This window comes from Manacus candei, unplaced genomic scaffold, assembly GCF_025592945.1.
Source record: "Manacus candei isolate 608988 ecotype Guabito, Panama unplaced genomic scaffold, ASM2559294v1 h1tg000049l, whole genome shotgun sequence".
Lineage (NCBI taxonomy): Eukaryota > Metazoa > Chordata > Aves > Passeriformes > Pipridae > Manacus > Manacus candei.
Genome location: NW_026138097.1, coordinates 26,986,516 through 27,553,128, shown reverse-complemented (window position 1 = coordinate 27,553,128; position 566,613 = coordinate 26,986,516). Strand labels below are relative to the sequence as shown.

The window sequence follows — 566,613 nt, the reverse complement described above, 5'->3', positions numbered from 1 at the left end:
GATATTTTGGATTTAAACCTGCAGTTTAAACCACAATTTAACTGGTATCCAGTATCTCTTAGTACATGGAAGTTGCATTGAGTCTTAACAGAAGGTTGCTTGATGCCACAAGGTACTGGAAATTGGGATCTTGGCTATCCAGCTTGCTTGACATTCTTAAACAAAGCTAAGCAACTGATGCTTTCATAGAAGTAGGATTAATTAGATTATGGAGGTAAATTAGTAGATTAATATTTTACCATTTTTGGTTGTTTAGAACATTGGTACAAAGTAACTTTGAGATTTTTTTATTAGAAAATGAATGGGGAAAAAGAGTTTGGAATGGGCTGCCCAGGGAAGTAGTGGATTCTCCGTCCCTGGAGATTTTTAAGATGAGACTGGATGTGGCACTTAGTGCCATGGTCTAGTAACTGCAGCGGTAGTGGATCAAGGGTTGGACTTGATCTTGGAGGTCCCTTCTAACCCAGTTGATTCTATGATTCTATGATATCTCAGTTGCTGCACACATTCCATATATATGTCATCACCTCCTAGGTGACACATGTCCGGATTTAGCAGTGCCTAGTCTTTTCACATACTGGTAAACACGCCACTTGGCTTGCCTGGGTGAGCTCTTCCGGGTGGGATTGGATGAAAAATGTAATCCCAGAACCTGGGGCCAGAATGGGAATCCATGACATTCATTTCAGGCCTGTTGAATCAAGAGAGCAAATGCCACTCTAGCTCATTCTACAGACCTGAGCTAAGAAAACATCCTGTGCATGTTACGGGATTATGACAATTAGTGAATAAAGGGGGTTTCCATCCAGAAATGCCTCCTTTGTCAGACAGGAAAGCACCTAGCTCAGAGTTCACCACCTATTCAAACTATTCTCTTCCTCTCATTTCATTCTTAGTGTGTTAAAATTCACTGGTCTTTGAGTTGTGAGGTTTAAAGTTTAAGAATGGACATTGTATAATTTTATTCTAGTTCAAAGATGAGCATATTTTTCAGGAAAGGTATTACATTTAATCTTTAAATCATTCAGTGAGCTAATCCACCAATGAATTACCTGTACTTTTAAAAGCATATGCCTTTTTTCAGCTGTCTGGCTACACCTTCCTGTCAGTGAATTCTGATACGCCTTTCTCCGTTTCACTAAACCACCAAATAGCAAGTATGGATTTTCCTAACAGAATGTGATCAAATTCCACCTTAACCTTTTTCCTGGTTAAACTTAACAGATACCACTCATTCTAAGATTCATCTTCTATCTTCTAATCTCTCCCTTAATGCAATTACGAATTCCTCCTTCATGTATTCCGAATATTAGCACAGGGTTTAGCACTTGAATCAGTCTTGCAAGAGCACTGTGTAAAGAGAAAATAATAGAAAAACTTCATTTGTGTCTGGGATTCCTCTGTCTCTACACCCAACAACTGTAACAAGATCTATCCGTTTATTCCCCAAAGTCCTCGTTTTTAGCTGAAATGTAAATGAACATTTTCCATACTCTGAGGCAGAATCTATCCCTAAGTGCAAGGCTGGTCTGAGATGCAGAAGACTGACTTGCCAGCCAGTGTTGTCAGGCTGGTAAGATGGCTGGGGAGCACTGAAAACCGACAGTATTTTAGGTCTGGGATACCACAAAGCCTCTGGCCAGTTCTCTATGCACATGTTCAGCTGCAAACCGTTGAGGACTGAGAGAATTTACTGCATCCTAAGGCTGGGACTATGGCTGTTTTTAAGCCTGACAGCAGTACATATACAGCTTATGTACTTGGTGTGGTTTGTGTCTCCAGATGATGTGTGTTACCACAGGACCTTTCATGTGAATCTGCAGAAGTCTGAACTGGGTAAATTAAAGTCAGCTAAACAGAACCTTGTCCTTGGTGTGATAATGTAAATCAGGACCATAAATGCTATTTAGCTTATTCTATAATCTGAGAAAGGGAATCACACTGTAGGTTTGGGTTTGGGGTTTTTTGATTGATTGATTCAAATAAAGATACAAATAAGCCTCATATAGAAAAATTATCTGGCACTGGTGGTCAAAAAAACAAATACTCTAAAAGTCAGAGACAAATCAAGAATCCAGAAAAAAAACAAACAACAACCAACAGCAACAAAGACAAAGAATGCAAAAACAACAGCAAAAGATTACTTATTTCTAGAATGGAGAATCAACACAGAGGACTAGTTTTCTCAAAGGCAAAGAGAAGTCCAGTATTACTGTGCCAATCATCCTAGGCATAAAAAATGTGCAGTGAGGAGGGATGGAAAGGATTTGCTCCAATGCTACAGAATTACTAGCATTTTTTATGTCTTTGCACTCCCTACACTTTGCAGGCTCCTGGACAGCTACACTGTTCAGGCTCATTCTGGTGAATTAATCTCAAATAACAAGACAGCATTTTCAGTACTGTCATGCTCTTTTTTTATACTCAGTAATGTGAGCTATAGGTACCTTAATTTTTTTGGAATGGCATGGCAAATTGTATTCAGCTGACTTGACTTGACCAGGAAACGCAAAAGTAGGTGGTGTTACTCGAGGGAGGAGACAGATGCAAATAAACCACAGTCATCAACTAGCTGTTTCTTTGCTACAGTCTAGCTGTAAGATTTGTTCAGAAGTTTTTTAAAAGCCAACTATTCCAGCATCAAGTAAGAAATTCACTGGAGATATTTTTGAGGTTTGGGTGGGGTTTTTTTTTAGGTGGGGTTTTTTTGTTTGTTTGTTTTTTATTTGAAACAGCAGGTACAGTTACATGTCCTAATAAAGGAAGGTATTTGGAAAACATTAAATATAGGTAAATACTATTTAACAATGGTGGTGGCAAGTCGAAATACATATGTATAAATTATAAATAATACATAAGACTATATAAATCTAAATAATCTAAATGCATATAATTTTCAATGTGAGATATGCAGTAAAGAAATCCAAAACTCAAAAAACCTACTTAAATAAAGAATAAACAAAGTTAAGCTGTCAGAATTTTGGATGAACTATTTATTAGCTATAAAGGATGTTATGGTAATTACATGTATGTGAGGTAAAATATGCAATTGCTTTTCTTTAAGAATGTTCTTGCTAGGTTTCTTGTGTCAGCAATGCTAAACATTAACTAGTCTTATCTCACTCACTTTCTCTTTTCTACACTGCTTATGGAAATGGTTTGGAAACTATCCAGCAATAAGAGGTTCCTGTTCTGACCAGAGGGTTTTTTTAGGGGGAAGTTGTTTGTTTTTTCCTGCTGCTGTCACATAGGTTAATCCGGTTTATTTGTTTAATTTAGTTGTGGATGTCACTGTTGCTTACTGTAAAATAGGTTTTTTCATGTTTCTGGTATAGCTCTTGTTTTGCTATTTCTCATTTTTTTCCCCCTAAGGAATTGAGCTGCTGCACAGAGACTTAATCCTACTATTACAACCTCCCAAAGAATCTCTATTTCAGGGGTCTCTCTACTCTGTTCTATTTCAATATATATTATGGATCAGTTCAACCCTCCTACTGAGAAATTTTTTTTTATTAACTGAAAATTTTCCATATGTTTTGAGAAGATTTAAGAACAGTACCACAGTAAAGAGTTTATGCTGTTGCTGAGACTTAAGATCTACTTCTTGATGGAAGCCAGTGTACGTCGCCAGCTGCACCGAGAAGAATGCTTATGCCATCCACAAAAACAATTCTAGTATCACAGCTGGAAGAGGGGTAATGGATGTGAGCTTCAGTAGCCCTGATCTTCCTTGTTGAGGGAGGCTAATGCAAGGTCAGGCCAGGAATAGAGAGCTGCTTCTTGCCAGGGAGCATGGACCAAAGGCAGATGCCAGGAGCTAGCATCAACAAGTGGGAATCTGAGGAGCTGATCAGCTGGAGAACAGTTGCACAGCAGGCATAAATACATTCCTTGGTTCAATCAAGTATGTGCAAGGGCAGCCACATCTAAGCAACTCCAAAGGCTTGTTCATTAGGTAGACTTATGATCATCAGCTGAGAGGGATTTGTTCCAAATGAATGGATTGAGTTCACTTGATCAATGAACTGAAAAGATCCTGAGGCTGATTTGTTAACTCATTAGAGAAAATATGGCCTTTTTTTTTCCTTTTGGAAAACAGTAAAGGGGACAATTGAATTTGAGTGCTGTAATAAAATCCCCTTAGCTTCTTGATTTTTTATACTTAAACACACGTTTTATCATACTCTTGCATACTCTGGGATATTCTTTGGGATGTTTTATTAATTCAGTAACCCAGCTTAACGTTGCTTCTCTCACAGTCTTGACCTTACACACAACCTCACAAAGTACATCTGACTACAAAAGACACCTCTCACTAGATTTTAAGCTAGGCTTGCCATCTGTATAGCTGACAAGGGTGGTCTCTCTGTTCTCCTTGGTGATTGCACAGATGAGCTTTTATCACATCACCTAGCAAATGTGAGGGATGCAGACATGTCAGACTCCCCAGGCAGAACGTTACAACTCATCACTTGATTTCATCTTGATCACTTTTCCCAGACAACGCCATATGGTGGTTTTGATTTTACTGTTGGTCTTTTATCTGCTTTATTACTCTCAGGAGGTTGTGCAGATTCATGACCGTGCTCACTAAAGAGGAGATCACAGCATTTCAAAGGAGAAGCTAGTGGCCCTGTCACCAACTGCATGGTTCTCAATGGAGAACTGTGTCTGCTATTACTACCGGTAGAATTTTTTCCCTGAAAAAACTAGCCTGATGTTGCAGGCCAGAGTCAGTTTTAGTAGCAGCAGCAACCATGCTGTTTTACACATGCAAAATGCTACTTTTTTCTGGTATCTTATGAAAACACCACCCACTCATTTTCTTCATTACAGTATAATAAAAATGCAAACACCTTTTGCAGATTTAATGTAAAAACGGGAGCAGCAACTCTTTATGCTGAAAATGAATATTCAACCAATCAATAAAGGAAATACATGCTTGATACTATGGGTGGAGAAGATGGGCCAACTCACACATGTATGTTTCATAAATTTGTGTCTCATGAAACTGCTAGAATTTTGCATTTAGTATCACTACTTGGCTTCTATAGACCTATATATCCTCTCTCTCTCTCTCTTTTTTTTTGTTTGTTTTGTTTTGTTTTAGTATGGAAACTGGAAAGTCTAAAAAGGCATGAAATATACAAAATGTTATGGCAGGTTTAGTTAATTAATTGAGCCACTAAGTATGTTCTTGGTCTGGCCAACCGTCAGCAGGACATATTGCTCGTTTATTCTGACATATTAATTGATGAGAATGTTGGTTTACTGACAGCACTCTAAAAAAAAATTTTCTATAGAGGGGGACATGATGTCCTCTTTGTTTAATAATGAAAAAAATTAGCTACATCATACTGTAACTTCTTTTAATAAATATTTTTATCAGATTAATAGACAATATATTTATTCATTTTAATAATGCATTTTCAAGCTTGTTCAGAAAAATGTGAAGTAGGTTTTTAAAGGTGCCTTTGTTTTTTTTCTTTTTGTGAAGACTTGTGACTTAAGTTGTTTAGACTGGTGCACAACGAAAAAATAATGACAGTTTTTAAATCTGCAAACAGCCATAATTTTTACCAATGATGTATAGGTTATACTGATATGACTCACACATACTCCATTTTCTGTTCAGGGGACTGAAAAAAACCCCACCCACTGCACCAAAGCCACAACCTACATATTTTTCTCAGTTGTTTAAAAAAGGAACACAGGGTGCTGGAACTGCCTTTTTGCTTGATGGACAACAGCATGCCAATTTAGAGCTCACTCTAGGAAAAATACAAACCTAAAAACTGTACAAGTGGAAAGCCATTCTTTATGTACCAGGGAGGAGACATATCTTTTTAAGAATACATCTCTAAAAACTCAAATGAATTCAGGGATGCTGGAGGAAAAAAGCACTCATGGGTAATATGTAATTACAGAAGTATATAACAGATACTGTATTGCCCATTTGACTTTTACTGGTGGGTTTTTCCCATCTGTTTTTCTTCTGAACTATATTCTCCAATAGTCACCTGAAGAACTGATCACCCAGAGGTTTCTAATCATACTCTTGAAAACTTCAGAGCCATTTTCAAGTAGTGCACTCTAATTAGTACAGCAAAGAAGATAACAACTGTTGGCAAGCACCAAGATGCATTAAATAAGGTAAAAAGAATCAAATATTTTTTCATGGTGTTTGGTGGGTTCTTTTTGTATCAAAACCTCATCTGCTAGTGTCCTTTACCAGAAAGTAACAAGTACCAAAATATTTCAGACCTACAAAATATATCTTGTTTTGCACTGAATATCTTTGTTGTGTATATTCACTAACTTTTTAAAGGACGCTAAAGTTGCTTCAGCTAAAAATGAGTAAAAATTTAATCCACTTCGACTGTATGTAAGAAACAGTTCTTTGTTGTAAACTTATATTTAAAAAGGCAACATTCTAAGAAATCCTGAACACTCCACCTCCTCCTTATAAACAGTAACAATAAAAAAGAGCAAAGCCTTTTGGAAGAGAATAATGTGTATATCAGCCAGGAATCAAGGTTCAGTTTCCTATACAAAGCTGTAAGCAATGAACACTGATGCATTTTATGACTCTGTAAGTCTGTAAGGCTGTCAGAGTCTTCCAGGTAAAAAGGTTTTGCTTTGCAAAGGTCCTTAACTCTCCTGAGTTGAGAAAGTCAGAAACCCAAAATACCGCGTGGTGCTGCTGCTTCACTGAGTGTTTTGTAATCCTTTCAGTATGTCAGCCTGGGGAAAAAAATAGTTAAGGAATTCTAAGCAGTTTGGGCAAAAGTATATTAAGCTGCAATATTTTCTTCAGTTTTGGTATATACTAATACATTTTTGTTGTGGGTTTTTTGTGTTAAGTTTTTTTAAATAATCTTTATTGGGATATATACTCTTATTTGTACTGGCAAAGTGCAATAGTTGTACCTTACACTTATCAAAGGATATGAAGAACTTACAGTAATAAGTAAACTCTGCTGAACTCATTCCAGTGGAATCAGTAAGCCAGAGATACGTTCTTGGAAAACTATAACACAGAACTGCATTACTCTGGAAGTAGTGCTTGCTGATTTTCTTCACTCACATTCACTTGATTGTGACATTTACTTTGGTACCTCAGGGTTGAGAACTGAAATATCAATTTTATTTTCAGCTAGGAGGTTGAATCTCACTTCTTCCATTGGTATAGGAGCTACTCGGGCTTCCCACTGGAAATTATGACAATAGGAGAACTAGAATTCTAAGTGAAATAGATCTGTTAATAGATCACATGCAGGACAACTGGCATGACTTTCGGTTTTTACTGTAGACTTTAGTGATACTTAGTTGTCTGCCTCCTTTGCTGATGGAAGTTTGAATATACAAGTTTTAAGTGTTCTGGAAGTAATACAAAGATCTTGGGTTTACATGTCTAAATTCTGCTTAAGCCACATTCTTAAAAAATAGTCTTAAAGAGTAACATGACTATTTTAATATCTTCCACAACAGCAAACAGCTGTTCCCTTTTTTTTTCTGCATAGATACATCTACCTTGCTTGATCTTCATATATAGTGACTTTTCTATGAATATGTCAACATTGTTCTTTCAAACTGACTTCAGTAATTCAACAGAATCCTATACACATTCTTCTTTCGGTATTTTTGTAATTTGTTCACACACATATATTATTTACCAATACTGAAAAGATGCTACCTCTGCCCTGAAGACTTTGAAAAGGGCAACTGGCCTCTGTTGGAAAATACAGCATTTATCATTGTATATGAGTGATCTTGTATGGCCCAAGCTCTAAATGAAGTATATATGACTAACATTTTATTCTTCCATCATCCATGCAAAATATCTATAGCAGTAGTGTGAAAAAAAAAAGTAAACACTGAATGGCTGTTTTATCCAGTGCACTTAATAGTTTATGTTAACCTGTTGCTCAGAAATGTTACATAATTTGAGCAAATGAGACTTTTTTTAAATTACACTTATCTATTTCAATATGGAATTGAGTATACAAATCACAAAGGGGTCTCTTTGTTTTGAGGGGTCTATTTGTTTAAAAATAGATCATCTTGAAAACAATGAAGAGCTCATCACTTTCACAGTCTTTAGAAAGCAAACTTCAAGACGCTATGCCCAAGTCCCTTTGTCTTTTCAACTTGGTAGTACTTGAAAAAAAAAAAGAAAGACATTTTTCTTTATTTACTCTGCATTATTCTAGACATATTTGTATACATTCTTACTGAACTTTTGTTATCCTTGTTTCTTTTTTCTTTAATGTTAAATTAGCTAGCATTGTTGCATGTTAATTGACAGCTACTGCCTTCTGTCGTTAAGACACTGAGTTTTATTTGCAAGGTAAAACTCTTCTTGGAATTTCTGCAACCTGGAAGGCAATGACTAATACACAACTCTTTTGCCACACTTGATCTTGTGAAATGCGTCATGGAACTTATCAATTATTTCCAGATACTATATATCTGGAATATACACATCAACACTAAACATAAAAATACCCCTTGCTAAGAAAATAAGTGTCACATATGCTTGCAACGTATTGTTTACAGGAGGCAGAGAGAAATCTTATTTCAAGTAATGCAAACACAAAGTTTTATCAGGAAAATCTCTCCTTTGAGTATTTAGTTTTGGTCTTTTTGTGGTGAAGAGAAAAAAACATTTAATCATGTGATTGACATAAGCCCTGTCTGTAAGCAGCTAAATACCAGCTGACAGAGACTGCACCCATTCTGGCAAGCTCACATGGCATGGCACACACTACTGTAATGCAGCCTGAAATATGGCACCATACCATGGTTTTATCTCATAATTCTTGAGAAATGAAATACAATTTGCTGTTCAGGAACTTTATGTTACAAGGAAACAGTGCCAAATAGAGCCTGCATAGAATTTACAAATTTAGTTTCATAACTGGGTAGAGTTTATCTATTTTTCAGTGTCATTTTATAACACGCTATTTTGCCCATCATGATGATATAGGTCTAGGTTTCTATTTCACCTATGGAATTTTTCTGCTCTGTACTCTTCTGAGGGGTTGTGAAATGGTCAGTCAAAACATCTCTCTCATGAAGTCGCTGAGAGAATAGCAAAAGCAGGTAACTAACAAACAAACAAAGTACGGAATCTTAAAAAGGAGGCAACTGTAATGATTCTTAAATGTTACACAATCTAAATTATTTAAATGATGGGAACATAGGAAACAGTTTGGGGTATATTTCAAGTGGACTAGCTGTTTGAGCACAAGTAATTCTGAAATGGCCAATGTGAAACAAGAATGCATTTTGAGACAAACCTGTCAGACAGTTGTTCTAAAGGAGATGTCATTGTCAAGAGCAATCCAACACAAATTTGATCAAAAAAAAGAGCAGTGATTAAGAAAAACCCCTAAGTAATGGGTTTTTTTCTTTTCTTCAAACATTCATGATACTCATGTTCAGAGTGTACCCTGGGAAACAGCCCTTGAAAACAAAGGGGTCCAGGAGGGATGGACGTACTTCAAGAAGCAAGTTTTGAAAGCACAGGAGCAGGCTGTCCCACTGTGCCGAAAGGCGAGCCGGCAGGGAAGACAACCGGTCTGGCTGAACAGGGAGATTTTGAAAGAAATTAGGGTAAAGAAGAGAGCCTACCGATTATGGAAAAAAGGGCTTACTACTCAGGAAGAATTTAGGAATATAGTTAGGTCATGTAGAAAGAAAATTAGAGGGACGAAGGCACAACTTGAACTGAATCTCACCACCTATGTGAAGGATAACAAAAAGTCCTTCTACAGATACATCAGTAGCAAAAGGAGGGGCAAGGAAAACCTCCATTCTTTACTGGACATGGGCGGGAATATAGTTATCAAAGATGAGGAAAAGGCTGAGGTATTTAACACCTTCTTTGTCTCAGTTTTCAACAGTAAGACAGGTTGTCCTGAGGACAGCTGGCTTCTGGAGCTTGTAGAAAGAGACAAGAATCTGAACAGCCTCCCTGTAATCCAGAAGGAAACAGTTAGTGACCTACTGAGCTGCTTGGATCCCCACAAGTCTATGGGACCAGATGGGATTCTCCCAAGGGTGATGAGGGAGCTGGCGGAAAAGCTCGCCAAGCCTCTCTCCATCATCTATCAACAGTCCTGGCTCACTGGGGGAGGTCCCAGATGATTGGAAGCTGGCAAATGTCACGCCAATTCACAGAAAGGGCCGGAAGGAGGACCCTCCAAAACGCTCGAAGTGCAGTGGACTTTTTACTGTTCTTTCTTTTTTTTTTTTTTTTTTTTTTTTTTTTTTTTTTTTTTTGGTACTATCGGGCATGTTTGAGTGACGTAATTTTGAAAGGTTTATATACTCTCTGTGTAGGTTTCTTTTCTGCCTGGAGTTTAATACAGGCGTATGAGAACTTGGTGATGCATTTTCTGGTCCGGGACGCGAGATTTCCAGCCTCTGACAAGCCCCCTACGATGGCTGCCACATGCACCTGCATCCTTAACAGCACCTGGGCTTCCTCGCTAGTAATTTCCTACGGAGCATCTGACAACCGGAAGGCAACTCGTTTCTGCCCTCTCCTATTTATTGTCTTCGACCTTGGGGGTTGTCATTTAACTCCTTTTATCTCACGCGGGTTCAGGTCGGTGAGTCTGCACTGCCCTGGCAGCCCGAGGAGCAATCAATAACCTTCCCCTCTGCCGCCGCGCCGGAGCTCGGCACCCGCGGCGCTCCGCCGCTGCCTGGCGGATCCGGCAGGGGGAGAGGCGGGCTGGTGCGGCCGCCCTTTCCGGCGGGATGACGCGGGCGCAGGATGCCGGCGGCCGGCGCCCCGGAAGCGCCTGCGGAGCCGCGCAGGAGCCGGGCGGGCACTCGCTGGGTGGGTGGGAGCCAGGGCTGGCGCTGCCGGGCCCTGCCCGGGGCCCCTCCGGCATGAGCGGGCAGCGGCGGCGGGCGGGCCGGGCGGCGGCGGGCGGAGCGCTGCGCTCCCACGTCGGGCCCGAGCGGTGCCGGGCGGGACAGAGCGCGGCGGAAAGGTGAGGCCTCCCCCTCGGCTGTGCGGGCGCGGGCACAGGTAGCCGTGTGCTGCGCTAAGCCTGGGTCGTCCTTCCCTGAGGAGCAGGGATGGGAAAAGTCGGAACGCGGGGTGCCACTCCGCGTGTAAAGCAGCGTGGCCAGCGGGTCGAGCTGCGGTGATGCTGCCCCTTTCTAACTCTGCTGCATCCAGCTGCGGGGTCCCCAGCGCAGGAAGGACATGGACTTGCTGGAGCGAGTCCAGAGGAGAGCCAACAAGTTGATTAGAGGGCTGGAGCACCTCTTCTGTAAGGAAAGACTAAGAGAATTGGGTTTGTTCAGCCTGGAGAAGAGTTTGGGGTGATCTAATTGCGACCTTCCAGTAGCTGAAGGGAGCCTACAAAAAAGATGGAGAGAGACTTTTTAAGGCATATAGTGACAGGACAAGGGGCAGTGATTTCAAACTGAAAGAGGGGAGGTGAGGCACTAGAACAGGTTGTCCACAGAAGCTGTAGATGCCCCATCCTTGGTGTTCAAGGCCAGATTGGAAGGAGCTCTGAGCAACTTGGTCTACTGGAAGGTGTCCCTGCCCACAGAAGGGGGATTGCAACTAGGTGATATTTAAAGTCCCTTCCAACCCAGGCCATTCTGTTGTTCCATGAACTCTAGTCCTGAGCTGTGCTATGGGACTGCTTGGTACACAGCACGGCTTGTGTGCCAAAGGGCAGTAATGTCTGTTGTTTACAGATGTTGCAACAAAGGTTTGTTGCAGATGGGTGGCTTTAACCTGGAGATGGAAATATGTTGTTCAGTTTTAAGGTGTACAGAGTGGATATTAAGATTCTGAGTTTGGAGGTGACCAGCTGAGGTAGCAATGAAGTGTCTAGAACATGAATGTAGCAACTGCAAAGCAACCCATAATTTTGGGGGAGGTTTATGTGTCAGTTTAAGATAAATATCTCTGAAAATCTGCTATGTGGTCACATCCAAAACCTTTGGAGAGCTTGCTAGAATGGGTCATAGAAATCCTGTCTTGATACCTTGGGCATCATATTGGATATGATATGGATTCCAATGCATATTGGAAGGCATAAAGATTGGAAACTTTTGCACTAAGCATAATCCTGATGCAATGGAAGTTTCACATTGCAGCAGGTGCATTTGTAAAAATCCTTGTCTTGCAGGACTGAAACTTGTTTCATTGGGATTTGTTTTAATCCTCAGGTTTTTAGATGATAACGCACCTTAAGTGCAGCAGGTGTTCAGTCAGTGCACTAATTCTAGTGCGAGTTGTGTTTGAGAAGCTGGCACAGCTTAGCCTTGGTAATAAGCAGAACTGACTTGCCAGTAGGATGAGTTTGAAAATAGCTTGGGAGCTGTCCTATTTTACTGAACTGTTCTGAATTTAGTTGTTGGTTTTGAAAAATCTGTGTAGGCTCTGAATCCTTAGAATTACTCCTTAGAATTACTATTAAAATATTGTAGTTTTCTTAAAACATGTGCTTTTGTTCTTCTGTGAGAGCTGCTCTTCATATATTTCTCCATTCTTCAAAGACAGGATAATTTTCAAGGGTGGATGACAGAACCAACCGGCCTTTCTGCAGCTGCAGAGCAGAGTGTTCCCACACAGCTGATGAAGCATAAAAAGGAAGTTGGTGTTGCTTCTGAGGAACTTGGTTCGGCAAATGCGGCTACAGACCAGAAAGAGCAAACTACATCAGAAATAAGTAAAGACTATGTATACAGAAGTAGTGGGAGACCTGAGAAGACAGAAATTATTAAATCGCTTGTGACAGATCAGGATGAAGCTAGAAACTGTGAACTGTATCTACCTGCATCTAGCCACTGTTCAGCAGTGGAGTCACCTGAGGAAAGGTGAGGATTTTTTTTTTAATATATTAATAGTTTTTCTGTAGAAAGGGAGGGGTACTCTCAGTTCATGAAGGTAAATTTCTTGGGAAAATTAGTTAATGGTTTAGTGAGATAGGTCTAAATGTCACATCTTAAAATTTGAAGGCCACCTTCACCCTTTAGATAATTTTTTGTTTATTTTTGTAGTTTATTAGTGGCTTCTTTCTCCATCTAATGGAATAACTGTGGAGTAGTGTGTTTAGTATCTCCCATCTCTGTTGTTTCTCTTTTAATTGATAATTATTTAGTATTGTTACAGAAGAGATTTCAAGCAGTTACTTGAGCACTTGAGTAAAAACTAAACTGTGGTTTGATATGACAGCATAGTAGATGAGTTTCCTGCTATTAACCGATATTGGTCTTTATACTAAACGCTTTTTTTTCTTCTCATGGGAAATATATGCAAATTATTTGAGTAAGCTGGTTTGGATATAAAGAAACAGAAATACAGTGCCATCATTTAGCAGTGTATCCAGCTTTCTGCATTAAACCCTTTCTTGCAGTCTTCCTCTCTTAGTAGTGTAAGGGGGTGGGGCAGGGTCACTGCCTTAATTTCTTCCTGGTCTTTTACAAGCACACTGTATTTGAGGTTTCTGAGTAGTAGAGTAGAAGCTACTGGTAGTGGTGGGCAATAAATAAAAACCCGATAGCTTTTTCTGCACATGTGCTTTCTTCAAAATACAGACTTTAAGTGTAAGTTTTTTTAGTGATAAACCTAAATGATACTAATAAGTTTGGTGGTGTATGTTTTTTTGAAGTATTTTAACTGCGAGACTGATTATTTTTTGAAAGTTTATTTGCTAGGTGTAATTATATGATAAATGACACTTAGAATCATGTTTAAAGATTCATGTTTTTGAATGTGCAATTTACAGTCAGTTTTTTGAACATTGCATGGGCCTCATTTTTCTCAGTAACGTTCACATCCAAGCTGTGAGATCTCTTTGTGTTAATGCTAAGCTGTACGTAGAAACAATAGTCTTGTAGCCCACCATTTCCTCCCTGATGGTCATAATTTGGCTTCAGAATGTCTGTAGGCTCAAATGGAGATATTTGATTCTTAAGACAACGTACCTTCAAATGTTTGTCTGGATTTCAGCTAGCCTGTATGCTGCAGTTTGGATCATGTTAGAACTTCTTTGACTTAGTAACATTCAAACCAGCTGCAGATAGTTCATTACTTTTCATCATACTCTGTCATGTTCTGCTCACTACTGGGCAGGTTGCTCAGTCCCAGTGGTGTGTAGATACAAAGCTCTGTTGAGTAATGGGTTCTTAGTTGCATGCATAGGTGGTGTTACTCATATATGCAACAAAAAGGCATGTTGGCTTGTGTCTTTTGCAAATTCATTTGAGAGCTAATGTTGCTTCTATGAAAATGTGTAAGATGGAAAGCAAATTCAGTTAAAAAAATAATTTTAGAAAGACTGCAGTACTTGCCTGAGTTGTAAAAAGGTTGAAAAAGAGTGTAAGATTTGTGCTGTTACATGAGGTATGTGTTAATTTTTATTGCAGTGAGGAGGACATGTATCGTGATGCAGAAGAAATAGAGAGAGAGAAAATACTACTTCGTGAGGCAAACTCTTCAGGTACAATTGAACTTTGTGTGAAGTGCTACAGTTCACTGTAGCACTAATTTGTGATGTTTTGACACCCTCATTTCCAAGGACTTCTGTGCACAGATGTCTGTGTGCAATAGAAGTTACTTATCATGACTGAGTACATTGTACAGTTTAATACACAAAAAGATCAATTTAATGTAAAATTAGTTGGTCTTAGTGTATTATTTCTGTGTTTATGTAGTTACTTGACCAGAGAATGTTAATTCTTTGAAAAGCAGTCACAGCCTATATTACAAGTAAATGTTGTGCTTGAAAATTACCGGTTCAATAGTCGTCATAGCAGCATCTGTTGCTTTGATGCCTTGTTAACCTCAGTGCTATATGTTTTGAAATGAAAGCTGTTGGGACTCCGAGACAAAACTGTATTTCTTCTTTCTACTGTTGTCACTGACTTATTGAGAAAGATCTGTCATCTTTTTCCCTGATAGTTTGGCTGCTTTCTGAAGAGAGAAAGTTTTGTGAAATATTTTTCTGCTTGCTAAGAAAATGAAGAGTACTTCACTAATTTCTACAGTATTTGCGGAAGAGAGGACCAGAGTGTTCTGTTTTGTTGGAGGCAAAAAAATTGTTTTTCTTCACATGTAATTTTCAGAGCAAGCTGGTTTTTTCCCCTCCCATGCTAATAATTAGTTGCTGTAAGTTGTTCTGCCAGTTTTGTTTGGCACTAAGATTATTTTAAAGTGATAGTGTATTTAGAAATTTGACACACTTTCTACCTTGTTCTGTTTTTTGTATAATGTTACGTCTTCTATTTTGACAGAATATAAACTAAGTGTTTCACCTGAAATGGACATCATGGAGTATTGTAGAAAAGAATGGAGAGGAAACACACCAGTAGCAAAAAGGATGAGAAAGGTAGCAGTTCTATTTTTGTTGAATTTCATTAGGCTTTTTTTTCATTTGTATGTTTGTTAGGTGATTTCCTATGGGATCAATCTTTAGGACAGGAAATGCAGTAGCAGTGTTTTACATCGCCAGGTCTTAGAAGTGGCTGATAACTGGAAGATGCTTTTTGCACTCACTCCAAATGTGTTTTTAGTAAGGCTACTTGCTGATAGTGTAGGGATTTGATTAATACTGTTCTTCTTTACTGTTTTCAATTGAAGTTTTATGTTTTGTTTATTGTCATGAAATGCTAATTTTGTGGACTGTTGAAATGCAGAGCGGATTACCAAATTTTTGGACAGAAAGCAAATAACCAAAGTTGATGAATTGCATGATTTTTAAGGTGGGGAGCTTTAATGAGTAGGCATGGGTTTTCTTAAAATTTCCTGAAATTTTTTCTTCCAGTTTTTGAACTAGTGTTCTTATATTAATCTTGAACTAGAGTAGTAGAAAATAAAGCAAAATTGTTTTGTTGCTGTTTGAAAATTTATTATATGTATGAGTAAACATAATAAATAAATAAATAAAAAGATGCCACCTTCAAGAGATTACTAAGAAATACAGACAACACAGAGTATTGGCTCTTGCTAGGTTAGCTGGGGAGACATGTTGAGCTTTGGAAGTTTCATTTCAACATTGTGGCTTCTGCTAAAACTGTGTGTATGGGAACAGCAGGGAGGGAACAAATGGGCTGAGGCAAGTGTCAAGATATTTCAGTGTAAACACAAATGTTCCCTGAGGCAGAAGCAAGCTACATGTGACATGTGTTGGGTAAGTAGCATTAACTATTTCTGATACTTCTTGTAAACATGATAGGTAGCCTTGTGTGTGTGTTTATATGGGTTTTTTTTGGAAACCTAGGTGAGTTAGCTACCCATATTTCAATGATGTTCATATTCTGTCATCAAACAAATACCTCAACCAATTATCTACTTAGATTTCTTTGGTTTCTTGTTTGTTTTTCAGCAGAACTAGGGAAGTGGTTTTTTTTCCGAAGCATAATTTGTGACATAAAAGCATTTGAACTTCCAAAATGAGTGGTGGGTCAAATTTTTTTTTTTTTTTTTTGAAAATAGCATTAGTTATTTGGGTGCTAATATTCCAATATTTTTTACGCTACAAAGTGTGACCTTAAAGTGTTTTATTAATACTTTCACATTATTTGGGTTTTGTGTTTTTTAGGGATATGAAGCAGTTGCTCAGAAGTTTGCATCTATACGAAGAATACGAGGTGATAACTATTGTGCTTTCAGAGCAACTCTTTTCCAGGCCTTAAGCCAAGCTACCCAGTTACCAGGCTGGCTGCAGAGTGAGGATTTGACTATGGTATGTCTCAAACTCTGATCTTCTTCCAGTAGAGGAATATTTGTTCTCACCTATTTGGTAATTTTAATCTCATTTCTCTGTTATGCTCACTTTTCAATATCCTTTGAATTGAGAAGTTTTAGTGTCCAATATTGTTTGTGCACAATGATTCTTTCACCTTGGAATTGAGTCCAGCTGCCCTTAGTTTCCAATTTGTAATGTATATAAATGTTACTGTAGTGGTGACTGTAACGTAACTTGTCTGTCTTCATCTTGCTCTCTTGGTTTCTTCTTACTGCATAATATGGCAGTAAGAGATTTTCCACAAGATAGCTGGTAATAACAAAAAATATAGACAATTATTGTAACACTTGAGAAATCCCTGTCTTCAAAATTATCATGGGTGCCATACATGGTTTTTCTAGGAAGTGGAATAGTAAATTGGGTGCTGTAGGCTTTTCAGAATGCATGTAATTACCTGTGTCTTAAATGTTACTTAAAATAAGCTTAAGAGCAACTCCACCCTGACATGAAGAACAGTTCTTATGGAGCACTGATGTGCAAGCAAAGAAAGGTGTCTTCCTAAGAGCAGAAGAAGAATATTGCAGAATTTGTCTTGTGTCAACAAAGTCTGTTTGATGGTATTGGTGAACATGGAAGAAACATGTGAGAAGCTGCCTACACAAGAGTGACACACCTCAGAAGAGTAAGGTTCCACTTGTCAGGATGCTGCTGGGAGTGTAAATGGTGAATGCCTGATGCAGACTCTGTGTGTAGCAGTCCAGGTAGAATCACACTGCTCTCGCTATTTTTCTGTATAACTTTAGAGACCATTTTAAAATTTCTCATTGTGGTCTCTGTCATTGTTAATTAAACATCTCCTGATATGTTTTTGTAATTACTGATAAAAATAGTTCTATGAATGTTTTACTGTAGCAGTAAGTACATTGCAAAATGGTTTCTTTTTTATAAAAAACACATTTCTCAGTTGACAACCATTTCCACATTATCACATTAAAGAACATAGTTTCCCAGTGCTCTCTTAAAGAGTGTGCAAACTTTTTTAAAAAATGGCGTACTTTACAGTTTTTAATGATATTCATCTTTTTTTCTTCCTGCTGGTTCATAGAGGAAAATGTGTCATATGATAATTAACATTTTTTAAAAAAGGCACAACTACAAACCCAGCTGACTGAAATGGTAAAGTACTATGCAGCAAAGCAGAAGGCATGTAGGATAAATGCGTGTAGTGACAAGTACAGTATTGCCAGCATATAGCTGGTAGGACAAATTTGTCAGTTTTTTGGTGTTTTGTTGTTTTTAATTTTAAATGGTGTTTACATGCACATTTCTAGTTGTAAAAGTTACTGGCACGTAATTTTTGATTACTTTGTTTTATGTGTCCTGTTAGCATAGGATGCCAGGCTGGAGGGGGAAGATCTGTGTGTATCTGGCACATATTTGGTTGCCACATAATTGTAATCCTGATAAAATGAAAACTGGCTGGTAGTGGCTGATGGCATGTGTGTCGCTCTAGCCAAATATTTAATTCATTGTGAGATGCAAGGTGGTCTTCCAGTTCTAGTGGTAAAAGGGGTTAATAGATGAGGATAAAAAACAGGACGTGCAATTTACACTCCTTAAAGAGAAGTGTAAAAGCTCTTAACAGGTGTAGCTCATGAGCAGTAAAAGAGGCAGTTCTGAGGCTAAAACATGATCTGGTGCATCAACTAATTCCGAGGTTGTTTTCTTCTTTAATAAAAAACCTGTCATAGAGTGCTTGAATTATGCTCTCTGAAAAGGAAATGTAATTTGTGTGTCCTGGACAAAGTAGTTTGCAGTCCACCAAGACTTCTGGATTATGTGGTGGACGTCGTCGTCTCTTCTGCTGGTTTAGGGACACTTTGAAACACAGTTGCTGTCATCTATCTCCTGGTGGGAGGTTGTTTTAATTAAAAAAAAATAAAAAAAGGCAGGAGTAACTTGGTGATTAATTTTTCCAGTGCTTAGGTGTTTTGTTGATCTGTAAATAGTAATAGACCAATATTCTGACTGTTACCCAAAAAATATAGAGACAGTTGTGTTTGGTTATGATCATCTTACTGTGACATCTGTTCAAAAGAACATATAAGGGATTGTTTTAAGGTGCAAAATTTTAGAAAAAAAGTAAAATATGCAAGTTAGTGGCTTTCCCTTTCCAGACTTTTGACTTAAGCTCCCTTCCCTCAACTTCCAGCTTCCTGAAAACTTGCTGAACAAGTATGACTGGATCAAGCAGTGGCAGCTAAAACAGAAACTGGGCAAGAAGATGGGAGAAATAAGTGATGAAATTAAAGAATATTTAATACTTCTAAGGAAAAAGGTTGGAAAAGTATTTTTTTTATTCTTGGTCATTTACAAATAAAAAAAATGTCAAAGATTTTTGAATGTGGTGAATTTAGCATAAGGATGCTTTCAGGAGTGAAAGTCACTTTTCTGTATGTATACTGCAAAAGAGTCAAGTAAAGAATGTCTGTTCAGATATGTGAGAGATGTGTGATCTTTCACTGCTTGCGATAGCCCAGTGCTGGAAATAATGTGCAAGCAGCTCTGCAGAAAACTGTTAGACAGGTTTCAATGAAGAAATCAATGTATCAGAGTAACTTTTTGCCTCTATTATTTCTTGTATTTATTTGAAGGAATGATATATACTATGGATAAATCCTGTTGCTATCTAGAACAGGTCAAGGAAAGAAAAATACAGAACAAAACTGAAGTAATATCAAAGGAGTAGGTTTTCTTCCATTTTTATATGCTTTTATTCTAGGTTAGCGTCACAGGAACATGGCTGTGCCCTTTCAGTGTTGATTCTGTATTACCTAGCCCCATGCCTTCTCCCTCTAGGAACTCTGGAACCTATTGAAAAAGCTTAAGCTGTTCCTGTCTTACTGTGAATGCATATTGTCTTTTTATGAAGGTTTTTAAGAGTATTTTAAAGGCTGCATTCAAGCAGTTTGAAGGCTGGACTGAAATACGTATTCTGAGTAACAGAAATATAAAGAATATTAATTATGTATGATTTATGGTACAGAAACAAAAAGACCATTATCTTACTGCTTATTGTCCCATGACAGTATTTTTTCTGCCATCTTGCAACAATTTCCAGCATACCCTCCTTTTACTTTGCTTAAGGACCAATTAAAACAAAATCAGACTAACTGAGCCTGACCTTGATAAGGCTACAATTGTGGAAGTATTCTTGTTTGTTTCTAAAAAGGCACAAAGCCCTTTGTAAATTAAATTCTGAGTGCCTGTACTGAGCATCTGACAAATCACAAGTGTTTTTTGCAGCTCTTGCACGGTGACGGCTATTAATTTGTTGTGTGATGGTTTGTTGTTTTTTTTTTAGTGGAGGAATATAAGTGAAATCAAGGATCCCATTGAAAAACAAGAAGCTTGTGATAAATTGTTTAAAAATGAAGAGGAGGAATACAGTCTCTATGAAGCACTGAAGTTTTTGATGCTTAATACTGCAATTGAATTATACAACGATGATAAAAATGGAAGGAGAGTGCCTGTCTTCTCCTGGTTACTGTTTGCTCGGGATACATCTAGCAACCCTTGTCAGCTAATGCATAATCACTTGAATCATATTGGTCACACTGGAGGCCTTGAACAAGTAAGGAGAGATTGTTCTCATAGTGTTATTTTCCTGTTTCGAACATTTTAGTTTCAAGTGGTTTAAGAAATCATCCAGCTTTTGTTGGGCTGACTAAATGGAATGGTGTAGTGTCTGGTCTTTTGGTGGGAACAGTATATTAGAACTGCTTGCTTGTAGTGAGGGTTGGTAAAGACCCTCCTTTTAAATGCTGGATTTTGTCTGGCAGGTGACAGGTACCATTCTTTGGAAATAGGGTTTTCTGTTAATAGAACACTTGTATGAATCTCTTAACTGTTAGCTTTTTAAAAAATATCATCATAAAAGCTGATACTCAAATTATGAAGAGAAGATCACATGTAGCACATATATGTGGTGAATTCTGATAAGCTAATGACAATTGGTATTATATGTGGCATAAATGGTACACATATCACAAAAAAAACCCAAACCAAAGTCCAGTAGTTAATAAGCTGAATAGTCTGAAAGATTTTAGAAACATCCATTTTAAAAAAATCCCATTGAATACTTTGCAAGTGGGATACTGCACTTAAATTCACTACTTAATTATAGACAGTAGAAGCATGGAAGTATTATGTTTTGTTTCTGTTTATTGTCTTAAAAATCTGACAGCTATAGTATAGATGAGACAGTTTGCTGCTACTCTTAAATTAAGTGATTCATTGGTGACTTTTTTGCTGCTCGGTTTATTCAAGAAGTTATATCACCTATTTTTGTGCTGACTTGATTTGTTTATTTCAGCAATATTCTTTGTAAATTATTATTTAGAACAGGGTATGCTTGCCACTGTAGTAGACAAGATAGAAGATTTTTTTCAGCTTCTTTCTCTGCATTCCTTCTCCTGTCAACAAGTTGTAAGGGCTTTCCATTTACTTTTTATTTGGCTGGAGAGTTCAGAGTATCCTCTAAGAGTGAAATGATCATTGCTTGAAACCTGCTGTTCCCTGGTTTAGTGAATTAACAGGATGAATACTGATACAAGAGAACGTCTTTCCTGCTTGTTTGTGGTGGAAGGGAAGTTCGGATTCTCTGTGTAAAGTAGCTTTCTTTAGGATTAATATCCTACTATACCACTGTGGGTCTGAAGAGCTTCGTGTTAAGTGCATGTTATCATAGAGATATATGATTGAGATACTGAAGTAGAGATGTTCATGTGAATGCATTCTCACTTCATAATTTTTTCTTTGAAAAATTACATCTGATAGGTATTACTTTTGTAGTTTTATGAGAAAAATCTTGTAAAAAGAATGTTTAATTTTACACATATATTTGTTTTTTTGCAATGTAGGTGGAAATGTTTCTTCTTGCTTATGCTCTGCAGTATACCATCCAAGTGTATCGGCTCTATAAATATAGCACTGATGAATTCATCACACTTTATCCCAATGACCCGGAGGAGGATTGGCCTGTGGTGACTCTCATAACTGAAGATGACAGACATTATAATATTCCAGTCAGAATGTGCCAAGAGACAATGCTATAAACAAGTGATTTTTGGCAGACAAATATGTGCTGCTTATTGAGGTTTCCAGGGCTGTTTTGAAATGGGACAGTGACAAAATCCACACTATTAAATCTACAACAACTTGAAATCTGTGTTTTGGAAGTTGACATCTGAAAAGAAATATCAAATAGGTATTATCTTAAATAGTAAATGTTTCGCAAGCATGGCTTTTATTGTCCATTTAGAAAGGAAAAAGGAAAAGTAACTTCTGTAGTCTTTTTTTTTTTTTTGAGGGCTTACTCTGAAAAAACTATAGATTTATTTCTTTTAAGAAGGATAGTGAGGCTCTGGGGTAAGAAAGTAAGGAGGTAATGTCCTGGCTGGTATTTTTAATGGTGCTTAGAAGCAATTATAGAAATCTTGGATCTTGGGAAGGAATATAATTCTTTTGCAGTTGGAATTTAATGCCTGCCACGATTTATGCTATAAGAGAGATGTTACTTAAAGTTTTCTAATGCTTTGGGTTTATTTTTTCTACATGAGCATCTCATATTTGGAAGCCAGTTGTCTGTTACACTCATTTTCAGTGTAACAGACAACCCCTGGAGAGGAACATGGCAAATGTAATAAAGGAGTATAAAAGTTTAATAGTGGGTCACAGAATTCCTGCTCAAGTTGTGATAGCTGATAAGAGATACCCACATGCCTGTCAACTTCCATGTCTGTTCACATTATTGTTCCAGTAATGTTAAACCTCACTGGCAGCTGCTGTGGAGATCATGAGGATTTTAATTTGTCCAGGGAGTGCAGTAGATGGAAATAAACTTCTGGTGCAGCTTACTCCTCCCAAGAGTGGAGATGTGGGAGGTTCTCTTTCTGCTTACAATTATTCATTATGCTCTAAACTGAAAGAATACAGCATGTATCAGATGCTGGGAGTGCTAAAAAAACCTTTAAAAATCATTAAATAATGAAGCATTCAGCTTTTAGGTTAAAGGGGAAATATGCCCTACAGAGGACTCTTGAAACAAGAGAGTGAAAGCTGATTTAACTGAAATGCTGGTCATAGGCAGTTCACTTGGCTTCTCTTAGAAAGCCGCCTTATATAAACAGGATAAGATGATAAAAAGTATTCATTTGAATATTCTGGAGGAGATGGTGTGCAAAAGTTTTCTGCTTTGTTCTACGTGAAATTAATTTAATTATTATTGTGAAAGGTAATTACACAATGAGAAGATGTATTCACTATGTTCTAAAATGTGTTTTATACACAAGTTAATGAGGTTTATCATGTACTCAGTGTTATATTTGTCATGTTGTCTTTGCCTTTTAAAACAACTAGTTTGTTACTGAACATTTCTGGGAGCTACAAGGGAATAGAAATAAACGTAATAAATTAATCTGGCAGTATTTTGTTTCTTGTTTTATGGCCTGTTCTCTGTCTTGCTTTATATTTTTGATGTTTTCATTTTGAAATCCATGTTAAAAAGTTAGTTTATTCTTGAACACTGCAAAGCATACTAACCTATGTAAAAGAAGTAATTATTGGCCTTGCTGCTTGTACATGGGCAGCAAAAGCAAATAATTCCCTGAATTGCTGTTGTCCAAGAAAAACTGAAGAGGAAAGAAAAATAAATCAGCTTTTGCAACTCACTTAACCCTGATAAAAAAGTTGAAGTTATTTAAATAACTGAAATTATCTAATTGTGATATATTCTTGAGATTAAAATTTAACACCTCTTTGAAAAAGGCCATGTTGTCACACATTTAGGGCAGTGACTCTGAAAGTATGACAAAAGCTCCAAAGCAGAGGCTTTTTAGAGGCCAAGTTTGCAGCCATTAGGTATGAAAACAATTCACATAACTGACTTGTATCTTGAACTTGGAAGGCAGGATGGGGTGCAAGATACTTAAGTCACATATAGTGTGTATTTTTCACTAAAAACTGTTGCTGTCTACACAGAGCTTTTATTTTGTCTTTATTCTGTTTCTTAGTAAGAAGCATGTTATCAAGTTAATGGATACTTATCCTTCAGCTTCCTTTCCTTTGGTGGAAGAGTACAGCAGAAGTTCTTTGTGTGAAGGAAAGGAGAAGTTGCATTGCTGTACCATGTGGGAATATTTGGCTGTCGGCAGAGAGATGTGCTGAAGTGGTGCTGCAGCAGCAATTTAGCAAAGCTCAGACTGAGTAAGGCTCTGGGAAGCCTGATATGGTGTTTTGTGGGAGCTCACTCCAGGACCTGGTGTATTCGGTTCAGGACTGTGACTTTATTCAGATAGTTGAGTCAAAGCTTGACCAAATCTTGGCCAAGTTTCTTTTCGTGTGGCAGCAACAGCCCTCTCATCAAAAACTAGTGAATGAGAGTGGAGAGCAAAGTGAGAACTTCTATCTCATACAAATGGTGGACATGGTCATACATCCCTTTGTAGGTGTTAAGTGAAGGGGTGATAAGGAGCTCTTTGCACAACAAGTGCAGGGCTCAATTTGTCATCTCACGTCCCCCGTATGTAATAGTGTCGGTTGTGTAGCCCCTGCATCTTGTTTTCTTCTGGACATAATTGCCATTTGTTTTCCCAGTACACTAGCTGGCAGGATAGGCCCAAGAATGTCTGAAGAGGGCCAAATGTACTTCATGAATGCTCCCTTTTTTGGTAATGGTGGAAGATGACGGGTGGCATGTTCTGGAAGCTTCCTGCAATGAATATTTTTGCTGTGACATTGACTAACGTGCTTCAAGCCAGATAGATTCAAAGAATACGTCCATTTATAAATTTTTTGAGGAGAACTTTAAGCTCTCAGAAATGGAAATGTTGTTAATGCCACAGAGCTGAAAGCGAAGCAGGGAAGGCTCAGCATGGTACAGGCCTCTCAAGGAAGGTGGCTCTCTAGTCCCTTTTCCCCAGAGCACTCATTTCTGGATAGGTGCTGATGAGTTCTTTTACTTCTATTAATAGCTTCTATTTAAGTCAAGGGGATGGCAAAAAACCACCCCGAAATGTACTGAGCCATCAAAGAACTAGTCAGTACTGACTAACAATTGTTTTGTCAGGGATGTTGGTAGAATGCTGTGGCATGCTGGGAAGGAGTGGCGTACTGAATGTGATCACCAGCTGACTCCTGCAGAGGATTCTTTGCCCAGTTTCCCCCTTTTTGGAATTGTGGGGTTTGGGGTGGTGATTTTAGACACCTGTGCACCAGGTCTTTGACATGGTATATTGCCTTTGGGCTATTGCAGCAGTGGCTGCTGCAGGTGTTGGAGTAGCTGGCCTCTCTGCACATGCTCTTCAGTGTCAAGCTTTCAGTCTAACAAATACAATTTTTTTTAATTGAAAAAAATTCATTTTATTGAAATTATGTTATTACATAGGCTGAACAGAGTAGGTACTTCCCCCCCCCCCCCCCCCCCCATCTCTTTTACCTTTCTAGAATCAGATGATTCTTCAAGTGTTTGTGGCTTGCCAGGATGGGACAGAATTCAGACACTGCCCTTGTTAGATCTGTTGTGCACGCACATAAATTCAAAAAAAAAAAAAAAAAAAGAGCTACATTAATGATGAAACTAGTGCTGTCCTTCTGAAACAGTCTTGTGGCATTTCGCAGACCATTCGCTGAAAGCGTTCTCTTTTAGCCTACACCTGGCCCCGGTCTCTGAGTGGCTCTGCAAAGGAGCCCTGGAGGCCCCCTGACCCCGCGGGGGGAGCTCGCCCTCCCCTCCTCTCCCTGTGTGCCGCCAGGTGTCACCGCAGGCCAGGGGACAGCTCAGACTCCCTGCTGCCCAGCTGGTGGCATCCGGAGCCCTTCCTTCCCTCCCTTCCCAGGGCATAGCGAGGGCATCTGCTGACTTGCCGTTTCACCTTGGTGCTCCAGCAAACGCAAGGCGCAGTGACGGTACATAAATACCGATCGTGCTTAGGAAGTACGGCGTGGCTAAAATGCTTTTTGCCTTGTGATCTAGTCATCTCAGAAGACCACGGTTTAGCAGCATCAGCTTTACCTTTATAGACCTGCATGACACAATATATTAGTTAAAATTAATAATGCATAGGTAGAAGAAAGACGTTTTAAAAACGTGTGGAACACTGTGAAATTAAGTGGTAAGAAATTTGAGAATTTTCATTCCTTTACATGTTCATCTTTTTGAATATCAAGAAGTTCATCTGTTTTATACCTTGAATAAGAATCTGCTGGTAGGGATTGAGATTTGTAGCAAGTCCTCTCTTTGGTTGCTGAAGTATCTGGTCTTGGTTCATCACCAAATCTTCAGGTGATGTATTGAAGCATTTGAGTCTTCACAGCCAGAATAATTCTGTAAAAGTTAGAATCTGAGACATGCTCATGAATTCTGAGCAGTGTTTCTAGGATAATTTACTCTCTCTTCAAAAACACAAGGCTATGTAGTGTCAAAAATGATGTATGGTGAGAAGTGGTGAGGTTGGATTGTCAGATTGTCCAAGAGTAAATAACTTTCAAAATTTATAAACCTGTTGGTTTCCAGACATTTACAGGTGCACAAAGCATATTCTATTTTTACTGTCCTTATTATAGAGTGGAAAAAACCAATTCCAACCATAGGTGTTTATAAAGATTTAGTGTACCTAAAAAAACCAGAATAAACATGATAATAACCTTCATTGCTGCCCTATACTATTGTTACTGAATTGCTGAGATGAAAAAAATTATTTCTAGCTGAAAGATGTATTCAGTGTAAAACAGTGCATCAGTAGACTACAGGATGTAACTATAATAGGCTATATATTTAGAGATGGACCACTTGCTGGACTGTTACTGTTTCATGTTTCTGAATGTTTTCTGCATCGTAAGATTTTTTTGGCTTTGCATGAAATGTAAGAGAAATGATAAATTATGTTGAGCAAGAAGCATGTACAGAATGGGCCATAAACCTGTGAAGTGTGGCCATTTCACTCAAACTCTTTCCAGAGCCCCCTTCTTTGAACAAACTGGTTGGGTTTTTTTCAGTATTGCAAACATTTTGGCCTTTGTTTTAAAGCAGAAGATCTGGGTGTTTTGCTTAAAGAGCGGAAAGTAAGAACCTGAGTGAGAGCCTGCTTCTTGCCCCTTCTAGGCAGGTTTCTCTCTTGCTGCCAAGGTTCAGCTGCTGTGTCAGGGTGTAATGAACTGCATTGTGAGTGCACTTGCATTTTGGAGGATTGTATTCCCTTCAGGAAACCAGCAAGCAACAGTTAAGAGAAGTTTCTATCACCTGAGTATCTCTTTTGAATTTATGGTGTTGAGGGGTGGAGGTGGGCAGAAGAATCAATAAAATTTCTTCTCTGGGCTCTTGTTATGCTGCTTGGCTAATAGGGTTGAAAACAAAGAGGGAAGGGGGGGGGGTTACAACTAAACCAGCAGGAAACCTACCAAACTTCAGGGAGTTAACAGTTTATTTCCCTTGTGTTAAATAGCACGTACACAGTGGCAGGCCAAGCTGCCTCCTTCTGTGAGCCTCAGACCCTCATCTTCCATTCAGGCCCCTAAGATCATCCCCAGCAAACACCCAGCTGGAGCATCACTGGCCTCCTGCACCTCCTGCAGGTATTACCACAGGGGACTGGCACATGGCACTTATGTACTAGCTTTTAGTATCTAATATTAATGCTACTTTTAGACAATCAAGTGGTTCCATGGTGTTCATTTACTGATGAGCCCTCTTTAGAGCTCTCTTCACTCAGATGTTCTGGGTTTTGTCTCATCAAACCATGTTACAAACATAAAACGTCTTTCAATTACAAAAAATATTTTTAGAGGTAGTAGGTGAAAAAGAAAAATAAGTTGAAGCAATGCTTAGGGCTGTTTAAAGCAAATCTGTGATTGTTCCCACAATCAACCAGTTTGTAAGACTCCCAGATGAAAGATCCAGGTCCCCCCATCACCCCGTCCCATGGATGCTCATTCTGATGTGTCTGACTTCCCAAAGAGAAGATGTAAAACAACAACATGGAAAATGTGAAGGAAATAACGATGTGAAATTTCCTTTGAGGAGCCAGGATAGAAGGTGTAAGATCTGCAGTTGTGAAGGCAGTTCTGGTGCACTGCAGGGACTGTGTTAACCTTGGTGGGGCTTGCCACCAAAACACCTGATTCTTCAAAGAGATACTGCACTGGATGATGCATGAATTAAGTACTTATTCATGGTAGGTGAGCTGAGCACAGAGCAATCTATTTTGGCTGTAGTTTTGGGAGCATGGCTCCAGCTGCCAGGAAAATGTTTCTCTGCTCATGAGACACAGGAAGATTCTTCACCTTTTATGTCACCTAGAGGAGGCCCATTTTTCACAGCTACAGAACAGCCTGTGTAGAGAGTTAATAATTACTGCTTGACTTTCTCCTGGGTTGTATCTTCCTCAGCAGCCACTCCTAGGCCTTGGTTTTCCTCCCTGCATGTCACAAGGACTGGGAGAGTATTCACTGTGATCATCCGACACCTTGCTCAGAAGTGTCATTTACAGACAAGCCCCGCCACAAGGCAACAGCAGGGCTTCTGCTCTCTTAGTGCCATACCTCAGTTAGTGTCAGTATTTTTTTACCTGTCTGTGATAAAGAGCCCTTTTCTGTTCCTTGGCATGGAACAGATCTTCCCCCACCAGTATGGATGCTATAAACCTCCAGCATAGCCATGTTCCCCCACTTTGTCAATGATTATTGGACACAAAAGCAAATGCTATGAAGCACCACCACCCACAAACGGGAGAGTTTCTGTGTGGGATTGGGCACTCTCTCATCTAAGGTTTTTGCATGCCCTCTGGGGAAATAAACTGGATTATATTTCACTATATGTTGTTGATGGAAGAGCTAATTGTCATCATTACTGATGGAGGAAAAGTCAGAGGAGGGGCTGCTGATGGGAGGGAGGGAGACTTTCAAGACTACGGGTTAAGAAGGTGAATTAATAATGCTATTTGACATCATACTGCATGTATTACTTCTTACCTGCTTTGGATCAGACCCTTTCTTGCTTAGGAAGAGCAAAGTAAAGACTACAAGGTAGTTTAAGAGAAGTCAAAATCACTGCCACGTGACTGTTTGCATCGTTTGGCCTTGCTCAGTCTGCTCAAAACAAAGCAGTGCAGCAGAAATTCTCAAACCTGTTTCCAAACAGGCTCTGGCTTTCTAAACCATGGGGATGTTGGCTTCCTTGGCCCTGCCCTCATAAGCAGGCACAAAGGCAGTATCTTTTTCTGAGCCCTAACAGAACCTCTTTTTTTTTTTCTTTCCATTTTTTTTTTAGCATGGCCTCCTGCCAGGCCAGTGCTCTGGGCATGGAGAGCTTGGACAAGGTCAGGGCACACTCTGTGCAAGCGGCCATGGGACAGCAGTGGCGGGTGCCAGCAGCTAATGAGTGTGTGCCTGTGGGCGGTGAAGGGAGTTATCGTCTGCTGGTGTAGATGACCTAATTATATTCCCTGCCCCACTCAGCATTCCCAGTCTCGGGCAGGAATGTGATCCTTTCTCTAGCCGTGGCTGGAGATTGAGAAGGGGGAGCTGGACATGGCAAGAGCCACAGCCAGTTCAAGTTCTCTGAAAGGTCCCCTGGACAGCCCTGCACCGAAGTCCAGGAGAAACAGAGCTCCTGTTCCCAACGCTATCAAAGGGAAGATGGGACACACCCTGCAGAGGCCAGGAAACTGCCAACCCCTGCACTGTACTGGGGATGTGGCCACAGATGCCAGTGGGATGGGAAGGTGGTCATGGAGCCCCAAGGAAAGGAGACAAGAGGAAACAGGAAGGAATTGATGGGCTGACAAGAGGTGGGGAATCCTAAGGCTGCCTGAAACTGAAAGCAGTATGAGAGGAGGTCATTTTGTGGGCTGGAGAAGTTGGGCTTCTCTCTGAGAGCACAGTCTGTGCTGTGGGCCAGCATGAGGAGAGCTGAGGCAGCAGGGTCCCAGGGGGGTCATGAGGAAAATATGAGCAAAGCCCAACCATCGTACCTCTCCAAGGCCATTTTAAAAACAGTGGCTGCTCAAGTGTCAAATCAGGAGAGACATTAAAAGCTGTGATCCCATAGTCAGTCTTCTTGCTAGCCCTGGGTGGCTCAGATTTGGTCATTTGGGAGAACATGTTCAAAATAATACGTTTTTGATTAGGAATGTTTTTGCAGCTTCATAAGAACAGCTTTGGTGACTTGCCAGATGGATGGATAAAGCATCTTCTCATGACATTGCTTTGGCCTGGTGAGAATAATGCTCTCCTTTTAATACTAAGTATTTATTTAACAGGAATTATAAAAGTATTTGATTTAGTATGGAAAAAGTATTCTGACCATGGTATTTCCATATCAACGACACTTGGAAGTTTTGTAGAAATAAAGAGCTTGTCTTGTATCATTTTATGGATACTTTTGGATTTCATTAACTTCAGGTTAAGACCTTGGAGTTGGCAGCATCATGCTCATAGTTCAAAAACAATTTGCGTGTTGGATTAATTTCTCACCAGGAAGTATATTTTGCTTGTTCCAAATGAAAAGAGCATTTTAGACCATGTCAGATTATCAGAATTAATAAAACAGAAGCAATCAGAATCATTAATCATATGCAAACTGTTAGAACTTTAATTAAAGTAATTAGAATATGAAAGCTATTGGACAATATTGGAGCACAGATCCCCCTCAAAGAAAGCATAGATCATTCTTTTTAACAATGCAAAAACATACATCTCTGCTAAATACATAAAGAGCACTCAATTTTAATGTGACACATACTTTTATACTTCTGACCTTAGCAGTGATTTAAAAAATGTACAAAGTTGTAACCTTCATTGGTTTCTTTAGAGTTTAAAGAAAACCCACATGTTTAAAGCAAAGCTTTAAATGGTCAGTAAAAAAATGGTCAGTAAAAAAAAAACCCAAACCAGTAGCTATAGCGTGTGTACAAATTACAGAAAGCAACATTTATTTTGACAGAAATCAACTGGAATTCTACAAGTATGACAGAAGATGATGCATGAGGTAACATTTCATTTAAAATCTAGGATCCCTGTACTGTAGTTCCAAACGGTGCTCTGGCTTGACACCTACAGTCCTTGCAAAATTGACTTGTTTAAGTAGTTGAGGATGGCTATTAGGCACACTGCTTTGCATAAAAACAGCTTTATCCTACTAAAAGAATTTGAATCTAATGCTGAAAGATATTCTGAAAGACATGAAAACCAAGTGATACCTCTCAGGTGAAATATGCATTTCCCTAGTTCTCAGATTACCTTCAAATTATAGAAGCAAACTGAAAAATGGGGCCTTTTCTGTAGAGAATTTTTCTATAGAGAATTGACCTTAATCCCAATGCAACTTCAGCAAAGTGTGGTCAGTTACTGCTCTTGCCTCTTTCAGCATTGTAAGCCTGCTGAGAACAACATGTTGTCCTGCAGAATAATCCATGGTCAGAGGGCCATGTCAGGAAAAGATAAGGCTCCCAAACTTCCTTTCCCCTCTTTACTGAGCAAGAGTCTTCAGATTTTGGGCTGCTTTTTTTTAGGATCTTGCTTCCAGACACTACTCCTCGCTCCCAATTATAAAAGTATTTCCATAAAACTAAAAACAAGTCAATTTTAGAGAACCCAAAGGCACAATTAGAACATGCAAATATTCTAATTTTTAGGCATTTCTGTGACACTGTTCCCTGTATTATCCAAGCATCCGTCACCAGCATTAGTGAATGTTATCCTTATAGCACCCCTCTGAGATTGGAGAACCCTCTAGTCTTATGTTATTAATGGTGGAGTCTGACCTTGCATGATGTGGTCAAAGCTATCTTTGTTCAGAAACTCCATCTCTTTTAAGAGACTTCCTAGGAGTTATATCTACACAGTTTGGTTCTCCTCCATGATAATTTCCTGCTGTGAAGACAAAATAGTCCTCATCTGCTGCTCTGCACTTTAGGTTTTGCTCAACCTTTGTAGTTTCCTTCTGGAGTGACCTTGTGGCAGGCCCTGCTCAAGTATGAAAGACGGAGAGAGCAGGGTGTGTGATACTGGCTGCTCCATTGCAAAAGCTGAGACAGTTTGCACGGTAAAGTTTGTCTTTATCTAGTAACTAGTATCTAGTAAGACTGCCTGATAACCTCTCACTAAAGTGAACCTTTCACTAAAGATGATAATAGAATGGGCTTATGGTTCTCTCTGCCTACCAGTGTGGTCCTTGCAGGGTAACATAGCGCAGGGTGCTTGCAAAAGATGCTTCAACTCATTCATTTGCAGCCGTCTGTCTCTCTCCCCATACACACACTCACTCCTCTACACTCACATGTGCTTCTCCTTAGGCACTCCCAGAAGTTTTCTGTCCCATATAGACCAAACAAGGCTTTCTCAAGCTTGGGAATGCTGCTAGGCTGTGCTGCCAAAGCACCAGGATTTGAGCTTGCTTGCCTTTGTGATGGTGGGGGCCATTTCTGCCCAGTTTGAAAACACAGGTTGAGTTTCGCATCTTGTGCGTTTGCTTTTTAAAAATATACTAGATACTGCAGGTATTTTTATTAAACCTTAAGTAAGTGAAGTGAAAAACTTGTTGATGGTAATAAGTAAGGGTATGTCATCTACAAAAATAGGTCCCTTTAACTTTTATGGAGTTTTTGCTTTTGCAATGTTGTGGTGCTTGCGAAGTCTGAAGATAAAATCAGTTGGTCTAAGTAACCAGTAAATTTGCTGCCTGTAGCCTTCCAGTTGTTTTGTTATAGCTCAGGAGGGATTTTTTTTGTTCATCAAAACAGCACACAAAAGCAGAGTAACATTAGTGCTGCTTTGGAGAGCAAACTACAAAGTTGAGTAATGAACATTAGTTCCAGGCTCTGCTGTTTTCTGCATGTGTACATATACCTTACTTTCCACCCAGGCAGTATTCTCATTAAAAGTTAATACAATTAATTTTCTTTTTTTCAGTTCTGCAATTTTTTCTTTGCATTTCTGTTGTGAGTTTTTTTGCTGAATTATGGATAAAGCTGCTGTTCCAATTTTGAAATACATCCTTTCCTAAGAGAGGATTTATATGCTCTCATTTGCAGATAGGCCAAGCCATTTTATTACATAAATATAAGTATTGACTTTACATTACCTTGATTACAGAAAGGAGTTACGAGAAAGGGTAGCTTTTTTTTAAGCACTGAATGATGTACAGAAAGAGAGATGGGCGGAAGCAGGTAATAGGTGCAATTGCTTGCTGTTTTCAGGTGGTTTTGCTTAGAGAGTTAATGGGAAAAGTGCTGAACTGTACTCAAATACTTCATCTGCAGATACAATAACTTATTTTTGCTTTGTCCTTGTTGTGGGCTCCCAGAGGGTGGGAGGGTAATGTACAGCTGGTTCTGCAATATGAACATTTTGTCATCAGCAAAAGAATCTGTGCAGCTCAGATGTTTGCTCACATGTCTACATTGTAGACCCCTATTAGGCACTATCTCCCAACCCTGAACCTAAAACCTAAAAAACAGGCAAGCAATCTTAAGTCCTTTAAGATGAAGGGACCCTTCTATGTTCCTAGTTGAATCAGAGAACAATTTAGGCAGGAAGGGGATTGCAGCCAGTTATCTTGTTAAGTCCTCCTCTGCTCAAAGCAGGGCCACTTTCGACATTGGACCAGGCTGCTCTTGTCCAGATGGATTTTAAACAAAATGGACTGCCCCTGTTGATCAGGCTCTCAAACCCATTGTTATACATTCAGTTGTGAAATATATGAAGCCTACATACTTCAAACTATTCTGTGCTGCTCTGGGGATGCAGTGCTAACTTTGCTGTAAAAGTTTGGGTCATGGTCTCACAGATCACTAGAAAGTAACAAAGTGGCTGGAGTTAAGAAATGAACTTAAATTAACTCAATTAATTCTTGATTTTAAATAAAGACACTCCCCAATTCCTTCTACGTTTTGACTCTCCTTTTCAGCTTAGCAAATGAGAAGTAAAAAACACTCCATCAAAGAAGAGTTTTGTTGTAAGCTACTTTTTAATCACAACGTTACTTGACGTTCAGTCAGCATGACGATTACATTTTCCTTCTCAAAATGCCAACAGACAAAATGAGCCTAGCAGGAGCCTTCAGAAGAAAATAAGGAAATGTCTGAAGACACTGAACTAGGAATAATAGAAAATAACGAGATAAAACCAATAAATTGATTTGAGCAGTGACAAGGCTTGCAATACTAAGGAAAACTTTCCCCTCAGGATTACAGGCAAAAGACGACCTAGAAATATACTGCCATTCTTTGTTTTACTAAGATAGAGTGTATACTGTGACTATGAAATGCTGAGACTGAAGCCCACTAACTGTACAATTAATTTCCACGATCTGTGGCCAAAATGCCCTTCTGTGCAAGTCCACGCTCCAAGCTGAGCTTAAAGCTCTGCCCTCATATTTGTCTTTAGCCTTTTTGTTCAGAAGGTGCCAATTACTGAGAAGTCTGGCAATGGTTTTGCTGAGGATTGCATCTATGCACTGACAATTGAACTTGGCTCTCCAAAGAAAATCCACACAGGCTGTCTGAGCCTGAGCTCGGAGCCAGGGCTACCCTGCATCCCATGGCCTTCTGCTGCTCTGCAGGGCTGCCACAGCTTGCGACCACACTTGGACCAAGTTTGCTGCTAAGCTGACAATTCTGCCTTGTTTCATGATGCTGTCAGGCTGCTATACAGTGTGTTGCAGAGCACAGAATAAATCGGGAGCTCTTCATTCCACCTGGGACTCTGCCACAAGCCCCCACAGCCTGCTCTGCGCTGCATCCCCTCCACAGGAGCTTGCTCCCTCAAAAAAAGATGGCTTGCTGCACTTGAATTCTAGTAAAAAACCAAACATGAATGGGGAAGGGAATCCTAACATATTATGGTTTAGCTGGTATTTGAGAAATGCCAATTTGATACCAAAATTGGGATAATTTTGTCTTGTGTTTAATTAATATTTATGTGATGTTTCCTTAATTCAAACCTGCCAGTTACTCAGAAACAGGAAACTATGTAGTGCCTCCTTGCTACACATTATAAAACCTGCATGCTGGTTTATTTCTGCTTGAATCATCTTAAGATGTTTCATACTCTTCACTCTGAAGAGTCTTTCACTTGGAAACCAAAATACTTAGAAGTGGTGTTTCATGGACACACTTCCTCATCCTTCAGTCCCTCTATAGGACAGCTGAAAGGGAAATGGCAGCAGCCACAGCTCTGGTGTTTTCTGCCCTTTAATTCCCTCATATCCACACCATGCTGTTGTATTCAGGATGGGTATACATTACCATAAGATTTTCAACATGTCCTCTTTCTCTCCCATTCCAGCTTACTGATCTAAATCATGCTTTAACTTACTGGTATAGGTCTGCTGTTTTATTTACTCTTTTATGTAGCTTTAAACTGCAGTTTTTAAAAATGGCTTAGTACTAGTCCCACATTAAAATCATGTTTAGACTTGTTTGTGTTTAGACTTCCTTGTTCCAATGAACTATACAGAGGTTGTAATAAAAATGCCTGTGCAACACTCTCGTATACACACTTATATACATATGCATGGCCTTCCAGTAGACTAATCCTGCAATTATCCTCAGGTAACAACCAGCTGCACTCAGCCCTGTGCCAACCATGCCACAATGACAAAACCTCAGTGAGAGACAGAGCCAATACTGCTGCCACGCCATTCTCTACACTGTCCCACACTTCACTGAGGATGCTGGCAGTGGGGTTGGGATGCTCGAGCTGCAGGATGCTTGATTCCCGTTGCCACCTTGCAGCCCAACACGAAAGTATGCCTGACAATTCTGGTGCCTGGGCCTGAAAGCATCCTTTCTCCCATCTTTTTAAGCATGAGGCGCCATCCCACAAAAGCAGGCACTCCTGCCTTCAAAAGGTTTCTGTTCATGTGCTGTGGCTGCCCTGAATCAGCTGCATTCATCAGCTAACCCTCTGTCTCAGGCTGCTCCTCTCTGGCTGCAGATTTGGCGAAACACTAAGCAAGAGCCAGATATAAATCTCCTGCTCAAAAGAAATATTTAGCAGCAAAATGAGTAGAAAACAAAAGACTTCTCTGTTACTTACCCAATCCTCTCACTCAGGGTGGCTCTATCTAACAAGCAGGGAACTGAACCCTCCTGCCTGGAATGGCTGCGCCAGGGGGATGGGGAGCAGGACTGCTCCATGCCTTGGGAACCCGCTGGTGCACCCAAATGGCCTCAGGCACTGGCTGAGAAATGCAGAGCTTTGTGCATCGAGTCCATAGCTTGGTAAGCGTGAGAGCCTGCTTAAAGCAGTGAGGGAAAAACCTGGAGTGTTTCCTGTTAATTCTGAAAAAGGAAAGCTCAAGACAAGTTAACACAATTTTGCAAATGTATTAAAAGCCGAGGAACATTAATCCACAGCTTATCAGTGTTCTGCTCTTATTTCCCACTGTGCAAATTGTTCTGCAACATGAGATGTAGGATGAAGATCAACATTTTTCCTCTTTTTATTGTAACTTCGATTGTATAATTCAGTCTGGAAAGGCCAAGTCTCCACATGAATTCATTGAGATGACTGCGCTCCAGCTCTCTGACACAGAAACGTAACATGTTTCTATTGTAAAATAATTACCACAGAGATAGATAGCCATTTCATAAGCAACAGCACAAGACAGAGACAGCTAAGCCATTATGCTAGAACTCAGGGAAGTCCTTTTCGAAAGGAAAAGGTGCAGAACAGAGTATGTACCAGCATCTGCCTGAGATACTCGAATCAGTAATGCTCTGACTGGGGCTTTGGCCATAGAGGATGGCTGCCCACTCCCAGCCTGTAACTCATCAGACTGGCTGTTTCACCAGTCCAGCTAATTTGCCACTGACTGGGAGCTGGAGCAGCAACGTTTCAAGTGGTCACTGAAGCTCCTGCCAACAGTACCCAGAAGCATAACCAGTGCCTGCAAGGGACAGAGGAATAGCAACCTGGACATATCTCTTCCTGCTGAGAACTCTGCCTGTCCCCCAGCGAGCACTTGAACCAGCATGAGGGGCTGGCTTGGAATCACTCACTGCAGAAACGTCATCACATTTTGTTAATCCGGCAGAGCAATGAAAAGAAATACATGACCTGCAGGAAGCAGAAAGCGATGCAATGCACGTGTCTTTATGTCACTGCTTGAATTCTCACACAAATCCCACCACTCCTGTGCTCATTCAGTATCTTGCAAAATAAAGGACTAGTAAGTATTACCCACACAATTGAAAATTTATCTTTTACAATACCATTAGTTTATCTCTGTGTGACCAATAATTCAACTTTTGTGTTTGTTCAACTTTTATGTAAAGCACAAGCCTCCATGTTTTCCTTTAATTTGTTTTCAATTTTTTACTTTTTGGTGCAATTACTATCTTGAAACCTACATTGGTAATGCTCAACATTTTTCAAAAATACTGCTGTTTGAATTTTAGTCATGTACCAAAGAAATATTACACAAAAATATTTTCTTGCTTCATCTCTACAGTTCCTGAAAAACTGTATCTTGTGGACTTGAATACAAATGTACTGGAGAAACCAAAACTATGTGAATAGAGGAGACCTCAAATGGCCACTGTGATCTGTAACAGTCTATATACACATTATATACATACGATTGTTTGAGAACCTGTATTCATGAATGTGCACAGACTACATACTGCACACATAACTTTGTCTGAGGGTTTTTTTTTAAATTTTGTTTTAAACTACTGTCAAAACCAGGATTTACCCCATGGTGGCACAGAAAAACGTGGTAAATGGATTTAGTCTTACCATCCTAGGGCCACTGCTCATTAACTGAGAAGTGATGTTGCAAATCTGTTAGTTAACACAGTAATTTCTACCTTTTTTTCTTATTGCATTTGCACATGTAACAAATTGGTACAAATGTTTCCGATAAAATGTAAATTTCATTGATACAATGCCTTTCATGATGGCCATAACTGGTTACTAGTCAACTCTGTAGTTTTGTAGAGACATTTTTTGCTGAACTTGGAAAAATAGGAAACATATTGTAGTTTAAAATAAATGTACATAATATACAATATATATATATTTATACACGTGTATGTCTACATACACATATATTGATAAAACATTTAAAGTAATGTTTAGTTTTGATCAGTTCTCTGAGTGCTGGGACTACCTGGCAAATAAATCTAGGAATTTGTCCACAATTAAATAATAATTTCCACAACTTAGAAAAATATACTTTTACTAAATAAGGTTTAAATTAACTGGTTTATGGATATAGGATGGAGGATAATGGTTTCCAGACTCTGACGTGATTAAATCTGAAAGAACCCAAGGTACTACAGACCGGTAGTGAACGCTGCCCTGCAGCCAAACACAGAAGAGCACAGAAATACAAGCTGCTGCCGCAGCCATCATCAGTGGCACCCAAACCTCCCTGGTCATCTCTTACACAGGCTTCATTTCCACCCGACTTGAATCACCCACCCCACCTCACGCTCCGTTATTTAACCCACTTCAGCCACAGCCACACGGCGCCCGCCGCCTGCTCCATGCACAGCACTGGAGGACTGGTGTGAGCAGCTCCCAGCTCCCACATAATGCTTGCCTTGAGAGCAAACATATAAACAAAGTCCCTAATTATCAACTTGGAGGACCACCACCAGTACTTGAGATTCACCATACGGATTTTGACCTACTGCATAGGTAAATATATTATAGCAAAACATACATATGAGTGTGTGTGCCATGTGTATATAAGTATATATACATATACACACACGTGATTATGTGTATCTCTCTATAAAAAATTTCATCGAGCTATGTGTAGTAACGTGATATACCATGGTATCCTGCATATGTTATGTTTGTTTTTTTTTTAATATAGAGGCACCAGAAATAAGTATATAGAGCAAATCAACCTTTAAAAATTAAAGTTAGATCAGTGGACAAGAACTTTGGTAAAGCTTATCAATATTTATTTTTGTTTAATTTAAATACAGTTGTAGTTTATCAGTTGCCATCACCCTCTTCAGAAGAGGATAGTGCCTGCTTTTTTTCCCTAAAGAAAATTATATGTAAGGTGGGGCTTAATGATTCAAGAAAATTCTGCATTAAATGTTTACATTTTTCAAAAGATTATTATCTCTCTGCTGGAATGAAAGCTAAATAGAGTTCTTGTCCTGTGTGTACTTTATTTATACATACATACATATATAAATATATATGTATGTATGTCTCTGTTTATGTACCTGTGTGTGTATATATACATCCACACACTTTTAATATGAGAGAGGAACCTGTTTTTCTCCACGTTGTATGTGGAGACTTACATGTTCCTCCCTGTCTTTTACCCTGTGCAGTATAAGCTCTAGTGACGAGGCCAAACAAAAAGATATAGTTCACCATAGTATATTAGTTTATGTAGCAAAGTCATTTTCAAGCAAGTAAAATAAAGCTCTGTATTCCAACTTCTTTTCCTTTACATTTCTCATGAAGAAAAGGAAGGAAAAGGAAAGAGGGGAGGGAGAAGGATTATGGCAGTAGCATTGAGCCAGTGGCACGTGCCAGTGTGCACGTGTGAGCGTGCAAGTGCATGCCCATACACACGCACACACACACATGCACAGAGAGCAGGGCTTTGGTTGACAAATGCAGATTGTCCAGAGAAGGTAGATGCATAAGTAAGGAAGACTCTACAGTGATGCAATTGTATCTTTTATGTTTGCATGGAGTGAGAAAACAAATTCAATTGGAAAAAAAAAATAAAGAAGCAAAGACCTCTTTTTAGGTCCCTCATCAGTGAGAGCATACTCAGTATGCTAGAGAATTTATCTGAAACCTTTTAAATCAAGGCCTCTTTATTACAAAAATAAAAATGAACAAACGAAAAAGTATGAGAGACGACAAGATGCTGAAGTGTCACTCCAATCGTCCCTGCAGAGAACAATTGCATCCCATTTATTATTCATTCTCTTCTCTCATTTCTACGATGTCTGTCATTTCCTCCGTGTGAGGCATGTCGGTCATTGCAGAGTCTTCACCTTCTACAGCTGTCTCATTCTCATTCCTCTTCTTTTTCTAGATTGAAACAAGCATTCAGACACCTATCAGTAAGTTGTGCATGAACACACTCCAATGAACTTTCTGCACCTGGGAGTAGTGAGGTGGGAACCTGGTTTGTTTAGAGTATTTTAGTAAAAACTAGAATATTTGTGTCATATTTGTGGCTTGTCACTAATAACTTGGATTAACTCAGAAGATTTTCATAACCTTTCTGGGGCTCAGCTTTTTCCTTTCTAACATAAATGCAATCATAGAGGCTTTCTTATGCTAAGCAACATCCAAGACAGGCTTCAGCCATGACTGGAGGGAAGAGAGCATCTGGAATCTTTTACATCACAGACTTTTTATTAAAAAACCAAAAACAAAACAAAAAAACCCCAAAACAAAACAAAAAAACCCAACAAACAAAAACCCCCACAAACAAACAAACAAACAAAAAACCCAAGTCAACAAAATATGGGAGAACAAAAGCTGCTCTAGGGAATGAAACAGAGGTGGCAACCTAATTTCTCAAATGTCAAACTTCAGGCATTTTACAAGATGCGAACATTCTGGTTTTTCTTGGTACTGCCAGTCCACTGTGATCCTCCACCCAACCAAGGCCAAGCAATATTACAGTATTTTTGGCTAGCAGGAGCAAGAGGTCATTCAAGAGTCCTATGATTCATCCAGGATGTCCTGGATTAGTAAAGCTAAGAAGCATTCAACCCCCTACAAAACAAGTTGAAGCATCTGTTCCTTATTACCCATTTCTCAGCAGGCTGACTAGTATTACAGAAAACAATTGGACAGCTGACAAAATATCCCCCCCACAGGTATTATTGATTCAGCTGAGCTGGACATATCAGAATTTCAAAATTTCAGAGGTGCCTACAAAACACTTGATTTGCAGCTCTCAAACTGTAGGTGAAAGCAACTTGGTGCATAGAGCTACCGGTTGGCTCTGCCACTGTCACACTGAATAAAGAATAAATTAGGTTGGCACAGTTATTACTACTACTACCTGCACTCACCACTGCAAAAAATGAAGCACCTGGCCAGAAACACTCTATGAGCTATGACTGCAACAAACAAGCAATGAGGACATTAGTCCAATTTTGTGAAACCACAGGCCAAGAACAGGCCATTTCAGAGTCTACAGGTTTTACTCTTTGGTTCTCAAGAAAAACATGACAGACTAATCATGACAGAGATCATGATTCTTCTACTGTCTTATGAACGTTGACATTTTGATCTGCTGCCATGGCCTGCACTGTTAATACATATCAAAACTGATTTTACGTTGTTCCAATATAAGGCTTTTAGATATTCCATCTTCTGTGCTTTTTTCCAAAAACAGGAGAGGTGGATATCTCCATTTGGCACTTCATAAGATGTCTAATTAAAAAAGAAACATTCACTGCATAGATTACATTTTCTGCTTCCACCCACAGAGGTGTACTATGGAATGATGTACACAACCATGCTGTTTCTGCCCAGAGTCAGACCTGGTGCCCTACACAGTGCCTTGAATATGTAAGTGGAAGGACACAACATGCAGGCACTGTGATGTACCCAGTCACCCAGACAATATTTATCCTGCGTTTGAACGTAATTTAGTGGAATATTCTTTGAAATCCATGTATCACTACTACTCTGTACATGCAGGGTTGTAGTGTGTGAAAAATATAAAAATATGCCAGGGAGAAAACCTCCCCTGTTTAATTATTTGTAAGCTGTTATTATCAACTGCTGCAGTTGATAATAATATCTTGTTTTAAACCACTTCTCTAGATGGTAAAATTACATAAGCAACTGTACTTTTTGTCCATTTTCAGCAGAGCTGTTTTTATAATGAAATAGAAGTACACATAGAGATATATACAGCACGTAACACATCCCATGGCAGGGGAGTAAGAACTAGTTGGAACTTTAAGGTCCCTTCCAACCCAAAGCATTCTATCATTCTGTGATTCTGTGATTCTATGATTATATATATATATATATATATATATACACATATACAATAAGAAGCTTGGACGAGTAGTTTCCATGTCTACATAAAAATGCTATGTTGTACTGTAGTAGTAGATATACAGTGCAACACAGGTGGTGGTAAGGACATGCTACCCATGATACATGTGTTTTGAGGAACAAGAGGATCACATCAGACCAGCATGTCCCATGGCCTCAATGATCACTAGCAGCTGGAGGGCACCTTTTGGTTTTATTTCAACTCAAAGAATTTCCAAGTTGCACACTCCTGAGACCAAACAGGGAAGCAAACCAAGTTCAGTAAGTGGGGATGCCAGTGAGTTACATTTCAAAAGTGTACTCCTAATCTAAACTAAAATCCACTATATTCATCAACTGCTTTCACCAGATCCTATAGAGCCAAATTCTTACCTGTTTCCGATAGACATAACAGGCTGCTATTGCAACCATGGTGGATTCTCCTACAAAACCAGCTAGAAGGGATCCTACTCCAAGAGTGGCTCCATGAACTCTGTAGGTGGCATAAAAAGAAAGCAGTCATGGTAGTGTTAGAATACATGATTTGTAATTATATTTTCACTGGCATATAGAACCAGTCTGTTGTTAGAAATGTTTTCTTCAAAGATATAATACATTGGCAAAGAGAATAACCGGCATTTTAAAGGACTTGTTTGTTTCTTAATGGTTGCACTGTTTAGTACTAGAAGCACACTGAATCTAATTATGGACTAAGAATTTAAGTCTTGTACAGAGTGCTGTAGAATAGATTATTTAACTTATAAACAAGATATTCCTCCATTACTTTTCTTAACAATGCATTTAACAACATGGAAATAAATTCCCCTTAGGATACATTTTTGCCTCTGATATTTGCGTATATTTTTCAAATGGGACATAAGTACTGCGCCGTCACAATTGTATATTTGTAAAGCTTCTTTTTTCAGAAATTGACACTTTAGCCTTTATATCATGGTTAGTACTTGGGGAAAAAAGTCTGAGCTATGCAAATTCAGCTATAAAGTGACAGGGAACAGGAATGAAGAGGAACACAAACCCATCAGTTTTGTGAAAAATAATGATTTACCCTAAGTAAGGCAGTACGATGAGACTAGTGATGAGGACGATAATCCGCAGCACTGAGCTGGGTGCCAACACAAATGTCTTCTTCAGAGTCATCAGCCAACCAGTCAAGTGTGCTCTGACAGTCACTGTTCAGAAACAGGGGAAGGGGAGGAGGTGAGGAGAAAAGGAGGCAAGAGTAGTAAAAAAAAAAAAGTCAGTCATCTCATATGCACCTCTTTCATGCAGAGAGCATGAAAATTCAAATCAGAAATAATCACTGTGAAACTTGTTGTTGGTAACTTTGCATACTGGGAAACCCTATTAGAAAGGAAGTAGATCTTGTATCCAAATTGCTTTAATATACTGATTTGGGGAAAACAAAGAAACAAACAAAAAAGGCACTTATGGACAGCAATCCAAGAGCTGCTCTCTTATAATCCATTTAATAGATGGTCCATTCTTTTTCTTCATTTAAAAAAAAACTATCCCCTTCCCTAAAGAGAAGTCACATCAAAGAAAATTTTCCATCTGTTGTGGTACATGGTGTAACAGTCAGGCACGAAAAAAGACATCTATATGTACCTATTCTTATATTTGTAGCTTACCTTTATTACAAAACGGTCTTGTCATATAAGCAGAAAACAACACATGATGTCGCATTTAATTAGCTAGAAATTTTTTGAGGAGAAACATTTCAATTATTGCTGTCAAGCTTCTTTTGCTCTTTGATAAGAGTATTAACTTTTACTATATATTGTTTATGCTCTGTATCTGAAAAAGCCACTGGGTCTGGCAGCAGAAGTGGAGACTAATGGAGATGATGTTAATGTGGAGGTGGTCCTAGATGCTATTCCAAACAGTTACTCTCAGTCTTGGCTCTCATGTATCACTACTGCCATTCACGTGTTTGTTCCTGGTCAACTACAATAAAAAGAATTCAAGCTTTACTTTTGACAGTCAGAAATCTGTCCAATAACTGATGCTCTTACTGCAAGATTTGTATCTTGACTACTAATGTAAATAGGCTAGGTCTCCACCACCTTCAATACAAACAGCTTCGATACTTATGCTAGGCATGCATTTAGCCACACTTGTATGTATAGCCATGCCAAATTCTATAACCATACCTCACTGTTGGTTTGGTTTCGAGGTTACAAAATTTTTTTTTTTTTTTGTTTTTTTACCTGGAACTGGAAAGAAGGAGAAGATGCGCAAAGGAACGACACACAGCTCTGCAAAAGCGAAGTCTACTCCAATTATGTCAACTAAAATCTTCTCTGACACATTTGGCGTCCAAAACATCACAAAACAGAGCTAGGAAAAATTAAATTAAGAAATGTTTATGTTTCTGAAGGGAAGCACAGCAAAAGATAGTTCCTCCTGGACTAACTTACTGATGAGTAGATAACTCTACTAATGATAAATATACAAACTGTATATTTATATTTAGCTTGTATTCAAATACAGATATATGTAAGAGAGAGACATGTTAACTTCAGAAGCAATTCCTACCCTTCATGTTCCTCACATGAGACTGATGCATATAGAAAGAATTTTTATGATTCCTGCAAACAGTTGTACTTGAATGGTCTAATTGTTATAAAAACAGTAAGAAACTTGATTTTTACAGCATTTGCTCTGGTTAAGACATTCCTATTCCTAAACAGATTATCAAATGTTTTAGTAACTAAAGATTTGAAGTCCTGAAAGACCCAGAAATCTGATCTAAATCTAGGACTAGGGGTTTAAATGTGCTGCTGATGCCCGCACTCTCAATATGCAATATGCAAAAGTGTTAGCACAGTCCTGCAGACACAGTGCCCTCAGGCCACAAATCCATGAAGTCTTGTTATTTTCATTGAAGAGTGTGCTGTTTAGTCCACACATGAATGGAAAACTTCCATGAAAAACCCATTACAAATGGTACAGCAGTAGCACATACTGTTTAATTTTTTTCGTCAATACTGAGGCAGGACTTCTGAGCTGAGGGGGCTGTTGGCGGCTGGCAGGTCTGGCTTCAGTTCACTCACTGAAGAACAGTGCTGACAGCCCTTACAGGACTTTCCCCATAAGAAGGGGTACCTGGCATCCCTTCAAGTATAACTACTTTGTTATTTAATTTGGTTTTCTGATTTTAAAATTATTTCTTCCTGTTATTCTTGTAGTAAAGTGGATGTTAAGGAAGCGAGCTGACTGAATGGTGTAAAACTTGGGACCTTAAATGCCCTGGTACTCTTCTTGTCAAGTTACAAACCAGTGTACCAGGAAAAATACACACATTGGCTGTACAACACAGTCTGTAAAACTCAGTAACCACTCTGTTATAATTCAGCCTACAACCTAGTATCCTAGTATCTAGCTCTTCTCTTTTTATCCAGTTGTCACACGCCTATGTGTTCAGATGGCTTTTAAACCTAGTCTTTGAAGTCCTACCACCTCCAAGACAGCTGGGATTTTACTCTCATTCTTTGGTTATGTGCCAGAAATTGTCCTTTCTGTTCAGCCTACAAGCACCCAGACCGCATTAGTTTCCCAAAGCCTGTCACCAAGTGGCCTGTGGGAGGTCTTGCATTCTGACCACTTGTGTGGTGAACAAAACATTTCACCTTCCCGCAAAAAGGCTCATCTTCAGTTTTTCCACTTCTTAGGGTATGAACCACTATTTATTTTCCAAAATTGAATGTTTTACTTGACTAAACTGATGCTGTCTTGCAGTCTATCTTCATTACCTATACAGAGAACAGTAAGTGGAGGAAGGTAAGAGCAGAAGACGAACTGAGCACTGCTCTCTCCCTACCAACCTACTTGTACAGGGTACAATTGAAGCAGAGGGGACAATGCAGAGCAGAGGAGGCTGTGTGCTTGAGAATTCGGTTATTAAAAAGTAACTGTACAACAACAGAGTGAATTCTTTCATTGTTTGAAGCACCATTAGGCAGACTGCAGATGACCTGTAAAGCAGTAGTACAGGGAATATTTCTTCAAAGTCCAATAAACAAAATAAGATACAAAGATGTCCACTCTTCAACTATAATTTGCTCTTTTCATGAAAGCAAAGACCCTTATACTGCTTAATCGTACTGCGTAATGCCATTAGTGTCCTACTGAGTGATATAGTTACTGGTACTGGGAGATTCCATACGTGTATGCTACCAGCAGTCTGCCCACTGCTAGCAAAAGGCAAATAAAGCAGCCTTTCCTTCTTCAACAGCTGCTTGAAAGAGTATTGAACATGGTTAGACAGGCAAGCAAATAAGTGACCAAAGGAATTGTCCTTTATCCTGCTCTCTCTGAAGTTAAGGTTTGCTTCTGGCCTTAATAAGAACAGAGTTAATCTCCACCCAGCTCCCCTGGGAGGAAGGTCAGTTAGCCAGCGAGAGGTAATGACTTATACCTAGGTGGTATGTGGTCATTCCTCCTCTGCTGTTGCTGCAGTATTCCCCACCCACTCCCCCAGTCAGCACAGAGTTGGTGCTGATAAATGACTTCAAAGAGCACTTCTTAAATAGCAGCTGGTAGAAAAAGACAGCAGTGACTGCTAAGCTCAAGAATAAGCAGTTTGAGGAGGTGAGGCATAGCAGCATAAGGACCTTCTATTTCTGTCTCACCGTGCTCCCACCTTTTAGTTGCAAAAGTGATAACTGGTTTCATTTTGTTCAGAGATTCCTCCATGTCCTCTTATGAGCAGCTACTCACAGGAAGCCTCAGGAAAACAAATTAATGCTTTGCATCATACAAACCCTCTGCAATTTAAATCCTAGATGCCTGCAACTTGGGAAGCTTCCATACTATTTCAAAGACAAATTTAAAATGTAGTGGAAAAAAACCAGGCTCTACTTCAGGAAAAGAGTAACACTAAACATGTAAAGGAGGGAAGGTATTTCAGCTGCTGATTTTATTACAGATGAGATTTATTGAAAGTAGGATGAAGTCAGCTTTTTTGTGATTCTGAGTGGTCTATATGATGTTTGGCATTACCTTGGTAAAAGGTGAAGCCTGATACGAGACCAGAGAAGATGGTAACAGATGAAATAATGCAAGCAGTCCAGGAAAACTGGGACTGTGGCACAGACAATTAGAGATACATTCTGCTAACTTCCTGCGACTCAGATCAGGAAAGATTTAAAGAAATAGATTTACATATGGCACGCTTCCTATCTTTTAATTCAACACTGTTTTCTCCTCCCCCTTGTGTTTCTCTGCATGTCTGCAAGGTTAAAAATAGAATAAATGGCTTGGGTAGGGTTGCAGCTGTACTTTCATTTAATATAATCAAGAGATGAAGCCTAAGCAGTGAAAGCTTCTGCAGAAGCCAGCAACGTGCATGCACAGTGGCACTGCAGCTCCAGGCTGCAACTGCAGTTAGCTGTTGAGTATTGTACCTGGTAATGCTGCTGAGGCTGAAGCATGTTGATGCTTTGGGAGTAAGAAATTATCTTGTGGAGTTCTAGCAACAGAGTTGATTGAATTCCTGTTTTATGGTATGAGTGCAGCATGATATTAAAGGATAGTTTTGTTAAAGCCTTTGATCATTTAACCAGAACTTCAACTGAACAGTGATGAGTACTTTAAAAATACAGGAAAAAATGAGGGTATAAACTGGAGAGTGGAATGCTACCGAGAATAAGCAGGCCTGTAAAAAGACAGTAGTATTTATTATAGTGATGTTATCTCTGTATCAACAACAAGCTAAGAATTTCTGAAGGTCTTTTAATAATTTGAACTGATCTTAAGTATTATGATATTGGTAATTGTTCTACACTAGTAAAATTTGAAAAAATTTACTAAATATGTCAATAATTCACAGCACCGTAAGAAAACCAGTACAGCTGTACTAGAGCAGATCAAAGCTCCAGCTAGATTAGTACTGTCTCCCTGCTAAATGTCATTGGGAATTGCTGAAGGGAAGGGCACAAAAAGTGTAGCATGAGATGCCTTTTCTCTGTCTGCGTGGATTGAGCTCCTGGCAGTTATGCCTTCAGGATTTCAGTAATTGTGATGCACCTTCATCCCATGCAGCACTATGTTGTACATGCAACATATCTAATATTAGTGGTTTTTTCCATCCAGCTGTGCATTAAAGTAAGTAAAAAACCCTCTCACTTGTGCCTTAGATATTATCCTCAAGGAGCTGTGCTTACTTTTATGTGGAACCTGGCTATTCTCAGCTAACAAGTTCAGTATCTAAGCATATTAAAAAGCCAAAATTAAAAACTTCTGCTGGCGCCAAGCCTGAGAGAATGAACCAAACCTTTGTTTCAGTATGGAAAGTATGGAACTGCTAGTGCTCAGTTTAACTTCTCTTTAATCTCTTAAGTACACTTGAGGCATTTGATTTCCACAAATGATTGTGATGAAAGATTGTTCATGAGATTTTTGTTTCAGAGGCTGCATGTATGAGTTTGAATGCTTCTAGTTTTTGAAAACTAAGTCTTTTCATAGGCCTTGCATCTCCTGGAAGCTATTTCCATTTATTCTGGTTGCTGACAGGGATTACTAAACCTCAGAGACTCACTATATAATGTATTATAGCACATTATGCTAATAAAGGCTATTGTCATGTGTATAGTAACCTGCAGTGTGCTAGACTGATTTGCTTTTTGGCACTTTTGGAAAGTTGCTTGTCTTTTGGGACATTCATTGATAAATATAAGGCACAAAAGAGTATTCCAGTGAGCTATGAACAACAGTACAGATTTTCTAGACTTCAGTGCAGTCTTCAGTTAGAAGAAAAATTGTCAGAGATACGGTGTGGCTCTATGTTCCTCAGAAAGAAGCTATGAAATCCAAAATGGATGTTTTTAAAAACAGGTTAGACATGGACTCATGGAATGAGTCTCAAATAATAGATTTTACCATGGAAAATGGTTAACCTGTTTAAAGTTATTCTGTGATGAAATGCAGTTCATATTTTGCTCCTGCAAAAAAAATTCTCAGCAGATATTTCATATAATTTGTTGAATTTATTATATTTGCAGAAGTATGGCTGTACAAGAGAGGTGTTTTACCTTCAAAACATTGTTCTATGTATGTACTGAGGATTATATTTTAACTAATTTAATGTACGCCTTGTTCATGACCTCTCTATTCTCATTTATGCTACATTGTGCCCATGAGGCCAGAGGAAATCTATTTTACATCTTATTACACATCTCAGGTTTGAATTGCACCTCATATCTTTGAGATAGTATCAGTTAAGTTTATCACTCCTATTAATATGATTTTGCCTTTTGAACTGTGCAATAAACAAATCAAAAAGTAGCCTGAGTCTCATACAGTCAGATCTCCCGATTTGCCAAATATCTCCCTTCTTTCTCACACAGACAGAACTTCCATAATTCTGTCTCCTTTCAGAGCTTGTATCACACAATATAAACTGATCTCAAAGATACATTTCTGAAGTCAAGAGAACAGCTTGTTCTAACTTGCATCAGTGTAAAATGATGAATTTGCCTCCTCGGTACAAAACACCTTGTTTTGCAAGATGCTGGAAAAAATTGTTTAATAGTTAGTGCTGTTTTATGGCTATTTCAAATCCATACCTTCATAGACCTTGAAAATTTAGTTCTTTAAATGACTATGTAGTACTGGGGCTTGTCACTCCAAAACTTTCTCCAGCAACTTACTGTTGGAGGAAACTGCACTTTGCATGTTTATGAAGAATAGAAGTAACAATGATTTTTACCTGTTAACTACTTACTAGTACTGAAACAACAGAAATAGTTAATAGTTAAGCCCCTTTTCAGACTACGGTTGAGATGTGTTTCTGTGTTGAATTTAGGTGTGCAACAGAACACAAAGTCCTAATACCTCCTGAAGCAAGCGTGCCACTATGGAGTCTCTTAGGTAGTTGAACAATACGTAAAGTGTTCAGCAGGGTTCTTATGAAGGAAGGCAATGCAGCTACTCATCAATTTACACAAATAAAGGATTGGTGTGTTATTGCGGACCAAGAAATCAAAAAGTCTAGGTTTTATCATAAAGGCATTATTCCCTGTTGACAGGAAATCAGTTTACCACGAAAATAACCAATTAAAAAACTTTTTGCCTTTAAAGACTCAAGGAAGACTCATGTAGAATCATATGATATCTTTACTGTAAATCATGTCAGAGAGCAGTCTTTGCAAAGCAATCTTAGTTTTGGCACTTTTGAGGAATTTTTGATGCACAGCAAAAAACCTAAATTCATCATCCCAAATTGTTTGAGGCTTTGAGGTTAAAGGTTGCTGCAGTGTGATGCTCTGTTGAGATACATTATGAGGTGTGCTCATGTTCCCTGTAACTCAGAAGAAGGTCCTTTTCTTGTATTGGAAATGTAAGGTTTTCAGGAACAGACTGTCCAAAGCCCCAGGGAACATGTCCTGACCTCACAATGAACAGTGCTTTGAGCCAAAGGCTGGACCTGATAAACTCCTGAGGCCTTTCCAACCTGAACAATTCTGTGATCCCATGACGCAAAAAGCCTCGGATCTGAGAGCAGTAAAAATGTCAGACCACAGACGTATTTGAAAGTGATTTAGCATAATACTGATGACTTGAATCACAAGGACATTCTCTTATAATGATTATCCCTCAGGCACATGCAAGTCAGCATAGATTTCTGTGAACTTTGTGTTCTGTGAAAGGGGTGTAAAGCTGAAATAAGCCATCATAAAATTTATCAAGCAGAGGTGGAACAAAAGAACCAGAACCTGCCTGTGGAAACACTCCCTAACTTCTTGTCTCCTCTGGAAACAACTGGTTTACACATATCTAAGTCTCTCCCTGCCTTCCCTAACTTTCCTTATAGTTTGGAATGAATGGAGCACTATGTTTTCAGAAATAAAGCTACAGCAAGTAGCTACACAAATCACTGACACTCTAACGGTATTAACACAATGCCACATCTGCTTTCCCCCCAGCTGCTGCTGAAAGTAATTAGGTGGTATTTTTCAGGCTGGGTTGGGTCACTAAATTGTTTAAGGTAGTCATTATATCTCCCCACTGAATTTTGCTGCTTAAGTGTTTTACAGAAAGCAGGATATTTTACTGGGGACAGCTTCACTTCTAAAAAGCTTGAATAAATCAAAGCTGGCAGATTCCTGAGCCCTCTCTGAAAATTGTTGATGTAACAACTTAGTAATTTTCTTCTGTCCTGAGTTTTCTGCAGCCCTTGCTGTTTCTTATTGCGATTATGGAGTATGAGCAGAAACGTGCTGCAGTGACAATTTTTGACGCTTCCTATCCTGCTTGCTCTAGCCACTCACACAGAATAGACCCTTTGTGTGAAACCTGAACAATCACGAAGGAGACATCAGTCTCCACCTCACTGGAGCAAACAGGAAGCCCTTGTTCCAGGGACAAAGGCTCAGTGCAGTACCATGGATGGGACAAGGTCCTGATGAGGATTTCATAAAGTCTGCCTCTGGTGGTCCAGCGTCTTCCTGAGCAGGCAGGAATGGTTCCACTCATGTCTGAAATAATTTTTACTGAAGTGGGAACTAAACCTGACCTTAAAAAGGTAAAGAGCTGCTTGAGCTAATGTCTACCAACATGCTGTTTTTGAATTTTTATTTCTGTGTCAGCAGCCTGAAGATAAAAAAAAAACCAATCTAGGAGTTCAGAGATGGGCAAAATCAAAGCAGTGAACACAAATTCATCTGTCGGATGAATAGTATTATTCTAAAAGCTGTCCTTGGCATCCGTATAGTGTATGACAGTAAAATCAAAATAAAGTGGATTTAGTCTTAAAAGTTAACATTGCTTTTTTAAAATACAAATATCCAAGATAGGACTTGTGAAATCTCTTTAATACGAGGCTGTAATGAAACCATTGGTGAAATAAGATTTGAGAGTGTGGGGAAAATCTGCACCTCTTTTTTATGTTCTCTCTTTGTATACTCATAAGAGATAAGGACACTGAACTCTGTCACACAGGGAATTTCAGGTCACACAGGGAATGCATGGTCGGCAGCTGAGGTTGTGTCCTCTGAGAGGGACTAGTTTCCTGTTGTGGCATTTATTGCTGTGGATTTTACTGTCTTTAGTCAAGCCCAGTTGTAACCTTTGATAATAAAACAATGCAGAGATGCATAATAAAAACAGCCAATAAAAGACTGGAAAAAAATTAATTAACCTTGTAGACAAATCTAGCAACCTCTTCAAGGGTTTGAGCATTCAGTGACTTCTGACACTGAATGTCACAGGTATATACGGTGGCAGCAAAACATAGTTCCTGTACACATTTCCTTTCATTTATCTTTAAACTTGGGTGTAAAAACTACACAGAAGGCTAAATAATGCTATACGGTACTTCAGTTCTTAAAAAAATGCAGTTTGTACTGTTTCTTAAAGCCAATTGCTAGCCATGACTAAGCTCTTCTTTGTTATAAAAAGGTATTCCTGAAAGCAAGCAACAAATATCAGGAATGAAGATACACTGCAGTAGCTACTCTCAGCCGGAAGATCTTCGGAGGGAATTAATTATTCTCACAAGCAGAAAAGGAGACATTCAGGAAAACTTCCTGTTGAGGAGAGCCGTAAGCACGAACTTGGACAGGGGAGGATCTACTACTGCTTTAACTTGGATGAACTGGACAATATACTATATGAAGTATGATTGCTTTAAATTATGTGGAAGGGAATGAGGATAGGCAGTATTAATCTGCAATTTGATATTGTGTGATGCTTTGAAAAAATTCAATTATTATTGAAACTCTAAAGTTCCACGGTCAGACTAACTTCCTTAAAAAGCTAACAACTTCCTCCCCCCCCAAAAAAATCATATAACCTTGGTCAACTTTAGAAAACAGCAAAGGCTCAACATAGTTAATGCAGTAACACAACCTACTTTAAGAAAGTTGGCTCTTGAGTAGTCTTCCATTTATAAATTCTAGTGCAGTGGCTGGTAACTGATCTACTGGATCTACAATGCTGTGAAACTCTAGCTCATGTCCCAGACCATGTTTGTTAAAACACAAGTGTGTCAAAAACTGAAAAGCCTTATTACCATCAGAAGTCATGTTACCTTTCTGATCCAGAATTCAAATTTGTGATTTCTGCAGAGTAACTTAGTCTGCTCAGTGTTACAGTTTGAACACTGATAAACTCACAGATTTCCTCATTTACATGAAAGAAATCATCATGATGAATCCTGTTTTCCATAGTATGGCACAGCTGTTTCTTCTAGTAAGGCAGAAATGCTACAGTATACAAATCCTCACGACAGAACAGATTAATGAGGTTTATAACTGGATGTCATATTGCATTCCCCTTTTGCAGGAAAGATGTTGAGTACCTGAAATGCCAAGGAAGTTAAAGTATGGCTTGTCCTTTTCAGACCCTGATGCTATTCCCTCGACCGTGAGTCAAAAATTTGTGAAAAAATGAGGCTTTGTTAACTTCAGTCCATTTGTACCTACTTGTTCAGCTACTGTGCTCTTCTGCACCATCACTGCACAAAGACTACATCTTTGGCTCTCTCTTTAGCATTAAATACTCTCATATTTCACCACAACTCCCTCCAATACCGTTCCTTTTTCTAATTCACAATTTGGCCCTAATGGGCCATCTTCAGAATGTCTGCTATCTGTCTTCTGTGTAAGAGTTGAGATAGGCAAGTGGGAAGGTTTCAGCATTGCATGCAGGTTAGACGTAAAGCACAGAGAAGAATGCCTAAAAGGATCTCAGAAATCGCCACTTTGTTCTGATTTCAGCTTGTGAACTAAGAACCAGCTTTAGCAGCCCAGAATGCATACAGCTATCAAAGCTATACAATTTGCAATAACTGGGTGATTTTCTTTGGTAGCAACCCTCTCAATACACTGAGGAAGACTGTGGCATTAGTCACAAAGAAACAGAAACAGTTATTTTTTCATTTTTAATTGTTCACCTTTCCAGCATCTGAATCACTTGAAAACGTGGAGATAAGGGAGCAGGTTTTTGGCTAAAAGCCTTGTAAGTGAGAATGGAAAAGAAATTATGAAATAAAAGCCTCGACAGTTTCTTGTAGTGATCAGAATTGCAAACTGCTTTGCTCCACTCTGATGATCTTTACCAAACTTAATCAAATGAACACACAGAACTCTTCTCTTCTGTTTGCTCAAATGTGTGAAGGTGAAGGGATAAATTCTAGTATTTCTATGTTTTCTTGCTATCTGATGGTCTAATACTGATTTCACAGTAGTAGTGGTAACTGACCTTATTTTCTTTAGGAAACAAGAAAAACACTAACCATGTTTTTGTGAGACTATGTTCGTACTACTTGCGGCAAATCCTGTTTTAGAATATCCCTTTGTACATCCTCTGGCTACAGCAAAGCTACCTAAGACATCTTAAAATTAATCTCAGGCCCTGAATGCAATTTACTGTCTCTTGGCCTTGAAATAAGACCCTTCAGGTATTTCATCTCCAAAGTTGGAAACAAACTGAAGTGTATGATACTTCTGTAGCTATTGCAACTCAGTAAGTGCATTCATGGTGACTAAATGGCAGTCTGCATGGGACTCCTGACACCAATCAACTGACACCCAGGGATCTGCCATGCAGTTACTTCATGCTATGGACACCCCTTTTCTGCCTTCCAGAGGTTTCAGTGAAACCAGAACATGTTCCTTGGCATTTTTCAAGCCTAATTCAATATTAGCCTGAATACAAGCTAAGGATACCTACTAAGCCAGCAGTCAGTCTTGCTGAAGAGATGCAAAGAATTCTTTAACTTCTCTCCTTTAACTTCTCTCAAAAGTTGCTTTTTGTCTCGTTGTTTAGCAGACGGCGTAGTTGAAAACATCAAATACATCAGTGTCTTCTGTACGTAAGAGCTTTACACTGGATAGTTTATCATGTGGAAAATGAACTTATTTGTGAGTGCAGAGAGGAATATGAAATGGTATATTTATTAGACTAGGGACTGAATATTTGAGAGGAAATGGGCCTGTGAAAACTGTACAGTCTTTGGTGTCCCTCATGGGAAAAATCAGCTGCCAGACTGAAGGCTGGGAATGTGATTTGCTGAGTTCAACTGGAAATTAAACAACTATTGAGTATAAAATGTTTGCACAGCATGAGGAAGTAAGTCAATAAGGCAATGCTATTGCAATAATACACTGAGTTGATATGAATATTCTGTCTTCACTCATGCAAGCTCCACTTTGATCTGCCAGTGCTACATCCATTTTACTGGCTGGTGGAGCCTTGCTGATCACCTGGACAGGAGGGTCAGCAGCTGGTATACGCTTGGCAGTTCCTACTTTGGCATAACCAAATCCAAAACACAGAGCAAAAGCTTGGGCATCTGGAGCTGCCTTTTAAACAGACAGGGCTTCTCAGCCTGAATGAAACACAGCTGCTTCTCCTAGGTGCTTGATGATTAATTATAGAACATAACCATGCAGTTGATGACTGAGAATTAGAAAAATGATGGGATGGCTTGCAGTAAACTGTGAAGAAATGGAACAAAGACTTTCCTCCTCCTCTCTTCATACTGAAACTGATCCCATCACAAAGACCTAGCAAGAGAAACCCTGTGACTCTGGAGCTCTCCCTGCTGTTTTCACACTAAGATGGGGTCCATCTGTTGAATCTTGCAAGTCTATGGTTCCCAGCATCTGTCCCTTTTTTGCCCATGGGTGGGGGGAAATAAAAGATGCAGAAATGAACATGATAAATGCTGCATCTTAATACTTCTGATTTTTATAATACAGTATAAAACCCCTCATTTGGAACGGCACTCTGAATATGATTATATGCTTATCAGAAACATATATTATACATTAATATATGAGATGAATATAACTGCCAAGTGATGGTAGTTTATGCTGCTGTGCTACAAGGTAAAATCACTGGAGAGCTGACAAAATGTCAGCTGACAAAATGTTCCAGCTGCTCCTCCTAAAGGACTGATAACTTACAGCAAATGAAAGAAACAACACTTGCCAATAGTAATTCCTTTAACTGCAGATGCTCATCAGCAGGAGCCCTTAGAAATCAGCACTTTTTTTCCTCCATCAAAAGAGTAAGTTATGAATCTAAATATTACATTCTATTGACAAAAATATGTAGTGTTTTATTTATAGCATGAGAGATTACCTAACAAATAATATAGAAAATAATACTGCAAGTATTAAAAAAATTTTACAGTTATAATTAGACTCCTCAATTATAAGCAATATAATTGAGGAGTCAATAAACAAAACCTGACTGTAAGTAGGTGACATTTTGACATGTATGGACATACATAAATTCAGCTCTCAGGGTTAAGCGCATAAGCCAGTAAACTGACCAGCTGTCTGCTCCTAAGTAAACTAAATTTAAACTTAGTCACTAAGATTTAAATCTAATGCAGGTGACCTGGCATTTGAATTTGTTTACCACAACACAGTGCATATCAATCTGTTTACTTCTGAACCTTCACTTTAGTTGAAACTTCATGGCAATGTTGGGTTTTTTTAGAGGGATTTAAAGCTTTTACTAGTTTGTTTGTAACAAGTAAATCTGGATTTAGTTTCTTAAATGGTGTCCACTAATTAAATAAAAGACTGCATTCTACACATTGGCTTCTCCCCTTAATCGGTCTGTTTATTAGTGAAAACTACTACCTTCCCCATTTGTCCCTAACCATGTATTCATTTAAAAAAAACCCAAAGCAGCATTGAAATTCCTTTTAAATAGCACTTGTGCTGTTGTACTTAAACCTGGAAAGAGCTTTGAGCTGTTTCTAATAGAACACATGTTAAAAGAGAGAAGTACTGTGGAGATCTCCTGCTGTACACTAACTTGGTGACAGACAGATGAACATGGTGTGGTGTGCTCAGCATGTCACCCTGGCACCTTGAGCCTGTCTTATTGGTAAGGGAAAACCTGTTGTAATACACAGAACACTTAAGAATATGAAGATATAACTGGCCATGTGTCTTGATGACATTTTAGCTAAGAGGAAAAATGCAGCTAACAGGACCTGGTGTTTGGAAACGCATTCCAAAACCATTGTGGTCTGTCCCAGCTGAGGCTGCTTGAAGAGAAAGCTGAACCAATTTGCATAGCTCTCTAACTACTGCTGTAAGAACTGATTGCTCCTTTCCTGGTATAAACAAACAAGCAAGTACAGATTAATCTGGTTCATTTTTAGCGAAGGTCAACTAGGGAGCTTTCACAGTGGTTTCTCAGAAATTTGTGTTCTCTGATCAGCATCCTGTATGTTCCTCATGCAGTGATCTCGTGTCAGCCGCACTGAGCCAGCCATGTGTTTACCCCAGTGTTTGCACCTCATGTTAAGGAAGACATGTCTTGCCTTCTAACATGACTCTGAGACATAAAGAGATGTATATACTGCCAGTCCCCTCAGAGAGTTAAATGTCCCACTTTCCCCACTTTCCCTAGTGCTGCCTGCACAATTGATGGCTGGCTTTCAACTCAGGGCACACAACTTCATCAACCTGCACAGGGTTTGCACACAGACGTGTGCATGACATCACATGGCTGTGACCACAGAGAGTAGGCTGCAGTGGGTGCAGAGAAGAAGCTTGAGCCTTCAAAAAGGAGACCTCTATTACTTTCATATAGCAGGCACTAACAAGTGACATGAAATCAGCCTGAAAAGCATTGCAGTTTAGAGGCAGGTGACCAAATGCTAATCCTGTGGCTGCCAGCAGCTAACATTAGCGGAGGAAGAGGATCTGAACTGACTGCAACTTCCATGTCATCACATAAGACTTAAATAAGAGCTCAGTTGGAAAATGGAGAGAGAAAGGTAATTTTGCAGTACCTGTGCTGCACCACAGGCTGCCTTGGAAAACCCCTGAATTCTGCACCATGGTGTCCGAGCTCAGAGACACTACCACTATTCTAAGAAAAACCCTTGCTAAGGCACAGCCTATTTGCTATTACTCCTGCTGAGTATGGCAGGGTTCCTTTAAGTAGCTTGCTCCTAGCACAGCCTGACCCTCTACACACAGTTCATGAGTAAGGGAGTGCTCCCCCTGACAGAGCAAACCTTTGCTGCAATGGAGAAATGCAGTAGTTTAGCACCCAGACAAATTATTTTGGGATTTCTGCACTGGACTGAGGCTGACACATCCCACAACCAAAGGGATGTGTTTTATAAATGCACCACTTTTCTCTCACGAGTCTGTGTCTTCACATAGTTTACAACTGTGCAACATTATCAGGGCTGATCTGTAGGGTCATCTAAACAGGTCTAGCATTGAACCAAAATCTTTAGTTCTTCAACTAAACATTCTTCAACAAGCCTGATCCACAATGGCAGCAACACTGGCATTTGGAGCAGTATCTCTACTTACACATGGAAAGAAGCATTTTTCCCATAATGCCAATATCAGTGAAGTAACAAATAACGGCAAACAGCACTATGCACACTCTTTAAGCTGCAAGTAAATTACCAAGCATGCTTTATTTTCTAAAATCAGAACAGTCCATTAACTATATAGGGCAAAATTCTACAGCTGACTCCCTTCCCTCTGCTACACAAATTTTACATTCAGTTACACAGTCACAAAACAGGGCTGTTGGAAGGAATCACTGCTTACCTACAACCAAAACCACATCAATATGACTAATCAGATCAGCTCTCTTACATGTCGGGGATCTAATGGCTTCTACTTATAGCCTTTAAATACAACAGCTTGTCTACATAATTTTCACTCAGCAATACAACTAATTCCCATTTTTTGAAGAAGCAGCTTTAATACCCCCCTGATGCTTAAAATCCATGAGACAATACTTATGATCATACTTCACAGAACACATGTGCATGCTGCCCAGTTACTGTGGGAAGGCACAAGTGTAGCCTTTCAGATCCCATGGAGATTGAAACAAACCACAAAGTTATGTTTCTTAACAAAAATATGGGGTTTTTTCCTACTCTGACCCAACAGTGTCACCATCAGCAATGGTGAAAAAGTGCTTTCTGTTGCAGCAGTAGGTTTGCCGGCGTGACTGGTCTGTGGAAGGAGGTAGAACATTTTTCTGCCAATTCTATGAAAAAAGTATGTCTTTCATGATCAGAAGGTTTCTGAGGGTTTTACATTGGGAAGACACTTCCCTGCATGTTTGCTGCTTGTACATAAAGCTTCACTGTCATTTTTTTCCAGTTGTTAATGGACTTCCTTTACATGTTCTGGAATCCTTCTATAGATCATCCACTGGAAAATGCATTCACGTGACATGTCTAAGTACTTGATTTGGTTTGTCTTATCAGTCTGGGAGCTTGTTCCCCACTTTCTCTCTGATCTGAAAGAACAAGATGTCAAGCCACTAGTCTGACTGCCATTGGTTGAAGTAGAGCCCCTGAATAAAAACACAGCTAGCACTGATGGCCATGGGAGCTCACCTGGAAGCAACAGAGGCAAATCTGAAGTTTAGTTCCTTAGAACCTGTGGCATATACTAACTTCAGTCATACCAACACCTACTAAGTTTGTGTGCTTAAGCATTTGCAGGCTCAGGCCTTCGAATCAAACTGAATCTTTAGAGATCATGTGTCTATTTTTCCCTTCTGTCTGTTGACAAGCAATCCTAAGAATCTGTCACTAGCAGGCAAAAATAGAAACAGGACAGGAAAAGCTATGGACCTCAAAAGTGTTTCTGGAATTTCAGTGTGAATAAATCTCTCATGATGAGCTTATGAAAGAAATGCCCTTGAAAGTATTGTGGAGAACTTTTGGGAAAAAAAATCCCATAAAGACACAAACCAAAAGCTTACTGCAGTAATTAAAAATTACTCTGCAGAGGATGGTGATGGTAATGTGAAAAGCTCAGGATCTATCAGAACTCAAGCAAACTGATAAAGACCATGAGGGATTAAGAATATTGTCAGTTCAGAGAAATCTCAGAGATTTAAACAGTATTCTCAGAACAATTTATAACAAGGAAAGCTCTGCCCTTTGTGGGTCTGTAACAGCACTGACAGACTTCAAGGGAGGCTCCAACTGTAGAGAACATAAACTTGGCCTGGCACAGGACACAAGAGAAAAACTTGTCTTCAGAGAATGGCCAATTCAGTGGCAACAAACATCTGTCTTTGTTTCATGGCATAGGAAATACAAGTTAGAGCAAGAGCTGTTGGTCTCTAAGCCACATGACAGAGTTCAAGCTTAAGGAAATTAAAAGACAGAAGAGATGTCACATTGGCTCATGCAGTTCTGTCTTTGATGGTGGCCAGTTGTAGTTGTTTAGGGAAAAAGTACAAGATACAAAGAGCAGAAGAAATATAATTCAGCTACGGATGAATTGAGTCACTTCATTTTCAACTGTGAAATAAGACACAGAGTACTATATTTCACATTCCCAGGTTGTGGCAAGGGAGTGGGTTGCAAATACTTCAGGCTTGTGTACTGTAATGTTGCCTTTGACATAAATTAGTTTCTCTTCACACATAAGCTGCGTGCAACTCAGTCAAAAAGGTTCTACGCTAAAATGAAAAGGAGAGAGAAATTCTGTCACCACTCCGTTACTCAACAGTAAATATATGAATGTAGGGAGAAGGGAGTTACAAAGCAGCCAGCTACCCCATGGGAAGTATGGAACTCTGAGGATAAAGAGAAAACCTGTTTGGGATATGAACAAATTCAATTGTAAGACTCTGAGCATTGGATTCTAAAACAATTGCTGCATTTCCAAATTACTTTTCTAGTGTTACAAAGTACTTTTTCTGTTAAAAATCTGTTTTCTAGGTTCTCCTTTGTTTTTGTTCTGCTACTGCAGGTACTGAGGAGAGACGATGTCATGGCCCCAAGTGCTAATATAAATCCATCCTATCTAGAGAAACAGACATTGGATTTACCCCGGTCATCTGCTCCATTATTTGCTGTGATCCCCACCAGTTCTAACAGTTTTCTTCTAAAACTGCCTGTTTGTTGCTAAGAAGACTTGTCCAGAAACAATGTTCTTGGAGAAGATGCACTATATGTATGTGTGCAAGCTGGTAGTTTTGAAACACTGTAGGTTCAGCAAAATTTCTCCCTGAATGTCATCCCCATGCACTGCTTCCCAGTGTGGACAAGGCTTTAGATCCTTCCATCAGTGTCAGCACCATCTCTGAGACTCTCCTTTTTACTTAATTTTGAGAGCATACAGAATCAACACACATGGAAGTACCCTCACATGAAAAAACAGTGCCATGAGAGGCAGCACGGAAAAGCTTCTGCAGGTTCAACCTGTGCTGCCCTTCCTACCATTCACAGTAAATGAAGGACACCCAGGGATAGGCTGCCATCCCACTGCATGTGACACAAATGCATTCTTTTGTTTTCCTGACATGCTAGTTACCAGAACTTTTGTTCATTTAAAGAAATAAAACCAAAAGAGATGACAAGAAAAGCAGATCTCTGATATCTTCTTGCACGTGGAGGTTGATTTGAAATGAAAAGTAGTGAAAATAAAGTAAGTCCAGCCTTTTAGATATCTGGCGTGAATTAATGACAGCTGATTTTCTCAGTGCTGCAGTACTATGACCACACTCACTTCTTCAGATAAAAGCAACAGATCCTCACAAGAAAAGATAACTCACCTTTCTTGAACTGCTACTGCTTTTAGCATTAGGTAGAGGAGACAGTTTTCTGGTTGAGATGAAAATCAGAGAGTTGAACAAAGGTTTCTTACCGTTAAGGACAAAGCCATGCAAACAAAAGTGAACTTCTTGATATGTGTTGCTGTGACGATGCTGTTCGTGTTCACCAATTTATTGCTGGGGTTATTCTAGGGTAAGAGAAAGAGATAGCGAGCATTAGCTTGGCTCCAGACTACCGGGAGGCTGACAGCACCAGGGTCATGTGCTGGACCTGACTGTCTGTGCCTGTCCATGTCTGACTTTGCTTGTTTACTTTACAACCTAGAGCTTTCTGAGTACTTTGTACCACTACAGAACATTTTCTGCTTAAACTGACACCAACTGCTGTTATGGTCACTGAAGAGCTGTAATCTTTGTACTTTTCTAAAGAATAAGTCTTATGTAATAAATTTAGCTTTGAAAAGGGATGATAGCTATTTCTAAGGAAACTCCACATGCTTTTTTTTAACCTGAGTGTGAAGTTTGTAGCATGTTTTCTCAGGAAAAACAAGATTTCATTCCCTTTCACCACAAATTGGTACCAAATCACCAATGCAAGCATCCTTACTGATCCAATTAGACAAGTAGGTAATATAAACAAAGCTCCTGGAACAGTCAGCTCCGTTAATGCAGTTTAATGAACAGAACATAATTAGGACTATTAGATGTTCCACCTTGAACATGGGCTCTGTAATCACATGGCAGTGAAGTTTTATTTAAAACAACAACAGCCTTCTTCCAAATATCTAATATAGCAAATGAAGCTGAAGATTTAAAATTGCCCTTGGGGAACACATAAAAACAATCTAAGTGGTTTGTGAAAGAAGAGGATGGGATATCAAAGCGGGGTACTATTAGGAGCCCTGTAGCAAGAGGCTGTTGGGTCATCTATTGCATTTACCCTGGGGCTGTTTGAGAGACACAAGTTTGTGCACCCACTGATAAAACCTGTACCATGAGACATAGTACTACATTTATACATCCTTGATATAACTCAAGTAGAACAGCAGTATCTGTCACATGGTCAGCCTCCTTTACTGAAGTTACTTGTAAGAGAAATAGAACTGTTGCAAACACATCTTGGGAGGTGACAAACCAAATGTAAGCTCTGTGATTTCAAACACATTCAGGTTGCTGATGGAATTTTGCAATTTAAGGCTTTTGTTCTGATCAGTACAGCAACTGCACCTAGACAGCCCCACACTCCTGCCTAAATACCTGCTTGGAAGTCTGGGTGCATGAAAATGCACATAGGCAGCCCAGACCCTAAAGCAGGATGCCACTCCCACAGGTGACCTTTTTTGAGAATAGGTTAGGAAAACTCTCTGTAAACACTTTTTCACGCATCTATTCCTATTAATTGTGTTTCTGAAGAAATACTTTGCTACGGTTAGTTTTTATATATGTGAAGATAGGCCTTGCTTACATCACTCACTAGTGTTTAAAGGAACTTTCTGCTGAATGGCTTAACTTTCTAACAAGGCTAAAATGACAAAGAGGAAGGAAAACACACTCAAATCAAACCATCCAAAAGTTGTCATTCATTCCTACCTCATCGCTGCTCTCTCTGCCTTTGTCCTACTCCACCCTTTGCTCTAACTCTTGACCACATACTCTTTCTTCCTAACTCTTGCATCCTACTTAGTTCTCAGAACAAAACACTATGCAGATCCCAGAGCAAAACAATATCCATTCCCATCTAGTAATCAGACAAATAGCATTCACAAGTCTTCTCACAGTTGCTCTGAATCAGGTTGCATAGTCCATTAAGGGTAATGGCATTATCACCACATAAACCTGCATACAGAGTACAGAACTAGGATATGCCTGTTTTCTTTAAAAATATCAGTAGTAACCCTTAGTCTGAATCTAACTACTAGGCCATGAGGTTGCTCTGGACACAGTCTCACAAAAGACTGAACTAGGACTCTCTCTCTTACAAATGTGAAGAGAGGTAATGATTTCCCTGTGAAGACAATCATCTGGCTTCTCAAATAGAGCCACTGAAGAGGGGCATACTATTAGGATCCAAAATCCAAATCCCATCAGTCAGTGTGATTCTGATGGCCATCAGCATTGCCAGCTTTCTGAGTAACTGACAAAAGAAAATGGGAGTTTGAATGCATACACACTGTTTTGGCATCTGAAAATCACAATGAAGGCTTTACAGGGTCCAGAAATAAAAAGTGTTTCTGTCCAGACTCTTCTGAGAAAGCCTTAGCTTAAGGAAAAAAAGCTTTTGAAAAGCACAGTGACACACAGAATATGTGTGACTGAGGGAAAAGCAATTCTCACAGCAATCTAAAAAAACCCCAAACCACTGTGGGTTTCAGGTTTCATATTTATTATCTGAAATGTACAGTGGAGGCATTTACACACATGGTTGCAAGGATATATACTGCTGCTACCTCACTTTGCACATTTTATTCCAAATTGCTCTTAAAACATGGAACTAAAATTCCCATTATGTAGTTTTTCAGCAATTAGATGAACAATAGCCATCTGTACCCTACCCTAGCATTTTCTTCCTCACATTGTTCCACAGGAGCCCTATGAGCAACCTTTAAACTGAAATAAATGAATCGACAAATCATGGTCTAATCCTGTCACCACTACAGTTGTCAGCACATCTTCCACCAGCTAAATGAGAACTGAATTAAGGAGTCTTAATTGCTGTTACTATAGCTTGATAATAGTGCATTTGATTGTGGCTCAGATCAAATGAGGTTAGCAGCCCCTGAGTTTCCTGTCCCAAACTATTTTTATCTTGAAGTTTATTGGGTTTGCATCTGCAGTTCCTTTTCAGCAGCATGACCTCTGAGAAAGCCTGCATGAGGTATTTTTTCTGATAGGTCAATTTAGCTGTACACAGGCAGGTTAGGAGGTTATAACTGATTTGGCTTTCTTTTGGTTTTAAATTCTCCTTGGAAATACAGTGGATGATATCAAACAGGGCTTGCTCCAGTTAAACACATCAGAGCAAGCAAACATATTTTTCATGAGTATTTGGAACCAGAAAGTTCAGTTACTAATTGGTAAATAAAGGAAAGAAGAGGATCTGGCATTTGAATTCTAGAGTCACAGGACAGGACTATTCTTCATGCAACATATGGACTGGTGAGTACCAGTCCTTAATCAGAGGGAAAAAAAAGAGACTAAATAAAATCAATTTTTGTTATATATTTACTCTGTGCTCAGTTCCAGGAGCAGTCCTTGCATTCTTACATAATTACATGATATACCAACAAAAATCTTCATAGCCTTGGTCAGCTGAACCAGTGCAACTAAAAGAATGTACGTTATCTCTGTTACTGTCAGTCTATGAAACACCCTTTGCTAAATATTAACATAAGCAAATGAACCCAAACCCACTTGAGAGATACCACAAAATCTGAAGCAGCGACGTGAGCTTGCTCACTCACTGGTGTCACTTTGGGAGAAATAACTTCACTACCTAAGTACCTACATCATAGTGAGGACTTTTTTTAATCCTTAAAAATACAGCACCTATCTGTTCAAAAGGCAGCTTAATACTTTGTAACACAGAGCTAAGATTAAAATCATAAATCAGACAACAGCTTGAAGCCACCCAAACCCAATTAATTTTAACTAGGATTTTAAAAAACCCATCAGTGGAACAACAAACAGAGAGAACAAGGAGGACCACACATGCAAAACCACACAAAAGGCATTTATCACACCCCAACAGGGACACTCACCTTGTCAAAAGCAGGGTACACTGCTCTGATCTCTGTCAGCCAGCCATACGGCATGTGTCCCACAGGATATGTAGCTGTCAGAATTGCCACTGCCTACAAATGGAGACAGAGAGACATGAATCTCAAATCTTCAAACACAACAGTTAAACTAACATACAATGACATTGTCCACCAATATCACCACATTGACCTTGACACAATGAGAAACCAGACAAGTGACTGAAAGCTCTTTGTTTCAGGAAGGCCATCAGAATGGCCATCATTTGGCCTGGCATTTTAAGCTTATGAAATCTTTTGTGCCACCAAGCTATCTATCTCAGTTTTGTCATTTCACCATCACTCTGGTGCTTTGGGATAATAGTTAACTTGAGCTGTGGTGCACCCCTCAGCCAGACAAACAGCTCCTTCACACATTGCTCCTGAGTGATTTTACTTACAGATAGCTGAGTAGCAGAATGCCTTACACCTCATGGTAGCTTTGGATCATATTGCATAATTTTAATTTATATACATTTTATTTGGTATATTCTTATGTATAAAACAGCTTTAAGCAAAACAGAGAGATGACAAATCAGTGGGCCTCAGTGGCTGACTGACATCAATCTGACTACACTGGGGCAGGAAGCACTTACGAGACAAAAAATTCCACCTCTCCTAGTGAACGACAAATAAAAATAATTCCAGATAAATATTTTTATCTTGAGAAAAAACTGTCTGCCTGAAATTTAAAACTACACCCTTTTACACTTTCACAAGTACAGTCCAAGAGGTACATAAAAGACAAGCTCCCCTACATAGTAATGTATGAAAGATTTTGATGATGTTTCTGATTGCTGAAGAAAAAGTCTAAATATATGTACTTCATGTCTTTCATGTAGAAAGGGTGCTTCAGAGCTCTTCGTGAGGCTGCCTGTAAATCTACTGTCACTCCAAGTTTTCTAGTCCTCAGTGCTAAAGGATGCATCTGTACTGAGAACTGCATGAATCTCTTAATTCTTAGAAATCAAAGTGCTTGGCTGCCTTTTGACTGCAGGTTCAGGTCTGCTACCATCCACCTAAATTCTTATTCATTTTACATCTGGTAATGGTAGCTTCAGGAAAGACCTTTTTTAACTACTGCTGTCTGTTTCAGTGCTAAACTTTTGATGTACATTTTCTTGGTTATCTGAGCCCAATTTCCCATTATAAATGTAACTTCTGTCTTTGCTTGGTTAAAAGACCTATGCCAACAAATGACCATGTAGAGAGCTAATTTGTTCCCCGTGCTGTTTAAAAAGAAGGGGAAACATAGTGATATCCACAGAGAGGAAGAAAGTGTGATAGATCCTTCCCTGCTAATAATAGCTTTAATAATGTTTAATGTACCTTGAAAAAGTAATTGGTTCAAATAAAACAAACTGGAATTTTAAGACAGTACCCTTTTTAATTACACACCTTCCCATTATTGTATTTTTAGCAGAATTTCCCTCTGAAATGAAACCTAACTAGGTTAAATCAAACAAGGAATATAAAAGATATTTTGCTTGTTTTCATCATGAAGTCCTAAAAGACTGCAAAGACACAGTACCTGTAAAGAAAACAGTATTTCACTACCACATTTTGTATGCTAGATTCCACTTGGATTAAAATATTGAAGTTTTTAGCAGTGATTTTTTTCCCAGTATTTTTCCTCAGTTGGTGTGATCTCAAAATATATGCATGTAAGCTTTTCTAAATGCCTAGAACCCGTATTTGACAGGTGAAAGAGACCCCCATCAAATCCAACACCAAAGAAGTAGCCCAATAACCATAACTGTGCTGGCAGTCCAAACAAAAGCAGAGGGAGTTGGACAATGCAAGAGGATTGCAGTCCTCATGAATGTGTTACAGACTGGTCCTTCATGGGGACATCCTGCCCACACTGAAAGTTGCTGATATTATTGAACAGGGGACTTATAAAACTGTGGATACTGATGCTCCAGACACTGATGTTATCTGTATTTCCAGAACCTCCCTTTTCAGAGGCAATTATTCAGAGAAAGTCGAAATGTGACCATTACTGTTAGTGTAAAACTGCCAGCAAACCACCAGCTATGACACATATTTGGAGTCATCCTAATAGCAACAAAATGCAACTGGCTAGCCATGAAATGTGATGCACCTGAAATCAAAAGTCACCAAGAAATGCTAACCCACTCTGGCTCCCCTTGTACCAAGGCTGATATTAATGCATAGAATGATCCCTGATTTACATATGTAAAAGCGTGAAGTTTCCTAAGTTTTCTCTCCACAGCTGTTCATTTGCAGTCTGGCAACTCCTTAGAGTGAAATACACAGTATCACATATGACAAATTAGCAACAGCTCTCTGAATTTTCCTTTCCATTTAGTATCTTAGAGCTTTGCTTTTCCTGTAGAAAAAACAACATGAGAGATTTGTTAATGACTACGTGCATCTAGACATTCTCCCACTGCAACTGGCAGCAAAGGTCCCCTAGACTCCTTAATAGGTCAGCTCATGGTGAGCATTGGTGAAGGCTCTATGTTACAATCAGAAGTCTGGCTCCCAACAGGTGTATGAGACTTATTGGAGTAACCTGAAATTCCTCAAGAAAAAAAACAAACAGGGTGAATTCCATATCCGAACCAGGAGACAGATGTTTTTAAAATGTTTTCTTATGCCTCTACACTGCTCTGTGTGATGCACTGACTTCTAACAGTAGTTTCACATCAGTTTGCATAGCCATAAAATATACATGAGAGGAAAGAGCAGAACATGGGACTACTGATGACTGTCCTAAAACCTCTGGGATACGAATGCTCCAGGGCATATGTACCTTATCTGTAGAGCATGAAAACTTGGGACACAGGCACTGTTCAGTGACAAAATTCTACAGGTCTTGTTGAGGCTGAGGTCTCACTAGACCTGGCAGAAAGGCTCATGGTAAGAGTCCAAGCAGTTTTCTTTTCAAGCATAAAAAGAGCACTAAACAGAAATGTACTTGAGACAATCTTCTCTTGTCAGCATGGCTGAGAAGAGAAACACAGATCTAACACCATGTTAATGATCATTTGCAGTATGCAGAGCACTGACTTTCTTACCTCTGTGGCTGCAGAACTGCCACCTAGGTCGCGGGAGACAAAAAGATTGACAATGGGTCTACTTATTCGCTGAGTTGCCAAAATTAATGCCAAAGGCCACCAGAAACTCAGCATCTTCCTTATCGTAGCTTCTCCCTGCAAGACAGAGTAAAAAAAAAGATAGTGTGTTTGGAAAAAAATACAAAGCACAGGACCAAAAGCACAAAGAAAGGTTTTTTGCTTTTCCCACCCATTGTCAGTTTGGTACATTCATTTCAGTAATTTTCAACATGAAGAGCCTAAAATATTATCACTCATGTTATTAATACTGATTCCAAAGAAGATGTGCCATGGATCCCAATAAATAATGCATAAGGTATCTATCTGCATAATTTGTTCTGACAAAGCTACATGAAAACCAATATGACATTTGAGGAAAATGAGAAATTTTGAGATCTTCTTCCATGTGAACTAAGGTGATCACTTAGTTCATGGTGTGGTGTCCTACAGCTCAGTACAGAGGTAGTCAGTAGACAGTGCATCCATACCATGGAAGGCACTGTCTAATGTACACTGTTGCCAGAATAGTTTCTACCATGCCTCTTTAAGTGAGAATGCCTTTTCCTGCAGGACAGAGAGAAGGCCCTTCACGCACAGAAGTTTAATAGAGTATTATAACACAACCCCCCCCAAGGTCAAAATTATTGAGTTTGAAAAAGCACAAGTATTAAGACATACCCCCATTTCAGGCCCACTCCTGTCAGGAATAGCGTCATGTATGTTCCTGTAGTATCCGAGGCATAACGTGGTACATCGCACAAGTGCTCCCATGTATAACGACAAGATTGGGATCAAGAGAGGCTCCCTGCACTCCAAGTGACTGTGAAGCAAAATGGCTACAAAAACAACCTGCAGAGCAAATAAATAAATCATTAATAATTTGTCTGTGTGTTTCTTTAGGGCCAACATATCTCTTGTCTTGATTCCTAGCTAGTCCACCTGAACCAACAACCATGCATGACTACAGTATCTATCTGACTTCAAGTTTATGGTATTAAAAACTTTAATGAGGATCCCTCAGTATTTGGTCATACACATGAGAAGAACAAGAGTTAACTTCTTACTCTATTAAACAGTACTTGAAGGTTGGGCAGGTGTCACACTACGAGCCATAAATAGGAGAAGGGTAGCATGAAAGCCTGGCAAGGTCTGGCAGCAAGCATGTGGCTGAGTGTCACCCTTTCCAGGAGAATGTGCTATTCTGATAGACGCTGAGGCTGAAGACATGCTTCTACAGCCAGTTTTTAAGCCCTACTATTTTATTTTTTTTTTTTTTTGTTGGGGGAAGGCTAGTGGCAATTAAAAAGCCAGATGTTTTAACATATTCACTTCAACATTTAGGAGCAGGAAGTCTTATGTCAACCTAATTTTCTACTTTTTTGAATTAAATTTCAGTATTTCATTATTTGCTCTTCGGCTGAGTGCCACATTGATGTAAATGCAACGGAAACTTTTGGGCTAATGAACAGCTCATAAGACAGCGTCTTAAGACTGAGTGCTCAATCCATAAAATCCAAGGGAATTGATTAATATGATATTATTCTCTTTGTTAAGTACAGAGTGCTTACATGCCTGCTAAATTTCAAATGACTCTGGATGGGGAGCACAACTGGAAAGCCAACTGTGTTTGGTGCTGTGAAGAGCAGAATACCTGCTAGGACATGCTGGCATTCAATTGAATCACAAGAAATACAACACACATTATTCAGGTGCAGGTTCTCTCCTTCATGGCTAGAGCTCAAGAAGTAGTTAAATAAAAACACACTCTGCAAATATTTCTGAGGCAGGCCACAGGGCTTATGAAGGTTTGCAAAACTGCTGTTTTAAACCCTACAAAACCACCGTTTTTTCAGAAAACAGAAGCAAAGTCAGTCATGAAGAGTGTGCATATGAAGCTAACCAAGGAGAACTGGCTACTGCCTGCACACCTATTGCCTGTGTAGAGAACTGATGTAGCTGTAGAGAGTTCTGGGGTAGGGAGAGTCTCAATTTTTTGTCTTCTGGACTTGCTCTTGCTCTGTGTAATATTTTGCTGAGAGAAGATGACAGGTGTCTTACTCTTCACAACCCTGGGCACCCCACTCACCAATCGCTGTGGAAAGGGCATGGCCAAAATAAGAATTTGTTTCCATATTTAGCTGTGTATGACCTGACATGCACCTAGGGCCAACAAACTTTGTAGATCACATCAGAACAAGAGCAGACCATGAGGGTTAAGGTAATTTACAGTAATTGGTATTATCTTCAGGGATTTAGTGAAGTACTGTAGTGCGGCAGACCTGCCAAACCTGCAGTAGACATTGACTGAATAGTTCAATCTCATTTATGGTTTTCTCATATTTAGTGGGAGGAAAATGTTACGGAAAATTGAACTAAGTGCTGTTGACTTTATATTTCCTCTGATGTTGCATTGTTTCACAGTCTTTCTAATCCAGTCATTACACAATTCAGCTGGTAATGGGGCAGTACAGCAACTGTACAGGTGCTGGGACTCTCCATTTTTTAACATTTTCCTATATGCTTTCGAAAGAGGGCTGTATATTGGTTCTCAAATGCTACAATACTGGCCATCAGGAGTGTATGAATGTTGTTTTTTCAGTGTGCCTAGTACGAAGCAACAGGATAGTTAACATCTCCCTCACAAATGAAAGCTCAAAAAACATTTGGTCTTCTCTGCATCCCTCAGAGGTTATCACCACAGACCCTTTCTGCTGCCGTTGAGAGCCTTCACTTTTTGGAACAGTAACAAGAACAGTGCTGTACTGGCAACCAAAAGATGGTTTACACTATTGCATTTCACTAGATTAGAGAGCATTTGCAAAACCAATGTATGAACTGGAGAATCAAGCCTTCACCTCCCAACTCAGGAGTTCATTGCAACTGCGTGAAGGGTGAGGGAGAACATACAGGGGGAGAAATGTCTCCTTTAAAGCACTCCATCAGCCTCAGGACTGGCAGCAGCCAGCGGTCTCTTTGCCTGATCTTTCTTTTTCCCAGAGGTACACACGTATATATATAACTCTTGTTTCTCAGCCATTATGAAACAGGGTTGTGGAAGTGCTGGAGGACATAACCCTTGCCCAAACAATCCTGGTTCCCTACTCCTGATGTTGGTTTGGGACTGACTTGATTGAGTCAAATGAGACTGTCCTAAATCCCAACTGTCAGCAAACAGCCTTTATGTGATGGAGAAACAGCCACAGAATAGTATGAAAGATTACTTCTTCTGGTATCTTGCTCACAGAGGAGAGAGAAGTCACAGAGAGACTATCTGTACAACAGAGTTTCTGGTTAGGAAAGCATCTGGTTCATAATACAATGGGAACAGTGACTTCTAGGAGGAGCCTTTACCTGAGCTATGACATCTGAGATGGAGGCACATCCCACCAGGAAACTGTACTTGTGTTTCAGCAGAATCCCAGCATGGGTCCATGCCTGAAAAAAGTCAGAGAAAAGTTTGGGAACTGATTATGATGTTGTGAATGATTTCAAGTCCCAGAATACTATTTTCTGGTTGTTACATTGTACACAAGCAACCTGCAAAGCTCTTTTCCACCAGCAGTACCTGGTCTGAACCTGTGCAAACGTTAAGCCATTACTGCAGAGAAAGCACTGTTGAATTCAGTTCCTCATTGCCAGGGCTGACAGGGAGAATGGGAAAAATTTTATAGACTGTATAGAAATTTCTGAGTGATCTAATAAGAAACCACCCCTTCATAAATGAGATGCTGCATAGGATGGATTAGCATAATAAATAATCCAATGTATTCTCATTCACTGGTTGGATGCACCTCTTAAGTGTAATATTCATTGGTCCACTGAGTTATACTGTGTCCTGTCTGGAAGAGAAAATTTCATGATCCAACTTATTTTTATTGTCAGCTACTGTTTCAAGTAGATAAAGTGGTAGAGAAAGTGGTGGACGCATTGCCATGAGGTTCTCCTTTACCAGTTTTACACAGTAGAAGCATTAAAGGGGGGTGCCATGTTTTTATGTTGGCAGGCCATGAGCAGCAAGCCTGGTGATCTGGGAAGCAGCAGTGCACCCCATGTGGCTCTCTTGCCCAATCATTTGAGATATACTGAACTTAGCTGTGCTTGCAAAAACGGACAGCAAGAAATATCTTTCCAACAAATTTGTTTTGAGAAAATATTGACCTTATTCATTACAAGCTCTGCAAGTGATCTGGGAATGAATGCATGGCAACTCTAAATCTTCCACTACAAATGGGAACGAGAAGTCTTATACAGAAAACCAGTGTAGCTCATCACAAGATAACCAATGCTTTCCAACATGCACGTACAGTAGCTCTGACAAGGCAGCTGAGGTTTTTGACATCTGTCATGACCTCTGGATGTTTAAAGTCCACCCAAATGATTTTTCCGCATAGCAGGAGATGATGAGTTCGCAGATGATGAGTTCAGGTATATCCAGAGTTATGGCTTGCAAAGGACATACCTTGCTTCTGCATACCTTCAGTTTCCCATCAGGTAACAGACTTCGTGAACTAAGGCCATAAAAAATGTTACATTAATATTAAAATTCAGTTCTGAATCAGGCACTCACCATGGCATCCATAAAAGGGAAGGCAGCAAGATATAGGAAGGCCCTCCGAGTTTTACTTCCCACTGATTCATCCACATGGTGCAGCTTATTAATAATGTAATACCCCAAATCGCTATATGCTGTAGAGACACAAGAATACGAATGAAAAATAAAGATTACATATGAGCTCTGGGTGAGATATGCAGAAGTACCTGAAGGACTGTGATGCCTTGGAGCTCAGACACCCATCCACTTAGCAAACAGCTGCAAGGGCTTCAGGATATTACAGCCTCACCAGCTGCTGTTTATGACTAAGAAGTGCCCTCATGGTTCTTTTTAAAGTAACCTTTGGCAGAGGAGTGATAACAAATGGCTGGTTTGGAAGATGGGTATAGTAAGTGCCACATCTGTTTGCTAAACGAACACACTGGTACTCCAGAAAATCTACTGCTCCTTCACTAAATCAAGGCTCTTTGTTAGAAAAGCTGTTTTCACCAGGCATTGTGTATTTCATGGGATATAGTGCCTTATAAACGCTGAAACCATCTATTATCACTGCATTCTCTTGACATTACCTGTAAACCTGCTCAAAGCTGTAAAAGGATACTATGATTTGTGAAGGCATGCAACAAATCACACTCATTATGCCTCTCCTTTACTCTGTCTAATGACCACCTCTGACCTGGGACCTGTCAGGGCACTGTGTGCTTTGCTGTCCAGTCCCTGGGCAGCCTTGACCAGCTGTAATTTCTTTCCTTATCTACAGCCAACACCTCAGGAGCCACGAGCCAGAAAAGAGCATCTCTGGAAATCAGAGTTCCCACTTCTGATTGCCAGTATATTATTTCACTGTCCTATTTCAACCCAAGACAAAAACTTTTAGTGCTGGGCAACACACCTCTTTCAAGGTCTTTCTTTCCAAGAAGTGTTGGGTTGGAGATAGCACAGATGCAGGGACTTGCCACACACCTCTCTAAAGAACTGTTTACGGTTCCGTTAGCATCTATATTATCCAGCTGTTTTAATAACCTCCAAGTCCTCCCCATAGCAAGGAATAATGAAGAGCTAGCTGTGACTGGAGTCTCTCAACTATACAGACATATCTAATAGGCACAGTTAAATAATCCAAATAGTTTTTAACCTTTTATAGACTATGTTCTAGACCTGCGTATCATTACTTAATTTCCCTATACACTCGTGATAGCTGTTAAAAGAATGACTTGGCTGTAAAGTCAATCTCCCAAGACAAGTAATGGCAGAATTACTTGTGCCTGAGGAACCTTACCTCAGTTCTCTCCCACCTGTGTCTTTTCTAAGATAACTATTTCTAATGTGAACACTATCTGGTTTTTCATCTATAACAATTCTATTATCTTTGTACAGATCTTCATATAGGGTATTTCAGGAAAGTTACCCTTGTCATGCATCAGGTCTCATAATTGGATTGACAAATGCTAGCACTAGTCATCCAATTCAATCTTCTTAGCCTGTCTCTCATAACTCATAAACAGTATTTGGAAGCAATTGAGGAGTTTCAGTCATCACTGTTTTGCAACGACTTAGGGATACAGCAGTTAAATGATTAACAGAACTGAAAGGACTATTTAAGTCCAAATAAGACAGTGTAAATAACATAGTAGAATAGAAGGAGGTGGTATGATAGCATTGGGAACTGGCACAAGCCTCATTCCAGACAACCAGGCCTATATGTCTTCTGCCTGAGCAATGACTGTTACACCCACAGTCTCCGAGTTCACACAGTAAATCCCAAGTTGCTTAGCCATCTTCCTGGGGCACTCCCAGCCTTGTTTCCTTTTGAAGGAGGTTGAGGAAGAACTTTAAACCAAAACTCCAACCCTTCCTCAGTTCAGGGAGGCCAGTTTAGCTCCTTAAAGTGTTCAAGTGCTTGTTGCACTTCAGTCAAACATCAAGCACAGTCTCTTTTTATTTCCGCATGAGTACCCATGCACCAATCTTTGCTCAGTGTTTGGAAAACTCTCTGCTATGCATGGATTTTTGTGTGGTAAGTCCTTGTTGAAAACTGCTTTTATGGTAGGGCAGTACATGGCCATTTCTGAATCGACTTATTTCAGTGAAGGAGAGGAATCTGGAAGATGTGTGAGACAAGCCATATGTGAGGGTCAGATTCATTGAGCTGTCTCTTAGGTTCCATTAAGGTTGCTTTACACTTCTGCATAAAACCTTAAAAACTGCTGTAGGAAACACACCATCTTCTCCTCCACATAGGGACTGACAAAATCAGAGTCCAGGTGCTGAGGAAGCTGCTTCTGTGGAGAAGCCTCCTCCAGCACTGCCATTCTAGAAGCACAGCATGCTGCAGAAGTCATCCTCCATCCTCTCCATGAACTCTGCCTGTTTTACATGAGACTTTAGAAATGTTTAGAAAGTGAGCAATAAGTAACTTTTTTTGCTCTAAAAGCCATTGTGATGTTTAAATTTTATTTTTTTTTTAAGTTTACTATCACAGAAAACTACTTTCACTTCTAGGAACAAACAATTCACCATAGGGTTGTAGTTTATTGACAAGGCACTCTCAATGGGACTTATACCATCACAGCCCACAGCGCCACATTTTTAAAATTTCTAGGGATATCAGCACTGAGCTCTGTAAGCTTAGCTTTAGCATTTTTTTCTCCCTCCATCAAAAAAAAAGTCTAACTGCACTTTTTAATGTGAATTTGGTTTCAAAACCGTAATGGTTAAGCTTAAAATGTTATTTTCAAAATGGCCAACTATTTCATATGTCAGTGAAAGCAAACAGTTACTTTTGCTGGTGTCCATGAATGTTTCCCTCCTCAGAAAGAAGGACTCAGCAAGCTGAGTTTTACTAACAAATATACAGGCATGTGTCACTGAGCTGTGAATCAGGCAATTGCTGATGCAATTAGAACTTAACCTTGGCCAACCTTACAAACTTATTATGTAGAACAGTGCAAAATTAATAACATAGACCACAGAGCCAAAGAGTATTACATGAATCTGAAGCAGATGGCGCTTCCCATTTCTTACATAATTTCAACCAAAACAGAGAAGTCCAACTCCAAGACAAGCTGCCTGTTTGCTCTCCCCTAATACCTAATTTATTTTGCTATGTGGATCAATTTTGCTACAGAAGTTAAGCAGGAATTCTTGCTTTTGGCTTTTCCAGTTGAGTTTTAAGACCCAGAAGCTTAAGAAATGACATTGAAAACTGTATACCTAATTGGATCTCCTCTTTCCTACACCAATTTCTCTAAGAAGCCAATCATTACCACATAAACTTCAGATATTCTTAAAACAACTGAACACACTCTTAATGATGCCAGTAGTCTCAGACAAATAGTTGTACTATAGTTATTTTGGAGCTGACTACTACTGAACATGTTATACTTCAATCATAAGGAAAAAAAAAGAAACTCTCATAGGAAGTGATACCATTTTCTTCCAGGCATGGAGCTACATGTCAGTACTAGCTTTACCACAGGAAAAAAAGAATCAAAAAAATGTTTTTGGGTTAAAGCATGTTCTAGACACATTCCATTTTCATACTTTGCTGCCAGTTTTAAAAATTAAGTTGGAGACTAGAAGTAAAAAATTTATTCTGCTACTTGTCAGAAAGATGGCTCACATGGCCAAAACTGGTGCTGATCAGGAGTTTCTCAATCACAATCACAGAATATTCTGAGTTGTAAGGGACCCACAGGCACCATTGAATTCAGCTCTTAAGAGAATGGCCCATATGGGGATCAAGCCCATGACCTTGGTGGTATTAGCACCATGCTCTAACCTGAGCTAATTTGTTCAGCTAAGTGATTTGGGCAGATAGGAAAATATCAACATGAAAAAATAAAACTAAATAGCAAATCTTCATTTGGAGATGGCATAGGGTATATAGATTCCTTTATGTCTTTGATTACCCTGATCTAAAACAGAAGAAAAAGCCTGTGTCCCCCTTGTGAAAGCCCAAAGGCTTTGTGTATGGTTGGGGTTTTTTTCTGCTTATTTTTACATGAATTAGAAAAAAACCGAAACAGTTTAGGAGCATCTCAATGCAGACTGATTACTGCAATCACCTTTTTCCATGCTCAGCTCTAGTTCCAAAATTGCATTAGTTGATTTTCCCAAATCTATCAATGACAGTTGGTATCTGAAATATCTTCAGATAAGCCAGCATCTCATAAGTGTCAAAATTTGGCTGTTTTAAATAAAACACAGTCATTGTATCCCAAAGTGCTTTGGTGTTAGGCTTTCTTCCTTTGCCCCAAGCATCTTCCTGAGAAGAAACTGCCCCTGCTGTGGAAGAAGGGTTAGGGCAGGCAGGGAAGCATGTTACTGCTTTAACAATGGCCATGTGAAGATGCTGAAGCAGGACAAATTTTTAATGAATAACATTTTAATTTTATTTGGGGGAGGGAGGAAGGCAAATCTGGATTATATTCTGATTTGTGTTCCTGTCATTTTTTTCCAGGGCAAAATGTTCAGTATGAGCCAGTACAGTGGGCACATTTGAACAAGACTGATTGGAAAAAACCCCTCAGCTTGTCATAACCCACTCTGTAACTCCTAGTCTCTAGAAAATTCCAGTAGTGTTACACAGGAATTGGTGGGATTACACCTACGTCTCACTTCTTATGCAGATCTTTCATGTACATACAGTGACTATGCATGTGGGAAGTTCAAAAGGATCAGTGGGATTATCAGAAACTGCTAAATTTTCCCCTGTGCAATCTATGCTGGAGTGGCCTATGCCCACTAGCCTATTAGTAATAAATGGGCACAAAACAAATCACTCATATGTCTTGTCCATCCAATCTGCTATAGATTACTAAAGTTAATTTATACTAAAGTTTACTGGTTACTGAAGTTCCAACCATTTTCTCCTGGTGATGACCATGATCTCTCATGTAGTTTTCAATCAGGTGTAGTGGGCACCAATTAAGGATGTCTGCTTAAGCAAAGAGGATGTTTGCTCTAAATAACTTCTGCCTTGTCATTTCCAGAACCTCAGAGAGTTATTCAAGAGGAAATAAAATTTCTCAGTATACTATTTCTCAGTAAACTAGTGAAAAGTTGAACAATGCTGTTTTATTGCCAAAGAAAATGTGCATGTCCTTCATGACACTGGTGTTAAAAGGACTCAGTTTGAAGGGCTTGCCAGCAACACTAAGAAATGCATTATGTTAGCATAATGTTATATAAATTACTTTTCTCCTCTGTCAAGCTGGCAATTTAGTAAGATATCAAAAATATGCAAAGACAGGCTTAGCATCTTGAATCTCTTCTCTTACAGCCACCAAAATGCCAATCTCTGAAATAATGAGACACTTTAGACTCTGGCTAAGAGTGAACTTCCCACCAGGAAACCCTAAATGGCAGCAGTATCTACCCCCAAAATAGCTCAATGGAAGGAAGGCAGCATACTATCTTCTATTTCCAGATGACACCTGAAACAGCAAATCCAGGAATACTGTACTGACCAAGGTTTGCAGCAGCATTATAAGTGGGATGCGAATATAGTTTCAAATCCCTTCAGTCAACTTGGTTCTCAGTTCTTACTGATACCTGTACAGGGAAGTGATAGGAACTGTTGGTGAGGACTTTGCAGATGTTCATAGGAATGTGGTGGGGACCCAGAGCTTGCAACTGTGAGTTCGAGTGGTTTAGCTCAGCCAGTCACTCCCATAGAGGATTGTGTGAGGCCCAGAGGGGAAGCAGTAGTGGGGAGCTGGTGCTGAAGCAATGAAGCATGAGTCAGGTGGGTGAGACAGTCTGTTTTGATATTTTAAATGAGTAGAGGTTGCTGTTTGTGAAGAGCTGTGTGTGTAGACTGCAAATAGTCTCTATCGCAGTTGGAAATGTGGTGATTCATTGTGGTCAATGTGTTTCTACCACCACTTGTTTTCTTCCTTCTGACTTTTGGTACTCTGTATTTCATCAGGCTTTTTGTTTCCTGTTTCTTCCTGGGCTTTGACAGTCCACAGCAGACAGTCATGTCATCTTCCTTAGCCCTATATTCATGGCATGTAGAAGAAATTCAGTCCCCTGAGTGTTGTTTGTTTCTCTTTTTCATCTACCGAGCATCAGTACCCTGTATTTGTGTCTCCTGTAGATTAGCCTGTGATAGGCTTGTAGCTGCTGGGGAGTAGTTGCAGGTCCTAGGAGGCTGCCTGTCACTGAACTCCTTCTCTTCCTCCTGCTAGGCAGGCTGTGCATCTGTGGGTCAGAGCAGAATAATCAGGACTTGAAACAGGTTCAAAGGAAACTTGGAACATAAAACTTGGCAACGTCGCCCAGGCAATTGGTGCTAGAATCTGACTAACTCCATTCTCTCGGGCGCTCTGCCAGTCTCTGCTGTGGCCTTTGCATACTTTCAGGCATAGGCAAGTTGAAATACTAAAAAATATTTAGCAGTCTGTCACCATAAGCAGCTGAAAGATTGTGTGCAGCCCTTTAATTCAGGACTTTAAAGCATGGCAAGCACAGCTTCCTTTTTTTCCCCCAGTATCTGCAGAGGGCATTTCAGAAGTTCTAAACTTCCAGGCAAAGGCAAGAAACTTATCTGGCAGATTTTCCAACCGTTGTTCCAAACATCTCCTTTCAATAAGAAGTCCCACATGGAAAATCCAGTTATGTCTTTCACCTGGAAATTTGACAGTTATACTTTAAATTTTGTTAAAATCTATCCTAGCTTAAAATAAAATACTGAATGACTAGAAAATAATTTTTTATCCAGCTGGCAAAGCCAAAAATTTTGACCAGCACTGGCAGGAAAGCAAGTGAGCAACTAGAAGAGCAGCTCTGGGGGCTGAAGAAACATTCCAAGCAAAGAAACATGAGAGCCAAATGTACAAATGGCCCAAAGTTTATAATACTGACTCAATAAAGCAGTCTCAAATATCAGCATATTGAGGAAGTGACCAATCGCTTTCAGTGAATTAAATTAACTTGAATGCAGGTATTCAGCTTATAAAATTAGCATGAGCTTATCCCTGGTACAGAGTTGCCATGCCTAGTGAGCCATTATTGTAAGTGTTTATTGTGACCATAACATGGAGCAAAGGTAAATAGCACAGGGCTCTCGTATCAGTGGTGGAATAAGCGATGTGATAGTCAACAAACTGTACTGCTTGGGAGGCACATAAAGCTGGTGACTATAGCTGACAGCCTGTTAAAGGATAAGAGCAGAGGGCATTTGAATTTACCAGATTTACCTACTCAGGCAGGAACTGAAATAGTCCTATTCTAGTCTAGTCTAGTCTACTCTAGTCTAGTCTAGTCTACTCTAGTCTCTTTAACACTATAGGCTGAACAGCAACACATGTTGCTCTTGAGATACTAACAGACTGATAATGAATGGTGCCTCACTTCCAGGCCACTCTGTGATTTCACAGCAATTCAGGATATTGCCATTACACTTGCATTTCCCATTTTTCTGTGATAGAATGGCCCCCTACTGCTGGTCATCCAATTCAACACTACTGCCTGTCACCGACACGAGGCTCCATAGGCTGTCACATTACTTCCTCCCTCCCACCCCTTAGAACTCTCAGCTTTTGGGATTTTACCTGCTCAATGCAATGCCCTTTCTGCTTCTTCCTCCAGCATCTCCTGCTCCTCCTTGCTGAGGTCCAGAGATTTCGGCTCTGTAGACTGAGCCAGAAGGTGCAGAGAATCCGGTGCAGTTTTTGGAGAGGATGAAGTTAAAAGTCTTCCAAGTCACGTGACTTTTTATTGCTGTGGCTGATGCTTGAGCTGATATCCCATTTCTCCAGGCTCTCAGAAACTGGCAAATCCTGTGACTGCCTTACTTTTTACGTTCAGTTCATGTTTGCTTGTGTATTTTCTTTGTTTCAGAGTCAGAGTACACTCAGGGAGCTGGCCTCAGTTTGGTATAAAGTGCTCTTAGTAACTACTTCCTCCCTTACAGATTAATTATTCAACAGAAGTGGACGATGACTAGCAGTAGTAGAGAGTAATACCTGATATTTTAATGAGCATGCTGGCACTTACTTGCTTCGAGTTTTGTACTGTAAGTAGCAAAGGGATTGGTACAGAGGGCGTACACTGACAATGCTACCAAGAACTGACAGACAGCCCTACCAAGCACACCTTAAAACCCTGCCAAACCCATTCCAGCAGATACTGCTAGTTGATTATCATTACCTAACAGTAATACTGAGCTATCAGCTTCAGGCAACCTGTCAACCTAGCCAAAGATTTGCTCACACACCTGACTGAAAGAGATCAGCAGCATGTTCAGCTACCAGGCAGGAAAGCCCTGTGGGTGGAATCTGATCCCTAACAATTTGTTTAAAAGGTAATAAAAATCTTGGGCATGATACCAGCCCAAGAGATTTCATCTCTTTTACATCTCCTGTTGCACTTACAAATGAAATATTAAGTCTACACATTAATCAGTTTGAAGAACAGGCAAGGGAAGCAAATGAAATGACACAACTACATGTGAAGTGACCTTACCTATTAAGGTATGAAATATAGCAGCTACAGCGCCAGCCACAACCATGCACAAAACTGCTTTGGTCCTGTCTCGCTTGCTGTTCACAAACACCAGACCTACATTTTTGAAGTCACTCATTGGACCCGTGAAGAACTTCATCAGGGAGTATGCCAGCCCATAGCTGGCCAACATTTCCACAGCATCTTCCTTGACAGCAGCGATGCCCCTATTCAAGGCCTGTGGAAACACAGAAAGAGCAAATAATGTAGCACATGTGGAAGTATACCAAACACAATTTTCTGCATCTGGTTTCTGAAGTAACAAGCAAGTACAGCTGTCATTGTTTTCACCTCGAGCTGGACTTTATTTCTCTGGATTCAGCAGGAATAGCTTGTGACCTGTTACGCAGGCAAAATAATTTAATATAGACTAAATTCAAGTCAACTAGAGTTGAAGATAAGGTAAGTATCTGTCTCTAAAGTGTATAACGGAACTCTTGCTACACCAGAAGTCAGTCTCTTCTCTTTTTAGAATAATTTTATGACCTACTAATAATCACACATGATACAAGATCACTGAAATACCGCTTTGAGGCCTCAGCCCTGATTTGAACGAAGCACAGTCCTTGCAGGTCATCTTTAAAGGTAAAAACTCTGACATTATTAACTGCTCAAAGTTCAGGAGCTCAGAAGTTTTTTTCAGTGTAACAAGCTTTTCACAACAGCACATGTAATTGTTCTTAATAGCTAATATTAGTCTATGATTTTTATTATGAAATGAGGCCAAATATGCCCATGATTAAACATAACTGATATCCTTTCATCTATTTTACAAGGTTCTGATACTATATTCATTTACATCTCCTTGTAGCATATTTAGAAAGAAATACAGCACATATCTTTTAAGACATATTCAGGTACAACTAACATACTAATTCATTCTAGGTCCGTATTTAGGAAATGTCTGCCAATGAATCCGAGACAATTAGATGGATTATTTTTATAACTAAGGTGAACCGTATTAAAAATGTGTAACATTCCTTCAGATTCCATCTTGAACAAAAATGCTTCTCAATTATTGAATAAAAATGACAGAATGATAGATTTTATCTGCAGTGTGACAGCGTCAATCATCTGGTACACCCAGCAAACTGTTAAAACAAGATTAGATTCAAAAAGCATGAAGGATGAAATATGACTTGTTTTAACAAGTATTTAGCTCCTGTGGGTTACACCTGATGCATTCTGACAGGGCCATGACAATGAGACCAATCAGGAACATCTTGCCAACCCACCTCAGTCTATCCACTTACACAGCCATCCTATTACCACTTTATCTGAATGAACAAACCAGGCAGAGTATCATCACATAACTGTGGTAAAGTCCTTCCATTTCAAATGTAAGCATAGCCTTTTTATTGCAGTCTTTTGACTTTTTTTCCCTTCCAAAGACCATACAAGCAAGCAACTCCTACTGACTTCAAAAGAAACTGCATCCGTGAAGCAGAAATGAGCATTTTTCCTACTGCTCTTTTCCACTCTTCCTGTGAGACATGATTAATATTTGAAACTAAAGCTGCACTGTCAAAATAGCAAAAAAGCCGTAGAAAATACCACCTTCTCCATCCTTGATGCCTGCCAAATCTCCCTTCTGTAATATGCTCTGACCTGAATGCCTGAGGCTCCAAATGTTTTCATCTGTCTTGCTTCAGTTTGTTCCTTCCTGAAAACACCACGTGTTAGATATGGAATAACTGCAGCTCCTCTATGTAACCTCTCCTGGGATATAGATAATTCCATCTACTGCAGTGGTATCAATTCAAATTATATTTAATCTGCAGACGCCAAAACCACTAGTGGGTTCACAAAACTGCATTCAAACAATTTGTGGAAGACTGTGGCCTCTGAAGTGAATAGTCAAGTTTAGATGGATGATGTCATAATTGGTATTAAGGTGTATACAGAGTTACAATTTTTTAATTTAAACTTCCTAGAGATACTGAATCTCCCAGTTGTTGTTGCCAGTAACAGGCAAATAACCTTAGATTATGACAAATAAAAGGTTCCTTCATCATGGGTCTTCCCTTCTCTTTTCTTCTGTCAAAAGTGAAATCTTTCTGGCAGCTTCAACTTAAAGAGAAACAGCTAACCAATTTCAGGCAGTCTAATTTAAAAGCTTCTTGTCACATGTAAACAGCTGAATTATTTCCAGCACAGTTTCAAAAGCACAAGGGCTTCCTTCCTGCTTTGTACAACTACAGAATACCAGAGTCTGTGGAGGATGGTAATCCACTTCTGACAAGGCCATGGGATAAACTGGCTTTAAGAAATAACATTCTGTCAAGAGGCATGGCACTATGATGCCTGTGCAGAGAGACAAATCTTTGCCTAGCACAGACCTCATGCCAGTGAAAACAGTTCCATATGAATTTGGCCCCGGGGTAACTAAGTTTTTCCACATAAACAGGACAGACAGAAAGACTTGAGCATTCCTTTTTCTCTCCCTCTCTGGTTTTACTGGTCTTTTTTGTATGAACGAATGACAGCCAAGTAGGTAACTTCCTGAGTAATCTTCCCTGGAGACACTCTGTACCAGGTAAGGTAAACTGGCAAAACACAAAAGGGACTTCTCTAAGAGGAATGTTGCCATTAATTTATACTCCTGTGGAATGCCTGGCTGACATGATGAAATACTCTAGAGGCTAGTGCTGAAAAAGCAATCCTCCTAAGTGCTTCTATGGAAAGATCCTTAGGAAATGAACAGTCAATAGGCCTGTGTACAGATGGTTTAGCTTCTGTAGTCTTTTCCTTTTTCACTTCTAGATGACAATGTAAAAGGCTCTTCATCCTCAACTTTCAAACACTATAAGAAAACTTGTGTAGCTTTTCTACCTCATGTACCTTTGAATATTTTTGCTGCTGAAGCTGCTGATGTCATATTTAATATCCTTAAACCCACAAGAAATCCCAGATAATCGATAAAGCTGCTTTGGGGTGCAATATGAAAGATGCAGACACTTGATCTTTCATGGCATGCCACCCATGCAGTTGGTAATCTTACAGTCTAATTTCCTGTTAGATTTCCAATTAAATCTGTCATAAAGGAAGACAATATAAACTAGGGCAAGGTCTTCACTTTTTAATCTATTTTGTATGCTTTTTGTGTGAACAAAAAAATCAATAACAAAAGTTCATCACTAGCATCTGTATTCACAAGAGAGCATAACTTTACAAAGATCTGTGTAGCTTGTCAATGAAATCACACAGAACTAGGTAATAATAATACTAATGACAATATTTAATACAACCATGTAGTTTGATCATACATATTTCAAATGTCAGCCTATTTTGAGATGGCTTATTCACACCAAAATTGATGGGATAACTAGGAAATCCAGATGCTGGAAGACAGACTATTGTTGACATCACCTTCTCCTGAGTTCTTAATGAACCACTGAACATAATACAGTACTAGGTGAAAGTGTCACAGTAAAGTGCAATTCTTCAAACGTGATTAAAACCAAGCCACAGATAGTGGTGGCCCTTCTTTTAGAAATAACAGGAAAAAAACCATTGAACACTTTCAGGTACAGCACAGTCTGGTAAGCACATGGACAAGTTAGTTGAAATAAGTCATATTCCTAAAATACTTCTCAAAAAGGCAGACACCAAGATCTACAGCTACTTCTATACAATGTCTTTCTATAACACATTACATTAACACTAGAAAGATGAAATCTTTACTAGAGGACATGGTAACAACCCTTTGAGCCTTTTTTTAATGAATAATTGTGTGCGGTCTTAAATGTTCACTAAAATCAGAGAGGACTAGCATTTTTAAACTCCTATCCAAAAGATTCAAGTCAGAGGAACACCGAATAATATACTTAATGACATTCAAGTCAGTAACCACATCTTAACAATTGGGTACTGCAGCTGGCTTTATCCTCTTACAAGGAACATATGAGACCTCTATCAAATTTCTAGGACACGCACGATGGATGAATCCAACAAACTTTTGCAGGCAAAGGCAGCGATTTAAAAAGCAACAGTTGTGAGAAAAATGTCAAAGGTCTGACTTGTCCTATTTTACATGAGCTTTTAGCACTATTCACTAATGTTGGTAGAAAAGGTTTGGTTTCAATCTACGGCTACACACCTCTGTTGCCAAAAATTCAAAGTCCATCTCTTGAACTGGCTCTATAGAGTTTAACCATTACTCACATGATCCTCTCCTCCCAGAGACTACTGGATGACTGATGTTTTATTTTGTATTGGTTTAGACATATAAAAATATTTTAAAAATACACTGAGAAAGCAATACCTATTGTATAGGTTTTCTTCTGATTTTAAAACTGTTTTATATACTGCATAGAATTTCAATAGTCTATATCTGACTATAAGGGCATATTTTCTACTTCATTTGAAGTTAACTACTGACCATGCAGTTCGAAGCTGGGATCTTGGCTGAGATGTTTTCAAGTTTGCTCAGGCTATTTATTTACCCAAGAGTGACATCAAAAATCTGCTCAATTTGGCAGTATCTCGGCCAAATGTATGTTCAGTTCAGCAAACGTTTTTAATGGTTACCCTTCTTCCTACCTGCTTTCTCCCAAGAAAAATGGAAGAGTGCCAACACATCCAGGTAAAGAGCAGGCTGATGTAGAGGATAGTCTTTCCCTGTGTCAAATAATCTCTCCTGATGATTGTTGGCTGAGTTTTCATTTACTAAGTCCTGTCATGCTACAATCTTCAGCATCAAATGTACCAGCTGGCTCTGGTTGTTCTGCCTCCTGCTGTCACCACTGCCAGAAGGACACCTGACACATCTGATGCTCTGTAAGTACGGCATAATTAGACCACTGTGTAGGTGACAACCTGAGCATTATCACATCTGCATCTCTGCTTCTGGTAAAAGCATAAAGGCAGAAACCCCTGATAGGCAATTTGACATAAACAGCTAGTGCTCTGACACAGGTTTCTGTAAGACTTCTACAGACACAGGCATAGAAGTGGGAGAAAACTGGGCAAAAATAACATGCACACATTTATTCTGATCCAAGCAGACTGTCCAAACATACTATACGAAGAGAGAGCCCAGAAGGGTAGAGGGACTCAGACCTTGTATCTTGAAAATTATGACTGAGGAGTGTTCATTGTTTTAGGTCTTTTGTTTTGGGGTTTGTTTTGTTTTGTTCTGCAAGGCTTTCACCCTAATTCAGTATATCTAATTTTGGGTCAGCATCTGTTGTAGCTCATGCATCAGATGACTGAAATGCCATCTGAGGTCAATTGCTATTAGCCCACTACTAAAAACCTTTACTTCCCCCTGTTCTGTTACTAAAGCTGGCTGTGAGATAACAGCCAGTCACCCCTGCCCACAGCACTGCAAATGCTAACACTGGTTCAACCCACAGAAATAATCCCAGTCCCCAGCAAGAGACCAGAGCTCTGAACCCGCATTTGAAGGAACACAAGATGCCTGTCCTGAGAGAGGAACACCTAGACATCCCTAGGGTATACGGCCTATCTATTGAGAAGCTGTCCTTGAGCATCAGGACTGCCCCAAAAACGAGAGCTGAAGTTCTTCTGCTACTTGCTTCTTTGTAATTCAAAGTGCAGGGCAACTGCCACATTTTATCTTTAAAAAAAATTAGTCAACAAAAAACTTCAATCCAATTTACTCTCTCTGCTTAAGTAATGAGAATATAGCCCAGAAGAAAGCCCATATACAAAACAAAAAATAATTTAAAAAAAAGACAAAAGCCATGAAATGCAATCGGTGGCAATTTTTCCCCATTCACATTCCTGAGCAGCAATGAAAAACAAGAATTAATATTTTGCAAAGTTCTTACTCTAATAGAAATGCCTGTTACCCTGTGACCATGATCAGGATCTCAGTTTTACTTCTTGACACTATCCACTCACTATCCAATGTCCAGGCTATATCAAAGTATGTCTTGGGAGAAGTTTAAATAAATTCTCTAAATCCAAAATAACATAATTCTAGAGCACTTGCAGCTTTCACTTGACCTGGGATGCACTGGGGAACAGCACTTTCAAATAGGCATAGCCAGGAGGTGTAGGAATAACTAGGGCAGCAGTGGCAACAGTCACGTCAGTGAAAATGGGAAATCCTTCCCATGGCAAGAACTAAGGCAGAAGAGGACATGTTTTGGAGCTGGAGGAGCAGCTATGGCACACTGGCCCTAGGGCACCCACTGCCTTTGTGTAGATTCAAGGACAACAAACAGCACAAGGAGGCAGAGAAAAATAGAAAAGCCACAGGAGACTGATGATGATACTGGTGAAAGCCAGATGATACTGGTGCAGAACTACAGGAAAGAAACTACACTAAGTGAAGCCAAAACATGTCTCCTTTTCAAGCTAGATTTGACAAAGCTTCAAAATATTTATGACAGGGAGAAATGGTGGAGAGGTGAATCAGTTGGTGCAGATGGTTGCCTCCCTGTGGGATGTGGAGAACATAGATCTTGAAGCCAAGAGTGCTATTAGCCATGACAGTGGGAAGCCCTTCAGAACACATCTCGTGTAGTGTCTATGGAACAGGGATGCCCAACACCTGTATGAGGACAACTTAAACCACTGCCGTTTCCACTGATGTCTGTGAAGAAACATGACCCCTGAGATGAGATAACAAGCATTAACTTTTCCTGGTCTTTTTTAGGCAAGCAGTGCTTCTAGGGGAACAGGACAAAAGCAAAATCAATGTGTACGAGATATTCCTCTGCATTATGACTTTTCTGGTATCCTCTGATTGGTGATAATCAACTGTCCAAAATGTACTTGGGATGAAACATACAAAGGAATGCTTTGCTCCCAAAGCAGTGTGCAAGCTTTTCATTCAGGTTTCCCTGGAGCTCATCTACAAAGGTGAGAACCATTTGTGATTATGTTACATAAGCATGGCAAACTCCGGGCTGAGGTTGTTTTCAGATCTTCTTCATGCAGAGGCCAAAGACTCATTCTCCCCTCAAAAGCTATTTCTGTTTCTAAGTCTATGAGCATAGAAAAAAAAAATCGAGACATAAATTGAGATGCATAAAACCAGGAGAAGGTTGGTTCCCTGTCTCTGAAAAATGCCCAGTGGAATATCTATCATTTCTTCACCAAATTCCATTTTGATTACTTTAAGTGCTAGAAACCACTGGGGAGGATACGAATGCATATTATATGTATCTACCCACAAAGAATATTTGCCTTAATCACAAGTGATACAGCAGTACTCCTTTTGTTTTTAATTTCCCACAGAAATAGGCTTTGTTCTCTTCCTCACATCATACCCCCAGTGTAAAAAGTAAGCTGATTTACTATCAGTTGCACATTTCATAAAATCACATTTTCTCATGTTTATAAATTAAATCTCTGCAAGGATTGCTATAAGACTTGTTTGTATGCACACGGCAAATCTAATCTACACAGCTCCCACAGCTGTCAGTCTCTCACAACTCTGGCATATTGCCTTTTCATTAGCATTAACTCAGTCTTTGCTGAAATATTGCTAATGGCTCTCTCATCCTGAAATGGAGAGTGCCACTTTATCCATGATCACACCTCACTAGACTCCAAAGTGCAAGGACAGGTTCAGGTTGGAAGGAGCCCTTGGGAGTTAGCTTAGAGCGCTGGCCCAGGCTGAACACCTGGGATATGTTGTCAAGGACAGCCCACAGGTCTTCTAGACAACCACCCTGAGAGACCTTAACCCTCACCCTCACCCTGAACCTTAACATGTCACCAGAACTGGCATCTGAAGATCCACATCTGCCTCCCTTGCACATTAAAGCAGACTCTCCTGCCAGGGAAGACTACACTGCTAGCATCAGCCTAACTCAACTTCCCACGTTTTCCTTTCCCGGAAGATCTTTTGTTTCATGGCTCAGTACCACTTCTTCTCACTTTGACGAAAGATCTTGTCCTTCACAATAACTCACCTATGTTTTTACCTCATAGCAAGAAATTATTTAGCTCCATTTGTCTTCCAATTTTCAACCTTTCTGTTCAGCATTTTTCAGATGTTGTGTTTGTTTCTTTTGTATTTCCAAGTTCATGCACTGCATATGAAGCTTCTGCTTTCTCATGTTTTTGCATATTATAAGTAGTTCTCTGAAGTGGTATTTTTTCACATAAGGTCACCTGACACTCACAATTACAAGATCCTGTATATAGTGTAAATCCATTTTTCCCCTTAAAAAATAGGCAAATACTCAAACTGAAGAAAAAAAAATCCAAGCAAATACTTTAACATATATGCAAAACTACTTTTGCCAGCTGCAGGAATACAGGAAATTAATGAGGTTTGTCCCTGGCTTTGTAGATTTTTTTAACCATTCTCCTTAAATTTTTCAAGTTCAAAAAGATCTTAATGCATGCAGCATTTGGTGAGAATTTCTGAAATTTGGCAGAGGCTATCAAAAATCCCTTTAAACCAGACCAAAATTTGGCCAAGCACCTGCAAAGTACGTGTTGCACAGGTTCAGTGAAACTTGTTGACTACTTTAACTGCACACACATCTTGCCTGTATTTCAGTTGTGCTAAGTGTGCTTCTGGGCATCAAGCTTAGAGAAGTGAAGGTCAAGCACCACACAGCAGAGACCATATAGGTACAAGTCCTTAAGGAACCAGGAGACAGGAACACTACTTGTATTTGCTCAAAGCAAAAGGGAAAGTATTTCTCTTTCCACAGACTGAAGTTGCAGTACCCTGCTAAGAATTCTTTCTCTGGGGAATTGTGAGGTCATTTATTCTCCAATTTTGGCTCTTGGGGAAAGAACCCTGGAGTCCAGATCTGTAAAATTTACTTTTATTGCTTCAGTTCTCTTATTTCTATACACTTTCCACTCTTTGTTACTGATTAAGAGCCCATGTCCTACTACTTGGAAGACAAATAGTTGACATTTCCTATCAATTCCCTTTCCACATGGATTTTAAGTGATATAATAATTAAACTCACCAACTCTGTGAAAGCCAACAATCAAATTCAAGGCCATCAATACTGTAGCAAAGTCTTTTAGTATCATCACATGTACTATCCTACCACTTCATGGCTGCTCTCGAGATTATCCTACTGCTGCTATTGCTAAAATTACTGATTTTGCTACAGTCAGCACTAGTAGTCAGTTGGGAGAGACAGGTTACTTCACTGGAGTATGGGCATGCAAACACGTATTTTGAGGTTTGGTGTAACAAAGAAGTAGAAGCCTCCAAGATGGATGTCCTATGAGGGAACTTTCTGTTATATCAGCAGCTGATATGAGACACATAGTTCAGTGGTAGATGTTCAGCCTGTCTTCATTGCAGAAGATGGCAAAGTTCACCGACACTGTGCAGGATGGGACCAAAATGGTTTCAGATAATGGGCTCCAAGGGAAGACTGTGTAGAAATAGAATTCTTTCCTCAAATCACTCTCAGACATGACTAAAGCACAAATTCGTTACTCGAAAGTTGAATATGTGAGAATTAGGGGACACTACTCTTATCTGGTCCTTGCTCCTTCCCTCCACCAGTATAGTTCAAATTCATCAGTAGCCAGCAGGAGACCAAAGTAAGTGTAGCTCACAAACTGCGATCCCTCTGTTTTCAGTGGAGTTTCCCTAGTCATTCAGAGCTCCCTCAAAGTGTCATCATGCATGTCTGCTAGGCAAAATATGTAAAGTGATCGAGTCTGTCATTTAATGAACAATTCTTGTACATAATGAAATACTAAAGCAAACCAAAGCAAGTGTCGGCAGGTTTTGTTCATTCAGCTTCGGTAAATGTTCCCTCTCTCACTGCAGACTGGAGAAGTAAGGAGCCTGCTGAGTAAATGCAAAGAATTCTTGACTTGTCCAATGACTGGGCTTAGGAAGAAAAAAGGCAAATAACTGGAGGTTGGTCTTTCATTCTCCTCAGTACTGCACTATGTCAAAAAACCCCCAAACAATTTAAAAAACACATGTCAAAGCAACTATGATTACAAAATAATACACATAACCATCAAAAAAGGCTTCTGTGCCTGACTTCAGAAGTGGGAGCTTGACCAGCTGTCCGTGAACATGTAGGACAGCCCTACCTTTATGTGTACTTAGTGCACTATGCAATTATCTGCTGTCCATTAGCTTACTCTTAAAGCATTCATCTCCCCATGTGGCCCAGCACAGACTTGTTACTTATGTTCCAGGGCTTTGCCCAGCTTCAGCAGAGCAGAACATATTTGAGGTCTGATATTTTCATCAGCTGTTGTGTCGGGAGCAGGGAGCACGGCTGGTTAAGGTCTGTCATTAAGCAGCTGTTCCCTCCAGCATGCTGCCGGCTAGCCAAAGCACAGTTTGGGCTACACAAAGCTGAGTTTGTTAGGTGTGAGCGCCTGCGACTGCAAGTGTAGAGCTGCCAGAATAGCTCATGTCTTAGTTGCTTAGAAGTGACAAATAGAGGGCACCCAGATCACCAGCCTAAATACAAACTTGATGTTTCCGCTGCTGGAAACACCCATGTAAATTAAGTCCTCAACAAGAGTAAGAAAACTTTCCATTTGTATCTGGTTTTCTTTCTCTTCCATTCTTATTCTTTGTACCAACTTTATTGGGATGAGATTAAAGTTACTCAGTGGACCTGAAAACAAACTGTGGATAGTGGCAGTGGTTTCGTTTCTCTGAAGCTCGTGCAGAAGACACTTTGAAGTATTTCCAGTTATTACAAAACTTTCCAATACTTCAATATCTGCAGAAAGAGACAGTCTCACTAAACCAGTAATTCTGCCTCTAGAATCTGACCTAATGCATCTGTTTAAAATAAGTGAGAAGTGGGTGGTAAAGATGTGGGTGCAGAGGAAGGTAAAAAGGAGAACAGGTAGTCTTTTTCCAAAGTAAATTTTTTTCTCAGAAAATCTAACCTTCTATGTCTTCAGCCTAAGTTTTGAGAACCTTGAACTTCTCTTCTGGTTTTTGCAGGTGTTGTTGACAGGATTAGCTAACACTTCCTTTTAAAAATAGCTCGACTGGTTCTTTCAGTATCCAATGACATGAAGTCAACAAGCCAACTCACAATGAAATTATTGCACAAGGGTTTTTTCCAGACATTGGGTATATGGAACACAGGTAATCAAGAAGTTTCTTTTGAAACCATGCACTCTTTTTTAAATGCCCTGTCTTTCACAAGGAGAAGCACAGTAATATTTCTACACAAGCAAGGCTGAAAATACCCTTCTGACCCAGAAGAGTGGGATGCCATGGGACAACCTGATTACTGCTGCTTATGTTATCATCTCATGGCAGCTGGGAGCCCATTTGGTGCCATTATAATAAATGGCTTTCTGTGACAATGGAAACACAGGTGAAATATTAGTTAATTTGAAATGCAATCAGGATAGATATGCCCTGTCCTTACTGGATTCAATAAAAAAGGGGAGAACTGGAAAATGCATCAATGCTGCAAGCTTTTCCTCTGTACCTCCTGGTAACACATAAATTAGAGGAAGACAAAAAAGCATACTTTCTGAATATACTGGGACAAACGAACCCTAGAGCCAGGGGTTCACTGTAGTAACCTTTAAATGCCTGACAATAACTAATTTTGTTACATCTTCAGCAAATCGGTAGCTAGTGCTTCTACTCAGAATTCCTTAAGTAGTACCTAGGTAGCCTTCCCCTAAGGGAAGGAGAGACTTAGAAGCACCCATGGGCTTGTAGAAAGCCTTGTAACTTTTATTTCTATGTGTCTGTGGGGTGTGAGTCTTCACCAGAAGCACAATCACGAGTGCATTTTTGAGTGTTCTTGATTATGCCAAATATGTGGTATAATTTGATGCTTAATCTGATTTCAAAAGTGTCTAGCTCTAAGTTCACAAAATAAAAAAAAAAAATTAAATCTCTTCCAGCTAAAGAATCAGATCAGACACACTATGGATGGGTTCCGCCACTAACTGAGGAACTGTAAATACTGTCCCAGTAATTCTTAAATGGGTTTTGCTGAATAACAGCATTTCTACAGAGGTCTTCAGCAACAGAGTATCTATCACCCATGAGACATCTGATAAACTTAATGCTCTCTTAGCCTTGTGACTACATCAAACCTAACTCCAAGCTTAAAGCTATCTTACTGCATCCTTTCTCATTCTTCTATTCCTGATGCAATGATCCCTTCTTATTAAAAGTGATTCTTGCAAGAGCAATGAACATTTTTCTACCATTCTACTCCCTCTAATTGTTTGACCTTTTCATAAACTTTCAAAACTTAGTAACTCCTTTTCATAAGGCTGACTTTTTAAGTTCAGGAAAAACACTGAGGGATTCTCAGAACCTTAAGCGAAACTGAAGCTGAAACACCATAGTGCAACAGGCAATTTTGCCTAGTAGGTTCTCTGTCTGAGTCACTGGTTTTAAATAATGGGTCTCCTTACTCATGGATTTCAAAAGTGGTATGAAATGCAGAGAAGATAGACTATCTACCACACTTTTATAGCAGTAGTCCACATTGTGCTGGGGTTTCATTGGGAGAACAGCCTCTCATTATAGACCCCCTCACCCCTACACCAGTCTTGTTCTGCCTTCTGAGTCATTTACTATCCTATTTCCACAAAGTCAGAGGAGATGCAATCTCCTATCTTCTCTATACATGGAATTTTTTTGTCCTCTTGCTGATGAGCAGGGAAGTACAGAGGATGTAAAACATTAATTCAGAACAGCTATAATTTATCTCTTTAATATGAAAGACAAAATTGGCTTCGGATGGGGCATCCTGCCAAGATTCTTATGAAGGGAGAGAGAGTCGAGTTGAGTGTCACACTACTGCTGCTGTGGGAATTGAAAAATTTAGCTAGCTTGCTTCAATAGCATAGCATGGTCTATAAGCTATTCTTATCCAGTGAACTCTTCACTACATTTTTCTGTCTATAAGAACAATAAATTACAATTTATCCTTTGCTGAATCTTCGATGCCAAAGGACAAAATAAAATACAAGGTACAAAAACCAACCAACCAACCAAAAAAACACCAAAAAAAAATCTAACAAACCACCACCCAAAAAGAAAAACAACTCTCATTTGCAAAATCCTGAATGCACAGGCAATAAAAGGACTAACATTACTATGGACAAGCTGATGGTCTCTGTCACTAAGTGTAATTTGCCTTAACAAAACTTCAAAACTTGCAGGGGGCACACAAACCCAAACACACTATTTTTCTACGATAATCTACTCGAGTTGCTGCATTTTGTCTGCCTGTACTGAAAACTCCAGTAGGGCTTAGCAATAAAGAAGGAAAAGCACATATTTCAGCTCAGCTTCAGTTTCGGAACCTGTAAATAGATAATGTTGTGTTTTCAGGTTCTCAAAAAGTGTGGCACAAGAAACTTCGATGCCGTCATCCTTGGGGCTAAACAACAGGATTGAAAACCCTTCTTGCACACATATTCTGTCCTCTATCCTGTTTATCTAGAAGCACAGTTTTTCTACCAATAATAATATGCACAGGGGATGCTTTCTTCTTCAAACATAATAAGATGGACTTAGGGAAAGCAGTGAATACTCTGCTTATCATCATGGACTCCAGATTCGGTGCTTGTGATACTCTAGCCCTTGGGAGAGTATCAATAGCCTCTAGCTATTGGGCTTGCTTTGTCAAGGCTTGCAGGGCAGTCAGGCAAAAGCATTAAGTGGTTCCAAAACAGTTTCTGAAATGTGATGATGCTAAGGCCACCAACTTGGACTGCAATAGCATACCACCTTGGGGTAAATATAATGCTGAAGCTCTTGTAGGGGTGGTATGTAATACCAGAATACAACCACTGCAGACACATGCATGAAGCCAACAGCACACAGGGATCACGACAGAACTGTTTTTCTACTGGTATGGCAGAAATGCAATGAAATGAGAATGTGCACAGCCACTGGTAGAACATTTTTGGGAAGTAAGTGCCAGGAAGGCACTAAGACTACTGAGTCTCCAGGTGCAGGTCTTGACAAACAGATTGTTTCTGACATCAGGGAAATGAAGTCCTGGAACAGACCTTGTAGAGTGGTAGTGGGAGCAAACATCTGAAATATTTTGAAGCTGTCAGTGCTGGTTGATGTCTTGCAACAAAAGCTGAAAGGTATGTTTGCAAAGGAAATGAAGATTTCTTTGAGATAATGCCACATGATGGTTTTAATTGCTACTCCCTCTTGTCATGCTCCCGCTGATAATCTATTACATTTGTTCTAAGCAGCCTAGAAGAAACTTGTTCTTACTAATCACAGCTCTCAAAGTAAAATTTATAACTGAAGCTAAAATGAGACTATATTCTGATAGAATTCAAGTAATGATCTAGCTTAGGAACTGCAGTTTAAGAGCTGTAGAAGTATTGTGGGATGGTCCTCCAAAGCACTGTCATTTGACAATTGTGATCCTGAAGGGGCAGATGTTCAAAACCAGCTTACTAGAACTGTAAAGCATAGTTTTCTACTCCATGCATTTATAGACTTGATGCTGCACAGCACATATCTTTTCTAAACTCTCTATTTGAAACTCTTTTTTCCAAAGAGTCAAAAATATTACTGTGATAAGAGTAAAGTGAATGCAGGTGTCATGACACCTCTCTTAAATAGTCTAACTTCAAGGTTGGATGATCCAAAAAGATCCTTTCTCTCAGGTCACCCCATATTTACTGCAGGCAGTAAATTTTCTGAAATTGGTTATGCTACTGTGATGACAGCATAGGGCAGGACTCAACCCCCAGTGAGCTCTGGAGCCCAATCCCAAGGAACATACACTTCAGTGCCTGTTGCTGGTGGGTAACTTGCAAACCCCAATGGGTTTGTCCCTTGCAGTTTAATCTCACAGCAACATATTCAACCTTCTTTAAGTCATCGTGCACTTTTTCAAAGAGCAGTAGATGGCATCACAGAAAACAGCTTCTCAGTGCTGCCCACTCTCAGGTGATTTAGACTTTCACACTTTTCTCTGCTCACCCTCTCCATCCTCAGATGCATCCCTGGCATCTCTTGCTCAAGCCTGGGGCAGGTATGTACACACTCCCCATCTGCCATCTGTGCCAGAACCTGATGGGATCCAATTGTCCTTATGTCTTGGGTCTCATCATATCTTCTTTTTGGAAGACCTGACTTTATGTTTCAACTTCATTTTAGTGTTGGATACTGGAGGAAATCCTTTGTTGAGGTTACACTGGAGCAGAATTGTTGCTGTCACTGCAAATTTAAGCTAACGGTGTGACTGGTCTGTCAGCTCCAGGCAAGAGTGCCAAAGCCTTATTTTATAGCAGGAACTGAGATGCAATAATTCTCTAACTCAATTAACAATATCTCAAACAAATACAGCTCAAATCTGGGGGAAGGATTTAATTTCTTTTGTTAGCTATATGAGTTATTTCACTCTGAACAAAAGACAGGCCCATTCAACTACATATTCAAATAATGTAAATTTTTTTTTTGCAGTCCGAAATACATCTGCTGCTGTTGATCAAAAAACTTTAAGGAAAATAAGGTACTTCTTTTTATAACAGAGCTTTATGATGCCTTTCCCCCAGGAGACTATCTTGATTCATTTTAATAAAGATGCCTTTGAGGATGCAGATGCTTGTCACAGTGGTATCCAGTGGATTAAGCCTTTTCTCCTTGGAACTGGGGGGATTTATAACCTAAGAGCCTTGAATTATAGGTATTGTAAAATTAAAGGCAATTCTGTTCTGAAGCTCTGTTGCAAGCTTATCTTGAAACTCAAATAGCGTAGGACAAAGAATAGTTTGAACCTCTTTCAGTCATGGTATTTATTTCACCTCTAATTTGGGGATCAACTCTTGAGCTCCAGTTCACGCACGTACAACTGTGTTCCCCCTCTGCTTTCACACTCTGGAGAAAGACCTACAGCACTAATGGATGTACCATCAACAGCAGCTAAAACCGAAGTTTTCTGCTAAACCCCAGACGGCTGTGGCAGGATGAAGTGGCACACTCTTCATGTTTGTGTCACAAAACTCACAATGCAAACACTTAACCTAGACCATGTCTCAGCCCTGCACAAGACACTTCAGTAACAGAGGACCCCTCCTAGCAGACCACGTGGAGTGACAGCCTTTAATTTGAACTAGCAGTGAAGCTGAGGGTGCAGGAAGGTACACCCCAGTTTGCTGATTTACTGCAGCTGTCAGAATTAATTTCTCTGGAAAGGGAAGCAATAGAGCAGTTACTCATTCAGGACCATCCTTGCTGCCTGCAGTGGGAAAGCACCCACCCTTGCAGCTATCATTGGAACAGGTACCAGTGCCTTTGGGAAAGAAAGAAGGGCTATAAAGTACAAAATAAAGTGAAAAACTTAAAGGCCTCTGAAAAAGGACATTGTATTCTTTTTGTTAGAATTTCAAAAAAACATGGACCTTTTTAAGATGGGACTTCAACCAGTACTATGATAATAGCCTGAAATATAAGCCTTTTTTCAAAATCATGTTTCATGAATGGCAAGTAAATGTACTTAAAATGCTATTTAATGCAAGTAGTAGGACCTGATCCAGTAGCCTCTAAAATCAGTGCAAATCAAAAAGTGTTTTTTCCTTGAGGAATAACTTTTTTTGAGTGCTTCTGCTTTCCCAGGTATATTACCAGGAGGCATTGAAGGATGTAGCAAGTGTCAAGACCTCCCCCACTCACCTCATCCAGCTGCACAAATTTAAACAGGTGAAATTACATTAGCAATGGAAAGAAGGAATGGTACAGTTCTACATGCAGTGGCAAAACTAATCTTGGCTTTGTTGAATTTAATATTGCTTTTAATATTCCAAAGGTAATATCTGTTAAAAGGTGCTATCAACTCTCAACTCTGCTACCTGTGGTCATGAAAAAAGTCACGTCTTGTTTTGTACAATTTGAACATGTTTCTCTTACAGCTGTTAGGTGAAACAGTCTTGAAGTTTCAGTCAAGTAATACTCTGCTTTCCGTCCTAAATTCCTGTGTTGGATATTGGAGGGCACAAAATTGCTGTAATTTTGCAGGCAAGTTTACATTTCAGAGCAATACTTATTGTGGTGGTTTGGGCTAGGCCTTCCTTGGTGACCAGTTTGTAACCAAGGAAGGGTCCAGATTTACCCAGTATTCCCTACGATTTTTACGTAAGCTGGGCTATAAGAAGAAAGGAGGAGAGGCTTTCGTTCTCTTTCCTTCCGGTGGCTTGGAGGTGCAGGTTCCCTGCTGTTGAGTCTGCCGTGTTGGGGAGCGAGGCCTGGTTGGGCCTTGTCGACCTTGGGAGACAGAGGTTGCCGGCGATCGTTCCGGAGCGACCCTCGGTTGTCCCAGGAGAGTAGTGAGATATTTCTTTGCTAACTCTTTTAGTGGATAGATCTTGGGCTGCTAATTGGGATATTTATATATATAATATTTTGGTTTTGTTCCTTTTCCCTTCCCCCTTCCCTTTCCCTTATTTTTAATTGTATATAAGTGTAAATATATTTATATATCTCACTTTGGTTGTCTCTCTCTCGTTTCGGGTTTTCTTTCGTTTTTTCTCCCTCTTCTCCCTGAGGTTTGAGGGGGGGGGGGAACTCTGGTGGTAAGGTTTGGAGACTTGGCAGGGAGCCAGCTTCAAACCATATCACTTATTTACAGTATTGCACAGTTTACACTGTGCTATGATGAAAGTATTGTATACATAACATTTATTTATTTGCTAGTTTATTTCATTTTGAAAATATTGGTTCAGATTAGGATTACTGTTCTTCTCTAGAGATTGGAAGAACTAAAGTAGCTTAAAGCACCCATACAAAAAGTTTTTGTACCATATGATTGTGCGACATATGAAGCAAGCCGAAGTGCCACAGCTACAGTGAGGGGGCTGCACAGAGGCTGGTGAGCAACTCACTGTCCCTGTGACTCTGGAAGCCCTTGCCAAGGGCCTTTCCAACTTTCTGATTCCAGGCTGGGTTGTCTGCCTACAGTAAACTAATAAACTACAAAGCAAGCCTACAGTGGACCTTGACCAAAATACCAAAACCTTATTGGTACTAGAGGGCATTTCAATAATCTACTTTTAAGGAGAAGGCTTTTCTTTTTCCTGCTCCTAAAGATCCTGATGTTAATATTATACATTTGTTAGTTGCTTCAGTGCCAGCATTCTGTCATGCCATAGATTATGGTTTTCCATCCAGACAAAGTAGTTTGGAATAAATAGATTTTGAGAGAGGAAAGTGAAATCCAGGTCAGTGCCAGAACAGATATTCTGTTTTGAAGCCTTTATGTACAGTCTAAATTCTTATGCTTTTACCACCTAAGGAGTCTTTCTGCTGTGCCTTTTGCAATTGGACATGTCTATCTCGTATTGGCCTCATAAGCCACCAGCGTGCCTGTAACAAACGTGGATAGAGCCTTCCTAAATCTTCGTTCATGAAGCCTAGCCATGAAATTCTTATGCTTCACAACAATTAAAACATTTTTGGACTCTAAGGTGTATTGATTTGGTAACAGGTCAGCGAATTCTTTAGGATACTCAGCAGTGTGAATTTGGCATGCTTACTGAACTTGCCTGTACTAGAGAAAAGCAATTTGTTGCTAGCAGGAAGGTAGCAATCCATATAGAAACATACAGGCGGTCGTGCCTGCAGTGGTAGATGTGGGATGGAGGGAGAGGCCAGGTTTGGAAGATGCCATGAGAAAAGGCTTATTAGGCTTAGAGAGGAAGTGACTTGAAGACCTCAGACCAAAAAATAATTGCAAGGTAAGGCTCAGAGGGTCATTATCTTTCCCTTTTCCACTCTGGCACACATCTCCACTTGTGCATCTCCACCAACAGTAGTAATGACAGAGGAGACCATGAAGTCAGCTGGTGGAAACAAAGCTGCACGCCTATTGCAAGTGCTCTTTTGAAAAGGCTGTTCGACTGTACACACCCATTTTATTTTCAAGGCAATGGTGGATCTCATGGTGGAATGCTACCAAGTCAGTGGGAAGCAGGACTGCTGGTTTCAGCTCACAAAAAAATCTCAGTCTGCTGTGGATGCCTTTGCACAGGTCTGTGGGAGTACTGCTGGCACTGGTACTCCAGTGCATTCTGACCACGTTACATACTTTGCCCACATCAAGTAAACAACCAAGCCTGCATACTGCAGCAGTAAAAACAAAACAAACCAAAACAAAAAAAAGAATGGAGGACATCCTCAAGCAATGCTTACATGGGAGAAAAAGTAACGATGAAAACTTCAGAAAATGGTCAATGAATTAGAATATTCTCCTTCTGATTATTTGAAATGGTTCAAACTAGAGTAAACATCATCCCCAAATCCCTCTGTATTTTCAGCAAATATAATGTTGTTGAACACAGGCAAAACTGAGGACTGAAGCCATACTCAGCAAGCTTTACGTAGGGTCCAGACAGCAACAGCTAGACAGTCCACACTGCAAACCTTTTAAAGAAACAGTGCATGAAATTGCAGGGGCTTTAATTAATTTGTCATGCTTGTGTTTGTACAATCTGATTAGGTAACAGCATCTGATATGGTAGCACATAGGAGAGGATTCATCAGACTGAATAATTACATGGATTAGAAGAGGACCTCTGAAATGCTTACGGGGCTGGCTCAAAGAGAAATGCAATCAGCAATGCTGAAAGGAGATGCACAGGCCTCAAAGGAATTTACTGGTGGGGCTCCTGAAGATCAAGCTGATATTCTTGAGCATTTTCATTAATTTTTATTCACCACACCACAAACACTGTGAATATGCAGATTACACATGCTAGGGATGCAAATCTACTAAACACCACAGGCACAGATCACTTTGAGACTTATGCAATAAAACTGGGATGAAAAAAGTTGAAAATGCCAAGCCAAATACTGGAGACTAACAACAAGAATTTTTGGCACAAGCCAGGAACTTCAGTTAGACTGAGTGTACTAACACACTGCCAAATGACTGACCGGTAGGGTGATGCAGCCATGAAAAAAGGCAAATGCAATTGGAGAATCGGTCTGGTGAGGCATTTCTGGTAGACACTGAGAAATATTTTTTCCATTTTTTCTGCAATGGATCAAGGAGGCTTTCAGAGCATCCCCAATTCAGTGGAAGGTCACTAAGCTGATCCAGGGGTACAGAGAAACCTGATCAAGTGAGTGGAAACCAAAGAGGTTGTTTTCCATACCAAAGAGAAGGCTAAGAAGCTTCTCTGTTTCAACACAACCATGATGGAAAAAACAGGGAAGAAGAGTAATTTCATTCAGAAGATGGTGCTGGCACTAGAACAAATGGGTATAAACAGGACTTGTATACAATTTGGCTCGAGTTCAAAAGACAGCTCTCTAACCCCTGAAATAGAAAACCGTTTTTCTTCCACAGGTAACAAGGGCAAAAAGATGTGTGGCATAATCCTTCTCAGCAATATATTCCTTGTGCATTCCAAGGTAGGGAAATATAACCTGGAACACCAAAGGAGTGCCTACATCTTATTTTTAAATTATTATCATAGGGACTAATGTCACTTGGATCTCTTGTCCCATTTCACCCCTTCTTTCAGGACAAGATGCAGCACGAGGATGAGAAAACAACCCCAAAAGCCAGATTTCAAACAAGGAGGCCTCACCTCCTTTTGCAGAAGATGCTCTGAAGGAGAACTTCAGCAGAGGGCTCTGGCTTAAGTCCTCAAGGTCACATCTCTGAGGTGTTTCCCCCTGGTTCTCCAGCTGTTTTCTAACACCAGACAGCTCAGCCAACCTCTGAGGCAGCATGTTTCAGCGCTGCTGAGATTCTTTTATGTGTGTGCAACAGCTCGGTTACATAGCAGGAGGTTCTGGTTTTGGTTGTTGGGGGGTTTTTTTATAATCTTGCTTTTTTCACCCCACACTATGGTTACAGCTATGCCTTTGCCTCCCCATTTCCTCTTTTTCTTTAACAAGTAACAGGGCAAATGTATTGCCTTTCAAAAAAAGCCTGTAAGGGAGGGATGGGTCACAACATCATCCCTAATTTCCTGTGCTCTCGACCACTACAGCACCCAGCTCCTCTTTCTCTGTACACTGTCTTTGCATTGCAGCCTGCCAGAACTATTCAATATTGTTATATAATACTTACAGGTATGGCCTCCTCTTTTTTCTTTTAATCATGCGGGCATCAGCTTTTATTAGCCATGCCCCAAGTTATCTCCTTTAGCATCAGTTACACCAATATTTTATCAGTGTCACTGTTTTTACTTGACTACATGTGCAAAGAGAACAGATGAATATATATTAAAAGATACAATGGAGATAACTGTAGGTGCACGGCAAGCCAAGATAATGAGAAATTTGATTAAGGACTTTTAGTTGTATTTTTTAAAGTGAAATATTTTGCGGACTCTGCATTCAATGAGGTGCTCAGGCTTGGAAGGGTGCAGGGTCTGAAGTTTACTGTAGTAAGAGTGTGTGCCAGGATCTGTGTTCTTCTTCACCTGCTTAAACCTCAGAAATATTTTAATTGTGTCCAAGACAGGGAAAGGCATGAGACCTCCTACATTAGCTAGGTACAGGAGTCAGCTGCCGTGCCTTCAAATGGTTTGAGGCTTTCTCAAAATCTAGGCTAGGAACGACCCTGGTTAGTTTGGCACCTCAGTCCACTGAAAAGAAAAACTTTTTTTCCTTAACACAACCCTTTTGATTTTTTCATTACTCAGTTTTGCTTGACTTTCTTTTGTTTGCATTACACTTTTTGATCTTCAAGGGCTACAGAGCCTTCCTACATTAAACCACAGTCCTTTCCAATACATTTACCTGATGTAAAGTACAACTTTTGGAAAATGCATGTACTAGGAAAAACTTAGCCAAAATGCTCGATCATAAAAGTGGCTGCATCCACAGCAGCTGCAGATGCTTCAGAGGTGATTCCCAAGCATCCTCTCTGACTTTAGAAATCCCTTCCAAGAAGCTTCTGTTTGAAGAATACAGCAGGAAGAAGCTTCAGGAAGGATTCTTCATGTCCTTCTACTTTCTATAGGTATTTGCGTCTGGATAAACTGAAAATAAGGAAGCTTTCTCCTGAGGTTATAAGATGGAGGAGAACTGAAATGGAAAATGGAATAAATCTTTCTGTTTTGACTTGTGAGTAATAACTGCTGAAGCCAATATTTCCACACAAAATGCTCCATTGGTTTATGTGGCCAGGATGTTTTGCCACCAAAATCTAGGTGGAGTCCATTGAAATCTGTCCTGTGGGTTTTGTGGTACATTAATATGTTTTCTAAATTTAATATACTGTAGGGCAGAAGGTTTGAATTCCTGAAGATAGCAACTCATGTATTTTTTTCCTCTTTCTCTTACCAAATAGAACTAGATGGAAAGGTTTCTTACAGCTGTCTCTTCTTCCTACCACAGGCCAGTCAATGAACCAAAGTTTATTCACTTGGCCCCTTTGGGAGTGGTGTTCATCTGCACGTCTGAGAGTGAATGACTGCTAAAGTGAGGATAAACATCCTGTAAAATATCTGGAGGAAGGAGAATCAAATCGGACCTCTCCTGAGTAATTAAAATCTGAGTGTATCTCCTCCATTTTTTCAGTCATTTGAAGAAGTATATGATATGTGGTGAGCAGTTCACTGAGGAATCATGAACTTTATTCTCCTGCATTCGTTGCTGAAAAACTCATCAGCACATGAATAGTTCAAAGAATGGTACTAAAAAGTGACAACAGGAAAGGCAGAGCTATGATTTGTCTGGCGGTGAACTTCCTAATGACTAAGTACTCACAGCACATGAGTGGAAAAATCTGATACTACACTTGGAGGCCAGAGGCCATAGTCCAAAAAAACAATCTCCTCTAACAAGGAAAAGGTCATCAAGACTAAGCTTTCATTTAACCTATGAAAGTATCTTCAGTTTTTCATGGGCACAAGGGCAGTCATGACTTCAAATGCCAGACCTGAAATCCTGATACAGCCAATTTGGCAGAGGATGAATGAAAACCAACCATTCTTCTCCCCAGAGATGCAAAGCATAAACAGCTTTAGAAGATATCTGATAGAGAGAAAAGAGTATTCACTTCTTCTAAGTGAAAACAATATAATGATCTAAGCAGTCACGCGGGTTCTACAGAAAGAAATTGCTTTCCCCTTTGGCTAGAGACCTTCAGTGTTTCTTGTCTTCTGTTCAGAGGTGGCACTGTAGTGTACTAATGCCAAGAGACAAAGGATGACATTAATTAAAAAAAAATAAAATCCATCCACATGTAAGTAAAAACTCACAATTCTGTTATGGATTTTAACAACACTATCAAAGTCCTAATCTGGGAGTCAAATCAGTGGGGATTAAAACCACTACTCTGAAGTTTTGTTTACTAAGGCTGAAACTCAACTGAACAATTTGAGCTGATCTGAAATGGAAAATGAGGTGGTTTGCCTCCTTCTGCAGTGAACAAGTCCTACCTTTACAGATTTTTCTGCTAGAGGTTAACCTTTCAAACCTCTCTTCCTTATTTGCCAAAGAAGAGTGAGGATACAAGCAATTCCTTAGAAAGCTAGTAACTTTTTTCCAGATGGTGAACAGAAAATAATGCATATACACCATGTAACTCTAAGGAACTGGAAGCCAGACCACTGCCTTATTTGCAAATACTGCAGCAGCATTTTCTTCTAATCTCCTTGCTCCTCAAGAACCAGACCTCTCAGGATAGAGTGCCTCCTCTATATTTGCTTAACACCACTGCACATATTTAGTTTCAATTAAGACATTATGGTAACTGAAAATACTATTCCCAGTCTTTTCTGATGATGGAAAAGAGTGAAAATAAACTAAGGGCCATAATTCACTGACTGAAATTTCGATGCATGCCAGTGATGATCCTAGAACCAGAGATATATCTGAATAATTTTGTGTGCATCAGAAGTCCTTTTCAGGTGCTAGATTTAAAGTAGGTTCAACCCCAATCATGACTTTTTCAGCCTTTATTATTTCCCTCACCTTGAAATAGGAACAAAAAGCCCTCACGTAAAAAAAAACTGGGACACTATAGCTTTGAAAGGTATCACCATGAGTTTTTTCAAAAGAGCTTATCTGTCACTTCTCTATTATCCTCCTCCACAGTGTGTAACAGATAACCTGATGGTTCCTTAAGACAGCAGTGAACGATTGAGGTCACTTTATTTCTCCACTACTGCATGGTTAAAACAAAGAACAAATAGTTACTGTGTTTAAAGTTTAGCACACTGTGATGAAGCAGTGCTTGTGGTTTGACCTCAGCCATCAGCTAAGCCCCACACAGCTGCTCACTCACTCCCCCTCTTCACTGTGATGGGGGAGAGAATCAGAAGGGTAAAAGTGAGAAAACTCGTGGGCTGAGATAAAGACAGTTTAACAGGGAAAGCAAAAGACACACACACTAGCAAAGCAGAACAAGGAATTCATTCACCACTTCCCATGGGCAGGGGGATGTTCAGTCATTCCCAGGAAAGCAGGGCTCTGTCGTGCATAAAGGTGACTTGGGAAGACAGATACCACTACTCCAAATGTCCCCCCTTCCTTCCTCTTTCTTCAGAGTTTTGCATGCTGAGCATGATGCCATATGGTCTGGAACATCTTTTGGGTCAGCTGGGGTCAGCTGTTCCAGATTAGTCCCCTCCCAACTTCTTGTGCACCTCCAGCCCCCTGACTGGTGGGGTAAGGAGCAGAAAAGCCCTCGACTCTGTGTAAGCGCTGCTCAGCAATAACCAAAAACTCCCCTGAATTATCACCACTGTTTTCAGCAGAAATCCAAAATGTAGCCCCATAGTAGTTACTATAAAGTAATAACTCTATCCCAACCAAAACCAGCAGATGCAGATATCAAGACCTGCCATGCAAAGTACCTTAACTGAATTATCAGACACTCTGTGCCCAATGAAGAAGAGAAGGTACTTGTCAGTGAAACTACCCCTTTATTCACTGAAGGCAGAGAAAAGGGAAATGAGGATTTCTGTATTGACCAGCTCAGCCATCCATAGAAGAAATGGTTTCCTCAAGTTTTCTTTCACTTTATCTTTCAAATCCTTCAATAAGCATTACTGAAAAACTTGCCATACCCAAGTTAAAGTAAACAAGACAATTGAGCAGCCCTAGTGCTTTAGAAGTACTAAAGCAAAAAGAAAAAAGTCTACATCTGAAATAAAAATATGTTTATTAACTTAAAAAATAAAAGTTTGTATTTTTTAACCCTTCAAAGTGTATGTTTTCAATTTCGCATCCAGAGGTTTGTCAACTTTGAAAAACTTGAATCAAAATTCAGGAATTAGCATGACAAATATAATAAAATTTGATTAGACTGAATGCCCAAGCAATTTTTTATTATCTACTTGCTTGTCAATGAGCCTAAGTAAGACATATGCCTGTTTTTATTAATTTAATCAAATTACTTCACTATATTACTTCTCTGAAGGGCTGAACTCCAGAGCTAGAATAGCTGTATACCTTCTTACTGTGCAAAGACATTTCACTTCAGTATTTAATTGAACTGGCTTACTTGTTCTAAGCCAAGTCTTCTCTTTCAATCTGCACATCAAAGGAAAAAGAAAGCATGTGCTCCGATGCTGTCATTAAGTTCAGCAACTGGACACAGACCTGGAAAGGCACTTTTCTTTTTCACAGCCTTCTCATTCAGATGGCTTCTTACAGTGGTTCTCGGATGTCTAATTGATTTCAGAGGTGTCTAGCAGTGTTTACGAAATCTGATTTAGTGTGTTTTAAGCTGACTCTTTTGACATGTTTCTTAGAAATGTGTTCATCTGGGATTTCTTAGTAAGAAAATAATTACTTTTTTTTTTGTCTTCCTGCTTATAGCTTAGATGTTTGTTAGAGGCAGATCATTAATAACTAATTTGGCAGTATCAATACTTTCAGCTGCTGGCTCACTAGGTGATTCACCTATCTTACTAGAACAAGCTAAACCAAAGGCTAAAATGATGTGATGTCAATTCCCTTCAGCAAGACAGGTAAAATGTAGAGGTTGAAGGGAAGCAGCTTTGGGAAGTGGCAGCTACCCAAACAGCTACCACTGCTGCCTTTTTCAGACTTCTTTAAAACTACTGCCTTGGCAGAAGGCAGTGCCCTGAGCAATGCCTCCAAAGCTATTGTACATGCTCCACGAGGTATTGTGCAGCCTACGTCTGTATGGCGGATATAAATTTTCCTCCTGAAAGGAATAAACCTTTCACAAGTAAGGGAAAGAGAAGATATGGTTTCTAAATGAATGATTCATTGTTTGAGGGTGCAGTCTTGATTTGCTGGAGTTGCTACGATACCGCAGCAGCAATGCCAACTTATCATAGCCCTTAACGTTCTCTGGAAGCTCAGCAAGCCAAAAAGGCATTGCTGAGAGAAATTATTTATTTTTAAACAGAATGGCTGTATTTACCACAGAACTACTTTTAATCTCCCACCTTTCTCCGTAGGCTGGCTTCAAACTAGGCGTAATTTCCCCGCCTCCCCCCTCCCCCTCCCCCTCCCTGGTTCTGGGGGAGTGGAGGGCATAAACAGGAAGGCATTGTACACTGAAAAGGATGGCAGGATGCCTCAAAATGGTGATTTAAAAAACTGTCTTGCTAAGCCTGCCAAAACTTGGGTTTTGGCCTTTTTTTCATTAAAAAAAAGAATAATATAGTCAACAATTTTCTCTTGTATTGAAAGCATGTGTGGCTTTGCTGACTCATGTTTACCTAGAAAAAGTAGGAAAGCATTCAGCATATGTGAAAAAGCACAGCAGGGCTATACTAGAATAAAGTCGTAATTTCTTGGGAATGCTTGTGTTTAAAACAATAACTGTAGTAATACCAAATCAGTCTTTCACCAGCATAAAAACTGCATGTTATGGAAGCTGATACCCTAAACTGGGCTCCTGCAGCAAGTTAACAGTACAAAATCGGGAACTGGCACTAACTAAACACCAAAGCCTCCTAGACACTAACAAAAAGGGCTAGTGGAGATGGCAGTGAGAAAGAAATTAAGTATCAGCATGCAAATCTCTGATGCAGCAAACTGTGAGGAAAATGTGGAACTGAATTGCTACTGTTACTGAAGGAAACTTGGCTCCTGTTGCAGAAGAGCCCGTGACTGTCTTAGGAAGATGAAAGCTCTGGAAGAGGAAAGACACATGTCACGTCCTTCCCATGGGCTGCAGACTTTCAGAGAACGCGAAACAGCAAAATTAATTTAATAAATAATAATTCCAGCGATTTAATAAGGATTATGACGATAAAAACATGACAGCCCCTAGGTAAAGATTACCTAAGCACACACTACACTTCTGTTGCAAAATCAACTCAATTTTCTCCAAAGAGTTGTAGCGCATGCTGCCACTTCCTTTCTTTTGACATTCTCATTAGTCCTCCTAAATTCAGAAAACAAAATACTACAAAAATGGGAAGTCAGAGAGGACTGCTGTTAAAAAGTCTTCTGCTCCTATACCTTGTCCCTGCCAAGTCACAAAGTACAAATAGGGCATGCAGGATGGAAACCAAAATAGGAAAATTGCTTGTAAAGAAGAGACTAGATAAGGAAATGGACACCCAGACTCTACTACTGAAAGGAACCAAAATGATTCTTAGCTTAACTTTTTTTTTTTTCTAAATTTGAAAACTTAAAGTTTTTACTTTCATTTTAAAGAACGGACAGATTTCTTTCTGAATTAATGACTGAACTGGCATGAGAGCCATCTCTGTGTGGTTCTTGAACAAACTGAATACTTCTTGATTGGACACTTAGGAACATCACTCTTTCCTGATGAAGTCTGGTAAGTGGTGTCTGCTTTCAAAGAGGTTGTGCTCCTTGACTGAAGGTCCATCATTTTTTGCTTCCAGTGCATGCTGAGAAATAACTCAGATTGGTTTTGTAGGAGGACAAAGCTGTATTTTATTAATGCTTTTCTTAAATAAAATATTTTTCAAAATTGTCATTAAATCTCTCTTTTTTGTATCACAATTAAAAAGTCTCACCAAGTTACTACACTGGGATGAGAATGACTTACATGAGCTTATATATCAGAGGATATTTACTGATAATCTGAAATATGACTTGAGTCCTACACACAAAATATGTGCATGAAATAACTCTGTTAGCCATTCCTGAGACCTAACCATACTGTATTTTGTTCAAATAAGACTTTTCTCCCTTTATTGCTGTTGTCTACCAGTGTGTGGCTGTTCAAAAATATCTGAAGTCATACAAAATGACCCAATTACAACATACCACTGGCATTACACTGAACATATATGCTTCAAAAGATACAGCTTAAATCTAAATATATGGAACCTGACGGTGACTTCGTTTGTCATTTTGCAGTGTGGTCAAAAGGCAGAATAATCAGATGTTTCATCCTTGGGCTGAAGAAGGATATTCTTTCTAAGTCCTGTTAGTTCTCAGTTTTTGCCCCTTGGTACTATGATATCTGAAGAAACTGCTGACACTTCCTATTCCTTTGCTGCTTGATAGTAGCAGGAAAACAGGGAGGTTAAAAGAGCAATAAGGGAATTAAAAGGATTCTTAAAAGGACTTGAAAGGAAGTACAAGCAGTGTTGGGAAGAAAGCACGCTCTCTGAATGAACGCCCTGCTTCCTGACAGCATCTCCAGCCTTTGATTAGGCTCAGCCCCTGGAGACTCCTGCAAGAATCCTAAGGGCTAATTAGAAAAATGACATGAAGCAATGTTAGTATTCCCAGCTGGTCTTTATTCTTTGCTTTCCTTCTGAGGGGGGAAAAAAAGCAAAAGGAGCGAGTACTGTACACGCCAGTAACATCAGAAATTGAGCTACATTGATTATGGTGGTTATTCTATCAGATTTGTGTTGCAGTTGAAGGGATTGAGCTCCATGAAAGGAGGTCAGAGAATTAAAAAAAGGTCTTTCCTAAGAAGCCACCCCTTGGAGTATGCATGAAAGGCTATGGGAAGAAAATTACTCTCAGGCAAGACTGTGCTGTTGCTGCACCTTTTTTTAATACAGCCAGGGCTGGAAACAGCATGAATAATTCACCCAAGAGACTAGCTAGATTGAAGTGGGAGAAAAAGTGAATTTCCTTAATTTACTACCAGTATTTACAAACTGTACCTTGTTTTAGTCTTCCTTGTTGGTAATTCTTACTACTTTCTTGACTTATGAGTTTGGCACGATGTCTGAAAAACAGAGAGCAGTGCAGTGACACAGCAAAACAAAAAAGAAAAAAAAAAATCAGGAGCCAAAATTGATCTGCCTCTACCAGCAGCTCAAATAAAAATTATAATGGAAAAAACCAACAGCACCTTCCATGCAAGCTTCTCAGACTGTAGAGTTTATATGTAAAGGTAGCTCCATCTATAAATAGTGACTGATGCAACTTATTATGTTACAGCTTAGTTTAGCAGGAACAACCTTTGATGAGCGTGGAGGCAAAAATCAGTTTTCCTTGGTCCAGCATTTCTGTGCAGACAGATCATGGCTGTTGACCATCTAAGCCTCATTACTGGGTACATGACAAAGAAGAGAAAATATATGACAACAGCCATGACACAGTTGTCTTGGAGGAAAGAGCTGCACCTTTCAGCCAAGCTGAACCACTTCTGTGTACACTGTAATGGCTTAGAAACATAATGTTATATGAAACGTAATAAGATGCTAGTGGTGGCTGTCACAACTAAAAGCTTTATCATGATGTGGCCCCAGGTTAATGATCCAAATCCCAAATACCCCAAGGGGAAGCATCATATAAACCAATTAGTCCCCATGTGCAGAAGAAGAGCTCTGTATGGAAGGACTGATTTCCACCCAAAAGAGACATCTGCTTCTCTTTAATTTAAATACTATTTTTGATAAGTAAAGGACTCTCTGGCTCTTTCACTGCTGAGAAAAACCCAAGTCTCAATTAGAGGCCACAGCTAATATAGAGGTAATAGACAGAGACGTGCCTATTTGTAGGGATGTGCACATTCAGTTGTCAGTGGGAAGAAGCAAAGACTATTAAAAAGAAAGTGAGAGTACCTTTCTGAAGGATGAGCTGTTTAACAGAGAGAAAACATGGCCTGGAGTTTTTAACGTTTGAGGTCTGAAGTGAAGAAAGTAGGTCCTGTTTCTTGTCTGGCTGTCGACTTACATGACCTTCGTTATAATAGTGTCTTTGCAATGTGCATTGAGAATTTAGGTTTGTAGAAGCCACATAGTGGAAAATCCAGTAGTACTATAGGAATAAAGAATAACCCATGCTGACCTTCACTGTGTAGATTTAGATATCTGATTTCTATATATATTTTCAGAGAATGATTTGAGGTTTTTCACCCTGGCAGGATGAATACGGCACCATGACAAGAAAAGACAATTGAGAGCAGTCTACAAAAAAAAGAGGTCTGTGCTTGCCTCTGTATAATACAAGCTTAACAAAACTGGAGTTCATAAAATATCAATATATTTTTTTTAATTTTACTGAATAAAAGGAAACTTATGCTAAGCAGTATGAGAGCTTTTAAACAAATAGGATGATCTCTCTGCCACTATGGGAGCATGTGATTCCCCATGTCCACTGCAGTTTCACTTCTGAAGACAAACAAAACATCCCCAGTGGCCAAGTCATTCCACAACAGTCCCTCAGCAACAACTTCTAGCAAATGTTAGCAACTGTCAGAAGAAGTTGCTAGATTAGATGGCCATCTGAGTTGACACTGATGGACAACTAGAGGGGCACTGGCTGATCTGGTGTTAATAACATAAATTTACTTCTTATTCATATAATTTGAAATATTACTAACCTACTTCAGAGGGTATGTACTGATATCTGAGGTGTGCTTTGAGATAAGAATCTATGCATAAAATATGCACCTAAATTTATGGGAAGCAATCTGTCTTCTGGGAAGGTATTTAAAAGAAAACTGCTGGTCTGCTTGAAAACAGTGCTGACAAGAAAAATGGCAAGTCCATATCATTCAGCATTTGCAGGGTTAATTTTTTTGCTAAAAATGACATTAAGTCATGCCTTACATCTGTAAGTCTATATATACTTTCTGAGGTGGCAAACAATTTCTACTATATGCATATAGAAATTAATAAATTGACATTGACCTAATTGATGTGTTTTTAAAATGTATACTCAAGCTGACACTGGCTAATGGTTTTCCTCAGTGCAATTAGGAGAGAGATTTTGTTTCCAAAAACTCTCCCACAAATGATGCACCCAGCTGCTATCAGCTCACAGCAGCCAACAGCAGGCAGCCTAAATCCCTCAGCTGACACTGGGTCAGGGTATTTATTACCTTCCCAACCTTCTCCTTATCGCCACACTGCTGAACCCAGGCGTGGTGGGTTGTTCTGCATCAGCAGGCAGGAGCATCAAGCTTGTTTTGGTCCTTTCTAGAGAGTTAGCTTCTCACCTCAGGTGCGTTTAGTCATTCAAGAGCAGGAACCATCCCACTGTTGTTCTCCACTACCTTTCTCATCTCCTCCTTGAGCTCCCAGTGTGAATCTTAAGTGATTTCCCATGAGCAGAAGAGAAAGCACACATGCTAAAAATACTGTATGGACAAGTAGTCCTCAAAGTTCAGGGCAAGAACCTACCTGATAGGAGTAAGCTTAAAAATAAGCCAGGTCCTGAGAGAAGAAGAGACACTGCACAGTCCCTGTATCCCAACAGTGAGGCTTTTACCAAGGATTATGTTTTGCTGTGTACCCTATCAGGACAGTGTGTAACAAGAAATCTCACAGTGAAATATATGTCACGTCTTGCACAGTAGCTTTTTCTGCAAAAATGCAATACTGTACATGAACAACCACTGCTCTTTTCTTAAAAACAGAGATGAAAAATACCAATGCTGGTTGCGGAGATGCTGGAAGCTGTCTGCCAGAAGGCTGGCCTCACTGGCCACATGGCCAAAGGCACGGCAGCTGCCTGACACAGCCTCCGTCATGTCAGCCCTCCTGGCACTCCCCCTTCTCCTCCTCCTCTTCCCTGCACCCAGCCTCCACTTAAGCCAATGGAAACATTTTTTTGGCTTCAATCAATACTGGATCAGGTCCTCTATCACTGAGTGAACTTGTTTGGTTTCTTCTGGAGTGGCTTCCACATATGCAGAAAAAGTTATCCCATAAACCTAAATTCAGGTGGAAAAAATAAGCAGCAGCATGCAGGGCACTCATGCCTTGTGATGTTGTGGCTACAGGGAGCTGAGCTGCCTCCCCCAGCACCACAGGCACGGACTTGGGGGGAAACACTGGCCCTCTGCACCTCTCAACCCCCTGCAAGAGGCAGCCAAGCACAACATCCCTGCCTGTGCAGAGAAGGGAAGGAAGCAGTCTGGGACGAAACACCATAATGTGGACATCGTAATCGGTTTTCATCCAAACCGAGTCACGTGTAGGGAAGTTAAAGAGCAAGACTGGAAAAACACATTGCAGAGCACTGCTGTAAAGAATTTGTACTAAATCAAGCACCAAACTTAAGCACGCCTTAAAAATATTAATTCAAGAGGACTGATTTTGGCTTGAAAGGTCGGCATAAACACAAAAATATCTGAAAGAAGAAATGAAAAATGCTCTCAAAGGCATCCCAACAAGCTTTCTTTATTTTAAATTTGCTAATCTTTTCCTAAATTGAGTGGACATGTAGTTGGCCTATTAACATGGTTGCATATTCCTATGGCACTTCATGAAAACTTTTTTTAAAAAAAAAATCTTTTTGAATAATTTTCATTAATAGAAATGTCAGAATGTTTCAGGGGAAGTTTATGACTTGTTATTATATGCTGTTTTAATAATTTAAATGGCGGTGTAACAATCCAGGAATGGAAACAGCGTGTTCCAGGAATGTTGCAGTGAATTAGTAATCGTGATCTGCTTGTAATTGCTGATTATCCCCATGAATTCTACCCAGACTAGTAAAGTGAATGTTTTTTTACTGACAAAAAGAAACTTGGGAATAGTATTAACTTACAAAAATTCAAATCAACAGTGGCCTACTCTGTTTCCAACAAGGTTTTTGACTATCTGTATCATTCATATAAATAATTGCAGAGGTTCAGCATATTGAGCAAGAGACTCTACTCCAAGAGCAGGGCCAGGGCAGGAGTCATGTCCTTCGGTACATGTAAATAGGGTATCCTGTTACCAGGCAGTGCCATTGCAATGTCAACAGAAATACTGTCGCTAGGGGAAGGAGAACAGCCAGCGGGCTATGGAGGCAGGCAGCTGGACAGAAGACAAGGTAGCAGAGCCATGTATCATGGGCAGTTATTGCATATGCCAAGAAGTATTTGAGTGATATATGGGATACACGGCAAAATAACATATGTTCATTTGGATGTGTTGTTTTTACTGACTGTCTCACTCAGCCTTGTTTCTCTTTTGACAGTATTTGTTTCGAGGAAAAATTTTGTGGTTTGGAGGGAGTAATAAATACAGCATCAGCACAGATTTGCATGAGCAGATGCTGGGTTTCTTGTGTAGCAGGCTGAGAGGTCAGATGCACAGTCACCAGGCAGTACCAATAAGAAAGCTTATGAAAACAGGTATGATTACAAAGGAAAATGTTAAAAGAGGAGTCCAAGACAACAGATGGTTCTGATAAAGTAGAAAATGAATAAAAAGAAGATGTGATGGAGACTAACAAGGGACAGGGTATGCAGTAAGGAGCGGTGAAGTGTGACATACACTTAAGGAAAAAAGAAGGTAAGAGGAAAGCCAAGGCTTTAAACTTTGCCAGGGAGTATTTACTGTATATGATGAAATTAATTGCACTTAAAGCAAACTGATATCCATAGTGAACTCAAGAGATAATTCATGAACTGAAGACATTAGACAAGTCAGCTCTTGCAAATGAGCAGTTCAGAGCACTGACAGGCCGGCAGCTCGTTAAATAGTTGATATACAACAGTCATCAGGAAAACAGAAGAGAATCAGATGAAGGTGCTGAAGGAAGGAGAACAGAAGCACAGATGAGTAGGAAATACTGTGAAAAGGGCTGCACACTAAAAAAGAAAGATGACTTCAGTAAAAAATCATTCCAGATCATGTTGGACAAAACATGCATTTTGGTATACCAGGTTGTGACACAAGAAAGCGCTCAGCTGAGACAGCATCCCTAAACCAAGCTCAGTGATTTTTGCTATTGCATCTCTGAGCCACATTTAACACTTGATAGGTACCAAGTTTCTTCAACCGTCACCATGAAATAATTTCTTGAGGTATGCACAAAGTTCTTTTGAAGTCAGCAGAGCACTACAAGCATCTGCTCATATGCATTGTACCAGGACCAGACTGATACTGACCATGGAATACTCTGCAGACTACTTGTAAAACACTGCTCAACACATGATGCATTTTTGCTTTCTGTCTTTAAATTAACATATGACAAACCTAAAGTATTTCTGAAGGTTATGGTTATTGCATTTTGTGGAAAAAATCATGGACTTGATGGACTTGATTCTCCCTTTGGAAGCATTTATGATACTTGGGAGTTAAAGGCAGAAATTCCACACAATTTATTGTATTAGACTTTATTGGCAAAGGTTCTAGTTTAATATTGTTATATTCCTACAATTTCAAGTGGTTTTCCTCACTTGAATGGAGATGCCCAATGGTATCAAATATGCTGTTGGCTTTGAGGCAGGAAGCAAAACACCTCAAAAATGACAAAGCTTCCAGATTCTTGGAGCTGAAACTCTTAGGTTTATACTGAATGACTGAGTTTTCAGAGTCCTAAGGCAATATGTAAGATTGCATAACCTTGCCTGACAGACACTAATTTAGCTGTAGGTTGTCCAAAGAGACAAACCAGGGTCTTATGAAAATCAACTTAAGCCAAGATGGAATAAGAACTTAGGTACAATGAAAGAAATACTGTAGATAATGTCTCTATCTCCTGAAACAAAACTTCACAAGACAAAGCAGAGCAGATCATCCTTAAGTGATATTAACGTTGCATAAATTATGCCATGCTAATAATTGGTTTGTTAAGTGTTGAGAATGCCTTCTTATACAAACATGTAGGTTTACATATTAATAAATACTAACCTGAAATCTGACTCTGAAGTATCAGTCATCATTGATAACATCAACATATGAAAGAGAAAAAAAAATTAATAAACATGGTTCAAGTGTCCAATCAGAGCAATTCCTATCCCTGTCCTATCCTACATGCCTGCTTTACATACACACACATACACAACCATACTTGTTTGTTGAACCACTATACTTTCCATTTTCTGTACATTTGGTGGTTTGTAAGTGCAGCAGCAGATATGGCTGATATATAGCACAGAGATTTTGCAAGTGTTTCTATTACAGTTGCACAAGAAATAAACAGAATTCAATAAACCAAAAAATGCTGTTTGCCTTTCCCAGCTTTGGAAATTTTTCCCTTTGATCACTGTTTGCCAGGGAATCTGGGCTCTTTAAAGTATTCAGGGACCTTCACTGACATAACTTCACCTTCTGCATCTCTTCTCTTGAAAACTGCTGGCAAGATAAGTTCTTCCTGATAACCAAGGGTCATTAAAGTTTAGTGACCCTCTATGGACACCCTTGCAACATCACTGCTTGCAAATGCAGCCAAATGTGGACTGTGGAGGCAATTAAGATAGCAGAAGGAGAGACTGGGCTTACAAACAAAAGGGGAACTTGGTGTACGATAAAGATGCTTACACAGAGCTCATAATCTCCTCAATGCAACTCACAAGTTGCACTGTCCCCAAACAGCCACAAGTGAGACATGCTTTCTCCAGCCTGCAGCACATTTGCCGTGAGGAGAGCACAGAAACAGCAATGGTGCAACACCATGCTCACCAGCCACAGTCAGTGCAAAAGCTGATCTCTCCTTTGGGTGTGGTGGGGAACAGAGATATTTTAATTTCACTTATCAATTTATGAGTTTTCTCTTTAGTCTGAATGAGCCCCTCAAACAGTATCTGCAGGTGCAGGATGACAGCTTCAGAGCTACCTCGCTGTACCCGGTTTTGTGTAACAGATCTGTCGGGATCTCCACAGCTCAGATGTGCAGATTCCAGGCTCCACAGGAGACTCCACTACCCCTGACACTGTAGGACAGTCAAGACCAAGTCCCTGCTGCATTCACAGGAGGAAATCTGTTTTCAAGGTGGCACATTTTCTCATTTACTTTGTTTCTTGAGTTCAAAAACAACAACTTGAACTTTGGAAAATTTTCAGTAAAGAGTAGGAGGCTGACTGGCACAAACTAAAAAGTGAAACTTGAGGGGAAAAAGGAAGAAGCAAGACTGGTCTCCTTGGGCATATTCCAAATATTTATATTCTGCCTTTTAAAGTCCTCTTCTGTTGTCAGATACAGCCTCATTCTGCTAGCAGCAGTCAGAAACACAAAATGGCCTAGAGTTCAAAGCAGGAAAAATCAATGCACAAATTTTGGTTTACCATAAATACACAATGGTTGGCTGAATTTGCTTCTAACAGTCTGCAACCCAAGCATGGTATTCACAAACTACTTTGCATTTATTTTTGGATTGGGTAAGTACAGGGGGAGGAAACTGAGCAAAGTAGCAAGCAACTTGCATCACACAACTCCACCTATTAGATAGGACGGGCAAAGTGGTGACAGTCGCTAACAGTGAAAATAAATCTGAATGCAGCATTCTTAATTGTGACAAGTGTTCAGTAGTGAATTATAATTATCATGTTATTTGTTTACAGCACTCCTGTCCCTAATTTTTATTTCTTCAGCTGATGACCTAGAAAGTAAAACAATTATTTAAGCAAAAATAATGAGGGTTTTTTTTCTAAAAGGAAGTAGCTGCAAGAGACTGTGGTGTCACTAAGTCCTCATTTGTCACTGCTCCCCAGTCCACCAGTGCAGTTCTGCTGGGCTTAGCTGCACACTTATGCTGAAGTTGCCAGACATAGCTTTGGGACCCAGGTGAGAGCAAGACTGTCAGCACTGTAAGCAATCCCCATTGGTTCCTGGTGATGGCTGTAGAAGGGAAGAAACCAGGTGCTCTTTGAATAAGAAGTGTTGAGATCTGGCAAGGTAAGGAGGTTTTTTTGTGGAATGAAGGGAATTCCCTTAGGATTGTGAGGTTCTCTGAAGAGTGTATTTTTATCACGTTGCATCTTATAGGATATTGCCCACTGGGCTATGAATTATCCCACTGCTGACATCTAAGCTGTGAACACAGCAGCATTGCTGCTATCGGAGACATCCCAGGACAGGAAGCAGCGAATAAGTGGCCATTCAGTACAACATCAGGTCAGCTTGATATTTAGAGAATTCATTGCCTATGTTTCCAGAAGAAACATGACTCAGATACATGTGATCAAGAACATTTGCATAGAAATTGGAGGCAGATGTTTGCTGACAGGCAAAGTGCAAACTTCAGAAGCAATGAGCTCCATTGAAAAGATGGGTCTTTGGGTTTCTGGAGGAAATAATCTTTTTTGGCTACCACTGTAACAGCAAATAAGGAGTTAAAGTTGCAGTGTCATGCAAACTAGAAAGAACATTAGAAGAAAACAGAACTTTCTGTGTTTTTTTTTTTTTTAAAGGGAACATGCTGGGTGTTCAGAATACTAAGAAACTACAGTGCTGGTGAACTGGAATGAAACATGGCGTTAAAACACAGAGTGCTGTAACTGAACTATAGTAATTGTTATTTGAAACACAGAAACTGTCCTTTCTTCCAAATCTAATTCTCTGGTCACAGACACAGTAAATCAGCCAAAATACCATAATTAAAAAATCCCTTTCACTGCATAAGCACACTTAATTTTTGTCTTAAGCTTTACTCTGGTATCCATAAAGTCTGCATGTATTCCACTTAAGAGATACTGAAATTCTATAGTAAAAGGCTGAAGCATAGATTCCTAAAATGTAGATAAATCAAGTAAACTGTCTGTGGGAGATTTATCCCTTTATTTTTTTTTTTTGAGTATAACTGTACATATATGCAGGTTTATATCACCTTATCATCTTCAACTTTTTTCCTCTAATATTTTTTTTCTGAAACATAACACTACAAATGATACTCCTTGCTCTCCACAGCTGTTGCATAGCCTTCACAATTTTTAGCTGTCTGAGGCTTGTTCACTACCTGACTGTGAATTTGGCTAGATTACAGCTGTTTTCCTGCTGTTAGTTTATAAATACAACTCAGACAACATGATATTGAAACACTGGTCCTTTATCTTCAAAACAGAAAAGTGAAATGTAGTCGTAGCTTCAGAGCAGCCTATTTCATGGCCCTAACTAGCCTTCTTCCTTTATTTAACATTGTTAAGAATGGGTACAGTCAGCTGTATGTTTTGTTGTTTTTCTGTAGGTCACATAAACATTTATCAGCATAGAAAATTGTGGAAAACAGAACTATTCATGTAGAGTAGTTCTCAATTTAGAGCTTCAAAAGAAACCACGCACTTACCTGAATCACTGCCTTAAATTTTATTTTCATGGAATTAACGTTATGAGTGATCAGCTTTATCTGAGCTTTATTCCCAGAAAACATCTCACACTTCTGTATAGTGAAAATCAGCTTTTTGCTTGTTCAGGTCTGAGCTTATTCTTCTCAGCAGTAGCCGTCTAGCTCTGCCAATGGGCAAAAATTATGTCCAATGGAGTCATCGAAGACAGTACTCTTTGGGTATCCAGTGAAGGCAGACACGGTGGTTTCCTCATCTCTCCTGGGAGCTCTGCATCTTACTATAACAATGCTATTGATTTCTTCACAGAAGTACCCTTCAGTTACAAATAAAGACCAGGCTACTGGAGCATTAAAAGAAAAGAAAATTCCTTGCCTCATTTTGTTAGTTTCATGAAAATCTGTGAGATTTGGCTACTGCTTTCAAAAATTGACATCCTGCAGCCTCATTAGGATTATCTGATATTAGTTCATAAATAAAGACGCTTTTTCACACATTGTTCCTGTCTCTTTTTCTGTCAACGAGTGCCAGCTACCTTCTCCTTCATTGCTGACTTCTCAGTCTATGGCAAACAAGTCCTGGTGATACAAAACAGAGGTACTGTTGAGGTAGTAATACAATAACATTGTATTACAACTATTAGACTACTACCTTCTCCATTCTTTTCTTTCTTTCTCTTTTGAGATGTCACTACTATGCAATAAGGACTCAGCAGTGATTTCATCATTATTGGAAACAGAAATATTATATGAACAGATACCCCTCACTTTTACAACAGCACTAACTTCTGACAGAAGCTGGGGGCTCTTTAAAGTCATGGGCTTTGATGTTACAAGAGAAACTCCAAAGGCACAGACAGTGTGATTCCCTGCAGGTGAAAAACTGGTGGACCTTCATCCCAAATCCATGTTGATCTCATGGGTTAACAGGCTGCTGCTTGAAGCCTTGCATTTGGTCCTCTCTCCTGATCTGTTCTTTAATTGTCTGAGTAAAGGGAGGTTTGCTTATTGGCATATCCAAGGCCCTTGACTTTTATTCTGCTTTTTACATAATAAGTTCTTTGTCCAGAAAGCAAAGAAATGTGATGACTATAACTTTTGTTCCAACGTCTGGGCTGAGTTTTGGGCCATTAAGACTCTTTCCAATTGTAAGATCTTGTTCCCTCAGGCTTTTTTATGTAATGGGTGATAAAGGAGTTGGAAAGTAAATTTATTGCCTCTTTTTCTTAAAGGCTTTCCTTTTTCTCCTCAACAGTGCTAACAGGACCTCTACCGCTGATGCTATTGGATTTCTCCTGAGTGTCTTATTCCTCAGTGTCATTAACAAGGTAAGTTATCCTTTCCTAAATCTCCTCCTCCTACTCGCTTTCAAGGGTCGTGTTTTTGCATGGCTTCAATGTTAATGTGGAGAACGTTCCCACTGAGCATAGGGAAACTCTACAGACTGTCTTGGATCAGGAGTGCACTTATGGGTCATGGGTCTTCAGATATCTTTTCTGTGGGTATCAGATATTACGGACAGCCAAAAACTTCCAGTGAGCCCAAAAGAATTGGAGCCACTTTTATGTCATGTGATATTAGTCTTCTTTCTTTTACTCAGACTTCTGTTTCTCTATTTTCAGTTTGGAAACCCAGCATTGTGCCCGATATTCACGTCCCCAGTGAGGACTCTTTCTGATGACTCCACAGTTTCATAATGACATTGAGCAACAGCTGACTTCTGTCTGCACAGGCTGCAGCAATTTCTATTTCCAGACTGTCTTTATTCTGCTTAGTTAACAATGATACAGCAAATTTCTAACTCACTACCAAGAGTGAATGAAAAAGACCAGTCTTTTAAAAAGACTGGGGCAGAAAAAAAATCAGTTTTCTACTTTCTAAGGGCACTGTTACCTATCTGTGGCTGCAGGGATCATAATGACTATTCAAGGAGCGAAGATATGGAGGGAAATACCAAATCTAAACCCATTTTCCCATGCATTAGTCTAGCAATGAGGAGTGATCATTAGTGATGAAAAGGCCATAGCTATGCTGCAGAGAGACTTCAACCTTTCCAACTCTAGGATGCAAGTATAAAGTAAACAGATCAGCCACTTTATTTGTGGAGGAGTGAACACTGCCCTGATTAAAAAAAAACAAAAAAAGGTCAACAGTGTTCATAAATGCTAGAGGATTCACCTCTTTGCACATACAACAGTGACAGAGTGAGACAAACCTTTTGCCTACCCCTCTCCCTGGCCACCCCTCTTCAGCAGGGTAGAAGGAGGAGTGGAGCCAGATGATGGACACAGGGCAGAGCAGGTAGCACACACCTCATGGTCTGGCCCTTTGCTTCCATCTGCTGTCAGCAGAGTAACTGGACTGTGCTTCATCAGCACTCAAACACTTGCATGTATGTGGTATAACTAAAAAGAATCCAGAAGGCCCCAAATCAAATAAAAGTCCCTCTTCCCTCAACCACAACTCACCTAAAGGAAAATGCCTAATCTCTCAGACACAGAAGTAAGACTCTCATGTTTCAGCATGTGCTCTCCTTAGAGGATGCATTGTTCTAGTCACGTCATGTAAACATTTTAAAATCATATTTTTAATTTACTAGAACAACACCAATATGGCTTCTTAGTAGCCACAGTTATGCAGAGGCCAACAAATTTAATGGCCGCACTTCTAAAATGCCACATTTCTGAAAGTACTGTCTTGTAAAACTTGTAATAGATTTTTTTTCTCATTATGGTAATAATGGTTGCTTTGCTTTCTGAAGGACAAAAGCAGCATAATTCAAATGGATGGAAATACACACACTGAGATTTTCGAAGTGGCCAATGGAAGATGTCTCTTCCAGTGTTCTCAGTACAGTCTGGATGCTTCCCTCTTTAAAAGGATTTTCATATCACAACAGCAGCCTGCTATTTGGAATGCTGGGAGAAGACATAAGCAGTCAGAAAATGGGAAAGTATTTTATGTTTTGAGATTGTTTTAAATCAGAATTAATGGCAACAAGAAGATGATCAGCTTTGATTTATCATTAGCATTCAAAACAGAAAAAAATAAAAGATAAGCTGTCCTGTGAACAGGGATAAAAGGGAATTACCAAACCCTTCCAGATTTTGTTTAACGTGTTATCATTGAAAGAACTTCTTTATGAAACTGAATATACCTTGTCTTCTCTCATTATATTTTTCTCATTTGATAGAGCAACCTCCATCCCCAAGCTCATCCTTCTTCTGACCTGTTCCCCACCCCCCGCTCATTCTGCTGGAGCTGAAAATGAACAGAGCTTTGTTTGTTCGCTGGTGCCAGCAGCAGCAGCAGTAGCAGCAATGTCAGCCTTGCAGAGGAAGCCCCCTGCGTAAGTGTCCCCAGGGGAGGAGACACCTTGCATTTTTGGGGATCATTCCTCTGACAGAACAGGGTTTGTGGAGGTCTCAAGTAAGCAAGGAAGAAAGATTCAAAAACATGTATTTTAGAACCAGAGCATATTCAGAGAGATTGAGAAGTTTGCAATCTTCCTTTCACACAAGGAACAGAAACAACTTGCAGGGGTGTACGCTTATGTCCTTTGTGGTTCTCCAGGCACACATGCAATAGCATGACATTTACTAATGCAATCTTAAAAACAAGTAGTTCAGCTTTGCTGACCCTGCTCTTTCCAGAGTCTCATTGTTCTGGTGGCTGGGAACCTTCCTTATTTCCAGCTTAAAAGCACTCACTGTCTTTTCACAGTCATGTTGCTACTCAATTTCCTCTTGTTTACAGGTAGGCTAACATCTTCTCATCAGAGAATATGATCCCATCTCCCTCACACAGAACCACCTTAATCATGCTCTACCTATCTTTGCTGGACTACAGAAACCAAAACCTTTCAGTTTTGCCTCCTCAGATAGGATGATGAAAAAAATTGAGAAATTAACAGCTGGGTTTTCTTTTTCTTAATCTTTTGAACAAGCTCAAACTGAGCTGCTTTGAGTATGTATGGCCACAACTTTGCAAAGTATCCCAGGTGAAATCTCACTTAAACCATTATTATCTCTACTGGGGGATAGGTCATTAGATAAACCCTCCAAGATCTCCTATCTTCTGATCTTCATGTTATCCTCACACATTTCATGGTGTTCTTTTTTCCTCCCAGAAAACAGAAGCCCTTTGCAATGATACTTCAGGCAGCTTGCAGTGCCTAGGTAGGGAAACAGCCATCGATTAGGAGACAGCCTTGCTTCCACAAAGTTAGAGGTTTGAAATTTGAACTCTTAAGAATGCTAGGCAAGCCAAAACCTATCTGCTACTGAAGCTGTTAATTCACTGACTTGTTTATTTAGAATACTTTCTCCTAGTTACATGTTTTGATTCCTCCCAGCTGGCTTGTTGCTTTCTTACTGTCCTCCATGCTTCTGCGTTATTTTTTTCTTCATTATCAACCTCTGCAGAAACACTATCAGCAATTTCTGTAAGGTGGGGGGATTTTTGAAAGAGTCTTAGGATCAGTGTTGGCTCAGCACAAGTTTAATTTAGAACATGTGATGGGTCTGACTCACACTGTGCTATTCATGCCATCCATCTCTAATCTGGAAACCTAGTAGTTTAGTTATGACCTGGAAATGTCTGAAGACAAACTATATATAGCATTTAAAAATATTTATAATGTTAAAAAATGTTATGAACATCTCCAAAGTCCCTCAAGTGATGCACAGGTTCACAATGGACACATTTGTCTGAGGCCTACAGTGAACACTTTCACAGCACCTGGACCTCTCTGCAGAATATATTCATGCCCATATACAACTGACTAAGTTTGACATGCTTCTCCCAGGTTTCCTCCAAGGATTGTCTTTGAAAAAACACACAAAGGAGCAAGTACTCTCTAATCCAAAAGGGGCTTTGTTGAGATTAGATTCTCTCAGCACTCCAACATCTTTATCTCTGGTCACAAAGGTAAGAAAACCTTCCTGCTCAGCTACAGCAATGAGACATAGATGCGGGATGGACAGGCATGTGGGGAATGCAGGCAATGTTATTCTCGTCTGTGATCCAGAAATTGGCTTTAAGACTTAGTGAGAATAATCACTAACTGACATCACTGACTTTTGTTTGCAACTTCTTTAAAAAAAGCCGCCAATGAGGACAGCAGGCATTTACCACGTGCTATCAGACATCAGCATTCAGGGACAAAAATTTCACTGCTTCTCCTACACAGCATTGCACTGAGCAGGAATTCAAAGCAAGCCACCTGGGTGATGAGAGGGAGCCACAAGTCATTGGCAGTGGAAAAGCAGTCACAGCTGTGCCTTGCTAGTACTGTGACTTGCCTGATCCTAGAGAAAAAGAATCTGAACCAGACCGACCCAACCCGGCTCTGACATGGTGGGAAGTGAAAGGAGGAATACAGATAGCTGGGCAGCACATTGCCTGGTATCGCAACTGCATGTCTGAAGGAAGAAGAGGCAAGCACAGACCCTTTGCTAGATAAAGTCGTGCAGCTTTACAAAGCTCACATTGATCATTTGAAGCCTGGCTATCTCATACGAGATAAATACCTGTACATGAGTTTAACTCAGGCTTACATTTAAGGGCCACAAACATAAGAAAGATTTTTAATTAATCATTTGTTTTGCTGAACCAGGCCTCTCGTTTGCAAGAAAGGAATCTGTGGGGGGCAGGTAGCAAGCACCTTGCTGCCATACTTACAGTGGACTGCTTATCTGCAAACAGCAATGGGATGTGCTTTTGGAGGCAGCCTGTGGGACAGGCACAGAAAAGGAGAAGCAGAGAGGACAGAAGAAAAGATGTCTGAAGATTACAGACTACTGTGGACAAAAAAAGGGTAGCAAATGAGAGGCAAGATGACAAGGAGGAGGGACAGGAGCTGTCCAGGGCCACCAAACATGGTAGCATGTGGGAAGCCCCAGCACAGGGCTGAAAAAAAAATCCCCAGTTTTAAATAAATATGTATAAACAAAGACCAAAACCAGACAATAAAATATGAGACTGATGATGCTTGATCCAAGCTTTTCAGCTTGTCAGGCTGCAGACGCCAGACTGTTGGTTATGGTGCTGCGTCAGTGCGCTGCCATGCAGGGATTCAGTGGAAGAGAAAAAAAGGATTGAATTGTGCATAGCTCCTTATTTTTATATCCTGTTTCTCTCTTTCTCAATAGTTGTTTTCTTTCTTTCACAAAGGAATCACAAAACAAAGGGATATACACAGAAGATTTGAGGTTATAGAATCTTATCTGGTCAAAACAGAAAGAAGGAAAGTGTAGAGGTATTTGATTCTAAATGTCATGAGACTGTAGAGGCATTATTCTTTATGCAGAGCAAATGAGAGACACTCATGCTTGTAGTTGCCTTTGAAACCAACTCCCAGAAGTTGCAATAGTAACCTCTTGCAAAACAGCTACTAATCCTTTCTTGTAATAGTTCCAAGCTTGTCTGTGCATCCCGCACCCCCACACTGTGTCAACAGCAAAGTGAAACAGTGCTTAGGGTCCCTAATGCTATAAGCATGTTAAGAGTGAAAAAAACCAAAACAATAAACTCAAATATCCTTTGTTCTTCTGGCTGCAGACAGTATCACTTCCCTGTCAGCCAGTTATCTTATTTCTTGTCATGGCGCTCCCTACTTAGAGTTCTCAAAAGACAGAGCAAACTCATCTAGAAATCCCTGTATTCATATCTAATGGTTTCAGGTGCTGATACTATTCTTACCTGTTCTTGGAAAAAGGTCAAGGATATCAGTGAGTCATATTTTTTCCTCCATTTATTTTTACAGTTATACACAGGTTATCCCTTATCAACAACTGGACAAGTATTGCTTTAACATTCTTAATGGTGCTGGGGATAGAGAACCTGATGGCCTTCTCGTTAAGCTAAATTTGCACTGGCATGCCTCCTTTGTCTACTTTAGACTTCTAGCAGGATGAGAGAGGAAAAAGTATCTAGTTCATTATTCAGAAGGATATTAGTGATGAAATTATGACCCTGCAGTCACTTTGACTGCAAGCATTTCAGCCCTTCTAGTGTGGTGAAAAGCTTACATGACCCAAGACAGGCATTTGCTGGACACTGGGACTTCTGGGATGTGCTGATATTTTTGAAGCCAAAGATGCAGGCTCTTCCCTTTCAGACAGCTTCCCTCTTCATCTAAACTCCTCTCTCTTACCACTCATTTCCCCTTTCAAATCAGTGGATACACACAGAATACAGCAGACCCCATATCTGCAGATTACTGCAACGCATGACCAAACCCTTGGAGTTCAAGTCACGAACATGTAACTTCACATGAGGTTTCCTTGATGAAGTCCTGAGGCAGTGATTGTACCTTCACTAGCTATTTTCTCCTCAGTGATGCAACCACCCACAATGCGGTAAGAGCTTGCAGCTGACAAAAAAGGCATGCTGCGATTTGAAAAAGCTAGCCTACAACGATACTAGCCTCTTCTGGACAGCAATTCAAAGCTCACCAACAGGTCAAGCCTAGAATAAGAAAATGTCAAGCAGGCTACCTGCTGCGATTTGTCATAAATTTATTAAAGAGAGAAACGCTGGCCTTTGCACGGTATTAGCTGAAGGGAAATACACTACTTACATATCAGATTCAGAAGGCACTGCTGACAAAAGCTCTTCCCAAGAGCTGGAGCATGTCCTAACCAGTAGACCGTTGACTGCATCTCAGAAAGCTCATATAAGACCAAGACTGTGAATGCTGAAAGGTCGTCATGCTTTCATGCTTTGAAATAAAACACTTTGAAGCAAAATGACTGCCCACAAGTATATAAAGAACAGTGGTGCAGTGATCAGGAGTGCTCTCAAGGTCACATTTTTTAAAAGATGAAATCCATGTAGAAAACCATAGATTCAGAAAAAAACCCCAGCATTTGCACATACAACACGTAACAGAGGCAGCTCGAGCTATAAACAACACATCAAGTACATGTGCAGTTACAGCCCCTCTCATTTCCTTAACCATTTTGCCTTGCATATAAGTCAGTAAGTAATCAAGACAGTACTTTAGCACCAACCGGTGTATAATTCTCCTATAAAGTCAGTCTCCTACTCACAACAAACTATGTACATGTGCATGTGTGTATTAAAGAAGGGTGTGAAAAATGTATTTACCTGTGACAAAGAGAAAGCTTTCAGTGGATGACTATCTTTGGTGTTTTAAGGAGCTGAAAAATGTTGTGTGGTTTGGACTTTCTTTCTCTTTTCAAGGAAATGCTTAAGATTGCAAAATCATTACATCCCAACACAACCACAGGGGAAGCTGACAGTGCTGGAGCCCCACATTACCAGTTTTTATGTGCTACTGAAGTGCAGAGGAAAATGACCAGAGATGTCCCCATGACTGTACAAAACCAAGGACAATTGGAGTTATTTTGATGAGCTTCAAAAACCTATGAGCAAGAGAGGGCAAAAATTAAAATTTAATGAAGAGGATGATCCAAACACTCAGATCAGAAGATTTATTCAACACCACCACAGGCCATGCAAATGGAGAAAACCAGTTCCTTTCCAAGTACATCACCCAGTATTTTCACTTCTGCCAGGCAGAGTTCATGTCTGGTTTGAACTCATCTCCTTAGCTGGCCTCTTGGGCTCAGTGAGTTGCAAATAATTCTAACACTCAAAGTCATCTCCAAAATGCCACAGAGGGGAAGGAAGGGGGATGGACTGATGGAGTAAGTTACCAAAGCCAGTAACAGGGTGAGGGCAAAATGCATGGGCTCCCTGGTAGCAATCAAGGAAAGGAGCTGCACTGCAGCTCCAGTTGGGTGACAAAGCCACATAAGTGTCTGTGTAACTAACACACTCCAGCACTCGCAGGAGAACCAAGCAAAGGACCCTCAGAACTGAACTGGAAAGACAGTAAGGGTCAAGAAAGGGTGCAGGGCTGGGCAGGCACCATATGAGACCACAAGACCTAAAATGTCCTTGATGCTTGCCTTGATGCTAGCCAAGTTTTGTCTCCCTGTAGCTATGCCTTTAAGCCCTTCAAAAAACTCAGCAAGCCTCCAGCTAAGAAGCAGAGTTAAGATTGCCCTTACTTCTGCACTGGGGAAACCTCAACACTTCAATTCTCTCATACTGGAAAAGTCCCCCAATTTTGATTAGCTCATTTTGTTTGGATTTTTTTCCACTCAGCTCTGCCAGGGAGACCCCAACGCTGTGTATTTCTCACCTGGGTAGCAAAGGGCACACAGCTTCCAGTACACGCTTCTAAAAGGAACAAGACAGGGACTCACAGTCAACACTTCTACTAGCTAGGTAGCTCTGGTTTCTCTCTCTAGGAAGTGCTCTCTGTATCTGTATCACAGAATCTTGAAGGCAGCATGGGAAAAACAGAGTGCTGCAAGAAAACTGTATCGTGACTGCTAATCATTAATAATAGAAATTCCACACCTCTGAATTGCAGTTTTTGTTTATTTTACATTAGTAAAAGCCCAAAACCACACCGCCCTTCTAGAGCACACTGAATGCTTTGAAGAGGATGTGGTTCTCAAGCTGCTTGTCTCCTTCACCAGGAAATGTGGTCTTCAGGCTTGACCCATCACGTACAGCACTTTACAGTGATCACAGCAGTCTTTGCTTTTGGTGACTTACTGAATCTGAACCTACATAAAACAATCACCACCACTTACTCTATCACTGTTTAAAGCACAGCACTCTTTGTGCCACATTTTAGATGGAAGTAATGTGTGAGAGGGAACAACTTCTGCTTTTTAATAGGAAAATCATCTGGAAACCTTTTCAGTCTAAATTGTGTTTAACTGCCTCAGTCTTTCTCACTGCTCCTGGCCACATTCTCCTCCTCAGTAGTGACCTAGCTAACCTCATTTCCCCGTTTCCTCTCCTTTATGACCACACCACAGTTCATACAACTGCAGATGGTTATCAAATTCCCTTTTCCGTCTGAGCTATAAATGCTTCATTTCTATAGACTTTCCTCTTACATAACTGACATTTTTTCCCCTCTCACCAGTACCAAAAATGTAAGTGTCTTCCCACCCTGTGATGTTGCTAACAATTTGTTTTCTTTTCAAATGGGCTAGAGGCTTTTTAATTGGTAAGATGCTGACAGAGGAAATGGCAATGATGGACTTGTGCAAGAATCAGTCTTTCATCTGTAGGACAGCATATTTGAGATCAAAGGCTGTCAAGTTCTTGGAGCACATTAGTATGCTGTGGTAAGGAAAGCCTTTGCCATGAAGAGGGAAGCTGCCAGAGGTAGATCAGAGCTACCTCACCTTAGCTGCCCATGGCTACAGAACAGCAGCTATGATACACTAACACAGAGGTTACAAAAATAAGATACTGGCCACTGATATGCAGCGGATTGAAGAATGGGTGAGCAAGAAGTGAACAAGAAAATGAGCCAAATGAAGTCTAGACATAAAGCCTATATTTTCAGGGGCATTATATCAAACGTCACGATTAGAAAAACAGGGGAAGAACAGTGGGTGCCATGTGGTTCCATCCCTTATGCTGCACATCTGACTTGATGAAGGAAAACAATCAGTCCCAGCTGGCAGGCACCAGTGCATTCTTCAGCCAGCAGAGGTGAAAACCATGCCAGTCATGAAAGCTCACGTACAGCCTGCATCTGACTTAATTCACTAATTTAGGTACAAAACACAGGTAAGAAGGCCAGAAGACAGACCATCTCCCAGCCAAAAGCCTTTCAAATGTATTTGTTGGCAAACATACTAGCACATGCTTTGGTGCATTGAGCTTTCAGTCCCACAGAACCCTGTACTTAAGGGAACGTTTACAAGGAGTTGGAAACAGGTTACTAAAAAATAAAAATAAAAACAAATATGGTCTCAGGCTTCTATGGATGTGAATTTCCTCTGCACCTCCACTTAAGGTTTTCGGGCCTCTGAAAATTGAGAAAGGTTGGAAAAAATTGCCTTAGCAATTAAAAATGCTTTATGAAGCAAACACTTCAAAATAAGTAGTGTCTTGCAGTTTATTCACTTCCCACGCTAAAAGCTGAACTCTTGCAGAACCACTACATAAGTAAAGCAAACTGGGCATGCTGGGCAACAGTTACCACCCTTTCTGCAACTGTAACACTCCTGCCAAATTGAGAACACTGAATTTTTTGCATCATCTTAGGGACAATAATTAAATTGGCACTTGATTTTCATGCCCTTGTGGCACTTATTTTTCAATAAACTGCTCTTTACTCTCCAGTATTTTTCCTTTGTCCTTTTCTAGAATGCTCTTGAAAGGGCCATGGAAATCAACTGTGGCTTTGCAAATAACAGTGCTGTACTTCATGCCTCTTTGGAAACAAATGCATATTTACACCTGGAGTCATTCTTAGTTAATGTTTCATGCAGGCTCTTTTATTCTGCATTGCATCAAGGAAAACATATATAGGAAAACCCTAAAGCAAGGTAGTGAAGTTCCATGGACAATCTGAAAGAGGTGATACCACAGAGGAGACAGAAGATGGGAGAACTGCAGAGCTTTGCTGCTTCAGACACTAAAGTTCATGAGTCATTTAGGTCTCTTATTCTTACAGCAGTTCTTTTTTTGATTCCCCAGCAAATGGTTATCTGAAAAGGTAGTGGTGGTGCCTAAAACTGTAGCTACAGCAACATCGTGTCAGTAGAAAATCAAGCAGGCAGAAAGAAGTGTAATCTGATGATCTAATTGCATAGTAACACTCCTGTTTCCCTCACCCCAAAATCCACAGGTTCCCAAGTACAAAAAGGATAAGGTATCAACAGCTGATTAGATTAGCTTGTTAAAATCTAAGGCACTTACAAATTTTCCGTAATCTTTTTTAAGAAACACATGTTCCGATATGCCATTTAAACTGGAATTGAGCTCAGCAGTAATGTATAAAAACATCACAGATTTCTGAAAGTATCTGCAACGCAAAATCTGTTTGGAATTGCTCAGTTTTATGCACAGAGTTTTCTGCATGAGCTGGCAGATATATTTAAATTTTCTATTTATACAGCAACTTACATCCATGTTTTACAAACATGAAGAAGTAAACTTTGTAGCTGCCTTGTGAAACAAATCACAATTTTAGAACTGACAAAATTCACACAAAGAGAGATAAATGTCTTGTCTAGGATCAAGATAGGAACAGATAGAATCTGCGCTTCTGAAGCTGTATCCTTGAGCATATACCTCCTTTGCATATAAAAAGACACTTATCTTCAGTCATAAGATTGGTCATGTCATATAAGACTTTGTATACAACCAAGTTCTTCAGACAGCAGCAAAATGAGCAAAGACTACAAATAAATCAGTTCAGACCAAAACAAATGTGAAGAGAAATCAGCTTTCTCGGTTTTGGGAACAGGCAACCAAAAGAACTGAACAAGAAAACCCCCAAAATAGTTCACCTCAAAACCAAAAGCTGTATCTCAGGATTTCTCTCTATGATGCAGAATATAGCGGTTCAAACACATTTCAAAATTTCAGTTTTGAAGCCGTGTTTTAAAATAAGCCTTGGGGTATTTTCATCTCTCCTTCCTGATGCTGTCTTATTGTTCTAGATTTTCACTGGCAAAGGGAGGAGAAACAAATCTCCCTACCTCTGAAATAAGCATCAGAAGTATTTGCTTACCCCCTGAACCTTTTTCAGTGAAAATTCAGTGATATTATGACTGTAGTATCTCCAGAGAGGGCCCTCCAGCCTAGAGACTGGGAATTGGGACTGCTCAGCAAAACTGTAAGTGCTCCTTGTCTCCCACTGCATTGGTTAGTCTTCTGGCAGGGAGAATCGCTTCCACTCCACAGAACTCAAAGTTTCATTTTCCAGCAAACTGGTGGGCAAATATCATCTGAACTTACAGTTTTGAGATTAATTAAATTTCTTCATAAAGAAATTTCTCCATAAAGAAATTTATGCTAGTTGGAGAAGTCCCTAGAGCAGAGGTGACACAGCCATGGGAAGTGGGAGGCAGGAAACTGGAAGGTTTTGGGAAGGAAGGAGAGAATACGATGAAAAAAGGGAAGATACTGACAAACAAGGCATAACACAAGTCCTACCTTTAGATTATTTATTTTACACTATGGCAACATGGAGCACTGCAGGGAATGGACACCTCATTAGCAGGTTCATTCTCACAATTTCTAGTATCATCTGAAATCTCCAGTGGTGATAGCTCCACTGCTCCTCATAAGCTGTTTATTTTGTACCTTAAGTGCTATAAAATACAAATATATGTTGGTTTAGCTGACGGGAGTCTTTGACACCTTTAAGAACACTAGCACTTTGCAGAAATTTGGCTTTTATCTGCAAATGTTTTATGAGATCTCCGACTTCTTTCCCAGATCTCAGCATGCATTGCTTGCTGTGAAACACCAGCAAACGCTCTGCATGAGGGGTGAATGCAATGCCTGGTATCTAACACTCACTGCAACTAACATAGACGTAGAAGCCTAATTAATCTCTTGTGTAGTTTCAAGAACTGTCTGAGTGGTCTAGAGCCCACTTAGCACTGGTGTGAAAATCCACAGTGCTTGGTATATGACCATTTAGGAACTAAGGCTGTAGGATTCAGGCCGGTGTGCAAAAGGACATAAAGCTGCTTTGCTTAGAAGAAAGTCTCTGGAGCCAGCACTAAGGTATAAATTCTGAAAATTACTACTTTGGGTGTGTGTGGTTTCTTTTTCAATCCTTCATAGAAGGTCTCACTTGGATTTGCTAATTCTAAACTGGAAAGTTAGATGTATTTCAGTGATCATTTCTAGCTATTTCCCTGACTATTTGTCTTGTGAATTCTGCAGGAAAATAAAACAAAAAAAATTCTGTTGATAATATACTCTGTTTATGTTTGCTTCTTCACCACAATTTCATCTAAATTTAATTTAAAAGGCTGCATAGTTCACATTTATTTAAAACAAACAGGGCATTTTCATCAGCATACCCTATTAGTAATGTGGTTGTGGTAATAACATACAGTCATGTTCTACACAAATTACAAGACTTCATTAGCTTTCTTATTTATATGGTACTAAAGTCCTACACAATTTAAACAAGTCCCTGACCTCTCACAACATCAATAACAGGAGTACTTTGCACTCGTACAGCACCTTTCATCTTAGAGCTCTTCTGACACATGAATTTTCATTACATCTACATACAGGTAGGTGTCTAGGCACACTTCAAAGGCAGGGAAACTGTGCCACGGAAAGGTTACACAACTTGGCCCAAATCCCTGATGAACAGCTGGGAATGTGAACTCTCCCTTACTTGTTTTGAACGTCCAGACAATAATACTTACCCCCAAAACAAGCTTCATAAGGCATTAATCAAAATGTTTAACCCCCTACTAAGTTTGCAAATGGCATGGGCAGACAATAAGCTCACTAATTCTTTTTGATACATTATTCATGACTTGTTCTCTTTTTCTGGCAACACTTTCTTTTTTTAAGTAAAAAAAAAAAAAAACTAACCAAAAAAACCCAATCAAATACAAGAAAATAACAGTTTGTTTCAAAGCAATTACTGCAAAACAATTTGGAATCCAAAACGTTTAGCATTTCCTTTACGGCTCGCCTGTTTGATACCAATCACTACACCACGCACAACATATGGCAACTTCTCTGCAGAACCAAAGCACCCGAATGACCCCAGGAGAAAGCAGCAGCAAGGCTCTCCTTACTCGGTTTTAGTTTCCAAGGACGTGCAAACCGCTGAGCAAGGTTATGTCTGCATACGTAACAGTTATGTTGGCAAGTTAAACTGCCCAACCAACACCTAGTGACAGCAACTGCAACTAATGATCCAGGGGCTAGCTAGAAAGTTAAAAGACTCCCAAAAAAAACCAAAACCCTAGTGTTTCCCACTGATAATTAAGGGACTACTGCAGACAGGCCTTGAGATCAAAATATTGCTCTCTGCCTGGCCTTTGCCACCCCATGAGCATCCTCTGATGTTACCAGTTACCAGCCACACTTGCTAATTGTATTAAATGCTGCCTAAGGTTGATTCTGTGCTTCCAGGAACGTTAGTGAACTAATGCACACCTCAGCTTTCCCCCTCTATAATAATGCTGATGCAAATGCACACAGACATTACAAGTCAGGCCACCACTATATATGTGAGCAGCTCTGAAACTGTGTGGGTGGTGACGGATTTTGGAGCCCACAGGGTAGCGGTGCTATTATTTGCTGGGTGAGTTGTTTGAGGTTGTGTTGTGCCTCATCACATTGGATCCATTTATTTATTTATTTCCAAGCAAGTGCATCCAACAACATTTTTCAAGGGAGCCAGAATTTTTAATGCAAACCCTGCTTTCCAACAACTGAGCTCTAAATACAACTGTAATTATTGTGAATCTCAGGGTAACATACTGAGAGTTGAATGCTTTCAACAGCAGAATAAAAGTGAGCATCTCTCTTCTGATGGCGTTAAGTTCAAGACATATTTGTGTGGAGACACATATTTGTGTGGAGAAAGAACATTTAGCCAAAATACTCAAGACTATTTTCCTGAAGGCCTTTCTCTAAGAAGAGAGCTATGTAGTAGTTCATTTCATAAAAGCCATGTAGCAGTTCATTTCATAAAAGCCATGTAGCACTGTAAATAAACTGGAAATGGGCTGCAGAAGGAAATAATGAAAATAAGTTAGAAATGGTTTATCTCTCTAATATGCTGGTAATTTACCTGCTCATGCATCAGGATGACCTTTTTTAGTAGGGGCAAAAAACAGGTATTTGTCTAAGAGATTTTATGAGAAGAACAAATGAGGTCACCTCACTGGATTGCAGTAATATAGCCTTGTCCTAAGGCATTATTGGATTAGAGTCCAGAGGTCAACAGGAGGCTCTTCACTGGCTACAGCGGTTCTGGAAGTCGTTGCAGGAGCCGAGTTTATTAGTTCTTAAGCATTCTGCCAGCATTTTTACTTCCTATAAACTAAACACACTTGCCGTTGCAAACATCTTATACGGGGCAATGATGACAGCCTCAACCTATATTCTGCAAATATTCTTTAGCCTTACTGTAAATTTCTCTTAAGGTAGCAAGAAGTCTATAGAGACAGCTGCATACCAAGGGTCTGGTAATTTCCTAGTGTTATTTGCTATTGACTACAACTACCAACATCCAGAAAAGCCTCTAAAGGTAATTTAAAAAAAAAAAAAAAGGTGAGATTATGTTTGTTTCTCACTTTTCAAACTCAGGTATCTAAGTATAATAGTTTGTTAAAAAGGCTCTGCTTTGAACACTTTGCTTCCAAATATCATCCCCACTTGAGGAAGCAATGTATGAATACCACACATCAAAAGGGTTTATGACTTACAGCATTTCTTACACACCTCTTCCCTGGTCAGGCAAGGTCTATTCTCTCCCTAATTTTTTACAGTGATCTCTTACTTCTGACCTATAGTTCTTCTGTCTCCTTCACAGTATTGTTCAGAGCAGGTAATATTACTTCATGCAAACTTTTCTTCCCTTATCATTCTTAGAAATCTGTTATCTGCAGCACACATTCACAGGAGGAGGTACAGTAGCCTTTTCAGAGCTATCTATTGGCACACACGTTCTTCTATGTTGCTTCCATTCAGACCTGGCATTAAAATTATTACAAATTTGTAAAGCAGAAAGAGGACTGGCTCAGCAAGTCAATGTATTTTCAACCTCACAAGTCCAACAGTAATGTCCTACAAGTGTAAAAAACAACTTCATGTCTTATATACCAGAAAATAAAATCACTATGCTTTTGTCTGTAAGAGGAACCCTTCAGACCTGGAGTAACTTTGTCCCTGCTTAGGTTTCCTGATTTCCATGTAAGTAATGCTGGTACAAAAATTATCTTTCCAGTTTCTGCTCCTGAAAGGAACTAGATGTCTAGCAGCCTAGATTTCTCCCTTTTCAATTAATCACCTCCCCAGGTTGCCATCTGAGACAAGGGATAACTCCAACTCTGCTGGAAGGCCAATTCTATTACTTGGCTATGAAATAAAACACATTTTCTAAGATATTCTTGTTCCTAATGCTGTCAAAGTTGCTTAAATAAGTGTTCACACGTATCATCCACAAGTTAACATGCCTCCCATGTCACCACTACCTAAGCAGACAGAAAGCCCCTCACTTGTAAGATTTTTTAAATCCTGGTCCAGAGCACACTGAAGCCAAGGGGATGTTTTTTATAGACTGACATGGATCTTGAATCACGCTGACCTTGTATGAAGCAAACTGTAGCTATGCACCTGTCATACTCAGTTTGCTGAGTGAAATGCTTTCAATTTAACTTCTGCTGTATGTTATTAACGTGGCATAGTTATTAGCATTTAAATCACCTTGTCTCTTGTCACTTCTATCTTTACATTTCCGTTTTTCCCCACTGAGTATGATTTATAGAAGACTGACTCAGTAGGAAAGCATGTCGTTGTCAGACAAGGATGGAATTGTATTTTTTAGTATCACAGTTTATTTAAGAGACTAGGAATCAAAATGCAACTGACACAGTCATGACAAACATATGATTAATGTTAGTTATTTTTTTCCCCACTGTAATATTTTTCTTTTCACTTCCTCTTTACAAATGCCTGAAAGTACCCACTAATTTTCTGATATCTTTGCTCAAGGAGCACGGGAGCAAGTGCCTATTCTTCTTAGAAAACAAGAGCTTCTTAGTAAAACCGAGTGACTTAGGACAAGGATAAATCTATTTGAGATGCAATATCTAGTGTGGCTGCCCAGCTCAACACTTATGAGTAAGTGGTAGTGTATACCATCCTACTAAAAATGTAATTAGTGATATGCCCTATATAGTGCAGCCTAACACAAGACCGGGGCCTGGACTGTCATAAATACCGAAACATGAGTGCAGAGATTTCCCACACCACAGCGCAGTGGCAAACGAGCACCCTGCGGGGAAAGCTCGGGCAGAGGAGGACTGGGTACGTCAAGCATTGAACATGTTTTCAGTGCAAACGCTGCAAGCGGGGACTGGGAGGACGAAGCGGGAAGGCTGCACGTCAGGGAGATAGGTTCGGGTACCAGGGGTATCTTCTCGGTGCCTATAACAGGGGACAGCCTCAGGTCACCAACACCGCTACGGAACTGCAGCACGGCTGAGGCGCACCGAACACCGGCGGAGGCAGGGGTGCAGCCGGAGCTTCACCTGCTCGGAGACTCGCCGGGAAGTCTCCCCCTCACCGAGGGGGCGCGGAGCGGCTCCCTGCGGGATGCCGCCCTCCTCCCGCGATGCTACGGCAGGGGCTGCCGGCGCCGAGGGCCGAACCGCTGCGGCAGCAGCAGCGCGGCGGGGCGAGGGGGGTCCGCGGCGCCCTTCGGCAGCGGGCGGCGGCAGCCGGGCCGCCCTCCCCACGCCCCGCTCCAGCCGCCGCCGCCACCGGGCTGCACTGCGCTAGGGGCTGCTACACCTGAGCGGCTGTGTCAGCGGGGGCATAAACCAAAACCAGCCCCCCGGCGAATGCATTATGTAATTTGAGATTATATAATCCTGAAATACGAGGGGAAAAAAAAAATCCCCAAATCCCGCCGTCCTTCCCGTGCATCTCGCGGGGGTGCGGGGCAGCCCATGCTCTCGGGCCGCCGCCGACCGGCGATGGGGCCGCAGTCCCCGCCCGCCGCGATGAGCCGGGGCAGGACGACGGGGCACGGCTCGGCTCTGCCCGGTTCGGCTCCCCTTCCCTTCCCGGCGGAGGCGCCGAGCCCCGCCGGACCGGCGCTGCGGGCGGGAGAGGGTCGCTCCCGGGGGAGGCGCTGCCTTACCTGCTCCCCGAAGTCGATGGCGATGTTGGTGATGCCGAGAGGGACCAGGAACCGGATCAGGGGCCAGTAGTTAGTGAGCGCTGGAAATTTCACCATAGTCCCAGCTGCGCGGTGACCCGCGGCGCATCTGCCGCGGCAGGAGCCGGCGCGGGAGGACGGCGGGGGGGAAGGATGAAAGGGCACCGGAGGAGGGTGCAAGCGTGTCCCTGTGCGTGTGTGCGGGCGGGGAGAAGGGGGGGGGGAGAGATAAGGGCGAGGGAAAGGAGCAGCAGAGCCCCCTAAAAATAAAGAGCCAGGGAGCGGGCGGGGGGCCGGGCCGGTCCCTCCCTGCCCGGCGCGGCGCTGGCTGGGCGGCGGGGCGCGCTGTGCTGCCGCCTCAGCAGGAGACCCGAGAGATCAAGTCCATCCCCGCCACCCTCCTCCCACACAACAATGATCCGCCGCCGCTGCCGCCGCCGCCGCCGCCGCTGCCGGAAAAAAAAAGAGGAGGGACACCGCCGCCAGCCACTCGTGCGGGCAGCGCTGCCATCCTCGGGGCGCGGGGGCCAGGGGAAGGGCCGGGCCGGGCCCCCCCCTCGCCTGACGCTCGCCGGCGGCGGGGCGACGGCCGCGGCGCCGCGCAGGAAAACACCGCCCTCCTCCTACTTCTCCTCCTCCTTCTCCTCCCCGCCGCCGCCGCCGCGGGGACGGCGCAGGCCGCGGTGCGGTGCGGCCGCCGCCGGAGGTGGCCGTGCGGGCCGGCGCGGTGCGGTGCGGTGCGGGGCCGGCGGAGGAGCGGGGCCGGCGGTGCGGTGGGGCTCGGCCGCGGGGACCGCTCCCCGTGTGCGCGGGCTGCCGGAGCACGTGGGTTTGACACACGCTCGGCAGACGGGCCGGCGGGGGAAAGAGCGGCACCGAGCGGCTCCTCCGGACGCCAGAGCGGCCGCGCTGCGCCCCAGCGCCGGGCCAGGCACGGCACCTGTCCCGCATCCTTTGCCCCGCATCCTTTGCCCCGCTGGGTCCCGCTGGGCGCCATGGGGTCCCACCCCATCTGCGCGCCCTTCGCAGCCGGAGGCAGGGGAAGGCGTTTCCTGGCCGTGGGCTTCGGGCCTTGGGGCAGAGGCACTCGTGGGGCTGCAGGAAAGGTGGGTTTCCTGAACGTGGCGTTAACGAGGATGTCTGACCCATAGCTCTTCTTCTGGTCAAACACCTGAAATAAATAAATAAATGAATGGTGAACGTTTGCCGGTGCAACATCTTCATCTTCCAAGGTCTCTGGGCAAGAGAATGCACTTGTGGGCCAGGGGAGCTTGCAGAAGGGTCCTCGCTTCCTCGCTGGCAGGGGCACTGGCTGCCTTGAGAATTAGGGCCTTTGACAAACCTTACTCAGCCCTTACACCCAGTCATAAAGGTGGGGGAAGAAAGCAAGCTCCCTTCTGAATGCCTTGCAGAAGTTTCTCAGCATTTTCAAACTTGCAGGGGGGTTTCAAGGTTTCATTGTGATTGAGTTCCTCTGGGGCATTTAGGTTTGTGTTGTTACCTTCCCTTGCCCCCTTTGAGGTCAGTTGGCAAATATTTTGGAAAGGTGGGAACTCTGTGAGGAATCAGGTACCTGTATACAAGTATCTGATCTTCAGGGGAGCAGTGGCCAGCAGAAGAGTGCTGCAAAGCCTCCCTCTCCCAAAGACTCCTGTACTAGAATGTTCCTGTGACCAAGCACCATTCCACACATTTGGAGAGTCAGTAGGAGGTGAGCTCTGAAAATCCCTGGGAGGCAGATGACAGGCTGTGGAGTGGGGCTGGAGTGGAAAAGCCCCTGAGTCCTGAGGTGACTTGGCAAAGTCAGCCTCAGTTGGTGTTGGAGGCTTTTTCCCTCCTACAGCTGGAGTTTGTTTCACCTAGCAGTCCTTGAGCTGGTACAGCCATTGTTGTGAGCACACAAGAGCAAACTCAAGTGCTTATAAGAGAGTAGACCTTTATTCATCCCATTGGTCACTTAAAATGCCACAGGCATGATGTCCTGGAGCGGAGCAGGGCAAAGCAGGAGAGGACAATAAACTGAGAAGAAGGAAGCAGGAGTGGTTTGTGATTGCCTAAGCCTGTCTTTGGACTAACAGCACCAAATCTTCATCATCCTAAGGGAGAGCTAATCATCTCCAGATGCACCAGTGGTTGGTCCATTGGACAGCTTCTAACCATATCCACGATGGGGAACATTCAAGCTCCAGCCACCCAGACTAAACTTGGACTGAAGCAGAAACTCTTGTAGTTGCAGGGGCCTTACGGCAGCTGCCTTGTTTTATTTGTTTGCTTGTGCTGAGCTGAATTACCTCCCAAATTAGACTTAACCTGTGTGCACACTTAAGTGTAAGTTTCAGATCTGCATAGCAGGTCTTTTTCTTTGAAGCAAGTCTTGTGACTTTTGAAGTCAAGGCTGGATATATTTTGAAGCATTAATTCAATATTAAATTCTGTCTTCCTGAGAATATGTTTGGTTTCAGATAACTGTATTGCCAGTAAGTAATTTCTTCCTGTTAGGACTAGTTTTTACTGGGAGTGAGGTCATTCTTCCTTGCCATTCTTCCTTGCCATGCCGTAATTTCACTTGAAATTATGGAAGAATATTTTTTATAGGTCTATATTTTTAAATATTTTCTTGGCAAAGTGTTCTTATTTTGTTTCAGTTTAAAGGGATTCTTTTATTTAAGGGAAAGAAATGTTTAGCACTGTTCTTGAGTCAGAGAAAAGTAAAAGGGAATCCCCAAAACCACTTGTAAAGATATGATTTTAACTTGCCATTTGAAAATTTCAGATGAGCTGATATTCGAGGAGTACCTCCTCTTGTTCCTGGCAAAAACAAGTCACCCCAAAATTAAAGCTTCCTGAATCAAAATGTTTGAACACCGAATGTGTGTCTCCAAGTGCTAACTATAAAGCACACATAGTGATTATTTGTCCAAAAATTATGTTCAGTCCTGGAAATACTGAGACACCCAAGTATTTTAATGGAGTATAAGAGAGGCATATCCATCTGGGGGATGTGTTCATAAGGTAGTTGATACTTTTTAACTCCAGCAGATAATGAATCATGTCCTTTAAGTCTGTAATTAATTTCCGTCTGATTGGTCACTTGAGAGCTCGGGCTAGCTTTTTATCTTCCTGCTGCCCAAAGCAATAGTACAGTTTTATTTTAAGAGTAGTTTTACATTTTAATTCCTAACATGTACTGGAATGTCCTGGGCAAATGTTAACCTAGCTGATGGTTTCTTGAGTTCCATATATTAAAATCATTATTTAATAAACTGTTACACAATGTTTTAGGCTTGTCTGTCTGCCTCCCATTCATGTCTTCGTGGGATGACTCTAGTTCTTGTGTGCTTCTCTTTCAGCCCAGGTCATATTTGCTCCTTGAATTGATTACCAAAACAAAATTGTGTTTGGAACCAAAAAACAAGGATGGTTTCACACATCTTGAAGTCAGTAGTTTGCTCAGCTGATGAGCTGAGTAAATAGGTCATTTTAGCTGTATTGGGCAAAAACCAGTGATTAGTAATCATTTCCTTTCTAGCATATTTTCTGTTACACTACATTTCTTACTCATATACCAAACACTGTCTGTTTGTTTAATAGAGTAATAAAGACACAGAGAGGACAGCAGGAAATAATTACCCATAATCTCTCTGCTTTTTATAGAAAAATTATCTGGTCCAGGAGTATCTCAAATGTAGCCATCTCACTGGAGAAGTCATATGACTAGAGTACAGTGCTGTAACATGTTACAGTGTATAAGTGACGAAACATATTAGAAAACTCCCATGTGCCTGGTAAGGAAATGTGTTAGTAATTGCAACTTAAGCAATAGGGACAAAGTCTAAAGGTGTTCCCAGTAGCAGATCAAATCAGGGTAGTGCATGTTACTTTTACTCACACAGTCAGAAATGCAACATGCAGCTCAGCACACAAGCTTTAACATGTTAGAGTCCCAGTCCTTCCCTGAGCTTAAAGGGGGCCCCTCATCACAACTCCATAATGGGAATCTTGAGAGAACCCTGCTGTGGTATTGCCTTGCTTCAGAAAGATGCCTCTTTTTACCTTGTCGAGGCTACTACTAATTACCTGCTAGAGAAAATGGGTCTTGGGTTTGTTTTCTTAAATTACTAAGCTTGGGCTTTCCATCACTAGTTAGCTATTTAGCTGTCACCCCTTTTTTTTGCAGCTACTGGGTCTCTTCCAAACCTTTTCTTCTACAAAGGAATTTTTTTTCTTATAGTCTAGTGATTCAGAATCACTCATTGTATAAGAAATTCAAACTAGCAGATAACAAAATTTGTGACCCTGTTGTTCCATAAGAGGACAGATGAACTGGATTTCCCAGCCTGAAGAATGGCCAATGATTCTGGTCTCTGAATGGCCCTGGGCTGGGAAAGAGCAAGTGATGACTGTCTTTTCCTACGTATTCCTATCAGATAAAGTGGAAGGACATCTCCACAATCATGTTCTGCTTTTGTCTTGAGTTATTCCTCCCCTAGCAACAGCTGCCTCTTGCAGACTTAACTTTTAAGCTGGAACTGAGTCTGATGCATATTTCCATCTCTTTGCACAACAGTAATTAAAACAATAAGATTGTCATTTAAAAATGTTGTCAAATTATGACTGAATGTTACTGAAGGAATGCTCAGAATGTGAGTCTTGTGTACAAAGTGGAAAAATACTCTCCTATTTAGTGCTGAGGAATAAAAATAAAAAAATCTTCTACGCATTCATTTTTTTTAGGAGACTGGCCAGACACAAAGCTCAGTTTTAAGGAATTTTCCTGACCCAACAACTGAAGATCCCCTTTTTCCCTGGGATCCAAGTTCTGCAGAAAGCCTGTTTCTAGGAAAAATGTACGCTCAGCCTCTTCTTTTCCTGCAAAGGAGAGGGCAAAGAAGAGCTGGATGCACAACACTTTCTCTTACCATGTGTAAACTAAGCCTGAATCACTACAGTCACTGTGAGTTGTGCAGAAAGCCTTCATCTCAGAGGGTTAGTGGAACTCTCTTTGTCTCACTCATGCATCAGCCATAGGATCAAGGGGCACTATGTTCTTGGGCTGTGTGCCTGGCCATGACTTCTAGGCTCTTGCAGTTCATGACTGGAAGGACTACAGAAATGCTGCAAGAGAAGTCTGAATATTTATATAACATTTTATTCTGTGAATGGGTAGAGTTAAATTGAAAGATCAGAAAACAGCCAACGGAATCAGGTTGTCAGTCAGACAAGTGTCCAGCTAATACAGTTCTGATTTAGCTGCAGCTCTGTGTGAAGAATAAAAATGGTCTTTACAACCTATGTCCCCTCCCTAAGGCCAGTCTGCTCCGTACACAGCTGGCTTGTCAAGTTAGATGATAAGGATGGTGCCCCTGCAGTAAACCCATGTCTTTCTTTCTTTGGCTGGCACAAGTGCACTGGTACCTTCAGGCAAAATTGTTTCCCAGCTGATGAAGCAGAAGAAGTCTTCTATTAATGCTTAAAAGACCAAGATAAAAATAATGTTGGGTTTCAGTGGCACAAGGAGACCTGTGTTGCTCAGAAGTGCCTGACATTTTTCAGGTGAGAATCAAAGGCCTGTCTCTGGTCTCCTGCAGCAGAGGACTTGTTCAGAACATGCCTTCTGCCACAGGTCACCCAGGAGTGTTGGCTCCATATTCCCCATCGTCACAATGGTGTCTGCTCCATGGCTCACTTGGGCGCATGGCCTGGGGTAATCCCAGCTGTATGCATGACTTGTGGCGCTGGCCTTAATAGTGTTATTTGTTCTTTGGGCTGGTGTTCTGAGTCCAGAACTGTATCTTCTTCTGAGGCAACCTGGGGCACATGACTCTGCAGGAGCTCCAAAATGAGAGAGCTGGTGTGAGCAGCTGGTCTCAAGCTGTTGGCGGGGGATACACAGGGGTGCCCAGTTGCAGCCCTACTCACTGAGGCAACGCTGTGCCATTTCTTAGCAGGTTAATCCAAACAGCTCCTTCCTCAGTGTTGCAGTGATGTTAATGTAAATATTGCATTGCAGAAGGCTAACTGGACCAGGCGCTTCCTGGTTTAAAGATTTCTCTCTCAAGCGCTTGTAGCATGGCATCTGGGATCCTGAGGGACCAGAGTGCTGATGAACCTTGCATGCTACAGAGGGAATTGCATTGTCCTAGCACCAGGCCTGAGGCTTCAGCATTGTTTCATGATCAGAGGAAGAGAAACTTTCTCATCATCAAAGCAAACATATACAAATACTGCATTTTCTCAGCACGAGAGAAATTAAGTTTTTAAACACAGGGCAGTTTTTAGCATTTTGTGTAGTTTTTTACCTTGCCTAATTTCTAAATAACAGTTTATTTAATGATTATAACTTAGGCATTCAAACATCTTGAAAAAATGCAAGTAATAATTTAAAATATTTTCCAGAACTTATTTCTGTAAAATAAATTAAAATCTAGTTATGTGGATTTGCCTGGAATTCAGAACTCGTTTTTAAATTTACGTTTTACATATTTGCTTCAGGCATTAGGATATACCAGGACTTTCTGTAGTCTGTTTGATTCTCACTAAAACATCTACATGTAATATCACTTGTTGTGCTGTATATGAAATTTAATAGCACACAAAATCACCAGTGATTGTAAAGGTCAATCTTTATGGCTTTGTGTATCATTAAAACAATCAATACTAGATTTCAGTTGTCTGTGGAGGTTACTGATGTAGTTGAACGCCATTTAACTCAAACTTGTAGGAGGTGGTGGTGAATTTGCATTCTAAACTCATATTCTATGTTCTTTTGTGATGAGCTCAGTAGTTAGATTAATTGTTTAAATGTTTCAAGAGTACACATTTATAAGCTTGCAATACTTCACCCTCTCTGGTTTTATTTAGAAGGAGCTCACTCCATCCTAAATATGTGTCTTGCCAAATATGTGTCTTGCCAAATATGTATCTTGCCATATATGGCTTCTGTGTTGTCACAGCAAATGACAAAATAGCCTCTGTATAGAACCTACAGTAAACTATTGAATAATCAATGTATTTGTGAAAATACTGTAATATGCAAATGCATAAGCATTATTTATTAGTGCTTGTATGGCTGAAAATGCTATAGTATATGCATGCCTAAATCCAATATTTCTCAAGTGTAAATTTCAGCAGAAGATCTCTCAGTGATAAATTTTGTGTTTACCAAGTGCAATAGGACAAGGGGTAAGAGTTTTAAACTAAAAGAGGGTCAATTTGGACTAGATATAAGAAAGAAATTTTTTTACAATGAGGATGATGAAACACTGGAGCAGGTTGCCAAGAGAGGTGGTGGATGCCCCACCCTCCCCCTGGAAACACTCCTGGTCAGGCTGGATGGGGCTCTGAGGAACCTAATCTAGTTGGAGATGTCCCTGCTCATTGCAGGGAGACTGGACTACATGGTCTTTAAACGTTTCTTCCAACCCAAGCTACTCTGAGATTCTATGAATCTATGATTTAAAGATGAGCTTGAGATTTAGATAATATTCAAGTACTTTCTGGCACTTACTTTCAAGTCTGCTATGAGAGTACCAATAAACTTGCTGAAGGAGCGTAGAAATCTTCTTTTTCGTGAAGGCTGATGAATGACATAACTATTGGCATTTTTCCTTCTCCCAGCGTTTTTTCTGTCAATTTTTTCTCTAGTTTCAAACCAGTATTATGAAGAGGCAAAAGAAACAAGGCACAGTACTGGCTGTCATTTCCATGCGAACATGAAATATCTGAGGCAGGATTCTTTCAAAAGCCCCCTGCCTTCCCTTCTGGATATTTCGTTAACAGAATTCCCATTCTTCCTAGGATATGGAAAACTAAATGTTTTGAATTATGTTACCAAACTTTTTCATTGTTTTCTTATTTCTTTCGGTGCAGTGCAATGAGGTTTTTAATTCCGTCAGACTCCAGATCTATACTTATCATCTAAACAAGGTGCATTTCTATCCAAATATAGTCAAAGAACTATTTCTTGCATGTAGGTGGAACAAGACTCTTATTAGCTGAAGCACACATAGTGCTAAGATAAGCCTAAAAAAAGAACACTGTGATATACTCTTTTCTTCCTATGAGAATTCAGATTAACGTGTTATTATCTTAAATTGCAAAAAAGATCTGTAATATACAATGGAATAAAACAGAACTGATTTACTCAGTTACTACTGAAAGTAAAAATTGTGTACCGAATAGATTTCTTACTAAAACTGTCTAACAAGTGTGTTGTCTCAGTTGATCATAAACCACAAGGAATTTGGTATAGATAAGCTCCAGACCCACCAATGTATTCAGCAGTTGATGACCACATTTTCCTTTCCTTTCTAGAAAAAAAGTCTTCTGGAATTAAATAAATACTTTGAGAAGAACTGCATTAAATGTGGGTCAGTCTGGAACAAAAACTGATTTGATGAGTAAAATCCCATGGCAATAATCAGCCTCTCTCACATCTAAAACATGTTGCAGTCACTAAAGTACAACAATAAGACATAAACTCTGTGAGTCAGAGCTCCTCCCATCAGAATTAACAAGTTTGGACTGCCAAGGCCTAAACTGGAAGAGGGTGGTTCAAGTTTCCCTAAAGCCATAGGTATGAGGAAGAATGAGGGGGAGACCTGTTGTCCCATTTTGGTCATTCTCTGTTCTTTCTAATATCTCAGCATCTTTTAGCAGACTGAACAGGGCTGTAACCTGTGGAAGTGAAACACAGATTTTTCTCCATCCTCCGTCCAGCAGCTATGCTATGAATTGGTGGAAAAAGAAGGCGAGAGGAGGTAATAGAGAAACCACATATAACAGGGTGGGCTTGGTGTGTTTGAGAAACCTTTGTAGTTATGGAAGGAGCTGCGAGTGCTCCTCCCTTACAGCTTGGCAGCTGGATCAAGCTGGCCAGGTGCATCCCACCCTGAGATGCCAAAGAGTTGTACAAAGAGCAATTGCTGTGCTACTGGAGCAGGGCTTGTTGGGCTAGTGGCAATGACACCAATAACCTCACCTTCAGCCTCTGTGGGTGGAGTTTAGTGGTGAGAACAGCTTGTGCTGTGCTTTATTGCTTCTGCTGTGAATTTATAGCATGGCATCAGGGTAAATATTTGATTTTTACCAAAGGCTCTTTCCTTTACTGAATATAACGGCATTACCTCTTAGAGTCTGGAATCAGAACCTGAGTAGCTGATGAGGCTAAAGGTCTGAAACTTGGCAGGGCAGGGTAGCGGCAGCATCTCATGGGGATGTAGGGGAAAACAGCAATTTGTGGACATCTGTCCAAGAATATGTGAAAGAATCTGCAGGGAGTCAGGATTGCTTTGATGGTGGGTAATGCCTTGGTACCTTACTGTTTAAGATCAGCCCTGTTGAGAAGAACAGATGTAAATTTGCTGAAGGATGCTGTGGTGCTCACTGTAGTCTGCAGTTTAAAATGTTAGAGTTTTGGTGGTGGCGAGAAGGTTTTTTCCTTGTTTGTTAAAGGACAGGAAGAGACTTCATGTAAAAGGTTACCTGTTTTGAAATACAGATTCTCTGAGCAGGGTATCTGCCCTCAGTCTCTTGATGAAGGAGCTGTAGGACACTGAAGCCATTGCTGTAACAAACAGCCAGCAGTTAGCAAGGATTGCTGCTGATCCATACAGGCAGCAGATGTCCCAGATACTTAGGTTTAGTGCCTGAATTGTATGGAGGCCTCTCTTCCCAGATGGATTAGACAGTGCAATCCTCAAAACCAAATATCCATCTAAGGAAACAGATTTATTTCTCATTCACCTGAAATCTGCTGAGTCTGATGTTCATCAGCGTGGTCCCACCAGAAAAAGAAATCCCTTTCTATCTACTCAGTGTGAACAGCGGCAGACTAAGCTAGGACTTTTGCCAGTATACTCTGAAGGATGTCAGTCTCATCTGCTGTTATTTTTTCAGGTTTTGCCAAGTTTGTGTTTTCTCAGTAAAGTCTGGTTTTCTTTCAAGCAAGAAGCTATTTGTCATTTTTGAATGTCCGGACAATAAAATTTCATTTACAATTCCCAAATGCCTAACTGCTAATCCCTGGAGAATTTGGAAGATTTTCTGAGACTTTTTCTCCTCTGGCAAAAATTAGTTGAAGCTGGTTGAGTAGCCTAAAGAATGTCAGGCAAGGACAAATAGATGGACTGGCAAACAGCAGAGTCTCAGGCTGCCTCATGTGCCTAGGAAACAATTAATCATGTAAATATGACCTGTAACAAGTGTGCCTTCAGCCTGAAAATTTTATTGGCCAATAAAATGGAAAAAAAAAAAAGTGTCTTTCCCCCCATTTTTATCAGGTATTTTATGTCTGATTACTAACCTATGCAAAATCCATGGAAAAATTCAAGTTAGGTTTTTACAAATGTGTAATGGATCTCTGTGAGCTTTTAGTGCAGATAAAAGGCTTACAAAAAACCCCCCCATGAACATTGTTTAGTTGACATGAGGCCCTGGGAATACAAAGTTAGAATCAGTGCTATGTGCCTAAAGATTAATCTCCCTGTTAAGTTTAAGCATCCTTTGATTCACAGCATGTAAACTGCCTAAACAATTTCTTTTAATTCAGGGCTTTGTAGTGGAAGATGTTACAAGTACCATGAGGAAATTTTACAGGCTCAGGTCACTGCCATTTGATCTTCCAGCTCTGAGTTGAGCTCCTGGGGGTTCAGACATCCTTTGGACAAAGTGATGAGGTTCCAATATGTGCCCTGAGGTGAAACTTTTTGCATAGTGCCCAGTCTTTAATGTTGTAGAGTGTTGTACTTACATATTTTGACAAATATAGTTGAATCTTAATTATTTATATAGCTTCAGAATGTGAAGTGATTCATTTCTGCAAAAATAATTGCTTCTGTAGCATGAGAGCAAACACATCATAGTGCTGCCTTCAAGTCTGTGACAAATTAAGACATGTCACCAATGAGCCAGCAATTGCTGCTTGTTCCCACTGGGGGGTATCTTAGTTTTTATACTTACAAATTTTAGTATAGAAAAGTAATGCTTTTTATCTTATTTTATCATGTAATGCATGCAACATTTCAATTATTCTCTTAATAGTCACTGTACTACAGTCATCTCTGTGTGTGAGAATTTGCATGAGTGGAGGAAAGGAATTCAGTGCTGTGGGATTTCTCTGTCACTGTGTGTTCATGTTCCTCTGCTGGTGGGTTCTGTGGCATCAGTGGAAATCAGGATGAGCAGAGTGATTGTTCCTTCTGGTGCTTTTTTTGTGTGGTTTTGCTGGGCTTTGAGTTTTTCTCCTGGGCATGAAAATAAGCACTAAACTGGGCCAGAAATGTTCACCACTACGGAACGGCAGTTCCTTACTATGCTTGATAACTAATGTGACAGAAAAATCCCTCTAGTAGCTTTGTGCTGAGCTTGTAGGCTGATGAGAAGTAGTTATATGCAACATTAAGTTTGGGGCTGATCACTTGCTAATAGTGATCAGGTTCCCAAAATCTGCTTTCAGATTCTGGCTGACGATATTGTTCTATGGAGTCTAGTTTAGCTATTGTGAGGGAAATCCATAATTATCAAGTTTTGGTATTTGTGTGTGTGTATGTAATTTTCAGACAGACTTGCTGCTTGATTGCAGAATTTGACTTTAACTTTTATCATTTAATTTAGTTCTTTAAATGATTGACCCTGAACTCTCTATATACAGAACACATTATCACTGAGGTACCCTGGAGATGCAGGTGTGCCTGTGCCTGAAGGAGACTGAGTTGATATATATTTCCTAGTTTTTTGCTTCTTATAGTCCCCCTTACCACACTAAATAACTTGTTCTTTAGAAATGGATCTTTATTTTGCTATTCTATCAAGCAGTATTTTTGTAAAAAAATAAAGTGTTTAAGATTTCCTTTTCAACAGCAAATGAGTTGTAGCCGATAACCAGTTCTTTATTAACTAACTGCAAAATCTTTGTTTTGTTTTGAGTTCAGAAATATTTACTAACATATACCAAACACCTCCATCTGATTCCCACATCTTCCATGTGTGGATACAGAACTGGTTAGGTCATTCAGGGGTGCCGGACTTCATGAAAGAATCTTTACTGATGCCCCTAACTGATGACACCTGACTAAACTTTTTTGTATATTTTTCAGTAGATCTGGCACTTCCAGTCCTATCAAAATTCATTGAACAAATCTTGATATTTCTTTCTAACATCTCATTATCCCTCATGCACATCTGGACATCTCTGGAATGCAGACATAAACACATAAAACCCACAATATTTTATTTTTATTTGTACATATGTATTGAACTGGATTTCTTTGGGTACTTCTGGTATTTAAGCAATAGCACACATAAACTGTAGTTTCTGTTTAATTTTTAAATGACAAAATATAAATGAAGATGTTTGCAATTTTGCCCCCAAGGGATGCTTTTGCTTTGTCAACATAAAGGTTTTATTCTGCTGTGATCAGCAGTTACCTTGATTGTGTCTGTTTCTACAGCATAATGAGGTACGATGAATTTTAAAATGAACTCTTTTCATTATCAAATTTGTCTTATGTCTAGGAAAAACTTCATTTGTTGAAGGATAGATGCCTTTTTAGTTCAGTTTGCTAATGTAGCATATGGGAAATTTTGTGATAGCCTTTCTTGGTAGTAATCTTCCAATTTTGGTTGCAGCCATGGCTATCACTGGAGGCTTGAACTCTTGTGGCTGTCTGGACCAGAGACAGTAATCTTCCCAGGATATGGGTGAAAACAAGAGGTTTGGTGTCTCTAGTCTATGAAATTGTTTGCTTGTGCAGGAAACACCACGGGCTGTTAAAACTGCTATGAGGACATTTGACCTAGAGTTGTCCTTCAAATGCTGAAGCTGTTCCAAACTTTTCTTCCATCTAGTTGTTTCTGGCAAAATGTCAGAAAGCACTGCATTTTTTGGCTACTTTTGCAGTAAAGCAGAGGATACCTTTTGTTTAAAGGTAGTGGAGTCCAGGGGATAAAATACAGAGGTGCTCCCCCAAGGTGGGGTTCTCTCCATTTTCTGAAAATGCAGGTTCTTCTTCACAGTCACAAAAGTGATCCCCAAAACTTATGAGTTAGTGGAAACTTGTTCCCAGTGAGGTCTGTAAATGTTTTGTACTGTACAGAAAGGGTCCACTGGTTCTGTTACTCACCATTTCCCAGAGCAAGCCTGTCTTCCTTCCAGAGAGAAAAGATATGGGATTTGGGGAAGAATATACAATACCCATCTGGGGTTTAATGCAGATATGAGCAATGCAACCTCAGAAACACAGCGAAGGGACTGAAGCAGCTAAATTCGGGGTAGGTGGGTGAAACCAACTGTGTACTGAATTGATGGTTTTATTTCAGCCCAAGGCCATCCTGAATGCAGGGAACTTCAGCCAATCAGTCATAGTGTTCATCCACTGGTTGCACTTTGTGCAGTAAGCACTTTAGATTTCTTATTTGTTTTCAGAGGATATTAGGCTGCCTGTGCCCTCTTCCAGCACCTGATTCTAGTTTGGCAGATCCCTTGTTGCAAGGTAGCATTTGCCCAGAGTAACTTATTTATTTCATGTCTCAGAATAAGTGAAAAGACTAGTTTTTCCAGATGCAGTGTGAAATGTAAATACACTCATTAGTGAGGGACTGCCAGAATGGCCCTCAGCCTGGGGAGCCAAACCTCTGGGAGGGGCCCCAGCACAGGGCTCTCCCCTTGATACCACTTTATCAAAGGTAAATAAGCTGAGATTTGCTATCTGCTGAACATGCTTTGTGACTATTAATTGAATAGAGATTTAAATGTAAAAGATTTTTAATCTTTTACAAATCACTATTAATCCATCCTGTTTACACTTCCATGCTCTAAGCAGGAATAATTCTTATTAATCAATACACCCATTTACTGTTTTACTATGGCAGGAAGCAAGGATTTGCTGCCTGCATGCTTTATGCATAGGGATACCACTACTGGGATCCCATGAGTCTGCATCAGAGGGAGACTGGGAGCTAAAGGAGCCTTGCCGTTAAGCAGATTAACAGTGATTTCTTCAGTCTGACAGTAATTGCATGTAACTGATTCTGTGCTTTGCAAGATGATACTTCATCAAATAAATGCAGTGTCAAAGTTAATTAGTTACATTTTTGTTTTGCAATTTACCTCCATGATGACATCCTGCTGCTAATGAAAAGTGCTCCAAAAGAAGACCATTTGTGCTTTAGCTGGTGGATTTTATGAAAACATGAAAAGGAATATGAAGGCTTTATGTTTGATTTTACTTCATTGGTTGGTGCTGACAATATAAATGCTATTTAAACTTTTTGGAGATTTTGACCAAGCTGGCAACTTTCAGGAGTCTGTCAGCTGTCTTCACTTGATAATGTCTCCTGCTCTTGTAGTTAAGACATGAATGCATGGAAACCTCTGAACTGTGATCATTACAAGAATGACCATTGTGTCATGTATTGTTTGTGATATTCCTTTATGTTCTGTTCTTCAGGGTGCTTATCTCCTATTCTGTGAAATTATATAAAAAATTTGGGCTGAAGCAATGTCAGTGAATGAAGTTAAGTTGCTCATCTGTCTGTCAGATACCATTTCTATCAAAAAAAACCACACTGAGCATTTATTTCATAGCTGCCAAAATGCTTGGCAAGGGCTTCAGTAGAAACATCTGCATATTCACAACACTTTGGGCCATCTTTCTAGAGATGGAGACCCTATCAGCTCAAGGAATGAGATAGATAATGTCTAGGGGAAAATTCCCACCACTGAAACATGGTGATTTTTCACTTTTTGCCTGAAATACTATAGACCACATTCGTTGAAACATTTAACAACAATGCAAATATATGGCAGCAATTATAAAAAGAATTATAGCATTATAAGGATTGCACTTATATTGCTTATCTTTCAGCAACATAAAAGTGTAGAAAGGCCTTCTTTTTAGATGGAGGATGTAGTACAAATTTACTGAGACAGTATAATTGCTTCATTTTCTTCAGAAGTCTGAAAAGTAGCTTATACAAATAATCATCATCAGCTGAATTGTTGAAGAATTGTGTTGTGCTTTTATCTGCAGCTAAAATCAGATGTGCCATTTTACAGTTGCGAAATCTGTATTTTATGTGTGCTGCCAACAAAGGCTCTGATAGTGCAAGCCTGAGAGGTTATTCCTTGGCAAAACAACATCACATTGATGCAGGTCATGTCAAATGATAATAGTTTTATGGTGTCTTGTAGTTTTGTATATTTTAGTTTCTTTTCCTTTATTCTGGTGACAGGAAACACCTAGGCTAATAAATGCTTTACTAACAGAATAAGAGGAATCACTGAAAGTTGGGTTCTGAGTTTTCTCAGGATTATTTAAATATTCTAGGCAAAAAACTTCAGCATTATTGAGGCTTTTTTTTTTTTTTTTTGAAACAACACTGTTCTGGGAGGCATCTCTGCCAAAGTATCTCATGTATCCCTGGCACTCACATTCAAAAGCAATTGGGACAAGAATCTAGACAGGGCCTGGCTGTGGTGTCAATATGGTAGATCAATTTCCATTCTCCAAACTGAGAGGCATGTGTTCAGATGAAAATTGTTCTACCCTTCTCCTCAGATGGTGGAAGGAGATAAGCAGTTCAGGTAGGGACTGAATCACCTTTTTGAGGTTCATGCTTCACCCTGATTATTATCTAGAGATAAGGGAGTCTTGCCGTCTTAATTATCAAGGGTGCAGCCACACCTTTCTGTTTGTAGTAGGGTATTACACTTACATTCAAAATCTGGAGTTTCTTTTTATTTCTATTTTTAATCAGTAAGTTCTTACTGTACCATGGGAAAAAAATTAGTTGTGAAGAGGGTGAGGATGACACTGAATACCTAGAAGTTCCATGAGGGAAATAAACTGGGCTCTATGGTAAATCTCAGCAGCTTGTTGTTTGTTCTGGGAAGAATCCTCAGTCAAGTGGACAGTTTTCCACTGGTTTGTTTTTAAATGGGGTGGCCACATCCTCCCCATTTACCCCCTGCTCCCTTCACCCCTTGCAAAACTGCTTTGACAGGGTAACCCACAATTACCAGAAGCAAAGACCCATCATTATGTTTCCATCAGACTGTGCAAATACTCATTTTAAAACACAGGAAGTCCTTGTGTTGTTGCCTAACTACATTCCTTAGGGAAGAAACAAACAGGCAGGGGTTAAAATCTAGGTGACTGATGATACCATCTTGACAAGCTTGGTTTCTGTGCCAGTAAATTTTAAAATGTGGTACAACTGCATCCTCTTGCTTTTCCTGAGACAGTGAGGTAACTGTCATGAAGATCAACAATCAGCTCTCCCAAAACAAGGTGCAAATTTTGTTCTGGAGTTTCAGTATTCAAAAGAAATAAAAAGCATTTCTACATCAATTTCATTGATTATGATTGCTATCTACACATGCCGTTGATGTTCGGCACCAAAATACTGAGTCAATAGCTTCCAGCAAAAGTGAATGCTTTCTCAATGGAGTGCTTATTTCTTCACTATTTATTTTTTACAAAAGCCTTTCTTTACAGATCTGTCACTCATCAACATATGGCTATAATTAGCGTTTATGTAGCTGGAACTGATGGATGGCTTCAATCAAGCTTCAGGAATCTTCAACCTTGTAACTAGGGACAGAATCTGGATTGATATGTGACTATTACAAGATGCATACATTTGTAGAAATCTTATGGTGGATTAAACATACAAGCACAAAACATGCATGCTTCACTTTCTGTCCCACAGTGGTTAGAAACAGGAATTCCCGAAGACACTGACCTTCAAGTATTGGAATATTTAAGCTGAAAAAGCAAAGCATATGTTTTAAATGGATACTTTTCTAACAGAGGAAGTGATTTTTTTTCTTGTTGTACCTTCAATAGGGGTTATTTTAAATTAAAAATACTTAGGAATGCTATCCATCCTATCAATTCTATGTGATATTCAGCTACTGTAGTGGTTGTGGATGCATGCTCCATACCAAATTGCTCCACAACTTGCCATAGTAATAAAAGAAAAATTATATAAGGGGACTAACCAGGGGACCAGGTGGGACAGAATAGTCTTTCCTGACCTTGGCATCTGAGAAGGTTTTTTTAAAAATCATAATCATGGGCCTAAACTTACTATTGGCCTAAGCATATATGTTCTCTGAACATCAGTTAAAAAGAATTTTTTCATGGGGTTTTTTTTTCAGTGACAAATTTTCTCCAAGACTAAAAACCAGCAAGGAAAGCAATCCAGACTAGAACAATAGAAAGGTTGGAGCAGCTGGCAGAGTTCTGTTATCATAGGTACAATATTATTTTCCTTAGGGGTGTGGGTGTGGAAGAAGGGTAAACTACTTTGTTTTTCCGTTGTGATAAATTTTCGGGAAGGCCTGAGCTACTGGAACTTCTTTTTTCACAGTCACTTTTTGGGATTTATGGTAAATTTAGCAATTGGGAAGTAGAGTCATCCTTCCTGACTTATGATGATGAAGTGCAAATATCAGCTCCTTATTCTCCGGAGGTCATACGACTTGAGAATTGCTATGAATGTTGGCTTCTCAGACCAAAAAGAACAAACAGAGTGTTTTCCACTGAAAGGCCATTGGGTTCACAAGATAGTTAAGCTCAATAGAGTAAAAACTGCTGCAGTCATGTCATGTTTCTTTGCACAACTTTATGCCTCACATGGTCTCTTAATACTTTGAATGCAGATAGATTTTATCAGCTTTGAGTAGCATGACGATATTTCATTTTCTCTTACTATTATAGACATTGTAATGATTTAGTCCTTCTACTTATGTTCTGGTTAATTTTTTAGGTTCAAACTAAGTTTCTATCTTGAAATAAAATGGAGGAAGCCTGAAGCAATGATTTAGTATCCACACACTGTACGAGAGTCATGGTCAACACTGGTATACCAGTATGAAACAACCATCAAGAAGTTTTCATATATGATTACTTCAGTAGCTCCCAACATTTGGAATAAGAAATAAAGGCAGCATATCTGATAAGATCTGCTAGATAAATGTGTAGTTCCTAATGGTTACTAGCATACAGTCTACTTAAGCTCAAAACCTGTGATGTGTTTGACAGCCAAACCTCTTCTAGAAAAGAATGAAATATACAGCTCTCTTTAGTAGAGGCAGCAAAGTTCAGTGGTAACTTGATCACTGTGTAAATGTCTGGCATTTCCTTCTATTCAAGGAAAATTGCATGGTACACATTTACTCTCAAGACAATCTATCAAGAGGCCTACATAAGCCAAGAGAGTATGTTCATGTCAAATATTTCACCCACAATTCTTATTTTTCATTCTGAAGCTTGCTTAAGAGTAGCATAAAGTGGATATGTGTGGGTGTGCAGGGGAGAGGAAGGCTTTCCTAGCTGAGAGCCACACATCTGGAATTCTGTCTCCATAGTCATAAACTGGCTGAGTAAATATCCTGTGTGGGATCCTTCAGAGAAAAACTCAAAGATCTCTTCCTTTTCTCTTTATCATGGTTTCCTTATAATTGTTGTTTTATGTGGGTTTGAGGTAAGAGAAAAGGGGGACAGTACTTTGTTTTTAGAGTGCCTTTCAGGTGCCACTCTGAGTCTCCTGACATCATTATTTTTATGTTACACAGGTTGATTAGTTGGTGAAATTCTAGCTAGTAGTTACTGAGGAAAGAGAAGTTTTACAAGAAAGGTTGCTGTTAACTTTGAAGGAAACTACAATAGTCTGAACTTTCGCTATGTTTTGCATGGCCATCTCAGCAATGTCTCACATTCTGGCTCCCAGAGGATGTCTGGAGAGTGTCAGCTGGTCACATGTCATTCTCCCCTTCTGCTGACATAAACCTGGAGTCCTGTCACTGAAGTCACTGCATGTTTGTGCAATCTGTGCTGTTTAGAGTCTTTATCTAAACCCTACATTCCATGTGTATGCGTTGAATAGGAAGATAATAAGAACAAAATCTTATTCTCCTTATGTTTTCCAGTCTGTTGGGTGAACGACTTAGTTCAACTACTGACCTGAGGGTGTCTAGGTTGTTTTTCCTCTTGTGATTAAGTGGCAAGGTGAGTTTGTATTGCCAGAAGCATAGCTGCAACACAAGGAATGGACAGATTAAGAGTTTTGTTTTGCAGACAGGCCAGACTTATTTTTGGTGGCTTTGGCTTGGTCATGTTTCAGAAACCTCACTCGTAAGAGTTTTTCCTGCCTTCAAAACCTCACTTGTTTTAACAATAACAATAACAAATTATAAATGTCCCCATCTGTAAGAGAACTAACTCGATCAAATTGAAAGGCTCATGTTACCCAAGACATAGGGAACAGTGTGCTTGAGTGCTCTGCAAACATTGACCAGAGACATTGCTCTTAGGCCCTGTGAAGATTTCTAGACAGCAGAGTACCTGTGGGTGCAGAATTTCATGAAATAGCCATCTCTACGAGTAACATTAGAAGTAGGATTGATTCTAGGCTGGTTTTTAGGCTGCTGTTCTTAGTTTCCTTGCAGGTGGATAGATGGCTTACATATAAACCTAATATTTCACCTGGCACTGCAGAAAGGCTGAACAGTAGACGGTACTACCATTTATAATTTGCTTCCAAAACTGGTCTATAATTCTACAGTTCTATAGTTTCTTTCTTCTGTATTGTTATCTGTCTAGTTCCTACCAGAACCTAAGTTATATGGTATAAAGTGACTTAAGCCCTCAACAGCATAATCTCCCTGCTTTATATTAGGCTGCACTGAAACCCTATTTGCGTATGGAGCAGGAAGAGAGTTACAGACACACCCCCCCACTGCTGATTTGAGGCATGTGACTAATATACCTTAATGAACAGAACCCTTGTAGTGGCTTAAAAACAAAGGCCTCAGGCTTAAAACCTGTCAATCTGATATTCCTTTATAATGAAAAAAAAATTATTTGATTTTGCCTATGTTTGTTGTTCGATAAATACAAAAACGTATTTGGTAGGGAAGGAAGACAGATAAGATATATTTCATAATAGAATAATAATTTTAAAAATACAGCAAAAGGTACTTCAATCTGAAGCTCCGTTTTCATTGTATTTTACTGTCTAATGAATCAGAAATAAGATGTGTTATTTTATTGAAAATATAAAGTAAATCTACAAGGAGCAATATTATCCTGTTAGATTTATTCCTCTGAACACAACCAAACAGCTCACGCTGAGTAAGACTGGGGCTTCCGTTCAAACAGCAGTGGTAAGACTGTGGGAGTGGAATCTCCTGTATGAAGGGAAAATTTTAACACTAATACACATAAAGTCTGTGAAAACATAATACAATGGGCTCTTTGTGCTTTAGAAACATGCAATGATTTATTTTTTTTTTACTCTGAGAATTTTGGTGTGTTGCATTTGCAACTGCACTGAAGAATTTATATTAACTCTATCTGAAAGGGCAGCAAAATATTCACTAGAGAAAGTCGTTCACTGTCTGGGAAAAGTAATTCCACCTGAATGGGGTTTATGTTTAGCTTTTAACTTGATGAGAGTCCTCAAAGCTGGAGACATCTGTCAAAAGGAAAATGATTCCTTACTTGAAGGGGAGACTGAGATGATTGAATCTGAAGCTTCACTACATAAATTCCCCCCCATTATCTTTTACAGGCCAGACTTTCATTCTATGAGAAGATATTCACCCAGAGCCTGTTTGCAGTGACTGAACTCTTTCTGTGGCAGACCCTGGCCATAGGCCTGATACTGAGGAGTGGCTGTCTGGTTAGTCTTAATGGTACACCAGTTCTGGAAAGGAGAAATGACAAGGTCCTGCTTCTTCTGGATTTCCCATCTGGCGAAAGCACTACCATGAGTTTAAATCTTTTTGAAAATGCAGTATTTATATAAAAACAAGTTGAGCCCCATGGATTAAAGGAGGAATTTATCTATAAAAGAAGCCTCTTAGTCCTGAGCCTCTGCAAGGACCAAGTGAAAACATCTAGCATAATCCATTATTTGTAACTCTTGCTTCCTTTGACTCCTGCGATAATTTTTTTTTGTGTGTGTAAAAGTGTATGGCAGTCAAACTGTTTGAAACATTACAGTAAGTGAAGTCATTGGGGTAGGAATAGAGGTGTAGGGCAGTCTTTTCCATTCTTGTCAACAGTTTTAGTTTGGTTCCTTGATTGTGTTCATCGATGCAATCTTTATTTAGATCACCACATTCTATTTTTCATTCTGAGGTAAAATCAGCCCTTCCAAGACTGCTATAATCCCAAAGTGGCTAAATAGTGTTGTGTCTGACACAGTAATGAAAACTGCATTTATTTATCTTGTATTATTGACCAAATCATGTATTTTGTTCATGTACATTGACACATAATGTCCACAGTAAAACACTTTTCACCCAGAAAAATGCCAGTAAGTCACAAAAAAAAAATAAAAAAGAAGAAGAAAAGAAAAGAAAAGAAAAAAAAAATCCCTAATTGAGAAAAGAAGCTCCAGTAGCCAGATAAATTATGGGAAATAACACTGTAAGGTATCTAAGTGTCTTAACAGACTTTGCAAGCTCTTCTCATGCTCCTGTGAGGCCTGAGTGAGGAGCTGGCATGGTGGGCCAAGGGGAGACAACTCTGTCTCCCAGTAGCCACGAGCAGATAGGAGAGTCTTGGGCATACAGCAAGACGTTGAGGTGTGTTTGGGAAATTCAGAGCTCATATGAAGATGTTGCATAGCTGCCAGAAGTTCTCTTATTCCCATTCCCTTCATAATGCTAGACCCCATTTACAGCCTAGTGTGCAACATCTACTGGCAGGATCTTTGTGAACATTTCTTACATGTACTTTGAACAGTGTTCCATGAAAATTAATTCTTATAGATACTTGTATGAGCTGTTTGAAGGGCATTGCTGTAACTTTAAAGGTGATAATCCAAACACAGAGAAATTAAAGTCAAAGGTCTTTGGTAAGTTGAACTAAGCTCTTTGATACTTGGAATGTCTGATCTGAGATGCCTTTAAAATCTGAATGTTAAAGAGCCCATATATACTATGTGATATATTCAAAGCATGGCTCTTTCTCTACAAATTCATTTGTAGATCTGTATGTTGAGAATTTTTAAGCCAGACTGAAGGGTGTCCTGTGAGTGTCTGGAATTAACGCTTTTGAAATTTCTATCTTATGAGAATGTCCCACTTCCCATGGGGGCTGCGTCAGAGATGGGCACATCAATTCCTTTTCCAGCTCTGGTATTCAGTTTCCTGAAGCAAGATCACTCAACCTCAGCGTGATTTTCCCTGAAACTGCATCTGACTGCTCATCATTCTTATTTCCAGGGAACAAGTAGAATCACTAGATATGTCTATGAAAGGTTCACTGTACATAGTGCAGATAATATCTTTGGGGAGGTATGAGGTTTACAGTTAAGTAGTCTGCTCTGAATGCATGGATTAGGACTAGAACAAAGGTATTCTGTCTGGAATTCACAGTGATTGTGCATTCCTTTTCCTCCTGTGACTGTACTCCCATTGCAGCAGACCTCAAATCTTGCTGGAAAGCACCAACTATGATTTTAAAAAATAGTTTTCTTTTTCTGTTAAATCAGGAAGAAAGACTCTTCCTGTTTTTTAGAAATTACAGAATTGATTTTGAGTCAATATAAACTGAAAAGGTATGCAGGTCAAGGAAGAACTCAATATTGAAGATGTAGCTTAATTCTTTTTGCAGCTGAGAAAACTGTTAAAAAAGAGAGGTGCTGTCTATAGGACTAGCTACATAGCATGGCTATTTGCCTTACAGTACAAGATGAAACTTTTCTCTGTTTAGAATCTAGAAAATGGTGGAGTAAAGTCAAGAACATCAAAGGATATTTCTCATACTGTACCAGAAGTAGTATGATAAAACAGAATTAAGTGATAGCAGACAGAAGGAGGCAGAAAACTTACAGAGATCAAAATAGAATTTGAACAAGAGCTCCAGGTTTATAGTAGAGATAAGATGGATTAAGAAGTGTGTCCTAAAGTTGTGCTTCTTGCAGTTTAATTACTCTAAGTTCCTTTGGGAGTGTGATGAACATCAGTGTTTTGATGTTTAGAGACATATGGTCCTTTGTTTTTAGGTTTACAAAAAGTCTCATTCTAAGCTTACTCTAGGTCTACAAGGTGATTTGACACTGATCAGTAGCACTAGTTCTTCTACTGCTGATTCTTGCCCAAATCAAACATTTCTTACTTGACAGATTACACAAGAAACAAAAGATCACTCTCTCCTTCATTGGCAAACAGAAGCCTTGTTTCTTTCACCCAAAATTCTCTTCTCTACCCCTGTTTTTTCTCTTCACTACCTCTGTTTTTCTTGCAGTATTTAAGTGATAGGTAATTATGTTGCCCCTGTGTCCCTTACATCCCAAGAGTCTTTCTGCTGTAGTCAGGTCTTTCCTGCCTTCTTTTGGAAAACACGAGTGTGACTTCATCATATTGTGTAATCAAGTTTAAATTAGTGCAGGAAAAGACTGTACAAAATAATATTTTTTATTTCTGCAATAAGCTTCATAACCTGACGGTAAAAAGAAATAGAGGTCACTGATCTAAAAAGCAGTCTATTTACAAAACAATCTACAGAAAAAGTTTTTAGAAATTTTGTATTTTTACCTTAAAATTAAGAGTTTGGTATGTAGATTTGCTGCATATAGCTTTTTTTTTTTTGTAAATTAATGGTTTTTATCTTGTACTATAGTTCAAAGTATGTTGTGAAAATATCTAGTTTGCATGTTTCATCTGGGTAGAAATAGTTTTTGTTAGATTTTGTTGTTGTTGTTGTTGTTTGTTTCCCATAAAAAGAAGGCCTTTGTTTTAAAGTTGTAGTGAACAATAAATTGCATTTGTCCAACTCTCATGCAAGTATTGGTAATACTTTCTTAAACTGTCTAACAAGGCCCACTACAAAATCCCTAAGCAGTTAGACATTACAATCTCCCCTTAGGAAAGGGTAAACTGATTAAAAAAATTATTTTGAGTTACTTTTACATGATTGCACTGCAAGTTCTCCTCCTTCTTAAATGTAACCTGAAATGTACTTCCAAAAATTGTTTTCTTTATCTGGAATCCATTGTAGTTCTAACTGTACAAATAAGTTTTCCTTATTTTAGGAAAATAATATAGTTTTCAGATTTATGTCCCTTATATAAAACTCCCATATGGTCATTTTGTACAAGTTAAGGTCTTTTGGCAGTTGTACTAGTAAGACAGTGACTTATGATCTGACATATTATGAAAATCTTATTTCTGGTTATAACAAATGATCTTTGTGAAATGGTGTAGAAGTAACTCTCCCTTCAGTGTTTTGAAAGAAGTTGTTCACTAATTCTCCTTTAGAGTGATAAAGCTATTAACTGCATATGAGTTCTATTTATTTCCATTCTCATGATTCTCTTCTCTTCACTTGTGGGGGAAATCCCCCAGTCTATCCCCAGTTTTTTTGTGCACTTTTTCAACAACAGAAGTGAAAAGCAGCTAGTACTACAGCTTCATCTAAAATCAGCTGCACACTTATTACTTTTTTTTGGCTTCTCCAAATAAGGTTAAATTCTAGGTAATTCTCATCCACTGACTTTCTTTTCCAGTGGAGTGGTTGGTAAAATAATTTGTTTTAATTCTGGTGTAGGGCAGGAAGGTCTAATCCTAGGAATGGGTCAGCCAAAATTATGCTATGTAAGTTACAGCAAGTTACCTTTATTGCACTATAGATAATATGGTCTTGGACTAAACCAGGGTTTGAGCGTTGAACTGAACATGAATGAGTGTGATTTTTGGTGTCATGAGCTTCAGTTTATTTAGTATTTCAGATGGTTGCTGTATTCAAAAAATTAAGCTAAACCTGTATAATACACACAAAGATTAGACGTGATGAACTAGGGGAATGCTGAACTTGAATTGAAACAACAGAAACGTGCAGGCAAAGGACTCTCAGTCTTTGGGGTTTATTTTTGCTCTTCCAAAAGAGAGTATTCTGGCAGGAAATCATCTTTTGCTTGCCTTTCTAAAAGTAGGCTTTGCATCTATTGATCATCCTGTGTTGTGCACACAGACTATGCACAGATCAGGGTTGCTCCCTAAAGTGTGGGGAGATGAAAGTCAGGTGTGATCCCTGGACTAGCAGGACAGGGCCTCTCTAGTCCTGACCCATCCCTCAGTTCCCAGAAGCAGCCAAAAGCAGGACAGATCTGTAGATGGTTACAAAGTCCTACCAAGAGTTCAGATCACGAGACAATATCAAGCCATAGGCAGACTGAAGGTCAAACCAGGAAGTCAGTCCCTAGGTCTGGATTAAGGTTAGGTCCAGTGATCAGCCAGTAGGTCTGTAGCAATAAGGCTAGGCCAGGAAGCCAGCCTGCAGGTCAGGGCCTAAGTCAAGGGTCTTTCATGGCTAGCCATGGCTGTGGAGAACAGCACTCATCTGTCATAACCCAGGCAAGGAGTGGAGGCCCAGGGCTGAGCTTGAATAGACTTCTGGGCTCAACGGTGTGGGAGCAGCCTCACCTGAGGCTATTTAGGATGCATTAGTGCACTCAGGGCCCTGACAGACTGGGGCTATCCTGTAATGTGCTCCAGAATGTTTAAAGGTAATGGATTCTCGTTGTTCCTTTGTTATCCTGGTTGTCCCTTCCTCCATAATGGAACCACCAGTATATGAAAACAGCACAGGTAAGACATGCTTCTTATTTTAATATACTGAATTCTTAACAAAGCCTCTTCTCCCCATAGTCAAGTAATCGCTAAATTTCAGAGATCTTTGTGATGCCTTTTCATTAAAGTCTCCTTTCATCATGCTGCTAACATTCTCCTTAAACATCACAAGTAGAAACACAAGGGTGTTTCATTATGAGTTGAAGATGACTTATGAAAGCAAATTTCTACAATTTGCAGAGCCCTAGCTGAGCAAAGATCAAACTTCTTGTTTAGTTTGGATATTTCTTATTTCTTAAGAACCTTTTAAAATTCATTAGGGAGGTGTGTGTGCAGATGAAAAAGTAGAATTGCCATCTTACAGTAGGCTGGTGGAAGGAAGGAAAGGAAGAACCTGGACTACTATATCTGAAGATATCCTGGCATAACTAAAGGGGAGAGTGTTTTATCCTATAAAGCTAAGACACTAAATGTGACCCTGAGCTGCTGCTGCAACGTGTCACAGAGGGGATAGGAGAAACTCCTATTTCCCTTGGTAAGAAGCTGTTAGTTGAGTTGCAAGCAGCTGAAGTGGAAAAACCTGGCCTCATTGGTGGATAAACGCTCTCCATGTGTCAGGTCAAAGCCTTCTGTAAATGGGTTCACATTTCTGTAGATGTGAGCCAAGCAGTTTTGTGGATTTTTTTTGTTCTTAAAATTGCAGCTTTATAAGAAAGCCCGTGTGACGTTTTCTTATCTTTTTGCTGGCTGACCTCCTTATACTTGTGTGGTAACAGCTGGACAATGAGTTTAAAATAACGTTGGTATTTGACTGATGCACACATACTTCAATTTACACGCTACATTTAGGATGCTGTACAGTTATGACCCTGATAGATACTTGTGAGTAAGCACTCAGCAGAGAACTGGTGGAGTTGGAAAAAGATGGTGGCAAGAAGCACTGAACAGCTCTCAGGGAAGAGAAACGAATCTTACCAACTTGTCAGGAGCCGGGCATCCTATTCAGTGAGGTATTTCACTGTATATCTTGTATGATAGTTTATGTCCTTTAAAATAAAGGAGAAACTACACAAATGTCTGGATTCTTTAACCAGATGAAAGTCAAATGGCCTCTTTTCCATGCTGCCAAGTGTTAAAATACAGTGATTCATTTTTTCATCTGTGAAGTTTTGCTGGTTTGTTACTTTTATCAAGTTGACTCTACAGTTGGATTGGTACCTGATTGACAATGAGTCGTTTAGCATATCATGATCATTTTTTTTCCAACTTGTCATTTTTTTCCCTTATATTGTGAAATTCTCAAACCATGATTGTCAAAAGCAGGGATTCATTCTGAGAACACGGATTGCCAATCAAGAAACTCTCTTCAAAATGTTAAAAGATTGTCATTTATCCTCTGAACAGGAAACTTTATGGAACTTTACTCTTTTCCTGCTTAATCACCATTTTTAAGGCCCCTGTGATATTTGTTGTGCTTGTAGGGACAGCACATAACTGCTATCTCCTCACACCTTGGGTACCTTAAAAATAATGCCAGCTGTCTCATTGCAGGGTTCTGCAAGGAGATGGAAAATTGCTGTCCAGAAATAGTGCGGTAATTAGCCTGTTACCCTGTACTATCGGCAATGACTAACTGTCTGAAACTCCTTCCCTGGAAAATACTGTTCTGCTGACATGAAAAGACTCACACTATATGGGTAGTACTCATGGTGATTTCAGTCCTCCTGACTCGAGTCTAGGAGTTTCTAGAACTCCCTCAGCTGAATGGAAAAGTAATGGAAAAAACCTGCAGTGTAAACACTTGATGGGCAGGGCAGCCTCCCTGATTCTGTGAATCCTGTGCAATGTGATGAATGTGCAATGCCATTGACAGTGTACAGTTTAATGGTAGCTTATGTCTTTATGTTTCACTGGCTTGGAATGATCTGACTGGGTGCTTCTTCTCCAGAACTAAGCCATGCTTGCAGCGATGTCCTGTTTCTCATGCTACCCTCTTTTGCCGTTTTGTGTTTTAATCTGTGCCACACCCATTGTTCCTGTTGGCTCTAGGTGTCTGGCCCTGCAGGTCAGGTGGCCTTACCAGAGAGATAAAGTAACTTTTGTGTGTTGTTTGGAGCAAACAGTTTAGGAGAGTGAAGTTTCAGCTTGATGAATAGTTTCTGTAAAGGAAAGTCAAGTACTTAATATTCTCGCATCTGTTCTCCTGAAAAGCAATAATAGTTTTTGTTTGAAGTGTCACAATAAAACTCTTGAAACTAGAGGAACTGCTTTATTCTGAAAAACATACAAAGGATGAGAAGTCAAAAAAATTGGTAATCTTTACACTGGCCTACTTTTAATCTCTATTTCTTGCATTAAAAATACTGCCTAAAATAATTCTGATTGGGATTTTGAAAGCATAGTCACATTTTCTAAGTCTCCTGTCTCATTATGTACTACACAGTTTTCCACTTCATTGCAAATAGCCTAATTGTACTGGAAAATGGCAGAGGAACTCTCTTCAAATGGCCTTTGGTTTTTCTTCCTTATTCAACATTGAAAGTTGAGTGACTCTTTGCTATTTTTTAAGCTTCTTGAACAGCTTTGCATGTTTAAAAAGTTATTTGTAGGCAAATGCTGTTTTCTGCTAAGTTCTTTCTCCTTCCCTCCTAACTATTAGTTCAACTTAATTTAAAATAAGCTGTCTGTGTTCCAGTCACACTTGCTGGACTGTGAAGTGGGTACATGTAGAAGTATTCTAGCCAGGAGCCACAGAACACACAAGTATGTTTTCTTTTATACAAATTCAATGCATGTTGTTTGCATTTGTATGAAGGACTAGAACCTTATGTGTTAGTTAAAGCCTTCATTTTGTCTCCATATTGATAGTTTGGAAATATTGGTCAACCGTTGCTTACTATTGCAGAGTTAAATAACTCACTCTGGGGTTGTCTGTTTATAAAAACTCTTTCCATGTTAGGAAGCAATCCATTTTGTAGCTCTCTAGCTCTTTCATACTAGTGTTTTTCCATGTGAGTGAAACCTTTTAAACTGTTGTTCACTGAAGTTGAATGGGAATAATGAAATATAGTAAATCCCAGATGTACACATTGCTGGCTGCTTTGTGTTGAAGCACTGCCCTCCAGATTTGAACTATCTGTTACATGCAAGAATGAAAACTCTAAAAACCCTGTTCTTGGTGCACATGATCAGTAGGCACGGTAGACTTAGTATATAACATATGCCAATGCATGGCCTTACATGAGCTTGTCAGGGAGTAAAGAACATCTGTTATAGATTACTTTTTTACTGTGCTGTTAAGAGAATAATTGACATTTGGAATGGGAAACATCATTTTCTGTTGTATGATTTTAGTGTAAATATATATAACAACATCTTTCTTCTTTAAGAAGGTACAACTCTGTACATTATGAAAGGAGGTAACCTGTAAATTGTGTGTTTTTTAAAGAATTTCTTTTCCTCGAAAAACTGAAGGATGACTTCCCAGTGTAGCATTTATTCTAAGGGAATAAGTGACGATCCCTTCAGTTGCTTTAGCTTGTGAAGAAATTGGAATCTGCACAAACAATCCTTAGCACATTCACAAATTATGTTTATCAACAGTATAGCCTAAAGGAAAGCCATTTTAATTGCAATAGATGTCTAGTTCAAAATTATAAACTGCAGAAGTTTGGCTCAAAATGGTAGGTAGCTTCTTGCAGAACAAAACTCTCTCTCTGATTCATTTTCGATATTTCATTTTTTTTTTATCTTTGGGCATAGAGAAACAGGTTTTTGCTGTGTCAAACTTTATTGCACTGAACAAGACATGAGTTTCTATGGTAGCTGACTCACAGATGATGAAGTATGGGACTGTGATTTCAAGTGTGGTAACCTGATTTTTCTTCACTTGGTACTTGAACCCAGCCATCATCCCTTAAATGTGACTACAGAATAATCCACTTAATGCTACCTGCTTGATAGTATAACTGTTTTATTTTGCTTTCTTATCAACCTCTTTACACTAAAAAAATGCTACTTCACTTCAGAGGTTGCTTTAACCATATAGGCTGATACTACTGTTTAGGCTGTAAGCTAGTAGCAAGCTGTTTTGAAAAGAAAATCACTTCTTTGATAAATTGATTTCAATAGAAGTGTAGGAACCATGAAGCAGTGTTCTGCAGTCTCAGCACAGGGTGAGGAGCACTTAACTGCTTGAAAAGCTGCTTTATAATTGCAGCTGTTAAATCTGTGTAACCTTTACCTAAGCTATGCATCAATGCCTTCCTTACACATCTGTGCTCTGCATGTTGCTTGCAAGTACTTAAGTGTGTGTCCTCTCAGCACAAGCACAGGTGACCAGTAATTCAGTTCTATTTTGAAATTTCTCTAATTGAGCATTCATGGGGCAAATTGATACAACTCATCCCCCTCCATCTGTTAACATGGTGCCTCTGACCTGACAGAGATGATTGATTGCAGGAACGTGCTCTGGTCAGGTGAGTGGCAATTGAGCTGACAAAGCAGTGGTTTACCCCTGCTGACAGGGAGGCTTATTAGTCAGAATCATAATGAGCTCCACTGATAGAAGAGGATGGCAGTAAATCACAATTTCTTGTGCTGTACTTTTCTGTTTAGAGACATCTGAATACTCAGTTCACAAATAAAATAGATTCTTTGTATTAAAGCTACATTTCAGACTACCTTGACTGTTAGGGTGCTTTTCAGCATCACTAGGAGGATAATGGTGTTGATTACCTTTGTTTTTTTTCCAGGGGATTGCAAAATACTTGCATAAAAACATTTTATTTTTGTGGAATTAGTGCATGCCAGGTCCCTATTTTTTTAATGTGATGGCCCTACTTTTTGTTTATGACAGTGATGTATATTCTGTCAGTTTGGAGTAAAGTTGGGAGGCTGGTGTAGCAATCAGCAGTTGAATGATGAAAAAGAGAAATATCAGTATTTGTGACTGAAAACAGGAGTCTCTGAGTTTATCTATTTTAGCATGTATTCCAATTCTCTTTACTTATTTCCAGACTAAAAATGAATGGCAGTGGCTAATGAAATCCCTGTAAATTAAGTTTTGCAAGATTTGAACATGTACAGGCCACCTGTTTGCCTAGGAAGACCAGTCAAAGCCTTAGCTGAGACTTTAACTGCATTTAGGAATGCAAAACATGAGTTTTATAGTGCAATTGTTCTTATTTCACTCTCATGCTAGCTGCAACAGCTAAGCTGAGGGGAATCCCTAGGCAAGATAAGTGTTGGATATTTTCATGGAGTGTTCCCTCTATGCAAAACAAAGTCAGAAAGGATCAAAACATTCAAATGAACAGACTGAACCTGCATGTTTTTCAGAGCTTTTTTTGCTATCTGGAATGAAACAGCAATATGCAATACAATTTGCTATGGTTTTATTCTAATTTGTGAGAAATTAGGAAAAATAAGGAGTCAAATGCAATCCTATTACAGTTCCTGAAGTTAGGTATGCAGGAGATTAGTTTCCTTTCAGGCAGGTAGGAACCAACCCACTCTCCCTGAGAGTTCTAATTAGAGCAGCCAGTAACAGAATTAGTGCTGGATCTTTACTAAGACAGTCAAGTTGTGCTGTTGGTAAAGGCAGCAGAGTAACTTTGTCAGCTTACAAAGTGTGGGCAGGTGCCATTCAGAGAGGCTTTTCTCACCTGCCTAGCAGGTTTGAGGATGTGTGTTGAGAAATGGGGTTGCTGATGTTTTAAGCCTAGTGATTTACAGACTGGTAAGGAGTTGTACTTTGAAATATGACCAAGCATCTCCTTGCTTTGCACTTCTTCAGGACCCAGTCATGAATCTAATATTTCTTGAACTTAAAGGAGGAAAAAAACTCACCTTGAAAAACCCAGAAAAGCAACTTTGTAAATGCCATTTCTGAAGAGGGAAGGAGAGAAAACAGACAGATGCACTTCGTTGACCCTTCATTTTCTTCCCCCACGCTCTCCTCCCACAACAGCTTAGATCATTAAGCTCCTGTATAATTAAAACTTGGTCCAAGTCACACTAATTCTGTTTACTGGCCACAGTGGAGGATATAAATACCTAATCGCTTCCTTACACAGAGGCTGCTTCCTGCCAGTGGTTTGCAGTTGTGAAGGACTCTGTCCCTCAGCGAGCTCCCTGTACAGCTGCTCGTCCTGTGTGAAGGAGCCTTACTCCAAAGTGGTCCCCTGCCATGGCACATTTATTTCCACAGATTCCTCCTCCTGTTTTTTCAAAGGCAGTAGTATCACTTTCTATAAACAAACAGCATAGAAAGGCTATTGTCAATGCACATAATAACTGGAATTAAATGAAAAAGGGAAGAAAAAGCTGTCTTTTGAGGTTTTCTGAAGGGACTGCTATTCTAATGGGCAGCTGAAACCACAGCACCAAAGTCCTCACAGATGAATAGGTCCTGAATTTAAATCCACTGAAGTCATAACAATGGTTAATTTACAGCAACATCATTAATACAGAGTGTTCTCAAAGTGGAATGCAAAATGTCCATCAGTAATCCTCAGAGTGTGCAAAAGTTAAACAAAGTGCTGCCTGCAGTAATATTTCATGGGCATTTTCGATCCATCCCAAACCCTTCCCTCTCTGCAGGAAGAAATAACTGCCAGCAGGAAAGCAGAGAAGAGGGAGAACCTTCCTAATTCACGTCACCATGGTCTTGTGAAGTTGTCGTAAGTGGCAGCTTGAAATAAGTAGCTACTCTTGAGCTCTAGTAGGATAGACACAGCTCTGACTCTTTGGGGAGGGGGAGATGTACTAACAGTTGTATAACAAGCTTTGACACTGCCAGTGGAGGAATTCTCAAAATTAAATGGAGCATTTCCTCAAGACACTGAGAACCCAGAGCTGTTATTCTTGCTGGTCTTGGGCTCGGCAACTCCAAGAAATTAGTCTATGAGCTCCTGCTTCCTCTATGCAAGAAGAAAGCGCAGACTCGCAAACCAAGTGAAACTAAATAGATGCACTGCAGTCGCAGCCCTTCGCCTTTGCTGGCAGTTCCAGGAATACCCACTGTTCTACTGAGGGTTTAAAGAGAATTATTTCTGTCTTTTCTCTCTCCTCATTTCTTAAAGCTGAATGCTGCTATAATCAACTAAGGTTGGACTCTATTTTGCTGATGTTTTACTTATGCTACTGGGTAAAGTCCCAATGAAAGATACTAGTTACATGATCATGATTAAAGCTCTTTCATAAAATAATTTCCAAGTGATAGTGACTAATTCAGTGTTTAAGCTGTAACCAAAGAGTGACAAGTCAAGATGTCCAGTGCTTGTGCTTTGGTGTTTGAAGTGAGTCTGCTTTTGTTTGGTGTTTTTTTAATACTTCTCTAAGTTATATGGGGGCGAAGGCTAATAGTTGTACACTTAGTCTGTGGTATTTGATATGTACTGATGCTTCAGCTGAATCTTTTGGAGAAGCACAGGCCTTTTCTAGTTTTAGTTACATAGGATATTAATAATAAAAGTAACTTTAAAGTAGTAGCCATATTAACACCTTGAAATTTATAAAAAACTCTCTGGGATACAAGCTAAAGACAGATCTATTTGAATAAATATAAAAAAATCTCTGGGATATAAGCTAAAGACATCTATTTGGACCAAACCTGTGTGAAGTAAAAGCAATTTAACAGACACAAATTTAAAATACATGTCTGTTTTGGCTTTACTTATTCTCTGCAACAGATTGATACTTAGCTAAAAGTCCTTCTGTGTTTAATTTCTGCCTAATGTTTTGTAGTAGAATTAATGATTGAAATAATTTTATATGAATGTAGACCAGTTAGTGAGCATTCCAATTTATTTGTCTTCTATATTCTTTTCCTTTGCATGTTGCCCTGCATATCTGTTCATTACCTTCTATCAGGCCACCTAATATCTGACATGATTTTTTTTTTCTGCCCCCTTGTGGAGGCAGAAATGCAATGGATTGCCTTGCGGGTGGTTTTTTTTTTTTCCATTTATTTTTAAGTATTATATGCAGTTTTCTAGAAGAGAGAGAGCAAAGAAGTGGGGATGAGGTTTGTGTCAGATATTTATTTAATGGACTGAATGTGAGACTTTGTCTACTATACAGCCAGAACTTCCTCCTCTCTGGCCCCCTCCTTCCTTCTCCCTGAGAGATACTCATGCAGTCAGAAAGGAAGAGTAATCTACTCCAGCTGTAAGCCAGAAACTGCAGATGGCCTTTTAAAATATAGCTGCTGTGGTGTGATTATTACTTCTCCTACCTCAGCTTCAGTTTCAACCGGCCTTCCCTCGTCTTGTAATTGGTCTTCTGCAAATACTAAATCGTTGGGTGCAGTAGTAATGCTCTGTCAACAAAAAGCTCTGTGTCATCTGAGTGTTTCTAGTAAATATGTGTTATCTGGCCAATTTATCTGTGTTTAGCATTGGAAAATGCATGTTTGCAGGATGCAGTGGATCTAAGGCAGAGATACAATTCATCGCTGGTATGCTTCCATGTTGCGTGTTTGATAGGAAAACAACTTCTTAGTAGGGTATAATGATGCAGAGTGGACCAGAAGACAGAAAAAATGTGCTTTTTCCACTGTCCAACATGGAGAGAAGTTACCATTAAAAAAATCTTAAAGACGGTGAGACTTTCACACAGATCCTTTTGGTTTATCATGAAAGCAAAGCTTGCTTGTATATTACATAAATATTAAAATTTCAGGAACTTCATGTAAAAAATCCCCACTTTTGAAGCCAAATACTTGATTCAGTCTTAGGTATGGTGCCATGACTGTTATCTCCATAATTAACCACTGTCGCTGATAATGTTGGAATGGCCAAAAGGACACAGATATCAGACGTAGTCCAGGTGTAAGGTGAACAGGAAGCTGTTTATTGCTCTCAAGTGTTTCTTTTATACTCTTTGTACACTATTGTGCCACAACACAATTGGTCAAAAGTCTCAAGCATAAAAAAACTGTAGACACTGCACACACTCTTATTGGTGACACTGAAGACACTGTCCATGCTGTGACATGCTATTGGTGACACCATACACATTTTGATTGGTGACCTTTGGTCTGGGCTGCATTACGTTTGTTCCGTCCGGCATTACAGTAAATATTTCCTAAAAGTTGTTTAAATTCCTCATCACTAATTGCCAGGCTGCTGACAGGTTCTCTGTCAACCCCGACAAACCGTTGCACAACAGCTGTCTGTGTCATGAGAGTAATTAGCTTTCTTGGTGTTTTCCCTCTCATTTCAGAACTTTCAGGTTCTAAATTTAGTTGTCTTAATGTCTTATTTAGTGGAAAAAGGAGATAAAATGGCCCTATATGATTAACAAGATTTTTCAAGCTGTAAAGAATAGGAAAGGAAGAGTGAGAAATTATTTCCTGGGTATTTTTAAAAAATATTATGCTTTCACTATATTAAAGACAGCATGCAAAACGTCTAAAAATATGGGCAAATGATGTTTCTGAGGCCTTAACAGGTTCAGTATAAAATTCAGAGACTCAAAGAGAGAGATTTCCAGAGATGTGGGTATTATTAAAATGAGTCTAAAATCCCTCTTCCTCCTTTTCTTTGCTTCTGAGGTAATTTAGAAAATCTTGCATAAGTAATGCAGGTTGGAAATGAGGCCATGCTTGTAGAACTAATTTTAAAAAAACCTGATTTTGTTTTAATTATATTTCTTAGGAAAATAAGAAATTACTTCTGCAGATAAAAGAGCAAACTCAAGTCAAATATATTGTCTGGATTCTTAGCACTGGGAGCTGACTGGCACATTTCTTTGTAACTTATGAATCTGCAAACTGCATGGCTACTTCTGTTGTGCTAGTTATCTAATTGTGAGTGTCACTATTCACATGGATCAGGCTAGCATATTTATGATGTGATGCAAAGCCAGTGGCAGTCATTGCAATATTCTTTACTCCATCCTCCTTGCCAAGTCTGAATGATTTACTTCTCAGGTCAACCTATGGCTCTTGGCTAACTTTCAAGCTCAGTCTTATCTAATCTACAAATTGCTGCTGTTCCAGAGAGGTGTTTCAATCTAGGGAATAAAGAGCAGAAGTAATAGCAGCTGCATAAATAATTGATAAAGTCTTTTGTTGCTGAGACTGAGGCAAATAAGGAAGCAGTGCTTTTCCCCTCCCTCCTTGCATGGACTGTAGTGATTTATCCTTTAAGCAACTGCCCACATAACTGTGACATGAGAGGAGAAATCTCTGAAGGTGACTGCAATGGGAAAGGCAGCACTTCGCTTATCTGTCTTTTGATTCGGAGGATAAATGATGTGGACAAGTTCTGTTGCAGAGAGGAGAGTGCATATTTGCACCATATTTCCTTAGGCAAGTTGATCTCTGACCTGCATATTAGAAGTAATGTGTATTGTGGAATCAAATTCTAAGTTTTGTCTCTGCTGCAGTTTCTTGGGAAGACAGAGATGATTCATCCTGTGAGGCTGGCAGCCATCCCTATACAGCAGTTACTACTGTCAGTGTTTCTATTGCAAGATCTTCCCTAAGTTGGCCAAAATAATGATGCTAAAAAATTGCTTCAGTTCAATGTATCTTAGACTGACAGGGCAGCTACATTCTAATAAACACAGGTTTCTGAGCTGCCACTTAACTCATGCAGTTGTACATTTAAAAGCTATTGCTTTCAATTTGATTATAGGTTATTGCCTTATGCCTGACAAAGGGACTAACTTTGACTCCCTTATGTCTGGTCTCCTAAAAAAGAGGTATGAAGATGAGGTAAATTTTTTCCCATGCTCCTTGGTGTCTCCTAATGGTGTCCACATGCATTGAGATAATCTTTTGTTTCCTTGGGGTGAAAAATTTGCTGTTTGGACCCCCCAGGACACAACATTAATTTATTTAGCAGTCGTTTGTAGACATCTCTAGTGAGTGCCACAGGGCAATAACGTCACCTAAGTCACCTATAGCTACAATTGTCTTGATTCAAGTAGATAGCACCATTTTCTCCTGTTTCCTGCATACAAGGAACAGTTTTATTTGTTCAGCAAGATCTTCTGCACAGAACTCTGCTGGAGCCTTGTTTCTGCAATGATGCAATGAAACAAACCACACCTAACAGTAGACTGAAAAAACACCAGGGGAGTAAGAACTGCAGGGTACTGGCTAATAAGTGATGCAACAATAATGTGATTGTTGAGTTTCCAATGGATTATGCCCCATTTTTACGAACACCTTTTAATATGGACCATGCCAGAGCATTATTATTGGGCTCAACTTCAATTTCGCTCTTGCTGGAGTCAAAAGTAGAGTCAGAGTATGCATGAAGATGCCTTTGATACTCTATGATACTCTGCTTTTCAGAAAATACATAAGAAGACATCATCATTGTTGTAATATTTGTTGTTATTTAGCTGCAACAGATTAGGTAAAGAAGTGGTCATTCCCTGTAGTGTATATGTAGAGATGTTCATACACATCTGTCTTACACCTGAAGAAGTGTCCATGAGACAACTGCTATTAAGTTGCTTAAGAAAACCTTTTTAAAGCAATCAGTGTGTGAAAATTAAACCATTTGTCATTGGGGTAGCACTGTCTAGCAGTCAAAAAACTGCCTGCAGATTTTAGGCTTACCGCATAGCAGTGAAGGCTATGCTGGACTGAGATACAAGAACTGAATGTTTCCTATGTGAGCATTAGATAGCTTAAATCATTTCACTAATTCACAGTGTGTATCTAAAGAAGATTTTTAAGTTATCACAGCACATGTTTCAAGTGCTTTCCAAGGCTGGTTTTGTCCCAGAAGGACTCCACTGTATAGGGTGATAGCTTTGCATTTGCAGGGGGGCCATACATTCACTAGGATCTTAAACTAATCATCTTCTTTATTATTGGTTAAAAACACATTTAAAAACACATATTTAAAAAAACAGTTTTCTTGTCTCTGTCACTTTCTAAGGCAAGTCAATGTGCAGTGATCTGATAACCATAAACTAGTGAGCTTAGAAATTCATCTTGGAGTAGTTAACGTGTTAACAATCACTGTTTGTATGGCTCTATTTATACCTCAGTGATATATACAAGAGGGGGTGTTTTGATTGGAAAAAAAAAAATTAGTCAGCATCCAAAGTGCTGTCGATGTTACACCAAAAGAAAGGGGAACAAACCCTTTGAGTCAAAGCCTCTTTGTTGCTCTCGTTTTGTAGAAACTCTCAACTTTCAGCATGAACAGAAGTGGGCATAGCATTTCTTATCCTTCAGTACACTTAAATATTTAGAAGTGGTCAGGAGACCAGAGCTGTTTAATTAGGTTTCTTGTATATGTCCAGGAGTGAGCATACTTGAAGGTAAGTAGTTTGACACCCAGACTGTTGACCAGTACCAGTATTATAAAAAGCTACCCTTTTAGCTGTTTTGCTGCAGATACTATGGTATTCAGAGTGTAATAACTGAAACAGACTGTAAATAGTTGTTGAAGAACTTCGTGGTACTGAACAGTTGTTGAAATTCTTTGTAGACAGATATGAAATGATGTTCAAGGGGTAGGTGAAGGGAACAAGTCCCACCTTACACATACAGCTTTGTTTGTCCTCCCGTGTTTATGAGGAATGGTATATAGACAAGGACAGGTTGAACAGAGCTTTGAGCAACCTGGTCTAGTGAAAGGTGTCCTTGCCCATGGCAGGAGTGTTGGAACTATATCAGCTTTAAAGTCCATTTCAACCCAAGCCATTCCATGATTCTATGATTTTGTTGTAGTCACCTGTCTTACTATCAGCTCAATACACTGTAGTGGTCAGAGTCCAGAACAGACAGCACCGGAGTACTGCACAAATTCATAGTACACCTATATCTGACACATGCACCTGACACATATTGTTATGATATTGTACTCCTCTTTTCCACTTAATCCTCCTCCAAGCCTACCTCCAAAAGAGATAATAAAACTGAAGAAAAAAAGGTTGGAGTTATGGAATGACTTTTGTATGAGAAATCATCTCAATAGACTTCAACTCCTCAGGCTGGAAGGGAGAGAAGCAGATCTCGCATGTAATACTTCAAATGTCACAGACAATGTGAGTGACTTTTGATTGCTTAGTGACCCTTCTGATGCAGAAATAGGAAACATTCAATAAAACTGGCAGTTCTCAGATTCAAAGCTACTTGTTAAGCAGTAGAAGACCCTACCACAGGATGTTATTGATCTTATTTTTCAAGTACATTCAAGGGGAAACTGGACAAATTTGTGGAAGAGAACACTACCCTGTTATTAAGTATTGTTCAGGAAGTGTGTCTGAGCTGAGAGTCATTGGAGACTGCAGGCATGTTACAGGTAAGGATTGCTTTCTACTCACTTTGGTTGTACACTTTTCCCTAGGTGTGTGCCTTTTGGCCATTGTCAGTGGTAAGTACTGGGACAGGTCCAGGTTTAGCCAGGGTAACTGCCCCTGTTTTCTGAGAGGCCTCTGCACCTTAGCCTTGTGTTATCAGGTGGTCTTTCCAAAAGCAGGTGGCAGGTATTAGAGAGCCTAGGTAAGACAAACCTCTAATAACCCTAACTGATGATTTGGCACATCTGCTATTGAGTTGGCAGATGTATGTAGTATTGTGAGTTGGTTCCTGCCAGAAAAGTAACAAGTGATATAATCTTTGTCCCTGCTAATTCCCCTTTTAGCTAGAATGCAGCCTTCAAAACAAGTCATTACAGCAGATGTACAAATAATTGCTTTGTTCTTTCAGTAATTCAAACAATGCCCACTGATTTGCAGTAGACAAGGTATGCAAATATGTCCCTAGGATAGGCTGTTTTTGCTTTTTCTGTCTACCCCTTTATGTATATGAGTGTGTGTACATATACATGCATACATATATATACACACAACTTATTTACCAGAAGGCCACAGAACTGCATAGTCAAAGAATCTCAATTAAGAAGTCCTTCCTAAACCTCACAGTTTCTCATGTGCCAAGAAAATACCTTCAAATATTTTAATTCAGCCTGTTTGTCTTGCAAGCATAGTCAGGCTCATCAAGACATAAAAGCTTTTGGTGAGGTTCTAAGTTAAATTTATGCAGCCTGCTATACATGGGCATCCCTATGTCAGGATTGGTCCTCTACCCAGCACCTTAGGTATATTCTATATATATAGGTGTGTATATTTATATATATATAGGTATATACTATATTATTAGTAATAACTGTGATTTTGAATGTCAAGACTGTCCATTGCCTGAATGATGGGTATTTAGCTTCAAAGCTGAGCTCACTGCTGTAAACACTCTTCCCAAGAGGCTGCAGGAGTAGTTGTAGTCTACAGTCCACTGGCTTGGCCACACAGGGGCAAACTAATCTTTTAGCTTGGCATTAAGTTAAAAACAATGCACATAAAAGGTGCCTCAGGATTCATCAGATGGTCAAGGAATCTGACGGATTATTTTTGTTTCCAGAGAAATCTGTTATGTTTATAATGGAGATATTTTACAAATGCACCTTGTGAAGGTTTTCACATTCTCAGTAGGGAATGAGATATTAGACAGTTCAGCCCTGTCATAGAGAGGATGCACTGCACTTAAGTAACATGTGGGATGAGAGAGTTCAAATTAAATAAATTGTTGTTGAAATTAATTTGGCTCTCACACCTAAGTACCATAAATATATAGCTAGTATTTTATTATTTTTTCCCTTTAAAAATGCTTAACTCATTTTTCATTGGAATTTTGAGCAAGTTGAAAAACCCTCTGTCATATAAACAAATGCTGTTTTTCATGAGTTCTGAGTATGAAGGAGGACTTTTAATTTGCAAAGCCAAGTTTTGCATTATTATGCAAAAGTACCTAAATTCCAGTACAGGTAAAACAGTCATGAGCCATTTTTCTTTAAGTTTATAGTGCTTTTGGATTGTCATTTTCAAACCCAGTAAGTAACATCTTTTTACCTACTGTGATCAATGAATGAAGTAATCAGTGTAGAGGTTTCATTTTTTTGCTAATGGGCTTCACAAACAGTGCCATGCAGAAGCCTTGAAGGGCAAGTTCTTCATTGGTCTCAGTACGAGTTACCACAGGACAAAGAGAAGGTTAAAGAATCATTGAGTTAATACAACTAGGGTGGCAGCACTATCCTTCAAGGAGAGAGGTGTTTGGTGGTAACTACCTTCTAGTTAACCTGCCAGAGGTTTCTCTCCCATTCTCGCTTCCCGATTTTATAGGTAGTTTAAGTAAACACACATCATTACCTTTCTTCCACTCTTACTTTCACATTTTCCTGCTCCAAATAGAGCATTGGAGCCCCCATCACTTACCAAATACCTAACTTTGGTTTCAAGTGCTTTCACAGTTATCTTCATACCTTTGTTTTCTGCATAACAGTGTAGTCTTTTGCAGCCTAGGGGAGATTTCTTTACTGCCCTTCCCATCCTTTCTAGCCGGCAGGAAAAGAAAAATTACCTTTTAAGTATTTTTCCTTCTACCACATGGCTGCAGCTTTTTATAGCCTCAGCCATCACATCACCTGGGCCATTTAGTGCACTGTGTTTAGGCTGGGTCAGTGCTCTTTAACCCTTTCTTACGGAAAATCTGCCCCACTACTTTCTGTTTAAAATGTAAGAGTACTCTCCAGCTTCTGGTGTGCAAACCCAGAGTCCTTTGAAGTTTAAAGGAAGTAGTATCTTTCTGCAGAACATCACAGATAGCTTTCTTGCTGCTTCTAAGTCTCTGTGTTACAGGGTTTCTCATTGGGAAGAGACAGTAAATGCTTTCCTGGGGATCCTTTTTTTACAGCTGGTTCCTGGGGCTGGTAAGGCCAAGCATCTGCAGTCCTGAAATAGCCATGTGGTAGCAAGTGCTGTGGCTGCTGCCTTTCCATCTCGTCTGTATAAAATAGCCATAATGATTCTCTTTTCCTTACAGCTAATGTGGCAGAATACTTAGAAGCTATGATTTCTGTCTTCCTCTGGCATATCATAAACTTCCAGATTTTGAGCTGCCTGGAGGACGTTTTTCTTTGGAAAGATAAGTATAGGCTAGTCAACTCCATACAGCTGAAAAAAAATAGTGCTAAATATATATTTGATAGACAAAAAGGAGAACCAGTAATTTGGTTTAGTATCTTGATGAAAGGTAACTACTACGTACACTTAGACTGATGAAATTGGGGTGAGGCTCCTGTAACCTCCATGGTAAAGCCCCAAAACTCATCATGAAGGTATTAATTCTAAGGGCCAGACAGTTTGCTAATGAGCACTGCAAGCAGAGCAGGTGCTTGTCCAGTCTTCATGCTATCCAGTGGAAAACCAGGTGTTTGAAATTGCTCCATCCAGAGACCTATTTAATTACATACTTCTCCTACAGAAACTTCAGTGTAAGTTTGATGTTACCTCTTTGGCCTTTTTGTGAAATAAGGACGCATGAGGAGGGAGAAGAAAAGGCTCTTACTAACTTTATTCCCAGAATCTCAAAAGGAGATTTGAAAATGGCATTTATGTTATGTGCCTTTAACCTCTGAAAGAGGCTGCAGGAGGATGGTTCCTTTATTCACGAAACTTGTTTTGACTCTACAAACAGTTCTTACTGGGACCTTGGGGGTACTAATAGTCCCCAGTGGCCTTAAGCAACCTCATCTGGGGCCACCATTTGCCTATGGCCCATGAGCTCCATTTCAGTTCAACTCCGGGGCCTTATTCCTGTCTGAGCTACTCCACAAGAGTCTGTTACACCCCTGCCTGGTCATGGATGGTTCCTGACCTGTGGACTGGTGGCCTAGCCTAGCCTTAGCCCACCCCCAGGGAGACGCCTGAAGCCTAGAGCTAGGGCTGCCCACCAGCCTGCCCTGCTGCCTGGCTGGAGCTATGGGCTGGCTCTGGTGTTCTGGTCCCAAGGCAGCAGCCGGTCCTCAGTGTGCTCCAAAATGCTTATTTGTGGGTAAGGAACAAAAATGTTTGAGCCAATTAGCACTCTGATAACAGGGATGTTTGTTGGTAGCAAATCACAACCCACTTCCTCTTCCACAGGTCTAGTTGTTGCTTCATTTGTATTGATGTGTGCATGGTGAATAATGAGCAGTAAAATTAAAAAAAATAAAGCTGCACAGAATACAAGTTAATTACATACTTCAGATTCACTGTGTTTGCTTACGTATGTGTGCATGAAGATAGAAAAGCTGGAGAGAAGGTTATCATGCTCTATCATGCTCTAACAGGTGATTATAGCTATTTGGGACTTGGGCTTCTTTAAATTGTTGGTTTGATATCTGATCTGTAAAGATCACAGGAATATTCAGAGTGCAAGTCACAGGGAACACTGAAGTGAGGTTTATACCTGCCTTTCTCTGGAGTTTCAGCATGGGAGGTTAAAGCACCTGTCCTGGAATCTAGGGTCATCTTTGATTTTCAGGGCCTGCCTTCCAAAGGGATTTGAGAAGTTTGAGATCTAATTTTTTCATATTCCAGAAATTGTCCCTGCAGGTCAGAATCCAGTGTTGCATTGCCACTGCTTTGTTAAAGGTATGCTGGTGTCTGGGATCCTTCATCTTGGAGGAGGGTCTAATGTTGCACTAGAAGGCAGTCTTCAACTTTACAGCCTCTCTCCCAATACTGGATCATAAACTGAATAATCATAATCATAATAACAACAATGATAATAATTTGAAAGACCATGTGTCAGTTCATGACTGAAGGTAGAGTTTGGGGCTGGATGTTAGAAGGATCACCTCAAGATGTGAGCCGATGCCCTGAGGCAGAAGCTCTGTGTTTCGATGCATGGTTCAAATCTCTGCCTATGTGAATCTACAGCTCCTGCATTGAGAATGGTTCCCTTACAGCAGCAGAAGTTAGTATCTGTGCTCACTTGCAAGCTAGCATAGGTTTGCTTGGGCTCTCTGATTGACTTTTCCGTTAGTAGCGTTTTGCCTCGGCATGACTCTCCTGTAGGCGAAGTTAGGGTTAATTTTCTCACTGTATACTTTAAATATTTCAGCTATCTTGTTCAACTGAAGTGTCCTAGCACACCCTTCCCAAACAAAAATGAAACAAAACACTTGAGTGCCACTGAGTTTCATGTAAGGGGACAATTGGTGCCTGTCTGCTCGCTGGAGGTGCTTGTGGCATGTGGTGGGGAGCCAGGCAGGGCATAATCTCCTGCCTCGGGGCAGGGGCAGAGACTCTGGCTTCATCTGTTTACACTTGCTGGAACCAGCATGTGAGTGTCACCAAGGCCCAGGGTTTGTAAGAGCTGGGCACTTCAGCAGTTGGTCCTGGGAGTCCTGATCTGTAGGCCATAGGCCAAGGAGGTGGCAGTAGACTCTGCTCCAGCCAGCCCTGTGTGACCTTGGCCTGAGGGCACTCAGAGCTTGGCTATGCTGCTGCCTTCAGAGGGGAGGAGAGGGGAGTGGATGGTCACCCAGAGGTGTCCTGCACAAGTCTCTTAACTCTCAACATTAGCCAAGGTGTGGTAGGAAAAAAAACATTACTCTTTGTAATGATCTCTGTTTAGGGACGGGAAAAAGAGTCTAAATTCTCATTTTCTTGCATTTGTGATTTTTTAAAATTGTTTTTCTAGTATTTTACTAATCCTCTTATAAAATTTAACTGGTTTATCTTTAATTTCAGCTTTTTTCATACCTTTTTTTTAGTCCTCTGCCTTTTTTCTAGTTTGTTGAAAAACAGTTGTTTCAATTTAGTGTTACTCCACCAATTGTTAGTTTATTCTGTATGCCTGATACTGGTATTTCTATGAGTTGTTATCTCTGGCTGTCGCTGGAGTAGCTTAAAACTAAAATGCCTGATGGGCTGGTATAGCAGGTAATATTATTGTAATTTTAGTGTGCAGGTAGTTTCTCTCATTCCTCAGTCTTGCTGTATAAGATCTTTCTTGGAAGATAATCAAGAGGTGCTTGTTGGTTTTGTTGTTAGGGGTTTTTTTAAATTTTTAGTCATCTATCATTCATACGACTTAAGAAACAAGTTATTCATCTCTGCTACTTTCCAGCAGCACTGACGTGTCCTAAAATAAGCTGTAACAGTAAAACATCATCACTGAATGGGTTGCTTCCCTGGATTTGTTTTCCTCTTAAATACTGGTTTGCATTTTTTTTTCCTCTTTGAGTAACTGACTTCCAGAAAAAAAAGGTTGACTTTTGCCTTTCTCTTCCTGTTATCATCTTTTTTGGTACCTTTTTTTTTTTTTTTTGAACCTACATAAAGCACTAATTGAGCAAAAAACATTTTGAATCATAAACAGCCAGAATGACCACTGCTACTCATTTCTTGTTTTTTTCCAGAATTTTATTTGGCAAGCAGGAGGGGTGTCTGTGGGAGGAAAGAAACTGGCTTAAAGTTGGGGGAATACAGGATGGAGCTTGAAAGGGTGTGTCCTCAAAGATGTGTGCACATATGTCACACTTGCAAACTGGGTAATTACATATTTAGTTTCCTGTCTGTATACGTGTGTGGGAGCAAATGTACGGTTCATCTGCCATAAAGGAGATCCATGCACTGAAGGCATCATCATTTTCAAACTGTTTTGAACCCAGTGCACTGGAAGAACTTAGACGATGGTTTGAGCCACCACGGTGACTCAGAAATTCAGTCCCAGTCTGTCTACCAAATCCTGGTAATAATTGTGATGTTAAATATGTTTTGGATTATGCTAGTGTCAATCTTCATGCCTCAGGAGAGCTTGGCTAAAACCAGCCTTATTCCATGTGAGTTTTAAATACCAATAAATTCTTGGTACTACCTGTGTCCTTGTGGAAAAATACCCCTGCTGCTATATTTTATTTGTTGATACTGCCACTTGGCTAGCTTAACACATAGCTGGAAGCGTAGGAGCTGAATGGAGAAAGAAAGAGAGGGCACATGTGGGTCAACATTCAGTGACAGTGATGAAAGACACAGAAAGATGATGAGGTTTTCTTGTAAACAGTTTGTATGGGTAGTTAACGAAAAGAATAAATTTAATGCTGGTTTTCACGTTTCTATTCTGTATCCCCAGCCTCCCACATGGTAATGCTCATCTTCCATTTGGAGTCCTTCTGATTACAACTGTGAAAAATAAGCTATTTCTGATACACCAATAAATATGCTTGCTCACTAGTCCTGAAAAACAACTCCTTGCAATTACGATTGTGGCGACTGCACATAATGAATGACAGAGTTAGTGGTAAAAAGTTTTGCTGTCATAACCAATCTTTTAAAAATGTGAAATTTCAAAACAAGTCCCACACTGTTGGCACTTTGCATTTCAGATGCTTCAAAACATGTAATACAAGTTAAAACTTATTTCTGCCATGAAAATGCATGATATGGCCACCTAGGCATGTGTTGTCCTTCATTTTTTCTATCTGTAGTGAACATTTAGAAATGAACATTTTTATTCTAAGGTAAAAGCATCCTTCCGTGTTATTTATGGAATTAACTTAATTAAACTACAGTGTAAACACCCTGATATTCCTCTGAGGGCTGTGAAATCTTTGAAAAACTAGAGACCATACAAAACTGCAGTTATGAAATGACTGACTTCTTGGAGAGGTTTTGGCAAGCCAATAGTCTGACTCCATACTATAATTTTTAATAGAAATTAAGGATTAATTTCTTTAAAGATTGACGTAGGGTACTAGAATAGTGTACAAATAATGTATTTGTCACTAGTGCGGGTATGTCTGTTGTTGCCTGATACATGCTTGCTAGGTTTGGTATGGGCCCTGGAGGGTTTGGCATTGGGCTGGATCTCTGTTCAGACTCCGGATACCTTTCTAGGATTTGAGAGCTTAGGCCCTGCTCTTTAAGACTTAAACACATACCAGGAAAATTCTAGTCCTACAAACTGATATTTTATTTCCCATAGGAAGTAATAAGCAAGTGATAGCAAGGGGGGGACGGGGTCTCTGTTTTGGTTTGGTGTGGTTTGTTGTTTGTTGCTTTTTTTTAATAAATAACTTTAGTTTAAGCTGTTCAAGAAAGAGATAAGAAGTTACCAGGCCCAAGGCCTGGCTCTGTTGTTTTAGATTATGTTCAATTCAGAGCTCTGCCCCTTTAGTCAACTAGAACAATGATCACAGAGTCATAGAACAGTTTTCATTGGAAGGGACCTTAAAGATGATCTAGATCCAACACCCTTGCAGTGGGCAGAGACACCTTCCACTTGATCATGCTGCTCAGCACATGAGTAGCCTGCTCTTCCTGGTAAGGTAGTTCTGCAGTTCTTAGAGCCTGCCAAAACTGAAGGAAGGTGACTGCAAGAAGTGTCTGCTAGTTCTTCCTCATTCCTCTTCACAAGTTTTTTGCACTTTTCTTCTGTGAAAATGTTGTGACTTTGGTAGCAACCTAGTGGTTAAATTCGACTGGTCTGGTTCCTTTGAGCCTAAGTCCCCCTATCAGCATGGATTGATTTCCCTTTTAACCAAAAGCTCCCTGTGATATTGTCCCTGGTCATGTTGAGGCATGATGATACCCTTGTATCATGAAATGAGTGAGAAGGGAAAAGTTCCCTAAAATAATCAGTCTGCATCAACTGTATGCTGTACTCAAATTACCCCTGCATCTGTGTGAGTGTGTTGCTCTACAGAGAGGCACTATGTGAAATTCTGGATGTGTTTGGAAGAAATGGGTCTTTCTGGGCTCAAAAAGAATGTTCTTCTGGCTAGGTAATTGTGATTTTCAACTAAGCAAGAAAAAGGAGGTAAGAAGATGAGGCAGGCAGGCCTTTGCACTGAAACAATCATTCTGGGAATGAAACCCAAGGGACAGCTCTTAAGCAATGTAGGCAGTCCTAGGCACACCAGAGCTGATCTACTTCCTATGACACCTTAAATCCTTTAGGATGTGCCAGTTTCAAATGTGGGACATCTAAACCTCATCTACTCAGGTCCTATGGTTTTTGAGAAGGATACATCCTGCCTGTGCCTTGTGGAAAATGCAGCTGCTCAGTCGCATATGATGCTTCTTGCAATGTATGATACCATATTTTTCCTGGCTTGTTCCCAGGAGCAGCTAAAATGTGCTCTTCCAGTGGCTCAAAACTTTACCAAGCCTAAAGCATTGGCTACATTTTTAGTGGTCTCTATTGCAAGTCCTGAGGCTTAAAATAAGTATTTCTGAGGCAATCTTCATGCCTATGCTGTGGTTGCACTGTCCTGAGATGCAGCGATCTCTGCACTGATCGGTTCCTTCCATGGCATACCAGTCTTCTGCTGTTTCTGTTGTTTTATCCTTCAAATCAAAACACAGTCTTGCCTTGGCATATGATTCTTATTCAGACAGGTCAATACCATAGTCTTAAATTCCTGAAAAAGAAGTGGATTCCTTCAACCTAATTTTGCTTCAGCTGGATTCTTCCCACAGGTTTAGATTGTGACATTTGACTTTGTCATCCTATATAGCATTTCATCCTGAGACAACAGACTTGCAACTGCTTTCTCTCTCTCCTGGGAAGAAAAGGGCTGACTCTGAATGCCCCACAGCTTAATATTCCGAGATCTGATCCATACAGGCTTTAAATCTGTTTGCTTGGAGAACTGGCAACAGGAGAACAGACAGGCAAAGGAACACAGTAAAACTCTAATATTTAACAAGTAAAATACAAAGACCAAGATCAGCCCATTAGCACTGTTTTCCTGCAGCTGTGGAGAATCTGTTGGGCTGGAGCAGTATCACAGCATGGTTTTGGGGCCTTTTTTTTTTTTTTTTTTTTAATTTTGGAGGTATATCTAGGAGATCTAGCTCTAGCTAATGTTGGCAGTGTCGATAGTGGAACCAAATCTCTTTGCTACAAAAACAATATGTCAGGTGGGTTTTGGTTTTAATGGTGGTTTTTTGTTGTTGGGGTTTTTTTTCTCCTGTGACAGAATTTTCCATTCTGTTCCTTCTCTTTAAGCCTTTCAGTAGCTATGGAAAGTTTTCCCTAATCTCTGTTTCTTGAGCCTGATGAAAGACAGGAGGAAATCTGACCAGTGGATGAAAGAGGCAGGAGAAAAATATTTCTTACCAGAGAAGGCAAGTAGTGAGGTTTAACAAGTGTCTACTGTCTGTAGTTTGTAAGGAAGGAGTTTATCTCAGGCAATGAGGGACTCTGTGTTCAGGCCAAAAGGTTTCTTCAAAGAGAAAGCATTTAATGCAAATGAGTGGCTGGTACACATCAGGTGGCTACACTGCACACATTCTCACCATATGTCACTGAATGGAAAAATGGAAATCAAATATCTTAATTTTGCTATTGGATTTCTGAGAAGCTAGGAACTATTTTAATCTGTCAGGACTGTGACAAATATGGCTGTATGTGATTTGGAAAATATATACTAGTTACATCACTTGGAGAGGAGGTGATAATAGAAAAGCATGAGCAGAGTTGCCACTATTTAGTTTCTTCCACATTGTGTGAAGAAAGAAAACTGGGTTTGAGGTTCCTTCCTGTCTTGCTGGTGGATTTTCTTACTTGCCATGATCACTATGTGCTATCTAGGAAGTAAGAATTTACCAGCAGGGAATATTTTCTTCTTTCTTGAGTTCTGACTGAGAAGCATTTTAGTAATTAATTCTGTCCTTAGGTTAGCTAGTGTCTTGTTTTGTACTATGATTATTGGTAAAAAACTGAGGAGTTTAATTAGTTTCCTGGTGTGCAGGTTGGAAATTCTTTTTCCTGCAGTGATGGCAAAGAAAAATTTATGTAGTATGTGAAAACTTATCTGAAAACTTTATGGGACTTTTTTCTGCTTTTAGTTGGTTTTTTTGAGGTCTGTCTTCACTGTCTTGGCAAGGGTGAGGAAGAAATATGGTCATGTACAGAACCTTAACCCCTTCTGGAAAGCCCAGGCATAGCACTGCTGTGAGTGGCAGAACTGTAGTTGGTTAAAGAAGCAGTAGTTGGTCACTTGGCTGAAAGCAAGGTCAGTACTTTCTATCAGCCTTCTTGATAAGGCTATTGATAGTGGTCATCCAGGTGTTTTAGGCTCTCTGGGAATTGTTGGTGTGTTTCTCTAATAATTTACCTTATCTGATTGGTTTGCCTGAAATACAGTTAATCAAAATCCAAACCTTTTTGGGCAAAGTATTGTTTCTGCTTTTTCCTCTCGTATGTAACAAAATGTATGGCTTTTTTTTTTCACTTTTCAGTACTTTGTGTTTGAGACCAAAGCCTTCATAGTAATCCATATGGGTAGTTGCCAATTTGAAGTTTGTTGCTGTGAAAGTTTCAGATATCAATGGATTTTTTTTAACAGATACCATTAACTTATGTTGTAGTTGTTGTCTTCCTGCAAGCCTCATGGGGCATATGAGCTACAGTGGGTGTTGGTACAGAGAAGAGTGTCTAGTCCTGCATAGCCATTGAAAAAGCCAAAATTTTTCTAAGTGGTCGGTGACCTTGGGAATAGAAGCTCTTCTCGAATGTGATGTTATGGCTAGTTGTTTTTACAGAGTTATAAGAATATCTAGAATATGTAGAGAATTCTAAATATATTCTGTATGTTGAGGGGAGGAGGGGGGGCTGGGTCCAGTAGCCCAACAGAGGAGAGGCTGCTGCCACTCTGTACCCCTGGTTCCAACCAGTGGTGAGGCTGAGTGTGTATTCTCAGCGAGTGAATGTGCATGCACATACACACATGCATGCACCAACCTGCACATATAAAACACACATGTACCTGCCTGACCATGTGGATCAACACAGGCAGGCACACAAATGGCACCCGTGGCCTCATCTTGTTCCCCTCTTTGTCTGAACAAGATGAAGGTCTCCTAGTGTGAAACAATAATGTATAATTATATGTGTCTCTCTCTATCAATCTACATGTATACATACACACATCTCATTTATTAGATATTATCAATATATTAATTATATGTTGTATCATTAATGTATATTAACTACTATTAATTATAGAATTACTGCCAATAATTACCATTAATTATTAACATTATATAATTATGTGTACAAACACATATTTACCACGTGGATCTCTCCAGCAGCAGGGCTTAGGCATGCAGACTACCAGGTAGCTGCCCCTGGACCTCAGTCTTCCCAGTTTCAGGGAAGTGCCCATGGTCTTGCCATTAGACAGACACAGAACAAGATGGGGGTCTCTGATCGACCTCCAAGCCCTAGCAACTGGCTAGGATTCCACTGACCCTTCCATAGCCAGCTCCTCAAATGGTCTCACTCTTGAAATGGCAGTCTGTTGGCTCCCAGTGTGCTTCACCTACCTACCCACAAGGAAACCATCCTTGGTATTTGCTGGCAATTGCATGCTGACTTACAGACCCACTCTCCAGTTGCTGGTAGCTGGAGCCCTGCACACATACATACACATACACACACACACACACACTCTCAGAACAGAGAGGTTCCCTCCCCTCATAAAACCAGAGTTTATTGGGAAGATGGGACAGACTCTTCTAGACAGGTGCAGGACAGGGCCAGACAAGTATCCTGACAAGCCACTTGCAAGTCTACCTGTGCTTTGACTAAAACAGAAGTATTCTGGATTATCAGGGGGAAGACACAAGAAGGGTGCTATCGGGTAATCGAACATGGTTGTTTTCCTTTCCCTGCTTCTCCTTCCTTTTTGCATCTTGAAATCATTATTGTAGAATTTATGGACAAATTTTCTGAAGCCTTAAAGGAAAAGTAAATGTTGCCATAGAGTAGTGCTCTGATATCCATATGGGGCCACTTTCTAAACTGCAGTATCTCCCCAGAAAAATATCACTGGTGCTGGAATTAATGAAGTGATTGACATGGTAACAGAAGTCTTCTGTGATCAGGGCCACTGTATCAGCAGTTGTCTGATAGCAAGACATGGGCATGTTGACTTCCCACTGTAAGGTGTTAGTTAGAAGGGCGTCCTAAGACTCAGCCAGAAGAGCATTGGTTCAAGTTGATACAAGCAGCTGTGTATTGTCTTCAAGTTGGTAGAAGTCACTGCAGCTTTCTATTTCAAAAGTCATTTTACCTGTACTTTTCTCAGGGAGTAGAGACTCCACTTCTGGTCAGGCTCAAAGCCTTCTACTTCAGGCCTGTGCTCACCCCTTTGTACTTTTTTAGAATAGGATATTTGTTTCAGGGTGATTTTTTTGTACTAAACACAGGCATAGTTCATTCTGCTTCAAACCTTGTTCCTTCGTCCGTAACTTTGGTTCTTAATTCAGGCAGTTCTGAACTGATGCTACTATGCTTACCTATGATTATGAACCCTGAAAGGTCCTTCTACATCTCCTTCTGCCCCATCTGGGAACTGTTACGCTTCTTAAGCACTGATAGAACCTGCTAAACTTAAATTATCAAACATCCAAGGAGCGGTCTTCCCAGTAGAATGTGATTTATCCTGTTCAACTGGTATGAAAATTTTCAAGTGGCAAAACTATTCTCCCTAATAACCTTGGACAAATTTAGCAAACAGTAAAAGGGAAGGCTTGCATACAACTTGTTTTTCTAATTATTTTTCTTCTTTATCTAATTTCACAAGCAAATTTATAGGTGAGTGACATGCTTAAGTGCTCTCCTTTTTTCCCACTGTTTTTGGAAAACAGTATGTTGATATATAAGCAGAAGGCTATTACATTTGTTCTGTGCAGGATTATTACTGGGAAGCAGTGAAAACAGTGAAAGCAGTGGGAAGAACATATTAGAGATAAGGGTGAATTTGTCTATCAAAAATAATAAATCTGTAAGATTAATCACTAGTATTAGCAGAATCCTGTAAGGAAATCAGCCAAACTCCCCTCTCCATTGTCAAGACTTAATCCTCTCTACCGTTAAAGCAATTATTTCCAGTTATGGATGGGTACTTTACTATTGCAAAGGTGATAAACAAGTGCACCACGTGGAAAAGATTAAATTTTGAAAATCTTTGAAAGACGTGGTTGACCCTTTAATGAGAAGAAGGAATGGTGGTGGGATAAGGGTTGATGGGAAGGAAAGCAGTTGTCATTCAATGAGCACACATACTCCTGTGGCGTGGCCAACATGGTATGATATGCATCTTGTTTGCACGAGATCTGAACTACGGCGCGCAATGAAGGAAGGATAATACTGCTGGCAAAAGCAAGTGTTACACACGCCTTCGGGCTCCCTTAAGCTTATTGAAGGGGATTTGTTGCCCTCTAGTGTTTCTCCCCGCACAGCTACTGCCGCTTGGGAGTGCAGTGTGCCTGGTCAGAGGTAAAGGGGGAATGTATCCTACGTGGTCGTAGCTGGAGTATTCGGTGGCATCGGGTGTACAAGGAACAGAGAAAGTAACTTGTTTGCATTACTCTTCTTCATATAATCATGGATGGGATTGTGCAAACAGAAACAGTATAAAGAGAAATGCAAGGTGCGCCATGATTTCTGTAAGAAACAGCCCAAATGCTGGCTTACATAAATTTATTGCGGCTGAGTGTGAACTCTTAAATATAATCAATTCTTTTTACAGCAATAGCTGAGTATGTACTGAAAATGCAGAGCAAAACCATGTGGGAAAGTTTACTAAATGTACACCTAATTTAATTTGGCTTCTAGCTGGCATCAGAAGCCAAGGTAAACCAGACAATGGGTTCATTTCCCTGAAACTTTTATGTGACTGGAAAGTGTGTCTGTGGCAGGGGGTTTACAAAGCCTTTCATTCTGCAGGGCTGGTTCAGTTCAAGACGCTTGAAGTTTTTCAGTATGCTGAAGTTCAGTGATTTCTTCCGCATTTTCCTGAGTTTCCATGTCCTCCCATCAAAGAGAGGATACCATATGGAAATAGATTTGCAAAAACTTCTTACAGGGCTGAAATACCAATACACAAACTCTGAAATGTCCCCTATGCCTAGAAATTGGAATAGATCTGAGCTACTGAAGCAGATGATGAGGTTAGGCCCAGGTCATGGCTGAGAACTGAAAATGTTTTTAGGGTGTTAGCAGAAATCCTATTGTAGTGTAAATCATGTGCTTTTCTTCCACCCACAGTCAAGTATCCCTTTAACAAATCTTGCTCATTCAAAAAAATCCACGTGTGCATGTGTATGCAGGAAGTGTATTTTTGGTGTTAAGATGCTGTGCTGCACTCAGGGGATGTCTTATTCAGGCAAGTGCCATTTCTTCTCTACCCCAGTCATGCAATAGTAACCACTTACAGTGGGACCTGAGGTGTGTACTGCTGGCCAAGCAGTATTTATTTGTTGAGATGTATTTTGACTCTAAAAAAACACTGTGTTACCTTGTTGCAGATCAAATTTTGTGTATGATCAAAGAAAAACTTTTTTTATCTTGTGGTTGAGGACAGTGGGTGGGGATCATTAAGATATGTCCAAAGTTCCGGCTTAATACAAGCTGGAGGTTTAAAAGACAAGTGCATCAAATTCAGATACTTCCTGGGTTTTGATCAAATTTCACATAGGAAAAGAAAATAGAATTGGTCCCTTGAATTATCACTTCTCTTGTGTGTTTTTAAATTATGGTATTGATATATACCATCCTCCTGAGCTATTCTTTCTGTTGAGGAGGAGACTTTAAAAAAGCTAAAATCCTACTTGTGAGCCAGAGTTACTATTTATAGTGTTCAATATAAGTCTTTTGATTTCTCCAAATGGATGTTAAACTGTCTTCAAAGACATTCAGATGACAAAGATTCTTGTGCCTTAGAGAAAATGTGTTCATCAAAGAGATGTGATGGGAATCTGTGACAGTCAGTCTAGACAGTCCCTGAGCTATTGCTGTGTCAGTGACTGTGCTGATGAGGAAGCAGCAGCACCCGTAGCAGTCACATTCAGTGGTGACCTCAAGGATATTTAGCAGTAGCTGCTGACAGGAGATAGGTCTTGGGCAGCTGGGTTGATTTTTACTAAGGGTGTGATGACCCTTTTGAAATAGCAAAGAAAATGGTAAGTGTGAGAATGGACTGCCTTACCCGACCATGAAGGTTATTCTGTCTCCAAGAGACTACTCAACAGACTTTTACCAGTGCTGCTATAGCTTATAAGTTTGGTTTCTATTGAATTTATAACAGATCCAAAGTGAGGATGCAGGGATCCTATGTGCTATCAGATCTGAGTTCAGGATCTGAAGCGGGTTTATAATGTTAGGGCCATATGCACATAACCCTTTTTGTAAACTAGAAACTAGAGATGAGGTAAACTGTGAGACTTGCAGATCCCAAAGTGAGCAGAACATCAAATTCAGAAGCTGAAATGGACCCTTCCTCAAACATAGGCACTATTCCTTCCTGAATACTTTATGCTATCTTGGAAGACCTTTTCTTTTTAGCTCTTTTAACAATTTATCTGCATGGATCAGATGAGTAACTGAATCTGGACTGCATCCAGTGCTACATGTAGGCTAAGGACATCAGATTAATTTGCTTCTGTAGTAGTCAATCAAGCTGCTAATATAGAAAAGTTTGGATGAAAAGCTGAGGAAGATATTAGTGCCAGAAACATACAATTATTATTTATTTTAGTGTAATTTTTGGTGAGAAAAACCCTTGAAATAAATGAATTTGTGTCCTAGAGTCAGGCTTTTGTCACCTCTTGAGAAAGGTGTAAATACCGCATCCTTAACTCTAGCTGTAAAATGGTAATGAAATTACTTCAGTTATTCATTGACCACAGGACGTTAATGTTGAGATGTTCAGAGTGTGTGCAAAACAGACACTTAATAAAGTAATAGAATAGTAAGATCTAAGTCCTGAGATTCTAAAGATTCCTTTTTCTTGGGTGGGGGGCTTTTTCGTAATGAACTCGAGATAAATAGGATACTTGCAGATGAAGGAAATCTGTGTTTTGTGTGTCTTTTTTTTTTTTTCTTTTATATATTAAATATAAGGCATCTTTGCCTGTGACCTGGTATTTTACACAGTGTTGTGATTTGTTATCCACACCAAGGCAGAGATATCCAGACCACATCATATTTTCTGTCTCATAAGAGCTCTGGCTTTCCCAAATGTAAATGGAGAGTTTGAGGAAACACAAGACTGATGTGTATGGGGAGGCGTAACACATTTAGGCAGAATATTTTAATAAGGACAGCCTACTCTTTTTCTTTTAGAATACTGAGTCATTTCCACTTGGACTCTGCAAACATGGACCCTTGCACTGAGTGTTTAAGTCTTTGGAATAAACAAATAATGTTGTGTTCCACCTTTCACGAACCTTAAGCACAAAAAAAGAAATCACTCCTTTCTTTTCTTCTTTATTTCCCTGTGCTTGTTAGTGCCTCCTTTAGAAGAGAGCGGAGCTAGCTGAACATCCCAGTTTGAGACACAGAGTGCCAAGGGCCAGTTTGCTGAAACTCTCATCCTGTTCCCAGGGACTGATTTCTGAGCCTTCTCTGAGGCTTTCAGTTGCCATCCAGTCTCATTTGTGTACAAAGTGTAGAGCAATGAGTCATAGTAATTTCTTGCCCTTTATGAAGAAAACCTGATACCTTGTGCATAGTTGTGGTATTTCTATACGCATTTCTAACCATTCCATTTTTAGAAACACCAGCGGGCTTTGCTACAGTTTCTCTGGGAATGGTGGGTATGTGAGGAATATAGGACTGAGTGGCTACAAAATGGGGATAACCATTTAGAGCCATGAGAAGACCTTCTGGCTTCCCAGAACAGGTTAATGTGCCTCCCCATCACCCTGTTGCCTCCTGCCTTCATCCACAAATACATTCTCAGAGCTCCTCTATGGCATATGTACTCCTTAGCCTTCAGCTCTACTGGAGGAAAGCAACTGGGAGAGGGGCTCTTCCTCAGAGCTGCTGGACTGGGTGAATGGGTCTTCCTCCTGCCTTCAGGGAGCAGGGTGTGAGGCAAAGAAGAGGATGTGTCCCTGTGGGATTTCGTCTTAGAAACTTCAGTGTGGCCCAGCCAGGGAACACAGTGTGGTTCACTCTTTATAAACATCACAGTCACTGGTTTCCTTTAAGAATTAATATCGAGGAAGGAAGTGAAGTCAAAGAGAGATCATAGCGATAAATTGATCTGGTTTAATGTTTTTGCATAGACATTGGTTGTGGCAATTTTGTGGGGTACCTTCAAATGTTGTGGGAGATTTTTGAAGGCAAAAATCAGTGAGAACATCCAGCCCTCTGGTTTGGGTTTCCCCTCAACAGCTGGATGCAAGTAGCCCAGGGGCCAAAGCCAGCGTAGCCACGTTAGCCTAGTGCTGCACCTGAAGAGAGGGGCTCTTTTATTTGGTCATAGTAGGGGATGTAGGGTCATAAGGGCTCATCTCAAGGGGTTTTCCAGTCCCTTTTTCCTCCCCATGGCCAGTACAGTTATTCTTGAAGCAAGCTGTGTAATAGGCACTAGCAGACTTCCAGCAGCAGCTATCCTAACATGTCTCTATCTTATTCATATGCTCTTCCTGTTTCTTCAAGTGGACATGAAAGACAGATTGCCCCTATCCTGCCTGCAACAGCCTTTTGCACATGGGCGAAGTGTTACCATGTCCATGCCCCTCTGCTCTCCCCGTCTTACATCACACTAATGAAGCTTTGTTGAAACATCTGTCAATGTGCTCACCCAGAGTGGTCCCACTGCAGGAATTGGTACATCCCTGCTTCCTAGTCAGGCATCACGGGCATACCAAAAGTGACCTTGGTACTTAATATTCTTTTGTGACAGAATTTATGCATCTTAAACATTTCCACAAGTGTTTGGCCTATGGAAGTGCCTGTAGCCGTGCTAAGGTGTGCAGCTTATATACCTGAATCTTTTCTTCTTTATGTCAAATGAGAATGTGTTATTCCTGTCAAGAGAAGCTAAATGATGCTGAACAGATGAGGTAATATTTAAGCAATTACACAACTTCAGAGAAATTATTTGGATGCCACAGATTTTTAGGCACTAGCATCAAATTTTGTCCTTACTTTATTTGGGAGGCAGGGAGTTCAGGTGAAAGCTCCACAGGGTAGATGAGTGGTTGGAGAGCTATGAGGTGCTGTGGGATTTGCTCTTTGATATCAATGCCTTCACATACAGTTGATTGTAGAAGAGTTTTCAGAACAAACTTGAGAAATACTCAAGAAAATGAGTTTCAGAAGTTTGCATTATTCATTTAAGCTTATAGGAATAAACAATGAGATGTTGCCAGGGCTGTGTGAAACATGGATAAATTTAAGTCCCGAGCACTCTACCTCCTATCATTGCAGCTGGTTTCAATTGAAGCAGACCAGGGTCAAACCAAGAAGAAATTTAGTTTCTTAATTAAAAAACCAACCAACCAATCAACCAAAAAAACCGAACAACCTGCTTTACATCCCATTTAATTAAAACCCTGCGTGTCAGATTCTGTGGTTGTCCGTAAGAAGAAGGTAACATTGTAATAAATAATTCATTCACTGTATTTTCTTGGGTGTGGAAGACAGTGGTTTCAGATAGGTTTATAACAGCACCCTTGTCTGGCAGGTCCCGAGCACGAGAAGCCTCTGGGGATCCCAAATGATGTTTTGGGTGCCACAAGTGGAACATGAGTCTTTTCAAGTGATTTACATGTGACAAGAGTAACATGTGGCCACCGTTCCAGAGCCATGAGCTGGTTACTGGACTGTGCAGCTCAGGTGTGTTCTTCCACACCGCTCTTTTGGAGTGAGTGCATGCGTGAAACCTCTCCTGCCTAGCTCTGAGCTGCTGTACCTGCAAAAAAACCAAAAAGGGCTGTGCATGAGGCCCAAAGCAAGGTTGGTGAGGTTCCTCACTCATTTGAGGCCCAAGTATTTGTACACAGTTCTGTTAGTTTATTTATTTTAAAGCCTTTTCCCCTTCTGATGTGTGGAAGATCCACATAAGCGAGTGGCAGTGCTGATATAACCGAGGAGGTTCTTTCCCAGCCCTGGGTGTGTGCTGGCTGCTGCTATCTGGCCACATTTGAAACCATATCAAGACTTGGCTTTAGGAAAACTTGCATGCTTTTCTTTTTCACAGTAGGTAGAAGTAACTGAATCAGTGCTAGGTAAAAATAACCAAGAGCATGTTCACAGCATTCCTCTTTACACTGATTGACTGAAATAATTTTCTCCCTTCTGATTCTATTGTGATTTAGTTGCCAAGCAGCAGACTTCCAGCTATAATTGCTGCACTACTCCATTTTCCAGCTGCATGCATCTCCAAGAACTGCACAGCTTATGGTTAGACAACCCTCTGAGGAATCTCCCAGTGTGGCCTTACTTAGCTTTTGCAGTGACAACAAGACTGATGATATCAGTCATTTTCGAGACAGATAGCCCTGCCTCTGCCTCTCACGGTGCAGTTAGCCCCGACAAGCACTTCCAGTGGAGGCAGCACATCGAAGCTTTATTCCAAAGCATACACAATCTGCATACACCTGTGCTTACACACGCATGCACAGATATGCTTTTAAGGGAGGCTGGACACTTTGCTTTTATACAGTTGTGTTTTAAGTCTGTTTTTGTTATTATCCATGCAGTTTTCCTTTTTGACTTCTGTGGAAAACTTAGGGTGAAATGTAATAAGGACTGGTACAATTTCCCTGCTGTGCCTATGGGAGGGAAATTCCCCCAGCTTGAGGGAATGGTAAGAAGCTATGTCTGGGGAGGTTTAGGTTAAACATTAGGAAAAACATGCCTTATACTGTTCCTGGACTTGAGGCTTACTTCCATGCAATGGCTGTCTCACCCTCCCAAACAGGGTGTCTCTGTGCAGACTTATTATCAGGAGTGATCCCTATTCCCTGCTAACTCTTGAACTACACACGAGAGTGACTTGGGGGAGTGCTACTGGCACAGACCAAAGCTACTGCAGATGCTGTGGTAATAACATGTTATAGGTAATCAAGTTCCACTTTCTCACCGCTATTGTGCCATAGCTAAGGTAGGCACCCTCTGTTCAGGGGGAACGGAGGCAGTGAATTGGGCTGATGCATTTCCAGTCCCACCTTCTCCTGCAGGCCACAGAAGCGGAACGGCAGGTCCATGCTCACGTACCATGTGTCTTCTGCCTCTTCCCTAAATCAAGCTTCAGACCTTAGGCTGTACTCAGTGATGGAATAAAGATTTAGGCATGGAAGACTGACCATGTTTAGTGCTGACCAGTCACTTAGCTGACAGACAGACAAAGCCTTCCTTATAGTCCCAGAGGAGGGAATCGTGTTAGGAATGTACCCTGAATGATGCCTGACTCCTACTCAGGATAGCACATCGTGCTGTCACTGAGGGAAATAGAGGTGACCAGACCAGAACTACCATCATGGTATGGCTTTACACACGTGGTGGGGATACGGATCAAAACTGCAATGCTTCCCTCCCCACTGCCACTCAAAAGTGATGAGCATCAAGAAGCACAGTGGATCATCAGCACAGAAAATACATCAAGCACGTTTTGAAACATTTCAACCAACATTGGAAGTTTCCAGTTTGGTAGGCAAGTTGCCTGTTACCAGAGCTTAAGCAACTGCTGTCCTGAAAGACTGTTAAAATGAAATTGTGAATTTACATCTGTCGTTGTAGCCCTGGAGCAGAGTGACTGCCTAGGTATTTCATAACAGAGAATCTAAGTGTAGCAGTACAGGACTTACCCTGCTGAATAGTATGCAGTATTATGTACTTTAATAACATTAAACTAGAATGTTCAGATAATAATATTATTTGAAATCTGTTTATTTAATACCATTTATATTTTATATGTCAGTTGAATTTGGGGAAAAATATTTTAGAAGAACCTGAGGGGAGCACAGTAGGAAATTGTGCAATGTACTTATCTGAGACTACATCACATGGTCTTCAAAGCACAGCTTTTGCTTTCATACACATAGGCTTCACGACTCTCCCACTAGCAACAATAGTGCTCAGACTCATACTGATGTCACTGTTGAGTTATTTAATTTGACTGAACAAGATTAATGTGTTTATTTAAAATCTTGGTCAAAATGGAAAAAATCTCGGGACGATACTTCTACGTGAACATGCATGCTTTCATATCTGATGATTGTATGTTGCATTAACTTATCAGAAGCAGTTGTTTACACATGCCAATGCCCAAGAGACCTCCTCAGATAAGAAGCGTGAGCCCTTTTCCCTCTCAGTGTGGAGGAGAGACTTCACTGCTGCTGGTCCAGTGGGCTTTCATCCCAGGCTTTCCTTGCTTCCTTTTGCTGCTTTCAGGGCTGATCCACAGTGATCCCAGCACTGATTCATTTTCTACGTGAGGATGGGGTTTGGTGCTGCCAAGCAATGACAGCAGTGTGGTGGTGGATCCTCCAGAGGTCCTCACTGGGGCAGTGAGGGACAGACACCTCCGCTGCACAGGATGTCGAGATGCGGCTGGTGCTGTAGCCTCTGTGGGCTGAGCCTGCTCCTGCAAAGGCTGGAGCCTGCCTGCCTAAATTTTATCCACATTATGTTTTACAAGCAGCTTAATGTTTTTTTTCCTGTGATAAATAATTCTGAATTTACTTCATTCTCACATGTACCCTTTAAGTGTTTGGAATAGACTTTGGTTTTGACTAAGAGGCATTATTAGCTATCCAGTTATATACTCCAGGTCACTGGATTTTACAGAGCAGGGGAAAAAATCTGGAATATGAAGTTTCTCTTGGTGTGATGGGACAAGTTTGGGCAGTTCTGTGAAATAGATCATTGACTGATGAATGGCACGAGCAAGGGGCTTTCTGCTGGGCTCTGTCAAGAGCCTCTCTTGACAGTTGAGGACAAATTGTCAGACACATAGACTGATAATGTACAAATTGCATAAGCCAGAGCTCAATACCATGGTAGGTGCCTGAAGAAAGGTGGTCCTGCTCTGCCTTCCAGTTTTGTAGTCCCTCTGTGCATACTTTCATGCAGCCTCCTGTTCACTGATTCTTGGAATATTAATCTCTTGGGGAATGGCAACTACTGATGGGGTTTGTGGCATGACAAGGTGTTGCTTTTATGTTGCTTCCGTCTTCCTAGTGCAGTAGAAGGCTTTTGGGAATTTAAGGCCCTGCCCTCATCATTGCTGCTGTTGTGGAAGAAGGAAAAAAGCTTGTCATGCATCCAAGGGTGTTTTGCGTCTTAAAGGGTAATGCAGTGGGGCAGAGGGATGGGCATGGGAACAGAACAGAAGAGCTGGGAGAAAAAGGAGCTCTAGGCAATCCTTAGTCCTCAGTTGTGTAAGAGGCTCTGATGCCCAGGGCCATGTGTGCTTACTCTGCAGCATGCTCCAGAGCTGTGTGGTGCCGAGGGTTATCAGCCTATGCCAAACCTTTGGGATTGGCCTCCTGTATCAGTGTGCTGTACCTGTGCCTGCATGTTGTGCCCCCACATGTTGTGTCCTCTCGTTCCAAGACACAGTGAGTTTAACACTCCCTCCCCCCTCCCTCGGACCCTCTCTCCTCTCTTGTCCCCTCCCCCTTCCCCTCTCGCTCCTTCCGACGCTCCCTCTCCCCAACCCGCCCTCCCTCTGTCCAACCCTCCCTCCCTTCCTCAAACCCTTCCTCTGAATCTCCCTCCCTCAGACCCTTCCTCCGAACCTCCCTCCCCTCCTCCCTCTGACCCTCCCTCCCTTCAAACCCCTCCTCCCCCCAAACCCTCCTTCCCCCCACACCGCTCTCCTTCTCTCCCCTCCACCTCCTCCCATTCCCTCCCTCTCTCCCTCTCCCCCACTCACTCCTTCCCTCCAAACCTCCCTTCGGTGCAAACAGTTCCTTTTATATCACTCCAGTTTCTTTCATTAGTGTGATACTAAGTACTACAGTTTTTTATGCAGATCAAGTAGTTCGGTGTTCCAGTCAGATTAATCTTAATGCAGTAGTTGTTCTGCAAAATTGTTTGATTTTTTTCAAAGATTACACATTTCTTAGGTCAGTGACCCATGTTTTGAAGGAAAAGATGTAGTCAGTTTCCAGAACAGACTAAATCACCAAGCGGACTTCACTTCCAAAATGTTAATGGGATTTTTATGACTTCAAACCATTTCTGACACCATTTGTAGGTTCTGAAACACAAAATGGGATCAGTTCTAGAGCTATAATTTGCATATAGAGTTGAAACATACTGTTTTGGGTTTTGGTACAGTATAGATAAGATCTTAAATCCAACTTTTCTTTTTTTTTGGTCTTATGAAGAATACAGGCTCCTCCTATGATTCAGAAGCGAGAAACTGTGTTGTGATCCTAGCAAAAGTCATGATCTTGGACACTGTGTGTGTGTCTGTGTGTGTGTGTGTGTATAAATAGAGATAGATAAAGAAACATTTATCTTTGTAATTGTAGAGCAGAATTTATTGATGCAGTAGCAATCAATGTGGGCACATATCTTACAATGGCAAAGGAATCAAATCCAGAGGGTATAAAATTGCTCTCTTGTAAACTCCAAGATTCCCACTGAGATACATGGTAATTTTTCCTAGAGAATATATTTAGAAGAAAAAAAAAGTATTATTAGCCTCTTATAGGTTTCTGCATTTGGGCAAAGAGCCATGATAATATCACTCAATTTAGATAATGTAAATCAGTCCATAGTATAGTACATATCACCAGGGGATCAGGCCCAGACAGAATGGCTTTAAGAAAGGCACGTCTTGTTAGACCAACCTTCTATGACCAGGTGACCTGCCCAGTGGATGAGAGAAAGGCTGTGGATGTAGTCTACCTGGACTTCAGTAAGGCCTTCAATACTGTCATTCTCCTGGAGAAGCCGACAGCCCACAGTTTGTACAGGTACACTCTTTGCTGGGTTAAAAACTGGCTGGATGGCTGAACCCAGAGAGCAGTGGTGAGTGGTACCACTGGCTGGTCACTAGTGGTGTTCCCTAAGGCTTCCTACTGGAGCCAATCCCGTTTAATATATTCATCAATGACCTGGATGATGGAATCAAGTGCACCCTCAGTAAGTTCACAGATGGCACTAAGTTGGACGTGAGTGTTGATGTGCTAGAGGGTAGTAAGGGTGCTGGGTCCAGCACTTGGATCACAACAATGCCATGCAGCACTACTGGCTTGGGGAAGAGTGGCTGGAAAGCAGCCCAGTGGAAAAGTACCTGGGGGTGCAGTTCACAACTAACTTGAAGGAGTGGTGGGTAGCCACTCCCAAGAAGTGAGAGGTTGGAAGCTTCTGGCTCAGCAGCAGGAGAAGGTTCTTTCTTCTCTTTGATCTGGGTATTGTGCCCTAATAGCCAATGCATGAGAACAAATTCCATTAAGGCAGATATCAGAGCCAGCTGGACCTGAGCAGAGCACTGGTACCAAGAAGAAGTAATGAGTGTTAGTGGCTGGAGATTCATTTTTGCACTGGATAGAAACACACGACTGCCATTCAGACATGCTGTTACAAGAGGTTTGTAGCCTGCTGGGGCCCAGGTCCAGGGTGTTACAGAGGCCTGCTAAAATTCATTAGACCTTCAGATTGTTACCCTTTACTGATTGCCTGCAGGGCACTAATGACACCATCAAGTGACACCTAGAACTAATTAAGAGGGACTGTGAAACTCTGCAGGAAAAGGTGAAGGATGTGAGAGCTCAAGTTGTCTTGTCCTCAGTTCCATGGGTGAAGGGGAAGACTTGTGTAGGAATCATCATGGCTAGGCTTCACCAACTAAGATTTGGGAAAGGCTCTATCTTGTAACATTTGTTACAAGCGTGCTGGTGGCTAATGGGGCCAATATGAGATGGAGATGTCCAATTGCAAGCAGATGAACCTTGGGGATTAAAGGGTAGGCCCAGTTCCGCGCATGCTGTGTAGGAATGGATGCCTTGCAAATTAACAAGTAGTGGTGTGGCTGGATTTGCACAAGGCGCTTTGGCTTTTGTGACTCTATGTCCCTTTTGAAGGAATGACAGATGGGATCCATCTGACAAAATGAGATAAAACTGCCTTTACCTATGGACTTGACAACATGGTGTGAAAGGCTTTCAAGCAGATATGGGGTGACAACAGCTCTCCAACAGAAAAGGAACAGAAGTTAGGGGTGTCAAATACATGGAGCAAGGTGATGGAAGAGAGCTCTCAGGTAAGATAAAACTGGTCACAAGAGACCAACCCGAAGCACTTACACAAGTGTAAGCAACACTGGGGAACAAACAAGATGCAGGACTCGATATGTTGGTGCAGGGCTGTGATGACTTTAGAGTGATTAAGACACTGTGGAACAGATTGCATGACTGCATACAGGCTATTTTGTAGGAGTGGTTGGGAAAAAGAGTGGCAGTTCCTTTCAATGGAGTGCTCCAAAAAACATGCGTGAGATTCAGATGTGAAAGATGTGGCAGTTTGGGACACAGACTTGTATCTAGCTGCCATTGAGTACTGAGCCTTCAGAACGAAAACCAGACAAGTTTTTGTCCTTTGCTAATAACTACATGTTTTCACTGCCAAATGCAATAAAGGCAATAAGACTTGTAGACCACAGCAATAACATAGTTGCTTATAAAAACACAGAACCTCATGTGCCTCAGGTGCCACATTCAGGTTCTTAACTGTGTTGTACTTTCCATTTACATCTTGCCCACGTCTGGCTGTCTGTGATGTTGTGAGGAGAATCCAGCCATAGATTCGGGATTGAAGTGCTGTCAACAGCAACACTTCTTGTGGGTTATCTAAAATAGAGACATTCTAATTTCACACCTGTTTGGTTATGTCTTTTTGTGAAGCAGAAAAGTGTTAATTCAGCAGAGTCCTCTTGCCAAGACAATGTAGAAATTGAAATGGGATCAAAAGTCTCTAATTCCCCTCTTTTCATTCCTGCAGAGTTAGTATAGGTGAATCTGCTTTGTGACTTGGTGCTGGTTAAGTAGAGCTGGCTCTTAATGAATAGAAGTCATAGTGCCAAAAAGCCATCCTGCTTCACATTAGGTTTTTTTTTCCCCACTCTTTCTGGAAAAAAGAGAAAACTTCCAAGCAAAGAGAATATTTGCAGAATTTTTTGTAGTTTATTCTATACCTTCCTTTCTGGAATATTATAACAAATGTGTCTAGCAGGTGCAGACATTAAATCAAAAGGTAAAAATGTAAAGAAAATCTCTAGTAACTAGTAAATACGTACTTCAGTTTACTTAACACCTGCTCAAATCTCTGACAGCTGAAATCAGAATGCCTATTAGGACAAGATGTAATTTTCATGTCTGTCTCAGCTGAGGTTTGTTGTAGAAATGGGACCAACTATTCAGTCTGATTTCAATCTCATTTGCTTTTAAAGGACAGCAGCTTACTACTATAGATAGGAAAAGTAAAGCACTAGCATGAATTCTTCTGGGAAAAACCAGTCATAGAAGATTCTGATACAGGAGCTGAAGACTTTTCCAAGGAATTTTTTTTAAAATTCGTTATAGTTCTGCCATCAAAGTCGAGGTGAAAATATCTCTGAATAATTTCAGTTATTTGCATGATCTGCTAGACTGGAAAATTAGTATGTTTTATAAACAATAAAACATCAGAAAAGCATCAGCTTTTACTACGCTATTTAGTTGCAGGCTTTTCTGCTTTTATAGATTGCTGTGTATGTTTGTCTTGCCTTTGGAGTACTTTGTATGCAAAGAAAACAAATCTTCAGTAACACAAAAGCTTTAGTATTATACAACATAAATTGGCTTCTACAGCCACTGTGGCTAAGAGTTTTCAAGATCTCTTTGCTTTCTAGCTTGGTGATGTGTACTTCCAACCTGTTTATGCCTATTTAACTTTGGAATTGCACTCAAATTTCATATCCTATCACCAAAATACATTGTAAAAATAAAAAACATTCTGAATCACTTTCTAAATGAAAGGAACTGGTAAGAATTTTACAAGTTAATGAGAGCTTGGAAGTCTAGTTGATTGATAAGAATTTGCCCTACTAATTAAATCTATTTTTTCCAAAGTATGCAAACCAGTAATTTTTCTTTTGTATCTCTAATATTGTTTCTTGAGGAGTAAGAACTGCAATCTCTTGAAAATTGAAAGGTGGAAGGATGGTTTACTTTGCACATTTGTGCTAGAATCAAAACTGTTGTGTTAATAGTTGTGTTACTCTGTTGTTATCATATCATATTACATGTTACCAGCATAGGGACTACTTTATTCCACAAAGCAGATAGTAGAGAATATTTAGGCAAGACTTATAGCTGATTTTAGATAGCAAACAGACTACTTTTTTGTCTTTTTTTTTTTTTTTTTTTTTTTAATTTATGGCTTTCACAGACATTTTTTTTCAACAGTGGAAGACTTGTAAGGCAACTTTCTAAATAGCTTTCTTTTTTTCTGAAACATTTGGGTATGAAAGCAAAACTCGAGAAGTTTTGTTTCTTTGTAAGTCACAAGTCTTGTAAGTCTACTCCTTAAAAGGCACAAATATGATTCCAAGTATATCCTAAAACAGTTTTCCTACAAAAGATGTGAGAAAGACTGCTAAGAAATGATGCCAAAGTTTTACTGGTCTAACAGTGAAGAGGTAAAAGCATTGTAAAACTGAAGACTGTTTTCTTACAGTAATGATGAAGTAATTTAAAATTACAGACCTCAGTTGTTGCCATATGACTGCCATTTATTACTTGCCTTAAACAGAACTTTAGCAAACTATAAGCAAATCTTCACCATTGTTTGCATGCATACTTGGCAACTCTGTAATTTATATTATACATTACACATTACATATTTTTATAACTTCCATAATCACCATAAACTTCCATAAACTGGAGTTTACCTTTTATTTTAGAGGACATGAATACTGGTGGTAAATATGTATAGTTAATTTTATATGTATGATTTTAATTTTAAGCATATGTATTATTATTATATGTGAGTGTAGTTGATAATCCAGATCACTCAGTAATGAGATCTACCATTCAGTATGTTTTCCTGAATGCTTGTTTAGAGGTGGACTTGCTAACTGAGACACCGAGGGGCTTAGGAATCCGAACATTCACTGTTTCATTTTGTACCTTTGTAATTATGACAACAACAGATTCTTCCTGGAGGTGGTGAACAGTCAAGTGGGGAAGCTGATTTATTTTTGTCATGTGAACTGTGCAAAGAGGCTATTGAACACCGCCTTGAGGAATGGTGACCAGTGCAGCCAATTATTTTCCCAGGAAGGAACACTTAGAGGAAATTCAAGATGCTGCTTTTAAGGCCACAGACCTAAATAGCAAGCAGTTGAAGTGGATAACAGCAATGATTAAGGCAGAGTCAGATTTAATGGCCTTCCTGGTCTTCTGTCTAGGGGGGATAAGAGAGAGAGAAACCTCATGGATGGAGAATTTAGATGCTTTTCAAGTATATTCTACTGTGTTCAATAAATCTGAACTCTCTGATGTGCAGGAAAACCTAGGATAACTACTGAAGTCTGCCTCAGTGTCTCCCTGACGTAAAACTGCTGTCCAAACATCTTTGGGTTTTGGTTTGTAGGGTGTTGTGGGTTCCTGTTTGATTGGGGGGGGGGGGGGTGTTGTTGTTGGGACTTTTTTTGGTTTGGTTTGGTTTGTTGTTTTTTCTTCGCTGAAATGCTACTTTTGAAACGTTAAGTGGTGGAAAGCTGCCAAATTTTGTATTGCCCAGAGACTACCATCAGATGGCAGTGTTGCTTCTGTGCTTAGTGAGACAGGTGTTAACGTTTAGCAAAGTATCAGTCCTGCATTAAACAGAAAGGCTAATGGAGATGACTTCTTTCTTGGTAAAGCCTGGTATGTCTTAGGCTCACATATCTTTTTAGAGCAATTAAATAAAAAAAACCTCCAAACATTGAAATTATGTTGTAACTGATTTTGATGTTGGAATCAAATACATGGTATCAGGTGATACTACGCCAAGTTTGGGTTCATTTGGTATCCTTTCTACAGAAATAGCATTATACATTTATAATGGCATAATATGAGGCACGTGCCCAATTAATGAAAAATCAAACAGCTCTGCACAGTTCAGTCCATATTTCACAGGTGTAACTAGACTTCATTTTTGAATTAAATGTCCATTTTGTTTACTCTCAGTCTAAGTGTTTGTCTGGTTGTCCGGGCTGGCGCTTGATGCTGGGGTATGACTTCTAAGAATTTTGATGCCTTCAGGGCACAAGAGTCATAACCTGTTAACTGTTCATAATTTTTAATAGTCCAGTTTTTGACTGCATGTTGCAAAATTAAATATGATGTCACCTTGCCAAAGTCTAATGCAGAAGTTCCAAGAGTGAATAAAGGAAATAAAATATTACTGGCTATGCAGTTATCTTTGGACAGTCTCCAGGCTGAAGATGTTTTTTCATTGTAAACTACTAGAGGTCTCAGTGTGAGACCATTTCTTTGGACCCACCACAGGGACCCCATGAGTGCCAAACCCAGAGGGGGAGGAGAATTATTGTCAAGCACTCAAGGAAACCCAGCAAGTGTGGTCTCATCACCACATAAATCCCCACTTAAGCCAGTTTTGCTGCATGGTTTCTTTGTCAAGGCCTCTCTTTAAAGCTGCAGTGTCAAAAATTTGAAGTCAGAACAAAAATGTGTGAAGGATTGCCTTGGCCAAGTGGATTTTCAACTCTTAGTGCAAGTGCACTACATCCCTGTTCAAATGGATGAACACTTTATAATTGACTTAATTATTTTCTCATTTAAGAATAGCTGGTTTATTCCTGGTTGTTCAAAGCTTCCATGTTGTTTATCAGTAGCTACTGGCACTAAATGTCAGTGTTGCATATTAAAGCAGAAAAAGGACCAAATTATTGATAAGTGGGTTTTTTTGTATGTGCTACAAGGCTCAGAAGAACCTGTGAAACTCTGCCTGTATCTACATCATAAATGCAGAATTCCTCCCAAGAAATAGACTCTTAAAGATGATGAGTGGATGTCTTACAGTAGCCAGCAGGTGTTTACTGTCTTGTCCTAGAGAGTACCAAGAAGTGCATGCACACACATCTCCCCCTCTCCCCCCTTAAGCCCCCCACAATTCCCACCCAATTTCAGATTGGATTTTGGTATTTCTGCCTCATCTCTTAATCTGCCACCTACAACTATTCCGAAGTACTTGTTTTTTTCACCAGATTGGAGAAGCTCAAGCATATTCGCAGTTGTCCTTGCACCTTCCTCAAGGATTCCCTCGAGGAATGCTCTAAAAGGTATAGGATATGAATACATGCTTTTAGATAAAATAGCATTTTAATTTTTTTTGTACTTGTAGTATGTATTTCTGTAGTATACTCTGCCCTTAGCAAGTGTAGTTTTCTCAATATACTCTCTCTGAGATGTTCCAGGTACTGTACATACAACTAAATACAGCAATTTTTCGCTCAATCAGAGCATTACTATTGAATCTTGGGATGAAAGTGTGGATATACGAAACTCTTTACTTGGACTGTACAATTTTCTCAATTCTTCTTGCTCTCTTTAAGTCTTTCCCACTTGTCCTGGAAAATAAGAGAAAAACTGCTATGACAGCAGTGGTTAGCTTAAAAACTGTGTTTGCAAACGAGTTTGAGTGATGCCATTTGCAGATTCTGTTCTTGTACTGTTTTCAGCTATGCTTTCTCCAATGTGGTGTGGGAATGTCTTTACAGAAGCAGGAGAAAGGGGGATAATGGGTGCTATGCTGAAGTTCTTGCCAAGTATGTGATGACCTCTTCACTGGGGAGAAAGAATTCCCACCCCCTGCCCCAAATACCTCAACCTACCCCCCAAAAAAAACTAACAAAAACCCAACACCTTAGTGCAATGAGGTAGTGCTGTGAGCATAACTGCATAACTCCGTGCTTAGACTCTGCTTGTTGGTTTTGAGATAGCAATGCTGTGGCTTTCTGAGCTACAGCAAACTTTACATAACCCTGACCAGGCCCATGGAAGTTTCTTGCTGACTCTCAGATGTCTCTCGTGTATTCCTTGCTTTTCAATTGAACCCCAGGCTCCTCTGGGGAAGTCCCACCTTCTGCTTCCCTTCTCCCAAATACCCCCTTCCCTAGCAGTCTGGAAACTTCTGTTGACCAAGAGAATTGGACAATAAAATTCTCATATACAGCTCCTGGATTTAGGAAACAACCTCTGAACCTCCCGAATCTTCCTAAGTAGAGCACACCAAGTAATTACCAGCTTGTAACCAGCTGTATTCAAAGCAGCAAAATGGCTGGCAGTGACCTTTAACAAGACTTTGCTAGATCTTTAGAGAGGAGGAAATTAGTCTGATCCTGATAATCATTAGCTGGTAAATGCTGAGGATCTGCTAAAAGCCCCTGAAGGGAATGGAGAACAAGTGTTTACACATTACATAATGTTCATTGATGACTTGTACAATGCCTGGTGGAATGCTGCATCCTACTGTGCTGTGGAGTCAGTCTAAACAGACATGGCGATTCTGTGGAAGTCCTGAGGAGCTTCAGTTGCTTTTGCTCCTAAAAGCAATTAAGGGTGACTTACTAGTTAAAAATAAAGTACATGTACATAGTAGAAAAAGATACGATAGGCTGCAGCAACTGAAAACTAAAGCCATACTACTGCAGACTGAAAAGACTCTTTTAACAGTGGAAGAAATTAACCTTTGGAAAAAGTGATGAAAGGGTACTGGTGACTTTTGTACCAACAGAGCTGCTCATTCAAGACTGGATGCCTGTCTTTCAGACAGGATTTTCCTGATTTTCTAGAATTAGCTTTATGTGCCATACTTAGACGTTTTGTTGGAGCAGCCTTTTCTGGGCTTAATGCATGAACACTAATGTCTCAAGTGTCTGTTCAGTACATCAGCTTCAGTTATGCTTTTGATTCTCCTAATGTTGCTCATGGCCCCTAAGCACAGTGCAGATGGAGAAAATTGGCCTGCAATTTCTAAAATTTATGGTACTGGTTGAATTTTGAACTGACATTTGACATTCCAAAAGTGAAATTTGGAAAGATGTGCTTTTTTTCTGCAACATAGATTCTATATTTGTTGGCTTCAAACCTAACAGGAGGCAAATTACTGAAGCCAATGCTTTCTTAGTTTTTTGATGAAGAAAATGATGACAGTCATAGCGGTTGGGGTCAGGATATCATATGTTTTTTAAAGACCTCTAATGAGTAAAATGGTAAAAATGGTCTAAAAAGAGAAAGTTTGAACAGTAAAAGAATTTTTTTTTAGCAAGACCAGTGATTTAAATCAAACTATCCCTGGAAAAAAAACTTACGCGAGGGGTTAGCATGGGTTTTTGCAGCTGACAGGATGGTTTCTTTGTCCCTGTTGGAGATCTCACCTTCTTTTCCATTTCCCTCCCACTCTTCCAACTCACACACACCTTTTTTTAGTTTTACTGGCATTTATCCAGTAGCCAGTGTGTGTAATATTGTACACAAGCAGTTCTTGCAGAAGGTAGCTGAATGCGTGCCTGGTGTCATGTGCATTATTGAAGTCTCTGTTTTCAGTCTTTCTCTATTACAGCAGACATCCCTGTTATGTTAATGATGGATGGAAATAGCTCAGAAATTACATTTTTAAAATAGGTATTTTTTATGTACAAGTGACATTAATTGTCTTCTCTGGCCTCCAGCATTTCTCAAAAATTATGCAGTAGAAAAGTAGAAGTAGTCTTCTTGAAACTACTGGGTTTTAATACTTTTGGCTGAAAATCTAGAAGTGGTTTAACCTTGAAAAATAATAAAAGTTGAAAGCAGAACTGATGGAAATCAATATTAACCTTCCAGTTTTGCTAGCCTAAATTTGTAATACTAGTGAATTTTTTAATGATCAATCTTAAACTAAATGGAGCCCCTGCATTATCTGTGAATAAGTGCTTTTCTTTCTTCTGAAACATTATTTTAGATTGGGCTGAGTTGAAGTTGGCATCATTCCCTGTGCTCCCCCTGATATCAAAGTGCACCACATATTTTAACTTTTTAGTAGCTTCTGCCAATGAAAACAAAAGTTATAATTAATAGTCTCAGCAGTTTTGCTGCCAAGGGTTCCTGGCCATAATTCATAGTTTGTTTTATGCTGCAGATGCATACCTCTGAACATAGTTAACAAATTTTTTTCCTTGCCAATGATTAAAGACTACTGCTGTCCAAGGAATTACTTAAAAAAAATAAAGCATGGACATTAAAGAGTAAATTTGATCATGAGAAAATATTTTTGAGATAACAAAACAGAATCTAAGGACAAATAAGGAGCTAAGGTTCTTGTTCAGACTAAAACACCATCAAACATATCAGTCAATTAATTGTTCTAAAATAATTTTGCTTGTAGAGTTGTATTGCAGATGGGGTGTGTTCTGATGCTGACAAATGACTCTACACAATAAATGTATGGGTTAGCAGGTTGAGGTCTTATCTCTTTGCTGTCAATGTAATTAATTGCCCTAATAATCTCAGCCCTGTATGACTAGCACAATCTCTTCCATGGTGATACGGTACTTTTTAATTATTCAAGTGTATATATGTTTCTAAATATATAATCTGATTTCTGACTGTAGAGGGAGTTTGGGAAGTGCAACTCTAACACAAAACCTTTAGGGAAAGGTAATTTTTCTTGCAGAAAAAAAACCAAACAAAAACTCCAGTCCCCCTGGATTTTTTTCATTCTCTATTTGTGGTTTTAGACCACACAGTATAGTTTTATATTATTGACAACTGAAATTGGCTGATGAACTTGCTTTTGATGTATTTGATGTTAGACAAGTGTTTTCCTATCATGTAGAAATGTTCAATTTTTTTCCTCTGCTTTGCCTTCATGCTAGTCTTGCTAATGTAACATAAGCTCGATATTGGTGTGGTAAGACTGATGTCTTGTTCAGCTCTTTGCTTTTCTTCCAAAGAAGCTTTTGTTCTGCTTATATCACTTTTTGTGAGCAAGTCTCCTGTGGAAGGCTCAGTGTGGGTGGTTCAAACACTGCATCTGATCAGGTGCTGTTTACCTCGGCTGTCTGATTAATGAGCACATATCTGAGGGGGATTAATACTGTAATAAGTGCCTTGGATGGACACAAACCTAAAGAATGGATTCAGGCCATCTTCTTCTGTAGTGCTTAGTGACTGAACTGAGTGAAGTTTCAAATGCAAACCTCAGAGTTAAAAAATCTATCTGTAACTTATGTCTCTTCCAGTATTGCAATTTCTATACTTTCTCTATTTCTTTAGAACTAGAGAGCTAATTAAATCTCCTAGTTCCATTGCAGTGTTCTGTGGGTACTTGAGATATCCCAACAGGCAGTGCCTAAACATGTCTGAAATTTAGCTTTGTCTCCTTAAATGTGATTCTCCTCCCTTCTGTATTTCTTTGTTCACATGTTGATATGCTACTTTTATAGTATCTAAGTGTTCCTCATACACATTTTGTATTTATTATACTCCTCTATACTATGTCAGCTTTTCCAATAGAAGAATCTGAAATGCTCGTGTACTTTGAGAATCGCACTTGCTTTGGTCTTTTAGTAAATTTTACCATATTTTCAGCTCTTAGGAGGGCAATATTTCCTAATTTTTTAGAACAGTGCTATATTTGATGAGTCATAGGGGCTGTCATCGTAGCTATTTCTGAAAACCTTGTGTTTAAAGGGAAAAAAATATTCATAGAAATAAACTTCCTGGATTAGAGTTTGTTAGATGGTCTAAACTGAATTTCTGCTCTCAGGACAAATTTTTGTATCTTATTTGAATTTCTGAAGTAATTTTTGCTGTATCAAGGGTGTTGGTTTGAGGGCTTGGCAAGATAGCCAGAGAATCAGTGACTTGTTCTTATCACTACCATAATGCTGAATTAGAGGAGTCTCTTGTTAAGCAACCAAATGGGATATGAATTAAACAAAAGTTCCTAATTTGTTGACCTGCAATACCAAGTGGACCAGTCAACCTGCTATAACAATTCCACCAACACGACGTTCCACCTGTTCTGAGAAATAAAAAATTAGCTGTGGAACAGCTGGCCATGATATAGACAAGATTATTATTATTAGGACATGATATAGAAAAGATTATTTATCTTGGTCTGTTATGATTTGTAAAGCTTGAGGATAGTGATTGTTTGCAACTTTGCCCACTTTCTCTCCATGCTTGCACTCCCCACTGGACTTCCATCAGTAGAGAATCAAGAACTAATAAGATTAGAGGGGTTGAAGCTCTGTAAGTGCAATGTTTGACATCATATTTTAGCACAGTTGTGCTGGCTCAGGTGCAATAGCAGTAAAACTGGTAGTGTAAGACGAGTACAAGTCATCATCATCATCATGGCTAGGCTTCACGAACGAAGATTTAGGAAGGACTCTACCCACATTTGTTACAAGCATGCTGGTGGCTAATGAGGCCAATACGAGATAGACATGTCCGATTGCAAAAGGCACAGCAGAAAGACTCCTTAGGTGGTACATTCTGCAAGACATGGTTCTTTCTGCGTTGTCTTTTCTCCTCGAGAGTGATCCTGCATGTGTTCTCAAGGGCATCAGCAGTATTATAGATGGTGTGTTTCCAGGTCTCCCGATTTGAGGCCAGAGTAGACCAGTTATGTTGCTCAATGTGGCCAAGGCTGAGATGTTGTTTCAGGGAGTCCTTGTATCTTTTCTTCGGGGCTCCTCTCTTGCAGCAGCCAGTGGCAAGTTCACCATAAAGCAAGATCTTAGGGAGGCGGTGGTCCTTCATCCCTGAGACGTGTCCTGCTCAACACAGCTGTGTTCTCAGCAACATGGCCTCAGTACTTGTGACAGCTGCTTGTTCTAGAACAGATGTATTGGTCACATAATCTGACCAGTGGATGTTTAGGATTGAACCGAGACAGCGTTGATGGAAGCGTTCTAGGAGACGCAGGTGGTGGTGGTAGACGACCCATGATTTGGAACCGTATAAAGGAGCAGACAGCACTATGGCTCTGTAAACACTGATCTTGGTACTTTTCTTCAAGTGTTTATTACGCCAGACTCTTTTATGGAGTTTTCCAAAAGCACTGTATGCTTTTACCAACCTGTTGTCTATCTCCCCGTCAATCTCACCATTCAAGGAGATGAGGCTACCTAGGTAACTAAACTGCTGGACTGATTTGAGCTCTGATTGGCCAATGGTGATATGGGGATGATGGAAGACTTCCTGAGGTGCAGGTTGATAGAGTACAAGTAAGGCTGTGTAATAGAGCAAAATGTGGCAGCACCTTACTGGCAGAGCCTTCTTGAGCAAAAACTATGCCCCTATTGAATGTGTTGAATTATTTGCAAGCTCTTTCTGGAGCCAGCATATGGAAAAAATTGCAAACCTTATGTTGAAAAGCTTTTTTTCTTTCCCTTCTTGAGTATGGGATATGATTGTGAGTTTAGAAAGGCATGCATCTGACTGACTGCTGGTCTGAAAGAGGGGAGACCTCGGTGTAGAGTCTGTGTAAAGCTGCTTTTCGCATTGCCAAGTAGATGGCAGGGTGTGGTAAATATTAATTAAAAAGGCTTAGGAAATAGTTTAATCAAAGTAAGAGCTCCACTAATTATATTTGAGGCTACACAGAGGGAACCTGACACTGGATACATTTTTCAAACTGTTGGAAGAGAAAAAATTAATTACAGTCCCAGTTACAAGTTGAGGTCATTTATTTAAAGGGAAACTGTGCTATGGTGCTTCATAATTTATATGCCTGGGTATGCTTTACATAGCTGGACTTGACTGTGATATTTATTATGGTTTTAAAAGGAGACCATACTCCAAAGCCGTAAAATTCTCTTGTGGGAGGTGGTGGCACTCTACACTGAAAGCAAGTAGTCTGATTTCTTTTGCTGCTGTACATCCTGGTGGCATTTTGAAAGCTGTTCAGTTCAATAATGTGGGTGTTGCATATGAGTTCCTGATTTGGTCTAATAATGTGAAAGGCAGAGCAAAACATGGTTTGCTCAAAGTGCCATGACTTGTGGAATGGTACAGACAGAACATTGAGCTGCTCTTATTTTTGTGCAACACGGGCAAATTCCTCTTGTAATGACAGCAAGTAAAGAGTGAACCTGCCTTTACCTGTGAGCTAATGATCTTTGCCATCTTTTCTTATTTAGGTCTCGCAGTCTTGGGTTGAACTGCAACACAGATGAAGCAACCAGCCATAGTAACAGTGACCTTTCATAAAGGAAACGGCTTTTCTGAGGCAGACCATTTATTTTTGCTTGCATGTTCTGCAACTATAAAGCTTAGGCAGCACTATCAGTTTAAGTAAACTGGTGCAAAGTTTTTGGAATATAATGAAAATTGCTGGTGTGAGAATTCCTGATGGAAGGAACTACTTCAAACTCACCAGTTGTACCAGAAAGATGAATGTGTCAGGACTGTAGATTACAAAATTTGAACTGCAAGTACTACCTAGAGAAATCACGTTTGTTACTGTGATCTCAATTCCTGGAGTCACAGAACTGTCAGGACTCTATAGGGAAAGTCCATGGAAGGACAAGAACGGGGCAGGAGTATCCTGCCCACTGTCACAGCTTCCTTTCATCAATGAGCTCACAGTTAAGAATAGATGTTTGTGGCTTTGTAAAAGGGTTAGTGGATTTGGGCTATCACAAAATCTCTACTGAAGATGAGAAAGAAAAGAAGGATCCTGCAAGTAGGATATCACTTAAATAGTAGGCCTTAAATAACCATTTAGGGATGTGATGTAATGTATTTCAGGCTTGCTTTTAAGTTTCTCATCTCTTATTCTGCAACAGAGAAGTTGCTCACAGTAATAAGATTCAGTTTTTATCTGTTGTGTAATTTTGGAGGATATATGAAGAGGTTCTGACTTCTCAGCAGCTCAGAGGTGTGATTGTTTTGATAGCAATTTGCTCAGAGTGTATGATAGTGCAATGACAGAAATTGGTACATACCTTTTAGGAGTGAGATCATATTCTGTCACCTGACTTGCATGAAATTAAAATGTTAATTCACATTTTTTGGAAAAGCACAAGGAACCAAAATTGCTAGTTATGGCATCCAGAGAGAATAGTTACTGTGCTTGACTGAATCCATTCATCTGTTGGGATAGAGCTCATTGAGCGGAAAAGAGGAGAAGGTGGAGGCCAGCACAGGAACATTTCTTTTCCTCTCTGCACTTCCTCCCTCTTTTCTGTTAAAGAAGTTTGACATTTCAGTGTAGAACTGATGAAATTATTCCCAGAGTTTTAACATCTGTATCACCGAACCAGCTCATGTGATTTGAGCAAGGAGGCTGAAAAAAACCCAACAACCTAATACAACTCCATAGTGTTTATTTCACACAATCTGTTACTGGGAGACTGGGGAGAAAGATATAGCAAGCTCTGTATTTACTGTATATCTTTATTGTGAATATTGGACAATGTTCTTGGATAGAGTAAAAGACAGTAATATGAGAAGCTAATTAAAAAGTTGTTTATTGATCATTCTCTAGTGCAGTTGCTTTAAAATTACTGGGGCAAGTGTGGAGGGGAAATTGAAATTCTATTGTTTTGTTAAAAGGGATTTTTCAGTCCTTCATATTTTTATTTTTAAAGGACTTATTGCCATTCACTTTCATCATAAATAGTTAAACAAACAAATGGCTTCCTTCTGCAAAATTGAGGTGAGTTGGGCTGTCAATGATTGTTGAAAAATACATTTTACAAAAGGTAAAACACTAGACCAACTAAAAGCAGTGACATGAAGAAAAAAGCCTCAAAGCTACCAATCCTTGTATGGAGTAAATGCTCAAACTATATTATTTGAATGTTCCTGTATAAGGAATGATTTTCCTGTGGTAAAATGCAACTGCAGAAGCATATCTGGAAAACAGAGGGTAATATATACAGCCCTGTATATATTGGAATGGAAATGGAATGGAAAGATTTATTTATCACTTCATATATTTTATTTTATCTACACTTGTAACAGCTCTGTGCTGATGTATCTGGGGAACGGAAGCTCCTAATTCATCACAGGTGCTTGAGACATCCTCAACTACCATGGCAGGTATGAGACTTCAGGGAAAATAAAGCTTATTTTTCCCCCTCATTTTTTGTATACTTTAGGAAACAGAAAGCATTTCCTTTCCCTTTGATTAATCTCTTAAAATATGATAAAGTAAGCAAATGAAATCTGAAAAGGAGAAATGAACAGAGCATCAGTATAAATTCTTTGTAACTGGATGTGCAAGTTCTTAGTTTTTGTATTTTGGTTTGATTTTTTTTTCTACCACAAAACTGGACATATTATTTTAGATGTGCCCTTGGAAATAGCAAATTAAAGGGAAGAAATTATTCCATTAGCCATTATGGTATGTAGTTGCTTTTCTTTGCTGCAAGGAAGGGCACACTGCTGACCATTTTTAACTTGCTGTCTATCAACACACCTAGATTTTCTCTGCATAGATACTTTCTGGCTTATCAGCCCCTGACCTGTACTGTTGTGTGGGGTTATTCCACCCCATGTGCAGGGCTTGACACTTGCATTTGTTAAATTTCTCAAACTTCCTTGCCAACTCATTTTTCAAGCTTGTACAGGCTCCTGTGAGTAGCAGCCTTCTCCGATGTATTGGTTGCTTCCAGTTTGATATGATATACCTACTGAGAATGCACTTTGCCTCCATCCTGGTTTTAGCAATGACATCAAGTGTTATTGACCATGTCATCATTCTTTGAGGGATGTCCCTGCTACATGGCTGCCAGTTGGATTTTGTTCAATAGCCCTGTCATCGACTGAAGTTTGATTGACTGGCCTGTGGCTCTCAAGAGTCTTTTGATACCCTTCTCTAAGATGAGAACAACATTTGACTTTTACAGTATTGGGAATTTCCTCCAATCACCATGACCTTCCTTTGAGTCTCTATAATTACATCAATACAAAGGTTTTATGGTCCTCTCTGTAGAAATTTATGTCAGCTTCTGCTGCTATTACACTGCTAAAGGGCAGCAACAGATGGAGCAACTGGGTTGCCATTTCTATCAGGAAAAGATGCCTGGCAGAAGTAGAAAAGGAGAACTCTGAAGGGGTTTCTGGGTGAAAATATTAAAGCAGAAAAGTGTAACTGGCATCATGGGTAGTTACAAACACTTTGTGTGTATGCTTGTAAACAAAAATAAGAAAAACATTGCATGCTGATGAGGTTTTTGGTTGGTTGGTTTTTTTATTATTTGTTTATAAATGTTTCAGTAGTTGCAAGGGAGTGTTTAAATAAATGACTGAGCACTTAAATGCTGTTTTAGTCCTTTGCAATTGCAAGTGTGAAGCAGAGAAAGTATGTATAAGACTCTTCTCTGTGTTCCTCTGCATGTCTTGAGTGACAAAACAGAGGTGTTCTGGGTGGGTTTTGGAGAATGTGCATTGGGAAAATGTCATGCCCTGTCTTGTCTGGGAAATGTGGAACTTTTCAACTGCAGTATAAGCAACACAATCCCAATGTGTTAGAGTGTGACTTAGCTTGGTTTCTCTTAGAAGGGTGTCTGATGCAATTTGATATTCCATAAAATTTCAGTAGGAAATGCTAGCTATATTTCTCTTTGCCTTTTGATTCAGAACATGTACAAAGAGACATAACTCTGTAGATGTTGTAATGTTAAGTTTTAAAGTAGTTATTTTGGAAATGATGCTTGAACCATGCTGTAGAGGTTGTGAGGACAGAAGAAGTAATTTTTAATGTCTAATTGAATTTTACTCAAGTTGATTTTATAACAGAGGATGCCATATCATGTTCACACTGAAGTTTGAGAACTGGAAAGGCTTCCAGACGGATTTGGTTCTGCAAGATACTAGGAAAATGTGAGGGAGCCAACACAACAAGGAAAAACACAAGCAACTTGTTATTGCAGGCTATGTCACTGTGACTTACTAAAACCCTTCCTCTGAAAGGAGGTGGCTGAACTACACTAGCTGGCTGTTATGCTGGCATTTGTCAAGAAGATGCACTGATTGAGGACAAATAGCAAGTTTGTAGGCATTTTCCTAATCAGCTTAAAATATTCAGTTTGTTTTGTTTGGTTGTTTTTTCAAGGAACAACCAAAATAACCTGTCCTTGAATATGTGAATGTGGGGAATGATTCTGTCCTGAACTGCGACAAGGGATCCAGTCCATCTCTTCAATTTCTAACTTCTGTGAGAAAAGATAAGCTAAAAATGTGGCATGGAAGAGATTGAATCAACACACCGTGACATTATAATGACTTGAAAATCTGATGTCAGTCTGCTTGTAAATTCAGGCCAGCAGGAGCTGTGCATGGTTTATTGACAAATAATAAGATCATTTAGCCAAGGCATATATCATGTTACAGCATGGGACCTAGGTATTTTGTGCCAAAAGCAAAATTTACAGAGAAGCAAAGCTACAAAACTGCTGCTTCCAAAGCACATGCTGGGAAGGCTCTCTGTAAGGATTAGGTATGTAACGATGGGCTTATACTCTTCAGGACTAGGGCAAAAAAGCAGGAAGTGTACTTATCTTGAATAGAGCCAACTGGCTGCACATTTGTAGTGGGATCTGGCATGGTACTTGTCACTGCTGTTAGAAAAACTAACTGAGTCTGTGCCTCTATTCCATTTTAACACAGGTAACAGCAATGCATACAATCTTCTGCCTCTATTTATTGTTCTTCTGGTGTTGTGTTTCCTGTGCTTAATTAACAGTAGAGGTTGTGGGTCAGGCAGTCAATACAAATAACACAGAGCTATATTAAATATCTATTCAAAGACATGAGGAGCTGGCCTAAGACTCTAAGAGTCAAAGCCATTTGTCTAACCATTAGGTATAGAATATATTTCTAATATTTTTATTTGCCTTGCTAGGGAAGGCTTAAGGTATTTGTATTTTGCTTTCAGACATGTCAGGAATACTTCAGTTACTGGACTGTTTTAGTCCTGTCACATACATGTTCTCTGCTCTTTGAGAAACTGATTAGCCTTGTTGGCTGAGCTCCCACTCTTGTGTTTGAGAAAGCATGGCTTCTATTGCGGGTCCTCTTGACTCGCTTTGGTATCATTAAGATGGACAGTGCTATCAGTCATATGGTTTATTTTTAGGCAGTCTGGTGAGGAGCAGGGAGTTGGACTACCATAATCCTTATGGGTGCCTTTCAACTCGCAATACTCTATATGGTTCTAAAATTCTATTGAATTCACTAAGGATACTTAATTTTGCTGTCACCAGAGTTTTTGTGCTTACGTCTTTTGTAGAGATATACATAATTCTGACTGGTCAGAAAAGTAAATATGTCCTTGTATGCACTGTGCTCTATATAGCAATTATATGTGAAAAAACATTGCAAAACTTCTTGTATCAATATTCCCTTAACATATTTTGAAACTCTTTCTGTGTTGGGTCTCTATCTTTAAATTTTGGTGGGGCATGGGGGAAAAGTGAATTTCTCCTAGTGTTAAAAAAACAGAAAATGAATATTTTTTAGCTTTTGCAGGTTTTTGTTTCAAAAAACTTCTATAGAACTGACAGGTGGGGGCTGCCACGGGAGGCTGTCCATGTGATGGAGACGTAGCTTGCCATCCCTAAGCTCTGTGGGCATTTCTGTCACCTTTGTTAAATTCAGCATTTTGTGTTTACTGGGCATGCCCTAGCCTAGAGTTTGTCAAGAATTTTTCCTTGTGTTTGACTCCTGATGTAGCACCATAATAGTTGGCCTGTCTGTGTTTACTTCTTAATTTGATACTGCTTTAATACAGTCAAGCTTTTTTTAGAAACTGTCATTGACTCTTTGTTGCTGAAGATTCTGTGATGCTGAAAAATCCCCCAGTAAGGAAAAGCACAGGTGTTATGGTACAGAAGGGTACGTGTTGGCAGGGGGCTGGTGGGCCTGGCTGCATCTGTTCTGAGGTCTGCAGAACAAGCCAAAGGCAATGGCCTCTCAGTCCAGGGGATGCTGAGTTGTCTCACAGGTTGAATGCAGAGTTAGCTAGAAGGCCAGTGTGGGTACCAACACTGAACAGCACCTAATACTATGAGTGCTCTCAGAGCACTAGAATGGGATAATGCCATCTACCTGGTTTTGGAGGGGCTGGGCCATCTGGGATCATCAGCTTTAGCTAAGGCCCAGCTCCACTTGGATTATCCTTGTGTTGCATTCCTTCATGCTCCCATGGCAGGGAAGTTAAAGTTGTCATCCTAGAAAGCAACCTGAGGTCTGGTGGGACCAAAGCCAGTTGTATTGTTTCATCTCTAAAGATTAGTTATGAGCTGATGTGGGTAGTTGCTCACATACAGACCTGTTATTCAGCTGATGAATCTGTACACACTCAACTTGGCTTCGTAGAGCACCAGTTTTGACTGGGCAGCTTATAGGGAGAGTTGACAAGGGATGTCTGGTCACTGAGCCTCTCTGTTTCCATGGTGTTCCCTCAGGAAACAGTTGATGCTTGGCTAATTTGTGGTTTCTAAATCTGCAGTACTTAAATCACACAACTAGAACAACTAGAACTGTTGCTTCTTTCAGTCTCATGATTGCTAATTGAAGTGGTGTAGGTAACACACCATACAATGCTGTTGGGATGCATCTGAATTTTGTTTCAGTTAGAGGCTACAAAAAGTGTAATGCTAGTCATCACAACTGTTGAAAGAGTCACTGTTGGATGGAGTGATAAAGGTGAAGATATAAAACCAGAAAGGCCCCAAAGCACAAACTAACCCCTCTGGTGTTCAAAAGACTGGAAATTTTCTCCTGTGATTGTACCAAATGCAAAAAATATATGGCTCAACTTAATGATTTTCTTTGCACTTGTTGAGTGCTTACTTTGATCATCAATGAATGGAGTCAATATGCAGTTATAAGAAACTGAATGGTCCTACTGTGTTTGATTTGAGACTGTAGATGTGTCTTTTCATGTCATATGTAAAGACAAGCAACCTCTGCAGATTGCAGCCACTAAGGATTTACTTAATTGGCCACTGGATGCCAGTATTGCTCTGCAGAAACTGGCTATGGGAGGTTTATTTTTGTGACTAATACTGCAATGGCTGCTCCAGTGTCAGAAGCATTTTATCACTTGTTTTCTAAACTAGGATAAAGGGTGGGTAAAGTACTAGAATGAAACATACACTTCATTTTACTTCCTTGAGAGAATAAATAGAGGGGATGTTGATTTATATTTGACCTGTATTAAAGCACATGAGTTTTAGAATCATCCATAGCAGAATACTTTGTAATGATAATAACATCATCTTTGCAGTTGGCCCTTTTAAAATTTCATTAATCTTTTCTGGAGCTGGTCTTTGATGCTTTGAAATAGCTTGCACAAAGGAATTTTCTTTGCTAACTCAAAACACTCAAAATCAGGACTGAAAATCCTGATACTGACCAAATAAATCCATAACATCTGTGGCAATTTTGAAAGTCCTGTAGTTGTGGGAAGAATCCTAGGTTGTGTAGGATTCTGAATTTGAAGACAGTGGCTTCTGTCCTTAAGTCTAGGAGTTCATACTTGAAAACACAGTGGAGAGACAAATTTATTCATTGTTAAGCTGTTTGTCAAGGAGATGCTTCTAATCTTTGAATGGAAATCACAGGCTTAATTGAGGATTTGGATTGTTTATTGTTTTGTTGTTGTTTTGTTTGTTTGTTTTAAGAGATGTCTTGTTCTATTGAAGTCTCAGAAATTATGAAGTTGCCAACTTGGTCACTATTACCACAAAGATTAGCGTGCAGAATATTCAAAGAAGCACACTCCTCTTCATCTTATGCTATAGGTTCATTCAAGAAAGAGACACTGGATTTGGCAAATCTAACTGCCATGTTGAAACACTTGAGTAGGAAAGTATACTTTCTCTGTTTCATGTCAGTCCAACATACCATCTCATGTGCTGGAGCTAGCATGGAAAATCATTACATCCCAGAGATGCAGCCTCTGGGTAAGTAATCAGTGGATGAAGTGATAAGTGATAACAGTGGTGACTGCATTATTCAGCCTTAGCCTTGCCATGTTTTACTTTGTTCTTAGAAAAAGTAAGAGCTTTTCCCTTTAACTGTGCCTTAAAGAAAATATTAACCTGGAAGGAGCTGGGTTTAGTACTACGAGAGAGGAAAATAACTTCTTCAAAATTTTATTAGCTGATATGGAGAGATGAACAGAACTTTCTGTAAGATCCTGCTGTTGTAGAGAAAGTGAGAGGTTTTTCAATAGCAGGGTCCATTTGTTGTATTTTAAAGGAAGGTTCATAAAAAGAGGCCTGTGAGGCACTAGCCTGACTTTAATCAGGGTTACCATGCTACTTAGCTGTCCATCTTTAGATCACGGGAGGCTGGCAGGGATTTGGAGGTTGAATCATTGAATCTTAAGGGGTTGGAACTGACCTTAAAGATCATTCAATCCCAACACTTCCTGCCATTGGCAGGGACACTTCTCTCTAGATCAGGTTGCTCAAGGCTTTATCCTACCTGGCTTTGAGCACTGCCAAGGTTGGGGCATCCACAAACTCCCAGGGCAACCTGTTCCAGTGTCTAACCACCCTCAGAGAAAAAAATTTCTTCCTAATATCTAATCTAAACTTCCCCTCTTTCAATTTGTACCCATTACTCTTTGTCCTAAAATAATAATATATTATATATTATATGAACTGGATGTCTCAAACATTGTCCTGTTCATTAGCCAAGTACTCTGACTTCTGTTCTTTTTAGTCTAAAAGTGTAGTGCTCATTATAACTCAGTCTGAGGGGTCTTAAGGACCTTCCCCCTCTGGAAGGTATGGCTGCCGAGGTTCATGGCCAGATTAGGGATGGTGAGGCTGAAGACAGCCTGGATGTGATCCCATCTTCTTCTTAACTGCAGCCCTGGCAGTAGAAGCCACAAGTTCCCATCAGATGGGCTGTGATGACTGGCTCCTGCTCACAGCAAGAGGCTGAGATCTGAGCCCAGAGTTTGCAGGAGCCAGGAGTGGTACAGGCATAGTCCTGCTTGGGGCAAAGCAGTAGCAGAGGTCTGGGGACAGGATTTGAGGAGCAACATTGATTATCCTAAGATAAATTGCTTGTCAATAGAATTGGCTTGTTAAGGTTTAGGGTTTGATATGCTTCAAAGATCCCGGACCCAGAGGGAGGTTAACAAAGCTTAGGAAGAAGAGTGCTACTGTCAGTTGGGCACAAAGAATGCAGAACGTACAGACCACAAGGATGTTTGGCAAAAATTCCTGAGATAAGAAAAGCTAAGTAAACTAACTCAGCAACTGTGTTGAAATCAGTTCCAACTGGGTAAAAGGTTATTCTGGCAGGGGGAGATCACGACCACCAAAGGACCTCTCACTCAAATGAAAGACTCCTGATAATGCACAGTAACTGATAATGAATTACATAATATTTTGCACAATCAGCCTTTTTATAAGTAACCAATAGTAGAGTAGCAAACACTGAATGTTTATTAGATAGGTAGAATATATTAGATTAACAGCTTATAAATAATGATTGTCTTCTCTGCTTGGGGTGCTGGCTTTGTGGATTTACCATCTAGCACCCATCTATGCACAAATATGAAATAAACCATAACCCATTTACTGCACACCAGGTAACAAATCCTGATTTTGGGGCAGCAATTTTCTGGTGATCCAGACGGGACAAGCCTAGGAGGCCTTGCCCAGTCCAACTGTCTACCTGAAGTGAAGGGGTTCAGGTGAACGGATTCCAGCACTCCCTGACTTTTTGTCTGGGGACTCTAGATGACCTATCCCATGCACAGTGTATATCCTATAATCCCTCTAGAATGGAGCTATAAAAGGGGGGTGCTTTACCCTATGGAGCATAGAACATGGGCCCGCCATGTACAAAATACATGTCAAACTGCTGATGTTCAGAAGCATACGTTCTTCTGTAAAAGCAACATAATGATTTTCTGAAGCCATTTAAAAGTGAGACTGATTCCTAACCTGCATGAATTTGGGACAAGGAGAGTATTCTAACCAATATGTGTGTCAAAAATTTGTGGCATTTTTACAGATTTGCTTTCAAAATGAATTTTAATTAAAAGTTTTAGAAGTTTTCCTTGCTGTGTATGATTTATTTTTTTATTTTTAGAGAGCAGAACAGTTAAAAAAATCTAAAAAGTGCACAGAATGCACTGGAGAATAGACATTCTTGTTTATTTTTTCTTACTGTCATTTAAGATTTAGACAAAGCTAAACAACAGAAGGAAATATTACTTTAAACAAAATGCAGTCTTTTACTTCATGATATGTTTCTTCTTTTTCAAACAATTCCTGTTCAAATAATTCTGTTCTTGCCTGGCAATAGACAAAAATATACATTTCTGAAGTAGCAATCAAGAGTTAATCCATCCATCTCTGCTAAAACTCCCAAAAACTAGAAACCCTTCACACATGCCCCAGGTCCCTGCAGCTAGCTCACAGAAACTAAAGGCTCTGTTTGACCGTGTACCAGACTTTTTTTTTTTCTCTTTGCAAGCCACTTACCCAGAGAACCGAGGCTCTAAGCAGACATTGCTGTTTGGCATCAGGATTCTTTGACTGTGTTGATCACCACTTTAACTAAAAACTTGTTCTGGCATCAGTCAAAACCCAAATAGTAAGAAAACAAGCAATGAAAACTTTTCTTGTATAATAAAGGGTCAAATTTAATCTTTTGAAATGCAGGATGCAAAGACTGCCATATATGATCCTCTAAGCATGAGAGAGTTCAAGAAATTCTGCAACACTTCAAAGAACTTGGAGGTGCTGGACTCATGGGTAAAATGTCTTCAAGGACCAGAAGGTATTGTGGTATCATAGATATCATTGTTAGGTTTTGTGATACAAAGCTCATCCTCACACACAGAAGAGCACAGAGGAATAACGGAAACATGGGACTTCCCTCCAGAGAAGGTGACAGAGTGTGTCAAGGCCATTCCTAGTGCTGTCCCAGAGTCCTGCCAGGAAACCCATCAGGACAAGTCAGTAAGAGCTACTCTGCAGAGCACTGTTGCTATTGGTCATATACAAATTCCCAAAAGGAAGAAACCCAGGAAAGGCTTTTGACACTTTCTGAAAAGCAAACAAGAGGGGACTGTTTTGGGGAGTCTGAATGTGGCAGCTTGATAGAGGGGAGGCTGCTGCAGCTCCAAGCTGCCACGTCCTGTCAGTAGTGAGGCTTAGTGTGTGTTCCCAATAGGTACACACACACACACACACACACACACACACACACACACACACACACACACAAACACCCATATGGCACTCATATATGCATGTGCACATGCCTGGCTGCACAGATCAGCACAGGCAGACACACTCAGCACACACAAATCCACAAACACCACTAATGTCTTCATCCCACTTCCTTTGGCAGATCAGGGTAAAGGTCTGTCAGTGGGATGTGCATATGCTACAGCTGGGAAGCTCATTTGCAGCTGTTGCCCACAGCTGCCTGGGAAGATGGACCATGTGAAAGGGAGGGACGGGAAACGTGGTATGGAACAGGGCTCTCAGTGGTGCGCTTGTGAGCAAAGGGAGAAAGTCCAAGTCGCTCTGTGGAGGGACAGGAGGACTAGGCTGAGTTAGTGAACAGTTGCCATGTCCAATGTCTGACCACCAGTAAAAGCCTCAGCAGTGGCCAGTAGTGGTGATTTCCTAGTCATGGTGCTTGGCCTAAAGAAATGTATGAACATGGTACTACATTTGTCTGTGGTGAAAAAGAACAAGGAGAGCTGGGCCCGCATCTCATGTTCCACTGAAGAGGAAATGAAAACAAAATGCTGCTCTCTTTCCTTTCCTTGAAGCTTCTGCAGGGAATCCACAGAACCTGTCAGCAGGTGGGTTCCCCATTCTTGTGGCTGGTGGGTCCTGATGTCACAGAGAAGTTCTGGTAAAAGCTGCAGTAAGCAGCTGGAAGAGCAATGAAATACACAAAAAAGGCAGGAGAGGAAAAACTCCGCATAGAAAACAGACCAATGCACCTGGGATGCTGACTGGCAAAATGAGAAGGACAGTAAGTCTGACTTTAAAGTTTCCAGAAATATACATCTCATAATGCTCAGAGAAGGCCATTCAGTGGCCTCCAGTTAAGCAAAGAAAATACAAAGAAAGGAAACTTTTTTTCAGTAAATTTCCCTTTCCCATGTTTCTGTAGAACCACTTTATGTAACTATTCTTTTATTGTCCATCTGTAGTGATTAAATCTCAGCCAACACAACTTTCAATACTGTTGTTCATCCTTTCCTAACACATGATCTAGGTTTTGTTTCACCTGTGCAATAAAATAAAACAGTTTTCTTGGGAAGTTAGTTTAAATTTTCTCTGCAATCAGCTGAAATGCATGGTTTTTCTTTAGAGATTTGAGTAGCTTCCTTCTTTTTGTTCAAAGCACTATTGCTTTCAGAAATTACAGCTAACTTATATTGCATTTCAGTAGGAACACTTAGCTTCCTTTACACTTAAATGCTAAATGTTTTGTTCTTTCAAGCTTAAGAAAATTAAGTGGGCTGTATATTTGGGAGAAAACAGATGAACAGATATGTTGATAAACTGTTTTATGATTAATTCTCAGATAACATGAATGTATTGCACATATATGCTAGAAAACCTGGAATGTGTTTATAAGAATGTACCTCATTCCTCCTTTTTTTCTCAGAATACCATTTCAGCCCTTGATGTGTCTTCAGAGTAGCAATTGACAAGAGGTATACCATGATAACAATCCCAGTGGGAGAGGGGAAAAATGTTTGTCCAAGAAATAATTCTTTCTTCTTTTCTGAACTTTCTGGCCTCAGCATTTTTTTCTGTTTGGATAAATAGTGAAGATACAGAGTTTGGAGAATTTTAAATATAAATTCAAACTTGAAGAAAGAGATGATATGGCTGAAGGATGTCTTGCCCTCTTCTCATCAATCTGCTGATCCAAACTTTCGACCACTAATCACTCTATATGCTTCCGTAAAAATATACAAGCTAAAAATACATAAAATGTCATATTGCTCAAAAAGAGAAGTTTCTTTGCAGAGGATTTTTTTTTCTTTAATGTGAAATTCAGTCTTGAATAGAAGACAACTCTTTTTGTTTCCATATTTATGACATGAAGAACATGGGATTCTAAGTGTAATTTAAAATGCCTACCCTATGACTATTTATTCTATTTCTTGCAAGAAAAATGTGATCCATCTCCTGGATGGGTCTGGGACCCACACTGCAGAGAGATGTTCTCCTGGATGGAGCCCTCAAACCTGGATCATAGCTCTTCATGCAGAATTCTAGGCATAACATAGTGCACCTTCTCTGTGTTCAGTGTCACAGTGGAGTAGCAGCAAGCCCCAGGGGTCACCCTAGGAGTCCAGAAATCTTCTTCTCCCCTGATGTGGGCCAAGAGGACCTCCTTCATGGAGCATGAGCAGCAAGCACTTAGTCAAAACGGTCCTAATGAGCCCTGTCAAGGGGCCATGCTCAGTGCTGCAGAGGATGGCAAAAAAATCCTGGAGACACTTGCTAGTCCACCATTGGGAAAAAAAAGCCTCCGTCCCTGTAGCTGTAAGGCAGAAGAGCCTGTCATTGTGGTACGGGCAGTAATGTAGCCAAAATGGACCAGAGGAGCCATGCAGTGGTCGTGCTGCAGAAGAAGGCAAAAAAACTCCCTAGAGTCTAGTGTCAATCTGCCTCAGGTGAAAATTCCTTCCTGACCCCAGGGATGGCAATCACCTATTCCCTAAGCACGTGAGGAAGACCTGACTTCTCATCCCACAGCCTGCTGGTCATGCCTCCCAGGAGATGGCCAAGCCCTCAACCTGAAGCCATCTCAAGGTCTTCTGAGAGTTGCCAAATGCCCCTGGCCTGATCAATGCTGGGGGCAAGAATCCTTCCCATGCACAATGGGAAAACAGTGGGTGCTACAAAGCACTAAGACCACTGGCAATCTTTCTGCACCCCATTTCTTATGGCTGCTACTCATGGCTCCACAGAGGAGAAGGACAGCAAGCTCTACAGTGCTCCTCAAGAAAGAGCATTCAAGAAAGAACATTCAAGAAAGTATTCCCTCGGTCTTGCTGCAGCTATCCAGCTGAAAAGGCCTGATAACCCTAGGCACATCCAGGGGTTGGTGGTTCTTCTTGTCTCCTGAGGGGCTTGCATCTGTTCCCTAAGCTTGAAGCAGGATTTCCATCCATCAAATGGGCTTCGGACATGGCCCCACCAGAAGCTGGCCCTGCAGCAGAGAACCTCCAGTGGCCTCCTCCAGCCTCCAGTGTTCCTCCCTCAGCCCCCATCAAGTAATTCCACTAGCTTTGCATGGACTTCCTCTCGAATGTTTTCACACTGCCCCCTGGCCTGCTCTGGCAGCACGACATGGAAGGACACTCCTTTTTATCCTGTGCCTATGGTTTAATAAGAGCCGCATCCATTGGATCCTATTTCTTGGATACATTGATATTAATTTTTTTAGGAACAATGTCTTTCTTCTTTCCCTACATCAATTTAATTACATATGTTTTCCAGACAGTACTACTGCTAATTCAGCAAGGCAAGGCACACGTGCATGTTGCAAAAGCTCTTGTAAAAAAAAATTATTGAGATTTCACATTTCTACAGAAGGCAAACACAATAAAATCCCTGCAATTGGCCTATGTTTGCTCTCCTGATTTCAAACTATAAATGTTTTATGGAAACATTGGGATTTATATGTACATTCATCCTTTAAGAAGAATAGGTCTTAATCCACTGGGGACTCGGCTTACTAAAGATATGAGGCCTCTGGCATTTCCACTCCTGCTTCATATTGCTTTCTGCAGTATGGGACAACGCTCACACCAGAGCTCCACTGAGCTCCAATGCAGATGGGCAAATGATGCGTTATTTCTTTGTCACTAAGCAGACTGCTTAAAAATACCAAACAGTAATGCAGTTACTGAGTATGTTTCTGATTAAAAAAATGTCCATTTTGCATTCCTCATTCCAAAACCACATTTAGTAATGCCAGAAGAAGCAATGAAGTGATCTTCCTTACATAGCGAAAACACAAGAAAACCTACTAGTGTTGAGAGGTTAGTGTCCAAACTTTTGATTCATAAATACTTTTATCAGTCACCTCATTACTGAAACATTGACCTATATGTCAAAGGATCCACTGGTAAGAGTGAAATCCATGCCATCATAAGTGGTCTGATCAGATTGTGTTTTCTGGCTTGGAAATATTGCAGTGGTTTGCTTTTTGGGGAGATTGCTTCCTTTTGCTTTTTTGTCTTTTTTTTTGTTTCTCTCTTTGTTGAAAAGCTCTTGAAACAACTATTAAATAAAGGCAAACAGCTGACAGTCCTTTTCTTACATCAAAGCATAGAAAACATATCCATCTGCCTTTCTGTGAATTGGAAGGGAGGGAAAGCTATGCTAAATATCTGAGGAATGATGAAGTAACACAAGCTGCACTCTGATTTTCTGTATCAGCTGCATAACTCATCCATCACTATTACAGTTTGCAGCTAGGGATATTGCAGGGTTCTGACATGAACTACAGTGGGAGACGGAAACACCTTGGTGAGTTGTCTGGATACTGTAGTTATGAGGCCTCTGCATGTTGTAAATGCTTCTCTGTTGCTGTTAAGGAAACTAATACAGTTGTAAAGAAAAAGCCTGAGTGACTTTTGACCCTTGGAAAGGTCTAGACTGATGACCTGCAGTTCCAAATTTAGTTAGATTTGGGTTTTAAAAAGTTCTGGGGAGTAGTGTGTGCACTGCAACCTTCTTAGCCATTTTCTTCAGCCCACACACTGAGGAGAACCTGTAAATAGAGTATGAATTTTAGAAGAAAGGGATGTTGCATTATTGCTCTCCCCCACTAAAATGGTCACCAGTAGTTCAAATATTACAGCATTTTAATTTCTTCCTTGCTTTTCCCTTCCCTTCTCTTTTGCCTGTACGCACTGCTTTGATGCCTTTTTTTTTTCCTGCTGTTATTAGCCCTGGGATGTAGGAAGTGGTATGATCATAATGGAGGCAAGCCTCATCTCTCCTGGGAAAAGTAGAATGACTGAGATGTCGTGATGTCCTTCCAAGCCACTAGTGTGTTGTACTTTCATTGCAATGCAACAGCAGTGTTTAGAATATATGATGCATGGTTTTAGTAGAGAGAGATAGCCTAAATGGACAGAGTTCTTGGAAATCTTTGAAGCTGTTTTGAATTTCAGGGATTTAGAAAAGTTTATAAATTCCTTTCCTGAAATTCAGATATTTAACATTTTAGTTTCAGTTTGTATAGTATGTATTAAGTTTTGGTAGCTGAATTTTACTAAAAAACTGTTGTGCTGCCTTTTCAGGGAACTTTTCCATCTTTAAGGTGCTGCAAATAATTGCTGTCTATACCAGACTTCTCTGCTGTTTTTTCTCATGACTTTCAAAGGATTCTGAGTAGGTTTCAGAGCAGTAAATTTATGATCTATACGAGAAGTTTCTAGTGCTTTTTCCAGCATAACAGGATCTATATTAATTGCAGAACTGACATACCTTCCAGATTCCTATTTTTTTTCTTAACTTCTGGAATACTAGAGAGGATAGTTGATGTAGCTTTTGTCAATTTAAACATAGGAGGTGTCTATTGTGATGGTGTCACTGTACTAGCTCACGGAAGAGAATTTTCTTCCTGTCTTGAACATGAGGTATGTGCTGTACTAAATGAACTGTACGTGTACTGAGTGTCTTTTTATCTTTCAACCAAGCCTCCTGTTCAGTCTAGCACTTGCATTACCAAGAGTATCCACTTTCCCTTTTTCCAAGCCTTTTAGGTCAGCCACAGAACAGGCTGTTTTCCAAGGGTGTAAGTTCTTGACTTTGTCATAGCTACTAGTGATAAATTATCTTTCCCATAAAGACACAGAGGAAAGGAAGTCAGCATAATTACTTGTGCCCCATGGTTATTAGAACAGACTAAGTAGAAGGAAGGACCTGAGGGCTTAGAAGCCTCACAGAAGGTCAGGTGGCAAACTTGACTAAGAACCATGTTTTCTCTTCGCATGACAGTACTTTCCCTTGACCAGGAGAGCTCATTTCATTTTAGACATTTATTTTTCTATGTTTTCTGTCAGTGTAAGAACAATGTTCCTTTTTTAGAAAGCTTTCAGTTTTATTTTTCTTGGCTTAGATTAGAGGTTAGGTTTACAAAAACAATAAGCTGCTCAGCTTTTACAATAGTTATAAATATAGAATTGACTATTCATAAATCTAAATAAGGCTGTAAAATACAACCTGATTGTAAAATGAAGAATGGAAGGGATTTTTTAGTTTAAACATATGGACTTCGTTTTATGTGTGCTTACATCCCCTACTGCATAAAAAGGCTCAGCTTAGCCATTGTAAATGATTCAGGTCCACAATTCCACCTTTTTGCATTAGATACCCCCAGTGTGTGACACCCTGCAGAAAGCTCCCTGCTTGGCAGTTACCGGGGACCAGTGTGCTCATGAGGAAGGCCCCAGTTCTGATTAAATGACACTTGACAGAAGACATTATTAATATTTTTTAAAGTTTTCTGATAGTTAATGCATGCCAGTAGGTTAAGATGCTTACATCCTGATGCAGCTACAGTATGGGAGGTAAGAAGACTCACTGCCCTCTGGTGATGCCTCATCGTGTGACTCTGAGGGTAGGGGCTATGTCACCAATACCAAATGTTTTTGTGTTCACTCTTATGGTTTTGAATATTAAGTCTGGTACTGGTAACTTATCTATATCCCCTGGAAAGATAATTCATTGGTAATGAAGTCTAAAGGTAGGGTTTCATGCTTCTTCCATGGGCCTGAGGAGTGGGGGGTCTGTTGCCTTGTACTATACCCAAAATACAGTTTTCTGTAACAAAAATGTGAAATAATGGATTTTATTTCCTTCAACAGAATTTGGCATATGACATCTTAGGTACAGTGGCTTGCCACATCTCAAAGAAAAGATTTAATGCATTACAATGTTTTTTAATGATTTTAGAATGCCTTATATTATAGATATTAGTAGTCAGTCTAGATTTAAAGTTGCAAATTGCTTTTCTTTATCATGAAGCTCCATTTAATGGTTTTGTGCTTCTGCACTGAAATACTAGTACACTTTTAGAAATAGTCTAAACTTGCTTGATGAACTGAACCCTGATTATTTCAATAGCTGCATAAAGCAGTTTCACAGACAGGGTGAGAAGAGTCTTTCAAGCCTGCAGCACGTCTCACTAAATCCAGCTACCTCCAAAAGAAAACAGATCGGGACCAACATACCTGCTTATGTCTGTGTTTTGAGAGGCTATTACCCCAGCAATGTAAAGATTAGATTGCTAAGTTTCCATCTGTCTTCTTTTTTTATTATTTCATTCTTGTTAAAGCCCTCTTGTGATTCTGTAACAGCCCGTCCTTGGCAACAGGCCATTGTGATGAGCCTGCACTTGGCAGACAGACAGTGTTGCGTTCTCAGCTTAACACAGTGGGATGCATGCAACTAAAGTCACATCCAAGAACAACAGCGGCTTTTGTCTCAACCTTTAAAAACACCTACATCCCAAAAGAAGATTGGGTGTGGAGAGGGTGCAAACTCCTCTGGGTAAGCACAAGACAGTGGTGTTGTCCACTCTCTACAAAGATGTCTGAATGATGCTTCCTCCTGACTATGTCCCCAACCTAAATCCAACATTGTGTTTTCATATTCAGGCTCCCTCTCTCTTCCAGGCACCCTGATTCTGAGTATCTTGGATTTTCTAATGTATGGTGGAACAGTCACAAGACCACATATGAAATTTTATCTACGACCTGGTGGTCTGAGCTTTCTTTTTGTGAAAACAGATGTTGAAGTTCCCTACTTTGAACACACTGAGCTCAAGGCCTTCATCTGATGGTGGGTGCCCTATCCCCTTCATCATTTTTGTAAGACATGTTGTTGCAGGTCTTTGGCATAGAAATGGTTTTGGATGTGTGAACATATGGCATATGTGAGCAGATGACTTGGGGTTATAAGAGATTTTGCATGTAAAGGAGTCCATTAAAAATGTGAAGCAGGCTGAGCAATCCTTTGACTTCCCTTGCCCCATGCTTTTTTTGCTATGAATTTCGTTCCAAGGCATGAGAGGCATGACTGTTTTTCTGCTCTGGGATTCAGTTGCTTCAGAGACTTGATGATAGTATAGCTAATGTTCAGTCCCTCATCTTCCTCTATTTTAGATCTCAGAACTGACTATACTGGCACACTTTTCTAGTGTATACTTTGCCTCATATCCAGAAATATAACTTTCACAGAAATATGTGTTATTTGTTTGGAGATATTATCTGTATATTCCCAATCATGCTATGAAAGACTAAAGCAAATATCACTCAGTTGGAAACTCCCTAAATTTGGACAATTTTTCTTTATCTGGAAAGCACCTGCTATTTTATGTACATCTCATAAAGATGATTTTACTAACCATTAATTTACTGCTGCTATAAAACATTTAAACTTACTCCCTTTCAAGTAGATGTGTAGTTCCAGCCTTCGGTTACAGGTAAACACCAGGTTATACTTACAGTAATTGTAAATTGTCCTGGAATTGACTCTTTTACCTTTCATTGCAAAGTCACCCCCTTGTCTGCCATGCCCACCCATATATATGTTTAGGGAGCTCAGCTGCAGGAACTGGGCCAACGACTGTTTTTTTTATATACACATACACACATGGAGAGTAATGAATATTTTGGTGAAGAAATGCTGAACAGTTAAAATGTGGTTTAAATTAGGTGGTTTTCTGTTTCATATGAGTATCATTCCCATCAGAATGGGCTCTTCTATAAGCTGGTACATTCAGAGTTTGTAGTTACTGGTTTCATTTAGCTAGAAATTCTGTTGTATGGTAATAGAAAAAGATGCTGCAAATCTGCAATGATCTAAAAAGGTTGTGGTGTTGCACTCAAATGGCCGAAGATGAAGATGGTGAGAATCCCCAACCCATCACCCAAAACTGGCTCTCATCAGTACAGCTGAAACAATTTGGCAGGAAACACTTTTTTTTTCAGGTTACTTTCCAGCCTTTTGGCAGCTGTGTACTCTGCTCATCAAAACCATGAAAAAGGCATGTAATTCATTGGCAAGCTTGTTAAATCATTTACGTATGTAACTTTGAATATTTGAAAGGTTATGTTATAGACATGCCATTAGCTTAGGTGATAACATAGTGCTCAGTATTTCCCATTGTAAACTTTTTCTCTTTTATGTGCTTTTTTTGCTAATCTTAAACAATTTGAACTGAAATTTTCCATTTTAGATATCTGTCTTAAGTGGACCTGGGGGTGGGGAAATGAGCTAAAACTTCTAAGATGAAGACTAAACAATGTCAAAAAATAAAGGAGATTATACCTTCTCCTTTCTTAAAGTTGAGCAGCTTCATACTTTGAAGAAATTACTTGATATTTAATAGGAGGCTACCTTCATATTAAGTATTCTACTGCTCATCTAGGAAGGGTAAAAAAATCCCAATTTGGTTAAGATATAAGACCTTCAAGAGTACTATGAACTTTGCAACTGAATCAAGAGCGGAGACTTGCAAAATGTAAGTGGTAATGTTTCATATGTCCACAACATAGCGCACTAGACTTTGAATTACTATACTATATGAAGTACAATGAGAATAAAAGCACTGAGAGTTAACAGGTGCTTACGGTGCTGATATGGTTGTACCTTGTCTTTTCCATTGCAGGATAATTCCATTGCAGGGTATGGATGCAAACTGATTTTCATGAGCCACTTGTGTTCTAGTAATAGTAATAGTTCTAGTTCTGCTTCTATTGTCCTAGTAGCAGTATTCTGCCCTGTTATAGAAAAAAATTAAATAAACATGCTCTGCAGTAAATATGCCCAAGGCGGTGCATCAAACAGTAAGAAAGAGGCAAAATGTTAAATAACTGCTCTGTAAAGGAATACTGTTCACTCATGGCTGATCTGGTGAGCATCCTGTAGAAAACACAGTCAGTGGATGTAATGCAATGCAGTACCATATATACCTACATATATGTGTGTAGAAAAACATAGGAAAAAGCCAATTAAGATCAATTTTTCAACCACTTTGCCAAATGAAAATATTTTTGCATATGCCTATACATATATACTGCAGAAATGTAGACATATCGTTTCAAAGGGAAAAAATTCCAGGGAGAATATATTTTTTTAAAGAGACGTTAATGTTTTTTATATTTGTCTATAAAATGACTAACAGTGTTAAACTTGGAAAAACATTCAACTGCAGGTTTACTTTCTTGTGGAAATAAAACATGAACAAATTGTATAACTGCTGGTAGGATCTGAATTTCCATCAGTTGCCAACTGGTCCTAGGACAGATGCTTCTAATAGTGGTGAAGTGAGTGCTACATTAATTAAAACACACACTCGTGCCCTTAGTAGACAAGCTGTGTTCAAAACATTCCCACTGCTTTACCTTGTCATATACACATGCTGATTGCCAACGTTCATTAGCAATCTATATTAGAAGTAGGGTTCTGCTTTGGCTGTAAGAGATCTGAACTGCTTATTCCTGTAATTTATCTTTGGGTCAAGAATTATTCTAAGCCTAAATTTAATGTTTCTTTCTCTTTAAAAAAACCAAAACCACTTCATTTTAGTTTAACATCCAAACTGATAACACTAACCAAGAAGACGTCTGATTTTAGAGCTGGAGTTTTGACAACGTTTGTGCTGGAATCAAGCTTCTGTTAGTCTGATTTATGCATTACTGACATTTGTTTTTCTCTTGTGTCTGGAACATAAAGTTCATTATATGGTAAGGTTTGGGAACACCTGAGTCCTTTCAGTTTTTGAGAAAGAAGCATTTTTAGATCAAAAAGTTTTTTTATTTACACTGCTAGTAACTCATTTAGAAATTTTAGTTTTATCTTGTAGTTTCAAGTTAAATTAAGAAACATTTGTTAACGTTGCTTTGATCTTTTGGGGGAGTTATTTTTAGTAAGTAAAAGAAATTGTAAAATGTTATTATAATCTAGATGCAACAGTGCATGTTTTTCTAATTAATATTTATTTTCCTTCGTATTTTGTATGTCTTGCAATACTGCTCAACATTCATTGTTTTAGTAAAACAGCGTAACAGCAGACACAACCAGAACAGAAGTGATAAAAGCTCTAATGTACTGATTTTATTGTTTACCTACTTAAGTATGCATGCTAAATATAGCAGAACTTTTATTTATATTTTCTACAGACTTGAAAATTGGAATTCTCCGTAGGCAGTCCAACAGTCCTGATAAACACAGGATAAAGCATGGAATGTACCAGTGGGGATCTAAGTCTAGGACAGCGACAAGTTGTATGTCTCATTGTATGAAACTTTGCTGTAGTGGAAAAACTGACAGGTTCAGGTCCTAGTTGTCAACATCTTCAAAATGTTTAAATGCTACTCCACTTTCTAAATCAAACTTTTCAAATAAAGCATACTAAGTTTCATGTATCTTGTCTCCCACCTGGGCACATTTGAAACACCTGCATGTCTGATAAGGTTTTGGATAACATATCAGGGCTCTACAGTTTCTATGTAAAGAAGAGTTGAAGAACATAAGGAAAGCCTATTCTGCAACTTGGAAACTAAGCAGGTAGTTTCTTTTATAGATAAATGTTTCTTTTATAGATTTTTGTCCATATCGAAATATTTTACAGGATAATTGCACTTCAGACAAATCATTTGAGGCTGGCTTTGGTAGAGCAGAATAAGAAATAGAGATACCAAAAATCTCAAAAAACCATTTGCTATTGTGGCTGCAACTACCAGTTCCTTTACTTACTCACAGCTCTTGAATAACCCATGAAAGGAGGATAAAACCCCAAACAGAATAAGAGACGGATTTACATTATTTAAGTTCAAAGCATTTTTTTTCACTTTTTTAAATGCAGTTCTAATTGCATATGTATGTTTGTTTCTTTCTTCAAACTGCTCTTCCGATTCCTGTTTTCTATTTATCTCCCTACTCTTCTTCTTTCACTTCTTTTGTTCTCTTGCTTCACATCCAGTGGTCACAGTCACTTGCTTAACTCTTCATCATCTCTGTCTTTCTCTAATGCAGAATGTGCTCCATATAGTCCCTTCAAAAAGAAATTAAAAGTGAATTTTTATGTATTGTAGTCTATAGGATCTATTTCTTTGTTACCACGTGAAGGAGTTACACATATAAATCTGTAAATTATATTAATAATTGCTGTTATGCAATTATTATGCAATTATTATGCAGCTGTGTATATCTTGACAAGAGGACCAATTTTCCAGCCAGGTTATCCTTTATAGCCCTTGTTCAAATGACTCTTGATATGCACAGTTAAGATACTGCTCTGGTGCTTTTCTTGGCCTAAGGAAATACAGTTACATGAAACACAAAGCATTAGTCCTTTTCAGGGCCTGTGATGAGTAAGGAAGCATGAATTTTACTGCTTACTTAAATTTGAAATTCTTGTCAGTAAGTGCCCAGTCAGCTTTGATTTGTATGATTAAATGGAAGGATTCTAAGTGTGCTTCCTGGTTCATTGTTTGAACAGCCAGTGCATTTTTTGTAAAGTCATGGCAAAAATAGCTTGTCTAATCCCATCCCACGAATACAAACAAAATAAATGCTACCTTTGTCTGCTCTGCTGCCTCTGCTCAGAATTAGGTTTCTGTTGGAATTTCCTGGTTCCTGAATTCACTTTTAGGTGGCACTCTTGATGTTGAATACATTTATCTTTAAAAGCACCAGAATGTGGTGTGTCTAAAACTAATGAAGATCTGCCATCAACAGCAGTAGTGCAGATACCTTTCAAGACAGGTGTTACAGATCAGTGTGAAATGTGGGATATTTCAAGGTAGCAGAACACTGCCAACTAACTGGGTAAGAACATGGAATTTTCCATTAGGTTATTTACCTGGGACTTGCTGGGATTGGTGGAAAACAGAGATTTGAGGAGATGCACGTCCAAGATTCTGGCAAAGCCACATAGAACTGGTTAATCACAAAAGGGATGTTTTGTTCTCCACAGCAGCTGGCTGGAATTGGCATGTCTTTATGTCCTAGCTATCAGGAACAATTTTTTTCTCCTCCGTTTCACTGCTGAGGATCTGAGATTCCCATGCTGTGCTATAACCCTGCCATGAAATTTTGCAAAGCCGTAGTTCTGGTTTGGGATGTCCACAGACCTTTATTGCTCTAAAAGCTCACAAAAAATTAGTCAAGTTATAAAATGCACATCACAGATAATAGTCTACACTAGACTTAGATTTATGCCTAATCCCATCCTTACCTTTTGCTTCTGATTTTTTTGGAGTCTAATAGTCCAGGAAAAAGACATGTTAAGAGTTAAAAGTTCAGTAGGTTGTTAATGCCTTGCTTCCTGTTACTCAGTTGGGGCTTTTTGAAAATGTTGTATTTTTAATATACTTTGACAGATCTCTTTCATCTTCTTACAAACCTTATAAACAGTGATGAGAGGCTAATATCGTTTGGTATCTCCTGGGAATGTGGTCAGTATCTAAAGGAAGAAGGGAAAATTGAGAAAAGTTTCAAATAGAAGACTATTATCCACCTTGAATGCAGTCTTCTGCCCCTGTCCTATTATACATAATTTGATATTAAAAAGTGAAAAGCTAGACTGACTACAAGATATACTGAAAAAAAAATAAGTAGCTATGGGCTGAGGACATAGTACATACTTGACTTCAATGATAGGTTTCCTGCTTTTGTTGAATATTTGATTTTTTCTTTCTGAGATCAGTTTTGATTGAACTAAATCTACTATATTTAGGTCAAGAGTTAATTCCTTGTGTGCACCAAAACACATAGTCAATATTATATGTATTAACATATTCCTGTCCCATACTGTCTTAAGGGATGGACGGAAGGACAGGCACTTCTGAAAAAAGTAAGTATGGGTTAACAACATGATGCTTACTTCTTTAGGGAAAATACCTTCCAATTTAATATGTTCTGTTGTTTAATACATATGTAGGCTTTTTGTCTTTCTTTAACATAGGTAATGAGAGTGAAAGGGTCTATGTTCTCTGCTTAGCATTCATCTTGTAGTGCCTTATGCAGCATTTGCAGTGGGCTGATAGACCATGATAGTCACTTTTGGCTGATAAACTCAATTCAAATTACATTATCAAAATAAACCCCCCCCAAATTATTGAGTCATAAATATTCATAGTGATATTTGGAAGGGGAAAATTTGGGAAAGAGGAGATAGAATTAAGTGAATTTGAGAGCTTCAAAGGAATCAAATGTTTAATAGTATTGGTTAACAAGCTGTTTTCTTTCAATTTTCTTTCAATTTTTAGATGCAGTTTCTTGTCATGTGATGGTTGAATTTTCACATTTGAAAAGAAATAGAATTTATTTTTTTTCTAGTATCCATCTGTGCTATCTGAGAAGCAGTAAACCTGATGGCTGGATAGGTTTATCAGGTTTGTTGAAGCTAAGAGAAGGTTGATGGTCACTTCTGATGAGCCTGTCCAAGGTGCAGTTGGGGGTATCAGCAGCATGCCAGCAGTAACTTCTGAGGAAAGAAATGCTTAACATAGCCAAAATGGGATTTTATTACATTTCTACAGTACTGTTGAATGGTATCTTGTATCTCATGACATAGCTATAAAAAATACAACATGGGTTCAATACTGTTGCATGAAAGTGCAGCCACTGCTCTTTGCAGGGCTTACTGACTTCAGCTGTGCTCCATGCAGCCCCTCAGCCATCAGGATTGACTGGCTCATGGAAGGTATAAAAAGCACAGGTTTCCCACTTGAATCTCTTCTGAGAACCCATGAAAATTATTCAGAGGTACTCAAATACTGGCAAGATCATTATGATTTTCTTTATTCTGTGTTCTGCAGTTCTCCACAAACATCAAAGACAGGCACAAGAACGAGCACAAGGGTTCAGCAGGTTGTCAACAAATGGGTTTTGGTGCTTGTCTTAAATGATGCTGATCTCAGTATATTAAAAGAGAAATCAACTCTGTTGCTTCCTTCCAGTAAAAGGAAGAACACAGGGGGCATGCACATTCTGCATGGTTCTTCTGCTAATTAGTGGTTTGAAGGAACCGTACATGAAAAACTCCCTGCTGAGCTTATTGAATTTTATATAACAGCCCTATTATCTGCTATTAGTGTTAAATGTCCATTTTCTCTCATGTCCCCGTGCCGGTAGATGAAAACTTACTGTTTAGGCTTCTTATGTTGGCTTGATTGCACAGAGTGCTAAGGGAAGACAAAAATCCTTTCTAAATGACCTCAGAGTAAGAAGAATCTTTTCCAGTTGGAAAAGTGGTCAGGACTGTTTTGGAATGTGTTGTGGCTTTAACAATAGTTAAGTAAAACTACCATGTACATTCTAGCTGCCTATGGGACTCTTCAACAAGCAAAATGTATGATATCATCTTTCCCATCGTACCCACTGTTTTGGGGAAGCAAGGAAGGAGATATGGAGTGGAATTATGTGAACAGTCTCCAAGATACACTTTTACTTGGGTTACAGCTTGAGGATACTTGAGAGTTTCTTTGCTTTGATAAATAAGCTTTGTCTGCAATTTTTCACATGTTTTAGGTTCCCCAGATATTTGCATAGCTTTTGATGTTTATGTCTATGGAGGCGGTTGCTTTAAATATTTAAATTGTCACACAGCAGATAGCTTTCTTGAACTGTGATTTGCTAATTGAATTGTATGACCAGAATATTTAGTGTGAGGTAATGTAAATAGTGCAAGATGTGTACAGCAATATGGTAAAAAGTCTGAAAAAGCTGTTATTTGCCTTTCTTTACTTCCTCTGTATTCTTGTGGATTTTTTGGCACAAGCATTTTAGTGTAACAGAAGTTGCAAACTATATCTCATAAATTGACTGCAGAAAGCTAACTCTGATATCCTGCTGTGTTACTGGGTTGTTGGTACATTTGTAATAGAAAAGGTTAGTATTTAGACACTGCCTTTAGAGGAGAACCTGAGGAAAAGATAACTTATTCTTGTTCTGAGCCCTTGTTTTGTTTTGCTAGTACTTGCAATAGAGATGAGGGGTTTTTTACTATGGGAAAGTCAGGACCATTTTACACTGTTGAGCACTTGCTCCTTTTATTCTCAAAAATGATTACAGATTTTTGATTTACACCTAGGAGTTGCCAGCCTAGTTTGCTTGCATACCACTGGCCATGAGAGCTCATGCAGGAGAACATATGTGTTCATCCTGGCCTCATTTATTCTCTGAGCAGACACTATGATGTACCTAGTATTTTAATTGATTCATGGTGTGAGTATAAGGCTGCATGGCCTCTCTGCCCTTCCTTACAACCTGAATCAGTTCAAATCTCTTTCTTTGCTCACCTGTCAACAACCCGTGTCTTGTCAAATCACATCAGCAGGTGGCTTGTGACTGCCTATGTGTCCTGTAAAGCCAACGCTTCACACAGGCAATTTGGAGCCCTCACCTGCCAGTGTTTCACATGCCTTTTTCAGTTATGTCTGCTGATGAGTATATTTTCTGAGGGAAGTCTTAAGCCCTAATAGGCTTTTAAAGAATTTTAATTTCAATTCTAATCACTAGGAAGATTTAAATTCATTTTGAGAAGTGTCATCCATTTCTAAAATATTTTCTCCCTATGTCCCATACAATGCCTATATTGCCATCAATTGCTGTCTCTTGACATATGCACTTAGCCTCTAGGTAAAGGAATTGAGGCTATTCTTGGTAATTTTCACTATTTACCACTTCAAGCATTCTTCCAAATTTTCTCCATCTTTCTTCAAAGGCATTCCTTTAATCTCACCACTCGTAATTACTGAGTCTCTTCACCTTTTCTTTTCCTCTCTGACATTCATCCTGCTATCTGGACCTGGGTAGAATGGGCTACATTCAGCCCAGCAAATTTTTAGTTTAGAAGACAGTGTGCCTCCAGAGATTGTCTTGGATTTTATTCTTAGAAGATACTCAGTGTTACCACAGTACAAATGTACATATTAAGAATTAGAACAAGAAGATTTCCTTGTGAATAACAGTATGCTTGGGAAATGCTTTCTTTGTGCATGTTTGCAATACACCCTTCTGCTTTTTCCCTCTAATCTCTAAAATGTCTGGGAACTGGATACTGAGCAAAACGATGGGATATATGGACTGCCCTAATGGGTACTTCTACATTTAAAGGTTTTGTGGTAAACTTTTGGTGCAAAAGTATACTTACACAATGAATTTAAGCACACACTATTTTAAACAATACTTCAGAATTTGGGAAACAATTGTGGTTTTGATGATGCAGTTATGAGGTCTGAAAGGAACCAAATACAGTCCTCTGGTCCTGAGATGAATTTGCACTGCTGGTGTTTGAGAAGAAAACACTCACTACATAACCCTATCAATGAGATTCATGTTAGCCCCTTAACTTAATTACTTCTCAAAGCTGAACCACAGTTATATTATTGAAGTATGATTTATTTTTCTTCATAATGTCTGTTCCATTATATAGGAAAGCTAACTTGAATCTTACAACTAAGGTACCAAAATTGCTTGCTGTGTGCCATTTTATTTTAAAAAATGACATTTCTGTTCAAAGTGAACTTTCAGTTTCCTTTAACAGTGGAAACAACAGCATCTCATAAAAGTTAACACTTGTCAGTCTGTAAATGAAATCAAGCTTCATTGTTTCATTATCTATACCTGTGAAAGGGAAAATAATTCACTATGATTGCTTCTCTCCTACATTACCATTCCTGTGAATAAAGTCCATAAATAGTCTCCATATGGTATCATCTATTTTCACTAATGTCCTGCAATCTGTAAGTCATTTTTCTAGGTGATGTCTATTTTAAAATTATATGTAATTTTTATTACATTCATGGTATAGGTACTTCTTCAAATGAACATTTAAAAAGTAAATGGACCATAACCACTTTTATAGATCCTTTTTCTAGTGGCATGTGTGTTCACATTTGGACACTAAATAATAGTTTCTCAGACTGGTAGAGGCTTTGACCTTGTAAAATACATAGTTACAGAGTTACAATATGAAATTTTGAGACACTAATCTGAAACAGTAGTCTGAAAGCTAATGGATAAATGAGCATGCAGCTGCAGAGAGGTTTTTCCTCAGCTGTGACTATTATGTGTTCCTTAAAGCAGAAATTTCTTAGGCTTAAAATGAACACAGTGCTCTCCAGTTTCCTTCACTACTAAATTTTGGACTCGAGAAAAGATAACTTTCAGGTTTCCATTTATCTTAGGGCTTTTAAAAAACTATTTTTTTTCTGATGTTTGCCTCAAGCAAATTTTTTCCCCACATTGAAAAGTCATATGCTGTTCAATGGGAAAAACTTGCTCCCTTAGCTTTGAAGCTTTTCAAGTTTCCCCCTAATCTGCTGTAATTTAGGACTAGCAAAATGGACATTTCAGAATGCTTCATTATTTCTGTTCATTCTACTTGAATTAGAAACCATGATAATTTCCTGAGAGTGTTTTCAGAACTTGTCATGTTCTAAGATGAAGGTTAATCTTGATCCAAAAGCTGATCTGTGCTGTTTGCCTCTGTTTGCTCTCTTATTTCCCTCCTGCTTTCTTCCTGTTGCAGCAGCCTTTATGGTGCTCCTGGCAAACTGGAAATTACTAACTTAAGATGCCAGATTTCTAGAGCACGCTTAATTTTTCTTTCTTCTTAGGTGAATTGCTTCACATACAGGATGCTTGCTGTACAAATAGTTTTGTAAAATCATTCAGAGAAAGGAAAAAAATCAGTTAAACTGATAAGGTAAAGGTTGGTCAGAGCAATAGCTTAAGACAAAAACTGGAAAAAGACTGCCTTTTCCGAGTTATCCTAAATGCTGAATGAGGGCTGTACTGCTGTTGCCAAGCTTTTGGCATCTTTCAAAATTGTAATGATAAATTTAAAGCCCTATTAGTATCCTTTTGGGGGAAAACTGTTGATGAAATGTGAGCTACCAACCCAAAATAACAGTGTATTTTGAACCTGGGAGTCGAGTTAAATTAATGTCATGATTGTAAGACAAATATGATAATGTTTTCTGTTGCTCGTTTTTTCAATTTGTGATTGACTTGTATGCATAAATAGCTTTGCAGGGCTAATACATTGCTTTTTACTAAGTATCTGGACACTTTCCCGCTTAAAACTAGTTAGCCTTCTCATAGTGCCCATTTCCTCTCCCTCCTCTCCCCTCCCCCTGTGAGAAATATCTCTAATTAAAATTTCAGTGGCGGCCAAATAAAGTGAAACAAAGAACTTAATTAACATCGCTCTGAGCTAACCGAACTCGTGACTCGGTTCGAGCACATCTGAATGGGAGGGACGAGTCCTTTCAAGACCCTTCGATTAGCATAACCACTCCCTCGCTCCTCCCATGCCAGCCCTCGCCCTTTTCTTCCTCAAAAGGCGATCTTTCCTTTCTGGTGCAGTCCATTGGTTGTCCTCATCCGTCTATCAGGTTGTTTTCCTGCTCCCGGCCGCATGGTTCCCTGGCAGTGAGCCCAGGCTAGTCTCACCACCTTACATTCTTCCCGGCTCGCCTTCCCACTGTAACAGTAAGCAAACAGAACAGTAAGTAACAGTAAGCAGGCAGAACTAGAAGCAGCAGTAGACAACAATGAGCAGCAATAGGCAACCCCAAGCAGAACTGTATGTAGCAGCAGGTAGGCAGCAGCAATAAGCAACTTCAAGCAGAACCACAAGCAGTCCACCAGTCCTCGACCACAAATTGGCTCCTCAGTCTTTCAAACAAAATGACCTCCAGGTATCTCAACAAGAGGTAACCATGGAAATCCCTGCTTGTAATAAAACCGCCTTATTTCCCACACCCCCATCCACAATGCCGTAGACTGTTTTTAGAGAGGAAAGGCATCTGTATATCCACAAGCATCCAGATTAAGCACATAGCCTTGAGATTTAAAGCCCTGCAATGGTGGTGCTTGGCTGGTAAAATACGAAGCTTCCAGTTTAGTACTTCATCCCAGATTCAGGAGACATGGTTTTACGTTGTTACAGTTGTATTGCAGCTTTTAACAGCAGTGATGGAGGAGTACGAACTCTAAAGACAAACGGCATTTGCCACAGAATCGCAAAATAGTTGAGGTTGGGAGGGACCGACTACATCAACGAGCCCACCCCGCTTGCTCAAAGCAACGCCAGCAAGGCCGGGCAGGACCATGTCCAGTTTGGAATGGAGGATTTTTGAGGACAGCGACTCCTGCAGTGAAGTGACTTCATATGAGCAAGTGTGCCAGTTTCATGGCCAGCCTTTGGCGTGCTGGGAGAGAGCAGCCCCCGGGAGTGCTGGGACGGCCCCTGTATGGAGGCAGACACCGCCGGTTCCAGCGGCTCCAGCGGCCCCAGCGCAGGGCACGGCTGAGACCCTCAGCCACGGGTGGGAAGGCGAGAGCCCTGGGGAAAGCCTGGGCAAGGGAGGGCAAAACGCTGCCCGGCAGCCAGGGCTGAGGGAGGGGAACGGGGTGAGAAACAGCCCTGCGAGCCCCGAGGGCAGAGAGGGAGGAGGGCTCTGGCACGGATAGCCCTGCAGCCCCAGGAGAAATTGCCACTCCCCACCACAAGTTCCTGTCTGTATTTGGTAAAATATGGTAAATAATTAAAGTTCTGTATAAGGCCTACGTTCTCCTTAGATATGAACTCCACAGATCCTTGTTTTCTCTCTTCAGGGGGTATTCTGTCTAGAAAATGAAATATTTGGCCTAAATATAACAGCTAAGGAGTAAGCTATGCCACTTGAATAGCCATGGGCACTAATTCTCAGTCTTACCTTGTGACCTACATTCGTATGCAGAAATGCAGAGGTACCAATGTCAGTGTTGTCTGTGTTGCATCAGGCCAACCACATTGTTTCTCACTGGTTTAAAATGATGTTTGTTTACATTTTTATCATGCTGTGTAATTCTTTGCCTTTTCTAAGAAAATAGTTGAAAACTGGAAACGATTGTAACAACTAACCTGTGGAGGACAAAGGGCTTTCTGTTTACAAATAGAGAATGTAAATGTTCATTGTGATCCCAAGGTATGTTTCTGGCAGAGTAGATTAGCTCAAATGCGGTTTTGTTTTAATTTAGTAGGAGTACCTAGACATCTTAATTCTGTCCTCCATACTGTCAAGCAATATCTGGAAGAAGCCTAATGAACATGGAAATGTTTCAAACATTTTATTTTTTTGAATAACGGTGTTAATTTTAGAGAACACTTTGGGCAAACTCTGGAGTGGGCACAACTGTGAAGAAACCATCAGTATAAATTGTGTTCTGCAAGGGGAAAAGAGACATAAACAGGAATTTATTTTTTTAGTATGTGTTATATGTGTATGATTCCCATGTCATATTTAATTATTACAGATTTAAGAAAGAAGATAGCTGATAACTGCTAAAGTTCTGTGAAACAAATAACTGGTTTCACAGGGCTATATTTCCATAATTTAATTTGGCATTTTGCACTTAAATCATTGTGACAACTATGTTTTCCTCACCACCACCCCATCTTCTGAACTCTGAGCGATGAAAGCCCCATGCAAACTGAGCTGAGGCTGCCCAGCTGTGCAGGCGTGACTGTGATGTGGGAGCAGCTCCCTTTCTCCAGCTGGCTGTGGTAGGGAGCTGCAGTCAGGGGAAGCACACTGGTTGGCTCCTGAGCAATATGCCATGTTTTCTCCTGCTGCAAGGCTCAGAAATGTAGTTGGCTGGTGGACTGATCAGCTGCATTCAGCCTGTGTCTTTGAGGAGCTGAAGAGAATGTGTGCACATATTTTTTTGGGACAAAATATAACAGGTAAAGAATAATTTCTACAAAATTATTTAGTTTCTTTTTCTGGTTTTGGGCATGTCTACAGCACAAAGGATACTTCTGTATACAACTTTTACATTAAGTGGTTGAGGTCATAGTCACCTCAGTCCTGGCACAATATGAATGTATCTGAACAAACAAACTCCTAGCTTGAGATCAACTTAGTGTAGTTCCTGCAGGTCCAGCCTGTGTGCATCAGTGCAGGATTCATGATCGGAAGTCTATCTAAAGGCTCACAAGACTTCTACCCTGCATTGTGAACTGTAATAGCTACCATCTGCTCCCCACCCACAAGGCCTTAGTAAACTCAGATGTACAGCTGATAGAAAACGCTTAGTTTCAAAAATATAAATCTGCATACAATGCTGAAGGCAACAAAAACTTTCAAAACAATGTATTTCCAACCTCCTCTTCTTGGGGTGAAGTGGACATGTGAAGTCTTTGCTAGAGGGTTAGTATTTTTATCTGTCATGTCTCACACAACTTAATAGCCTCTCTCAAACAGTAAAATAGGTGTAATCTAGTAGCAAAGGTTGATTTCACTCCACTACACTCATGCCCTTGTTTTGAAGTCTGAGAAAAACTGCATGCTAAAATTCATGTCCTGCACTGCTGGTTGCTCAAGGCAAGAAACCTTATAGTCCTCCAGTTGGTCCATGTCCAGTCCAGCTGCTACGGTAAAAAAAATCAGTATCTGGGTGAAGTAAAGGTAAATGTACTTCATAGTGAAAGTCAAAGAAGATTAAATGAGAAGTTGATCCCTACAATTGTTTTGTGGTTTTTTTCTCTCCTAGGGAAGAATGTATTCTTTATTTTCCCTTAGCAAATATCTTTGTAGATTGCTTTTTCTCATTTTCTGTTTTGTGACCTTGGTTGTGCGAGAGATGCAATTTTATACTTGTCTCACTAGCATTAATTTTTGCTGACCATTATGTTTATTCAAATGTGATGATGTGTGATTACAAACAAGACAATTTCTTTCCAGTACCTGCTTTGTATCTCATGGAATCTAGTGATCTACATTGAGGTGTCTTATTTTTTGTATTGTAGAGACAGAGCACTGATCCTACCACTCTGACAGAAGTATCTTAAAACTGCATAACCTGACTTTGTGGCTCTGCTGAATCTTTTGTATTTGTTTTGCCCTTTCCTTCACTCCATTATAACATTGATGCTTTTGCCTGTGCTTCCATCTTCTTGCCTCTTTCCTCCTGCCAGTTCATTCTGGCATTGTTGTTCCATTGTTCAGACTCAGGTATTGTCCTTTTCCATAGCCCTAACTCCAATGTCAGAACTTCCTCCAGTTCCCTTTCAGCTCCTAACCATGAGCCTCACATATGTCAAATGGATTAACTCTCATCCTTTTCAGAAAAAACAAAGGCATGTTTCTTTTTACTAACATAATAATAATTAAAAAAAAAAGGCAGAAAAAAATGCCTGCTCTCCGACCAGACTACTTCTTTCTCTTGCTGTTTCCATTACTTCCATTGCTCACCCACCACAAAGATGCTGCTGTTTCTACATTTTTTCTTCCCCCTCCTTTTCCTGTGCAGGATGCCAAGCACACAGGAAGGAAGGAGAAGAAGAAATAGTAATAATAATAACTACGATCCAAACAGAATAAATGTCTGAGTAATGCTGGCACCTCTCTTCCAGTATGCTTGAGTGAGTGTGGCAAACGCTTTGCAGAAGGGATTTAAAAAAAAATCGAAGACAATTATGTACACACATCTGAGTTAACAAAATGTCTTATCATGTCTCAATTTACACCTGTAATAAGTTACACTAAAGTTACAGGAACTGTTCATATGCACAAAACTTGGATAAAGTTCACTTTCTAAATTAAGGGTCAAAGTTCTCTTCCCTATTGTATAATAGTTTTGAAGTAAAACAATACTCCTTGTAAATGATAAAATGAAAAAAACAAAGAAGGAAACTTAGCAGGAACAATAAGAACTTTATATCTCCCTCCCCTTCTCCCTTCCCTTAGATTTGGCAGGATCCTTCAGGAATGGAAAACATACCTTAACATTAACCAGCATACATGAAGGAATTTGTCAAAATTTCTTGAACCAAACTTTGAAAGGGTCTTCAACCCACTCCTGCATACAATGTTCATGTTCACCTTCCTGATGGTTATCTTTTAGTGCCTTGATGAGCCCATAGTGCAGGCAAGATGCTGCTAGGAAAAAAACCCCAGTTATATGTAAAAATGACTTGGATAACCACACAGTTGCAAAGCTTATTCTTTCTTATGTGCGGTGTGGAACTGAAGAACTTTAAAAATGTGGCCTTGAAGGATATTTTTAAAGCAGCTATTCAACTTGGATCTAGTTTTGTATGCATAATTATATACATACATGGGCTGATGGTTATCTGACACAGGTTTTATTGCCAAGGGACACATTCCATTATTTGTAATGCACACTAGAGTAAGTCTATGATGCCTACCCTTGGATTTATGTTGCTGCAGTGCTTGAGAGACCTTGTCATGGATGAGGAGTTTGTTGTGATAAACTCTGCACAAATGGAGGACAAATAGGTGTTCCCTGCTCCCAAGAGCAACCCTCCACAACCTGTTTGGATGCCTGATAGGATTTTTTTCTCTCAGCTATACCTCAGATTTGGGAAGGTTTTTCTCAAACATCAGCAAAGTATAATGGTTTCACTTCACACTGATGATAATACAGTGTTTAAGAGGGCTTTTTTGTAATGTCAATGCAAACCTTCATCTGATTAATAAAAGTCTTTCATAATATTTTAATTTCCATCCTTAAGAAAACTTGCAGGAAAATTCCAGGTGTGTAAATCAGCTAAGTGGCATTGCTGTCGTTTCTGTCAGTAGGTGTGATAGTGTTGAATGAAGTACAGAGCGAATTTGTTTTCCCGTTGTGATTAGATTGTTAGAGCTTAAACTTGATGTGTTCACAAAGCTTAAAACTGTCATAGGTAAGCATATGGATAGCTATAAAATGCTCATATTTACTGTATAGTAAAGCTGAAGAGTGAACACGCACTGATGGCAATCTGTGGAGTACCTGAGTTAAGGAAAGAAGGAAGGTGCATACAGGGACAGTAACTTACTGCTCTAAAGCAGTGAGATTGTTATCTTCACAACCTTTATAAGTAATCTGTTCCACTCCTTCAGTGTTGCCATATGCAGTTCAGAGCTCTTGTGTTTCAGTTTATGCTCACTTCTTTCCATCCTCTCATTGTGCATCACTGTGAAGAACTTGACATCTTCTCAATGACCTCCTTGTACGTATTGGAAAACCACTATGAGGTCCCTCCTGTTCTCCAGGCTGAAAAAGCCCCTGTCCTCCTTAGAGGACAATGTTCTAGCCCTCAACTACTGAACTCACTTCAGTTCATTGATGGCCATCCTGTATCAGGGGTCCAAAATTAGACAGATAATTGAAAATGGAATCTCCCAAGTTCTGAGTGGAAAGATAGAATCCCTCCCTTCCATGTTCTGGCTGCATGCCCTGTTGACACAGCCCAGGGCTGTCCCTGCAGCCAGGGCTATATGTGAAACTACAGAGATGTTACGTGTCATTCTACTGATGTTGTGCTACTTAATTAATATTGATCAATTCTTAAAATTCAGATTCAAAGCTAAAATACCCAAGTAGGAGGCAGGAAAGTGAGATAGTAAGGTGAGATTGAATGTTAGAATGCAGAATCATATTTGCAGCTGACCATATCCAAGGTCCAATGCATCTGAAAATGCAAAAATAGGTGGGATTACTTTTTTGGTCCAGGTTCTCTTTTTGCTCATGCATGAAGTTCCATGGAACCTGCTGTAGACATTAATCTAGCTTTTTCTCCTTGAAAACCTCTTACAGAGCTTTTTTCTTTATTTTTTTCCCCTTTAATCAGTCTCCAGGCCCTATTAAACAGGAACAAAAAGAGGAAGAGGAAGTACACAGTATCTGCTTTCTACAAAGCAGACTGTATTTATTTGTTTAAGTGAGACAGAATCTCAATGTCTTCAATGTTTCTTAAAAGGAGATTTAAGCAAATCATCTGGGCAGCCAGCCAGGCAGTGCATTTTTAGGCACTGACTCAAAGGCAATGTCAAGTCATATTAATCCAGATGCCTAGAAATAATATATATGAGATGTAAAAAAAGAATACTGAAAGATCATCTTGCCACAGTTGTGGCTGATTATTTGATACAAGTCAGAGAGAAATTGCTTTGTAAGTCATAAAATGGTGATGAAAAATGCTTTAAAATATTAAGCTAATACATTATCTAAGGTTAAATGTCATCTGATTGCTACTTCTCAGACACCTGAATATAGTCAACAAAGAAGCTGGTTCAAACCAACACTTTCCCAGAAAAAAAAAAAAAAAAAAGGGAGGTTTCTTAATTATTTACTTATGTTGAAAACTTGCTTAAATGATTGTATATCTCAGTAGGAGATTGTCTTACATTACCAGGCTGGAACAACTACGTTGATTTCCCCCATTATTTTTATATGTTCAACAGTACGAATTCAGCATCTCACCCACAAAATATCATTTATATAATGCATAATTGATTTTGTTCTTAACCTTGAGTGATGTGATGGGAGCAGCATTTTCCTCAGTTTTGAGAATCATAGAATCATAGAATTTTTAGGGTCGGAAGGGACCTCTGGAGATCATCTAGTCCAACCCCCCTGCCAAGGCAGGGTCACCTAGAGCAGGTTACACAGGAGCGTATCCAAGTGTGATTTAAGTATCTCCAGAGAGGGAGACTCCACAACCTCCCTGCGCAGCCTGTTCCAGTGCTCTGCCACCCTCAAGGTAAAGAAGTCCTTTCTCATGTTGAGGTAAAAATTGTTGTGTTTTAGTTTATGTCCATTGCTCCTCATCCTATTGGTAAGCACCAGTGAAAAGAGCCTGGCATCATCCTCTTGACACCCACCTTTGAGATATTTGTATATATAGATGAGATTCCCTTTCAGTCTTCTCTTCCCTAGATTGAACAGGCCAAAAGCAACAATCATAGATAAACAGTTTTCACGGCAAGATAAAATAAGTTTCCCAGTTGTCTCTAACAACATAGTAATTATACCTTTTATCTAACACACTTGACAAGGCATGCTAGGATTTACAGAGGCTCGTCTCGGTAGATGGTGCTGTTGTGTCTTAAACTAGTTCCTAGAATGGGACGCAAACACTGACAGAGGCAGTAGAGGCACAGTAAAAGTTTTGCCTCTGGGAGGATTAGAGGCAGCCCTAAATAAGTTTATTTTGTTTTGGTTTGGGGGTTTTTTTGTTGTTGTTGTTTTAATTAAGAATGGGCAGGATTGATTTGGTGAGGTTTTATGTGTCTGTAAAACCTGTACCAAAACAAAAAACCATTTGCAGTAGGTCATAGAGTTAGTGTAAGGCAAAACAAACTCTGTGGGATGAATCAACTGCACTACCGAGTCAGGAAAGAAAACTTTAGGTGTCTATTGAATTATTAGTGCTTATGGCCTTTAGTTGTCTGTAAAAGGATATAACCACACCTTATCTAATATCACACTTTTCGTCAGACTATTTGAACCACAACTCTTGCACAGGTTACATAAAAAAAGAAAGTTGCACAGAAGGGTGCTCCCAGTAAGTGCGTGAAAAGAGCATTGTGTTGGCACCGGCATGCTCTGTTGTTACTTCAGTACCTGACATTCAGAAATCAAAACAGCAGATTTTCTTTCAGGCTGGAAAAAAAAAGCCTGAAGGCATGTGTGCCTACAAACATGGGATTATTTTTTCCCCCCTTAGTTTTTCTTAGAAGCATTCCCTCACTGGGATCTCTGGATTTCAGTAGTGCAATAGACTAGCGGTACAGTCTGACAGCCACTCTGGTCATTTCTGCTGTGTTCCCCAAAGCTATTTTTGGCTTTTGCACAGTAGATAGCAATTCCTGGATCCCAGTTCTGCTGAGCCAGCTGGGTTCTTACAGCCTGTTTACAGTTGGGAGCTGTGCAGCTGAGAGACTGAGGACAGTAAAAAATATTGGCGCTCTCAGGATAGTGGGAGGTAAGGCAGCCTTAAGTCAGCAGAAAATTAGGGCAGCATTAACTTACATTCCAGGTCTGGACCAGTCTTAGCCATGTAAGTAGCCTACATTATGGATAAACTGGAGGGATTTGATCTGTTTAATGAGCAGCAGCATCTTTTTTTTAAAAAAACTATATAATTGAAGTAGCAGACTGCTGCCCCACAGTATGCTCCCAGATGGCAGCACGATCTTTAGGCTAGGGTTTCCATCTGGTTTTTTGTAGGCAATCCCTGGAGCAAAAGAAGTCGAGTTACTATGGTGACTTAATGCAGGACAGGTGGAGATCACAAATACGAAATCATCCCATTTGTCGAGTCCCTCCTGGAGACATCTTTTCCATCCTGAGGAGCTGATAAACTCTAGCTGAGCCAAGCTGTCTTGCTTTATTCCTCAAGAGCATAAAATAGCTATTTTTATGTCACATCTGTCTAGTTACCCTGTCATAAAATCTTCTCTTTGTTATATGCTATCAAGCACACTCGATCTCTCAATCAATTTTTAAGGCCAGAGAAGATGGCTGTGATTCAGAGATAACTGGATTCACTGGTACCCTCAAACTGTAAGCAGAATTTCCTGTTGCCACACATAAGAATTTACATTACAGAAATGATGACATGTGATGATATTTTGCTCTAATTACATATTTAATATATCATTGACAAGGCTTATAAAGCCACAAACAAATGTATAGATTGTGATGGGAGAAGTATGTGGACATGTAGACATGGTATTAACCTGAACACATTATTTCTTAAGTAGCTTACATTTTTTATGGAGAAAAGCTGCTTTACAACCCATTTAGATGAAGATTAACTTGTTTAATGTTTAGTTTCATTCCCGGTATAGCAATGACTGAAATCTATTTAGTCTGAGACAAATGCAAGAGCATTGTAAGTGTTTTGCTTTAATTTGGATATTGCTAAGGATAAGGGACAGAGACTCTTGAAAATGAGTCCAAACAGTTATCTGTTTACATAATACTTGAGTCACTTGATTGGACTGCCATCTTCTTATCTTTGCACACATGAGACTATTCCAGTCTTCTCAAAAGGGGTCTTAGGAGCCTGGATCACTAAGCTCTATAAAAAACTGAACAAGCCTAATTAAGTGGCTGTTGAAATGAGACTAGCCACAAGCATTTCAGAATTTATAAATAGCTGACTGAATCTGAGTCTGGTGTAGCAAATCTTAAAGCCTTAAAGTAGGTTTTGGACTGTATTACATCCACAAGGCTTATAGGAAGCCTGGTGACATAAAACACAGGTTGCAAGTAAACCAAGTTTGCAGGACATTAGAGCCATTGGTAAAGCCAGCAACCCTCATTTTTCTGGTCAGTATGTTAGTTTCCTTAAAACTCAATGCATCTCTAAAATGTCTATGACTGATCACCTCAAATAGGGAACCAGACTGTTCCACTTTTAAGCAATTATTCTTTGTGCCCAGTAGTGGCTTTCTAGAGGGATGCTTTGTTCCTTGAGTTTTTGCACGCTGTTCTAGCTTGTGCCTATGCTTCTGATTGCTCTGTTTGCCTCCCTCAGCCACAGAAACAAAAGCTGAGTAGGAAAAATTAAATAACTTGAACTAAAGTCATTTTTAAATTATTTTTTTCTGAATGTAGGATGAATTTATTGATCCCTTTAAATCTCTGCAATTCTATATTACTTCTGAAGAGTCCTTTTTTTTTTTAATAGAATCTTCCAAGTCTTATGCTGGGACCTACTCTTAAGGATCAACCCTCTCAAATATCAGATGAATGCAATCTCATCAACATCAGTTACCCTGCCTGGAGGTTGTGACCTCCAAGAGGAAGTCAGGAAGAAGCAGAAGTCTGCCTGCAGGAGGTTATGCCACTATTAGGAGCCACCAGCTTCTAGAATAGGTTTCTATTGTCAAATACTTTGTTTGCTTCATTAGGAGCCACCAGCAGCGACCGTCTGAGCTCCACTCTGAGACTTCCCATAGGATGCTTATATCTAAAAACCCGGCCCAGATGAACTATTTCTGAAAAGTCCCAACCATCCTAAGACAGATTCCTGTTTCCTACATAAGGAAAAAAAAAACAATATTGAAATAGTTTATGAATTTCTGCTGAGTTAGTTGATAACCTAGGAAACATTTCCTTGGGATGCCATGTTTGTTTGTCCACTGTGTTCAACATGTGTTGTGCTGTTGGTACTGTGATGACTGGGATGAGAAGGTGAATGTCAGTGTTCCACGTGATCACTGCACACAACACTGGAACAAGCAACTGGACCTGTACATATGATTATTTAAATGCCTAAGAATCCTCATACAAGGCAAGCAGCAGCACTGAGGTATCTTAACCCTAATTTACTTCTAAACAATTTCACTGAATTTGGTACTCTGTCTTCTTCTCAATTAATTGTTTAGGAATATTAGAGAGAACACATATGTGCTTGGTGTCCTGCAGTAACAAGTGGAGCCCCATCAATGGTTGAAAGCAATCCTCATTTGTGCTTCTGCAATGTATTTGTACAAAGATCAACAACGTCACCTCATTCAATGGAAGGTCATAGATTCTTTCCTATCTTTCCTGCCCAAAACATTCTTTTGTCCCTGTGCTGGTGTTCCGCTTATGTCCCAGTTCTGCAATTTGGTACCTGCATCTTCTTCTTTCTGCCTCCTTTACCAGAGAAGAGATGAGTAAAAGGAGAGAAAAGAGAGGAAAAGGTATTAGTGTGGCCTAAATAACTGTTCACTTCCTCTTTATCAAGGCTAATCTGCTCTGATGTCCATTTACAAAAGGAATAGCCTGGCCACTACTTTATTTTGGTTGCTAATCTTTGAAAAGAAATCTTTTGAACTAAAAAAAAAAAAGCAACAAAAAACACCATAAAAGGTGAGGGGAACAAAGCTAGGTGTCTCTTTCAAGCAGTTTGAATCTGCTGGGGCAGTGGATAAAGTCATCATTTAATTTCTGACTTCTTTTTGTGCTTACCACAGGGAAGCAGATCTTGAGCCTGCTTGGCCCTGCCATCCCTGTGGCATAAACTGACATGCTCAAGTGTGATCTTAGTCCCCAGCAGGTGATTCATTCTAGTATCTGATCCATGATGGGCTGCTGGGCAGGTGAGATGACTTAAATCCTGCTTTGAAAGGAAGGTATAACTCAGGCCATATGTCAGGGCTGTGTGTGTTCAAGTGGGTGGGAGAGAGACCATGGTAGAAGCGGAGAAATAAGCAATGAGTCAGCAGCAGAGATGATTGAAATTTATCCAAAACATATTGCCTAAGATTTTGGTAGTGCCTCTAGTATTACTAATGATGAAGCTGGGAGGTTTGGAGTTCCACTGATTGGCAGCTGGACTCTTGGAAAGGGACATGGGGAAATGTTCTTATCTGTCAAGATCTCATTCTTTGTGATGGAGTCTGACAGCTATAAGGTTACCTGTGTATAAATCAGACAGAAGAGGAATCAGACAGTAATTTTGTTTTGCGGTGGCAGAGGGGGAGAATTGTCATGCTGGGGTCTGAGCAGCACAGCCACTGCCATGTGCGGAGCAAGCATATACCATTCCCAAGACACTTCTGTCCATGCTCCTGCTGCCAGCCCTGGAACCTTCCTCCTTGGTGTTGCCCTCCTTCTCCTTCCTCTGATTACTGAAAGAGGCAGAAGCAGCCAGCAACACTTAGCTGTCCCCTTTATGAGATGCATGGAGTTGAGAGTGCAGCTGCATTTATTTCCTACATTGTCATGCTATTGCTTCCTCTCCTCCCAGTCTTTGGAAAGGCCGTGAGGAGAGGGATCACACTGGCCTCTAAAGTAGGAGTCTCAATGAAGAAGAAGAAAACTTTTTTGGAAACAAAATGAATCCCAGAAAACAAGCCCAGGCAGCACTGGAAGTTGGAGCTGGGTTACCTGGATGTCATGACAGACTCTCCTGCCAACATTTTCACTTGGGTGTCAGCTGGACTTGAAGGCAGACTTAGTTTGCTTTATGCTTGTTTAATAATAAGATATTATTAAGAAATAATATCTTATTATTAAGAATATAAGAAATAATCCAGATATGTGTCAATTTTTAAAGGGTTTTTTCTCATTCTCAGCTTGAGTGATGTGGATTCAGGTTTCTTGTTTGGAAATTCACTGTAGTGTGTTAGAGTTGCCATAAACTCTGTAGGCTTTCTGAGGTGACTGATTCAGTTTACTTATCTGGCAATATATGATACATCTTCCAGGTCTTCAACCTGGGTTTCAAAGTGTTAGTTTCTAGCCACATTATATATCCATATAATACTTTCTCAGAAATTAGGCAAGATCTGACATTCTTTTTTGAGGGATGAAAGTGATGTAGGGAAGAAGAGATGATAGAGGAAAACTATTTTGGTATCTACTGTTACCAAGCTGGGAATAGTTACTCCAAAAAGATGCTAAACCTCCCCTTCTTTAGGAGGTTTTTTATTTAAGTAATACAGAGGGTGTTGAGGGAGAAGAAATAGTCCTGATTTCTGAACCTTTCTGTAACATGGCCTTGTTGATTCCCCCTTCAGGCTGACCTAAGGTGAGGTACAGAACAGTGTGTCAATTCACTTGAAATTGTAGATCTACTTACGAAGTATCATGTTGTGATCTGTGTACAGGGTGCATGATTCTCTTATATGGGTAAATAAATAAAAAAAGCTAGAAAATTAAATGCTATCTTCAGCAACAATGCTGTAAAACATAACTTCTAGCATTCACTGTAGATAGGCATCTTAAGATGAAAACAGCAACTCTGGTTGACCACCTCAGAAGCTCTGGAGGTGCAGAAAGTATTCTGATTGGCATAAATTTACCCAGGAATAAAGAGCTTGCCACTGTTATGTATTCTCCCTCTGCCCTTACCTCTCTCCTCTTCCCTCCCTTCTCCTTCCTTCCCCTCTCCTATTTAGCAGTAATTAATCAGGGATGGTGTTCTATTTTTTTCTGCTTATAAGCCAAAAGCACTCATTTTTGCCAGCCCTGGGATTCACAAAGTGCCAGAGAAAATGTGGAGTTTACTAGTCTCTCTCCTTTTCCTTTTTTAATGCACAAAAAGTGAGAGCTTCTGTGTCTGTGCACACCTGCGCAGCCCCATTCTGTTGCTTCTGCTCGGGACATCAGGGATTTAGCCAATGGAGCTGAGACCAACAGATGTGGCATCACTTGCCCCCACATTCCTGCCTCTTCCCTGAAATTTTTATGCTTGCGGTGCTTTTCCTTGCAAATGAGGAGCCACAGATCCATTCACCATCACCTCCTCTACTAGCCTTTGTAAAAGAGGTTGAGAAGATTTCATTACAAGTGGGAAGGAGAGGCACTGGGAGAAGGAATGGTGGAGAAGCTCAGGCAGGAGAAGAGGAGCAAGGGTGGCAGGAGGTCCAGCTCTGTGTATTGGAACGGGCTGGGGTTGGTACCACGACTCTACAACTCCAGATATTGGGATGTTTTGGGATAGTTGCCCCAAGCAGGTACCATGCTCTTAGAGACCCATGATGAGGGCAGTTGTGCAAGAATCACATGCAATATGAATGCATCACTTTCCTGGGAAAAACAGCTGAGTGCTCAGCTCTCTGCCAAACCTCACTATAGCTTTGTTTCCTCCCACTCCATTATCCAAATTTCTTCAATCCTCCTTGCTACTGCATGGTGAATGGGCTGTCTCAGCACTTTGCTTGACTGGAATTCCTTACTTTTCCTAGCACCAGAAAATGTACGTGTTCTCTTCTCACTGTTTCTACTGCCCAGCATCCTGCTGCCTGGAGTCATGCACATTATGTATCCCCCCTGCCCACTTTCTCTCCTATTTTCTTTTGTAGCTCTGGTCAAAGACACAGATCTGTGAATATCATCCCTCACTCTATTCTGCTGTGGAGACATTTTCCATCTTTTCTCAGACTGAGCAGTCAAGAACACTGCTGTAGACGACCCAGATGACTGCAGAAAATGTTATTTACATCAGCTTATTCTCACTGGGAAAACCTGCAAGTTGTAAAATATATGTATAAGCTTGTTGGCTGAGGCCTAAAATGAAAATTAACCCTTTGCATTGCATTTCCTCACTTTGCCCAACTAGCAGAGGGCAGAGAAACCTAAATAAAAGAGGGGACAGGAGAGGAGAGGAGGGGAGGGGAGGGAGAGGGAGGGAGAGAAGTTTTTCTGCAAGGTCTGGCATGGAAAAGGCTTCTTATGAGTTTCCTGGGAGCCGAGAAACAAAAGCAGCTGCTGAAGAATCACCTTTAAGGGAGATTCCTGATGGAATGTATTTAGCTCTCTGTGTTATCCACACTTTCTAAAAAGCTGAAATAACAAATTGAGCAGAGTGGCAGGGAAGTTATTGCTGATTTTAGAAAGACTGGTGGATTGATGGTTGATTGGCTGAGGGAGGCAGGTAACAGGGCCCACTACAGGAAAATATCATGGCTACAGATCCTCTGAAGTGACATTGGGCCTTGCTCCTTGTCCAAAATGGCAACTAGGTGGCTTTAACATTTCTCTTCAGCATAAAAAAAAAGTAAATTGTCATTACAGTTATACTTCAGGGATTTCCTCCTTCCTCAAAGGAGGGTCAAGCCAGTATTCTTTTAAAAACTTCTTTAAATGTAAACCATATCTTGTTGCTGGCAGGAGGGACACACACACATGTAACTTTGCAATAGTGTCCAAAGATTTTACATGTCAAAACCCTCTCACCGCACAAGTGAAAGAGAGACGCTTGTGCTGCACGTTAAGTCCATAATGAGAGACGTGTGTGTGCAGAGTGGGGGGCGTATTGGAGGAAATTACAAAATATTTCTTGAGTTAAGTATGTTTAGGAAACATTTCAGTCAGGACAAGTTATACACCAGTGATTCCCAACCACATTCAACCTTTTTCATAGCACTGCATGCTGCTTTGTTGTCTCCCATCTTGACAGCAAGCCCCACAATATAGTTGCTGCCCCTGCCTTCCTCCACTGCAGTAAGTTTGAGAAGGTGCCAATGGAAAGACTTAGATAATCAGCCAAGCAAAGCGTATTAGTTTGGTCTCTCATCTCTAATGTTGGCATTCAAGCCAGAAAAGTTATTTTAATTGGGACCCAGTATTAGAGTTTTGTTTTGGTTTTTTTTTTTTTTCATGGAAAGTGATTGTGTTAAATTTGAGATTGATGGTAAGATTGATTAAATTTAATCTGGACCCACTTTTAACTTTCTATCCCTCAAAAGTGGCTTCCACAACACAGAAGAAAAAAAAAAAAAAGCAGACAGAGCATGGGATATGTCAATCTCAGCTATTCATCTTTAGGATATTACAGGAGGTGAACGTCTGTGGACAGTGAAAGGAGAGAAATGGCCTGGTTTTAGGAGTGCTGTGTTTCCCAGAGAATTCCTGGTACACTTACATTTTGGATGCTAAATCTTCCTGAGCTTCAGACCTATAGAGCGCAGAGTGCATAGACCTATAGAGCGCATCTACACTACTTGCAGTGTCGAATGAAAAAGTCTAGAGTTCCTATTCTCTCGATGATTTTTATCCCCTTTTGGTTCATTGTAAATGATTAAAACCAACTGACAATATCTCCTCTCCCTCTTTCTTTATTAATTCATTATGAATTCTGCTTTCTGGCTGACATCAGTACACTGTCATGGTTCAAAACTTTTCCAGTGCTTGGTTGGCTTGTTGCTTGCTTGATGAAAAAAAGTGTTTATATCTGAATTTTTGGAAAGAAAAAACAAAATTCGATGTTATGGAGAGGGGGAGTTATTTTGTTTTATTTCTACAGAACTTGAACTTTGAGATATTTACATTGTCTAATATGTGACTCTTACTAGGAAAAAATAATGCAAAATTTTCTGGTCTTTTTTCTATTCATTCTTTGTTATATCTTTGACAGAGTACTAATCTCTGTAGCATGTGGCATTCTGTGCACACACTGAGGTGAGATGGCTGGCAGATTTGCCCCAGGGTACAATATCTGAGAAAACTCTCAGATATTCCTGTGATACATTTTTGTTTCTCCACTTGAGTTTCATGCACATCTCATTGTTACCTGCTGCTATATGCAAGTCCTTTCTGATTATTAGGTTTGACCTTAAAGATGCCTTCTTTTAAAGTCTCTGTGCCTGAAGTAGACTCAATGTGTTGGAGTTGGATCCCATAAGTGTCCTACATAAGGAGTGAGCTCTCATCCCAGTGTGCAAATTTTGAGAATTCAAGTCTTTTGTCAAAAATCTTTGTACTGGAACAAAGATGACCTCTCTATTTTGTGAACTCCATGAAAGCATTAAAAGATTCAGAATGCAGATACACGCAAAACCAGAGACCATTGTAACTCTCATTGTAGGCAACTCTTTGCCTACAATTTGATGTTTGTTTAAAGACATCAAATATCAAACTGGTAATGGTTTTGCATGCAGATCAAGGAAATATAGTTATTGTCAGAGATAGGTGCAAAGTTTCAAGACATGAAATGATGATTTTCACTTACATACTGTTCCCAGTGCCAAAGAGGAGGTTATTCTCTACCAAAACAAAAATTGAGAAACTGCTGATTGGCAGCTTCATCTGTTAAAAGATGTTCCATCTACAGTGGTGTTTGTTTTTACTAAAAAAGTAACTGCATATATCATTAACTTACACTAATCGTGTGGAGTCTAAGAAAATTTCCAGAAAGCCAACGAAAACTGTGATTATTACGCACTAATTTGCATTTTGATCTGCTACACATCTGATCAGCTACACAAGCTGATCTGCTTGCCTAGCAAGAGATCACTTGGAGAAATGATGTTCTGAACAACATTTTAGTAAATCACAGTCTTTTTCTTCAACTCATATAAGAGTTTGGTTCCTAAAGTGAAAAAAATACAAAAATGGGGAGTCTTGCCTAGTTTATAATATGATTCTCCTTTCTGAGTATCTTCTCAAAATGCTTGAGCATCCTAACTCCCTATAGATTTGGTGGTTTTTTGGCACCTAACTAAAAGCAACTTGCCTCCTAAATAGCCAATGTAATTTAGAATGCATTAACTACAGTCAGATTATCTGCCACATCTTGAGATCAATAGGTGGCCATATGGGCAACAAGAAAATTTGGACTTTCAGGTCTTTGCACCTTCTGTTTCTGAGATGTTCCTGTAAACAACTAATTTCATTTGGGGGGTTTCAGACTGAGGGTCAAATGTACTTCATTTAATATCTATCTTTCTTCTTCTTTCTTTGCTTAACAAAATGCTAACCTTGTTTTACTTTGTCCAGCTGGCACATCCTCAGCATGCTGATTTAATTTAAAAAATCACTACCCATTGTAGAAACCAGATGTAGCTGAATAGTAGTGTTTTGCTCATAGTATTGCTCTGGTGGCTGAACTGTTCCAAGGGCCATTCCTGCAAACAGAGCAGTGAGTATTTCCAGAGTAGTAAGAGAAGGCAGGAAGTGCTGCATCTGTGATGTGCCTGTGAGTGGGACTGTGCTTTGACAAGGCAGGCATCTGTCATCCCATGGCTCTAGAATTTGAGATGATTCTTCAAATATGCTGTTACTGGAGTTCACTTAAGTTGTAGCAGATTCCAAGCTGGTAGCAAATTGAACAGGCTTGCAGGCATCCTCACTGCCCAGTCACAAACTTGCAAGTACAAATTCGTGTCTGGGGAGGGGGTACAAGGCATATGGACAGCTTCCTTTTAAAAAGTATAGAGCAGCCATCAATATTGTGAAGATTCCCATAAACTTATTTTGTAGTTCCGCACTGCAATACTATCAACTCAGACCTGATACCAAACTACAGTGAACAAAGTGCCATTTGCATTAGATGCACCACTTGATTTATGAGCACTGTTCATTTGTCCTAGGAAATGAAAGCTGAAAGGATGATTGTCACCAAATTATGGTAAACCTGACTATTAGGCTGTTATATTTATCCCTTGCCTACCCGGTCTTCCGCAAGTAGGTTGTCTGGCTGTTCTTCATACTGTTGTTTGTTTGGGAAATAAATGAGATTATATATAGATAGCTGGATACCCATAAGAAAACAACTAATAAGGGTAAAGATAAAACAGTCTCAGATAAGACTTCCACAGCAGAAACTTTGTTTTGGTATTAAATGACAAGTCATGTAGTATCTTCCATTCAGAAAAGAGCCTGTCATCTAAACAGTATAAAGGAAATAATGATTGCAGGTGAAAGTATGGGATTGATCATGAAAAGGCTTGAACTTTGTTCTTGGCTTTGGACAAGTCACTCCTCACTGTTTCAATCCCTTTTTTGCATTTTAATCATATGTAAGCATCCAGGATTGCTGCCTGTCCTGTTTAAATTTACCCATTACATTTTGAAAATGGTTATGTCTCTCTCTTCCCTGTCTAAACAATCTCATGTTCTTGATCTTTCCTCATAGGTCCTATTTTCTAACAGTTTGATTGACCTTTTTGCCTTTCTCTGGACTCCTCCAACCAGTGAACAAAACTCTGTAACTGCAGTGTCTATAACGCGCACAATGCTCAGGCTCAGGCCTTTTCTCTGAGGATGGAAGAGCACTTGATAAGGAGGCTGAAGTGTAACCACTAGGAATAAAGGAGAGACTGTGAAGGTATTCTTAAGACCTGAATATTTTCAGTACCTTCTGTGGAAGTCTTGGTCACCAGATGCTAATGGTAAATCATCAATTGTAAGCATTGCTGTCATCTCATTCAAGCCTTATTTGTCTATACACAAGCACCCTTCATAAGCTTCCTTTTGCCTTGCTGTCATCTTAATCGATGCTCTCTATATGACTTTTTTTGGAAACCCACGCTAAAACTAAATTCATAAAACTATTTTGGCTATATTAGGGTCTAATGAGATTGTATTACCTTATCTTGTACAGAAATACTGTAGGGATAGACTACTTCATCTTGTAGTGGCCTCCCATGTGACACGAGGCTCCTGGAACTTTAAGGGAACAGATACCAGCAAAAATGCTAATCAGCTGCAGTGCCAATAGCAGTGCTTGACTGCTTAAGATGCCCCATGCATACTGATTCCCTCAACACTATGAATATCACCATTCATTCTAAAAGTTATTGATGATGCACTTTTACTAGGCTGTCCTATCTCTTGTATCCCCCGTACCATATTAAGCAAATCAGGCATTAGAACCATTGGTGTTTGCTTGAGTTTCATCTTTGAGATGTTACATGTAGTTTTGCCCCTGGCAAAAAAAGAAAAATCAGGACTAGCCAAAACTTTAATCATATCTTAAAACAGAACATATGAAGAATAAACACTGCAGTACAATAAAATTATGGTGAGTTTGGTTTTGTGGTTTATTTTTTTTCAAGTGGGATCTGCCATCTCTGGAAAAGCATATACCAGGCTTGAGCTTTAGAGAAAATTGACTACTTGCTCTTAGTGGATGCTGGAGTTTTTCTGTGCTGCCTTTTTGGACTGGGTGAATCTGGGAATCTGTGTGACAAATGGCAAATTTTTCCTCTGCTCCTAGTGAGCATCCAAGCAGAACTGCCTCAAATGCTGCCAGTGAGGGACTGCAAAGAGTTTCCTGGTGCTGGAGAAGGGAGCAGGTCTGGTTCAGTGTGGTGGGCTGACCCTGGCTAGACACCAGGTGCCTACCAAAGCCACTCTATCAGTCCTCTCCTCAACTGGACAGGAGAGAGAAAATATGAGGAAAGGCTCATGTGTCAAGATAAGGGCAGGGAGAGATCTTTCTCCAATTACTGTCACAGGCAAAACAGACTCGACTTGGGGATATTAGTTTAATTTATTACCAGTCAAAGTAGAGTACGATAATGAGAAATAAACCCAAATCATAAAACACCTTCCCCTCACCTTTCCCTTCTTTCTGGTCGCAAATTCACTCCTGATTTCCAATTCCTCCTCTGCCCCAGCAGTGCAAGGGCACAGGGAATGGGGGCTGCACTTAGTTCATCACTTGTTGTCTGTGCCACTCCCTCCTCAGAAGCAGGACCCCTCACAATCTTTTCCTGCTCCTGTGTGGGGTCCCTCCCATGGGAGACAGTCCTCCATGAACTTCTCCCACATGGGTCCTTCCTACAGACTACAACTCTTCACAAACTGCACAAACAGCATGAGTCCCTTCCATGGGGTGCAGTCCTTCTGGAACAGACTGCTCCACCATGGGTCCCACACAGGGTGACAAGTCCTGCCAGCAAACCTGCTCCAATGTGGAGTCCTCTCTCCATAAGGCCACAGGTCCTGCCAGAAGTCTGCTCCAGTGCAGGCTTCCCACATGGTCACAGCCTCCTTCTGGCATGGGGTCCTCCATGGGCTGCAGGTGGATCTCTGCTCCGCCACGGACCTCCATGGGCTGTAAGGGGACAGCTGCCTCACCATGGGCTGCACCACAGGCTGCAGGGGAATCTTTGCTTGGGTGCCTGGAGCACCTCCTTCTCCTCCTTCTTTGCCAATCTTGATGTCTGCAGGGCTGTTCCTCTCACATAGTCTCACTCTCCTTTCTGGCTGCTGCTGTGCAGTGGGGTTTTTTAACTCCTTAAATACATCATCCCAGAGGTGCTACCAAGGTAGCTGATGGTCTCAACCTTGGCCAGTGGCAGCTCGATCTTGAAGATGGTTGACACTGGCTCTGTTGGACATACAGGAAGCTTCTGGCAGCTTCTCACAGAAACCACCCAACAGCCCTCCTGCTACCAAAACCTTGCTGTGCAAACTCAGTGCACTCAGAGAGCACATGGGGAGTCAGGCCTGTGGAAGGTATCATGTAGAAACACAGGCTACGGCTGAAGCAAAGGGCTGGAAGGTAGGGAGCTCTGAGGTGGGAGAAGGAACTGAAAGAAGGTTTCATAGCTGCAGCAGAGACATAGCATTAGAAAAGTGAGCACCAAAGTGCTCTTTCCTGCTCTTGTCCCTCACTTTTCCATTTTCTTAAAGCAGTCACCTGAAAACTGAATTCAATGTCAGCTGGTTTGGGTTCTGGGCAAGTGGCATCTCTGCTTTTCCCTAAGCTGCTTGGACGGATATCCTGAATTAAGTCTGTATCCTAGTGCATTAAGGGACAAAGTTTGTATATGAAGGTTGCTCTCAGTGTAAGCTTCTTTATAAATAAGCAAACTTTTCATTGCTTTGCTTTAGAAGGTTTAACAGTTACAGGGTATTTGAGTGCAGATCATACTACATCTGGTAGAAAAAAAATTTCATGCCGTGTTTCTTTTTTTTCCTCTCAGGATACTTCTTATATATATAATTTGAGTAAGATATTCTAGTCTTCAGTCCTTACTGAGAGAATCCAGAATTTCATGGTGTAAATAGGCATTGCTAACTTAAGGTTTGCATTTTCAGGCTTAGCTTTACCACAAAGTACTGTATATTCATCTTTTTGGAGTCTACATTCTTGTTCGTATATACAATATGTAGTCTCTGTTCCATAAAAATAAATCTTAACCAGTTGTGATCATGAGATAAACCCCAGCATATGAATTGCCTGACTTTGAAAATGACTAGGAGCATATTTTTTACTTGAATATATAGGTATGAGACTGGACCAATGGAATAATGAAGTTAAATGATAGACCAACTTAAAAAATGTCATTTGCTATTTTAACAGATTATCTATGTTGGGATAATGATTAGGGAATGGAGGAACTTCCTTCATCAGGGACCAGTACTGTCCAATACATCCACAGCTGGAGAGAGGCAATAGTAGGAATGCCAGTTATGATGCCTCAGAGGAGAGAGAATTGTCATTTCAGAGAGGGCAGGGCAGGAGGACATCAGCACACAACTATTCAAACAGAAAATCTATATGTTTCTGAGCACAAAGCCATTTGTAACTTTTAATATTGAGGCCACCAAATACAGTAAGAATTTAGCTGCTTCTGATGCAGCACTCAAAGGGTCAAATTCTTTCCCTGCTGCTCCAGTGTAGCTCTGTGGCAGTCTGCTGGGCTCCGCCAGTGAAACTGAAGAGGAGGATTTGGCTTGCAGCCTGGTTTTAATCTGCACGTATGGTATCAATTTTGGAAGCATTTTCTGGTTGTCCTCACAGTTATAAAAGGGTAGAAAAATATATTTCTTCCCTTCTCCAGTTAAAAACCAGGCTTTTGTTAACTCATTTGTGTTAATTCTCTACCTGAAAAATGTAATACTTAGCTTCATCTTCGGTTTTCCCACAGGATTGGCCTGTCTATTAGTAAGTACTTCTGCTGTCTATCCTAAGGGAAAGGCTGCTCTGGAGAAACCAGCTTGCCCAAGCAAATCAGAGTTCTCTCCTGCACACATAGGTGATGCTGAGTCCATTGGGACACCTATGGATCCCCCTTCTGACCATAGGTACTGGAGCGTCCTGCCCATCAGCCTTCTTCCTCCTTTTGCTTAGCATGTTTGTCCAGTTGTTTTTTGCTTAGAGATGAGGAGTTTCATGGTACATGAGATGTTGGCAACAATTGTGTACATTTTCAATGGACTGCTGAAGAGGGAATGCCTCTTCATGCTCACAGAAATCTTCAGCTGTTTTGATGAGTACAGCAGCCATCAGCCATTGATAAGTGTCTGGTCCCATTAAAAGGGCACTGACCCCCTCAGAGCTCCATCTCAAGTGCTGTTGTAACTTTCTTAATTGCTGGTTTACTATAAGGTTTTTCTGAGGTAGTCTCAGGCCACATTTCTTGATTTTGGTCCCTTTTTCAATATTTGATGTCACCCTTTTCTTTGGGGTAGACACTGCTTCTTTCTGCTTCTGAGAAAGAGCAGTCACTCTCCCCGGGGCACAGGACTGCGAGAAGCTGCCTGTAGCACGGATCTCAGCTTTCCCATGTAATTGCAGATAGTATTCATATTTTCTTCAGAATCTGAGGAAACTTACATCTGAGAAGCAATTAAGCTTTTACAGTAGTTTTTTTTTTTTTTTGCTGCTTTCTCATTTAATTCCTAATTTTTCTACCTTTGCAATTGCTTCTTCCTTTGTCTTTCTGCCCTGTTTTTGCACTCTGCTCCTTTTTTTACCTCTTTCATGTACCTTGACACTCAGTCAGCAGCCAAGATCAAAATTCCCATGTGGCTGTACAGAGTTAATATTCTTTGCTCTTTTAATAGGCCTAAAAATCTTCTTTAGCATAAACTACTTCAATAAATATCATAAGATAACCCTTTAAGAAGCAAATAAACCACAGTGGCAGGCTCCATGTCATAAACTTAGCTTTGGTTATGCAACTAGGAAATAAACTGGTGGAAAACATAGGAGGTGAGAAAACTCTGAAGTAGTGAGATGAGTCGAGGTTGTTGGGTCCAGCATCATAAGGGCAGCCCTATCATATAGCAGCCAGTAGATAACAACATGCCAACTTAAATTTCTGCTGACAGCTGTCCATGTGTGCTGATACTATTATCATAGGTTAACAAATCATTGGAAGTTCTCATTATTTCCAGCAAATTGGCACTGTAATTGCTACTAGCAATTTCCCTAGACTCCTTGACCTGTAACAGCAGTAGTTCATAATGATTAAAATAGGAAGCAAAGGAGGGAGTTCATTATGCTTTCTAGAGCACAGTGCTTCTCTGGTACTTTATACAGAATATGTATATGTGTTGTGCTGGTTTAGATTTATCTCTTATGAAAGACAGGTCTCTAATTGCTGAACTGGCTGAAATTACCTTCTAACATATTTATCATGAAAACAAGCTTTAGCACCTGCAGACCAATATGGCTGTGTCTGTGTGTCAAGAACTGAGAATGTCTGAAAGAGGTTCTCTTTTGATACAATAAAAATTGTTGGCTATCCAAAACTCATAGCTGATTACGATCATCATGGCCTTATCTTAATTTGGCTGTTTTTCATGTTGAAGATGAGAAATGTCCTATTTTGGAAATGCATTCCCAGTATTCAAAGTGACTATGAAAACAACTCGGGTTCTTTACTTTTCACCTGCAACATCAGCTTTTTTAATGACAAATCAGTCATTCAACTGAGAGAATACGGGTTTCTGTGTTTATCAGATTTGTTCTGTCTATCTACTACCAATCACATGACAGTTCTAGTGCATGTAAATCTTTTGCTTTATGCAGTAGTTTGATCATGACTGTAAGTACGAACCTGTTTACATAGTCTTTATGTTTAATTTTGAATAGTGGTAGCAACAGTGGGAAATCGTAGCTAATCAGGCCACAAGCATGTCAGACGCCTTGTGTGTCTGGGGTTTATCATTGCACCATGAGACAAGCTCTGGCCATTGTGTGCATCTCAAAGTTAGATCAGCATGACCCAAGTGACAGTAATTCTGAGTAACCCTGGAACGGGTTTATGACATGTCCAGAATCTCAGGCTGTGGTGTACAGTGTGTGTAACACACTGTCCATTTTTAAACACTGATTTGCTAGGTCTCTGCATAACTCTTGCATCACTAGTGGGTTAAACAAGGCTATTGAAAAGGTTTTCCTGAGGTTTAAGGATTTTTATGCAAGGGAAATTATGACAGCATATTTAACATTTTATCCTGCAAAAAACCTGAGTTCCAGGGCCAATTAAAATGTAAGGAAACCCATAGAAAATATACTTAGGTAATGCCTTCACACATTCAGGGCTAGATCAATCAGACAACATAATTATTTAAATGGATTTGTCCAATGAAAGCGACATTTCTGTACAGTGTACTGTGACCTCTTTTTTTCTCACACCATTGAATAGTTTATAAAAAAAGTCTGCAACTGTGCTAAACAAACACAGTTGTTTGGTTGTACCAAGTTTTTGTTCCAGCAGTGGAATTCATTAAAGCAGCATGTTCTTTATGTTGCCAGCAGGTCATCAGTGCATGCTTGAGTCAGATTCCTGACCTTTATTTTCACTTTCCAAGCCTGTTAGATTGTCTCATCTTAGGGACTGTGAAATATATCTAGCCCTATTTTTCTCATAGCTGAGAGTATCTTCACAGGAGTGCTCATTGGTTTCCTCTGGTAATAATCAACTAGTTTATTTTATATAGAGTCAGATGCTCAACTGTAAATAGCAGCTGAACAGTATGAAATAGAAATATTTTTCCCTCATATAAAGAAAATTTAAATTTAATTCAAAACCTATTTAGGATTTGAGAAAACCTTTTTCCTTCAGTGAGATGGTTGGAGGTCCTCTCAAGCAGCTACTCCGCTGTATATATTCCCAGTGAATTATGTGGACTTGTAATTTTCTAATATGATGTTCTGGTTGCTTGTACTGTCCCTAACCTCTGTGTTTAAGTGTTGTATTTCACACCCATTTTGATTTTGGCACTGACCATAAGCACCTCAGTGCATACAAGTCTATGTGTCAGGCCAACTCCTGTTAGGGTCGCTACCTAGAATCCAAAAATTATCCCCCTGCCTCCCCTGTCTACCTTGTAGATATTCTCAGAACTTTCTCAACGAGGTTGACTTAACTCTGACCTATCATCCTGCAAAGAGAGAAGGGATTTTTTTCAGTTTCCAAGTTGAAAATATTTTGCAGTTTTTTAGAGTCAGTGAGGAGGCTACAAGAACCCTACCAACAGATAAGTTCTTCTCTTTCCTATTTACAGGAAAAAAATTATTCTGTCAAGAGACAAACTTCCTTTGAAGGAATTTTGCACAAGAACGTGAGTATATGCGAGGGCCCAATGGTGAAATGCCAAGATCTCTATTAGAGTGCTAACTCCACTGTTATTACGGTAAGCAGGCTTTTACAGCATCTACATCCACAGCAATGTAAATACACACCAGACTCCCCTGAACAAAAGTGTGGTATTGATTTTGGTGTACTCTGCTGCACTGTTAGGGATCTTAACAACATACTGTTACTTCAAACAGCATGACAAAATCTTACTAAAATAATCTATTTTTCCTCTGTAATTAGAGGAAAAACAGAAGTTAGATGATCCCAAACAGTCTCTGATGAGAATTTCTTTTAATGTTCCTTTTGATCTCCAGTGCTCTTGCTCCAAATTAAATCACAGAAAAGTGTTTCTCTTCTAGACAAGATTTAAACATTTTTTTCATCATTAGAAAAGATTTTGCCACTGACTGAGACAGTGTTTCCTAGTAACCCCTACTGTCCTCTGGAACACTGGTCTAAGGTAAAAACACAATTTTGGGATTTGAAAAACGAAAGTAAGGTACCACAGCAAATATGTGGACCCATATTTCTTTTCTCCATTATCTGCCATCCTGCTTATCTGAGCCGGCAACAAAAGGAATATAAAATCTGCCTGCACTGGGTGATGCAAAGATGAAGTTGAACACTTTGGACCTGTTCTGAGCTTGGTATAAAGTTTTTATGTGTCTACCATACCTTTCTGCAGGGGGAACCTTTATGTCCAGCTCCTATGTGCATCAAAGGATAGATCTCTGTGTTGCCTTTTGAGATCCTCTTTACTGGCTACACAATGCCAGTAGTACTGCATGAGGTTGTTTTAGTGTGGACATTGTTAGCCTTGAAATGAATTTGGGAGTTTAATGTTGGGGAAGGGAATACAGAATGTTAAGTAGCAACATGTTCCTAAGAATATACAATTTAGAGGATCTAGCTTTTACTGGCATTTGTTATAGTACAATGAATGCAGTTCATTTCAGTGTGATTTCAAAAGCAGATAAGCAAGTATGTGCATTACAAGAATCACTCAAAAAAAGGTGGTTTCAGTTTTGAGACCATTCGTCTCACAAATGCCTCAAGAATGCAAAACACCACTTGGTAATTTAAACTTTGCCTTAATAAGGATCTATGACATTGGCATTTCTTAGAGATTTTTTTTTTCTTTTCATGAAAGCAAAACACCTACAATACAATTAGAAGACTCAGATCTGTCCATCACTTAGATCATGTTGTGTCCTTGAGACCTGCAGTAGAATCATAGAATCATAGATTATTTGGGGTTGGAAGGGACTTCTAAAGCACATCTAGTCCAACCCTGCTGCAATAAGCATGGGTATTTTCAGCTAGATCAGGTTGCTCAGAGCACAATCCAACCTCTCCTTGAGTGTTTGCAGGGTGATACAAGTTGAGATGAAGTTCTGTAGTGTTTCTTCACTATCCTGTTCCTTCTGCTATATGGTGTGCTTCTGTCAGCCCATCAGAGGAGTAAGGTGTAGTCTACTGCTTTCACACCTAGATTTCATAATGTTTATAGTAACTTTAGTTCGAAAGAAGACTGGGACCTTCCCTTTTTCAATGTGCTTCTGTTCTTTTCCCCTTGCCCAGTACAACTTTCCAAATAAATCTTTTTTTTATCAGTCATTTTGTAAACATTGTTCTTCCATCCCTGAGGACCCATGCACCAATGTTAATTATACACAGACATTTTCACACAGCCATATTGTAAAGTGACTAGGTAGTATGAATGTCAGGAAGTGACAGACAGTATAATCATTCAGTTACTTGCCTATACAAGGTCGTTGAAGTTACCCAGCCGTGATTAATGGTGCTAGTTACCTCATTAAAGGTAATTGAAGGAGAATCTGGTGTTACAGTGTTAAAGATCTACAGAAATACAGTTTTAATAAAAGCAATTTGAACTGCAAGTAACTTTCAAATTAAAAAAAAATTATTAAAGGTTATCTGTATGCAAAATTATTTGGTTGTTTCTTTACTGGCTAAGTAATTCATCCTACAGGTCTTTGAAATTAAATTAAGGGAACAACTTCATAAAAGTTTTAGGGGTGCAGTGACTACATTTGAGTGTTGGGCTCTAGATGTGTGTAGAGCTCCAGAAGAAACCACCCATACTGACCCCTCAGAACAGCAAATACGGGTCCTGTGGCCAGCTGAGTCAAGGAGAGTTGTGTCTGCTGGCATTGGTACAGACCTCTCATATAGCATGTCTGTGCATGTGCTCTTGTTGTGTAGAGTGAAATCTGCCATAACGAAAGTTCTGTCAGTCTGCTAAGACTTGTGTTCCTCACATGTTCTTGCTGATGAGCTGTCACTATCCTCCAAGATAGTTGTATAGTATAGTACTACAGATACGGTGGTCAGGTTTCTGTTAAAAGTACTGTGTAAAATAGCTGAGAAATGGGAAACAGATGAAAAAGTTTTAAAACAAAGATGAGATATAATGGCTGATCTCATGATAATTTCAGAAACTGATGGTGCTGTGCAGTGATGTGTTAGCCTATGGCTTTAGGAGAAAACAGAAATGCAAAAATGAGTTTTCCAGTTTTCCCTGTTTGGCTAATGAGAGCTTGACCACGGTATACGCATTTCATCTTACCGGCCTGTTATTTTCACTCATTTTGGAAAACAATTGAGATTTCGATATTTTGTATAACAGCTTTGTAACCCAGCACATACATCTACTTTAGCAACTTGTTGGACTGTTGTGTCCCTCATGGCAATGTAGTCCCTGCTATGCACAGAAACAGGCACCTGCTCCATCTCGATCTGAGTTTCCTGCTTTGGACACATCCTGTTACCTCTGCCATCGGGTCAACATTTTCTGTGCAGCATTCCCTCCAGTGAGCTGCATGGCAATGAAATTTTGTACCTCAGCTCATCTGAGATCAGCCAGTCTCTCCCCACTCCTAAGGGTAGGGACAATGGTTGTTTTACCTAAGAGGGTGACAGTAACAGAGAGTGGTTTTAGCCTCCCTGTCTTCCTCTATGTAGCCATGGGGCAGAAAGAGGACTCTAAATCTTTTGAAGTTCTAGGGTGGAGCTGTAGGCCTGCAAGAAGAGAATATGCAGCTAAAATGTGTGATTCACTGCGTTAGTGCCATCTATTCCTGGCATCATAATTTTCCCTTTCTTGTTTTACCTTCCTCCCATCTCTCCCCCTCTCAGCTGTGAACAACACAAGCAACTACTTCACAAGTTTGACTTCACCTTATTTTTGTGTGCCACACCTAAAAATGTAGCTTTTACCAAAATATCATTGCATTGCCTCATTTCTTGTGGCAAAGGCACTGAAGCCTTATTATGTCAAACGATCCGTTCAAGGTATGTGGATGCTACTTTGAATGAGTCAAGAGCAGTTATCACAAAATACTCTGCACCACATTTGACTTGCTTAAAAGTGACATAGAGGTATCCAAACCCAAGCGGGGTTGTCAGGAGGAGCATCTTAAAATGGGAGGACTATTAGTGAAAATAAAATTCTCAGCAAAATATGATTTTGAAAGTGTATCACATTCAGTAGTGGGGTTTTGCAGCTCTCTATTTTCTTGTACTGTAAGGTGTAACAAGAAATAAATATCCTAAAACACAAGCCCATCTACAGACCCAAAAAAGCAACTAATGTGAAAGAACAGTAACCCCAGCTCTGGGGGGTTTTTTGTGTTGTTTAAAGCCCTACATAAATCAAGAGGAGGCCCACAAAGGGAAGACTGGTTTCAGGGACTGGTCTTGATTTTCTGCTTTAGATAATCAAGATCAGGAATCCATCTCTAATTAAAGGCAAACAGAAAATATGTAGGATTTTCACATACATTCTTTTCATACTCATAGTTTAACGTGTTATGTAAACAGTATTCTTTTCCTTTTATTCAACTGTCTCAAATTATGTGCAGACAGCTTCAGCTGCAGGGAAAGGTGGGAGTATTTAGGATATCTAGAATTTAACTCCTTCAATCCTACAACAGAAAGACCTGTTTCTTTATCAGAGGTATTCAATAGAAATGTGATTTCTATTTTCAACAAAAACCATCAGTGATTCTGTTATGTGGGGATTTCTGGGGAGATTTTGTTTGATGGGGGGTTTTGGTGGTTTTTTGGTGGGTTGTTTTTGGTGGTTGGTTGTTTGGTTGGTTTTTGTTTTTGTTTTTGTTTTGTTTTGTTTTTAACTGAGTATATTGCAATAAAGATACTGGCCTGGTTTCTTTGAAAAAAACCCATGCTTTTAATTTTAATAAACACAGTGCTTTTTTTCTTGTCTGCTTCAGTTGTATCTCTGGTTCCTTTTGCAGTGATTTTCCATCAATATGTCATTCAAGTGAATGAAATTTAAGCAGGATGTGGGTTTTGTCGCTTTGATGGTGATGTAGTTTCCCAGATGTAAGTTTTTCATTAAGAAATTAATATTGGCAGATTGGGTATTACAGTAAACTGAACAAGCTTGAGTATGTGGTAGGACCACATAATTTTGCATGGTGATGTTCAAGTTCCCCTTTCTCCCCACACAGTGATGTCTGGGGTTGATTTACATAAATTCTTAGATTTCTAACAGCAACACCCTGTAAACTGAGCTATTCCTTATGCTTTTGGCTCCCTTTCTGAGATGTATTGCTGACACTTCCATCACTGAGTTGGTATAACCCAATGAATGTCTAGTCTGATGTCTAGTTTTTAACAGAGGGGAAGGTTTCTGATGATATATGGTGTTGTAATTAACTCTGTGACACCAAGATGAATGAAGATTAAAGTTTGGCTGAACTGGTTCTACCCTGAGATCCTCTTCACCTAATGCTTGGAGTACACTTACTGACACAACTTGATTTTGTCCGTGAAACCTGTTTTCCATAATTAGAGAAGCTAATGTTGAACTAAATGGTAAGCGCAGACACAGCCTTTTGCTAGGCCAGTTGTCCAGAATGGTTTTAAATCATAAGCTTTTAAGAAAGGTAATACTGAGGTAATTTCCAATCAATGAAAGGATTTGATACCTTCAGTAAAACAGTTTTCTCAGGAAAAAAATAATTAATAGCCAAATTCCTTGAATAAAAAAGTCAATCCTTTTCTAGCTTGATGTTAGAATAATAATAATAATAACTGTACAAGGAATACTGGAACATTCTTTTGTAATGACTATTTATTTCTGTGGGCTCTTGGTCTAGTAGTTAGAGGCTTCCTGTAAATAATTTACATTAATGTGGGTATTTTGGGGGTATGTATTTTTTGACAAGCTTGTTTAAAATAATAAAAGCAAACATGCACTTCTCACTTGGTTAATGCATCCTTGGTTCTGCCTTTTTCCTTCTCTTTTGTTCATATGCTCTTCACCATTTACTCCTGTGAAAAAAAGTGAGCAATAAGAAAAGACTGAAAGTGGAGAGCAGGCAGCTAGGTCTAAAATAATTCAAGAAGACATCACTGAAGAGTGAAGTTTAGCTTCATCAAAATGCAAGTAAATGGCCCATTCTTCCTGCAATGATATCAAATTGCATCCCCTCCACAAGACCAAGTACCTTTTGCTTTCTGACTGTTCTCAGCCCTGCAGCTGTTGCAGCACATGCCTATTCTTACTCGGATTTGCTGAGTTACTGACTCACCATGGTCTGCTTTCTCTGCTGCACTGACAGCCTGTGGGTTTTCCCTGTAGACATGACCTCACTGCAACCCTGTCTTTTTGTCTCACCATGCTCTGCTTTCTTCTGGGCACAATGGATTCCCTCTTTTCAGGGTTTGGTTGGAGGCACCAACTCCTGAAGAGGAGTGATTCCAGCTGAAGTTCAATGCTCTTCCAGCTCTGTTTTCTGCCCAAGTCCACTATATGAATGGTTTACCTTTTTGTATAGCAAGTCCTGCATTACTACAGGTCATAGCAGAGTAATATTTTAATGGTATGAGAATGACTTCATGAGTAACTCAACCCTCATGGATGGTGGGTGTCAGCAACTGCTCTTGCAGGGCCAGCCTAAGCTGTGCTTGCTTGCATGTCACAAACTTCATGGGTGTTGAGGCTAATGGAGGTGATTAAATGTGACAATAGTGTTAGTTAAAATAAATTCTAATTTTATTAGGCTTTTTTAGAGGTGCATTTTATGGCTAGTTTTTTTTACTATAGTACTCATCAATAAGAAATTAAACTGGCAAGTGGGTGAAATTGAGCTGCTCCGTAAGTTTTTCTACTTCTTAAATTTGACTTTAGGCAAGTTTCTGAATTACATACTTTGAAAAAAGAAACGTGACTTCTAACAACTAACCTGGTTTTTTTTCTATAAGGAATCCCATTAATATCTCACTTTTTACAGGTTTACCATAGTGAAAAAGTTTAATACTAAAATATTCAAGAAATCTTTTTTTTGTAACTTTAAAATTGGCAGTGAACAACCACTGTAATTTTAAAGTACCTATTTTGTATTTTGGTAAAGATTGTTGCAGCTTTGCTCTTCCAGCTGAAGAATATTTTTACTTTTTCTCTTTCCTATTTTCAAAGACTGTAGAATATTGTGAACAGTTCATTTTTTCCCTTGTTTATATATTTCAAGAAATATCTTAATTATTCAAAGAATAAATTAAAAAGAGGCCTTATGTTTTTTATAGTAGCACTTTTGCAAATATATTAATATTGTTTATTTTTTTTCTTTACTTTTTTTAGTAGTTTTTTACTCTGAGAGGTTTTTTGAGCTTCTTAAAACCATTTCTTCCATTCTTGTCCCTACCCACTGAACAATTGTCAATAATTTCCTAGAAACACTGTCCCAACGCCTTTGCTATGTCAGTTGCTGGGTTTGGGAATTTAAGGTTCAGATGTGTAAATCTAAAGTCACTTAGTATGAGACAGAACTTTTTTTTCTAGTCTTGAGTCTCCTACTGTGCATTGCTTGGTGTGGCCAATTATCTTCATAACTGAGATCCCCATTTGGTCTTGAGTAGCTGAAATCCTCATGAAATCCAAAATCAATGAGTATTTCCAAATAAGAAAGAGGTATTTATGTATAAACTGTATACACTGAGGGAATATACAGTATAAACTGAGGGAATGCATACTGGTATTTTTGAGTATGAACACACATAGGGATAAGCACTGTCCTGTACAAAGAACCCCCACTGCCTGACCTGCGCTTTTCTGAAGTCCAAGACGGAAAGAAAAGTTTGTGGAATTTAAACACCCCATGGAGTTCGAGTCTGTTGATAAAGTAAAGAAGAAATAAAAGCAAAGTCTGTGCAATTTTGAGTCATCTGCTAACTGACTATAAATCTACGGCAGTCTATTTATTACTTCCACCAAGGCTACAGTAACAGAAATGGGCAAGAGAATACAGTTGCCTGTGCCTGTATGCAGAGCCTATAGATGGGTCAAAAGCTAAACATAAATCAACAATATAGAGCTGCTGCCTAAAAGGCAAAGTTCACAATCCAAGGGAGAAATGGAGTAGTGGCTGCTTGTGAAGTAGCCCTCAGCACTGCATGGGATGGTCAGGTTCTGATAAGGTTTTAACTCGGATATTGTGCCCAGTTCTGGGTGCTGCACTTAGAGACACTTGCAGATTAAGGAGAGAAAGTCTAAGACCACTCGGGAGGATGATCAGGGTTCCTAACAACATTTTTCTCATGGAAGGACATAATGAAGCGGTTTCTTTCATCTCAGAGACAGGAAGACTGAGGGGGGAGGTATGATACCTGTGCTCATATGTGTAAGCACTTCATGTACACACAGGGTAGAACAAAATCTGGTCAGGTGGAACAAGATCAAGCTTGATATTAGGAAAAAGTTTCTCACAGCAAGCATATGGAAATACTGGAGAAATTGTCTTCATCGCAAAAGTCTCTGCAACTGGATTAGACAAACACCAGCCTGGAACAGTTTACATAGTGACTTCTGAAACTCTTACCAGCCTTGAGATTTCTGTAGGAAAATGACCTAAGTTTCCTCTTTCCTGTACCTGAATGTTTTTTTCCAAACCTTTCAGTGACACAGCCTATAAGCAATGATATCTACTTAAGCACCCAGTCTTTCTGTAATTTGTTAACAACACCAGGTTGTTTTCTTGTGAGAGCTTCTAAATTTTAAAAAAACTTTATAAATATCTAAAGATATACAATTGCCAAACTTTTAGCAACTTCTTCAGAAAGGCTTGTAGCAGGGACACCCATCCTGAATATGAAAAAATATGCCTCTAGGTGTAGTTGTAGGAAGTCCTAAGATAACTTGTAAGACCAGTTACTTTGCCTCCACCAACTCATCTGAAATAATGAAGTGCTTACAGAAAGCGCTTGGCTGTTATGTCTGATTTTTTATATTCTCTTGCCCTTTTCTGACTGTTTGAATTCAGACTTTTTCTTTTATTTTTCAAGGCAAAAGAGCACACATACTTCAAATTAATAATGATGCAATAATAAAGCTCAGTTGCACTGTTCGGACAAACATGGGGTGTGACTGTGCAGGGTTAGGAGTCCTGGGGTATTTGGGGCACTGTTTTACTAAACTGCAGGGGCCTCACTGTAGGCTGATAACTCATGGTGCCAGGTCAGTGGTGGGATATCTTCTTTAAGTGTTAGCCAGAATTTGTTGGCAGGCAGCAGGGAAGTGGATTGAGGCCTCAAAGGTCAGATGTTGTTCCAAGTTTGTCACAAATACACATTAGGGAACAGCAATGTGGGGGTGGACAGGGCTGAGCACTAGATTTAAGCAGGAGACTGGTGCCTGACTCCACCATCATTGCAGACAGGAGTGTGGATAAAAGAACACAAAACTACACTGCTGTTTTTCTTCAGACTTTTTAAATAATGAAATAATTGCAGAGCTGCCCATCATATCAATGTTAACGCAGCTCTATCCAGTACAGAAAACACAACTGCATACTTCATTAGTTTTGCGGCATGTCTGCTGAATTTCACACAGGCTTCTGATGCAGTTGCAAGCAGGACAGATTTTCACTGCCTAAGAAGAAGGATGTTAATTCTCTAAATGCTCTATAAATTCAGACCAGCTATGTTGCCCAGTACACTTCCTATCCAGCAGCATGGATTACCGTGTTTGCTATTTAGTGAGACTGTGCAACCTTAGTCATTTCCTCTGGTTTATTCCCATTGCATTGCACTGGATACACCACAGTTGGATTAGAGATGTTGTGGGGTGCATTCCCTCCTATTCCCTTTCTGTTTATGGACCTACTGTCCATAAAGTTGCATAATCCTTGCTGAATATGATGATGCTGTCTGTCTCCACAATCTCATGCAGTGGCAAGTTTCACAAAGCTTACATGAGGTGGTATAGTATGATTTTTCATCAGAGGGACTCCTGAGCCTATCTTTCTGATTTTCTTTCTAGAAAGTTTTGGTTCCTGCACCTTGGTCTCTTAAAAATAATAGCTTTGAAGCATGTGGAGCTGCTGGCAGAGGGGAAGTGGGGTGGGGGGACAGTTTTCCTGAACATATCTGTAGACTTTTGGCTGGCTACCTGTGGGACTGTGTGGAGGTAAAAGCATCCTTATAGTCTTTTATCCACTTTCTTCCTTAAGGTGGTGTCCATATTTCACCATCGTAACAAAACTAGTCAAAGTATTAAGTAAAACAGATGCGCTCCCATCTCTAGTTGTCTAGGTTTTAGTATTTAGGCAACAAGTATTATATGTGCCTAAAACTAATTCAGGTCAGGATCACATTCTTCTGCAGCAAGATTGGTGGTGTAGGAGTAGTTATACAGTAGGGAACAAACTATGATGAGTACTCCTCTTGGTATATCTCTACTTCTTGAAGGGACAGTATTTGATCCAGTGTTCGCAATAAGGGTTGAGGATTATCCTCCATAGAGGCATACCCTTGGTCTCTCAGCTGTGAGTGAAGCCAGTCCAATGGAGATCCTGCTTCTACCACTGCCCTGAGTGTCTGCAGTCTGTGGCAGGAGAAGCTGATGGTGAGAGAGCCACTGGAACTTCTTGTGTCTCTCCCAAACACTCCTTTCAGAAGGACTTGAGCATGCAGAAGTTTCTGCTGAGAAAAGGCCCATATGGCACAAGGCTTCCTGAGTTTTTCAAGTGGCTCTTGAGTGTCAACGGGATGCCTCTATGTGCAAAATGTTAGGTCAGTCTGTTGTGTCAAGGCCAATGGCATTCTGGCTTGTGTCAGCAATAGTGTGGCCAGTAGAACCAGGGCAGTGATTGACTCCCTGTACTCAATACTGGTGAGGCTTCACCTCGAATCCTGTGTTCAGTTCTGGGCCCCTCACTACAAGAAAGACATTGAAGTGCTGGAGTGTGTCCAGAGAAGGGCAATGGAGCTGGAGAAGGGGCCGGAGCACAAATTTTATAAGGATCAGTTAAGACAGCTGGGATTGATCAGCCTGGAGAAAAGGACACTGAGAGGAGACCTTATCGCTCTCTACAGCTGCCTGAAAGGAGGGTGTAGCAAGGTGGGGGTCGGTCTCTTCTTCCAGGTAACAAAAGACAGGACAAGATGAAACGACCTCAAGTTGTGCCAGGGGAGGTTTAGATTGGATGTTAGGAAAAATTTCTTCACAGAAATGGTTGTCAAGCATTGCCCAGGGTAGTGGTGGTGTCATCATCCCTGGAGATATTTAAAAGACAGGCAGATGTGGCGCTTGGGGATGTGTTTTAGTGATGAACTTTGCAGTGCTTGGTTAAAAGTTGGACTTGATGATCTTAGAGGTCTTTTCTAACATAAGGGATTCTATTATTCTATGACACAGAAATGCAGTGTCTACAGTCCTTAAACCACACTGAATTTTGTGGCATGGGAGTGAAAGAAAAAGGCTTTGACCTTGTTAATTGAGCCAATGAATTTTCTGTGGCTGGCAATATTACATCATCTTCATGTCATTTTTATAGGACCTTTCTAACTCTAGTGATATTGTAAACTACGGCACAAGGTGCATTTTCGAAGCTCAAATCTGAAACTTCTAAGCAATTTCTTTCCTAAATTTGAGAGTGGTGATGGTAGGTTACCGGGTATTACTGCAACTAGAATAGAGGTTAACTCTGGATAGAAATAGGAAAAAAACTTTTGTATATTTGTATATTTTGTATATTTTTTGTAATAGCCTCAATTTGACTAATCTAAACAGTTTCATACCTGGATACCTTGGGTAAGGGAGGCAGGCTGTTAATTTTTTTTTATTTTTTTTAGTTGCCAATTATTGGCAGCCCTTTATCAGCTTCCAAGAAGCAGTCAACAAAGGAAGTAAAATAGAACGGTTAGAATGTTAATTAAAAAATATATATCCCTGATCTTTCTGTATGGATTTATCTTTTTCCCCATGAAGGAAAATCTCTCAGAAGTGTAGGAGATAAGAGCAGCTGAGATGGAACATAATAATTCCTTCAGATGCAGTATCATATATTTGGGAAAAATTTTTAAAGTATGTTTTTAAGTTTTGAAAGTTAGGTGGGAGGTTAAGTATTCAGAGGAACACACATATCTTTAAATAGATACAGAAAAATTCTAAAAGGAGTGATTTTTTTGTTTGTCATATACATGCAGTTATGCATACATGCAAACCCACACTTCATTTAACTTTCTTATTGATAATTGCTGAAGGCCAAAATAATAAAACCTTGATTAGCTGCTCCTTGGAAAGCAGCCTTCTCCTTTCAGATGCCTCTGGCAGGAGAGAGCATAGTTAGTGCAACAGACCACTGCCGGGTTGAAAATGCTGCCAGTATAGACGATAGCAGCGCTTTTCGCTGTGGAAATACTTTGTAGCTTGAGTCATGCCTTACCCCTTCAGACATGCTCGGTACAGCTCCCCCCATCCCCCTTCTCTCAGCCTTCCTAAAATGCCTTTCCCGCAACAGGGAGGGATCCTGTGTTGAGTGTAAACATATAACTCCACCTATTTCCCTTTTTGTTTTGCTTCATTTCAGGTTTTCAGTACTGTTTAAACATAACATACAACATATTGCAGAACTGGCAATCCTTCCTACACTTCTTTAAAAGTTCAGATATTTAGAAGTAAACTTAATACTTTCTTTTGCCCACATTTCTACTGCACAAGTCCACATAAGATGAAGTAAGCTATAGTTACTGGCATCTTGAATTTTTTTAATAAGATCATGTCAGAGGATTCCTTCCTTCTCTCCACTTCTCAAAGTCTTCAAACTTCTTAAAAGTGTCAGAGGAAAGAAGGAAGTGTGTGATACCAGTTGAATCACTTATTTATAGGCTCATTGTTCTTCTATTGATTTTTATTTTCATTTTCACTTGGTCTCTCCTAGCTCCTTGCTGAAATAGCAGAAACATCTGTCTCTCTTTTTTCATTGAGGAGAATCATTTATGAGTCCCAGATTTACCAACAGTATCAGTTACATCCAGCAAACCTCACTCCTCGTCTTCTTAATTACTTTCCATCTGCTTTTCCCTCAGTCATCCTGGTTAGCAGAAAAATGCTGACAATCAACACTAATGCCTTCTTAAGTTAGTTATTTAGTAAGTCAAGCCTTTTGCAGATACAATTTCAATAAATATATGGGTTGTTAATTTTTTTTGTAGAAAGAGTTGTCTTTGAATTGGACCTAGCTGAAAAATAAAATACAACAACTCCAGAAGCTGGTGACAGTATGGGAGGGGGGAGTGGTTTGCTTCTTTTTTTATTTTATATTTTATTTTAAACTGACTGATGATCTTAGCCTCTGCTTTGAGCTTTTAAGCTGAAAGAAGTACCATTTGGGGCCGGTAGTTGTATGCTCAACCCAAGGAAAGAGTAGAGCTCCAGAAGTTGCTGTTAGAAGCAGCTACTGTGGTCAGAAGGTGATGGTCCTATTAGCGTTTGCTCTTGTCTTTTTTTTGTTATTGTTTTTTTGTTTTGTTTAAGTGAACATTTATATTCTTCTTTTCCCATGACTTTTCCCTCTTTTGGCTAGGTTGCTCCTTTGGTCTCCTACTGGGAAAGCAGCATTGAACTTACAGTGCTGAAAAGATGATTAATGATAGGCAAAACTGCATACAACATGCAGTTTATTTGAGGGGGAGGAGCATGCAGTGAAATGCTGCATTAGAGAATTCTAGGCAAATGGTGTGTGAAATTGGTGACAAATTGCTCTCATTAAATTCACTAAATGAATGCTTTCATGAGAGCATTGGCTTGATATCACCATGTATAATGTAACTTCTACTTAAAATTGCGTGTGCTGCTATTCTTATCTTTTAAACCCTTGTAACAGCTCTAACTTCCTGATAAAACCAACCATTGTAGCTGTCTTCACTGTTCAGTACATGGGATATGAAGGGAAATTGCTGAGAGTGATTTCCATGAGTAGTTCTGAATTATTCATTAATTTATTCATTACCATTTTGAACCCAGTCACCAGAGTTCATAAATGCCAAGAAATGGATTTAGAAATTCTTAAAGTTCCTCAGACTCTTTAACTTGATCCCCATCAATGAAAGGGGCAGTAAAAAGACAAAAGCCACAGAACCCTCTGTTTTAGAAAATGCAGCTTTGGAAGGGTTTGTGTGGATGCTCTGTAGTCAGCCTCAGGCAAAGCCTGGGGTGTACATTAGAGTATTGTTTGGGGCCTTTAAGCTCCTCTTGCTGACTTTAAACTGAAGTACCTTGCGGAGAGTACCTGCGATCCCTTCCAACAATAAACACTATGGGTGTGAATGCACCTGTAGTAGGTGGCTGGCACAAGCACTTAGGAACATAAGCATCTGTCTAGGTTTTAGTTCACATAAATAAAATATAGCCACTTAGATTTGTCAAGCTGCCATAAGGCAAGTTATTTGTTTTATTTTCTACCTTGAGTATGAGTGTGATCACATCCTCCCCACGGCCACAAACTATGCAGTCCAGTTTCCCACATTTAGGGAAGCCTCAGATGAGCTCCATTGCCTTGGAAAACCGTTTCCCTGAATATAGTGTCTCTCTGATGTAAAAATCTAGATATTCTGTGACTGTGATCTGCTGAGGCTAAAGCTTAGGTGGGAGGTTGCACTCTGCACTGTCATCAGGTGTCTCTTTGAGCCAAGTTTTGTCGTAATGAAATGGATAGACTACTTCTGGAGCTGTCAGGAAGGGGCATGTTGTGTAGTGAAGGATGGAGTCTCACAAAACAGAAGCACCAGTGAAAATCAAAGTGAAAAAGTAATGCTTAGGGACATTGGCTCACTTCGTAGTAAGATTCCTATAATATTTCTTTTAACATACAAAGGACATGCACAAGAGATTTAATATGTTTGAGTAAAAATATTTAGAATTGTAGGTCTGAATGTTAGAAATGAAGCAATGACACTTTGTTTCCCAGAAGCAATTGACTGATTTAATTAAGCCAGAAATTAGCCTGTTAGATGATGGCTCATAAAATTTCTGGAAATATCATATGCATGCTAATTGTGCTGGCTTTACATGTGGACACTGTCCTTATGGCAAATTTCCAAATTAGTCATAGGCATATGGGACAAGGCAAGCTGTCTGGGGGGGATGAAAGCTGAAGAAAGCAGGGGGCCTTTTCGCTGAACCTGATGCACTGAGTGCTAGAATCACTCTGCCTATGGAATCTTTGCCATAGGCAGATAAACTTGGTCTCTTATTATGTGAAAAACCTCCTAGCAGAGCACACAAACAAGACTATCCTATTGTGCAAGGGGCAGTATAGGTGCTCTTCATGGGCTGTTGCTTGAACTGTTCCTTTGCATCCAGACAGCTGCCATTGGTGTCCTCTGCAGGTTCATGGCTGATGTTCAAACCTTGTTTTTGTTTCAACAGGTAAATGCTAATGTTTGCATAGACATGTGCTTTTCCTTCACTGTATCACAGTAGTCCAGCCTGCAGCACTGAAAGGGCTTCTTGTTTGTGCTTCTTCAAGCACCCATTTTTCTCAGAGTACACACTGCTGTTTACAAACCAAATTCTGATTCTTAGTTAAGAGTGAAGGATGTGGTGAGAGTGGCATTAGCATTACTGACAACAGAGTCACCATTTGTTGGCTTGGCCTTTGGGACAAGGTACTTGCTTTCAATGGGTGCAAGCTCCATCTGTGAGTTGGGTGACCCAGTGACTGGACAAGGTACGATTCTGCCAGGCCTGTGAGGAGATCTAGGGTCAGCAAAGAGACTTTTTCCTGCCCCTCACTAAGCCTCGTGCAGAGCTATCTGTGGATTTTTCACCTAAAACTGAGGAAAGTTAAGCCAGGCTCTGAAGGAAGTCCAGAATGGTTGTGCAGAGATTGACACCATGAAGGGAAAACAAGGCATTTTGGCTGCAGGCTGGACAACTCAAGTGTGATGTCTCAGAATGTTTTGAAACATAACAGAACTTTCTGATAGAAACTTGGTGAAACTCCCTTTCATGTGGCTAAATTTTTCTGCCTCTCCTTATGAAAAGAAGAAAGAACTGAGAGGGAGCCCATCAGGGCTGAAAAATTCAAGAGCCACTGCCTGTGAAATTTCTTAGAATGTTTTGCATTAGCATCAGTCTGAGGCAGAAGAATGGAACTGGCAGCAGCAGTGGCAAGAGACCATAAGAAAATTGGTTCAGGGAATACTGACAAAGACTGAATATAGAAGGAAGTTACTAGAGATTAGTTCTGAGGAGAAAAAAATTGTGGAAATGTGAGAGTTTACTGGTTACCAGCTTGGGAGGTAAGAGAGTAGAGGCAGGAAGCAGGGAAGGAGGACCAGAAGGGTGAAAGGGAGCTTTGTTGAGTGAAGTATCTGACATACATGGGGCCAGAGAAGCAGATGGGAAGAAAGGATGTGAAATGAGGCATTGGTGTGCATGTGGTGTGGCACTGTTTGTATAGGTAGTGGTCAAAGCAGAAGAAATATGCTTATAGAGATACAATGGTCAGAAGAAGCTCAGTCTAATGCAACATCCTTTATCCAGCACCCTGTGATCCTGCAACATCTGCTGCTTCTTGAGAGAAGATACACATCACAAAAAAAAATGCTTTACCTTTCCCCAGTGTTAGTTCCTGCAGGCTGTTTCTATACAGGGGTTTCCAGAGTTTGTCCACATCCCTGTTTGGGGAGTGTCCACAGTGTGAGTGTCAGCTATGCATAATCCAGGCCCAATTCTCACCCTGCTCTGATTTTCACAAACCAGAGTCCCAAGAAGGAGGCCACAATTTCTTTCCGAGAAGTGTAGACACAGCTACGGTGCTTGGAAAGTCTTATGTTGCCATCAGTACTTCTTTTAGTCCAACTAACAGCAGTCTGTTTAGCAGACCTTAGGCTTCCAACCCTGAAAATCATTGCTAGATGTCAACGAGATGAGGCAATGTATCTTCTTAAGTTCATTCTTTTCTCAGTTCTTGGAGAACACACGAGCCAATACTGTGTTTTAAAGCCAGTGAAAAGCCTCTGTGTTAAAACTGCAAGGTCAGACATAAGCTGTGAAATGCCAGAATTAATTTTGCCTCTACAGTCCTACTATGTCTCGTTGTGCCTATGCATTAAAATTTTACAATTTACATAATTTCAAACTGCTCCTGGGAATGAAGTGGTTTTGCAGCATTGGTCGTAGGCCTCAGGCTTGTCTGTTGTGGAAGGTGTATTGTGGGCAAGGAGGGAGAATTCAGGGTGGTGATTGTGGAGTCGCACACAGTCTTCATTCCTGTGTTTTCTAACACTTGAGACTTAGAGGCTTGACTTTTCAAATCCACTGTTCTTTTCAACAGATTTTATTTGTAATGTAAAACATGTTTCAACACAGTCTAAATTTTATTTATTGCTTTTGTTGTTGGAAGAAGGGAAAAATCAGGTCTGAGTGAGGATTTCCTCCTGTAAAACTGAAGAAAAAATCAGCAAAAATGTCTTAAAATCTCAGGTTGGTTAAAAACTTTCAAAGATTTGCATTAGTTGAACTTCTGAAAGAAGTTTAAAATAAAAGTGGATCTTTAAATGATAGAACTGCCTATACTTCATCTGTTCTGCAATCCCACCAGACAAACCTATCATAAGACAAACTCGTTGAAGTCCAAAATGTTCTAGAACTTGAACACCACCTTGATTTAATGCATTTCAACCAGACCTATTGAGGTCATTGTGGGACCAGAGCCTTTGCTTGGCTGGAGCAGCCTGACCTCATGCAAGTGGATGCTATGAGAGTTCTCAGCCAGCAGAACAGGCTCTACTGAAAGCTCCTCCTAAAAATACCGTCTGAGCTATCCTTAGATCCTGCAGCTTTTTAGCCATGTAGATCAAGTCACTCATAATTATACTAAAGCTTCTAATGATAAAATGGCACAAACTCTCAGGTCATAGGGTAATGAGGCCATAACTTTTATCTGTAATGATGAAGAGAATCCAGACTTTTTCTTCCTTTAGGAGGTTCGCAGTAGTAACTTATCATTTTGTAGTTAATGAAACAATATGCTTTTGATAATGGCTTTAAGTTGCCAGCAACATATTAGTCAAATTTCTTTTGGATTCTTTTTCACTTTACAATGCCCAAAAGCAGTCAACACAGATATTATCATGAAGCATTCACAAAATATATGCAGCCCCATGAACATGGTGATGTAAAAGTAGACTTAATTAGAAAAATATTACTTGGCTTCTGCTGTCATTAAAAGGATACTGATTTCTTTTATCATTTTATTCAAAATCAAATTGTGAAATGAAATACTTAAAATGTCTCAAGCAGGAAAAATCAAAGCTTCCTACACAAAATAGAAAACTAGTCCTAGTATTGTTGCTGGAATTTTAAGGCCTGGCATACAACTGGCTTTTGAATTGAACTTCCACATAAGGCTACTTGGAAGTAGGTGGAAGTTTTTGGTTTGTTTTTCTTTTTTTTCCTCAAAGAGGAAAGCTTAGACTGAAACTGAATAAAAAAACCCCACCAAAACAACTGTGGCAAAAATCTCAGAGCCAAAATATTCAGGCTTGGAATTGCTGTGATAATGCCTTATGGAAATAGTTCTGCTGCTTTCAAATTTTTTTATTTTATTTTCTTTATCCAGAACCCTTTGCTTGGCTACTTCTTCCAAAATCGCTGTGGTTTTGGTCATGGAATAGAAAAATGGTGCATCATGAGACATGTAATGCACCACAAAAGGAGGTCCATAATGAATAGAGATGTAGTACAAACATTCCCAGTAATTATTGTAGCAACACATCCAAATAGAAACATTTTGGCCCATAGCTTTCTTATTCTTCCTCAGCTGTAATAATTTCTAAGTTCCTCTTGCTGTGACAGGATACAAGTCTAGGAAAAATGTATTGATGTCTTCTCATGAAGAAGAGAAATATAGGAAGGCACGTCTCATATGTAACAACAGATCTTTCCATCTTGCAAAACCAGCATCTCTTCCTCTCTTAAGGGGGGGTCGTACTGCTTATATAAGAAGCAAAACCCCCCAAAATTTTTCTTGTCCTTACAGAAAGCACTTCATCTCCTTTGGATCATTGAAAAGATGGCAGAACTGATGTGCTTTTGCACCATTTTCAAGGTGAGAGTATCTTAAAGGATTATTGTAAACTGTTTTGCAGAGGAATTACATGATGTGGTTCAGGCAGCTTAACTCAGTCACGGCCAAGAGACTCCTACCATTCCTTTGTATTTATATATAAGGATACTATGTAGTTCAAGCTGAATAGACTCAGTGTATAAGATATGGATGAAATGGAAGACAAACAGAAAAAAAGGAAAAGACTACTACGTAACTTTGCCAAGAATGAGTGAAACACCTCTTAAATTGTTAAAAGAAAATATCTTCTTAAGTCTCATCTGCAGTCACCATAATGGTACTAAGTCCCAAACCATATGGCTGGGCATAATTGGTCTCCCAGGCTCCCACAGTGAATCTCACAATGAACCAAGTGTTTGATAAATACTGAAGGGCTATAAGATGACTTGGTCCTAGTTGGAAATTGTAGGCCCTCTTTGAACTAGCATTTCTCAGCTTCTTTGCTCATGTTGATGCTTTGAGGCTTATGAAGCTCCAAGACTGACTGTCAGTCAGTTACCCATTGTCAGCAGTATCATCTGTGACGAATACATTTCTGCTGAGAGTTTTATGTCTTTGTACCAAAATGAATTTGGTACTTTACTACTTGTCCCCGTGTGCCCCATCTCATTGTCCTATAAAAAGAGTCTAACAAGATGTGCAGCAGCAATTTTTAGTCCTTCATCAGAAAGCCGTGTTCAAATTTCCTAAATCAAGACCTTCTTTCCCCTCTAGGCTTTTCTTCTGGATGTTTTTTGTTTGTTTGTTTGTTTGTCTTTTTTGGTTTTATTGTTTTGTTTGCTGAGATTGTTTGGTTGGTTGTTTCTGCTTTTTTTTGTGGGTTTTTTTCCCCTTTCATTTTGGTTCTGGTCATAGTGGAATATTCCTAGGATTTGTCATAAACTTGATGGAGTGGTAACTTGTTTGTCTAATCTATTTATTCTTTACAGGGCTCCCTCGACACCTGAACTTCCTGTCTCACAAAGCACCAGTGCATTTTTGATAAGCAAAATTACTATGTGGCAAAAGGAGTAATTTAGTTGTGGTGCATCAAATGTGAATTTGGATGGAAACTGCTATATTCCATCTCAGGGAGACTTTTTTTCCTGAATTATGTAAAATTATTTATGTACAGGTATGCATTTGGGTCTGTGTGAGATGATGTTCCCAATTGCCCTGAGAAATTTCTCTCTTTTATGCAATAAAGGTTGCTGCAGGAAATGCACAGCTTTCTAGGAGTTAGAAGTGGGATCACTGGCCTTCCTGGTCCTATGACCCACACAGGAAAATTTTAAGGCGGTTGACTGCCACGGGATACAGAGCACATAATGTGACACGAGTCGCTGAGAGATTGCCTCAGTGCATACTCCCATCACTGTATTTCAGGCTAAAATTAAGCACAGCTGGACTGCACATGGAGCAGGGACACATGTTGTTTTCAGTCTGCATGTGCTCTCCCACAGCTGGGGAGCAGCATTGCCCCTCAGTATTGGCCAGGGGGAAGATGCTTGGGCATGCCAGCCACAGCTGCCCATTGCTGAATTGGTACCCATTTCAGCCTCAGGTAATTAGCCCAACTCTTACTGAAAACGCACTTTTGAAAAAAAAATAACGTGCCATCCCCAAAACTTCAGCTTTTAGACACCTTCTCTGTAGTGCTCTCAGTGTTGATACTTTTGTCTCTGCAGTTCTACACGCCATTTGTGTATGTTGACAAAGATGTAATTTGCTCAGAAATATCTGTTCATGCAGTAAGCTGTATGAGGAGTGGCTGAGGTCACTTGATCTGTTCAGCCTAGAAAAGAGGAGACTGAGGGGAGACCTCATTGCAGTCTGCAACTTCCTCATGAGGGAAAGAGGAGAGGCAGGCACTGTTCTCTTCTCTGTGGTGACTGGTGGCAGGACCCGAGGGAATGGCCTGAAGTTGTGTCAGGGGAGGTTTAGGTTTGACATGAGGAAAGGGTTCCTCACCCAGAGGGTGGTTGGGCACTGGAACAGGCTCTCCAAGCCTGATAGAGTTCAAGAAGTGTTTAGATGATACTCTCAGGCACATGGTGTGACTCTTGTGGATGGTCCTGTGGAGGGCCAGAAGCTGGACTCAATGATCCTTGTGGGTCCCTTCCAATCTGGCATACTCCGTGATTCTGTGAATCTGTAATTATCTTATGTGTGTTGTGATATGTTTAGAAAGAGATGCTTTTTCATAGATAAGATCATAGGGCAGTGCAGGGAAAACTGCTCAACTCATGGTTTAAATCAAATCAGGATTAAAGCAGTTTTGTCTTTTTAACAAGGATATGTAATGACCTGGCAATCAATAAGCTGTATGCCAAGGACCAGTATCAGCAATACAGCACATAAAACACAATAATAGATACTTACAAAATGTCAATAGAGAGCTATAAACTCCTAAAGATCCATTTATGACTAATCCTGAAGAGTCTTAGTCTCACATGTACATGGCTGTGGGCATACCACTTCCCAAGCTGTGTGGGCTACAAGTACACATCCCTCTTCTGGAAGTGTGGGTCCCCCTCTTTCCACACACCTCCTGCATTACCTGTGTCACTCACATTTCAGGTATAGTTACATGTACCTGTGCTGCTCCCTATGCTAATGTACTTGCCACAACATCCCCTGCACACCTGGAGTGTAGATCCCTGCTTGTTGCACTCTGACCTCCCACGAGACAGAGAGGCAGCACCGTCTGGCCAAGAAAGAGGTGAGATACCAGTGTCAAACCAGGCTGGACTGCTGCTCTGTGCCTGCTCCAGGGTCTCTCTCCACCTATTTCAAACTTTCATCTTTCTTTTTCACTTTTTTTCAATCAGACTCTTTTTCCAAAAAGCCTTTGGTAACCTCTGATGATGGGTAACCATTGTCTGCAGAAAACGTCATTTGTATTTTTTGGTAGCCTGTTGAAGGCAAGCATCCTTTTAGGACTGGCAGTTTCAGTATTAACCTGTCCACACATACAGTTTACCCTCACTCCCAATTGGCAGCCTCTCTTGATATCCAGCCCCTTTTGCCAGGCAGAGGTGGTGTGGACTCCTGTGCAGTAGTGAAAACCTTGCTTCCAATTCTGTTGTTTGGATGGGCTGCTCTCCAGAAAGGCACTTATCCCATAAATGATGTCTACTGAACACACTCCACCATTTCAGATACGTGAAGTCTTGTTAGATGACCTTGGTAATGACAGGTGAGTCCCTGTCAGAGTTTGTAATAACAGCCCTAACATTTGAGCTGAATGGGCATATATTGCTTCTGATTTCCTGACAATCTCAGTGGCCTTGGGAGTTTAGGAGTCTGTCTTTTGGGGTGAAAGAAGAATCTGGTTTTTAAGAAAGCTGAAATAAATAGAAACATCTCTTCCCAAAGTGCCAGCCCTATAGCATACCTTGAGAATTAATTTTGGGGCTGTTAAACAGTTGGTTATTTTTCCTTCGATATGGCGCACAAAGACCGGGAATGATTCACTGGAGTTGAGTGTCTGTGGAAATAGTATTTGCAAGGCGAAAACGGCTCGAACTCTGGAGCAGCCGGAGAGAACTAAAAGTAAACGGCCCGCGAGCGAGGCTTCCTTCTACACATGGTCACTTTCTGAGAACTCCTGTAAGTGCACAGCGCTGGGGGTGCCGCAGAAGTGCCCAGCCCTGACCCGTCCGTCGGAAGGACACCGGGGCAGTGCCGCCCCGGGCGGGTTTCTGCGAGCCGCCCCTGCCCCCGTCCCGCACCGGGCAGTCCGGGGAGGGGCCGTAGACCCCCGCCTCGGGGCACGGCCGGGGAGAGCCGAGCAGGGCCGGAGGTCAGCGGGGCTGGGGCTGCACGGAGAAGTGCAGGGGGGGCGAGCCAGGGGGCGGCCCCTGGGGCGTCCCGCTGGGACACACCGGGGAAGGCGGGGGAGAGTGGCCAGGGGAGCCCCCGTGCCGGGCGCTGTGTCTTTAAGGGCAGGGGCCGCTCTGGGCTCCATCCCCTCTCCCTCCCTCCATTCTCCATCCCCTCCCTCCCCCTGGCCCGGCGGCGCAGGGCGCCGGGAGGAGGCGCCTGCCGCTAACAAAAGTCTGCGGCGGAGGTTCTCCCCTTTCTCCCTCCACGGGCAACAAGTGGCTGGCGGCGGCCTCCCGGCGGAGGCGACAACAGCGGCAGCACTGCGAGGAGGAGCAGGAGGAGGAAGGCGGAGCGGCGCTGAAGCATCGGAGGAGCCCCAGCGCCGGCCGCGGGGCGGTAGAAGCAGCGCCCGGAGGTCGTCCCGCCCGCCCTGCTTGTGGATTATAACTGGAGCCGCCTCCCTTGCCCTGACACCCCGGCTGGAAACCGGGGCGGGGAGGGCGCCCCGAGACATCGTATTTTTGATTCTTTCCCTTCCCTCTCCCCCCCCCTTTTTTTTTTATTTTTATGTTATCTTTTTGGAGGGGGCAAGGGAGGGTGTCGGCCACCCGAGAAGAAACGGAGGAAGTTACAAGGCTGTTTTGAACATGTCGCCGTGAAAACTCTTGGGAGCTCTTTCCCCAGCACTGCCCCAGGGCTCCACTCCATCGCCCGCCGTCGCTCGGCGCCCCGGGGCAGAAATGCTGAGCGGCGCCGTGGGAAAGCGGCGACGAGCATGAAGCCAGCAGGATGGGCGCGAACAATGGCAAGCAGTACGGCAGCGAGGGTGAGTCGGGGGGGCGGGAAGAGGGGTGCTGGAGTAGCAGCGGCAGTCGTCCCGGCCGGGAATGGGGGTGACCGGGCGAGGAGTCACTCCCCTCTCCGGTCGGGACGATCCACGACACGGTCCTTGGGCTCCCGCTGCGCTACGACCCTCAAAAACAGCCTTTTTATTTTTTTTTTCCTAGATAAGACTTAAGTGCTGTCTCAGTTTATGCCGTTGGGGCAGCTGTGCGGCTTGCGATGCGAAGGCAGCTCAGGGGTTATGGCAGCGTTAACTTCGCTAAAAACTTGTAGAGCGCTCTTTGTAATCCTATTCTACTCGTCTTTATATCCCAGGATCCTTATATTATGCAGTATGGTATATGACTGCTTCCTGTCTGAACAGAAAGAAGAAAGTTAACCCCAGCAAGGGTTGGAGAGAGAGTTAATGTTCTCCAGCTGTTATCCATACATTGTACTCCTGCAATTTCGCTTCAGTGAAACTTTAGTGGGTTTGGTTTTAGATATACAGGGCCTGATTCGTTCTTGTGGAAACCTATTAATCTCGCTGGAGTTGCATCAGGGATGAATTTCAGCTGCTTTGCTGCTGATGTGAAGGACTACTGGAACAGTCAGCTGGTGTTAGGCAAACCAATGGCAACTACAGAAAGTTTGTCTTTCCTGCCAGCCAGTTTTAAGCTTTCTTTAACTTCTAGCTGTGTTGTATATAGGTTGCCCTGCAAGTATTTAGGCAACTTTATAGGATATATGACTTCCCCTCGAAATATTGGGCAATCATATAGGATCACCACCGCTGCCTCCTCCCTTTATTTTTTTTGTTGTTGAGGGTTTGTAGGTGGAGCGAGGGAGATGGTCCTCAGGTCGGCTCCATTGTTTGGGAGTTCAGACGGCAATTGCCAAAGAATATACCTCTAGCATCCAAAATATGCATGAAGATTGTGAAAAGGAAAAGAGAAAAACACTTTTAGAGCAGATGCCACAGTTCTTTTCATTTGTTACCAAATGAGCTCTGCTTTCTGAGAGGTTGAAGAAGTTAGAAGCTTTAAGCTAAAGATATTCTTGCTGGTGTGGGGTTTCATTGACTTGATACTATCACTAGAATAACTTCTGCATATATGGGGTGAACCTAGAAGTTGCAATCAGGGCCTCTTTGGATACCTTCTGAAAAGGGAAAGCTTACTTTTTCACCGGAGTTGAAAGGATCAGTGTTGTTCTGGTCACTTGCAAAAAAAATTGTGTTGCTGAGGGGCGTTTACCTCAATGATAGGAAGGCATGGATGCATCCCTGATCTTTCTTGTGAATTCAGAGGACTGCTCACTTCAATAAATGTACAACTTTTGGGAAGGAATGTGACTGACACTGAATCTGTTGCAGCCCTTGGTGAAGGGAAGAAGAGCTTTACTGTTCCCCAACTACCTGATAGGGACTGTGAGGAAAAGGAGGATTCGTGCAACTAGGGTGTTCTTAATTCACCTCTCTCCTCCATTCAGAGTGGAGATTGGATCCTGGGAATGCAGACAACATGGGGGATATTAATCTTAGTTCACACCATTACCTGTGTTGAAAAGTAGGTAGAAGAGTGGTTTTAAAATAAAATAAATTAAAAAAAATCCCAAACTGCATGGCCAAAACTTTGATCTTCCAGTTTAGGTAACTTGTCCAAGGCATCATTAATGTGCTTATAGATCTGTGTTTCTTGGCAACTCCAGTGCATCATCAATCACTGAGGAAAAATTGAGAAGCTCTTGTTTGCTACTTTCTTTCTGGGCGATGCAAAGGAGTACAAATCTAAAACTGATAAAGGGAGGCCTTTTTTCACCTGGGGCTTTTGGTACCTTTGACAATTGAACTGCTTAAGGGCTGTAACACTTTGCTCTTTAATAGGAGGTGATTGTGATCGCTAGAGGAGGGGTAGCAGTAGCACTCTGAGGAATCGCCCAGTTGCTGTGTGCTTTAAAAGCAACCTGAATATCCGTGTGGAAGTTCATGGAGTGGCGTCTGTGGTTGGGGCTGTGGCACATAGTTTGCAGCATAGTGGGCATTGTAGGCTGATGTTGTACTACGCTGTGCCATTTTAGGGCTGGATAAAAGTACCTTTTTTAGCTGAACTTCTTGAATGCTGTTTTTTCTTTCGCTACTTGCTGATACCTTAAGGGAGATTTCAGGAAGACAATTGCAAATGGTTTTGAAAATGGCTGCTGTTTTTCACACAGCCTTTCCATCCACTGTGGAACTGCAGAACTTCAGGAATTTGCCCAAATTGCTTCTCATCTCAAAACTGAAGAGATAGATACATTATGGCGAGGATAACTCCTGCTCAAGATAAAACTTCTAAATCAGGAAATAACCTTTATTACTCGGAAATTGGGTGTTATGTGGATTGCTGCATTGTTACACTGATGAGTACTAAACACTTATTTTTGAAATTGACATAGGCAGTAATCTCAGACAGCTAAGTGGGACTTACCACATAAAGGCACTACAGTGTAGTTTATTTATTTGCTTGTCCAAGGCTTTATTGAATAGAATTTTATTGGAAACTACAATTGTCATGTTAGATGGACAGGAGAGTTGATGTTTGAGGAGTTCAAAATTAGTTTGTTTACAGAGTCTGATGAATCATTTCCAGCACCTTTGAATGTATTTGTTTTCCATTAATGTATTTGTTTTCCATTAATTTAATTTTCTGACACAGGCTAAAACTTGCTCTGAATGAAGCTTAAATGTGAATACAATTGCTTATCTGAAAAGTCATGTCATGCAGATGGGATATGAACGAAACACTCATTAAAAAAAAATATAGCATACCAAATTTTGTTTACAGGAGTTTACCTCTTTTTAAAAGTAAAATACTAAATACAAGTTTACTTTCCTAGTTTTCATTTGGACTTTTAAAGTAATTTTTCTAAGGCAGATTTTTTTCTGGAAGCTTTTTTACCTAAAAAATATATGGAGCGTGAGATTTCAGGCTTGTTGTAGTATGCAGTAAGTTCAAACTGAAGTGTTAAAGCTTGAAATTAGTGTTTCTGAATGTGTTTCAGCAGTTATACCAATGCTAAGAGATCACTGGAGCAAGAAATCCGTTTTATTATGGAACAGTATTTGTAAAGCACTAGAGATGTATCATCAGTTACCTTAGAAAGAGTGCTTATTGCTGTCCTTTCCTTTCTTGACATGGGCATAAATCATTCACCTTTCTGTCACTGCTTTAGTTCTTTGCTTGTTTTTAAATAAGGAGAGGCTTTGTGTCTGATAGTGGAAGGAGCAGCTTTTTGTTGTAGAACCTGTTTAAGGACCTCTCTTAAAATGCAATGCTCTTGCAGCTGACCAAACAAGACACTATTCGTCATCACAGGTAAGGAGACTGAGTTGAAGTGTGTTGCCCTTTAACTACTGCTGAGTTGATCAGACACCTTGGCAGTTGCTGTTTGTACTTTGCTGGGCACTGTTTCTGTAAGGCTTCTACCCAGAATAACCTTGTTATTACCTGTGCACAAGGCTGGGTGGGCGCTGACTGTAGTGCTAGCTGGTGGGATGGGGACCAACTGACATCTGCCCACTTTATTTGGGAAAGTACTGGATTCTGCACCTGGGATGGGGCAAACCTGGATGTTTGTACAGACCGGGGAATGAGAGATGCTGGAAAGCAGTGCCATGGAAAGGGACCTGGGGGTCCTGGTCAACAGCTAGTTGGATATGAGTCAGCAGTGCCCTGGCAGCCAGGAGGGCCAACTGTGTCCTGGGGGGCATCAGGCAAAGCATCACCAGCCGGTCGACAGAGGGGATTGTCCTGCTCTGCTCTGCACTGGGGCAGCCTCACCTTGAATATTGTGTGCAGTTTTGGGCACCACAATATAAGAAAGATATAAAGCTATTGGAGAGTGTCCAAAGGAGGGCAAAAGGATGGTGAAGGGCCTTGGGGGGAAGCTGTATGAGGAGCAGCTGAGGTCACTTGGTCTGTTCAGTCTAGAAAAGAGGAGACTGAGGGGAGACCTCATTGCAGTCTGCAACTTCCTCATGAGGGGAAGAGGAGGGGCAGGCACTGATCTCTTCTCTCTGATGACCAGTGACAGGACCTGAGGGAATGGCCTGAAGTTGTGTCAGGGGAGGTTTAGGTTTGACATGAGGAAAGGGTTCTTCACTCAAAGGGCGGTTGGGCACTGGAACAGGCTCCCCAGGGAAGCGCTCACAGCATCAAGCCTGATAGAGTTCAAGAAGCATTTAGATGATACTCTCAGGCACATGGTGTGACTTTTGTGGATGGTCCTGTGGAGGGCCAGGAGTTCAATATGATGATCCTTGTGGGTCCCTTCCAACTCAGCATACTCTGATTCTGTGAAAAGGTAATTGGACGCTGTCCCTCCTACCACCTGAGGCAGTTTCTCATCCACAAGGGGAGGACTTTAAAATTGCAGGCTTCTGTATATAAGGAAATTGGCTTTGTGATGTGGGTTGGAGGAACAACCTGTGTTCTTATGTATGAAGGGAATCTGGTATTGAGGTGCAATTGCTGCTTTGCAAAATAGCCATAACTTTTCAATACTTGTCTTCTTCCCAAGTGACTTCTTCATTAAATTGAGACTGGAGAACCAGTCAAATTTGAGAGGAGCTAAATAATAGTACAAAATTTTGACAAAACCAATCGTATCAGATCTTATGAAGGGATATCTTTTTTTAATAAGTCAGTTGTCCAGAATCCTGCAGTTATGGATGAAAATTTCTTTGGATATCTCCTGCACTTACTTCTTCCAGAACCTGGTGTAGAGAGGATTGGTGACAGTGCAGCAGCTCCAGTTAATCTGAAATGTGTCATGAAAGACTTGATGTAACACAGGAGCCTGGTGCTGTGGAGAACAGGGGATGGCAAGGGAGAAATAGATGAAATGGCAGCTTAGACAAGGAAATCAACGTCCTTTCTGTATCATAAGCCTTGCTGACCAACTGTTTTTTGTTTTTTCTTTTTGAATCTGAATAATTAGTTTGGTAAGATTTTAAAGCAAACTCTTTAGGAATAAGTGAAACTCAGTTCTTGTTTTGAAAATATTCCTTCTCCAGATTTTTATTTGTGTTGGTTTCTGTTTGCAAACCACTTGGAAAGAAAATTCCCGTGTAGATCCCAGTGTCCTGCTGAAGTAAGCACTAGTAGGGAAACCTGCCTCTGTCATGGGATATAGTTGCTACAAAGCACAGGCAACATGATTCACAAAGGTGGCTTTAATTATGATGTGTGACATGGTGTACAGTAGCTAAAACTCTCTAGAGATTGCCAGCATATTGCACTATGTAAGTAAGTCAGTCTGTGTTCGTTTTGGAGTATGTTACTCTCTTAAATCCCTCCCTTCAGCTGGGGAAAATGGTTAAGATCTAAGCTTTCAGACTTGTGTCCTTTTTCTTGAAGATGCCGTTGGACACTAACTCCTTGTGAATGCTGCCTTTCATTTCAAACTAGATCTCTGCTAATCCAGTGATGGCAAGTGTTCTGACCCATCTGATGTTGTGTCTGGAAATCTTTTAAATCCAAAAGTTCTGGCATTCAGGACCTATAGATTTTTGCATATGTTAGGATTTGTTTCCCCACAAAGTATTGCTGGATTTACTTCACACGAAGTGCTTGTGTCAGCTGTGAAGAACAGTACAACATGCTAGTCTTGCATTAGAGAAACAGTATTAGCGATAGGTAAGCTAATTTGTTCAAAGACTTGAATCATAATCATTTACCGGTTATTTACACTGGTTGTTAGAATCTGTGAAGCCTCACAGGACATTTTAATGAGGATGAGGGGGTGGGAATGGCAGTAAATTAAGTGCATTATTTAATTACAAAATTGTGACACGCCCCTGAGGTATCTTCCCTGTGTACTGCATCTTCATCAGCAAGGACAGTTTTTCATTCTAGTATTTATTTTTTTCTACCTCATGACTTTTCCAGAGTCAAGTGAAGAGTCCCATCAAGTTGGGTGCTAAACAGGTCTTGGGCTGTGCTTATTTTTCCTCACTTTGTTTTGATGTCTGCATTTACACGTTACTATTTGACATGTTAAAGACTTACTGCTGTCTCTCTTTACTATTCTGATCTTTTCTTAGATGATTGGTTGAGATAATGTATCTTACTGCTCTCACACAAGTTTGTTTTGTTTTGTTTTTAGTTGTTGGTTTTTGTTGTGTGGTTTTTGTTTGTTTGTTTGTTTTCTGGTGGGGCTAGTCTTCCTTCATACGCCTCCCCAGTGTGTAAGAGCTGCAGTTGAACCTTAGCACCCTCTGTAGGACTACTGTAAATAATGTGGTGCTACTCAATGGTGCTTTTTGTGTTGCTCTTGATTACGTGATCGTGTTCTGATTTTTGGTGCTTGGCCATGGTTGGTTCTTGCATTTTACCTGTTGCTGGATTTCACTCTCCTACATTCAGAGCATTGAGACTTGCCTCTTAATAGCAAGATTGGGACAGGAAATGTGGCAATATTCAAAATGTCAATCCTTCAAACAATGGTTTTTTTTTTAAAGTGAGTTTGTACTTTGACAGTGGCCAACTGCTGTTAACCGAAAGTAATCTTCAAAAATGCTGCTTATGATACTCATTTTTTTGTGTAACTGTCAGCTGAGCAATGTGAAATGATTGTGTGTCTGTGTGTTTATTCAGTTTGTCTCCAAAAAGTAAATTTACTCTAAGCTCAGTGCTTATGTTGCATGTTGTTGTCCAGATCGCATGGCAGTGGCAGGAGGAGGGTCAGACACAGCACTTAACTGAGCTACTGTGCTGCTCACAATGCAAAATTTTCTTTTCTAAAAAATGAACTGCCCGTGTGTGTATTCAAGTATGTGTGTTTATACACACACAAAGCTGCAGATTTGTGGGGGATTTAAGCTTTAAAAAGTTGCTAATGTTATTGATAGCTTTTTAGAAAATAACTTAGTGGCTAACATGCATGTTATTTCATAAAGTGTTATTCTTTCATAACATAGTTCTGGGGTAAGGGAGGGTCTCTAATTATTTTACTATTTTGTTAATAGATAGAAGCTAACTAACCGTACTCTAAGGATTTTTCATTGACTTGGATGGTAACTTTGCTTGGTGCATGATTAACTGGATACTCTTCTGTACATTTTAAAAAATCGTGAACTGGGTGCCAGTCAGAATCCTGAATAAACTTTGCTGGGGATGCATGACAGGGAAAGCTTCCAGCAGACCCATCTCGATAGGAGTCCAGGACTTGCACATCCTAATCCTTCTTTTACCCACTCCCCATAGGCATGGAAGGACATGAGATGGCTTTAGTAGGTTTCCTAAGCTGAAACAAGTAGGTTTTTTTCTTGGATGTCCTTATACCGAACTAGACTTAAGTTCGGATTATATGAAGTTGATACTGTATCATTCTTTGGGGCTGGGCAATCAATATATATTCAGAACTGGATATGTGGTTTTAAGTCTAAACTGCTAACCCCAAAAACTCCTGAGCAAACTTGGTTTCCTGGCAGTTTCAGTCCTTTGGCCACTTCTGGATTCCTCACTTCTGTGAACAATTCCTAACTAGGAATTGATTTGCTTCTTTGTGGGTCTTGTTTGTTTTAGGAAAGTGATTGGCAGAAGGCAGTGGATGACATTTGAAGGTTGAAATGCACAAGTGGTTTATTTCTGCTCTTTGTCTTATAGTCAACTATGCCTGTATTTTTTAATACAGGACATGTGCTTTGCTAAATTAGGGCAACTAAGGAGTACAAACCTTCAAAAGCTGAAAAATGAGTGGTGGGCTGCCAGTAAAATCTGTTACTTAATGATAAGGAAAAGAAATATGCAACATTTTCTGTATGTATAGATGTGCAACTTGTGATTGTATAGACAAGCTGTAGGATTTTGTTACTCAAGTAGTATTTAGATTGAGTACTAGTAGTGTTGTTGCTGAACTTGCAGGAAAAGCTAGTAGTTCTGTCTGATCGTACCACTCACTTTTAGTCCCAAGTCTACCTCTGGGCCTTCTAGCATAGACTTTGCATTGAAGACAGTTTTATGTGAGATCTTTAGAGGAGTTGAAGCATAAAGGAGGTGTTATCAACTGTTATCACAGTTGACTGTGTTTGAACAGGTATTTAAGGAAAGGTTTCCAGCTCTATGCCAGTGTCCAAACTCAGCAAAAGTAGTTTTCCTGGCAAAGTAGGTCTCTTCACCTTATACTTTTGTGACCTCTGCCTTAAACAAATAAATGGGGAAAAACTATGCCTCTTGGATTTTTTTTTTACCCTTTTTTACCCTTCTTGGAGTAAAGCAAGCAACAGGAAACTCTCTTTCATGTCCATGTTTTGAATCAGGAAATTCCTGTCTGCAACATATAAATTTGTCATATCAACATGTTAAATTATGTGACACTTTTCTTTCCCAGGGATTTGTGTACAAATGGGTATAATAGCTGCAGGAATGCTATACTGAAGTCTTCCCAGGCAGCATACTAACTTGAAGGAAGGTGTTTAAATACTCTTTTCAGTGAATCTATTTTAAAATTATCTTCTTCAATTTCCTTCTTTGTTCCTGTAAAAAAAGAGAAAAACAAATTAAATTTGTAGATGGTATTATAAAAGGATCTGTTGTGAGGTCAGGTGTCAGTTACTTTTTTTAAGAAAGAAAAAAAGAGATGTCAGAAACACTGGCATAGTATCATTGATAATTAACTAGGAAGATCTTCTTTTCATAAAAAGTCACACAGCCTTGTTTGACAGTAAAAGGAGAATTTGGATCAAGCCTAGCTGTCACATTATAAGTGTAATCTTGTCAGTTTGTGGTGAGCCCAGACTTTTATTGCTTGTATGACTGCATATGCATTGTGGAGAACCAGGCCATCTATTTAAGGCTCTGATATTATTTTGTTACCAGATTGCACACAATCCTCTTTCTGTGTAAGTGACAGAATAGAATAGAACAGATAGAATATTGTATAGAATAGTATAATAATAATAGTAATGAATTGTGTAATAATTACTTAACGTGAGTATTTTGCTTAAATCCTGTCCTTGAGAGATAGTAATGCTATTGTGGGAACTCGTGAACAGAAAGTGCATGTATTTGAGAGTTTCTTACGGTGCTTGCGGCTCTTACAATGAAATATGTTGTTGTTTTGTCACTGGTGCAATCAGGGTAGTACTTGATCTAGTTAACCACTAGGGCAAGACAAAAGCAACAGCTGGTCACTAAGAGAAGTACTGAACAGATCTTCATAGATCAGGTTGCTCAGAACTCAGAACTCTGTCCAATCTGACCTTAAATGTTTCCAGGGATAAGGTATCCACCACCTCTCTGGGCAACCTGCTCCAGTGTTTCACCACTGTCATTGTAAAAAAATTTTTCCTTATATCTAGTCTAAATCTTTTAGTTTAAAACCATTACCGCTTGTGCTGTTGTAGCATGCCCTGCTAGAAAGTCTGTCCCCATCTCTTATAAGCCTCCTTTTTAGTATTGAAAGGCTGCAATACTTCCCAGACTCTTCTCCAGGCTGCATAACCCCAACTCTCTGTGTGCCTTCACAGGAGACGTGCTCCAGCACCCTGATAATTGTTGTGGTTATTCTATGGACTTGCTCCAACAGGTCTGTGTCTTTTCTGTGCTGTGGTCTCCAGAGCTGGATGCAGTACTCCAGGTGTGGTCATGCACTAAGATGATAGAAACAATAAGCTATTGCTGAAATACGTGGTGAAAATTGTTGAAATACTATTACAACTTAGGCTTTTAGAATTTTTGAAACTTCAGGATATACTAAGAGGCATAAAAAAAGCCTCGAAGCAGGAGGATTTCATTTCCAATTATCCATGCTAAGCTAAAGCTAAGAATATGCTCTTTATGTGAAGAAGATCTAGTAGGTGACCTTTCTTCTCAAGTTCATGTATGATTGTACTATTTTGTAGGCAACAAGCTTGAAGGTCCTTATCTGTTTTTAGCAGGGTTTGAGAACATAGGTGCTCTTACTGCAGAGCCTCTTGCTGAGGAATTTTTCTTGTTTTGGAATACTAGATTGCCAGTGGAGATCTGTACAGACAGTAAAATTACATTAGAACATCTTCCAATTAACTCCTGGCCATATCTCAATGTCTATTATAGAGCCTGAAATACACATGTTGGAAGAGACACCTCTGGAGATCTCTAAACCAACGCACTGCTCAAAATGAAGCCAATTAGAGCAGGTTGCCCAGAACATTATGCAGTCAGACTTTTTAGCAGCTCCAAAGATGAAGATATTACAATGTCCCTAAGCAACTTGTTTCAGTCACCTGCAGATTTTAAAAGTAAAAAAAAAAAATGCTTTAGTGTGCTTAGATGGAAATGCATTTAATTTTGTACCTATTCCCTCTTGTCTGTTCACTGGCTGTCACTGAGGAGTTTGTCTTCTATACTCCACTCTCTCTTCTCTTCTGATATTTATACACGTTGAAAAGATTCCATCTGAGCCTTCTCTTCTCCAAAGTAAACTGTCCTAGCTCTCCAAGTATCTTCCTGCCTGGCAAGGGAGTCAGTTTTCAGTTTTGTTTCACTGTCCAGTTAGCTTGTCTGTGCTTCATCCGTTTGTCTGTGAAGGTGCTATGGAAAACAAGAGTTGGAAAGTCTTCCTGAAGTCAGGACAAACCACATCTGCTGTACTTCCCTCATTCACTGAGCCAGTTGTTTCATTATCAGTCCGTCAGGTTGGTCAAGCATGACTTCCACTTATAAATCCACGCTTATGACTTCCGATCCCCTTCTTGGCTTGAAAATGTTTACTGGGAAGCTCTGTCAACTTTTCCTGGATTGAGGTGAGGCTGACCAGCCTGTGGGTCCCTAGACTGCCCTCCAAGCCCTTCTAAAGATAGGGACGTGTCTTGCTTTTGTCCACTTCTCAGGAATGTGTTCTGATTGCCATGACCTTGCTGAGATAATTGGGTGACCTTGCCATGGCGTTGGCCGGATCCCAGGGCCCTTAGAAGTGCATCCCATTATGTCTCATGAATTTGTCTGTCCAGTTTGTTTAAATGTTCTCTAACTTGATCTTTCTGTACTTCTACTGGTTATTTAAATTTAGAAAAAGTACTACCAGGCTTTCAGAAGCAATGGAGTTCAGCTGTAGCAAGTTCTGGCAAGCATTAAGTCTGTATTACAGTAGTTGAGTATCTCTAAACAGTGCTCTGTAAACTTATGTCTACAGCTGGTTTGGAGTTTTTCAGCTATGATTTATTTTTACCTTATATTATTAATGCTAAAAGTCTTCATTTCCACTGTATAAAGAAACTCGCTCCTTCTCAATGGCTACACTTTCTCTTGGAAGAAAACAGATAAAATAGAAAAATCCTCCTAAGAGTTGTGGTGGTAGAATCTGGCTCTGGGTTTTCTGTTGCTGTTTCTGGCAGCAGCAATGGTTTGTACTTTTGTGAAAAGCTTCTTCAGTGGAGTTTTGCTTGTTTTAGGATCACATTTTTTTTTGCTCTCCTAGAAAATGAAGATTGTTGCTTTAATTAATAAACTTGTATTAGTCATCATGAGAAATAATTTCTGCCATTTTCAAGTTCATGTAGCCATGACTGGTAGAATATACAGTAACCCTTATTCTGCTAGTGTAAAGATTTGCTTCTTTCCATGTGCTGGAGAAGGAGATCAAAAAGGATTTAAAATCCTCATTTAAATTATGGTACAAGGGATAGGTTAGTATTCAAGTTTAGAAGAAATGGCTTACTTTACATAAAAGAAATAATGAAATGTGATTGCTTTCAGAAGAAGTTTACCACAATCACTATTAGATGACACGGTTAATTTTTAATCCTCGAAAGCGCTAGTGCATCCTTCTCAGTTTAGAATCTTCTATTTAAAACTGAAGTTATGTACAACACAATGGGTTTGGGGTATTGCTGTGTCTTCTGCTACTTGGTAGTTGAATTTACACTTTGATTTTAGTACCAAAAAACTATCTTTAGGTTAATTCACCTGTTAACCTGTGTGGGACAGGAGGTAACTTTCTAGAAAGGTGGAAGGTTAAATGTTCTGTGACATGATTAGATCTATGAAAGATTTTGGGGATCAGAGCTATATCCACAATGCCTGAATTAAAATGTTCCAACATAAGATTTTAGGGGCAATTTTTAAAAAGTTTTTCTTTCCGTTTGTATGTATAGACTAGACAGCATAGTCCAGTCTGAAGTTTTCTTTGGCATTCATTAGGCATGAACAGAATATTTTGCTTATGTCTTCATTTCTCTTGGGAAATTACTGCTCTTTACTCCCCTATGGGTGTACCTTTTGTTGCACAGCGTGGTTTTTCTTATGGAGAAACATGAATATTTGTTGTGAGTATTTATTTCTCTTGCCAGGAACTACTGGAACAAAGGTGAATGTGAGACTTCCTCTCCCTCAAACAATTACGAATCTTTCCCGCTTTGACTCTGGTTTTAAGAGGCTCTATGTGAGAGCCTATCTGAGAAATTATGGAATTGTGAATGGGCTTACAGTTTATCAAGAGGTAGTACAGAAATGTTGTCCAGGAATTTATTGATTCAAGTATTGTTTTGCTTTAGGTCTTTGGTAATGATGTAATTTGCTTCTTATCATGAAAGTACACAGTGCGTCAAGCTGTATTTGTGTCTCCAAGAGCTGAACTGTAATGACTGCTCAGCATCCTAAAAACGGTACATTTCTTTAGTGTGTGTCAGGTAACAAAGTGGAATTGAACAACCTTATCACTTACCATTTTTTGAGCACAGAGTTGGCAGCAGAATTTGGATATAGTGAATGTCGCAGACCTGTTCCCTTCTAGGTTTCCTGCTTTCATTTTGCCAGACCTCATTTTCTGTAGAAAATAAATTCTTGCCCTTCTGTGAATAAGAGCTTCTCCTGCCTTTCCCCTTGCCATGTCTGTCACTGAAGTGTTTCTTCATTAAGACCCTACATGAGCAAAAACGTTCCTAGAAAATGAAGTTTAGCTTCCCCAGGATTGGAATCTGAACCAGAACAAGTCTAGTCAGACACAGGAACCTTTCACACAGCAGTTGGCTGTTAGTGGTTGTGTGGTTTGTCTGGTTTGCCTTTTAAGCACTGATTAATCCTACCCCTGTTTTCCTCAGTTTTCTTCCTAATTGAGGTATTGGCACTTGGCTCAAAGGAATATGGTTGGTAGGGCACAGAGCCTGATATTTTCATTAATTGAGTCATACTGGTAACAGCCTTGTTTCTAATGCTTAGCCATCCATGGTTTTGAGAAAATGTAAAACAAATTCTGAAGGATTCTGTAAATTTAGGAGGTATTTTGAAGCCAAGGCCAGATCTCTAACTATGCACTTGGGAGAAGAAGAATCTTCACACAATCTTGCTTTAACCTGTACATTCTGGCTTATGGGTAGTAAGTGGAATGTGAATGAAATCCCTGTAAAATCAGTAGAACTCATTCTTCCAAGTTTTTCTTTTAGTTGAATAAATTTTGTATTTACCAAGGCCTGAAAGTGGTGGTACGTGGCTGCTGGGCCGGCCTGAAGTCTGCTGGCTTATACCCAAAGCAACAAGGTGAGTTCTTTATCATGCATGGTGAAGTCTTCAAGTGGATGGCATTCTCCAGAAATAATGAACATGTTGGAGTATAAAAACTCTCTGTAATGAATAGAATGGATCAAACTTATTTACTGGTATGTAGTAATCTAGCCCTACAGACCTAGATGTCTGATGAGGGAGGCTGCTTTGTGTATCCTGGTAAGGAAGGGCAGGATAGGGAAGAGGGTGGTGTCACTGGAGTTCCTCAGTCTTTCACACAAATCCTTAACTAGTAGGAAGCTGACCACACTTTAACAAGTGTGCTGTGGTTGGTTTTTTTCCCTCACTTTTACATGACAAATCTGCTTTTGTTTTTTGTGTTTGCAACCTGCTAAAGGTACAGGATGAGCAATGTGAGAGCTCAAGGGCAAATGCAAAGAATTCTTGGGATTTCCATTGCTTTCTATTCTCCTTTGATTTAGCATGTTCTCCAGATACTGTGTGATAATGTTGCAATGCTGCTCTGTATTACTTTTGCAGTCAGCTTTTTTTCAACTGTTCCATAAGCCCTTTGCAACTTCTTCCATCTCTCTAGAGCTTTACCTTTCCACAGGAGTAAAAAGTATACGTAGTTTCATCTTAGTTCTTGCAGGTGCTATACTTTGCCTGCTTGGCATTTGATCTCTTTGAGGTTCTCTAGTGTTCAATGAAAAATCTTTTTGTTATGATAAAGAACTGCTGCTGTCCCTTTTCCATCCTCATATGTTTGTATATGTGGTGCCAATACAGATTGTTGCTACTTGAATAAAGTAGGGTTGTAGGGGATTTGGGGACTGCTCTGTAGCTGGTAGCAGTGGATGTCAGAACTAAGACAATAAAATTGTTCTACCTCTTCTCCCCTGCTGTACAAATGGCAGGTGCTCTAGGCTGATTTGAAGATGAAGGTTGCTCCTTCACACCATTTATTTGATTGTAATGACATATGAAGTTTTCTCTGATGTTCTCTTCTACAGCAATATCAAAATTGGGTTTGTTTGAGTTTTGAGAAATGAACCTTATGTGGTATGGCTGAGCTTATTGCCTCTGGAACAAGAGCTACTGTTTTTTAAAAGGGTATTTTTTTAAAATGAGGACTTAGTATCTTTTTTAAATCCTCCTTCATGGGAGGATTTGTTGAGGGGGAAAAAAAAATGTTAATATGCTAATTCTTGCATTCAGGTTTTGAGTTTGCCTGACAAACAGCTGAAATCCTGTATTAGTGATACCACGGTTGCAATACAAATAATACAGCTTTGCAGAAATCCAAAATGTATGATGAGAAGAAAAAAACCTGAACAACAAAATTCTTCAGGAAACTGACCTTAATTTTAATTTCTATACATATATTAGAGATGTTGTGTATTCATACTACATGGTAGTGTTGTTATTTTGGCCTTTTTGTTTACCAGTGTAGTGTATTAAAAAAAAAAGGCATTCACATCTTTCTTCAAGCCCATAGTTCTTTGTAGTATATGTGCTAGGTTAGTGGAATTTCTAACATTTTAAGCTCTAGAATTCCATTAAGAATCCTCAAAGAGTTTTTCAATCTGGTTCTAGTAAAATGGCTTTGAAGAGTTATGGCTAAGAATATGAATTTCAGTGTTCTATGACCAGCATTGACTTTGTGATCTGAAAAGAAGGGCTTATTTCTGAAATATTCACTTAAGTAATTGAACTCTATTTTTGTTAATTTTTTTTAAATTAAAATGCAGTGTTTGGATAAGGAGAGTCCAATGTACTGTTGTGCCTTAAGAAGATGATGCAACCAACCCAGCACAAGTGATGTGAGAGTCTCTTTTAAGGAGACTGGAAACCAGATCACTGTACTTTCCTTGAGATTGTCTAGCCACATCAGTTACACAGGAAAGTCATTAAATCCCGGCTATCTTCTGAAATGCATCAGCTGACTCCTGATAATTCTAGTTGCCAGCAGACCAGAAATCAACTAATGGCATTTTTTGTAAACAATTTACTGTAACACTGACAGTTTGTGCCAATATGTATTAATGTAACACATTGAATTGACCCGGTGAAATGTAACTACCCTACTCTTCTTTTCTGGTAAGGCTATGCCCTTTGGAAAGTTGGTGAATTAAAATTCTTTTATTGATGTAATGTGTTCTTAGTTTGCTGCTTACCAGATGCAATAAACTGAGTATTCCCCTGGAACTTTTTGGTGGAATGTTCTGTGAGGGAGAGACAGGAATGCTGCGTTTGAGCAGTGGCAGAGTGACTCCTATAAAGTAGAGCTGTGCAATGATAACTTTTGTGAACTTTAACAGATTTGTTACTGTCTTCCATTTACTAAAAGACTTTCATCATTCTCTTTCCCAATAGGTAAAAAGATGTTCAGTAGCTTAATATTATCTTTCCTGTTTGGCAGTAGTCCAAGGCATCTCAAGGACTTGGCACATCAGGTCATCCTTCAGTGCTTTCCAAATAAATTGGAAAGATTATTACTGGTTTGATTTTTTTTTTTTTTTGAAGATTGGCTCTTTGCAGTAGAAATAAGAAAACTTCTCTGAAGAGATTGCATCACTTGTGGACAGTAAATGGACAGCTCTTCCTATATGATGTTTTGTCACTGCTTTGCCACTTAGACAAAGATTTATTTTGAAGAGAAATGGACTTATGATTTAGTAACATTGTATGGATAGATAACACTGTTTACATGAGTGGCACAAAGGCTTTCAAAAATTTTTTAAAGAAAGCTTGCTACTTCAATTACTTCCTGTGCTATCTTGTAGTGTGAACTGCTATGAAGCTCTGGGATAATGTTAGGGACATTTAAGGATAGGTAAGAAAGATGTTTTTCCAGGTAGGGCTTTGAATGCTTGAAAGAAGTTGAAAACAAAACAGATAAGGAATCCATTCAGAAACTGCCAAAGGAATTTATTTGTAAATTTGGGTCAAATCTGGTATTGTTCCTTCAAGAGTTGCTTCTCAGATTGTTTCTCTGCAGCTGAAAGCCAACTTCAATCTAAGATTAGTCTGGATTCACCTTAATGTGTTCTGAGTGATGAATATCATTGGTTGTCTCTGATTCTCTGATCCTTACAGTCAGTTAATCCAGTTGCTTGATCCCTTCTTGTAAATTCTGACAACAATCCCTCATAATTCAATAACTGTCTGCAAAACCAATAAAACCTTGGGTATGCTCCCATGTGGAGATGGTTGGTGGCCACTGCTGCTTGACTCCATGCAGCTCAGCTACAGTTTTCTTCTGTATTGTTGTAGTTCACAGTGTCCAGAAGTTTTTAACATCCTGAAGAATCTTCCATTACATGTCCTAATCACTTTTGAGCAATTCTTCCCTTGTTTAATGGCATGATTGCCTCTTCAGATGAGTATTTTTCTTCTACTGTGTGATTTTTTGAGGAGTGTGGGAGAGTGGGCACTGCAAGTGCTTATGTTGTTTTGAAAATGCTTCTTGGGATCCAGACAAAAAGTAATGTCTGGAATATTTCTGTTTATTGTCTATGAGAGGCACAGGAAATAGGAAAGGCCAACTAAATTATAGCAGCCAGCAAACTCCTCTGAAGCAAAGGAAAATTTAGGAGTGACAGAACTGGGCCTTGCTGCCCAGTGGGTCTGTGTTGCACATTCCTCGTAAATCTAGTGACAGAACTGGATCAAGGCTCTTTCATTCCAGAAAAGGAAGGGGGGAAGTGAAGCCAGAGTTTCAAAGCCAGTTTATCAACTAGAAAAGGGAGAAATCTCTACTCCTCTCTCCCAAAATCTCCAAACTCTGTAGGTGAATTCTCAAGTAGGTACAAGAGCTGCAGGCAAATTTGTAGGCAGGAATTTTCTTCCACTTTCACTTAATAGAATAAATAATCTTGATTTCCTTGTGCTAGTTAAATTTGCAAATGATAGTGGAGGATGCTAAGACAGATATTCTGTCTAAAGGTGAGGAAATTGATGTAAAATACTGGACAATCCCATATTGTCTCAACTAATTTGGAATCTCCAGTCTTGGCAAAACTTCTCCTATGTTTCTGTAAAGATAAATGACCTGCCAGGTTTGAAAGTTCCCTCTCCTCAAGGCAAAGTTGTTCGCATTTTCAGCCTTCTGTTTTCCTGCAGCCTAAGCTGTCCAATTTTTAGGTTAAACAGACGTGTGAAAAAAAAAATTAAATCTGGGCATTTGGCCATAGTAAACAAACTAGAATTGCTGCTTCTTTGAATGTTTAATGACAATAAAATAAATTGTTGCAAAGTACTTTATGCCTCATTTACAGCAAAGTACTACTTTTATCTTAAAATGGTGTTTGCACATGTGATATAAAAATGCTATTTAGACTTGAACATTTTTTTATTCTTGATTTGATATTAAACTCAAATGGTGATTAATTCCCTGGGATTCATTGGCATGCTTTCTGCTAACCTAGGATGTGTATTTGACCTGTGAGAGTGTGCTGCTGTGGGACTACTTACCTTCCTCTGTAACGTGAGCATCTGAGTGTTTGTCCTTTGGAGCAGAACTTTTCTGTATGAGTTCTCATCAGAGGGAGACTGTGTTGTGCTGTTGTATTTCTGTCACAGAGTTGAACACTAATGCTTTGCTCTTATCCTAAGAAATGTTGCTTATTGATTGTGCAGGCGATGATCATCTCTCTAGGCTCAGAACTCAAGGTTTGTATTGTACTTCTGTGCGTCCCCCATGATTTAAATTAAAATCTTAATGACAGTTACCAACAGTGGCAGAAGTAGGAACTGGAAGAAAGGGGCTGTATGGGGCAAGATCACTCTCTCCAAGGACATTCCTGGGAATAGCTTTGTACATAGCCAAAAATACATGAACAGGCTGAAATGAGATCCCTGTAGGCTGATGTCCCATCCTTTGCAGTGAACCATAGTGACCTATGAAGAGTTTAATGCAGTCATGTGAAGAGTTACTTGACAAAACCAGTGAGCTATATTTTATGGGTGTGACTGGTATCTGAAACAGGAATGAGAGACAAGTGGATGTGCTTTTCTTACTAGGTCTTCACTGCTCCTTATTTGAATTACAATTCTCCTGGCTATACTAATCAGTAGATGTGAAAAGCTGCAGTCACATTTTGTGTTTAAAAATTAAATCCTGCAAATTGTAATCATTCATCACTACAGTTAGCTAAAAATGTTTCTGACACCTTGTGGTGGAGCCTCAGAGCAGCAGCAATATGCAAGTCAACCTGTTCCAGTGCCTTACATTAAGAATTTCTTCTCTAATATCTAAATCTAAACCTACTCTCAGTTTGAAACCGTTTCCCCATGTCCTGTCACTACATGCCCTTGTAAATAGTCTCTCTCCATCTTTCTTGTAGGCTCCCTTCAAGTAGTGGAAGGCCACAACTGGGTCACCCCAAAGCCTTCCCTTTTCCAGGCTGAACAAACCCTGTTTTCTTAGCCTTTTGATTTGACGAATGGACTGTTAGACAGACAATACTGCTAACCCTACTCCAGTAGTGCAGCCTTCTTGTGTGACAGTGTATTTATTAACCTATTGTGTGAACTTCTCTCAAGATGATAAAATGAATTGAAACTCTAGGAAATTGCATTGAACTATGAAGGACTATCCTAGGGGTTTGGAATTTTGTCACATGTATAGTACACTCTAACTGTTGAATTTATGGACCATAAGAAATAAAGCTGCTATTTTCCAAGCTTTTCAGTTTTCCTGCATAAGCGTTTTTATTGTTCATCTGTTTTTAATAGCTCTCAATAAGGGATGAGTTTTATAAACATTTTTACAGTAAAAGCTTTGAAGCATATAGTTATTTGAGTTCATCTTACCCTGAAATAGCTTTTTCTCAAATACTTTGCTCATATTACATGGGATTGCTGTAGCTCTAAGCCTGACTTGGGTCCGATTGGGATGACTTTCACTGAGAATGACTCTACAAGTCTAAGCATCTGTTTGCATGCAGAAAGTATGCTTGTTCTTCTGGAAGTCTCTATTTCAGAACAATGAGACTACCTTTAAAACTGAGAGCTAATCTACTTGCTGGATATAGCTGTAAGCCCCCTTACTCTTAGTTTGGTTTATACAGAGAAAAGGGCATTTTCAAATGTAGTTTGTAATAGTTTCCTCAGCTCAGGTAAAGTACCATTGGAAAATCCATTTGTAGCTAGTATAATTGTCTGAACTGTGATACTCATCCATGTAGAATCTTTACATGGGAAAAATTCAGTTGCTCGTGGACATTGCTTCTTCAGCAAGTTTCTAAAGTTGACCTGGCATGTGAATTTCAAATAACTTGTGCAGAATTCCTTTATGGACTTGAAGCCATTCCAGGGGTTTAAAAAAAAATTGCAGGGTCTGTTTCCTCCTTGGTAAGGATAGAAGACAGGCAAATGGATACATTTACTGTCTGTGATTATTGGCAGAATCCTGCAAAAAGCAGATTTTGTAGCTTGATAACAGCTCTGACTCAAAGCTGCCTAACTTGCATGTTTTTCTGTTTGTAATTATCTAATCCTGCTTAGGCTTGCTTTTCCTGAATACTGTTTTTTGTATGGTGAGCATTTCCTGCTATAGAGGACTAATACAGGCTGAGGTCCTTTCCCATCACAAGGTAGGATGCTCTATGTCTAAACAAATGTCTGGTAGTAATAGCTTAATTTCTTCTGATTTATTCTTCAGGTTGTATTTCTCTTTGGGCCTAATGAAGACTGTTGCTGTCTTCTGGTCTGGTACTCCAGATATTTTAGTTGCTTTACTAAAAGCTGAATACTCTCAGCATCTGCTCTTCTTACTCAAGGAGTGTTCTTGTTACTGACCTGTTTGTTCATGTTTTGTGTCTACTGGCAGTAACAGCTTCTGGTAGCTGGATGTCAGATACTTACAGACATGTCAACATGGCTCTGCTTCCTATGTCAGGCAGTCAGTGTTAGTACTCTGTATTAAATGGAGCAGCTTGGACCTGGAAACACTGACTGTTCTGTGTGCCATGGCCCTCATCCTAAATTGGCAAACAGCAGTAAAAGGTGATTCAAATTGGGGGAAACTTACTTCAGGGAAACTTGTTCAGGGTAAGCAGGGAGGAAGCTTAGGTCTGAGGAGTTTTTCATCTACATGTTGAATTTTAGGTATGCTGTTGATTTTGTAATTCTGGAAATACAGAAGCAATCCAACAACTTTTTCATTAAATGTCAGGTCTTTATTAAAAGCTGAAGTACTTGCATGATTTGCCAGTCATTGATGGATTCATATAGAAAATAAAGTTTTAATAAAAATCAATATGAGAATTGCCAGAATAAGTTCAAAAAATGTAACAGTAAGATGTGGTTCTCACTTGATACACAAATTCAAAATTGCTAAGAAACAATCGGAGGAGGGACTGAGGTCCCTTGGCTTGCTCAGCCTAGAGGAGACTGAGAGGAGACCTCATTGTGGTCTTCAACATCCTAATAAGGGGAGGCGAAGGAGCAGGTACTGATCTCTTCTCTCTGGTGAACAGTGACAGGACCTGAGGGAATGGCATGGAGCTTTGTCAGGGTAGATATAAGTTAGGTATTAGAAAAAGGTTTTTCACACAAAGGGTGGTTGAGCACTGGAACAGGCTCCCCATGGCAGTGGTCACAGCACCAAGCCTGAGAGAGTTCAAGAAGCATCTGGGACAATGCTCTAGGCACATGGTGTGATTCTTAGGGGTGGTCCTGTTCAGCACCAGGAGTTGGACTGATGATCCTCGTGCGTCCCTTTCAACCCAGAATATTATATAAAACATATGGAAAATGACACCCTAAAGTAGATATGACAGTATGCTCCTGGTGTGGCTGGGTCTTCAGAAATTTGTTCAAGCAGGTATTCAGACACTTTCTGCCGTGAGAAAATCAAGGTAAATATTTTGCTTGTTTTTAACAACAAATCATAATTTTTTTTTCTGCTTAGTTATGGCTTCTGTTAGAGGGTGCATGCATTGAGGCTTGCTTTTGTCATGACCTTTCTGCTTCTGTTGATATTCTTGTTCAAATCATCTATAGCTGGCACAGGACCCAAATCTTAAGTAGTCTTTCTAGGCTATTTAAAACCTCTGCTATTTGAGCTAACAGAGTCTGTGTTAAGTCCTGAGAGTAAGTTGTCCTTCCCAGGGATTTGCTTATTCCATTGCACAGTTGACTAAAATATCAAATATTGTCTAGAAATTGTGGTTGCCTCTCTTTTTTAATATGGTTTTGCCTGAAGGTGGCCAAGAAGGGCAATGACGTCCTGGCCTGTATGAAAGATAGTGTGGCCAGCAGGACCGGGGCAGGGATTGTCCCCCTGTGCTTAGTGCTGGTGAGGCCACACCTCAAATCTGGTGTTCAGTTCTGGTCTCCTCACTACAAGACAGACATGAAGGTGCTGGAGAAGGTCCAGAGAAGGGTGACAAGAGCTGGTGTGAAGGGTCTGGAGCACTAGTCTTATGAGAACCAGCTGAGGGAGCTGGGGTTGATCAGCCTGGGGAAAAGGAGGCTGAGGTGTGACCTCATCACTCTCTATAGCTGCCTGAAAGGAGGGCGAGTGTTGGTCTCTTCTCCCAGGTAATAAGTGACCGGATGAAAGATGACCTCAAGTTATGCCAGGGGAGGTTTAGATAGGATATTAGGAAAAATTTTTTCACAGAAGGAAATGCCCAGCATAGGAACAGGCTGCCCAAGGAAGTGGTAAGATACCATCCCTGGAGGTATTTAAAAGACACATAGATGTGGTGACTGGGGACATGGTTTAGTGGTGGGCTTGGCAGAGTTAGGTTCAGGGTTGGACTTGGTGACTTTAAAGGTCTTTTCCAATCTAAATAATTCTATGATTCTATGGTGATATGGATAACTACATGGACCCCAGTATTTACAAATACAGTGAAGAGCTCCATCTTACGTACGTTCTTCTGAAGGCAGTCAGACTAGTTAAAGGGAACAATTAGCATTCATTGTAACAGTTTTCTCTTCTGTACAGGTGTTCTTGGATAGCTTTTAATGCAAATAGTGTTACTGGGTTCCTAAAGGATGTGTAGACTGTGAAGTGTTAATAATACGACTTCTCACAATAATTGGCATATAGTAACCCAATTATGGTTTTAAAAAAGACTGCTTAAAAGTTGCTATCCTTTAATGAAACTATTGAACCTTTGAAATGAGAGAAATATAACCATATAGATTCTCTTCGTTAAAAATAAAATTTGACACTGGAATGCATAAAGGCATTGTGATTGGTTCTGAGTTTGTAAGCTGGGTGGGTAACATGTAACATTAAGCCTATACTGTAACCCATTATGAAGTCAGATTGTAGTTAAAACTTTCAATGTTTCTTTAAGAATTCTGACTCAAATCTAAGTACTAAGCAAAAGAAATATCTGGTAGCCAACCAATGCATGTCATTTATCAGTATATACGTAGCTACATACTTCTTTGATGGAAGGTGACTAAGAGAAGGAACTTTCTGAGATGGAACCTGTTGCCTCTACTGTACTGACACTAAGTGATGTAGGTTTTTGTATAAGCAGATGTGTTTCTCTGTTTACTTCAGCAGTGTACTGTCTTGCCTGCCACAGTAGCAAGTTAATAGTGGTCTTTGTTGGAAACACATTCCAGAAGGCTTATCTAGAATGCGGTGTACAGAAACAGGTGTTTGCTTGAGGTTATCAAGGCACCCTTTTTACCTCTTGCTTAGGTAGAATGGAAATTGCTGGCCTAATGACCTAGGAGTAGAGTTAGTATTGTTTTCAAACAGATGGAAAAAAAATAATCTGCTGTTATTAATTGTGACAGGAGTAGCTGAGTTCACAATGTGTACCAGCTTTCAAGGTGTACTTAATTGTGTTTTGAAGTCATTGCAGTCATATGAATTTTGACAACCTGCAGGCAGTAGGATTTTTGTGGAGAATTTTAGCCTCAACTTGTTAAAAATGTCTGTTTCTTCATAGTCAAAATAACTATGCATATAAGAACTTAAAATCTGATGTGTTGTATCAGATTAAATTTGAAATTTAGTGTTTGCTAGCCTGTCTTAGAGAAATACAATCTTGCCATGAGAAAAATTCATGCTGTATACAGCAGAGAAACTTTTAAAAGCTTCCAAATTGCCATAAATTTTTGATTGAACGTCCAGTGTGCTTGACAATCCAACCTCACATCTTCCCTCTAAGGTACTTTGGAAACTGTTCAATTTAAGGTGTTCTCAAGCATAAAGTTTTTCATATATTTGAAGCACTACAAGGCTTGTGTACTATGATCAGGTATTCTTGAAAACGTGAGTAAGACTTAAGCATTTCAATTATTTTAGGTGCAGGTATTATTGCTGTTACTGGTTTGTGGGCTTTTTTTTTTTGATTGTTAGGATTTGTTTGTTTGGGTGGTTTTTTGGTGCTTAGCTTTCAATTTTTACATGTGCAAGTATGTATCTTAGTTGACTAACTTAGAAGTTCAAGTTAATTTTATGGGGTTTTACCATAACACAGCCATATGAGACTTCACTTGACCTTGTGTTCTGTTGGCAACTCTTACACTTTTTTAAAAATTTGTGGGTTTTGTTTTGTTGGTTGTTTTGGTTTTTTGGTTTTTGGTTTTTTTTTTTTTTAAAGGCTGAATTGAAGTAAGTTTTGTAAAGGTAGAGAAGACCTTTGAAAATGGGCCAGAATGGCAATATTGATCTAAACCAGAACATATGTAGGAAATTGCTATTGGAGTACTTGGAGGAGATGGGAACTCTACCTTCCATGTTAGACTTCCTTTAAGACTGTTATGTTCAGGACTGTGAAACCAGAAACAGGTCTTGTCTCCCAGAGGTAGAACAGATGTTCTGGGCAGATGTGCTTGCTGCGTGCTTCTGGGGAGTCATCCTTGGTTCTTCTACAAATGTTCAGAGGGTTATAAATCACCTGTGAGTGAAAAAAAAGAAGACAACTGAAACTAGAAGTTGGAATGCTTGATCCCAGGAATGAAGGTCTAAAATGATCTTTTATACCTGGAAGCAGAGGAGGTAATTCTATTTTAAAGCAAGAATTCTTTAAACTGTTATAATGTTCCTGGCCTTTCTTTGGTAATATCAGGAAAAAGTCACTTTCTAGGTAAAAAAAAATACCAAAACCATCCTGACCATCTTACTTGCTATTTTTTATCTTCCTGTTAGGCTTTACATTTGTGTTTACAGAAATATGGTGGCATGGCTACTCTCTGGACCTTTGTTCACAGGAGAAAGCAATTTGGAAGGACACCCTAATCATCCTTTCCTAATACTGGCTATACAGCTTTCATGTGCCTGAACTCAGTCAGCTATAATTTTCACTGTTCTTGGAAAATGTGAGTGGTTTTCCTACTCCTAGGTGTAGACCACCCCATTTAGCCTCATTTTAGGCATCTAATGATATGAAATGTTGTGTTCCTGGTAGATCAGGACTGCTTACAAAGTAGGCACTGGGTAATAGGGAAAGCACTCCTATGGAGCACATCAGCAGGCTTCTGTGTCTCTTGGTCTGCCTTGCTGTGAGCTTTGCTTCAAAAAGTGGTTGTTTAATTAAATACCAGGACTCTTGCCAAATTCCAGCATGATGTAATTAAAACATTCTCCACAGGCAAGGTCTGACCAAGCATTCGGTGTGGATCAGAAACCTGATGCACCCTGGGGATTGTGTTCTCCAGACGGTGGTGTTCTAGTTTGAACAGAGACCAAAAGGGGATGAATAGATGGGGAACAAATAAGTTCATCTGCAGAACTGTAAAGTTTTCAGTGAACTGAATCTTTTCCTGCATCTACACAAGCAGTAAGAAGCCATTTGCAAGAACACAGCTCAGTCATCCTTCAGTTACTGATATTTTTGTGAATTTTGACAATGTTGTTATGATCATAAGTCTGTCTAGTTCAGTGCACTGTATCAGTGCAGACTTGTTAAATCGAGAGTGACATGACCACCTACTTTATCCCCTGATTTTTACAACTTTTTTAAAGAATAAATCATTGTGGAAGATCACGTATCATGACCCTGCATTCCTTTGCAGGGATCCTGTTATATGTCACTTGGCAGTTTGTTTTACCCACTGTGGTGGGTACTTGATCAACTTGCAGAGATTTTACTCTCTGCTGTTCTTTTCAGCGAAAATTAGAAGATTAATTGCTTGCTCTTTCCAGGAATAGGAGAAATAGCTTTTCCTAGACTCTTCCAGAATTGAATCATTGGTTGGGTTGGTTGTTGCTGCTGCTGTTCTGCAGCAATAGAGTAAAATTTCAGTCCTGCAGAGTGTATCTTGTATGTTAAAAGAGTCAGATGGATATAGGAAAGGCAGATTTAAGGAAACAAATAGAATTTAATGCTAGTTGTCTTGATAAATATTTGCCTACCTACCAGTAGACTTCTGAGTCATGAAGAACTTCAGCTGAAAGGCTCGAAGTGGAAGGTATCTTTAAAAGGATTTCATTTCATGGGGAAAGTGCCTGGGGATGTTGCTAGGGAGTAGACGGAATGGAATACTGTGAAGGAAGAGATGTTTGGCTGTTTTCAGTTGGCAGGATGGGGTACATTAAGCAGTGAATAATCCCAAATGCAACAGTTGTACCTTCTTTGCATGAGGTACTGCCTGGGGATAGTTTTCATTGTCTTGATTTTTAAAGTGAATAGTGCACACAATGTGAGTTCTTGCCATAAGGTGTTTTTTATCAGAAGTGCCTATTTTGGAAAGGGAAACTGCCAAAGTGCTTGAAAAAGGTTGTTCTGCGCTGTTGTACACTGGTGGAGTGGGATAATGAAAACTGAGGTTGTGATTTATCCCTCTGAAATAAGGATAGTCTTACATAGTGAAAGGTCACCCTGATGACAGGTCGAGCTTTGTGTGATTGTTTCCTAAAAAAAAAAAAAGTTCCTTTTCAAACAGGTATTTACTAATGGTTGTTACATGATTTTAAGATAAGAGAAAAGGAAAAGGGTATCATAGTACTCCTTTCTGGGAGGAACGGACTCTGCTTTTCTTCAGAGTCAGATATGATAACTGTGCCAGAAAGGTGTTTGCTCTTTGGCATTGTCAGCCAGAGCTTGAGGATGGATCAACTTTTCTGTCTGACTTAGAACAGCAGATGCATGCTCAGTATCCGTCTCTTCATTTGTGTGCCAAAACCACTTTGGCAAAGGTTCTTAAATACTTATGTATATTTTAAATGTTTTAGATATAAGATTTAAAATGTATTTTGTTATTTACGAGTGGACTTATTTACTGAAAAAGTTTGTTATTAATAAATGCCTCTATCTACAGCTTCAGATTTTGTCGTGATGCTTTCTGAAGTTGTGTTTTATTACTATTGCTCGAATTAAACTGTTTTTTACTTCGGTGCAAGTATGCTGTATTGCCAAGGAATGTTGTGGATGGAGAAGTAACCATGAAGGAAGCTTGCTGTGAGGTGTTCACTGACATCTGAAATACAGATCATGAATTTCAAAGTAGTAATACTGGTTCAGTTGTTGCATTGTACACCTTCCATTTCTGAAGTGATTTTAAAAATGGACACACTATTACATTTCTTGATTATATGTGTTTGTGTGTGCATTTATATACAGAAATGAGGTACCTCACTGAGTTTTTAAGTCAGCATGGATGTTCAGATAGCATTTATTCTTTTGGTTAAATTGTGAATTACTAGTTGTGCCATGCTGATCAGTTGCAGCAGGAATCTGTCTAAAACTAATTTCCCTATGGTAAGTTACTTTTGGTAGCTATTGATTTTTATTTTAGAGGTGTAGTATAACCATTTGGTAGTACAGATATCTGTTCCATACTGTTGGAAGCATAGGATGTTTTTTTCTTTCCTACCCAACATTTTACATATCTTTCTACTTGTTTTCTGACATAGACAAGTTTTTCTTGCATTCTTCACTTCCTTCCTTCCTTCCCATACAGACTGTCACTGTGTATGTTTTGAACAAGTAACTTCTAATGAAGTTTTCTGCTTATTTCGCCAGAGGTCATGACAAGCAGTGGAAAAACAGGTGTGATGATTTTAAGCGTTTGTGCCTTCATTGAGGCCCTCTGGTAGTGGATGAACACACAGTTATTGGTGCAAGAGGAAAAATCAGCCTGTTTGGTTTAAAATGTCTCTGAAGTTGGCATGAGCTAACACAGCAGAACTTTGCACTGAGGCACTTACTGTGCAAGACTGATCTGCTCTGCTCTGGTTGTTGCAAGTATTGCTTACCACTGGTGCAGGTGAGGCAATAGCTGAGGGGAGGGTATTTGTAACACAGACTGCTGCTGTGCTGGGACCTGGTCTGGGGTACTCAGTGTGCTCCCTGGACAGAGTTTACTGGGTTTGCTTCTTCCACGCTGATGTAGGACTGTGATGGTCCTTCTGCTACTGTAGCATTTGTACTTAGGTTCAGAAAAATGTTAACCTTCGATTTCCTTTAATGAAGGTAAGGAGTACCCTAGGAAATAATACATGAGAAATAATCACATGAGAAATCACTGCTTCAGTATTAGTTTCAGTATGGTGTTTAGTTTTGGAGAATTCAGCTTTAGTAAATGAGTGATTTGGTTTCAGTATTAATTGGTGATAATTCCTTGGCACGTGTAATTATTGTTTGCATTTCAATTCAATTATATTTTGCATTGCATACTGACGAACTGGTAGAGGAGCATCTCAAAACCTTCTGAAGGCCCTTTCTGTGTCAGAGCAATAGTTCAATTCGTAGACTTTACCCTGAAAAGCCTAGTGGAGAATGAGACAAATCAACAAAACTTCTAACTGTGTTGGACAAGCAGTACTGACTGCTCCTGTTGTCACAGTACAGATGGTTTCTGGAGACTAAATTTTAAGAGAAGTAAGTCAGGTTCTTGGCATGGCATGGTGTATTTCTCAAACTGTAATTTTATAGTGGCATTCATTTAAAACATATGTTGGGAAAAAAATCATATGAGCAGTTAGCAGCTCTCTTAAGTGTAGTTAGCAAAGGATAAACTGTCCTTTTAAAAGGATATTGTGGAAATGAGCATTGGAGCAAACTTCCTGCACCTGTCTCTTTGACATCGACTGTGTTTTTATCTGATATGCAGCCGTGGACGTGCCAAGACCAGAGAGATGCAGGTGTTTCCCTCTGGCTCATGTAAACTACATGCTTCCCTGGAAGTAAAATGCAGCTTTTATTGCCTACAACTACAAAAGTAGATGCTTACTAGTTAAGGAAGTGCTTGGGTATGATAGGTGCCAAATGGCACTAGACAAGATTTTTCAAAGAGGAGGAAGCTTGAGGTAATGCACAACTGTTGTGAGTTCCTGGGACATAACTTGTCTGCTCCATTCTCTGCTTCTGCATACCAAAGTCCAGACTTGCTCTGTCTGCTAGCAAAAATGTACTTATGTGGTTGTAAATTTTATTAAACTTAGTTGCTAGAAATCATCAGACAGGTTGGAGCAAATGCAGGAAGATGCAGAATAAATTCTAAATGGATAATTTGTTGAACATCACTATGCCACACTTGAAAGACACTTGGAGAATGTTTCTTGTCAGACAGATTGTGGTCAAGGAGTTGGCGTAGTTCTCACAGAAATGAGTTAGTGGTGACGACTGCTTTCAGCAAAATGAAGCTAACCACAGAGATTGAAAGAACTGGAAAAAGTTGAGTTGCATTGTTTAATGGCAGAAGTATTCACTGATGGTTGGCTACTCTTGCCTAACAGGTTTGCCATAAAGGCTGCTGTTCTAGGCATTGCTTAATTTAATTTGGTTCGTCAGGCCACATCTTTCAAAGTCAGTAGCAATAAGCAAGCCAATTGGGCCATCTCCCTTCATTGCACTGCATAGGTAGCTTAGCTGGCTTTAGGGTGATACAAAAGCCATTAAAATGACAAATTGAGTGGAAGTTTATGCAAGGAGAGAACCAGAAGGAGCTTGTAGGTAGTGTACTTAGACCTTATCCTGTTGACCACAGAGCCTGGTCTGCATTTACAATTAGCCTCAGACCAGCTGACAGCCCCATTTGAATTTCTGGTTCCATTGTCATGTTACCAACCTAATCCTTGACAGCAGGGTTTTTCTGTAGTAAGGTGTTTCTTCTGTGATTATTGCTGTTACATTGCCGTAGGCAATTGTACCACTTTATGTGCTCTCTTTCAACTTTTAACAATTACTTCAGTTATTACAAAGCTTAATAATGATTGAATAGTTGGTTGGGGTTTTTTTGTTGGAAAAAATATCTCTAAAAGGATCCGTGTTTCTTTGGTGTGGCTTCTGTTAGGTTTTTACCTGTACCGATTAATTAAAACGTGTGTAAAAGTGGGATCAAGAAGCGGAGATGATTTACTGAGCTTGCACTGAGTGTTTTAGGGTGCTCACGCGACACTGTAGTAAGAGTGGTGAAAATTTGGTGTCAATTGACAGAATATTAATGCAATCATCATGTCTTCATCTGCCCTCCCTTCTGTAAAGGTAATGAGTTGGGTCAGAGGAAGAAACTGAGCATGAAGAAATGAACATGGCAAGAATTGGTTTGATGCAGGGCAGGATGATTTGAAGCTGGAGACTGCCTGCACCACTGCTGAGGAAGGGAGTAATGGCCCTGGGAGGCAGGGGATCTGTCATGGGACCCTGGGCTGTGGGCAGGTGGGGGAGGTCCAAGGGGAAGGGGAGCAGACATGGACAGATGGGGCTGACAGTGCCCTCCAGTCCATCCTGGTAGTGACTTTTCCCTGGTATGCTTTTCAGTTCCCAGAAACCATCCAGACAAGAACATTGTGAGCAAGAGATTGTTTTGAACTGTCATGGGTAATGGTCACTGACATATACCCATTGTGTTTCAGTTGCTTCTGCTCTCTTTACCTCTGCTGCAGATGTACTCTAGTTTCAGTACTTTTTTTTCTTTAATGAGGTACTAATACCAAATACTAAAAGAATTAGTTATACCTAAGACCAGAATTATTTCTTGTTTGTTCTGCAGGAAAGAAAGGTGGCTGAAGCATGTCTTTTCACAAAGATATTAGATAAAATACTTTTGGAATCTGTGACATTTTGATTTTTTTTTTCAGAATTCCTCAGTTCAATCTAAGCTTTACAGATATACTTCAGAAGGGATTTTTAAATCATCAGACTATAACCAAACGATCTTTATGCCAGTGGCACACATACTACTAAATAGTGAGAATGGAAAACATTTCAAAATTAAATGCTGAATAATCAGTGTAATCCCACAATCAGTGTAATCCCACAATTTTTCAAAGTCTCTGTTTACTTGCATCCTTGAGTCAGCCACTTCCCTTTTCCCCTTTCCACCTCCCTGTATCCATCTGTAAAGAAAAGCTGGAAGTGACTGTGCTTATCTAAATGAGTAAAGTGATCCTTGTCTGGTTTTCCTTAGCTGCCAGATTCTTTTGTTCTTCTTTACTTAAAGAAGTCATCTTAGGCTTTCAGATCTGTATTATCACGTGAAAGATATTTATATTGCTTTTCACAGTGTACATTGATACTTGCATACTTTGTATGATGTCTTGATAAAGGTATTTCACTTCCACACTCTAACTTAACCATCTGTCAATATTCAAACTTAAAATTTGGGAGGTATTGTGAGGTTGGTTATTGTTACATAGTACTATGTACATAGTTACTATGTACTACACTAAAAGAGCATCCGCCTCCAACTGTGGGTTCCTTCTGCTTCCACTGTACCTAATTTAGCACCTATACAGTTACAGGAAGAAACTGTTTGATTTCCTGATGGAGTTACTTTTTTTAATCAGATCTGCAATGTATGCTATGCCTTGTGCCAATTTAGTATCAGACTAGGACAGTAAAACACCTTTAGTAGAAAATTCTGTGTGAATATTTGCAGCACGGTAGCCAAACTTTGCTAGATTTCAGATAATAGCGTCAAAAGTAGGCTATGGGAATACTGATACCATGGGAGAGGTTTCGGCACATGCAGAAACTTCTATTTGAGTGGAAAGACTTCTGTAAAAATCTAGACATGAGTCAAGCTTGGCAGAAGTCATACCTATTGCTTTCATGCTCTGTGCTGCTGCTGTGCTTGTTTTGGTGAATCGGAGAATTTGCCTTCACTTGTTAGCCTCTTCCAAATGGTGTTCTCCAAACCCGTCATGCAAAGAACAAAGTCCACAAGGTAGGCTAAGAGCAGGAACCAGTGAAAGCTTAACCAGCCAGGGAAAGGTCTGGTGAAGTTAACAGAGTAGTGTGTAGTAGGATTGCAGTAGAAGAGGTGGAGGTGGGGAGAAGAGATGAAAGTTGGCTCTTGAATAGGGGTTGGGAGCTGGGGAGTAGATTGTGACCAGGACTTGTTTTGAATCCTCCTCATGGATGAGCAAGACTGTGTAATTTTGCTTTTAGACTTTCTTTTGGATGGAGAGAGGAGACATGACTGAGGACTAAACACTGTTCAAGAAAAGGTTCCGCAAAGCCCTGCAGTTACATCTTTAAGTGCTGATTAAAACTCTATCTGTGAGATTGATCATGTCTTATGAACTGTAAGCAGGATAGCTGGGCCATGATGCTAGAATATTCACAACTACTTTTGACTGTGAACACAGGAATATTGGTGCAAGTACTGGATGCATTTGTAATAAATGGATGAAAATTATCATTGAGAATACTGTAGCTTTTGTGCTTTAAGTGAAATGAGCAGTTAAATTGATAGTTTAATGTTAACCTTTTTTGTTCAGATGTTGGAACTAGTTGTGAAAATCTAAATAGAGATCTTTAGAGTTAATGGTATTATTGTAGAAGACAAGCATGTATTTGGCGGTTTTGATTTTGGACAGTATGCTACTATATAATGAAATTCAGATTTCTACCAAATACCTGGTGCACTCCAGTGCAACAGCAGGTTTTGCAGCTGCTTCAGAATCTGTACTGGAGTTTATGCTCTCAGGCTACCTCTGTCCTTTGGCATGGCCCATGTGATGATGTGCAAATGAAGTCTCTACCAATTTATGTTGGGTATTGACCTGAATAGCCACTGGCTTTTCTAAATATAAAGGATTAGCATATTGTTTAAATTACAGTGGAACTGGGGAAAAACAAATTTGAAGCGGCCATTAGTGGAGAACTTGGCAATGAAGTGACATTCTCAGAGAAAGTATAAGGCCAGGAAAAGGATTTTGTTTTGACTCAATTGTGTTTATTAATTTCTTATGTTGGTTTAATAATAATTTTTTACTATCAGATTAAAATAGTAGTTAAGGTTAGATTATTTATATATATATTATATATATACATATATAAAATAACACTAAGGGAGTGTTTCTGACTGAACATTAGAACATTGTATCTTGAGTAAATGTGCCTTTTAAAACATGTTGGTGATTGGAAGATAATTTATAATGAAAAGCCCAATATTTAATGAATGTAATGGTCTCTAAGAAAATTCTGTCATTGGTAGGAAGGCCAAACTTTTATTTCCCTGTTTCTTAGTCAAAGTAGAGCACTACAGAGTAGGAACCACTTTTGGAGTACAGGCTAAGCCATTTCAGTGAAAGATAGTATTTTAGTACTTATACCTGCTAGTCCAGTTAAGTAATAAAGAAGATGTTGCAAATTTCTTGTCTTGTTTTCTCACTTTGAGTTCAAGTGAGAAAGGTACTTGCATTCTTCCCTTCTCAGGCAGCATTAGTTAAATAATACTTACCTCCTAAAGAGTTCATAGGCTTTTATCAGCGTGTTAGATGTAGAGCAAAGTTTGGCTGCCAAGTGAGATGGTGCTAAGTTTGGCTGCAAATTAGCATTACCTTCTGGCATGCAGGCTGCTTAGTACGTTTCAGAGAGGCCCTGTACCAAAGTAGTTTGACACGATTGCTTCTTTATAAACTCAGTAGTGGTATGTGCTGTTTGTCCCTCTGTATTTTGAAATGCTTTTATAATGAGAGATGTACTGTCTTCAAAAATGATGGTGACTTTAGTTGTCCCAGTTAACAGTTCTTGGTTAACAAGCCTCATCAGTCAGAGCTGAAGTTCTCTAGAAAAGGAATTGATGTTATCATCTGTTACATGGAGGCAAAAGAGTGAGACATAAAATATGTACCCTGCCTCTTTTTAGTTATTAGATTAGATGAGTCCACTTGAAGATTTCATTAAATAAATCCTTTAGCCAGTTTGAACTTGTAGTGAGTTATTTAGCACAAAGATGTGAGTTACGGATGTCCTGACTACAAACCCAGTAGGCTTCTAGCAAGGCACAGCAACTAGAATCTATGCCTGTGTGAACAATTTTACTTAAGCTTCACTATTTTAATCCAGCCTTTCTGAATAGTCTTGCCTTGCTAGTAATAAATATCATTCTACTAATGGTTCTGAAAAATTTGAGCTGACATCTGCACTTTTATGTATCTTCTTCAAATTCAAACCTTTTACAGTATAGTGGATAAACCATTTTCTTGCTAGCTGCAGAACTTCCACAGTCAGATTTACATCAGAATTAAATAATGCTTATTGCCCTCAGTGTTACAGCTTCACCTTTCAAGTGGCTTGTTGCATCTTGTAACAAACGAAAAGAGTAGTGCCTACTCACCCGTGGCTGAGAGGGTCAGCTCTGCCTTGGCTGGGGGCCATTGGAGCTGACTGGTTCCTGCACCCAGTACAAATTCCTAAAACAAATAAAAAATTAGTAAGGTGACTGACTCCCTAGAAGAGATACTTTAGTATCTTAGCCTGTTAGGTATTGCAGGAGGTTTTGTAGTGCACTGTGGTGCTTGAAAAGTTGAAGCAGGTACTGACTGGAAGAACAACAAAGGTCACACAAGCGAATTTGGCCAGAGTTGAAATTTAGCTTAAAACTTACAGAAATGTTGCAGAACTAAGTGTACTATTTCATAGCTAAGTTATGCCAAATTTCACAGCCAAATTTCACAATCCTGGAAGCTGAAGTTGGGGTTTAAAAATAAAAAAAAAATAATGTAAAATGCTTGTGGAGATTTCACTTGTGAAAGTTTTAGGAAATATTGTCCCAAAGGGAACAATATCTGCAAACTCTTCAAACTTCAGTATACTTCCTGTGAAACATTCAGTTTATTTCCTTTACTTGGGGTTGGAAATTGTGCAGATTGCTGTTTGCTATATCATATCCTGACAAATGTTGGGTGGAATGAAATTTAGAGTCTGTGTGTTATGTTGACACATTTTAATTTGATTTGGAAAAAACCCTAAAATCTCTTGAGAACCCTACTCCTAAGATTTTAGAGCAGAAGGTCAATGTGAATTTGTAAATGAGCATATTTCATCCTGAAAGCAGATCAGTGAGTGACAGTGCTTGTAGGTAGGTAACTTCAATGCTGAAACAGTGATAGTTTGCTCAGCAGTTTAGAATGAATAGGTGGAAACGAGTTTTATGACATATAATTTCCATTGGTACGAATATAAAGTCCAAGGAGAATGATTGTCCAAAGTGTGTAGTCCAACTTCACTTTCACTTTGGATAAATGAATTAATTTATTGCATTGCTAAAGAATGCCATATATCCACAAAGACTAAGGCTTGCAGTGGGCTGTTGATTTCCATGGGGATACTTGGAAACACGCTAGGAGTTTGCAGTCTCTGAAGGTGCAGATTGAAAAGAGATACACTTGAGGTTTTGGAGACTTGGACCAGCATAATGCATGTCATGGAAACAAGAGAAGGAAAAGAGATTTTTCTTTCCTTTTGCATGATCCCTGATGCTTTGAGGTTTGGACTGCTTTTTTTCTGGATCTCTTCTTGATGTAGTTGGCATATATTTGATTTAAAAAAGAGCTTGTCTGAGGATATAAAAGAGAAAGAGTAATGATCATCTGGTAGGAAAGCCATGAACATATGCCCTTTCATGTTGAGAAGTTTAATTTGAATAATGTCATTTGTATAAAAATTGATGGCTTAAATAAACAAAATTTTCAGATTTTTTTACTTCAAAGTCATTGCAGTATAACACTTTTGGACAGTTAAAAAGATTAATGGCTATTATTCTGGACTTAATTGCTTTTTGTTCTTTTTTTTCTTAATGATTGTTTTGTTTTTCTGTTTTGGCATTTTGTCTGATGTTTCACTTCAGCATGGCAAACAATACATTTGGTCCCATTATCCATTAACTCCTGAAGTACCTGTCACTGCTTGCTGAAGGCAGGTGTCATCACATTAAAACTTGCTGTCGAGAGTAATACTGCAGTTATTTTCCAGGGTAGCATGTAAGAACCAATGTCAGGTCAGCCTGTTTGTATGAGATCTTAGAAGGGTTTGTAAAATATGGTCCAAAAATACCCCTACACCAGAATCCAAGAGCAAATGTGCTGCAAAAAAACTAGTAAAATTTTTCCACAGCAAGTGAAAGGGTCAACCCTGAAATTGTGTGGGATCTGCTGTTCCGACTGGATCCCTACAAATCCATGGGGCCCAATGGGATTCATCCAAGAATCCTCAAAGAGCTAGCTGGTTTTGTTGCGAAACCTCTCTTGACCCTTTTTGAGAGATCTTGGGAATCTGGAGAGGTCCCAGCTGACTGGAAGCTGGCAAATACTGTCCCAATTTTCAAGAAGAGCAAGAAGGAGGACCCAGGAAACTACAGGCCTGTCAGTCTCACTTCAGTGCCTGGTAAAGTTATGGAGAAGATTATTCTGGGAAGTGTTGAAAAACACCTGAAAGACAACAGAGTCATTGGTCACAGCCAGCATGGCTTCATGAGAGGAAAGTCCTGCATATCCAACCTGGTTTTCTTCTATGACAAGGTAACCCACCTAGCTGATCAAGGGAAGCCAGTTGATATAATCTTTTTGGATTTCATTAAAGCTTTCAATACTGTCTCTCACAGGATCCTTCTGGACAAGCTGTCCAGTACACAGCTGGATAAACACATCACGTGGTGGGTGAGCAACTGGTGTGCAGGTCGAGCACAGAGGACAGTAGTGAATGGGGTAAAATCAGACTGGTGACCTGTCACTAGTGGGGTTCCACAGGGCTCCATCTCAGGCCCTGTACTCTTCAACATCTTCATAAATAACTTGGACGCAGAACTGAAAGGGATACTAAGCAAGTTTGCAGACAACACAAAACTGGGAGGAGCTGTTGTCTTCCTTGAAGGCAGAGAAGCCCTGCAGAGAGACCTTGACAAATCAGAGGGTTGGGCAATCAGCAACCATATGAAGTTCAACAAGGGAAGGTGCTGGATTCTGCACCTGGAGTGGGGCAACCCTGGTTGTACGTATAGGCTGGGGAACGAGAGATGCTGGAAAGCAGTGCCATGGAAAGGGCCCTGGGGGTCCTGGTCAACAGCTAGTTGGATATGAGTCAGCAGTGCCCTGGCAGCCAGGAGGGCCAATTGTGTCCTGGGGGGCATCAGGCAAAGCATCGCCAGCCGGTTGAAGGAGGGGATTGTCCCGCTCTGCTCTGCACTGGGGCAGACTCACCTTGGATATTTTGTGCAGTTTTGGGCACCACAATATAAGAAAGATATTAAGCTATTGGAGAGTGTCCAAAAGGAGGGCAATAGAGAAGGTGAAGGGCCTTGAGGGGAAGCTGTATGAGGAGCTTCTGAGGTCACTTGGTTCATTCCGCCTGGAGAAGAGGAGACTGAGGGGAGACCTCATTGCAGTCTACTACTTCCTCAGGAGGGAAAGAGGAGGGGTAGACACTGATCTCTGCAGTGACCTGTGACAGGACCTGAGGGAATGGCCTGAAGTTGTGTCAGGTGAGGTTTGGATATTAGAAAGAGATTCTTCACCTGAAGGGTGGTTGGGCACTGGAATAGGCTCACTAGGGAAAGTCACAGCACCAAGCCTGACAGAGTTGAAGAAGCGTTTGGAAGATACTCTCAGGCACATGGTTTGACTCTTGTGGATGGTCTTGTAGAGGGCCAGGAGTTGGATTTGATGATCCTTGTGGGTCCCTTCCAACTCAGCATATTCTGTGATTCTGTGACTCGCTGCTGGGACACATTTTCATCTGTCATATAGGTCAGTGAGCCTTGTGTATCTTATGACTTGCATCACATAACTCAAGCAGTTTCTATTTATGCTGGCTGGAAGTGCAGTAAATGAGGAAAACAACAAAATGCACCAGAAGAGGTGGCAGTCATACAGTCAGAAACACTGTCTGAAATATGCTTTGCATATGTGCTTCTGAAAATGGTTTCTCACTCTCATACAATTGTAGCCTGTGTTTTCCCAGGTAAGTTTAAATTGCATTGATAATGTCCTGACTGACTTGTGATAGCTTTGACACTTGACAGTGAATATGACTGGCAGAATCCAGTTTGCTCTTCATGAGTTCACGCTGTTTCCTTTCCAGTATTTATCAACTGCTTCTATTTGACTAAGATTCCTTGTATGTTCTGTCTTACTTCTGTCCTGCAAGTTTTGACAGCCTGAAATATATTGATAGAGGTGTTTCATGCTCTAGTTTAGTATGCCTTTGAAATAAAGATTATAACTTTCTATACAAGCAGCAGTGAAAAGCTGTTGCTTTATTTCAGCAATATTGAAATGGGGAGTAAGACCATCCAGTTCCATGCACAGCCTTCTGGTGGTGTTTCATTAGTTAGTACATAGCATCTCTTTTATTATCATAGGTATTTATTCTGTTCTCGTAGCAAAACTGAAGACACAAATGCTTTTAGAAAACAAAGCTAATATTTTAGTCAGTATAGCCATCTGTGATAAAAAGAAAATGTAACGCATTATTTTAATAGTCATGACTCAAAAGAGACAAGCTAGATTTAATAAGACTATAGGGCTATTGAGTAGAAAGACATCTATGGCTAAAAATCTTCCATGGGCTACAAAGGCGGAGACAATGTTCAGGGAAAGTACCTGTTATATGCTTATCTTATTCTAACTTTCTTTCCAGCAGGATCAAAATATGATCTGTAGGAAATAGTATACTGGATTGGATGGCTGGACTCTTGTTCCTATGACTATTGTAAGACTTTGGCACTAGTAGACGGAAAAAAAAAAATCCATACTCTTGCTTCTTCAGAAGCGGGTCAGAGACATGATCTGAATTGCAACTGTGCAGCTGTGTGATCTTTGCTCATGTTATGCAGTACATGCTGCCTTCACTCCCAGTGTAAATTATGGTGTATTCTAGGAAAACTGTGCCATATCTGCCTACTACCATAGTGCAGTTTCCTTTCTTTTGGATTGCAGCTTCTGGATTAGAAATAGAGAACTGTTGACTGTATGAGGGAAAAATCTAGATATAATTGCAGTAAGAACTGTACCCAACCAAAATAGTAACCACTGTGGGTTTTTTTTCCTTAATGTTTTTACTTCTTGCAATGAGTTAAAATATTTTAAACTCCAAGTAGATTTAAATGGTAAATATCTGGACATATCTGGAATTTCACAGTTTCTACAGAAGTGTGCACTTGTAAATATGTTACTACTAGGTGTACTGGCAATTAGCAGCCTACAGTGGGTGAAATATTTCTGTTGTGCTCTTGGAGACTTGCTTATATGTGGAGTAAATAGAACTACTATTGATGTTAGTAGCAGGGGGAGATTTGGAGCCTGGGAAACATTCACTTTGTAAAAAAAACCTATGCCACAGATGGGCAACTAGCAACTCTGCTGTTATTTGGTATCCTTCACTTCCTTTCCCCTTCCCCCCCCCCAAAAAAAAAGATAATTTCTTTTTTAGAGGAAATCCTGTTTATTGGCTTTGAGGACATAATTTTTTCCAGTTACTCTTTTTTGTTTTCTTTTCTTTCTATTAATGTGTTAGGGAGGGCTGACTCCTTGGAATTTTGTTTCCTGCCTCTGCAGTTGCTGGTAGTGGCAATACCATCTAAATATCTTTCTTATCAGTAATGGTTTGATTATCAGCTGTTGCAGATGTTTCATGTTCTCTGGCCTCTTCTTGGGAAAGATCATTTTACATCTATCCTTTTCTCATCTGCCTTTCTTCTACCACAAACCTAGTTGTCTTTGCTGGATAGCTGTTTTTGGGGCAGTAATTCCTATGAAGACCACAGTCCATTACTCCAACTCATGTCACAGCTTGAGAGCAACTGAAGTGATATTTTAGAGGCACTGCTGCTTGGTTTTGCTTAACTTCTTAAAAGAATGTAAAAAGCAGTTAGCGAATCTCTGAAAATACACTTTTTTCTTTCTTTTCACTCCACCCAGCTACTAGCTTTAGCCATTTATTTTTTTTACTTACTTCTGGCCATTTTAATATCCTTTCTCTACAATTCAATTCACAATCATCTCTCAAATGTGAGCATGTTAACTTAAGCAACTTTATGTGGAGAATGATTCTCTAGGGCTGGCTGACGGATTAAGTGGCAGTACCTTGGTTGTGAAGCAACCTACATTTGCACATTCTCCAGTCGTTTCCCATTAAAACTTAAATCCTTGTTCTGTTGTGGCACCTTTAAAAAGCAGACCTCTCCCTTACATCTAAATGTTCTGAAAACCAGGCATACTGTATGCCAGAACCCTAAGGAATGCTTGATTGAAATAACAGATCAGAAAAGTCTCTTGCTAACATTCCTATGATTATAGGTTTACTCAAGTGACAGAAACATGGTGTCAGCTTGCTTTCTGCATACAGCCTAATTTTGGTCCAAAAGCTAGCATAGCTCTTAACGACTTCACTGATGCAGTGTCTGTGGCAATAGATAACTTATTAAAAGGTAACAATATTCACTGCATTTCCTCTCTCTAGAATTATCTTGTGTGTTGCTGATTGGGTGGTTGGTCTGGTTCCTGCTGCAGAGTAGAATGTATTCCTTGTTAGTAATCACTGAGATTGAGAAGAATGAGTGAAGGGAAACAGAAGTGACTCCTTCTTAGATCCTCACAGGTAAACAGAAAGACAGTTTTGGTTTAGCCAACTCTGTTCTTCTATAGTATCTATCTTGGTTAATATTCTCTTCGTATTTGGATTTCTTTCGTTGGTAACTTGTACCTGGTTTGACATGTGACATATAGGTCTGAGCTCATTGATGTAGGAAATGCAGGGGAAGAAAAAAGAAAGAAAATAAGAGAGAAAACTTCCATGGGTTATGATGTGCAGTTAAAAAACCCCCACAATTAGTTAGAAGTTAGTTAGTTTTGAAATGGTGTATTACATCAAGCAGTGAGCATGGTGCAGGAGAAAATAACAGATACCTTTCTTTCACTTTCCTGTGACCAAGTGACTTGAATAGATGATGTGAATACATAACTCTAAACTCATTTAACTCATTATGAACTTAACCATTTGTTCTGATCTGTGTTAGAGGTATTTGAATGAGTAAACTGAATGTGAAAGTTCCCTTAATGCTGTTAATCACAAACTTTTCATTTACAATGGAGCTTAGCAAATAAGTAATAAGAGCCTCTTTGGCACAGGAGGCTATTTGCAGCCTTAATACATGTGAAGATACGTGTGCTAGAAGTTATAGTGCAGTCAACTCCTACCCCGGTGTGTACAAAATGAACATGAGCTGCTTTAAACACAGTTTAAAGCTTCCTGGAATTGTTCCAGGTTCAGATATTGAAGGTCTTTCTATTTCACTGTTGATACTCATGTTTGTTCTCTCTCCCTCCCACCCTCTACACCTCCTTCTCCCTTTGCAGGCAAGGGCAGCTCAAGCATCTCATCCGACGTGAGTTCAAGTACGGATCACACACCCACCAAAGCCCAGAAGAATGCAGCTACCAGTGAAGGTAGGCAGCTGGTATTCATTACCCAGGTCAGGCTTCCCAACAGAACCTTTGTAGTTTTCAGAAGAGGAACCCCTCCTCCTCATTCCTTTTCTGTACGCTACCATTGGTCCACTAGAAATTTAAAAGCACTTCTTCCTTTAAACAGTTTTCACTCCTACCTGCTGTAGTTTCTGATTTAAACTTGTGACAAAAGATTTAAGATACTTCTGTGGAGTCCAAATGTAGAGAGTTGAGAGTAATTTTGCATGTCACTTTTTCAGCAAAGGCTGAAAGATTTTATATGATCTGATTTTGCAGTTAATTTTTTTAGAATATTCTTAATGGAAGCTTTTTAACATACATTCTAGGTCAATTATCACTCTCTTCTTTTCATACTGTGAGCACCATGAAAATGTGAGTTGTTTGACCCAAGTTTTTCAAAAGTGTATCTATAGACATGAAGAGCTGACGAAGCTTTAATTAGATCAACGTACCTCACCTACAGTTATTGGAGTATGTCATCACCCATGACTAGATTTTTAATGTCTGGAGGAAGGAGATATCTTCCGTGTCAGTACAATGTTGTACTAACTGGCCTATAAACAGAGAAATGCTGATTCTTCCTTGCTGCCTTCCTATATGTGGATGGGTATGCTCTGTTAAATAGAACTCTTTGGGCCTTAGTTTTCACAAGTGTGTCTTCTAAGGAAATCGTTATATATAGTTTAATGAGGTAAACTGAAAGGATTTTTTTTAATATTGTACAATTATGAGCCTTAACTAATATTTCTGCTCGACTCTGTCATAATGATTTTGTTATACTTGATTGTTTTCAAGTAATAATTCTGATTTCTTACAATTCTCTCACTAAAAATTAAGTTACAAGATGATTGTTCTCAGTCTACCTTTATTTCTTATGGCTAAAAGAAATCATAGACTGTTGAGTAGTTCTACTTTGGCAAGTCTGACTATGACTATAGAATCTGTTCAGCAAAAGCAGTTCATGTAAGTAATAAATGACCACATATAAATCATCAGATATCTGGTATCTGGGAATCATGAGAGATACTGGTTTAGAATGTCTGCTTTTCAGTGCAGGCAATACATTTAACAATAAATAAATAAACAGTCAACAATGTTGAGTAGTAGACTTCATGATTCTCTAAGCCTTAGATTCAAAAGTTTTGAGGTACCTGAAAAAGGTGAATTACCAAGACACAAAATAAAGTTAGGAAATGTATTCTCTGCATGACAGGCAGGAATGAAAAAGAAAAGAAACTACAAAGGATTAGTAGAAACTCTAAGTCAGTATATAACAATTGCTTTAAATTTTTCTTTTACTTCAGTCTGTAAAGCATGTTTTTTTCCTTACTTTCAAATCAGATAATGCAAAATAATCCTTTATTAATCTCTAAGATTTCTGTTCCTAATGTAGCCCATTGTAGACCCAGTGGATACTAGTGTTGACCCTGAAATCTTCACCACTGGTTTGTAGCTGATTAATTCATTAGTGAGGGAGGCTTTAATGCAGACCAGCAGATGCTGTAGTGGAGATGTTTTTATGAGTTCTCATGCAGATTCAGGAAGAGTTCAGAGCAGTGGAATTGTGTATTCTATACTTGGAGGCAATTTCAGATGTGAGCCTAATATTTCTGTGCCCTAGAAGACTGGGATTTGGTAAACACTAACTTTGACAACAGCAGAAGTAGCTTCTTCCTCAACCAGTGCTACTATTACTTTCCTACAATTTTTTTTTCTCTTGAGGAATTACTGATGCAGATCAGTTTAACATAAATTACCTTAATATGAATTGCTGCATAATCTGGCAGATATTTTGAATGTCATTACCAGGGAGCATAAGAACTCTGTAAAGGCAAGTGGGACCAGAGACATGGAGGTAGTTTTGGGGGAAAACTGGCACTGTTGAAACCAGTGCTGTTACTGTAAAGCACACTTATCAACTGTTATATGTCTGGTTTTTTTTTACTAATGCTACCTCTTTTCCCCATGTACAGTAGACTTATGCTGAAGGAGGATTCAGCTGATCGGAAAGACTCATACCTTCTGCAAGATGACTAGAGTTCTGTGCTTACAAGACTGAATGCTTTAGTACTGTTCAGTTATAGAGTAATGCCAGCTAAGTACAAGAGTCTGATTGTGTTAGATGCTGTACAAGCAGTGACACTTACGTATTTTGGGGTGTTTGCTCAACATTGTTTTAACTGTTAGCTAAATTTACCTATTCCAGTCTAGTATTGGCTTGCCATAATACAGTAGTATCTGCCTGCCTCAAAGATTGGTAAATGTATCTTGCCTTTCACCATGAGACTGGTTTACTGCAGGGACAGAATGCTTCAAGTCTCTCTATACTGCAAATTCATAGCACTGTGTGCTGTCGTATGATCCTATGAATACGCCATGTGTTGTATGTGGTGAGCTGTGTGTGTCGTAGCTATGGAGTGGAAAGGACTGTGAAACACTGCGGGTGAACTCTTCTTCACCTACATTGTCATGGGAAATGATCCTAATCGAACAAGTGGCAGACAACTTCTTTGCATCCTTTGAATTTCTGTTACCAACTGAATTTCTAAGTGCCCAGCTCTGTGAAGAGCATAGAATTTGTTTGGGGCTGAAGGCCTTTCACAGCAAAGTAGGAGCTTTCAGGTTTTCAAACAGACCTAATTCCTTCCAGTTCTGCACAGCTTGTCTTATGTTTCTGTAAGACAGTTGACACACTTGTTGAAGCTGAATCAATGGAATGCCTTGAAAGAACTAGAAAGGAAATTTGTGGGACTGATTCATACAAGCTCTGTGGTACTCTACAGCAGAGAAGCAGTTGTGTAAAGTACTACTTAGGCAAGTACAGATTCCCAAGGACTGCAAAAAGATGGCAAGCAGGACTCTTATTTGAAAGAGCAAACAATTTCAGGGAAGTATCTGACAACAGGTGTTATCTTGCCATCACTTCAGGCAATCAAATGAACCACGCTCTTCATCTTGACTACTGTAACCATGTTATTTGTCAAGTTTCAGTGCTGTGGTGTTTCTCTATGGAATGGGTGCCAGAAATGAGTAACAAGATGCTTGAAGTGGCTTATTTATTCTTCTGGTCTTAGATATGCTGTTAAGGCCACATTAGTTAAATTTCTTGGTGAGAATGGGAAGTGTAATTATGACCAAAATAATGGTACCCCAGTTCACACTGTGGATTAAGAGCATCTGTAGAGTTGTGTAATATTTTGTGTTTCAAAGAGACAAAATGTTTGTCATGCTATGAAATGTACCTGGGTGAACTGCACATCCTTCAACAGAGAAAGACAGTACGTGTTAGTATCCTTAGCCAAACAAGCTTCACTCAGTGATGCATTGGAGGGGTAACTACTACTCGGTCTCTGTTGCGTAGAGAAAAGCAAACAATACCTGGCAGACCATGCAAACTTTTGCGATATCAATGATGCGCTTGAGAGGGGTGCGAAGGTGAGGCTGTACTGGTGCTGAAACTGGAACCCAGTTGCTCTTGTGGTGGCCCTCCCTTTGTGTAGGCTTGCTCCAGTTTGCTCTTCTTGTACCCTCACTTCAGTGAAGGACAGGTGGCAAAAAACATGTCTGGTACTCTCTGTAAATCACATAGTAAGGACTGTAGAGACTGTTTGTCTGCACCTTGACGTGGAAGCATGTGGGTGTGCATGCACACTGATGCCTCCACACTGTCTCCTCTTCTGAGGATACATTTTTCTTTAACGTTGAATATATACCCTGCCTTTTACTTCTTTTCCAGTCTTGGACATAGTCTGCAATTCTTTACCCTATCAATCAATTAGAGTTAGAAACTTGAGAACACATGAGTTTTTGCTACCCCCCATTGCTCTTCTGGCAAGTGAAAGACTAAATGGATTTTTGTGGGCCATTTAAATGCAATTTGCTAGACACAGTCTCAGCTGGAATATTATTGTCTAGAACTTGATTTAGAAGATTAGACTAAATGACTGTTTTTGTATGGGCTTACCTTGATCAGGGAGTTTTCTTCTAACGCTTACCTGCAGGGCGTGGAATGTTATGTCCAAGCTGAATGCTTCATATTAATTTGACTGACTGTTTTTCAAATAAATAATCAATCCTGTTTGCACTTCATGTGATTACTGCTGTTAAGCAGTAATCCAGAGGCAGCTTTAAACTGAGAGCTCATGTATGAGCTTCATGTATAAGTTCTAATTTATTTCTCAGTTGCTGTAAAATCAAATTGAAGTATTAGGCCTGAAACAAAACACTGTTTTAGCAGAGCAGCTCAGTGCGGAAATACCTCTGAATATACCCCGTTAAATATTTGTATTTTGAATTTTGCACAAATACAGTGAAGCCAGCTGCTGTATTCTGATGAAGTTAAAACTTTATCTACTTTTAGTGATGTTGACTATTAGGGGCCTTCAAAAGTAAGTATTTTACTTGTTCTCTGTCTGCAGTACTCTGAAATTCTAGAATACACTGCAATATATATTTAATGTGGAGATCAAATGCATTTGTTTTGGCAGTACCTGTTTGTATGCATCTCAAGAGGAGAGGTATTTCTTCTGCAGTTTAGGTGTGTACTAGAAAAGTCCCCCACTCTCACAGTTGTATCCTCCTTTCTGTTTTGTTTGGGCTTTTTAGTGATTCTGGTGGACTTGATGGTGCTGGGTTTATGGTTGGACTTAATGATTGTAAGGGTCTTTTCCAACCTAAATGATTCTATGATTCTTGGAGAAGCAGAACCTATAGCCTGGCAGGAATAATTATGTTCATTAGGAACCATTCCCTCCATTAAATCAGTTGGGGGGCAACTGTATGAAAAATGTAGCACTTTGAAACTATGTAATGCTTTAATTACACACGTAAAAATGCTACTTTATACCCTGTGCAAGATGATACTTGGCTAAGGTTGGTCAAGCTGTGTTTCTGTGACCGTCAGCCATCCTTTTATTGCGGGACCTAGCCAATGAAGCATCTATAGAGAAAAATTACTTTTTCCAGAAAAAAATTGACTTCTGTATCAGAAATCATTTATCACTGCTCTACTTTGGAATATATATTTCCTGAACACAAATTTATTTGGGTTGTGTGCCTTTCATTTCACCTTACAAGCGAGGGAACAAAGTACATATTATAGGATATTTTCAGGAAGGATGTAATTCTCTTAATTTCTCTTGGCTTCATAATCACATTCTTTCAAAAGACAGGGTATCATTTGGATCTCCGAGTAATTCTGAATTTGTTCAATGAATTTAAGAGGAGGAGTTATTGTATTGTGCACAGTGATGGACACCATGAAAAATTTGGAAAGATGGAACAGGTTCTTTGCTACTGAATGTTTTTGGTATATAAAATTGTTCCTGATGAAGAATCAGCTCAAACTGAGATTCAGGTGAGTGTAATACTGATCTTTTTCCAGAGGGAGATAAAAATCTCAGTTTGCAAATAGACATCCTTTCTGTGTATTATGATTCCCATAAACAGGTAGGTAGCTATGTTTAGTATACTGGAGTTTCACTGAAGCTTTTGAGTGGTTTGTGTAACCTCTTGGGGCACTGAGCTGAGTATTGTGGCAAAAGACTTGCAGAAAAGTTTTTCCCCTAGATTTTCTTGATGATCCCTTTGATGGAAAGAGCTCTCTTGATCCTCTTAAGAAATCTTTTCTCACTTCAGTTCTTTACCATTTTTCCTTTCATTTTCTCTTTTACATTAGAAGCTTACTAACCCAATATCAGAAATGAAAACCTATAGATGTTCTTTCTGGATGAATTTTAAACATGTATAATTTCTATTCTTTTGATGGCAGTTCTCTTTCTTTTTATCTCTGTCCTCATGTCTTTGCAGCCTCTTATTGGGTATTTGGACTTTTTGTTCTACTGCAGAAGTACTGTCTAAGTAGGCTTTCAGACACCAAACTGTGTCTGAAGTTGATATGAATGCTTGAATTTGCCCGTGCTTGCTTGGAACTGGGCAGAGATCCAGTTGGCTTGAAGTGAACTGTGGCTGTTTTGAGTTGGTAGTGAAACTGGAGACCAGGTAAGTTTCCTGGGGTTTTGCATTACTTTTCTAGCAGGAGAGTTTTATAGAAAAGTGAAATGTTGCACTACTGAATGTGCCAAAACAGAATCATTTGAAGCCAAAAAAATTGGGGAAGAATAAGAGAGGAGTGAGAAGCATGACAGTTAATAAATCCAAAACTATAAACACTTTGGCAGAATAGACAGAGCTCACTATTTAAATTCCTTTAACCAACATATCTGAATTCATATGCAAATATAATCACCTCAAACAGTATGTGGAAGTACAAAGTAGTATGGAGATTGCTGTTAGGCAATATTTTTTTGTGTTTAACCACATTTTGATATGCTTTTGCTATCTACTAGGCAGTGTTCCTGCAAAACTGGTCTGCTAATTATAACAATACAATTGCAATCAGCATTTAAATCAGAGTTCAAATATAAGGCAAAAGTAGTTGGGACATTGGCAAGGTTAAAGCTGCAAATTGAAACCTTACGTTATTCTCGCTAATTTGTACTGAAATGCTGTAGCCAAATGTTTAAAACTTGCCCAAACAATACTAAGAACAAATTGGAAAGGTACGTAAAACTGCAGTCTTATTTGATCTGCTGCCTGAAATGTGAGACCTACCAGAGCAAATGCACTTACAGTACAGTTAAAGATAAATGATCCCAATTTAAAAACCTGGCATTAGCTTTTCTAAGTGAGGTCTGATGCTTGGTAGGAGTGATAATGGTTTATTCAATTACCTGTAAATCTGATTTTAAGGAATGTAAGATCCCAAATGTAATTCTTTGGGTAAAATGCTGTACCAAACTACTTAAATACTGTTATAACAGGGAGATTCTGACACTTAGCTGTTCCTTCTGTTATTGCCTGAGGCAGCTATCTAAAGTAGTTTCCTTCTCTGAAAAGTGTAGGGTAATCTTGAAATATCTGATGATTGCCAAGCATTTTTTACTCTAAAACCCATCCTTCTTGAATGCTAGACTGTCTCCTAAGACTGCTTGAAGAATATATACAACCTGATAATTCATATTTAAATATGTTTGGTTTATCTATTTTTCAGAATTTATGAACTGAGACTAGCAAGTTCATCCAGATTAGTTGATTGAAATAATGAAATAAAATTGGAACAGTAATTTTTTTTAGCTTTAACTTGACAATCCCTGTTAAGATGCTGTGGTTTAAATTTACTGTGCAAAATATCCTGCCTTATTTTCCTGTACCTTATCTTTTTATGTCAGCTTGCCAAACGACTGCATAATTTTTGACTGATACTGCCAACAGTGCCAAAACTAGCAGCATGCTTGAGTAATATCTGCTCAAGAGTTGCTTACTCATTCTGTTCTTGTTTTCTGGGTGTTGTACCACAGTGGCTGCTACTATGCTTCTTCAAGTTACTCAAGTTCGGCATCTCTGTGTTTCTGATAGCATTCCTCAGATTTCCTTTGAGATTGGCTGATGAAAATGGCAGTTCCAGAATGGATAATTCTTATGCTTAATTCTGACTGCTGGATCATCATTAATTTAGGCAGTTACAGCAGACTAGGCTGGAAGGAAGTATAAACAAAGGTTATAAGCATGAGTATAATCTGATGATTAGCTATCTACATATTCTTCTAGCCTTAATCAGCCACTCTTGGACATATAACTTCTGTTGTGGTGATGTGCCTGATGCATGTTCACCAACTGCATGTTGTGCTACTTCCCTTCAATTTTAAGGGTAGTTTTCATCTTGAACTATGATGATAGATTTGGGAGTTGTATCTCTTGAACCTCAAAGTAAAATTACCATATTAATGGTTTAAATAAAAGATTTATTTTTTTTCCCTAACAGACAAAAACAAGCAGCCTGTTAGCTATACCGAGCTAGAAGATTTCTACTCGCTTACTCTGGCCTCTTGGATGTACATAGGTTTGCCAGAAGGCAGGCAGGATTTCCTTAGAGATGCATTATAAATGCTTGTTTGTAAGATTTTGTAGTCAGTTTAAATTAGCTAGTTTGTTAACCTCCAAGCAGGTGAAATATGGAGACTTTTCATGGACATGTAACCTACCTTTGTGTTTATGCTGCCTTGCAAATGTGAATACATGAGTGGGAAGAAGTTTGGCTTTACTGGATGACTGTAACCTGTCATGCTGCTTGCAACGGGTGGGATATATCATAAATCTCCATTGTAAATTTTTATCAGAGTTACCATAATGAAATTTTGGGTTGTACCAGTGCCTAATCTAGTCTTTAGTGCTCTTGATTTTGCCTAACATGAAGTCCATTTCTATCTTGTATATCCAAGAGAGTGAAATTCTGTAGTGCTATCAGGTATTTGTCATTTGTGGAAAGTTTTTTACATTGTTCATTGTAAGTAAATAGTGCTGTGTGGGAATCTCTGAAAGACTAACGTTAAGAGATCTCCAGGACTGGGATCTCAAGTAGCAGCAAATTCTTCTTTCCCAGCTGCGATGTTTGCTTAATTTGAAGGTATTTGTATGTTCATGTAAACATTGATTATTTGTTTATTTATTAGACACAGCCATGTTCCCCCCATCCTATTAAGATAAACACATATAAGCTGTGTCAGGTAGGTTTTGAGCTCCCATTTGAGCAATAAAACCTTAACGTGGCACCCAGAACTTCAGAAGCTGTTCACTGTGCACACCAGTCATTTGCCTTGATCAATGAAGGACTTGTAAAGTAGTTTTCCTTATAGAACAGATGCAAGTGTTGTCTAAATGATAAAATTGTAAGTGGATGCCTTTTGTGGGCTCTGACTTGGAAAAAATATGTTTATTTGACCCTTCTTTATTGTGGGCTGAGATAAACCATAAGCTTGAACTCTGCTTTCTGAAACCATTATACTCTCTTACTCTTGCTTTTCTTTTGCTTTTGAAACAAGGTTTTAGTAACTTCTTGTAGTCTGAGGAAAAATTACAATTCAATCTGATTTTAGCTGTGAGTATATTTTCCTTTTATTGTTTTTGTAGATTTAACTTTCTCAAATTTCTTTTATTACCCTTGTACCTCAGATTCAGTTGTACTACACATTTTCTATCCAGCCTTTCTTTTGTATTTCGAAAGTTTTTGCCATGTAAAGCATGTGACACTAATTAAGAAGCTGATGTGCCTAGTTTTAATGGAAAAATATTCTGGACCTGGCTAAAATTCTCAATATTCTGAATATGCTTTTGCTACTTCCAGTTAAAAGAACTGACATCAGTAAGTGTCAATTGGTGCTCTTAATTTGGCAGACTACTTGACAAATATGTTTTGAGGAAAAACAATTCTCAAGGAAGATTTTTCTTTCTTCTGATATGGCATTGGATGAATTATAAATTTGCTTATGTTCTTCAATGTTTTGTAAAGATCACTTTTGTCACTGTCTAAATAAGGAAGACAGACTCCTGTAGCATTTAGTGGAATCTGAACATTTGCTGGACAATGCTGAGAATGTCACCCCCAATGAAAGTGTATCCAACTCAAAATAACAGCACTACCATTCAGTCACTGGGTTCAGATTTCACCAATCGTGTTAAATAGCTATTTGGGATGAAGACGAATTGATATTTTCTTACCTTGATGTGTTAACAGTTTCCATACTTTTAATTTTGTTTAGAATATGCCTTTGTATGTAGGGAAAAAAAAACCAAACACAAAAAACCCCGCAACTCAAAACCACACAGGAAATACTCACCTGCACCTAATATTTTCATGTGTTGCTGTGATGATACCAGTTGTTTTTAAAAATTTTGCTCATAAGGAGAAGATTGGAAGGATTCAGAAGCAAACACAAGATTTGGTCCTTGTCATGATTATTGATAGATGTCCATTTTGAATTAGACAGCAGACAAATGCTGGTGTGAACTGAAAAAACAAGGCTCAGAACTGATGTAATTTATGTCATGTCCTAATTTCTGTTATTGGTTATTCCAGTTCCGGTATGGACAGGACCCTAAAGCCAAAGAAACACAAGGGTAGCATCTTGAATTTGGTGTTAAATTAATGCCAAAACTATTAGAGTAACTTTTTCTTATCCTTCATTTATGCTTTAACTCAGAACTTTAATTACTTCTATGCTGCTTAAGTTTTCATCCGCTAATTTTGTAGAAATTGGAACATATGATACTAGAGCAACTCTTTATATATCCCTGTGTGAGAGAAAGATCTTTTCTCATTTATCTTGGAAATACGATGAGCATGGAAGGACAATATGCCATGACCTTGTTACTGTTTAGGATTTCTGGGTCCTAAATTGAAGCAACCATGTTTAAATATGTGATATTCTGGACTATTTGGGAATGGAGAATAATAAAGCCATAACTAAATAGTAGCTAAACTATTTGCCTGACTAAGGGGAGAAAAGAGGACTATAGTTGGAACTGCAAGCAGTAAAACTAGGTGAAAGAAACTGAAAAACAGATTGTATTATCTGCAAAGTCATAAAAAAAAAAAAAGAATATGGTTGAAAATATGAATGACCAAACCTTTGTATTCTACTGTCTGTTGCTCAGTATGATCTACTATGCTTATAAACTTAGCAGACTCAGATACTGTGGAAAGGACAAAGTGTTTCCTTTGGGCCCCTTCATGGAAATTGTCTCTTTACGTGAATAGTTAGCCAGTTCAGGCCAGAGAAACAAGCATTTTGTAGTAGATGGTTTAGTTAACAGCAAATGTAATCACAGTGAATATTTGGAATCTGATGTCTGCCTGGAAAACTGATGTCGCTTGGGTTACCAGATAGGCTTCCTTAATCCAAAAGATAAGTCATAAACTCTATGTGAAACTTGATGATATTTATCTTGGGATTGAGAGTATGGGTCTAAAAAATAGTTCACATATCAATCTGAAAAGGTTGCTTGTTGTCTTGAGTTAAATTATACTTTTACTCTAAATTCAAGAGTGTCATTAATTTCAAGTTCTAAGGAAGGCCATATTTCTCCAAAGCTTTGAAGGAGTTCAGTCAATATCCAAGGAAGTCATTGAACCTTGCAGATATATCCCATCAAGAAGTTTCCAGCTGCTTGAGCTGTTCTTGAAAGAACTCACACTAGAAAAGAGGCCCTGTAAGGTTTAAAAATCCACCCATCTTCCTAAGAAGCTGTTACTGGACTAAAATAATTCATCAAACAGTTATTCCTTTGTTAAAGAGATATAGTAAAATAATACCCTAGTGTTAATAATAAACCATTACACAAAGCCTCTATGAAAAGAAAATAGCTGAAAATTAAGTGAAAATCTGAGGTATGTTTGTCAACTCCTTTTAACCTTAGGACCAAGATCATCTTTGATATGAAATGCACTGCTGTCAGTGATATTTGTCTCCATTTGTGTCCTGACACATTTCTCTGTAGCAAGAAAAATGTGTTTATTTTAGGTGCTAAGATGCTAATTTGCATATTGGGGGTTATTTATGTTCATGTTCATTTAGTTGTGTCCAGGAAACTAAATTCAAGATTTGGATGAGCTTCAGCTCTTCCCATCTGTGCGTGTATTGGAATTTTCAAGAAATTTGGCATAGGAGAATGCTAAACTGTGAACGTGTTGCCAAGCCTCACCTCATTACACACTATATTGCAGTAGTTCGTGGTGTGTGTGTTTATTCAAAAGCTAGAAAGGTTTTGTTGCCTTGGTTGCTTCTTGAAAATTAAACAAGTAACATCAATTTTGTTCTGACTCCGAATATGTTTTAATACTAATGTGATCCAAATATCCACAGAAATAATTTACTTCTCCTTGGACTATAATCTTTTCAGTTCTGACCCAGTTTTGTGGGCAAATCTTGTGGTCTCTTAATGGCTTGCTCAGCTCAGAATTAAATCTTCTACTAGGCTTGGAAGTGATTAGGCTCCTGTGCTGTTTTGTTGCCATGCTAGTTTAACTTCCTCGTTTGTACGTTATGTTTGTGTTAACTTGATCCAAATGAAGGACACTCCTGCCCCCACATTTTGGGGCATCCTATGCAGAGCTCTGGAAGGGTGACCATTTTGCTTTGCTTACCATGCCAGATGCATTTAGGATGATTCTTCTTAGTGGGGTTGTACAAGTTAGCTGAAGCTTTTGAAGCTATCAGGTAGTGGTCAGACTGACTGCCATTAAACATTTGGAAGTAGTTGAAAAATCAGCATTTTCTTTTTTTCCTTGAGGAAAGAATTGTACACTGACAGAACAAGGCCAGGGAAAACTAGGTGTTTAACTATGTTGCACCATCTTGTAAATGATGTAGGGTAGTCTTCAGATACAAGTATTCAAACCACGAATCATTTGATGGCAAAGGCTTAAAAGTAAAAAAATAAGTTTATATATAGGTGTTGAAATACATGGTCTTATTCTCTGTGTTTGAACATTGCATGTTGTATCTTGGGCCTGGGTGAAATACTGTGTAGGAAACTTACAATGATCTTAAACAGTTTTTATGTTTTTATCCTCTCCTTCCTTTTTTTTTTTTTAATGAACTTTTGACTGTAGAGTTGAACCTGATAACTCTAATTCTTCTGTGTCTAATATTTTAACTTTATAGGAACAGTCATACTTAGCTTTGGTATTGAGCTTGTGACTTGAGTCTCAATGAACTATGATTTAATTTTTTTTGCCACTTCTGCCACAAGTTCTTTTGGTGCTATGTCAGTACCAAACTGAATTTTATTTTGGGGAGGGAAGGGACTGCTCAAACTAAAGGCACTGAATTTATACCGGGAAAAGGAAACATTATTGAAACAGTAATAGATTTACTTTTTGGACAATTTTGAGTTTGTACACAATGAAGAATCCTTGAGCGCTGGGAAATCCTTGGAACAAGATCTGTGTCAGGACGAATGGATAATTTTGTTCCAGGCGATAATGCCTTCTTAATGAATAAGTTGGAGCGTATGATTGTAGGGATGCACCTCAGAACTCAGCTGAGCAAATGCATTTCAGCTGTGTAAAAACATGGAAGTCAAACCAGCAAAATTCTTTTATTTCTGTCTGCTTTCCTGTGGCAACAATACCTCTTTGCATGGCCCAGATTTTACCATTGTTCTGGCAAGCTTTGGAAGATACCAGTAACCAATATACTAGAAACCTGTCTGATGATGGAAAGGCCATGGGTTTAAAGACCTCTACGCCTGCCACTTCCTCCTGTGTCACAATCACATCTTGTTTTGCTGAACACTATGTTCCCTTGGTCACATGGGCGATACCAGACTCCATCCCTCTTAAATTCACCCCCGGAAAATGTCTTGCTTTTTCTTATTCCTGCACCAGTCTTCCACTTTGTGAATGTGAGATGAAGCTGTCCTCACTGCCAGCTTGTTATTTTCCTGAATGTGCTTGCCAGGCTGAAATGATATACATCATAGTACAGGCTGCTTGCTGCCAAACTTCAGTCGTATATATATTGCTCAAGCTGCAAACTTCCAAAGCAAACACAGAGAGGAAATCAAAATTAAATTAATCCTCTCCAAGGATGTATAAAGTATGGCTGCACCGAGTTTTATGTGTTGAGAGCGAGAGGGACCATCGGTTGTGTGGGAGTCAGAAGCCACTGCTGTGCACAGCCCTGTTCTGTTGCATCGCTTGTCTGGCCTGGAGTTGCTTAGTGCGAAGACCTTAATTTTTTTAATGATAGCTAGACAAATGACTTTGCTAAACCGTGGTTAACTATGGAACCATAGGGCATTCTTGGCAGCTTGCATTCATAGGATTAAAGGCAAATGAGTCACCAGTTTCTCTGGAGCCCTCAGAGCTGTGCATGTGCTTCGTGCAATATAGTCAAAACTTCTTAAGCTGAGAATGAGCAAAGCTCTAGAGTCTTCAGTTTTGGACTCAGTATGAAGGTTAGGTTGGAGACCTACTGTCTGCTCTACTTGGTTGAGAGGACTGGTTAGGGACTGTGCTTAGTTCTGTTGTACTGCTGGGTTTTGGCTGGCCAGCAGGAGAAATTGGTTATCTTGGAGCCTTTGATGCCAGCTCTCTCAGCTGACACGAGGGTTGGAGGTGTGGAGTAGCGGCTGATGTCTTTCCCTAAGAAACCCTGCCTACTGGCTATCCTACTCCATTTTCACATGGACAAAAGAAAGGAGTACTGCCTGCAGGAGATGAAAATTAAATGGAATTGCTTGGCAGAACTTTGTGCAATTGCAAATTAGACTTGAATGTTATTTCATTTTTAAAAAGCGTGGTTTTTTTCCTTTTCCCTTTTTTTTCTGGAGCCATAGGCTTTGGGTTTTGATAGTCTCACCTGAAATGAAATTGTATCCCATATTGTGCACTTATTCAGCAAGAAATGCCTTAACAAGCAATGGCAGTTGTAAATTAATTAATCTACTTTCACAAGCAGAAAAATAGGCTTGATTGCTGGAGTAACAACTGTGGCTGTTCTTCACCAAATATTGTGCACAGAAGAAGGAAATAAAAACGTTATGTTTTTTCTATAAGCATAAAAGGGCTTCAGCATTGTAAATCTAATATAGAATGCCATCAGCGATCACCATGATCTGCCTGCTGCATGCTCTGAAGCTTATTAAATTATTAGGAGCAGTTAAACTTCTGTCTTGGATAATTTAAATGTCTGGTTAAATTGTTTTGAGAAGTAAAGCTGTAACTGAGTGGCTTAATCTTGAGTTGTTCTGGGTGAAAAACTTTGAAAATGAGTACACCAGAAGTAGATGAGTTCAGGTGTTGAAAATGTGCCCTGTTTATCCTTCTAACACAGGGAAAAGCATCTGATTGCAGTCTTGCAATACTAGCTGTTACTGAGACTTTGTTACTACTCCCTGTTGTTGTGGAGAGTAGTAGAGCTTTTCCAGAAGACCTCCTGGGGTGGGAAGTTACTGGTGTGTTGTCCTGCTGCAAATTATCTGTCCCATCTTTTGTAAGCTTAATCTTTGTACAGATCCTGTATGTTTAATTTCTACTGATAGGCAAACAATTTTCCATGGCTTCCCTGCTAGATATGTCGATTTATGTTACTGGTGAAATGAGTCAGTCATTAATCAAGCAAATAGTGTAGACCGAGAAGGGAGAGTGTAAGAATTATTATCTGTACTTCTTGATGACTGTACAAGGACTAACTGCTTGCCAAAGCGGTTAACAGAGTTGAAGTAATGTACTGTGAATATCAACTTGTTGATCTGCAGACCTTGAAATTTTTCCATGAAGTACAGAGTCCAGTCATGAACGTAAGCTTGCTGACAATGGGCTTGCTTTTTTTTCTGGTGTTGATAGTAAAAGTTCTGAACCCTCACATAGAAACTTCTGTTATAGTGACATGTCCACTGAAAAAGGCATTGTTCTGGGGAGAATCAAGGAGCTTGTAAGTCTTAGAAACCATTCCTTGAAGCTGTTATTTATAATTTCAGTCCATTTCCTCACCCACAAATGAAGCAGGTAGCTGTCTGCCATGGAAGGCAAACTAAAAAGATGTAAAATGGTGAGGGTTTTTTTTTAAATTTTTTTAAGTGGTGAATATTAAGTTGTATTTTTAATGACTCGTTAAGTATAGATATACTTTGTTCTATATGTAAAAAACTTATAGTTTGAATAAACAGGTATCCATCAATTTGATAATCTGAATCAAGTTAAGGCTCTGCCTCAGATTGTATTATACTTTGAAAGCTTGGAGCACAAGACTGACTTAGAGCATGTGCTCTATTTGATAGCTGGGTAGCAAAGAAAAAATACAACAGGATGGGTGGCAAGTCTTGTAGTAGTGCTTAAAAATGCTCAGCAAAATTGCTTTGGGAATTTCGTGATTATAAGAATACGATTTCCTCCTTAAAGGTTTGAAAAGTACACCATTAAAAATTATTGCATGGTATGTTTATTAATGGAGATAATTTTAAGATATAAAAAGTCATCAATCTTATTGCTTTTTTATTCTTGCTGTTGTCATTTAGTAGATATAAATGTCTGCCAAACTAAACTGGTTTGTAAAAGTCAAATGCAGGCCCTAGTGAAAAGGATTTGTGTAATTTTAGGTAGTTTATTATAATCCATTAACTTAATTAAAACTGATCGTAGCTTGGTTATGGTTTACAGAACTGTCTGAGAATAAAATGGAAGCTGAGTTTTGTCCAAGTTAAATTCCAAAATAGAGTAAGGATTTCGTTTTAATTTTTCAAGTTCAATGCATGATGGTGGTTAGTCAATTTTTTTCTTCATTTCTTTTTTTCTAAGCTGTTACAAAAGTTTTTCAATTGGAAAGCTCTTCTTATATGAATAGATACCCAAGTGTACATATCTGGTAACTGCTTCTTGGTAGTATCTAAAGCGAGCACAGGTATTGCAAAAAAGAAGCTTCCCTTGAAAGACAGTGTAAAGTGAAGCGTAGCTTTTGCTTGAAACACAGAGTAATTTTATATTTCTATTAGTGGATATATGCTGGATATATGGTATATATGTAATTATAGCTATTCTGTTAATATATATAAATATAATGTACGTGACTGGAAGCTCTTCAGTCTTAGGAGAAGTGCTAGCAACTGTCTGGTTCAGACTATGGGAAATAAGTATATTTGCCTTTTCTAGCTTAATTGAAAATTATTCAGAGATATTATGGTGACTTTTTCGCAAAAAGAGGTTTTCATATTTGGCTAACATTGTCTTATTCCAAGTAGCATGGCTTGAAAAGTAGTCTTTTTTGTTCCCCTGTCTACCTTGCATTTTTTGTCCTGCATACATAAAACTATAGTGAGAAAATTGTTAACAGTATTGAATTGCGTTACTTTTCCTTTTTCTCTGTCTTATTTTAGGGGCCAACTTATGCTCTATCGAAGTAGACTTGATAAATGGAATTGTTCCAGGTCTTGTGTGTGAAAACAAGGCAAGAATAGACTAGAGAGTTGAAAATGTGCCAAAACAAACTTGAGTGAAATAGCTTGGTTTGTCCTGTGCTACGCTTTCTAACACCATGGGGTTTTTTTTAAGATATTTCTGCCCTCAGATAGATGTGGTCCATCGGGTGTCACAAGAGGCAAGTACCTTTGTAATCAATGAAGTCCATTCCTACAACACTTAGGTGGCATTTCAGTAATCTTGCTAAGGAAGAAGGGACCAAGCTAGGCCCAGCCATCCTGGTTGACACACAAAAGCTTGTGATATTTAAAGTAAAAACTACCATTTTGTATAGAGGTGGCAACAAGTACTACAGTGTCTTAAGAAAGCAAGCTTATGTAAATGAATTTATTTCAGAGTTCTTTCACATTGGCATTTCAAATGCCTTCCTTCATCTTTCCTTCATTTTCAAAGTACTAAAGTACAATATATGAGCTCCTGCCTGTATTGAATTTGAAGTACTTTGCATTTTAAGCTGTCTGTTTACCTTTAAGAAGCATCTTGGTAGTAGTTTTGAGGGTTTATGAGTGTACTTCATTAGAAGGGTAATGATTTGAGTAAGTTCAAGGCACTACAAGACTGAAGTCCAGAAAACCTGACCTATAAGGGAAGTCACTGAAATATCTGTATTTCCTTAGTCTAGGATAAGATTGCGAAAGGAAGAAACAAGTGTCTTGGAACACAGACAGAAATTACTGCAAAGAGAAAGTATTAAGATCTTGTCCATGCTTGCTATGAATGAGAGAATTAGATTTTACTATTAGATCACATTTTCCTGTGAGCTAGACTGTGCTAAGTTCTGGTGTCTCTGCTGAGTCATGAAGGAAAGAAAGATTGGCCTAGACATTTGTAGGACTAATCCTTAAGTCTTATATATACTTACAACTAACAGCTAACACTGCTGTGAAATAGAAGAACTAAAAATGAAAAGGGAATTTTGCAGACTCTATCTCTTGTCTGCTGTCACATTGTACTTGTTCACAAATGAATTTTTTTTTTTATAGTGCTAGTTATAACCTGTAAATTGGAAGTTGATTGTATTTTATGAATCGAGTGTACTCATACTGTGGACGGACTCAGACTATGCCTGCTTGTGTGAAAGAGAATATCATTCCAGTTGTACTACAAAATTCTGGATTTTCCCTTTAGAGAATAGTAGCCTAAAGAAAACTGGGATTTGAATTACCTCACAGACTGGAAAAGCATCTCTGACAATGTAACTGCCAAGGTAGTTTTCTTGAAATGGCTGAGAATTTTTGTAAAGGTCTCCAGGAACCCTTCTTTTATTCTACCTGTTCTGTTGTTGGGTCAACTTTTATAGGCATTAAAACTCTAGTAAAATCTAGCAGAAAGGCACATGGGGAAAAAATTACTTGGCCTTCTCTTTGTATAAACATGAGACATAAAACAGAACTTAGAAGCTCTCCTGTATGTGGGAAGTAGTGAACCTGTTATGGAGTTCATTGAAAGTATGATGCATAGTAAATGAATAAACTATTTTGCTAGAGCAAATATATGTAAATAAAAGTGATCACTATTTGCTATAGATATGAAGGTCAGGAGATACCCTGTTAGAGTCTCCAGTTAGTAAAATGAGCTTATCAAAGTTTGTATGGTCTGACTAAAATGTCTCAGGACATTAACCTCACTGTAAAGTTTAGTAGACTTAGAATTTACTTCCAAATTTTAGATGCTGAATGTCATAATTTCATTCTCTGTAACATTAAAATCCTTCGTTAAACCTTAGGATGGAAGGATAATCTATGTAGGAATGGAAAACAGAAGATTGTCTAGTTTACTGTACATTTCTCTTGGCATTTTTTTGATGATGATTGCTATCTTGTTGCAGCTTTTTTTTCATGTGTGTGTCCTTGAGGGGACTGATCCAAGTTATGTTGAGTTATGAACCCCATAACATTCACTTTGGCTGTGTTTAATGAGAATTGTGCCTTTAAAACCTTTGGTGTCACCATGAACACAACCTAGGATTGTTTACAAAAGTATTAGAGCTTATCAAAAAACTGCTTCCTAATTCCCCAGTGTCATCCCTCTACTGCTTGCACAGATGCTGTGGTGCGGACTGAGGAAGCAGAGAAAATTACCAAGCAAGGGTGAACAACCTGTGAAGAAGAAAAAAAACAGCACAAAAATCTCACCCTCCCCACATTCACATCCCAAACCTCCAAACACTAAAAAATTAGAAGAAGACATTGTATGGGGAAGTGTTTGTGTTTTACAGCCATCTGTGAAAAGGAAGGTGAACAGATATCTGAAGGGGGAAGGAAGATAAGAATAAAAATCCAAACGGTAAGAGTCCTTGCCTGGTCAGGAACAGTGGGACAGGGTAGGAAACCTCCCAGTTGGATGCAGTGTCTTCTAAAAATCTTCATTTTGGAGCTTTTCTGCCTTAACTGATATTAAAACCAGATGGTGCTTGCTCAAGGAGCTACTGTTTATTTTTTGTGGTCGCTTTAGTTGTAATACCAGTATTTCAGGTGTAGTCCTCACAACATATTTTAGATAGAACCATATTTGCTTGTCCTTTTGATGTATCAAGACAGCTTTGGGGCAGATTGCATGTAAGCACTCTTAAGTTGCCTAAGGGGTTGTTAGAGGTGAAGTGACGACGTAACAGCCAAGTAACTTTGACATTGTCAAGTGTCCTTAATTTTATCTTAAATTCAATGTGAAAACATATTACATATGTGCAGAAAGATGCCCACAGTTTTAGGGACTTTCTTAGGGGATATCTAGACTCCTGGTATTAGAATACTGAGCATCACAACAGCAAACTCCTATTGCAGATTTTGCTATGATTTAACCAGCACATTAATAATCTCATCTCATCATGCAGTTCTCTTTGGGTGATGTGCCTTATGCATGTCATGTGTACTTCTCTCTCTTGAATGAAGGGTAAAAAAACCAAATTTTTTTGTCTTGTAAGTGGCTACTGTTCAGTATAGTCCAATGTGGAGGAAAAGGAGAAAAACTAATAGGCCTCTGATGTTTATTTTCCAACTCTGGAGGGCTTGACTTTACGACTCTTCTAGTATATTTAAATGCGAAAAAAGCATATGATTCCAATAGTGGTCAGTCCAGTTACACAGACAACTGACCAGAAGAGTCAAATCCAAACTTCTGGCACGTGGATTTAGCTCCCAGCTTTGTTTCAGACTAATTCACATTTCCTGATTTCTGCAACTCTTTCTAGTTTTTGCATGGTTATGGGCTTAAATTTTTGAACTAATGCTTAACATACTTTAAATAAAAATATATATATGCTGGGTTTCTTAAATGCCACATTTAAAAATATTTTGGCCTACCTGAACCTCTGTCTCTCCTGTAAATCATATTGGTTTCTGTGGCAATTAGATGATAGTGTGTGTGAATGTATTATCATTCTGTTGTGAACAAACAGGAAACAAAGTGTATCTGTAAACTTCACAGCCATCTTCCTTTCAATTAGCTATGATTTCCGTGAACGTAGGGTCCCATTTGCTATGACTTCTCTAGGTAAGAGAAAGGAATGGGTTTGTAGTTTGCCTTACTACTGAACTCAGGCCAAATAGTGACTAATGAACATAGCAGATGTTTCTCCTTTTGAAGGCTGTTTTTGGAAAGAACTTTATTAAGCAATTTATCCTTCCTCCCAGGAGATAATAGGACAGCAGTGTAGCTGAGTTCTGACAATTCATTACATGAGAAAAAAATATTAATGTTGACCCTTACTATGTTGACAGTAGGATTTGAATCTAGCCTTATGTTCATTTTGCTCAGAAAAAAGTAGAGTTTTCTTCAAATCTCCCAGCTACTGTGCTATGTTGTGCTGTCAACCACATTTTTAGCAATTTGGAATACAAAGAGCTAGGTTTTGTGTGCAAATCCAGGGTATCTCCATTGATTTAATAGTGTTATTCCAGATATTTATTCATCTTACCATGAAATTGTAATCTACCTTTATTTTTTGAAGAACAAACAACCTGTGTTTGATTTGGTTTGCCATTGGGATAAGAGGGCTGTTATAGAGCTGAAAGGTTATAGCAAGTTTCTTCTCTGCCTTTGTTGATGAGCTCTCAAAGGCATTCATCTGTAGTTAATTATATTAAGCATGAGAGAGGATGACTGTGTTGAAGTTTCTTACCAGAAAGTGCGAGGAACTTTTTGCAGGCAACCTAATTTCTTGTGTTCTTGTGCTTCAGTGGATATTCTGCCTTCTCTCCCTGGCAAGATGTTGAAGGAAGCAGTTGTGAGGATCTCTGTGCTGGATAGCCAGTGAACGGGAGATTGTCATAGTGACTTTAGTAATTTTTAGTAGTAGTTTAAGTTCTGCAAAAAAATAACAAAGAATGCAAGCAGGGAGATATCCTCATAGGCATTGTTCTTTGCACCTCTTCCCCAGGGACTCGCTCTCTGGGTGAAAGGAAGCTTCACTTCTTAGTACCTTGTCCTGCTGGGCTCAGGGGAATGAAGCAATTTCTGCAAACAAAATGAGGTTTTGCATGGCTCCTCTCCCTCCCTTTCTCTCATTATGTGCAATCATTTCCCTAATGCCCAGCACCCAGCTCTTACTCCAAAGCTTAAGTTCCCTTATCCTGCCCTTGAGTTCAAGATATAAAGATTTTTTGAGCACCTCATGCAGGTGGTCTGTGTGTCAAGAACCTATGACCTTGAAAATTGGTTTCTTTTGATTACCCTCTGTTCTATTGTTCATGAAATATGCTTAACTATAAGGGATGAAGTCAGGAATGATGTAATAGTTATGGAGCCATTAATCAGTACAGCGATTGTGAATATCCAGGTGGAAAATAGTAACAACGGTTAGTTATACTCACATCTGCATAGAATATGTACAATAAATTATGCACAAAATCAAACATCTTTTAAGTGAGCAGCATTATTTAGGGCATGCTTCCAGAAATCAGAAGAACCAAACCCACTTGATAAGTAGGTTGTTGCATCATTTTTACTGATTGCTTGCAGATTTTTGCTTGAGGCAAAAGAATGGAGTGATGTGGGTACACAAACCAGTTTGTTGTCGTGATCCACCCAGTTAATGTGTGAGTAGTCTCCTCAGAAAGCCTTTTTTGGTGCATGTGTACATCATGATCTGTGTAGTTTGTTCATTTCACCTACAAGACTCAGGAAGTGTTAAGCTTAAAGACCAGTAGCTTTCAGTGCTGATTTCTCTTTTGCAGCAAATCCCATGCTGTGATGACTGTAGGAATTAAATGTGAGAATGAGCTATGCTTGAATTTCTTTTGAACATCAAATTTTAAACAATAGACTGACACTTTTAAAGGATGATTTTAAACCAAATAGAGGTTGTTATTGATGTTCAGATAAATCTGATTAAGTCCATACGAGGTATCCATATCTCTGTGAAACAGCATGGATTTCAAGTCAATTGGAAAAAGCACTAGAGCGCTTAAAACTTCATTTCTAAGCAGCAAGAGTTACTTTGCTTTTGTAGCTAGGCGTGTGTTCTCCTGTTTATAATATCCCTGTAATGATTTGTGACTTATCCCATATGCAATGTGGGCTAGAGTCCTTTCTAGCTGAAAATTCAGGAGTTTCCAGTGTACATCCTTGTTCTTCCATGCAGCATAGAAGCTTCTTACAGGGCTGTGTTTATCATGTGCCCTGCAGATGTGTGTGGAAGGGTAGAGACAGTCCCGTTTCTGTGGCAGGATGCTCCAGCTCTGAGTTGGAGAGGGGAAGAACAGAATCAGACCTGGCAAGAAATTGAATCTGGTGTTTCAGTTTGTAGTCATTGTAAATAGAGGCTGTTTTAGTTTAGTAACCTGCGTGGCAGGAAGGGTGCTTGTAAATGGGACAACATATCTAAAACTGGGAATTTTTCCCCCCCTCATTCTTAAGCTTGCTTTGTTGAAGAATGTGGTTGCTGATTATAGGTGGGTCAAAAGTAAGGTTTAACTATGTTTCTTCATTCTTGCTCATATGATGAACCAAGTGTTTATATCAGTGTTAAAGTGTCATTCTGAGCACCTCCAGTCTGATTTGGGCCTTATTTTATGAGCTAGTATATGTATGGGCCACGTAGCAATAACTTAGTGCAAAGAGCTTCTGAGTTACTGCTGTTCTTGTGTGGCTTTGGTGTGTTTCGTGCAATTTAAGGTGGGAAGGAGGCTCTTGACCTAAACATACTGTATTAGTGTTTCACTTGTTTTCTCATTAGATGTTTTCATGAGGTTGTAAGTGTACTGGAAGACAAGAAAAAGCTTATAGATGAGTCCTGAACTTGTTTAGGTGAACTTGGAATATCTTTCTTGGAGCGAGACAGAGAAGGAAAGAATAGTGGAAAAAAGGCAGCAACTGAAGGGGGGAAAAAGTTGGATGGGTTTTACAACCATAAATGGTAAAAGTAACCTTGCTCTGCTGCCAGCAAGCAGAATGATGGAATAAGGTTTTGATTTACAGGAACAGCTCAGCAAGAGCCTTGTAGAGTGCTTCATGCCTGCTATAAAAATGTGATTAGCTATAAAATGGGAGAGATTTAACAAGAGAGTTTAAGCATCGGCAACAGCACTGTTTCATGCAGAATGTGGATGCCTGCTTTTAGGGTTTTGGGAACACAAGCAAGTTTGGAAAACATTAAGCTTTCCAAGAGAGAATGTGGAATATTTTTACATATTATCTGAACATGCCACATTTTGGTTCTTTGCCCATCCATCATGAGGTCTCTAAAATTAAGCAACATTTATCCATATAACCATTTCTTCAGATAATTGTCTCCCAGGAATTAGGCTTAAACGAGCTGCCTAAGGACATAGAGGTAGGTGTGAGATGCTTTCCCTTACTTCCAGTATTCTATCTTGTTGTTACATAGCCTTTATGGTCTCTCCCTACCTGTATATTACAGCTTTATGCAGGAAGGTAAATTTGTCAGCTTTAAGGTCGTATGGTCAGTTGACCTGTAAAACTTCACAGTTATAGACAGCAAAAGCCTTTCCCCACTTGACTACTCCCCAGCTTCCAGCCCTGAAGTGATGGAAGGTCAGAGCTGAAATTTTCTTAAGTCATTTGCTCATGAGCTTTTTGTTATCTCCAAATATGCCAAGTAGTGTTTGGGAAGTGGGGGAAGGGGAACAGTAGCATTTTTAGATGCCCAGTGTCGTTCCTTGTGAGGATTCCACTGGAGGGAAGAGGAAAAGAGGATGTGGGAATTTCTTTCTGAAAAGTGAAGTACCAAGTTGACTCTGAAGAATTAGCTGTTCCTGTTAAAATCTGAGGCCAAATGTTTCCTTTAAAGGATTCACTCTTAGTCAAAGGCAGAAGAAGGGGGCCTCAGTTGGATAGCTCTGTGTGACTTAGGCTTATACCGAATGCTAAGATTATCTGTCACTCTTAATTAAGCAAGTATAAGCCACCTTCATTTGGTTCAATTGCATTGTCATAATATCACTGCATTTCAGTTCAGAAACAACTACTTTAAGAATGAACACATCCCTGAAAATGTGCAAGAAGCAAGCTTAAATTATTAATGCCAATTATTTTCTTTGCATTAAATTGGGAAGCATCTTGAAGATTGTGAGACACCAATAGAACATACAGTTACCTATAAATTTTTGGCTACCTTAAGATACTATTTTGTTTCTTTTCAAATCAAAGTCACTCTCCATGACGTTTAAATGTTTCAAATAATAAGCTTTTTTTTTTTTTAACAAGCACAAAAAATAAATGCAAAAATCCTGAATGTGATATTATACAATTTATTAATTTGACTTGAATTATATTTGCTCAATAAAACCAAAATGGTTTAAAACTTACTTTTCAATATATATTCACTCTAGGATGAATAAGCAACAGTTTCAAAATACTAAGTAATAAAACTCCTTACCTTAAAGAATAACTGAGAGGATACATGCATCTTCCATAATATTGTAATTAACCTAAAATCACTTGGTGAGAAAGGACTGCTAAAATCTATCGAAGAAAAAAAAATTATTTCTTTTTTCTCCACTGCAGATACTGTGTTATTCATTAGTATCACAATACACTGACGAACTACTGCACTGTAATAATTTTATGGATGTATAAGTATGCAAACATGAAGTTTATGATATAGATGCAGAATGCAGAGTTGAATTTGAAATATATTTTCTTTAGTGAAACATAAGTGTTGCTTTCCTCCCTGTGTTATGTACTCATTAAATACTGAAAGCTTAAAAAGTTGAAATTAGGCCCAAAAAACCCAAACTGGTTGCGGACTAATTATTTCTTAAATGTGAAATAGCATTTTGCATAGACTCTGAATACAATTCTGGTTTTAACTAGGGAAAAATTGTGATTGAATACAGTGTATTCACTGTCAAGGAGTATTTAATCAATTCAATTTTCGAGATCTTTCTTTCTTCTGTCCTTCCTTCCTTCATCTAGTTACAGACCTTAGGTAGCTTCAGGTCAGACTTCAGGGTAGGGAATTAGCTGCTAAAAATAGCTGTAACCTTGTCCAAGTTTGGGAGTTTATGGAGGTGCAAAGAAGAAAATGCAATTCCTGAACTGTGATTAAAATCTGCTTGTGGTAATTCCTGCTCCCCCCACCCCCCACAAATGAAAAGCTGCTAAGCAATTCTTAGCTTGACACCTGTACTTCAGATTTATTATTGCTGTGAGTTAGCTTTGTGCATTTTGATCTTCGGGGCTGGCTGTTGAGAGACGTGTAGTCATGCTATGGTAAAAGCTGATATTCATGGTGTAGGGTCTAAAGATGACTTCTCACTGTAAAGAAAAAAGATTTTGTATTTTCTTAGTTGTATCATGTGTGTAAGTAAAGTTTTCCTGATCTTCATCTACATGAAATGAAAATGCAGTCATTAATATCAGAGCTGAATCTTGCAAAGTGGATAATTAGTTAAGGTTGTAAGCCATGCCAGCACTTTCTTAACACTGGTGCAGAGTTTTCTTTTCATAAATGTATGGTTCAATCTCAATCATAGTCAATGCAGAAGACATATTGCAATAGTAATAATTACCTAGTCAATGTTAAGATGGGTGGACACTTGTGGAAAATAGGGTGGAAAATAATTATATATTTGGTAAGACAAATAAGCTTATTTGTCTTACCAAGTTTAAAGCATGACTTATCCTATTCCCTAATGTTAGTGGTAAGTGGTGAACTTGTCTTACTCTTTGCCCCTTTGCAGGTGTTTTGTCAAATGTTTCAGGCCTGCTTTTTCAGCTGTAAACTGATGCCTTAAATATATTGCTGTGATTAATCTTTGTAAACATGAGTATCAGTACACAGGATTGCTAGTTCACCAAGTTCAGAATTATTCTGCTGCAGCGATGCTTTATATAATACTGACTTTACTGTAGGCCATGTTTATTACTTATGTAGATAAAAATAATTAGATGTTTCTGGTATACACAAAAATGTCTGTTTGGCACAGCACCATTAATCTCAATATTTTTATGCTCATATTAAATAAACTGCAAAATAAAAATGTGAATTAATGTCAGGCAAAAGGAATATTTGTAAACTTTTATTATAAAGACTTAAATGTAGCAGTTTTATTTGGACACTGGAAAATACAATTGCCACACCATGATAATGTGGCATAAGTATCCAGTATTAAGACTTACTCTCATGCTCCTTTTTTATAAATTTGTCTCATTTGTTCATATACTTAACTGTAGACTTAGGTTTTTGCACTGAACATAGAAAAGTACTTCACAATGCATATTAAAATATTTAAAATTCTTTGTGAGCAATAACACATGCTTGACGTTTCATATAAATTGATGAGTGTGCTGAAAGCATAGGTAGCACTAACTTACCACTTCTCTTTAACCCCTGAGAAAAATGAGAGCATCTCCTCCTGTACCAAAAAGGAGAGCACTTCATGCTTCCCTTGCTACCTTTCCTTATCTGACAAAGATGACTTCTCGCCAGTGCAACCTTGAATAAATGTGACGTGTTGCTTGAACAGTCAAATTTATTGACTGAAGCAGCACTTTTTTACTGAAGCAGTGTAATAAAACCTGACCAGAGATGTTTAACTGAGTCGCTCCAATTTAATAATTTTTCTGATATTGACTGTATCCAATACTTTCTTGTATTCTAATTTTAGAGTTCCTGTGTATTCATGTTTTAATGTCATTAGGATCCAAAGAAATGAATTGAAGATGGCTTTGTTTGAGAAAGAGGGACTGGAGGGGGTGTCGTGTGTATGTGTGTAACACTTATGCATGTGTGTAGTCTTTTTAATCAGTTGGTCCCTCTACACGTTTTGTAGTCTGAAGGAGGTCTTATTGATAGTAGCAAGTAAGCAGTAAATAGTAAGGTCAGGGCCTCATTTCCAGTTAAAGGATTTGCCCTTCTTGAGAAAATATTCTTTATTTGCTACATAGACTCATGAGGAAATGAAAAAGGCACTGGTACATATTTATTTGGAGAGAGATGGGTAGTCACCATGAAGTTTAACAAGGGCAAGTGCTGGATTCTGCACCTGGAATGGGGCAACCCTGGTTGTATGTATAGACTAGGAAATGAGAGGCTGGAAAACCATGCCATGGAAAGGCACTTGGGGGTCCTGGTCGATGGCAAGTTGAATATGAGTCAGCAGTACCCTGGCAGCCAGGAGCACATCATGTCCTGGGGGGCATCAGGCAAAGCATTGCCAGCCGGTTGAGGGAGGGGATTGTCCTGCTCTGCTCTGCACTGGGGCAGCCTCACCTTCAAAATTGTGTGCAATTTTGGGCACTGCAATATAAGAAAGGTATTAAGCTGTTAGAGAGCGTCCAAAGGAGGGCAATGAAGATGGTGAAGGGTCTGGAGGAGGAGGCCTTATGGGGAGCAGCTGAGGTCACTTGAGTTTGTTCAGCCCAGAGAAGGACTAAGAGGAGACCTCATTGTGGTCTTCAACATCCTCATGGCGGGGGAAGTGGAGGGGCAAGTACCAATCTCTTCACTCTTGTGACCAGTGATAGGACTTGAGGAAATGGCATGAAGCTGAATTTGGGGAGGTTTAGGTTAGATATCAGGAAAAGGTTCTTCTCCCAGAAGAACCAGCTCCTCAGGGAAGTGGTCACAGCACAAAGCCTGTCTTGAATTCAAGAAGCATGTGGCTAGCACTTGTTGGGGTGTCCTGTGCAGGGCCAGGAATTGAACTCGATTCTGATGGGTCCCTTCCAACTCAGCATATTCTATGATAGGTACAGGACTTTTGGCTCAGTGTAAAGTATGGAATTGCTGTCTTAAGTTTAATCAAACCTGGTCAGTGATATGAAGGTCAACCCTTGTGTGGGAACCTCCCATTTTATGACTGTGTCTCAGGGTGGGGCATTGTGAATCAGCACTCTTATCTACAGAGGAGTGTTTCTTTGCTGTTGTACCACTATAATTGTGCCACAAAATGTATGGCTAGGTACCCATCGGTGCAAACCTGTTTGCCTGTTTAGTGTGCAGGGAAAGAAAAGGAATGATGATCACCTTCAGGACTCAGGAATATGAAGCTGAAGAGAATGGAGCTGCTCCTGCTGAGCTCTAGAATCCTCCAGAAAATTTGTTATAGGGTGTAGTGGAGGAGATTTGCTTGTAATTCTCCCAAAGTCTAGCTTTTATCCTAACTCAGTTAGGATGTGTTCTCTGGCTAGTAACCTGCTTGTAAATATGCTGGAATTAATTCTGCTGGACTCTGCACAGAGTACTTAGGGTGGGGAAGACTGTTAGTAACTGTGTAAAAACTACTGAGTGGTTCCACATGTTGAATTTCCTTTCCCCTGCCATTCACATGACCACCAAACATTCTCTCTGGCAAGTACATACCTGCTTTCAGGTATTTAGGCTTGATGTTGAGAAGTAGAATGTAACATTATTTTCTCTGTCTTCATTGCCTCTGTTTTTCCCTCCCATAAATCTTGTATGTTTACTGTACTCAGCTGTGCCCTTCTGGATCCTTAAAACTCCATACTTTATTTGTTCTTGTCTGCATTCCATCTTATACCCGTAGAAATTAATTTCTTTTCCTGTGCAAACCTACCTCCCCCCTTTTTTTTTACCCCAGTTTGCAACTTTGTGCTGTTTCTCATTATCCTTTGTTGTGAGGCTTTGAGAAAATTTATCAAGTAGAGACGGCTTGATCCCCATAACGATTAGTCCCCTTCACCCAATTCCCTCTACCCCCAAAAAACAACCCTTCTTTAACAGACGGTTAAGCAGTTAACTGTGATCTAACATTCAAGGACAAAAATTACTTTTTAAATTTTAAAGTCAAAACGGTGCTTGAGCAGAGGGAGTCTCCTCTGTGGCGTTCCTGCATCCCCTTCTTCACCCATCTTTCTTTGTGCAGGAATTACCTCATAACTGTGGTTTTACTTGGTTTCTTTTGGAGGTGGCAGTTTGATGGGATTTTATGGGGTGCCTCGGGGTAAAACTTTTTTCAATAGTGCAGGTTCTACAGCATAACTGTTTTTTTTTTTTGTTTGTTTCTTCTCTTAATTTTCATGGTAGACTTAAGCATACTCTGCATAAACTCATGACACTTTCATGGCCACAATGACAACCCAAATATCTGTAGATGTAGAAAAATTGAATGTTCTCCCTCCAGTGGTGCTGTATATTTGTGCCAGCTATAGAGAATTCACATCCAGTGTGAATCTCTTCCTTTTCTTTGTGACCAGTTGTCATGAAATATGATTTTGAAATGGGTGTGCTTCAGAATGGAGGGTCACCAGGCTTTTCATAGTGATAGTTAGGGGTATTGAGAAGTGGTTGTGGTTAAGCTTTTGAAATACCCTCTTTTGTCTGTAGAACTGAAGCCAGGAACCTAGTTAATGGCCTGCAAATGTGCGCTAGTGTCTTAAGAATCCAGTTCATGAAATCTCATTCTGGGTAGATTTGTTTCAGATAAAGCCAAGAAATGAGATTTTCTCAGGAATAGCAACTCTTGAGTTGTTCTCAACTCTGTTTATACTCTCTTCGGATAGTTTCCTCTGTGAAGGCTGCACTTGTAGGAAAGGACTTCTGATCTGAATAGGATTATATTATAGTTATTAGTCCGGAGACATTACTCTTCTGACTGTTAAGCTAAAATAATATATGCTCTTGCACAATAACTATTTTATAACAATCAGGAAAAAGGGACAAAAACACTGAAAGACTTTAGCCAGGCATGACTTGTAGATGGTAGTGTTACCCATAAAATTGAGCTGACAGGAAAAATAGTAGGCTGCATTTGCTGCTACTGCATTTTTCTTAGTCATAGTCAATTCTACTACTTTTGAGGAGATTAGGACTTAAACACAAGGACTTAGTCCACCAACTTGCTGTGATGCTTTCTGATGGGGGGAATCCCTTCACTTTTTTCCTCATTTGCTCCTAGAAAGAAAAGAGGTAACAGCCCACTCTGATTTTCTAGCTGGCTGCACCTGGACAGTTGTACCTGGAACATCTTTTGTGAAAATGCTGTCATGTTCTTCCTTGACATCGAGTGGAATGATTATATAGTCTCTTAACTGAATTCACTTCTGCTATCATTCTGTTCAATTTAGGAAAACCTGATCTAAGTTCTACTGGTGGTTGAAAAAGTAGTCATTACATTGCAGTGAAATGTCAAGCAGAGAAGAGGGCTGTAATTAATGTAACCTCCTGATTATTTTCTGGACAGCTACATGTGTTCTGCTTGTCCTGTGATATTAATGGATCTATATTTTATGACATTGAATCAAACTTGTTTCTATCCTTCAAGCCTGTGCCTCTGATACATCTTAGCCAAGTTACTCAAGCTTTTTGGTAATAGTCTAGTACAGGAATCCTTTGCCATTGCTCTGATATGAATGCAGTTCAGAATATTTATATCTCTGTAGGCACAAGATTTGTGAGCAGAGGTTTGGCTTATTCTAGGTAATCTTTGACTGTATGGTTACTGCTTGGTGGTTGCTTATAAGAACAGCTTTGGGACCAGCAGAGGAGAAGTGCTGTACAAAACCAGCACTACTGTTTGTTTTCAGTTAGCAGAATTCAACCTTTAAGAACATTCAGGAAAGAGATGGTTTTTGTAGAAACTAGCCTCTGATTTCTGCCTTTTATGAAGAACAATATGATCATTACTATGACTCAATAGGTAAGACTTTGAAAATGTTCACGTTCCTCTTGTAAGTGCTAGAAGAGTGCTTGTCCTAAGCACACTTGTGGTGCCAAATGTGAACTGTGTTAATGGTGTTTTTAGGAAAACCATAAATGCTTTAAAGAGCTTCTTTCCTGTAAATGTGTGTTTTTACACACACTTAAATTTCACCCTCTTCACAGATAGTTGTTTGTGGAGGAGGGGAACAAAAAACCCAAGCAAAATAACAGTTGGGCATTTTGGTGATAATCAGAAGTTTCTCATTTTGAAATGTCTTCCCACTTAGAAATTATTGCTTTCAGCTGTGAAAATAACAGGCTTTTCCTATAGAGAAAAAGAAGAGGGAGGATGCATTTAAGTATTTAAAATAAACATCAATTCTCTTTTGCAAATACGGAAAAATAATGACTCTTGTCTTAAGATCACATAGGGATTCTATAAATATTGCTTGCATTGTGGATAAGTCATTTTATTAGGTCAGGTCAGAGAAACCCCGCTTGAAAATGTATCTCTTAATGCTGAAGCTGTGCTGACACCATTTTTGAGCAACCTCTTCAAGAAGAAAATACCGTAGGGGCTGTATGTAAACAGAAGCTTCAAGTAAAGTTCTTTTATTGGTTGCACTGACATAATCTAGCAGTGATAGTTATCGCAGGGCTGGCTAACTGCACAGTGCTTGAAGAGATTTGCTGTGTTTGACTCAAGAACTGCCAGTCTAGCAGATAAAGGGACATTTCAAACACTGCCTATCAGATTCATTTCATTTCTGCCACTTTTTAGGAAAAGTAGCCTGACATTTATTCATGGTGATTTTCCCTGAGACAAGAGCAACTGCTATTAAGGCTTTTTTTCCCCAAGTATAGTCAAATATTTTACAGAAACTTATTGTAACCCAGCAAAGCATGACATGGTAATCTGAGTGGAAGCCTCCAGCAAGTTTGCAGTATTGGATAGCTGGACAACAAAACTTTTTGCTGGCATGCTTTGACCATTCAGGCATTACTGAAGGAGAAAAACGAAACTTTGCACAGGGGATCTAGGTGTGCCACCCAGTGAGTTTCAGACCTTTGGGATTTTTTCTCTTCAAGAGCAAAGGTCGAATACCATTTCCCTGGTCTCTTCAAATTCTCCCACTCTCCACAGAAATGGGTCCAGTTGAGACTTCCACTGAGTGCCTTACTCTAGAAAAAGTGTTACCTGTTGCTCCCTCACACTGAAGTCTGGAAATCTGTCCCACTTGGGAGAAGGGGTTTGGAGCGAGAAGATCTGGTGTTATAATGTTTTTGTGATTGTTTTGGGCAGCAGGGATGGAATTGTCTTGATGTAGAGGCTGTTTTGACCCAGAACAAGTAGGTATTATGCCATGTGCGTGTTGCTGGGTGGTGGTGTTAGTGGCATTGCTTTAAAGAAAGGTGACTGTTTTTCAAAAGTAATGTAAGTCTCATGCTGAAGTATCGCTTAGTTAAACCATTGTGTGAAAGATGTTTTAATCAAGCATGTGCTACCAGTTTTTTATTATACTAGTCAAATGAAGAATTTTTGGCAGAAATTTATTTCATAGGTAGCCAATGACTGTGACTTTCAAAAGAGTTGCAGGAGTACTGCTTGGAGCATAATGTTATCTTGCTCAGCCTTTCCTGAAGGTTGTACTATAAAAATCAAATGAAGTTTCATGTTCGGACCTGTTTAGTTTGCAGAGTTGACTGTTTGAAAAGGTTAAACCTATGTGTGTGATAAGAAAATGGAGAACTACTCAGTATGGTCCCTCTTTTCAGAAACTTCAATAAAATGTTGAATGAGAATCGTTCTGCAAACAGCAGCACTTGAAAAGACTATTACTCCGAGTAATATCCTCCGCATCCTGGGAGGAGAGAGAAATAAGCAAGAGTCATGTGCAGTGTGATCTTGCACATTAAAGCATAAAGAGTCCAGTTTTTAATTTGGGGGCTGACTTATATTTCTTCTTTAACATAAATTGAAGAGATGGGTAAAACTACTGCATTTTGGTTTTTTTTTGCTCTGCCTTTAAAACAGTGGTTCAAACTTAGCCTAGAATGCTACTGGCCAAAAATGGTGAGTGAGTGGAGTGTGTTCTTCCTGAAGCACTAGACAAAATAATCTCATTTGGAATGGGTTCAGCCTCACTGGGCAGTGTTGGTTGGATGAAGTTTCTCTTGCAGGATGGAACCAAAGATATTGTTCCTGATTTGTTCTGCTGTGGTCAAAGACTTGTAGGAGACCCATAGTGACTCTTCTGAACTCAGGTTGCCTAGGAATAAACTTTCACTCACACCATTAGTTTTAAATAGTATACATCTATGGTTGCTAAAGTTTTACCAGACCAGCATTGCCACTGAGTAAGATGGGAGAGGAGGAGGGGGCAGAAGACATGAACACAAACTGCCCAATGCTAATCTGAAAGTTAATTTTAAAATTTTATGAATTCTATGGCACTGGTTGATACTACTAGAAAAATATCTTTTTATCATTATCTTATTTGTGTTATTCCACTGTTTTCCGCACTCTGGCTCATGAGCTGCAATTGGTTGCTTTCTGTTTTCCTCTGATTTCTTTTGGATTAATTTGTTTTGGAAGGTAAGCAGGCTGCAATAATTAAGCAATTACACCGTCAGCTTGAATTGTGCTTCCTATTCAGAATAGATTCAGTAGGGAGGAAACATGAATGCCAGGAGAAGTGAAAATTTTGAGCAGCTCTGACATGGAACAATAAACTATCCTGCTCTTGTGTCTTTCCTAGGTGATATTAGGAGATTTGACAGAACAGTAGGTTCTTGGGAATCAAGTGCTTTATAATCTGCAGGTTGTCAGTTCTCTCTCAAACCTCTCTCCAAATAACATGCTTAATGAAAATGGTGATGAGACTCTCTTACAGTAGATTAAACCTGTAGTTTGCCTCTGGGGCTTTATCTCAATTTGGAGTCTGAAATTTGCGACTTCAAAAAAATTAGTTTAAGAATATAATGTATTATTTAGGGGGGATTTCTAATGGAACTTTGCTCATGCAAAGAGTTGTTTCTTTGTTTGGTTTTTTGTTTTTTTTTTTTTTTTTTTTTTTTTTTTTTGTGTGTTTTTTTTTTTTTTTTTTTTTTGTTGTTGTTTTTTTTTTTTACGGAGTCTTGTTTTAAGATATCTTTGAAATACTGAAGTAATGTGTCATTAGTTGAGTGCAGTTTTAAATTATAATTATAGTTGACAGCTACAGTCTTTGAACCACTGGAAACTGGCATGTTGCACTAGAAACTATGACAGTATAATGGAAATTATCATATTCATCAGATTGAATAGAACTGTCAATGAGTGTAGAATAAAAAAACAAAAGAATTCCAGTGATACAAAATTACATTGCAAAAATGTCTTCTGTGACAAATTTTATTCATGAGCGCTTGTCTGATGTCAGATTTCAAAGCAGGCTGTGTACATGAAAGCTGTCAACTCGCTCAGGGCTTTGCATGTGAGTTTTGAAGTAATGTCTTGGTTGGAAACATGAAAGAAAATTTCATTGACTCTGGTGGTTATTTTTTGATCTGAGATCACCTAGAAGTTGTGAACTCCTTTCTCACCCTCTGCTTGCAGAGCAACGTTCAGTGTTTTATAGAAATTGTTGTACAAGGCACTAATCTCACGAAGACCTGTCGAGTAGGGTTCAATCATACTTGGAATGAAGTGTGCCTGTAAATTCATTAGTTTTGGTTAGTGCTGCTTCTAACAAAACCTTTTTGTCTTAATGTGGAGACCTATGCTACTAGATGTGCATCAGCCAGATAATGCTCTCTGACCATATATAGTCTGCCTGAGAAAATGTACTTTAGTGAAGGTAGTATAGAAGCTTTCTAAACATAATCCTCTGGCTTCAAGAGCCTTGGTTCTTCATATTGAGAGTGCCTGCCTGTTCAAAAATTGCCAGATAACTTACTTTGTTTCAGTGGCACAGCTGGCAGACTATTGGCTGGTTACCAATAAACGAAAACATTTGGTGCAGTTTTGTTCAGGTTATCTCAGTTTAACTCAGGGCTTCCAAGGCATCATTTTGATGTGAGAACAAAATTCGACCTTTACCCTCAGGGTGATAGTGCTTGCTCTGCAAGAATTAAGACATATCTAAACATGAGCTGTGAATTTAATGACTGTATGAAATAAATATTAGGGGAGAACCATGAATCATAAATACAGTAATGCAGAAGAAAAGTACTGTTAGGTAGAGAGATTTATTCTTACTCGTACATGACATTTTTGTTGTTTCTCATGAAGGCAAATTATATGACTTAGTAATGAGCTGTGATTTATTCAACAATGATAGATAACTTATTCTCAGAGGCATTAGAGGAGGAGTCTTTCTGCATTGCTTTGTGAACCCAGGAATTTCCCTGATATCAGTCTATGTTCACCATCTGATTCAGTTTGTTTTGCTGTGTTTTGAAGTGGCTGAGCAGTGCATCTCTATATATGTAAGCCTTGTAGTGACTGAAGGACCTAATTTCACTCTCACACACACATCCCTTTTATTTAATGAATTTATTTGCATTTATACCAAGTAGATATAACATAATGACGTAGGATACTTGTTTTAGTCACTTAGAGGTAGCAAAATAATGGAAAAAACTCCTTTTTTAATTTTTTTTTTTGAGACTTGAATATTGACTGAACTTGAAGTAGTTTAAACTTAGAGAAGATTGTTATGGTTAAGTTTCTAGGAACTACTAAGGCCTAAAGGAGAACCATACTAACAAGAAACTGAGGAGTAAAGCAAGTATGGCTGTTAATAATGTGAATGGTATGAATAATAAGGGAATTGTTTGAGGAAAAAAATGGTGCAACTCACATTTAAGCTGTATGATCAGATGAGTGATACGTAGGTGAGAAGCAAAAACTGCTCCATTTAAAGGCTAACCACATATTTTGCTTAGGGGGGAATCATATGGGGATTCATACAGTCAAGCAAATAGTGGATATGTTAACACCATAGCTCTCTTACTGTTTGAGAGTGCTAAAATGGCACCCATCTACACCTTCATACTTTTGTTTCCTGGTGTTACTTTACATTTTGTGATCATTCCAACTATGTAAGATTTAAGAGGAATCATGAACCCTCTTGGAATATCGGGGGATCAGTGGATTTTTATAATCATAGCTCAAATCCGTCTAGCATATCTTCAGGTGAGGAGGCCTGTGTCCAAGCCTGTGTGTTTCTTATATTAATGTAACATGCATCTTGATTTTTTTCTTACAATAGATATAAGACTTAAATGTAAGAAAACAGTAATAGAAATTATAACAAATTACAAAAGTTAATTTAAAAGCAACAGTTGCAACTGCAGCATGCCTTTAGCAAACTAAAAGGCAGTGACTGCTGCAAACTAACACCTGAATTTAAAGCAATAGTTAGATATTCTGGACACATTAGTGAAGAGCTCTCTAAGCAAGAGTATAAAAAGTTTGGAGGAAAAAGAGTTGTGATTCTAGCAGGATTGTTAGTTTGTTTGTTTGTTTATTTTCTTTCTATAGAAGCTGTGATGTACACACAAACATTTAAGTGACCCTTTTACAAACTGCTCAGTTGTGATAGCCAGTTAAGAAAGCAGTACCATGGAATCCCTTTTCAGTATTGTTTTGAAGGTGGTAATATTCCATATTGTATTTATTGAGAAATGCTAGAGAGCAGTTATTCTTCTTCATGGAGACTGGTCTCTCATAGATTTGGAGAGCAATACTCAGGCTTGTTAAGAGCCTTCTGTAGATGCCTTGCCTCTATATAGGGAAGAATGGATGGTTTTTCATTGTTGACATGGATACCACTAACATATTCTAATTCAGTCTCTCTCAGGTGGAATGTGCATTGTGTTTCCAAGTTCTTACTGACTCTAGGAGGAGTGGATTTTCCAAAGCTGCCTTAAGGCAGGAGATATTTTGCATAAGTCAGGAGGAAATGTGAAGGAAGACAGAGGTATTACCTGCAGTCCTGATATTGTCCAATTGATGTGACATCTTAAAGTGGCCCCCGGGAGGGGTTAAAAACTAGATGCCCAGTTGATGCTGGCATGCATGCTGGCAGGTTGCCTTATACAGATAATGCAGACCTCAGTTTGGGGTGAAAGAGGTACTGGTCAAAACTTGCTTGCTGATGTGAAAATGAGTCAGTGATAGGATGCTGAGCGAGCACTGTAAGATCACAACAATAATGAAACAACTAATGGATGATCTGGAAAGGGCTAAGTTGGAGCAGTTTAAGAATTCTAGGAACTGAGCCTTGAAAGAGAAAATAAAACTGTAAATCATCTGAGGAGAAAAGCATTCAAAATTAGCATAAACAAAGTAGATCATAATTCTCAGTGAGTATGTTTGCTGCATAAACAGTATTAAACCCTAACACTTAGTATTGATTTAGAACAGGCTTGTTTCAGTATAATCAGATTTTTATGACCTGGCAAATATTGTTATGATCAATGGTTTCCTTACGCTGAAATATTTCTTTTCAGTGTTAGCTGCTCAGTCATAAGGGTGGGTGACTGAAGTTCAAAGTCCAGACCCTTTCTTCTACTCTGGTAAAGGCAGCAGAAAAAAAATTAATAAATGAGCTCTTACAGTGCCAGTGTGTTTCCATTTGAATACATTTAAACTGGTCAGTTGTTAGGCTCAACACTGAGTTTCAAAATACTTTGTTCACTGTATGCCAAAAATTAAGTCCTTGACATATGTTTGTAAACTCAGACATCCAAGCATCACTTAAATTTTTTTGCTCCTGTTTGTTAAATATTATAAAAACATCTTTACAAGCATTAAGCTTCCAATTAGTCTGCTTAAAGGTTGTATGACAATAATTCACCTGAGGCCTTGTTTCATTGCAGAATTTGGCTGTTTAATGACTTTAGATTGCTTTCAAAGTTCTAAACTAACTGTGCTGCTTCTGTATGGAATTAAGTCATGTTTTAAAAGCACCTACTGTTCTCAAATATGAAAATACGGTTTCTTCTAACCCCCAGTACTCCCATTTTTATTTATGCTAGAAAAAATTCTCTCCATTTTGACACATCAAAAGCTAACCCTATTTGGTACATCTAGGCAGAGCATCGTAGAAATATGGGAAGCAGACTGGAAGGAAGGTTTCCCACTCGTATTTTTGACCTCCATGGCCTTTAAGGGAGTGTGTTTTAGTTCTGTGTGAGATCTTCTGATCCTGTTCTGTTGCCTATTTTAAATCTAGTTCAGGTGAGGTAGGTGTACTTCTGCAGCTGGCAAACACTGCTCTTTTAAGGTACTGTAATTGTAATTAAATCTTAAGTTCAGTATTATTGTTGCAGTACCTGGAAGGGTACCATCCATAAGGATGGAACTGTGGAGCAGGATGGACGAAATTGAAATAAATTCCATGTGCCTGTCCCACTCAAAAGGTGTCATGGATGAGCTGAGGGATAGACCCCAGCTTTTTTACTTGCCCTGTGCTTGAGGTTTCAGGAAGGTACTCTCTTAATATGTTGCTGCTAGTTAAAATACAGCACTGTGTTCCTTTTGCAGAGCTGGTGAATGTAGTGAGGGAATGGGGAAGAAGGAAGGGCTGAATTTGTTTAACTAACAATGACGTTCTCTGGCACACTAGCATGCTCTTGATGGTGCTATTTATGGATGCCTATTGCCAGAAATAACATTCATGTCAAATTACACTTCATGGTTGACAAAAAATTATCTCTCCAGCCTATTACCATAGTTAAGTCATTTGTTCACTCTCTGCTATTATTTGTTATTTTAAATCCCTCTGGTGAATCTTTTAAAGTCTTTTGCTAGTTTTCTATTTTCTTTCACTCTTCAGGAAAAAACAAAGTAGATCTATAATTCAGTATTGGAAAGTTGGTTCTGGGAAAACCAAGTAAAATAAATCTTACAGTAATTTTGCAGCTGTTTGTTTTCTATATCTAAATTGCTTTCTATTTCTTAGACATCACTAACTAACTCTCCCACTAGTCAGCTACTGTTCCTTTTGTTAGATATGAATACTTTCTCTTACTAGTAGAATGCGTTTTTCCTGGAAAGAGAGGAGTTCTTTGTCCAAAACAAATGCAGAATTCAAGTCTTAAAGCACAGATTTTTATGTGAATTTGAATTCCCAAGTTTCTTGTCAGGTGGCAGTATTCAGCTGGCATCTGTGTTGCATAGCATGTTCTTCTGTGCTGTTTGAGTGGCCAAGATGCTGTAGATTATAATCAAAACTTAGTTGAATTTTGATGGGGAATCCCATGGTGTTGTTGAGTTTTTTTCCTTCTAAAAATGAACATCTGTTATAAATAGGCTGAATTATGATGGAATTTTGTTTTTAAGGGAAATTAATATCCCTGTGCGCCTTTCCAGATGTCTTCCTGGGGATATCTATTGCAAACATGTTAAGTTTGTAAGGATAACTGGCTTTCTAACAGTCAGTGCTACCAACTGCAAGCAGCTGTCTCACTTTTTCTATGTCTGCAGCTGCCTGTCTTGGGTAACCAGATGATTTTGTATTCTCACCTGTTGTTTGTGCATTTAAAAGTTCTGGCTGCCATGCTAACTACAGCATTCTTTTCCCCTCAGGGTTTGGCCATATGTGGTCGTCAAATCATAGTGGTCAGCTGCTGAGACCGATTAAGTCATTTAGCTGTTCAGGTCTGAAATAAATTAAGCAGCATGAAATAAGTTGTCAGACTTGTGTCTCTTTCCAGAAGAAAGACATGTTATTTGCTTACATAGTACATCAAATGGCAAATATGCTTGGTTTTTTGTGCTTGCCTTGGAACAGCTGCAGTCCTGGAAGGGTTGGAAGAGCAGTGGGACCCAAGTGAATTACCCAGAACTCCATGGGACTAATTTTTGCAATTTATCTAGAAACTGGAAATCAAATCTGTAAGGCAAGAGAAACTTTCATTGCAAGCTAAGACTCTTGAAGGACAATACTATGCCATGACAATAAAGTTAACTGTAGCATTTTTTGCATAAAATAGGAATTTTTTTTCCCTAAGAATGTGGGTTTTGGTTGTTTGTATCTTTTGATTTCTTTGTGTGCAGGGTTCTTTTGTTGTTAGGGTTGTTTCTGATTGTTGGCGTGTTTGGGTTTATTGGTTTTTTTTTAGTTGTTGCTGGGTTTTTTTGTTGTCTTGGTTTTTTGTTGTTTGTTTTTAGTGCAATGGGAGACATAATCCTAGTTCATTGGGATATACAGATATAGGTACTCCTTGCCAGATTACCCCTATCTAGCCAAAAAGATATTGATAGAAAGCTTTCATATCCTGAGGCAGACCTTGCCTGCTTGTTTGAAACAGAACAGCTGTCTGGAAATATGCAACTCGTTGAAATCTGAAGTGAGGGAAAGATTATTTTTGCTTTGCTGCATGTCAGACCCTTGGTATTTATTTATCTCACTTTTTCTTATTTATTTAGTGTTTGTGTGGCTTTTTACTAATGATAGTTTTATATCATGTTTTCCAGAAAAATGCCATTGTCTACACTGTTGTAATATCTTCTTATCCTTTGTTTCCTTCTACAGGGGATAAATTATCATGTTGCTGGTATTTCAATGTATTGATAATTCCATCCACTAATATATCACTGTGAATTGAAGGGTAGGTCAAATGATCATAAAAACGTAGAAAAAGAAAGATACCAGAAAGATAATACCTTGTGTGTGCCAGGAAATTTGGTAAAGAACATATCAAGATATTCATTTTGTGTTTGGAAAAAAACCTGAAGATAAATAATTTAGGTATCATACATCGTTTGGGTTGTTAACATCTCACTAGCACCATTTGCCCATGGTGACAATGTAACTTGCAGGGATAAAATAATAAAATAGTGTGATTGGAGATGTGTAGTTGAAATATCTGGCTGTATTTAACTTCTTTTCAAACTTGCTGTTAGTATTTCCTTTTGCCTGTTCATTTGTGGCCACAATATTTTAAATACACAACATGTTGTTGCTGGTACCTGCACCTTCTTGGTGGCAACTGCTTAAAGATTAGTATCATTTACTATCCAACTTCATTTAAATACGAAGTGAAACGATGGCAGCTCAACAAATTTGATGGTAAAATATTGTAAGAAAGCAGACTGAGTTGTAAGTGGATAAATGAAGGACTTAAATTTGCTAAACAATTTGCAGATGCTAGAAGCACAGGGGATTAAAATGAGAACAGCGACTAATAAGTATGCACACTGTGGGCCAAGTTTGCAGAGGCCTCTACTTGGCATCTTCCATGCTATTTGGTTACTTCCACCCACAATTGACTTGTTGAAGCAAAATTGGAGCCACAAAAAACAAAATGTGAAGTCCTCCTACCATAATGTGCAGAGGCAAACAGTGCCTGTACACATAAATCAGGTGCAGTAACTTGAATCAGCAAATGATTGAAAGCTTCCTTTTCCCTCCCATGTGATGGAAGTAATACTTTTTGAATGTTTTTTGGATAGAGTAGGCAGCTCTGAAATAAAGACATTTTGTCACCTTACAAAATAGCTAAATGTTACTTCAGAACTTCAGCTACAGAGTGTTAAGCACGAATGCAGTCATGGCAAAAAAAGCTGTTACCACTCACACCTGCACTTGGAAGTGCAAGTCAAGTCCTTGTGCAGAATAAAAATCTGGAACCTGGCTTTCAGAACCCTGATTCCAAAAGTGCTGTTGGGGCTCTAGAAACTGCTGGTGGGAACATGTTCAACTGTAATGCTGAGCAGTATCAGCTGTTTGAATTTCTATTAATTCCTATTGTTAGGTACAGCAAGTTGAAGTGTTCTCAAAAATTGAGATATACTGATTCTTTGAGCCAAGGGACAAAGTGCATTTATATTAGCAGTATCTTGAGACTTACAATAAAACTGAGTTACTAGTGTGAGATTTTCTGGCTGCAGATAAAATTGCTAAAGTGTTTTCACTTGTTCAGACATCTTGCTGGGATATCAGTGACAGCTGGAATACTCCAGAAGTGAGTCATTTGTCTAGATAGCTCCCAAACTGTAGTGACTGTTCAAAGATTGCAAATGATGGAAGTGGAAAATTGGTGGATTTGGGAATCTTTTGGCAGTCCTTTGTCTGAATCTTCTTCCCTCCCCCCATTTTCAGTAAAACACTATTCTGTCCCCAAAAGACAATGCTGTCATCATGACAGTAAAAAATGGTTTCCTGCATTTAGGATTGCACAGTGTATCAGCAAATACTATAGAATAAGTCTGTTGCTGAAGGTTGTAGGGACTCAGAGAAGCATATAGTAGTATTGTAGGATGATACCTGGAAAAAGTGCTACAGCCTGTTTTAGTCTCTTCTAGACTCGTTTGGTCAACACCTGACATGTTCCTAGTTAAATTCCAGAGTGTAGACTTGTCCTTAATGATTTTGTGCTTAATCTTAATAAGCAGATTTAATTAATAGATGCTTTAACCCTTGCAGTATGAAGTTTGTTACAGGGAATATCTTTTGGACCTCAATATTCAATTGGAGCAGAATGAATTACTAAGAGTCCAGTGCTGCATGTGTGAGGTAGTAGTTGCCTAGCCTTGACCTTGTTAATAAAAGCAGGATAAGGGAGATCTCGTAAATACTTCTGCCGATAGAAAGCCTTTGGACAAGCTAATTTCAATGCAGCATAAAGGGTGGAATCCAGGACATCACAAAGGACAGACCTCAGTCCCAGTTTTTTATCTACATCGTGATCGAGATGGTTTGTTCCCATGAAAAAATTAAATTTTATATGGAAAAGTATGAATGATTTAATGTCACGAGGCACTCTCGAGCTTTCGTTCTAGTTCATTCTGGGAAACTTAGGTGGTATTTTTTTCATTGGATTGCATATAGATTGTCCATGCTGGGAAGAGCTGCTTTGGAAAAGTTTGTGCACATATAATTAATGAAGGTCTACTAGCATATCCACCATATGTCTGAGTATAACATCGTGCAGTGTTGTTTTCCTATTAAAAAAATCAAATAGTATTTTCCAGAATTATAGAGTATTTCAGTTTGGAAGGCAACTTTCGTGGAGAAGTCCAACTGCCTGCTATGTCATACCGGGCTTCCAGGTCTTTATCCAGTTGGGTTTTGTAACCTCCAAGGACGGTGGCTGAGAATTCTCTTCCACTGACTTTCCTTAGAGTAAAGGAGACCTTCCTTTTTATAGCATCTGAACTCCTCATTTCAACTTATGCTCACTACCTCTTGTCCTCACACCATGCGCTGCTGCGAAGAGTCTGCCTCTCTCTTCTTGACAACCTTCTTGCAGGTATGGGAAACTGCAGTTAGCCCTTTCCTCCTGCCACTTTCTCAGATGTTTCTTCTCCAGGCTGAAGTTCAGATCCCTCAGCCTGTCCTCACAGGGTAAGTGTAGCCTGACAACCCTGGGACTTGCTCCAGTTTTTCAATGTTGGTCTGATATCAGGGAGTCCAAAACTTGGAAGTATTGAAGATGTGGTCTCATGACTGCTCAGTAGAGCATTTGTACCTGGGCAGCCTCCAACCTGTATCATTGTGTGGTGTTAGTCCTACTCAGTGCAGGACTTTACACTTATCATTGATGAATGTCATGAGGTTCCTGTTGGCCTATTCTTCCTGTCTGTCTGGGTCCTGAAGGATGGCAGCCCTGCTCTCATTTGTGTTGATAGTTCTCCCTAGTTTGGTGTGATCTGCAAACTTGATGAGCCTGCAGTCTCTTATTTTCTCCAGATCATTGATAAAGATGTTAAACAGGAGAGATTCCAGGCTTGACCACTCTGGTTACTAGCCTGAGTAGAGTACAACCAAGTAATCACTACCCTCTGGGACCAATCATCCACCATTTTTTTTCCCATCTGTTTGTCCAGTCATCCAGACCTCAATATGCCAATTTGGTTACAAAAATATTGAAGAAGATAACAAAAGGCTTAGAAAGGTAAAGGTCACTGAATCACTGAAGGCATCAGGTGGGTCAAATGTTTTCCTCTTGGTGAAGCTTTGCTGACTGTTCCAAATCTCATATGTGTGCCCAAAAATGGTTTCCTAGACAGGACCCACTTGAACTCTGAAACATGAGTCATGTCTCAGATGGGAGAGGTTGCTTGAATAGGAATTGAATTGGCCCAGTTCAAGAAGTTGTTAGTTGCAGGATGATTATTCTGCTGCAGTTTCTAATACCAAGGACTTTGCCATGTAAAGATTTTCATATGCATCAACAGAGGTGAAAACTCCATGAATTTTCCTGCTTCCCATAGCTAATACAGATTAACAGCACAGTAGGACCGAATACTGAACAGGCAAATTGTTTTGACACGAATCTTCCTTCCAGTACCAGACCCTAGGCTGATGGAAGCGTTCAATGGAGTGTCAGGTTAGAAGATGCTTTGTGCTGTGCAAGAAACAATCTTTTGATGAGCTTTGAAACAACTATTGAATTGCCTGGTGGTTTCCTAACGGCTAAGTAGGTGTTAAATATCCGACAGAGGTTTCTACTGCAGTTCAGGAGGCATGAAGAATTTCCTCAGCAGTCACTGTTGCTTTTACTTAAAGTCAGTGCTCGGCTTTGTCGGCTTTGTTCACCTCTTCTAGATCTAACCCCACTGCTTACTTGCATGGAGACTGTTTTTCTGCAAAGGCATCCAGGCTCACTGCAGCTTCTGCCAAGACCTCCCTTAGTGGTCCCCTATGGCTTTGTTCCAGCAGCACTTAGAAAGGGGTAGTATTCCCTCTCCTGTTAGTATCCTTGCATTTTAAATGCAGCACAAGGTCCTGGAAACAATAGATTTTGGCTGCTTAGAAGCTCCTTCCTCAGTCCCTCTCCCCAGTTGCCTGTGCATTAGCTGCATGCCATCATGGCATGTCATTCCCATTCAGTTGTGACACCTGGCAACCCCACAAGCCCTTAGGCCTCCTCACAAAGATGATGCCCTCAAAGCCCACAACAGCATTCCTTCCTCTTTCCATCTGCTCTGTCAATCAAAACTGAAGGCTGATGCCAGTTTACACAACAGTGCTCATGTGCCCAAAATAGGACTTAATATTTCCAGCAGAGATGAGTGATTTACTTAGTTTGACTCCTCTACAGGTCCTGTAAAGTCTGTTGTCCTTTTAAAACATACAAGCAGGAGAGGGCTTAATTTTTGTATGCTTCTGATTGCTGTTGGCTGGGTATATGCAGCTGCCTAGACACTGCAGTTCTAACAATTTTTGCTGTGGTTTATACAGATTGACGTATCCCGGCAAGGAATGTAAGCCACAGAAAGCTGAAGATGAAACCAAGGAGGGACTATTAAACTGGTAGCAGAGAACAACTTAGTTGCACTTTAGAATAATATTTAATTTATCGAGGCTTCAGTTACGTTGTTCCTTTTTTTCACCCCAGCAGATGAAAAGAAGCCCTTTACATGCTGCAAATCCCTAAACCCTGCTCTTTCTGCCTCTAAACTTGCATCATAGCTACATATGCCTTGTAGCATAGAAAAAGTAGTACATTCCTGAAGACTTACTCCATTTCTGCTTTTCTTCTAAATTCTGTTTTGAGTTTACTAATTTAAGTCTGTATTTAATTGACTGAGAGAGTCAAGGGTTTTTTTTATTATGAGGGAAGACTTCTTCCCTCTGTTCAGTTTATATAATTTATATTCCTATTCTGATACATCTAGTAAACTTTTATAAAAGAAAACTTCTGTCTTAACTTTTTTGCAAAGAGATGAGAGCTAGTACCAGGTTAGAAAAGTGTGGGCAAGATTTGCCATAAAGATAGTTTACAGTGTAAGACTACTCCAAACAGGAAAATATTTTCATTTGATTGTCAAAATTTTCAGTTGCTTCCTCTCACTTGAAACTTTATTTCTGTTTTCACTTTTAATACTGTTTTCCTATTACTTGATGCAAGAGAAAGCATTCATTTTGTAATGAAAAAAAAAGGGATTTATTTCTGAAAATCTTCAACTCTTGTGCTGACTTCTTCCTAAAACTGGGCAAATGATTGGCCATTATACCACTTTTCTGAAAGACAGTCATTTCAAGTGAAGCACATCTTGCCACAGCGCTTGCACTGAAGCTTTTCCAGCCATTTTTCTGTAAAACTGAGCTAACATTAACAAATGTTAACAAAGTGTGCCCTGAGCATGTCTCAGAACTGGGACCAATGTCATTAGGAATGGAGGAAATGCTTTTCTGTGTCTCTTGACTTGTAGAGTAATTTGGGGATTTTAGCAACCTTGATTTATTCTCATACAGATCAATTGATTTTTGGAGATGGATTCACTGTGTGTAGAGGAGAAAGGGCTTTGTAGAAAAATCCTTTAAGACTTTTGTCCTTTAGTACTAGCACTTGTTATTTCTTAAGCTGGATTTTTGTTTTCTTTATTTAGCAATGAAATAACACTTAAAAGGTTAAAAATGGTTTGCAGACATTACAGTCTGTGCGTGTCATACAGACTACTGTAATAAAGGTAGGCAAGAATTTTAGTGGCTTTTTCTGGAGGACAACAACAAAACTGAAGGGATGTCTTGGGACACTGGGACCAGCTGCTCTGCGAGCAACTGCCTCATGCAATCCTTTTCATTAACTTGCTGAACCCTTCTTGAAAGCACTTTGTCCCCTCCCCTCCGTTTCTGTGGGAGATAGTTTCAAAGCTTTATTTCTCTAAGGATCCAGAATATTTCTTTCATTCAAAGCCTAAAATTGTTCTAGGGCAAAACGCCTACTTGTTCTTAAGCAACACTCTTTAGTTAAAACAGCTCTTCTCTTAGTGTTGTATTCTAATTATCAGACTGCTCCTAAATGATCATCTACATTTATTTCTGGGTAACATCTCCACTACTTACCTTTGATATTTTTTCCTTTTTTTAGTATAGCTCAAGAACTTCATACTAGATGTTTTAATCTTTTGAGGTCTAGTTAAACTTAACTTTTTGGCAGTGCCTGTCTTATTCCTGTTCTTCTTGGCTGTGACCAGTGTTTCTTTGTTTTCTTATTTTCTAACAGCACCCTCCTGTTTTCCAAGCAGATGTCTAGATGTCATCTTTCAAGGAAATCAGTGGTCCCTTCTTAGAGACTTCCTTCCTTCCAGGGCACTCCTCATGTGGGAAAACTTCCTGAGTTCAAGCACTTCTGAAACTGAGCCAACCCTTCTGCTCCATTAACTGTCTTTAAGTAGTTCTCTTATTGTGTCAGTGTTTGTGCCTTTTCAGACTGAGCACTCTCCTTCCAGGTTGACTCATGATATGTCACTTTTCCTTGGGTAGCTGAAGTGTAGATGGAGTTAGCTCTAGTGTAGATGAAGTATCACTTTCCCAATGAGCTGTACTGTCACAACTTTGTGAGAAGGTGCAGATTCACTGGGGTTTTCAGAAGAATCCTAACATAGATTGGACATCAGTTTCAACCGCAGTGAGCCCTAAGTTGTCCAGTATTTATGGAGTAAGGGGACTGAATTATAGTCATATTTGTATACCACCTACAGATGTTCATTTCTTCCAAGCTTGGCTTGAAGTGGATATTAACCATCAGTATGGTTAGGCAGGTGGGTTGCTCAGATTAGCCCTTGGCTGTTATGTTGTTATTTGTCTCCCTTAAATCCACTTTTATTTGGATGCAGCCATCACTACACATGCATTACAGCCACCGCTGATGGTTAGCACTTGAGCAGGGTTAGGGGAAATATAGGTCAGCTTGGGGTGGCTGGGAGCACATTGTCACCCAGTGGTCTGATTACCCTTGTGGTGGAAGAAGTAATATTTCTTATTCTATTTGAAATTTTGTGTTTTGTTAATTGTGCCCATCACATATCTTCCTGTAACTGTGTGTCTTTGAAGAGAGTCCCTCTGCATCTGCCACCTGTGTCAGTGACCTCTTGTAGGTCCTCCACTCTGTCTCCCTGCTTGCTGGGGGGTTCCTCCTGGGTGCTTATTGGAGCTTGGTTATATCCTTATTAAAGAGAACCACTGAGTGGACCCAGCCCTCTCAGAGGACTCTGACAAGAGCTGAGCAGGGAAAAACACTTTTTCCACTGTGCAGTCTCTCCTGTGGCTCATAAAGAATGATCTGTGGGTAACCACCTTTGCTACAAGGGTGCATCTCTGGCTGGTGTTGAACTGGTGGTGCATTGGGCTGACCAGGTCTTCTGAAAAGCTGATTTCCTAGCCATGTGTGATATCGTCCCTAGGGCAGGACCTTTATGTTTGCCCTTGAAGGGATTTGCTTTGCCCCGTTAATTTTTTTTTTCCAACCTGTCAAGATCCTTCTGCATACCAATATTACTGTCTGCATTTAACCCTGGCCAGCTACTGTCGAGAGACTTGCTGAAAGATGAACTCACTCCCATCAGCCAAGTCGTTTGTAAAGATGTTAAACAGTATTAATGTTAGTATTGACCCTTGAGAGTTTTAATCTTAAATTATTTAGCTGGTTTAAGATGAGTAATTGATATGCTCCATGTAAGTAGGGGTGAAGCATAAAATTAATATGAATTGAGCAATTAAACTGCATGATACCATCAGTCAGAATCAACTGGTTGCCAAAATATTATCACATTTTTAGTGATACTGCAGCAATAAGTGTTTATAAGGAGTGAACAAAAGATACTTCTGCCTATGCAAGGCTTAGAGAAATCACTTAAAATGTGGCAGGTACTGGTTTATATTTGCTGTTCCATCAGATAAACTGTGACCTTCCTTACTCAGAAGGTATGAAATTGAATTTGATAGGCCGTCATGTGCTTGAAGTTGTTCTTTACTGCCTTCTGAGGAAATGAAGGAAACTGGTCATCCCCACCCTGCCCAGCCATTTTTCTTTCTCTTGGAAAGCACACAATCCTTTAAAATGTTAGGCAACAACTTGTTGCCTAAGATACCAGGCTAAATCATTCAGAGTTACTTAGAGGGTTGTAATGGTTTTGTTCTGCACACACACACACACACACACACACACACACAATCAAACAAAATAATTGCAAGCTTTAAAAATGCAGTTGTTTTAAGCAAGTAAGCTACTTTTGTTCTCTGTAAAATTCTCTGATAGGAAATCCCTCCGCCCATTTCCATGAATTATTTATGTGAACTTCAAGCCTGATATTTAGCATTGGACACAAATGGAGCTGCAAGTGTTCTCACAACCTTTTCTCTAGAAATGCTGCTGGTTAAGCCCTGTCCAACCTCAGTGCCCGTTTTGCCTATAGGAACAATCCCTTGTGTAAAAATCTTAGTGAAACCTAAGCAATTTTATTGTGTTTTAAGGTAAATTATGTGATCTGTGACCTATCTAAGGCTACAGTGTGTTGTCCTCAGGTGATATGCTTTGTTTTCCTTTTGTAAAGCAAATTAGTATTGGGGGGCACCAAACAATCCCATGATGAGTAAACTTGGTAGCAACACCAGCATCATTCTCAGGAGCCCAAGATAGAATAACTACCCAACTGTTTACCCATTCTTGTGGGCAAATTTTGCCACCAACAAGGAAAATGGGTATGAAACTGAGAGTTAATTTTTAAGTGACAAATTCTCCTCAGACTGCTTACGTACAGGTGTTCACTGTGATGAACAAATACTAATTTGTCTTCTTAGCTTAACCAAAGACTGGGAGAAGTGTAAGGGGTGCTTAAGCTGTCATAAGTTGGCCAGAAAAGAAGGAATCGAAAGGGTTGCAATGCAAGGGAATTATGAAAAGCAAAGAAATTGATAGAAACCCTGCAGCTGTAGGCAGGTAATAGTGGATTTTTTTAATTCTTCACCACTACCTTGGATTTTTAACATTCTGCTCTTGAGATTATCAAAATGTGAAAGCCAATTCCTACACAGTTTTGGAGAAGAAAGTTTTCCTTTATACAGCGGGAAATACTAAATGCTGAGTAGATCTGTGGGTAAATTTTTTTTTCTTGCTCAGCTGTGTGGCTTAAGAAGTGTAAGATGTGTGTGGTAGATAGATAGCCATATCTCAGAGGGAATAGGCCTGCACTTGCAGTGATGGAAATGGTTCCATGAAAGGTGCTCTCCGTCTGTTTTGGTATGTCCACAGTATTTCCAGGCATATAAACCCATGGAATAATTGCAGTGACATTTATATTTTTTTTAATACCTCCTCAGCCACAATTTCATGTGATTAAAAAAGCTGACTTAGAAGTTTATACGGTTGATTGATTATGTCAGTTGGTGTAAGAGAAATGTAATTATACATATCTGGAATGAAATAATACATCATATTATATGGTATACATGGTAGTACATGGTATTCAGTTCTCTTCACATGCATTGCCTCAGCAATAGCTGCAGCATATTAGAAAGCCTGAATTCTCTTCCTTTTTGTCAGGCTGGATTAAGACACTGCTCTGAATGACAATTGTATAGGGCTTGGAATGCATGCAGTATGTCAGGGATGCATTTTAAAAACAAATAAACGTAGTATGTAGCACACCCAGTACTCTTTAGTTCTGTGGTGTAGATGTAAAACATCTCAGTGCACAAGAGTTGCAAGCAAATGACTTCTAGCACTTAGGAAGGCATGGGCTGTCAAACTTCATGGCAGTTTAAAAGCAGCCCTCATGATCTGGTAGACCTGACAAATCAAGCAACCTTCAATAAACTGTAATGTTTAGTGTTTAAAATTTGCATGTATTGATTTAATTTCTCTGTTACCTTGTTTATTAAATATTTACTAAAAACATCTCATTTACTTGTTACAAGATGTTTAAGAATATTAAACATTGCCTTAAACAATAGACCAGAATTAATGACTTGTCTGGGAAGATTGTGAGGATGCACCAAGTAGTCTCAAATTCTACTCCAGAGCTAGCATTGTCCAAGAAGCTGCCTATTGTTGGCTTAATGAGCACTTATGTGGACAAACAGAACATACTGTTGCTTGTTCCCCTTTCATTTTTTCCATAGAGAAGTGGGTAGATGTGCAGAAATGTCACGAGAAAATATAAAGTACATAACTGCAAATCACGCAAGCGAGGAAGTAGGGTCACTTCGTGTGTAACTATATATCTCCTTCAAAATATTGGAATTGAAAACTGCCCCACTTTACACAGTGTTTCGGGCAGGTACAGCAGAAGGTGCACATGGAGGGAATGAGATGTTATGAGACGTGCATCGATGTTGGAAAGAACATGATTCTTCTATTTCCTCTCCTTTGTTCCAGTATAGTGCTGAGTAATATGTGCCATTAATTTATTATGTAGGTAATGTCCTTTTGTCTCCATTTTGAAATAAGTGTAGCAGAGTGAGCTCCAAAAGCATTTCTGCTTTCCGTCTAGGGTCGAGATGGAAAATGGCAATGACATACTGCAGCTGTCCAGCCCAGAGGCAGCAAAAATTGCTGCTGTTGTGCATAAATGAGACTTGGGTAATATGGGAACTACTTTCTCCATTGAAAATAGCTCATATTTTCTGGAACACACATGCAAACATTTATTTTTCTAGACAGTGAACCCAGTTGACTTCATAGTAAATCAGTAACCTACACCATGTTGTATCTAGGTATGACTTTGGCCCACTGCCTGAGTGGGAGTCCTGGAACACTTCAATTTATGTGTGCGCTGAGCACTGTGAGCTCCTATTCTTTCTCTCATCTTTGAGAGTCTGCACAAAGCTTCATAAAATTATGATGCCCTGCTCAGAAGCAAGCTTACAGGCTGTTAAAAGTAATTTCACTTAAGGAATCAGTCTACATCATGCTCCTCTTCTGCAAGTAACCTGAAAATGGATATAATTTTTTTATTTCTATTGAAATTCCAGATGGTTTTCCTCATGTTAATGAGAACCAGAAAATTTTTCCTTGATACACACTTTTTTTTTGCTACTGATTTTCCTGAGCGTGGAGGGAGAATATTCTCATACTTAGAGGAATAATATAATGATTTTAAAAATCAGTAATTAGGTGTCTTATTTGGGGTTTTGTTTTCAGCTTTGTTCTTGCCAAATAGGTTGTAGTATGAGGACAAGAACTCCAGATGTTAAGAACTTGAGTTCTCGGTACACTGGGGAAATTAGGACAAGTGATCAAGAAACTGATGAAAATAAGGGCTCTTTGTAGCACTGTCATAAAAGATGAAATCATCTGGTCATACATAATGTATTTAGTTGGGGAATAAAAGAAGCATTTCCTAATTGTGAAAGTTCTCTCTATCCTGAAATTTGGTGAATCCTTTTCCTAACATGAGGTGAGCGTGCAGGCCTCTGTACAGGTTCGTTTGAATTATTTTTGTTCCCCAAACCACTCTGCATTTCTTTATCAGAGGCCCTATAAGTAAGCCTCTTCTAAATCAAGAGTGGCTGAAGGGCTGAGGTGGCAGATTACAGTGTTCTTATGTGTCTTTGTTTATGCATGGGTTTGTGCTCATATGAGCTCTAAGAGGAGATTTTAAAAAAAATATTTTTTGTTCTTTCTGTGCTCTTAGGGCAGCAGAAATAAAAACTGAGGGTAAAGGGTTTGTTCCCAAATTAGTGTAAGCATTTACTTACATACCTTTGTATGTGGATTTTCTGTTAGCTGGATGCATCTAGAGGATACTGCTTGCTGCTGTCAGGGCAATTGTTACAGTATTTTGCCCTTCAGGCAGACAGGGATAACTGTCCTCTTCAGGGAAACAAACTGGTGTTCATCTGAGTAGGGGGTTCACAGAAAAACTACCAAATACCTATGTTGCTGTATTTTTGAATGTAGTGGAGAAACTTGGTGGGAGAGGGAAGAGGTATCAGTAGTTACAGTTTAGAGGAAAACTGGTCCGAACAGCGCTGTAATTGTGGGGTGGCTTATCAGCTCTGATCACATGTCAGATTTCACTGTCCTCTCTAAGAGAATTATTTGGGAAAGGCGGAGTAACATGGGGGTGAAGAATAAGCTCCTGATGCCAAGGCAACAGTTGGCAGCTGGCCACCTTATTTAATGTTTTATTTCCTTCATGACCTATTGTTGTCTGCCCTGATCTCTGTTTGAGCTTTTAGGGCCTGGCAACAGTGAGATCAGATTAGGTTAACTACTATATTATTTAAAAAACAGTAGACTGATAAATACAGCAGTCTTCAGTGTAGCTTTTTAACAGGATTTTCAACCAAAAACCAACCTGAAAGATGATCTTGAAGAAAAATACTTCATTTTTTCACTCCTCATTGCTACAATAGCATAAAACTATCAGTGGATTTCAGATTTATTCTTCAAGGTTAAAACCCTGTTTAGTTGTAAGCACCACTTGTTAATGTCAAGGATTTAATAAATTCTAACTTTATTCTGTTGATTTCTGGAAACAAATATGTTCCTTTTTAAGAAGGTACCATAAATTACTAACTTGCGTGGAATTAACTTGCAAGTGTAATTCTTTTTAACCCTCCCAAAATATGTTGACAGATTCTGTTTTGTTACTCCAGTGCAGTTACAGGGTTCTGTAGCCTCAGTGTAGCTGAGAGCAGAACCTGGGTAGTAGCAGTTGCTGGTGATTCCCTGGATTTCCAGCAGCACTTTTGGAAAACTTAGTCAACAATCTGGAGGGAAGAAGTTAATAAACTTATTTATAGTGTAAATGATAGCTGGATTTTACAGTTTGGGAGAAATTTTTACCAAGTGTTAGTGTCTTCAGTATCACTAAAACAGAGAATAATGTTTGAAGACTTGTTTAAAAAATAAATGAATAAAAGCCTTTACCAGGTTCTGTGACCAGGGCTTCAAAACACTAAAGGTTGTTGATAGAGGCCCGATGTTGTAGTTACGACTTCGGTCATGCAGTAAGCTCGGGTTTGCAAAGCTGAGTCCTCCTAGCCTCACCCTAAAAAATTCAGCCAAACAGACATCTTGAATGAAGCATTAAGTCCTCTTCCCTTCTTCCCTCTCCCTAGTCTTTAATTTTTAATTTGCATTATGCTTCTGAACTGATTTTTTTTCCCATGTGGTCCTTCTTACTGCTATGGGTTATGTAGTAAGGGAATGTTGCAGTTTAAATCTTGAATGCACTTTCTTTTTCAGCTGAGTCCGCTGTGGCATTCCTTCACTAGTAGGCAGTGCCTTTTAATTGATTCACAATAGACAGGATCTGAAGTGGTGGAAATTCTGTTGCTGATTCTCTGATTCATCATGGACTAAAGTGGTGGGCTCGGTTATCAGACCCAATGACCTGAAATTGCTGGGATGTAGGGTTTTTTTGTAATTACTAAACATAATTTCAGTATCAGTGACTGGACATACCTAAACTAAGTCTAAATTCTGTGAGGTGAACTCCTTGTATTGGGTTTGTGTGGCAAAGTTTTGGTAGCCAGGTGGCTACCTGGGTGGCTTCTTTGAGAAACTACTAGAAACTTCCTCCATGTCCAACTGAGACAATGCCAGCCTGCTCCAAGACAGACCTGCAGCTGGCCAAGGCCAAGCCCATCACTGATGGTGGTAGCAACTCTGGGATAATGTATTTAAGGGGGAAAATTACTGCACAACAGCAGCCAGGAGAAAGGAGTGAGTAGATATGAGAGAAACAGCTCTGCAGACACCAAGATTAGTAAAGGACGGGGAGAAGGTGCTCCAAAAGTTTGTTGAGGATGTTTCCCATGAGAGGGACCCCACACTGGAGCAAAGGATGAGTGTGAAGAGTCCCCCCTCTGAGGAGGAAGCAGTGACAGAGATAATGGGTGCTGAAATGACTGAAACCCCCATTCCCTATCCCCCTGCTTGGGGGGCAGGAGGTAGAAACATTAGGAGTGAAGTTGAGCCCAGGAAAAAGGGAGGAGTGGAGGGAAGATATTTTGAAAGTTTTGGGCTTATTTCTCATTATCCTACTATGATTTGATTGGTAATAAATTAAACTAATTTCTCCAAGTCAGTCTGTTTTGCCCATTACAGTACTTGGTGAGTGGTCTCTCCTGTCTCCACCCACAAGCCTTTCATTATATTTTCTCTCCCCTGCCTGACTGAGGAGGGGAGTGGTAGAGTGGCTTTGGTGAGCACCTGGCATACATCCAGAGTCAGCCCACTGCACTCCTTAAGAGATTGGACAATGCCAGGTCTTGTTCCTGTAAGACCCAGGCATTGCGTGAGACACACCTGCTCCATCTGGTTGGGTATCAGCACCTTGTGTTTTCTCAAATGGTGCTGGAGCTTCTTGGTGATTGTCATTAGAGCATAGACAGACAGTTCTGGTTGGAGACTGAATTTAGTAAACTTTTGTGACAGTTTGCAAACTCCACATAAGTATACAAGACAAATACCAATCAAAGAGCTAATCTATGCAACCTTATTAAGGAATGATGTACAGTCTAGGTGCCCTGGCATCCTCTACTCCTCCACTTTTAATGTTATAATGTATCAGGAAATCTCCCATATGAAATTATACTAAGTGCCCTGGCTGTCAAAGTAAATGGTTGCAGGTAATGAAGCTGCAAGAGAATTTTTCTTGTGTTATAGAGAATATAGTTGGACACAGACTGTATCAGGCCACTGGCACAGGTACTTGAGGCCTAGAGAGATTTTATTTGAAAAACAGCACAACATTTGCTATTTCAGTCAAAAGCCATCCCTGCAGAATCACGGCTGGTTATGTGGTAACTTGGCAGCATCAGTGTGGTCCTGGTTTGTCTTGTGCTATTAAACTGTTTAAAGGCTGTACAGTTTCTCATTTTTGGTAAGAACTTTTCTCATTGTATTACTCTTCTTCATCCTTTTTGTTTTCTCATGCTGCACCTCATGTTTTTATAGTTTTTTAATGGAGAAGTGCTGTGTCTTCTAGTCTGTTTCCATAGAAACACCCAATTAGAAGAGTAATTTGAAGAGACTGAGACACAGCTGCCAAAATGCCTAAAGGGAGAGAGAAGGGGAAAGGGGAGAAGATTTGGGCTGGCAAAATGCAAACAACATTGCTTGTCTTCTGCCAGCTCTTTCCTAACACTGATCTGTAAACTCATATCTGACTGTACATCTTGCACCCATTTGGTTTAAGCTACATCTGTGATGAATTTTAAAACTATAATTGAGTCTGGTGCTCAGCATATGTGATGTTAATGCTTGGAACGTGAAAATTTTTTGTTGTTGCATTGCTTCTTTCATATGTTTTTTATCAGGCGGTGGCCAAGACAATGAGACCAAGAGGGGAGGGAGAGGAATTAACACATCTCCCTCTTGCCAATGTCTCATGTAAACACACATGTTAAAAAGACACTTTTCTGTCCTTCCTTTGACACAGAACAGAGTAACCCAGGTATCTGTGACTCAATGGTTCTCAAACCATTTATAAAGGAAGAAAAACTCAAACATCTTCCAGTAAGTTAGTTTTCTGGTAGTCAAATGATTAGCTGTTCTGCCTGTTTTCTTTTGACCCAATGCAGGCAGTGAGGAATTGGTTCCTGCTAGAACAGGAGAAAACAAGACTAATGAAGCAAAAATTGAGTATTACATGTATCTTTTTCCATAGGTGCAAAATCTATTGTTTGCATTCATGAAAACTTATCCAATAGCCCAAGAATCATCTCTGTATTTAAAAGGACAACTTTGCTACTGCTTTTCACTTAGGAAAGACTATGAAAATTTAAATCTCTCATAGGATGTTAGCCTCTGCTTATACACATAGAAATCTGTACTGTGATGATAGCTTGCAAACATCATTTTAATTTCAGTTTTCTCATAGAATGATAGATCCTTTTCAGTATTTTCTTTACGAAGTATCATCTAGACTGACCCTAAGACTCCTTGCTTTTTTTCCTGATTATAGGTCTGCCTTCCAAGAATCGCAACAACAACAAAGAAAAAAAAAAACAAAACAAAACAAAAAAACCCACCAAACCTACTAATTTCCAAAACTAAAAATCCCCGTGCAAAAAACCCAACCCAAACAAGCAAAAAAACCACACATAAAGCCCACCCTCAAACCCTGACTTTTATCAGAGATGCTTTGGCACAGGAGCATGTTAGAAATCTGGTGTTCTTTAGGGAAGGCAGTTGCAGAAGCTAGCCAATATTCATGGTTGATTCCTACTCAGATCTTCAGAAAGATAACCCGGACAGGCACTCCAAGCCTCTTGGCTGGCAGATTTCCAGCCTCCTCTGGAGGCTTCGGGTGTATTTCCATTTTAACTGCCTCTGCTGCCCTTCATGCAGCTAAAGGTTAGGTCTGTACTGTCTTTCCTTTGTCTTCTGTGACTTTGTCCTGTGTTTGTGTCCTTACAGCAAAATTAGGCAGTAGGTTGATTAAGAGCATCACCTTCCCATGGCATCATGAGGAATACTTTTAGGAACTTAGGACTTGGCAGAGCAACTGCTGCATGCGTTCTTAGACGTGTAATCACTTATTTTGCCACACTGTCGAACTGCAATGTTAATGAATATTTTAGATCTGACAGGTATAATTGATAAAGCTTCAGTATTTTGGGCCTTTAGGAAATGCTTTGTGGGTTATTGAAACTTTCAAGCCACTTCCATTGCAAAAAGTAAAGGCAACAGCTCCAGTTACTTAAAATGGAAATCTTATAGAAATCTCCTAAAGTACATGTTACAGTTGACCTCAGGGGAATCAAGGATGCTCTATAAGTTAATGCCATATAGTATTGCAAGAAAACAAATATTTTGTGTTGCTGATTGAAGATTAGAATGGAAACCTATCATTCAGGTTGAGTAACAGGTGTTTTGTGATTAAGTTGTTACTGTCTTTTTGCTGTAGGAAAGATGAGAGATGACTCTTTTTCTGTTCAGGTTGTCATGCACATTTTCTATAGAACAGGGTTTCTCAACATTGTCTTGATAGAATGAAGAATCTTAAAAAATGAAGCAAACAACCACCCTAAGAAACAAAGACAACCCCCCTCCAAAATATGATAAAAACCACTTATTCAAAAACATCTGCAAGAAACATGGAGTGAACTGACAAATCTTTTAAACTGTAAAATCTTCTTTTAAAGGAGACTGACAGTATCATGTTTAACACCACATGTTTATATAAATGTGGATATATATGCATTTAGGACCTTATTAGCTAGCAACTCAGACTCTAATATTGAGCACTTGAGCAAAGTGTTGACTAGTGTATGTAGTTAATTAGATGTAAGCATCTAATGAACCGTGTCAGCAGTTGCTTCCTATTAAATGCTTATCTCTGTTACAGAAGCATTATCTCTGATACATGTTGATACAGTTTTCTTTCAATGCTAGAGCTAGAATTTATATATTAAAACTATATTTGTTGAGTAAACTTCAGATCTGTATTTCCAAGTGCTACCTGTTTTGGGAGAAGTGGAGGGCATTCGGTTTGTTTTAGCTGTTTTTAATAATAACTACAGCGAATGCCACTGGTGTTTTTGGCAAATGGTCATGGTTTTCCTGATGCATCCAAGTCTAGATGGGACATGGAGAGTCTGAAGTGCTACCAGCCTGAGCAAGTAACATCATCTTTCACAAAGATTCTTTTTAATGTCCCTCCCTACTTTTAGTATGAACAGTCAGTGTAACTTGGCAATAGAAAAGCTTTTTAAAGGAATTATCTTCTTTATGGTACTCTTGAATACTTCTAAGTTTACAAGAAAAATATGATTTCCCATCTTTATTGTGCACCTGCAGCGAAGCAGAAACTCTGAAATAGTTTCTTGTAGTTCAACCAGGCAAAATTAGCAAAAACTTGTTTTCCACAGAATCAATCCACTAAATAATAAAAACCACAAAGTACTTTTTCTGCCTGCAGATCTTTAAGTCTTTGCATACATATGGCTTAAGCCATATCACACGAGCTGTCTGCTTCCTGCTTCTTCCTTTTTATCAGCAAGGGTTGTGCCAGTGTCAGTCTTCCAAGTTTCTATTTCCCTTCCTGGTATTCTGATGAACTACAGCTCTCCTAGATTTTTAGGGGAGGGATTTTTTTTTACAGCGTTTCTTAGTGATGTTTTCATAATGGGAAGTTTATGGTCTAAAATTAATTGTTAGCTGATTTTATTTGGTAACAATGATTTTCTGCAACTTCCCACGTAATTTTGGGAGGCCCCAAAACCACTTGATTGTGCTGTATTCATTAACTCTTTCTCTACTTGTATGGCTGCAGCATTCTTTTATGGTTTATTATGAAATAATAAAGTGTTCTTTGTTATGAAATTTGTTTGGAGTTTGGTTTTGGTTTGGTTTGGGGTTTTTTGTAATAACATTGTATTTAAAAAAAAAGTCTGCTTTATATAATACTGTATAGTATGATGATTTTTTTAGTTCTCACTTCTAAGGACAAGTGAGGAAAGAAGCAGGAGCTAGACTCTGAGTTTTAACTTTGAACTCGTTTTCAGCATCTGGTTTTGGGATTTGATCCCAGTGAAATTTCATGATGTCTGCTTCCAAGGCTGCCTTTCAAATACACCTTGTGCTGGTTTTCCTGTCTTCCTATTGACATGACTGAAAATACCCTTGAGCCTTCTCTGATTCCTGATTGGTATGGGGAAATAAATTATGCATGAGACTTGTAGGACAGGAGTCTTAAGCTTGTTGCAGCCATTTTTACATCATGTACACACCCAGTTTGTCTCTAGCATGATCTTACCTAGCACACACCCACTGTTTGCTTAATTGTGAAAAAAGAAAGATATAGCAAAGTATATTGTAAGTAATTGGCAGATACAGTCCTACACATCAACAGTAGACCAGAATTATAGCAGTGAAAAGCATATACTTTAAAACAGCCTAGAATGGCTTTTTGAAGGGCAGTTTGTCTATTGTCAGTTCTTGAAATCTATTCTTTGTCCTCAAAGCATTTTTGCAGGTGCTGGAAAAGACATTGAGCTTATCCGATGAGTGACGGTTGTTATTTAAGAAAGTCACGTGTTAGAAAAGCAGGCGCCACTAAACAAGAAGATTTGATGGTTCCATCTGTAATGTTTTTGCTGGCAGAGTAAGTCAGATACTGTTCCAAAGTCTGTACAAAGCATGCTGCAAACCTCTAACACTGGAAAGAACTTGAGAGTTTAATGTGTTCTGGCTTCACGTTACATAAACAGGGGTCCCTATGGTCCTATATTGATTGGGCTTGTGTTCCACCACTGTTTTTGTGGGTATATGCTAGCCCATAAAATCACATTTTTGTTTTTGCCTGCCAACTCTCTTCTATTGCTTTGTCTATTAGGCTGCAGTGGTAAGTGCTACAGCTGGTGTGCTTAGCGATCCAATGCAGAACAGTCAAACCACTAAATTTTAGGCTGATGAGCCTGAAAGAAACCCTTGCAATTTGATCGTACAATTAAAAGAATGTCATGAATTGTCAGAATTATTTTATGCTGTTTTGAGGACTATGTATCCCCTGGTATCAGCACAGGCTAACATCACAAGCACTACAAATACTGTGCAGCACATCTCTAGCAGCCACAACCTAATAAATCACTACTGTTTGTAACCCAGGGGTAGTGAGATGGGAAGAAGACCCTGAGGTGAAAGATCATGTTTAATATACTCCAGTTTTCTCATCTCTTCCTTCTCTGAGCCTACAACTTTTGTTTATTAGTAAACCTTTCTGTTACCACAGTTATGTGGTGTGTTTAGACTTCATTAAAATGTGTGGTGAAGGACTCCGTGAACTAGTATCCTTAGACTCAGGATTCAGTTTGTGTGGCCTTCTGCTGCTTCCTGTCACATACATCTCTACAACTACTTCTGCATTCTACTTTTTCCTCTGATGGGGACAGACTTTTTAGAATGTTGTGTTAGGACAAGGGGTAATGGTTTTAAACTAAAGGAGGGTAGATTTAGAATAGATAGGAGGAAGAAATTCTTTACTGTGAGGGTGGTTAAACACCATAACAGGTTGCCCAGAAAGGTGGTGGATGACCTATCCCTGGAAACATTCAAGGTCAGGTTGGATGGGGCTCTGAGCAACCTGATTTATTTGAAGATGTCCCTGCTCATTGCAGGGGGATTGAACTAGTTGGTCTTTGGAGATCCCTTCCAGCTCAAACTGTTGTGATTCTATGTCTCTAGAAGAGCAGTGTAAAAGCTTTGTTTAGTTTTGCACTGGTTTGCAATGCCTTTTTGGTACATATACTTTTTTGTATTTTCTTCCACATTTATCTTTTGAACACTTCAGCTGCAGCTCTTTCTGTGCTGTGGCCTTAGCTGCGTCTGCAGCAGTTTCTACTTGATTGTGCCCATCTGCACAGGTAGTCTGGTAGTGAGGATCAGGCTACACTTGTATAGTAGCGTTTAAATTTAATACGGAGTGACAGGGCAAGAAAAAATAGCATCTTTTTATTAAACTTTCTTGATTGTCACCAGTGTCCATATGAGCAATGTACTGATAACTCTAGTTTTACTGTCAAGGAGTGAATGACAACGAGCTTATTCTGCCTAGGTACTGAAGTCATCCTCTCACTTTTAGCTTTTAGTTATATATAAGTTGCTATGGTTAGCATGCTTGTTTCTCTGTAGATTTCCCTGTGCCAGTTGCATTAGGACTTTGCCACAAAATAATGCATCCTCTGCCTTCTCTTTGTGAATGGGAAAAATGCAATGATAAGCCAATATGATTTTTTTCCTATTGGCAACTTTGTCCTTATGATCCCTTCCCTTTTGTCTGTTTTCACAATGCTCCCGTGTGCTGTGCCGTGTGGTGGTAGTGATTACTTGGCAGAATTGGACAAAATTCATCATGCTGTTCTGCCACAAGTTAAGCAAAGATTCACCAGGGCTGATTGCGTAGAAGTTACGAAGAACTTCTCTGTGTAATGTGCCATTCCATGAGGTCTTACCTTTCTTAAACATCTACTGCCTTTTAAGGAAAAGGGATTTTATTGACTTAGTGGTGGAGTTAGTGCAACCATACTAGACTAAGAAGATACCCATGCACAACTGAACCAAGAAAATGTTATCTGATGCAAGAGGCATCTGCAGTCTTTGAGCCTATTGGCAAAACAGTTGCTTATGCAAATTATAGAAACATACACATTTGAATAATTAAAAACATTAACATGCTTTCTTTTGTTTTTCATGTGCATACTATACCTGATGTTTAAGGTGTGATAGCTAATATCTACAATAATGCTGTCAGTGCTACTGTATGTTGCCTAGAAAATAACTGGATGTTAAATTTTAAAACCAAAGTATTTTACAATTTCCTTAATTATCATTCTGATATATCATTATCGTATAATAATATTGGTTATTCTAACACATTAAAATATATTGTTATATAGTATTGTATAATAACTTGAAATACATTGTTACGTAAAAATATCTTTCTTTAACAATATTTGGGGTTTTCTTCTGCTGTTGTTTTTTAGTTTTGCCGTGTGGTTCCAGTCTATTTTCAGTTGAGTAAATGCATAGCAGGACATCTTCTGTCATTTTATCATGATCTGAAGCAAATCGAGGAGCTTCTTCTGAATATGGACTATTTATTTTCACCTCTGTGCTTAGAGGACGATTTTTGTCTTAAGAACAGAGGTGTGCTAAGCCTGCTTTAAATATGCTTCTGGTGTGTCTTGTGTTGTATTTTGTACCAGATCAGTAGTACATTTTATATGTGATATAACTCAATAACTGAACATGAACAGTACAAGAGGTAAAAATTCCGCCAGTGGCTGCCAGGCAGAGTACTCCAATGTAAAGAAGTGAGATGTGAAGAAAATACTAAAATACTGGCTGGTTCCTCTTTTTTAATACAATGTGGAGTTCAAAGAAGGACAGTGAGACTGAGGTCGTGTGACGTACATCTTAGAGCTGCAGTCAATTTAGGATGAATCTTCTCTTGCCCAGCATGTGAGTCAGAGACTGCTTTGGATCCCAAGGACCTGAGCTGTCAAGTTAGAGCAGTGTGAGTTGAGCAAGCTGCTTCTTTTCATAGTATATTTGGGGTTCTCAGTGGCCACTTAATTTGTATGGCTTTGCTGAACAGAATATATGCTGTTTAGCATGATTGGTCATCATGTGCAAAACAGACCATGACTAAAATGATCACAGAATTTATGTAGAAGTAACAGATACACTTTTCAGCAAAGGCTTGTAATTGTGGTGAAGAGTTTCACCACTAAGCTTGGTGTGTAGTTTACTTAAGCAAAGTGAAGGAATAGGGCTTCTAGCAGGACTTCACAGCCCTGCTGCTACATCTGTTCAATTAGTTGCAGAATTGCAGAGATAGTAAGAAGTTGTCTAAGGGGGGGGGCACCATCTAGTTCTCCCTTTATTTTTTCTCAAGTGGGACAACTTGCTCTTATGGATGAACACCACAAAAATTTCCTATTTGCCTGTGGGTCTCTGACCCATTGAAAACATGAAACACAAGCACAGATATATTACCATTATGTCTGTTAGCGTGGCAGGGTGAAGCAGCAAACTGAAATCCTTTGATGCTGCAGAGAAGAGGCACAGCTGTAAAACAGCTGAAAATCTGCACAGCCACTACTGCTGCACACCCAGAAGGCTCTAGTTATATTGTAACCAGGCAAAAACACTTCCAGAAAAGTCTCTCCATTTCTGGAAAGATACTCCTGCCCTGGCTTGTAGAGTAGTTTTGTTAGGCAGGTGTCCTCCATGTGGACTATGTGATCTGGAGCTAGGCCCCTGGAGGTTGGACCTACCTCAGAGATGCCAAGCAGGGTAGCATCTGGGTTTTGGAGCTTAGGGAGTTAACTGCTCAGTGTCTCAGACTCTCCTTCATGTTAGGGACATAAAGTTATGATTATTATGGCAAATAGATCTAGGTCTAGGTCTAGGTCACTGTTCTCATTTCTCCTAAGAATATTTACAGTCAGAATAATTAATCATTTAAGCAGTCAAAACTGACAGCAGTTATTTGATGGAGGAAATCACACAAGGAAAGAAAAATTGGCAAGAGATTGTGGGAATACTGAAGTGGCCTTCTGCATTGTTGGAAGTGACAATTTTGTTCATTGTTTCCCTTGGAGTGTCCTTTATCTTCTCATTAGTCAGCTGGATAGCTTTGTGCCTTCCATGTTTCGGAAAGGTTGGGACATAGGGCTGTGCGATGATCACACAATTGTGCACGGAGCTTCGGCTCCTGTATTCTTGCCATAGAACAAAAAGGCTATTGTTTCCAGCATAATAATAAAGCAGGAAAAAAATCACAAAGGTCTTTCCTCTAGTTAGAAGGCTGACTTAACAACAGGCAGGAGAGAGCTAACAAGGAGTTTATCTGCTGGAAATGCCTTCTACAGTTTGCATTTTTGTTTCATTTTGCTTTACTAGTGGCTGGAGAAGATACAACTGCAAAATCAGGTGGGGTAGATTTCTGACTGGAAGGTCAGAAATGAGTAATCTAGCACTGGAAATTGGTGGCTTTTTTTTTCAGGCTATGTTACAGTTCAGTTTTTAGAATCATTAAATCCTAGTGGAGGAGCAACCATGCCTTTGTGTATGTGCATTGCCCTGTCAGACTGGGGGGGCTTTAAACACTTGTTAGGAACAGCATACATGAGTAAGATAATACTTAATGACTTGCCAAAGTAGAATAAATAGTACACATTAGTCCTTTCTGGGAGGCAGGTTCTCCTCCAGTAAATTAGGTTATGAAGCCTTTTCTTGGAAAATCCACTCCTGAAACATATTGATGGAACAAAATACCTCAAATCTAACTTTTATGGGTCAGCACAACTCTGAAAAAGAGTGGCTGGCCTCCATTTATTTTTTTTTCTACCTAATATTAGATTTTTCCTCACCCCCATCTCTGTTCAAAGAGGCTGTGTAGCAGCCTTAAGTATATATGGGAAGATGTACTTTGTGGTATGGTGACTTCTAGGGTCAACTCCAAGTGGTGGGATTGCATTTTCAGTATTGATCCACGTGTTGGAGGAAGCAGATACAGAAAATTCCTGCATCTGACCTCCTGCCATTGCTAGTTTGTACTCTTACTTTGTGTTACTCTCCTGTCAGTAGCATTATCTGGTGCTGACCCAGAGCTTGTACTAGCAAAATGTAAATCTACGTTACTCTCAGTATACATATTGATAGATAGATACACACACATACAAAATATGGGATAAATGATGAAATAATTATTCAGAAGTTTCTTGTGCAAACACTTGTATTCTTTGCATGTAGGCATTTTCCTTTCTAGGAGAGATCTCTTGTGGCTTTGATCAACTGCCCAACAGGTAATACGATCTTCAGCAGAGCCTGTATTTAACAGCTGTTAACAATCTGCCTTCTGGCACAACCTAAATTTTATTGAACGGTTTGCACTAACTTGGTAAGAGGTGTCTTGTTCCTAGAGATGTACTATATTGAAAGCATAAGAAAAATGCTACTTCATCGGGAGTAATAACAACTTTATGGGGAGTCTGCAGTAATCAGTTATTCCTTAGTGAAACTGGACGTGACTACTTCTAGAGTGAGAAAACTTAGAAATATTTAATTACCAGATAGGTTTAGTAAATAAGGGAGAGTTTGTTTTTCTTTTAAATGCTGTCAAACATACTGAGTATTGCAAATGATTTTGCATTTTCAAGTGAGCTAGAAACATGTTCGTCGTTGTCCCTTTTTGGTTTCTCTAACAGAAAAATAGAAAGTATTCATTTTAGTTCTAGGTAAATGAGCATTATATCCACAAGGCTCAGAAATGTTTCGTAACAGAGTCAACATTTTAATGGCATAATAACGGAGAAATTTGAATTTAGAAGAAAATCTGGAAAATGGATATGCCTTTTTATATGTAATGATGGTGGTGATAATACTTCATTTAGAAGCACTTTATTAAGACCATCAATAACGTGGCCTGTTGTATGTAACAAAGTTTTACCAACACACTTTGTTGAAGTATCACAAACAGTTCCTGCCATTGCAAAGGGAGAAAGTCTTTGGCTATTGAAACAGTACCTACAGAATGCCTTTTGGCAGCATTGTGTGTTATAGGAGCTGCAGCTGTGCTATGCCTTGAAATAGAGTTATATTATTTGAAATACCTGCTGCACTAAGAAGTTTTAGCTTTTTTAAATGTGGAATCTTTCAGAACAATTTTTGCAGTGTTCCAGTTCCCCCCAACTTTCTCTCTTTCCCAATCATATCAACTTAAGTAATCTCTTCTTCCTAGGTTTTGGAGAAGAGGAGTGGGCTTGGACTCCCTAATCTCTACAGGCACTGTAAACTTGTAAGCAGAAAAGTTAGGTCCACTCCAGGAAGTAGTCTGAAACCCCGAAAGGAATATATTTTATTTTTTTGCAAAAGGAATTTGAGGTAGAGATTCACTTGAGATAGTGAAGTGAGAAAAGGAAAGGTCTTCTGAAACAGAAAGTGTATCAGAAGGAAGAGTAGGGGTTTTCTTCTGGAAGGAACCATGATTGCTTCTCAGGTTGCTGAAATGTAATCTCCAGCCCAGCTGGAGAGCAATAAGCCCTGTGGAGACAAACAGAGGGTGCTGTGGCGGCCTTACTGCAAAGGGCTGCCCGGGCTGCCGGAGAGTCCATAGCCTGTCCCTCTTGGCTTGTGATAAGCCAAGTGTTGATGGATATCTGTTGTTGCTGTTTTCTGGAAGTAAAACTGATGAGGTACTGATTAACTTCCCTTCATAAGTAGGAGGCCAAGTTGGCTGATATCTTGATATGGCAGCTGTTGCCTTGCTGGAGTGCTGGAGAGGTTTATGCAGATGAATAGTAAGTTCTGGGGCCACTTCCACTCTTAGCCTTAGAGTGACTGGTCCATGTCATCGGCCCTGCTGACTGTTCAAGAGAGGCAGAGTCAGCATATGGATAGCATTCCTGACAGTTTCCCTATGGACCGAGGGAGACAACAGGACAGCCTTCCCTTCGTCCAGCTATGTTACTGTCCGGGGAGACGGGGCAGACTTTCAGCAGTGCTGAATTACTATTTGAAAAAGGGGTGTCAATTCAGGTGATGCCCTTAATTTGACATTGTCCTGTTTTTAGCTGGGATAGAGTTCATTTTTTCCTAGTAGCTGGTACAGTGCTGTGTTTTGGATTTAGGATGAGAATAATGTTGATTGCACACTGCTGTTTTAGTTGTTGCTGAGCAGAGCTTACCCTAAGTTAAGCACTTTTCATTTTCCTGTGCTCTGCCAACAAGGAGGTGCACAGGAAGCTGGGACGTAGCATAGCCAGGACAGCTGACCTAAACTGACCAAAGGGATATTCCATAGAATATGGTCATGCTCAGTATATAAACTGGGGGGTTGGCCAGGAGGGGTTAATCACTATGCATGGATGAGCTGGGCATCAATCAGTGGGTGGTGAGCAATGGTATTGTGTATCACTTGTCTTTCTTCGGTTTTATTTCTCTCTCTCTCTTTTTCATTCTATTTATTACTATTAGTATATTATTATTATGTTTTATTTTGTTTCAGTTATTAAACTGTTCTTATCTCAATACTTGAGGTTTACCTTTTCCTTACAGCTGCAGGGTGTGGGTATGGGAGATGAACAAGTGGCTGCATGGTACTTAGCTGCCAGCTGGGGTTAAACCACAAGAAGAGCATCCAGCTCCCACTGATATGATGTCTAGAAGCAAATGCTTTTGACTTAGCATTAGAGTTGCGTCATCACAGCAAGCACTGCATTAACATTACCTATTAGATTTGAAAAACAACTGTGACAGTTTTGCATAAATATATTTTTCATGAAGGAAAATATAAATAGGTTGGGCCTCATCTCACTGCTGCTTAAGTGGGTTTTCTGCTTGTTTCTTTGAGTGTGCTGATTATTAACACAGCTAGGAGATTGAGCTGGTTATTCTAACTTAATGAATCATAATTTTTATATTTTTTGCTAATAGTCTTTGAAAGTTTTCAAATGTGAATTTTTAATCTGGTCCTCAAACATCTTTGGTGTGGACTGGACTATGCAGTGGGAAGATGAGGGTGGTCATGCAGCATATGTGTATGTCCTCCTGAGGTGCTGGGTAGGAAAAGGAATGCACATACAGTAGGACCCTGAACAGTTGTTAATAAGTGGCTGTTGTTTGGGCAAAAGCATTGGGAAGTGACAGTGTAAGACTTGACCAGGCAATCATAGGCTGTGCTGGATTAAAAGTAAGATGGTGGCAGAAATGAACCCAATTTGAGAGATTACAAGTCAGAATTACAATTTACCAAAAAGATTACAATAAATACAATGATACAGATAAAACTGGTTTTAACCCCCCCAAGATAGATGTATAACCCAGCACCCTGGGACAAGAACAGAACAGTGTTGGCCTCTGTGCTGAGCACCACGTGGCTCCCCTGGGTGTGAAGTAAAAGGAAAGGCAAACCTGTTGGTCTGGGTGATGGTCACAGTCCTGTTGAAGTTGTAGTCCTCCTCTCAATCCTATGAGTAGTACCAGAAGTCCCAAAACCCGAAGTTTATATATGCTCAAGTTCAGGTGGCAATGCCCAGTACCTCCCCCAGGGTGCGGAGTTTCACAATGGGTGATTTAACTCTGTGAGTCATGGGATATTTTTGGAACCTTTGATGGTTTAGGTGTTGCAGCTGCCTATTATGCCAGTCCTAGGTGGCCCATTAGCAGAGATAACCCCTCAGGCTGGGTTTGAAGGTGTTAATGCCTTTCCAGAGGGGAGTTATCACAGCTGAGTCATTGGTGTGAAAACAAAAGAACACTCCCCTGCCTCGAAATTTCTTTTACACTCAGCTTGTAGCCTGAGGTGTCAGGTGTGCCCTGGGCAGCTACTGCAAACAATCCATTTAACAGTCCATCAGAAATGACGTAGAAGGTGTAGAATACACAGTTTTGGTTATACCCGCATAGTGATAAAGTGGTTCCAGCCCCTGTAACTAGGACATAGGCGCATGTGAATACAACTGCAGTGCAGACAAGCATTGTCATTTTAGTGAGATATCCGGATGTCTGACAGAGATACACAGAGAGAGGAGAATGGCCCACAGGACACAGTCCAAAAACCCTTACCTAGTCAGTTTAAGAGCAGTGAAGCAACTGTCAAGTATCAGTCACTTCCTTTCCTGCTATTTGTTTTTAAGTTCTCAAAGTTTTTGGTTTTTTTTTTCTTTTAACTTTCAATTGTTGATCCTTTACTTCTCCAGTCACAGTTAAATTTCATTTCAAGGATAGCAAAGTTTGATGCATCCTCAGAGGTTATCTCATTTGCTGAAACAGATGTGACAGGCAGTTGCAATCTCATTTGGGGAAAAGAAAAAAGTTGCTACAACACAAGCAAACACTTTCTACACTTTCTACTAATTCTGAAAGAATATCTCCTGCAGCTGAGTTTCATGAGAGGAGCTTTGTTATTGATTTTATTTGTTTTGATTTGTTTTTTGTGTTTTTTGACAACTGACTAGTTTGTACAGGGTAGTTGGAAAGCAGTTTCTTGGATCATTTTACACTGCTTTATGGCAAAGGTTTTAGTTCCAACTGTCTTAGAAATTACAAAGGCAAGTTGCTAATATTTTGTCCTGCCAAGTTCTTTTAGTTTGGATGTGGGCTACTGAACCTTATCGGTAGGCTGAACTGGCCTTGAGTTTTCTTTGTTAGTGGTTTTCAGGAGAGCATTTCCGTTTTGTGATTGAACAGACTCCACATTGATACTGATCTGCTTTTCTGCCCTGAAAGAAAGTTTGACTTCTTACATCAGTTGGCATTTGAAAAGGTTTATGGTATGGATTATCTGACTAAAGAAGGCATCTTTTTTCCTGCTTTGTGTGTTTTAATGGAAAAATTCGTCTGCTTTCACCTGAACATTAGTACAGTCACGGACAGGTAAAGGATGATATTTTGTTGTCCTTAATCTAACCGTAGCTCCAGCCATTTTTACTTTTCATTGCCCTTGAGTATTTATTTTTAACTGATCCTTTGCATCTTGATGACCACATGGAAACAAAAAGACCATACTTAATCTAAGAGTTCGTGGCTTGTAAAATGATAACCAAAGCAAACCAATGAAACTGAAGAGCTGCTAGATTTGAAACTTCCATTTTGACGTGCTTTGAATATTACTGTGGAACTCTTTACTCCAGTTTTGGGTTGGTTAGTATTACGTTGCAAGAAACCATAGCATTTTCTTTTTACTTTTCACACAGTAATTGTTCTGCCAAATGATTGTGTGTTTAAAGGCCCTGGAGTGGCATACTAATGACTGAAACCTGTGAGTTTTCAGTATGCATATAACAAACATATTTATCAGATATTTATTAGTTTAATTTTCAATAGCTAGGCAGACAGTTCTTCTGCAATGTGAAAGTGAAGCAAGCAGTTGAACAAAACCCCTGCTGTCATTTGGCATTTGCTGTTGTGAGCAAAACCTGTAGTTATGTTAGAGACCACTAATGTTTGGTATGTTGTTGGCAAACTGCTCATTTTATTTGTGATGGCAGGTCCCCAAGAGTCTGTATGCTGCAGCACACGGCAGTAGATGTAGCCAGAATTCATATACACACACTTCTGCCTTAACACACTTTCTCTCTTTTCATAGAGGGGCAGTTTAGAACAGGAGCTCCTTGGTTTTATGCTTCTTTTCATCCTGCCATATTCCCTTCCTAGCTCTGTTTATAATTCCCTATTCTTTTTTTGTGCAGATAACAAACATTGAAAATAATCTGCATTGGTTTAGTCCTAATCAAGTACTGCTGTTTTTGTTTTGGGGCCAGGTTTGTTATTTTTAATGTTTTCCCAGCATCTCTGCTTTCTTGGAAAGTTTTAAGAGCCTTTAGTGACCTGTAATAGCTGTGGTTCTGTAAAACACTGACCACAATTTTATATTCTTTTTTTCTTTTTTTAATTTCTTTGGTTTTTAGAATTTTGAAGGTCATGCAACAGTGCTGAAAGTTTACAAGTGTTAAAACTGAAATCCTGTAATTGTCTTTGTCCCACATCCCTTCCAACTCAGAATATTCTGTGAAATCATAAAACAAAATCTGGTGGAAAAAAAAAGAATAAAAATGAGACAGCTTTTTCAACTTGTAGCTTTATTTCATAAACTATAACCACCGAAGATCCAAATTCTACTAGGGTTACTTAAATGTGGTAGTACTGCATGGGTTTTTTCCCTCCTTGTGCTTGAAAGGAGCTGCAGTCAGGGGAATGAATACAAACATCAGCCTGGTATCCAATCCTTACCTGACACTTGGCCTGGGAACAGAAAATCCCTGCTTGAAATGATTTTATGGGATCTAGGTCTCAGTCAGTTCTGAGAAATAAGGTGACTGGTTCAGTTTTCACCTTAACCGTACAAACTCATGCATTTTCGTATCATTGTGACCCTTAAGTCAAAACTCGGAATTTCTGGCTGCTTCTTCTGTGTTGTAATACAGGTCAGAAAGCAACAAAATTCTGAGAATAGCAGGCCTGTGAAGATAAATGCTGCCAAGTTCCTCACAGCCTTGATTTGAGTTGCATATTTACACTGATGATCGAGATAAGTACAAGCTGTCCTGGGATGCTTGCAGGAGAGAAGGGAGTTGCTGCTTTGAGCATGTAACACTCTAATTGCAAGATTCTTTTTTCATGATTTTTTGCATTAAAAGTTCTGCTCTAGAAGAGAAAGAAAAACAAATGTAATCAGAAACCTGTGTTATAGGAAGAGAACAAAACAGCCTGATTTTCAATAACCATATGTTGAAGATCAAGAAAAGCAAATGCATGTAAAAATCCTTCATTAGGCACTGCTCTGAAGTTGTATTTAATCCGTTTTCTTGACAATTCATGGAAACTTAGAATGCATCTTTGCATGGCACTGATTTAACTGCATAGCTTTGCTCAAGCTAGCATTTTTTGTTTTGATCCATAAAGTCAAGTCATCGTGATCCAGCTAAGTAATGTAAATTACCCATTTCTCATCTGTGGCATACCCAAATTGTGTCCATCTTTTCAATCTAGAATATCACAATATGTTGTGTAAAGCAGCATTCTCAAACAAATTCTTTGTCAGCCTTCCACCATTCATGACTTTATTCCTTTTCATAACCGTATAGCTTTATTGTCACATTCCCAGTTATTCTTCACCATCTCACTTCATTATGTCTTGTCTAAAATAAGAGGATAAATTCTGGGGTCCAGAGTCTATGTTTGTCTACTGCACTAAAAGGTGCCATAGAATAATGTGAATACTAAATCAAGAGGATAGGTATGGATGGATAGCTTATAGGACAAAGGAGTCTTTCAATAAAGCAATGTTTTGAATTGCTTGGCTGGTTTTAGTGGGATCAGAACAAACTGAGAGCTCTTCCGAAAAAAATGTATCATCTTAATAAGGTATATCTTGATTTCTGTAGTTAGCTAGTATTTTTTTTGCTGTTGTTTGTTTGGGAGGCTGAAATTGCTGCAGATAATTATTTGCAACTTTAGAAAGAGTTGGTCCTCTGAAAAGGTTTGAAAATTGCTTGGCTGAACTTAGAGGACATCAAGGACTACTGTCGGCTCACTGGAGAGGGAGACCCTGATAAATCAACAGGCTTCCAACAACCAAGGTCTATAGCTTTAACTTGAGTAGCAGAAAGTGGTGGTCACGTAGATTAGCAATGCTTTACATAGCCTTATCTTTCATCAGTCTGGGAGAGACTTGTTGCCATATTAACAAATTCTTTTAGGACACTGTTTTGTTATTTAACACAAGCTTGGCAGAGCATCAGACAAAACAGTTCTTCTGTTCTCCCTGAGCTATTGTTTTTTCCTTCTAATCTTCCCTAAAGGCTGTTACAGGATCCTACTTCTCTTCTGCAACTTCTGTCAATCGTTTCTAAGAAAAGTCCCCAACGGCCCAAACCAAAATAAAACCAAATCACCCTGACCCCTAGCCTGCCACATCTCATAATTGTGCAGGCATGGTGCTCTGTTCCTGTGCTGCATTCCCAGAGATGGAGTAACCTCTGAATATGCCTGTGGTGTAGTCTACTCTATTGGATGACTATTTGATCTTAGACAGCAAATAGGAGTGTGTATTATATGTGGCTATAGTTTGCACCAGTGTGTAGACTTATATAGGAAATCTGTGTGCAGTTTGTTGTTGCAACATCTTGTTGCTACTGGTGCTGATGTGCCCTTTCCATTCTTATACCCTCACAGGTCCTTTCCCCACCTCTCAGTTCTTGAGACAACATCTTGTCTTCCTTGGCATTGAGAATTACTGCAGCTACTTCGCTTGTGTGAATGAATAGAAATGAATGTGAGATGACCTTTAGAGGCAAGAAAACATTAACAACACTAAGCTCTTTTCAAATGTGGAATAACTTTGCTCCATGGAAATAGCATTCCTCACTAACCTCATTATATATGCAAACTTCTTAAGCTCTTTAAAAGGCTTGAGCCTGTGAGATGCCTGATGCTGTGCATTGCTGTGGAAGTCATAGAGAGGCACAGCAGGTGTTGCTTGCTTATGGGAGGCATTAAGGATCCTAGTAGATGAGAGAAGGAGACCCTGGTATATTTATTAAATCAGTTAACAATGCTCATGTGACTGTTGCATGTTAAATGCATATTTTAAGCAAAGCAGGAAACTGATTAATCTCTCTTTACCTAGAAATCTGATATGTGAGGGAGGGAGGGTTCCTCTATTGAGTAGCAGTAAAGTATTCTATTAGCATAACTTACTGTAGAAGCCTGGGAGTTAAATCTCACAGATAATAAAAGGGACAGTGGAGGCCACAGAAGCAGTTGGAGACTTATTGCAGATCCTGTGTTTTCCTGTGACTGCAGAAATCTGGTCATATCTCCTTCTGAGCTGTACAAAGAGCTTGCAGACTTCTGTTAGCTAAGCGTACAGTAAATGGGTTTATCAATTTACTGTATTTTGTCACCTGCCAGAAGCTAAGGTGAAAATAAATGAAGAAATAAAAAGTATTTGTGGTGAAGGATATGAACTTAGTGTAGTGTTAGGTGAGCATGGGAATGTTTGCCTTTAAGATAGTCGCCAGTGAGAAGAGAAAGCAGGACCAGATCTAAAACTGATTCTGCATGCTTACCTCCTTTCCCAGCATTTTGGGTGCTGCTTGGTGAGGTCTGTGTGAGGTATGCATGCTCTGCCTTCTCTCAGGCTTCACAAAGCATGTATTGCATCTGCCCCTAAGTCTGACGGTCTCCAGTTTGCTTGAATTCTCTGGGAAGTGTGGGCTGGTGTTTGTGCTTGGCCCAGGTCTTCCTACAGTTCTGCAAAGGTGTATTTTTTATTTTTAACATTTATTTTCCTTTTTTTGTAAATTCTGACCAAGAATATTTCTCTGTTGATCACTATTTTCATGGAAGTCAGGTGGTTGCCACAGTTCATGTTTACAGCAGGCAGTGAGCTTAAGGTGCTTGCAAATACTGTTCCCACTGCCCTCTCCATGTCTGCTATGGCACAGATTGATAGAGGTAATGAATTCAAACCTTCTGTATAGTCCAGTCTCACACTGCATGAGTGTACATGCCCTTTAAAAACATTGCGTATTCTATTTTCCCTTATTCTTGTTTCTGCAATGATTTTTTTGAACTCTGTGCATACCTGTATGTATATTTAAAATAAATAATTTATGCACACACACAAAGTATGTTAATTGCCTATGCTATGAAAATTTGTCAGTAAGACTTGTCAGTAATATACTGTGGAACTGGAGATGAGAGAGAGCAGATGGTTCATGCTGAAATGCCGCCTTCCCTTCTGGATGGGTTTAACAATACAAGTTCTGGTACTTGATCCTTGGGCTTAACTGAAAGGCTTGGATGCAGATAAAGCCGAACATCTCGATTCAGAGAGCATGTCTGAAGAGACATGTCAGAGAACTGGACCAAGCTCTAGTTTTTGCATTTCTTTTAATCATTTGAAATTTCATGAGGGAAGATAAAGCACTTAAGTAGCCTCATATTTTAACAGATGGCTGTCAGAGGCCCTATTCTGGCTATTGACACTGAGAATCTTTCTGATAAGAGAATTTTTTTCTTTGGAAAATGATGACTTTTTGGAATCAAAACTTTTTAATAGGTACGCATGTGTCCGGGGAAGCAGAGGTACCATCTGTTTTTGAAACGGCCAGAAGTTCAGTTACTAAGGTTTGTCTGAGACATGGGGGACGTGCAGCCAAATCTAGTCTCTCCTTGAGTAAGGCCAGTCTCAGTTTTCAGGAAAACATCTTTGAAGAGATGTGTTTTTATCCTGGTGTGAAGTAGAATAATATTTTGTTGAGTAAGCAGTTTGCTGTGACTCCTTAGTATCCACCACAGAAAGAGTACCTTGCAGAAAACAGGCACCGCTAAATGCCTCAGCGGTGGCATGTTGTGTGTTTGACATTCAGTGGATTTGCAGCAATGCTGCAGATGTGGATCTGCAGTGGAGCCAAGCCACCACGCTCTATGGTGCCCAGGAGGTGCAGCTCTGCACAGTGAAGCTGAGCCTTGATCTGTTCCAGTGCTGCCACGAGCTGTGGTGATACCCACGTTCATTTCACAGATGAAAACAGTGACTGCTGACTGCCCAAAGGTGACAGACTCTCCAGGGAAAGCTGACTTCCTTGAAGCCTCCTTCTGCTGTTTCATAGCCCTGAGAACCATAGAGACAAACACATTTCATGTGTTTCTGCTGCTGAAGGCACAGGCCTCTGAAAGAAGACCTACAAAGAAGTCATTATTTGCAGTTTGAAGCAGTGTTTGCTAATAGCACAAATTCTGAAACTAATGTTTTTTGTACATGATGAAGTGTATTTCTGCAGAAACATCCACTACAGGTAATAATCAGAATTAATAGCTTTTCATCATATCAAGAAGCTCTGAAGCAGGATAAATATATGAGGGGCTAGATTAGAACATTTAATGTAATGATGAAGTGGAATGGCTGTGCATTCTAACCAGGTAATTCATAAGTTCTCCCTATCCACTGCAGGCATGGTCTGTCAGTTTTTGAAGATTAGGATTTTGAAGCTGTTGTCGTGGTTTAACTCCAGAGAGCAACTAAGCCCCACACAGCTGCTCACACCTCTCCCCACTGCCTCTGGTGGATTGGGGAAGAGAATCAGAAAAAAGGTAAAACCTATGGGTTAAGTACAATTTAATAATTGAAGTATATAATAATAATAATTGTGAAAAGGAGGTAACAAAAAGAGAGAGTAATAAAACCCAAGAAAGTCAAGTGATGCACAACACCATTGCTCACCACCTGCTGACCAGTGCCCATCTCATTCTTGAGCAGCAATCGTCCCTTCCTGGCCAACTCACCTCAGTTTATATACTATATACTGTGTTCTATGGTATGGAATATCCCTTTGGCCAGTTTGGATCAGCTGACCTGACCATATTCCCTCCTGGCTTCCTGTGCATCTCCTCGCTGGCAGAGCACGAGACACTGAAAAATCCTTGACTTAGGGTCAGCACTGCTCAGCAATAACTAAAATGTCAATGTGTTACCAGCATTATTCTCATCCTAAATCCAAAACACAGCACTGTACCAGCTACCAGGAAGAAAGTTAACTCTGTCCCAGCTAAAGGTAGGACAAGCTGTCCATCTTTCTGTGGTAAGCTTGACAGACTGTTCTAAAACTTGCACTATTTATAAAGCAACTCCAAACAGCTCTCGGTGTAAATAATTCCCTGAGCTGTGGCATCTCTGAAAGTATGTGGTGCTTCCTGGTTAACTTACAGCAACACAAAGTCCTGAACTTGTGCCACATGGACATGTAGTTCAAGGGAACACACATCTGTTAGGATAGACACTGGGAGGTGTTTTCATAAAAAAGGTTTTTAATTAACTCTTTTTTTATTATTATTTTTTCACACTATAAAATGCATTTCAGAAGTGAGATTATTGGTTACAGTATGAATCAGCAGCTGAACAGCTGCACAAATTTCAACTGACAGCCAATTACCAGTGGTATCCCTTGGGCACTGATACTGGGGCCAACACTATTTAAAATCCAAATTAGTAACCTAGATGGATGGTATAGAGTGTGTTCTCAGCAAGTTTATGGATAATACAAAATTAAGTGGAGTGACTGATCTACTTGAGGGCATGGGGAATATCAGCTGGCTGGAAAAAATGGCCTGAGGTTGGGCTTTATTAGCAAAAGTGTGGCCAACAAACTGAGAGAAGTAGTTCTTTCTCCTCATTTGGCACCCGTGAAGCCACACCTGCTGTACTGTGCTTGATTTGAGCAACTCAGTCCAGGAGAGACATTGGCCTAATGATGTCAGCCAAATGAAGCATCATCAAAGATGATCAGGGGCTTGAGCATTTACCTGTAAGCAAACGCTGAGGGAACAGGGCTTGTTTTGCTTGCAGAGCAATCTTGTGGAGATCCTGTTGCTGCCTACAGCTACTTTAATGGAAGAGTAAAGATGAGATGGAGCTAGACTCTTCTGGCCATACTAAGTAAGGTGAGTTAACCTCAATTTCTGCTGTCCAACATGCTATCTCATGAGCATGCTTGGCTCTGCTGTTGTTTCCTCAGTAGCTGAAGTTAAATCCTACTGCCCAGCTTTCCATCACTCTTTCCAGTACATGTGTAGTACTGACTACCCCAGAAGTACTTTGAACTATACCAAAAGGTATATCCAGTGACATAGTCATAAAGGTAGCTGCTATATAACATCATCTGATATTTTTACACTATTCAAATGGGATTTTGCAGGTTCAGTTGATGATCTCATAAGCTTTTAATTTTTTGAAGTTGAATGAAAAAAATGTTTTACACTGGTGTATTTGTGGCAGGAAAGGATACCTCTAATATAAAATCTCGTTTAGAAACATGAGTCCTCTGAAAACACTGAAATAAGTTATAATTGATCAGTCCTTATTCAGGTTAGGTTAGATGTTATGCATAGAGGAAAATAATTGGTGATGCCTTAAGCCCCTAATGTTTTTTTTTCTAATATTTGTAAGACTTGTAAGTTTTATCAGTAGGTTTTAAAAGCAACAACCCCTCCCTCCTTTGTCCCTTGTCCCTTTCCCTTTCTCTAGCACCCTTGTTTACACATTCCTTAACCCTCTTACCCCATTCTATGCTCCCTATATCAATCCTACCCCTGAATACAGCAGAGATGTTTAGTCTTTTGTCAAGGCAAGGCCTAGACTGTTGGCAGAACAGCATATCTGGGCCTAAACCACAGAATACGGTCAAGAATTAGGTAACTATGTACCCTTTGTGCTCTGATGAAGAGGAAGGTGGGATGAACATGGGGTCCCAAAACCCCCAGACCCATTTCTTGGACCCTAGGGCGGACCAGAGTAAAGGCCACAGGGTGGACACATCTGGGATTGGATGGATGATATTATAAAATGTAACCTCTCGGGCACAGGGGCGTGGGTCTTGTAACATCTTAGCCTTGGCAAAATAAACCCTTTCTTATCTCACCTCTAATTAACTGCTCTGGAGATTTTTTCAGCACCAAAATTCCACGGCAACATTGGGCTATTTTCATACAGCTTGCATTCTTGTAGCTAAGCTTGCTGAAGCCAGCAATAGAAGGCCTTATCCAGCAATACACTGAATGTACAGTGACTATTCATGAAAAATCTGATATCCTTCTTTGCTTCCCAGAAGGGATTTGGCACCTCATGGCTTGTGCTGTTCAATGAGCTCAGCAGCCGTGAAATTTGCCTACTTGTATATCAGGCTGTACAAAATTAGAAGATACAGAGAGAAAGTTTCCAGCTAAAACTTAATCCAAAAACTAGCTTGTTTCTGCTGTCATTCAGATCAGTAAATTTCCTTGTGAAATACTTATCATTCCTTTCACCAAGAGCTTACGTGCTTTGATTCTGATTCAATATTTACTGCAGTAACTATCTGGGTGGGTTGTGGAGAAGAGGGATGGGTTTCTGGGTTTTTTGACTGGGGGGGTTGTGTGTGTTTTTGGGAGGCTAGGGTGAGGGTTTTCTAGATTTTATTCCAAGAATTTTCTTTCTAGCTCCTGTTCTAATAATGTGCTACTGTTGTATAGTTATGTGGGGGGAAAAAAAAGAGAGAATGAAGAAGATTGAGGGGGAGAAACAACATCTAAACATAAATAATTGGAGGGCCTACAAGCAAAATAGCTTTTTACCCAGCCCTTGGTAAAACTGCAGAAACTTGTAGAGAAGAATTGAATGGAGCAGCAGGAGTAGGGCTGGAAACAGTATTAATAGCAGAGTGATCATTCAGTTCCCAAGAAAGAGAAACTTGCTATTTAAGGCTCTCCAAAAAACACACAACTATAAACTTCTTTTTCAGTCACAGTGATACCACTGAGTGTTAGTAAATCTTTCAAGTGAATTGATTGCACGTACTCAGATAAATAGTGATTGCTTTGGGTAGGAACAAAGCTCAGGGCAGGAAACTTAGAGGCAGGTCTGGATTTCCTCTTCCAGATGAAGATGAGTGTGAACAGTTCTGTAGGTAGGGTCATTTCTAATGTATTGGAAGTGGTTTAATTTTAAACCTGTTTACATTTGACCTATTAGGTTGAAGACATTCTTTCTTCATTAGTCTTGGCTTGAAAAGATAAGCTTCTCTGTTTAGAGTTTAAATGAGCTGGAACAAATGAGATCAAATTGCTTTTTCCAAATATTTATAGACTGCAATAGGGCATGCTGTCATCTAGAGAACATCACCTGCGTGTTTCTTTAGTTGGAGTTTGCTTTCTTTTAAAAGTTTGTTAGTATCTTGAAAGTGATGGTTTTGTTCTTGTTTTGAATGTTTTACTTTAAGTGCCAGGACTTTAAGCAATATTTTTCGCAGTGTTTTGCTTCCAATAGTCCTTAAGACCCCTTCTAATTTTAGTACATTTTTATTCCCATCTGTAAAAAGCCTTGTGAAAGTTCTGGCAGTTTTGATCGATTCTTCTTTCTTAATACTTTGCCCCTTTCATGTCTGTTCTGATATCCATCCACTTCATAGCATATCTGTTGCTTCCCAACTGGAAGGCTTCTTTTATTATTAGTCCTCTCAAAGACCCTGGAGTTCCCACCACACTAGTCCTGGGGGAAATAAAAAAAGTAATTTTCTGGTTTATGTTATGCTCTCAAGATTTTTCTTTTAACCAGGGGAGGGAGGCACCATTTTGAAGCATGTATGTGTTGGAAATTTTGTGGTCAACTCCGCCCATGGAAGGTCCTTCCCAGATTGCTGTTGTTTCTCTTTTTAAAGGTAATCAATCAGGCAGGAAGCAAGTGCTGTAGGAGTGTTGTTGAAACATGGACCTTTTTGCCTTTTAGGCTGATGGTCACAACTTTGGTTACAACCAGAAGGTGATGATTAGTGTCACATGTGTTGCCTACCGTATTAGTTGGCTATGCTCTCTGCTGTCTGATTTCTGGTGGAAAGATGGCCAGTGTGTGGAGAAAAATTGAGAAGTATTTTACTTTCTTTGAAAATTGGCATGAAAACTATGGGAACAGAGATCTAATATTTGTTGGATGACTCAACAATGAATTCATGGCACAAATACCAGTGAGGAATTTCAAGATAAACTGTTGTAAGCTGTCCTCTGATTCCTTACTAAGTCAGATTATCTGAGGTCATGACTACTTTATAGAGGCTTCTTGACTGATTTGCTCTTAAAAGTTCTTAAATAATTGTTAATATACTGTCCTGGTTCTGACCAGTACAGGGTTATTTTTGCAGTAGTCGAGGGGGAGGGCATGGCCAGGACCCTGAGGTTATTCTATACCAGGTCATGACATGCAGAGGGGGGAGGGTCCCTTCTGACCGGGCTGGTGACCGAGTGTAGGGTTGGGGCAGTGCCAGATTCTGGGTGGTGAGCACTCATGTGTGAATCGTTTGCCTCCCTTGTACACTCATTAATATTATTGCTGTTACTGTTTGTTTCTTATTTCATTGCTGTCTCTAGTAAATTGTTCTTATCTCAACCCATGATCTTTACCTTTTATGCCTCCAATTCTACACTCCATCCCACCATGGGGGGAGGGAGAAGGGGGAGCGAGCTATCGGTGTGTACTTTGGAGTGAAAGCTCTCCTGTATTTTCCACTTCAGTAAGAAATCCTGTCACTCCCTCTGCTGATTGGAAGACCTTTAATTCACCTTAGTCCCTAGCATCTTCCTCTGGATAGTGTAAAACTGGAATGATCATGCAACTAGAGCGGGTAACAAAGAATTGAAACATAGCATTTGAACATGCACTTTCTATCATGAATTGTCTGAAGAGTGTTAATTAGCTGCTTCACGTAGTGCTATTTCTTTCTAAGCTACTTATTTGAAGTGCTGAACATCACCCTTAAATGACTGGACACCTTGAATCCTCATGTAGGGCTAACACTTGAAAAGTTAATGCCTCTGTCTGTCTGTATATATGTTTTCTAGATAGCTTCCACACCCTCACAGATGTGTTATGCAATGCACCAGTCACATGTTGGCTGGGAGTTGTTTTCATCTGAGATACCTACAATTGTCATGTTTTGCTGAATTTAAATATTTTCTCTTGCTGATTGTCATTAAGGTTGTATGTGTTGGTTGCCTGCAGCAGGCCAGAGCATGAATTAATCGGAAATGGCTCAGCTGCCAAACTGCACAAGCAGCATGTGGAATAGAAGGAGCTTTCAGCTGAGTAATCTCTGCTAACTTGAGGAAAACATAGCTAGCTCATGTCTGTGTCTTTGACTTTCAGAGTGCTTGGAAAGCCTTGACAAAGTTGTTTCTCTTGCTCTGTTCCAGACTGAGACTGTGTGACTGGTGTTCTCTCACCACCCTTATCCAAGTTCAGTTATCATAGTGGAAGAACATTAGCCATAGAATTGTTAAGCCAGTTGCTAGTTCCTGAAAGTTCAGGTTTCTGGACTGGGCTTTTGGTTCAGGTCTGCTAATTTGTTAAGGTCTACCTTTGTTTTAGGAAAAGGATTCCCAGAATATATAAAAACATGTTACACAGGAATAAGACTTTTCCACTACCAAATGAGCATGTTGGCTACTCTTGTTGTACATGTGGGTTTAAATACAAACCAGTTTTAAGTCGCACTAATTCTCTATATATGAACTATAATGAAAGTTAAGTGAAAACAAAACCCTGCTGCTGTTTGTTTTGTTTGGATATTGGCAAAGCTTGAGGCATGCTTTTTCTTCCTTCCTTCATAACTATTTCAATAAAGCACAGACAAAATTAATGAAGAATTACTCTGTCCCTATTTGTAAGTGAAAACAGGCATCTCTTAATGCTCTATTGTTAAGGTATGCACAGTATTTACATAGTATAGAGTATTTTATTGCTGCTGTAGAACTACTTTTTGCAACCTCATTTTTGGGGAGTTTAACATAGAAAATGGGTTTAGGTCTTTCTTCAGAAGAAAGAATATTGCTTTAAAAAGAACAAAGTAGGCATGAAAGGGCTTTGAAAGTAGCATGTGCATGGTCTGATGTCTGAAGAACTCCAGAGTAAAGTGTGTTTTAACAGCATCATTCACCCTTTTTTTTTTCCTACCTCTGTCCTGTGGCATCCTTATCTGAAGTCACTGTTCTGACTGAAGGGTGAAAATCAGCCTATGCTACATGCAGATGGAACCTGAAAACCAATCAAGCAAAGTATGAAAATACTTCAGGTGTTGAAAATACTTGTTTCATTACTTAGCCTGTGGAACAGTGTCCTCATGGTAGCTTTCATTTGCCTTCATGTTCTCAGTGTCAAGTTACTCTGAGCCCTCTGAGAAGGGCCTGTACTGCTTTAACAGCATGTTAGAAGTGCTGCTTTGCATTACCTGTACCTCAGATAAGTTTGTTTCAACTTATTCCAGAGCTGTATGTTGTTGCTTAAATATTTTCAGGTTGAAGCTCTCAACTGAATGAGAAGCCATTACCTTGAACCTTACCTTGATGGGGTATCTTGGTATGTGTCTCAAGACAGTGAGTCATCTCACAAACTCAGAGATGATATCTTTTAAACAGTAGGCTCTTGTTTCACTACTTTTGATACTTTACTCATCTCCTTCGTGTCTGTCACCTTATATTTTTGATTCTTTTGAAGTTGCAAGTAAATTTTTCCACAAATGTTTTGTTTTCATTGTTGTATTAAGAAGAGATAAAAACAATGTACATCCACTGCAAGTTCAGGAGCCTCGTCTTAAAACAGATGCCGTGCTGGAATGGTGAAGCGGAGAATCAGGCCCAAAATAATGATTGATTTTAATTTATTGTAAACATGGGATTTTTTTTTCCAAGAAGCAATATTTTTGTGGATGAAAAGTGCCCAGAATATCTGAATTGACTCTAACATTACAGCCATCCAAAACATTCATAATAAAATCCAAACCAGCTCAAACATACTTGGTTTTTAGTGTTTCATTATAAACCCTTAACGCAGCCAAGGTTAGCAACCCTCCGAAAACCTGGCCAGGACTGTGAGGGAATCTAAGAATGAGAGAATCTAGGTCAGGTTTTTTTTTGTGGATGGAAACATGTAAAACTTGGTTTTACACGGTTTCAGCTTTTTAGCCATGCAAAAATACAAAGTTGCACTAAGCTCCAAGTGAGCAGGACAGCTGAAATGAGTGGCCCGTGTCCTTTGTTGTGTCTACATAATCCTATCTCCTTGTGTGAGCTGATTTAGGTTCCAGTGCCTTGTATTGGGTTCATGAAGAAGAGGACAACGGCTCATCACTAAACTATATGGCACAAAAGACATCTGTAATTGTAGTCTTTATTTGGTCTTTTGGGGCATTATTTCAGAGTGCAGGTCAAGCAGGAGAGAGAACGCAGGGCAGATTTTCCAGGAGAGTTGACCCTCCCACTGGCAGTGCTGTCTGTTGAAGTATGTGTCCTCCAGCATCACAGGACACAGGACTGAAAGTTTCTTGGAACTGTAACCATGACTGTATAAGCAGAGTGCACTATCCAGGCACATGAGTAAAAGGATTTTCTGTCCCCAGCACAGAGTGCTTGTTTATCCGCAGTCTTGGCATGTTCTGGTGGGTCTGAGGAAGAGGGGAAGAATGTGCCCAGTATGTACACTTAGCAGTGATTTGGGGAAAAAGCTGTTCCTAGCTGAGGCAGTGGAACATTTGATGTCATCAAGCATAAGATTTAGTAGTATTTCTTATAGTCTTCATCTTTAAGTGTTAGGAATGCATTAATGGGTAGGTAAGTTCATTCCCAGAAGGAGTAAGCTCTGGTGATAGAGGACCCCTTTCGTGCTGGCAGCGTGTAGCTGGTTCAAAGGCTAATCAAAGCTGAAACAAGCCTAGTGTGAAAAATGTAGGTGGAAAGGGTACTGCCCACATCTTGCCTCATACATGTTTGGTCCTCTCCTGTGTGAATATGTTGTCAGGGAATTTCAAAATGTGATGGATTCTCCAATGTGCATACTCAACTGTTCTTTTCTCTTCACTGGCCTCCTAAGACTCATTGTGGGCTATGTTGTGTGGCCTTCTGTGCAGTGGAAAGATCTTTTGTGGCAACTTCTTGACAATGACTGATAAATCTTTACTTTTTAAAGGCTTCAATTGTAGCTGCACTGTAGCTGGGAGAACTGAGGAAGTTTCACAACAAAAATCATGATTATGAAAGCAGTCTTTCAATGGGATCTGGACTTACAACTATCCTGTATCATAAATCACTGGGCTAGTAGACAACTCAAAGTACCAATTATGTCCAGAATTATTTTGGGTACTGTGACATTATTAGTGCTAAAATTCCTCTATTGCCTCAGCCAGCAGAAACTCTCAGTGGATTTTAGTTTGATTTGTGTGTATGAGAGATTGGTTTCTTTGTTTAGGGTTTTTTGGTACATTTAAAGCAAACTCATCTTCAGTGCTGGTGTCAGTAGTCATTTGCGTACTCATAGGACAAAATGAACGTCTGGATGGAAAAGCAGAACATGAAAATGAATTGTGATCCTGAGTGACATCCTGAGAAAGCAGGTTGTTTTGTCAGATAAATATAAATACACTTCATAATAAGAATGGTGGTTTTACCCTTCTCACAAATGTTGTGGGGGAGACAGAATATGATAAAAGCAAAATGTAGGAAATGAAGAGTCACTGAAAAAGAGGTTGATGTTTCTAGTTTGATTCTCTAGGAGCTCTTGAGTTAACTGTAGGAATAGACAAAACAAAAATTTGTTTCTGTAGGCAAATTCTGAAGAGACGAATATACTAAATCTGCTGGAGTGCTGTTTCCAACTTAAAGCAGCTATCCACAGAATTCAATTCTTCTTACTGAGAATTAAAATTATTTTAATAAGGCCAGTTACATCTCATTAGGATTGATGCGTAAGGCAAAAATACAAGAAAAAGAAGTGGTAAAGAGGCTAAATAGCCAAGTACTTCTGTCGTGACCTTACCTTCAGAAAAAGGAACAGACCTGATTTTCAGACTCTTCAATTAATTTTATTTTAATTTCTTCCAACATATTGCCATTTTATGGAAGTGGATGCCAGATCTACAGCTTGTAGTCAGCCTCTGAAGGTGTGGACAGAGAGGGGACTGTAAAGTTTTTTGAGATGTCCCAGCCTGCCTCTTAGAGGGGCCACCTACTTTTTGTACAACTCAAAAACCAGAATTTCATCTTGTGCCAGAGGAGCCTGGTAAGTGTGCCTGCTGCTCCCCTGCTTGGGGCCTGCCTGCTTGCCTGGTCATGCCCGGACAAGCACACACAGCTTTTACATTGCAGGGGACTGAGCAGAGGCACGTTACTCTGTGCCAGGTGCTCAGTGTTGTGTAGGACAGGGGATGGCTCTTGGGCACAAGTCTTGAGAGTCAGTGGAAGGGCTGAAAGTTGGGTCGTTCACACTGGTGGTACCACTGCTGAAGGCTGTGAGTGGGACGATGCCGTGAAGTGACTGAAACTTTACAGCAAGTTCTTTCTGTGTTGTCTGGATCATTATGTTATGCACTATAAACATACTTTTCACCTTCATATTCACGTATGAAGAAGTGAATATGAATTCACATAGGAAGAAACTGAAGCTTTCCATTACACTTTAGCTAGTGCTCCTAGTTTTCCTGAAATGCATATAAAGTATCTCACTGGGATCTTTAGAATGTGTTTTATTTAAACTGCTGTTTTTCACTTCATGTTTTGGTTTTGGTGGGGGAAGGGAGTTGTGATGGCGTTCAAGTACTATTGACTCCCTCTTGTGGCTAACTTAAAAAGACAAACAAACAAAAAACCTCATCAGTGTTAGTTCCAGTATTGTGGTAATTTTATTGTGCATGTTTTAATGCCTATTAGAGACTGATTTTTCTGTATCTAAAACCTTTCTGAATGCTTCTCTTGGATGTCCTTTAAATTTTTAATATGGAGAGGGGAGGCAGAATATCATAAAAGGCTGAAATTAAATGGTAACAGTTTATTTATTTCAGGTGCAGGTGAACATTTGTGTTTAGGCAGGTTTCAATCAGGAAACTCATCTTCTAGGAAATGCTGTTTCTTTGCAATCAAATAGTCCTTCCCCTGCTCCATGATCTAAATATTTCTGCATTTTAGCAGAAATATTTGGTAAATTCATGTTTACCAAACATAGATGTGTATGTGTGTGTGTGTACAGAGTTATATAAGGTTGCTGCTTACATTTCTGATCATGTTTTTAGTACAACACCGAAAGGATCGCTCAACTGATGAAGCTGCAACTACAATAGAAAGAATAGCTGCGTGGTCAGTGATTAGAAGATTTCCTTCAGATTTTAGTAATGAAATAGAACTCCATCTATGGTTCAGTGGCCAATATCTTTGTTTTCTTGCTCACTTTTTTTACTAGCCAAATGTTAGCATTTTCAGTGTTACATAATACAGTGTTGCAGAATAGAGCCTGTAGATACCACTCTGCTTATTAGGCTACCAACAGTTTTTCTTTTCATGTATATCCCTCATTTTCGGTAAATTTACTTAACGCAAAATTGGAGGGAAAGGTCTCAGATGACTGTGCATTTATGATGTCTCTTTGCCTTGCTTGATTGGTTTTTTTTCCCTCCCTAACAACTTATCACAAATATTTTTATTGCTAATATAGATTCTCTAACTTAGAATATTCTACTATCTGATCCCTGATGCTAAAGGCTTAATTTTTACAAGTGCCTCTTAGTGGACTGGCATGGCTTTTATTCCATCACAACAACATGGAAATCTGTGCTCTTGCTAGCATGTGTTCACCAGGCTGTTCCAAGGCACTTTTTCACATGTCATTAAACTACATCATCAGATATTTAATGACTAGATTATACTGCCTTTGTTCTTAAAATAAAGGATTAAACCCATTTTGTTCATCTGGTTTTAGAAACAGTTGTCTTCATGACTAAAGAAAGTTGTTAAATGAAAAGTTGCATTGGTTGTTACAAGGCTTTTAACCTATTTTCTGGATACCAGTTAAGATGTATTTAATGTTAAGTACGAAAAGAACATTTTTTTTCCTTTTGTCTTCAGGGCTTGTTTAAAATAGAGTAGACACAAAATATTTAGTAGAACTCTTAACTGTAGTCACTGTTTTTAGCATAGTTTAACTACAGGCTTGATCTTGGAAATACTGAATTGAGAACATGGAGGTCTTGGTCCTCACTCATCAAAGATCTGGTGATCAACAGACATACAGATCTTTCTTAGGGCTGTCCATTATTTCAGTTTTAGTCTGGGGCCCACCTGCTGAAGTTCCCTTGTTTTGTTACATCAGAGCACCCTTTCTCTGTAGCACTACCCACATGCAGGTTGATGGTTACATTTATCCAGTTGGTGAGTGCCACTCATCAGGCTGGTACTGAAATTTGTTTGAAGCACTGGTCTCCTGAAACACATCCAAAGCTGATGGAAGCTACAGAGAAGAGGGAAGCTAGGAGTTGACATTTACTCTCCTCACATACTTGTCTATACCAGTGTTCTGTATCAAATGCACCATGCCACTACATGGCTTGGACAGCCCCTGGGTCATGTCTGTAGATACCAACATTAAAAAGTGTATATGTAGGCTGCAGGGCACAAAAATAAAGTAAAAGCTTTTATTCAGTTTGTACTTTGATTTTTTTTTTTTTTTTTTGCAACTGAGTAGTAGCACCAAGGAAAGACTATCACCTCAGTTGCTCTAACACTTTGGGTTGTGCCTCCCTGTCAGCTGAGTAGGGATCCAGATGAAAATCTTCCATCTCATTTCAGCTGGCCAAAGTTCACCTGGAGCAGAACCACAGATCTGTCAATTGACTGACTTCAGAAGCTTATTGATTCTCCAAGGGTTGAAGGCGACAACTGCTGAATGATTTTAAAGGATTTTGTATGTGCATTTATTTGCAAAAGACCCAGTTTTTAAACTTCTAGAACCCTTAGTCAGGCCTATTTCAGCAGCTGATAATGCACAGACATAGAGCATAAATGTGAGCAAGTGCACTGAGATGAATAGCAGTGCTGCTGCTGCTGCCTAATGAGCTGTGAGGCCTCCTTATCCTGGCCTGTTCCTGAAGTGCTGCTCCTGCAGATAGACCCCTTCTCTGTCTGACAATGCTGCTCCCCTTAAATCAAGGTGCAGCACAAAGTGCTGACACTCTCCCACATCTCACTTTGATTTGGGAAACAAATGTAAAGAAATTTCTAACAACACTGGAAAATGTATTTTTTAGCAATATCTGCCACACACAAAATTGGTTGTTTCAAAGATTCTGTATGGCTTTCACTATTCTATGCTCTTATACATTATCAAAATCAGAAATAAATCTATAAAAAAACCCTCTTCAGACCACTTTAGAGAATATTTTTATGTTTTGTTAAAATATGAAACAAAGCTGAAGATTAAACTCTTAAAAACTTGTCTTTGTTTCACCACATATTTTTCAAAGATGTGAGCTTTCTGTATTTTACAGTATTTTAAGAGTCACTAGGATAAAAAAATGAGCACCATTATATATTCAAAGGTCAGGTGTGTTTATGCCTGACTTCTAAGGCAAATCTAGGTACACATATATATGAGGTAAATTCTGACTCATCACCCAGGCTTTATACAGTGTAATGCTAGACAAGCTACATAAATGCCAAGCGAAGTTACAAAGTGGGCTTTGTCAGATCTGGTATTAGAATAAATGTTTCTGGCTTTTTGCTGATTATACCATCAAAGTAAATTCTGAAGTCTTGACCTTAGTCAGTAATTTTATTAATATAGCAGTCTTTTGGGCAGTAATAGGCAAACATCTATTGTGCTTTCCATATTTTTGGGTTTGTTGGCACAGTGTTTTTTCTTACATGGCTCAACAGTATCACATACTGTCTTACACTTTGGCATGTGTAAGTACTGTGGTACAGGAACAGTCTAGATTTTAACAGCATGTATATTTTTGTGTTATGAGCTGAAATGCAAATGTCTTAATTTCATCAGTTGGGCTGTGTTGTTTTTTTCTTTATTCTTGCTCCTTTGTAAAACTCTTTTATCATTCTGAAACTGGTCAATTAAAGACCTACCCACCCTTTTGCAAACAGGCTTGTGCTGTACAGATTTGTTTGATACAAAACACAGCTTTTGTAGCTATTAGACACATAATCAGCAGGGATATGTTTCTCCCAGCTCTTTCCTGAGCAGAAAGTTGCCAGATTATTTCACTCTTTTTTTTTTTTTTTTTTTTTTAAGTCTGTATTCTTCAAACTGTCTCCTGGATTCTGAATAGGTGAAGTAATTTCCACATGCAGATGGTTCATGCCTTCATACATGAGCCTGCTTTTCCCTTCTGGATTCCTACAAGTAAATTAACAAGTGAAGCTATAAGCCAGTGACTAACCAGCAGCATGCTCAGCTTCTCTGTTCTCTTCCAGACTCCTGCTTGGCTCTGTCGGTGGTGTTGGGTTGTGGTCCACGTTGTGCTGGCAGGGAGCTAGCTTCACGTGGCTCCTTCTGGCTTTGCATGTCACTAGTGGAATCTCCTTTTAGTTTTTATAACTGTGTATGTCCTCAAAGGCAGCCCAGCCTATCCTTTCTTGTACTTGAATAAAGAGCTCCCTAGATTGAAAAGGGATGCCAAGCTGAGTGCTTTTTCCAGGTGTCAGGGAGAATGCAGGTAGCAGTTGCAGCCTGTCTGGGAATGTGCATGTTGTAAAGCAAAGCTTCATCATCTACACTTTTCTTTCCTGTGCTCATTTCTGTCATAAATGGATTTCAGAATTTTCATTGGGTTAGTTTAATGTCTTGGGTACTTTTATTAATAAATTTGTTGCTGTAAGAGAATTCCACTCACTATTATTTTTATACTTTATAAGGAATATATTTAAATTTATAATATAAATTTACTACTTAATATGTTTATTAAAAGAGGAGGCTCAGGGGAGACCTTATTGCCCTCTACAACTCCTTGAAAGGAGGTCGTGGCGGCGAGGGGTTAGGTGTCTTCTTCCAAGCAGCTAAGTGATAGGACAAGGGGAAATGGCCTCAAGCTGTGCAAGGGTAGGTTTAGATTGGAAATTATGAAAAATTTCTTCACTGAAAGTGTGGGTAAGCATTGGAACAGGCTGCACAGGGAAGTAGTGAAGTCACAACCCCTGGAAATGTTCAAAAAACAAGTAGATGTGACACTCCATGGTATGGTTTAGGGGGCATGGTGATATTAGGTCAAAGGCTGGAGTTTTTATGATCTTTGAGATCTTTTCCAACCTAAATGATTCTATGCTTCTATGATCTGCATTGGGGATAGTTTGGTTCCTGCAAGCAAAGGCTCCAGATATTACCGAACAATAATGAGAAATAAACGGTACTCATTCGTTTTTATGAAAAATTAGCAAATTAAATGATTTAAGGACATGGGAGATGCTCTCCTTGTATACTAGCTCTTGCATTAGGCAGTTAAATAATAAGGTAATATATTGCTTTTTTTTTTTCCCTCTCTGTCATTCCTCTTTCATTCTTTGTAGTTACTCAGGGACGTTGCTTAAATGATTGCAAAGATGGTGGCAGAATAATTTTTCTTAAAAAGTTGAAACCAAATTTCAGCATAATGGTAATTATTTCCAGACCTGACTGGTGGTGATTCTAAAAGAATAAACTCTTTGAAGATGTTGCAAAATATCTTCCAAGTTTCTATGAATTTAGTAATTTCTCACTGCAGAAGGGACTGTCATGAGTGCATATTACCTCCTGCATGGACAGGGTTCCTTACATAACAGCATGTTGTTCTTAGAACTCTAAAAATAAGCTAAAAGAAATGAGTAGAGAAAATCCATCTCATAAGTTGTTCCAGACCTTGGTCTGGACTTGATGTTAAACTTGATGTTAAAAAAAAAAATCTTGTTTCCAATAAGAATGTCTACTGCAATTTCCAAATGTTATTCATAATTATATGTTTTATATCCAAAGTTGAGTTGTCCTCTATCAAATTGTCTTTTCCTATTGGCACTTACAGGCAGTTATCCTGGACCTTCTCTATAAGATAAATATCCTCAGCTGCTTGAATTTCCTAGTCTGCTGAAATATGCTTTAGTCATTCTTGTGGCTCTTATTGATCTCTTTCCTTTTTTTCCATCCTGTTTGTGTTGTGAGCAGTGGAATGGAGTGGTATGCTAGCTGAGGTTACGTTAGTGCCAGTAGAGACAGTGTTATCTTCCTGCTTGGTATTCCCTTGTCTGCATACTCATGAAAGATGATAATATTGTATTATATACTATTTCCCCCCACAAAACTGAGAGATAAAAATGTAGTACGTTTCAGTTGCCTTCTGGTTGAGCAGCAGATCCCCTGAATTGAAGTATGGAAAAGATGCTTGTTTAATATGTGTCATGTAGGGATATTTGTAGGGTTTCCTTACTAGGTTGTACTCCATGGGCATCCTGAGAAGGTTATTAGGTTTTATGAGAGGTAATGTAGCTTGAATCCTTACAAGGCCACTTCCAACAACTGCTGTCTTTGATGACAGAGAAGGGGAACTTTCAGAATTAAAATCAGTATTTTTCCTACATGTCAGAGAGTATGCTGGTACGTGATGCTTCCACATCCCATCTGAACATCTGAAGGCAACTGCAGGCAGCACTTAATTTCCCTTACACCTTTTAGGAATGTTTTTGGTTTTGATCAACTGGAATAGACAATATCTTGGCACTCATTTGCATCTACACTGCAAGGGCTCCAAGACAGAGGTAAGCCTAAGAGCGGAGCAAAGGTTCCTGAGCTGGATCAGTGGCAGCACCTCAACTATACCTCACTTACGTCTAGAAGGATCTGAAGCACCTGAGAAATGAGTTATTTTAGCTTTGCTGGTGGGAACTGCTATTTTCGATTTCACAGTACAATTCACTCTCTCCTGGCATATGTGGATACTACCTCAGTACACAGGCATCTAAAAACATAGAAATTCTGAGCTTTATTGCTAAGAACCAAAACAGATACTTGGAGCACAATAGAACAAGGAAATAGATGAATGAGGGAGAGCGGATTGGCAGAATACGTCAATTTTTCTTCCCTTAAACCACCAAATTGGGGTTTTTTTAAGGTTAAGTGAAACCAAGCAACCACATAATAAATTTTTTAAAAATAAAAATGAAACCCCATATTTATTGCATTTTTTGAATAAGCTATATCTCCCAAAGGCATTTAAAATCTTTTTTGCCATAGACTTATTTGATAGTTCAGTCACAGTTTGGCCATGGTCTGATAAGTATGATTAGCCAAGAGCATCACCAGCCTGGAGGACATTGTTGCTATTTCATGCCTTAATAAACATGTCTGTGAAAGGAAATACAAAAAAATAGAGAAATTTTTAGTGTCAATACAAGCATGGAAAATAAGTCACATTCCTTAAAGATCTTGTGCAGGATGAATCATAGCATTGCCTGAGTAAATCACATGGAGTTGAGGAGGGCCTGCCTGGCAGCATTAAGTTGTCAGGGATGGAAAACAATTAGAAGTGACTGTTAGCAGATGGAGGTAAGGCTGCTGCTGGCTTGGAGGGCAGCACTGAGCAGTGTCTTCTTGATGCAGCTTTGCAACATCCCACTTTTCTGTGAGCAGTGTGCGTCAAGGTTCACAGGTGGGATTTGTGAGGAGAGGTAGTTTTTTTTTTGGAGCAAGTAATATAATATTAATGGGTGGGAGGAATACATGGTTTTGGATGCGCAAGCTGCTCTACTGATCCAAAATAGCTGCAGCAGTCTTCACAGCTTGTTAACAGTTTAACAACTGTTTGGAACATAGATAAAGTGTGTTGGTCCAGCCATCTGACAGCAGGAGTGATGGGTGACTATAAAGCAAGGTGGACAAATCATGAGCTCTTACGGGAAACAGCATAACCTGAAACTTATACTGCCTGTGTATTGGGGAGAGGCTGTCTGGGAGGAGGGAGGAGAGGTGGAAGTATCTTAAGACGAGTATTCCTGTTTAGTCTGTAGGTTTTTTTACTTTTTGTTTTGGTGTCCAGTGGAACCTATATGAATATTTATTTCCAGGTCTGTCTTCTGAAGGGTTCTTACACATTTCCTTAAAGGATCTAGACTGAGCAGTCACTGGGTTGTTAGGAGTTTTTGCCTCTGGTAACTGGATATTTCTGACCTTTATCAACTGTGAGTTCATTCTGGCATCTACTGGCTGTGGTTTTCTACCCATAGTTTCCCTGAGGGCATTTTGCCCGCCAGATGGCATGTATTGCTTATTAGGAGGTGCAAGCCTCTGCTTCTGTCATGTTTCTGATTATGTCACAAGTGGGATTTACCACCACAGTTGTAAAAGTGTGTCAGAAAAACACGTTAGCCCAAGCACTGTTTAGTTCCTTTTGACATGTGGAGTTTAAAAGCATTAATACATTTCTGATATTGTATGAATTTAGCAAACTGAAGCCTTGTTTAAAAGTATAATTAGAGAAGGGGAAAGGTTTCTAGGAAGACCTTTCTTTGAGGCCTGTATGGTTTGTGGTTGCAGCTGGACTTAGCCGAAGTGAACTGGTGGTACGTCACCACTTTGCCAGTCAAGGGTGAAATGTTCAATCTGCTTCTGCTTGGCCACCATCTCCTTTGGGTTATGCAGAAACTGTGCAGGGATGGTGTCAGTACTTTGGTGAGCAAACTAGGCCGCGTTTTAGCAATGCAAGTGCTACATAGCCCCTTTCTTCTTCTGTGGAACAGAAAGGTAAAATATCACTGTTTGTGATAAATAGGCAAGATAGAACCCTTGGTTTATGAAGTAAAATTTCAGATACCCCTTAATGGTCATCAAGCATGTGACTTACCTCTTATAAAGAATAGGAACTAATATGGCCCAGCTGGGATCTGCCTTGCACTATACTCTAGGCAGAAGACTGTTTGAGCATGACAGGGTTGTAGCCTCCATTTTTGCCCATGAGTAGTTCACTTCTTTGATGGACTTGAGAGTGGCACATCCACTTTTTGCTTCCTTCTTTTTGACCTGATCATGCTATACATCAAGTCAATTGGTTCTATTGACCAAGAGAAATTTTGGAAAGAGAATGAATGCAACAGATCCTTCTTCACAGCATCAAAAATGCATAACTGTTTGGAACTGATGCCGATTATTCTACAGCATCTTTAAGAAAGGCTGGTGAGGTGCCCCATCAGTAGCTGGACAAAATGTGATTTGATGTCTTAAAGCCCCCCTCAGAGATGGAAGAGTTGGTGATCACATGTAGTTTGGTACATCCTGTACCTTGTGGGGTGGGAGCCTTTGGCTAGTTTCCCGAGACTCCCAACATTTTGCCCCGTTTTCTCACTGCATTGACCTAGGCATTTGTAAATCCTTCATCCTTGGGGTAAGTTTTGTGCTGAATATATGCCTGATTTCAGTTACAGCATTAAATAAATGTGTCTGTGTTACCTGCTTATGTGTCCAATCCAGAAAGTTCATACAATAGACCAATTTATAGGGCAGTGAAGATTATTTGGAAATAACGTGAAGCTTCATTCTGGAACCTATTCAACAGTGTAGAATATGTGCTTGCTAAATAAGACTTGATTTAAACACTTTGTGCTAAGCTTTTTATGCACATTTTCTCTTTTGATTGTCGGAAGCAATTGGGATTTTATATACCATGTTTCAAGAAACAGAATTTAAAAATTATGAATATAACTTGAATTCTGTTGTAAACCATGTAATTTTCTTTGCAATCACATTCAACGTGGGAACATATTTTATATTAAAATGAAAATGGGGCATGAGGGGAAAAGACTTCATTAAGATTAAGAATAAGATGGCAGAAATGATTGCTTCTAATAGTCATCTAAACTCAGTAACCAATTGAATTTGTCTGTGAGTAGCAAGGATAGTGTCTGGAGTAGTTATATGGTAATGGCATGAGTTCTTAGGTATTTCTCCCAGTGGATAGTTTACATCGATTCAGCACTGTTCATTTAAAATACATTTACTTGGGAACAAAAATATATTATTTCATATATCTAACAAGCCTGCAGAGGCTGAGAGTGATTCAAAACCTACACCTTCATCTCTTTCCCAGTGTCTGGATATTCTGTTTTTGAAAGCAAAGATTAAACACTGGAAATCCTTTGCCAGATGTCTGTAAGTACCTTCATGTTATAGTTTCATTGTCATAAGTTAGCTTTCCATAGGTCTCTTCAGGTACTTGATTTCTGGGTCTGGTCTTGTATCCTTTTTCATTCTTGCTGCATATATCCCAACTGCAACATGCCTCGCTAATGACGAAGGCGCTGTGGCTGTCACAGCTTGCTTGAACTCATGGCAGGAGAGTTACAGATCACGTTTCTCTGCAGCAAACCTTGGGTTTCGTTGTGACCCCTGGCAGAAAACTCACCAGTATGTGAGATGATGTAGAGCATTACATCTATTGACACTTCAAAGGGCTGCTTTTGGCCTCTTAAAACTGGCCTCATTTTGGCTGCAGCACATCCCACCTGGGGTTCAGTGATCCATTTCTTCTGACATGTAAGAGAAGGGATTGTGGTGCTGCCTTCCCCAAATGTGAGCTAGAGCCAAACTTTGGAGAGGCAGGGCTCAGCTGTGCAAGTCATGCAGTGCTGTGACACAATAGGATGCTCTTACAACTAGAGCATTTTGGCAATCCAGTAAATGATTCGACTCCATGTGGAGTCAAATCAACCCAGCTGACAGGATGGAACCTGCATCTGGCTTGGCACTGAAAGAAATATGTCTTGTAAATGTGTCCTGCAGTGTGACAGGTTTGCAGTATCCAGAAGAGCAGAAACAAGCTCTCCTTGAAGTAATTAAGTGTTCTGCAAATAGTGAGAAATCCCCTGGAACATTTCACTTTGTCCGTCCCTAGGAACTTGGGTTAAATCCTACAGAATCTCTTTCTCTGACAGTAATTCCTTTCTGTTCCTTAATGCTCCTGGTTTTGGAGAGCCTTTTTGTCCCCATGTGTGCCAAAGTAATGCTGTTGTAATTCCTTCAGCTTGTCATATAGTTTCTCTAGTCTGAGTAATCTTAAGAGAACGCAGAAACGGGTGAGCCTGTCAAATTATTGGAAGCACTGGAAGCGTACGTCTGAGTCATCCAGAATCTCAGGTAGTGGAGTTGAATCTCAGGTAGTGGAGGAATTTCTCAAGAACTGGTCATGTTTTTGTTTCCAGAGAATGTGAAAAGAGTTTGTTTGAGCCTATACTTTAGAGATAAACCCGTCAATACATTACTTCGTGCATAAGTTTTGTCTGCTTTTAGAACTTTAATTTTTAGAGGAGGATGCAGTTGCTTTGCATTTTTTTCCCCTTGATAGGTACAAAATTAATTACAGTAATTAAAATTTTTCAATAACTGTCTTGACTGGGTAAAATATACATGAAAGGATAATTTTATGACATTACAGAAGTATACATATTTTATAGCCACCATACATCTTTGCAAATAAATTAGGATTTCCATAGGATAGGTACTGAATTTAGGGCTGGCTCTTGGATGCAGCTACACCAACGTCTGTCTGTAAGACTCTTTTTCAACGCTATTAGAACAAGCAGTGAGGCAAAAGTGCAGAAGATTAAGTAATAACAAAATTATGTTCCCAGTGAATTTCTTAACCATCATTATTTAATGACAATACGTAGGACTGCAAAGATTAACTGTATTTTGGCAAATTCTTAACCATGAAGAACTGAAGCACCTCTTCTCTTGCACTGTATAGGTAGTGCTCATGATCAGCCTGGACACTGCAGGGGCAGGGGTGTTCTTTTTGCTTTTACAGCAAAACTGACTTCAAACTGCACTTGCGAACCATAGATGGCTGTTTTTCATGCCACTCTTCAGCCACACAAAGTTTGAGTTGGAAGTATTTTCTTTTTTTTTTCTTTACTATTTGCTGGAAATGTTACGATGTTAGCACAGGTTATATTTGCATCTTCCTTCTCTTTCCTGTGCCCCATTCCAGAAGCGGAAGCAACTGTTTATTGCAAGTCTGGGTGTAGTCACTTGAATTGCGAATGCAGAACAGGAGGCTCCCAGAAACTGGAGTTCTTGCACTAAGTATGGAAAGCTTGACTCCACAAAGAATTTCCAAATGGGCAAAAGCTCTTCCATGTGTTTTTGGGAAAGAGATGTAAATAGCATCCCTGAAAAAGTTAATGATGCGCTTGCTTAGCATATAAAGTTTGTGGAGTTGCCCTTAAATATGCTAAAGACATTATGGCTTGAGAAAGGAATTAGTGTCTGGCAAATGATATGTTTGCATGTAGAGAACAATAATGTCTTAAAACAGAAAATGTATTTATGGGACAATCCAGGCTGTGCATATTTGTGTGCTGCAAATGCTACAATGAGAGCAGAGAGAAAATGCCTTGGAGCATTTCTGGAAATTTCAAATGGAAATACTAGGAATGAGTGCTGAAGGTGATAGTGCGTAGGAGAACAGTGTAGAGCATTATGGAGACTTCAACCAACCAAAGAAATACAAAGACCTATGATCAGCTTGTGTCGTAATTATTTTCTTGTTGTCATTGGACATAATTTGGGCCAAATTATCATCTGGGAGTAGTGTGACACTGAAATTGCCACTAACCCAAGTTTCGGAATAGCTTTCCAGACAAATTTTAGTATTTAATCTCTTACATTAATATATCTGCTTCTCATATGGAATCTTGCAGTAACCAAAGAGGAATGCTTTTCTTGGTCAAGAAAAAATTTCCTGGAACTGAGGAGAGTGGAGGCATCGGTCCAGTTTCCAGCAGAATCTGACATTTTCATTGGCATTTTTTATCTTATTTAGGGCATGAAGTATTCCAAGAAGCAGTTGGACAAACATTAAAAATTGAAAATGAAACACCTGACTTTGGTGCTAGGATCTGATGAAGTTATTGGTCTTATAATAAAGTTTACTGTTTGAGAGACACTGTTAAAGGTAAAATTGAATTTTCACTGTAAAGTTTATATGATCATGTTTATTAATGTTGCTTTCCCTAGGGTTGCTTATATTTTGTTTAAGTAAAATACGTAAAAAGTTAAATGCCCGACTGGCTGGATTAAGGTGGTTATATGTTAGAGTCCTTTCCTTTCCTCATTGCATTTTTATGAAGATCAAAAGTTTCTGTATTGGAGTGAAGGCTTACATTCAGAAAAACTTTTTAGTCACGTCAAATTAGAAAATGGAAGAATTTTGCCACTCTTTAATATAAGCAATGCTTTCAGAATGCTCTGCAGTAAGAATGTAAATTTCAGAAATTGAAGTTGTTATTGTAAATATTGAGATCCAGATTAAAACATGTTTTACATTAGCATTGAGTGGCTCTGGTGCAAATGTATAAAATTAAAAAAAACTTTTTAAATATTTACATGCAATTTTACCTTATCATATGGAGGTTGAGTCTGAATCATTTGAAAATAAATCATGTAAACCAACACAGTAACGTCTAAATATTGAGCTGTTGATAAGTTTGTGAGCTTCTCCTTCTAAGTCCCTAATCTTTCTACTTAAAAAAAAATAAAAGAACAAATTAAATTTTAAATTCTTAGCTCTTCTCAACCTTAAACTCAAATCTTTTATATTTTCAGTCTTTAATATAATATAACTTGTTAAAAAAATCTTTTGATGCTGACAACTAAAAGTCTAAGCATGTCTCTTTAAATACATATTTTAATAACAATAGTGCTGACTAGAACTGCTGTACATCACCATCTCTTACTGCTAAGAGCTACACAAAAGAGTCAAACTCCAAGAGCTTGCATGGCATTGTGTGGAGTGTTTTGGTTAGATACAGCTTTTGACTTTGAATCCAGCACTTCAGACCACATACCTTTTGACTGTTTTTCTTCTTTTTGTTTCTGACAGGAAAAATGTCTACCAGACTCAGGGTGTGTTAGAGGGGCTTTTTTAACCCCTTTTTAATTTTTTCCTTCCTTTTTTTTCCCCCTTCATTTAAAACTGGTTCAAAATTTGACTCAAACCATTCCTGGCTTTTTAGAGCTGTTAAAAACGTGTGTACTGCATAAGATGGGACAGTGTCTGGTTTTTTTCTTTAGTAATTTTGTTTCTCCAATCAGTTATGTACTGTTTCCTTTCTAAATGTGTGAAGGTGATGGAGGCTATAACAAGCCTATTAGAGTGTAAAGAAGGGACAACATAAAGCAGCAATACAGATGTCCTTTGGAGCTTTGCTACCTGAGGGGTTTGTAAGGATGGAGAGTAACAAGTTTCCCTTAATTGTGAATTGGTTAGTGTCCATGAACTAGACCTGAATTCACAGAAGAATTAAAATTATAAATGCTACAAAGAGGACAGAATTTTGCATGAGGTAAGAGAAACTACTTGGGGGAGTGCATGAGAGAAGCTTGATGACCTACCTGCTGCAAAAGCGAGAAGACAGAGTCCCTAGGTGAAAGGGGGCTGCTTTTTCATACTAGAAGGTCAACTGGGGTGGAGAGCAACTGCAAAAGGGCTGTGAGCTCTCGGAAACAGCAGTCAGTAACACAAGGGTTTTTATCTGGTGTTCGGGTGATTTCAACTATTTGAAGACATGAATTTGTGGTGGAGTTTTTTTTGAGGTCACTGGCTTCTGACTATACTCTAAGGTCATTTGGATCTGATGAAGATTGTGGAGGCTGCCTTGCAATGTGTAAACTAAAATCTTGGGCTAGAAAAGCAAATGCGGGATCCTGTCCCAGAAAAAGGCACATTCCTAGCATCCCAGAATCATTTAGGTTGGAAAAGACCTCTAAGATCATCAGGTTCAACCATTAACTCAGCACTGCACTTCCACCACTAAAGCATGTCCCCTATTCCTGATGGAAGAAGTTTACTTGGGAAAGAATCAGAGATGTGTCAGTGATAAGACTAGTGCAGTAGCAATGGTATTAAGTATCTTAAAAGAGATTAGACAGTGCTGTGCACTATTCCATAATCTATTTGCAATAGGGAACTAAAGGTATGATAAGCATATCAAATACATATTCTGAAGAAGTGGTCTTAGGTGGTGCTATGAAAAATAAGGAATATTGTGGAAAACACTACAGAAGATTAAGACAATAAGCAAGAATTGCTTAATGTGAGATCTTTCAAAAGGTGTATTGGTCATGGAGAAGAAGGGATGGAAGTCAAACAATGGTATTGAGTAATTTTTATTAGTAAGCATACCATTAGAGTACTCTCTTGCACAGACATATAAGCTGGATGGTCAACAGTGAACAGTGTGACAGGAGTCTTTCAGAAGGAACTACCAGAAAAAGTAGCATGAAGCTCAAAAGATGAAGCTAGTCGAAGGAAGCAAGACAAGATAAAAAGACTGAATAAGAAACTGTTTTTAAATAGCCGTGCAGAATAAAGATGACCATTGCCTTAAACTGAAGGGGTGAGGCTAAAGGCAAGCAGTGACTCAGAGGTGAGAGGGAATTTGTCAGTATTGATTTTTTTTTTCTGTAATTAAGTAATGGCAGGTAAACTTGTGAAGCTCTTCTCTGAGGCGTGCTTTTATATGCCTTTGTGCTCATACTTCAGCTATTGCATGTGGGACTGCATGGGTTATAACTACCCTTCCAACTGAGCAGAGTTAACATACAGGATGGGACTGGCCGGGTTCTGCTTGCCTTACTAGGCAACTGAATGTGTTTGGTGGCTGCCCACCACAGCTCCTAAAATTATGGTGGTGAAGCTTTCCTTCCAAAGGTTTGCATGAGAAAAGATGAGGATTCTATAAAGCTACCTTTATTTTTTTCTGCAGAAAAGTCAATGAATAATATTTTCATGCTCAATATACCTCTCTTGACAGCAGCATTGGATTTCCCTCAGTGTACAGCTGTTCTTTGTGTGTTGGTAATACTGCAGTTGTCAGCCCAATCATGGTGCTTTGCCTCACTGATAATTTATCATATAAATCATTGAAGGGAGTGGATTTTGGGTTTTTTTTCATGTCTTGGCAGTGTGCCTCCTTACTACAGATACTGTATATCTGGTGATTCAGACTGAGCATCCAACCATATTCATAATTCCTTTTCTGATACTGAGTCATGAATATTTTTTTTTCCTGCTTAGTTCTCTTCCCTTTTTCTTAATGCTCGTCCTGTTCCCTACAGCTATTTCTTATGAACCTGGAATAAAGTTGTCAGATGATACCTGTTACTTTTCAAAGAGCCTAAAGGGAACCTGACTCTTACCTTATTTGTTTATATGACTCTTCATTGTTCCTGAAATACAGCAGACCATTTCAGAAACAGCAGTAGTGTTGGTAAAAATGTATTAAATATATGAAAACTGAACTCCAGTGACCTCTGTGCATTATGTCTTTTGTTTTGCTGCTTTTTCATTAAGTTGCTTTCTTACCTTCTTCCTCTAACCAAACCCTGTAAAAACACCTTGGTGGACTTTCCTTGTTTTATCAATTACAGACCCCCTGTGTTCTCAGCACTACTGTTAAAATAATGTTTTTGATACAGTTGCTCATTATTGCAAAAATGACCTTTCTGCGCTGGCAAAATTAGGGCAGTCTCAAAGCTCAGCATGAACAAGTCACTGAATTTTGCTTCAAGCTGACTTCTCCCTTCCTAGGATTAAAGCACCTGTACAGGCGTGCACTCCCTTGGCTCCCAGCACATCCTCAGCCACTTATGCTGCTTTATCAGCAATCCAGCTCCACTCCAAAGCAGTACTCACAGCTGTGAAGCAGCAAAAGCTGCTTGCTGCTGCACTTGGGCACTGTTTAGGGTTGTTTGATGTTGTAACTACATTCAGCTAAAGGGACACCGTCACATAAGTACACTCAAGGAAGATTAGTCACTCGCTGGCTGGGCACTGTTTGGTATGTGCAATACAGATAACTACAAGGCACAGAACTGTCTGGGAGCCTTTCCATGATATTCTGGGCCGTGGAGGGTGCCTCTAATTACTGCAGAAGCTCAGGCATGTGCATGAATGGAGAGATGCTGAAAGGGGAAAAATATATTCCAGAAAAATTACACTGTACAGTTATTCTGTAAACTGTGCAGAAGCACCACGACTGTCTTAGGCTGCTTGATAGCTGTCTGCAGTCCTGGAGCAGATGTGGTAACTTAACTAGAGAATCACTCTTCCTTCCCACGCCAGTTCCCTTTACCTTAGGTGAAAGCAGCAGCTTTTGCTGGAAATGAATTGCTTTATCCACATCAGTCACTCCCAGGTTGGGATTTCTGTACATGAACTGCTTGTGTGAGCCTGTTATGTGAGTTTCTGTTTCCTCATACCCCGAAGAGGGGAGCTGTTTCTTTTGTATTACTGTTTGTTTGTTTTTCTCTGACAATAACAAACAATAACTTTTAGATCCTGATAGTATTAAGCCTTGTCTTTCCTTGCCATATGCTATTATAGTTCTGTTTGCTCATCTTGAGATTTGGATAGCTGGGAAAATATTCTTCTTTCTTCCTTGACTAGATTTTAATAAAAGTAATGTCAAATACCAACCATTTTCTGGATATTTTTGTCCTGCAGGACTTTCTGGGGAAATAAAATTTTCCTTGTTATCACCAGAGTTCATGTATAACACTACAGGTGGTCAGACATGGATCATAATTCTCCTGTATGATTTTTTTATAAATGGTCTTTGACTGAAATTTAAAAAAATCTTACTGGAAAACTCTGTCAACTTTGCAAAACTCAAAATTTACTTGGAGTAATGCTAGCTTGAGCCATTGACTAATGTATAGGAACTGGGATAATTGTTTCCAAAAATTAGTCAAAGAATTATTCTCATGGTTCTCTGAACTTCAGGAAGACAATTATCACAGAATTATGAAATCATTTAGATTGGAAAAGACCTCTGATATTGTCACGTCCAACCTATGACCGAACACCATCACATCAACTAGACCATGGCACTGAGTGCCATGTCCAGTCTTTCCTTAAACACCTCCAGGGGCAGTGACTTCCCACCTCCCTGGGCAGCCCATTCCAATGTCTAACCACCTCTTCTGTGAAGAAATTCCTCCTAGTGTCCAACCTAAACATCCCCTGGCACAACTTGCTACTATGTCCTCTTGTCCTTTCACTAGTTGTCTGGGAGAAGAGGCCAACCTGGCTACAACCTCCTTTCAGGTACTTGTAGAGAGAACTGAAGAGTTATGATACTAGCAAGCTGAGGAGCTTGCTTACACACTACACCCACCGGTCTTCTGACTGAAATTGCTGGTTTCCATATGTATTAACTAGGTCTACCTCACCTTTGTAAGGCTGTTGACAGAAAATGCCCATCTCCTGCTATGTTTTTTCTTTCCCTTATGTTCAGACATGTTTATTAGGAAGCCTAATATTTACCCGCTTAAGCAATTGGCTGCACATCAATTTTTTTTAGTCCTAAATGCCAGATTGCCTGTTTACAACTTAACCTTTTCTTGACCCAGTTCACAGCTTACTTTCTTGACTTATGGCCCTCACCAGTTTTTCACCACCATTTGGCTCCAGCTGTTCATATAAAAAGAGGTATTTAATTGCACCTTCCAGTCAGCCTTAGGGCTTGAGAACACTCATCACTTTTAATCATCTTTGCAATGCTCTATATAGGAGAGACAGCAGCTCTTAACACTTTGCAGTATAATGTGTTTTCAGTCCTATACTTATTGGAAGTGCTTATATGGCATTCTTACAGGATTTGAAAAACCATGTGGGAGACTGCACAGATCTCCATCATATTATTTTTCAATTTTCTTTTCTTCTGACTGAAGGATTTTTAGTTCTTTTTGATGCAAAAGCTGTTCCTTATTTTTTCTTTTCCTCAACATCCTTCTCTGCACTGCTTCTGCTTATACCAAAGTGTTTTGACAGGATAGGACCAGGACAGCATGCAGTACTTGAGTTGTATTTTTCCTCTGTGATGATGATTGCTCTTTTCCTGTTCATTATTCCTTTGTGAGAGTTTTGATTTTGCCCTTTTTTGTTTGTTTGAGGCTATATTTACTTGGAACTACAGTGTGTAACTGTCTATTGCAATCCCAAGATCTTACATGTCAATAATAATGGAGTGCTCAAACTCCTTCACTTTGTGTGGAAAATTATATATTTAGGAGTGCATGCCTGAAAGTTTATCCAAATGAGTTTCATTCATATCTACATTAAATTATTAGACAATGTAATGTCCAATAATAGTGTGATTAAGACTTTTCTGCAGTTCTTCAGAGCAAGCCCTCATCTTCACCTTCTTGAACAGTTCAATCTATCAACAATGATATTTATTGTTTTCCTATTGAACACATTGTCTAGATTCCATAAGAGCATACTGAACTGTCCGGAATCCTTCCTTTAATGGCAAGAAGCAACTGGTAACTCCTACTTTGTTTCCTATTCTCATAAATAAATAAGGAGTTTATCTTTGAGATCTTCTCACTTGTTTTGGCTGCCCAGTTTCTTTCAAGACCTTCAAGGTAGACATTCATTGAGCATCTTCTGGAAACATGAGTGAACCATGGCCACCAGATCTTTCTTATTCCTTTGGTACTTTCTTTTGATTGAGACTGCTGCCTACAGTGGTTTTGTTTGCCAGCTTACAAGTAACCTTAGATTTTCCATATTTTGGCCCTCTACTCAGAGCTCTCTAAGTGCTCAATTCTGAGCCGTGTGATGGGGATCAGAGGCTTTCTGACTGAAAGGCCAGTTTGTACAACTCAGTAATAGGGTGATTTTTCTTCTTCGTCTGTATCTGGTGGAACTTGGGTAAATTCCCCTCTCCATCTGGATAGCTTAAAACCTGCAGAAGGAGATGCTGGTATCCATATTCTGCAGTCCAGCAGGATTGTTTAAAGCAATATCAGTGGGAACAGTTCCAGGTTAGTCTCTGCAGCACAAAAGACCTACTGTGAGCCAGATCTGTGTCCAAGATGTATTCACATTATGCAAGTATTTCCTGTTCAAGATGACTATTAATCAAACCAGACAACTCTTTTACAGCAAAAACTTTCTATAAAATTCATATTTAAGACATGGCATAAAGTTACTCCATAAAAATGATTGTTGACAATTTAAAAACAAAACAATTCAGAAAAAGAGAATTGGGGAGAAAAAAGACTGCTTCTGGAAAGTAGAATGGTATTTAGCTCTTACATGAGCTCATCTTCGTGCTTTTCATGATTAAGAGAATGAGTCTTATGAGGAGCAGCTGAGGGAGCTGGGGTTGTTTAGCTTGGAGAAAAGGAGTCTCAGGGGGACTTTATCGCTCCCTACAACTGCCTGAAAGGAGGTTGTAGCCAGGTGGGGGTCAGTCTCTCTTCCTAGGTAGCAAGCAATAGGAAAACAGGAAATAGCATCAAGTTGCACCAGGGGAGATTGGATATTAGGAAAAATCTCTTCATCAAAAGGTTTGTCAAGCACTGGAACAGGCTGCCCAGGGAAGTGGTGGAGTCACGATCCCTGGTGGTATTTAGAAGACCTGTGGTGGTGGACTTAGCAGTGTTAGGTTTGTAGTTGAGCTTGATGACCTTAGAGGTCTTTTCCAACCTAAACGGTTCTGTGATTCTGTAGTACTTCATATTTCTACCTAAAGATGACTGTGTTCATTTAACCTTGAAAGCAGGTTCTACAAGAATGGGAACTTGTGATTTTATTTCATAGGTGTGTTGTGTAATGCATCTGACATCATGCAAAATAACCTCCTTTATTATAACTTGGCAAGGGTCATGAAGTCCCAGTGCAAGATCCCTGCTAATCATATTTTGACATGGAAACTGTATTAGGGAGTGTTGATGACTTTGGCTTCTAAAGAGAAAAATGTACTTTCAGCCTGCAAGTGACTGGTGCTTCTGCTTTCTTCATTGAACCATGGAATATCGGTGAATAAAAGTCACCTAGGGGGTGGGTGCCTGGTACACGGAGAGCAAAGCAACCACTGAATTTTTCTCAAAGCCATGAGTTTTCCCTGTCATAACATTAAGAATCCCTAATTTAGAAAATACATTTCACTTCTGAAGTATCTTCTCATCAGACTTTGTTGAACAGAACAGCCACTTTCCTGGAAGGCTTTCCCCTGCTGCATTTCTGTTCTCTAGTGGCTGTTGGTTGTGCAATGACTCTGCCACCAAGAGGCTTTCCTTGCACCCACCAGCCCTGTGTTTGCTTCTGTTGACAGTTCTGCAACACTTGTTTTAAAAATACCTTCCTTTTTCTTACTTATTTTTTTTTTATTTGCCATGCTGAAATTCAGGTACTCTAGATCTGTCTCATCATTCTCTCAGAGGGACCTTTATGCAGTTTCATGCTTGAAAGTGTACTGGAGGACTTCCCTACCCAGGGCATCCGGAAAAGAACAGTTTCACTTGTTACTGATGGTGAGGAGGTCTGTGCCTGAGGAAATGAGGAGCTACATCAGGTGTCTGTTTCCTTTCCCTGCTGCTCCTGTAGCTTTCCAAGCAACTAAGCTTTCTTTTTCATTAAGTGGCTGATTTCAAAGGCTCAGTCTGGGTGTTGCCCTATGTAGCAGAGGGTGCGTGTTGCAAATTCTGGAGAGGAAGGAAGAACACTGGTCCTCAGGGTAATAGCCATTTATCTGCTGGCCACAGGACTGTTCAGGTTTTAAATTCTTGTTGGAATTACAGGAATGACAGAGCTGATACGTAGGATCATTTTTTTGAAGCTGTTAAAGAAGTCCATCTATGCTTGGTACTTGACAACTCGCTGGGAAGCACTGTAAGACAGCCAGATGTGCTCACTTGCAGAGCTCAAATGTATGTTTTGTTGGCAGTATTAATTCTGAATAGAGCAGTATTACAAAGGCATATGTTATTCTTTTGGAAGTTATAGTTTAATCTATTCTCCAGGGATAACATGGTGTTCTTAAACTTACAGCAGTGAGTTTTTGCTTTCCATCTTGTCTGAACAGGCTATAGAAGGGCCAGTACAGTGTTCAAACCTTACCCCGCTCTAATGCACAGTGACAGAGAGGTACTTATTATATGTACTATGATTTTTAAATTATTTTTCAAAGCCATATCACCTCAACTTTATACTTAATTTTATAGAAGTATAAAAACAAAAACTTTATCTGTTCCTCCAGACAATTCCCCTGCCTAGCTTTCATTTGAACTGAAGCAAGGCTTGATCTCTTCCTCCTGCTCCTCCCCCTAGCCAATGGTTATAGCAGAGATTTCCTCTCATTAAGTGAACTTCAGATGGAGCCCACCCTCAAATAAAAATCTAAACATTTTGCTATGTTTTGGGTAAGGGAGGCAGGGAGGCATGTAAAAGACAGGAGAAAGACAAATAGCCTTTCTAAACAAACAAAGGATAATTGCTCTCATAAATGTGGGTCCTCATAATTTAAGAGCAATAGTTTATATACTTGGTAAGCCTTATAAACAGAAAAAGGAGACAAGGGCCGGAGTCGTGTTCAATAAAAGGTCCAACTCAACAAGGCTCTTGATTGTTAAGTTGTGTATTTTGTGAGTCTCCGCCAAGTTTCCTTGCGAGTGGGGCTGTGCTTTATGCTGATAGATGCACAGAGGAGCAAGCTCTGGGAGTTCTCTGCAGAGCCTCCTAGGAGTGGGAGAGTGCTGTTACTGAGAGAAGTTAGAGGTAAAACCAAACCATCCTGTGCATGGCAAATCTCTGTCGTGGTGTGCAACATGACATTTTGGAGTTTGCAGGTGGAAGCCTTAAATCTAGTATGTGTTTATGGTACAGTACATATAACATGAAAATGTGTCACATGTTGGCCAGATGGTAGAAACCAGTGATAAAGGTTTTAACCTCACCACAGGCCTCTAACAATAGGTAATTCTGTGTTTTAAGGGAAGCTGGTTAATTTACCTGATTTGATTTCTCTCCTTTTTTCCCCCTCTTTCTTTTTTTTTTTTTTTTTACATTTTCTTCATAAGATTTCAAAAGAGTTAATGAGTGAATGTGAAACAGTATTCATCTTGAATAGGCTTTCGTTGTGATTATTGACTTTCTAGTAGAATCCTTATAACATGTCTCAGCTTGGATATATTCTGTCATACAGGCAAACAAAACTTGAACTGAAACCTGAAACTATTGCAAATAATGAACTTTAGGGTTGCCAGGTTTTTTGAGGTTACTTGCAAGAATTTAATGATTCTACACTGTTTACAGTGGTGTGTCCAGAGGGTTGTATTTCAAGTCTACTACCACCTCTAATGGGAGGTGGTAGTGAAGTTTTTGTTGTATTATACACTAGCTTCTTTCCTGAGCCCCTGCAATCTGTTTGCTTTCACTTTTGTTTTTTGGGTTTTTTTTTTCCCCTTTAAACTAGAATGCTTTGTATCTGTGTATTCAGATTCTGTCTGCTGGAACTACTGCCTGTGATGGTAGATAAGTTACGCCTGGCTCTGGCTGCGTGCTTTTTACTACTGATGCTGGGGAAAAAACAACAGACTGCATTTCAGCAACTGTACCTGAATGCTCAGAGTATTATTGGGACCTCAGGACAGAGAAAGATGCATGGCAGGGTGAACACAAATGTTAGATGTGTTGCAGTATGTCATAGTCTGCATGATCTTCATGGGACACCTAAGACAGGTTGGTGGCACCATGATGCCAGCATATAATATTCCTGAGAAGAAAGAAATCTTTGTGCGTCTTTGTGAACCTCACTTGCCTTTAATGGTCTGGTACAAGAATGTGCAATTGCAAGGAAACAGACAGACCTCTTCTGTGACCTGGTTGGGCTGTCTGAGAGCTGCCTCTCGGGCTGCTAAATGACTGCTGGTGCCTAATTAGATGTGATAGAAGTAAGCTGCCAATGCTTTGTTGGGGAGCAGAGAGAGCAGTTAATCCTGTGACATGCTCATAGATAACTGATGTAATTTAGGTGCCTGTCAGCTGCTTTGAGAGCATGAGTGTCTCAAAGTGCCCTGAAGCTCCTTCAGTGGTCAGTCCGTGTCACCAGGAACACCTTAGTGCTAGCTGCAGATGAGACTGCTCAGCCCTTCTGCATGCCCTGGCTGGCCAAGCGCTGAAGCTGGAGAGCTTGGAGGGTACTGATGGGGAGCATGAAGCCAAGTGGCTGAGATGTCCTGTTCAGCTGTCTAAAGTAGACAGGCAACTTACTTTTGCCCAATGATGAATCTGTCAGATGCAGCAGCATCAGGTCTGTTGCTTAAGCTTCTCAACCACTCTGACTCATGAGATTTGCCTAGATGTCAAAACATGTGCTAAGGAAAGTCTTAACAATACGTTTGATGCAGTGTTTCTTTTGGATACAGTCTTTTAAAAGAAGCAGAATATGAATTTACATCAAGGTTGCCAAGATATCCAACAGCTTCTGTATTCCTTGTAGGTTAGTGCAATAGTTATAATGGCTTATTTTAAAATATGCAATTAAGTATAAACTGAATTTCCTAATCCAGTTTATATTGGTTGAAACACATAATAAATGTCTGGCTTCATCCTCTGGCAGCACTCATCATTATCTGTATGATATTTTTGACATATTGTGCAGTGAGGTTATGAGTTTTAACAGAGGGCACACAAAAGGGAAAAGAGTGAAACAACAGATCATTCTATGCTGTCATGCTGAAGCCAGCTCAGTGCACGTGGTATCCTCAGAAACCACTGTGCTTCCCATAATTTGGGTACATGTCCCATTTCTGCAGCATGTCTCCCACTGCTGCAGCTGCTCCTGGGTCTAGGCTGAGCTCTGCATTTTCCGCGGTTGGGAGTTCTGGTCCTGCGTTAGCGCATCCCCACACTGCATCATATCACAGGCTGCACTGGAGCTTGCCTGAAGACCTGATACAACCCAAAATCATTCTCATGGTTTATCTGTGCTTGTGCCACTCTGTTGAAAGGGGAGACATTTAATAAGGGAGAATTTGGTTAAAACATGGGTAGAAGCCTGAAAAAGACCATAGTACAGTTGTGCCTCTCGTAGGTTACTACAGTTCCAAGTAGCATTACTCCCAGGAAAGTGAGAAGGGCCATGGTCTGGCTGAGTTACAAGGATGCACTGGACACACACTAAAAGCTGTTTTCTTTGCAGTGTAAAGGTAGAGTTACAATATTTCAGTAACTTGTCTTAAAGTTTACAGCTCATATCTATCTGTTTTCTGAGCAGTGCTATCACAAAGTGTCTCCATTTAAAACTCTGCAAGTGCTCCTTATTGTAAAAGTATATCAAATATTTGTCAGAAAAATATTATGTGGTTTGTCTAATTAATTTTTCATTAATTTTAGCATAATAAGCTAAATTTAGCTTGGCTTAAAAAATAGTCATTACCAGTGTACCTCTGGGTGTTTGTTTTTTTTCATACTCATCTATTGTAGCATGCCAATTCCTGATGTTACATATTTTAAGACAAAGAAAAGAGAGAAAGTTAATAGGGTATAATCATTCTGGCTTAATTGTGGGATTGGAGTACCCTCATAAGGAATTTGACACCTTTCCCTAGAAAAATGTTTTAAATTACTTAATTGTCTTTAATTTGGTTTCCTAATTATATTAGGTGTGTACCATTAAGTTTCCCTGGCACACACTTTTATAAATAAAAGGTAGGCTTTTTATTCAGTCACAGCACTTCTGTGGTTTCCAGTACTTACCATACTTAGTAAGAAAATTGAGAGCCACTGTTTCACATCTGGCCATCTGTAATTATAGTAACCTGCCTATAGATATAGCCAAATATAGCCATATATGGAAATAATACACACATATATATGTATGCAGAGATAATTAGATTATACCAACGTTGTGATTCCCTGCAGGAGAAACCAGAGTCTGAATCAGCTGCAGTCCTTGCCAAAGCAGAACATGATCCCTCAGTGCAGGTGTTCAGCATCTCCCTGTTGCTCTACTATGCAGCACTACCAGTGCTCCACAAATCCGCAGTGACATCTAGGTTGCTTTTGGAGTTTGTCCACACCTTTTCTAAGCAATGGCTTGTTGCAGCTGCTTAAACAACAGTCTTTAATCCCTAGCTTTATTTTGAAATTCTTGTCAACACCTGATATAAATCAGTTTTCTCATCCTTCAGAATATAATAGAAACAAACAGCAGCGAGTGATGAATCACAGCCATTTACTGCAATGGAGTAATATTCAGTTCACATAGCTTAAATGAAAATAAAGATCAAAGCATTTTAATAATGACATTAAATTAATCAGTAGTCAATGAATTGCTCGTTTGGGATCAGTACCAGTAATGCCACAGATAAATCACAACACTGAACACTGAATTAATGTTAATAAGCACTTACAGAAAACAGCTTTAACTACTCCCCAAGAGTTATAGTCTCCCTTTCAAAAGTACACACACATGCTCTACCAGAATGTGTGGATTACAGTTCCTCTCCGCTCCATCTAAGTGTCCCCCCTATCCTGCTTGAGATGTGGGTGCTCTCACCTCGTGGGACCCAATGCTACTCCCTGCAGCTGGTGAGGCAGCACCCACAAGCTCAGGTACACTCCATGAGGTGTAAGTCTCTGCCTGCAGCAGCCTGCCTGAATGCAGGCAGCTCATGGCCTTTGACTGGGAGGCTGCTCTGTCTGGATGATGATTTTCTTATTTGATAAGGCAAGTGGTTAGAGAGTGATGATTTTCTTGAATTTTAACATGATCAGTTTGGGGAAGCACATACTGGTTTTATGCATTTTTTACACATACACACCACAAATGGTTCACTCACATTCCTGTCTTAAAAGGTGGTGTTACTCAACCATTTGCCAAGGTTGGGCCATGCCATCATCCTCTGTTCCTGGATCTCAGGTTGTTGTCATCAGTAATCTTCTGCTGCGTGGGCAGGGTGTAGAAGCACACCCATACTTTTGTTTACAGCGAGACTGCTAAATGCAGTTCAAGTGTGATGAGATTGCTTTCTGCTCTTTACAGTTTAGAGTTTTTCTATAAAGAAATATCTAAATTCTCTTCAAGGAGCAAATATATGTTCACAGAGAGGCTGATGGGCTTGCTGCAATGTACTGCAGACAGGTGAGGCTTTGTTGTGTTATAAGGCAGTTTGCCTAAGGAGCAGGCTCTGCCAGCTGTAGTCACAGCTAAAATAATGTATTCTGTCTGAATTGTTCCCTAGACATGGCTTCACTTGCATGAAACTCCTTATACTCAATAAAGAAGACTCAGTAGCATCACTGATGAGTGATGTAGATATAGAAGGTAATGAAGAGAAGTGACTGATAGCCTGGGGTGTGCAGAAACCATGGCTCAGTCCCAAGGCAGGCATCCCACCTGTGCTTTGGAGCAAGGAAGATCTGATGTCCATGTCTAATGATGAACCCTCATGGGTGGGAGGCACTGCACGCTTCTCTGAAACCTTTTCTTATTGTGTGCTGTTCAAATGGCTTCTGGCTGTTTCATAGCATAGCAGATTACTTGGGAATATATTCTCACCTTTCAGATCTTATGAAGAAGAGTTTTCTAAATCAGCAGAGGCCATTCAACATAAAAGCCTTGTGAGTCAAATATCACTTCAGCAGCATATGTGTTTGTTATATCATTTCAGTAAACTCAAAGCTTTATAAGGTCTTTCCTTAAAAAGGTGGGATGGTCAAGACCAGGGTTTGTTCAATAAGATGTGACACTGCATGTGAACTGTACAGTCTGTCCTTGTGCTCTGCTAAAGCAGAACCTTGAACAGACACCTTTCTGTAAGGTATGAGCTACTTTGGTGCTAGGATTTTATGCAGTTAAATCACAGGCTGATGCTATAGTGGCAGAATTCAAATACTGCAAAAGTGTCATGGAAAGAAGCTTGGTGGAGAGACAGATTATTGATAACTCGTTTTCCATCTCCAGGTTGATGTACAGACATCCCATCTCAGCTGGTAGTGAACAAAAGATCCATTTCATGTGGTATGGAAATGCTTCTAGAGAGATATTTAACTCCTGAGATTCAAATGGAAGGACTTCAGTCCTCTAGTACTAGAGAGACCTCTGTAAAACCTAAGCTGCCATATGCACTCCGGTCATTGAAAATGTCCTGCATCAGTGCTTTTGTCATCTCTGTTTCGTTCTATGTCTCATATCAAAACAGTGAGTCCAAACTGGACAAGAGGAATGTCCTGTGATAGACACATAGTCCCACAAACTAAAGGATGATCAGGAATTGGCAACAGATTTTACTGTCCTCCAAACTGGATAAGATATTAAATAGTGAAAGCTTCATCATTTTGTACTAGTTTTTGAATCACCCTCAGGGCTACAAAAGTATGTTTCTGAATCATGTGTAATACCAGTATTATCACTGCCTTGCACATTGCTCACGCGTTCTGTAAATGAAATTAATGACAGAGCAACTAAATGTATAACTGGATTATAGCAGATTAGTGGCCCAGTGTTTGTAATCTCATCTCACTTCTTACTTAGGCATTTCTCATAGTGACACTTTGGCAGTGTCACGTTCCTTCCTATACATGGTTCATGCTATAAATAGTCATGAATACAGCATGAGTGGAGTGTAGCTCAGTATAACGAAATGAGAACAATACTTTCGACGCAATTACTGATGTTATAAAAGTCTCTTTGCCACAAATAGAACAGAGAGAGTGAACTAACCTGGCAGTGTTTCAGATTCAATGTGTAGTGAGAGGAGTTATGATCCTGTGAGATGCTGACTGCTCGGAACTATCAGTAGCCATTGGTATTCTGCACATCCCAGAAAGTACTCGGCATCCAGGTACTGCAGCATCAGCCTCTTTGCTTGTAAATCCAAGCATGGAAAATGTGAAGTCACTGCATGTTTCTAAAATGTTTCCTCGTAAAAATTCTTTTTACTTTCTCATTAGAAGTTTTTAAATGTGACTTTGTGATCTCTTTATTGGCTGTGTTCCATGTTTCCACATTGTACTGAGGAATGCTAGAAATACATTTTTATAAATTTCTTTTTTGGATTAGTCTTCTGCTTGAAGTCTTGTGCAGTTAGGAAGGAGACGATGAAGTCATTACTATAATTTCTCCACCTGAAACTTCAGTACTTTGTAGAACTATAGCACAGAGTTAAATGTCTTTTCTAGAACCTGAGCCTCATTACATGTACCTTAGTTTACATCACACATCCTGTAAATACAACCTTGTCATCACTTCGCTGCATAAATATAATAGTAGTATAGCAGTTGGACACTACTTTGCTCTCTCTGCAGCTTAACAGAGCACAACTTTCCCCTGAGCTTTGAAGCTGGACTTATAAGTGTCAGTTCAACTGAAGGTAGTCTGAGTGTGAATTCACAATGACTTCAGTCCCAATTTAGTAGTTCAGGTAGTTGTTGTCTACAAGCATAACATAGTGCATCCAACCAAGAAACCTGTAGCCTCAACCCTGCTAAGAAGGAGAGCACATGCTAATTTTTCTGCACCAAGGAGGAAGACTGGCAATGGAGACTCCTCAGGAGGCTCAGAACTGAGGCCATTGAATGCTGTCTCTCATACTCAAGATGTAAGTTACAAGGATCTTTGATATATTCATTGTATTGTAAGAAAAAAGAGAGCATCTGAAGAAATTTTCGCTGAAGCTCAGCAGTCCTAGTAGAGTCTGCATGAGCAGAGTTTAATATACTCCTGTGGGTCATGTGCATTGCGGTGAACTTCATCCTCTTTTCTCCCAAAATGGAGAATGGTCTGCATGTTATAAAGTCAGGAGTACAAAATCTGTAAAAGTGTGTACTGAAACAACCTTGAAAAATTTGTAGCAAGGGCATTTCTTCTCAGCCTAAAGTGTGTATCTTTGCCAATCTGATGGAAAAGAGTGACACAACTTCGCTGACGAAAATAAGCATCAGTTACTCAATGCTATTCTGTCCTTCATTTTTCATGTCCCCTGACAAATGCTTTCAGTAAGAGTTTTACTTCTCTGTTTTAGAAAGGTGGATGGCTGACAGGTCAGGGCTGGCTGATGATAAAGGGTGGGAAAGTTCTTGGGTCATTGTGTCTAAACAACAGCTTAAAGCAGAATTTTCTTCATAGATTAATTCCTCTATTGTTATGGTTTGGATTTGGTTTTTTTTAATCTCACTGCTTCCTAGAAAGCTCTAGATGTCAATCCCAGCTCACTCAGCCTATGCCTTGACCTATTTGTGTGCTGTGTGATGATTTTTAGCCCTCAACTACAATGTTTTCTCTAAGTCAAACTTAGCTACTGCTCCTTCTTACATAGCTTTGCAAGCCCCTTTCAAGTAACCTTTCCATCACCTCCATCTTCTATCTACATATGTTGGAGGTAATGCTTCATGTTAGCATATCCTTTTTGATCTTCATCTACACAGGTCAAGATTACTTAACCTTTCCACTCAGAGTGTGTGAATTAGCACATTTATTATGACATTTTCACGAGGGTTTGATTTGCTCTAATTGGGCATACTTTGTTCTTCTATGGGAGGCCTCAAAGAGGAGAGTCTTGTTAAGTTCCATTGACTTGGTAATTACAGAATAATCAAGTTTAGAAGGAATGTTTGGAGTTTATCCAACCTTCGTCTCAAAGCAGGGCCAAATACAGCATGTTGCCCAGGACACTTTCTTCAAAGATAGAGACCCCACACCCCTCTGGGCAGCCTCATCCCATGCTTGACCACTCTCACCATTAAAAATTTTGTTTAGATAGGAATTTCCAGTATTTCTGTTTGTGCCTACATTCTCTTGTCCATTTGCTGGATACCATTGAGATGAGCCTGGCTCCATCTTCTTTATACCCTCCCTTCACAATGATGAGATCTGCCTGAGTCTTCTCCTCTCCGGGGTTACCAATCCCAGCTCTCTCATTCTCTTCTCTTCTGTCAGATGCTCTAATCCCTTGATCATTTCTGTGGTATTTCTCCCCAGTATGTCCACGTCTGTCTTGTACTGGGGAGGCCAGAATTGGACAGAATCCTCCAGCACTGAGCAGAGATGAAGCATCACCTCCTTTAACCTGCAAACAGCATTCCTCCTTAGAGTGCTCTTTGCCATCTTTACAGTGAGAACATATTTCTTTCTCATGTTCAACTCAATGTCCACGAGGACCTTTTCTGCCAAGTTGCTTTCTGGCTTGTCAGCCCCCAGGCTTTGCTGATATGAAGGGTTATTTCTTTCCAGGTACAGGACTTTTTATTTTGCTTTGTTGAACTCTGTGATGTTCCTGTGAACCCATTCTTATCTAGCCTGTCAAGGTCCCTGTGAATGACAGCATTACCCTCTAGCATATCAGCCATTCCTTCCAGTTCTGTCATCTACAAACTTGCTCAGGGTGCACTCTGTCCCATTATCCAGGTTATTAATGAAGAGGTTAAGTGGTATTAGCCCCAGCACACCAGTGGCGATGGCTTCCAGTAGGACTTTGTGTCACTGATGACAATTCTTTGAGCCCAGCAGCTCAGTCTGCTTTTGATTTACCTAACTGTCCACTTATCTAATCTGTACTTCACCAGCTTGATGATAAGGAAGGTATGGGAGACAATGCCTATGTAATAGCTTAAGAGGATTTTTTTTTTTTACTGCTAGAGGGCTATGTGCAGGTAAACCTGATATTATCTATCTCACATGATGAAGGTACTACTGGAAGTTTTGAGGTAGAATTCTGGTAAAAAGTGCATATCCTTTATAGAGTTCAAGAAGCATTTCTACAGGTACCAAGAGCCAGTGCTGAGCCTCGGAGAATTCTCTGGACTGGAGGCAAAGGATAAGTATCCCTTAAGCCAGTTCTCACAAATGGCCATGTTGCCAGCTGATAATAATTGCCTGCTTGAGTTTTAACATTTAATGATGATGGTGATCATCTCAATCACAGTTGAATTGGAGCTTGAGTTGGTGTACTGAAAACAACAAACTTTACAAGACCCCCATGATGGGAGAACAGATTTGAAGATGCTCGGAACTGTAATGCAAAGTTCCTACAGAAGATGCCTGTTTGAAAGTGGGACTTAAACTTCATGTGCTCTTTGTAGGAGGTGTATTAGAGTTATTTCATAGAATCACAGAGTGATTGAGGTAGGCAGGGACCTGGAGGTCATCTGGTCCAAATGTCCTGCTCAAGCAGGTCCACCTAGAGCTGGTTGACTTTGACTATGTCCAGACGGCTTTTGGGTATCTCCAAGTATGGGGACTCCGCAACTTCTTTGGGACACCTGTACCACTGCCACTTCTCACAGTGAGAGGTGTTTCCTAATGATGTTCAGATGAAACCTCCTATGTTTCAGTTTGTGCCCATTGCCTCTGGTCCTGTTCCTGGGCACCACTGAACAAAGCTTGTCTCCATCTCCTGTACACCCTCCCATCAGGTGTGTGTATATGTATATATATATATTCATGATAACACCCTGACAAGCTCTTTTTTTTTCTTGGCTTTTGTGAAGAAAAGAGCCTTTCTCTTCATATTCCTCTTTCTTTGTCAAGATGCCAAATATATCTTGATTCCAAATGCTGCTTCTGCTGCTATCCTGTCTTTAAATCTACTCCCTAATATATTGCCATAAGCTGGTGATACTAAATCTGAGGCTAAATGTAAAATTCCATATAAAGCTAGTGATGGTGTTTTATATAATTAGCTTAGGTTAACATGAAAAATAAGAGGCTGAAAGATTTAGGTAGTGCCATCGTTCTTACTTTGAATAACTCAGTGGTTGTATAGACATAATCATCATATTTTCCTTTTTTTTTGCATAATTATTTTAAGTTAATGAAATCAAAATTATATTAAACAGTGAATGATTTTGTTTATTGCATTTCAGTAAATTGAAATCACAATGAATTGAAAAGGAATAATTACAGTCAGTTAATATTTTATGTGCAATAAGGCAATTATTTATTGTGGCATTCAGTAGACTGGGAAGTTATTGAAGTTGCCATAAATACAGAGTGCTGAATTCTTGATTTACTTGCATGTATGTACATCTGATACTCCTCAAATGTCAGAGTACCATATGTTGTTCCATATAAATAGCAATCTACAATTTATACATCACAAGTCACAGACACAGCAAGTGAGACCTCAGACGACAGGGCTGGGTTTCGGAGGGTGGCTAATGCACTGCTTTTGCAGTTGTAAGTACCATCTGTTTTGACACAGTCTGGGACTGCTTCACGCTGGTGGTCAGGAATCCATGTAACTTAGTGCACTTGGGCTTGAGCCAGTTACATTTTTCTAGTAGGAGAAAGCTGCCAGTGGCCATGTCTCTTTCCTAGCTTAACTCCCAAATTTCCCATAAACAAAATTTTAATCCTTGTGGTTCTGAATAAGCACTACGTGCTTGCTCAGTGTGTTGTTGTATCTATATTGTGTGTGTGTGTAACAAGAGGGGACTGCTGACTGTCACTCCAGGGTTCTCATAACCTGAAGTGTTTATTATGAAAAATCCTTGGTTTATGTATCTTTGTTGGAGAGATGTTGGATAAGTTAGATTGTGCTGGTCTCCTGGGTTTCTGCTTTGGAGGCCTATGTTTCTTTTCTTTCATCCTCTCCAGAGTGTTCCTATCACCCAAGTCTCAAAGGTGATTCATTAGGGAATTGGCTTTGGCCAACTCTTTGCTGAATGCATTCCTTTGTCTATCTGCATAGTGGTAACATTGTGGGCTTGTAAGAAATGTAAAACTGTGGATTAAGTGAAGTTTTCTACCATTTCTTCAAAAAGCTCTGGAGACCAGCTTTGCTTTTCTAAATTTGGCCATGTGTCAGAAGGGAGGAGGGATGCAACCCTAGAAATGAGGTTTTGCCCTCCAAACACAAGAATGCTTGCCAGAATGTTAGCAGGTGCTTTTGAAGGAATCTCATTCCTGGAAAGGAAAATAAACTTTGGAAACTGAAGTGTAAATGGATTTGAGCTGATTGGGAACAGGTGTTGCAGATTGGCCTTTAGTTATGCTTTGCACAGTTCTACTGATTATCTGTCATCCATGGCCATCCTACAGATGCATGCAGGGCTCTTGATAGAGTCCCTCCCAGTCCGCAAAAGCATTAGTCTGTGAGTAAACACTTCTCCTTTGTAAAGTCAGGAAAACTGTTACTGCCTCATTGTAAGTCTCCTACGAGATTGAAAAGAGCTCACCGAACACACTCTGGAGTGTGCTATAGCATGGTAACTTATTAAGCAGTCTTTTAGAAGAAGGTTATATTCTCTTATCTGTTGGCAGCATTACGTTCTCTTGTCTGTTGGCAGCATTTTTTTTGTTTTTGTTTCATTTTCACTCCCTTACTGATAACTTAGATGGTAGAAGGGTATGTCTTCTGCTTTGACATACAACTCATCAACTGGGACGTGGGATGGGCACTTGCAGGTATCTCACAGGACAATCCAAAAGGAGCTGGGCTGAACCAAGTTGAGTTGGGATTGGCTTTACCTTTTCATTTGGTTTTCTGTTTTGTTTTTTGTGGTTTGTTGTTTGTTTATTTTTTTAATCTAGAGACCTCTTCTTGTGCTGTGTACAACTCTGTCCCATAATTTGGAGGTTTATCTCTTTTCAGATTATCAGCAAAGACTAGTTTTTCAAAGCCTACATTCATTTTAGGAAGGGTATTTGGACTATTCTAAATTATATTAAATCATTAGAATATGGAGAGAGACCATTTACAAGGGCATATAATGACAGGACAAGGGGGAATGACTTCAGACTGAAAGAGTAGTTTTTGATTAGATATATGGAAGAAATTCTTCCCTGTGAGCATGGTGAGGCACTGGAACAGGTTGCCCAGAGAAGCTATGGGTTGCCCATCCCTGGAAGTATTCCAAGGCCAGGTTGGTGGAACTCTGAGCAACCTGGTCTAGTGGAAAGTGTCTCTGCTCACAGCAGGGGCATTGGAACTAGATGACCTTTAAGGTCCCTTCCACCCCAGGCCATTCTGTGATTCTGTGATCTAAACTTTAGTGTTAAAAGAGAAGCACAATTTTTGTGGTTTTAAATCTCATTACTGTTTCTTCTTCTGTTTAGCATTTGCTTACCATTTGTTTCTCCAGTTTTGGAGGTCAAATCGTGGATCCCCTGTTAATTTGAAAGTCAATAATTTCTGAGAGTTCATGCTTTTAGTATGCCAACAGTTGATTATGAAAAACAATGTTCTTTTACTCACTTATAGTGAATATGCTGGAAACAGTCATTCTTGGGGGAATTATTTGTCTACTGTAGCATTTGCTACCAACTGGATGCAAGTCATCTTGATTACACAACAAAGTGATTATATTGTTAGCTTTTCCCAGAGGCAAGCATTCCTCCGCTTTGTATATTATTATTTTCCGTTTAGAGTCACGCACATCTAGCAGAACTTCATTTCAGAGTTCCAAGGATCCTCTTGGTTTTGATCCACGTGAACTGGAAATTTTGAAAATGCTTCCCTCCTATAAATTTATTCCAGTAACTTGTCTTGAAGTTCTAGAATAATGTAAACTGATACATCTTTTATTCCAAATTCTTCCATTTTTGTGAGGTGAAATAGTGGAGCAGCTACATTTGACTGGAACAGCTGACTGGATTGCTGCATTTTGAAGTTGGGAGCCATTAGGCATTTGTTCCAGTTTTCTATATAAATTGCAAAGATGAATTTGCATCAACACGAACCTAATGTCAGCCTATCACTCAAAGACAGAGTAGCATCTATTTGCCCCAGCAGAGTGTCACTTCAGGTGACTGGTTCTGGCCATGTGTGTATATCTTAAAAGCCAGTATCAAGCAGTGTGCAGTTACCTTCGCTACATTTATGTCAAGTTGGTATTAAATGAAAAATAAGAATAGATTAAAAACAGTGGAACACAGAAATGTAAATGTTGTCTAGTCAGGTGGAAAAGTGTTTTACCTGACGAAATTTTCACCTTGGAGCATGTTAGAGTAACTCAAAGGAAAGGCAGAATGTAGTTGTAAACCTATTTCAGTGAAACAAGTCATTCTCTGGATGAATCGGGAATGTTTTTTGTATTCAGCAGGATAGGGCTCCTGGGTTAATTAAGACTTCTAAAAGCTTTTCAAGAGAAGAGGGAAAGATGATGGCAGGCTTTTTAATATATGGAAATTAAGCAAACTTACTATCTTTTTGTTGTCTTACTTAAGCATCTTGTAAATGCTCATTTTTAACCGCATTTGGTTTGCACATTTCAGAGCAATGCATTAAACTGCATGGATTCCCATAGGTGTGATAATCCTGAAAATGGGGGATGATGAAATGCAGTCTGTCTGGTCCTTTAATAATTCAACCCTGAGAACCTAACAGAGCATAGGATGCCTCTCCTCAAAGTGGTATGGATTAGGTTGGGAGGTGGTAACTCTTGCTTTGGAGGAGGTGGACAGGGGATTCTTCACTGACCAGTGGGTTCATCTGCATTAGCATTTTTGTTCAAGTCCAAAGTTCACTTTTGAAATGCCTCTCCTGTTTACCCTGTTTTAATTACTATTGTGATGTATGTGAACCCAGTTACCCTCAGGTAAAACTAGAGCCAAAAAATATGTTCTGGCAGGACACCTAAAATATTAAAGGCAACTCCAACTGAGCATTCAGGTTTGGGGATTAAATTAAATATTGGCTAAAAAATAACACCCACTTCCCAGGCCTGGGGATGTTGGGTTTTCAGCAGTATTAGTTTTGCTCCACAGAGCTCCTCTTTCTGGGCTGTACTCTTTGCTAATGTAAATATAAACTAACTCAGCTGGAGGAGCTCCCTGGCATACCACTAGGAGTTGGGAGAGGATCTGACATGAAGGGTTTAAGTAGAGCTTGTACTCAAGCATGTATGGAATTCATTTTGGGGTTACTTATTTAGTGAACATGGAAAAAATGCACCTTCCAATCTATCTCTATGTAATTTCCCAGAAATTATGCACTGTGAAACCCCTTTCTCAGAGCTGATGTGCTAGTATCATCAGTGGTACTGAAGACAAAATTAAGATTTCTTGACTTCCTAAACTATTGGTGAATTACTTTTTCTACTTTTTCGCCTTCAGTCTTTGTATTTTTAGCTCCGTTCAAAAATATGAGGATTAAAATTAATTCTTGCCATGTGGCAGGGGGCAAAGTCAGTAGGGGGGAAATTAGTTCCAGCTTTTGACAAATACAGTGTAAGGAAGAATTATTTGCTTACTTCAGTTGTAGTGCTGTTTGACTTTGAGCATCTAGCGTGAATATGCCAGGAATGCAAGATCAGGTCTCCAAATGTATTTGGAGAAGTTTATAGACTAAAGAAAACTGGAGCTTGACATCACAGGGAAGTTACACCAGTATAATCCAAGGTCTAAAATGTTACACAGAAACTACTATGAAATGGCTTCAAATTTAGGTTAACATATCCCTCTTCCACAATGCCTCTAGTCTTATACAATAGGTACAGTTTCTTATTACATTGTATAGGAGGTTTTTAAAAACTATAAAAGGTTATTTTAAGTTCCTTCCAAGAACATGTGGATGTGATTACTTCATAAGGCCGCTCATTCTTACATTGACGGATCGAGCTTTGTCACAGGTCTCTTCTCTCAAAAAGAAAGTTGTATGACCTAAAAGATATCACAGGATAAGAAATAAGTTTTCACCTTTGTCAAAGTGTTTTTGTTCCTTTGAGCTCAGTTTTCAGTTTAATTTTCTGCATTGGCAAGAATAAATTGTCCAGTGAGAGGGAAGCAGTAGCTGTAACCCATCTTGGGTTTATTTAGGGTGTTGCATGTGTGTGTTGGAAACAAGGTGGTGAAATACAGACTAAATGAAATCATCGTAAGGTGGCCACTGAAGGGGAATAGTACATTGTATAATTATCACTGTGAATGTTTGTCAACTATGATGATGGTTCAAGAAGGACCCTTTAGGAATAACAGAATATTCTGAATTGGAAGAGACCCACAAGGATCATCAAGTCTAGCTATTAATGGCCCATATGGGGATTGAACCTGCAACCTTGGTGTTATTAGCACCATCCTCCAATCAACTGAATTCATCTCATTATACCTTACAGTATTCATGAACAGGTTGCTAGACTTCCCCATTCTCTCAGGGAGCCATCTGTTTGAACTGAATTGAGACTCAAAATTACTGACATATGGAGGAATGGGTTAAAATTTATGACACTAGAGCTGCAATATATTTGGAAAACTGAAAATTAACACAATTTGAGAAGGTTGCTCAGTACTCAAAATACTCTTGAAAAGGTATGAAATTAAGGAGAGAGAAAACATAGCATTCTCTAAGGAGGCAGGTGTAGGGAAGATGAATGGATTCTGTAAACATGGATGAAGAAAATAAATGTCCAGGCAGCTAGCTGTATGGCACGTGGGAATTCAGGCAATACATGGAATCCATAGTGAATACATCAGCCTTCTGAGACTGTTGAAGTCTGGAAGGTTGACAGTGTGGTTTCCATGAAATATAGATGGGAAGGACTCCACTTTGGCCACTGCTGGTGAGGTTGGGTGGTGTGTGGTGCTCAGTTTGAAGCACTGTGCTTTAAGAGAAGAACACACAGATTGGAGAAAATTTAAAGGAAAAACTAAGAGAAATTGTGAATATTAGTAACACGACTAGAAAGAAAGGCCAATGCATGTGATAAATCCTTACAGAAAGAATGGAGATGTCTCATTCTTCACGATCTCTAGAAGAGGGGGCAAGAAACAGCTTCTTATATGAACCAAATAAGAGGAAAAACTTAGAAACTTGATACAATCGCAACTCTGGAACAGGCACCTCAGTCAGCTGAGTAATAACTGTCTCTGGCAGTTAAGAACAGGGCAGACATGCACATTGGAGATGGTTTAAGTGTATTTGGTGTTCTTGAAGAGGGCTGAGAGAGCGCATCCAACTTTGTTTCTCATTCTATCTGTTCTTTATTGTAAAAGGATGCACAATTCTCCACCGAGCAGCCCTTTCCTTCTGGCATGCTTAACCACTGCAGCCCAGCACAAGTTTGCACAATGAGTTTTGTTCCAGCTGTCTCTTTGCTATCTCAGGCTGTCCAGTTCCTCCCAGCCTCCTGGGACTGGGAGGAACCGAGGTCAGTAGGGTAGCTTACCCTGAGAGAAATGCCTGAAGATATTTGTGATGTGGATGATGCTCTTTTTTTTTTTTTTTTGTAGGTATCACTTTTTCTGGAACTTTGTCCATGCTCACAACCTTAGAAAGAAAATGGCTGTGTTGTAGCCTACTGTCCTAGCTAACTCCTTTTCTTGCTCTCATATAAGAGCACACAGCCATATTTGAAATCTGTCTGTCAAATTCACAAGTCTCTCCCTGAATCAGCCCACATTGTTCCCCCTGTAGAAGCTACTTCTATTCCCCTTTGTACTGTTGACTGTAGCTGCTACAACCATTAAGTTCCCCATGTCATTACTTTCCTCAGTCTCTGTAAGAAGAGTGCTTCCTTGGCAGGCATGAAGTTGATTGTATCATGGTAAAAATGTGAAGTCTATACCCACATTGCACTTAGTAAAATATGTAATACTTATGCAGCACTTATTGAAGAGATGCTAAGTGATGTTTTGGTACTCTGGGTAAATGCTTCTGGCAGACATTACTTTGCATCTAATATTTTAAAAAAATGACAATTGTTTTGTATTTTTCTCAGCTATACTGACTTCTCAGAGCTTGAACACAGTTTGGTTTATTTGTTACCTTAGTTTTGCTGAAAACCTCAGTGATGCCAGCAGATCAACACGAAGGATCCTTTTTAGTTTTCAGATAAGAGTCTTAAGTTTTCTTGATATTTGTAAAAATTCTCATTTTAATTTTGTTAACTTGGAAGAGCTCAATAGAATTCACTTTAAAAAAGACACTTGCAATACCATAGTGGAAAGTGTGGACAAATGGAGTCACACCTTAAGCATGGAAAATGGTTCAATCTTAAAAAGTCCATGCTGGAAGCCGGACATCGAGTGTCCTGTGTTAGTGTGCATTGCTGAAGTGATGAAAATACAACATTGTTTTCCCTCTCTGGTTCTGAAATCAGAGACTGCATGTTGTTGTCAATGCCAGAAGGAACTAGATCTTGATTTAAATGTATATATTTAAAGGCTTTTTGTCCCCAGATGTATGTATTAATTAGGAAACAAAATGGGGAGAAAAAATATTTGAAATAAACCAGATTCCTAATGGAATAAGAAAACTCCCTCTAATGCATTTTCTCCCTCTGTGTCAGCTTTTATAGTTCTGTTTCTGGCACACATCTTTTGAGATTTCTTTAAAGATTGTTAAGAAATTTTCTCCTGCATCAAAAAATAACTTTCAGAGCCCGATCAAAGCTTTAATAAAAGGCATCTTGGACAGAAGATTGGAGACTAAGGAACAAAAGAGGTTGAAGGGAGGGAAGTGCAGGGCTGCTTTCTGAGTTCTTTTTACTTTCTAAGATCACCAAAATGTAAAGCTGCATTTCAGTCTTGTAAACAGTTGTGTTTTTTCAGGAAGTGTAATGTTTGTATAGGGCATGTGTGTGTAAAAATGTGTACTGAGAACTGTAACCAGTAACTTCATTTGCACTTGCAGTGTTGTGTTTATTAATGTTACACTGTTGTTAAGTTGCTCTTTCTCAGACTGACCCAGCCTGTTAACTAGCACTCAGTAAATGGTGAAGAACAAAATCTGAAGGAAGCCCTCAGAGGTTCAGATAGTGCTATAGGAAGACCCTCCCAAAAACACTTGAAAAGCCTGGAGAATGTATAGTAGACCAAGTGTTTTGCTGGAGCTTTAAATGCTAGCAAAAAGCTTTCCAAGTTTTTCCTGGCAGAAAGGCTCCTGGACTCACCTGCTATTTTTTTTCTTTTCCCCTTAGGGGTGTACAAGGAATAGTAAGCAGGAATACCTCTGTGCCGAGTTCAGCTGAGCTACCAACAAAATTCCTGTCTGAGAGCATATTGCATTACAGGCTCAACAGACCAGTAATGTGTTCTCAACTCTCTTATTTAAACGTGGTGACAACACTACAGTCTTTTTCCAAAATACTTTGTGGTGGGGAGACAGGGTGCATGTGTATGTATGTGTATGTCTGTCTGGAAGTCTATACCCTGAAGGTGGAGGGAGCAAGTTTCACATGATGCACCTTCAGGATTGAAGGTAAAAGAAATACAGGATGCACATCTGGAACTGCTATACTAATGAGACAATTAAGAGAACACGAAGCAAGCATGGAGCATACCCATAAAACAAAAGGTCAGGCCTTTTTTAGCTTTAGGTCTAAGTTAAAAACCACATTTTAGTAATTCATTATGCACTCAGAAGGTCTAAGGTATTGATTATTCACAGTGCCCAGGAGTGATGAAGGAATGCCACTTCTGATCCAGAAGGAGTGGAGATTAGCCGTATTAGCTTGGTGTGTTGCTCACCTAGGGAAGTGGGGAGAATCATAGAGTATTAAATGCTTTTTTATGCTTAGGTAGAAATGAAGACTAGGGAAAACTGTAACCTTGCAGAAATTCTTAGGTGTTTTCAACAGTAACTGATTAAAAACGTATGTTTTCAAAATATACTGGATCTTACAGAAGGTAATTGCTCCCACAGTAGTAAAAATTGTTTATAGCAGACATTAAAAATTTAAACTTTTTGCTTTTGATTTTAGTTCTGGCTTTTTTGTGGAATAGAAACAATGTTCTGTGTTTTTATTTATATAATTTTGTCTTCCTTTTGTGCTTGTTTGTTTAAAAAAATCAAACAACCATCAACCAACCAAAGAGCCCAAAGCTAAAAGAGAGGGATTGACAATATCAAATATATGTAATAGCAGAAGATACATCCAGCACTTGAAAAAAGGTGTGTATTCTTCTATTTTAGAAACATTTTTGTCTTAAAACCTCAAGAAAAGGGCAAAAAGTAAAGGCTCCAAGTCTGCCACATCTGCACATTTAACTTCAGGCACTTTCACTGGTTTGATGGTAGTGTGAGGGAGGTCAAACATATGGTAAGTCCTTGTGAAAATTTATCTTGGGGACTGTTGCCTAAGTGGTCTGTGGAATCGGTGCTTGTCTGCAGGAACCTGGCTGCTGATGATGTTTTGGGTTTTTTCTCTCCAGCTGTAAATCTCATTTTTAAAATACCAGCATATACCAGACGCTTTCCAAATAACACTCCTCGATGCAATTATTTGCAATAGCTGCCAGGGGGGTATTAGGAGATTTCAGAGGGAGTAGAGTGTCTGCAAAATGCACTCTGCATGAAGATACAGTTCTTGCTCCTAAATACACAAATCCCTCTGTTAGGTCCACGTAGCCATAACGCAGGCTCAGAAGCCTTGGAGAAAATGTTTTCTCCTGTCACTTGCTGAAACAATGAGTTTCTAAGTAAAACAAGATGCAGAAGAGGAAGAGGGAAGGAGCTGGGTAGCATAAGCTTTTCCTCCATAGTGTGAGGCGATGATTTTGATTGCAACTCATCTAGGTGATCTTGAGCAAGCTGCTGGACATTGTGTCTTGCATTCTTCAGGTAAGTAGTTGTGTCTCTTTCCTGCAGACACACTGAAAATGCAGGCCTGTGGTTGCTACTGTTGTAGCTAGTGAGATCAGAGCAGGCCTGTGCTGGACTAAGTAAAAGCTTAGTTTATGTGTAATGATCAAATTCATCTAAAATGGACTTAATTTTAAAACTCTGCCTAAATGCAGGTTTGGGCAGGTCTGTTGAATGCATTTCTGGGGTGCATGTTGCTTAGCCCTTGTCTGTGCTGTTACAGTCACAGAGCCGCAAAGTCAGTGTTACTTAAGTACATGCCTTTGTATACTTCCCTGAAATGCCTGAACACTGATGTGAGAGAAGGAGATGTGACGTGGAGAAAAGCTTGGTGCTCTAAAACCACCATTCTTACCCTATTAAGTGAAATTTGTTATTCTGGTGGTCACTAAATTATGGTTCCTGTATTCATCTCTGGGTGGTGCTTTCCTTTATAAAGAATTTTGTTGAGATCTGAGAAGTCAGAGATGGAAGGAGTGTGCTCAGCAGCAGCATTTGTCTGTTACACTGCTTTTATCTTGTGTAGTGTATTGCTAAAATAACTGAGTCTCTAAATGTATTGCCCATGATATTTGCTTGACTATCAAAATGATATCGTAGTTGTCTTCTAATCTTTTACCTGGTTTGCTTGGAGAATTGGGAGCAGGAGTGGAAATGACTTGTAGGCAGCAATATCAGCACAAAAGGAAAACAGTTGAAATAATCTTACAGCAAAGGTAACCTTAGTAGCAGAGGATCTTGATTTTTGTGCCTGATTTTTCACAGTAGAGTGAAATGAAGAAAGTAAAGAAGTAGCAAATTGTTCCGGGGAGGGGAATTGGGTTGACTGCTTTTAGTGTGACAATTAGCCCTAGCAGTAAGTGTGTGTAAATGTGCAGCAGCAGCTCACTGACAAGTTTCCAGACATGCTGTTCCTTTGTAAATTAATTTTCTGGGCTTGTTTTTTCCAGCTGAAGTTCACTTTAGTCCATTGGAAAGGAGTGCTTTCTGTGTGCACATTAAGAAGAACTAATCACTGGGCTCTTGGTTAAACTGCTAAGTTCCAGTTTGCATGAACTTCTTTAATAACACGATAAAAATAAGTATATGGAGTTGTGCTCTCTCATCTGCCCAGGTGTGGTGAAGGAAGTAGCATTTGCCTTGTGAGCTCTTCTTTGGGCTCCTGCTGAATGGCTGAAGGAGCTGAGGCAAAGGACCACAGTGTTCTGCTCCTAACAGCTCACAGCTGTGCTAAGGTTATGGGCAGTTATTCTCTGTCAAAAAAAACCTGTGATTCAGATGTACTCTGCACTTCCATTGCCATCTCCTCTTCATTACAGGGCTCAGAACTGCAGACCCTCCTTTGCTCACATGGCTTTTGAAATATATATTTCCTCACTCTTACTGGTAAAAATGACTGCTTAACCCTCAACAAATGCTGAAGTCCACCATACTCCAATAGCAAATGGGCTGGTGGGGTGCTGTACTGTGCAGAGCTCTGCATCTGTCCACCACTTACTGAAACTATGTGTTCATTCTTCCAGATTCCGACCTGAGCATGCGGACACTCAGTACACCCAGTCCAGCATTAATATTTCCACCAAATTCCCCTGGTTTCCAAAATGGCAGAGGTTCGTCTACATCTTCGTCCTCAGTCACTGGGGAAACTGTTGCCATGGTCCACTCACCACCTCCAACCCGCCTGACACATCCTCTCATCCGGCTGGCATCCAAGCACCAGAAGGAACAGGCCAACATAGACCGGCTGCCCGACCACTCCATGATCCAGATATTCTCCTTCCTGCCCACCAACCAGCTGTGCCGCTGTGCCCGTGTGTGCCGCCGCTGGTACAACCTTGCCTGGGACCCGCGGCTTTGGAGGACTATTCGCCTCACTGGCGAGACAATCAACGTAGACAGGGCTCTTAAAGTGCTGACCCGGAGGCTTTGTCAGGATACTCCCAACGTATGTCTCATGTTGGAGACGGTAATTGTTAGTGGCTGCAGGCGGCTCACAGACAGAGGACTCTACACCATTGCCCAGTGCTGTCCAGAACTGAGGAGGCTGGAGGTGTCTGGATGTTACAACATCTCCAATGAGGCAGTCTTTGATGTCGTGTCACTGTGCCCAAACCTGGAACACCTTGATGTGTCAGGTAACAGGAAATGTTTCGGTACAGATGCTTATAACTCTGAAAGCATCATGCTTGCCAAACCCCACATTTTCCCAAACTGCACATTTTCCCTTTCCCTGTTGTCTTTCCAAGTAGAAATGCCAGTTTCCCAACACAGTGCCTGTGAGACAGGCACCACTAGAATCTCAGTGCCCATAATGCCAGCAGTGCCTCTGCAGTGGCCAGGCTTCCTCCAAAGGTGGCGAAATAATAGACGAGGCCTGTTCAAATAGCACGCTTGCTTTTCATAGATTTTTGCACAAAGCAGCTGTACAAGGGCTGATGTTGCAGTCAGTGCTACATCATGTGGTGAAAGCTAGTTACTTCAGCAAAATTTGTTTTATCTTTCACACACACACACATATATATATAATTTATATTTAGGTTATATATTTGTAATGTATGTATCTGTAATCTTATAAGTGAATGGAGGAGAAGCTCAGAGTAAGTTCTAGGCTTTTTTTCTGGGTATTAATATTTGTTGTCATCTCTAATTCATCTTCAAGGTTCCCTTATTTCCATTGCTATTTTAACAAGACTTAGATAGCTTGGACTTTTTTTCTTTCTTTTTTTTTTTCTTTTAAGAAAAAGCTGCAGTTGCAGTTGTTTAGATCAGCAGAAATGTTTTAGACAATTTTCCTCAGACCTGCTCTGGGGAAACAAAATGTTTTTTTCCCAAGGTCAACTGCACAGAATTTCATCTCTGCAGATAGGTTGGCACTTAATGGAAAGGATGTAGTCAAGCAGAGAACTGAAGTAAATTTGCCGTTCAACATTTATTTTATGATCTTATTTGTTATCAATCTAGTGCCATTATTAATCATCCAAAACAGATTTGCCATTGCAGAGGTACCAGTGACAATAAGCAGGATGAAGTGGGGATAGGAAGCAATGCTATTGAGTCATTGGTACCCAGATAAACTGATTTTTCCAAGGCTACCTATCTGGTGTACACTGATTTGCTTTCTTTTCTCTGCCCTTTTTTTTTAAGCTACTTTATCCAACTCTCTCACCTCATTCCTAGGATGGCAGAATCTCATGAAAGGCATCAAAACAAATAGCAGCAAATGAGAATTATTCACTTTTTGTGATTGCTCTCTGAAACCACCAGGTGATAAGGAGTGTCTGTGGGACTCACAGGAGTCCTGTCCCATGGAGTCCGTTTGCAATGACCTTGCATATGAATTAACTTATTGTTGGTACATACTGATACTACATATTAGTTCTGGATCGCTAACCACACATTCAGGTTGAAGCATCTCCAACACCAGGAGAAAATGTATGTACCAGTGTGATTTAGACCTAAAGCTTTGAAGCTCACACTCTGAGTGCACCTAGGAGCTTGTAGGTGGCTGAAAATGCTTTGGTCCAGAGCTCTCTTTTCAAAAGCAGGGAAAAGGAAAAGATGATAACAGGTCTTGAAATAGGTTCTTTTGGGATTTATCTGCATCTGTGGTTTTACCAAGCCTGTTACTTTCGGACCTAGAAGGTGGTGTCTGTCCCTAAGAGCTCATCAGTTTGGTACAAAGTGTGTAGAGGGCAAATAAAATACCTGTCTTCCTTGAATTTTGTCTCATCGATGGGATAGGAAAGTAATTTTAATCTCACTTTTATCTAAATTGTTCTTTCTATTTGGAGCATGTGAAGGAAAAAATCTGGGGTTTGAACATGCTCAGAAGCTGGGGTGTTTGGGTTCAGATATAGCTTTTGTTGCATTCACCTGCATATGAATTGAGGATAATTGATCTCTGGGCTCTTGTATTGAGTCCACTTTTTTCATTACAATGTGTGTAGTTTTGGAGGATGTTTTGGAAGCAGGATTCTGTTTTCCCCTCCTTCTGTCTGTAGTTGTGAGGACAAGACTTGCACCTATATGCTCAAGCAATTCTGAGGACTGAAGTGGTTCACCAGTTTGGTTCCATACTGAACAAGAGAAGTTGGGTACGTGTGCTGGGGGTGACTCTAGTTCCTAGTTAATTAAATCCCAGTTAACAGTTGTACATCTAGCTGAATCCCTTTCCCCCTTGGATGGCTACTTGGCAGTAAAAATGCATCAAAATCTTTACTGTCAGAACCAGATGTTCGTATTAACTTTAAGAGCTTTACACAATGTAAGTTCTGTCACTCTCAGCAGTCACTTTGTGGGCAGGTCTGAGATATCTCTAGAAGTTGGTTGAGCTTGACTGCAAGTTATTATCTAACACACTAGCCAACATTTTTTTCAGTCTGTTTGGAAGTTTCTTCTCCCTTTTAAAAATCAGTTATACTTACTTTATGGAAAATCCTGTTACAAGAGCTTTGGTTTTACATTTTGTATTATTTAGGACAGAAAAATTGTTGTGGACCCAGGAACCTGTCATTTTGCCTAAAAATCGGGCTGTTCTGTATCAGCATGGACTCTTTTTCTGGTTAAACCATTTTGAATATCCTTCCCATTAAATATTTTACAGTGTAGCCAAAGTAACTAGACAAGGCAATGCTGAGCTTTTCAAAACAGTGATCACACGGTGATGTATTTGACTCCAGCCCTGCTGTGAGACTTCTGACCCATTCACTTTCTAATTACGGTCATTAAAGCTTCTTGGATTCTCAGCAGACAGAACATTCTCCTTGGCCTCGTGGACCCATCATTCTCACTTAGCCAAATTTTAAATTTGAATTCTGGTCAGAATATAAAATATCCAGACTGACTCCTTAATCCAGCAACCTCCTTGACCAAATGCAATAGCTAGAACTACGTCAGGTTCAGCAGAGCCCTGCCTATGTGCCAGCTTCTTCTGTGGAAAAGACTCAAGGATGGGGACTCCTGTAGTGTATTTTGTATCACCTGCTCCAAAGAATATAGTAGGGGTGAAATTTTCACACCATTAGTATTGTAGTGCTTCCCTTTAGAAAAATCACTTTGCTTTACTGAGCATGTATGTAGTACTTATCTGAGGACAAAACTATTTCCAGAGATTGCACCATAGCATTCAGTTTTAAGATGTTTGTTGAACAGTGTTTTGCTTCAAAGTTTTGCTTCTACATGAGTTGTGGACAATTTGCCCATTTCATTGTGTGAGGCCTAAGGTAAAATTTGCCTCTGTTCAACTAGATTTGAAGCCTAAATTAAAGGTCCAGCACAAATTCAAATGATGAATGTAGAAATCTAATTGCAGGTGGCAAACTGTTTCAAGTCCATATCCCATGCTTCTCACAGCATTTTTGTGAGTCTGTAGGGTTATCTCAAGGGATTTTTTTTTTCCTTTTTAAGAACTGAAGCATATTCATACCTTCTACTAAGCCTCTGAATGAGAACCTGTTGTATCAATTGGTATAAGTTTGAATCATTTAAGTTTTTGGGGTTGTCTCCATACACTGCTCTTTACTTCTACACTACAGGATTTGTGCAGGATTTCTGATACATGGAGTTCTACAGTCATCAGTTTTTATGTGTCACTTCAAACTGGTTGGCCAGTGTTTCAGCAATACAGAAAACATCCTTTTTCTTTTTTTCTCTACCTGAGAGCACCTCTTTAGGCATAAATGACAGAATTTTTCTGAGTAGACATTTATGGCTAAAACTGTTGGGCCTTGGTCAGTAATGGGTAAAACCTCCCTTCTTTCTTGCAGCCGTTCCTAGCTATGCTAATGCAGTGTGCCCAGCTGAACTTGGCACAGCTAAAAATTTCCCTCAGGATCCCAAGACTGCCAGTTTGCATTGCAGCAGAAACCGCACTTTCCAAAAAAAGCTTTTGCTCACCACCATGTATGGAGTGGAGGTTAAAAATGGGGAAAGTCTGTGAGCGTGTTTTTCCCTTTCATCTAGCTCTTTGGCTTTCCCTGCAAGGTCTGGTGTTTCTCCTCTGGTCTAGTTAACTCCATGGCCAGACTTTCTCACTTGACACACCCCTTTTCTGCATCTGTCCATATCCTCCCATGACCTTACCAGTCTGTTGGCTCCTGCCAAATGTCCCCATTCTCCTTAGATTATCTGAATCTCCACCCTTCTGCAAGCACATAATCCTGCCATAGTTTTGTATCCTTCCAACGTTGCAGGGCTGGATTCACATCTGTTCTCCAAATGCTTCTGGGAGGGTGGGCGGGGTTGTCTTTTTTATAATGAGGTTGGATGGTGAAAGAGCCACAGATGTTGGTTTGCAAACTCATCCAATCAGCAATGAGACAGACTCTGATCAAAAAACTGCATTGGTCGTCATGTAGTATCATTTTCTCTAATTATCACTGGGTCTGTATTGCAGACATCACAGTCTGTCTGTAGATAAACATAGGACCAGTATTTTACATTTGGGATAGGGACAAAATCAGTCCGTTTCTTTCCTAGTGCTCAAAATCTCAGAGTAACCTCACTGACTCCAGTGAAGTTTATTCTTTCCTGTGGTGTAGGGACTCATCACAGCAAATCCAGACTAGTCAGTCAGGATGATTCTGCTCTTGCAGGATGAAGGTACCTTCATCACAATCCAGCACACCATTTCACACCCAGCTTTCTGGCCTCGCTGCATGATTTGGTTTTACTGTTTCCTTAAACTATCTGTGTTTTTCCACTTAGGCTGTTCCAAAGTAACATGCATCAGTTTGACGCGTGAAGCCTCCATCAAGCTGTCTCCCTTACACGGGAAACAAATCTCTATTCGCTACTTGGACATGACAGACTGCTTTGTCCTGGAGGACGAAGGACTGCACACCATTGCCGCCCACTGCACTCAGCTGACCCACCTGTACCTGCGCCGCTGCGTCCGCATCACCGACGAGGGTCTCCGTTACCTGATGATTTACTGCACGTCCATTAAGGAACTGAGCGTGAGCGACTGTCGCTTCGTCAGTGACTTCGGCATGCGGGAGATTGCCAAGCTGGAGTCACGTCTCCGATACCTTAGCATCGCTCACTGCGGCCGGATCACGGACGTGGGCATCCGTTACATAGCCAAATACTGCAGCAAGCTGCGCTACCTCAACGCGCGGGGCTGCGAGGGCATCACGGACCACGGCGTGGAGTACCTCGCCAAAAATTGCACAAAACTCAAATCGCTAGATATTGGCAAGTGCCCTCTGGTCTCAGACACCGGCCTGGAGTTTCTAGCCCTCAACTGCTTCAACCTGAAGCGCCTGAGCCTGAAATCTTGTGAGAGCATCACTGGGCAGGGCCTGCAGATTGTAGCTGCCAACTGTTTTGACCTGCAGATGTTGAATGTGCAGGACTGCGATGTCTCTGTTGATGCTCTGCGATTTGTTAAACGACATTGCAAGCGCTGTATTATAGAGCACACCAACCCTGCTTTCTTCTGAAAGGACACCCCACACCTGTCATTACAATGCAGTATTAAAAACACTGATGTAGAAACACACGCTCCCATATTCATTAATGCTGTCTTTTCTGTCGCTCACAGGAGTCAGCTTTTCTTGTACATTGTGAGTGAGGAGGGTTTCTAGAGGACTATTTTGTTTGCTTTTTATATGATCACTTTTTAAGGTGCCGTGGGTCTCTGTGGAGAGGCTGCCTTAATGCAAAAGCAAAGAGTGCTCAGCATCCCCACTGGAGTGCCATTTCCATAAGAGCCATGATCTTGTCCCAGGCTACAGTAGCTGTCTCCAAAGGAAATAGCACATAATCCCTCCTTTGGAAATGCTACTAAGCTGTGTCAAATACATCTGAATTCCAGCTGTTCTCGTGAAGCTGACTATGCAATATGTGTCTGTGTTCCCCAACTTTTTCCAATATGGCTGATAAAGCATCCTCTTCTCTCCACGTAGTTTCCTTTTGGTAGTCATCCATTGTAATCCCTCAGGAAATACTAGGTAATGTTCTTAAACATACTCAACTGAGGCAGAATAAGACCTGCTGGCCATTGCTGAGCACTTCTACTGAGTGAATCTAGAGATTGTGCCCATGCATGGATTCTCTTGGAAAGTCACTTGTGTATCATCGCTACTTGCCTTCATTTCTAAATTTGCCCTCTCCTGCATGTGTAGTACAACCCCCTGGTAGTAGATAGGGATTTCTGGCTCTGATAAGCAATGACATATTCACCTGAGTGAAGGAGAACAAGCGGGATATTGGTGGCCTGGCAAAAGGAAAAGCCAGCAACCTAGCCTGAGAAGCTGCTGTAATTCTGCAACAATCTGAGATAGCACTGTAGGACACTGGGGAGAGTCTGAGGCATTGTGGAGTAGCTTGCTTAGGGCAGTCCCAATCACTGTGCTGTGTGATTGTCACCAGAAAGTCTGTCTTTGTTCCTTCACTGTATCTTTTCAGCAGCTGTGGCACCACTGCAGTTGATGCTCCCTGAGTAAACCAGGCACGTCCATTAAGGCAAAGTCAGTATGTGCCTTATTACACTTAGAAACCCGACCCTTTTCTGTGACCTTCTAGTTCAAAGGATAGATGGCTGATCTCAAAACTTCTAAGACATTAGCCTAATGTTAGATAATACCCCTGGGGACAGAGGGGCTTCCAGTGTTATTCAGATTAGATTTAGATTTTTTCAAACTTTGTGTGTGTTCCCTTAGGCTGGAGATACAGTTGCTGTTCAACAAATAATTAAACACCAGCATTGCCCTGTGACCCTGTGAACTCCTAGTACTCTTCATGGTTGCTCTTGCTCTTGCATGAGCAGGAGTGTTTTGAAAGTCCCCCATCTCATTGCCTCCTTCCCCAGAGTGTGTGGTCGATTCATGGTTACTTTCTTCACAGTTTTCTGGCAGCTGTTTCTCTGCATTTTCATGTGTAATGCTCAGATCTGAAAGCCAGACACGCGAGGCGTGATGATATTTTCAGGCAGGCCCCTTGTGCCTGACTGACAGGTGAATTCATACATTCAGCTCTAACACTGTGTCTCATAAGAAGGGAAGCACTGTGTCTGGTTTTCCTAAGCAGTAGTTCCATCAACTCCAGACAGCACTAATAAAATCATTGGTATGAAGTGAAAATCAATATGCTTGAGAAAAATACATAACTGGTGAGGAAATACTTATAGCAATGCTCTCTCAAATTGCAAAAAAAAACCAAAATGCAATGGTTTGAACATGTACCTGCAGAGGGCACTTATCCTACTGCTGCAAAAATTCCTGTAACTTATGTATATTCCTCCAATTTTGAGTTTCTTAATATAGAGGATGTCATCAGCTCTGAATTATAAATCAAATTGTACTAAAGCAAAGAGGGACACAGAAAATGAATTTGCCATTCTAGTGTTACTGGTCAGTGACTAATAGGGGGTGATACCATCTCTTAGACAGTTAATTTCACTTTGGTTTTCCTTTCCATATTTTTAAAATAAGAGATTCTTCTCCAGCAAGTAATACAGTATATTTTATTTGAGCCAGCTATACTATTTGTTTATCCTTTATCTAAAAATGGCCTCGAGGAATTTAAATATTGAGCCCATTCCTGAGGATGGTGGGATTTTGAGCCATTTGCACTCATGAAATATAAGGCCTCACTAGTAACATTTAATTGTTTATTAAAAAAAAAAAAAGGCTACTTTTCTGGCTATGTTAAATTGAGTGAATAGTGCTACATGGTTTTTAAATTTCTAATGTTTAAATTGGCCTGTACTGTACAAATCTCACTATAAAGCCTTAATTTGCTACCAAGAAATAAAGCAATATATTGGTAACTGATGAGCATGCATCATTATTTGCACTAATTTAGTAACTGCTGCTGAAAAAGAAAATACTAAATAATTGTAAAACTTTCCTTGAAAGGTAGGTGGGTGAATGAGCACATCAGCCCAACAGGTAGGTGGATGACTACATTAGAAAAGGAAAAAAATGTTTGTTATAGATTATGACCTTGCTTATCTCTCTCTTTAAAATTTGATTTTCCTCATATGGTTCTTCTTGACCCTGAAACATAATCAGAAACTGCAAGTGTTAATAAAAGCAAAAACAGTATATAAAAAGCACATGTACAAAAATTTCAGGAGGACCTCTGCATTGGTTTAAAGGCAAGTTAACATATTTGATGTAAACAGTAAAAGGGAATGAGTGATGGGGTAGAGCACTTACTGGTACAGTGTTGCCTTTTGAATGTTCTAAAAAATCTACTCTGGGGGCACTGGTGGAAAATGAATAAAGGTAATTTTTCTTAGCCAAACTTTAAGTACATAGTCTTATATGATCTGAATTGGCACCCTGAGGCTGCTATTATTTCAAGAAAATTTGAATTTAACTTATTGATACAGCTTGCCTGTTTTGACTTTTAACCTTTTTCCTATGTCTACTTGCAAGATGAGAGGACCAGAAAAGAAACTGAAGTAGTGGATGTGGAGCTGAGTTTGCTGGAAAGGTTGCAACATGTAACTGATGGGTCTTCTAGTTTAGAGTTGGCAAAGCCCATAAATTTCCTGAGCAAAAACATAGGTGATTCTTGAACCATAAAATTCGGGCAGAGGCACTGAGGCTTCTGCTCTGCAATAGCATGTGGTGATCTAATCAAAGAAAAGCAGTGATGAATCAGTCAGACTGCCATGTTGTTTGTGTCTTCGGAATAATTTGTAGAGAGAGGTCTCTCAGAAAAGGCACATCTAAACTACCATGCACTCTGATTATAGCCAAAGCTCTGTATCTGGGTATTCATCCTTCCCTTGGCTTTTTTAAAAAGTGGAACTGTATTTTCCCCATTAGCAGCATGAGATTGATGTGAAGTGCAACACTTTTGCCTCTTTGAGCTGTGCTCATATGGCTTCTTACAAAATGCAAACCAGCTTCTGTTGGATGTCTTGGACTCAGAACCGTGGTCCAGACGGAAACCTTCAGTAGTGGCTTATGTGGTTTCTCAAAACTTATGGACTTTGAACTGAAAAATTAAAAAGCTAGTAAAATACCTAATTTTAGCCCTAGGCTTGAAGCAGGTCCAAGCTTTTATTAAAAAGAAACACAGTGATCATTTGGACTGCAGGCTGGCTGCCCCTCAGCTGCCAGTGTTGGTTTAGAGGGGAAAAGTTCTCTGATGGAGTTGGTGCATGGCTCCTCTTCCCTCAGCATTCCCCAGGAAAGTAACCTGCCCTCCGTTTTTTATGATTTTGTCAGTTTAGCTATTCATGCTGAAACTTCCCATGCTGGGCTTTGGAAATGTTAGTTGAAATGGTTCATCTGGTTCTGTAAATAAAGCTGGAGGAAATGTCATTTTGCTCATGTTAAACTCCAGGTGACCTTTCCTTTGAAAACGGTCCATTGCTCTTCATCTCCTCTAAGGCCTTCAGAGTGAAAGTGTGAGCCTTGCCAGGAGGTCAGCTTTAGGACAAGGATGTGTCTTACTGATCTCCCAGTAAATTTCACCCAAATTTAGCTATATTTCATGTCTTTGAATATCTCCAAGTCTGTGACCAAGGAGAAAAGGACATGCTCTGGTCTTCTGGAGCTTGTAGTCTGGAAAAACTGAGATTTGGCAAAGCTAAAATCTGTTTATCTCTCTGGCAGTGTGAAGGAGGAAATGACCTGAATTATATGGAAGCTGCCTGGAAAGTCAGGGCAGGGTTGAAAGATGGAGTTTTGAGAACTGGAACAAGAAGGATGAAGGAGATTTCCTGGGCAAGGGGGACTCAGACTGAGATGATAAAAGATTGAATGATTTTCAGCAAAGACGCTGGTTAAAAGAGATGGGTTTATATGACATGTTGAGCAGGGAGAGTTGGGCCAGAGGAAGTGTAAATATTGAAGAATGAAGCTTGGGGTAGGAACAGAAACATGAAGGAAATTAACTGAACATTGTGTAAATACAGTACAGTTCCTTGGTGCAGTCTCTGAGAAAGGCTGACAAACTGTTTCAGTGAGAGTGCCTAAACTTTGAAACAGCCTTCCAAAAATGAAATAGTAATTTTGCATCTAACGCATCCAATATCTACCTTTTTTATATATATATGTATTTTGAGAAGCCAGAAAATCTTCACAGGCAGGACTTTTGCCTTTGCCACCAAGTGTATGTGGAGGTCTGAGAGATTGTCAGCCTCAGTGTCTTGTTCCAGCCTTCACACCTTTGTGTGAGGTAAGCTACTGAGAAGAACAAGGCGAGATAGGTTTGAAACACCGATTCTTCTTTGACATTGTATTTTAGCAACACCAGCTGCTTGGCTTTGCTAAGATACAGGCATCAGTGTGGAGCCAAATTCATGCCATTTTGGTGACTGCTAGAGGGCATAATAATTGTAGATTCAAGTTACTGCCAGACAGTAGACATCAGAATTCAAACTTAGCTTAACAAAAATACATTTAACTGAACAGCATTACTGCATGCTATTAAACAGATTAAATCAGTTTTCTCTCTAAAATAGCTGAGGGACATTTATGTTCATGCACCCCTGCTGTACAGATTCAGAGCAGGTTTTTCCTCTATTTTTGCTTCTGTGAAAACTGAATAAAAACATCAGGTCATTTTTCCCTTTCCTCTGGATGGTCATAGAGGCACGACTGAGATTTAAACTAGTTCATAGAAATCTTTTCAAAGTAGGCTCTGCTAATACAAATTTAAAAAATATTATGAGTGCAACAATCCAGTTTGCCACAGATATGTCAAATTAAGCCAATATAACAGGCACCAGAGAAAGAACCAGAGGAACCAGAAGGAGGGATCTTTTAAAACAAATGCTGCCCCCCCCCAAGCTTTTATAAATGACCCTGATACTTTTAATGCAGAACAGAAATCTTAGCCATTCTTTCTAGCACTAAAGCTACTGTGTTCTTTGGGTTAGAATAGATTAGTTTTCCTTTGTTTTTTAAAGAAACACTGCATGCTGTATCCTCTCATAAATGGTAGAGATGGAAAAAGTCATCTTATAAAGAGAAGAGAGAATGCAAAGAGGGACTTGTGCCAAAAGGAATGAATATTTTTAACAGTTTCATGTTGCATTGTCTGTCTTTGATGACTCTTAAAATATTTTTTTAAAATCAAGTAAATGGCCATTCTTGAGAAGTTTCTGTTACTTCTTGAATATGCTCTATTCACACTATTGCCTCCACAGACAGACATCAAAGCTGCAGAAAAACTGAATTTCTAGCTAGAAAAAATAAGTGTAGCTAATGTATTGGTTATAATTTAATTTAATTTAAGCCTTATCAAGTGTTTTCCCATCTTAATCACTTGTCATATAAAGGATATATCCTAAACCATTATCAGGACAACTGAAAAAAATTTTCTATATGCTTATTAAGAACAAATTATATTTTTCTGACACTCCAGTTTTGCTCTAGTTGTCCGTTCCTGGCCTATTATATACTGTGTAAATACTTTCAAGAATAAGACTTATTTCTGGACTTGAATTACACTCTATTTGATTACTTTATGGTCATGTATCTCATGTGGTATTCCGGTTGTCGATGTGACTTTTGTGACATGACACTGCAGAGTGGTTACCTGTGTTTCAGCATGGAAATAGAATTGCCTAACACATAATGTTTGTGACACGTAACAGTTGTCAGAGACTGGATTTCATGGATGAGTGGCTGCTGTGGGTCTTTTGTGGTACTTTTGTAGTGATTTATTCCTTAACTGCATGTATCATCATCTGTTTTCTTTAGTATCAGTTACAGGAACAAACTCTTAACTACTGTGTTGGGGAAGGGACTCCTCAGAAGCAGAAAAGGGAGCTGTGACAGGGCAGAGGTGACTATGTCCTGATAAGATGAGGGGAGGTTGTTTGAAAATGCAACACAGGTATGTGTTAAGAGAGACTCCAGGCTCTTCAGCCTGTTCTTGTAAAATGAGAAGGGGAGGGTGGGTTTTTTGTTGGTTTGGGTTTTTTTAAGTGGTTTAGAGTTGCTTTGTATTTACTATCTATAGGGGAACCTCATTCAAAAACACTGAGACTGGCTTATCTTCAGATCAGAGGTGTGTCTGATTTCTGAACATTGGTCTATTTTTTGTAAGATAAATCAATGGAGACACAAGACAGCCTTGCAGCCTGAACTTTGAAAGTTCATAAACTTCTGGCAGGTTAAATTTGAAAGCATGATAAAGCAACCTTCCTTTCTCCTGCCAAAAAAAAAAAGGTAAGGGAAAATTGCATCAAAATGCCCAATAAAGAGAGTAAAGGAATTCAGGACTGAAAACTGAACTGCAAGTGGTAATGTGTAATCTCTTGCTTAAAAGATACGTTTTGCCATGGGAGTAAAATGTGCTTCTGTGAAGCTGGAGGGTAAATTGAAAGTTATCATAAAGATTACCTGTAGTGAGAACATGTATAAATGTGGCTGTAGGGAAGAATCAGCACAGTTTTTCTACAAGAAATCCAAAAGGTCAGTAAATACCTGGGGGGACCTGTCAGGCTGGAGTGCTGAGGACACCGGAAAAAGCTTGAGAATGGCTTCTGTGTCTGGCATCACCGAGTGGCCTAGGATGCTTCATCTGGAAAAGAGTTAACTAAGGTGAGATATGACACATATGACAAAGGTCATGTAATCGTAAATGGCTTAATGGATGAAGGTACTGAATGTTTACCGTGACTAATAATTTAAAAAGAATAAAAAAAGGTTGGGGGCATCAAGTGAAACCAGTAGGTAACAGATCCATAGCAAATTAAAGTAGTTTTTTGTTTGTGATGTGTTAAAGCCTTGGACCCTTGCCCCAGTGTGTTGTGGATGCTAGATATTCACATCATTTAAGAAAAGACTGGACTAGGTTGTGGAGGAAAAGTCTGTGTGCAGCTATTAAATACAACAGACAAACTGTGGCTCAGGAAATGCCTGAGGCGCCAAGTGTAGGAGCCTGGCAGGCTATGCTGGGAAAATACACTTGCTCTGTTCTTGTGCTTCTCTCTAGGCATCTGGTTTTGGCTACAACCAGACAGACTGTTCAGCTACATGGACCTTTGGAGCTGTTGTCATGTTTTGGTGTTTGTCTCAACAGGTCCCTGACACGGAGCACATGTTCATTTCTTGCTTGCAATGCCATTATTCTGAGTTGCTTAAGGTTGTCCAACTCAAATGTTTTCAACACCCTCTTTTCTGAAATCCTTATGCTTCAGAGTGGAAAATCCAATCTAGTCAGGTGCTAACATCCTCATCATTTCACTGTCACGGGGGTAGGCACTTGAAACTTTGCTGGGGGCTTGGTACCCTGCATATTTAGGCCCTATTGCTGCAGGCTGCAGCAAAAGTATATCTGTATTTGGAAGAGAGAACAGAGGAAGGAGAGAATTTTGTGCTCCTTCAAACTCCTGCAAGTTGGGAAGCTGGTCGCTTGACACACTCCTTTTCCAGGTCTCTCTCACTCCTCCCATCTACAGGGAGAATTTTGGAAATCAAGAAACCTCTTGATTTCTGTTAGACAACTGTGCTACATCTTTGTAACCAAGACCAGAATTTGCCTGGAGCCTCTGGTCAGTCAAAGAAGTTTAAGCATCTCTGCTTCCCTTTATTAATTTTTAACAAGGCCTACCAGGTGTCAGAAGCAAGCAGCTGTGTAAGGGCAGTTGACTGTTCAGTCAGGTTAAACAACTGGCTGAGATGCTTGGCATCAAAATTAAATTTCCTTTAGATGCCTGGAAGGCAGGGCACCACCAGTGAATATAGACCTGATAGAAACAAAACCATCACCAAGTGCCAGTTCATATGCGATTTTCAGAATCATCTGGAGGAGGCAGAAATGCTGTCCAAATCAGCAGTGCAAAGTCCCTTCTCTTCTGCTTCAAATGCTTTGCCTGCTTCTGGCCCTGGGCCCACACTAATACCCGAACACAGCGAGGAATATAAATTTTCAAGGGTCTCAGCTTTCATAATATGACTAAGTTGTTTTGATTTAAGAGTGCTCGTCTTGCCAAGATTGGAAAAAATTAGTCCATTCTCTTCATGGCTGGATGTCAAGGTACACCCAGGTTTTTAGACAAATGCCCCAAAAGTGCACAGCTGAACCAAGACATAAGTGTTGGAAAACTTAACTCTTTCTTCAGTACTGTTTTTAGGGAAACCTAGAGAAAAATAGGAAAAGCAAGACCATTATCAATCTAAGTTAAAAGTAGAGTTAAGAAAACATCATGTCTTTTTCTTACTATTTTCTTACTGTTTTTTGAGGCTAATAGGCATGTTTGATTGCTTGGGTTGTTATTCTGTAGGGCTCAGAGCATCGACAATGTCTAGAAGCAAAGCAGGAGGAGGAAACTATGGCACTATATGAGGATCATGTCCTTGATTTGTGCAAGGACTGAAGTCATCCATGGTAAACCAAGAAAATGGAAAAAATAGTGCATACAGAATTACTGTGCTGACCTTGGAGTACTAAGACACTATTTGAAATGCTCCTGGACTTCACCTAATTTTCTTCATGGAATTTACCTACAGTGCTGCAATACTTCATGTCTTTATGAGCTTTGCTTAATTTGCCCCTTTAGTACACAGTGCATGAAGAAAAGGTAGAAACAGTACCACCGATATTTAAACATATTCTGGGTCTTCTCTAGGGGAATCAATAGCTACTCCTTGCTGTGTGATCTCAGCCTGGCTTTCTTTTTTTAATAAGGTGTTCTGCCAGTGGTACCCTTAGAGATCAGTGTAAATGTAGACTCATATTGGGGAAAACCATATTAGTGTAGAGCTGCAGTTTGCAGGGACTCTTGTCACTGTGAAGCAATCTACACATTTGTGGATTCCTGACACATTTGCAGGCCTACATTTATTCCTTATTAGAGTCCGAGTTACAGGAAGTCTGTTACACCAAAGGCTCAATTTAATTGTCAGAACAGAGGTATTGGATGCCATTAGAGATACACAAGGGTATCCGAGACATCCACAGAACACTGGCAGGGATGGAAGTCACTGAGAAAGACTTGTGCTCTTTTGCATTGGCAGAGGGAGGCCAGGAAGATGCCATCAGGCATCTCAAATGCCTTTGGTTGTCCTTACTTTGGCAAACATGCTTCTGAAACTTACTGGGAGAATGTTTGTGGTTAAGGTCAGACAGGCTGTTCACTGGGCCACAAACACACAAAAAATAAACCTCAAATGATTGACTATGCAGGCAAATATAGAAATGACTGTCATGTGAGGATATGATCATTTTGTAAGGCTGGTTGTGGCAATTTTTGTGCAAATATTTATTCTTGAAGAAAGGACAGTTTGGGCTTCCTTTTCAAAACTGAAATGTTTCTGATGTTTAAAAAAAAAAAAAGAAAGAAAAAATCTGCTAGCTAGAAAAGATCTGCTAGCTCTTACTGCCTAGAATCTGCTGAGGGTCTCTGAGATTTGAAGGAAGAATCATCTCAAACTGCAGCACTGGCTCTATCCCCAGCTGAAGGAGCAGGGATGTAGCGTCACAGTCTAGGAATCACTGAGAACATCCTAACACGTAAAATAGTTCTAGGGATACAATCCTGCTCAGCTTTTGGTCCTACCATTTAGCTGCCAAAGAAACAGTACCTCATTTTGGGCCCCAGAGTCACAGGAACCAGTTGCACTTTGCAGTTACATTTGGGCTCCTCCTCAGCCCTATGCAGGGGATGGTGCATAGCTCAGTATGCTTTGCCAAGGGTGCTGCAAGGAAGGGGGTATCAAGCAAGACCTGCAGGGCTTGTCCCAGAGCCTAGTCTTTGTGTCCCCTTCTTCCTCCCTTTCTTCTTCTGCACACCCCAGATGTGAGTGACAATCTGAGGGAGAGAAAGATGAAGACCTGAAGCCCAGCTGAGTTCTTGAGTAGGGGCCACAGCACAGGCTCCAATGCTGAGGGACCTTTGTGGCCAGTGGCTGCATAACATTTATTTGCAGCATACCCAGACACTTTAAGGTGTTGCAGGTGTTGTCCTGGGTTTCTTTTTCTGCATTATATTCTATATGGTAATGGCAATTTACACTGCTGCCTGTTTTTCAGCACAAAATAATTTATTAGATAGTCTCTTTGTTCTGTTTGTTGTTTGTTCCCAAGGTATTTTTGCTTTGTTGGTTTTTTTCCCACCTCATCTTCCCTACTTCCGTGGTAGCTTTTACACCCTACCTGCTTTGTTATGATTTAAAATCAGAATATTTTCTCTCCACCTAGCAGACGCCCTGAAGGTCTCTCAGAAATCCCTCATTTTTTTTCAACTTTTCCCTCAAAAGGCTGAACTAGGAAAATTTCACTATAAAGCATTAACTGCATGTATAAAAGAGGAGCTATGGCCTTGCTTTCCATTATTTCAGACTATTAAATGCTGAAATTTATTCTCCAAATGTTTTGATTTTTTTTTCTGGTAGCTAAAACAGTTGATATATCCTTTGCAAGTAAAGGCTGGTTTGTGTGGAAAAATCTGGCAGCTGATGACAACATAAAATTAATTTACTTTTGTGCATGAATGTTTTACTGCAGAAGAGTCATCCTGGATCATTAACCAAGCTGAACGATTTATGTGAAAATGATAAATGTTCGTGCTGAATTAAGGTGTTTAGGATAGTCGTTGAAGGCAAGACCAGTTCTCATTGCTAAGCAACACTGCCTATTAAAATAAAAGGTAGGGATGCCTTTTCTGTCCTTATAATATGAAGAAGGATTATCCTGGTTTATTTTGTAAGAAAAAGGTGCTAATGGGCTTATTCTGAAGAGAAAATTTCACATCTCTCCTTCTTCATCTTTTCTAATAAGATTAAATTCTCTTAATGAACAAAGTGGTCAAATTTATATTTCACTTAAATAGTAGATATTACCCTAAATAAAGCCACATGTTGTCACAACAGTGTTAGATTAAAAGCTATAGTTCCTATGACAGTCCATTCTCATGTTGGGAAGTTTAAATCAGTAGGAAAAATTATATCAATTATTTTGATATAATAATTATTCGCATTGATACAAAAAGTATCAATGAAAAGATACTTTATATTTAAAATACCAAATTTTACAAGTGTCAAATAGCAAATATAATAGATACAAGAAGTCTTCTGGTTGCATGGCTCCTAAGTGTTCATGACAATTTTGAAAATTAGATTCTACTGTTTATATTTCTTTTATCTTGGTCTGTGGACCTTCTGCTGCCTGTGTCTTGCTGAGAAAGACAGCACCTCTGAGTGCAAAGGAGAATTCTTCCAAAGACCTGCTGTCTGGAGGCAGTGGTCCTTGAGCAGATCCTTGCAGTCTGAACAACCTTTTCTCTGCTGCAGATGGCATACAATGGTTCGTTTGAATTTGTCAGGTTTTGAAGGAAAGGAGTACATGGATTTTGTCAGATTGATTCAAGACAATGTTTGGGTGAGAACTTGGGAGGTTCAGTTCCAAATGATTTCACAGATTGCACAGAGTTGGAAGGGACCCACAAGGATCATTGAGTCCAACTCTTAAGGGTATGGCCCATTATTGAACCCGCAACCTTGGTGTTATTAACACCATGCTCTAACCGACTGAGATTGTGGTTCTGTATTGTAAATAACTAAATATTTTTGTAGTAGCACACAAAGTTTTACAGTTGGAGGGGCTTGAACTTCATTGCTCACCCAGTGTGAAAGCAGCACATTCATTACATGCATTTACCTTCATCACGTTTTCTAAGTATTGACATTAGTTAATGTAATGGCTCTTGATTTTCCTGGAATGCTCTTCTGTTTCCTCATAGCCTGACCAGATTCAGAATACTGATGACTCTCTTATACTGAGACATGTAGTTACTTCTTGGCCCACTATTATTGATAACATATGTCTCAGTACTATAATCTAGTTCTCTGCTGCACTGGCAGCCAAGAAATGTGGTGCTTCAGGATCAAAAATATTGCTGGATTTGTTTTTGAAAAAGTTTTTTTTCGGATGAAACTATTTAATTCCCCATGAACTGTGAAATGGGATCAGTTTCACTGACACAAAACTAAAATATTTTCAAAATTATTTTAAAACTTTTTTTAAATGCTGGACTTTCCATTTTGGCTTGGATAAAACCTGTGTTATGTTCCTTTCCTTCCAAGTCTGACCTTTCTCTGACCAGCCTGACCAGCTTCCCTTCAAAAACGTCTCCATTCACTGTTCGAACAAAACCACTTAAAAACAATTCAATGAAATGACAGCAGCTTCCAAATAAAACATTTGGAGTTCATCAACATGTATCACATTACTGGGTTTAGTATGATTCATTTGGATGTATAGCTCTACTCTGCAAACACTTTTAAAAATTGTTTTCTCCTAATTCAGGATAAAACAAAATTTGAAATCTGCAGTGTTTTAGGGAAAATGGCATTAGCAGATTTGTGTTGGCTCTTTCCAGGAGACATGGCTTGCTGTGCTCAACCACTCAGTGCTCCTCTTTCATGAATGGCATACACACACACACACACACACACACACACACACACACACACACACACACATCCCTCACCTGGGCAAGCACAGAGTGATCCATAAATGAATCTTGCAGAAAGGTCAGGGGCAAATCACAGGCAACTATAGGAAAGGGGATCAAGCCGCTGTCAGATTTTACAGGTTCCTGCAGAATGGGATCTTTTCATGGCAAAACAAAACCCAACAAACAGCCATGGTTACTTGACAACTGTGCCTTCATACTTCTGATATCTTTTCAGTTTCCCTTGTGATCTTGACCCCCTGTTAGGCTAGCACTGAGCTCCTAGTCCCTCTCTACAATTGCCCACCATCCTGGCTTCTCCTGGAACTAGCTCATAAAACCAACTCATTTAATACAAATGTCCCAAAGTGAAAATAAAATCCCAGTCTGGTAAAACCGAGAGAAGGAGCAGCTGAAACTTGTCTCTGCCACAGCCCAGACTTACTTGGGCCTGGGCTCAACCAAGGCACTGCTGCTCACTGGGGCAAGGGCTCCATCTGCGGGAAAGGACCCGCATCCATTCCTGTATCTCACCTTCTTGTGAAAAAGAAGAGGAAAACCCTCAGTTTTATTTCTTTCTCCGAATGCACTGTGACTTACTGTTGGGCTAAAACACATTGCCTACAAAACCCACATAGAAAAATTGACTCTGAATTCATGTTCCAGTAGTGAGCTAAGCAAGCCAGGCACTGCCACAGCGGTGATGCTGGTGGGGAAGGATTTTCCTTTCTCTGATGTTGAGTTACTACATCTTTAGGGCTTGCCTCAAACCAGTACCTGTACAGGTTATCTCAGCATTTCATGTGTAAGAAAGAGCAAACTAGGAATGCTCCTGTTCTTGTTCTCCCCTTCTATCTGCATTCCTACTCTTTTTTTGTTTGTTTGTTTGCTGTTGCCATACATGCAAAACATGGGCATTTGGTATTGTACCTGTCAGAAGGAACATGTCTTCTGTACATGACCCCTACCATGGCTGAATCTGTCCAATGTCACTCAGCGGCAGTGGCAGCTGGCATTCCTAGATAGTTTTACAGTGGGAAAGCAGCTGTATGTTGATGCTCCTGGAAATGCCTAGCAGGGTGAACATTTTCTCACAGCAATTCTTCATAACAATCCAACAGGCAGTTCCCCGTTACTTTTTTTTTACTACCTTATGCAATTTTTCTGAGAGTTGTCATCTTCTGAGTTAACATATGGCCAAGTGCAATCCCGCTGTTCAGCAGAGGAGAAATGTAGCTCACTGATAGCTGGAGTATCTTCTGCCATTATGAAAACAATGGTGTTTTATTTCTAGGGACAGAAACCTCCACTCCATAGCTGTTTTCTGTTATTTCTCTCATCAGCTAGTGAAGGGACCCATCCATTACCATGTTGGATGGTCTTAATGGGCTTTTTTTTATTCTGTCAAAGATCTGAGCTCAGCTCCTTGATAAGAGGATGTTTTGTTCAAGGCCCCCACACAAGGACCTGCATTTTGCAGTCTAGGCTTCACGGAATCCCCACTTTTAGTTTGTAAAAATGATTCCTTTGGGCTTTAGAGGCTATGAATCCAGTGATCTCTTTACATAGGAGTCCTCCTATAACTTGGTAAATGGTTTAGCATGAGCCCAAGGTCCAGTGACTCTGGGTGAAACATGAAACAGTGCTGTAATTTGCTGTCTCAGTGGGCATAACTTTTTATTAAAAAAAAACCAAAAAACCAAGCCTATGAAGTCAGTGTCCTTATAGCCACAGGCAGCAAAATCCAGAGCTAGCACAACTGATTACACACAGGATATTCAGTTTTCAAACCATATTCTCCTAGCTGGTGCTGTGCCAGCTGAGTAGAGCAAGCCCTTAAAAGCCCAGACAGACTCCCTGTCCCTTTTCTAGGAGGCTGTGCTGCTCTTCTTCGTCATTCAGCTAGTTGCTGGCTGATCTGCTGATGCTGCACATGGCCTCCTGCCAGCCACTGGTCAGTCAAGGAGCAGGGTTCCACATGTACACAGAGGGACCAAGCCAGTGTTTGCTTTTGGGGGTGTGTAAAGGGCTGCAGCGTGTCTTGCATTTCCATCCAGATACTTCTCTGAGTGCATTGGTGACTTACTCAAGAGATGGATACTGAAATGAGGTTTCCCAGGCCGTTCTTCCAAGAGGATTTTTATTCCTTCAAGTAGATAATGTATTTCTACCAAAAATAAATGTAAAAACCTGGTAAGTAGCCATGGCTGATGCATAAAAGTTGTAGCTTTTTACCTGAAGTATTAATAGGAATCTCTTGTGCCTTAACAGCAATCCTTTTAACTCCATGTATTATTTCAGCTGACCAAAAGATGTCTCCTAATTATTAACTACAATGCAGTTCACTCTGAGTTTTAATAGGAAAAGGCCTTTCCTTGCTACAGCAGGTCAGTTTATGAATTATACTGTGTATTCTTTTCTGGTTTAAGGTTTCTTATTAGACCCATCACAGAAAAGGTAGGAAATCCTTTTACCACTGTCCCTCAGTGTAGGTAACTGCTTGCTTCCCCTGTAAAACGTCAAGGCTATAACCATTAGCAGCGTCACTGCACCATTTCCCCCCAGTGTTACCGAAGTAAACATTTCCATAATAGGTATCCCGAAAGCTCTCTAGGGAAGAAAAGTATGTATTGTAATGTGGGAGGGTTTCCTTTGGTTGCTTTCAGCACTGTTAACAGCATGTCCTTGCCATGCTCTGATTAATTGCCCTGCTTTTATCATGATTAGCACATTTACCATTAGGCTGGCCAGCTGTCAAGCTAAGCTCAGTCACAGCAGACAAGCACTAAATGCCTTTGTGATTTTACAGCTCTATCTGATCATCTCAAGATATAAGGTCCAAATCTTCCAGCCTTGCTTATTCAGAACACAAAATATCTCATCCCCTTGCAACTAATGGTACTGGCTTAATTAACCTAACTTAAAGAGGCCATTGCACAAAAGTAGAATTGAATAAATTTTCTTATTTTTAAAGAATGAATTGTATGCAATTTAGATAGTGGGCTTGCTTAGGCATCCAATATTCAATTACATCTGGTTCTAGAGGAGAAAACACCTATCAGACAAATTGGGTATCACTTTGCCTACTTCTGAAATGCAAGAGGAATTGGGGACACAGGGGAAAGGGGAGCAGTTTTTCTTACAGGTCTTTGCATCACTATTTATCATTGCTCTCACAATGGAGAGAGCAGACACTGCTGCCATCCAGAAGCATCATTTGAAAAAATCCAAAACTTACCCTTTCCTTTTCTTGGTGACGGGAAATGAATTCTGTGTCTTACCTGAGATGATCCTGCTGTGATTTGAGAAAGTCTAAATCTACATTAGGTTCCAGTCCCTGTATTATGCAGAAGCTTGGCACATAATACTTTCTTTTACTTTATAGACCACCTCACCTGGTGCTGCTTGTCCATGGTTTTTGTCACTGCCAGTAATGATAGAATTCTTCTTTTCAGGCAAAATGACTGTAGAATGTGTAATTATCAAGGTTAGATTCTTTTTCAGATTTCAGGGATAAACAGATGTGGGCATAGGCACTGGGAGCCCAGTCCAGATTTCATAAGGAACCTTTTAGTCATCAGGTAACTCAATCTGCTTGCAGACTGCAAAGCCTGAGCTTGGATTCAGAAATAACATCAATGAAGGGAGCTCCTTTGTGGCAAATTACCCATTTTCCTGTCATCTGTAGCAAACCTCCTATCTACACTACCTAGAGCTCAGATGTCTCTTTGAAACACTTGGTTTATGGGGGCAGGGAAGGAAGGCTGCAGCGCATCACTTAGCACATTATCATCTGTTGCTGTCTACTAGTTTGTCTCTTCCTCTCCTGAAATGTGAGCTCTGTTGGACAAAGTGGTCTCTGACCCATATACATGAAAGAAGAATAGATTTTCGATACCAGAAAAGCAGTTACAGTCTAGGTGTAATAATTCCAACTTCTAGAGATTAAATATATATAGGTTGAAACAGCCTAAAAAGCATAATATAGTTGATGTAGCACAAGTATTTCACTGTCCCAAAGTAGCTGGTATACAGGTGGTTCAAGTTTCACAGTTGTTGCTTGGTAAAACTTGTTAAGACCCAAGCTCATTTCAACAGGGACAACAGATGCTTTCTCAGATTAGAGAGAGATGACTGACATGGTTTTTACTAAGTAAGGCACATGGGAGCCTTTTCTGGGTTAATTAAGCAGGAGTTAAGCTCTGGTTGTCACTATTGAAAGTAACTTTTTTCCTTTTTGGTACATGCCACCATTCAGGTTTTTTAATCTTCTGTCTTCCTTCAGAAATGATGGCCAGCAATTACTGGTGGATCTGGAGTGCACACATAGGGAGACTTTCATGAGATGCTTCTGCTCTTCTTTTTTCATGGTCAGAGTCTGGCTCTGAGCTCAGGTTCCTACAGGTGGATTTCTGTATTTCTTGGTCCTCTTTAAATAAAACTTGCACTTAAATATACTGTGATTTAATGAATGCTCTCTAGAAAAATCAAACTTCTCCTTTGTAGTATTTCTCTCTTCTGCTTGAATTTATCCTTTAAACAGCAGTATGCAATTCACTGCAGTTAATCTGTAGACTTTATAGTGCAGAATAGGACAAATGACTGCTCACAAATAGATATAGTCATCCCCTTTTCCAGATACCATCGAGGCAGATTTATCTAACTCGCAGATGCAATCAAGGAAAGATTAGACCATAAGTGTGAATGGATTGCCCAGAAAAGCTGTGGATGCCCCATCCCTGGCAGTGTTCAAGGCCAGGTTGGATGGGTCTCTGAGCAAGCTAGTGAAAGTTGTCCCTGTCCATGGCAGGAGTGTTGGAACTAGATGATCTTTAAGGTCACTTCCAACCCTAGCTATTCTATGATTTTTTTTTTATACAAGTGGAAAAAAAATGTAATCATAGCATGCTTCTGCTCTGTGTTCTGGGTTAAAATAGCATTATTACTTGCTTTTGTATAACAGCAGCATCTCCGGCTTTAATTTTGCAGAGGAAACTTCTCCATCACTGCTGATGCTGAGATAGTAGGTACAATGTAAGTCCGAGACTAATAGCCCAGAGCAAACGTGAAAGGTTGCATAGAGGAGTCAAAGTGCTGATGTTTCTATGATTAATAATCACCTGCTGCCTGTTCCACTTTACCAAATGCTACTGAAAATAATGATGTACCTTCAGCATAATGAATTTCCCTCAGCTCATCTGAAAATCTCTTTATCTGAGTATTTTGGCTGTCTTCCACTTTGGCTGAGTAGAACTGTTTCGTCATTGTGAAATCACTTGAGAATTTGATTTGCATGGGGCAAAAGGAAAAAACAAAAATCAGAAAGAGCAAATGACAGCTCAGCTTGAAAGAGACTTCATGTAAGCAGAGAGGCCCAAGCTGGCAAAAGCTAAAATGATAGAGGGTCTAAAGTATCTTTGTAAAATCCTTTTTTCAGAAACATGCCTTTCTTTTATAAAGGAAGGCTCTATAAAAATGTTTAGGGTCTTGTCCTTACCAAATCCATCCTCAAAGTCTTGATCACTGGCTTTATATTTTCTTTTTAAATTTCCTTCTTGATCAAAATTATTACATTTGAATGTGTGCATTAGAACCAGAATTTCAATACACCTTGTGTTACTATAAAATCTGTACTACTGAATCTGGTTATGTTTTTCTACACTGTATCTTTATTTATCAAATTAACTGTGTTCAAGCCAGCATAAATTTCTGGATTAGTGTTTGGTACAAGTTTAGTATTATCCCAGAAATTTTAAGTGAGGATGCTGCTATATAACATTACGTTATGTTACTTTCAGGTAGGCTTTAAAAGGCCCTGATTGAATGCTCCTTGTGATATGCTATGTATGCAGAGAGAGGAAGCTGTATATTAAAATAAAAAGATCTAAGAATCTAAACTCTAACTACATAAAGGGTAGTACATCTGGCACAGAGGAGCAAAGTGAATAAAAAGTCCTCACTAGAACCAGGGTGAAAACCTAGTTTCCTGTTTGCCATTGTCCCTTTCCATTAATAACTGGTTTTTTTGTGCTAACTTGGCTACTTCTCAGCTCAACTGAAGAGACTTTGAGCCTTATCTGTAATTTCTTCAGCTGGTTGATTCAAACTGTCAACTTACTGGCCTGTGCATGGAGAGAGTGAGGGAATATTTGGGTATCCTTAGGCTTGAAGTCACTAGTGTGGTAAGAAAGCAGTCTGTCCATTGCCTGGGAGCTCAGTATGTCCTTCTTTGCAGAGCAAGCCTGTCTCTGGCTGGTGGCAGTGATCCCATCAGATCCAGCAACACCCTGAGGACTGGGCTTTCCATGCAGTCCCTCTCCTGGTGAACATCATCCTCACAAGCTGTTTTTGAATCCCCGGAGTGCAGCAGTGAAAGGATGCAGCACTGCAGCCATCACAGCTCACTGCTGCTGCTGAAGGGCAGCGCATAACAATGGTTCTGGGCAGGGGAGGGTACAACTTCTGTCTCCAAGAAATCTGTTACAAGTAACTTTCCTTTTTCCTTCTGGTGGGGCCACTACATTTTTCCAAGATGAACAAGGTGTGCTGATAAGAAGGGAAAGGCAGAATGGAGAGATGTAGAAAAAGAACAAAACCTGTTCAGCTGAACTGTGCAGCAGGTGGTCATGTTTTCAGTGCTTATGAGGTGACAGCTGTTGGCCTCTGATGGTGTTTGTAGGGCACAATGTGTCTCAGCTCTTGAGGTTGCTGTGGCATGAGTAGAGTCCATGTCAGCTGAGGAAATGGGACAATGCTGACATGCAGTTCCCTAACTACAGCATTTAGCCCATCTAGAGGGTGCTTAGGAAGAGACTGTCTGACCCCTACCACTTCCACTGGCAGGGTGACAGCACAAGAGCTGAGTGCTAAACAGTGAGTTTAGGGTTGTCCTACCATGCTAAGAGTACACCTTTCAATAAGTGAAGCATGGGGTGTCTGGGGCTTTGCTTGAGCGATGGGTTAGAAACTGCCACAGAAAGCATGAGAATTTGGGAAAAGCACAGGAAAACTAATTAATCTTTATGAATGACTGGAAGTGGTGGATGGGTCATTAGGGGCCGTTACTTGCAGAGACTGTGTTTGCTTGTTTAAAAAGTGTTTTAATTGATAAACAAAATGAAGCCCACTTTCTCCACTGGAGTAAATGGGGGTTTTATTAAATATGTAACACCCAAATTAATATCTTACGAAGGTGATAAACATTTGATGTGAGGGTAAATGTTGAACAGGCCTCTCAGAAACTCTTGTTTCATGGACAAATGCCAAGTTGTCATTAGCAGCAAAGTGATATGTGGATGTCTGGGAGTGAATGATAGCCCAGATGTGTTTAGTGGGAATGAATGTCCCACCCCAGTGTGTGCTGAATGTAGCTTGAAATGTATTGCTAATATCAGCCCATGTACAGAAGACTTTCCGTTTCAAAGTGTAAATTCTCATTCTAAAGTTCATGAATAGAAGCTGATTCTGCCTGGGACAGGAGACAGCAAAGTCTAACAAGTAACACTACCCAGATGCAGCCAGTCTGTGCCCGGATGATAGATTTCCTTGTCTTGTTAGATCAGTAGATCAGGGACTTATTGCACAAAACATATTATATTAAAATTATTTGTACCTTTTCTAGATTTAATTGCTTTCTTTGTAAGAGACACGAAAGAGTTTTATTCAGGGATGCTCCTGGATAGGAGAAATGCAGCTTATACTGAATTTCTGCCCCAGACTCTTGCTACTATTAATTTTGACTGGTTGCATTAGAAAAAACAAATCTAAGTGTGTCTGTGCATCTACACAGAGGAGTTCATACATTTTTGCCCTATGTTAAAACTGTTTTTCTTATTCAGGTTACTGTGCAGTGTATGGGTTGTGGTGGGCAGGAGGGAGGATGGCTGCCTGTTTGTCAAGCCCTGACCACAGCTCTCTGGCTGAGCTGACCCTAGGGGAAGGAAGGAACACACCTTCCTCAGGGGCAGCTCAGCTGACCGGGATGTGTGAAATGGAGCAGAAAGGTGAAGAGGGGCTGAGACCTGCTGCAGGCATGCCAGCAGGGAATTACCAGAGGCCCCTGCCTGCAGCAGAGAGTAGAGCCAAAGTCACGCCCAGCAATGACAGTGCCTGCTGAGGCTTCCAAGGCTTCAACAGACTAAGTTGGTTCCCAGGCAGCTGTGCTGAGAGTCCGTGCTGCCAGGTGAAGCCTCACTTCATGGGCATGGCAAGGGGAAACATCATTTACATTCAGTTTGTCTCCTACAGTGCAGTTCAGTTTTGCCCTCTTCAAAGACTTAGCTGCTCCAGCTCAACATTTTGAATTCTAGCATGATTTGGATGAGGTATATGTGGTTGCTTTGATATGCTCCCTTAGAAAAACAGTTTCCTGGTTTGGGTTGTATTTTTCCCCTCATTTTTTTTCAAATAGGAGACATTAATTAACTCAAATTAATTCATTTGAAATTTTTTTTCAATACTGGCAGGGCAAAAGTTAAAAACAAGGGAAGGCAGAAATACTCTTTCCTCAAGAACTAGGGGTCAGGCCTAGAAAATAGGACTCTTGGATTAATTATTCAACATAGTTTTTGCTTTCAGAAGTTTGGCTGATCTTTTCCAGCGTCATCTGTAAGACAAAGTGAAGTTTCGGGCTGGGAAGGAGCAGTGGATGCTGAAGGAAGTTCTCTGGGTCACCATGCCATCATTGTCCAAGCCCCATTCTTTCACCATAACTCTTGCTCCTCTGGTGACTTCTTGCAGTGGAGAGTCCAAGTTGCAACGCAATTCCTGAGGAGCTAACAACAGTTTACTTTGCAGTCATGATGGTTCCGTGATACCTTATGAAGGGACTAAAAAAATCCCTGTCAAACTGCTGTGGCTTGGTCTGGAGTGTTATCAGACTGGCAGAGTTCAATAAACATGCTTCTTGTTTCTTCACAGTGCTTTTTGAATTGCTGAATTTGATTTACACACCAGACCAGGATAATGCCGATGATGCCTAGTTTCAAGATGAGAATATGTGAAAAGTTTTATTTAATATTACATTATTTGTTTTAAGAATAAGTTGAATTTTAAATATAATTCCAAAAGAAAGAAATGAGAACCCAGGGAGCTGTTCTGCAGAGCTCCCATCATATTAGCCTTCTGTTGTCAAAAAACTGTTTATGAAGCAGACTTTTTTTGTTTCTATTGGTTTTCTTATTGATATTCAAAAGAATTGTTGAATGTGTCTAGTCCAGGGACCTCTGCTGAGTTTGTCTCCCCAAACTGTATACTTCTACTATTAATCTATTTGTTATAAGGTTATTTGTTATAAGGTATGTTGTATGTTATAAGGTAAATCTATTTGTTATAAGGTATGGGTTGTTTGGTTTGTTTTTGTTTTTTACTTTAAACATTTTTGAACCTTATATGTACAGTAGTGATTGGACATTGTTTTTCCTGGAGAGTCTTGGAAAAACTGTGTTTCAGCACTTAGAGTTTTGAGGTAGTGATCTTTAGTTTAAGCAACCAACATACTTCACTGAATGAGCAGAATTGGATTCCTCCTTGCTTTCAAGGTGATATGAAGGCATGGCCTGTTCCATGTACAATTCTTGCTATTTCTACTGTGTCCCAAAACAGAAAGTCAAAAGTTGCCCTTACGCTGCCTGTGGTCTGTTGTCTTACTGTCAATGGGGACTAATGCAAGGGAAATGGAAAAAAACTGACTTTCCAGGGGTGGTGATGCAAGCCTTCAGCTTGTGCTACATCTTGATTCTCTCTGACTTGTGGTTTTAATATTCAAACAGGATGGCGACTGAAATGCAGGTCTGACATGAGGTAAGGGCAGCAGCATGGGATGGACCACATTACTGACCATGAGGTCAGGGTGAGGGAGGGGACTTACTGAAATACCTCAGGGGAGTTCAGGGAGGGCAGAGCCTGTTGCTGCTTGGGGCTGTGAACCTCCCTGTCACCTGCTGGAAGGGCAGCATGTCAGGATGTCAGGACACATGCAGGAGGATGTTTCTGGAGGGTGTCAAGGACAACTTGATACAAGGCCTGATTGGGCCATCCCATGGAGTCACACTGATGGATCCGCTATCCCTTCCAAGGAGGCACCACCAAGGGAGGTGGTGACCCATGGCAGCCATGGCCCAGGAAATGAAGATCCTAAAGGGGAGGGAGAGAAGGAGGGAGGGAGGAGTCTTGCAGAGCCCAGACATGGGGCAACCAGGTGAGCAGCTGGAAGCCTGTGCAGGAAGTGGGCAGCTGAGATCACACAAGAGTAGCTCTGAAGGGTGAAGGAGATGAGGGGAACTGCTGATACCTTGGAAAACAACCAGGTGTATCAGCAGCCCAGCTCAGCTAAGCCAAGAACTCGTGACAGACCTCCTCTGGAAAATGACCACATAGAGGAGGCAGAAGACCCTGAGATTAGCTCAGTTGGTTAGAGCATGGTGCTAATAACACAAAGGTCATGGGTTTGGTGACTGTATGGGCCATTCACTTAAGAGTTGGACTCAATGATCATTTTGGGTCCCTTCTAACTCAGAATATTCTGTGATCATTCTGAAAGGAGGACATTAGAAATATCGCCCAGACTTGCAGGGTTGGGGTTAGGAAAGCCAAATATCAGCTGGAACTGGAAGGGACATCAAGGGCAAGACAAACAGCTTCAGCCTCTGCATGAGCAGTAAAAGGCCAAACAAGGAGCTGTGTGCTCACTACTTAGTGTGGTGAGTGCTTTTGTGCCAGTGGACACAGAGAAGGCCAATGTCCCTAATGCCTTCTTTGTCTTCACCACCAAGTTCTTACATCCTTTGGTGCTTTCCAGTGCCGTGGGCTATCTGGGCAACCCAGTACAGGAAAGACATGAAGCAGCTGGAAAAAATTCAGTAGAAGCACTTGCCCTGTGAGGGGAGACTGAGGGTTGAGGTTTTGGTTGGCCTTGGAGAAGGCTGCTTCAGGGCAGCCTGCCAAGACCCCCTACAAGGGGTTATCAAGAAGACAGAGCCACGCACTTCCCAGTGGCATTTTATGGGAGAATGAGAAACAGTGGATGTAAGCTGTAACAGGAAAAGAGGTGGGATAGAGGGAAATACTTTTTCACTCTGGGGACAGGCAAGAACTGGAGCTGGCTGCCCAGAGAAGCTGTGCAATTTCCATCCTTGGAGATTTTTAAAACCTGACAGCTTAAATTCCTGAGCAGCCTGGTCTGACCTCAGAGCTGACTCTGCAGCTTGGACTAGATGTCCTCCCATGGGTCCTTCCAACTCGAATTGTTGTCTGTGATTCATTCCATGAATATTTTAAAACTACCTTGAACTTCTAGCTAAATTTATTTCTGATCTATTTGTGTCCTTGAGTTCTTCTGCTGTCTTAGGCTTGTCCTTTGCCTAAAATAAGTTTTATTCTGTAATGTATTAACTGAGAACAAAAACATTCGCTCTCAACTTCTGTTGATCAGAACAAGCTCTTCTAATTCCTGGCACCCCCGACCTTCCCCAGTAGGAACTGGAATAGAGTCTCTGCTCCTTTTTCATCCTAATATCCCCTCTCAGCACCTGTTCTGATTTGAATTCATCTTCTTGCATTTAGGTGATAACAACACTACATAAATCCAAATACAAGGTTAATGAAATGTTCATATCCTGCACTAGGCACTCTTACTACTGAAAACATTTTGCAGGACAACACAATTTCATTATTTTTTAACAACTGCACCCTGCCCATACTAATCCTGTCACTGTTTATAATTTCCTGGTCTTTGTTTCTACATACAGCAATACATAAATGCAGACATATGCAAAATTATTGTGCCATAGAAATTAATGATGAGTAATCCTACTGTTAAAAAGGCTTTTCTGATATTAGCCATGAACATTTCTCTTACTAGCAATTTTCATTACTCTTACTTAGACTATTTTTTTCCCCTCAGAAGCTGTTAAGTGTTCTAGACCCAGGTGTCTTTCAAATATTTGTACACAAAAACTTTGTCTTCTCTTAAATTACATCTTTTGATCTTTTCTGGTGAGTCTTTTTTTTCCCCCAGCACCCTACTTATGTAAATTAAAAGATTTCTTTGCAACAAAACCTTTTCATTTAGTTTTTAATTTTGTTTTTAGGATCCTGTAAAAGGACCACTGAAATGTTCTTTAAATCCCAGAGATCACAAGTAGCTAAAATGTATGAAACATAACCTTTAAGTACATTGATCACAGAATACCTTATTATACTTGTATTAAAAGTGCTTTTTGAGATACTAACTCTGATCTCAATTTGGTCAAGTGGAACTGTGGTCCTTCTGGGAAAGCAGCCCTCATTTAAGTAGTAATAATTCCCAGTGATATAACAGGTTTCCCAAGTCATAGTTTCATCTGCTATTTCTCCACAAATTCCTCCTTTGGGAATTTGTTTAAAGATAATCTAGAACTTAATTCTCATAGTTTCTCAAGGAGATTACCTGTCGTACGCTGGTAATTTGCCATGCATGAGACAAACTGGCTTTTTTGAGATAACATTTTGCTGTTCATGTCTTATGTACTGCTTTTCACATGAATTGTGAGAGCAGTAAGGCATCCGTAGATTTAGTAAGTCTAAATTAGAGTTTGTGAGACTATAACACAGAATGCTGAGGCCTGTGTGGAGTTCATTGGATAAATATTTATGAATATATAAGGAGCTTTTAGTGCCAATGCTTAAATTATTTCTAACTACTCCCTTCCGAGTGTAGTTACAGAGGCCTCCTGTGTCTGATCTTGGCACGTAAGCCTCTTACAAAGGCAAGGCATGCACTGGTTGCAGCACCATCCTGTTGATCCATGACAGGGAATTTTCCAGCCTCAGCACTCCATCTCTTGCACAAAATAATACCATTGGATAAAGTTATTTTGGAGCAGAAAGATGTTTACTTGCATACTGGGTGTAGGTGGCTGGGGAGACATGTGGGGGTGGGAGATGGAGGGGTGACCTCTGTGAGGATAGTCTGGGACTATGCCAGACACAGCCTATCCCAAGCAGAGATTTCCCTGTGACCCTGGAGAGATCCTGGTGCAGCAGCCCATGGGGAGGACCCTGCTGGAGCAGACATCCACACCGAAGCCCCTGAAGGACACACCACAGCAGGTGGGCATGCCCTGAAGGAACTGTTGCCTATGGAGAACCCATGCTAGAGGAGGTTCCTACTGATGGACTGCAGCCCCTGGAGAGACCCCAGGCTGGAGCAGAGAAGTGTGGGGAGAAGGAAGGAGAGGCATAGAGAAGCTGTTATAGACAGAATGCAGACTGCTGTTCCTCATCCCCCTGTGCTGCTCAGTGGGGAGGAGGTAGAGGAGTTGAGAGTGAGGGGAGGAAGCTGAGCCTGGGAAGAAGAGGGGTGGATGAAAGTAAGGTGTTTTAGGTTTTTTATTTGTTTCTCACCATCCAATTTTTTTCTAGTTGGCAATAAATGAAAGTCATTTTCCCCTTGCTGTCTCTTTTCTTTGCTTGAGGCAATAATTGGTAAGTGATGCCCTTGTCTTTTTCTTGACTTACAAGATTTTTCAGCATATTTTCCCCCTCCCTTCTGTTGAGAAGGGGGAGAGAGAAACTGCATGGGGATCTAACAGCCGGACAAGGTCAACCCACTACTCCATCCTTGACCCAGTTCTCTTCAACATCTTCATTAACAACTTGGGCGCAGGACTCGAAGGAATACTGAGTAAGTTTGCCAATGACACTAAATTGGGAGGAGCTGTTGATTCCCTTAAGGGCAGAGAGGCCCTACAGAGAGACTTCAACAAATTAGAGAGATGGGCAGTCACCAACCCATGAAGTTTAATCAGGGCAAGTTCTGAATTCTGCACATGGGATGGGGCAGCCCTGGATGTGTGATACAGACTGGGGAACCAGAGCTTGGAGAGCAGCACTGTGGAAAGGGACCTGCAGTGCCCTGGCAGCCAGGAGGGCCAACCATGTCCTGGGGGGCATCAGGCAAAGCATCGCCAGCCAGTCGAGGGAGGGGATTGTCCTGCTCTGCTCTGCACTGGTGTGGCCTCACCTTGAATATTGTGTGCAGTTTTGGGCACTGCAAAGTAAGAAAGCCCTTAGAGAGCATCCAAAGGTGGGCCACAAGGATGGTAAAGGGTTTGAAGGGTAAGCCATATGAGGAGTGGCTGAGGTCACTTGGTCTGTTCAACCTGGAGAGAAGAGGAGACTGAGCTGAGACCACACTGCAATCTACAACTTCCTCATGAGGGGAAGCAGAGGGGCAGGGCAGGCACTGATCTCTTCACTCTCATAACCAGTGACAGGACTCAAGGAAATGGCACAAAGCTGAATCAGGGGAAGTTTAGGTTGGATATCAGGAAAAGGTTTTTCACCAAGAGGGTGGTTGGGCAGTGGCACAGGCTCCCTGGGGAAGTGGTCCCAGCACCAAGCCTGTCTGAAGTCAGAAAGTATTTGGACAAAACTTTCAGGCACAAGGTGTGATTTTTGGGGAGTCCCGTGCAGGGCCAAGAGTTGGATTCGATGATCCTTGTGGGTCCCTTCCAACTCAGCATGTTCTGTGATTCTATGATTCTATGAAACTGTTTTAAATAAGCTAGTGCTCTCAGAGTAATTTCAGCTCTACTTTTCTGTCTCAGTCTTCAACAGGCTTAATTAACTTGAAAATTATTTCCATTTCAATTTGATTAAATTATATTGGAATTTATGCCATGGAACAGAAACAAGAGAAGCACACTTCACAGTGTTGATTATCTATCATGATATTGGCTCATTTTAGTATGATTTGTTACCTGCATTATTTCTACTTCAGTTTCTATTTGAATTTATTATTATTCCAGAAGCTGTAATGCACTTTTTTTTTTTAATTTTTAAAAATGGATGTCAATGACCCAGAGTCAGAATGGTACTAAAAATTCACAGGTTGCTAATTTCAGCACCACTGCTTGGAAGGTAACATCATTTCTGTGCACAGACACAGCACCAGCACTCTGCAGATCTTAGAGACTCAAGAGGCAGTGCAAGACTCTTCCTCTGTCTGTGTCATACTTGTGCCTGACATCTTGCATGGACATCTGGGAGAGCTAAAAGAAAAGAAGACTTCCCATCTTCCCTTAGGTTTTGTAAAGCAGCCACTGGACTTCTTTCTTAAAGGCAAAGGACAATATATCCCTTACTTACTTTCACACACCTGAACTGTGCTACAAACAACAAAAAAATAAAGACAGAAAAGGAAGAATACTTGACTTGTGTCAACATTCTCCTTCTTTTTGGAAGAACATTGTCCAGTTTAATCCTCGTGAAAGTGAAAAAAATAACAGTAGTGGATTAAAGCCAGAGTTTAAGAAAATACATTTAAATATATTTTTTTACTTAAAAATTAATTTCTTCATCATTCAAAGACCTAAGAGTTAAGTTATGTTATATACACCTCAGGTACAAAGTGAGAAAAGATCCAATAAATCAGACTGTATAAAAAGCAAGAGACTTTTTTTTTCCCCAGAAAAATGTATTTGTGTTTTATCTGATCATATAAAAAGCATTAAATTTTTTAAAAAAGTGTATATATTTTTTCAAGTGTTAATGGTTTCCCCATTCATCATAACTACATTCCAAAGTCCTGTAACACCAGGGCACATTATCCTTATCTGTGTAGCACAGTGAGCATAATCTTTACACTGAGGTAACTCTCATCACTACTTCCCCAGAGCAGTTATCCTCTGATGAATCTTCCTGAGGTCTCATGCGGTTGAACAGATGTAACAACACATAGCCACACTGAAATCTTGGTGAGGTTAACTGTGTTGGATGAACCAAACTTCTGTTTCTAAATGCAGTCAGTGGTAACCACAATGTCCTTCCTGCTGAGGATTCTCCTCGATTGCTCTCCTCTATGTCCGTGGCTTTATCATAATTTAACACATCCCAGTGTAGATTCACAGCCCTCCAGCGCTTAAACACTCGATAAACAGATGCACCTTCATGTACTATCAGTCCTGAAATTAAGGAAAAGGAAAAAAAAAGAGTTTGTACAAAATATCAATTGATACCATTTTGAGAGTAAATAGAGAACTAACACATTGTAATGACTGTTAATTTCCAAAGGCTATTAAATTACTTGTAACATTAATAATTCAAACAAACTGTATATATGCATTGTAACTGGTTATTTATGTGTTTGGGAGGCAGGAACATGCAGAGGAAATAAAACTGTTCTGAATAAAAGCTCAACATAATCAATACTGGAATAATGTGAGCATGCCTAACTAAATAAATTATTTAGATTTAAGTAAACCCATGCAAAACTGGCAGATTTGGAAAGTGATTGTTTATGCTACTGCTGCCCTTGTTCATGGTAAGTACTATTTATTTACTGATATTTATACTGGTTTAAGTATATCTTTAAGTAGGTTAGACCTTCTGTAAGGAACAGGATGGTCTTAAATTTGCTTGAGTGTATTGTAGAATTCAGTACAGATACAGAGAAATTTAAATGCTTTCAGATTCTTATTTCAACTCAGGAGCACAGAAGATTTGTGAAAACCTGAAATAGCTGTAAGTAGAAAGACTTTCCTGTCTTGCTTCAGTAGAACAAGAAGAGATTAAATTTTATTATTAACTATGATGAGCATGGTAAGGATGATAAACTTTCTTCTTTCTCTTCGATATTCAACAGGAAAAAGTTGAGAATCATCTTTTTGTTGAGACCCAGGAAATCTTTTAAAAGGTTCTTCAAGGAAAATACAGATTTTCTGGAGTCCTCAACAGACCAATCCACTTATGAATTTCCATGTAGCTAATATTTATGCCTATTGTATGCATTCTGGCAATTTTTTTAAAGAAGTGAAGCTCTTCATTTTTTGTATGTATGTATATATTTATACTCATACTCTTTATGTGTAAGTAGTTCATATATGAATTTACAGGAGAGACACATAGGGCTTCAGCCTTCTTACTAGTTTTTTCCTCAATCAGTCTGGTAACTTATATGGTTCTGAGCAATGTCTCATGTTTTCTCTGGCTCCCTGCTTTGGGAGGAGAGCAATCTGCCTAGCCAAAAACATTTATAAATCTTTTGTTCACTGTGATTCTTGTCTAAAATTTTCCTATACATAGCCACATCTATATGATTGGTGGGGTCACAGGCTATAGTCCTTTATGCCAAGAGATTGTGTAGTACCTCTTTCTGCACAACAAAATTGTGATCTAAGTGTCTGAGGTCCTTTAGCTTGGTTAACCAACACCAGAAAGGAGTTGTTCAAAGAAAGATGACACAGGCAGAAAGGATGATAAAAATAAAACCTCAGATTCAAGTGCAATGATTTTCAGATAGCAATGCCTATTCTAATACATGTTTAAAGATCATTACACTACAAGATGGAGAAACACAAAAATTTCTTTCAGAAGGGCATGATAGCAAATGCAGCATCTCTGTAAGGCTTTCAACTTGCCCAGAATTCATTGAAGCATCCAATGCAGAAAAAGTAACACAATATAAGCTTAATTAAATAGCAAACATTCTAAATGTATTTTGTAACAGCATAGCCTTTTAGTGGAATTTTTTCTTGATTGCAAGATTTCTATCTTCATCTTCTCAGATACAGATAAAGCAACCTGTCCTAAAAATTTAACATATCAATAATAATCTATTAAATACATAAATGCACCTTCAAGACTGGCTAGATTGTCTTAAAAAGAATAAATGTGTTTGATCATGTACAGAATCTACAAACCAAATAAGCCATGGCTTTACCACTGTGATGAAGATACACCCTTTTTTTTTTTCCTGTTGGATTTCCTATAAAATGATAAAGGAGATGAGAATAGGGAGATGAGAATAATCCTCCTCTGCCTGTCAGTGTAACATAACATTATTTGGCCCAATTTCTCTCAACACTATGATAAAGGAAAACTAAAAGAATCTATTTACTCCAGTATGAAGATACATGCCTGCACTCCATTGGAACCTGAACAAGATATTTCAGAATAGAGAGCGAAGCATTTTGAAAAGCATCATTGAGGTACATGAAGTACATTGAAACGGTCAAAAGTATCCTCCCAAAATTACAACAGAAAAAGTCATAGGACAACTTCTTTCAGATAGACCTTTTTTTACTGTTTTGGATCTTTCAGGATTTATTGAAATTATGTTTTCAAAGTTTTTCAACTTTTGCAAGGAAATTTTCCGTACAATGGAAGCTGTCAGTCACGTATACTTTGAAAGAGTTACCAAACAAAGGATCAACTATTGCAAGACTTGAAATAAAGTTGTTAGATTTGGCAATGCTAAAGGAGAAAAGGAGTACTTTCATAATTCCTCTCATAAAAAGTTTTATTTCCCTTCTGATAGAACTACAGATTGAAAAAGACCTATGTAGAAGAGGCAAAAGAACTGGGGGTGAGGCGGGGAAGAAAGCTCTCAGCAACAAGAGTTCCAAGACCACAAACAAGAAGAAATCTGGATAAGGTTTAAATGCTGGAGATTTTCCAGGTCCAGAGAAGTTCTGATGCTCAAAATATAAGTACTTAGTCACTGAAGTGGAGCTGTAAGAAAATGGCAGAGAATCTCCTTTCTTCCTGTAGAAGGACAAATTCATAAAAAATACTGATGTGTTCCAAATACCACGATTTCAACAGCGCAGAGAACATATTGCACACTTCTAGGGAAAAAAAATTACTTCTTTGACTCAGATGATCCCAAGAAGAAGTGTCAGAATTCACTACTGTTAGCTGTTCTGATGTTCTGTCCAATTTATATCTACAAGGAACAGAATTTTAGGATGATGGACCCATCAAAATGTCCACAGATTCTAAGATTCTTTAGGTTTTATCTCTAAGATGTAGAGACTGTAGTGGGATCCAGACAATAGGATTATGGAGAATCATAATTTTATTTTCTTTCCAAGTACTGTGAGATTCACTCTATTTAAAGAATTTCTTACCCTGAGTTACAAGATCACTTGAAATTTTTCATAGTAAATGGCTTTACAAGTAGGCTACTTGTCTTACATCATTCAGATTTGATGGTATTAGGTTACAACTTTATCTTATTTATCACACTAACCTTACTTAGAGTCATTTAGGAATGGTCCTCTCAGAAACATCACAAGATCTTACCAGGGAATAAAAGACCCTTTTCAGAAACAGACTTTATCTCTGGACAAAATGCCATGTCTTAAGGGCCCACAGATATATAAAAAAAAGTAATCAATTGCTCAAAGCATTAAAGTGAAACATGTCCTCTCTAAAAATAGTAATATAACTCTTTATAAACTATTTAGAATTAGATCGGGGGGGGGGGGGGGGAGACTTTCTGAGTAAGGACACATAAAGTGCAGCTAGATGTGTTAATTGTAAGGAACTTCAGCCTGCACATTTTTACAACTAAGGAGCTACATAAACGTTGCTAGGCATCAGGTTCCTTGGTGGGGAATAAAGAGGCTTTCAGATGGCTACTCACACCTTGCATTGGCTCCCATCTCTTACTCCCTTGCCATAGTCATGTTTCCAGTGCAATGTTACAACCTCTTTTCATGCTGTAAAGGAACTGCACTGTTTTTCTGTGATTGGAAGTTAGTTGTTATTATTTGTGAGATATTTTGTTAATACCAGAACCACTTATAACTAGTAGTTGTGACTATTTTCCAGTGAAAATGTATAAAGTTCTATGACTTTTCTGTTATGAGAAATAATTTTTAGGTCTACAAAGTAGAATGACAAAGGCTTGATGTCCTGTCCTTTGGTGGCTAGATAAGGGATTTATATTATTCATTCCTTTCACATTAACCCATGAATTCACTCCCTTTGGTAATCCCTACATGGATGGTCTGATCCTAGCACTATCACTGCAATAGCTCTGGGTTTCACAGGCAGTAATTCTACTTGATTAGGGTGTTCAAGGTCTGCTGTGGGAAAACTTCTACCACCAGCAGATTTCAAAGAGAACAGCTTTAAACCCAGCTTAGATGCAGAAAAGTACAAGCTAATGACTTGTAGGGTTAAAACCAACACTGAAAAGTAAAAACCATCCTGTTTGTTAGGAAGAATTCTGGAAAAATTTAGAGTAGAACAAGGAGAACAATGGATACCAATAAAATATGTACACTGGAATGAATAGAACATATTATACTGGTGATCTGTAATCTTTGGGACTTTTGGTGAAAAGTAAAACAAAATTAAGAAGTAAAATAAAAGTTACGTGTAGTTTGCTTAATAAGAAAGTGACTGGTCTGCTACATATGATGTATAAGTCAGACACTGGGAAAATGAATCATTATGTGCAAGTTTTCAAAGATGTCATGTAAATATGTCAGTACCTTTAGGCAAACTGCCTTTAAAAATTATAGCAAAACATTTTAAAAAGTGCTTCACACTTTCTGTGTGAAGATACTTACACTTCACAAATGACCAAAAATATTCATATTGTTTCTGCAAAGCTATAGGGAGGCATAACTGAAGGCAGGGAGAATAAATCTTGGTCATACCACCAAGCATTGTCTTGAAATATGTGCTGCACAGGAAAACCTGTATATCTGCATAGATTTTTCATTGAAATAAAGATAGATATCAGTGGGAGTATAGGCACTCACTCACTGTAAGTCCAGTTGAAAACTCAGAGAATGCAATGGATGACTAAACACAAATGAGAGAAGAGGAGATACTAAGTGAGAACTGCGGCTGGTTGTAAGCATAACAAGCTTTATGATATGAGAGATTACATATAATAATGGTAAAATCATAAGTTAATGCCATTGGAAGTCATCAGCATAATGGAAAGTGTTTGTTTTTTTAAAAACATTCACGAGTAATAGTTATATACATTTATTAGAGAACTTTATTTGAATGTTTTAAATTAAAACTATCAATCTAACCCCCTTCACTTTATGCTGAAATAAAATTGAATAAAGCTGACTATATTAATAAATGTTTTCAAGAATTACAAGAGCTCCTGATCTTACAAGCTTACAGTATGCAGATGACTTGAAATTATACGCAGAATAAATGAATGAATGAATCTGGATCATCAGAATTCCACAATTACCAAACTTCCTTCATACAGTTTTCTGAATTTTCAGATACAGTCTAGTAAACTGTTAAGTTGTATCTGCACTGAACTTCATAACTACAAAACAGTGTTGAAATACATTTCATTATAGTCGGTTTTCCATTAAAATTGTTGTATATTATTTATGATAGGATTATAAAATATGTATTTATTTTATTAGAGGCAAGTCAGTTTATCTTGTGGGGGCAGACAACGGCATGTGTGCTTTGCTCCTGCATGATGCCAGTTAGGCCAGAAGCTCCATAGCCATGTGAGGTCCATACCATGTTAATTCAGTAGCTTCCAGTTCAGTGATGGCTTGAGCCTGGCTGGCTTGAAAGGCAGCTACATAACTGCATGTACCAATCTATGGAAAGCTCACCTTCCAACAGTTTACTTCTATAGATAAATACAGTAACATTTCTGATCTCCCACAGACATTCAGAGTGTCTGAAGCACATTTTATCTTCACTTAGTGTTTTTTTAAACAAAAGCAAACCCTTCAATATTGAGTGTTAAGCTGGAAGAGGTGGTATTCAGAAACCAGCATGTAAGAGGATATGTAGCTGAGCCTTTTTATTAATTTAAAAGCTGAGCACTTGTCCAAAGTATAAGATTCTGCTCGCTTTTCTGTCAGAGAAGATCTGAATTCACAGATGAAAGCCTGTGTTCCAAAATATTCCAGAGTGGGCTTCGCTAATAAAAATTACAAAATGAAACTGCTGATCTAGCTGAAATATAAATACTTTTACAGTAATTGGATGGTTTCAATACAAGATGGTATGGCTTTACAGTTGAAGCAAAAGCCTTGATATTAGGAATCACTCTGTTTCTTTGTCCCTTACTGAGCAGAATTCAGCACTGTCCTGAATTCCCGTATATGAGACTGGGATAACATTATCTCTCAGAAATCTCAAAGCAAACATCAGATGGCATTTGACTTCTAGATTTCCAATTCTAAGCATGGGATTTAATGTAAACTAATGTTGTTAATTATGTAGATTTAATTATGCAAATTATTTAATTGTGCAATATTTAATGTAAATTTTCTCTGCAGATAATTGTAGTTATTCTAATAATCAATTCAAGGTTGTTACCAAGTACTAAAGAGATGTCTGTTTAAATACTTCTGGGTCCAGTGCATTTTCAGAAAATTCAAGAGTGGTCAAAAGACCTTTACAGTAAACCACATTTTCTTTTACATCTAGAGTTAAATGACTTGAGACTTTTTAACAGTAAAGGAAGTTACTATAGTTAGAGGTATGTGAGTGTTTCATAACTGTTTATGATGTACAAAGAACTCATGCCTATCTTCTCTGTTCTCCTCTATTACTAGCACAGTGACCTATATAAGTCTGTACAATTTAATTTTGGGTGTGCAGTTTGATGACATCCTTAAGGGCTTCTTCTGAGCTTCATGATGGTACAGTCTAATGCAAAGTGGCATCAGTAGAAGACTTGACAATGCATAATTTTACTAATTATTTTAACAATGTCTTTGTTATTTTCATCTATTTAACTTCCCGAATTTTGCTAGTCATCTATTTTTTCAAGAAATGTAAACTGATCCTGTTCTCACCACTAAGATTTTGGGAAGACACTTTGATGAACCTGAGAGTAAAACTTTGATTCTTTTCTCTTTGCAGTATTTGTAACACTGTAAAAAGCAGCAGTTGCTAAAGGTATCAGCTGAGAATAAATCTGCAAAGAACTGGAGTGATCGATTAGCGTGACCAATTAGAAAAATAGATATAGTCACAGTCTTAAACCACAGTCTGTGCTGTTTAAAGATTTTGAGCTTACCTATGCATACTAGATCCATAAAACCATACATTCCATAGCAGATTTGAAAAAGGATGTCCTTTCTTTGCCATACTGCATAAGGGCTGAAGGCTGACCATAGAAGCCAAGTCACACTTGCTACTAAGAACAGAGATCCTAGGATTACAGCAACCATCTGCACTTTCTCAACCAGTGTTATAGTAATGCTTTGCCACTAAAAGAGAAACAAAGTAGTATGAGATAAAAATGTTATTTTCCATGACTGTACATTCAACTCCACTTTTTGTTTCCTGAAATCAGAAATTATTTTAATATTTATACATATCTTCATAGATATTTATTAGTATCCTTGATGCTGACATTTTATATCTTTTTTTCCTATTTCACTTTCAGTTAAAGTGAAGATAAATAGTTGCTTCCCCATCTCCTCCAGCATCACTATCAATACCATCCAGCTGCAAACTTCGGAAGAGTTAATAGTCTTAATTCTATTTTGAATACATAGGCAAAAAACCAGATTAGGTCTTAGGAATGAAACTCAGTCTTTCATCTTTGTAGGATAAGGAACAGAATTAAAAAAATGTTGGGAAGGGTTTTTCAGGTATGTTTTCTGTTAGTGTGACAAGTTTCCTTCTCATCCCACCCTCCAGAAGTGTGAAAGCATTTTTCACTTTCCTGCTTCTCATCAAAGAAGTTCCAGACATACCAAGGGAGTTGTCTTTCTCTGCATAAACCAGTGTTAACAGTACAAAAAGACACCTGCAACCTAGTGTGGAAGCAACCTGAAGACTCAGGAGGAGCCCTGAATACAGATAGCAAAAACATTTCTTTTCAGTGAAGCCCAGTTATGTCCACCTTTCCAGGGAAGGTTGTATCTTCTGTATGTGAGGTGACTGATTTATGGTGTGACAAGATTTAAATATAACAGAGTATGCTTACTGTCTTCTGTCAGGCTAAGAATAGAAGTAAAATTCTGTTAAAACAGAGTTACAAAAGGAAAACACAGCATAAGGAAAGAATCATTTTAGATTACCCCTACTGTATATGGTCTTTCTTGGCCATAATTATCTAAATTACTTTGGCAGACTCTCCACTTCATCATTCATTACAAAGCCAGTGTGCAGATTTGTGGACTGATATCTTTCCTGTTCCTAATTTTGGATGTACATGCTCTCTTCTACAGTTGCAGTAGGGAGCAAGTGGAGAAAGCTACTCCAGTAAGAGCTTTCTTACCTCTTTTCCCATCTACAATAATGTTTCCTTTTCCCTATTATGTTACGAAAGCCTTCTCTTTTTTTACAGCAGTTGGGTACCCAGTACTGTATAATTATAGGATAATAGAATAATTCAGGTTGCAAGGGGCTGTGGGAGGTCTCTAGTTCAACTTCTTGCTCAAAACATGATCAGTGATGAGATCAGACCAGGTCGCTCAGGGGTTTATTCAGTAACACCTTGAAAACCTCCAAATATGGAGACTGTTCAGCCTCTCGGTGCAACCTGTTCCACTTCTTGACTGTAATCAGGTTGAAAAATGTTTTTCTTAAAAACTATTTTTTCTTATATCCAGTCTGATTCTCTTTTGATCCTCTTATGCTCTCTTTCTCCTATCAAGTACCACTGTGAAGAGCGTGGGTAAGCAATGGAGCCCTCGGCCCCTTTCTTTTCTTCTCTTTCAGTTTTTTCCATAAACTTTTCTACTGTAGGCTAATTTGCACATCGGGTGCTACATGCCTTCTCTTGTTGCAACCTCCTGAATATAATAGTACAAAAAGATAGATGTATAGCAATTTGTAAATTGTCTTTCTTGAAATGCTAACCTTTTTATAATGAACTCAATTAAACTTATACTAGATAATTCATGGAACTGCAGGGTTTGGAATGGGGCTATTCATATTAAATACTACCTTCTTATGGTAAAGCAGCTATGGATATGCATTTCCTTTGTTAAAAGTTTTTTTATGAGGTCAAGAAAGGTCATTAATAAGTGATGCATGACAGAATGGTGTGAGCTTTCCATGACTCAGATATTACTTGTTTACAGGATTTAAAGTTCAGGATTGAAATTCACAGAACTCTCTTTAGAATCTATAATGTTGTGTTCAACAAAATTAGTTTTCATTTCTCAGCTGAAGCTACACAGTGTGACTTGGCAGAAAACCGTCAAAACTGCTATTGGTTATGTATCTCTATCTTCTTTCTTTATCACTGTGAAACAGACCTGTAATAAATTTGTTCAGAATGCCTGAAATCAAAGTACATTTATATGAAGTAAAGCTTTAACTGTCACAAAATATTAAACTGTCGAATTCATGGAAGACACTGGTAATATATTTAAACATCACTGAAATAAACAGCAGATCTTTCACAGTGCAATTTCTACAATGCAGAAGTTCCTAAACTCACTTAAGCTTATTTTGATTTTCTTTTCTTTTTTAAAACTTAGATTGCTCATAGTTATTCTGCAAAGATAGCACTGAACAAAAGGAAAAGTAATCTGAACATCTGAGATAAGTAATGTGGCATGCAGTCTATATATAAAACTCATCCCTTATTCTGGTGTTGTCTGACAACCAATATCTCTTTCTCAGAGACAACTATTCCTACCTATTTTTCTGTTTCCTGAGGGCTTTTTTTGGGTTTTCCCAAATGTTTTCTTTCTAGAAAAGCTTGATCCTCAAAAGTTCTAAGACTCATAGATATTATCGTTACCTTTTCCTAGCCTCTTCTAAAGAATATATTCTTGTTATTTTGCTTTTCTCCTGATCAGATAATTACTGAGAAAATGCACGAGCTGTAGTTCCTAACTCCTCGGCCTTTACAAATCAAAGAACAGTTCAAAAAAAAAAATAAATCCCAACCCCCCAGCAAAATAAAACAACCAAGAACCCCAAAATAGGGTTTGATATTTTCTTCTGTTACCCATTTACTTTAGCCTTTGTGGCATTCACTGTCTTTCTTCTGTAGTCCTCCACCTCCCTCAGCATGAAGGTCAGCAATAACCAAGCAATTAAAATTTTCATGAAATTTTCACCTCTTTTAGTGTAATCTACAAGTTAAACTAACTGATGACATTCCACAATAGATGGAGGAGGAAGGACTATGTGTGTAAGACAGAAGACATTGAAGAGGCCTAGAAAGTTTTATGTGAAACTGCTAACTTGCCTCCTAGTGCTAGGCAGTCTGCCACAAGAATCCAACACCCAAAGAGTGATGGGATGGGATGGACTGGTATTAAGCTCTAACATGTGATCAGCTTGGGGACCCCATCTTCAGTGTATGCTGGTGCTTAGTGCTAATGGCAAGAAGATTGTGGATGCTCCTGATGGGTAACTTACCCCAACTGGAATTTCCTCCTCCTTGCCCCTCTCCAATCAGTTTTGATTCAAAGAGTCTGAGATTGGTTCTTGGGAAATTATTGCCTTGATTTTTTTCTTCCCATAAATTGACTGTGTTTGGGTACAAATTATAAAAAGTGAACAGATGTTGCTGAGACAGGCATATTTTTTACATAATGAAGGTAGTATTCTGTAGTTATGACGTTATTCACATGGAAATAAGTTTGGAAGGTTCAGTCCTTTTTTGCTTAGACATGGGCAGCATTAGCCATTAGGCAATGAGATGAACTGCACAGTCCTGTATTATTCAGTTGCTTTGCATTTCATTTGCTTGTGAAAAGGAACTGGAGTTGTGGTCACACTTTTTTTTTCTACCTGTAGTCTTACTCACAGCATAGCTAATATGTGTGAGTATACATGTTGACAGACATCTGGGAAATGAAAACTCTTTTTCTAAGATTCTTTTTATAGTATCAAAAGCCAGTTAAACTTCCTTTGATTTCTCACAATCATTTACCTGTTATGTTTTTATAATCACATCACCTTTTAATGTCAAATTAATGGCTTACAATAGAGGGTACAAAAATAATATAGTAAAAATAATTCAGTGATATTTAATGTTGAGAAACTGCATTTAGAATATAAGAGACTGAATTATTTAACATTGTAAATTGAATTATCTCATTATGAATGTGTCATGATTTAAATCCATTATTTCCATTAATGTTTTTCTCATTTTCTTCATAGAGTTTGTCTCAAAAATCTTAATTGCTTATGATTATAAATTATATTATGACTTTCTAATTTATTTTTGTTATTTGCTGACTATACATCCCATAATCAGTAACGGTTATTTTAGCGAAGTATTTTGCCAAGTTACAAAATATCTACATGGGCTTTTAGTGTTAGCTTCTCTAAAGTACATGACCCTAAAAAATAAATATTATGAGAAAGATTACCATTTTTTCTTAAGAACTAGAAGTTGAAAGAAAATGCTAAATATTTTGTATCTAAATAACTACAATAACACTGTAGGTTTTCAGACATAATCATTAAAAAAACCTCATTTAAATTTCTGTGAAATAAGATCCCATTTTATATTCCTTTCCATCATATCTGTAGTTATGAGATACCATGCCATCTCCATTGCCCATGAAAATAATGAATTTTACTTTAGTATACAATGATAGTGAAAACTTCCTTTGAAAATGGTGCTTTAAACAAAATATAATTAATGCTTCTGATTTTAATGTAATACTGTCTCACCCTTGAAAGCTTTCTAGACTTCTACTGGCACTTCATTATGTTTGGTTCTTATAATCTTCTATTTACCACTAGTCTTCCTTTCATAAATCATTTGGGAGTCTTGTACACTAACGGTACATTAGAGTTCAAATGCTGACCCCAGAAACATTGCTTCTCTCTTCTTCTAAGGGCTCTGTCAAACAGAAATACTGCATAATTTCTTATTTTTGAGGTTGAGACTTTACGAAGTTGAAGGAAACATATTGCTTTAAGGGACTAATTTTTAAAGAATAAAGCTAGTACAGTTATATGCATGTCCCTACTATGATAAAGATGGATAAAATATTCAGAGGTCTGTCACCTTTGGGATAAATCGATATTAACTTGACTTTTTTTTGATAATGCCTTGTAAAAACCCATTGATTATTGTAAAATACACAGCAGAAAAGTGATCTAAAAAGTACTGAGACTGTACTTGTACTTAGAAGACATTGCATGAAAAGTGGCTGCAAAGAACATATAGGTTTTCCTACATCCTTAGTAAAGAACATATGAAATTTCCTTTTGGCATCCCAAGCGCATACCAGCTTCAACTGTGCCAATTTATAATCCACCAAAATTTCTTAAGCCAAACCACTGTAATAAGGTTACCACTCTATTCTCTCAAAAACACAGCTTATCCTGAAACCTCGCATTCCCTCCAGTCATTCTGGAACACGTATTTTACATAAAATTAAATAAAAATACCTGGCAGTGACCTATTATAACATAACATGATTAACCTGAAGCCATATCAATTATGTGGCTTCGAAAACTTTTTGTCAGATTGCTCTAATTGCTAGAATAAACTCTGACAAGAAAAAGTTCTTTCCTACTGTCATTCATTATACATTGTAGGATTTGTAATCTGTGTACATACGAACAAAACATAGAAGCAAAAGAACACAATGATTTAGGTCCAACAAACCATTTTTTTGATTTGTCTGTTCCTTGCTTTATCTTGTTAGTGGTCTATGTGATTAGATAATTAGGGTTTCTAACATATTTTTCAGTAAGCACATATTGACTACATGATTCAATATGCAGTGATATTGTTAACTGATTGACCAGCCTGGATGAGAAAAATGCATATTTTTGACTATGCGCATACACAAACATTTGAAATGTCATTTTCTGCTCTAGGCTTCTATTTTTATGTCTTTTTCTTAAAAGAATCAATACCACAAAAATTGCAGCTCACCATTAATGCCTGTGTATTTTGATACATTATTAACACATAGAGTGCCTGTAGTCATAGTGTCCATTATTTTTTCTTGTGTCAGAGAGCTCATCAATACAAATGGTTTGGGCTGTATGTAATTCCTCAGTGTGCTTGGATGGCTGCACCAGAATTTTACTTGGGACATTCTGAAAGTGTAACATTTACTGTGGAGATCCTGTCCACCTGTGCACCACATATGCAATTCAGTTGACAGTTCCTGGAAGTGTGGGCACAACTCCGGTTGGAATAATTTGACACCCCAGTGGGTGGGATCGATAGCCCAACTGAAGTGCATTTACACCAATGCACCCAGCATGGGTAACGAACAGGAGCTGGAAAGCTATGACATAGTTGCCATCATGGAAACATGGTGGTCTAGCTTGCACAACCAGAGTGCTGCCATGGATGGCTGTAAACCTTTCAGAAGGGGTAGGCAAGGAAGGAGAGTCAGTGGGGTAGTCCTGTATGTCAGGAGTGTTATGATTGTCTAGAGCTTAGTGACGATGCCAATAAAATTGAGAATCAGGGAGAAGGCCAACAAGGCAGATATCCTGGTGAGAGTTTGTTACAGGCCACCCAACCAGGATGAAAATACAGATGAAATTCTATAAGAAGCCAGGAGAAGTCTCATGCTTGCTAGCCCTTATTCTCATGTGGGACTTCAACAAGCAAGAACAGATGTCTGCTGACACACAGCGCAGCAGAGAGGAAACAGTCTAGGAGGTTCCTGGAGTGCTTGGAAGATAACTTCCTGACACAGCTGGTGAGTGAGCCAAATAGGGGAGGTGCTTCACTGAACCTGCTGTTTGCAAACAGAGAAGAACTGGTAGGTGATGTGATGGCTGGAGGCCATTTTGGGCATAGTGATCATGAAATGATAGTTTTTGATTCTTGGAGAATCCAGGGTTGGGGTCAGCAGAACTGCTACCTTGGAGTTCTGGAGGGCAGACTTTGGCCTTTTTAGGAGACAGGTTGGAAGATTCCCTTGAGAGACAGTCCGGAAGGGCAGAGGCATCCAGGAAGGCTCGACATTCCTCAAGAAGGAAATACTCAGAATACTTAAACATCATGGTGTGTTGTAAAGGTGTACCTGTGAGAAATTTGTGAGGTTAAAGTGAACTATTCTCAAGTTAGCTTCTAATTCCTATCAGACTCTAACTAATTAAGTTTAGCTTAGTGGCTTAGTTTATTGGTATTTTGAACATTCCATGGACATGTATATTTAGTGAAAATGAAATTACCATTCTATGTGAATAATTGCTATTCCTACTGTAAAGTAGGAAGTATTCAATTTCTGTTTCAGCTTTACTGGAAATACTGAGTTTCATTGCAACCTAGGTGTACTCTTGATAGCATTATCTGAAAATTAAATATTAATGAATGGAGGCAGTTAAAGCCTACTATGGTTGTTGTATTCTCTGCAACTTAAAGATGATCTGCAAAATTAAAATGAAAACTTAGCTCGAGCATAGACTATCATGTTATGGTCAGGTACACATTCCTGGAAGAACACTAAGAAAAAAACTTCATTCTAATTGCAGAGAGTAAGTAAGCCTCAACAAAGTTAAAAATGAGCTAGATGAAGGACTGAAGGACGTTTTAACAATTTTCATGCCATCTAGTTACTTAGGAAGCTTAACCATGTTTTACCTATACAACTCTGTACTTCTCTTTGAACACAGACAGTATCAAAAACGGTTCTGGAGTTGCTTTTTCTTTCTCTCCTGGGAAAGGAACTGTTTGTAAATTCCAACTAAAACTGTTGACAACTTTTAAATGAAAAAAAATGCTGAGCATAAGGCTAAGATTGTGCATTCATTATGATATTGACGCACTCATCAAATGTATGTAAAAAATTGGTGAGCATGGAGGGACAGAACAAGCCCCTTCCACAAAATGCCCTGGACACTAGTCACTGTATAGAGGGATCATCTGCTCTTGATCATTTCTATTGATGCCTTCTTGTCTATCATGTTGAAAATATTCAAGTATTAATTACAGTTCATTTACTAAAACTCATATTTCATCTGCTAGCTGAACTTTCCAAAAGTGCTGCCTTCTCTTTCTCTGTCTTTTTGACTCTATGAATAATTTAATAACTCTTACAACCCCAGCAAGAGGAAGCACAGAGGGTTTATCTGAGACTATTCAACAACCTAATGGTTGATGCATTCCCTTGTGAGAGACCTTGACTCAAACCCATTGTTTGCCTGAGTTTAAGCAAGGTTTGAAACTTTTACCTCTAAAGACACTATTTTAATACCTGAGATTTATGAGTTAGTCAGGATATTCAATAGTAGAACTCCTTCCAAGTAATTTATTGGAACACTTCCAGTTCCCATACAATACAGAGATGTTCACTGAACCAAAGGGAAAACAAATGAAATTGATAATTTTATTCACATAATCTCCATAGGGATGAGTAGGAAGATGATTTTTGTATGGTACAAAGCACCGGGAACTTTTTCTCACACTGACATATTTCAGTGGGTTCTGGATGCAGAAAAAGAGGCTGTGGAAAGGCCTTTGGTGGAAAAGAACCATAGAAATTATGTGAAGGTGGAAGAAATGCCAGGTAACTGGAATTTTAAGGTTCAAATTTTCCAGTTCACTGAAAGAAGACTGAAAGAGAACCCAAAGAATGTAGCTGTACAAACAAATTGAATTGGATAAGCACAGTTTAGAAGTTGTTAAAGCAGCATAAAGTACACACTAATTGCTGCTTTGCACTATCTGCTTCTAGGCAGCCTATGAATCCAAAGACATGCTATCAAGTAGTACATCACCATCTATTGTCACCAGATTCCCCTGCATCCTGTAGCAACATTATTCACAGGTGAAGAATAGTTCTGGCACAATGCAACTCCCCACCTTTGGTTAGGAAGATGCCCCTTCACTGTGCAGTCTTCTTCCTACTGTTACATGGCAATGATGTGTTTCAGCACTGAAGGGTACAACCTCACTAGAAAACAACTCAGTACAAATATTGGCCTCTGGCCTTTTTAGCCCTGAACAAACACTAATTCACACACTGTGATCAGAATTTTCATGTGAAAATCTGGAAGATGCTCAACATGAGGGAAGAGACAATCCTGATTTCATGTGCTTCTTTGTAAGATGTAAAACAAAGGAAACTTAAGATTTTAAGAACAGTAAAAAGGATGAAGAAAGGAAACATATTCTGAGTTCAGATCTAAAGGATCTAAAGCTGCGGCCTTGTCTAATCCCTAAGCAACATAACATTTATCTTGGACAAAGGTTAAAAGGCAGGATGATAAGAATACCAAGGTATTATATACTAGCATATAATCAGGAAGAAGGCTTGTATGAAATCTGACAGGGTCTGGTCTAAAAGTAATTTTGGATTTAATTTATTAGTAAATGAATTACTAATTGATACTTTAGTCAATTAAATTTGTGATAAATCTTCACTCGAAGACAATTTAGTCATAATTATAAAATTTTAGACTGTGCAAATGAATATGGTAAATAATGTACCGCTTGAAAATTTGGCCTAATGGAATATTAACTTATTTATTTATAATTGTTTTATATACTACACATTAGGTATAATAATTAGAAGGCTTTAAAATATTTATAGGAATTATTATAATATATTCATATTAAAATTATTAACAATATTTTTATTCTTACGTTATTAATTGAACATATATTAAACAGCAAAATTTTAAAAGTAAGTTGCATTAGTTTTTTCAGGTACTGCTAGATAATCACAACTATACACTAATAGGTACTGTTGTTTGAGTCAATATTACACTTTTTCTAATAGTTTGAGTAGCCATGGTTTTGATCACCCACATAAGACTCCATCTTTATGGATGATGTAGTGCTTAATTACAGAGAGTGGCTATTACTACATATCTTCAAATATGATAGCTCTATCTGTAAAAAAAGGAAATAGTTGCCTCTATAGTCTACACTACACCAGAAACTCTGTATTTCCTCTAACTATATCATAAATATGTCTGAAATCCCTTGGAGTAATTACATTAAATAGCACAATATGCTTTTTAAGACTGAAAATACCCGTCTTTCTGACTTGTTACATTGTGCATCAGCATTCATAGTGCTGCAAAAAGCAGTGGTTATAATATCAAAAACTGCAATATCCAGTCGTATAATTGTGTTTGAAAATTCCTAAACTATAAATTGTTCTTGGCTTAATAGTGCTTATACGACTTACACATAACATATGTACCATCTCTTGCAGTACAAATACAAGTACAAACACAGACGCAAAATAAAAGTACCCTCAGTTTCTCTCAAATACCTAAAGAATGAAAGGTAAGAAAGTGCATGCTGTTCATATGGAAAACACAATTGTCAAAGAACCACTTACTGTTCTGCAAATTGTCACTTTTAAGTTTATGACTATAAACACAGTCATGTTTCGTTGTTACTAGACAATAGTTCCCTCTTTACATTCACTAATTACATAAAATTGCTCTATCCTACAGTCAGTACTGTTTCTGGATTCTTTAGCAAAATTAGCAGTGACACTTGAGCTCTGATGAAACTGGTTTAGCGCACTCTTGGAAAAACAGCTTAATGGTCTGATTAGGATATAAGCTGTAAAATAACTTGCTACCTACTTGAAAAATTGTTTGCACATACACTGTTGCTCTTACTGTTGGTGGTGAAGCACTGGTACAGGTTGCCCAGGGGCATTATGGATGCCCCATCCCTGGAAGTGTTCAAGGCCAGATTAGGCAGGGCCCTGAGCAACCTGATCTAGTGATCAGGTTGGCAGGGAGGTTGGAACTAGGGGATCTTTAAGGTTCCTTCCAACCTGAACCATTCTATGATCCTATGATTGTTTGTGACCCCTGTGGAATGGATAGAAACAGGCCCTGGCTCTGCCACTGTAGTTAGATAAAAATTTTTTGGTATCCAAAGTCTGTGAGCAACTTACCCTTACAAGGATGATGCCTAATGTAAAAAAGCAGGGAAGGTCTTTCCACCTAAGATGAAATTCTCACTTACTCGTTAGGCTCTGGGAAACATCTAGGCTGCAGGATGGGAAAGCGCAGAGGATCTAAGATTAGTGAGTGCAGACAGAGCTCATGGAACATGTCTCAGAACTGTGAAATAGATGGTGTAGGATCTCATGGCCCAAAGCCCTCAAAGAGATAAGTGGCTCAGACATCTGGTAATGGGAGGGCCTTTTCTTCAGGTAGGTTTGCCCAGTCAGACCTGGCTGACTGTTTGTAACTTATCCAGGATCCAACTGTGGAGAATACTGACTATGAATCAATATGACAGAAAACTATATGAAATAAAGAGAAGTCAGTAAAATGACCAGTATACTGACACCAGCTTTTTGCTATGCTGTACTGAACTGTTTCTGCTGTATTGGCCTTAACTTGTAGAGGATTCTGAGGGAAAAGACAGATCAAAGGAAGGAGAGCATCATTTCTCCAATCAGGGAACTTGGAATGAGTGGGCAGCCTGTGCTGAAGGAGAAAGGTTTGTATTTTCTTGTGACTATGAAAACAGCTTTTCGAATGGCATCTGTGATTGCCTGCTCCTGGTCCACCAAAATGAAGCAGCCCAGGCTCTGAACCAACAAGATAATTGAGTCCAGTGGTGGAATTCTCCAGGAAGAAGCTAAGTAGCTGCTACTTTGGACTCACAACATCCTGCAGAGATGCTGAGTGCCTCAAAGAGCCTAAGCAGTAGGACTGTAGTCTTCCAGCACATACAGAAATTTTCAGAAAGTGCTTTTGCTTTATTAATGAAAATAAAGATGATATGTGCAAATTAATCATCCTTTGGAGCAATGCAAATTCCCACGTACATTTGAGTTTGTAAATAAAATTTAACTTTCTAAAGTAATTTTCTTTTCATAAAACTTTTTCTGCACAACCCTCTTCCCCCTTAAGAGGGCCTACAGAAAAGATGGGGAGGGAGCCTTTATCAGAGAGTGTAGTGATTGGATGAGGTTTAGCAGCTTTAAATTGTAAGAGGGCAGATTTAGATTAGATATTAGGAAAAAATTCTTTACAGTGAGGAGGGTGAGGCCCTGGAACAGGTGGCCCAGAGAAGTGTTCAAGGCCAGGTTGGATGGGGCTCTGAGCAACCTGGTCTAGTGGAAGGTGTCTCTGCCCACAAGCAGGGGCGTTGGAACTAGATGATCTTTAAGATCCCTTCCAACTCAAACCATTCCATTATTCTGTGATTCACCTAAAGTAAATGGAATTAGAGCTTCATTACCAGAAGAAAAAAAAAGGCAGTGTAACACCTGCTGAAGCACATCTCTGTCCCAGCAATCTTTCTGACTTCTGTCACAACTATAGAAAAGGAGTCATCAGCATAGTTACTGAGGGGAGTAGAGTCACAAATTTATGTCACAACCAAGGGTCACATCCTTGGGGATTCATATGTCAGAGGCAACAGTGGTTCAGTACTTAGATAACCTGGCCAATTCATCAGCAAAGTTAGAGAAAGATGAAAAAGAAAGAGAAAGTGACACTTGGACAAAGATGTGGCTTCTCATCCACATTTCAGATATGCTAATGCAGGGTCATAGGGCATAATACTGTGGAAATTTGAGCTGATTTTTAAGTAAATGGGTTGGAAGCCTATACCTTTCAACCCAAACAAGGAAGAAAGGAACCTTTTGGATATTATCATGAGGACCTAACGCATGAAAGTTGTACAATGAAGACAGATTCATTTGTGTCACATGATGAACACCAAGACATCTTGGAGTAACTTTAAACTACTGAAACTGCTTTCTATTCTAAAATAATCTATACTAGGAGACAAAAGTCCTTAGATCTTGTAGGTGTTAATTACCAGGACCTAGGTTCACAGCAATTATATCAGTGAGCTCTACAAAAGCATGAGGGAAAGGCCAAAGGGAAAGGTAAGTTTTTAAAATTTTGACAGCCATAGACGATAAACTCTTCCCACAGCAGATTTTCCACAAATTTCCAAATACATTCAAGTACATGACATCAACTGTCAGCAGAGAAACTCTGAAGTAGGCACATTTCCCTAGAATAACCAGCAATTTCACGTATTTTCTAGATTTTTAACCCATGGCTATAGGAAGAAAAGGACAGGCTGAAGTAGAGGATTTTGAAATTCCAGAGATCATAGAATCAATCATTAAGGCTGGAAAAGATGTCTACGATCATCGACTCCAACCATTAACTTAGCACTCTTGCATTCACCACTAAACCAAATCCCCAAGTGCCACACCCACACGCCATTTGAACACTTCCAGAGATGGTGATTCCACCACTTCCCTGGCCAGCCTGTTTCAATGCCTGACCACCCATTTGATGAAGCAATCTTTGCTAATATCCAATCTAAACCTCCCCAGGCACAACTTTAGACCACTTCCTCTTGTCCTATCACTTGTTAGTTACTTAGGAGAAGAGGCTGAACCCACCTCACTAAAACCTCCTTTCAGGCAGTTGCAGAGAGCGATGAGGTCCCCCCAAGAATGCATTTCTACAAGATGTATTTGAAGGTTCCTCTGCTTATACAGAGTAGTGAAGGATATGCAGATCTTTTCCATAAGTTTGACAGATGTCAGAAAGGCTTCAGTAATTAATCAAATTTCTATTTGGGACAAGCATCCAGAAAGCAATGAGATGATATGCAATACTCTGTAAGTGGTGCTTGAGAAGGAAGCAACCCTCTTTATTAGGTCTCAGGAGGATTTTAAGTCAGCATTGTACAAATACCAGCAAAGTGTCCTTTTTGGAAGGTGACATCAAATGATTGGAGCTTACGATGATTCTTGTGGTCACTGAAGGAAGTGGTTATGGGGAGGACAGTGTTGCAGGTGCAGGAAAAGGCTGCAATTGCAGGACACTTATATTCTATTTGTGTTATTCTGATGTGAACCAGTGAGCTCACATCAGCTGTTATGCCCATTCCTTCAAGTAAAATATGCCATATTGCTCTCCTCATATGCAAGAGCAGCCTTGAAACTGAGATGCAGAATTTAGTCATTCAAGGAGGAGCATAATGCTGGGAGTAACCACAAGCCATAATAGATTGTAAAGTGCAGATTGCTCAGATAAAGCAATGAGAGATACATAAAGTATTCCATTAAGAAGTAGACTCTCTGTCTGTCTGTTCTTGCCCAGTGGGCAGAAGGAACTTCCTTATGAAAAAAGAGAAGGCATACTGAAGTTTACTCTCATTTTCTCTAGATACAGTTTCCTGAAAGTCAGTTTTATGGAATTTGCCTTTTTCAAGATCCCTAAAGTGCTTGGAATAATATTCTTCCAGTGTTAGCAAAGTAGCTAAATACACATGAAGCTAGCAAGTATTTCATCACGATGGTAAGGTTCATGACTTTGTGAAACTACTAAGGAATTATTTTGTTTCATTGTATCTGTTCCTTGGCCATAAAAGACGACAAAAATGAGCCTTAGCTCAAGAAATAGCCTCCATCCAGCAATATGGTTTGTGAGGGTAACAGTATGATGTATTCCTGTGCTGGGAATTTGCTCGTCACAGAAATGGCAAAGTTTAATACTGCTCTGGAGGGAAGACACTGCCAAAAAAATATGCGAAAATGGCACACATACACACATACAGGGTAGAGGGAAAGGAAACAGCATGTGGCTAAGACTGGAATACTCATTCTCCATGAGCTTCATTGAAATGTAAACAAAAGTAGCAGAAAAAAGAAATTAAGAAATAAAAGTATATAAAAAGGAAAGATGAAATAAATTAAAACAAAAAGCTAAGAACCCCTTGGAAACAGTGTCATGCAGGCAAAACTCACAATGAGGGTGCTCTGACTCAGACAAATACTTCCAAAGAACTGAGGTCAAATTGTTCTTTCACTGTTGCACTGTAGGCATGAAAGGAGGTAGGGGTTATGGTCTGCACATTGCTGAAGCAGTAAGAAAGAATCTTCAGAACGAATACCAAACATCCAATTTGAATCTATGTATGGATGGGACAAAAATTTTAAAAAACCAAATGCAATAGGTGCAATAGGTGCAAAATATGTCTCCCAAGTGGAGAAAATTAAGAAAGAAGTAAGTTGGCATGACTGTCAGTCATTTCAATGCAAATGGAGCGACATTCAAAAACAGTAAGTATTAAAAGGAAGTTTCAAAATTAATTTAATAAAACTTTCTTTGACAAATTTCATTTGTGGAAAAAAATACAGGGGGACACTTCAGAGTTAACACAGCATGAGTGGTAGAGAAGTCAGGAGGTTATGACAGTATTTGGTCCTCAAAGCAGGCTACTTGCATTGTAATATAGGCAAGAACTAAGGAATCATAGACAAGAGGTATAAAAGCAGTACGCTATCATTTATTAACAACTTTTCATATTAAGAAGTAGAAGAATCATGCTGAAAGAACCACTTCTTGGTTATCACCAGTCTCCGTTGACAGCAATTAAAGATCTGAATCCCAAAGATTGGGATTTTTGACATAAGGCAAAAAGACAAAAATTTGTATTGAGAGAACTCATAAATCTTTGATCACTGTGTGAATTTCACCAATGTTAGGCTAGCGGTTTAAGCTATTGGGAAAAAAATCCAATCAAACAGACAGAAAAATACAAAACCCAGTAATTAAAAGGTTCCCAAATGCAGGTGCCACACTGTAACTTAAGCCTTGCATTGTTAGATATTCTAAGCATTTCAAATGGCAGCAACTATGTATACATAGCAACCTTGATTCCCATTCACACTGCCTTTTACTTTTGGATTTTTTTTCTAAGGAAGTCTGTTGTAAATGTGCAATTTATGATTATAATTCCAGCAATAACTGTTATTCAATGTATTTCCTCTGAAAAACAACCTGTCATCATGTCAGGTTGCTAGTCAAATGCTAGTCATTTCACCCCATGAAAATCTTAGGCTAAAGGAATCCACCTTTTCCACTGAAGTATTTAACCCACCTATTTAATACACTAAGATAATTCTGCTCTTCATATCTGTATTATGTATCTTAACAGTAGATCAGGAAGGCACCTGTAATTAAAAATTAATTTCCAATTATCGTTCACAGTTTACACTGATCTGGTGTTTCACACCATTCTAGCAGTCAAACTGCCTTAAGCACAATCTATGCATTTCATAAAATAAAACCAGAAAGCAATTGCTTTTTTAATAAGCTACAGGAAATAAAAGAGTAACATACGAGGGGCACACACCCACATACCTTAAATGCTATTTTTTTTTTTAAGTATTCTCTGCCTTTTTTTTTTTATCTATTTGATTAATTCGGTACACACTTTAGAAGTCCAACAGAACTGCTGAAGTGTGTGACTCTCTCTATAATTCCCCATATTCCTTCTTGATGGTTTCAGCTCCCATTTGATGAGCTCACCTCTTAGATGAATTTCATTTCTCCTCATCACTTATGAATATGCTTTGGTACTTGTAGTCAATATCTAGTATTTTGGTTGTAGTCCTTCTCTATCCCCCCTACACTCTCACTGTGATATAATCAGTTCATTTATTCACCTATTATCCTTCATTATTTCATGACTTTCAGATCATTGGTACTTATGATATTATTCCATCCCCTGTTCCCTTCTCACCTGTCATTAGTTATCAATTATATCCATCCTTCTAAAGCATCTACAGCTTTGTTCCTCCTTTCCACTGTAATGTCCACCTTGCACTCCTTCAGCTCTGTATGCTAACAGCCAAATATTTAGCTCTTAGCATGGTGGCAGGGCACCAGTGGCCTGCTCACTTGTTCCATGAAAAATTTGCTCTTTTATCTGAATGGCTAACCAAATGTATTTCTCAAGCTTAACTAACTTCTGGCTCTACACCTTTTTGCTGCCTTTATTTTCCAATTCCCAACTTCTTTTTTTTCCCAAGTCTCCCTATGCATTAGTTACAAGGAAACAATGAAAACACAACATGGAATTCATTATCCCATTAGAATTTTCTCTCTGATGCCTTCTATTTTTTGCATTTCTGTGCTTTAATTCACTGTGCTTTACTTTCACTGTCCTCTCTTCTTGTATAATCTCTATAATTTGTACCACTGACACTTGCTTTCCACAATTTTCTTTTTCAGTCTCTCATTTACCTTCAGATCTTTCTCAGAAAGCACACAGGAAATGTATTTTGCCTTTCCCTGCACAGAAAAAACCCCCACAACTGCCCTCTCCAACAGTTCTGCTATGCTTTTGTTTCTAAATTCATTAAGCACACTACTTAGAACTGATCATAATCACCATTTACCCAATGCAGTCACTGAGACAACTCTGAGTGTATCAGAACAAAAGGTCTGTGTAGTCTAGCAAATTCTCCCTAGAAGTGGCCAAAAGCAGACAGTTGGGAAAAGAATGAGTGAGAGATATACAACTACTATATCTATGCTGATGACTGACATTTTTTTTTTCTGTTTCTGTTTTTATCTGTTTCTCTCTCTGGTGTCAAAACTAAAGTGTTAGTCTGTTTCTACCACTTTTTGTACAGATCTTACCATACATCTAAGTTCATTAAAATTTTTTCATGTCCCAGCCTTCCTCAAACAGTATAGATTTATCCTCCTAACCATGAATCTGTTCTATAACCCAGGAATTATCTTAAATTTAAATATCTATTTGGATCCTCCCGTTCTCAAATATTTCTAAAACTTGCAGGGGCTTTCTACGTAGCATATCTAAGACTGTTCATAGAAAAAAAGATTGATTTCTCATCATTGCTTTTATCTTATGTCTCAATTACTGTAACACATCTTTTATGTTCATGACAAAAGTCATTTTCTCAGGAAGTACAAGACTGCTTCAAATACAATTTTTTTAGTCCACTACTTTGACCACATTACTGGCCTTCCTTCTCCACTATGATGGTTCCTCTCTTCCCCATCACATAAAACACAAAAGACCTGATTTGATTTTTCAAGTCCTTCCAGGCGTTTATTGACATATTAATTACCTTCTAATGACTACTCAGGCATTGAATCTCATCTCCATTCAGTTCATGAAACTCATCCCATTTGAGATGTCAAAAACTCAATGATAGTTAGCAATGGTCAGTATACCAAGACCACTGGTTTTATATATACCCATAGATTTTTCCCTTATCTCTTGTTCAAACTCCTTTGTAAATTGTCCAAGATTGAGACAATTCTTTCTGTTCCTAGTGTGTGCCTACACACTGAAGTGTGCCCTCCTGGATCCTCATTACAGGCAGTGACATCTAAGTTCATTGTGCAGTTTAGAATGCATAACTGGAGATTTGAGCCCTCTCTCTTCTTAGTCATGCCTACAAAAATTAAATGTTTTCATCCAGCTGAGCATAGTCATTAGCAAAACTTTTACTGAAACTTTATTACACTTCCATATTGAAGTATCTGAAGAGCTTGACTTTGTACTTTTTAATATAACATGCATACCCATATACGCAGAAGAGTCTTGCTCATGCTTATCTAGTTGATGCCAGTGAGGCTACTCAAATGAATGAGGATTAGCCACATTAACAAGATTTGAAAAATTGGAACTGTAATGCAAGAAAACTGTTGAGCATAGTAATTTTTCAGCTCAAATGTAATAAATACCATTCAGGACACTGAAAACCACTGAACTCATGAGGCACATTTCACCTCCATTAACTACATACTTGCTTAAATAATACTAAGTACAACCTTAATTTTTTTTCTATATTAAGAAATCAGGTCTACCAAGTAAGCATTTACTTTTTAAAATAACTGTTTTACAATTTTCCTGATGTCAGAAAGTGTGTTGAATTGCCATGCACTTGGCTCTTAAATTAGCACATCAATCTACTGTATCACTTTCAGAACAGGTCCATTTCACCTAAGTACCAGAATATAATGTTTTAATGAACAGGATATATTAAATATCTAATGTAATACTAGTTTATGGCAGACTACAGTGACAGTCTAGAAAAGGCTATTCTCTAAATATCTTTATCAAAAAGTTTCCTTTGTGGATTTATAAAGAAAAAATGGAAGTCAACTGGCTCTGAAAGTACTTGAACCTAATCTGAACAGCTGTAAGCAAATACTCCAGATATCCTATATCCAAGGAATGCTTATCATGTTCACACAACTGCCATTACCATCCAAGCATGTCTTTTCTATAAAACTCAAATCAAATGCAGGCACAGAAAAATGACCTGAGTGCTCTGGCCTTTGAGAGCTCCATCATCTCCAAGCTCTTAGGATCAAAACTAAAAAAAGATACAATTATCTTACTAAATGTGTTCCTCAGATGTTATGAAATACAATTTCCAGGAGGGAATTTTAAGCCTCTAAAGAATTCTGATATGCAAAGTGGTATTAAGCCTTTCCTAACAGATCTGCTGAAGCTTTGCCTTTCTCCCCCACCTCTCCCTGAACATGCTACCACTATAATTCTCTAACTTCCAGCTGCACATTTTGATGCTGCTAAAACAGAGCTGTGAAAAATGTTACTGCACATTTCAGCTTCTGAAACAGCTACTGGTGGACAGAACTTAAAGAGTGTTCTACTACTCTGGATTGTGCCAAGACTGGAAAGTCACCTTCTTTTACATTTTTACAGGCAACAGAATTTTTCTTTGCCTCTCCCCTCTGCACTCCAAGCTTGAAAAGTGAGCAAAATCAACCTTTGACTGAGTCTTTAACAGACTATAGATACATGTTTAAAGTTTAGAAAGTGAATCAGGGAGATCCAAGTTGTTCTGTCATGTCTCAGGGTGATTTAACTACTTACAAAATTTATCAACCTCTGAAGACCACTTCTACAGCAAGCCAAAAACTAGAAGAACATAACAGAATCAAATGACTACACATTTTAATATGTAACTGGTCTTAAAAACTAACTTCAAGTGGGTGCAAGTGCTAGCTGGTGAAGCACACAGGATCTTCTGCTGTACTTTCCAAAAACCTTGGAAGTAAAATCAAGAATAATTTTGTTTTTAAAAAGACATATTTTTTAAAAACAAACAAATTACCTGGCAAGGCCTTTTCATTTTAATGGCTATAACATGGTATCTGTAACAGCAGAGTTCACAGGTCCATGACCCTCTTTCACTTATCCACTTTAACAGGCAAAGCTGATGTGTGTATCGTACTGACCCATCGCAGCGGCAAGGGTTTAACAATTCACCCTGAAAAGGCAACACAGAAATATTAACTTTAAAAGAAATCTTCCGTGTACATGTACACACAATACTAAAATATTTAGAGGTCTGTTACAATGACCTAGTCTCAATTTCAGTATCTGAAAAAGCATGTATTTTTGGCTATAAAAAACTCAGAAATGTAACTGTTTTAAAAATATCTAGCTGCTTCTTATGAGTCAAAAGCCAGAAGGCTGCCTACACATGTGTGTGCACCTATGTGAAACAACTGAAATAATACCACGCATCAAACAACAGTAGCATTAGCCCTTTCGAATAGCTCAAAAGGTACCAAAAGTGGTTGGATACATTTCTCTAGCAGCTACTTGCAGTCATCACTCAAAAAGAATTGGGTGACATCACGGTTCCAAGAGAACCTTGCTCTTGGAGCAGGGCTCTGTGCTGCTCAGCCAGCCAGCTGTCAGGCAGGACCTCAAATAATGTAAATAAGCACTTCCCCCAGTAGTTCACATATTTCTGTACTATATAAATCAGTTATTCTCTTCTTTCCAAGACAAGCTACAAAATGCTAGTTATAATATTGTGCCCAGTAACGTCACAGCAGAGAAGATATTTGGAGGTCTTCTCAGCATTACTTGTAAGCTAACACTCTCATTTCAAAATCTGACAGAAACCGGAAAATTTCGTATTGTTTAAAGTCCCTGAGGAATGAGCCAGCGAGCGCAATGGCCAGAAGACACAGAGCGTGCAAGCCAGGCACGGCACAATCCCTGGATTTTCCCAGAGCTCTGCGCCGACTCAGGTTTGCCCCAGGCGTTCGCCAGCACCACCTCGTACAGCAGCAGCCGGGGTTCGCACTGCCGCCGACGCCGATGAGGGCGATCCCTACCAGGGACGCCGGGATCAGCACCAGGGACAGGGCTCGGCCCCGGGCACGGGGGGTATGCGAGGTGCCGGCCCGCCCGCCCCCGGCCCGCTCTGCTCACCTGCTCGGGGCCCTGGAAGCAGATCTTGCAGATGGGGCCGGCCCCGCCGGCGTGGCCGCCGCTGCCGCTCTCGCTGCTGCTGCACACCGAGCGCCTCTCGGGCTTGTCGCCGCCGGCAGCCCCGGCCCCGCCGTGCCCGCTCTCCGAGCCGCCCCTCGGGCCCTCGCCCTCTCCTTCCTGCGAGCTGTCCCCGCTCGCCTCCCCCGCCCCGGCCGGCAGCTCCAGCGGGACGGTGGGGGCCCGCGGCGGCTCCCCGGCAGGGAGGACGACGCTCCCCCCGGTGCAGCTCATACCGCGGGGCACCCGTTCACCGGGGCGGGGACGGCCCGGAGCGGCGGATGGCGGCGGCGGGGGAGGAAGGAGCGGCGGAGGCGCCTCTCTGGCTGTCGGCGGCCGGGAAGGTGACCCGGCGCGGCCGCCTCCCTCCCGAGCCCGGCGCTGTGCGAGGGAGCGGGCAGGCGGCGTGCGGGGCCGGGGGCGGCGGGGCGGGGCGGGGGAGGGAGACAGAGAGCGAGGGAGGGAGGGGCAGGTCCGGCACCGGGCACCGCCGCCGCCTCCCCCGCACCGGCGCGGTCAGACCCGCTCCGGGGGAGTCACCACCCCCGACAGCGCCCCGGCGCCCGCTGGGCCGGGCGAAAACCCTGCCCCTTCCCGGGACGAAAAGCTCTGCCTGCCCGCCCGCCCCCTCCCCTCAGCGCCGGCTGCCCCCGCACCGCGGCGGCCGCGTCCCCTGGCCCGCCCCACGGGCACTGCCCGCCCTTCCCTTCGCGGCACCTCCCGGCCCTGCTCCCGACCCGGCACCTCAGCGCTCACGGGGCTCCTCCACCCCGGCACCCCCGTGGAGGATGCGGCCCTTCGAGGGACTTCTTTCTACTTTATCAGAGGTTTGGCTGCAGAAGGTTGCACCTGGAAAAGCTCGACAGAACGAATATTCAACAGTTGTTCTTTGAGTGTGAAACAGTAGCTCTATCCAGTCTTTTGTGGCTGGCTTTTTTTTTTTTTTTTTAATTCATTACATCACCTCATTTTCAAAATTAAATCTGCTAAAAACATCATGATCAAATACCTTCTAAAAAAAATCCTCAGCACTTAGAAATTCTTTAAAGTTTGGCTGGGGCTGCTGAAGGAAAGTAGGTGTGAATTTTGGCATCAAGTATGACACCAGCGCACATTTGATCTCGTGAAAATGACAGCAACTGTCTGCACGAGGAAAGAGAAAGAAATAAAACCTCAAAAAACAATTGCGAAGCCATATGCTCTTCCATGTCCACATTTAGATCCAAAGTGTGATGAAATCACACCTCTTCCTCATTGGCTGTTTCATATATAGTCTCAAGATGAGAGAGCACCAGGATGAGCTCAGCTACTGCCTTCGCCAGCTGTGTTGTGATAGTAGTGGTTTTCTTGGTGTGGACATGTTATTAGAAGACCAAAGCAGCAGACAGAACCAAACTAGCACTCCTCAGCCAACGATCACATGACATTGTGTGGCTCTCAAGCTCTCTGGGAAGGCTTGTAGAGCATATTCAAAACACCTGGTCCAGCCTTTTGGCCTGGCTGGAGGCCAGTCAGGCAATGTGCTGTCGGCAGAAAAGCATTAGCCTCATATGGCAAAAGCCATTTTAGTCCCTCTAGAGTCTGCATCTTTTATGGAGACCATGCAATAGATACATTAAGGACAAAGAACACCAATGCTATTCACAGTATTGCACTAAAAAAGTGCATATTGGGAGATTGACTTCCTATAGTGGAATAAAAGGTAGCGTTATACTTTTTCTCATCATCCACTAGTTTCCATCTTCATGAAAATATTTGTTCTTCTGACTCTAGCTAAGCCAGTGCTCAGTATTAGGACAAGATGTTCCAAGCCTAAAATTATATTTGTTCACAAGGTGGTTGTTAAGTAGGTAGGTAACAGATTCATCCTGATTTGGCACTGTAAAGCGGAAAATGGCACATTGGCCGTGACATTTTGATGAACTACAGATGCTATGGAGTTAAGAAATTCTCTACATATAATTTTTTTATAAAAAGCAATACCTGAAGGGGTTGTCAGAGAGACTAAACAGAATTGAAGACAGAATTTATCAAATAGAGTAATTGTAAGGAAAGAAGAGGCAATCAACAAACAATGAGGAGAAAAAAAGAAAATGTCAGAACAAACAGATGAGTCCGAAATACTGCATAGAAAAGAACTAAAGCAAAACCAGAAGGAAAAGACAGTCAAACTAAAGTAGCGAAGTGAGAAATGAATGCTAAAAAGTTACTCTGAGTAATACAGAAGGACTTTGCCATTTGCTATATGTGAAGGTTTATGCCATTTTTCTTTCTCTTTCTTCCTTTTGTTTGTCAGCAAAAGTTCAGTAAGTAACATGGCTTCTGGAAAGGCTATAAAGAGAAGATAAAAATGTCAACACAGAAATGGAATGACTTCCTAATGGCAGAAAAAGAATGAAAGATGTGACTGTAGGAATAATAGAGTACGTTAAGAAGGTCAGTCTCTTCTACTTAATCTTGACCAAAATAAAAGTATAACATGACTCTTAAAAGGAAACACATCTGATAAGAATCAGAAGAATTTTTTTTTCACACATATGTAATTAACTTGGAGTGCTGATTGTGAGTGGGCATTTCACAGACATGAGTTTTTTAATACATCACCTGTTTGCATGTCTACCAACAGCTACTGGCATGCTAGCTAAAATGGAATTGCAATGGCTATTGATCCCTGCATTTCACAGTACATTAGAGTTGTTCAGCATGCTAGGGGTGGGAGGAGATGCCAATAAAAGAGCAGAAGGGGTGGAGAACATTCTGTAACACAACCTCCAACCGAAGTAGCATTCAACCTTCTGCTGAGCTGTAGAGGAGGCCTGGAGCCAAAATCAAAGATTGAAACATAAAGGAGAAAAATTTAAAGCAGGAAAGGATAATCTGCTTCACAACAGCAGTAGTGTAGGTGGTTGGGAGAAAGAAAAGAAGAGAAGCTGAAACCAGGAAGAATTAATTTGTGATTAGGACAGTGAACTGGAGCTTATGGGATTTATATTCAAGCACAGCTTTGCTACACACTTCTTGAACAACCTTGAGAAAGTGACCTCAAGTGGGCTGAACAGAGGCATCTGGTTACTTAAACATGGGCAGCTTTTTGTACTCCCAGACGTGTGTCCAACAGCCTCCACAGGACTGTGGCTATCACATCTGTCATCTCTTTTGGGAACAGTGGGACATTCAAACTGGCACTAGACTCCCAGATGCGAGCACAACTCCCTTAGTCTGTCTTATTCTCTACATAAAACTGAAACAATAATGTTTGCTTTCTCTGTTCTTATTTCTCCCTCTTCCATTAGAATATGCAATATTTTACTGGCAGTTTCAGGCCATATTTGTACAGTCTTGATTTTGGCAAAGGTATCTAGGCATTATAACAAGACAAATAATAAGGAACAGTGATACGGATAAAAATAACACCGAGGTAATAAGACTGTGGGACAGTGAAATGAATTGCATTTTCAGCAGGCAATGGAAAAGGCAGGAAAAGTGTAACCCCTGAGGGAATGAAGGCTGTTTCTCCTCTATTTTCCTCTCAGTTCTGCTCCAGGTACATTCTTTTCTCCACTATGCCAGCTCAGCACTGTGCAATATTTTCCTCCAAATAAAATAATGGAAACTTATACCAATTTTTTTACCTGAGAAGGATCAGCTGTAGGTAGAATATCCACAAAGAAAAAAACCAGAGGAAGGTATTTGAATGAATGAAGGGGAAATGTTCGGGGAGTGGAGAGAAAAGTTTTTTGTTTGGTTAGGGTTTTTTTGTTTGTTTGTTTGTTTTAAATTATCCATCAAGATAAGCACTTTAAGTAAATCTTTATGTACAGAAGAGGTTGCACAAGAATAAGGTATGCAGGTAACAAGCTACTTGGGGGATGTTGTAGGAACGGAAGCATTGTGTTACTGCACATTGCAAAACCAACCATTGTTCTTTTTTTTCCTCAAAAGGTTTCTGTAATACATTGGCCTGTACCATAAATAGAGGAACACAATAGCTCAATGATGGGCTTTTTCCTTTTTGCTTCTTCTTATATCTCTGACAAAAACAAAATTATGTAGTTCTAAAATATTAATAAGGGGAAAATTGCCAGTGTGTTACATTCGAAACAAAACACTACTGAGATAGTAGAAAGTTAAATCTATTTAAATGATAATACAGCCACATAATTCTATTTACTGAATACCATCTATATGTTCCTTTCACAATAAAACTCAGGTTGGTGAAGATCACCTGTAAACAAAAATAAGACACTTTGGCTGTAAGTAAATGTTTCAGTTTAATTTGAATTGCATTTTACATGTTTAATGCAACATAAAACGCTCTTCTGAGTAACAAAACCATTTGTCAAATTTCCTTGTTCAGCTTTATTACACTAAAAGATCCATGCAGATGGTTAATAACCGTGCTAGTGACAGGGTATTATTTGCCGGTTCACTGATTGTGCCTGATTTTTTGTTATGAACACACACACTCATCCTGCAGTGGGAGCTTTTACTGTTATGTCAACCAATCAAAATCTCATGAGGACAAAAACCTTTTGTCTAATGAAAATCTTTATTTTCACAGTGCTCTCTTGCTTTTTTGGAAACGCAAGTTTCCTATCCAACTCAGTATTGCTCAACACTGATACATCTCTACATAGGCAGAAGTGCCCAGTCTCTGCAGCTACTGATGTTTCTTCCTCAAACTTTCACGGGGATTTCTCATATAAGTTGGGGCATATATGTGTGTGCATCCCCCTCACGAAGGAAATGTGAAAACATCGCCTTCCTCCTGTAATTGAGGATGCTGGGGGAGCCACATCTGGGGACACCCACTGCCTATGGGAGCTGTTTTTAAGCTGAGCCTCTGCTGTTTGGCCCCAGCCTGAAACACAGCTCCTGCCATGTCTGGTCACGGCCACACCAATTTGGTCCTACCTATGGAACCACATCCAGTCCTGGCCTCGCCCCAGGGCTCTGGCTGCCCCAGTGCTCCATGGATGGCCTGTCTGCCAGGTCCTGCCATCACCCACTGGGGGACCCTCAGCACTCCTGGCACAGGAGCCTGTGGTGCCCTGACAGATCTCTGTAGGGCCTTTTCTTTTGCATTTTTCAAAAAATGTTGATTGGCATCCTTTTCCTTTTACAGGAGATGCATGAAAACATGCATACATTAATTATTTTAATGTCCTTTCAAATGCTTACATGGATGATGATATAAAAGTTCCAAATTTCTCTTTTTATATATTTTTTCTTCTGGAAATGCTATGATACCATTCATAATTGCCATATTTTCCTGGTGGAATTTCTGTCTTACTTGCCAGTATGTTGTTTTTCTTCAGAGCTGCTGATTTATTTTTAAAAAATTTGAAACTATCTATGATTAATTTTTCTCCACTATGATCTTCCTTTGAAATATAGTCTCCCTTTGATTTTTAACTGTTTAAAAGTACTTTTTTAACATTTTTCCTTGTACAAGTTGATGAGGGGGAAAAAAAGGCTTAGCATGGTTTCCAGAATGAGGTAATCTTTGTTTGAAAATAAATTTAGTTCCTTGGTTTATTTTGGAAATAGATCAGCTGTCACAGATTCTAGAGGGCGGCATCAGTGAGTTCAGTTTATTGAAACAGAAATGACAGAATGTCAATTAGCTTTTCCATTACATGTTATATGAACAAAAGTTACTGTATAAGGCAAAAGTGAATTTAATTTAGTATCAGCTGTACAGATCCCTTTTTATATGTTTACGAAGAAAAGAAAAATAACCCTTTTTATTTTACTTTTTTTAAAGAATTTTCCTTGGATTTCCTTTTCTATAAGCACAAGAATGACTGTAATATATATGCAGTGCAGACAAGATCAAACCTTGAAAAGTAGTGGTGAGACATCAAAAATAATGTAACAGCTTCCCAAATCCTTACACATTTGCCTTCGGTCCATTCTGTCTGACAACTAAAAAGCTGCAAACATCTATATCTAGACAGTGAAATTCAGCTTCTTCTATGGAAACACCTTCTGGGGGATATCATCATGATCTGAACCCTGCTGTGGTCAGCTCCTCAGTACACACAGAACACGGGAGAGAACTTCACAACAGAGAGTTTGTGAAGTTCGGAACTGGAGCTTGTCATACTTGTATCATGATGTCAAAACTCAACTCAGACACCCATTAAATACAAATGGATGTTTTTCTTGATAAACCAAACTACAAAGGGCAACAAAATAGGTATTTTGTTCACATAGTTTACTGCTATTTATGTGGTGAAAGGAAAAGATTTGAGAAGTTCATTCTTGGCTGAATAAGCACTGCTTTTCTTATTTCTCACACCATAGGCAGATCTTGACTGTTTTGTCTTCAAGGGATCAATCTCATTCTGAAATTAAAAATACAAGCCCCTGTTATTTGAACTAAAGACCACATCTTCCACTCCTGATGTGCAGCAGCAGCAGTTGTAAAACTCTGTGTGGTCTAATCCACAGAACATGTCACAGCTAAACCAAATCAGTGTAACTTACAGAATTACCTAATCTAGTAAGTGTTTTCTGAGAAACTGTGGCAAAAAACCCACAGTATTTTTGCCAGGCTTGACTCTCTTTGGACGGAGAGTTTTGCGGCTCTGCCAGAAGTGACCTGTGGAAGTTGTCAGTTATCTGTTATATACTGCTGAAAAAGAGACCAGCTCCTGCAGATATGAAACTTTCCTTCCTAGGTGATTCCAAAACATTAACATGACTGGATAGTTACGGCTTTGTGATACTTTGAAAGCAAGGTAGGACAGGGCAAGGACAGAAAAGGAAACCACGGATATGCCTACAGTGCAGTAAGGTTACTGAGCTTATGGCAAACCTGATACTGAACACCGAGTTGAGTAAAATCTGCAGACATGAAGGCATGTGCTAATTACATGTGATCCTTTCGAAGAGTGGCTGCTGGAAAAGGATAGACTGCAGGTTTGTCCTGCAACCTGTTTGAACATTCCTTGACTGCTAAAACTGCAAAATGAAAGTTGCCTGAATTATACTGGACATCATGGAGGCGCTGGGACAGGAGTGGCTTCAGACTCAGTGGCAGATACTTCAACCAAAATTTGAAGTGTGCACATCTGAAATCTGTGTCCTCTGGATGCAAGCTATCATTACATTCCTCTGAGACATTCACATCAAGCTTGCAGATATGCCATAAGACCTGTAGGAAATACATGCCCTTCTGGAGTAGCATCTGGAGGTCTGGAGATCAAGCAGGATATCTAAGGGCATTAAAAATGGCACCAAATACCTATGTGCATACTGCTAAATAAAAGCTGAATCAATCAACTCTAGAGAAATAGGAATGATGCAAAGCATTTAAGCACATCTCAGCCTCTCACTATTTCTCTAGACTTTTTAAGAACTAAAGTACTACCACTCCCACTTCTGTTTTGTCACAGTTCCTCTTCTCTCTCTGTCATTTGGGGTGGTGATGGTGGAGAAAGATATGTGAGAAATGCTAAACTGGATGAAGAGATCCTGGATACAACTTCAAAATGTTTCTAGATTAAGCCTATTGCTAATCATGAATATACAATTAGTGAACATGACCTTTGTTCTCCTGGTAACAAACACTTCTTTCTGGAACAATTGCTTTGAACAGCAAGCAATTACCTTCTTCTGTACATTTGATTACTAATTTCTTATCAGAACAATAAAAAACAAGTCACTTCTCTTCCAGTCCTCACATTTTAATTTCATTTCTGCTGCCAAAGCATGTCTGGCTCCTGCTTTGTATATTTGATGTGCAGCTGCGGTAGGAAGCTGCAAATAGCAGCACAGCATCTTTAAGAGCTGTGCTGCCAAGGGTAAAAGGACCCTGCAGGGCAGCTGTTCTCAGGGAGCCATCCTAACTGTTCGGTAAGTAGCAAATCATGTTGTGATAAGAAAGGTGCAGAATTAACTAGAAAAGTGTTCTTTTTCCAACTTTTCCCATCGCAAGAAAGAAAGTGACTTTTGGCCAACATAGACTGTAGAAATCGCTATCCTTTCTCACTAGTTTGAAAGGCAGCCACAGGCTGCTCTAGCTGAGTTATATATTAATGGAAGCATGGCACAGTATGGAAGTATTCTACCATATATCACTGTTTGCTTTTTTTCACCTGCTGTAATAGATGAGGGATACTTACAAAGCAATCAATCTGTAGGATGTCTTAGGATTAACCAAAAGGGTTTTTTCATAATTTTCAGTAAGGATGTACCTTATACACTCAAGACAGGAAGGGAAGCATCCTTAATTTGTGCATACAATAAATTAATTGCTATCTCTTATTGAATTAAAATGCATGTACATTAGGGCAGCTTTTATAAAGCTTCCATGACTGGCTGTAAGCTTTTCAAATTCTGCACATACCAGAGCCTCCTATATCTTTTTAGCCAAGTGCTGGAAGCATAGCACTACTTGAAAGATAAGCCTGGGTGTTAATTAAAACCTGAAGGAAGATATTTGAATATGCTACCTTAAATTTCATCCCTCTATCTATTTTCTTCTCATAGATGCTTCTCCTGATAGAATCACCTCTTCTGAAATTGGTCTGTCCTTGCTTATTTATAATAAGCATTCCCAGCTCTCTCTTGATAATATTGCAGTGAGTCATTCAGAGTGTAGAGTGAGTTGGATAATTTCGTCCAGAGCAAATAGTAATACACAGTGTTTTTTATCTTTTTGTGTCTGGGCCATGTTCATCTGATTCACAGGGAAAAGGATTTTAGCATCTTTAGTAAGAAACGTTCCCTTGCAATGTATACCCAATTTACAATGATTGCCACTTACACAGCTGATGAAGCTATGAGAAATTACCAGCTAGCCTTAACCAGCACTTTAAAGCTGCAGATCCTAGGAACAAAATTCAGTAGTCCAGCTAACTGATCTTTCTGCCTGTTTATGTACTTTATCTTCTCATACCCATATACATTCACTACTAACTTTCAAATCAAACAAAAACCATCATGCATACATTCTTATCCAATTGCCATTATTGAATTTTTATCAATTTTGATATTGCATTCTGAATAAACATGAAACCGCAGCATAAAAATCTCCAGGGGATTCCAAGGCATGTACGTGAACAGGAGCCTGTGGTAACTTCAGATATTCATAGGAACGTATGTTTCAACAAGCCAGAAAAGATCAAGAGTCTAAATGATGAAATGTCCTGCCTCTGGCAATGATCTTCAATTATGTTTCAAAGAAAGCTGACATGGTGTATTTCCATACTGGGTCAAGCCTATCTGAAATATATGTTTAAATGCTAGTCACAGTGGCAATCAGCTTGCACCCTAAAGCATTAGACTTGCTTTCTGAAACCATTCTAATACGAGTTTGCTCTTCTTATTGCTCTCAACCACCCATTCTTTAATCTCATCTTTGATACTTAGAAGAAAAGTCAATCCAAAAAATGAGATTCCTTCAACTAAGTCCTTTCATATGATTTTCCCGTATTTATTTATTCAGTTTTCATTAATACACTGGCTTCATCATAGGACATAGTGACATTCTAGTGACATAGATTTTAATTACTATACTCTTTCTCAAGGGATCTTCATTGTAATCTGTATCACTACTATTATTGCCTTAAGTAATAACTAAAAGAGGTCATGTTCTAGGTTAATAGCCTGCAGCTGCAATGCCGAGAAATTTGCAGTACTAAACATGGCTACATAAATAAACTAGATATAGCTAATAGTGTTATCCAATGATGGGAAGTATTTTCACACAGATGTTGACATTAATCTCAAGTGCCAGTTCATTTCACTCTGCTTGAATTTATTGTATTTGCAGCTACATTGAAAAAAGAAATCAGGTCTGGAAACAACAAGTTGATCATATAATTCTTTCCAGCTGAGGAATTTTGGAAGGTGTCCAGCTGGAGAGGACGATGTGCAAACCAATGATTTACAGGGGGTCTCAGTCATCTTGACAATCTTCACTTCAGATACTTTTACACTCACTGTCAAAACTGACTTTGTGAAGACTTCTTCATCTGTGTGTTTCATGGAAAATAAATCACAAATACTTCAACAATACTTTCAAATGTTTAACAGGGACACTGAGAGTGTCCAAAATTTTGTTATACTCGGTATTTGTACAGTACAGCAGTCAGTCTGCATTTCCTTTCTTGTCAAACCTTATACCTGTACACATATACTCAGCTATCAGGGAGGGCTAATAGTGAGAACTTCATGGAATCAAAGAATTGTCTTCCTGTATCTAACATGCTGAGTCCAAAAAGCTCTCACAATACCTTGCTTGCACCTTCACAATTCGTCATTATAACAAAAAAATGGAGTCTTTGTTGTATAAACTGTACAGTATGGCCACACTAATACCTCTTGAATTTGCATTTTATGCATGACAAATGGCTGTGGGAAAGTGCTTGGACTAGAAACTGACTGGAAATTTCAATATAAAACTTCTATTCTCATTAGAGTTATCCTTTAAGGTGGGTAGGAGTTGTGTTGATTGTTTTGGTTGATTGATTGATTAAAGGTTTTTTGTTTCTTTTTTTTCTTTGTTTGTTTGTTTGGTTTGGTTTTATTTAGCCGAAAGAGCTATAGGATTCTTAGTTTGCATATTTTTATGTTTTCATGTCTTCTGGGAAAGAACTGTTTCTTTTTTTATACAGGCATTTTGCAACCCACAGTTCCAGCCATTCTACCTGGTGGTGCTTCATCCAGAAGCTGTTACTGAGATGAAAATATGAGACTGGTAGAAATGTGCCAGAGGATGACACTGAACAAGACAAGAATGTAAAGAATGGGAACCATGTTGGCTGTGGAAAAGGAGTGGGATTTTCTTCACACTTATTAACAATGATTCTAAATGAGTGCTGACACTCAGCTGTACCACAGTTCTGGACATCAGCTTTGATGATGATCCCCATGTAAGCACGAAAGCTTTGTTAATACAAGCCTCTCTGCAAGTGTCTAGCTGATACTAACTTTATAGCTCACTGCTCAGCTACCACTTGTGTAGCCTGGTCAGAGTCTGGAACCATCTCCAGCCCTGTAGGACAGACAACTTCACCAGCAGCTGGTGGGCAGACATAGACCTTACCTACTGAACAGTTCCCACTCCCCAGGAGAAGAAAAAATATGAAATTAGAACAAGAAGGGCACTGCACCCCTTATTTTCCTTGTCTTCTGTTTCTGGTAGGTTTTACAGGTTGTATTTTTTTACGTGAAAAGCACAACTCATTACTGTTTGCAGGCAGCTGATTTGTCTGCCGTGTTTTTTCCTTTCCTTCTAAAAATTATTCAAGATACACAAAACTGTGATTGTCTTCTACCAACAGTTATACCAAAAATCCCCTTAAATTATTAAATTGGCATTATCCTCTTTGGCAAATGTCAGTAAAGAGCAAATAGTACAAGAGCTGGTGTTGTGGCATGCTAAGTAATCAATCAAGCAAGCATGGAGACTAACATAATAGAAGAGATTTTATTCAAGTACAGATTAGCATTCTCTTTGTCTGAGAAGTTCAGAAATGCAGCAGAAAGAATAAGATATCAAGAGTATCATTCTCCTGCGCAAAGCGCATACAATTGCAGTGGATTATTCATTAAAATCATTATACCTGGCACAGAAATTAGCACATTGCATTGCAAATTTCCCTTGCCCCCAAGCTCCTAGTGTAATATTATTTACATGAGTACTTTCTGCTTGTACAAATTAGCCTGTCAGTTTCCAGAACTTTCACCATATGGAAAGCGTCACTCACAACTACAGATGTTGTACAGAGCAGAAACGATCAGAATAGTAGAGTGCGCATTTTGGAAGTTAAAGGTGCAATGGTGGTGTTCCCAAATCACCCTCTGTTTGATATGCCCCAGTCTGTGAGTAAATGAACCTCAGTGTAGCTCTATAGACCTCCTTCATCTTCAGACAACTGATTGACTTACTACTATTAATTAGTTTCGTTAGTGGAGTGATCAGGGCCACACAACAAGGATAACACCTTTTTGTCCTAGGGCACGTACTGAACTGGCTGATCAAATTTCAGAGCTGTTAAAAATACTTTTTGACAATTTATGGAAAATGGGTGGCATTTCAGCTAATGGGAACAGTAAATATATTGAGAACTTTAAAAAGACAGAAAGAAAATGTGATCAGTCAGCAAAACCTCTGTTTCTGGAAACAGAAGTAATGGAACAAATAACTAGCAGACTTCCTGGAGGATAACAAGGAGAGAGTAAAAAACAATGTAATTTTTTTTGTAAGAATAGATTTTAACAGAATAATCCACTTTTATTCTATGATGGGTAACAGATGCTGCAGACAAAGGAAAAGCAATTGCTATTGTATTTTTTGACTTTGGAAAGGCTTTTGATGCTGTTGTTCATGGAATTCTTAGCAAATTAGAAAACATGATGTAGATGAGTCTAGATGAGAACAGTCATAACCCACGCTGGAAAAGCACTTCTCAGAGACAGAGGCTTCTGAGAGGCATAGTGAACATGCATGTTTGTTTTGAATGGTTCCATGAGGGTCAAGTGCTATTCAAGTGATATTCTGCTGTGAGACACTGCAAATCAGTTCCTTGGGAAATCCTTTCTGCCAAGGGTAAGAATAAAGATACTAAATGCCTCTTGGGCCAGTGACATTCTTATTAACTGAGTTTTTAAATAGCAAACTAGGAAAAAAGCATGTTGAAAAAAATACGGGTAAGTAGCTGAGTTTTGTAAACTCTCTAAACATCCATTTTAACTGGCTGGTTTGGTACTCAGAGTCACGGGCAAATGCATCTCTGACAATCTTAAAGGTTCATTTAGGCTGATACTCTGAGTCTAACCTTAAGAAACAAGGCAAATATAAACTAATGCATAGTCCTGGTATATGCCTCCGTTGCAGTTTCCCAATTTCTGGGAGCTGTTTAAGGCCTGTCTAAGGGTTTCTCAGGCTGGAGGTTAATTCTAGAGCTGACAGCTTCTAAATCACTCATGGATTTTCCAAGGCTCTCATCGACCTACTTGCAGTTTGGAGCTGACACCAAGCAGCATTATTGAAATCTTCAGTGTACTCATGTGTAAAAAAGTATTTATTTTTGTTTAATTTTAAACCTTCTGCCTGATATTTTCATGGACATAATGTAAATCTCATACACAATGGGTAACAAGGCATGACTTACCTCTGACAGAGTTACTGTTACTTTACCCCAGACTGGCAAGGAGAGAACATGCTTTGTGTTGTGTTTGTTCAACCTTTCAAGAGACCTAAGTGCACACCTGATGGCAAATGTCATAGTATTGGCTAAAATTGCCCCTAATTTTTCAATCTCATTGTTTGGATTTCTTACTCTTTTGTCTCACAGTTCTTGGTCCAGTGTTTGTTCAGACTGAGGTGTTGTGGCATCTGCCTGCCTAATTGCACTCCTGGGCCTTTGCAAACATACAGGATGGGAAAGATATGACCCATGGCTCATCCTGATAGGGGATCAGGCTACTCCTGAGAAGTTCACCCTGTATACTTGCCTCACATTGTCATTACCAGGCAGGTGATGTAACCACTGTTTGCTTTATACAGCATGGCCCAGCTGGTTAGAAGTCTTCTGTCAGCTACTGCAGCCACCCTGCAGTAAGACACAGACATAGCTTTTGCTTGTAACATATAGGTTTGCCACATCTATGAGGGTGTCGTTTTTGCATTTTTTCTATCTTGACTTCGTTGTACATTTAGATTAAACACAAGCAATGTATCGCACAGTTGCACAAATACCTCTGTATATCCCCTGGAAATACACTGTCTTGCAATGTTAAGGTGGTGCACAAAAAAGTGACTGTGCTGATGCATATTATCATTTCTTGCAAATATTTTCAGCAGAGTTGTATAATGGACTTTGGGCCAAGCCTTAACCCAGTGTTTTGCTGCTGTGCCAGGCTATGTGAGACAGTCATTGACATCTGTAATGTTCGGCCAGAGGCAAATATCAATCAATGTACTGTCATAAACTTTGAATTATGGCTATGTGTGGCAGATGTAGAACTGGTCCCGTTCATATTTGCCATAGCTTTTAGCTAAAGTACTAACAAAACACCATCATAATATCAAAATTCTACATGGCAGAAATTCCTTCCTTCCTGTAAGAATCCAGAGGAATAATAATTGTAACAACATTCAATAATGCATAAACAATCTTTATTTCTTTTTGAAAAGCCAAATCTCCGCTATTTCAATGAGTAGATGTTTCTCTAAGAATGGTCCCCTTTGGGTTTTTTTCATTATTTTTTAGGTAATACTGACAGACAAAATTTGACTCAACAGGCTTAGGAATATCAGAACCTGGATTGCTATAGTTGGTAAGAAATCTAAATTCATTAGAAAAAATATCAACCAAGAATTGGTATTACTATAGAATCTCTCTAAAGCTAATATACACTGAAAATCTAAATGTGACTGACCTTAAGAAAAATTGCAGCTTTCATTGTTCCTACATTCTTAGACACTGTAGTTTTTTGGAAGGGTCCCTTACAGGTAGAAGAGACTTACCTGCACATATGTTACATGGCTGCCTGGAACACTGTAGAATCTGTGTTGTTTGATGAACACCTACCTCTTAGGCATTACACCAGTGAGTTTAAAAACATCATGTATTTCAGCCTAGAATCCTGGAATCATTAAAAGACATGACATGACTTTAATCATTTTGGATCAGCTTTCCTTGTTAATCATCATCTGACTAAAAGAGGACTATCCATGTAAGAGTTTGTAGAATCTCCTTTACACAGCTCCTACAGTACTAAACCTTTGAAGACTGCTGTTGTCAAACGTCGTTTCCAGACAACACGGAATAATTCAGTGAGAAATAATGGATGAATGTCAGATGACATAGACATAAAATATCAATGATTTTTTATTCCAGTCTTTGAACCATGTGTTAATTGCAAAAAGATGTGTAAGATTGGTGAAAAGGTGGAAAATGCAGTCTGATAGGCTATTCTGTACCCTGATAAAATCTGTACAGAACTAAGACATGTGTCTCCATTTAATCTTATAATCGCCAAAGGCAGTTCATAGGCCCTCTCCAATTCCCTTCACTTTTTTCCCAGAAGTCACGGACTTCAAAATCTGGCATGTTTTCTCTTCTGCCCATTAGAGAAAGACTTGCAGAACCTTCATGTTGTGACTAGCAGTATCATCTCACGTAACAGCAAAGGTACAACAATTATTAATGCTAAAAGAATGTTCTACTGTTAAATTACATCCTAATTGAAATGTGGATTTTAGTATGTCAAAGTTCAAGGATTAATTCTTCACATTTGGCACATTTATATTAAAAGAATTGAATATAAAATCTACCATTTTACACAGGCAGTAAAGACTGTGATAAGCTTGGTCTGTCATTCATTCATTCATTCATTGTTAGGCTTCGCAAACAAAGATTTGGGAAGGCTCTTTCCACATTTGTTACAAGCACACTGGTGGCTAATGAGGCCAATATGAGATAGACATGTCCGATTGCAAAAGGCACAGCAGAAAGACTCTTTAGATGGTATAGTCAGCAAGACACGATTCTTTCTGCATTGTCTTTTCTCCTCGAGAGTGATCCTGCGTGTGTTCTCACAGGAGGCAGCAGTGTTATAGATGGTGTGTCTCCAGACCTCCCGATTGGAGGCCAGAGTAGACCAGTTATGTTGATCAATATGGCCAAGGCTGAGATGTTGTTTCAGGGAGTCCTTGTATCTTTTCTTCAGGGCTCCTCTCATGTGGCAGCCGGTGGCAAGTTCACCATAAAGCAAGATCTTAGGGAGGCGGTGGTCCTTCATCCTTGAGACGTGCCCTGCCCAACGCAGCTGTGTTCTCAGCAACATGGCCTCAATACTTGTGACTGCTGCTTGCTCTAGAACAGATGTATTGGTCACATAATCTGACCAGTGGATGTTTAGGATTGTACAGAGGTAGCGTTGATGGAAGCGTTCTAGGAGACACAGGTGGTGGCGGAAGATGACCCATGATTTGGAACCGTATAAGAGAGTAGACAGCACTATGGCTTTGTAAACACTGATCTTGGTACTTTTCTTCAAGTGTTTATTACACCACACTCTTTTATGGAGTTTTCCGAAAGCACTGTATGCCTTTGCTAACCTATTGTCTATCTCTCCGTCAGTCTTACCATCTGAGGAGATGAGGCTGCCTAGGTAATTAAACTGCTGGACTGATTTGAGCTCTGACTGGCCAATGGTGAGATGAGGATGATGGAAGACTTCCTGAGGTGCAGGTTGATAGAGAACTTCTGTCTTCTTTAAGCTGACTTCCAGCCCAAAGAGCTCAGCAGCATCTGCAAAGCAGGATGTTAAACCCTGCAGAGCTGCTTCTGTGTGGGTGACAAGGGCGGTGTCATCAGCATAAAGCAGCTTGGTCTGTACTCTGCACTCATAGCTCTTTCACCAGAGAGGTTTCCTCCCAGTTGTAGAATAACTGGAAATTAGTATGAAAATGAAAATCAAATGCTTTTACCAGTCATCTAAGCCTAACCTGAGCAGAAAAAGGTGTGCAGCACTGAAAATCTGCAGCAAAATTTCTTTTCATATTCCTGACAAAATTAAAAAAAAACTTTGTTTTTCTCCTCTCATTTTACTCCTCTTAATCATCTCACTGAAACAGATCTTCTCACATATTTGCAGAACCTTTTTCATGAAACCCCCCTTTGAAATCTGTTGTTAAATATGGTTTCAGATCATCATGAAGGGTTTTCCTAGGCAAACACTTGGTGTTTTTTAATCCAAAGAAAATCTTGTATCTCCCTCATCATGTGTTCAAGGGCTATGAGCTGCTGCCACCTTCTCCTTTAGTACAGCTTCTACAGCATGACCCACAAGTCTTTCTTTGCTCTGGCACTTGCCGCTCCCTTTGTTATGCTTACTTAGTGGAGAATATAGTTAAGAAATGGCCAGTCTAAGGGCAGTGAGCCCCAGGAGATCACTCAAGCTTTCAGACAATGTTGTTTGGGAAGGTGTAGAGAAGTGGTGCCTGATCTCACAGAACAACCTGCATGAGAGAATGTGGTTTTTCAACAGGCCTTGTGGGCAGGCTCTACCCAGTTCTTTTTCTCTACTCTTTTGAGTTGCTGGCAGTAATGGTGATTTCTTCCAGGTTCCTACAATTTTCATTCTCACTCCAAGAGTAGGTCATTTAATGTCTTGAACACAAAGATGTTCATGCAGCCTTCAATCTCCTCCTCCCTCTCATTCTGCCTCCACCCATAGCCCTGAGGCAGAAGTCACCTGCTCAAATGAGATGGTAACAAGGGGCTGTTTTGGCATCCTTACTAGGCCAGTCTGTCCTGTGATCCTCAAAGAATCACTGAATGGCTAAGGTTGGAAGGGTCTTCTGGAGGTCATTTGGTGCAACCCCTGGTGCTCCAGCAGGGACACCCAGTTGCTTATCACTAGGTCCAGATGGCTTTTGAACATCTCCAAGAATGAAGACTCCACATCCCCCCTGGGCAATCCGTGCCAGTGCTTGGTCACCCTCACAGTGAAAAGCTGTTTCCTGATGTTCAGAGGGAACCTCACGTATTTTAGTATGTGCCCATTGCCTCTAGTTCTGTCGCTGGCCACCACTGAAGAGATAGTCTGGCTCTATTCTCTTTGCACCCTCCATTCGGGTACTTACAACATTGGTAAAATCCATCTGAGCCTTCTCTTTACCAAGATGAATAGGTCCAGCTTTCTCAGCTCTTCCTCATAGGAGAGATAGTCCAGTCCCTTCATCACATTTGTGGCCCATCATTAGATTATCTCCAGTAGGTCTAAGGAACTCTTGTACTGAGGATCCTCAGACCTGGACACAGCACTCAAGGTGTGGCCTCACCAGTGCCAAATAGAGGGGAAGGATCCCTCCCTTGACCTTTTGACAACATGGCCCAGGATGCCTAATGCAGCCCAGGATACAAGTGCACCTTAGTGGCCAGGGTGCACTGCTGGCTTGTGTTCAACCCAGGTCTTGTTCTGCAAAACTGCTTTCCAGATGGGCATTCCCCAGCATATAGTGGTGCCTGGGGTTGCCCCTCACTGTGTGCAGGACTTTACACTTTCCTGCGTTGAAACTCCTGTCAGCCCATTTCTCCAGCCTATCCAGATCCCTCTGGATGGCAACATGACCTTCTGATGGGTCTGCCACTCTTCGCAGTTTGGGTCATCAGCAAACTGGCTGAGGGTGCTCTTGAGACTATGCCCTTCTGTGTACTCCTCAGCTTATCCAGAGAGGACAAAAGAAGATGAAAAATATCAGAGACCTGGAAACTGTGTTTTCTGGCTTACATGCAATTTTGCAGCTGCTTTGATCAGTAGTTATCCTTTTCCACATTACAGCTCAGTAGATCCTGTCCCTGTTCCCTCAAATGGAGAAAGAAATTGGGTCCTCTTTTACTACACTCTTTTTTTCCATCCAGTTTCTTAAAAATGCATACAAATACTTTTATCTACAAAAATATGGACAGGAACATATATAAAACCACTATGTAAGCAAACACCCCAAGACTTGCAAGAGTAGCTTCTAAAAGCTTAAGAGACAATATTAAGGACTCTGCTAAATCTCTGTAATTTCAGTATGTGTAAAATTAGAAGAATAATCACTGTAGTGATGATGAAAATCAGGAAACCATATTATTCCTATGTATTTGCTATATGTTATCCTGCTTAATTCAGTCTAAGAGTAACATTAATACTTCTGCTAAGCACAGCTATAGGGACAGATTCATAATATTTTTCTCAGAACAATGCTTTGGAGAGGGGCTGTGTGTTCCAGAAAGGAAAATCAATATTATTAGTTTAAGATCTGTAACTCTCTCTGCTACCTGGCTTTAAGTTGCTAGAATTTACTGAGGAAATAAAAGCATATGTGGCCTCCTCAGCTTTTCCTCCAAGTTTTCCTCATCCAAAGGGAGAAACGGTCGTCATGATCAGTTTAGCCACATCCCCAGACGTGGCATCACCCTGCCAGGAAACAAACAATTTTGCATTAATTATAACTGATCCCATAGTTCATATAATAAAATCTCAAGTACTTTACAGCAACTACTCCAACAGCAATAGGAGGAAGGAAGAAGCAGTGTGATGAACAACTCTGAGTGTGACTCTGATGGAGCTGGTCACTCATAGCTGTTCTCAAAGGTAACTTTTCCGTGGTTAGCAATGGGACTGCTTACAAGGTAAGGTGAAACATCTCCATAGGGAAACCAATTGCTTTAAGAGAAATGAGACTAAATTAATCTAATTTGTAAGTATTCATTAGAAATAAATTTCTCAGCTCAAACCGTGATTTTTACTAGTGCCTCTTGTTAAATCTATTAGAATACTGAGTTGATGAGTGCAGCACAGAGAGGAAGCAGTATGCCTCATTTTGTTTGTAAAATAAATGCTTTCCAAAGTTCTCTATGTGAATCCTGGAAAAGAATGGTTTTGATTTTCCCTTGAGAAATGGGCTGATGCATTTTTGTCAATAGGCGTCCTTTTCAGATAGAAACCTAATTCATTCTGGCCCTGCTGAATGGTTTCAGAGCCATATACCCTGGCAGCAATAATACTGTTAGCTTTCTCTCGTATTAAATTCACACTTGAGGAGCCTGTAAATGATGAATTTCAGATTTCTTTAGCCCTTGATGCTGTTTTCAGGTTTTGAGCAAACTAATGCAAAATCTGCTTGCTGAAAAAGTCTATAAGGAGCCTGTAAATAAGAGTCTGAACCTTGTGGTCAAATAGTAAAACATTAAAAAAATTACATATATATATATATTTCAGGCTATGCATGTTTATACAATGTTTTGAACTTTTAAAGAAGAAGATGTGCCCATTCAAGATGCAAGCTTGATCGCTTTACAGAGTGGCCTTGAGCTCTGCATTTAATTTTATGGAAAGAGAATCAGAATGGAAGCTCAACCGTCAAAGGCTTATGATCCAAGTAGGAACTGGCATGGGAAGCACAGCATTCAGCTCTGGTGAGGAGTCAGAAAAGCAAGGAAGGGGCAATTCTAGGAAAAAAAGAGCTCAAGCACAGTTCAGAAACAGAGATTTTCCGAAGAGGAATTTGTATCCTGTTTGATGTTTTTTTCTAGTGAGTACTGGTATGGCACTACTAGCCTGTATATAGTGTTCCTAACTCAGCTGGCATAAATACTCTCTCTTGAGTGTAACTAAGTTATGAAAACAGATAAACCCATTCACCAAAGAAAACAGAAAGACACTCTGAGAACATATGGTTTCCTTAAGGTTCTGCACAGCAGTGTGTTTCTTGTCCATTCTTGATACATGCCACAAACATTTACCATGTCTGTTCAGCTCATCTGTCCACCAGAGATTTTTTTTAGAACTGAGCATTGCAATTTATCACCGGGGAACAAAATTCCCAGCCTTGCCTCACCGCAGGAACATGGCTGGATCTCAAGCAGGTTCTACCTAAATGTTTTACTTTCTTCCTTAGGTCTCCTTCTTTTTCTACATCTATACTCTGCTCCTTATTTATTAGACCCAGAATTTAGGCAGAGTACACCTTAAAATCATTATGATCAATGGCAAAAAAATGGTAGGTTTTGGATTGCCAATTAAGTTTAAATTAAATAACCTTACAATAGTCACTATTTAATATGGTTTGTACAAGAGAAGATAAAAATAAATATGACAACATCATTGCAGCATGATCATGGAGAGAGTTATATGATATGTTCCAGTACTGGGGAAATTAGACTCGGTGGGAGAAGAAAAAAACCCTCAGCCATAAGAACCAGCTGTAGCACTAAAACACAGACAATAAAATTAAATCCTTATTAAAAAACCATCTGAAGTACGTGGGAAGATGTTTCTTTGTAGTTCAGGAAGGGAGAGTTGTAGATATATAGATATTTATTTGTACATCAGGAAGTCCTCTGAAACTATCCCCTTTGAACCTGAAATAAGTAGAGTGGATGCTTCACATCACCTTCTGGGCATCAGTCTTTTACTTTTACTATCTTCCTTTTACTACACTCAGTCCAAGCTATGGTGCTACCTCCAGGCACCAGAGTCACAAATCCAACTTGTTTCTACTCATTTTAGCCCTAACATCATAGAACCTGGCTCCTAACCAGGGTGTCAGAAATATCTGCAAGTACTGTTGGAAGATACAATGATTATTTGTATTACACATTAAAATGGAAAACATTGCAATTCACTCAATAGAATGTAGAAAGTACACAGAGAAGACTTTCCTCAAAGCGACAGATTCAGGCAACCCCAAGCTAATCCCAAGCATTGAAGAAAGATAAAGCACACTCAGTTCCCTAAGCCTGTGTATTAAACCTGGTAGCAGCCAGGTTCTCTATCCACTGTAGATGTAAAGAAGCAAAGAGAGTAAATATTTCCTATTGTACTGCAGGAAACAAGCAATAGGAGCTCAGAACTAGGCACTCATGTACATGCTGCAGTTGCCAATCCAATAGAAGCCTTTCCTGTGCCCAAAAAGGCAAAGGTTGCAAGGTAAAAGAAATCACAAAAAAACCCAAAAAACTAGAACACATTTCTGTATATTGTGATGGCCCCAAGCAGCACCAAATGCAGAGAACCTTCAGATCAGTGTTCACACTTGAGCGCTCAGGTTTTTCACCAGTATTTGTAGTACTTACACACCAAAAAACCGAAAGAATTTCCTGCCACTGAAATAATTCTAATTCGTGTATGTTTAAGGTACTTTAAGGTACTCATAAAAAGCAGTGACATATAGGTATTCTAGACTAAACTGGTGAAATGCAACATTCCAGGACCAACCATCAGTGCTGCGCAGTAATAACAAGCACAAACCCACTGCATCGTAGCTCCTGCTGGGCATTTTACAACATGATTGCTCATTCAGTCTTCTCAGTCTGACTAGAGACAGACACAGAGCAGTACCAGGACAATACTAACTCAAGAGTTGGCTCTTGTTTTGTGGTTTTCTCCCTCTCCACATTTTAACAGTATGTGGCCATTTCTATTATTTCCTGATCTGAGTTCTCTCTGTGAAGATGTTGCTAATGGCTAATTGTATTCATGAAATTCTAGCAGGGAATGCATTTCAGCATGAAATACACTGTATATCCTGTATTTATTCTTAATCAGGAAGCTCAGCTTCTAAGGAAGTGTGCTGATACATCTTCTTTATTTTTATGTCTGGCACCTTACAAAAAAAAAAAAAAAGGTTGGCAAGACCTCAGTCTTTGCTAGACTGAGATTTTAACTCCTTCAGAGCCTTGTGTTAAGGAAGGATGAATCAGTCTGAATAGGAAAGGCATCCTCATCCTTTATGCTGAACATATGGAGAAATCTGGTAGCTCTCTGATGGCAGAATTTCAGAGCAAAGTTATTCCTAATTTCAAATGCAAGCAGGAATTTGAAAATACAGATATCACCAGCCTACTCAAAACTGAAAGCCTATTTCTTAATGGGCCAGCTAGATTCCTGATCATGAGAACGTCAGTTGCTACACTGAAGTTGATTTGTATCTCTGCATCTCTTGGGGTTTATGCATCCCCAGAGAGATGTGCATGAAATCTATTTAGTTCCCTTCTCACGTCATTGAATCTTAGTAATTCCACTGAGCTATACCACTATATACCAATCTGGAGGCATCCGCTGAGAGGACCATTTCAATACCAGTGGATATTGTTATGGATGACGACATTATGTGCCATTGTTGTCTAGTAAATTACTTCAAAACAAGTGAAAAAATAGCTGGGCATATACAAAAATGTACCTTGTATCTACTGTTAAAACAAACACTTAATTCGTCCTGATCATGAAGAATGTTTCGTCAGACTGAATTTCTTAAGGCTACTCTAAGTGGCAACCAGTTTCCAAAGAGGGGCCAAGAGGTAAAAATATGCATTAGAATACAGGGTCACAAATATTATGCTGAAAAATCTGGAGAGTAATGTTAATGTTTCTCAGAGAGGAAAACTTATTCCATGAAACATAGATAGTGGTAGCCAGAAGGGTTTCCAGGGAAAGGTACTAATAATATATGCTCTTTTTTTAAAGACTCTCTTAAAAAGTAATAGAAAATGCTCTTTTCAAAGCTCGTATATAATACATTTAAGTTCCAAGAAAAATGGTTTTGGGAACAGTAACATTCTGCAGAATGATACAGGTAACTCCAGAAATAGCCCAGTTAGACCTGTAGTTCAAACTGTAAATCAGATCTGAATACATATTCAACTCCACATGTACACACAACTGTATATATTATGTCCTTCAGTGCTGATCCAGAAATGCAAGTTGACTGAAAATGTCTAGAGACTGAAAAGGGGGGAGCTGGAACACACAGTGTTCCAGTGGAGGCCACTCATTCAGCTGAGAAAATGCAGGAAGGATATCAAGACTCAGGCTGCCCCAGAAAGACCCCACACAAGTTGTCCTGAGGTCTTCCAACATTTAGGAAAAAATAATGGGAGATGTAGGAAGCAACAGCTACTTCCATTCCACTCACTTATGGCAGAAGAATATCTGAGCCATTGCCCCCTGATTACCCAGTAGTGCCGTTTCCACTGGGTGATTTGCCATGCTTCAGTAACACAGTCACCTTGAATACACATGATGATGCTTTGTCATGAGCTCTTCTTGAGGCACAGATTTTGGGGGAGGGTAGGTTGGGGGGAACATATAGACTGTACAAGTGCTTGCACATGGTACAAACTGTTCTCATAGCTGCTCCAAAAACACAACCACAGCTCAAGATAATCTGTGCTTTGGTTGATAATCTTATTAGTATTTATGGGAATTGCTGTGTAAAGTTACACACAGTGTTCCTTGCCAAAGGATCAATTTAATGTTCTGCCCTTAAGGTGCATCAGTTGTCTGAATAGTTTCCTCTTTATGGATTTAGGCAATATGAGTCTGCATTTTTGGATATTTCTGGCTGCGACCCAGTCCAAGATCCACAAATACATTGGTTCAGAGAAGGAAATGAAGGAGATGGGAAGGAACAGGGGGAAGTGCAGACCTTGATAGTCTGTGTCAGATAGACTGAATCAGTCTTCTGTTACCTGCATTAGAGGGACAGTATCAGTCAAAGATATATTTAAGAAATGGCTCTGAATCACTGAGGTCTGTTTCTAAGTAACAAATAAGCTTATATTTCTGTGATGTTTATTGACCTTTGACCATCCGAGGGCGGATGGGGCCATGACATAGCACGGACGGGTCCGGAGACAAGGTAGAGGTGCAAATGGAATAATTTATTGAGGTGTGCCTGGGGTTTTATGAGTTTAGGAGGGGAAAGGACTAGAACATGGGGCGGAGCATGAGACAGACAAATGGGGGAGCAAATCGGGGTAGGGACCCAGGCAAAGGGGGAGGAACATGGGAGGAACCAGGGAAGGAAAGGGCAAATGGCAGCTTCTTCAGCCTATCAGAGAGGGGAGCGGGGAAGCAGGGAGCAGGCAAAACTTGTGGCAAGCCTGGGTGTGCCAGGCTGTGCACTGTGTAATGTGGATACAATGCGATACACATATCTGAAACCACATAATAACGGTAAAGTCCATATGATAAAGTCCTGACAATTGCTGTATGTCTTTCTCCACGCCTGGAACTGCTTCTATCCTGAATCTTGCTCCTTCACAGATCTTTTAAAATTCTTCTTTTGAAATATACTTATGATAGTGTCTACTACTCACCAGATTGGCACCTGTCGAAACAAAGCTAGCTTGGGTGCTGGAGCACCCTTCTCCCCATCCCATCATTTTCAAACATTGGTTTCACTCCTTAGTATTTAGATCAGTTAATCTACTTGTTGACTTCTTCCTCAGGATCTGTAATGCTGTTTTTTACAATTTCTCTACCTGAAGTGGTGCCCAGCTTGCATGTCCCCACTGAAGCTAATTTACCATCTTCACTTTTCTCCTGTAAGTCTTTGTCTCAGCTAAGGCTGGGGAAGTCCTGATATCCAGTCTGATTTCCATCATTTGCACAGTGCCCACAGAGTTAAAACAAGAACAACAAAATAATTGACAAATTAATAAGAGATATGCTGATACGTGCAGGATAGTTGCGAGCAGGGGAGACAATTAAAAGCTGCTAGACAATAAACGACTCCGGCTAGGTTCACTCAGAGACAGACGTGCTTTCACCAGATTTGTCTATTCTTTCAGATAGAAATAATTCTGTGCAGGACATGATTTTACTAGAATTTGTCAGGAATTCTGCTAGAAACCTGTCTGCTTTGCCAGTGTTCATTCTGCTCAGCTCTGGGGTCACCCTTCTTGCTGATGGAAATGCCTGATTCTCAGTGTCTTGAAATATAAGATTGACTTATGTGTTCATAAATCTAGGGTTTTCTTTCCTTTTACAAAAGGAGAAGCATAATTTAATGAAGAGGTATTGTTGATGTTCATCTCTGCACAGGACCATCCCAGATGCCCATCAGACGCAGAAATTGATTCTCTAAGCTCAGTCCCTACTGTATCTCAAGTCTAGCTCTTCAAAAAGCGGGGAAAAAAAATCATAATTTGGTGCTAACTGCTTAGAAAGATGGGAGTTCACAGCCAACCCACTCAAGAATTTTGTATTAGTAAGGGAGAAAAAAAGAAAAAAAACCAAACATGCCAGCTGTTGCAAAATGGTATGTGGAAAAATGAAACCTTAAGATATGTTTGTGTGATTCAGCTGAGCTATCTGTAATATGTATCACACATTGCCTGACATAGTGTCAAGGTTTTAAAGAATTCTCTGAAAACTTAAGATTATGTTTTTCTTTTTTCTAATTATTTTCTCACCCATGTTTCATAGCAGATCAGGTAAAAATGGTTTTCTACCAGCTTAATTCATGTTAGTGGTAAGGAAGTAATATAACCTACTGTCCAAATATCTGATTATTTGCTATTTTTACTTGTAAAGGTAATTTTCTTGCCAGATATTTTCTTTTTCACAGGTGTTTGTTCCCTTACATATGCTTACATCTGTGTTGATGTCGCCTAACTAAAAAAAGGTACCTTGCAGATGAGTATATGCATATTTCTCCTCTGACTAGTTGTGGCTTCCACCTTCTGGATATTCCACTTGCATATCTACCTTATGCTGGAAATGAAACTGTTTCCACCTTCTGGAAACAGAACTGTTGTTAGATTTAATATTGTGGTGCTTTATCCACACCATGGCTTCTGGATGGAAAGAATTTGCTGTAGGATGGAAAGGGGAGGACAATGTTAAACAAATACTTATAAGCTCAATGTCCATCTTCAGCCAGATGAGCTCAAAGCAGAAAGTAAGTGTTTATCTTTCAGAAAATACATTACAGCATCCTCTCTTTGGCCGCAAAATGACATGAATGCTGTCATTATATGTATCTGCAGTCGACTGGAATTAGCAGAATGGGAAGAGTTACATAAATTCTGCATACTGTCTGCACAGCACCCAAGAAGCCACTGGAAAAGTTGGCAGAGGGTAGGGGGAGAGGATGGGAAGGTGTGGTAAAGGAGAAAGAGAACTAGAAAAGTTAATTTTGATTAAAAAGTGTTCATATCTGTTGTTGGGGGTTACATTTCTGTCCTGTTATTGACTTTCATGGATGAGAATGTGTACTTTCATATATTGCTGAAATAGTGTCCTGTCTGCCAATCCAAAAGAACTTGATCCCTTGAAGATGATGAGCAGAGAGCAGCCTCTCATGGAGACTGCAATATATCTATGCTAATTTCGTCAATAAGTAACAAGCTCAGCCCAAGATGTTTGAAATCTCTCTCTGAAACTGCCAAAAATTTAGTACTTCACTAAATTGGCCACATTATCAATGCCTGTTTCATCCACTAAACCATCTGAAAATGTTTTCAGGGTGAACAAACACTTTCAGGTTGCCTTCAGCTAGCAGTCCTACTGCATGCAGAAATGCTTTCTGGGCTATTTTCCTATTCCCAGCCATCTGTTACAATGGCAGCACAGAAATTCTTGGGTTTGTTTCACTGATGTATATGTGCCAATACAATACTAGTAACACTAATATGTTGACATGGACAGGCTGTCACAGTCTTTCAGGGGCCACTTCTATGGGAAGTTTCAAGAAAAAGACTGCAACCATCTGCTTTATTTCTCTGTAAGGCACTTTTATACCATGGTGATGAAAACACAGAGAGGATCAAGCATTACTTTGTTATCAGATCAGAAATCAGAATCCTTTCAAAAAAAAAAAGAAAAGGGTCCATACTATTAAAACACTTAAAAAGTGCAAGAACATCTTTTCAATGACTATAAACCCCATTTACTATTATTTCTTGTTTTATTTGCCAGATTAACTTCCATAAAATCTATAGCTATGTTTAAAAAAAAGCAAACAACTCCTACAAAGACTGTTCTGCAATACCAGTATAGCAAGGACAGTGATCACAAGGAGAGCATTTCATAAACTATCAGTTTATGAAAACAGCACTTTGTATGTGCTCTGTCAGTGAAATGCAGTCTCCTCTGAGGTAGGCCACACGTGCGCATCAGAAACAGTGAACACTGGAGAGAACCACCATTATGTATCCATTGGAACCAAAAAGCCTACACAGAAAAAATTATTTTAAAAGAATCAACTCTGTTGGCCATAGGTGGTCTACACTGGTTGTTTATTAATTGTAGGATGGATAAAGATGCTCTCTCTCTGGTCCCCTGTGCACCTTTGATCTGGTTAGGCTTTTTAGCAATTTTTCCAGGAAGACAGGCATCCCGGTGGAAAGCAAGCTCTACTGTCTCTGATTGGATTTGCCTTCCAGCTTATATTAGTGTCCTCTGGCATCAAATACCAATACCAATTACAGAATTGGTAAAGGGGACCTTCAAGAACAGGAAGAAGGTGGTGGTGGTACTGGAAACAGGTAGCTGGGTTTGTGGTGGTTGAGAGGACACCATGGACACCTGTTTGCTGGGCACCAAGGGAGTGAAACTTGATGTTTTGGGAGGGTGCTTAAGTGTACAAGAATGAGCCCCCAGTTATGTAGGTATGCTGGTACCAAATGGTAGGGAAGGGTAGGACAGTAAGCTGTAGGATGAGGTCTGCTGTTGAAACTGTAGTCCAAGACCTCTATTCTGAATTTTTATGAATACTTCTAGTTTCCTGTGAGAGATCATGCGGGCAGCTAAAGGTCCTGAGTGCCAGTGTGGGGATAGGTGTTGGGGTGGAAAAGAGGGATTCATGCCTGTTAAGACCAGGAGACAGGAATAACCTGTAAAGAATGGATGGGATGTATGTTAACAGAAGCAAATTCAGTTTGCTGGTGCAGGAAACTGGGCTGAGGGAGTTGACAGGCATGGAAAATTCTCTTTTTACAAGTGGCACACTTCTCAGAAGGGATGTGGGTAATACTCAGTTGGCCTCTGAAAACACGAGAAGGGAAATAAATAGCACAATCACAATGAACAGAAAAAAATCAAACTGCCTACAATGCCAATACTGAGTGACAGAGCAAGGGCAGTGCTTGCAGTGCATCCAAATGGCAATCCTGATCAAACTAACTCCTGGAGGATGCAATGCCATGATACCCACTTTACAGGAGTGAAAGGGTGAGACATACAGATGGAGGAGTGACACCCTACATGAAGGACTATATGAACTGTAATGGAAGCAATATATCATAGGAAAGAGACTCTGTTGAATGATTCTGGGTTGAAATACGATGATGGTACAAACACCATGATCAGGCTGATGACAACAATTAGGAAATGCTATCTCAGATCCCAGAACCTGCAAATTTATGACTGGTGACTGTAGAAGTCTTAAGCTAGCTCTACACAGAGTGAACAAATGCATCATCAGGCTGAGACACATAATAAAAATTTCAGGAAGTACTTTCAGAACTTTTTTGTAGACTCCCCAAGGGGTGTGTGGCCTAGTTTATGACATACTAGCTAAAGGGCTGCTCTGTAACAGTACCCATAATGCTACTAGGTTAACACTACAGTGGGAAGGAACAAGCCAAGTATAGTCAGGCTGCAGTTATTAAATTGCAAATACAAGAGATATGTGTAAATAAGATCAAACTATAAAGACCAATTCCAATGCTTTCCAGGACCCTAAGGAGTGTACAAAGATATTGTATCAGAAACCCAAGTAAATAGTATAGCATAAGTGAAAAAGAGAAAAACAGAAACCCTGGACAGAAGTAAAAAGTAGAAGAAAATAGGAAACAGGAAAGACTTAGTAGAAAATCTGGTAGGTTACCACTGGAGGGAAGCAAGTCCCTGCTTAAAAATGGGAATGCTCAAATGAGAACAAGAATGGCCATAAAGCAAGTCAGGTCAACTGTAAACAGGAAATTAAGAAAGAACTTGAGGAGCACTTTGGAATGAATGTTTATGCTGACAGCAAGGATGTTATGTAAATGCTCAAAGGCAGGAAGCATTAGGAATTGTGAGATAATTGGATGATCAAGGTGTAAAAAGGACATTCAGGAATGAAAAGAGCATGGCAGAGAAGCGCAATAAAATCTTTGCTTTTCTTTTTGCTGATGAAGATGGTGAGGAGATGCCTCCTCCCAACCCAGTGGAAATGTGGCTGTACAGCATGTCCCATACCTTGGCTAGTAATGCTGTAATGCTGCAGCGGCACGAAGGCTGTGCTGTCTGCCAGGGTCAGTCTCATCTACAAGTACAGCCCAGAGTTGGATTTGCCTTCTTTTGCTGTAGGGGAGGGTTTGTTATTCCAGACAGTAGGGACTGAGATAAGACTCATGATTCCTATGAAAAACTGCTTCTGTGACACTATGGTCTTCCCTATTTTTCATGGGTTTTTTTCAGTGTCCCGTAAAAGGAAAGAAGTTAATCCAACTACGCATGAGAATATTTTAAAGGGTTCTTGCAATTTTTTTGCCATATTCTCCTTTTATTCCAATTTAAAAACTATGATTAGGGGAGTGGAGGTGGTGGTACAGAGCTGCTATTGCCAGCACACACCTAGAAACCAGCACCACCGAGACAGGGAACTGCACCAGGTGCACCATTGGTCTGTGCAATATTAGCTTTGATTAGTCTCTACAGTAATGTGAGAAAGATGAAAGCAATCTTTTGTAGTCCCTCTTTTGAAAGGATTGAATCTCTTCCAGGGCTGCAGTGACGTTTTTCAAAACATACAAAGTTCAATGGGATGGATTAGTCCATTAAGACAAGAGCATTTCATTAAAAATGAAAACAATCAAAACCTGAAGTTTGGACTCATCATTCAAGCTGCAATACAACAACAAGACTACAACAAGAAAATTAATATTCCTCTCCCTGGCCTTCTCATGCCTCCAATTGCGTATTAGGATGGTGGGCTGGTAAAACACAGATTTTCCACATAAATACACATCACATGTAATTGAATATGTGAGGCTGATTCTTCCGATTAACATATTATTTTTAGCTTCATTGATCAATGATCTCTTGCCATTCCACATTATCTGTTACTCTCCTAGGGATGTTTACTTGCCAAAGCAGCCATCAGTAAGAAAATACTACTAAAGTGCTGCAAAATGTCTTGGGGTTTTGTTCTTGACCTCAGTCCAGATCTCAGAAGAGGAAATCTTTCAGTAGGGTTGAGAGGATTTCCTGTAGATCTTAAGGATAACCAGGTTCTAGGCTGGATGGAGTAATTTCTCCAGTACTTCTTGGGGTCCCCTTCCAAAAAAAAAGTCCTCATACTGTCTTATATCTCTAGAAACAATGCAGAGAAAAAGTTTATGTAGTGGACAAAGCTTTACAGCTGAGTATGGAGCCTGCTTATCTGCCGAGGTAATGGAAGATGCTGTCAAGGACTGCAACTGCAGTACAAATGAAATGGGACTGACAAAAAGGAACACCTAGTGTTGCAGATTTACCTAGGCACTCAGTTCACAATGTTCTGCCTACTGTGATAAGGTATTTAGCACAATTTCCATTCACAAATAATTCATGCTGATCAGCTGGATCAGCTGGATCAGCATCATTATTGATGTTCTGCATACTGTTCTTCCTCCATTCAGTCATTAACTCCTTTAAGCTTGTTTAACCATGCTCATAACATGCAAAAAAGGTTTCGATTTACACACCTATCTTCTCAATGTAGACATTTTGAAGTTCATGATAATTTACAGAATGTGGCTCCAAGTGAGATAAAAACTTCAGCTCATGAATACTGTAAATAAAGCTCTGTATGCTGATGACTTGGACTTCTGCCTTCAGAAGCCAAATAAAACATAGGCCTAGGTGAATCAGCATATGCTATACTACTGAGTTATCCACATCTCACACAGTGAGGCTGTTAACTCCTTTTTGATCATAAAAGATGACAGTATTGAAAGGAGATAAAAAAGAAAAAAGGGCAGTTGTGAGCTAGCATCAAATCTAGAAGCTGTTGCATTTCAGCTGGAAGGCTGGGAAGGTGATGTGCTAGAGCTTGCCATTTCCTTTAAGATGACACAGAGTTTATGACTATTGAATTTGAACCATGAGATCCAGTTTGTTGTTTCTCTGTCCACGCACACAGCTCTGCTTGGAATGCCAAGGCTAGCTCTTGTTTTCTCTTGGCTGAAAATCCTAGGGTCTTGCCACTCAGCTAGAGTCTAAATGTGGTTGTGGATGGTCTGTAGGAGCAGAAGTGGAGTGGGGCAGATGGAAACACTATGCATGAAACCAGGAGGAAAGCGCAGGGGCAGCAGTCGGGAGAAGCTTCGTGGCTGTGAAGGGTCCCACAAAGCAGGTGCCAGAGGCAATGTGTGAGCCACCTAAGGCACGTTCCTCCATGTCCCTGCAGGAAGCCTCAATGCTTCCCACCCATTTAGTGCCTGAGTTAACATTAGAAGTACTAAGCTTGTGTGAAGTACCCTCTCAGAGAAAGGCAACAAGGCTGCTCATAACAAATGTGGAACTCTTCATCCACGTGCCCCCATATGCCATCTGCGTGGTTCATCACCCATGCAAGGGGAATCTAGAAGTAGTTCCAGGGCAAATATATTGCCTAGTGAAAGCAGAGAGAGCAGAGAGGAGACTATGTCTTCAGGAGTCCTGCTGGTGTTGTTTACCAGGCTGTGGTCAGAAAGCCTGTCACCAACCTGATTCGTGTCCACATTTTCTGAAACACCCATTGTGTGGCAGGAAGAGATACTATTTATCAAAGACTGGTTTTGTGCTGTGGTGGCAAACAGTTTTGTCTGGAAGTTGAGCACTCCTGTGCCCAGAATTAACATGTCAACTAAAATTGGCAGCATGACTGGCTGCAAGTCCTGGCTGTGTCTCTCTGCTAGGTAGAAATCATACAATCATAGAATCAGCTGAGTTGGAAAGGACTTCTGAGATCATCAAGTCCAACCCTTGATCCACTACCACCGTGGTTACTAGACCATGGCACTCAGTGCCACATCCAGTCTCATCTCAAAAACCTCCAAGGATGGAGAATCCACCACTTCTCTGGGCAGCCCATTCCAATGCCTGATTCATGGCTAGGCTTCGCGAACGAAGATTTGGGAATGCCTGATTACCCTCTCTGTAAAGAATTAATTCCTAATATCTAACCTAAACCTCCCCTGGCAGAGCTTAAGAGCTCTTGTCTTACTGATAGCTGCCTGGGAGACAAGACCAACCCCCACCTGGCTACAACCTCCTTTTGGGGAGTTGCAGAGAGTGATGAGGTCTCCCCTGACCCTCCTCTTCTCCAGACTAAAATGCAATTGCCTTGGATGAATAAAGGTGAGGTAGTCTTTACCCACAGCACAGACTTTTTTTTCCAGCTGTGGGTCTTTCCTTTCCCCATTCCCTTTTTTTACCTTCACATTCGCTCATGACTAGGTGCTGTTTTCAAGCACAAGTTCAGGGTAGTCAGATCTTTTTTCTTCTTTCAGCACAAAGAACTAAGACCAAACAGATCCAGAATTAGGCAGCAGCCTCCACTGGACTGTCATTCACATGCCGGGCTGGAAGCAGAGGTGAGATCTCCTATGCAAACCCCTTAACTCCACAGGATGCATCAGGTTTTCCCCAGGGCTGCAGGAGAAAGTATTTCCCCTCTCAGGCAGACACTGCAGCTTTGATGAAAGCTGGATCGTTACAGTTTCGGGGTGAAAGCTGTCAGGTTACAGCACAGAAGCTCTTACACTCCAGATAGCTGGAGTGAGCTGCTTCCAGTCAGCTGACTGAGGTTCCCATTGTGGTGGTTGGCTTCTGGAGACAACTTATCCCTGCAACAGAAATGGTTTTGCTTGTTAATAGCTGTAGTACAACAACTGTATCACAAAAAGTAGTCGCCTGCCCTGTCCTTTTGTTGCTACTGTGGGCCATATTTGACTTCGAGGCAATTTGTGTGTTTGCTATTGCATGTAGACAGCAGTTTGCATTTCCTCTCAGGCCAGTGTACTATCAATAAAGTATTACACCTCTGGTCAAAACTGTAACAAACTTTTGGATGTAAGAAAGCAATTTCTGTTTCCAAATGAGGCATTGAACTCAACTACAGAAAAACCCACAAGCAATGGTTTGTCCCATTTGAAGCCATTCTGAGTGTACTGGGTCCTTGTAAAGATGAGCGTCTTCTGCAAGAGAATGGATAGGAGACATTGTTGGAAGTAAGCTTAGAGATGGCTGCCCAAGGGACTGATCCGGTGACTGCATCGTCAGGGTTTCTCTGTATTTTAGTCTCCAAATACAGGACATGCAGACATCAGACAGCAGGAAGAGAAAGCAATTAGGTGATAACACATCCCATGTTTGTAAATAATGCAAATTATGTTACTCCATCCTCAAACGTAGCTGGAATTGGAGCCTTTATGAAAAACCAAGCTTTTGGGGAGAACATCCCCAATTCTGTGTGGCTCTCCAAGCTGTAGAAGAGACTTGGGTCCCTACTGGAAGATTTCTTTTTCCTTCTGTCTGGATACATTTACCTCCTTCTTGCCGTAACCTTGATCTGTATCTGTATTCCAGATAGGGCACATCAGAGAGGAAGATGAACAGATGTGTAAGAATGCTGAGGCTTTTTGCAATATCATCACCTTGGCCAAGGAGGAAGACAGCCTTTCGAAACCTGCTGGGTATTTATTCATAAATTGATGCTGTCATATTAATGAAGGAATTCCAGTTTAGTCTTCAATGGCTCTATAAAATCATTAATTACAGCATGGTACAGAAAAAAAAAGCAAAAGCCCTGTGTACATGACTGAAAAATAAAAAAAGTAAAATAGTTAAAAAGGAACTAAATCAAATAAATTGCATCTATTTTAGACCCACTCACCAATTTCATAGCTGGAAAATGCTGAAGTAGCTACATTTCATATTTTTCTGAAGTATTTGATTAGGTTATAAGAATAGCTCACCTGCTTCTTCAATGGGCTTTTAAAACATTGAGCAACTACTCTGTAAATATTATTCTTTAAAAATCCACTGGGATTCTTTTATTGCAGGCTGCAAATTTTACACATTCAGTATGCAGAGGCCTTGGACTGCACAAAATCTCTTCCCCTTATCATACTTGTTTTTCTTTTCCTCCAAACCATTTAAGCTGTGCTGCAGATTTCATTTTTTGTTCTGATAACCTTGAGACATGCTGTTAGGTGACTAATGAATTAAAACAGGGAAGATAAAGATATGTGTTGAGTATTCCCAAGAGATTCCGAGATAGTATCTAAGAGGAACGAATGCCTTGGTCACACAGCTCGCAAGCATCTCTGATGTAACTGGTACACAATAAAACCCTGAGCAGCAAAGATTTATTAAAGGTACAAGGTCTTAGCAGGAATGAAATGTTAAGGGAGGAAAGCTCATAAACTACTCTCATAATGTGGTTTTTACACAAAAACACTGAGCAGGATCTAATCAAGTATATCAAGGCAACCATTGCATTTATGATTTTTTTGTGTGTGTGAAGGCTTGAAAGACCCACTGTTCATAAGAGCTACTGACCATGTGGGCAGGTGGGGCACAGCAAATCTATATGCTCCTGACACACGATTTTATGCATTTGTATAACCTTCAGTCTCAGGCACGGTGATTTCTTTCGCTTGCCACTGCACATCAAACAACCTAGCCAGCTAAAATGGGATAATTTCCCCACAATCGATAAGCCAGTAAAATATTATACAGAATAACAGAGGATTTATTTATTTTCTCTGCTTGAATGATTTGCTATTAGTAGCTGCAGCTGTCACAGATAGGCGTATAAATGGGCTTGGAAGTTCAGTAGCCTTCATGCTGGAATGCCTCACTTAAGAGAGCATGTGAGCTGTGATCTGCTCCTGCTGACACAAACTGCAGGAAGGAAAACATGTAAAAAGTTATTTTGCTGTTAGAGTTCCTTTGGTTGTTTGCTAGAGTTATCAAGGGGAGTTTTTCTTTACTCAATCTCCTAACATGGCTGGTGTCAAGGAAAAAAGCATAGTTTTGGGGCTACTCTACTGAGCTCTGAGAGCTACTAGCCAGCTAGAGATGCCCTAGAAACAAGGTGAACAGCAGCAGCACAAGGACACAGTACAAGGGTGTCTAACCACTGGAAAGAGCAGGTGGATTTCCAAATGATTCAATGCTTGGTGACCCCCTAAGTCAGGGTGTTCTTGCCGCTGAGACATGATAAATGCTCAAGGTGGGCTGACTGCTGTTTCTGGCACTGATTTCCTGTATACATGACCCTGAGCAACTTGGGTATGCCCGTACAGCTTTGGCTGTAATCCCACCCAAAGTACCTCAGCTATTCTTAATGGCTGTGCTGGGATCACTTATTGGAGCTATGCCACAGTACAGAAAAAAATGGATGAATCATGGGGCCAAAAGACCAAGGCATTTAAAATAAAACTTCAAAGGCATCTGGCTGATTTCTATATTTAGGTGCTTAGTAACAAGAATTTGAACAGTCGGTCTATTAATTAAGAAGTGGGCATCCCCCTGCAAGCACTTAAACCTTCAAGTCAGTTGTGGTCAGCTATATGAAAAACATCTACTCTCAGGAGAGGACTTTCTGCTTCAGACTACAATTCAAGACAAGTGCCCAGACCCTGGGGCAAGGTGAGATGTTGCATTAGATCCTGATGATTAAATCTTGGTAACTCCTTGCTAGAGAATTGTCTGGCCACAGCAGAGTCACCTAATCCTCTCTTTGTGCTCTGTAAATGGCTATGGGACTACACCATGACTGCACTGCTCCTTCTCTCTCCCATAATATGCCATTTTTCTGTCAGGAACTGTGTTGCAGGAAGAATCACGATGACTTGGGTTTTGGAAGAGTCAAGGACAAATTTAAGCGCATTCTCATGTGGCTGCGTCAGGCATGGCTGAGTTAAGCAGACAAATAAGCAAACCAACACAGACTATACAATGAATTATGGGGCTTCTAATGACACCCATTGGCCAACCTCTAAAGTATTCCAGGATGACGGACAGAGCTCTGCACCTTACAGGTCACTCCTCCCTTCTCTGTGGGACTGTGAACCATCTACTGGTAGGAAAACTGATGCAGCTGCCGTGTGTCCTGTATTAAAGATGAAAAAAGATGATGCCATTTACCAGGCACTTGGATGTGGGTCAACTTAACATATATTATTTGAATAAAAGAAACAGTCCAGGTTTATTGTTGGTCTATGGCCAGTTTAAGGAAATATCAGTTGGTATTCCTTAGCATTTAGTGGAAAAAAACCTTGAAATAATTCTTCATTTTGAAATGCTGTGTTTTGAAAGCCTGCACAGTGTAGTTCAGTTAAAATATGGCAACTTGAATGGCAGGATTTATTGAAATACTGTGACTGCAAGGAATTAAGTGAATTAGGTATGACTGCACCTATGAAAGATGTCAGAAAATACCAGGATTTTGGAACACTTCAGTGAATATTTTACCAAGATTTTCAGTGCACATAACATGAGCAAACACATAGCTGCCCTACCTGTTAAGGCATTACTGGTGGTTAGTGTAGCAGAACAGTGAGTCACCAAATGCAGATCTTGCCTAGGAAAGACACGTTGCTTTCATGTCTGTAAAGAGTGGAAATTTAAGGGTGGAAAGCCACCCAAGCCAGAAAAAAAGAAGCCAACATATCTGTAGATGACTGCATAAACCTTGCCAAACCACTGACAGGCATTGGCAAGGGTAGAAAATGTGAAATTGTTTTTGCAGGGTGGAATTAGGTTGAGGTGGAGCAATGCAAGGCAAATTGGCCCTGAGATTTACAAGCATGCTCTCTTTTCTAGCTTAAAAGAATGGCAAATAACAGGAAGCCAAGGCAGGACACCTCAATCAGGCTTCAGCTGGTATTTAGGGCTGCACTTGCACGTGTTGCAGAGCCTGGCATTAGTGTTTTGCAGAGGCCACAAGCCCCTCTGGAGCACTGCAGCCTGTGTGCCACAGGGTGTATGCTCAGGAAGACTCCTAGTGCCTCGGCTTGCTGAAAAATGTCCCCAGAGCTGAGTAACAGCCTATCCTGTAGCACTGCTCTCATATATCTGAGGTGCTTGGTTGAAAGCATTTGTCATAGAAATGCAACTTCTGTTGGTCTGGTAACTATTTACTGAGCCACTTAGTTTTGTAAACTTCCAGCTGCTGCCAATTCTGTTATTTGGGTTACTGACTGCCAGTCATTCCTAACCATACCTGTGTCCTGAAGATCCTTCAAGAAAGGAGTGTTAAGATACAAGGTTATTTGATCATGTGAGTATGAAGTTCTTCTGAGTCCTGGTACACATTCACTTCTCCTATTAACAGGATGCAGGAGGAGCAAGCCTCTTAGTTCCATATGAAAGGTTATGGAATTTAGCACTGTAAATTCCTGGCAAATATAAAGTTGCATAAATAAATACAATAAAGTGAAAAACAAGCAAGACACCAACATAACAAGTGTAATTAATGACAGAAAATATGTCTCAATGTTAGATGACCCTTTTCCTTGCATAAGAAAGGTGTATAAGGACATACATGTTTGGTAATGCCGTTGTGAAAAAACTTGCTTAAGGATCGTTCTTTGCTTTTGGAAGAGTCACATAACTTTACACTGGGAAGTACTTCCAGAGGAAAGTGATTCTGATTCCCTTCCTGGCTGAACTAGGATTTATTACTCTGCTTTAAGTCTGGTACAATAGACATGCAGAAATCCTTAAAACAAAACCAGCAGGTGTCCTGTCACCACCTCTGTCACCCCTGAAGTGCCTGGCTGCTGCATCTTACACAGCTTGGGATGCAGTGGGAGAGAACAAAAATTTCCACTGGGTCAGATTCCCAAAAAGATATGTTTTGGCTTGCTCTGAAGACACGTTAAGTGCCATCAAATGGTCATCTTAACTATCCAGGCTCCGTCAACTGCTGAGGATTCAGGATTTGATGCCAGTCTGGTGACTGCTACTCTGCAGCTGCAGCAGGGTAATCTGTTGGACTAAAGCAATTAAACATTGAGATTCAAAGAGTTTAAGACATATTTTTAGTTTTCAGTCAGATGTGCCCTAAAGCTTACCTATAACTTCTCATCTATTATAGGTCATAATAGTATAAAAACCCACTTGAGTCTCTGCAGTGTGGTTTCCCATCTGCAGCACTGTGCCCATAGTGTGCAGGAAGATGCCTAAACTCCTGAGCAGATGAAGGCCATTAGCACAGGATGTCTCAATTTCAATAGATAAAAAATAACTTTTAAAAGTTGTAGCGGAGAATCTCGGTGAGATGCCCCTCAAGCACCAGATGCTAGCTGGGCAACAGTCCAACTCCTTTACATTTCAGGCCCTTTGCCTTGTGGAAACTGTTTAGGGATCAATAATGCACTTTGAAAGGGGCTGCTTCCTTTAAATAGATCTTTACTTGCTGACTTGCAGCTTTAGCATAATTAGCTGTTAATTTGTTTTAATTCTGAGTCTCCTGTGTCTCTTCCACTCTACATCCCTTATGCTTCTCTCTCATTCCTAGCCCCTCCCTTCCAGATAACAATGACATATTTTTTCCATCTAGTAGTATTTGAGTTGATTTTAGATAACTGAAGTGTACAAAACAGAACTACTTCCAAAAGTAGACAGCAGATGTACAGATATACTCTATCAGCTTCACCAGTTCTTTCATTCTGCTGCTTCATTCTGCAATGCCTGATGCAACATTGGGATTGTTTCAATACTTAGCAGTTAAAGGATGGACACGCAGGCAGAATCCAAAGAAACCTTGTCCAGAATAAGGTACCTGTTCTATGCTTCTTCCCAGCCCTTCCTACTATGAATGCACCAGCTTGAGAAGGGATCATCTCCTCCTCTGGGAGGAGATGCCCACTGAATTACAATCATATCAGGAAATTCTTGCCCCAGAGTACCCACTATACCCAGAGACAGTCTCAAATCTACTTGGTTGCCTCTAGATTTTACTTTTTTCTCATTCTCATTGTAAGAACCAGAAAATGCAAGGTTAGACTTGCACAAGTGCAAGTCTAGATCATAGCTGGAAACAGCTCCTTGTTGGCAACCAATATTTGGAATTCCTTTAATAAACAAAAAACTGCCCTCAGCTGTCCTTCGTACAGGGAGGTAGAAGACTCAACACTGAGAAGTGTGTTTAATAAAAACATTCTCAGATACTTTAGCATAGCTGGAGTTACCTAGAAGCTGTGCAGACTGTAGCACTGTTGCTGAATACTGCTGACAATCCTCATACTTGTTCCAGCCACCCTGTGCCAGCAATGCTCTCCCAGGACCTACATAAAGATATTAACAGCAATTCATCTCACAGAAGCCTAGTGCTAATCTTAACTCGTGGTAGTGGTGAGCTTTGCCTTCTCTGTTATGCATGAATGTACTCTTACTAGGCTTTACTTATTTTCATAGTAAACACATTTGTGGGAAAAGCTTTCCTGTGCCCTCTGCTGGTTTTCCAAGGCACCCATTTTCAGCCAAGTGTTTAAATTCTTTCTGTAAAATACCAAGAGGTTCCAATATATCTCCTCCATTTTCTTCTGACTAAAGTGCAACAAGATGTATAGGACAGGAACATAGGTACATATCACACCAATCACCTACTTCTGCTTCCCCATGACCTGCAAAATGACTACCAATTTTTATTTTTGCTCACTTGCATTTTTTCTGAACTAGACTGTTCAGGAAATTCAGGCAATCCTCACCTTTTCATAAGCAACAGGCTTCTTTGAGCAAGTCTGCACAGAGAACAGGAGTTTCCTTTCGTGCCCTTTCATGTTGGGGAGAGCAGAGCAGCAAACTTCACACACCTTCAGACTGAACCTTACAGCCCTAAAGTAAATTGTCACTGGATCAATTATCTCCTTATATTTCTGCCTTCACTGCCAAGACTCCTTTAGTACTTAACACTAAGATTTTAGCTGTTGTACTAGGTTATGCCCAAGACTCTTCCGGAACAATTCTCTTGTCTTTAATGTAAGTTTTGTATATTCCATGAGTGTTTTCCAAAAGCTCCAGGCTGAATACTGCTTTGATGGTCACTGGTGACTTATACTGGTATTCAAAGCCAGTTCTGCAGGTTTCAAGATTCAGGTTAAGAAGTCTAACCCTTCTGTTTCTGCATTTTTGTGGCATTTTACTTTGCCCTTTGTGTAAAGACAATCTCACCTGTC

The 566,613-nt window shown here is 39.7% G+C and overlaps 4 protein-coding genes and 1 long non-coding RNA gene across 13 annotated transcripts; 3 read left to right on the top strand and 2 right to left on the bottom strand.

Moving 5' to 3' along the window:
* Window positions 1-10,755: 10,755 nt before the first annotated feature.
* Window positions 10,756-23,218, top strand: OTULIN (OTU deubiquitinase with linear linkage specificity). Of its 2 annotated transcripts, none has more exons than XM_051799328.1 (8): window positions 10,756-11,009; window positions 12,541-12,861; window positions 14,413-14,486; window positions 15,280-15,374; window positions 16,587-16,730; window positions 18,946-19,071; window positions 20,098-20,367; window positions 21,656-23,218. In XM_051799328.1, the coding sequence occupies exons 1-8, from the start codon at window positions 10,771-10,773 to the stop codon at window positions 21,848-21,850; spliced, it is 1,464 nt and encodes a 487-aa protein (XP_051655288.1). In that variant the 5' UTR covers window positions 10,756-10,770; the 3' UTR covers window positions 21,851-23,218. The 2 variants fall into 2 exon arrangements, with proteins under 2 accessions (XP_051655288.1, XP_051655289.1); XM_051799329.1 differs by having other exon boundaries at window positions 10,863-11,009; window positions 12,545-12,861.
* Window positions 23,219-33,393: 10,175 nt separating this feature from the next.
* ANKH (ANKH inorganic pyrophosphate transport regulator) lies at window positions 33,394-138,788 on the bottom strand. Its single transcript, XM_051799327.1, has 12 exons — window positions 138,218-138,788; window positions 81,236-81,452; window positions 72,779-72,897; window positions 71,563-71,646; window positions 68,890-69,060; window positions 68,173-68,307; window positions 65,093-65,185; window positions 61,427-61,522; window positions 44,018-44,147; window positions 42,856-42,979; window positions 42,183-42,282; window positions 33,394-39,812 (listed from the first exon to the last, which is right to left on the bottom strand). Exons 1-12 carry the CDS (start codon window positions 138,311-138,313, stop codon window positions 39,696-39,698), a joined length of 1,482 nt encoding a protein of 493 aa, XP_051655287.1. The 5' UTR covers window positions 138,314-138,788; the 3' UTR covers window positions 33,394-39,695.
* Window positions 118,000-123,184, top strand: LOC127476429 (uncharacterized). The gene is made up of 2 exons (XR_007906609.1): window positions 118,000-118,121; window positions 120,761-123,184. It is a non-coding gene; the product is annotated as an uncharacterized LOC127476429 (long non-coding RNA).
* Window positions 138,789-163,250: 24,462 nt separating the features above from the next.
* FBXL7 (F-box and leucine rich repeat protein 7) lies at window positions 163,251-471,847 on the top strand. Of its 8 annotated transcripts, none has more exons than XM_051799322.1 (5): window positions 163,780-163,841; window positions 289,083-289,151; window positions 334,773-334,862; window positions 463,595-464,206; window positions 468,777-471,847. In XM_051799322.1, exons 4-5 carry the CDS (start codon window positions 463,609-463,611, stop codon window positions 469,511-469,513), a joined length of 1,335 nt encoding a protein of 444 aa, XP_051655282.1. In that variant the 5' UTR covers window positions 163,780-163,841; window positions 289,083-289,151; window positions 334,773-334,862; window positions 463,595-463,608; the 3' UTR covers window positions 469,514-471,847. The 8 variants fall into 8 exon arrangements, with proteins under 8 accessions (XP_051655279.1, XP_051655282.1, XP_051655281.1 ...); XM_051799321.1 differs by lacking the exon at window positions 289,083-289,151 and adding an exon at window positions 270,692-270,820 and having other exon boundaries at window positions 163,791-163,841; XM_051799319.1 differs by lacking the exon at window positions 289,083-289,151 and having other exon boundaries at window positions 163,251-163,841.
* A 25,825-nt stretch (window positions 471,848-497,672) lies between these two features.
* Window positions 497,673-526,448, bottom strand: MARCHF11 (membrane associated ring-CH-type finger 11). Its single transcript, XM_051799337.1, has 4 exons — window positions 526,106-526,448; window positions 524,991-525,146; window positions 505,238-505,430; window positions 497,673-498,386 (listed from the first exon to the last, which is right to left on the bottom strand). Exons 1-4 carry the CDS (start codon window positions 526,394-526,396, stop codon window positions 498,064-498,066), a joined length of 963 nt encoding a protein of 320 aa, XP_051655297.1. The 5' UTR covers window positions 526,397-526,448; the 3' UTR covers window positions 497,673-498,063.
* Between the last annotated feature and the right edge of the window lie 40,165 nt (window positions 526,449-566,613).

Coding starts and splice junctions, on each gene's coding strand:
- OTULIN (XM_051799328.1), top strand. CDS start 10,771: ATGACGCGGGCGCAGGATGCCGGCGGCCGGCGCCCCGGAAGCGCCTGC. Junction 12,862..14,412: donor GTGGAGTCACCTGAGGAAAG/GTGAGGATTTTT, acceptor TTTTTATTGCAG/TGAGGAGGACATGTATCGTG. Junction 15,375..16,586: donor TAGCAAAAAGGATGAGAAAG/GTAGCAGTTCTA, acceptor TGTGTTTTTTAG/GGATATGAAGCAGTTGCTCA.
- ANKH (XM_051799327.1), bottom strand. CDS start 138,313: ATGGTGAAATTTCCAGCGCTCACTAACTACTGGCCCCTGATCCGGTTC. Junction 68,308..68,889: donor GGAGTGGGCCTGAAATGGGG/GTATGTCTTAAT, acceptor TCTGTCTTGCAG/GGAGAAGCTACGATAAGGAA. Junction 44,148..61,426: donor GCATGGCTTTGTCCTTAACG/GTAAGAAACCTT, acceptor AATTTTTCCTAG/CTCTGTTTTGTGATGTTTTG.
- FBXL7 (XM_051799319.1), top strand. CDS start 163,763: ATGGATTCTCGTTGTTCCTTTGTTATCCTGGTTGTCCCTTCCTCCATA. Junction 163,842..334,772: donor AGTATATGAAAACAGCACAG/GTAAGACATGCT, acceptor CTCCCTTTGCAG/GCAAGGGCAGCTCAAGCATC. Junction 334,863..463,594: donor GAATGCAGCTACCAGTGAAG/GTAGGCAGCTGG, acceptor TCATTCTTCCAG/ATTCCGACCTGAGCATGCGG.
- MARCHF11 (XM_051799337.1), bottom strand. CDS start 526,396: ATGAGCTGCACCGGGGGGAGCGTCGTCCTCCCTGCCGGGGAGCCGCCG. Junction 525,147..526,105: donor GCTTCCAGGGCCCCGAGCAG/GTGAGCAGAGCG, acceptor TTGCCTTTTCAG/GGTGAATTGTTAAACCCTTG. Junction 505,431..524,990: donor AAATGAAAAGGCCTTGCCAG/GTAATTTGTTTG, acceptor TTTCTCTTTTAG/TGGCAAAGCATTACTATAAC.